Source organism: Anomaloglossus baeobatrachus, chromosome 6, assembly GCF_048569485.1.
Source record: "Anomaloglossus baeobatrachus isolate aAnoBae1 chromosome 6, aAnoBae1.hap1, whole genome shotgun sequence".
NCBI lineage: Eukaryota > Metazoa > Chordata > Amphibia > Anura > Aromobatidae > Anomaloglossus > Anomaloglossus baeobatrachus.
This window is the reverse complement of record NC_134358.1, coordinates 537,449,420-537,961,697: the sequence shown is the minus strand read 5'-3', so window position 1 is coordinate 537,961,697 and position 512,278 is coordinate 537,449,420. Positions and strand designations below refer to the sequence as shown.

Genomic DNA, 512,278 nt, shown 5'->3' with positions numbered 1-512,278 from the left:
GCGTGAAATCAGAGTTTTTCTACACTTAAAAGATACACAAAGAAACCCTGTGCGTAAAATCTACAACAAAAAACATAAAGGGGAGAGCATATGAAAAACTCTGCAGAAATGCATTACATATAGCTAATAAAATGCAGATATATTTTTATGTGTGAAATCTGAGCTTTTCCGCACTAAAATATAAACACTAAAAAAAACCCCCACTGCATCAGATCTACTAAAACGCATAAAATAAAGGGGAGAGCATGTGATAAAAGGGAAGAAAAAGAAGAGTGTTGGAAAGGTTTTATTTATACCATTCAACACAATGCTAATCCCGGGCAGTGCCTTTCAAGTTGTCTAGGATTAGATTTAAGAACCTAGTCCTTATTTCCCGGTAACCGCCACCTTTTTAATTGGACTTTGCCGGCTTCTCCAGCTGGGCCTCCTCTGATTGACTCGGGCTAAGCTGTACCACACACACTGAGTTTTTTATGCAGATTTGGTATTGTTTGTTGTGCTGTTTCTTGCCCAAATCTGCATGTCTATCATTATCCCAGCAAAGTCAATGACCATTCTAAAGTTCTGTGCGCACGTTGCTTCTTTTTTACGTACAGTTTTGGGTACAGAAAAAAATCTGCAGCATGTCAATTGTTGGTGTTTTTGTTTTTTTTTCCCCCTACACTTTTTTTTTTTTTTATCCTTCCAGCCATTGATTTCACAAAAAAATGCATGGCAAAAAAACACACACTTTTTCTGCCACAAGTTGCCTTTTTTGGTGCAGAAAATTTCTGCACCAAAAAACTCAGCGTGCGCACTTACTTTAAGGGGCACTTTGCACACAACGACATCGCAGGTGCGATGTCGGTGGGGTCATGTCGAAAGTGACGCACTTCCGGCGTCACTCTCGACATCGTAGTGTGTAAATCCTAGATGATACGATTAACGAGCGCAAAATCGTCGTAATCGTATCATTGGTGCAGCGTCGGCGAATTCCATAATTACGTTGACGCGACGGTACGATGTTGTTTCTCGTTCCTGCGGCAGCACACATCGCTGTGTGTGAAGTCGCAGGAGCGAGGAACATCTCCTACCTGCGTCACCGCGGCTCCTGTTGGCTATAAGAAAGGAAGGAGGTGGGCGGGATGTTTACGTCCTGCTCATCTCCGCCCCTCCGCTGCTATTGGCCGCCTGCCGTGTGACGTTGCTGTGACGCCGCACGACCCGCCCCCTTAATAAGGAGGTGGTTCGCTGACCAGAGCGACGTCGCAGGGCAGGTGAGTGCATGTGAAGCTGGCGTAGCGATAATGTTCGCTACGCCAGCAATCACAAGATATCGCTGCTGCGACGGGGGCGGGGACTATCGCGCTCGGCATCGCAAGCATCGGCTTGCGATCTCGTACTGTGCAAAGTACCCCTAAGCATGCGTGCCCACGCTCAGTGTTTGCTGCGTTGTACAGTACATACATAGTGGATGGATTTCTTGTAATCCCGTGCCCACTGTGTTTGTTTTTTTCTGCAGCAAACACTGACCTGCGGTGCGACTTTCCAGACCGCAGCGTGTCAATTGTTTGCTGCGGAATCGCATGCCTCCTCCGTAGGGAGAACACAAGCGAGAGACTGCGGCGCACCGAACCCTGATCGTGGGGACAAGCAGCTGCAGTCTCCTGCGTTCTCCTGCAGAGGAGACGCGCGGCCCCGCAGGTCAGGAGTCCTGATCGTGGGCACATGCCTAATACCGGACAAAAGACAAGAGAAAACCCCATTAAGTGTATCCATACTACCACGGCTAAAATATCTTGAAAAGTCAAAATACGTTACCAATAATGGGCCGTCAATTAAGATTGACGTTTCGGCCACAACTTTTGATGAAATTGTTGGGTGGCTTTTGCCCACTTTCGGAGAGCTGCTTGAAAACAACCTTTTTGGGCAACTTCATGTTGTGCAAACGTTTTTGCACCTTTTCAGTGTTATGAACCAGAAACCACACAAAAACGCTTTGATGAATCGGGGCCTGTAGACTTTCCTGAGGAATTTGACAAGAAGTTCTACACCAAAGGATTGGGTTTTTTTTTTTTTTTTTTAATCTCTGAATCAATTAAAGGGATCACTAAAAAAAAAGAAAATAAACCCAACCCTTATCTTCATAGGAATGAATCTCCCGTTAGTTTCCTGTGACTCTGCTCTTCGTGGCTTCGCCTGTAAATAAATATAACACAGTTGTATAGAAATGTTTAATTTAGTAAATAAGTTATTTCTTTACTCGGGTAAATTTGCTAAATTTCAGTTTTTTGCCAACATCTCTTTTTGTTTTGTGATTTTGTTCTGTTATCGTCTGGAGTCGTTTAGAAATGTCTGTGAGTTATAACCTTATTACACCGGTATCCTGAACGGCTTGATCTTCTCACTCGTAACTGGGTGGTCCGGAGCTGAAGAATAGGGGTCATTGCTCTCCACCTTTTAATGGACATGTTGGTGCTTTTCCATTATCTGGACACTACTTCCTTTTTTGGAAAAATTGGACCAACTGCTTTGATAGGGTCCCGAGCCTCAGGGCACTCTTTGGGGTCCACCTCTACACCCAGATATCCCCTCCAGAGTGTTGGTGCTTGTCACATTACGAGGGCTCCAGTCAACTTTCTCTAAGGTGGGATCGGTGTGGGGATTTAAACCTGAGTACCGCTATCCCAGGAAGCCAATTTGTTCTCCACCGCTTCCGAGACTATGGGGACCAAGCATGTGTCTATCCATAGTGGCTATGCCCCCAAAGTGTTGTCTGCTTGACCCGACTTCCTTTTTGGAAAAATTGGGCCAACTGCTTTGATAGGGTACTCTTTGGGGTCCACCTCTACACCCAAATACCCCCTCCAGAGAGTTGGTGCTTGTCACATTACGGGGGCTCCAATCAACTCTGGTGGGATCAGTTTGGGGCTTGAAACCTGAGTGCCGCGATCCCAGGAATCCACTTTGTTCTCCACCGCTTTCGAGACTATGGGGGCCAAGAATGTGTCCATCCATAGAGGCTATGCCCCCAAAGTGTTGTCTGCTGGACACCACTTTTTGAAAAAATTGGACCAACTGCTTTGATAGGGTCCCAGCCCTGAAGGCACACTTTGAGGTCCACCTCTACAACTAGGAACCACCTCCAGGGTGTTAGTGCTTCTCACAGTAAGGGTGCTCCAGCCAACCTTCTCCAAGGCAGGATCAGTCTAGGGCTTGAAACCTGAGTTTTGTTATCCCAGAAAGCCAATTTGTTCTCCACTGCTTCCAAGACTATGGGGGCCAAGCATGTGTCCATCCATAGTAGCTATGCCCCCAAAGTGTTTTCTGCTGGACACCACTTCCTTTTGTGGAAAAATTGGGCCAACTGCTTTGATAGGGTCCAAGCCTTGGGGGCACTCTTTGGAGTCCACCTCTACACCCAGGTACCCCCTTGAGTGTTGGTGCTTGTCACATTACGGGGGCTCCAGTCAACTCTCTAAGGTGGGATCAGTCTGGGGCTTGAAACCTGAGTCCCGCTATCCTAGGGAGCCAATTTGTTCTCCACCGCTTCCGAGACTATGGGGGCCAAGCATGTGTCCATCCATAGTGGCAATGCCCCCAAAGTGTTGTCTGCTGGACATCACTTCATTTTTGGAAAATTCGGGCCAACTGCTTTGATAGGGTCCGAGCCCTGAAGGCATACTTTGGGGTCCACCTCTACACCTAGGAAAACCACCTTCAAGGTGTTGGTGCTTCTCACTTTAAGGGGGCTCCAATCAACTTTCTCCAAGGCAGGATCAGTCTAGGGCTTAAAACCTGAGTGCCGCTATCCTTGGGAGTCAATTTCTTCTCCACCACTTCCAAGACTGGGGGCCACGACGTAGGAGGGGGAGATCGGGTGTATGCCGCGCTATCACCAGAAGAAATGATGTTGATTATTTCCTCTCTTTATTCTTTGTTCAGGTCAACGCGTTTCAGAGAGCACTGTCTCCATCAGGACATCAAAGAACAGCGACTGGTCTTTGTCCTGATGAAGGAGACAGTGCTCTCTGAAACGCGTTAACCTGAACAAAGAATAAAGAGAGGAAATAATCAACATCATTTCTTCTGGTGATAGCACGGCATACACCCGATCACCAGAAGAAATGATGTTGATTATTTCATCTCTTTTTTCTTTGTTCAGGTCAACACGTTTCAGAGAGCACTGTCTCCTTCATCAGGACATTAAAGAACAGTGACTGTTTTTTGTCCTGATGGAGACAGTGCTCTCTGAAACGCGTTGACCTGAACAAAGAATAGAAATAATCAACACGATTTCTTCTGGTGATAGCACGGCATACACCCGATCTCCCCCTCCTACTTCTTCATCCTTCTATCCGGGGCTGTTGCCATTTTCTAACGTGCAATTAGGAGTTGTAACGGGCACAACCCCAATAGGTGAGTGCGATTGCCTCTTTTTAGCTGTTGCCTTGCCTGGTAAGATCCGATTTTGCGCTTCTGTTCCAGTTTTTTCATTTATCCTGAGACTGGGGGCCAAGCTTATGTCGATCCATAGTGGCTATGCCCCCATAGTGTTGTCTGTTTGGACTTCATTGCCAACAGTCTCCAGTAGGTCTTTGATAGGTGCAAGAATGGCGTCCACTGAATGGATAAGCGCCTAAAATTCCCAAGGTGAGAGCTCAGACGTTTACAATGAAGGAACATATACGCTAGAGAACACATGAAATGACTATATTGGCACGGTTGCTCAACTTTTAGCCTATCGCTTCTGAGCAGACCATTGATTTCAATGGCATTTACGACATATTTAATTGTGTAATACCTCATTTCACCTGCGGAGGAGCTGCAGGGAATTTGAGTACCAGTTACAGCTGATCAATAGTGATCTCCGTCTCAAATAAGGAGAAGGAAATCTGCTCTATTCTTCGGCCCCGGACCCCCTTGTAATGTCATCTCCAGTGATTCGTAGTGATATGACGTCAGTATTAGTTACACCGCCATCTCGTTATACCTGATGTAGATTATACAGTGTTTTGTGGTTTTACTGGAATATTTTTTTGTTACTTTTTATATTAGATGGGGGGGGGATTCCATGTATTTAAGGGTGGCCTAAAATCTAATTGGTGTGGTGTATTTTGGGGCCGGGGCATAAACCAAGCACAGGGAATGAGTGTATATCTATGGCTATTCTTGTACAAAGGACACTAACCCCCATCCTCTTCTGTGCTGGATCCTGCCCGGCATAGAAGCGGCATATATGCTGGTCATAATGTCATCTATACAGCGTCTTTACTGTTTATTTTTACGCTTTCTAAAAAAAAAAAAAAAAACACCCCATATTTAAAGAGATTGTTGAGTTTAGAAAACCTTTTTCCGAAAAAGCTGACAGAGCAATGGATCGCGTGTTTAGGATCCCATTCCACAAACCAGAGGAGCCACCAAGGTTCACTTGCTTTGGAGGACCCAGTAGATCATATTACATGGACACCATGTAATACTTCATTCTTCCTGCGGAGGCGCTGTAGGTAAACAGGTCACTTGTTCAGCTTCTCTATCAGGCAGATGTTACTGGTTTCTTGATGGTCTTTACTCTTCTTCATCATTTTCTTACTTCCCTAAACAGATTTCAAAATTCCCCTGGAAATGAATGCTTATTATGGATCAATCTACTTCCACCTGAAGCGTCTGCTGAAAATGCAAAAAAAAAAAAAAAATCAAGAAGTGACAACTAGAATAGAACGAGATTTTTAATGGCAATTCACTCTTTCCAGAAAATTATTTAATTTCTTCCATCAGATAAATTTGAGGTCAGGTGCTTCCCTTAAAAAAACAATCTTTTACAAGGTTTTTGCCACCTAATCTGAGAGCAGCATAGTGAAGTGACGGGGATCCGGATTCCAGCGATATGTCACTTACTGGGCTGCTTGATATAGTTTTGTTAAAATCATTGTTTTATTAGCAGGAGATTGCCAATGTATGTAAAAGCGCTGTGGAATTAATAGCGCTATATAAATGAATAAAATTATTATTATTATTATTATTATTATCACTACAGGACTAGTTAAATGTGGTGCCAGATGGTCCTCCATATTCGTAACCCTGCCCCCACAACTGATTGGCAGTTTTATGCCTATGCACAGTATACACAAAAAGCTATCAATCATTGAAATAAGCAAGGTTATATAGAGTTCAGTATTCTCCACTGATTAGCAGCATTCTGCCTATGCATAGTCTACACTCCAAGCTGACAACCAGTGCTGTGGGCGGGGTTATACAGAGTTCAGTATTCACCACTGATTGGCAGCATTTTGCCTATGCACAGTGTACACAAAAAGCTGCCAATCACTGCTGTGGGCGGGGTTATGCAGAGTTCAGTATTCACCACTGATTGGCAGCATTCTGGCTATGCAGTGTCTACTCTCAAAGCTGACAACCAGTGCTGTGGACGGGTTTTATATACAGAGTTCAGTATTCACCACTGATTGACAGCTTTCTGCCTACGCACAGTGTGCACAAAAAGCTGCCAATCAGTGGTGTCATTGGGGTTATGCAGAGATCAGTAATCACCACTGATTGGCAGCTTTCTGCCTATGCACAGTGTACACAAAAGGCTGGCAATCCGTGTTGGGGGCAGAGTTCAGTATTTCAAGGACTGGTAGATCTGAGACAGATAAAACAGATTTTATCAAAACTGCAGCAAACAGCTCAGTAAGTAACGCATCACTGAAATCAGGAAGGGGGGGGGGGGTCTGTGTTTACATGATGCTGCCCTCAGATGGGGTAGCCAAAACCTAGTTCCCTTTTTAAGGAGTCTTTTTTGGCAATAGTCCATGGGAAAATACATAAATTAGACCCATGTACGCTGGGTGCCTGCTTTGTTATACAGCCAACACCTGCTTCTACCCAAAGGCCAGAAATTCCTTCTAGGGCTTATTGTCAGAGTAGGTGTTATTTTTGGGGAAACCTAGTAATGTCAGTGACTGGAGCTATTTACAGGTAAATGCCACTGTCAATCTATCGGCTGCATTTAAGAAGAGCGATGGCGTCACTCCACAATTCCGGAACCTGCACCGTTCCTTGTGATGTGATTGCCGAATAAATGCTTCAGCAGCCTAGAACCCACTGAAAGCCCCGTCACTGCTATCTATGGTACTCCCTTCAAGCTCCGCCACATGTTAGGCCACGTAGGAGATTGTCCTTACTTCTATATACCCTGTACTTTAGTATAACAGTATATAGAACCGGTTCAAATCCCCTAACGAAAGTCTTAGGCTATGTGCGCACAGTGCGTTTTTCGCGGCGTTTTTGCACATTTTTCGGGTGCGTTTTTGGCCTCAAAACTGCATGACTTTGATTCCCCAGTAAAGCCTATGACTTTTCATTTTTGCTTTCCGCACACAACTTTTTTTTTAAGCTGCGTTTTTTAGGTTAAAAAAAAATAAAAAAAAATGGACATGTCAATTCTTTCCTGCGTTTTTCTGCGTTTTCCCCCCATGCAATGCATTGGAAAAACAACGCAGCCAAACCCGCCCGCGGGTGCGTTTTTGTGTGTTTTTTAGCTGCCAAAAACGCGGCGTCAAAAAAACGCAGCATGTGCACATAGCCTTAAGGAAAAGATTCCAACAGCCCAGCAATCCGGCAGCGGGGTCAACTGAGTTCACCGGGGAGAGTGTGAACTCCGGTGACCTGATTGCCGGACTGCTGTGCCACCATGTCCCGTAAGCAGATAGTCCGGCAGTCAGGTCACTGGCGTTCACACTCAGGGGTTTCTCCCCTCTTCCTATTAAGAACACATGCATGACTGGCTGAACTGGGCGTACATGTGTATGGGGGGATATGTGAGAAGACAAATGGCGCATAGCTTCCTAATTTGTGTGGCAGCCCCAGCCTCTTTAGATATGTTCCTGACTATATCTGTTACAGTCTGCATTGTATCCTTCTCTATAAACCCTGCTACCTCCCGCATTATCATATGCTAACTAAAAATACCCAGGGGTTTAAGAGACTAGAGGGGGACAAAACATATCCCCTCCCCCCCAATGAAACTGCTCAACTCTTAAAGTCCATTATTCTCAAATTATAGTGGCTGACCTGCAATACCAGAACTCACCTATGGAGAAAGGTGGCGCTGTTTTGACAAGGTCGACCTCTTTTTTCCGATTTTTAACTACACATCGGGCAGATCCACGCGTTTCATTTCTTTTCCTTTGGTTACTGTGTACCCAATTTGAGCTGCTGTGTAAAATGTGAGGAATTTGGAATCAGTTTTTTTTGCATAGAGTGCAATGATTTATTTTATAAGCTATTAATACGCGTTTCAAATGGACATTGGTCTTTAACAATATCATGTTTTTAAAGGTTTTTCCCATAGCAGAAATTACGTTTTTGCATGATTTTTCTTGAGAGCGGTTCACCGCACGAGGCACGGCACACCGCAAAACTCTTGGGTATCATTTCACAAGTGCCGCCTGTAAGGTCAGATACTGGGTGATAACAAGTCCACTCCAGCAGCAGTACTGAGAAATAATCAATCCATTGGATCCTAATCTCCTAATGAATCGTTAATTGCGTTTAGTTCATTGGTTACATGCGGAGGTTCAGAATCTGTAGTGTTATCGATTATTATACGGAGCCAGAACAATATCTGGTTAATAGATATCACACCAGACCGATTAATAATGTCTTAATCATCGTTTTAGATTTTGGAATTGGCCTTAATTTTTAAGAACAAAAACTACGTTTCATTCCCATCTCTGTATCATATGTTGCAAATTGCTTTCTGAAAATGTCATTTTTTTTATGTTCTAAAATAAACCAGAATATCCAAAAAGGTTGTGACTGAGCGTCTGCTTTAGTTCATGTATATCATTTATTTATTTATTTATTTAAAAAAAATTAAAAATTGTGAGCTCATGAATTATGTTTGAAAACGTAAGAGCACAAGCAATCCCAATTTTCCCAGTATAGGTGAAAGTGTTTTCTTGGTTTAATAAAGATCCATTAAAAAATGTTCCAAATTGGGGTCACTTGTGGGGGAGCCCCACTGTTTAGGCACCTCAGGGGATCTCCAAACGCGATATGGCGTCCGCTAAAGATTCCAGACAATTGTGCAGTCAAATGGCGCTCCTTCCCTTCCGAGCCCTGCCATGTGCCCAAACAGTTGATTTCCACCACATATGAGGTATCGGCGTACCCAGGAGAAATTGCACAATAACTTTTATGGGGCATTTTTTTCCTGATACCCTTGTGAAAATAAAATCTACTTGGTTGAAAACAATTTTGTTGTAAAAAAATGTGTTTTTTTTTATTTTCATTGCTCAGCATTATAAAAATCTGTGAAGCACCCGAGTGTTCAAGGTGGTCATCAAACATCTAGATAGATTCCTTGAGGGGTCTAGTTTTCAAAAAGGGTCACTTGTAGGGGAGCTCCACTGTTTAGGCACCTCAAGGGGTCTCCAAACGCAACATGGCGTCCGCTAAAAATTCCAACCAATTTTGCAGTCAAATGGCGCTGCTTCCCTTTTGAGCCCTGCTGTGCGGCCAAACAGTTGATTTCCACCACATATAAGGTATCTGCATACCCAGAAGAAATTGCACAATAAATTTTATGGTGCATTTTTTTCCTGTTACCCATCTGGTTAAATTAACAATATTGTTGTAAAAAAAATGTATGTTTGTATTTTCATGGCTCAACATTATAAACTGCTGTGAAGCACCTGAGGGTTCAAAGTGGTCATTAAACATCTAGATTGCTGGAGGGGTCTAGTTTACAAAATTGGGTCATTTTTGGGGAAGCTCCACTGTTTAGGCACATCAGGGGGTCTCCAAACACGACATGACGTCTGCTAACGATTGCAACTATTTTAGCATTCAAAAAGTGAAATGGCGCTCGCTCCCTGCCAAGCCCTCCTGTGCTCCCAAACAGTTGATTTCCACGACATATGAGGTAACCTTGTGAAAAAAAGCTATCTGGTTGAATTCACATTTTTTTTTTGTAAATTTTTTTTTCTTCAGCGCTCTATTGGGAGACCCAGACGATTGGGTGTATAGCACTGCCTCCGGAGGCCACACAAAGCAATTACACTAAAAAGTGTAAGGCCCCTCCCCTTCTGGCTATACACCCCCAGTGGGATCACTGGCTCACCAGTTTTCTGCTTTGTGCGAAGGAGGTCAGACATCCACGCATAGCTCCACTGTTTGTAGTCAGCAGTAGCTGCTGACTATATCGGATGGAAGAAAAGAGGGCCCATATGGGGCCCCCAGCATGCTCCCTTCTCACCCGCAGTGGTGCTTGTAAGGTTGAGGTACCTATTGCTGGTACAGAGGCTGGAGCCCACATGCTGTTTTCCTTCCACATCCCCTGGAGGGCTCTGTGGAAGTGGGATCTTGCCGGCCCCCAAGCCCTGAGGCCGGGCTCCATCCACAGACCCAGAGAACCTGCTGGATTTGGAGCGGGAGTGCCGTTCAGGGACAAGGCCCTGCAACTTTCAGGTACTCTGTGTCCCCGGCAGGCACGGACACTCTCAGGTTTGCTGAGCGTTATAGTGCGCCGGGGACAGTAGCGCTGTGCGCTGGGGTTAGGTCACTGCAGCTTTGCTGAGTGACGTTACATGTTGGGAACTACTGCGCCGACCGCTACTGGAGCGGCGGCGCAGCTGCGACTTGTGGTGCGCCGGGGACTTTGCGCCGACCGCGCTTTTACGGCGGCGGCGCTTCTAACTTTAGCCCCCGGCTTCTGCGGCCTAGCGCCGCTTCGTTCCCGCCCCCACCCTGTCAATCAGGGTAGGGGAGAGACGCTGCTCAATGGGCAGCGCCGAGGGCTGGAGCTTTATTTACATGCTCCAGCCCTCTCACTAGGCACAGTGGGAAGCAGGCTTCCCGCTCTTCGTCTGTATACGCCCAGGGCCCGCCCCCCCTCTCCACAAGGACGCCGGCAGCCATTACACATGCGGTCTGGCTGGGGAAAGGCAGCAGGCTCTGGGAGACCCAGACTAAAGGGATTTCGGCGACCACACACCCGCTCCTAAGCGGGCGGTAAGCTGCACTTTAGTGCTGGCCCCACTAGTGCCTCAGTGTTATATTAGTGTACTTTTTCTTGGTACCATATATATATATAGTTGCACTGTAAGGTCGCTTCTTGGCTGGACACCCTGTACTGCTCTGAGGAGGCAGCAACATGTCATCCGCAAAACGCAAGGGTGCCAAGGCACAGGCTGTGTACACTGTTTGTACTGCATGTGGGGCTAATCTACCGGCAGGCTCCAATGACTCACATTGTGTGCAATGTTCAGTCCCAGTGGCACTTCGTCAGCCAGAGCCTATGGTGGTAGTGGCCCAGGCAGAGACGCCTGTGAACCCTGCCCCGGTGACGGGGACAGACTTTGCAGTTTTTGCTGATAAAATGTCTGTGACTATGACTAAAATCCTGGAGACCTTGCAGTCCAGGCCAGTTACTCAGACCATGGACACTGCTGTGTCTATGCTCTCCGGTCCCCCTCAGTTGGAACTAATCCGTACTTCAAGGGGGTCTCAAGCATCACAGGCTGAAGTCTCTGACTCAGATGACAGTCCCAGGCAGCCTAAGCGAGCTCGCTGGGAAAGACCCTCCACGTCATCACACTGCTCAGGGTCTCAGCGAGAAGAGTCTCTCTGTGATGAGACTGAGGACGGTGATCAGGATTCTAATCCTGGGGCCCCTCTCAATCTGGATGCCCCTGATGGTGACGCCATGGTTAATGACCTTATATCGGCAATTAATAGACTGTTGGATATTTCTCCCCCAGCCCCTTCTGCAGAGGAGGCAGCTGCACAGCAGGAGAAGTTCCATTTCCTGTATCCCAAGCGTAAATTAAGTGCTTTTTTGGACCACTCTGACTTCAGAGAATCGATCCAGAAACACGACGCTCATCCAGACAAGCGTTTCTCTAAACGTTCTAAGGATACCCGTTATCCTTTTCCCTCTGAGGTGGCCAAACGCTGGACCCAGTGTCCAAAGGTGGATCCCCCAATTTCCAAGCTTGCGGCTAGATCCATAGTCGCAGTAGAGGATGGCGCTTCACTTAAAGATGCCAACGACAGACAGATGGACCTTTGGTTGAAATCTGTCTATGAAGCTATCGGCGCGTCGTTTGCTCCAGCATTCGCGGCCGTGTGGTCACTCCAAGCTATTTCAGCTGGTTTAGCACAGGTGGATGCTATCATGCATCCAGCAGTGCCGCAAGTGGCGTCCCTAACTTCGCAAATGTCTGCGTTTGCGACCTATGCTATCAATGCTGTCCTAGAATCTACGAGCCGTACCGCTATGGCGTCCGCCAATTCTGCGGTTTTGCGCAGAGCCTTGTGGTTAAAGGACTGGAAAGCAGATGCTGGTTCCAAAAAATGCTTAACCAGCTTGCCATTATCTAGAGACAGACTGTTTGGTGAGCCATTGGCTGAAATCATAAAACAGTCCAAGGGTAAGGACTCTTCCTTACCACAGCCCAGAGCAAGTAAACCTCAACAGAAAAAGTGGCAGTCGAGGTTTCGGTCCTTTCGAGGCTCGGGCAAGGCCCAATTCTCCTCGTCCAAAAGGACTCAGAAAGAACAAGGGAGCTCAGATTCCTGGCGGGCTCACTCACGCCCCAGGAAAGCAAATGGAGGAACCGCTTCCAAAGCGGCTACCTCATGACTTTCGGCCTCCTCCCTCCGCATCCTCGGTCGGTGGCAGGCTCTCCCGCTTTTGCGACATTTGGCTGTCACAGGTCAAAGACCGATGGGTAACAGACATTTTGTCTCGCGGGTACAGAATCGAGTTCAGTTCTCGGCCTCCACTTCGGTCCTTCAGAACCTCCCCACACCCCAACCGAGCAGATGCCCTGCTGCAGGCGGTGGACTCTCTAAGAGCAGAAGGAGTCGTGATCCCTGTCCCCCCTCAGGAACGGGGGCGAGGATTTTACTCCAATCTCTTTGTGGTTCCAAAAAAGGACGGCTCCTTCCGTCCTGTTCTGGACCTAAAACTGCTCAACAAGCATGTGAACGCCAGGCGGTTCCGGATGGAATCCCTCCGCTCAGTCATTGCCTCAATGTCTCAAGGAGATTTCATAGCATCAATAGACATCAAAGATGCTTATCTCCACGTGCCGATTGCTACAGAGCACCAACGCTTTCTACGCTTCGTGATAGGAGACGACCATCTTCAGTTCGTAGCTTTGCCATTTGGTCTGGCGACAGCCCCTCGGGTGTTCACCAAGATCATGGCGGCAGTGGTAGCAGTCTTGCACTCTCACGGACACTCTGTGATCCCCTACTTGGACGATCTACTGGTCAAGGCACCCTCTCAAGAGGCATGCCAACTCAGCCTGAATGTTGCACTGGAGACTCTCCAGGCGTTCGGGTGGATCATCAACTTCCCAAAGTCGAATCTGTCACCGACCCAATCACTAACGTATCTTGGCATGGAGTTTCATACTCTCTCAGCGATAGTGAAGCTTCCGCTGGACAAGCAGCGGTCTCTACAGACTGGGGTGCAGGCTCTCCTTCAAAGTCAGTCGCACTCCTTAAGACGCCTCATGCACTTCCTCGGGAAGATGGTGGCGGCAATAGAAGCGGTTCCGTTTGCGCAGTTTCATCTGCGTCCACTTCAATGGGACATTCTCCGCCAATAGGACGGGAAGTCAACATCCCTGGACAGGAAAGTCTCCCTTTCCCAGACGGCCAAAGACTCTCTGCAGTGGTGGCTTCTTCCCACCTCATTATCACAGGGAAGATCCTTCCTACCACCGTCTTGGGCGGTGGTCACGACAGACGCGAGTCTGTCAGGGTGGGGAGCAGTCTTTCTCCACCACAGGGCTCAGGGTACGTGGACTCAGCAGGAGTCCACCCTTCAGATCAATGTTCTGGAAATCAGAGCAGTGTATCGTACTTTGACGAGGTTTTGGGGCTCAGTTACATTGATCAATGCAATTGCTAAATATCTCCTTTTTCCTAATATTCATGGCAGGTATGCAATTCATTATTCACATGTTCAAATTAGCAAGTAGCATTTTTCATTGTATATTCCAATATTTTTCCATATGCTTGAGGCATTATACCATTATCTAAGTTTGATGTGCAGCCTTATTCTTATATATAGTATGTATTTTTGGCTTGCACTCATATATATATACTAGAAGGTGGCCCGATTCTACGCATCGGGTATTCTAGAATTTACGTATTGTGTAGTTCATGTATGATTTTTGTTATAGATATAGATATATATATATATATATATAGATGTTGTTGTGTGTAGTTACCAAGTGTTTGTGTAGGGGCTGTACATGTTCTGGGTGTTGTCTGGGTGTGGCTGGGGGTGAGAGCGGTGTTGTATGTGTGTTGCGTTGTTTGTGGAGCGCTGTGTGTCTGTCGCGTTGTGTGTGTGTGTGTTGCGCGGTTTGTGTGGGTGTGGTGTGTTTTGGGGGGAGGTATGTTTTATGCAATGTGTGTGTTGTGTGGTATGTGCGTATATGTATGCCGCGGTGTTTGTGTGTTGGGTGTTGTGTGTGTGCAGCGTTGTCTGTGTGTGTGGGTGTCTGTGTATGGCGGTGTTTGTGGTTCCTTGTGTGTGTGTGTGTTGGGGGAGGTGTGCACCTCCCATCGTGCTCCAGCCCCCATGCTGCGCACCCCCCATCGTGCTACATCCCCCATGCTGCGCACCCCCCATCGTGCTACATCCCCCATGCTGCGCACTCCCCATCGTGCTACATCCCCCATGCTGCGCACCCCCCATCGTGCTCCATCCCCCATGCTGCGCACTCCCCATCGTGCTACATCCCCCATGCTGCGCACCCCATCGTGCTACATCCCCCATGCTGCGCACCCCCCATCGTGCTACATCCCCCATGCTATAATAGTTCTCCTATTATACTCAGAGAGGAGTATAATAGGAGGACTGTAATAGGAGGAGTAGTCCTGGGGGGAGAGGAGTATAATGCCGGCTCCCTGCACATGTGTACCGGGAGCCGGTGTACACTGGTAACTATGATACACATCGTGTAACTAAGGGACCTTAGTTACCCGATGTGTATAATGGTTACCAGCGTTCACGGGCTCCGTCAAGATCCCAGGATCGCAAGGTTATGTCTGGCGCTGCTGGGATCGTGACGGAGCCGGTGTAGAAGCAAGCGATATCCCAGGATGTTGTGAGTGTGTGGATGTGATGTGTGAGGTGTGTGTGAGAGTGAGTGTGATCTGATGTGTGTATGTGTACTCACCTGGGAGTCGGAGCTCCGTGTCAGTTGGGCCAGAGCGAGCGTGCATTGCGTGAGGGGGGCGGGGCCTGCAGAGAGCCGGGGCGAGAGGCCAATCCGTGGGGGGGGCGGGGCCATGGCGAGCCCAGCGGCCAATCAGCTTTGTGTCACCGTAAGGACACAATTTTGGAGCATGACAGACAGACAGACAGACAGACAGAATAAGGCAATTATATATATAGATTAGTGCTCACTTCAGTTATCCTATTCAGTTATATGTAGTTTTTTTTTTTTTCTGAATGTGAACACAGCTCCGCCCCTTTCGGCCATGTTTTTTCCATCTCCTATATAAGAAAGTCCTTAGTTACCCCTCTCCACCCATAGCAGTTTTTAATTGCAATGAGATGACACACAGTTAGGGTCACAGAGCTAGGGACTCCAATATAGAGATGTACCTTGACGAGGTTTTGGGGCTCAGTTACATTGATCAATGCAATTGCTAAATATCTCCTTTTTCCTAATATTCCTGGCAGGTATGCAATTCATTATTCACATGTTCAAATTAGCAAGTAGCATTTTTCATTGTATATTCCAATATTTTTCCATATGCTTGAGGCATTATACCATTATCTAAGTTTGATGTGCAGCCTTATTCTTATATATAGTATGTATTTTTGGCTTGCACTCATATATATATATTAGTGCTCACTTCAGTTATCCTATTCAGCTGTATCATCTTTATTCTGTATGCATCTCATTTTAGTCTTATTTCATGTTTTTAAAGGGAACCTCTCACCAGTTTTTTTTTTCTTTGTCGCTCCATTGGGAGACCCAGACAATTGGGTGTATAGCTATGCCTCCGGAGGCCACACAAAGTATTACACTAAAAGTGTAAAGCCCCTCCCCTTCTGCCTATACACCCCCCGTGTCTCACGGGCTCCTCAGTTTTTATGCTTTGTGCGAAGGAGGCAGACATCCACGCATAGCTCCACAGCTTGGTCAGCAGCAGCTGCTGACTAGGTCGGATGGAAGAAAAGAGGGCCCATAACAGGGCCCCCAGCATGCTCCCTTCTCACCCCACTTTGTCGGCGGTGTTGTTAAGGTTGAGGTACCCATTGCGGGTACACAGGCAGGAGCCACATGCTGTTTTCCTTCCCCATCCCTTAATGGGCCCTGGGTGAAGTGGGAACCGGATCGGTCTCCAGGCACTGGGACCGTGCTCCCTCCGCAGCCCCTGGGAATTTGCTGGATAGGAGCTGGGTATCGTCAGGGACAAGGCCCTGCTACTATGAGGTACTCTGTGTCCCCGTAGGGACCGCACATGGAGCGCTGGTGCCATACACATTACAGCACTGCTGGGTGTGTTAGTGCGCCGGGGACTACCGCGCATGGAGCGCTTGTGCCATACACACCGCAGCACTGCTGGGTGTGTTAGTGCGCCGGGGACTACCGCGCGGCCGCGCTTATTGCCGGCCGCGCTTATAACTTTAGTCCCCGGCTTCTGCGGCCTAGTGTCGTATATTCCCGCCCACAGGCCTGCCAGTCAGGGGAAGGGCGGGACGCTGCACAGATCGTCAGCGCTGAGGGCTGGAGCATACATTAGTATCCTCCTCCCTCCTCACTCAGTACACTGGGGCACTAGATTCCCGCACTTTTCTTGGGCACGCCCACGGTCCCCTCCTCCCCACAGAACGCCGGCAGCCATTCCTGTCAGCGATTCAGACGCTGGAGAGGAGAGACAACACAGCGAGACCCAGGCAGGGAATCTGGTGATCACACAACCGCTCTGAGCGGTCGGTAAGCAGCATCTGTGGTGCTGGCCCCACTGAGTGCCGAAGTGTATATATATATTTATAGGCTATACATTTGCACTGTACGGTCGCTCTGTTGATTTTTGGCTATATACCCTCCTGGTTGTTCTCAGAGGAGACAACATGTCATCAGCAAAAAGCAAGGGTGCCAAAGCACAGGCGTACTTTGCAACCTGTACCTCTTGTACAGCTGTACTACCGGCAGGTTCCACTGACCCTCATTGTGTGCAATGCTCGGCCCCTGTGGCACTTACTCAGCCGGAGCCTCTGCGACTGGTGGCCCAGGTGGAACCACCTGCTACCACTGTCCAGGTGACAGGGACGGAGTTTGCAGCCTTTGCTGACAAACTGTCTGAGAGTATGGATAAATGGTCTGCTAAAATACTGGAAGCATTGCAGTCCAGACCGGTGATTCAGGCCCCGGGCACTGTCCAATCCTTGACCACTGGTCCCCCTCAATTGGAACAGCAAAGTGCCCCTGGGGTAACCCATAGGTCCCAGGGTGAGGTCTCTGACACGGACCGCAGTCCCAGGCCGCCCAAGCGGGGTCGCTGGGAAATTCCCTCCACTTCATCACACTGTTCAGGGTCCCAGCAGGGGGACTCTCTGGAGCATGAAGCGGAGGTATCAGATCAGGATTCTGATCCTGAAGCCGCTCTCAACCTAGATACACCTGAAGGTGACGCAGTAGTGAATGACCTTATAGCGACCATCAATCAGGTGTTGGATATTTCTCCCCCAGCTCCTCCAATTGAGGAGTCTGCTTCTCAGGAGAAATTCCGTTTCAGGTTTCCCAAGCGTACATTAAATATGTTTCTGGATCACTCTGACTTCAGAGAGGCAATCCAGAAAAACCGAGACTGTCCAGACAAGCGTTTTTCCAAGCGCCTTAAGGACACACGTTATCCCTTCCCCCCCCGAGGTTGTCAAGGGCTGGACTCAGTGTCCTAAGGTGGATCCTCCAATCTCCAGACTGGCGGCTAGATCCATAGTTGCAGTGGAAGATGGGGCTTCACTCAAAGATGCCACTGACAGACAGATGGAACTATGGTTGAAATCCATCTATGAAGCTATCGGCGCGTCTTTTGCTCCAGCATTCGCAGCCGTATGGGCACTCCAAGCTATCTCAGCTTGTCAGGCGCAGATTAATGCGGTAACACGTACATCTGCCCCGCAAGTGGTGTCCTTAACCACTCAGGCGTCGGCGTTTGCGTCCTACGCCATTAATGCTATCCTGGACTCGGCGAGCCGTACGGCGGTGGCATCCGCCAATTCGGTGGTACTCCGCAGGGCCATGTGGCTACGTGAATGGAAGGCAGACTCTGCTTCCAAAAAGTTCTTAACCGGTTTGCCATTGTCTGGCGACCGCTTGTTTGGTGAGCGATTGGATGAAATCATTAAACAATCCAAGGGAAAGGACTCATCCTTACCCCAGTCCAAACCAAACAGACCTCAACCACGGAAGGTACAATCGAGGTTTTCGGTCTTTTCGGTCCGCGGGCAGGTCTCAATTCTCCTCGTCCAAAAGGCCTCAGAAAGGTCAGAGGAACTCCGATGCATGGCGGTCTAAGTCACGTCCTAAAAAGACCGCCGGAGGAACCGCTCCCAAAGTGGCCTCCTCATGATTTTCGGCCTCCTCAAACCGCATCCTCGGTCGGTGGCAGGCTCTCCCGCTTTTGCGACGCCTGGCTGCCACAAGTAAAAGACCGATGGGTGAGAGACATTCTATCTCAAGGTTACAGGATAGAGTTCAGCTCTCGTCCTCCGACTCGTTTCTTCAGAACATCTCCGCCCCCCGACAGAGCCGAGGCTCTTCTGCAGGCGGTATGCACTCTGAAGGCGGAAGGAGTGGTGATCCCTGTTCCTCTTCAGCAACGGGGTCACGGTTTTTACTCCAACTTGTTCGTGGTGCCAAAAAAGGACGGATCCTTCCGTCCCGTTCTGGACCTAAAACTGCTCAACAAGCATGTGAAAACCAGGCGGTTCCGGATGGAATCGCTCCGCTCCGTCATCGCCTCAATGTCCCAAGGAGATTTCCTGGCATCAATCGACATCAAAGATGCTTATCTCCACGTACCGATTGCACCAGAGCATCAGTGATTCCTGCGTTTCGCCATAGGGGACGAACACCTTCAGTTCGTGGCACTGCCTTTCGGCCTGGCAACAGCCCCACGGGTCTTCACCAAGGTCATGGCAACAGTGGTGGCAATCCTACACTCTCAGGGACACTCGGTGATCCCTTACTTAGACGATCTACTTGTCAAGGCACCCTCTCTAGGGGCATGCCAACACAGCCTGAACATTGCTCTGGAAACTCTCCAGAGTTTCGGGTGGATCATCAATTTTCCAAAGTCAAATCTGACACCGGCCCAATCACTGACATATCTTGGCAGGGAGTTTCATACTCTCTCAGCGATAGTGAAGCTTCCGCTGAACAAACAGCGTTCACTACAGACAGGGGTGCAATCTCTCCTTCAAGGTCAGTCACACCCCCTGAGGCGCCTCATGCACTTCCTAGGGAAGATGGTGGCAGCAATGGAGGCAGTTCCTTTTGCGCAGTTTCATCGCGCCCACTTCAATGGGACATTCTCCGCAAATGGGACAGGAAGTCGACGTCCCTCGACAGGAACGTCTCCCTTTCTCGGGCAGCCAAAGCTTCCCTTCAGTGGTGGCTTCTCCCCACTTCTCTGTCGAAGGGGAAATCCTTCCTGCCCCCATCCTGGGCGGTGGTCACGACGGACGCGAGCCTGTCAGGGTGGGGAGCGGTCTTTCTCCACCACAGGGCTCAGGGTACTTGGACTCAGACAGAGTCCTCCCTTCAGATCAATGTTCTGGAGATAAGGGCAGTGTATCTTGCCCTAAAGGCGTTCCAGCCGTGGCTGGAAGGCAAACAGATCCGAATTCAGTCGGACAACTCCACAGCGGTGGCATACATCAACCACCAAGGCGGGACACGCAGTCGGCAAGCCTTCCAGGAAGTCCGGCGGATTCTGCTGTGGGTGGAAGCCACAGCCTCCACCATATCCGCAGTTCACATCCCGGGCGTAGAAAACTGGGAAGCAGACTTTCTCAGTCGCCAGGGCATGGACGCAGGGGAATGGTCCCTTCACCCGGACGTGTTTCAGGAGATCTGTTGCCGCTGGGGCAGGCCGGACGTCGACCTAATGGCGTCCCGGAACAACAACAAGGTCCCGACATTCATGGCACGGTCTCAAGATCACAGAGCTCTGGCGGCAGACGCCTTAGTTCAGGATTGGTCGCAGTTTCAACTCCCTTATGTGTTTCCTCCTCTGGCACTGTTGCCCAGAGTGTTACGCAAGATCAGGGCCGACTGCCGCCGCGCCATCCTCATCGCTCCAGACTGGCCGAGGAGGTCGTGGTACCCGGATCTGGGGCATCTCACGGTCGGCCAACCGTGGGCACTACCAGACCGACCAGACTTGCTGTCTCAAGGGCCGTTTTTCCATCTGAATTCTGCGGCCCTCAACCTGACTGTGTGGCCATTGAGTCCTGGATCCTAGCGTCTTCAGGATTATCTCAAGAGGTCATTGCCACTATGAGACAGGCTAGGAAACCAACGTCCGCCAAGATCTACCACAGGACGTGGAAAATATTCCTGTCGTGGTGCTCTGCTCAGGGTTTTTCTCCCTGGCCATTTACCTTGCCCACTTTTCTGTCCTTCCTTCAATCCGGATTGGAAAAGGGTTTGTCGCTCGGCTCCCTTAAGGGACAAGTCTCAGCGCTCTGTGTTTTTCCAGAAGCGCCTAGCCAGACTTCCACAGGTACGCACGTTCCTGCAGGGGGTTTGTCACATCGTTCCTCCTTACAAGCGGCCGTTAGAACCCTGGGATCTGAACAGGGTGCTGATGGTTCTTCAGAAACCACCGTTCGAGCCAATGAGGGATATTTCTCTCTCACGCCTTTCGCAGAAAGTGGTCTTCCTAGTAGCAGTCACTTCACTTCGGAGAGTGTCTGAGCTAGCAGCGTTGTCGTGCAAAGCCCCTTTCCTGGTGTTTCACCAGGACAAGGTGGTTCTGCGTCCGGTTCCGGAATTTCTCCCTAAGGTGGTATCCCCCTTTCATCTCAATCAGGATATCTCCTTACCCTCTTTTTGTCCTCATCCAGTTCACCAATGTGAAAAGGATTTGCACTTGTTAGATCTGGTGAGAGCACTCAGATTCTACATTTCTCGTACGGCGCCCCTGCGCCGCTCGGATGCACTCTTTGTCCTTGTCGCTGGCCAGCGTAAAGGGACACAAGCTTCCAAATCAACCCTGGCTCGGTGGATCAAGGAACCAATTCTCGAAGCTTATCGTTCCTCGGGGCTTCCGGTTCCCTCAGGGCTGAAGGCCCATTCTACCAGGGCCGTGGGAGCGTCCTGGGCCTTGCGGCACCAGGCTACGGCTCAGCAGGTGTGTCAGGCAGCTACCTGGTCGAGCCTGCACACTTTCACGAAACACTATCAGGTGCATACCTATGCTTCGGCAGATGCCAGCCTAGGTAGGCGAGTCCTTCAGGCGGCGGTTGCCCACCTGTAGGACGGAGCCGTTACGGCTCTATTATGAGGTATTATTTACCCACCCAGGGACTGCTTTTGGACGTCCCAATTGTCTGGGTCTCCCAATGGAGCGACAAAGAAGAAGGGAATTTTGTTTACTTACCGTAAATTCCTTTTCTTCTAGCTCCAATTGGGAGACCCAGCACCCGCCCCTGTTTTTTGTGTACAAATGTTGTTCATGTTGAATGGTTTCAGTTCTCCGATATTCCTTCGGATTGAATTTACTTTAGACCAATTTATAATTTTTTCCTCCTTCTTGCTTTTGCACCAAAACTGAGGAGCCCGTGGGAGCACGAGGGGTGTATAGGCAGAAGGGGAGGGGCTTTACACTTTTAGTGTAATACTTTGTGTGGCCTCCGGAGGCATAGCTATACACCCAATTGTCTGGGTCTCCCAATTGGAGCTAGAAGAAAAGGAATTTACGGTAAGTAAACAAAATTCCCTTCTTTACTATGAAACGAAAAGTGTCACCTTCTGCAGCTCCTGGGCTGCATTCTATGAGGGTGCACCTTGTGCCCTGACTCCCCTTGCAGACTCCGCATATAACTTTATAAAACCTGACAATTAGGTATGCTAATGACCTGTGGGGCTCAGATGGGCGTGCTCGTTTTCGTCTCCTGTTCCTCCTTGTGGCCTTCTTCGCCATCCTCCTTTCATGATTGACATGACACCGCCGTAATCCTGCACGCTGCTCGGTCAAATCTTGCGTCCGTGCAGTCGTTCCCCCGGCTCGTGAAGTTCGCCCTCGCACGAGCCGATGCGTTGTTTGCGCAGACGCGAGATTATGGTCGGCAATGTGCATGACGTCCCCTGCATCATCCTTGTACCAGACCATAATCTCGCGCATGCGCAAATATCATCATCTCACACAAACCAGCATCACAACTGATATCAGTAATTAACCCCTTCACGACCATGGACGGATCTTTCCGTCATGGATCGTGTCCCGGTAATCCCCGCCCCCTGCCGCGGGCAGGCGGCGTGGATCGGCACACATATCAGCTGTTTTCAACAGCTGACATGTGTGCCTACATGTTCCGAGTGGAATCGCATTCCACCCGGAACATTAACCCCTTAGATCTCGCTGCCAAAGTCTGGCAGCGAGATCTATATGCGCGCGGCCATCTTTTTTTCTTACCGCCGCCCCCTCCGGACGTCACGTGAGTGATCACGTGACGTTCGGTGGTTGCCATCGTAGCACAGGGTCATGTGATGACGCCTGGTGCTAAGAAGTTTCACTTTCATTCTTCCTCGGCACGGAGCAGAGGAAGAAAGAAAGTGACTATTTCTGCTGATTACAGCGGTATAGCTGTGATCAGCAGATAGCGATCAGCAATCGGATTGCTGATTGCTATAGCCCCCTAGGGGGACTAGTAAAATAAAATAAAAAAAGTAAAAAAAAAGTTTTAAAAAATTAAAAAAAAAACAAAAAACCTAAAAGTTCAAATCACCCCCCTTTCCCCCCATTGAAAATTAAAGGGTTAAAAAATAAATAAATATACACATATTTGGTATCGCCGCGTTCAGAAATGCCCGATCTATCAAAATATAAAATCAATTAATCTGATTGGTAAACGGCGTAGTGGCAAAAAAATTCCAAACGCCAAAATTACGTTTTTTGGTCGCCGCAAGTTTTACGCAAAATGCAATAACAGGCGATCAAAACGTAGCATCTGCGCAAAAATGCTACCATTAGAAACATCAGCTCGAGACGCAAAAAATAAGCCGTCACTGAGCCATAGATCCCAAAAAATAAGAACGCTACGTGTTTTGGAAAATGGCGCAAAACGTGCGCCACTTTTATTGGACAAACTTGTGAATTTTTTTTAACCCCTTAGATACAAGTAAACCTATACATGTTTGGTGTCTACAAACTCGCACCGACCTCAGGTATCATACCCACACATCAGTTTTACCATATAGTGAACACCGTGAATAAAACATCCCAAAAACTATTGTGCCATCACACTTTTTTTGCAATTTTTCCACACTTGGAATTTTTTTGCTGCTTTCCAGTACACCATATGGTAAAACTTATGGTTTCATTTAAAAGTACAACTTGTCCCGCAAAAAACAAGCCCTCATATGGCAAGATTGACGGAAAAATAAAAAAGTTACGGCTCTCGGAAGAAGGGGAGCAAAAAACAAAAACGCAAAAACGGAAAGTGCCCCGGGGCTGAAGGGGTTAAATGTTTTCTGCCCGAAAGACTGTACAGCCCTCAGCTTTTTTCAGCGTCCCCATAGAGACTGAATTCATTCCATCCTGTATTATACTCCAGAGCTGCACTCACAGTTCTGCTGGTGCAGTCACTGTGTACATACATTATTTTTCCTGTACTAATCCTGAATTACATCTTGTATTATGCTTCAGAGCTGCACTCATTATCCTGCTGATGCAATCACTGTGTACATACATTACATTACTTATCCTGTACTGATCCTGAGTTGCCTCCTGTATTATACCCCAGAGCTGCACTCACTATTCTGCTGGTGCAGTCACTGTGTACATACGTACATTATAAGGCTATGTGCCAACGGAACATCGTACCTCCGGACTTTTCTGCAGGTATTTCTGCAGGTTCACGCAGCACCTCCCCGGAATCCACAGCTAGCCATTGCTGCGATATTTCTGCGGAATTGTTGCACTAAACCTGAGGAAACAGTGCGGAATTCCCGCTCGGTATCTTCATAGTGGAGGAGCGGGAATTCCGTAGATAATTCCGCATGAATAATTGACATGCAGTTACGTGCGGCTGCAGGAAATCCGTAGCATTTTCCGCAGCTGCAAAAATCGCAGCATTGATACAGCACTCCCCAAATCCCATAGGATAACATGGAGAGTGTCTGTACTTGCGTAAACCTGCGGATTTATCTGGAAAATCTAGAAAATCCACGGGTTTTCTGCAGCAAAATCTGCAGTTACTTTCTCCCGTTGGCACATAGCCTATTACGTATCCTCTACTCATCCTGAGTTACATCCTGTATTATACTCCAGAGCTGCACTCACTATTCTGCTGGTGCAATCACTGTGTACATACATTATATTACTTTTCCTGTACTGATCCTGAATTACATCTTGTATTATGCTCCAGAGCTGCACTCACTATTCTGCTAGTGCAGTCACTGTGTACATACATTACATTATATTACTTTTCCTGTACTGATCCTGAATTACATCTTGTATTATACGATGCGATATGATACACTTTATTGATCCCGTGGGAAATTCTGGTATCACAGCAGCACAACTTAAATCATAACATGAATTACATAATTGACAAGACAGTAGAGTTGACAGAAGAACATTATACATTAGATTAGGACATACACGGGGTGAACGGAAAGTAGAAGAAATAAAGTAGACATTTACCTTGATGATGTAACACTAATGTTATTGTTGTACATTCCCATAGCAGTTGGCACAAATAATTTCCTATATTTTTCCTTCTTACACTTCCGCAGGATTAGCCGGTTACTGAAGGTCTTTTCTGTCTCATGAATAGCTCATATAATGGATGTGCATTATTATTCATAATCACCATACACTTTTTCAGAGTTCTTCTCTCCACTACCTCCTCAAAAGAGTCCAGATTGCAGCCAACAGCGGAGCTTACCTTCTTGATAAGCTTATTCAGCTTAGTAGCATCCGAGACCCGCACACTACTATCCCAGCATCCGAGACCCGCACACTACTACCCCAGCATCCGAGACCCGCACACTACTACCCCAGCATCCGAGACCCGCACACTACTACCCCAGCATCCGAGACCCGCACACTACTATCCCAGCATCCGAGACCCGCACACTACTACCCCAGCATCCGAGACCCGCACACTTCTACCCCAGCATCCGAGACCCGCACACTACTACCCCAGCATCCGAGACCCGCACACTACTACCCCAGCATCAGAGACCCGCACACTACTACCCCAGCATCAGAGACCCGCACACTACTACCCCAGCATCAGAGACCCGCACACTGCTACCCCAGCATCAGAGACCCGCACACTACTACCTCAGCATCAGAGACCCGTACACTACTACCCCAGCATCAGAGACCCATACACTACTACCCCAGCATCCGAGACCCGCACACTACTATCCCAGCATCCGAGACCCGCACACTACTACCCCAGCATCAGAGACCCGCACACTACTACCCCAGCATCCGAGACCCGCACACTACTACCCCAGCATCCGAGACCCGCACACTACTACCCCAGCATCCGAGACCCGCACACTACTACCCCAGCATCCGAGACCCGCACACTACTACCCCAGCATCAGAGACCCGCACACTACTACCCCAGCATCCGAGACCCGCACACTACTATCCCAGCATCCGACACCCGCACACTACTACCCCAGCATCCGAGACCCGCACACTACTACCCCAGCATCCGAGACCCGCACACTACTACCCCAGCATCCGAGACCCGCACACTACTACCCCAGCATCCGAGACCCGCACACTACTACCCCAGCATCCGAGACCCGCACACTACTACCCCAGCATCAGAGACCCGCACACTACTACCCCAGCATCAGAGACCCGCACACTACTACCCCAGCATCAGAGACCCGCACACTACTACCCCAGCATCCGAGACCCGCACACTACTACCTCAGCATCCGAGACCCGCACACTACTACCCCAGCATCCGAGACCCGCACACTACTACCCCAGCATCCGAGACCCGCACACTACTACCCCAGCATCCGAGACCCGCACACTACTACCCCAGCATCCGAGACCCGCACACTACCACCCCAGCATCCGAGACCCGCACACTACCACCCCAGCATCCGAGACCCGCACACTACCACCCCAGCATCAGAGACCCGCACACTACCACCCCAGCATCCGAGACCCGCACACTACCACCCCAGCATCCGAGACCCGCACACTACTACCCCAGCATCCGAGACCCGCACACTACTACCCCAGCATCCGAGACCCGCACACTACTACCCCAGCATCCGAGACCCGCACACTACTACCCCAGCATATGAGTACAAAAAAGATGGCACTTGCCACTACAGGCTGGTAGAACATTTCTAACATTTTGCTGCACACATTAAAAGACCTCAGTTTCCTTAGGAAATACAATCTGCTCATCCCCTTCTTGTAGACCCTCTCTGAGTGGCATCTCCAGTCCAGTTTGCTATCCAGGTGGAGCCCCAAATATTTGTAACTCTCCACCTGCTCTACCTCCTGACCAGCCATAGTGATCGGTACATTCCATCTTTCTGCTGCTATAGTTGGCCACCAACTCCTTAGTTTTCTTAACATTTAGTTGTAGATAGTTACCATGGCACCAATCCACAAAATTCGACACCACCCTTCTATATTCCTCATCACCCTGGTCCCCCCTAATACAGCCCACAACCAAGGAGTCATCTGAGAATTTTTGAAGTTGGCAAAAATCAGATTTATACTGAAAGTCTGATTTATACAGTGTGAATAGGAAGGGCGCTAGCACCGTTCCCTGAGGGGCATCTACACTGCTCAATAATCTGCTAGACACAACTGCTCCCATCTGTACAAACTGTGGCCGATCTGATAGGTAGTCAGTTATCCAATTTCTCATCCCCTCCTCCACCTTCATATCAGTCATCTTTTTGTGTAGAGTAAAAGTGGCTGCAGGGTGTTAAATGCACTCAAGAAATCGAATAACATTGTTCGCACAGTGGTTCCATCACTCTCCAAAAATGAATGTACAGTATGTAACTGAGAAAGAATAGCATCGTCCACCCCCAATCTATGCCGGTAAGCAAACTGTAGGGGATCAATAAAAGCCCTCACTCTCGGACTCAAGTGAGCAAGCACTAATCTTTCCAAGGCCTTCATAGCATGAGATATTAAGGCTACAGGACGATAGTCATTTAGGGTTGCAGGAGAAGTAGTCTTGGGTACCGGAACCAGACAGAAAGTTTTCCATAACACTGGTACCCTCTGTGTTTGTAGACTTCCATTAAATAGGTGTGTAAAGACCGTACATAACTGGTCTGCACAAACTTTAAGGACACGTGGACTGAGTCCATCTGGCCCTGCAGCTTTACCAATGTTAAGTGACTTAAACTGCCTCCTCACATCATTTTCGGAGACTCTGAAATTAGTCTGCTCATCCTCCAATATCAATGTTGCAGAATTTGCACCAGATTCACATCCTCTGTCTGTTAGCGTTACACATGTATTGCTAAATCTATTGAAATACTCATTCATCTCATTAGCCTTGTCCAGTTTTCCTCCCCAATGCTCAGACCTCACCTTAAGCCCAGTCAGTAATTTCATTCCTGATCAAACCTCCCTGGAATTATTGTGGGACAGTTTCTTTTCAAGTTTAATTCTGAAGACTTTCTGGGCCTCCTTTATTTTATACTTCAATTCATGCTGTATCATTTTAATTTCCTCTTTGTCGCCTAATTTAAATGCCTTTTTTTTCCTGTTGAGCAAATGCTTCAATTCTTTTGTTATCCATGGATTGTTATTTGCAAAACACCTAATCTTTTTAACAGGCACCAACATATCAATGCAGAAGTTAATGTAGTCAGTCACTCTACCAACCACTCCATTAACATTTGTATACTCGTCCATTGTCCCAAGCAACACATCCCAGTCTGTAAGTTGGAAGCAATCCTGTAAAACCTGTTCATTTCTTGGATTCCACATTTTAATTGTTTTAATTGTAGCAGGCTGTTTACTAACAACAGGTTGGTAGACTGGTGACAATAGTATAAGATTGTGATCGGATTTCCCCAAGGGCGTCAGGGCAGACGATGAATAAGCATTCTTGACATTAGCATAAAGTAAATCCAAAATAATTTTGTCACGTGTTGTACATTTAACAAATTGATAGAATTTAGGTAAAACAGTTGAAATTTTAGCCTGATTAAAATCCCCAGAGATTAAAGTAAGCGAGTTGGGGTGTTTCATCTGGAGCCGAGCAATAACTCCTGACAGCACTTCTCCTGCAGCCTCATGGTTTGCTGATGGTGGTATGTACAACACTATTGCAATTACAAGCGAGAATTCTCTAGGAATATAGTAGGTCTGAGGCCAACGGCTAGCAGTTCAATGTTCGGACAATATTATGCTCCAGAGCTGCACTCACTATTCTGCTGGTGCAGTCACTGTGTACAATAAAATGACAAATGCAAATATTTAATTTTATGGTATTAAAATATAACATATTTAGTAAATCCCCCATCATTTTTTCCTGGCTCCGTCCTCCAGTGTCCCTGAACTGGGAAGTCTCTGTAACTCGGAGCTAATCTTTTCGTGGACACGCAGGAGAACGCTGAGGCTGAAGAACCAGAAGCCGTAACCAGAATCTTTCAGTTGCTGAATTCTAGATTTTAGATTGCAAATATGGAAACCCGAATATTCAGGTTGTTGAGAATTTCCTTCACGTCGACCCCATAATCCATCAGGACCTTGATCTTGTTGGCAAATATTGCTGGTGTCACGAACTGTAATGTGTGACAGGTGGAGACATAAGGGGAATTCTCTGACTCTGTGCGCCCCAAGGACTGCAGTATGGTCTGCGCGTTTCTGTAGTGGTTTACGCAGTAGGTATAACAGAAGCTGATGATGGGCGCGCGGTCACTCTGTTTCCAGAGCAGCAGGACGCCATTATTGAGCTTAATCTTGGGCTCAATGTTCTCAATGTTGTTTTGGATACGATTTGTACTTTTTGTTAAAATATACATATGCATATATCTAGAAATCAATTCCCCGACAAACTCCTGGGTATTTGTTCCACCTAATATTGTGCACATTCCTAATAAATATTCCACATTGAGTTTGTTGAGGTTGACGCTTTTTGCAAAAGTTCTCGGCAACTTGGCCATCAGCCGGCACTGGACTTTGGGTGGCAATCCGAGGGACTGGAGGTAGCGAATATTTTGTACTGAATTCGTGGTATTACATGAAGAAAAAGACTCCGGGGAGCGCAGGACGGTCGCCTCTGAATCCAGTAACCCTTTCCAAATGTTCCACATCTTGTGTGACTTCTAAATTGTGAGTTATCGCCTGCGGGTACCTGGAGATGATGCTTGCAACTATTTTGGCATTTGCACCTTTGTCAGTAAGGAAGTGTTTAACATTTTACTTGTATGTAGTCGTCTTCTTGAGATACTTTCTGAGCTGTATCATGTCCACCCCCATTTTCTCCAGACTGGTCAGGTTTTCGATCGGGACTTTTACTTTGTCGTGTGAAAGTTGATGTGAGCAGAACCTCGCCCATGAGACATCGGTAATGGGGAGGGGTCAACTCACCACCGACTTAGCACTTCCTGTGCTTCTAAAATAGGTCACAAAATTCCCAATTATGTGAATAAACATTTTCATGGTCATGGTCAGAAGCTTGTCCTTCTGTCTCAAGAATTTAGGAATAATCTAATATATAAAGGTGTGTATGTGTGTGTGTGTATGTATGTGTGTGTGTGTATATGAGGAGGGTGTGTGTGCGTGTGTGTATGAGGAGGATGTGTGTGTGTATATATGAGGAGGGTGTGTGTGTGTGTCTCTGTCTGCTAAAGGAATCCACACCATCACATTTACAATCACAAAATTTTACACAGCCGCCTCGTATGACTCAGGGAATGTCATAGACTATGTTTTGAGGGGAAAATTTAACTCCACGCTTTAGTTATTTTACAAAAAAACCTGCTTACATTAGTCAATGGAGCTGGGAGCTACAGGTCATTAATAGGAGCTGTGATCAGTTGCTATCGGCAACAAAGGACATTCATAGTATAAGAAGCTTATATGTGAGACAGAGACAGAGAAACAGAGAGTGAGAAAGGCAGACAGACAGAGACAGACCTAGAGAGAGGCAGACAGGGAGAGAGGCACACAGAAAGACGACTAGAGAGACAGACCGAGAGAGAGGCCGAGAGGTATACAGACAGAGGGAGAAAGAGGCAGACATAGAGAGACAAAGTGACGAATAGAGAGACAGAGAGACGGATATAGAGATAAACAGACAGCGACAGAGAGAGGCAGACAGGACAAGAGACAGAGATAGAGAGTGAGACATAGATAGACAGACAGATAGTGGGAGAGAGAAAGATAGCTAAAGAGGGAGAGTGGGAGAGAGACAGTACACTGGGTACTACAGCTAGTAATAAAATAAGAAAACATTACAGACTAGTTTTGTTTTTTCCTTTAATTATTAACAATGACATCAACCCAATAAAAAAAAACGTATGTGATGGACCAGAGAGGCTGAAGTATCAGGGGTTGGATACCACAAGGGAACAGCCCCTCTACCCACTTTGCACATATACTGTACGCTCTGCGCTGGGTGACCTGTGATTGGAGCATATTCAGGAGCGGAGCCGTCGCCAATTGGTAAATGCCAGCTACGTTGCATATCCGCCATCTGTTGCACCAGCTTACATAGGCCCTTTTGACGCAATCACTGGGCGCTGATGGGACCTGATGAACTTTCCTGTCACTGGCATATTTACACTATAACCTGCAATAAGGAGAACAGATCATCACTGATTCATAAGAAAACAAAAAAACTAAAGTAAAAAATAAATCAGTGTTTAAAAATATTAAAAAAAATCATTAAATGTTATTTTCCCTTTTTTTTTTCCCCCGTTACTTATCTCGAACAGCAGTGTTTTTTGAAAAATAAAGATTTTTTTTTTTTACCCAAAATAAATGAATAAAAAATAAATGCAAGTTTTTTTTATCACTGTAACCGTGCTGACCTGGACCACCATATCTGAGGGTCATTTTTACCATACAAGGAAGGCAAAAAAAACCACCAAATTATAAATGAAAGAAAGACCTAATTGCATTTTTATTTTATTCAACATTTCACCCCACTTGAAAGGTTTTGTTTTTCTGTACATTATGCGGTAATGTGAATGATGTCAACTACACCTTGTCCTGCAAAAAACAAACTATCACACGGCTATGGGGAGCAAAAAAAAAGGAAAGTTATGCCTGTTAGAGAAGGGGAGGAAGAAAAAAATTTAAAATGGAAGTGAAAACAAATGTAGAAAACCCTCAAACCCCTAAGGAGATTAAAGTATTAAAGTTCAAGGGGCTGTCCAGAACATTAACTGATCGGATAGGTCACCAATGTCTAATTGATGGGGGTGTGATACCGACACCCCCGTTGATCAGCTGTTCCCGATGCCACTGCCTGGAACCACTCAGTTTTGGACCTGCACAGCTTTGTCTGCTGTATAGTGGCCATGGATATCTGCCTTCTATTCAAATCAATAGGTGGCGGATGTGCAGCTTCCGATGCCGCCTGTGTTACACAGGGGGCACTTGGTTCAAGCAGCAGCGATCAGAGCTCTAACCTATTGCAGCAATACGTCCTGCTACAATGTATCGCGCCCTCTAATTGGACCCAGTCAGCCGCTGGTGAGTGGCTTAGTCTTCTGCTTTGTGATTGGTCACATAGTTGTGCACTGTGATTGGCCATGAGCTAAACAACCTTAAATGATGATGTCATACCCATGTGACCTGTCATGTGTGGGAGGAGTCAGAATCCAAATTGTGCAGGTGGAGGAGCAGCTCCCTGTAGTGCCAAGCTGAGCAGGACACAATTCACAATAGGAGAGTGGCTTGGCTCTAGAACATACACCAATTTATTAACCCCTTCTCAACAGGGGGCATAAAAACGTGTGTATGGACTGTGCTATACAGCTGGTATCTGCCTGCATTTAGGATTTACTATTCCAGTCCCCCATTAGATATCATTACAGTTCGGTTGTGGGTGTCGATCGCTAAAGCGGCTAAAGGCGCCCATGTGTCAGCCATATTGATACTCCTGTGAAGCCCAACCATATGCTTCATTGACGATTTTTAGCTATATACTGCGATACAGCGTGCAGGATATAGAAAAAGCCATCCGATGATTACAGGATAAAATCTCCTAAGGACATAAAAAAAGTTAAAAGTATAAATTAAAAAAAAATCATAAAAAATGGAATCACGCCTTTATTCCCTATTAAAAATAAAGAAATATAAATATAACCACACCTATTTGGTTTGGCTGATTTTCCGTCGCTGCTCCTTCCCACTAAAAAGGGAATAAAAAAAAATATTGTATGGACCCAAAATGGAATCAACAAAAGTGATTGCTCCAAACACAAAAAAGGAAAAAAAAAAGGTCAAAAACTGGTAAAACAATAACTTTAAAAAAAAACACAAAAAACACATTTCTAAATTTTTCTATCACCACTGAAATAAATAAAGAAATAAACAATCTATACTGGTTGGTTTGGCGGTGATCGCACTGACCTGGTCCTCAGTCCTTGGTGTCATTGCGGATGCAGCAGAAGATGGGTCTGAGGAATCTGCAGGAGATAAGATCGGAGTGAGGATTACTGAAGACGAATGGGTCAGGGGGGGGGCATAATGGCGTCTGCTGAGAAGGGTCTAGACTGGGGAGGGGGATTAGTGGGGGGATCATTTCTGTACAGTCCTGGAGACACCAGATGATTTTGGTAAGTCCTGCGCACGGGTCACCCACATTCTGCAGGTATTACAATAGGAAACTCTCCAGGGAATCTGAAGGGTAAACTCCATTAGTGTAAATGACTTTATAAGACTAATTTTTCCTTCCGTATTAGAGCGGGGTCCTGATGGGAGGATCCTCTCCTGTTACCTCTATTTGCCCTAATATGGGAGGAATAAGAGGCAGCATCCAAAAATTGCACTTACCTAGAGGATTTTCTCTTCCCGTTGCTGCTAATAGAGGAACATAAGAAATCATTATTAATAAATTTGCTGTATATCAAAAAGTAGATGAGATTCTAATCCCTGCAACAACTCCCCCCATTGTCCTCTACTAGAGCAGTTTATGTAAGGACAGATTAATAACTGTTATATCCTTTCTGCCTCCACTAGAGGGCACTCACTGCACACTGATTATACAAATCGATGGCACCTGTATAAATCCCTATGTAGTGAGCACCCTCTAGTGGCAGCAACAAATATTATGAAGGTGAAGTATCACTCACTTGTTCCTCTCCTGGTGTCTTTTCAGACATTTTGGTTTCCACCACTTGCGTTTTGTCCTGAGAGAGATTAGGGTAGATATGATTACCAATGGGGGGAGGCCATTCCCTAGGATCAGTCTATACAATACATGGAGACTGTCATGTTCAGGAGCCAATGAACGAAGCAAAAGAAAAGTATGTGATGATATAATATGGGGGGTAAGAAAACTAGGGTCAAATTACAGTGGAGAGGTTTCTTATAGTGACCAATCAGATTATTGCTCTCATTGGCGAGTCTCGGCCGTTTTACGCAGCACGCGGTGATTTTATCTCCTCAGCCTGAAAACAGCTGAGGAAAAAATGACAGATCAGCAGTGACTGAACAACACGGGGTCGAGTACAACGCGAATTTCTATCAGATTGCACCCGGCGCAGATGTGAGAGAACAGTAACTTTGTTTTTCTCATTGTAAAAAAGTAAAACGCCTCCTCAGTCACTACAGCGGGAATACAGGGGACCGTGTGCGACATGTCACAGTGATATACAGACACATAGAGCTCTTACTTCTCTGTAGCTGGGTCTTCTGCTCTTGCCTCCTCCTTCTTGATGTCACTTTCTTCCTCGGTGTTACTCCCCTCCTCCTCTTCCTCGGTGTTACTCTTGTCCTCCTCTTCCTCTAGATTAATCTCCTCCATGTTCCTTTCCTCCCCTTCCTTGATGTTATTCTCTTCCTCCACCTCCTCTATGTAAATCTCCTGGATGTTACTCCCCTCTTCCACGATGTTACTGTCCTCCTCTATCTGGATGTTAGTCTCCTCCTCAAAGTAAATCTCCTCCATGTAAATCTCCTCCATGTAAATCACCTCCATGAAAATCTCCTCCTCCTCTTCCTCGGTGTTACTGTCCTCCTCCTCTTCCTCGGTGTTACTGTCCTCCTCCTCCTCTTCATCGGTGTTACTCTCCTCCTCTTCCTTGGTGTTACTTTCCTCCTTGATGTTAATCTCCTTCATGTAAATTTCCTCCATGTAAATCACCTCCATGTAAATCTCCCCCTCCTCTTCCTCGGTGTAACTCTCCTCCTCCTCTTCCTCAGTGTTACTCTCCTCTTCTTCATTAGTGTTACTCTCCTCCTTATTTTCCTCCTTGGTGTTACTCTCCTCCTTGATGTTAATATCCTCCTTGTCCTCGATGTTAATCTCCTTCATGTAAATCTGCTCAATGTAAATCTCCTCCTCTTCCTCGGTGTTACTCTCCTCCTTGATGTATATCTCCTCTTCCTCGAATTTAATCTCCTCCTTTTTGATGTCACTCCCCTTCTCCTTGTCCTCGATGTTCATCTTCTCTTCCTCGATGTTAATCTCCTCCTCCTCGATGTTACTCTCCTCTACCACCTCCCTCGTCATGTCCTCCTCCCTATAAGTAGATAAGGCAGTGAGAGTTCAGGACTTTCTCTCTGTGCTCTCTAGATGGATTATTTATTTACCTTACTTATATAGCGTCATTATAGTCATATACCATTGGGACTCACAATTTAAATTCCTTGTCTGTAGGTTTTGGAGTGTGGAAAGAACCCGGAGGAAACCCACAAAAACACGGGGAGAACATACAGATTCCTTGCAGATGTTGTATTTGGTTGAATTTAAACCAAGGAACTAGTGCTGCAAGGCTACAGTGCTAACCACTGAGTCACCGTGCAGTGCTAACCACTGAGTCACCGTGCAGTGCTAACCACTGAGTCACCGTGCAGTGCTAACCACTGAGTCACCGGGCAGTGCAAACCACTGAGCCACTGTACAGTGCTAACCACTGAGTCACCGTGCAGTCTAAATGATGAGCATCAGACAGAAGTGAAGAAGGACGTCATAAACAAGTCTAATTTACCAAACTTGTCCTCAACTTGTTCCTGCACTTTCACGCCTGAACTTATCACCAAAATTCCCTCATCAACACTCACGCCTTATCTATACCCCAAGCCTGTCCACCAACCTTTACTCCAAGCTCACTGCTCTTCTCCCTTATTTTTTACATGACAAGACCCCAATCTTTAGCAGAGGACCTCTACAGCACTTAAGACCACCAGTGCCCTGAGTAACACCAGTACCCAGATCTGCACCCACATACAAGACCTTCTCACCGCTATCCAAAAAGGAACCCCATAATTTAGAGGGTAATCCTGAGTGTGGCCCCTATGCTCCCCACTATCCCAGACTTTCCGCTGACTTATGAGAATCCCCAGTAGTTGCCATCACCCATCATTGCTGCATTCACAGATACCCTTTAAATTTTATATGTAGAAATAAGGGAATCTGACAGCTCCTCGATGCCACAAATGTGTTCACTCTTATGTTAATATCCAGCCTAACAAGCCCTTTGTACAGTATATTTGATTGCAATGTATGGCAAAAATAATGTAAAAAATCTATTTGTGATAAGATTATTTTCAGACTAGTCGGGGGGGGGGGGGGGGGGGGGTTGGTTTCTCCAAACTGGTCACCCACTCACCATATTATCACGCCCCTGTGGAAATGGATAACATGATAACACCGCCTGCTCCCCGCATGTCTCGCACATGCACACGACTTTGGTCATTTCAATGAAGCCGGATGTATGTTACCCAGCTGTATAGCCGCACTGCACATGTATAGAGAGCACATCGTGACAAAGTGACCTACTGTCCACAGAGGAGCCAAAGACCAATAGCCGAAAGGAGACTGAACTAACGGCAGTTTACTTTATTACTATGTGCTCCCCAGACATGCACCGCGCACCTATGAAGCTGGGGGACATATAAGCAGCTGTATTGTGCACTAACACAACATGAGTCATCATATAACCAGCTGTATTGTGCACTAACACAACATGAGTCATCATATAACCAGCTGCATTGTGCACTAACACAACATAAGTCATCATATAACCAGCTGCATTGTGCACTAACACAACATGAGTCATCATATAACCAGCTGCACTGTGCACTAACACATGAGTCATCATATAAGCAGCTGCATTGTGCACTAACACAACATGAGTCATCATATAACCAGCTGCATTGTGCACTAACACAACATGAGTCATCATATAACCAGCTGCATTGTGCACTAACACAACATGAGTCATCATATAACCAGCTGTATTGTGCACTAACACAACATGAGTCATCATATAACCAGCTGTATTGTGCACTAACACAACATGAGTCATCATATAACCAACTTCGTTGCGCACTAACACAACATGAGTCATCATATAACCAGCTGCATTGTGCACTAACACAACATGAGTCATCATATAACCAGCTGCATTGTGCACTGACACAACATGAGTCATCTGCATGCATGAGACTTGCAGTGTAGTTCAGTACTCGGCCACCTCTCACTCCGGACCTCATACTGAGGAATCCTCTATCACTTGTCTGTCACTCAGCGTATCCCCAGATGTACAAGATTACATGAAAACACCTTGAAAAAAAGGTTTATGTCAAACAGACTCCTGTGATGACGCCTTCTATCCCCATACACTCGCATTTATTATTAATTGGATGCTATAACACATACTTTATTACTGAATGGAGCAGATTGCATTGGTGCAATGTCAAATAAAATTAACATAAAGGGTTTTTTTTTGGACTTCACTTTTTTTTTTCACTATTTTTTTTTGTATGGGGCTAAGAACTTACCAGCAGGTGGTATGTAACTACCTGCCTGTTCTGTCCGGCGACTATCTATGCCAGCTCACAGTGGTCACAGTCTGCTCCTTCTGGAAATCTTCCTGCTTTCAGGGTGTCATATCGACAGAGCAGCTTCTTCTCTTCCTCTCTGCTCTGTTGACAGGGCGTCACTGCTGATGTCATGCTGATTGACCGCTGTCTCTCTGCTGCCTAACTGCAGGGAGCTGGCTGTCAATCGGAATGACGTTGGCAGTGATGTCCCATCGACAGAACAAGCCCTGAAGAGGAAGAGTTTCTCTGTTGACGTGAGGTCAAAGGAAGCACCTGAGCCGGCAGAGATCATTTCTGGGCAGAACAGGCAGGTAGTGTGCAATTACCTGCTAAGTTCTTAGCCCTATAAGTAGAAATAACCAAGTCCGGCATAAACACTTTAATAAATTGGGACACATCTGTATCAGTCCTAGTGTGTGGCTCTACAGTAGATCCGAGGACCACCAGCCTCATCCGGTCTAATGGGCCCCGTCTGCCTGTGATGTTTCTGCAGGTGGAGACAATGATCGCTGGTAATGTCGCTCCATACGGTGAAGATGACAATGTTCTCTGGTTATAAACCCTCGCTGAGTGTTATGGACACAATATATATTTATAGGAATAATGGACTTACTCAACGCCGTCCAAATCACATGGTCCAAATTTCCAAAAGAAAGATAAAAACGCCATTATTCTCGCTGAAGAAAACAAGACATGATCGAAGAGAGTTAGGGACACAACAGGAGGTGAACAGAGTGCAGGCGTCTACTATACAAAAGATACATTTACTTTCCACCATAAACTTCAACCCACAAGGAGTGTCAGCTCTGCAGTTTATTTTATAATGGGTGATGTCATAATGTATGGGGGCGGAGCCAACAACAACATTACGTGACAACCACAGCATTCCGTGACATCACTGCCGGGTTCCATTGCTGCTCATTGCCCAATATATTAGAGATCAAACAATAAATATCACAAAAATATGATTACTAATTATTGTCTCTGCCTTCTAGATCACCGTATACACAGAGCTGTGCAAAGGTTGCACACAAAGTAAAATGAAGCACTAGCAGAGCGTCTCCCTTCAGACCTGGTGTCATGTGACCACTGGGTCTCAAAAAGGAGTAGGAGATGCTGAGTCCTAGGAGTCCTAGTCAGTTCTGCTATGCAGCCAGAAGGCCACATTTCCCCTGTAACTGAGGCTAATATACCAGCCCCAGTTACAGGGGAAAAATTAGAATAAAAAAAAAAGTACCATGTTGAAAGGCCCATCAAAGATCTTTTACGTCTTTTATGACCTTATGTGGAGCAAAAGATATGATATAAATAAAAAAAATAAAAATAAAAAGTAGGCAAATCATAAATAAGAAAAAAAAGCTATTGTCAATCCACATCACTGTTACTGGTCCCAGCCATGTTTGATATATAAAATAATAAGAAATGGGAACACATTTTATATGAATGTTAGTGGTCCTTTGTGGATAATAAAAAATGAAGAAAACATGAAAAACAGATAGTTATTTCCTTTATTTTACCGATATCGCTTGAAAAGAGTATAGTAATATCATAAAAATTAAGCCCCAGGTATCATAAAAAACACACACATAATATTGAAAATCTGAATTAGAATAGATTTTACTGCTCTTTAAACTGCATGCATGGAAAAAAAAAAAGAAAAAAATGTGCCTGGTCAGGAGCGAGGGTAAATGGCTGGCACGGCTCGCTCCTGAACTGTTTAATTAATAGAAAATAAATTTGAAAAAAATAGAGGAGAATGAAGAACACAACAGGAGGAGACACAGAGCAGCTTACCTCTCTCCACTAACTACACACCCTCAAATGGAATGTGCGTCCTACAGCTCCTTATATAACGTACGTGATGTCATAATGCAAGGAGGCGGAGCCAGAATCCACAGCATTCCATGACATCATCAGTAATGGCAGTGGCTGTTATTTAAAGGGACCAGACCAGGCCTGACGCCCATTGAATTAAATAAAGATTAAATGGTCTCACTCTCTAGTTCTCCTCCTCGGCCCCTGAACCCATTTAGAAGACACACAATCCCATTATTACTATACAGTATAATTCTGGAGTAGTTTCTACTGGTTCTAACATTGATAGATCTAGAGCAATCATTCATAAATCCCAGAAATACAGAAATTTAGATGGCGTGGATCAGGGCCTGTGGGGCAAAACACAGCAGTGCCCATCCTTAGGGTAGACTCACATGACTATATTTTTGGTCCTGCTGTCTATGACACATTGGAGCACACATGGACAGCATTCAGACCAACATTATTCAAAGGGACAATGCAGATGAGTCATTTTTTTCACTGAATCTGAGCGTGAAAATAATTGCAGCATGCTTTAGTTTTTTCAGTGTCTGACGAGACTCGCCCATTCAAGTCTATGAGTGTACAAAAAAAAATCGGATTCCATACAAAGACGCCGCATAGCATCCGATTTTTACAGTTACATTGCAGGACTGTAACATAGGAAACTGTGTTTAGTTTTGATAATTTTTAATAACTGCTGATTTATAAAAATTGACTACACAAAACATAAGACCAGGGGCGTAATGATCGTGGTCACAGAGGTCATGACCGGAGGTGGAGGAAGCCCGCCGAGCCCAACTGAAATGCATTGCTGAGCAGGGACCTATCGGGTGGCTTTCAGCTGACATCAGTGTGCCAATGATAGGGGGTGCATGGCAGTGACACCATGCATCATCATAGAAGGCACACTGATGTCAGCTGATGGCCACTGCGCCAGCTACAGAGGAGGACGCCGCGCAACGTGGGAGCCCTGGATGGAGAGTAGAATGTTTTTTGGGTTTTTATGTGTTAGATACAGAATAGGTTTATATATACCAGGATGATCCAGGATAGAGACATATATACCATGATGTGGAACATATATACCAAGAAGGGGCCCAAGATAAGGACATATATGCCAGATGGGGACATATATACCAGGATGGGGGACATATATCCAAGAAAGGGCCCAGAATAAGGACATATATGCCAGGATGGGGGCATACGTACCACGATGGGGGACATACAGTATATACCGGCATGGGGACATCTATACTAGAATACGGATATATTTACCAGGATGGCAGACAGATATACGAGGATAGGGACATATATGCCAGGATAAGTACATATATACCAGGGAGAGGTCCTGGATGAGTACATATTTACTATTAAGGGGCTCAGTATGCAGACGTATATACCAAGATGGGGGACATACCGTATTTACTATGTAGGGGCCAAGGATTTGAGACATATACATCAGGATGGGAGACATATTTATCAGGATTGAGACATATATACCAGGAAGGGAGACATATTTACTATGAAGAGGCCCAGGATGGGAGGCATAGTTATCAAAAATGGGGGACATATTTACCAGGATGGAGACATATATACCAAAAAAGGACATATATACTAGGAAGGGGCCCATGATATGGTCATATATGCCAGGATAGGTGACATATTTACCAGAATGTGGCCTATACATCTGATCATTATGTAGGGGGCAGGATCCAGGTCCCAATTTTGCATCAGGGCCCATCGGACTCTAGTTACGCCACTACATAAAACTATAGTAATCTTACAGCTAGTGTCTTGGATGAAGAACATCCATATTCCATATAGAAACCTAGTATAAAACTCTTTTTTGACTATTTAGAAACATTCTCACCACAGATGTAAACACTCAGTACACAGATACGGTAATATTACACGTTAACTACATAGAAGCCGTAAAACAACTAAATCTACTACATAGATCTGGTAGCAGAATCAAGCTTAACGAGATTATTGCACCCTGCCAGAGATTCACACACTGTCACGATCCCCCTCTATCCTAGCCTTCTGCCTGTAGTCGCTACCTGCTGCCAGCGGTCCCCAGTATCCTGTTACCTACCTGCAAACTGTCTCCAGTATCCTGTTACCTGTGTCGCCTCATCAGTACCTCTGCTACCTGTCTAACCGCGGCCTCCAGCAATCCTGTCTACATCCGTCTGTATTCCGGCTATTCATCCACTAATCTTCTGCTACTCCGCCATCTGTCACAGGTCTTCGAGTTACGCTGCCATCTGCCCTTGTTCACGTTTTGTTTGTCTGGAATATTCTGTAACTCTGATTGATGTCAGTTAACCCCTTCACCCCCCACTCCCAGCCTGTTTTCACCTTCTACTTTACACCAGTGCAAAGCAGTGCAAACACAGGTATTGATGATGCATTGAATAGTATGTTAGTACACCCCTGTTGGAGTGCTAACATACTAAGAGGGCGGACTAGTCGGGGACTATAACACCCTTGTGACTAGTCCCTGCGCTCATTAGTCTATCATAAAGGATATTTAGAATACTTTTTCAAAAGATCCCTTTATCTATGCTAGTGTATACAGGGACAGTTAGGCAAAGATTAGCAATAAGCAACCAGAACTACTCGTGGTGCTGGGTACATATTGGACCTGACAGGTTCCCGTTAACAGTGTGCAAAGCAGGATTAATATGCAATACTCGACAATGGTCACGGCGCTGTGGTGTTATTGTGACGCCCTGGACTGGTCAGGGCGTCCCAGGTAGTCACACACAACACCACACCCCCCTCCCGGTTAGGTAACATCAGTCAAACTAAAAACCTTGTCACCACCCTCCAGGTTTGATGTCCACAAAAGGGGGCGGAGCCAGGCGGTTGGCTCCACCCACCGAGGAGTTCACAGGCCTGCAGGCAGGAAAACACAGAGTCAGGTTCAAGTTGAGGGAGAGTCTAGTTCTAGAGGAGGTGTAGAGCAGTCAAGGTCACAGGCAGTCCTGTGTCCAGGCCTGCCAAGAGACTACCAGGTGGCTGGGTCGGAGCCCAGTCACCATTGGCAAGGAGGCAGACGGTGGTGGCCGCCTGCAGGAGACCGGGAAGACGACCGGTGGAACCGTAAGGGACCGGGACAGGGTAGTGGCCCGCCGGAACCGAACCGGGGAGCCAACTGGATACCGGAGCACCAGGCAGGGTACTCGGACCCAGTACAAAGCCCTGAACCAACAGGGCCGAGTCAAATCAACTGATTGCGGACTGGACTTAAGGACCTATCCCACACAAGCCCCGTTAGAAGACAACAGCCCAACCATACAGGGTTAAGCCACCGCCAAGGCATAGAGACCCAAAGGGCCAGCGTCTGCGGGCAAACGGACTCCTACGGCCTATACAAGTTGGGGAGCGGACTACCGGTGTCTAGGCATAGGAGTCAAACATTTACACACAGGGGTGCAGGAGAAAGGCGGAAACCACCAACCTATTCTGGGAAAAGCTGTAGCCGGCTGCGGGCCCCATTCATCACCCCGTTTGGTTTACCAGAGACTCCGGTGTCTTGTGTCATAGTGAGTACACCAGTGCCTTCGGGCCGCGCACCGCACCGCAACACTTCACCCTGCACCCCGGCCCTTGCCAACCGGGCCCCGGGACCAACACCCCCTACCCACGGAGGGGTCAACACCTAGCTGCGCCATTACACCGCTCCCGGGAGCCCCCATACCTTCACCGCAGCGGTGGTGTCTATGACTCGCCCACCCCAGGGCTATGGGACACTCGGTGCCGGGCCGGACTAGTCCGGTGGTAGTCAGTGGTGGCTGGGCCCGGCTCCGTGGCCCTGGTGGGTGTCAGTAGAATAAGTGGCTTAAGTTAAAGTTTGTGTTCGTGACGCCACCTGTGGTATGCGGCTAATAAGCCGCCGCTGCTGTGTGAGGCCTCCGGGATGATATTATGGCAGCAATGGTAGTACTGCTCCCCACAGGTGGAGCAATGCCCGGGGCACAGTTGGTGCTTGTAAATGTCTATGCAGATGAAATAACTGAGGCAACTTCAGAGGTGCAGTTCAAGTTCTTTTACTCACGGTTCTTGTCAGGGCAGGCAGAACCCTTGGACTGCTGGGACCGCTGTCAGGGACCTCCGTCTTCTGGGTGATTCAGAGTGTGAAATCCGGGACCCTCTCTCTTAGTGTCTCTTTCTCGGCTGTCTTCACTAGCCTTGCCTTAGTTAGATGGACTTTGGCTTGGCCTCCATTACAGCCTCCAGGCTGGGGGGTCACCTGTCGGCTGATTACCCCTTTTCTGAAGGTCTGCTCTGGGTTCTGGCCCTGGGAGCTTGCAATTCCCTGGGCCTCGGTTTTTACTGTCTGGAGATTGTCTTTTCACTCCTCCAGTCTCTAGGGACCGTCCCCTGTCGCAGCTAATCACTCCACCGATGTCACTGTGGACCAGGCCACCGCAGCCTGCAGCTACTCGTAGCGCCTCTGGGCCCTCGGCTTCGGTACCCAACAAGGACAGCTCGTGGTACCTACAGGACTACCCGCGGCCCTGCGACCCTTTCTTTCCTTCTCTTCTTTCTCCTCCTTGCCTGCCTCAGCAGGCCTCCTCCTCCCTCCTTTCTCTCGTTCTTCTCCTCCAACTACATGCTGCTTCTCTCACTCCCTGAGGTAAACTGAAACTAACTTGACCTTCCTTTCTCTATCTGCTCTCTGGTGGCTCCTCCCACCTCCCCAGTTGCTAAGCTACCACCCTATGGGAGCAGGGATGGGTCTTACAGCCCCTCTCAGCATGCAGCATGGGAGGGTTGCCTGCCACTTTCCCTGGTCCTGTGTGTCCCTAGCAATGGGTGTAGTGTGGATTTACCAGGGGACCGGAGTTCACCCTCTTCCTCTCCCAGAATGGGGCATCACACCGCTGATGGGGTGTAATGACCTGTGGCGACGGAAGCCTCAGGGGCGCCACACTCCCCCACAGCAAATCCCAGCACGTCCTCGGGCTGAAAAACAACAAAAACAAGTGGGAGAACTGCAAAACATTTTTGGTATGCAATAACATAAAACAATAAAACATTTCTTCCCTTTATGGGAGGCACATTTACTTTAACGTTGCTAACTTCTTATAAAGAAACTATGTGCGCACTTCCAGTTCATTGCACGGTTTGGGCACTTCCCCCATAATTCTGGTAGGGGGCACAACGGGTGCAACTATCTACATTTTCGGCTACAACAAGTCCAGTAGCCCGGCAGTTCGTTTCTTTCAATCAAACACTAATGGGACAAATCAACCAGCCATTAAGTCCAATGGCCTGGTTACATAGGACACATAAACAACATACCAGCCACTAAGTCCAGTGGCCTGGTAGGACATAACACATACACTTCCACCGGGGCCCACATTCCAGTTCAGTGGCCCGGTAACACATAAACATGGGGGGTGACGTCTTCAAAAAGCATCAGGGGCAGTACAGCAGGAAAGGGTGTCATCTTCGAAAAGAATAAGGGGCAAAACACGAGGGACTTCTTCAAAAAGAATGAGGGGCTATGTACAGTTCAGCATCTCTTCATCTTTACTTGTAGGGATTCTTCTCCGGCTCCCCACCTGGCAGCAGGTAGACAGCGGTCAGCACAGTCTGCGTCTCCTGCGTGGCTGTAGCAGGCCTGCTGCAAGATGCTGCGGCCTGGGCCTGCTCTGAGGTAGTGCTGCTGGCTTGCATAGGGTTACCAGCCATACGGCGCCACTCTGGCTCTTCTGGGGCTGCCTCCTTGTCTTGGCGGGCCGCGCCTGGCATGGCGGCGGCCTGGGTTGGAGTCGCTGCTGCGGTGAGATCTTGGCGGGCCGCACCTGGCGTAGCTGCGGCCCGGATCGGCGTCGCCGTGTCGGGCGTCTCTCTAGGGACCGCGGGCATGGCAGCGGGGGTTGGGGCTCTCGCGCCGGCAGGGGCATTAAATGACTCACCCCTCAGTTGCATCTCCGGTGTTCTGGTGGTCGCTGTCTTGCTGCAGGGTGCTGGTATCGGAGCTGCGGTCGTGGCACGCGCGCCTGCAGGAGGACCGGGCAGGAACCCCACCGGGCAATCCGGGCTCCGCCGGCTGGGGGTGTCACTCTCTTTACCCGGCTCTGCAGCGGCGGCTGGATCTTCTCCGCTCTCCAGGACGCAGGACACAACCCGGTTCTGAGGTGCGTGTCCCGGCTCGGCCACTCCTCCTCTGGCCGCTCGTTGCTCGGCGTCCATCCTTTTAGCTTCTTCACGCGCCATCTTTTCTTCCTCCGCCTTCTATGGCGGGCACCGCTTCGCGCGCTTTTCTTGGACAAGGGGGCGGGGCTTCTCTTTGCGCCCTTTCTTCTTGCACGCCCCCCTTCTTCCCGCTCTCAGCAGCGCTAATGGCGGTGGTTTCTCAGTAAAGTACACAGTCTGTCACACGGTTCTTCAGGCGCACAGTACCCGGTTAGACCGGGCACGAAATCCTGTTCGTGACGCCAAAAGTTGACTCGCCCACCCCAGGGCTATGGGACACTCGGTGCCGGGCCGGACTAGTCCGGTGGTAGTCAGTGGTGGCTGGGCCCGGCTCCGTGGCCCTGGTGGGTGTCAGTAGAATAAGTGGCTTAAGTTAAAGTTTGTGTTCGTGACGCCACCTGTGGTATGCGGCTAATAAGCCGCCGCTGCTGTGTGAGGCCTCCGGGATGATATTATGGCAGCAATGGTAGTACTGCTCCCCACAGGTGGAGCAATGCCCGGGGCACAGTTGGTGCTTGTAAATGTCTATGCAGATGAAATAACTGAGGCAACTTCAGAGGTGCAGTTCAAGTTCTTTTACTCACGGTTCTTGTCAGGGCAGGCAGAACCCTTGGACTGCTGGGACCGCTGTCAGGGACCTCCGTCTTCTGGGTGATTCAGAGTGTGAAATCCGGGACCCTCTCTCTTAGTGTCTCTTTCTCGGCTGTCTTCACTAGCCTTGCCTTAGTTAGATGGACTTTGGCTTGGCCTCCATTACAGCCTCCAGGCTGGGGGGGTCACCTGTCGGCTGATTACCCCTTTTCTGAAGGTCTGCTCTGGGTTCTGGCCCTGGGAGCTTGCAATTCCCTGGGCCTCGGTTTTTACTGTCTGGAGATTGTCTTTTCACTCCTCCAGTCTCTAGGGACCGTCCCCTGTCGCAGCTAATCACTCCACCGATGTCACTGTGGACCAGGCCACCGCAGCCTGCAGCTACTCGTAGCGCCTCTGGGCCCTCGGCTTCGGTACCCAACAAGGACAGCTCGTGGTACCTACAGGACTACCCGCGGCCCTGCGACCCTTTCTTTCCTTCTCTTCTTTCTCCTCCTTGCCTGCCTCAGCAGGCCTCCTCCTCCCTCCTTTCTCTCGTTCTTCTCCTCCAACTACATGCTGCTTCTCTCACTCCCTGAGGTAAACTGAAACTAACTTGACCTTCCTTTCTCTATCTGCTCTCTGGTGGCTCCTCCCACCTCCCCAGTTGCTAAGCTACCACCCTATGGGAGCAGGGATGGGTCTTACAGCCCCTCTCAGCATGCAGCATGGGAGGGTTGCCTGCCACTTTCCCTGGTCCTGTGTGTCCCTAGCAATGGGTGTAGTGTGGATTTACCAGGGGACCGGAGTTCACCCTCTTCCTCTCCCAGAATGGGGCATCACACCGCTGATGGGGTGTAATGACCTGTGGCGACGGAAGCCTCAGGGGCGCCACATCTACAATCACCACAACCCGTGGGTGGCGTCACGAACTTACATCCCAAACCAAACCACCGAGGCCTCGGCCGTGGAACCCCTCACCCAAATCCCCGCATGTAGCGCCAAATCCCTTCCAGAGCGACGTGACCCCCGAGTCCGTGAGAGGCTCGAGCCACCACCCACAGTACGAGCACAGATCCGAGTGGCTCGGCGGTCGCAGCCGAGTCCGCGGGGCGGTATATTATTGTGACGCCCTGGGCAAGCGAGGGGTCACAGGTAATGACATCACCACACCCCACACCCCGGTTAGGCACATCTAAGCTAGACCAGAAACCCTTGTTGCCTTCCCCAGGGGCTGATGTCCACACCAGGGGGTGGAGCCAGGCGGTTGGTCTCCACCCACCAAGGAGTTCACAGTCCTGGAGGAAGGAAAAGCAGTGTTGAGTTTTGACAGTGAAAGTGGAAGGAGGGAAAGTGAGCAGTAGTGAAGTGGCAAGAGAGCAGACTGAAGTGAGTCCGGGTGTGTGCCCCGGACAGAGACAGCAAGGTTAGCAGACGGCGGTGACCGTCTGCAGGAGTGGCCTATCGGAGGTGCTGTGAGGACCGTGGACGGGTGGTGACCCGGCGGTACCGGACCGGTACACAAGGAGAAGCCAGCACCATTGGCAAGGGCCTTTCGGATCCCGGCAAGGCTAGGAGTCACCGTAAATTTGCCAAATCCGTCAGTGAAGGGGACCTCCGGGTTTCCAAATAACTAAGTCCCGATTGAAGGCAACAGTCCAACCGTATGAGAGAGACACCGCCAAGGCACCAGTTTCTCAGGGCCAGCGCCTGCGGGCAAAGAGGGGCTCCTCCGGCCCATATCAAATTCGGGGAGCGGGTAACCGGTGGGAACCCATCGCTACCAACATTACACAAGGTGCAGGGAAAGAGACAGTCACCGTTATCTACCGGGGAAAAGCAACAGCAGCCGTCCGTGGGAACCGTCTTTCCAGCCGTGTGTTTTACCGAGAACTGTGTCACCGTCTCAGGCTGAGTGAGTACCACCGTGCCGTGAGGCACAGCGCTGCCCCCCCGCGACCCTGCACCTCACCAGGCCCCGCACCTGGCCTGCCATCCCTCATCCTCCACCCCATCACTGGGCCCCGGGACAACCAACCCCTACCCACGGAGGGGGAGAACTAACAACTCTGCTGCTCCCTGTCACCGCTCCCGGGATCCCCATACAGAGCAGCGGTGGTGTTACCAAAAATCACCACAACCGTGGGTGGCGTCACGGACAATAAATCCCCAAAACCAAACCCCTTTTCACTCACGGGCGAGGAGCGTCGCTCGAGTCCCCGGGATCCGGCCCATCGCTCGAGCCACCGACCAGTAGCGGTCGCAGCAGCAGCGGCAGCCGGACCCGAGCAGTGGGAGAGCGCAGCGTCCCCTCCTCCGCCCGCAACAACTTGGCATCACGAACAGGATCTTACCGCTCTGCCGTTGGGTAGAGGTACGCCTTGTTACCGCCGGAGGTGTCCGGCCGAAAAGTTTCAGAAGCCGCCATCTTTGGCGCGAAAAGTTCCCGCTCGAGCGTCTCCTCGAGTACTGGAGGCGCGAAGGCCAAAACCCCGCCCCGATAGAGGAGGAGCCGAAAAGAGGCTAAGGGGGACGCGGATGGAGGAATGGCGGCGTCCTCGAACTGGAGCGCGGGAGTGCCCGCTTCCGGAGCGTCCAAGCTCTGGGGGAGCCGAGGGGGAGTAGCCTTTGAAGACTGCGGCCCGGGTGAGCTCCCCGCCGGGACCGCTGCGTGGCTGGAGCGGGAGCTGGGCCGGTTCTGCTTGAAGGTGAGGGCGCAGAGCCTGCAGCAGCTGCTGGACTGGAAGGCGGAGATGCGCAGGATGGTTGCCGTAGTGGGGGCCCGTGAGCAAGGGGCCGCTGCGGCCGTGCCACGTCGCGACCAGTCCACCCAAACCCCAGAACCAGCCCTGATTGCATGGGAGCCGGGGGCCGGTACCGCAGCCGGAGGCCCAGAGAGAATGTCGCTGATGGAAGAGGGGGTTCCGACCACGCTGCCCCCGCCACCGTTCTTAATGGCTGTCAGTGGTTCTGGGCTGAACTGCCTGTGGAAGGAGAACCCGATGTACCGATCGGTCCCCGAGTGGGCCGACCCCCTGCGGTGGTAGCCGCTCCAGAGTCAGCGGAGCTCCGCTGCAAGTTGTCCCCGTTGGGACCACCAGTGTGTATTTAAAAGTTCTGCAAGTTTGAAAATAAAAATGATCAACCGAAGTTAACCTGATTATTGCTGATTGAAACCGGTCGTTGCCGGCACCGTTGTCCCCGTGGGGACCGTCTGAAGTTGCGTAAGGGACTCCTTACGGACAAGCCCATGAACTTGCAGGGCAACCACAAACTAGTCGGATGTAAATAATGTTGTTGTTGCAGCTTCCACCGTTGCCGCCTCCGGAGAGGCAGATTGGAGGGAGGGCCCGCAGTGGAGCAGGCTGGGGCCCAGCCACCACCTGAACCGGTGGCTACCCTCTGGGGGTCCAGGGGCTCCCCATGGATGTGGGTCCCCTGGAAAGGACAGATCCCACTCGGGTAACTTGGTGCAGGACTGGGGTCAAGGGGTGCTGCCTGTTTTCTTAGGGGCAGCATCAGGGCCAGGTTACTTGGGTGGGTGAGAGCGGAAGCCATAACCGTTAACCGTTTGAAACCATTTGAAACGTTTAAGAAAGTGCCTCCCAATGTGGGATGATGTTAATATAATTGTATGTGTTACCGTTTTCTATCTTTTTTACAGTTTAAAAATAAAAATAAAACCGGTGTTGGACGGGCAGCCCGCGGACGGTCTGCATTTTGCTAAGGGGGAATGTGACACCCTGGGCAAGCCAGGGGTCACAGGTAATGACATCACCACACCCTACACCCCGGTTAGGCACATCTAAGCTAGACCAGAAACCCTTGTTGCCTTCCCCAGGGGCTGATGTCCACACCAGGTTGTGGAGCCAGGCGGTTGGTCTCCACCCACCAAGGAGTTCACAGTCCTGGAGGAAGGAAAAGCAGAGTTGAGTTTTGACAGTGAAAGTGGAAGGAGGGAAAATGAGCAGTAGTGAAGTGGCAAGAGAGCACACTGAAGTGAGTCCGGGTGTGTGCCCCGGACAGAGACAGCAAGGTTAGCAGACGGCGGTGACCGTCTGCAGGAGTGGCCTATCGGAGGTGCCGTGAGGACCGTGGACGGGTGGTGACCCGGCGGTACCGGACCGGTACACAAGGAAAAGCCAGCACCATTGGCAGGGGCTAGGAGTCGCCGTAAATTTGCCAAATCCGTCAGTGAAGGGGACCTCCGGGTTTCCAAACAACTAAGTCCCGATTGAAGGCAACAGTCCAACCGTATGGGAGAGACACCGCCAAGGCACCAGTTTCTCAGGGCCAGCGCCTGCGGGCAAAGAGGGGCTCCTCCGGCCCATATCAAATTCGGGGAGCGGGTAACCGGTGGGAACCCATCGCTACCAACATTACACAAGGTGCAGGGAAAGAGACAGTCACCGTTATCTACCGGGGAAAAGCAACAGCAGCCGTCCGTGGGAACCGTCTTTCCAGCCGTGTGTTTTACCAAGAACTGTGTCACCGTCTCAGGCTGAGTGAGTACCACCGTGCCGTGCGGCACAGCGCTGCCCCCGCGACCCTGCACCTCACCAGGCCCCGCACCTGGCCTGCCATCCCTCATCCTCCACCCCATCACTGGGCCCCGGGACAACCAACCCCTACCCACGGAGGGGAGAAATAACAACTCAGCTGCTCCCTGCCACCGCTCCCGGGATCCCCATACAGAGCAGCGATGGTGTTACCAAAAATCACCACAACCGTGGGTGGCGTCATGGACAATAAATTCCCAAAACCAAACCCCTTTTCACTCACGGGCGAGAAGCGCCGCTCGAGTCACCGGTATCCGGCCCATCGCTCGAGCCACCGAGCAGCAGCGGCCGCAGCAGCAGCGGCAGCCGGACCCGAGCAGTGGGAGAGCGCAGCGTCCCCTCCTCCGCCCGCGACATTATACTCATATATCTGTTTGCATCTGGCCATCGCCGGTGCTGGTATCAAGTGATCAGTGAGGGGTACCGAGTGTCAGAGCAATCTTGTTCCATTGCTTCATGATACATTGCTGAGGCTTATGTTTCCATAGTAGGTGCACCCCTTTTTTGGTACTAATTACCACACCCTAGGAACAACCCAGAAGACCTGCCATTTTAGTGTTGCTCTGGCATCTAGCCATCACAACTTCTCCTTTGTCTCTTGGATCTTTATGTTTTGTCTAATTTCATCTCCGAGTGGCAGATTGTTTTACAGCGTTATAAAGGAGACAGCTGTATTAGTTAATTGGTGTAAACGTGCGCAATTTCTAGATTTTTTTAAATTCAAATTTGACGACTTTCCTCAAAAATTTGAATTGCGGCAAATAAATTAATTGAAAAACCTCTGATTGTCTGTAAAAAAAATAATGAGGTGAACATTTGTGTGTAATGGGGTGTTTCAATTTCGGAGGTATTTCCAAATATTTTTAGTATTACGTGTACTACATCTTGGGATAGGAACAAAGAGGACCGGAGTAATAAATAGTGCAAAACAATGACAAATTTTATTCGATATGTGAGACAAACAAGACACAAAAAGAAGGGATGGCCGTATAAAACACCATAAAATGCACAGAATGGGGGGATGAGAGTAAGTAATAACCCCAGGGGAAAAGGCAGCAGCATGTATGGAGATAATCAAAAGTATCAGTACATTAACCTGACTGGCAGCTATTACAAACAAGGTACTGACATGACAGCATATAATCAATAGATAATCATAAAGTGCTGAGTGCATAGGTGGATACAGTGCCCTCGCCTTTACTCCCTGATGAAGCGGTATCCACAGGTGTAATATTTACTTTGCGCACCGTACGTTGGAGGTTTTAAGGGGGCTCTTTCCTATGGGGGGTCCCCCCAATTGGGGATTCTGGCCTTTCCTTGCAATCAGCATTTTTACAAGCAGCTCTCTGCACACCGCTATGCATTGTATTGTGTTGATGGCATGTGATAGAGTGGATTTCACATATACATTGTGCTTATAGCAGCTTTATGATTTATTTCTTGTTTGCACTTGGCACTTTATAATTTCTTTATGCTGCTATTTTTGCACTGTATCCACCTATGCACTCAGCACTTTATGATTATCTATTGATTATATGCTGTCATGTCAGTACCTTGTTTGTAATAGCTGCCAGTCAGTTTAATGTACTGATACTTTTGATTATCTCCATACATGCTGCTGCCTTTTCCCCTGGGGTTATTACTTACATTCATCCCCCCATTCTGTGTATTTTATGGTGTTTTATATGGCCATCCCTTCTTTTTGTGTCTTGTTTGTCTCACATATCGAATAAAATTTGTCATTGTTTTGCACTATTTATTACTCCGGTCCTCTTTGTTTTTTGATATTACATAGGAGTATGTGCTAGGCACATGTTTTGCCCCATTGTGGGCATCTGTGCCTTACATTGTGATAAGTGACGGTCATGAGGTATAGTTTTCTCATCTTGGGATAGGATCTTGGAGAGTAAAGTAGCCCTTATAAGTTTCAGGATTTGTTTATTTGTTTTTTTTGTTTTGTTTTTTTTATTTTTTTTATATATATATATATATATATATATATATATATATATATATATATATATATACACTAGATGGTGGCCCGATTCTAGCGCATCGGGTATTCTAGAATATGTATGTAGTTTATTGTATCTGTTCAGCGCGGTGTGAACATGACTGACGTATGCAGGGCCAGCGTCAGCACCCTCCGCCGCCCACACACATTGTGCCATTGTGGCGCCCCTGACCTGGTCAGGCACCACTGAGTACTGCACCCATGCTGGGGACAGTACAATACAGGTAATCCAGAAGGCTGACCGAGGTGTGACTACACAGGCGCATAGTGATCAGGTCTCACACATGTAGCTTTGAGAGGACCCCTGGGGATCCCAGGAGGGGGCAAAGCCTTCACCTCCACTTGAGGAGTGGAGGGGGCGAAGCCTCCATCTCCACTCAAGGGGTGTGGTAGAGAGCCTGGTTGCTAGGTGGCGTAGGCAAGAACAGGAGAGGAGGAGCAGTGAGCCAGTTTAGTGCAGCAGTCCAGGGAGAGCAGACGTCAGGAGCAGACCCCTGGGGCTGTGACAGTCTAACAGCGTCCGCGCAGTGACTACCGACGGGGGAGAACGGTCACCTGGTAGTGCTGCCCGAACCCCACACACAGCTGGAGAGAGAGCCGCGTAGTGGAAAGTACGGAGACTGTCAGGGAGTACCAGGCCCAAACGGGCGGCAGATCCCGGAGCGGGGATAGATCCACCTTTCCTTGCTAAACCTGCCGGTGTGGGGCCCTCAAAGCCCACGCCACAACACCCCAAAGGCCGCAGCCACGTAGCCACAGTTAGGGCCCATAGTTCACAGGAGGCAAGCAGCTGGAGTGATCTGGTCCAGGCGACAAGCAAACGGCAAACAAACGAGGGGAGCAGCTACTTCCCTGGGTGACCCCCATAGGGACTAAAAGTCGGGGTTACCACAAACCACAGAAGGGCTAAGGAAGGCGAGTCGGTAGTCACCCTCATCAGTCAGCCTGAAGGACACCTGGTTCCAGCCTGGTTCATCCCAGCTACGCCCGGGTTACTCACTCTGCCACCTTCTGTGAGTAAAACCCCTGAAAGACATTCTGCTTGTGCTGAGTTATTCTGCGCCTTGTGGTTCTACACACTCACACAGGGCCCTGGGGCTTGCCTCACTCTCAGGAGGCTATTACAACTGACTGCACCCACCATCAGCCCCAGGCATCCCTTAATCTGCAGTGGCGGTCCCCACTGACCGCAATTCTGAGAGTGGCGTCACGACAATCCTAAATAGAAGATCTCCTACCCGTGACAGGATCCAGCCGAGTGGAGTCCCTGAAGGTAATGCACCGACACTGCACTTGTGGGGCTACACATCTGGCGTCACGAACAGGATAAGGACTAGACTTGTTCAGACAGGTGACCATGTGCCTGGGCGGTCCGCTTGAAAAATTGGAAGCGCCGCCATATTGCCACCATGAAAAGCGCGCTGAAAAACAACAGCAGCCCGCGCTGGGAGAAGTTACCGCCCACGAAGAGGTGTGGCTACCCAGAGATCCCCTGCAGAGTCCTGACCTCGCAAGTGAAGAGAGCGGAGGCAGAGGCGTTCAGAGACGTCGGGACAGAAAGGGAGCCAGAAGCCTGCTGCTGGAAGAGGCAGAGCAGAAACTGAAGAGCCTGCTACTGGAGGCAGCGACGAGTCCGCTGCTGGGAAATCGTGCAGAAGGAGGCGCAGAGGAAATGGCGTCTGAACGCAGAGACCCAGAGCCAGGCTCCGCTGCCTGGTGGTATCAGGAACTTGCCCAGTTCTGCGACCAACTGGAGGCCAGGGTCGTAAGGCAGATCAGCGAGGAACGCACGGCGCTTCTGGAGATGGCTGCCGCGGTGCAGGCCTATGAGGAAAAAGCTGCGCGACGAGTGCCAGACCGAGCGGCGACGACTCAGACCCTGATGGTGCCACCGATGGGTGAGTCCAGTGTTGCCCCTGCCAGCGCGAGTGCCCCGATCCCTGCTGCCACGCCCGCGGTCCCTGAAGAGGCGCCCGGCGCGGCGACGCTGAATCAGGCCGCAACCACGCCAGGTGCGGCCCGCCAAGCCCAGGCCGCCGCAGCGATGCCCTGCCCGGCCCGCAAAGATCCGGCTGCCACCGCGACCCTCATCCACGCCGCAGGTGTGACGCTGACCCAGGCCGCCGCCTTGCTAGGCCCGGCCCGCCAAGACCCCACTGCAGCAGCGACGCTCATCCACGCCGCAGGCGAGGTGCTGAACCAGGCCGCAGCCACGCCAGGTGCGGCCCGCCAAGCTCCGATCGCTGCAGCGACGCCCGGCCCAGCCTGCACAGATCCCATCGCAGCTGCGACGCCAATTCAGGCCGCCGTAGCGATGCCCTGCCCGGCCCGCCAAGAACCGGCCACAGTAGCGATGCCCGCTAAGGCTCCAGCTGCGACCCTGAGTGAGACTGCGACAGCAACGCTGATCCAGGTCGCCGCCATGCAGGGCGCGGCCCGCCAAGACCAGGCCGCCGCCATGCAGGGCGCGGCCCGCCAAGACCAGGCCGCCGCCATGTCAGGCGCGGCCCGCCAAGACAAGAATGTACCACTGTTTACCCCGGCCTGCAAGGCCAGAGCAGACACCGCTCCCCAGTCTAAGGAAGTCCCTGCTAGGAAGTCCCTGATAGGAGAGGACCCCGCATACTGGAAGCTGAAGGCTGATCTAGAGGCCCAGTTCCCACAGGAGATGGTGGACCTGTATCTGCTCCCTCCGCACACCCCCAAGGCGACTCCTGCAGCTACCACGCCAAAGAGTCCCCCGCCCGGGCCTGCTGATGAACACCCATCCCCAGCGCTGCCACAACAGGAGTGCTCAGAAGAACTCAGGGGGAGAGGAGGCCAGGAAGCTGAGGAGCTGACCCCGGAGCCATCAGCAGTGGATCCATGCCCAGAGCCAGAGATGTTGCCATACTCCCGCTGGGATGAAGAGGAAGAGTTGTCCAGAAACCTCACCTGGGAGCCTGCAAGCAGTGAAGCAGCAACCCCGCAGAATCCAGCCCGTAGGACACGGCGCCGTAGCAGAACAAAGTTTTCCCCTGCACCGCAGTCTCCAGAGCAGAAAGACGAAGTCATGGCCAGAGACTTGGAAGAGAAACGGTTCCTGAGAAGGGCCAAATCCCAGGTCAGAGGTCCACTTTGTCGCGGTGTAGTAGAAGACTTCAGCTTGAAATCAGGATATGGCTTCATAGTAGCTCCTGGTATGAAGGAAGGCATCTTTGTTAATAGAAGGGATGTTAGAGCCCATTTGCCCAGAGGACATCCGGGAAGGAACTTACGGACAGGAGATTCAGTGGAATTCACCATGCACCAAGGAGAGAGAGGATGGTATGCATTGGATGTTACACCATGTCCCAGACATCCCTACAGTGAACCTGCTGTCTCAACAGAAAAAGAAACAGATACAGAAGAAGAAGGAAAAGACAGAGATGGAGAAAGCAACAGGTGCCGCAGCCCTACAGGCCCAAGCCCTGGTGAGGAGGAATCTATGTAGAGAAAAGTAAAGTACAGCAAGTTACAGTTTTGACCAGTTTGCAACGTTTATAAGTTTAAGCATGTGCCCACATGAACTAATGTGAGAAACCCATAAACCTTAAGGCTATGAACTGGCTATAGCCACAAACTCTCGCAGTGTAAATAGTTACCCCAGAGGTACCACCACCAGAGCCAGCCTGTTTAGGGGCTTGGCTCACCTGCAACCAGGGAGCACGCCTGTTTATGGGGCCTGGCTCACCTGCAACCAGGGAGCACGCCTGTTTATGGGGCCTGGCTCTCCACCACAAAGAGGGTACCTGGTCAGCACCAACTGTGAAGGCCGCCTCTGGATCCTGCCAGAAGTGGCTGAAGGCGCGGCTTCACCAGGCCAGGTATACCCTGAAACCACCAGCCCATGAAAGCCGCCTCTACATCCTGCCAGAAGTGGCTGAAGGCGTGGCCAACGTGAGAGGGTTTTGGGTGGGTTAACGGACTTGTGGGTGGAGGGTGGTGATGTATGGTACCTGGTGGTTTTAAAATGTTTTACCATGTTTTAATGTTTTATGCATTTTAAAATGTTGTCTTGCAGCCCGAGGACGTGCTGGTGATAACTAAGGGGGAATGTGGCGCCCCTGACCTGGTCAGGCACCACTGAGTACTGCACCCATGCTGGGGACAGTACAATACAGGTAATCCAGAAGGCTGACCGAGGTGTGACTACACAGGCGCATAGTGATCAGGTCTCACACATGTACCTTTGAGAGGACCCCTGGGGATCCCAGGAGGGGGAAAAGCCTTCACCTCCACTTGAGGAGTGGAGGGGGCGAAGCCTCCATCTCCACTCAAGGGGTGTGGTAGAGAGCCTGGTTGCTAGGTGGCGTAGGCAAGAACAGGAGAGGAGGAGCAGTGAGCCAGTTTAGTGCAGCAGTCCAGGGAGAGCAGACGTCAGGAGCAGACCCCTGGGGCTGTGACAGTCTAACAGCGTCCGCGCAGTGACTACCGACGGGGGAGAACGGTCACCTGGTAGTGCTGCCCGAACCCCACACACAGCTGGAGAGAGAGCCGCGTAGTGGAAAGTACGGAGACTGTCAGGGAGTACCAGGCCCAAACGGGCGGCAGATCCCGGAGCGGGGATAGATCCACCTTTCCTTGCTAAACCTGCCGGTGTGGGGCCCTCAAAGCCCACGCCACAACACCCCAAAGGCCGCAGCCACGTAGCCACAGTTAGGGCCCATAGTTCACAGGAGGCAAGCAGCTGGAGTGATCTGGTCCAGGCGACAAGCAAACGGCAAACAAACGAGGGGAGCAGCTACTTCCCTGGGTGACTCCCATAGGGACTAAAAGTCGGGGTTACCACAAACCACAGAAGGGCTAAGGAAGGCGAGTCGGTAGTCACCCTCATCAGTCAGCCTGAAGGACACCTGGTTCCAGCCTGGTTCATCCCAGCTACGCCCGGGTTACTCACTCTGCCACCTTCTGTGAGTAAAACCCCTGAAAGACATTCTGCTTGTGCTGAGTTATTCTGCGCCTTGTGGTTCTACACACTTACACAGGGCCCTGGGGCTTGCCTCACTCTCAGGAGGCTATTACAACTGACTGCACCCACCATCAGCCCCAGGCATCCCTTAATCTGCAGTGGCGGTCCCCACTGACCGCAATTCTGAGAGTGGCGTCACGACAATCCTAAATAGAAGATCTCCTACCCGTGACAGGATCCAGCCGAGTGGAGTCCCTGAAGGTAATGCACCGACACTGCACTTGTGGGGCTACACACCATCACGCCACAATCAGCATTTTCCCCTCCATTTGCTCTCTTAACACAGGTTCTGTGACAGTCTGTGTCATGTTGCTAAGGCCGCAGTCTGGTATCTAAGGGGCCAGCACCACTCCCTCAGCAACACCCACATCTAATTCGGAGGCAGCTGAGCAGAGAGGTGGGCGGGACATGCCGAGGAGGAAATAGGAAGCAGCCGCATCTCCCAGCCTGCAGGGCCAGAGAGGGGAGAAAGTACTACAGAGTATGAAAAGAGGAGAAAGTGCACGTTGAGTATAATCGTTTTATTTTTTATTTTATTTTTTACTGTGTGCTGGCGGCTGCTTGTGGAAGTTGTGGGGTGTATATAGAGGCTTCTGGGGTGTATATAAAGGCTGTTGGGGTGTATATAGAGGCTTCTGTGTGCAGCGGTGTCTGTGTGCGGAGGCGCCTGTGTGCGGAGGTGCCTGTGTGCGGCGGTGTCTGTGTGCGGCGGTGCCTGTGTGCGGAGGTGTCTGTGTGCGGAGGTGTCTGTGTGCGGAGGTGTCTGTGTGCGGAGGTGTCTGTGTGCGGAGGTGTCTGTGTGCGGAGGTGCCTGTGTGCGGCGGTGTCTGTCTGCGGCGGTGCCTGTGGGCGGAGGTGCCTGTGTGCGGAGGTGCCTGCGTGCGGAGGTGCCTGTGTGCGGAGGTGCCTGTGTGTGGAGGTGCATGTGTGCGGAGGTGCATGTGTGCGGAGGTGTCTGTGTGCGGTGGTGTCTGTGTGCGGAGGTGCCTGTGTGCGGCGGTGTCTGTCTGCGGCGGTGCCTGTGTGCGGAGATGTCTGTGTGCGGCGGTGTCTGTACGGCGGTGCCTGTGTGCGGAGGTGCCTGTGTGCAGAGATGTCTGTGTGTGGCGGTGCCTGTGTGCGGCGGTGCCTGTGTGCGGAGGTGCCTGTGTGCGGAGGTGCATGTGTGCGGAGGTGTCTGTGTGCGGTTGGTGTCTGTGTGCGGTGGTGTCTGTGTGCGGTGGTGTCTGTGTGCGGTGGTGTCTGTGTGCGGAGGTGCCTGTGTGCGGAGGTGCCTGTGTGCGGCGGTGCCTGTATGCGGAGGTGCCTGTGTGCGGAGATGTCTGTGTGCGGCGGTGTCTGTACGGCGGTGCCTGTGTGCGGAGGTGTCTGTGTGCGGAGGTGTCTGTGTGCGGAGGTGCCTGTGTGCAGAGGTGTCTGTGTGCGGAGGTGTCTGTGTGCGGAGGTGTTTGTGTGCGGAGGTGTCTGTGTGCGGAGGTGCCTGTGTGCGGAGGTGTCTGTGTGCGGAGGTGTCTGTGTGCGGAGGTGTCTGTGTGCGGAGGTGCCTGTGTGCGGAGGTGTCTGTGTGCGGAGGTGTCTGTGTGCGGAGGTGTCTGTGTGCGGAGGTGTCTGTGTGCGGAGGTGTCTGTGTGCGGAGGTGTCTGTGTGCGGAGGTGCCTGTGTGCGGAGGTGCCTGTGTGCGGAGGTGCCTGTGTGAAGCCCCACAGGTGTTGTGTCGGTGCATTACCTTCAGGGACTCCACTCAGCTGGATCTGGTCACAGGTAGGAGATCTTCTTCTTGTCGTGACGCCACTCTCAGTATTGCGGCCAGTAGGGACCGCCACTGCAGGTTGAGGGACGCCTGGGGCTGATGGTGAGTGCAGTTAGTTGGAATAGCCTCCTGAGAGTGAGGCAAGCCCCAGGGCCCTGTGTAGGTGCGTAGTACCACAAGGCGCAGAATAACTCCACACAGGCAGAATGTCTTTCAGGGTTTTTACTCACTTCAGGTGGCAGGGTGAGTAACCCGGGCGTAGCTGGGATGAACCAAGTGGGAACCAGGTGTCCTTCAGGCTGACTTGTGAGGGTGACTACTAACTCGCCTTCCTTAGCCCTTGGTGGTTTGGGGTAACCCCGACTTTTAGTCCCTATGGGGGTCACCCAGGGAAGATGCTGCAGCCTCTCTCCCCTTCGTTTGCCGTTTGCTTGTCGCCTGGACCAGGCCACTCCAGCTGCTTGCCTCCTGTGACCTATGGGCCCTAACTGTGGCTACGTGGCTGCGGCTTTTGTGGTGTTGTGGCGTGGGCTTTGAGAGCCCCACACCGGCAGGTTTAGCAAAAGAAAGCTGGATCTATCTCCGCTTCGGGATCTGCCGCCCGTTTGGGCCTGGTACTCTCTAGCAGTCTCCTTACTTCCCACTCCGTGCTCTCTCTTTAGCTGAAGATGGATTTCGGGTAGCACTCCTAGTTGACCGTTCTCCCCCGTCAGTAGCCACTGCGCGGGCGCTGTTAGACAGCAACAGCCCCACAGGTCTGCTCCTCACTGAGCCCTATGGAGTTCTGCTCTAACTGACTCACTGCCCCTCCTCTCCTGTTCTTGCCTACGCCACCTAGCAACCAGACTCTCTTACCACACCCCTTGAGAGGAGATGGAGGCCATGCTCATGCTTCACCCCCTCCTGGGATCCCCAGGGGTCCTCTCATGGGTACATGTGTGAGAGCTGATTACTATGCGCCTGTGTTCCACACCCCAGTCAGCCTTCTGGATTACCTGTATTGTACTGTTCCCAGTATGGGTGCAGTACTCAGTGGTGCCTGACTAGGTCAGGGGCGCCACATTCCCCCTTAGTTATCACCAGCACGTCCTCGGGCTGCAAGACAACATTTTAAAATGCATAAAACAGTAAAAACATGGTAAAACATTTTAAGACCACCAGTTATCATACATCACCACCCTCCACCCACAAGTCCGTTAACCCACCCAAAACCCTCTCAGGAGGCAGGTCACCGGTCCTTTTGGTAACCAGATCTGGGCCATCTACTTCCCCAGACCTTTCCTCCAATCTGCCTCTCCCGTTGGCCGCGACTTCAGCCACTTCTGGCAGGATGTAGAGGCGGCTTACATGGGCTGGTGGTTTCAGGGTATACCTGGCCTGGTGGATCCGCGCCCTCAGCCTCTTCTGGCAGGATGCAGAGGCGGCCTCCACAGTTGGTGCTGACCAGGTACCCTCTTTGTGGTGGAGAGCCAGGCCCCATAAACAGGCATGCTCTCTGGTCGCAGGCGAGCCAAGGCCCTATATACGGACGGGCTCCTCCTGGTTGCAGACGAGCCAAGCCCCTAAACAGGCTGACTCTGGTGGTGGTGGTGCCCTCTGGTGTAACTATTTACACTGCGAGAGTTTGTGGCTATAGCCAGTTCATAGCCTTAAGGTTTATGGTTTTCTCACAATAGTTTTTGTGGGCACATGCTTAAACGTGAACGTTGCAAAACAAACTTTTCAAAACTGGTCAAAACAGTAACTTCTCTTCTTACTTTACTTTTCTCTACTCCTCTTTACCAGGCCTTTGGCCTGTTGGGCTGCGGCACCTGCTGCTTTCTTGCTCTTTGTCGTCGTCTGAAGTAGTTTCATCTGTAGGTTCCTTGTCTTTTCTTTCTTGATCTTCATCTGTTTCCTTTGCTGCATCTGTTTCTTTATCTCTGTCTTTTCTTTCTTCTTTGGGACATGGTGCTACATCTAAGGCATACCAGCCTCTTTCTCCTTGGTGCATGGTGAACTGCACTGTGTCTCCCATTTTTAAGTTTCTGCGAGGGTGTCCTCTGACCTGTGCTTGGGCTCTTCTCAGGAACCTCTTTTCTTGTAGGTCTCTGGCCTTGCAGGCCGGGGAAAATGATGAGGTAGGCTTTTCTTGGCGGGCCGCGCCTGTCATGGCGGCGGCCTGGTCTTGGCGGGCCGGGCAGGGCATCGCTGCGGCGGCCTGGTCTTGGCGGGCCGCGCCTGGCATGGCGGCGGCCTGGTCTTGGCGGGCCGGGCAGGGCATCACTGCGGCGGCCTGGTCTTGGCGGGCCGCGCCTGGCATGGCGGCGGCCTGGATCAGCGTCGCTGTTGCAGAGGGCTCTGTGCAGGCTGAGCTGGACGTCGCTGCTGTGATCGGGGCTTGACGGGCCGCACCTGGCGGGGCTGCGGCCTGGTTCAGCATCTCACTTGCGGCGCGGACGAGCGTCGCTGCTGCGGTGGGGTCTTGGCGGACTGGGCTCAGCAGGGTGGCAGCCTGGGTCAGCGTCACACCTGCGGCACGGATCAGTATCGCAGTGGTAGTCGGACCTTTGCGGGCCAGGCGGGGCATGGCTGCGGCGGCCTGGATTTGGCGGGCCGCATCTAGCGTGGCTGCGGCCTGGTTCGGTGGCGCCGCGCCGGGCGCCTCTTCTGGGACCGCGGGCGTGGCAGCAGGGGTCGGGGCATCCGGGCCGGCAGGGGTAATACTGGACTCACCCATCGGTGGCACCATCGGGGTCTGAGCCGTCGCCGCTCGGTCTGGCATGCGTCGCGCGGCTCCCTCCTCGTAGGTCCGAACCGCCGCCGCCATCTCCAGAAGCTCCGTGCGTTCTTCTCTGAGCCGTCGCACAATCCTGGCCTCCAGCTGGTCGCAGAAGATAGCAAGCTCCCGGCACCACCAGGCAGCAGAGCCTGGCTCTGGGTATCCGCGTCTGGACTCCATTTCTTCTAGCACGCTACTGGCTTCTTCTCTGCTCCGCCGTCTCTGGACGCTTCCGCTCTCTTCACAAGCGAGGTCAGAACTCTGCAGGGGATCTCTGGGTAGCCACACCTCTTCGTGGGCGGTAACTTCTCCCAGCGCGGGCTGCTGTTGTTTTTCAGCGCGCTTTTCATGGTGGCAATATGGCGGCGCTTCCAATTTTTCAAGCGGACCGCCCAGGCACATGGTCACCTGTCTGAACAGGTCTAGTCCTTATCCTGTTCGTGACGCCAGATGTGAAGCCCCACAGGTGTTGTGTCGGTGCATTACCTTCAGGGACTCCACTCAGCTGGATCTGGTCACAGGTAGGAGATCTTCTTCTTGTCGTGACGCCACTCTCAGTATTGCGGCCAGTAGGGACCGCCACTGCAGGTTGAGGGACGCCTGGGGCTGATGGTGAGTGCAGTTAGTTGGAATAGCCTCCTGAGAGTGAGGCAAGCCCCAGGGCCCTGTGTAGGTGCGTAGTACCACAAGGCGCAGAATAACTCCACACAGGCAGAATGTCTTTCAGGGTTTTTACTCACTTCAGGTGGCAGGGTGAGTAACCCGGGCGTAGCTGGGATGAACCAAGTGGGAACCAGGTGTCCTTCAGGCTGACTTGTGAGGGTGACTACTAACTCGCCTTCCTTAGCCCTTGGTGGTTTGGGGTAACCCCGACTTTTAGTCCCTATGGGGGTCACCCAGGGAAGATGCTGCAGCCTCTCTCCCCTTCGTTTGCCGTTTGCTTGTCGCCTGGACCAGGCCACTCCAGCTGCTTGCCTCCTGTGACCTATGGGCCCTAACTGTGGCTACGTGGCTGCGGCTTTTGTGGTGTTGTGGCGTGGGCTTTGAGAGCCCCACACCGGCAGGTTTAGCAAAAGAAAGCTGGATCTATCTCCGCTTCGGGATCTGCCGCCCGTTTGGGCCTGGTACTCTCTAGCAGTCTCCTTACTTCCCACTCCGTGCTCTCTCTTTAGCTGAAGATGGATTTCGGGTAGCACTCCTAGTTGACCGTTCTCCCCCGTCAGTAGCCACTGCGCGGGCGCTGTTAGACAGCAACAGCCCCACAGGTCTGCTCCTCACTGAGCCCTATGGAGTTCTGCTCTAACTGACTCACTGCCCCTCCTCTCCTGTTCTTGCCTACGCCACCTAGCAACCAGACTCTCTTACCACACCCCTTGAGAGGAGATGGAGGCCATGCTCATGCTTCACCCCCTCCTGGGATCCCCAGGGGTCCTCTCATGGGTACATGTGTGAGAGCTGATTACTATGCGCCTGTGTTCCACACCCCAGTCAGCCTTCTGGATTACCTGTATTGTACTGTTCCCAGTATGGGTGCAGTACTCAGTGGTGCCTGACTAGGTCAGGGGCGCCACACCTGTGTGCGGAGGTGTCTGTGTGCGACAAATAAGCGAAGCGTGGTTCAAATCCCTCGCCAATTCGTGGCTGGACTTCGTCGGTTGCTGATTGGTCGCGCCAGCCGCCCGTGACCAATCAGCGATGCGGGATTTCCATTACAGACAGAATTACACAATTACGGTATATATAAAGGCCAATGTCAAAATACAGGGATCATATGTTTATTTACAAACAGAGGCAACACTTGAATTCAGATTTAGTTGCAAAATCTGCAATGAGTGGTGTAATACTACTATTGTGTGCAAATGTGGCTGTTTGATGAAACTGTTTACTACTAACTCATGAATCCAGTTGGGAATGGGAGATGCTGTTTGCGTTAATGGCCATGTGACATGATATTCCTATATTACATAGACCACATTTTTGGATGTCTCACTTCCAATTGTGAACATACAGAGGACTAAAGCGGGCTTTACACGCAACGACATCGCTAACGAGATGTCGTTGGGGTCACGGAATTCGTGACGCACATCCGGCCTCGTTAGCTACGTGGTTGCGTGTGACACGTACGAGCGAAAATACTCACCTTATCGTTGATCGTTGACACGTCGTTCATTTCCAAAATATCGTTGGTGCTTCAGGACGCAGATTGTTGGTCATTCCTGAGGCAGCACACATCGCTACGTGTGACACCCCGGGAGCGACGAACAATAACATACCTGCGTCCTGCTGGCAACGAGGTGGGCGTGTTGTTTATTTGGCTGGTTTCCACCCCTCCCCTTCAATTGGCGGGCCGCTGTGTGACGTCGCTGTGACGGCGAACGAACCTCCCCCTTAAAAAAGAGGTTGTTCGCCGCCCACAGCGACGTCGCTAGGAAGGTAAGTAAGTGTGACGGGTAACAGCGATATTGTGCGCCATGCGCAGCGATTTGCCCGTGACGCACAAACAACGGGGACGGGTGCGATCGCTAGCGATGTCGCTGCGTGTAAAGCGGCCTTTACTTGGTGCAGCTCTATCCACACTGTTCTCTAACAAACTGGAAACAATAATGATTTATTAAGAAGGTCTTCCTCCATATTGCTTGTATTTCCTTGTCTCACGTTGGCTTCTTGTCTAGTGGGTAAGTTACGATGTACTTACACTTTCATATGCGGTGGCAGCTCATCAATTGTGACCACCCAAATCATATATTACTTTTTTATTTAGATACTAGCTGTACTACCCGGCTTCACCCTGGTTAATAACTGCGGTTAACAAAATAGAATATATTAACAAAAATGTATTCTGCACACAAAAACCACAAAACAAATAGATATAAATGTAATTGTCTTTCTCCCCCTCTGTATATATCTCTGTCTCTCTCTCTCTCTCTTTGTCTGTCTCTTTCCCTGTCTGTCTCTGACTGTCTCTGTCTCTTTCTCCGTCTGTCTCAATCTCTTTCCCTGTCTGTCTCTTTCCCTGTCTGTCTCTTTCCCTCTCTATCCGTCTCTTTCCCTCTCTTTCCCTGTCTGTCTCTTTCCCTCTGTCTCTTTCCCCGTGTCTGTCTCTTTGTCTGTCTCTTTGTCTCTTTACCTGTCTTTGTCTGTCTCTTACCTTGTCTGTCTCTTTCCCTCTCTTTCCCTGTCTCTGTTTCCCTGTATCTGTCTCTTTGTCTGTGTCTGTCTCTTTACCTGTCTGTGTCTGTCTCTTAACCTGTCTCTCTCTTTCCCTATCTTTCCCTGTCTGTCTCTTTCCCTGTCAGTCTGTCTCTTTGTCTGTGTCTGTCTCTTTGTGTCTTTCTCTTACCCTGTCTATGTCTGTTTGTTTCCCTGTCTGTGTCTGCCTCTTTCCCTGTCTGTGTCTGCCTCTTTCCCTGTCTGTGTCTGTCTCTTTCCCTGGCTGCATTGTGACACGCCAACATTCCATTTAAGGGCGTGGCTGCGCATTCTTCTGAAGTTCTGGCTGCACTGTGGCTCCCAGCTCCATTTGCTTTAATGGAGGCAGGTTTTTTGGTGAATAACTGTAAAGAGCGGGGTTAAAATTTCCCCTAAAAACATAGCCTATGACGCTCTCGGGGTCCAGAAGTGTGTGTGTGCAAAATTTTGTGGCTGTAGCTGCGGCGGTGCAGATGCCAATCCCGGACACACACACACACACACACACACACACACACACACACACACACACACACACATACACATACACATACACACATACACACATTCAGCTTTATATATTAGATTGGATAACACTCCTATAAGACAATGTATGGATCTGTTTTCTGGTCACTCTATGCAGATATAATGTGAGCGTTGTATGGTGGCGATTCTAACACAATGTATGTAGGCCGGGTATGGTGTGGACAGCATCGTATAGGTTTATTTGGTCAACATATCTCACCATTTGGACACCAGACATAGTACTTATAACTAGATACTGTAAGGTAGTTTTCTTTCTATAGTGTAAGCAACATAGCGAACCAGAAGAACTATACTACATTTCTAATTGGAGATATTTGCTAATATTATTATCATTACACCTACTATATATTGGGATAGGATATTGGAGATGACTTGGATGCTGAAGAAAATGTTGCCCTTCCCTGTAGTAATGTAGTCCAGGAATACTGTGTTCTATCATGACTTATGACTGAAAGCAAGCAGTAGCTGACTTTCATCATCTATTGGTACAGAGAAATAAGCATTTGCTCGGTCTATTACAGTGAAAAAGTCAGCAGATGTTGGTATTTGGTTCAACAAAATGTGGGGATTTCATAGAATCATGGAATCATAGAATGGTAGAGTTGGAAGGGACCTCAAGGACCATCGGGACCAACCCCCTGCGAGTGCAGGCTTTCCTAAATCATCTCAGCTATATGTTTATCCAGTTTCCGCTTGATTTGGGACAATGGGGGTGTCTATGAACCTTCTCTTGGTTACTTCTCATAGGTCATGGAACATGCAGTATCCTTGAGGTTCCCCTGGGACATTAGTTTTACATATAGGTAAAAATATGGTGTTCCAAGGTGATCTATACTCTTTTAGTACCCCAACTGAATACTTGTTCAGTGATCGCTCTGGTTTGTTGCTGGCTTAGGGGATATTGTTTAATCTTTATTGGCACTGTCCCTGGGTTTACTTTAAACGTCAGTGTCAGACGGCCTACTTCAGTTCTTCCATTTGCGCACAATGTCCCTAGCACTTTCTTTAATGAAACATCAAAATCATGTGGTTCAATAAATGCATCTTCAAATTCTCTCTGGGCGCATGTGTGGTCATCTATTAACTGTTCCATGAGATGTGCATCTAACAGAATCTGATTGACATTGGACCTTCCATAATAACCTTACCTTCCCTGTCCGTGATTGCCGCAGGGAGACATGTCCATTTTTTCTGGCATCACTGATGTCCCTCAGATCACACTATGGTGTGATTCTTGAAACACGTACCAGAAAAACACAGACATTGAAAATAAAAAACATTTTTAACTCACCTTCTCCAGCGACGCTGTCTCCGGCCTCTGCTCTCTGCTGCTTCTGAGCCGGCTAATTACTGGTATGCATATTCTTGTATGCAGGAACAATCGACCCGGAAGTAGCTGCAGCGGGGAAACACAGCGGAAACACAGCAGAGCCGAAGAGTTCAGAACCACGGACAGCAGGAGCGGGGACAGGTGAGTTTATCTCCATGTGCAATCATGGATGACGGATCATGTCTCACAGATTGCACATGGATAACCTACGTGTGCTGTGAATCACGGCACATGGAGGGACATATGCGTTTTTAGCACGTCAGTGAAAAACGTCTGTTTTTCACTGACGTGTGAAACAGGCCTTATTCGTACCCCTATAGCTGCTAGCAGGTCTGCTCCGAACAGATTTACTGGGCAATTAGAGGCGGTGGGGATTCTTGCCACTAAGCCTGCTTTCACACTACGTTTTTTTAACATGCGTCATGAACGTTTTTTTAACGCAAAAACGAATCCAGTGCAAATGCGTTTTCATTTCAATGCATTTGCAATGGACTCACGTCAACATGCGTTCACCTGCGTTTGCGTGCGTTATAGTGAGGATCCAGCAACTTGCAGTTTTTTTTTACTTTTTTCAAAAACGCTACTTGTAGAGTTTTTGAGCTGCGTCCAAATACTGCAAATTGCTGGATCCTGACTATACTGCACGCAAACGCATGTGAACACTGGCATGCTGATAGACAGGATCCTGCTTGCTCTACTGAGCATGCCCAGAAACCAGCCTGGCGTGATCAGTCTCTCTCTCCCCCTCCCTCTCTCCTCCGCCTGAGAGCGGAGGACGCTCGTAACCAAGGTAAATATCGGGTAACCGCGAGCTTAGTTACCCGATGTTTACCTTGGTTACGTGTGCAGGGAGCAGGGAGCCCGGCTCCTAGCAGCTGCAGACGGTCATAACCAAGGTAAATATCGGGTATCCAAGCAAGTTACCCGATGTTTACCTTGGTTACGAGCCTCCGCAGCTGTCAGAGGTCGGCTCCCAGTCTGTCACGTTCAGTTCCCCTCACTCCCGATCACATGACTCCAATGCCCGCCCATAAACTTAAAGTGACAGGATCCTGCAAAATAACACATGCGTTTGCATGCGTTTTTCTTTGCAAAAACAGGATCCGCTTTTGGAGCAAAAAACCGTTCATGACGCATGCTAAAAAAACGTAGTGTGAAAGCAGCCTTATTCAGTATCTTACCCTATAGTCAATTTCAATGACATGCTTTCAGTGAGAGGCGCAGAATGTCCAGTAAACCCCTCCCAGGTAGAATTTGAGTCCCCATGTATTTTCCAGGAACCTTATCAGCTCTAAGCATCGTTCTGGCTGCTCCAATATCTTCTAGACATTTTCATTCTTCTCCACCAAGCAGAGTCAAGATTATATGAACCTGTGGTCCTATGGACTAAATTATTTGGGAGGGGGTACATACTGGATTGCCAATCCCTCAGTCCTCCTTCATAAATTGTGGTACTGATGGGTATGCCGGGGGGGATGAGGGGCAATTTCTTTTTAAGTGACCTTGTTGTTGACCTTGACCTTGTAATCTTAATTGCGCATTATCCCATTTTTAAAATGCATTTTTATGACCTCTCTCATCTCTAGTAGTCCCGCTCCCAAACCTTTGATCTACAGTGCCTACAAGTAGTATTCAACCCCCTGCATATTTAGCAGGTTTAGGCTATGTGCGCACAGTGCGTTTTTTGCGGCGTTTTTGCACGTTTTTCGGGTGCGTTTTTGGCCTCAAAACTGCATGACTTTGCTTTCCCAGCAAAGTCTATGAGTTTTCATTTTTGCTGTCCGCACACAACTGTTTTTTTAACCTGCGTTTTTGAGCTTGAAAAAAAAAATGGACATGTCAATTCTTTCCTGCGTTTTTCTGCGTTTTCCCCCCAATGCAATGCATTGGAAAAACGCAGAGATCAAAAACGCAGCAAAACGCAGCCAAAAACGCACCAAATCGCGGTAAAAACGCATGCGTTTTTTTATGCGTTTTTTAGACGCAGGTGCGTTTTTGTGCGTTTTTAGCGGCCAAAAACGCACAAAAACGCAGCGTCAAAAAGATGCAGTGTGCGAACCTAGCCATACACATTCGGAATTAACTTGGCATTGTGACATTTGGACTGTAGATCAGCCTGGAAGTGTGAAATGCACTGCAGCAAAAAAGAATGTTATTTCTTTTTTTTCTTTTTTTTTAAATTGTGAAAAGTTTATTCAGAAGGTCATTTATTATTCAACCCCTCAATCCACCAGAATTCTGTTTGGTTCCCCTAAAGTATTAAGAAGTATTTCAGGCACAAAGAACAATGAGCTTCACATGTTTGGATTAATTATCTCTTTTTCCAGCCTTTTCTGACTAATTAAGACCCTCCCCAAACTTGTGAACAGCACTCATACTTGGTCAACATGGGAAAGACAAAGGAGCATTCCAAGGCCATCAGAGACAAGATCGTGGAGGGTCACAAGGCTGGCAAGGGGTACAAAACCCTTTCCAAGGAGTTGGGCCTACCTGTCTCCACTGTTGGGAGCATCATCCGGAAGTGGAAGGCTTATGGAACTACTGTTAGCCTTCCACGGCCTGGTCAGCCTTTGAAAGTTTCCACCCGTGCCGAGGCCAGGCTTGTCCGAAGAGTCAAGGCTAACCCAAGGACAACAAGGAAGGAGCTCCGGGAAGATCTCATGGCAGTGGGGACATTGGTTTCAGTCAATACCATAAGTAACGTACTCCACCGCAATGGTCTCCGTTCCAGACGAGCCCGTAAGGTACCTTTACTTTCAAAGCGTCATGTCAAGGCTTGTCTACAGTTTGCTCATGATCACTTGGAGGACTCTGAGACAGACTGGTTCAAGGTTCTCTGGTCTGATGAGACCAAGATCGAGATCTTTGGTGCCAACCACACACATGACGTTTGGAGACTGGATGGCACTGCATACGACCCCAAGAATACCATCCCTACAGTCAATCATGGTGGTGGCAGCATCATGCTGTGGGGCTGTTTCTCGGCCAAGGGGCCTGGCCATCTGGTCCGCATCCATGGGAAGATGGATAGCACGGCCTACCTGGAGATTTTGGCCAAGAACCTCCGCTCCTCCATCAAGGATCTTAAGATGGGTCGTCATTTCATCTTCCAACAAGACAACGACCCAAAGCACACAGCCAAGAAAACCAAGGCCTGGTTCAAGAGGGAAAAAATCAAGGTGTCGCAGTGGCCTAGTCAGTCTCCTGACCTTAACCCAATTGAAAACTTGTGGAAGGAGCTCAAGATTAAAGTCCACATGAGACACCCAAAGAACCTAGATAACTTGGAGAAGATCTGCATGGAGGAGTGGGCCAAGATAACTCCAGAGACCTGTGCCGGCCTGATCAGGTCTTATAAAAGACGATTATTAGCTGTAATTGCAAACAAGGGTTATTCCACAAAATATTAAACCTAGGGGTTGAATAATAATTGACCCACACTTTTATGTTGAAAATTTATTAAAATTTAACTGAGCAACATAACTTGTTGGTTTGTAAGATTTATGCATCTGTTAATAAATCCTGCTCTTGTTTGAAGTTTGCAGGCTCTAACTTATTTGCATCTTATCAAACCTGCTAAATCTGCAGGGGGTTGAATACTACTTGTAGGCACTGTAAGTATTCCTGCAAGCTTTGTTAAATTATAACTGTACAGTTTCTCCATGACTTTGATTTAATTCACTAGAAGTAACTGGGTCATTTGTCAATTGATCCTGGCAATATCTATCACATCTACTCAACATCTGCTGACCTGATAGAGGTGTCTTTTTGTCCTGCGGCTCGTTTTTCTTGTCCACCGTCACCTTGCACAACTGTTCTCCTAATTTGATACGCTACACCCTTCCCACATACCGCCTTTGTCACATCATCTAAGTGAATGTCTGCATCATAGCTAGCGAGAAGTAGGGGTGAGTAACATATGGACATCTGTTACAACTTACCGTAGTTGCAACACCAACTTATAGTAAATGAGAATAATAAGAACCATCATTAAGACATTACCGAAAGAGAAATGCTATGAGCAGTACAATGCTCATGGTACAACTTACATAAAATAACATTGCAAATGGCACGGCAAATAGTGTGATAACGGCATTTGTATTACGACAATGTAGAACCCACAGGGCAAGTGGTTAACTTTACTCGTCGCCGGGCCGGTGATGTCGGGTCTGGGGATGTCACGGGTGGACCTGCCCGGCTTCATGGCCCCGAGGCATGCAATAAAAGGGGAATGATGAAGAAGGATGTTTGTCTGGTGAAGCTACCTGTAGTGTGCGGCCAGAGAATAGCCGCCGCTGCGGGTGATGTCCTCTGGGGCGGATGGTGTCACAGTTGGAATGGTTTAGCTCCCCACAGGTGGAGCAGGCCCTGGGGAGGGTGATAGGGTGGTAGTCTATGGTGTTGTACACTGAGGAGCAGGGCTGAGGACGCCGACAGTAACTGGATGACACAGGCTGGTAATTTCCTTTACCTTTTACTGGTCAGTTGTTATGGTCCCAGGTTACAGTGGGCCGGTCAGCAGGGAAGCAGTGAGGAATCCCTTCTCTGCCTGGTATGTTGGAGGCCTTCCTTAATGCGCTCTGACTGTGGGTCGCTGTGGCCTGGAGTAGCACAGAGTCCCTCTTCATAAATGTGATTTTCCTTGTCCCTTGTGGCGGGCAGCACGAGCTGGATGTAGGGCCCGTCGGTATTTCTGCAGCCCTGGGCTCTATTATGCTCCTGCACCTTGGGAGTCTCTGTTGGGCCAGGCGGTGTGGAACCTCCTGCCTTCCGGGTTTACTGCTGGGCTGTTAGTACCCGACAGTCGAGGACACCGATGTCCTGATTCAGCACTAGGTCCTGGAAAGCTTGGGACAGCTCCTTTTCACTGCTACTAGACTTCTGCCTTTTCTCTTCCTGTTCCTCTCTCTCTAGCCCCCCCCCCCCCCAGCCCAGTATGCACAGGGAAGCTCCCCCCCAACAGGACTTGAGCTCCCCCTTCTGGCCTGGATAGGAAGGGTTGTGTGTGTGATTCTACCTGGCATAGAGATCTACCCACTGCTTCCAGGCATAGCATTGCCCTCTGGTGAGGAGAACAACGCCACTGTGGCTCCCATGACCACTGGGGTGCCAAAACAACTTAATTAACCAGATGGTGTCTCTACCAACAATGACACATCGTAGCCAACAAAGAATATCCCCTGAACGGTTCAGGTTCTGTAACAGGTCCGTGAACCCATTTTCAATCCTGTGTGGGATTCTAAATTGTTCATCAAATGATTTAATTATTTCATTAACAGTCAGAAAAGTAGTTTGCCAGTTTTAGCTTTCTATAAAACTTGAACTTCTGCATGAATTTCTCTGTAGAACACAATTTTTCGGCATAACATGAAAGCAAGGATGACAATGAATCAGAGAAGAGATTGTGAAATCGTTTCTATGAAGCCATCAGTAAACTGACCAGGAGGTGTTTCCCATATAGGCAGGGTTACGGCATTTTGATAAATTTATTTACTAGCTCATGCATTTATTTAGGGCTGGGGAGGGGCTGTAGGTGTCACATGTGACAGGATATTGCATTAATTTATAGAGAGCACATTTTTGGATGTCACACTTCCCACTGTGAAGTTTAGGAGAACTTTCTCCACTCCATTCGTTGAAGAACTGGAAAGAATACTGAGATCTTAAGAATGTCTGCCTCCATATTCCTTATACTTCTATGTCTTAAGTTAACTTCGTGTCTGGTTGGTAAGTTACGCTGCACTTATATTTTCATGTGGTGGTTGGCACAGGTGGCATCAGTGGCTCTATTGGATGTAGACTACACCTCATTGCTTGAGATTAACCAAAATGTAATTTATTTTTTTTTATCTATACATTGTATGACTTTCACGGTCGTCTCCCTGTTTTTAGAGACTAGTGGCAGCTTGAGGATTGGAGCCCCTTATCTCTACCTGGGACTCTGCATTTAAATGTGGTTTTGTTTTCTTTAGTACCTAAGCGGTTAATGTCAGTTTGCTGCTGGCAGCTTCTCCAGCAGTCTCTAGTCGAGTGCTTCAGCTGCAATTACTTTGTAGTCACACCCGTCAGGTTAAATAGAAGTGTTACCCTGCAATTCCAGGTGTTGATACAACTCCATTTGTATACTGGCCCCCTTGGTGGAAGGAGCTGTGTTGAAGCGTTCTAGAAACCAGATATTATCCTTTTGTGCTGTGGTATTTCCTCTGTTTGTTTTCCATTCCTTGTTTTTCTGTATTGTAGTGGCGAGTCTAGTGAACTCGTCGGCCTACTCACTAGGCAGGGTGAGTTTAGGGCTAGTTGAGGGCCCAAAGCTCGCAGACGGGTTGAAAGAACCTGTATAGGGACACTAGGGAGCTCTGGAGTCAGCTTGAGATGAGTTCAGGAGGTGCCCCTTAACCCCTCTCCCTAGCGGCAGGGACCTCGGTTGTATTGTGTTCCCTGTGTGTTCCCCTGTTTGTGGTGTTTTTTTGTTGTGCGTCAGACTCCTTGTTTATCTGAACATGCTCACTATGCTCGTAGGATGACAATGACACTGTTATGTGATTATGTATTGTGATGTTGCACCTTGCAACCTGGGGGGTACTCACTCAGCATGCGTGCTTCAGGTAGACACGGGAGGCACTTCCTTAATCTCAGGCTGCTTTATTCAAAGTGCATAAAGCCTATTGCCAGTACTGCATACAAAATGGCATTACAAGCAGGAGACAGGCACGTTCCCAAACACCAGGTCTCCAGATTCAGTCCAACGATATAAGTCCCAACATAGCCTTCTCAGACAGCAGGTTTCCACACCTCCACCCACAGACAAGCCCGGCTACTCCCTCCACCACAGGAAATTCAGAGCAGGGCCCTGGGTGTGTCCAGAGGCCTGACTTTTACCCCTGGGACCACACCCCGAGGTGGAAATATGGTGAACAGCCATCCCACCCATCTCATTAGCTGTTCACAACAAACCCGGCCCAGGTAACACACTTTAACCCTCTCGGCACAGTACTAGTGATTATATCACATATCCTCCCCCTCTGCCCAAAGCCGGGGGGTTTTGGCACCTTGCCATAGCAGACCAGAGCACCCGCTTTGTCCGCCCAGGACTACAGCCCTTGACATACCGTCCGTCACAGTCACCGGACCCATCCCAGCGAACTCTCTCGGACGCCCCCTGGTCAAACCCATCTCTCCAAGGCTGCCGCCCATGGTCGGTGTAGGAGGGAGACTCTCCCTTAGCCGGTACTACCGTCCTGTCAGTTCCTGAGCTAACCTGTCCACTAGAGGGGTCACTATCGAGGGGCATCCGCAGTGAGCAGACAGAAGAGGCGCCATAACTAGGTCCTCCGCATGTTCTGTTCACAGATCTCTCATGGGCTCTTCTTCCCGGGCATCTTCGTCTGTGTCTCCGATAGTGCACTCTCTTGTCAGCGTCTTTGGCTAATGATGCAGCACTTCTCTCAATAAGTCCTTCAGATCGTGTCTCACAGGAAGGAGACACTTCAGAGTCCGTGCTATAGCCTGATGAACACCCGGGTCCGCTATAACCCTTGCTCATTTTACCATCGGACTTGCTTCTGCCCTCTGAGGCAACCTGTTCACCGAGCAGGCCACCTTTCTCTTCTGGGCCATAGCCCATATATGGTCGCTATCCCACACCAACTTGGCGGAGTTTGTTTGCAATGCTCTGTCTTTCTAGATTCACTTGTTTTAAGTCTTCCAAGTATCACAGGCGGTATTCTAGGAGGACTCGTATATCTTCAACACATTCCGTTGTTCCCGCAATGGCACATGGAACCACACCGACTTCACAGGGTATCCTGGCTTCATTATGGATATCAATTCGTACTCTCGTCACACCGGTCTTATCAACCATCTCCTGCATGGCTCTTCCATGTCGTCCAATAAGCCTCATAACCATCTCTCTGGGCACTTGTATGATTTCTTCCACAAACTCCAACAACCGTCGAGCTGTCTTCACCGCTTCTGCAGTTGTCCCATAGATACATAATGTTCCACTGTCTTTATCTACATGCACAGCTGTAACACCTGGAACCTTCCTGGCTTGCTTAATATTATTTCTTAGTGCTCTCAATGCCAGTCCAATTAATGCTTTCCTCCAGTGCTTTTTTTGTGAAAAAATATTTGCTGGTATGCATCTCGGAGGCGAGGAGCAGGGTGGGAGGGTTGGGGGTGCTGTCAGGTGCTCTGCCAGCCGACATTGAGTAGCGGGGCTGCAGCGGGGTGTGCCGGTGCCAGTGGAGAGAGTGGACGATCATGTGAGCACAAGTATGAGATTTGTACACTTCTGGCCACATTCTGGTTTGATGTGTCCAGCCTCAGTCAATTCATTTTCATTGAGCATGTCTGTTCAGCACGTGACCACATCTATGTATATCACATTCTTGCAGCTTCATAACCTCCCACTCTCACCGCCGGCACCAGAGAATCCTGACAGCGTGCAGAGTGTACACTGTGAGAATTCAGAAGGCTGCATTCACAGAGTGACACAAGGAGTGACTGCAGACTCATCACAAATTTGGACAACCCCTTTAATGCTCCTGACAACATAAATAAAAACATAGTAACCCTTAACTTGTCAGACGGCACAAGATTTTATTAAAGAGATTGTCCACTACTTTAACATTAATGACCTTTCCTTAGGATAGGTCACCAATATCTGACTGGTCAGGGTCCGGCATCTGGCACCCCCGCCAATTCCCTACATTAGGTGCCGGTGGTGGCAGGTGGCCGGAAGTACTCAGTTCTGGATCTGCTCTGTCTTCTGATAGTGGCAGCATTCTCCTATTAAAATCAATGAGGTGGATGTGCAGTACCCGGCCGTGGACACCATCAGAGGACGGAGCAGATCCAGAAATAAGCATTTCCGGCCACCTGCACCATAATCAGCTGATCAGTGGGGGTCCCATTGCGCTCACATCAGAAGCAATGCGCAAGTGGAACCAAGGCCTAATGATAAGACATTGTCAGTATCACAAATCAATATTTACATTCAGGTACCTTATAGATCATGTTGCCTATGAGTCGTTTCTTTCTATTCACCTTGTCCTGACACCAAGATGACTTTTCACGTTCACATCTCGTCTCTGCAGATTTCCATCTTCTCCGGCTTCTGCGGCACATCCCGACACAATGCCCTGAAAAATAGCAGAATGAATTAGAATTAGAATACTCCTATTTAAAAATATCTGCTCAACACTGTGCCCCAGAATAAATAATCACCCCTCACTGTGTTCTTTGCACAAAATATGACCCACACTGTCCCTCTTATGGTGCATGCTCTCCATATTCCCTCTTTCCAAACTGGGCCAACTGTTTACAGTGTCCTTTACACTGTGTCCCCTTATACTGCACCGTCTTTATACTGTGCCCTCATCACACTCCCCCTCCTTGCTATAACCTCACACTGTCCTCCAATCCTGCCCCCTCTCCATACCACCCCCCTCCATTACCCAGTCTCTATTCTGTGCCCCTCACATTCTTCTCATCCCTTCCTGTCTCCTCACTACCTCCTGTGTGTCCATATACTTTTCCACCTCACTCCCCATCCTGCCCACTTGCTCCTCATACTATGTCACTCTTTATTGTGTGTCCTCAAAATTTATTTCCAGTTCGCTCCACATCCTCTTTGTCCCCATGCATCACCCCTCATCCTCTCTGTCCCCATGCATGAAACTTCATCCTCTCTCTCCCCATACATCACCCCTCATCATTTCTCTCCCCATGCATGAAACCTCATCCTCTCTCTCTCCCCATAAATGAAACCTCATCCTCTCTCTCCCCATACATCACCCCTCATCATTTCTCTCCCCATGCATGAAACCTCATCCTCTCTCTCCCCATACATGAAACCTCATCCTCTCTCTTCCTATACATCACCCCTCATCATTTCTCTCCCCATGCATGAAACCTGATCCTCTCTTTCCCCATACATCACCCCTCATCCTCTGTCCCCATGCATGAAACCTCATCCTCTCTCTCCCCATACTAGTCCACAGATAGTTCCCTCCCCCATCCATACTGTGTATATACATATTGCCCCCTCCCCAACCTCTGCCACCCCATAGTGTGTGCACAGATGGTTCTCTCCCCCACTCTCTGTCCCCCCCATAGTGTGTCCACAAATAATTCCCTCCCCCCCTCTCTCCCCCATACTGTTTCATAAATACTCCCCTCTTACCCCATAATGTTCCTCCGTCCGTGTCTTCTTCAGCTCCACAGTGGAGCACTTCTCAGCGTTTCTCTGCCGCCTCTGCGCTGCGGCTCTGGCTTCCGGGTCAGCAGTCTGATCAGCTGACCTGATCACATGACAGCCGTCGCACTGACCCGGAAGTCAGCGCCGATGTCACCGCTTCAATTGTCCTCGCGTCTGACAGATACTAGGACAATTGAGCAGTGGGAGCCGCGCACTGCAGATTCTATGAGTGCGGCTGTCAGCATGACAGCTGCGCTCAGAGAACAGCGGCTCCCACCTGGCAGACTTCCACACCGCCGCATCAGGCAGCCTGACAGCGCCCCCCTGGAGACGCCTCTGGCTTGTGCCTCCGCTTCACATGGCTAATTTGTATAGTTTACAATTTAGCCATGTGGACAGAGCCAGAGGTGCTATTCAGATTTTCCGGTATGCCGTACCGGCGCGTACCACCGCAAAAAAAGCACTGCTTTCTTCACAACCACCACTTCTTGAAAGCCTGCGGTCAGCTGCACCAAGCGTCTGGTGTCTTCATCCTTCTTCGCAGTGATGAGCCACTTCGTACGAAGACACCTTAGGTGCATATCACTCAGGATGGTCACTCGCTTCTTTGTGACGTCACTTAAAGAGCACACCACCAACTGATTAGTCTCTGCGGCAAAGTAAACTCTACAGGCTCCTACTGCCTTCTGAAATCTCTCATGCACCTTCTCACTGGCACAGGCTTCTCTTAAGTCTTCCGGCCCATCTATTAGGTACTTGAAGACTGGTCTGCTTCCTTTACTTTCAAGGACACTAGACTGTTCCTGAGGTCTCTTGCCTTCCTCCATATTCTTCACCAAAGGCTTCACCTTTTGAGTTACACACTCCTCGGGTTCAGCCCCAGCCTCAGAGCCTTTGGGTTTCAGGCTCTTAGCTGAGTCAATCTTCTTGTCTGCGGTCTTGGTCTTACCCACTGAGTCAGTCAGGCTCTCAGCTTCTGATGAGACCTCACGTCCAGACTTCACCTCTTCCTCAGAGGCTCTTTCCACTTTTACAGCACCAGCTGTGTCTTGGGACTTCCCTGCATTCCCTCCACCTTCCTCTTGAGTCTCTGCAGTGTCACCCTCTGCCTTCTCTTGGGAGTTTACAGCATCGCCTTCTACCAGGTTGTTACGCCCTTCAGCACGGCACTCTGTTCTTCTTAGAACCTTGGCACCATTTTCAACATTCATCACTTCAACACTGGGTAGCTTACCGGTCTGCTCACCATGACCTTTGTGGATTTGTACTCCACCAACACTGTCCAGGATTCCTTCTCCTATATTACTCCGTAGGATGTCATCTCCTACAGCGCTTTCATCCGACAGACCACCAGCTTCATGCTTGGAAATTATAGGAGACACCGCCATTACTACTTTGGTCGATTCCTTCCCTGCAATTTCACCCTGCTGATTTCTGTCGTGTCAATGTGTCAGTTCAGTCTTTGATTCCTCTTTCTTTTGCAGGATATCACTGTCTGACTCTACCGTAGCAGTTGCTACTAGCAACGTGTTTTCATTACCCAGGTATTTCGCTTTCTCTGCACCCTCAGGCGGCATACACTGTGCCACCTCTCGGCGCTTATTACGTCTTCGGCGTCTGGAGGAAGTTACCCTTCTGTCCCTCACTATACTCGTTTGTCCCCTTTCTTGAGTCAGTGTTTTTACTGGAGTCATCGTCACTCCCCCTGGTGTCCTGGACTAACCCGTCCCCACTTAACCAGGTGTCAGCCCCCTTTTCTAGAGCTACTGTAATTTTAGTGGTCACCCTGTCACTTCCCGTTGGAGACATCATGTCACTAACTCGGGGAGGCCCTCTATTTCCCTCGGTCACCCCTAACTCTAGACAGTCCTTACGTGCAGGTACCTCCTCCTCAGTGTACCTCAATGTCCCACCGGGAACCTGTATAACCTCATGCGGAAAAGAGGCTTCTGTAGGTGGGGGCCGACTCATTCCTGTGCAATCGGTCCCGGCCTCTGTCTTCCATAAGTCCTGAAAGAACTCAAAGTCCCGTCCTATGATAATCGGATATAGCAGATCTGGAACTACACCCACATCAGAGCGTCCCGTTTGGCCGTCTGAATCATCACCCTGGCCAGAGGATATGCTTTAGTGGTCCCATGCACACAACTTCCTTCTATTGTCCCACCCACCATAACATGGAGATCGGGCATTGGTCTCACTAAGGTCAACCGGCTCCCCGAGTCTAACAGACCAGACACACTTAGCCCATTCAAGTCCACGGAGCATTTCTGTGGCCTCATACCCGATGGATAGCCTATACAGCAGGTAGGACATATGTAAGGCGAACCCCATTGCCGCTTACTATAGTCCACTTGTTTGGATTTTGAATGCTCCACCCCCTTGTGGGTCACCACCGCTTTCTGGGGCCCCGCCCCCTGTTGGGTAACTACCCCTTTCTGGGCCTCTGCCCCCTTTTGGGTAAACACCCCCTTCCAGGACTCCGCCCCTTTTTGGGCAAGCACCCCTTTGTGGGACTCCGCCCCCCTTTTTGGGTTTCTGTGTTTTCCATGCCATGTATTTATCCCCCAGTTCACCCCGTTCCCCATTATCTCCCTGGGCACCCAGTGTCCATACTGGCCCCCGAAGGGAACGCTCAAACTGATCCATTGCTGCCACATAGCTGTGCACTGACAGCTCCTGCTGTCCCCGCACCAGGAACTGGTACAGCTCCTCCACAACGTCCACATGAACCATTCCCTCTTTTTGGCTTTCAGCCCCCACTGCTGTCACTGGACCTCCTGGCACATGCTGTTGGTGCTGCTGGCTCTGCAGCAGGTGTTTCAGGAGTCCCTCCATGCTGCAACGAGAAGAGGAACAGGAGGGGCGCTCCAATGGGTAATACCCGGTGGTCAAAGACAGGGGGGGGGGGGAGTTTGAGAACCACTAACCTTTCCGGGTTGTACCGCCCGTACAACCAGGATCTCCAGACTGTGGTGTATCACTGCTCACCAAGCAGGGCCCCGCAATTCCGGGTTGGCCTGGAACCTCTAGTCGCTGGTCTCTCGCCACTGCAGCACGGAACCCCGCAGACCTGCTGATTCACCACCAGCTGCTTTAGCGTGCAGACAAAACTTCATGGACCCGCCGATCCACCGCAAGCTGCCTGAGTGCGCAATCACTTTTTGTGGACCCACCGATTCACAGCTGTGAATACCCAACACGTGCTCCTGGGAACGCTGCCCGCATTCTCCACCATGCATGCTTCAGGTAGACATGGGAGGCACTTCCTTAATCTCAGGCTGCTTTATTCAAAGTGTATAAAGCCTATTGCCAGTACTGAATACAAAATGGCATTACAAGCAGGAGACAGGCACGTTCCCAAACACCAGGTCTCCAGATTCAGTCCAACGATATAAATCCCAACATAGCCTTCTCAGACAGCAAGTTTACCCACCTCCACCCACAGACAAGCCCGGCTACTCCCTCCACCACAGGAAATTCAGAGCAGGGCCTTGGATGTGTCCTTGGATGTGTCCAGAGGCCTGACTTTTACCCCTGGGACCACACCCCGAGGTGGAGATATGGTGAACAGACACCCCACCTATCTCATTAGCTGGTCACAACAAACCCGGCCCAGGTAACACACATTAACCCTCTCGGCACTGTACCAGTGATTATATCACAGAATGTATATGTTTTTTGGGGTATTCTTTGTGGATAATATGTGAGTATTGTCTGGTGGTATTTACTAAGACATTTGAAGTCATTGTATTAAGGCAGGACATGATGATGGCAGCACCATATAATATTGTTTGGTCAACATACCGTATTTTTCGGACCATAAGACGCACTTCTTTTCCCCCAAATGTTGGGGGAAAGTGGGGGGTGCATCTTATGGTCTGAATGTAGGGCTGCGTGGAATGAGGGTGCTGCGGTGGAGCGGGTCATCGGGGGCATGAGCAGGCTGCAGCAGCGCCTGCCGTGACCACGTGGACCCGCTCATTTAATATGCACGCCCATCCTCCCACCCATCATCTCTCAGCGCTGACAGGTGGGCGGGATGATGGGCGAGGGATAAACAGCTGGCCCACATGATCACCCCTGGCAACTACAGCCTGGAGGGATCATGTGCGGCTGTATTCACTGCCCCCCGTGCATCATCATCAGCGCGGGGTGCAGTGAATCAGTACACTCACCTGTCACCGTTCCCCTGCAGTACCGCGATGTCCTCCTTGCTGCCGGCTGCCACTGAGTGGAGCCGTCCCCGTTCCCCTGCAGCACCGCGATGTCCTCCTGTCTGTGCGGTGGCCGCTGAGTGGAGACTAGCGGTGCGCACAGCGATGACGTCATCGCTGTGTGCAAGTGTCCACACGCAGCCGCCGGCAGCCAGGAGGACATCGCGGTGCTGCAGGGGAACGGGGACGGCTCCACTCAGTGGCCGCCGGCAGCAAGGAGGACATCGCGGTACTGCAGGGGAACGGTGACGGCTCCACTCAGTGGCCGCCGGCAGCAAGGAGGACATCGCGGTGCTGCAGGGGAACGGGGACGGCTCCACTCAGTGGCCGCCGGCAGCAAGGAGGACATCGCGGTGCTGCAGGGGAACGGGGACGGCTCCACTCAGTGGCCGCCGGCAGCAAGGAGGACATCGCGGTGCTGCAGGGGAACGGGGACGGCTCCACTCAGTGGCCGCCGGCAGCCAGGAGGACATCGCGGTACTGCAGGGGAACGCGGACGGCTCCACTCAGTGGCCGCCAGCAGCCAGGAGGACATTGCGGTACTGCAGGGGAACGGGGACGGCTCCACTCAGCGGCGCTGCCACTGACCCAGACAGGAGGAGGAGCGATGCTGCAGAGAGTGAGGTGAGGTAAGGTGAGTATGAACATTTATTTTTTTTATGTGCCACAGGATACGGGCCGTATACCAGCATGGGGTTGTATAGCAGGATGGGGTGTATAGCAGGATGTGGGTATATTATGAGCAGGATGGGGGTATTTTATGAGCAGGATGGAGGTATATTATGAGCAGGATGGGGGTATATTATGAGCAGGATGGGGGTATATGAGCAGGATGGGGGTATATGAGCAGGATTGGGGGTATATGAGCAGGATTGGGGGTATATACTGTATATACAAGGCAGGAGGATCATTACCAGGATGGGGTATCTTAGTAGAGAATTTGGGGACATTACCCCCATAACAGTGTCAGCAGCAGATCCTCGCCCTATAACAGTGTGTCATGATTCCATTTTTTGCTTAAAATTTTATTTTTCTATTTTCTTGCTCTAAAATCAAGGTGCGTCTTATGGTCCGGTGCGTCTTATAGTCCGAAAAATACGGTACGTCACCAGACACCTTTCATAGCGTCTATAATTTGTTACTGTACAGTAGTTTTATTTTCACATTTTATTACGGTACGCCAACAGAAAGTCTGATAGAGGAAACCTTAAATATGATCAGCCAGCCATGAACCATATATATGACCCATGTGGCCCTATATGAGTGCTTCATGTAATTTCCATTAATGTACATCATGGTGTGTAAAGAGGTAAACCATCCATTTTAAAATTTCTGTGTAAACAAAAATTAGGATTAAAATGTATGATATACTATTGTAAACCACATGTCCTGTAATTGACAGTTTTATCTGAAGTAGTAAGGAAGTAATTATTTTCTATACAGTTCCAGGTAGAGCTTGATGATGGAGCCAGGGCAGCGCTGGGGCATTAAGTCTGGGGTCTCAATTCTGTCTTACTGAGTTCTTAGGTGGAAGGTATTATATGGAAGTGATGTAATTAATAGAGATGAGAGACCCCCCGAACTGTAAAGTTGAGGGTTAAAGGGAACCTGTCACCACTATTTTGCCCTATAAGCTGCGGCCACCACCACCGGGCTCTTATATACTGCATTCTAACATGCTGTATATAAGAGCCCAGGCCGGGAGTATAACATAAAAAACACTTTATAATACTCACCTAACGGTTGCACGGTGGGCCTAATGGGCGTCTCCGTTGTCCTGTTCCCTGCGCCGCATCTTTTGGCCATCTTTGATCTCCTTCTCTAGCTGCGGTGCATAACGGGCAGATCAAAGTATTGTAGGACCGGCGAGTGTGTATGACGTAGCCGCGTCATGCACACAGGCTTAAGAAAGAGGACGAAGATGGCCGAAAGGGGAAGCGCCCGCACCGGAGAACGGAGACGCCCATTAGGCCGACTGCGCGACTGTTAGGTAGGTATTATAAAGTGTTTTTTTATGTTATACTCCCAGCTCGGGCTCTTATATACAGCATGTTAGAATGCTGTGTATAAGAGCCCAGTGGTGGTGGCCGCAGCTTATATGCCAAAAAAGTGGTGACAGGTTCCCTTTTTAATACTAAACACGGATTTTAAAAAAAACTTAGTGTTCAAATTCGGCGTTCGGGTGCTATACATCGGCTAACCAGTTGATTGAGCATTGGGTGCTCGGGTACACTCGGTGCTCGGCCCAGCATGACCCACTTGAAGTCTCCGAATGGCTCTCTCTGGGGGTAAAAACAACATATTTGGATGTAGGGTGTTTAAGAAAAACAACAACTCTGACCTCCTTCCCCCGGGAATGCTTTGTTTATGCCTGGCTGTATGTGAGAGCTGGACTGCCCAATCATTGACTTCTAATGGAGTTTGGGCTTCGGGATCCACTTCAGGTCAATTCCTGGTGCCAAGCTGAACTTTATCTAAAGTCCAGCTGAACCCCGTGAACCCGATCTTCCACAGGTCTGCTCAGCTCTTGTCATGAAGTTTCAAACAGTGTAGGTTAGACCAAGTGCACAGTCAGGGGAACCTGTTACCAATGCTAAGGTGACTGCTGAGACCCACCACCGCATCAAATCTCCCATGCCCGAACAAAACACACAAATGTAGTAAACCAAATAAACTTTATTGGAGGGATAACCAAATATTTACAAACTCTCATCTTTTGCTGGGTTGGGGTCGGTCACAGCATTTGAAATAACAGGTGTAATTAACCAACCGAATATACCATGTCAACGAGGCGTAATGCCAGGCCGGACTCCCGGCGCAATCAGCCTTCGCTTAACATCCACCTTTTTCGACCACTGACCGCTGTGACTTAAACAATATACATACAACAAAAGGGGAGGGAGGGTGGGACAGCAGCGTCCGGGTCTCAGGCTGAGGAGAGACCGAAACCAGGACGTAGGGGGATTATATAGGGGGATATTATATATATCCCACTGAGCACCCATGAGACAAGTTTGAGAAAAAAAAATCGGAACAAACACCTTTTTAGACCAAAGTTCCATGCCTACCAATCATTGCTTAAAGCTTATGGCTTAGGGAGATGTAGAGTAATCCCTAGATAACTTGCTCTACTTTATGAAATTGTGGAACAAACCTGTGTCAAAGGATTCTTATAATTTGATTTACTGGTGGACACAGACAGAAGAACAATATATGGGCCCTTTGTAGCCCAAAAGCTAATCAAAAGGCACAATTCCACCAGCTTTGGAGGTATAAATGGCCCTCTTGGCCAAACAAGCTGCACCTATGATTAGTGATGAGCGAGTATGCTTGTTACTACTCGGTACTCGCACGAGTATCACTGTACTCGGGCTACTCGGCGGGTACCGAGTAATTTCGCGATACTCGTGCTTTACTCGTGGTCTTCATTTCTGCATGTTGGCGCTCTTTTGAGAGCCAGCCCTCATGCAGGGATTGGCTGGCAGACCACTGCAATGCCACAGCCCTGTTAGTTGTGGAATTGCAGTGATTGGCCGGCCTGCACAGCGTGACCGAGCCTTTATACCGGCCGGCGCGCTGTGCTCTGTACACAGCCATCTCATATTCCCTGCTTTCCACGCCCACAGGCGCCTATGATTGGTTGCAGTGAGACACGCCCCCACGCTGAGTGACAGGTGTCACACTGCACCCAATCACAGCAGCCGGTGGGCGTGTCTATACTGTGCAGTAAAATAAATAAATAAATAATTAAAAAAACCGGCGTGCGGTCACCCCAATTTTAATACCAGCCAGATAAAGCCATACGGCTGAAGGCTGGTATTCTCAGGATGGGGAGCGCCACGTTATGGGGAGCCCCCCACCCTAACAATAACAGTCAGCAGCCGCCCAGAATTGCCGCATACATTATATGCGACAGTTCTGGGACTGTACCCGGCTCTTCCCGATTTACCCTGGTGCGTTGGCAAATCGGGGTAATAAGGAGTTATTGGCAGCCCATAGCTGCCAATAAGTCCTAGATTAATCATGTCAGGCGTCTATGAGACACCCTCCATGATTAATCTGTAAATTACAGTAAATAAACACACACACACCCGAAAAATCCTTTATTAGAAATAAAAAACAATAACAAAGTCCCTCATCACCAATTTATTACCCACAACAAAACCCTCCATGTCCGGTGTAATCCACGGTCCTCCAGCGTCGCGTCCAGCTCTGCTGCATGGAAGTGACAGGAGCTGCAGAATACACCGCTGCTCCGGTCACCTCCACGCAGCTAATGAGGTGAGTATAGCGATCAGCTGAGCTGTCACTGAGGTTACCTGGATCCAGCGGTGGCCGCGGGTAACCTCAGTGACAGCAGCTGATCGCGCTACTCACTGCCGCTCCGGTCAGCTTCACACAGCAACTGAGGTGAGAAGCGCGATCAGCTGCTGTCAGTCAGGTAACTCCCGGCCACCGCTGGATCCAGCGGTGGCCGCGATTAACCTCAGTGACAGCTCAGCTGATCGCTATACTCACCTCAGTTGGTGCATGGAGCTGACCGGAGCGGCAGTGAGTAGCGCGATCAGCTGCTGTCACTGAGGTTACCCGCGGCCACCGCTGCATCCAGGTAACCTCAGTGACAGCTCAGCTGATCGCTATACTCACCTCATTAGCTGCGTGGAGGTGACCGGAGCGGCGGTGTATTCTGCAGCTCCTGTCACTTCCATGCAGCAGAGCTGGACGCGACGCTGGAGGACCGTGGATTACACCGGACATGGAGGGTTTGTCGGGGTTAATAAATTGGTAATGAGGGACTTTGTTATTGTTTTTTATTTCTAATAAAGGATTTTTCGTGTGTGTGTGTTTATTTACTGTAATTTACAGATTAATCATGGAGGGTGTCTCATAGACGCCTGACATGATTAATCTAGGACTTATTGGCAGCTATGGGCTGCCAATAACTCCTTATTACCCCGATTTGCCAACGCACCAGGGTAAATCGGGAAGAGCCGGGTACAGCCCCAGAACTGTCGCATATAATGTATGCGGCAATTCTGGGCGGCTGTTGACTGATATTGTTAGGCTGGGGGGGCTCCCCATAACGTGGCGCTCCCCATCCTGAGAATACCAGCCTTCAGCCGTATGGCTTTATCTGGCTGGTATTAAAATTGGGGGGGACCGCACGCCGTTTTTTTTAATTATTTAATTATTTATTTCACTGCACAGTATACACACACACACCGGCTGCTGTGATTGGGTGCAGTGTGACACCTGTCACTCAGAGTGGGGGCGTGTCTCACTGCAACCAATCATAAGCGCCGAAAAGCAGGAAAGCAGAGAATACGAGATTGATTAATGAGCGGCCGGCTTTTTCAAAAGAAGAAAAGCCGCAGGAGCAGTGTGAATGCCGTGCAGTGCCGCAGCAGTGATCGGCGAACGGTGAGTAAGAGAGAGGGGGGAGAATGACCGACAGACTGTGAGAGGGGGACAGACAAGACAGAGAGAGACCGACAGAGCGAGACCGACCGACGGGAGATAGAATGAAAAAAAAAATGACCGACATCGCTTGTAAAAAGCACAAAACGTGCGTTTTGGACATCGGAGTGCCACACAATGTTTATGTAAAATCTTTCATGTATTAATCTCAAAAAGTAACATACACCAGCTCTATCTCACTATTGGGTATGTGCCCTTAACATTTCCGCCATGAAAAATCATTTTGGAATCATTTTGCAAGGTTTTCTGGTGAGTCCGTAAAAATGGCGTAAAACGCGGACAAAATTGTTCACAGCTGTGACTTTTGAGTGATAAATGCTTCAAGGGGTCTTCCCCATGCTGTTGCCATGTCATTTGAGCACTCTTCTGAGACTTTTGTGACATTTTTAGGGTTTCTACATGCTGCCGGGGGGTCATTTCACAAAAATACTCGGGTCTCCCATAGGATAACATTGGGCTCGTTGCTCGGGCCGAGTACACGAGTATCTTGGGATGCTCGGCCCGAGCCTCGAGCACCCGAGCTTTTTAGTACTCGCTCATCACTACCTATGATATGTCCACCCCTGATTTGATTCTTAGTTTCAAATCATTTGTATCTTAAATTTGCCTGACATTAAACTAATACTTTATTCATCCCAGTGGGCCTTGGGTTATCCTTAGGTGAATACTCTACACAAAAGGCAAATTGCTTGTTTATAGAAGGCTATTGGAAAGTCGGGGTCTGTAAAAAGTTAAAGGGAACCTGACACCAGATTTGATGACTATAAGATGCGGCCACCACCACCGGGCTCTTATATATAGCATTCTGTATATAAGAGCCCAGGCCGCTGTGTAGAACGTAAAAATGACTTTATAATACTTATCTAAACAATCGATGCGTTGCAGATGGGTCAGATGAGTGTCTCCGTTCTCCGGGTGCGGCGCCTCCTCTTTCAGCCATTTTTGTCCTCTTTCTTCTAAAGCCTGTGTGCAAGACGCGTCCTACGTCATACACACGCGCCTGCATTGAGGTCCTGCGCAGGCACACTTTGATCCGCTCTGAACAGGGCAGATCAAATTATTGTAGTGCGCCTGCGCAGGACCTCAATGTGTATGGCGCATGTGTATGACGTAGGACGCGTTATGCACCCCGACTTCAGGAGAAGAACAAAGATGGCCGAAAGAGGAGGCGCCGCACCCGGAGAACAGAGCCACCCATCTGACTCGTTTGCACCATTTAGATAAAGTATTATAAAGTCATTTTTACGTTCTACACAGCGGCCTGGGCTCTTATATACAGCATGTTAGAATTCTGTATATAAGAGCTCACAGGTGGTGGCCGCAGCTTATAGGCCCCAAATCTGGTGAAAGGTTCCCTTTAAGGTGTACGCACAAGGACCCATAAGGATGTGTTTAGCGTTTGGTTCATCCTTGTGGGCGGCATTAAGGAAGGTAAGCTGTAACCCTTCAGAGACTCGCAGAACAAGGTATTAAAACAGCACAGGCTGCAGGGCACTTTGGAATAACTCAACCTAGGGGGAACGTCAAGAATCTCTAAGAAAACTATTGAGAAATTTAAGTTATGATGTTGAACTCCAGTAATGTCTACGTGTCTGAGAATGGAAAATAAGATTGTGAGATCCATTGGAGATAAACATTGATAAGAGTAAAGATAATATCTGTACTGAGCAGCTAAATATGTTTGTGCTATATTTAACATTATTGGAAGACTATTGAGTATTACAAATTTGTGACACATTTCTTTGCTTTTTGCCCATGTGGCTTTTAAGTTTGGAAAACCCCCTTTGTTTCCAAAGCAGTAGTTCCTGAACTCCTCTGCTATAGGGAAACAATAAGAATGCTCTTTGGCCATCCTTACAACTCCTTCCCAATTGCAATAGTGGCAGCTTTTGCTGGCTTCTTGGAAATCACGGAGATCCATCCTCACCGTTTCCATTGGTAACATCTTCTTTTATGTCTTATTGCCATTTTTTTAGCTACTGTAAGATCGTGGATGTAAACCTTGATGTCTGCTCTGGTAGCTGTAGTGCTATGAGACTTACTAGGGTATTCCAGGGACAAGTTTATGAATAGCTGGAGAGACGGGAGGGTCGGGGTGATCTACATACCTCCATCCATGGGTGTGTCTCATCTTAAAATGGTATCTGTTTGTTTGACACATGGTCAGTGTGTGGAGGTTGTTACACCTCCAGGAAGGAACCTTTGAGAGAGGGGTTGTGTATACTGACCGGGGTCAATGAGTGGAGGGGGAGATACCGCCACTAGAATACTTTTGCGGAAGAGTGGTATCCGAACCTGTGCGGGTGTACAGTGAGTGAAACATTAGTGCCACAAGTGTTATTTAGGCATTTCAGGGGTAGGTCTTATGGATTTGTGAAGAGATGGGCAGGTCGAGCTATCCACATACCTCCACCCATGGATGTGTCTCATATCTTAAAATGATGATATCTGTTTGTTTGACACATGGTCAGTGTGTGGAGGTTGTTACACCTCCAGGAAGGAACCTCTGAGAGAGGGGTTGTGTATACAGACTGGGGACAATAAGTGGAGAGGGAGTTACCTCCACTGGGATACTGCTGCGAACCTATGTGTGTGTACTGCAAGTGAAATGGACTGTTACGTTCTTTGAAGCCAGAAAAGGGCTTATGTTATGTTGCTGGAGAGTTTATATGTTCAAAATAAACCTGCTGGACTTTTAAAGTGAATGTGTTCCTTCCTGTTATTGTAACGCCTGCCTGGATCAACAGACTCAGGTGGGATGTAATGGACAGACTAGAGGGAAGCCACTCACCAAGCAGGACCCCCAGAACCCTGAAACCCTTTAACCCCTATTCAGGGATTTGGAATTACACAGGGCCCTGGAGATCACTACCTGTGGAAGGCTGCAGTCCGATGAGAGTAGTCGTCAGGCAGGGTCAAACCAGGAATAGCAGAACAGGGACAGAATCGGCAGACAAGGACATAATCAGAAAACGGAGCAGAGGTCAAATCCGGATCGGGCAGTGAGGTACAAAAACAGCAGGCAGGAGGGTAGTCAGAAAACACGCAGTAGTCAGCACACAGGAATCACAAAACAGAATAGGGTGGACCAGGAGCCAGGAAATCAGAACTATGTCTGGCAGAGGTGAGCAGACAGGAAGGGAGCTAAGAAGGGTGTGGTGTCTTCCCATTGGCTGTAGCTGAACGCTGGCAACTTCAGCTGGAAGACACATGCCACCCACAGTCAGCCAGTGGTACTGAAGATCCCAAGATAACCCAGCCCAGTGGATGATCGGAGCCTGCGCCCACCGGTGCCACTGGCATCGACTCCTCTCCCATCACCAGCACCATCCACGGGAGGAACACGGCGTCGCCTGACGATTGGAGCAGAAGTCGCTGGAGCGGACTCCGGTGGTGATGTAACAGTTATTACCTTGAGAAGCAAGCGGAGCGAGTAATCCCCAAAACCACATTTGTAACTTGTACATGGAGAAAAGTTATTATGTTAGAAAACTTTCTTCAATAAAACAAGTGACTGGTGAACAGGATTTATGATTCACATGTTCTTTACACTATGGACCTGCCTCTTCCTATGTGCTTCTATTTTAACATATGTGTTATTCTTGTACCTTTCACCAAATTTTTCATGTTGAATGGGAATAACCTGCACTGAGTCGTTGTACAAGTAATACATAGACCGATACTGATCTGGAAGACGTAGCCCAAAGAAGCCTAATGTTATTATTGTGTAGATGAGAAAAGATGTGACAGGTCAGTAAGTTTACTTAGCGAGAACTAAAGTGATGCAATCCTTCTTACAGTAATACTAGATATGCTCATACACCCACATGTACTAATGGTCGCCCACCACACCTCATACCAATGTGGGTAACTTGAGCAGTCACATAGAATGACACATAGAGTGACTGCAGACTTGTGGATTTAGACCGGACCACTTCTTCAACTTCTATGAAACAGTTGAAGCCTTTTCATGGTCAAAAGCTCGAAGCAAGAAATTCTCGTACGTAGGTATTTAAGATGACTTGAAGAAATTTGATGAAAAGTTTTTTTGTAGGTGGTAAAGTTATGCAATCTCATAACTAGAGTAGTTTTCAATTGAAAACGTGATGTGGTTCAAAGATTATAAAGATGATAAAACTTGTATTTAGTGCTTATAGGTTTCAAAAATAAGCTATTATGTGCTACCCCCGTGGGAGCAGTCGGGCTGCTCGGATCCGGATTCGCTGTGGCTCAAGGGTCTCCGGATTTACAGGGGAGTTGATATATAGTTTGTGACGCCACCCGTGGTGTACGGTAATTTTGGAGTACCGTCGCTGTCGTTTAAAGTACCCAGGGTGATGAAATGGGGCAGCAAGGTGTCGTAGCCCTCCACGGGTAGGGGGATGGCCCCGGACTCGGTGAGGGGTCACTTTCGTACTCAGTCAGTCAATAAGTGGACACTGACAACCAGGTAAACCAACTCTCTGGGTGCCGCTGCCGCTGAGGGGAGCTCGTCCGGGTCCCATCCCCAATGGTGTTGCCTGGTGATCTGTGACCTGCCTCCTGGCACTAAGTTTGACTTCAACGTGGTGGCCCAGTAGTATGGAACTTGCCGGGCCCCGCTCCCTACTATGGCTAAGTGTGGGAGCTTGCTCTCAGGGCTCACGCTTGGGATTTTCTGGACCGTATTGGATTGGAAAGTCTTATCCCCCTCGTTGCATTAATGCCCCGATTCTGGAGAGGGTGGGAAGAGATCATAAAGGCTCCGTTCTCCTCAGGTGAATTGTCGGGTTGCCTGAAGCTACTCCCCGACCTAAGGTCCGTGTACCCCGTCGTGCCTTCGGTCCCAGACCGGTGATAGTGCTTGGCTGCCGGCTGTCCTCCTCGACAGGTCCAGGCACCTTGCCACAATCTCCTGCGACCGTGCGTCCGACTCCTCTAAGCCCAGACCACCATCTGCAACCTAGACAGCTTCTCCAGGAGCCACCGCTCCCGACCTCCTCTTACTCTCACTCTCTGACTACTCATTGACTACACTCCTCACCTCCCTCCCCCGACCCCACACGTGGGCGACTCTATTCCACTCAAGCCGTCCACTGGTGTGTCTGGTGGGTGTGGTGCAGGGTGTATCTAAGATTTGATTTGCTGTTGGATGCAACACCATTTAGCTAGGGACTGAGAACCATGAGGGACTTGGAATACCACGCAGGACAGTTTGCGCAATACCCTGTGACGACCTGATAGTTCAGGGGCGTCACAATTACATATTACATTGAAACTTATGAATTCACTTTTTGGGGTTCAGAAATATGTGCTTTGGCCTAGGTCGTAGAAGTGTGTAAATCCGGCCCTGATGAGCCCTAACGCAGAGACATCGCTCCAATTGTTGTTGATTATCTGTTACAGTGTGATTGCATTGTACAGCATAGTGGCTAAGGAATAATGTCACGGATACGTCCATGAATGAAGTGCAAAGGTAGACTTGAGGTGGTCAGGATGTATGTCTCTGCAAGTGGAGAGCAGGGAATATGAAGAAGGAAAGAAAAACTGTGATGTGGAGAGAACTGGCCACCAAAGATCCCAAAGGGTTTGCTGCAACAAGAGTATTGTTTGCCCATCAAGGCCTCCATCCTCAATGGGAGTCATCGTTGGTCAAAGCAAGGAGCAACATCCATGTTACAGGGGTTGCCCACTACTTTGACATTAATGGCCTGTCCTTAGGATAGGTCATCAATGTCTGATCGAACGGTGTCCAACTCACCGCACCCTCGCCGATCAGCTATTCTCGGTCCCGGTACTGTACATCCGCCTCTCATTTTAATCAATACTAGGCGAATGTGCAGTACTTGGCTGCGGCCGCTTTCAGAAGATGGAGCAGCTCCGGAACTGAGTGCTTCCAGCCACCTACTGCTGCCACTGGGACCGAGAACAGCTGATCGGCGAGGGTGCGGTGAGTTGGACACCGTTCGATCAGACATTGATGACCTATCCTGAGGCAACGCCATTAATCTCAAAGTAGTGGACAACCCCTTTAACATGGATGTTGGACCAACGATGACTCCCAATGAGGATGGAGCCCATGATGGGCAAACAATACTCTTGTTGCAGCAAACCCTTTGGGATCTCTGGTGGCCGGTTCTCTCCACATCACATCTCTCCACCCCTTCAACAGTACTGCAAGGACTGCCAAAAGCAGGAATAAGAGCACCCGGTGTTCAGCCCAACCATCCTCAGGGAAGTCCTAAGATATGGTTCATATTGCTCTACCCATTATGTCATCCGGTCTTTGTTTTAGTCACAAGAACACCCTATTTGCAGTTACTGTCACATACAAAGAAGGTCTCTGTCTGGTGATGGTTACTCTGAAAGGGTGGATTCTTATAAAGTATTATTACCACAGAGACTGCTGAAGATATTTTCAATCTATAGTCTTGTTGCACCCTTGACTATTTTAGAGCTGAAATGTCACTTGTTATCTTTCTTTCCTGCCCAAGTGACAAAATCATGACTTTACAAAACTTTTGGGATGTGAAACCAGATTTCACTCTTAAATTTTGGACTCGGAAAGTGAGCGTGGTATTTAAGTGCAGAAAAGCAGAAGTGAAAGGGGCGCGAACTGGACCATTACCATGTGGCAATGTTTTCTTTTTGAGGCTAGTTTCACACTTGCGTTGTTTTGACGCAAACGGAATCCGTCACTAATGTAGTACAGTTCATTTATTAACATTGGAAGCGCGTTACTATGGCGCGTGTGTGTCATGCAGTACCCGCTTGTGTCCACATGATGTCGCGCTTCCAATGTAAATAAATTAACTGTACTACATTAGTGACGGATTCTGTTTGCGTCAAAACAACGCAAGTGTGAAACTAGCATTATTTGTTAGTAAGCATTTACTAAAAAATAAGACAGATGTTTTATTACAGGCTTAAAGGGAACCTGTCATCAGAAATTTAGCTATAAACCTAAAAGCTCCCCCCTCTGCAGCTCCTGGGCTGCATTCTAGGAAGCTTCCTATAGTTTTTGTGGCCCCTTTTATTCCAAAATAAATACTTTACAAACTTGTACCTTTTCGTATGCAAATTTCTTAAATCTTCCATGGGGGCGGGCTGCCTGATGTACGTTGCTGTCCTCCTGCCGATTTACGCCGCCCCCGAAGGCTGAATTTCAAACCTCAGGACGCCGCCCCTGGGCGCCCGTGGTCCCGCGCATGCGCTGTGCTACTGTAGCGGTGCCGTGCACTGTGTGCACGTGTGACCGCTAGTGACACTTTGCGCGGGCACGAGGTTATGGGCGGCGCTGTGAGTGTCATCAGCAAGTGCCGCCCATAACCTCGTGACCGCACTTTCCCCTCTTCCTCCAGCGTTCTGCGCAAACGCTCGCTGGCCAGATGACCGGACGTCACTTCCTTCCCATCCTGCTCAGCATATAACCATGAAAAACCTCTAAAAACCAATTTTATTAAATATTCATTAAAATACTCCCAATCTAAAACCTTTGGGGTCATACCCAGCAGTTCAACACTAGACAAAAAAAGTCGTGATTGTGAATAGTGTATAAGGTCCTAGAAATAGGGCAGTAGGCCAAGGGCGTGCACCCCCCGTTCGTGATTTTTTAGAGGGTATCGCAATATGGGATGGAGGGACCTAGTATTCCCTAATGTTTATCCCTACCTGGCAACGGAGGTGAATACACCTTAAAGTTTTTGGGTGCCCTATTAAGTAGTCAGTGCCACAGTGAAACGCTGCTATTCCAAGCACTCACTGTCTTCAGACCCTCCCTTATGGTGCATCGCTGATCTGGGAGTAGATTTTCACCATTACAATCAGCACGTGGCAGGGTAATCCAGGACAGCAGCCGGACCCCCACAGGGTAACTGAAAATGACCTAATTTTAGGAAGGACATATGGAAGCATGAGATTGATGGCCTAATTTGGATAGTGACAACTTGCAATTTACATCTCCCCTGATGAACCCCGCTATATTGGGGAGAAACGCGTCGGGAGCAATGGGAGTAATAACGGTCCTGGCAAGATAAGTACTAGGACAGTTGGGCCTATCATACCTTCTGTCAAGACCTTTTTTCATCTCCCCAGAAATTCCTTTTGATATCTCCCTCAACAATATGATGTACTGGCTGAATTAATGATTGAGGGCGGATAGCGTTTGAAACTATTTAACTGGAATACTGGTGATGTACAATATCTGTGTTTGATTTATATAAGGTCTCGACGTAGGACTTTTGACGCATGACCACTTAATCACTCCAACACAATGCACTGGTGGTGGTTATAGGCCAGGAATAGTGACAGGGGCATTTAGGGCTAGCCACCGAGGAACGGGGGCACCCAAAAACTTTAAGGTGTATTCACCTCCGTTGCCAGGTAGGGATAAACATTAGGGAATACTAGGTCCCTCCATCCCATATTGCGATACCCTCTAAAAAATCACGAACGGGGGGTGCACGCCCTTGGCCTACTGCCCTATTTCTAGGACCTTATACACTATTCACAATCACGACTTTTTTTGTCTAGTGTTGAACTGCTGGGTATGACCCCAAAGGTTTTAGATTGGGAGTATTTTAATGAATATTTAATAAAATTGGTTTTTAGAGGTTTTTCATGGTTATATGGTAGTTTATCCTCTAATCTAGATACAAATTGGTTTTGACATCCTGCTCAGCAGCAGGAAATAGATGGGAGGAGCGGACGGAGCAGTCGGTGCCCGCGCAAAAGCGTCACCAGCGGTCACACGTGCACGCAGTGCACAGCACCGCTACAGTGGAACAGCGCATGCACGGGACCACGGGCGCCCAGGGGCAGCGTCCTGAGGTTTGAAATTCAGCGTTCAGGGGCGGCGTAAATTGGCAGGAGGACAGCAACGTACATCAGGCAGCCCGCCCCCATGGACGATTTAAGAAATTTGCATACGAAAAGGTACAAGTTTGTAAAGTATTTATTTTGGAATAAAAGGGGCCACAAAAACTATAGGAAGCTTCCTAGAATGCAGCCCAGGAGCTGCAGAGGGGGGAGCTTTTAGGTTTATAGCTAAATTTCTGATGACAGGTTCCCTTTAAATGTGACAGCTTAAAGCTTAGTACGGCTCTGAAGCTTGCCAGTATCGCTGGATGTGGTGATAATTCACTGAGTTACAATTGATGAACAGTATATTAAATCATGCTAAAAATCACTCACAATACACTCATTAAAATATAATTTTTATTAAGTCCTTAAACGACAGAGCCAAAAATGTGTCATAAATATGTGAGTTCTATTGTGGGGGATATAGCACCGGGTGTCCTGTAAAAGATCTACATTCTCCTGACGCTCCTCCACAGGTCCTCCATCTGCATAGAGCCTTTGGCCAGCTCCACATATAATGAATTTTCATGTAATGGCTAAGGCTATGTTCGCACGTTGCGTTTTTTCCCGCGTTTTCCGCAGCGTTTTTAGCAGCAGCGTTTTTGCGCTAAAACGCATGCGTTTTTGTTTTCCAGCAAAGTCTATGGGAAAAGATGAAATCCTGTCTGCACTTTGCTTTTTTTTCTGCAGCGTTTAATTTGCATATTTTGGGTCAAAAACCATGCTGAAAAAGAAGCAGCATGTCAATTGTTTTTGCCATTTCTGCAGCGTTTCCTTAACATTGGAGTCAATGAGAAATGGCAAAATGCAACCAAAATCAACTTTCCTGCGTTTTTCATGCTTTTTACCTGCGTTTTTGGCTACAAAAACGCATGCTTTTGTGGCACAAAATTAAAGGGTTCTAATGTTCCTTTACACACACACAATAACCGAAAATTTTAATGTTATAAAATAAGAAATATCACCAATTTTTCGCTTAAAATGTGCATAACCGCTATTATTTCATTATAATTGCTGATTTTACATATAGTTATAATAAAAGTGAATATAATCTTTTTTTTTCTCTTTTTTCATTCTTTTTGACTATTCCAACTTTATTTCTCAGTGTCGTGATCTACAAAACGCATCTGCAGAAACGCAGGTGAAAACGCAGGTAAAAAGCGCACTAAAAACGCGGTAAATACGCATGGGTTTTTAGCGCTAAAAAATGGTCAAAAGCCATTTGATCAAAAACCAAGGGAAGGAAAACGTGCAGAATAAACTGCAGGTACTCCGACGCAACGTGCGCACATAGCCTAATAGGGAGCCAGCACCATATAACCTTTGTGGATTCACCTCAAGGCTGATTTGAGTCTCATTTACATGGCAATTAAGTCTCATGCTATGCCCAGTAGGGAGCCAGTACCATATGATCCTTGTGGATTCTCCTTTTGGCTGGCTTGAATCTCATTTGCATGCATAATTGAACACGGACCTATACAGGTAGCTTCACATGTTCTTCATCTAGACCTTGTAGTCCTTCCAATTTTGCCATTTAAGACGGTCTTGGACCTCATCTCCACCACATTTCACAATTGATAAGGTGTGATACCGAACATTTGACATTAGATCAAATACCGCCACAGTGATATGTGGACGCTAGAATTACTGTACTTACCTGATCCGCTTTGGGTGCTAATTTGAAAGTCATTCTTGTTGTACATAGTCCTTGATGAAAACCCCCACAGGGTTGAAACGTTGGACAGTATATGAACACACAAAAAATAAAATAATTTTTTTGGAGCACATTACTGGACTCTTTTTCATGTTTTCACTAGTGTGCCTGAGTACATTTATATAGGATCTGTCATTTTTCTCCAGAGCACCTAACTTAGGTGGTTGAGCCAGGTCTATTCTACAGAGGGTAAGTGAGATGTCGGGAGGACACAGGAGACGTATGCGGACGTGCCTGAGCTGGGTCTGTGTAGCGGTGACCCCGGGGCACAGGAGAGAGGTCGCCAGGACGGGTACCGAGATACCGCTGGGACCGGAGCACGCACGGGGTACAGGGCCCTAGGTCAAGCGCAAGTTTTAGACTGTTTGGCAAATACCTGCACGGTGAGGACACCTTTACCGGCACCTTCACAGACACCTTCAACTGCGCCTGCCCGAGCCAACCTAACTGCAGAGGCACGAGATTTGAAAATGTGACAAGGATGATGACGAAGGCGTCATCACAATCAAGAACGGAGGATGGCGATCAGCGGCAGGAGGGGGGGACGGAGCAGAAAATAAGCCCACCCATCTGGCCAACACAGGTAATTAGCATACCTAACGGCCAAGTTTTATAAAGGTATTTTTGGGGTCTGGAAGGGGGAGTCAGGGCCAAGGTGCACCTTCATAGAATGCAGCCCAGGAGCTGCAAAAGGTGAATCTTTTAGTTTAATAGGGAAAAATCTAGTGACAGGTTCCCTTTAAGCTCTGCCTGACAGTGGGGCTTAAAGGGAACCCAACACCAAGATTTTCCCTTATAAACTGCGGCCACCACCAGTGAGCTGTTATATACAGTATTCTGGAATACTGTATATAAGAGCCCAGACCGTACTGTAGAACGTAAAACAGATACTCAAGTGAGGGCCTGTCAGGTCCGATGGGCATCGTTGGTCTTGGTCCGGCGCCTCCTCTCTTTCTTCATTGCCGTCCTCCTTTCTTCCTCCATGTGGATGATGCGTCCTACGTTACCTGCACAGAGGCCTCAATTGTGCTCCTGCGCATGCACACGTCTCTCTGCCCGGCTGAGGGCAGATCAAAGTATTGTAGTGCGCTTGCGTAGGTTTTCTTTGATCTTTCCCTGCACCTGAACTTTACAATACTTTGCTCTGCCCTCAAATCAAAGTGCAGATCAAAGTGCACCTTGCAGGAGCATAATGGCGGACTCTGGTGGATGACGTAGGATGCATCATGCACATAGAGCAGGGAAGGAGAACGGCGATGGAAGGAAGGTAGGGAGCGCTGGACTGAGACCAGCGATACACATTGGACTTGACCGCCTATAGGTAAGTATAATAAAATGTTTTTATGTTGTACAGAGCGGCCTGGGCTCTTATATACAGTATTCTAGAATGCTGTATATAAGGGTTCACTGGTGGTGGCCGCAGTTTATAGGGGACAAATCTGGTGATGGGTTCCCTATAAAGTGGTATTCCCATCTCCAAGATACTATCCAATATGTAGTAGGTATAATAATAGAAATGTAGTATAGTTCTTCTGATTCACTATGTTTCTTACCTCATGTGCAGGGCATTGAAGGATTTTAGGTATCCATGGTTACAACCACGCGCAACTAACTAAAGCCTGCTTTACACTTTGCAATTTCGCATACGATATCGTATGCGATTTGCAACGCCCCCATCGTATGTGCAGTACGTTCAATTTGTTGAATGTGCCGCACAAACGATTAACCCCCGTTACACGTACTTACCTTCCATACGACCTCGATGTGGGCGGCGAACGTCCACTTCCTGGAGTGGGAGGGACGTTTGGCGTCACATCGACGTCACACGGCAGCCGGCCAATAGAAGCTGAGGGGTGGAGCTGAGCGGGACGTAAACATCCCGTCCACCTCCTCCCTTCCGCATTGTGGGCCGGGAGCCGCAGGACGCAGGTAAGATCTGTTCATCGTTCCCGGGTTGTCACACACTGCGATGTGCGCTACCCCGGGTACAATGAACAATCTGACGTTCAATTCGTCAGGAATGAACGACATGCGTTCGATGAACGGTTTTTCGTTCAATCGCAATTGCACGTCGCTGTCACACGCTACAACATACCTTACGATGCCGGATGTGCGTCACTTACGACGTGACCCCGCCGACACATTGTAAGATACATTGCAGCGTGTAAAGCAGGCTTTACTGTTACTACACTCATGGTCGTAACAATGGATACCTAAGGTCCTGCAATGCCCTGCAAATGTAGTAAGAGACATAGTTAATCAGAAGAACTATACTACATTTCTTATTGAAGGTATTTGCTAATATTATTATTATTATTATTATTATTATTATTATTACACGTACTACATATTGGGATAGTATCTTGGATATGGAAATGCCCCTTTAACATCCTATGATCAAATTGGTGCCCCCGTTCCATGTCGGTTGTCCCCATGGGCCCTTATCTGTCCCTACAATAGATGTACCAGGACAAGGAAATATCTTTATGTCAAAGTCGGGTTTGCGTGCTTTTTATGTCTTTTTTTTTTCCCTCCTCCTTTATTTGAACTATTATAACAGCTGCAAAAACACTGTTAGCGTTCACATGCTGCAGATGTGAAACTGTTGCAAATCTGCAAGAAAAGAAAATCAACACCATGTGCATAAGATTTCAGAAAAACGCAATGTTTTCACAAAACCTTACTTTTTAATGTGTATAGGTCTAAACAAGTAAGTTGAATGGACTGGGTAACCTGTCAGTAATAAAGAAAATCAAGAAATACTAATATAGCTTTGGGGTTGTTATAGGCGAAGGTCAAGACTCCTTATTAAGTTAATCAAAAAGGAGACAGTTGCCCTCTGTAGTGCTGAGATATGTGAGATATGTGTAACAATGAATATGGGAATATACACTTGCATTAATGCTATGGAAAATGTAGAAATTGAGATACTTGGCACACAAAAATGGCCAGTTTTATGTCAGCCCAACAGCCAGCGGCAAGGTGTCCTCATTTTGTTGGGTCCCTATCTCTTTTTTGTTAATATATTTCATGTTCAATTTTCACCTGTTCACATTAGAAAGTTAGGATATGCCATCAGTCATTTTTTTTCATTATTACCGTACTTTAAGATTGACAATCTGCAGGACAGTATTGTTATGTGTGAACAGTATAGATAGAGTTGGATCAGGGGTGGACATATCGTCGATTCAACCCGTGCGGCCACACAGGAGCCGAATTGGTAAGGGAGCCCATTTGTACCTTCAAAACAGGTGGAATTGAGAAGGGGCCGGAGCTGAACAAAATGGGTGAAGGCCTACATGACAGGGGTTGGGCCATGAGGGCATGATAAGGGATTGGGGGAATTGAACAGGATGAGGGGAGGGGGAGGGGCAACGGACATTTAGGGATATAAAGGGGAAAGTGCGGGAAAAGGGGCCATTTTGTGGAGAGCACACAGAAAGGAGTCCCGCCCACTCGTCCTCTTTGGTTTCAGTTCATATTATTGAGAATAATATTGGGGGGAGTTTCTAGTGTTCTTGTCACAGTGGTCATGGCGGTGGGGTTGGGTCCTTGGAGTTGGTGAAATTGGGGTTTGGGGGGGGGGGGGAGTTATATGGATGATTCCCTCCCGGGTGGAATGAGTAATTGGTGTTTTGGCACTTAGCGAGGCTCTGGACGGGGGTGTGCCCCTGGAAGCCAGTGGTGTGATACATTTCGGACTACTTACTGTGGTATGGTGCCCTTGAGCAGGGTTCATGGCTGGGGGTAAGATAGGTTTACATAAGTGATTTGGTGTTATGTGTCAAAATCTGGTAGGTTCAAGGACCTCACCCCAAATTAATAAATAGCCTCTGTGGCCAAATTTATCCAAAAAGATGGTGTAATCTGGTTATTTATCATGTTTAAGTGTCGAGAAAGGGTATGAGTGAGGGGAGGGAAGGTATGGAATGGAGAAAATTGGGCCATACATTGTCATGCATTTTGATGAGCTCTTGGGCTGCAAAGGGCCCATATATTGTTATTGCACAGGGGCCCTTTTCTGTCTGTGAGCTAGATACAATATTACTGATATCTGTGCCATTGTTTGCCTCTATGTGGAAGGTTTTGAAGGCCCTCTGATTGTATGTTTACCATATAGTAGCCATTGATATATTCTAGCTGTAGAATTTCCAGATTTTACACATAGCCTTGTTTTATAAGCTATTCTCCGTACCATGCCCCTACACAAAAAAGTCGAAGGACCATACATGTCAATGTAACATAATGTCTAGGTCTTCACCGACCTTGCCCTGATCCCGTGAAAAGGTCGTGAAAGTATGTCTATTAGCCCCCAGCAAGGAAAATATTAATGTGATCTCCTCCAATTTTACCAAAATTACAAGAAAATCATCTTATTTTTCAGGTGACAAAACATTTTTGATCTACAATAACCACTACGCTCAATGTCTGCAAGCAGAGAGTTCTGCGCTCGTCGTGGCCAAATGTAACGAGAAGTTCAATATGCAGAAATTTCGATGGATTTCTAAAGAGCAACTTATAAATGTTGGGACATCACAATGCTTGTCTGCATCGTCCATTGTGGAATGGTCGGCGGTGACGCTGCAAGAATGTGACGGCAACAACGACCTCCAAAAATGGGAATGTAAAAATAAAACTGTCTTTGGAGTGCTCGGAAAGGATCGTTACATGGCCTACAGAGATGAGAAAAAGCTCGTCCTCTCTTTAGTATCAGGAGACTGGAGCCGATGGAAAATCTACTCAACCGAGGATGATTTATGTGATAAATATTATGAAGGTAAGGAGGATATTATCCAGATATTATCATCAGGTCAAAAATGATCAATTTTTGCTCCTACTTTATTTTTGCAGTTCCCTTGAATATTCCATTTTTCATAATTTATCATATGGTTCCAGATAGCCTTTTTGTTTAGTGCTAATTTTTATGGTGTTTCCAAGGTGGCGTGGCTCACAGGAACCTCATACCGCGTATTTTTGGGGTTTTCATTGGCTGTACCTGTTAATCTCTTAGGCCTCTTTCACACATCCGTGAAAATGACGCACGTTTTTCACGGACGTGTCAAAGGTGCGTATTGCCCTCCGTGAGCCCTGTTTATGGCACATGTGTGTTCTACGTGTATTATCCGTGATAACACACGGAGAACAGGAACTTTCTACTCACCTGTCCCTGGCGTCGCTGTCTGTGGTGCTGATCTTCCGTCTCCGGTCCTGCCGACTCCCCGCTGCTGCTGCTTCCGGCATATGTGTCAGTGAAGTGAAGTGAAGTGAAGTGAAGTGACACATATGTTTTCTCCGGTGCGCGTCACACGGAACACCTCTGTGTGCTCCGTTTGCGTTCCATGTGACCCGTTTGCGTTCCGTTTGACACCCGTGATGCCAGAGAAAAACGGGCATGTCTACGTGTGGGGCACACGGGCACACATATGTTCCACACATACACACGGTCCATGGCAGAATACGCACATGAGCGCAGACCCATTGATTTTAATGGGTCTACGTATGCCTGTGTCTCCGGTACATGAGGAAACGAACCAAACACATACCGGAGACACAGATGTGTTAAAGAGGCCTTAGATTGCGCTGTCAAACTCTGACAATGCGATCTAACGCACCTTAGCAGGGATCACGCCTTTCCCTGCCGCCATCGGCAGCCCTGTGACGCAATGGGTTGCCATGGTAGCGCGAGGTCAGCTGATGACCCACTGATGCCATGACTCACTTCCTGTGAATACCAGCAGAGCGCTGACACTCACAGGAGATCAGCATTTCTACTGATAAGAGCGATGTTGAAGCACGGCTCCAATCAGCCGAAGCGAGAGGACAGTGCATGCATAAAGTCCCTTAGGGAGACTAGTAAAGTAAATAAAAAATGTAAAAAAGTTTTAAAAAATATGAAAAAATGTAAAAAAAAAGTTGAAAACACCTCCCTTTTGCCTCATTGAAAATAATAATAATAATAATAATAATATACACATATTTGGTATCGCCGCATTCAGAAATGTGCGATCTATCAAAGCATAAAATTAATTAATCTGATCAGTAAAGGGTGAAGCGCTAAAAAAAATCAAAATGACGTAATTACATTTTTCTTGGTCGCAGAAACATTCCATTAAAAATGCAATAACAGGCGATCAAAACATCACAGGTACCCAAAAGTTGTATAATTAAAAACATCAGCTCAAGACACAAAAACTAAGCCATCACTAAACCCCAGATCCTGAAAAATGAGAACGTTTCAGGGCTCAGAAAATGGCGCCAAAGGTGCTATTCTTTTTATTGACAAATGTCAGAAATTTTTTTCACCCCCCTAGATAAAAGGAGCTTTACAAGTTTGGTATGTATGAACTCATACTGACCTGGGGAATCATAATGCCAGGTTAGTTATACCATACAGTGAACATGGTAAATAAAAAACAAAAAAAAAATAAAAACAAACTATTTTGCAATTGCAGTTTTTTTTTTTTGCAATTTCACCGTACTTGGATTTTTTTTCCCTGTTTTCTAATACAATACATGACAGAATAAATGGTGTCATTCGATATTACAAATCGTTCCACAATAAACAAGCCCTTATATGGCTATATTAATTGAAAGATAAAAAAGTTATGGCTCTTGGAAGAAGGGGGAGAAAAAACAAAAACGAAAAAGAGAAAATCGACAGGGTGGTTAAGGTGTTAATCACAAGTGGGAGTGAGGGCTTAAAGTGATTTTCTCACCGCATTTTAAGTAAATGTGACAAGTAGAAGTACACAGATTATCTAAAATCATCCAGCAACTGGGGAGTTAAGCCTGCAGCAGCCAAGAAGTATCCAGCAGTGACCATGGAGATGCTGGGAAGCAGTGAGTGTGTATTTGCCTCTGTAAAAGGGAAAGAAGTGTTTGTCTTTCTGCAAAGAAGAAGCAGTGTTCAGAAAAGTGTAGTGTATGTATTTTGAGAAGATTTCAGCCAGTCCAAGAAAGACACTGGCAGGAGTGGAGAACAGCTCAGGATAGTTCAAAAGCAAACTGTGTACAGCAGAAGTATAGGAGAGAAGTGACCAGCACAGGATCCGTATCACTTCTCTCCTATACTTCTGCTTAACAGAGTTTGCTTTTGAACTATCCTGAGCTGTTCTCCATTCCTGATAGTGTCTTTTCTGGACTGGCTGAAATCTTCTCAAAATACATACACTACACTTTTCTGAGAACTGCTTCTTCTTTGCAGAGAGACAAACACTTATTTCCTTACTCACTGCTTCCCAGCATCCCCATGGTCACTTTTGGATACTTCCTGCCTGCTGCTGTAGGCTTAACTCCCCAATTGCTGGATGATTTTAGATAATCTGTGTAGTTCTACTTATCATACAAACCTGTTTTAGCTCCAGCAGGGTAGGGTAAAATATAAAATGTTCTCTCATCTTCTGCTGCTCCTCTGCTCTGAGTTATGTTCCCTGCAGAATTGACTAACATCCAGCTAAGGGCGCCCCCTGATGGCTGCAGCATGGCACTGAATAATGTATGTTAATATTGTTCAAGTCAATTAAAATTAGTATGCAAGTCCTTTAAGATGTTACTCTATAGCAGGGTTTCTCCTTTTATCCCCTATTTAAATAATTATCTACAAATTGCTGATCTTGTAGGAACACTGTCAGGATCAAACAATGCGCTGGACATTAAAAGTACAGCAGGAGGAAAGTGTAAGAAACCGATAAAGCCATGAGAAACATAAGTATTAAAATAGCTATTGGGTTCCAGCAAGGTGTCCATGTTTTTGGACTCCATGGTGCACTATTTTTCCCCTTATATTTTTCAGAATCGGTGATGGCTCAGATGCAGATTTTAATGTAGCCTAACACATTACACAGTAATTCTAACATGAGAGGGATGATGCTTTCTACTTTTCCACAGAAAAATACACTTTGAAAGGAAATAGTAATGGTCAGCCCTGCAAGTTCCCCTTCAAGTACCATAAAAAAGTTTATGTAGATTGTACAACGGATGGAAAAAGTGAAGGAAGACTCTGGTGCGCTACAACTTCAGATTATGACGCGAATGAACTTTTTGGATTTTGTCCATCTAAATGTAAGTGTTTCCGGTAATTTCTTCTGGTCGTGCAGCTACTTTTGATTAATTCTCAGGGCATGTCTGATAATTCACAATAGGTTTACTGACAGCATTGAATTTCAAGTGCAAAAAATAAAATCTTCCCCAGAATTTAAAGGGAATCTGTCACCTACTGACCTTCCGGGCGGTCCGATACGGTCCATCCGATGGGTGTCGCTGCGCTTGGGTCCGGCGCCTCCTCTATCCTTGTGATCGTCCTCCTCCTTGTAGTTGACACATTCTATGTCATCCGCACAGTTCCCTCCATTGCGCTCCTGTACACGCGCACTTTGCTGTGCCCGGCTAGAGGATAGAGCAAAGTACTATAATGCGCGGCCGGTCTTTGACCTTTCCCCATGTCTGCACAATACAGTACTTTGCTCTGCCCTCGGCAAAGCAGAGCAAGGCTTGCGTACTCAGTAGAACAATGGAGGGCATTATGTGGATAACGTAGGGCACATCATCAATACGAAGCAAGGAGGACAATGATCTAAAGGATAGAGGAGGCACTGGACCCGAGAGCAACAGCGCCCATTTTACCTTACCCTATCAGACCGCCCGGCAGGTGAGTAGGTTCCCTTTAACATTTTTTTATTGTAAAGGTACTTCATAGAAGTGTGGCTACAATGAGAAATTCAATTTCAATCAAAATTTTAAAAAAAGACAAGATTTGTATTGAAATGTGCAATAAAGCGTCTGTGGATGTCGGTAAGGCTGAGTTCACATGTCCTGTAATCATCCATTAGAGCAGATCCAGTAGACATACGTTGGTAAAAACACACATTTTTTTGTCAAACATAACTTTTTTGTCAAATGTTAACTGATTTTTGCCGGATTCATTTTTTTTTTTTTAACTTTGGAGTCTATGGAAAACGCTGATGGGTGCTTTATGGCCACGTGCGCACGTTCAGTGTTTAGTGAGTTTTGTAGCCAAAACCAGGAGTGGAACAATCATCGGAAAAGTATAATAGAAACACGACACCACTTCTGTAATTATCACCCACTCCTGGTTTAGGCTACAAATACTAAGGTAAAAAACTCACCAAATACTCAACGAGTGCACATGGCCTTTTTGTGCAAAAAAGTAGAGGACACTTTTTTTTCCATCCCTTTTACAAGCCCTTAGTGATTCGCATGGACCAGACAAACTGTTGAGTGGGATAAATGGGTGATAAATGGGTGATGAAACACACAAGTTCTTGATAGATCTATCACACCTTATTCTTTCAGCCTCGTCAGACGGGTGGTGGACGACAGATTCCGTTACTGGCGCCAACTATCAGATTAACTCCGATTCTGCCCTCACGTGGTACCAAGCCAGGAGAAGCTGCCAGCAACAAGATGCAAAACTGCTGAGTATAACCGAACTGCATGAACAATCATTCATCTCAGGTACGTCGGGATACATGAGACATATGCAATAATCTTTATATATAGTGTAGGAGAGGAATGAAATACTTTTCCCTCTGCATTGTATTGGGACTATTTATTTGTCCCTAAAAGAAAAATGGACACATAAAAGCTATTGATTTTTTTTTAAAAGTAAATTATATATATATATATATATATATATATCAGTGCCTACAAGTAGTCTTCAACCCCCTGCAGATTTAGCAGGTTTGATAAGATGCAAATAAGTTAGAGCCTGCAAACTTCAAACAAGAGCAGGATTTATTAACAGATGCATAAATCTTACAAACCAACAAGTTATGTTGCTCAGTTAAATTTTAATAAATTTTCAACATAAAAGTGTGGGTCAATTATTATTCAACCCCTAGGTTTAATATTTTGTGGAATAACCCTTGTTTGCAATTACAGCTAATAATCGTCTTTTATAAGACCTGATCAGGCCGGCACAGGTCTCTGGAGTTATCTTGGCCCACTCCTCCATGCACATCTTCTCCAAGTTATCTAGGTTCTTTGGGTGTCTCATGTGGACTTTAACCCCTTCAGCCCCCAGCCTGTTTTCACCTTAAAGACCCGGCCATTTTTTGCAATTCTGACCAGTGTCACTTTGACAGGTTATAACTCTGGAACGCTTCAACGGATCCTGGCGATTCTGAGATTGTTTTTTCGTGACATATTGTACTTCATGTCAATGGTAAATTTAGGCCGATATTTTTTGCGTTTATGTGTGAAAAGTTTGGAAATTTGGCGAACATTTTGAAAATTTCGCAATTTTCAAAATTTGAAATTTTATGCCCATAAATCTGTGAGATATGTCACACAAAATAGTTACTATGTAACATTTCCCACTTGTCTACTTTACACCAGCGCAATTTTCGAAACAAAATTTTTTTCCGTTAGGAAGTTAGAAGGGGTCAAAGTTCATCAGCAATTTTTCATTTTTCCAACAAAATTTACAAAAAAAATATTTTAGGTACCACATCACATTTGGAGTGACTTTGAGAGGCCGAGGTGACAGAAAATACCCAAAAGTGACCCCATTCTAAAATCTGCACTCCTCACACTGCTCAAAACCACATCTAAGAAGTTTATTAACCCTTTAGGAGCTTTATAGCAACCAAAGCAATGTGGAAGGAAAAAATGAAAATTTTACTTTTTTACACAAAAATGTTACTTTAGCCATAAAATTTAGCATTTTCACAAGGGTATCAGGAAAAATGCACCATAAAATTAATTGTGCAATTTCTCCTGAGTACACTGATACCTCATATGTGGGGGAAATCAATTGTTTTGGCGCACGGCAAGGCTCGGAAGAGAAGGAGCATCATTTGAATTTTTGAAAGCAAAATTGTCTGGAATAATTAGCAGATGTGATGTTGCGTTTGGAGACCCCCTGAGGTTCCTAAACAATGGAGCTCCCCCACAAGTGACCCCATTTTGGAAACTAGACCCCTCATGGAATTTATCTAGATGTTTATTGAGCACTTTGAACCTCTGGGGGCTTCACAAAAGTTAATAACTTTGAGCAATGAAAATAAAAAAAAAAAAAATTACCACGAAATTGTTACTTCAACCAGGTAGCTTTTTTTTCACAAGGGTATCAGGAAAAATTGCAACATAAAATGTATTGTGCATTTTCTCCTGAGTACACAGATACCTCATATGTGGTGGAAATCAAATGTTTGGGCGCACAGCAGGGCTCGGAAGGCAAGGTGCGACAATTGACTTTTCAAACGCAAAATTGTCTGGAATCGTTAGTGGATGCCATGTTGTGTTTGGAGACCCCCTGAGGTGCCTAAACAATGGAGCTCCCCCACAAGTGACCCCATTTTGGAAACTAGACCCCTCATTGAATTTATCTAGATGTTTACTGAACACTTTGAACCCCTGGAGGCTTCACAAAAGTTAAGAACGTTCAGCCGTGAAAATATATATATATTTTTTTTTACCATGAAATTGTTATTTCAACCAGGTAGCTTTTTTTTCCACAAGGGTATCAGGAAAAAATGCACCATACAATGTATTGTGCAATTTCTCCTGAGTACACAGGTACCTCATATGTGGTGGAAAGTAATTGTCTGGGCACACAGCGGGGCTCAGAAGAGAAGGAGCGCCATTTCACAGCAAAATTGGTTGGAATTATTAGCGTACGCCATGTTGCGTTTGGAGACCCCCTGAGGTGCCTAAACAATGGAGCTCCCCCACAAGTGACCTCATTTTGGAAACTAAACCCCCATGGCATAAATCTACATGGGTAATGAGCACTTTGAACCCTCACGTGCTTCATACATTGAGGCATAAAAACAAAAAAGTACTTTTTTTTTCCACAAAATGTTATTTTAGGCTCCATTTTTTAATTTGTACAGGGGTAACAGGATAAAGTGGACTGCAAAATTTGTTGGGCAATTTGTTCTGAGTACGCTGATACCTCATATGTGGCAGAAAAACACTGTTTGGGCGCACGGCAGAGCTCCAGAGGGAAGGAGCGTCATTTGACTTTTTAAATGGAAAATTAGCTGGAATCGTTAGCCGCACCATGTCGCGTTTGGAGATCCCCCTGATATGCCCAAACAGTGGAGCTCCCCCACATGTGACCCCATGTTGGAAACTAGACCCCCCCCCCCAATACAAAGAAATATTAGTTTGGCATAATAAAAAATAGAGACGTCAGTAAAAAAAAAAATATATATGCACCTGCAACTGACACTAAGGCAAGTGCCACACGTGAGAGCAATGCACAAATCTCGCATCGCATCACCTGACACAGCCGCACACTCCTGTCTGGAAGAGAGCGACCGTGCCGGATGATGTGGTGTGAGACTCGAGCATCGCTCTCATGTGTGGCACTGGGCTGACCCTTACAATATTCAGTAAAAAATACTGTAGTTGATGATTACTACAGTATAATTTTACTGGCCCTAAACTAAGTTTATTTGTATTTCTTTCTTAGTTTACAGAAAAAAAAATTAGGACGAACGCACAGATGTACTGCAAAAAGGGGGGGTACTAGGTGGGATGGAAAAAAGATGGATGGAGGATAGAAGAGGGCGCAACGGATGCAGGAGCGGCGGAGGATGGGTGAGGAGCCAAGGGCGGAGGATTGGTGAGGGGGCACGTCGGAGGATGGGAGGGCGTGGCGGATGGAGGAGGAGCGGTTGAGGATGGGTGCGGGCACAACGGATGCAGGAGTGGCGGAGGAAGGGGGGGCGAGGGGAAGGGTGGAAGGGGAGTGGGAGGTGAGATTGGGGATAGCTACCTTACAGAATGCATCTAGGCAGCAGGATTGCAGCAGATCCGGGAGGCGGGGAGGGGGCAGAGGATTAAGGGGATGAGAGAGAGCAGGCAGCAGATAAGGGAGGGGGCAGAGGCTGATGGGGGAGTGAGGTGGCAGATGCAAGGGCGCAGAGGCTGATTGGGGAATGAGGTGGCAGATGCAGGGGCGCAGAGGCTGATGGGGGAGTGAGGTGGCTGATGCAGGGGCGGTGGAGCGGCAGATGCTGGGGCGGTGGAGCGGCAGATGGGGAGAGAGCAGTGATTGATGGGGAGAGGGGAGCGGCAGATGCTGGGGCGGTGGAGCGGCAGATGGGGAGAGAGCAGTGACTGATGGGGAGAGGGGAGCGGCAGATGCTGGGCGGTGGAGCAGCAGATGGGGCGAGAGCAGTGACTGATGGGGAGAGGGGAGCGGCAGATGCTGGGCGGTGGAGCAGCCGATGGGGCGAGAGCAGTGACTGATGGGGAGAGGGGAGCGGCAGATGCTGGGGCGGTGGAGCAGCAGATGGGGCGACAGCAGTGACTGATGGGGAGAGGGGACGGCAGATGTTGGGCGGTGAGCAGCAGATGGGGCGACAGCAGTGACTGATGGGGAGAGGGGACGGCAGATGCTGGGCGGTGGAGCAGCAGATGGGGCGACAGCAGTGACTGATGGGGAGAGGGGACGGCAGATGCTGGGGCAGTGGAGCAGCATATGGGGCGACAGCAGTGACTGATGGGGAGAGGGGACGGCAGATGCTGGGCGGTGAGCAGCAGATGGGGCGACAGCAGTGACTGATGGGGAGAGGGGACGGCAGATGCTGGGGCGGTGGAGCAGCAGATGGGGCGACAGCAGTGACTGATGGGGAGAGGGGACGGCAGATGCTGGGCGGTGGAGCAGCAGATGGGGCGACAGCAGTGACTGATGGGGAGAGGGGACGGCAGATGCTGGGGCGGTGGAGCAGCAGATGGGGCGACAGCAGTGACTGATGGGGAGAGGGGACGGCAGATGCTGGGCGGTGGAGCAGCAGATGGGGCGACAGCAGTGACTGATGGGGAGAGGGGACGGCAGATGCTGGGGCGGTGGAGCAGCAGATGGGGCGACAGCAGTGACTGATGGGGAGAGGGGACGGCAGATGCTGGGCGGTGGAGCAGCAGATGGGGCGACAGCAGTGACTGATGGGGAGAGGGGACGGCAGATGCTGGGCGGTGGAGCAGCAGATGGGGCGACAGCAGTGACTGATGGGGAGAGGGGACGGCAGATGCTGGGGCGGTGGAGCAGCAGATGGGGCGACAGCAGTGACTGATGGGGAGAGGGGACGGCAGATGCTGGGCGGTGGAGCAGCAGATGGGGCGACAGCAGTGACTGATGGGGAGAGGGGACGGCAGATGCTGGGGCAGTGGAGCAGCATATGGGGCGACAGCAGTGACTGATGGGGAGAGGGGACGGCAGATGCTGGGCGGTGAGCAGCAGATGGGGCGACAGCAGTGACTGATGGGGAGAGGGGACGGCAGATGCTGGGCGGTGGAGCAGCAGATGGGGCGACAGCAGTGACTGATGGGGAGAGGGGACGGCAGATGCTGGGCGGTGGAGCAGCAGATGGGGCGACAGCAGTGACTGATGGGGAGAGGGGACGGCAGATGCTGGGCGGTGGAGCAGCAGATGGGGCGACAGCAGTGACTGATGGGGAGAGGGGACGGCAGATGCTGGGGCGGTGGAGCAGCAGATGGGGCGACAGCAGTGACTGATGGGGAGAGGGGACGGCAGATGCTGGGCGGTGGAGCAGCAGATGGGGCGACAGCAGTGACTGATGGGGAGAGGGGACGGCAGATGCTGGGGCGGTGGAGCAGCAGATGGGGCGACAGCAGTGACTGATGGGGAGAGGGGACGGCAGATGCTGGGCGGTGGAGCAGCAGATGGGGCGACAGCAGTGACTGATGGGGAGAGGGGACGGCAGATGCTGGGCGGTGGAGCAGCAGATGGGGCGACAGCAGTGACTGATGGGGAGAGGGGACGGCAGATGCTGGGGCGGTGGAGCAGCAGATGGGGCGACAGCAGTGACTGATGGGGAGAGGGGACGGCAGATGCTGGGCGGTGGAGCAGCAGATGGGGCGACAGCAGTGACTGATGGGGAGAGGGGACGGCAGATGCTGGGGCGGTGGAGCAGCAGATGGGGCGACAGCAGTGACTGATGGGGAGAGGGGACGGCAGATGCTGGGCGGTGGAGCAGCAGATGGGGCGACAGCAGTGACTGATGGGGAGAGGTGACGGCAGATGCTGGGGCGGTGGAGCAGCAGATGGGGCGACAGCAGTGACTGATGGGGAGAGGGGACGGCAGATGCTGGGCGGTGGAGCAGCAGATGGGGCGACAGCAGTGACTGATGGGGAGAGGGGACGGCAGATGCTGGGCGGTGAGCAGCAGATGGGGCGACAGCAGTGACTGATGGGGAGAGGGGACGGCAGATGCTGGGGCGGTGGAGCAGCAGATGGGGCGACAGCAGTGACTGATGGGGAGAGGGGACGGCAGATGCTGGGCGGTGGAGCAGCAGATGGGGCGACAGCAGTGACTGATGGGGAGAGGGGACGGCAGATGCTGGGCGGTGAGCAGCAGATGGGGCGACAGCAGTGACTGATGGGGAGAGGGGACGGCAGATGCTGGGGCGGTGGAGCGGCTGATGGGGAGAGTGCAGCGGCCGCCGTGACGCTCTCCTCCTGCTGCGCCACCCCCTGCATCTGACGCCGCTTGCTCTTACTGCTGAGTAGCGGCGTCACATGCAGGGGCGCAGTGGGAGAGCAGGGGTGAAGCACATGGAGCAGGGCAGCGGTGGATCGGGGGCTGTGACTCACAGATGGGCGCCCGCAGGGATCGCTCTCCTCAGATTCCACGGAGGGAGAAGCTAAGGAGAGCGATCTCCTACAGCAAGCTCACCCGGTTCCAGAGGCACGGTGCTGCTTGGAGAAATCGGTCACAAGGCCGATCTCTCCAATCAGAGCTGGGGGCGGGTGCAGTAAAGCTCACTGAGCTCCAGCCAATGGCCAGTGCTGCAGCTGCACGGACATAGCTGGATTTCAATGCTTCAGCCATTTTCAATGGCTGAAACATAACACTGGCTGTGATTGGCTGACGAACGCCGTTCAGCCAATCACAGCCTCCGTAGGTCCGGGAAGGAGACACCACCCCTCCTGAGGTCAGGTACAAGTCCTCTCCTTCCCGAATCTACAGTTTTTTAAAACCGATCGCGGTGCCCGGTGCTCTGGTGCCGCGATTCCGCCATGACGGATCTAGCCGTCATGGGTCTTTAAGTACCAGGGCACCATGACGGCTAGATCCGTCAAAGGTCGTGAAGGGGTTAATCTTGAGCTCCTTCCACAAGTTTTCAATTGGGTTAAGGTCAGGAGACTGACTAGGCCACTGCAACACCTTGATTTTTTCCCTCTTGAACCAGGCCTTGGTTTTCTTGGCTGTGTGCTTTGGGTCGTTGTCTTGTTGGAAGATGAAATGACGACCCATCTTAAGATCCTTGATGGAGGAGCGGAGGTTCTTGGCCAAAATCTCCAGGTAGGCCGTGCTATCCATCTTCCCATGGATGCGGACCAGATGGCCAGGCCCCTTGGCTGAGAAACAGCCCCACAGCATGATGCTGCCACCACCATGCTTGCTGTAGGGATGGTATTCTTGGGGTCGTATGCAGTGCCATCCAGTCTCCAAACGTCACGTGTGTGGTTGGCACCAAAGATCTCGATCTTGGTCTCATCAGACCAGAGAACCTTGAATCAGTCTGTCTCAGAGTCCTCCAAGTGATCATGAGCAAACTGTAGACGAGCCTTGACATGACGCTTTGAAAGTAAAGGTACCTTACGAGCTCATCTGGAACGGAGACCATTGCGGTGGAGTACGTTACTTATGGTATTGACTGAAACCAATGTCCCCACTGCCATGAGATCTTCCCGGAGCTCCTTCCTTGTTGTCCTTGGGTTAGCCTTGACTCTTCGGACAAGCCTGGCCTCGGCACGGGTGGAAACTTTCAAAGGCTGTCCAGGCCGTGGAAGGCTAACAGTAGTTCCATAAGCCTTCCACTTCCGGATGATGCTCCCAACAGTGGAGACAGGTAGGCCCAACTCCTTGGAAAGGGTTTTGTACCCCTTGCCAGCCTTGTAACCCTCCACGATCTTGTCTCTGATGGCCTTGGAATGCTCCTTTGTCTTTCCAATGTTGACCAAGTATGAGTGCTGTTCACAAGTTTGGGGAGGGTCTTAATTAGTCAGAAAAGGCTGGAAAAAGAGATAATTAATCCAAACATGTGAAGCTCATTGTTCTTTGTGCCTGAAATACTTCTTAATACTTTAGGGGAACCAAACAGAATTCTGGTGGTTTGAGGGGTTATTACTTACAGCAAGATGGAATTGCAGCTGTATATTGCTCAGGCCAAAAGACTACTACTACTCCAGCAGGATACAGCTAAACCCCCACTAGGTGGAGGCAACACAGGTGCAGGTGGAGCCATTCACACGCACTCCCAAATATGGAGGAGGTGATGGCTGGATGGTAAAACTGCACACTGGTGGCTTGCATAGAGCACTGTTCACACTAGCAGACGCACAGTCACAAACCCGCAGCCTATTAGGTGACGCCCATACTATTAGATCAGGCGGGCTGCCAAGCCGTACCCCCACTGCGCGCTACGTAGGGACAGAAACTCTGATAGCAAGGCCTAACAAAAAGGGGCCTGGCTGTATCCTGTACAAAAAAGTTTTTGAGGTTTTTTGTTAGCGTTATGGCCATAAGACGTAAGCCTACAACCCTCGTCACGGGAACCTCATGCTTGTAGGTCCCTACACTACATATGATATAAAAAAGCAAAAAGAAAATATCATTACTTACAGCAAGATGGAATTGCAGCTGTATATTGCTCAGGCCAAAAGACTACTACTACTCCAGCAGGATACAGCTAAACCCCCACTAGGTGGAGGCAACACAGGTGCAGGTGGAGCCATTCACACGCACTCCCAAATATGGAGGAGGTGATGGCTGGATGGTAAAACTGCACACTGGTGGCTTGCATAGAGCACTGTTCACACTAGCAGACGCACAGTCACAAACCCGCAGCCTATTAGGTGACGCCCATACTATTAGATCAGGCGGGCTGCCAAGCCGTACCCCCACTGCGCGCTACGTAGGGACAGAAACTCTGATAGCAAGGCCTAACAAAAAGGGGCCTGGCTGTATCCTGTACAAAAAAGTTTTTGAGGTTTTTTGTTAGCGTTATGGCCATAAGACGTAAGCCTACAACCCTCGTCACGGGAACCTCATGCTTGTAGGTCCCTACACTACATATGATATAAAAAAGCAAAAAGAAAATATCATTACTTACAGCAAGATGGAATTGCAGCTGTATATTGCTCAGGCCAAAAGACTACTACTACTCCAGCAGGATACAGCTAAACCCCCTTGCTATCAGAGTTTCTGTCCCTACGTAGCGCGCAGTGGGGGTACGGCTTGGCAGCCTTGGCAGCTTGCTGTAAGTAATGATATTTTCTTTTTGCTTTTTTATATCATATGTAGTGTAGGGACCTACAAGCATGAGGTTCCCGTGACGAGGGTTGTAGGCTTACGTCTTATGGCCATAACGCTAACAAAAAACCTCAAAAACTTTTTTGTACAGGATACAGCCAGGCCCCTTTTTGTTAGGCCTTGCTATCAGAGTTTCTGTCCCTACGTAGCGCGCAGTGGGGGTACGGCTTGGCAGCCCGCCTGATCTAATAGTATGGGCGTCACCTAATAGGCTGCGGGTTTGTGACTGTGCGTCTGCTAGTGTGAACAGTGCTCTATGCAAGCCACCAGTGTGCAGTTTTACCATCCAGCCATCACCTCCTCCATATTTGGGAGTGCGTGTGAATGGCTCCACCTGCACCTGTGTTGCCTCCACCTAGTGGGGGTTTAGCTGTATCCTGCTGGAGTAGTAGTAGTCTTTTGGCCTGAGCAATATACAGCTGCAATTCCATCTTGCTGTAAGTAATGATATTTTCTTTTTGCTTTTTTATATCATATGGTTTGAGGGGTTGAATAATAACTGACCCTCTGAATAAACTTTTCACAATTTAAAAAAAAAAAAAAAACCAAAACATTCTTTTTTGCTGCATTTCACACTTCCAGGCTGATCTACAGTCCAAATGTCACAATGCCAAGTTAATTCCGAATGTGTAAACCTGCTAAATCTGCAGGGGGTTGAATACTACTTGTAGGCACTGTATATATTTATATTATATATAAATCCATTTTATTACTTGTCTGTATCTTATAGGGTCAACGAATGGTCTTACCACAGCTTTATGGATTGGGCTCTATAGTCTGAACTTAAGTGCTGGCTGGAGATGGGTCAGTGGACATCCGTTTAGATATCTCAATTGGCTCCCAGGTGAATATTCATATTGATCTTTGGGTGGAAATTTACAAAAAAAAATTGTTTTAGGGTGTGTGCACACATACACTGGTGTGAAAAAATATTTGCTCCTTCCTGATTTCTTATTCTTTTGCATACTTGTCACCTTTAAATTGTTCAGATCACCAAACTAATTTAAAATATTAAACAAATATAACAAAAGTAAACACAAAATACAGATTATAAATGAAGATAAGGTATTAGTAAGGGCAAAAGAAATCCAAACCTATAGGGCCCTGTGTGAAAAAGTAATTGCCCCTGCTCCCTTAAAACATAAATTAACTGTGGTTTATCACATCTTTGGAAAGCTAGTTCAATTTCCCTAGCCACAACCAGGCCTGGTGACTGCCACACCTGTTCTCAATCAAGAAATCACTTAAATATGACCAGCCTGACAAAGTGAAGTAGACAAAAAGATCCTCAAAAGCTAAACATCATGCTGCAATCCAAAGAAATTCAGGAACAAATGAGAAACGAAGTGATTTAAATCTATCAGTCTGGAAAAGGTTATAAAGCATTTTCTAGAGCTTTGGGACTCCAGCGAACCACAGTGAGAATCTTTATCCACAATTGGCAAAAACATGGAACAGTGGTGAATCTTCCAAGGAGGGGTCGACTGACCAAAATTACCCCAAAAGTGCAGCGACAACTCATGAAAGAGGTAAAAAAAAATACCCCATAACATCATCCAAAGAACTGCAGGTATAACATGCCTCAGGTAAGGTCAGTGTTCATGACTCCACCATAAGAAAGAGACTGCGTAAAAATGGCCGGCATGGCAGATTCCAAGACAAAAACCACTACTGAGCAAAAAATCCCCTAAAGGATCATCTCAATTTTGCCAGAAAACAACTTGATGAGCCCCAAGACTTTTGGAAGGATAATCTGTGGACTGAAAAGACATAAGGTTAACATTTTGGAAGGTGTATGTCCTATTAGATCTGGTGTGGATGTTCCACAGTATTTAAAAAAATAAACATCATACCAACAGTAAAATATGGTGGTGGTAGTAAGCTGGTCTGGAGCTGTTTTGCTGTTTCAGGGCTTGGAAGACTTACTGTGGTAAATGGAACCATGAATTCTGCTGTCTACCAAAAAATCCTGAAGGAGAATGTCCGGCTATCTGTTTGTGACCTGAAGTGGAGTAGGGTTATAGAGCAGGACAGTGATCCAAAACACACCAGCAAGTCCACCTCTGAATGGCTTAAGAAAAAACAAAATTAAGACTTTAGAGTGGCCTATTCAAAGACCTGACCTTAATCTGATTGAGATGTTGTGGTGTGAGGGTAGGCCTGGGCTATAGGTCGTTTGTCCAAATGTAATAAGATTATCTGTGTGTGTAAATAATCAAAGCATAGATGTTGTTGCATAATTATCTGTGTATCTATATGAGAATTGCATAGAAGCTTTATAATATGATTCTAAGATGTGCATATAGGAATGTGTTAACTAGATAATCAAGCCAGAACAAACAAGGTATTTAGAAGAGAATCTGTAATCAGTTTTCACCATGTGAGATATGGGATGTGAAATGTGGGAGGTTGACTCCTCGCTCTTGCTCAGCAACGTGTTAACAAAGAAGTATTCAGTAGCTGGTTTAAGCTGGTATTAGGAAGCAAGAAACAGGCTGATGACGTACTACATGAACATTGCTGGTTACCTCTGACCAATCAGGGACAATGTTGAACTGAATAACTGTGTGTATTTTACAATATATGGATCACAAGACAATTAAGCTTCTCCCGAATAGAGACATGTCCCTGTGTGGTTATTGCTCCTCATACATACATCTGCGCAGATTGATGTGAACTCCGTCTCTGTGACCCTGAAAAAGCGGATTTGCGTTTTTTCCTAAATTCCCAACCTTGACGGCTGCAGGACCTTAAAACGGTGGTTCACGCTCGGAAACCCTCCAACGTCGCTGAATTACAACAATTCTGCAAAATTTCTCAAGAGCGTTGTAAAAGACTCATTGCCAGTTACCGCAAATGCTTGATTGCAGTTATTGCTGCTAAGGGTGGCCCAACCAGTTATTAGGTTTAGGGGCAAACACTTTTTCACCCAGGGCCTTGTAGGTTTACAGGGCTTGCTCACACGGCTATAAAGAGAATCGGTCCGATGTGAATCAGACTTGGATCAAACTCTGGACGGAGTTTAAGACGAGCGTCAATGGAAAGAAAAAGTCCTGCACCACTGAGTGTTATCTTGCGGGGTCACACGTTTGCTGGGAGTAGAGCTCCAAAGTCAAATATCTGCCAGCTGCGGGGTGCCCGTCCACAAATAGGGGATAAGTTCAAGTGCTCCAGAAAGGAAAAAGACCGCACTCATCCGCTGTGTGCCGCAATCCTTTTTATTTAAACACGTGCAGATTTAAAAGGCAGGAGGAGAACTAGGTGCGGGTTCCTCGCAAGGGACGACGGCCGTTTTGCCTGTAAATTAGGCTTTCACTGGGACGACGGCCGTTTCGCCTGTAAATTAGGCTTCGACTGCTCCAGTGGACCAGTTGAAGCCTAATTTACAGGCGAAACGGTCGTTGTCCCTTGCGAGGAACCCGCACCTAGTTCTCCTCCTGCCTTTTAAACCTGCACGTGTTTAAATAAAAAGGATTGCGGCACAGCGGATGAGTGCGGTCTTTTTCCTTTCTGGAGCACTTGAACATAAGACGAGCATCAGTTTACTGTGATCTGATTCACCGCCAGTCACAGTTCGAATTGTCATGAGAAAAAAAGGGCTGGTCGGCACTGCCCATAATATGACATTGGACCGAGTGCTATCCAACAAAACATTGGATAGCGCATGGGTCGTTCAGTAGTGGATGACTCCTTTAATAAAAAAAAGTTCACATTACATATAAAAAACCTGCATACAAATTTACATTTTGAAAAATAAAGGAAATATGAAAAATATATCAAAATATAACATATATTTTTTTTTTCCATATAAATCCCTCCTATATAATACTGTAGTATCTACAAGGAAAATCAAGAAGAACAACAAAGGCTAGACATTTAACCCAAATTTGTCTCCTACATTAAGGAAACCCATCCAAAGAACCTGGCACAAGTTGCGGAGCGCTAAATCCTGGAAAATACACAAAGTGGGAAAGCAAAGTGTGCGAGAAAAAACTGGGCTATATCTGTAAAAAAGGGAACAGCAAACCCACTGAAGCCCCCTCTACAGGTAGGAAACGGTCATATTTGTTATTGATAGGAAGAAGTTATTGATTTCACCGAGGAAGAAGGAAGTAGTGATATGAGGAAAGTAGTTTTTTGAAGAAAAACCTCTTTCCAGGCTAAATTGGCTGCTTACAGAGAACAATAGATGACATTTAACTATATAAAACTGAGACAGAAATAAGAATATTGGAGCACCTTCCATAGAGAAAGAGCACGCCAATAACATTCTCTTGCTTTCATACAATATTTTTTTTTCTGTTTTCCTGCAGTCACCACTAGAGGGAGCTCAATGCATAGAGATTTCTTATATCTGGCAGCATAAATCTTTATGGTAAGTGCTCTACCTAGTGGTGACTGCAGGAATAGTTTTTGTCACATTCATCAATTAATTGGCTACCAAAAGAATGCTCATTTGCCATTTATTGACCACTGTAAATAGGCCTTTACTTAATAAATGACGAGATAAAAAAAACAAGACAGACAGTTACAATGAGCTCCCTGACAGATCCTTAGTTAACTCATTCTGCAACCAGCAATAGACAGTGCAACACAGTTCTTCTATCTTGTTACAGGATCTAGTGACGCCATCTCTTGTCCTTCATCATGGACTCCTTATAACGGACACTGCTATTACTTTGTCAGTGACACTAAGATTTGGAAGGACGCCATGTTATCTTGCAGGAGAGAAGAGAGTGATCTTGCAAGTGTGCACAATCTTGAAGAAGCAAGTGCTATTGCCTCCCAGTTTGAATTTGGTAAGTAGCTACTGATTTGCAACAAATACCATTAAAGGGGATGCTCACTACTATAAAAATGTATGTTTTTCCAGTCTGCTGATACATTTCCCCTATGTGACTGCAGAATGCCGAATCCTGACACTGTGCAATGCACACACTCTCAGAATACTGGTCTTTCGTCAGCTTGAAAAGTTGTCACAGGATCACAAGTATCTCACTCTTGTGGACATGTGCAGACTAGTTTCTTGTCTACTTCTCTCAATAGAGCAATGATAAAAGTAATTAGTTATGTGACAAATTCTAGAGCAAAATCCTGATAGTGTGCACATTGCACTTTGTGAAGATTTGTCAGTCTACAGCAACAGTAGAAATGTATCAGTAGCATGGAAAACCCATTTAATGGGTCAAGAACAAAATAAAAATAAACTGTATTTGAAATGTAGCTCCCCGACACCAGCAGATCCCATACAACACCACATAAGGACTCGGTCACCACCATGTTTCACTGTAGGCACCCGGCATTTAGAAAAATTAAATTTAGAAAAATCTATGGTCCCTACAGTAAGACATGGTGGTGGCCGTGTCCTAATGTGGGGCAGTGTTAGTGCTGCTAGTGTTGGGGGCTACATGTCATTGATGGTATCATGAGTTCACAGATTTACTGTACTATAGTGATAGAGATGATGATGCTGCCATCACTCCGTGCTCTTGGTAAACGTGCACTTTTTCACATGACAGTGATCCAAAACACACATCTGAGACATTTCTGAAAACGTTTTCTTACATCCAGAAACCCAACTTAAAAAATTACTCATTGACATTTATAAGAGAGAGCTGTGGACATGTTCTGTGACATCTGTACTGTGACAATAGGGCAGGAGCTCAGATTAAAAGGGAATCTGTCGCCATGCTTTTACAATCTAAACTGAGAGCAGCATAATGATGCCAGTGGTGTCACTTACTGGACGGCTTGGTGGAGTTTGGATAAAATCACTGTTTTATTAGTAGGTGATTATCATCAGAGAATTGTAACAGGCAGGGGGTCACATCCGTGCTGCACTGAGCTACAGACACAGAGGGTCCTGGATTGGAGGAGTGTGCTATTACCCTAGTGATATGTCACTGCAGTCCGCTTGACATGGCGAGATAGAGATCAGTGAGGGAGACCGAAGTCCAAAAATAAACTTTTCTTTACTGAACAAACTGATGAGAACTATATACATCAGGTAAGCACAACCCTTAAAGAATACTTCTTCTGCACTATCCAGAGGCAGGAACTTCACGGTTACATGTGGCGGTACATCACTCCGGTTACATGTGTCAGTAAACCAGCAAATCACTATGGGAACCTCCATATACCACTCATGTGAGTGAAGGAAGGCATGGACGCCGGGCCTTAGGGGCTCCATACTCCTCCGCCAGAGAGAATCAGTGTGTGTTTATGACTTTGGGCGGGGTGCTTATTAGTTTCTTCAGGCTGGTGTCCATCACCCTGCTGCCAGTCCCCTTAGTAGATGAAGTAGCTAAACACATATCACCAGAATTCGCTTGAGAAGCCAAACTTGTTTATTCTTTTCACCATTATGAGAGACATGGTCCCACTCCACACGGTTCTACTGATACTGTATTTTGGGGTATTCTCACTTGACCTATCCCCACTATCCTGGCTCTCGTCCGCAAGCTGCCGGGCACCTGGGTCTTTGTTCCCTCAACTGTTCTTCTCACCGCTGTCTGCTTCTGGGCCCCGATTTCTTTCTAGTATCATGACTTCTCTAAGCCCGTCGGGGTGAGCCATAGGCTCCGGACCTCACGAGGTTACCTTAGGATTCCTTGACTGTCCCTTATTTCATGCCGATACCTTTACTCCTCGAACCCTCTGCAGTATTGCTATGAGCCAGTGTTTGATGCCTTAGGGGTACTTTACACGTTGCGACATCGCTAGCATCGGCTACCGATGCTGAGCACGATAGTACCTGCCCCCGTCGCACATGCGATATGTGGTGATTGCTGCCGTAGCGAACATTATCGCTACGGCAGCTTCACACGCACATACCTGGTCGGCGACGTCGCTGTGACCGCCGAACAATCCCTCCTTCAAGGGGGAGGTGCGTTCGGCGTCACAGCAACGTCACCGCAACGTCACTAATCGACCGGCCAATAGAAGCGGAGAGGTGAAGATCAGCGGGACATAACATCCCGCCCACCTTCTCCCTTCCGCATTGCCGTCGGGACTCAGGTAAGGAGATGTTTGTCGCTCCTGCGGGTTTACACACAGTGATGTGTGGAGCTGCAGGAACGACAAACAACATCATACCTGCGGTCGACCCGACACTATGAAAATGACCGACGCTACACAGATCACCGTTTGACGCATTTGCGATCGTTTATCGTCGCACAAATGATTTACACGTTGTGATGTCGTTACCGGCGCCGGATGTGCGTCACTAATGACGTGACCCCGACGATATTTCGGATGTGATGTCGCAGTGTGTAAAGTACCCCTTAGACTATGTGATGTGTAGTTTCACCCGCAGTACAGAATAAATCAATCATGGAACCAATGGTATGGCCATTTACTCAAATGGAGCAGAACATTCCATAGAAATTCATTAATTATCTAAAGTGCGGGGATGTTTTGAAAATGTTGTTTTCATTTTGTCATTATTTGCAGATCAGTAAGATGTCTATCCATCTTGTGATTTCCCTAACTCCATAACTGTTCCTTCTTATGGGGGCATCACACGGTACGATCTATCGTGCGATCGTACGAGCGATCGTACCCGCCCCCGTCGTTTGTGCGTCACGGGCAATTAGTTGCCTGTGGTGCACAAAGTCGTTAAACCCCCGTCACACGTACTTACCTGCTGAGCGACCTCGCTGTGGGCGGCGAACATCCACTTCCTGGAGTGGGAGGGACGTTCGGCGTCACAGCGACGTCACACAGCGGCCGGCCAATAGAAGCGGAGGGGCGAAGATCAGCGGGACGTAAACATCCCGCCCACCTCCTTCCTTCCGCATTGCCGGCGAGAGCCGCGGGATGCAGATAAGCTGTGTTCATCGTTCCCGGGGTGTCACACGGAGCAATGTGTGCTGCCCTGGGTACGATGAACAACCGGTGCCATTAAAAATAAACAATTTTTTAAAAATAAGCGACGAGTACACGACTCACGATTTGTGAGCGATTCTACGTCGCTTGGAGGTGTCACACGAGACGACGTCGTGAACGATGCCGAATGTGCGTCACGAAAACCGTGACCCCAACGATGCATCGCGCGATAGCTCGTCTCGTGTAAATGTGGCGCCCCTGACCTGGTCAGGCACCACTGAGTACTGCACCCATGCTGGGGACAGTGCAACACAGGTAATCCAGAAGGCTGACCGATGTGTGACTACACAGGCGCATAGTGATCAGGTCTCACACATGTACCTTTGAGAGGACCCCTGGGGATCCCAGGAGGGGGGAAAAGCCTTCACCTCCACTGGAATAGTGGAGGGGGCCAAAAGCCTCCATCTCCTCTCAAGGGGTGTGGTAAGAGAGTCTGGTTGCTAGGTGGCGTAGGCAGGCACAAAAGGGAAAAGAGAAGGAGGAGTAAACAGTCTGCAGCAGAGTGTGGAGGAGTGAGGAGCAGGAAAGGGAAGCTCTGACAGGAGCAGCAGTGAAGGTCCCAGATGTGAGCCGGTTCAGAGCAGAGTCCAGGGAGCTCCGAGGAGAGCTGACCCCTTCCCCTGGGCTGCTGTAGTCTGACAGCGTCCGCGCAGTGGCTACCGACGGGGGAGAACGGTCAACTAGGAGTGCTACCCGAAACCCATCTCAGCTAGAGAGAGAGCACGGAGTGGGAAGTAAGGAGACTGCTAGGGAGAACCAGGCCCAAACGGGCGGCAGATCCCGGAGCGGGGATAGATCCACCTTTCCCTGCTAAACCTGCCGGTGTGGGGCCCTCAAAGCCCACACCACAACAACTAAAAGCCGCAGCCACGTAGCCACAGTTAGGGCCCACAGTTCACAGGAGGCAAGCAGCTGGAGTGATCTGGCCCAGGCAACAAGCAAACGGCAAACGAAGGGGAGAGAGGCTTCAGCAACTTCCCTGGGTGACCCCCATAGGGACTAAAAGTCGGGGTTACCCCAAACCACCAAGGGCTAAGGAAGGCGAGTTGGTAGTCACCATCAGAAGTCAGCCTGAAGGATACCTGGTTCCAGCCTGGTTCATCCCAGCTACGCCCGGGTTACTCACCCTGCCATCTGAAGTGAGTAAAACCCCTGAAAGACATCCTGCGTGTGTGGAGTTATTCTGCGCCTTGTGGTACTACGCACCCACACAGGGCCCTGGGGCTTGCCTCACTCTCAGGAGGCTATTCCAACTAACTGCACTCACCATCAGCCCCAGGCGTCCCTCAACCTGCAGTGGCGGTCCCCACTGACCGCAATTCTGAGAGTGGCGTCACGACAAATAGAAGATCTCCTACCGGTGACAAGATCCAGCCGAGTGGAGTCCCTGAAGGTAATGCACCGACACTACACCTGTGGGGCTTCACATCTGGCGTCACGAACAGGATAAGGACTAGACCTGTTCAGACAGGTGACCATGTGCCTGGGCTGTCCGCTTGAAAAATTGGAAGCGCCGCCATATTGCCACCATGAAAAGCGCGCTGAAAAACAACAGCAGCCCGCGCTGGGAGAAGTTGCCGCCCACGAAGAGGTGTGGCTACCCAGAGATTCCCTGCAGAGTTCTGACCTCGCTTGTGAAGGGAGCGGAAGCGTCCAGAGACGGCGGGAAGGAAAGGGAGCCACAAGCCTGCTGCTGCAGAGAGAAGAAATGGAGTCCGGACGTGGATACCCAGAACCAGGCTCTGCTGCCTGGTGGTGCCGGGAGCTTGCTATCTTCTGCGATCAGCTGGAGGCCAGGATTATACGACAGCTCAGTGAGGGACGCACGGAGCTTCTGGAGATGGCTGCGGCGGTTCGGACCTACGAGGAGGGAGCCGCGCGACGCATGCCAGATCGAGCGGTGACGACCCCGATGCTGCCACCGATGGGTGAGTCCAGTGATGCCCCTGCCAGCGCGAGTGCCCCGACCCCTGCTGCCACGCCCGCAGTCCCTGAGGAGGCGTCCGGCGCGGCGACGCTGAAGCAGGCCGCAGCCACGCCAGGTGCAGCCCGCCAAGCTCAGGCCGCCGCAGCGATGCCCTGCTCGGCCCACCAAGACCCGGTCCCTGCAGCAACGCCCAGTCCGGCCCGCAAAGATCCGGCAGCCGCCGCGACCCTCATCCATGCCGCAGGTGTGACGCTGACCCAGGCCGCCGCCATGCTAGGCCCGGCCCGCAAAGACCCCACCGCAGCAGCAACGCTCGTCCGCGCCGCAAGTGAGGTGCTGAACCAGGCCGCAGCCCCGTCAGGTGCGGCCCGCCAAGCTCCGATCGAGGCAGCGACGCCCAGCCCAGCCTGCAAAGACCCCATCGCAGCTGCGACGCCGATCCAAGCTGCGCCAGAAACGCCCATCCAGGCCGCCACCATGCCAGGCGCGGCCCGCCAAGACCAGGCCGCCGCCATGCCAGGCGCGGCCCGCCAAGACCAGGCCGCCGCCATGTCAGGCGCGGCCCGCCGAGACAAGATTGCATCACCATTTTCCCCGGCCTGCAAGGCCAGAGCAGACACCGCTCCCCAGTCCAAGGAGGTCCCTGCAAGGAAATCCCTGATAGGTGAAGACCCCGCATACTGGCAGCTGAAGGCTGACATGGAGGCCAAGTTTCCACAATGGTTGGTGGACCAGTACATACTCCCTCCGCATACCCCCAAGACGACTCCTGCAGCAATCATGCCAAAGAGATCCCTGCCTGGGCCTGCTGAAGAAAGTCCATCCCCAGCACTGCCACCAAAGGAGTGCTCAGAAGAACTAAGGGGGAGGGGAGGCCAGGAAGCTGAGGAGCTGACTCAGGAGCCACCAGCAGTGGATCCATGCCCAGAGCCGGAGATGTTGCCATATTCCCACTGGGATGAAGAAGACCTGACACCGTCTGCTGAAGAAGATTTGCCTAAGAGCCTCACCTGGGAGCTGGTAAGCTGTACCTCGCAGAATCCAGTCCGCAAGACACGGCGCCGTAGCAGAACCCAGTCTTTCCCTGCACCGCCATCCCCAGAGCAGAGAGAAGTCACGGCCAGAGACCTACAAGAAAAACGGTTCCTGAGAAGAGCCAAAGCACAGGTCAGAGGACCCCTTTGCAGAGGAGTAGTAGAAGACTTTAGCCTGAAGTCAGGATACGGATTCATCGTTGCACCTGGTATAAAGGAAGGTATCTTCGTCAATAGAAGAGATGTGAGAGCTCATTTGCCCAGAGGACATCCTGGAAGAAACTTAAAGATGGGAGACTCCGTACAATTTACCATGCATCAAGGCGAAAGAGGGTGGTATGCGCTTGATGTAGCACCATGTACCAGCAAACCCCACAGCCATCCCATGCTACAAGATAAAGAAACAGATACAGAGAAAGAAACAGATACAGAAGACAGCGATAAAGAAAGAAAAGACCAAGGACCTACTGACGAGACTACCACAGATGAAGAAAAAGGTCAAGGAAGCAACAGGTGCCGCAGCCCTACAGGCCCAAGCCCTGGTGAGGAGGAGTCTGCATAAAGTTCATGTAAAGTAAAGCAAGTTACCAGTTTGGAAAAAGTTTGTTTTGCAACGTTTTACAAGTTTAAGAATGTGCCCACATAAACTCATGTGAGAAATGAACCTTAAGGCTATGAACTGGCTATAGCCACAAACTCTCGCAGTGTAAATAGTTACACCAGAGGGCACCACCACCACCAGAGTCAGCCTGTTTAGGGGCTTGGCTCGTCTGCAACCAGGGAGCACGTCCGTATATAGGGCCTTGGCTTACCTGCAACCAGAGAGCATGCCTGTTTATGGGGCCTGGCTCTCCACCACAAAGAGGGTACCTGGTCAGCACCAACTGTGGAGGCCGCCTCTACATCCTGCCAGAAGAGGCTGAAGGCGCGGATCCACCAGGCCAGGTATACCCTGAAGACCACCAGCCCATGAAAGCCGCCTCTACATCCTGCCAGAAGTGGCTGAAGGCGCGGCCAACGTGAGAGGGTTTTGGGTGGGTTAACGGACTTGTGGGTGGAGGGTGGTGATGTATGGTACCTGGTGCTTTTAAAAGTTTACATGTTTTAATGTTTTATGCATTTTAAAATGTTGTCTTGCAGCCCGAGGACGTGCTGGTGATAACTAAGGGGGAATGTGGCGCCCCTGACCTGGTCAGGCACCACTGAGTACTGCACCCATGCTGGGGACAGTGCAACACAGGTAATCCAGAAGGCTGACCGAGGTGTGACTACACAGGCGCATAGTGATCAGGTCTCACACATGTACCTTTGAGAGGACCCCTGGGGATCCCAGGAGGGGGGAAAAGCCTTCACCTCCACTGGAATAGTGGAGGGGGCCAAAAGCCTCCATCTCCTCTCAAGGGGTGTGGTAAGAGAGTCTGGTTGCTAGGTGGCGTAGGCAGGCACAAAAGGGAAAAGAGAAGGAGGAGTAAACAGTCTGCAGCAGAGTGTGGAGGAGTGAGGAGCAGGAAAGGGAAGCTCTGACAGGAGCAGCAGTGAAGGTCCCAGATGTGAGCCGGTTCAGAGCAGAGTCCAGGGAGCTCCGAGGAGAGCTGACCCCTTCCCCTGGGCTGCTGTAGTCTGACAGCGTCCGCGCAGTGGCTACCGACGGGGGAGAACGGTCAACTAGGAGTGCTACCCGAAACCCATCTCAGCTAGAGAGAGAGCACGGAGTGGGAAGTAAGGAGACTGCTAGGGAGAACCAGGCCCAAACGGGCGGCAGATCCCGGAGCGGGGATAGATCCACCTTTCCCTGCTAAACCTGCCGGTGTGGGGCCCTCAAAGCCCACACCACAACAACTAAAAGCCGCAGCCACGTAGCCACAGTTAGGGCCCACAGTTCACAGGAGGCAAGCAGCTGGAGTGATCTGGCCCAGGCAACAAGCAAACGGCAAACGAAGGGGAGAGAGGCTTCAGCAACTTCCCTGGGTGACCCCCATAGGGACTAAAAGTCGGGGTTACCCCAAACCACCAAGGGCTAAGGAAGGCGAGTTGGTAGTCACCATCAGAAGTCAGCCTGAAGGATACCTGGTTCCAGCCTGGTTCATCCCAGCTACGCCCGGGTTACTCACCCTGCCATCTGAAGTGAGTAAAACCCCTGAAAGACATCCTGCGTGTGTGGAGTTATTCTGCGCCTTGTGGTACTACGCACCCACACAGGGCCCTGGGGCTTGCCTCACTCTCAGGAGGCTATTCCAACTAACTGCACTCACCATCAGCCCCAGGCGTCCCTCAACCTGCAGTGGCGGTCCCCACTGACCGCAATTCTGAGAGTGGCGTCACGACAAATAGAAGATCTCCTACCGGTGACAAGATCCAGCCGAGTGGAGTCCCTGAAGGTAATGCACCGACACTACACCTGTGGGGCTTCACATCAAGCCCGCATTAGACTTGCAATTTTAATATGGAAAAATATATACAGAAGTTTTTTCCTTAATTCTCATTTAGGAGATGCAGAATACGTCTGGCTGGGGTTGAATGACTTGAAGACGCAACTATTTTTTGAATGGAGCGATGGATCCCCAGTGACGTTTACAACATGGCAGAGAGGAGAACCGTCTAACTTCAATGGCGAACAGGAGGATTGTGTTGCACTATCCACTAAGGTGTGATGATGTGAATCTAAGCATCAATTAACGTGTCATCAGAAAATGACCCACTGTTTAAATACATGTTAATGTCCTTTGTGTTTTTAAATTTTTTTTAATATTTTTATTTTATTCTCCATATCACAATCTGTATTACAAAGTTAGTAATCTTGCAATTTTCACAATGATCACTAGGACGTTTTCAGACTCTAACTTCTTGTTATTAAAGGAATTTCACATGTACAGCATCCAAAATGAAGCTATCCTGCATCTAATAAGCATAAGTAATGTCTCCCTTCATTAAAGGAGCAGTAGCAGCATGTAACACCTCCCTGGATCCACAGACTCAGACATGTTGTAATGGACAGGCTAGAGGGAAGCCACTCACCAAGCAGGACCCCCAAAACCCTGAAAACCTTTAACCCCTATACAGGGATTTGGAATTACACCTGGAGATCACTACGTGTGGAAGGCAGCAGTCCGATGAGAGTAGTCGTCAGGCAGGGTCAAACCAGGAATTGCAGAACAGGGACAGAATCGTCAGGCAAGGACGTAATCAGAAAATGTAGCAGAGGTCAAATCCAGATTGGGCAGCGAGATACATAAACAGCAGGCAGGAGAGGTAGTCAGGAAACATGCAGAAGTCAGAACACCAGAATCACCAAACAGAACAGGGCAGAACAGGAACCAGAATATCAGAACTATCTCTGGCAGTGGTCTGCAGACAGGAGGGGAATTAAGAAGGGTAGATGTGGCGCCCTGGGCAAGCCAGGTCGTCACAGGGACTACAACACACACCCCACACCCCTGGATAGGCACATCAGAGTCAGACACAAATCCTTGTTGCCTCCCTCCAGGGGCTGATGTCCACACCAGGTGGGGTGGAGCCAGGCAGTTGGCCCCACCCACCGAGGAGTTCACAGTCCTGGAGGCAGGAAGCAGTAGTCAGATAGTTTTGAGTAGTGAAAGGGAGAGGAGCAGACTGACCGTGTCCGGGTACGTGGCCCGGGCACCGAGAGCAAGGTTGGCAGACGGTGGTGGCCGTCTGCAGGAGAGGCCGATTAAAGCGGAACCGTAGGACCAGGGATGGGCGGTGGCCCGCCGGACCGAACCGGGGAGCGAAGAGAGGCCAGAACAAACCGGCAGGGCCTACGGACCCCGACCAGGCTGGGAGTCGCCGTTAAACCGGTCAAATCCGTTAGCAACCGGAACCTCAGGGGTTTCCTAGCAACAAAGACCCGAAAGGGAAATACAGCTACCGCCACAGTTAGAATTCCCAGTGCCAGAGCCTGCGGGCAAAAGGGGCTCCTCCGGCCCATATACAAGCTGGGGAGCGGGTTACCGGTGGGAAGCCATCGGGACCGAAGATACACAACAGGTGCAGGGAAAGGCAGCCACCACCAACCTACCGGGAGTAACCACAGCAGCCGGCTGCGGGACCCGTCCATCCAGCCGTTTGTTTTACCGGAGACTCTGTATCCATTCTTGGCTGAGTACCACCGTGCCATCCGGCACAGCGCTGCCCCCGTGACCCTGCACCTCGCCAACCCTGCCTCCCTGTCTCACCTCACTGGGCCCCGGGACCACCAACCCCCCTACCCACGGAGGGGAGAGAAACATCTCGGCTGCTCCCTGTCATCGCTCCCGGGATCCCCGTCCAGAGCAGCGGTGGTGTCCCAACCTCACCACAAACCGTGGGTGGCATCACGGACCAATTCCCCAAACCAAACTATTCCCCCTTTTCACTCACGGGCGAGGAGTGCCGCTCGAGTCCCCGGATCCGGCCCACCGCTCGAGCCACCGAGCAGCAGTAGCAGCAGCAGCAGTGCCGGACCCGAGCGCCAGCGAGAGCGCAGCAGCGACGGCTCACGTTCCCGCCCGCGACATAGACACACGCCACCTATAGTCAGCCAGTGGAACTGCAGATCCCAAAGAAACCCAGCCCAAAGGATGAGTGGAGCCTGCGCCCACCGGCGCCGCTGACATCGACTCCTCTCCCATCATCAGCACCATCCATGGAAGGAACACGGCGTTGCCTGGCGATCGGAGTAGAAGTCACTGGAGCGGACTCCGGTGGTGACGTAACACAGCATCAGCTGAGACTGTATATGTGCTGGGCAGTGGTCATGGACAAGGGGTTCACCAGTACGCTACAGAAAAGGGTGCTGTGTATGTGTCGCGGGCGGAGGAGGGGACGCCGCGCTCTCCCACTGCTCGGGTCCGGCTGCCGCTGCGGCTGCTCGGTGGCTCGAGCGATGGGCCGAATCCCGGGGACTCGAGCGGCGCTCCTCGCCCGTGAGTGAAAGGGGATGGGTTGTGGGGATAGTTTATTGTCCGTGACGCCACACACGGTTGTGGTGATTGAGGGTACACCACCGCTGCTCTGGCTGGGGAACCTGGGAGTGATGGTATGGAGCAGCCAGTTGTTGTTTTGCCCCTCCGTGGGTAGGGGTTGGTGATCCCGGGGCCCAGTGATGGGGTTGGTATGGTGGACAGGCGGGTATGGGGCCTGTGGAGGTGCAGGGACGCAGGGACAGCGCTGTGCCGCACGGCACGGAGGTACTCACTCAGCCAGTAAACACGACACAGTTCTCGGTAAACAAACGGCTGGTTGGACGGGTCCCTCGGATGGTTTACGGTGCTGCGATTCCCTGCAGTTAGCGGTGACTGTCTCTTCCCTGCACCTATGTAAAGTCCTTTTGGTAGCGATGGGTTCCCACCGGTTACCCACTCCTCGGCTTCAAGCTGGGCCAAAGGAGCTCTACTCTTGCCCGCAGGCGCTGGCCCTGGGAAACTGGTGCCTTGGCGGTGGCGGTGTCTCCCCTTAACGGTCGGGCTGTTGCCTTCAATCGGGACTTGGTTGTTGGGAGACAGACGTCCCCTTCACTGACGGATTTGGCAAATTATGGTGACTCCTAGCCTTGCCGGGATCCGAAAAGCCCCTGCCCTGGTGCTGACTGTTCTTCGTATACTGCTCCGGTACCGCCGGGTCACCACCCGTCCGCGGTCCTTCCAGCAACCTCCGAGCAGTCCCCCTACAGACAATCACCGCCGTCTGCTGACCTTGCTGTCTCAGTCCGGGGCACACACCCGGACTAACTTCAGGCTTGCTTAACTGTTCCTTTTCTGTCACCACTCTTACTGTCCTCCTTTGCCACTTCCTTCTACTTCACTCCTCTAGCTTGAACCTCCACTTCACTGTTTACTCCTTCACTTCCCTAACTGATCTGCCTGGTTTTCCCGCCTCCAGGGCTGTGAACTCCTCGGTGGGCGGAGCCCACCGCCTGGCCCACCCACTGGTGTGGACATCAGCCCCTGGAGGAAGGCAACAAGGATTTTAGGTTAGCCTTGGTGTACCTGCAGGGAATGTGGGGTGCATGTGGTGTTGTGACCTGTGACCCCTGGCTTGCCCAGGGCGTCACATTCCCCCTTAGCAAAACGCAGACCGTCCTCGGGCTGCCCGTCCAACACCGGTTTTATTTTCCTTTTGTTTTTTCTGTGAAAAGGTAGAAAAACGGTAACATATTTCAAAGTTATGACATCATCCCACATCGGGAGGCACATTTCTTAAACGGTTTCAAACGGTGTACGGTTACGGTTTCCGCTCTCTCCCACCCAAGCAACCTGACCCTGATGCTGCCCCTAGAAAACAGGCAGCACCCCTTGATCCCAGTCCTCCACCAAGTTACCCGAGCGGGATCTGTCCTTCTCTTCCAGAGGGTAGCCACCGGTTCCTGTGGTGGCTGGGCCCCAGCCTGCTCCGCTGCGGGCCCTCCCTCCAACCTGCCTCTCCGGAGGTGGCAATTGCGGAAACGGTAACGGTAGCACAACTTATTTACATGCCACTTAACGTTTGTGGTTGCCCTGCAAGTTCACGGGCTTGTCCATGAGCAGTTCCTCATGCAAACACTTTTCAAACGGTCCCCACGGGGACAACGGTGCCGGCAACGGCCGGTTGCAAATCACAGTAAATCAGGTGAACTTCTTGGTTTTATCTTCTCTTATCATTTGCAACTTTTAAACAACACACTGGTGGTCCCAACGGGGACTGTGCAACGGTGCTCCGCTGCCGTTATTCCGAGTCCTCAACATCACCTGAGGGAGGGGGCGCGGCGCTCACTCGGGACTCCTGGCTGCCCCTTAACTTCACATCCAGCGCGAACCACCCCCTCTCCCCACAGTGCCGGGTGTACTGCACGATGTCGCCCGGCATCAGGTTACGACCGGGATGCTCCTCAGGCAGGTGGACATTTACATCCCGCCGGGCTATAAACATTTCGGCCTCCAGGCCCGGTTCATATATAAACCCATAGCCCCGGCGGACATCAAACCGCCTCACCTGCCCTTCGTACAGCGGGCCCCGGACACGGAACGTTGCCTGACGGAGGCTCTCTTTTTCCCGGATTGCACGGGCCACCAACTCCGCCTTCTTTCTTTCCCCTTCACCGATTTCCAGGCCCAACGGTACCGGCTCCCTGTCCCAATACGGCGCTGCTGCGAGCTCCGGCGCACGGGTCGGGCCCCACAAGACCTGCTGGACATTGCCCACTGCTGGTACTCTGGGCGTCAGGTCCTGCGGTGACTTTGCCTTAGACGCTGCCTTACATCGGCAACCCGGCGCAACCTCAGCCGAGGTGTGGGGGATGGGCACAGGGGCTTTCCGCAGTTGGGCCTTCAGCACGGAGTAGGTCATCGGCTCCGGCTCGGGGACTTTCTCGGAGGACGCCTCCGGTTCGGTTTTCGGGGCTTTCCAGGGCAGCACCTCCGGTCGACTACGGGCTCCAGCTGCAGGTCGGCCCGCCTGGGCGGGGATGCTGGGTATCGCTACCGGTTGCGGTGGTAGCGGGCCTAGTGGCGGGGTCACGGCTTCCGAGACGGGTGGCGAGGGAGGCAGTAGGGGGAGAGGGTTTGGACCGGGTCCCGCAGCCGCGATGACCGGCCCTTCAAGGGCATCGGGGCGTGGGTCACTCACCCTCCCTTCCTCCGCTTCCTCCTCGCGTCTCCGCACGGTCGCTATGACGTCCGCCATGTCGGTCTCCCACTCCTCCATGAGGAGCTGCATCTTGACCTGCAGCCTCTGGTAGAGCTGCGCGGTCCGGATCTTCACCCACGCCGCGGTTCCAGGCGCGGGGGCTACGGTGCTGCGGGACGGCATGAACATGTTGCTGGTGGCCTCTCCCAGGAACAAGATGTCTGCAGAGTCCTGGCGTCCCTGCTTTTATAGCTGCGTTCACATGCAGCCAGCCGCCATCGCGTCCCCCTTAGCTTCTTTCCGGCCCCTCCTCTCTCGGGGTGGGGTTTTGGCCTTCGCGCCTCTACTACTCGAGAAGACGCTCGAGCGGGAACTTTTCGCGCCAAAGATGGCGACTTCTGAATTTTTCCGGCCGGATACCTCCGGCGGTCACAAGGCGCACCTCTACCAAACGGCAGAGCGGTAAGAATCCTGTTCGTGACGCCAAGTTGTCGCGGGCGGAGGAAGGGACGCCGCGCTCTCCCACTGCTCGGGTCCGGCTGCCGCTGCGGTTGCCGCGGCCTGCTGCTGCTGCTGCTCGGTGGCTCGAGCGATGGGCCGGATCCCGGGGACTCGAGCGGCGCTCCTCGCCCGTGAGTGAAAGGGGATGGGTTGTGGGGATAGTTTATTGTCCGTGACGCCACCCACGGTTGTGGTGATTGAGGGTACACCACCGCTGCTCTGGCTGGGGAACCCGGGAGTGATGGTATGGAGCAGCCAGTTGTTGTTTTGCCCCTCCGTGGGTAGGGGTTGGTGATCCCGGGGCCCAGTGATGGGGTTGGTATGGTGGATAGGTGGGTATGGGGCCTGTGGAGGTGCAGGGGCGCAAGGACAGCGCTGTGCCGCACGGCACGGAGGTACTCACTCAGCCAGTAAACACGACACAGTTCTCGGTAAACAAACGGCTGGTTGGACGGGTCCCTCGGATGGTTTACGGTGCTGCGATTCCCTGCAGTTAGCGGTGACTGTCTCTTCCCTGCACCTATGTAAAGTCCTTTTGGTAGCGATGGGTTCCCACCGGTTACCCACTCCTCGGCTTCAAGCTGGGCCAAAGGAGCTCTACTCTTGCCCGCAGGCGCTGGCCCTGGGAAACTGGTGCCTTGGCGGTGGCGGTGTCTCCCCTTAACGGTCGGGCTGTTGCCTTCAATCGGGACTTGGTTGTTGGGAGACAGACGTCCCCTTCACTGACGGATTTGGCAAATTATGGCGACTCCTAGCCTTGCCGGGATCCGAAAAGCCCCTGCCCTGGTGCTGACTGTTCTTCGTATACTGCTCCGGTACCGCCGGGTCACCACCCGTCCGCGGTCCTTCCAGCAACCTCCGAGCAGTCCCCCTACAGACAATCACCGCCGTCTGCTGACCTTGCTGTCTCAGTCCGGGGCACACACCCGGACTAACTTCAGGCTTGCTTAACTGTTCCTTTTCTGTCACCACTCTTACTGTCCTCCTTTGCCACTTCCTTCTACTTCACTCCTCTAGCTTGAACCTCCACTTCACTGTTTACTCCTTCACTTCCCTAACTGATCTGCCTGGTTTTCCCGCCTCCAGGGCTGTGAACTCCTCGGTGGGCGGAGCCAACCGCCTGGCCCACCCCCTGGTGTGGACATCAGCCCCTGGAGGAAGGCAACAAGGATTTTAGGTTAGCCTTGGTGTACCTGCAGGGAATGTGGGGTGCATGTGGTGTTGTGACCTGTGACCCCTGGCTTGCCCAGGGCGTCACATATGTGGAAGTATATCCAACATGTGCCGGTACCTGTAGGTCGGATACCCCAATCTTGTCCTCTGCTGCACATAGTGGGGTACCGCTGTGTCTTACATTCACATTAAAGAGTCCAAACCAGAGTTTAAAATCTTCGATTTCTTTGTATTCAATTGAACTCATGTACAGGATATAGCAAATCATATATCGTCCATTTTCCACCCTAAGATAGACCCGCTCATCCAAGAGGGTTACAGAAATGATCTTATCTTCCACAGAGGCTGCGAAGGAGTGAGGAGGAGGCTGGTTTGCCTGCATCCTACTAATACACAACCACACAGCTCCACGTGTATTGCCGGGGCTATGATAGCCCCTGCATTACTATGCTACTTTCCAAAGAGTGCTTTAAGAGTCATTGTCCCGGGCCACTGTCCTTCAGTAGGGCGTCAGATTCTTCACTAAGTTCCCCTACAATGTATCTGCACTTTTTCACAAAGCTTGCCAGGTAGGCGTTCTTCTTTTCTCAGTCGGTGTCTGGAAAGTTACATCTGAATTTCGAGCCTTGTCTACTCTTTCGCCTTTTTTTACGTCTTCTCTTGCTTCTGACACGCCCACGGGGCCTGGGGTTACCCGTCACCAGGCCACGGTTCTTCTCCTGGGTCGCTGTGGTGGCCTTGCCCAGTTCCGTGACCTCTGCGGTGTCAATAAAGATGGGGATGGGGATGATGGGAGTAGTTGTTCGGGATGCCACCTGTGGTGTGCTGCCAATATTAGCCGCTGCTGTGGGACTTCTTCTCTGGGACAGATGATAACGCAGCTCAGATGGTACAGCTCTCCACAGGCAGAGCTCCGGCCCCAGGGAGGATGTTGGGAGTAGTAGTAGTTGCCTATGGCGATGAGGCGCGAAGATATGAGTGCTGGCAGTGATGGGACAACACAGAAGGTGCAGTTCAAGTTCTTTTACTCACTGAAAACACGCTGCCATTGGAGCACCGAGCTATCCTGTGATGGGCTTCTGCCGATCCCGGATACTTCGGAGGTTGAGGTCGGTGTTTCCTTCTGTGCGTGATCTTTCGATGGTTTCCCTCCACCCCAGCTCCTGGGCTTTGGAACGGGTCACAGGTGCTTTCTGCACTCCCAGCGAACCCTGGGATTCCCCTTCTTTCCTAAGAACCCGGGTTGAGCCTCCAGCTCCAGACTACGGGCCTTGAACTGTCCGTGTCACTTCTGACTGTTGTCTCTTCCTGAGTGCGACCTGGTGCTTGCTGCGCCCGGAGCTGACTCCAACTCAATGTTGTATGTGATGGCTCCTAACTTCCCCTGTTGGTGCCCTGCTTCCCGGGTTACTGAAATGTTGGGCAAGAGGTCCCAAACCTCATGATGGCCACCCCAGCACCTACCCTAGCCCAGTCCTAGTGGAAGAGCTCCCGTGTTTGTGTTGGATGAGTATATTGGTGGTGATTACCAATGATGACCTCCTCCATATTCGAGATGAATACTGCACCCCGGGTGAGGTGTAGTACCCTGTGGTGCCTGAAGCCGCAGGAGCGTCACACTACCACCACCCACCAACCACTAAACTGGAAACTACTTCTTCCCATCTATCAACCCCACTGTGAGCTGGATGAGCAGTTAACCCTGCCATAATGAATTAAATAATAATAATCTTTCTTTTTACATACTGTACATCATAGCTGTTCCCATTGGGGCTTATAATGTAAATTCCCTATCAGAATGTCTTTGGAGTGTGGGAAGAAATTGGAGAAACCACGCAAACACGGGGAGAACATACAAAGTTTTGCAGATGTTGTTCCATGGCAGGATTTGAACCCAGGATCCCAGAGCTGCAAGACTGCAAAGTGCTAACCACTGAGCCAATATGCCACCCAAGTGACCTCTTGTGACCGTTAGCAGTTTGGCGACCATATCGATTCAAACATGTTATACAGTGCTGGCCAAAAGTATTGGCACCCCTGCAATTCTGTCAGATAATACTCAGTTTCTTCTTGAAATTGATTGCAATCACAAATTCTTTGGTATTATTATCTTCATTTATTTTGCTTGCAATTAAAAAACACAAAAGAGAAGGAAACAAAAATCAAATCATTGATCATTTCACACAAAACTCCAAAAATGGGCCAGACAAAAGTATTGGCACCCTTAGGGCGGCTTTGCACGTTGCGACATCGCACGTGCGATGTCGATGGGGTCAAATCGAAAGTGACGCACATCCGGCGTCGCAGTCGATATCGCAACATGTAAATCCTTTTGGATACGATGAACGAGCGCAAAAGCGTCGTTATCGTATGATCGCTGCAGCCTCCGACATTTCCATAATGCCGGTGCAGCGACAGGTGCGATGTTGTTCCTCGCTCCTGCGGCACCACACATCGCTGTGTGTAAAGCCGCAGGAGCGAGGAATATCACCTTACCTGCCTCCCGGCTGCAATGAGAAGGACGGAGGTGGGCGGGATGTTTACATCCTGCTCATCTCCGCCCCTCCACTTCAATTGGCCGCCTGCCGTGTGACGTCGCTGTGACGCCGCACGACCCGCCCCCTTAGGAAGGAGGCGGGTCGCCGGCCAGAGGGACGTCGCACGGCAGGTATGTGCGTGTGAAACTGCCGTAGCGATAATAATCGCTGCGGCAGCTTTCACTAGATATTGCACGTGCGACGGCGGCGGGACTATCGCTGCAGCATCGGTAACACATTGTTATCGATGTCGCAGCGTGCAAAGCCCGCCTAAGCCTAATACTTGGTTGCACAACCTTTAGCCAAAATAACTGCGAACAACCGCTTCCGGTAACCATCAATGAGTTTCTTACAATGCTCTGCTGGAATTTTAGACCATTCTTCTTTGGGAAACTGCTCCAGGTCCCTGAGATTTGAAGGGGGCCTTCTCCAAACTGCCATTGTGAGATCTCTCCACAGGTGTTCTATGGGATTCAGGTCCGGACTCATTGCTGGCCACTTTAGTAGTCTCCAGTGCTTTCTCTCAAACCATTTTCTAGTGCTTTTTGAAGTGTGTTTTGGGTCATTGTCCTGCTGGAAGACCCATGACCTCTGAGGGAGACCCAGCTTTCTCACACTGGGCCCTACATTATGCTGCAAAATTTGTTGGTAGTCTTCAGACTTCATAATGCCATGTACACGGTCAAGCAGTCCAGTGCCAGAGGCAGCAAAGCAATCCCAAAACATCAGGGAACCTCCGCCATGTTTGACTGTAGGGACCATGTTCTTTTATTTGAATTATTTTTTTTTCCTGTAAACTCTATGTTGATGGCTTTTCCCAAAAAGCTCTACTTTTGTCTCATCTGACCAGAGAACATTCTTCCAAAACGTTTTAGGCTTTCTCAGGTAAGTTTTGGCAAACTCCAGCCTGGCTTTTTTATGTCTCGGTGTAAGAAGTGGGGTCTTCCTGGGTATCCTACCATACAGTCCCTTTTCATTCAGACGCCGATGAATAGTATGGGTTGACACTGTTGTACCCTCGGACTGCAGGCAGCTTGAACTTGTTTGGATGTTATTCGAGGTTCTTTATCCACCATCCGCACAATCTTGCGATGAAATCTCTCGTCAATTTTTCTTTTCCTTCCACATCTAGGGAGGTTAGCCACAGTGCCATGGGCTTTAAACTTCTTGATGACACTGCGCACCGTAGACACAGGACCTTTCAGGTCTTTGGAGATGGACTTGTAGCCTTGAGATTGCTCATGCTTCCTCACAATTTGGATTGTCAAGTCCTCAGACAGTTCTTTGGTCTTCTTTCTTTTCTCCATGACCAATGTGGTGCACACAAGGACACAGGACAGAGGTTGAGTCAACTTTAATCCATGTCAACTGGCTGCAAGTGTGATTTAGTTATTGCCAACACCTGTTAGGTGCCACAGGTAAGTTACAGGGGCTGTTAATTACACAAATTACAGAAGCATCACAGGATTTTTCAAACAGTGCCAATACTTTTGACCACCCCCTTTTTTATGTTTGGTGTGGAATTATATCCAATTTGGCTTTACGACTATTTTTTTTATTTTTTTTCATTGAAGACCAATTAAATGAAGATAATAATACCAAAGAATTTGTGACTGCAATCATTTTCAAGAAGAAACTGAGTATCTGACAATTGCAGGGGTACCAATACTTTTGGCCAGCACTGTATTAACTTAAAAAGGCACATCACATACATTTGTAATTAAACCATTGATGTCTTTGGGGGGCACACGACCATACGTTCATCCTCTTACAAGACATTGCTTATTATGACTGCTGAATCTTGTGTTATCAGCTGTGTATAGAGGTGTTAACCTGACATTACGATCCTGCCTGTTATGATAAGAAGCCTGCTGAAAACTCTTCCTTGAAAGATAGGAAGTATGAAAATAAAATTTCCATATTTTTTTAAAATAGATTGTGATATGGGGTAAACAAAAATTGACAATTTGTTTTAATATAAATTTAATAAAAAACTGATTTTAAGAAATATGTCATTTTCTTATTATACACTACTTTTAAAATTTTGAGATGACAGATATAAATGATATGTATTCTTACACATCAGATCACAATGACACTAGACATAAAAATAGCATGTATTGTTGTTACACCACACTATCAGTGCTTATCATAAAAAAGCCTAAAAATCATTTTATGATTTTACAAACATATAATTCGATATCACCTTAAAACGTTAACTGATCTTATACACACACACACACACACACACACACACACACACACACACACACACACCTCCCATTAAACTGATTGATGTCATGATCCAGGCCGGCTTTTCCCTGCTTGGACACTATATATTGCCTCTCTACCTATGGCTCAGCGCCAGTGATATTTCTGCCTTGAAGCAGGTATACTGGCTCTGGTGAGTGTTCCCGATCTCTTCTGCCTCCCTGTTACTGCGTCCTGACTTTGACCCTCCCCCGTTTGTCTGCCTGTCCCGGTCCCTGACTTCTCTCTCCTGTCTATTGTTTGTGTTTCCCTCTCCATACCTGATCTCCCAGGTTCTGACTCGGTTCTGCTTTCTGACTTTGATATTGATCCTTCCTTTGCAGTGACTGACTTTCCTGGCTGGACCCTGACTGTTTGACTACTCTTTTGCCCCCTAGTTTTTCACCTGTTAACATTGTTTCTTTGTCTCATCTTCACTACTCTACTGCCACCTAGTGGGGGATTACGCTGTACTGCGTTTTACTAGCCTTTGTACAGCGTGACAATTGATACATTTGTGTCACATGGAGGTTTTTACATACATCGCTGACTGTCATGGCAGCGTCAGGGTCTGCAGAGACTACAGATTCTGGCACTCTGCCTGCTAAATTCTCTGAGGTCTGTGATCAGTGCAGGCAGACTCCGGGCGTCAACCCACAGACTTGTAGTTCATAGTCAGGCTAGCAAGAGTTAATCCCTGCTGGGCTGCTTGTTAATCTCCTTTGATAACTTTCGGGGGGGGGGGGGGGGACAGTCATATTCGCTCCTCTTCTATATATGCTGGCTGGACTCTTCCTTTGCTGCCAGCTATAGCTTCTCTGTACTGGTCAGGTAAGGTGTTGTCATCCAGACTTACTGGTGGTTGTAGTGGATTATTGCTGTGAGCAGTTGTGGCGTTTACCCTTGTTTTCCTTTTATTGCTGCCTTACTTCTTTTGCTTTTCTTCTTAGTTTGTTTGTTTGCTCCTGTGAGTTTGCTGTGTGTCTGAGCTTTTGTTTTTCCCTGTCTGTCTTTATCTGTTTTTCCATCCCACTCCTGCTCCTTCCTTTTTGGGGGGAACAAATTAGTTCTGATCTTGAGAATAGTAAGGCATGAGAGTCCGGCATCTCCACCATTGGGGGTATATCCAGAGGTCAGAGATTGCCTAAGGTTCCCTAGCATGAGGGACAGTATAGGAGCCCCCTGTCACTTTGAATCCTACAGACACATTGCAACAATTTGTCTTCTTTAAGATCTTATGCTCCCTCTAGTGGTGGCTGCAGGAAGCCAGTATTTTATCAATTAACTGTATAAGTGGTAAATGAATGGAAGCAGATGATTAATCAGAAATATTCTGAAAAGTAACACACAGAAAGAGAAAATTGGTGATGTTAACATTCTCAAATCCATTCCTATACAGGATGGAAAATGGACAGACAAGATGTGTATTTATAGGTATCCTTATATTTGCAAAAGAAAACCCATGGCAAACGATCAAGAGAAAGCCGCTGATGTTCATCCTGGATGTAATGAGGTAAATACATTATCACCCCGATTCATCATTTGCGGCACTTTTCAAGTCAAGGGGTTTTTTTTGGTCTGGTTATATCAATATATGTAAAAAAAAATCCGGCACTCAATTTTTTACATATATTGTGCATGGTTTTGCACCAAAAATAATTTTCAGGAGTGCCGTATTTATGTTGAAAAAGTAGCTATATTCAATGTTTTTTGCACCCGATTCTTCAAAAATAGCTCGAGAATTTTTGCAACAAAAAAAAAAAAAAAAAATGGTTGTTATTTTTGTCTTTAACTTTTTTCTGCAACTTTTTAGGGGGAAAAAAAACAGTTTTTTGCAAAACCTTTACATGTACATAAAAATACTCCAGGGGTGGCGTTTGGAGGAGATAGAGTGCACGTGTGCAAAAATTGAGACTTTTCAAAAAGTTGCAAATGATGAATCAATAGAGATGAAAGTACCTGAAGTTCGATGTTTGGTACGAATTCAGACTGTTCCAAGAAAACAAAGATCGGGTTCTAAGTTCAGGCGCTTTGCAAATGCAAACCACTCTCGCAAGTATCGCTGTGCTCGGGTACGTTTGGTGCTCAGCATAGTGGTTGAATGGCGCACACTGGGGGTAACAACAGCGTGATTGGATGTAGTGTGTGTAAACCCCCCATAAAATGAAAAACCCTGCCCACCGTACTCCAGATGTGCTCTGTTTATGGCTGGCTGTATGTGGGCGGAGACCCGAACTGCCCAATTAGTGACTTTAAATGAAGTTCAGATCAAGTCCGGGTCCAGAACCAAACATTAAAAAAGTTCAGCCAGACCAGTAGAACCCGAACTTCCACGGGTCCGCTCATCTCTAATCAGGGGAAAACATTTGTAAAGCCTAAATCCTGCCCACAATGGGGAACTGAAAAAATAACCTACGATCACATAAAAATGACTTTAAAATATGCACAAATCAACAGATAAATATGGCGCAGGAACAAAAAAACCTCAAAACTAGCCACATTTTTTGCATAAGCCATGACAAATTGGTCTCTGTGTGTTTAAGGCTAGTTTCACACTTGCCTTGAACGGCATCTGTTGCATTGCGTTGTGTGACGGATGTAACGGATGCGTTGCATATAGTGGCACAACGGATGCAATGGATCGTACAAAACAATGGAATCAGCTTTTTTTTTTTACAGTTTCACCGGCGGCAGACTATTGTGAAGGATCAGTTGATCACCCAGCTGCCGGGCGCTCAGATGATCGTTCACAGCAGCCGGCCGCCGGGTGATCAGCTGATCGCTCACAGCAGCCGGTCGCCGGGTGATCAGCTGATCGTTCGGCTGCCAAGAATGTGTGCGGGGGGTGGAGTGCGGGGTGGGTGGAGCCGAGCGGGGCCATGGCGCTGAGGACAGGTGTGTGTGTGTGTATGTGTGTGTACATGCGGAGCTTAGCAGGGAAGTGTCGGGCTTCCTGCACACGTAGCCAGGGTAAATATCGGGTAACTAAGCAAAGCACTTTGCTTCGTTACCCGATATTTACCTTGGTTTACCAGCGTACACCGCTTAACACTGGCTCCTTACACACGTAGCCAGGGTAAATATCGGGTAACTAGGCAAAGCACTTTGCTTGGTTACCCGATGTGTACCCTGGTTACGGGTGCAGGGAGCCAGAGAGCATGCGCAGTGAAATCTTAAGGATTCCGCTGCTCAAAAAAACGTTACATGCTGCATTCCTTCAGCCCGGCGGAAGCAACGCAGTGTCGGCCAGCGGAAGCAGCGCAGGTACTTTTGGCACAATCCGTCATCCATACAAGTCTATGGGAAACAGCGGAATCCGTTAACGAATTCTGCTGTTTTCCAAAAGGGCGGATTGTGACAGAAGGAAAAAAACGCAAGTGTGAAAGTACCCTAACACCTTCCCAACATATATCATACAGTTACATACAGGCCTCCCATATGATGACAGGTTGAAAAAGTTAGATATGTTTAGCTTAGAAAAAAAAGATGTCTCAGAGGAGATCTCATTTATATGTATAAATACATGTGTGGTCAATATAAAGGACTGGCACATGACTTATTTCTCCCAAAGACAATACTAAGGACCAGGGGGCACTCACTGCGAGTGGAAGAAAAGCGATTCCGGCAGCTAAATAGGAAAGGGTTCTTTACAGTTAGAGCAGTCAGACTGTGGAATGCCGACCACAAGAGGTAGTAATGGCAGACACTATAACAGCTTTTAAAAAAGGGCTGGATGATTTCCTCAGTACACAACATTATTGGTTATAAATGACTTAGTGACCAAATGTAGAACTGGTGGAGGAAGGTTGAACTAGATGGACCTAGGGCTTTTTTCAACCTAAGTAACTATGTAACATCATACCAGCTCCCTGACTTTGATGAGGGCTCGTGAGCCGAGAACCACATCTTTGCCGGTAGATGATGGTTGTGTTATTCATCCATCATCTGCCTTTAACAGCTGCACGTGGATCGGAGCCCTGCCCATAGCTGTTAACCCATCACCAGGATTTTCCCGTGTCCTACATCATCCACATAGGCCGGCATTGCGATTCTGCACAGGTGCGTTTTCATCTGCTCTGCTCAGGGCAGATCAAAGTATTGTAGTGCGCATGTCTTTAACCTTTTCTTGCATTAATACTTTGATCTACCCTCAGCATGGTAGATCAAAGTGCGCCTGCGCTGGACCACAATGCCAGCCAGTGTGGATGATGTAGGATGCGTCATCCATACTGGCCTGGGTAGAAGGAGGATGTCGGACCGGAGAGAGGAGGCACCGGATCGGAGAGCAGCAACACACATTGGACCGGACCACTGCTAGGTGAGTATTATTAAAGTGAATTTTACATTATACAGAGCAGCCTGGGCTCTTATATACAGCATTCTAGAATACTGTATATAAGGGCTCACTGGTGGTGGCCGCAGCTTATAGGAGACAAACCTGGTGACAGGTTCCCTTTAAGAGGATGAATTAAAATATCATAAATTGTGCTAATCAGAGTTATTACCATTGTCTATGTACCCAGGGCTGGAAGAGACACAGCTACTATTGCTACCTAATAGGAGAGTCGCCTGGATCATTTGCAGAAGCCAACAGCACGTGTAATAATAATGGAGCCGACCTGCTGACTGTGGAGAACAGGTGAATATTATTTTTACATATAATAAAAAATTATCTTTGGTCCTTGCTTACGGCCTGTGTGGCGCCCCTGAGGCTCTGGTCGCCACAGGGTACTGCAACTCAGTTAAGTATCTATCTGCGGTAAGTGACTGGTGTGAGCACCGGCAAACCACCTGACACGTTTCACATGCAGTTAGGTGCCTTCCCCACAGGGAGGGTGGACTGGGGTGGGCAGGGAGAGTTAGCCATCCAGTAGTATGGGACTTCCCGGTCACCAGGACAACCACTGGGGGATGGGTGCCACATGGGGTATAAGAGGAGGTAGCCATGACACATAGTGAGCTTTCTGGAGGGACGTCCCATGAGACCAGACTGGGTGCAAAAGAGCACCATTGCTGGTGGGACGAGATATAGCTTATCTTTCCGTTGTGGAGCCTCGGGCCTGTGAGCAGGAGATCAGCCCAGGTTCCCTCTACTGATCGCTGGACAGCGAGCACAAACACCGGTAACCACCTGGATCTTGCACTGGATAACCAGAGACTTACCAGCAGTGAACCAGTACGCTCTCGGGCAATCTCCTAACCAGTGAGTAAAGCACCAGAACCGGAGCTTTTGCTTCATTTCCATTATTTACTGGCGACGCCGTCCTGCGCTCCGGCGCCCACGGCCCATTATTAGCCAGCCGGCCACCCTCCCGGGGAAACCACTCCACCTGTGGGGAGTGACTCCATCTTGGCTGCAATCAACATCGACCCCCCCGGTGGGAAGAACCATACAGCGGCGGCCCCTACCTGGCCGCACACCACAGGTGGCGTCACGACAAAAACTCTGTTAATAATCCCTGTAAATAATCCCCTTTTTAAAAGTGACCCCCAGGGTCACGGAACCGGGCACCGACCACTACACCCATGACACTCCCCAGTTAAACCAGGACCGGAACCGAGTACCCCATAGCCCTAGGGTCCGACACATGTGGTTAGGAAATGGTTAATTATGCTTATCATTATGCCCTAAGTAAAAGAATATTTACTATGAAGTTGGCGATGAATGATAAAGACATGAAGATTGGAAAAATGACATAGAACAGCCAACATCACTGAGGATGAATAACTCAGTTCTCTGATAGGTCACAGTCTAAAGGCCGCTTTACACGCTACGATTTATCTGACAATCTCATTAGCAATGTGACACGCTGAGATCGCTCATAGGTCGTTTATTAGCGGTCACACGTAACGATCGCACAAGCGACACTAAATCGTTCAGCGATATATTGTTTGACCAAGGCGGTCGTGTGGATGTTGTTCGTCGTTGGCAGGGTGTCAAACGTACCAATATGTCTGCTGCGTTCCAAACGACGAACAATATTTTGAAAGTGAACGACGTGTCAACGATCAGCGATTTTCAACCTATTGGCGATCGTTCGAAGTCGCACGTAGGAGTCACACGCAACGACGTCGCTAACGATGCCGGATGTGCGTCACGGAATCCGTGACCACGACAGCTGTTTAGTCAGACAATTATGCACACCATTGCTCCACTGGGTTTGACCTTTTTATGTTTTTACTTAAATGCATGTTTTGGGGGCTGCTGTATTCAACAGGGCCTCTGCCCCATTCTTAGGTGTTTCAGAGCCCCCCTTCTTGGGATTGCTGGTGTTCTGACTGCTGGATGGGGGATAACTTATGTTTAGTGGAAATTCCCTTTAATTAAATTCATTCATTTGCACTGGATATTACATTCATTGCCTCTTTGCACTACAATGACCTTTTCATAGTGACAAAAAGTAATGTCGGCTTCTCTCCGCAGGTTTGAGCAGGCTTATTTAACAAGTCTCATTGGGCTTAGAACAGAGAAATATTTTTGGACAGGACTCTCTGATACAAAGGACAGGAACACTTTTAAATGGTCCAATGGGCAAGATGTAACGTACACTCACTGGAACGTGGACATGCCGAGTGAGTTCATTGTTCTTTCTCTCTATTGTTATTCCCAGGTGCTATGTGATCCATGGACTAGAGAAGGACTTATTGCCCTTAATTCTTATTTTTGCCCTTGTGTGATTTTGTCTGGATTGTTTCTTAATGAGTCCACCATTTAAAAATTTCAGTCTGGATTTCCTAGTAAAAAAAAACAAAAAAACAAAAAAAATATTGTCACCTCTAGAGGGAGCCAACTGCAACTCATTGAGCTCCTCAGCAGACCCCTTTACATTATGAATCTATATGGATAATTTTGGAAAGCAGAAAATTTGTACCTCGGTATCTGAAAAATAACCTCCGATCATTTAAGATTTCTGGACCTATCCTATGGGACAACGTACCTGCGGATTTTACCACGGAAAACCCGCGGATTTATCTGGATTTTCCAGATAAATCCGCAGGTTTACGTAAGTACAGACACTCCCCATGTTATCCTATGGGATTTGGGGAGTGCTGTATCAATGCCGAGGTATGTGCGGCTGCGGAAAATGCTGCGGATTTCCAGCAGCCGCATGTAACTGCATGTCAATTATTCATGCGGAATTATCTGTTAAATTCCTGCCCCTCCACTATGGAGATACAGGGCGGGAATTCCGCAGGAATTCTGCATGAAGTCCGCACTGTTTCCGCCCGTTTACCGCAACATCTCCTGAGATATAACGCCGTAATGGATAGCTGCGGATTCCGGGGAGTTGCCGTGTGAACCTGCGGAAATACCTGCAGAAAAGTCCACGGGTACGTTGTCCCATGGGCACATAGCCTAAGGGGGCCAACTACCCAAGGGAACAAACACTCTTGCGACTAGTCCTTGCGCTCATTAGCATATGATAAAAGATCTTTAGTAATACTTTTTCTAAAGATCTCTTTGGCCATGTGTGCACATTGCGTCCTATTCCGCAGCATGTAAGTCACTGCATATGCATCTGAGAACGCAGCCGAAAAAGCTGCATTCTGAGACGTATTCGGCAGAACGCAACGTGCGCACATTCCTGTAGAATTCATTGTTCTGGATGCTTGCTCTGCCATAGGCCTGAAACACACATCCGTGAAACACGTGCGTGTTTGGTCCGTTTCCGTATATACCGGAGACACGGCCAAACGTGCACCAATGTTATTTAATGTTTGAGGACACATGTGCGTTTTTCATTAAGGTCCGTGGGTCCGTGTGCGTGCTACGTTTGTGTCTCCGTTTTGCACGCCAGCATGTCCGTTTTCAGCACGCCACACGCAGCACGGACCCAATGAAAGTCAATGGGTCTGTGCGCACGTCCGAGTGACACGGACGCATCTCTGTTTGCTCCCTGTACGTTTTGTGCTTTTTTCATGTGATGTTGGTCTTTTTTCTTTTTCTGTTTCGTTCTCTCCCTCAGTCCGTCGGTCGGTCGGTCTCTCTCTATGTCTGTCGGTCGGTCTCTGTCTTATCTGTCCCTCTCGCTGTCTGTCGGTCAGTTCCCCCCCTCTCTCATACTTACCGTTCCCCGATCTCCGGCGCGGCGCTGCACGGCTGTTATAAAAGCTCCGGCGGCTTTTACTTTTTTGAAAAAGCCGGCCGCTCATTAATCAATCTCGTATTCTCTGCTTTACCCGCCCACAGGCATCTGTGATTGGTTGCAGTCACACACGCCCACCACACTGAGTGACAGCTGTGTCACTGCACCCAATCACAGCAGCTGGTGGGCGTGTCTATACTGTGCAGTAAAATAAATAAATAAATAATTAAAAAAAAACGGCGTGCGGTCCCCCCCTATTTTAATACCAGCCAGATAAAGCCATACAGCTGAAGGCTGGTATTCTCAGGATGGGGAGCCCCACGTTAAGGGGAGCCCCCCAGCCTAACAATATTAGTCAGCAGCCGCCCAGAATTGCCGCATACATTATATGCGACAGTTCTGGGACTGTACCCGGCTCTTCCCGATTTGCCCTGGTGCATTGGCAAATTGGGGTAATAAGGAGTTAATGGCAGCCCATAGCTGCCACTAAATCCTAGATTAAATCCAATGTAGAAAGAGGAAAAAACGGCACTCACCAAATCATTGCTGTGCAGGTTGCGGCTTTATTTCAAGCGCAGAGGTTACATGTGCGGTGGGGGCTGGTGGGGAGGGAGAGGACGCCGGACACGTCAGACGACGGCCGTTTCGCACTTACACAGTGCTTCAGGTGGTCTGAGTAGGTATGACATCAGATCCTTTTTATCCACATACCACATGTGGCTGATGTCAAAACAATTAAAAATGTTAAAAACAATAATATATGCCCAAATCTTACTGGACACGCAACATAGTAGCAAAGATTTACACATATATGAAACAAACAAATGTGCACTGAATCAACCCAAGAATACACTAAGATCATTCCTTTTATTTAACCCTAGAGGGCCTGTGGCATTGAACTTCATAATAAATTCAGATTCCCTCCTAAGCAATAATTTATGGGAGTCACCTCCTCTAGATGGGGGTTCTATCAACTCAATCCCTGCAAAGGACAGAACACTCTGATCGGAATTATGACATTCATTTATATGGTTAATCAACCTTGTGGCCCCTAATCCGCTCACAATAGAGTTCCTATGCTCTCTGAACCTTACAAAAAGCTGCCGTATAGTTTTACCTATGTAGAAATATTTACACGGACAAAAAACTACATAAACGACCATTTTGGTCTTGCAAGTGATCAGGTGCTTTACTACATGTAAATGGCCACCAATCTCAAGAGTTCTACCGATTATGTGGAATCTGCAAAAAGAGCAGTCACCACAACGGTAGTTGCCAACAGGGCCACTATACTGCAACCAGGTTCTAGGAGGAATATACCGCTTTTTGACTATAATGTCACTGATGTTCTTGCATCGCCTGTGTGTCACAAGTGGCTTATTCAAGGCCATTTCTTTGAGTTCAGTTACACCCTCGATTATATGCCAGTTTTTATTTATGACCGATTTTATCTCACGGTCCATAGGGCCATACTTAAAATTGAATACAAAGCGATTTAAATGCTTTTTTTCACCTTTTTTCATAAGATTTTTATTACGTGGGTCTTTTTCAAGCAAGATTTTCTCTTCGGCTTGTTTTTGCATTAAATTAATTAAATCGAGGGGGTAACCTCTTTCCAAAAAACGTTGCCTGAGATCTATTGTTTGAGTATGCAGTATATCCGGATTGTTAGTAATCCTGTTCAATCTCAAAAATTGACTGAATGGGACCGACCTCAAAACGTGTCCTGGGTGGGCACTGCCATAGTGTAGCAATGTATTGACGGTGGTAGGTTTTCTATAGAGTTCCCGAGTGATCCCCCCGTCCTGGGCCATCAATTTCACATCCAGGAACTCTATAGTTTTGTCACTAAAGGAAAACGTGAAAAGCATATTGTAATTATTTTCCAAATTCAAATATGCCACAAAAGATTCAAATTGTTCCTTACTACCATCCCAGATTATCAATACATCATCCACAAAGCGCTGATATTGCTTTATATGTCTTACGTAGGGATTATCCAGGCTATAAATCAACTTGTCCTCAAGATGTGCAAGGAATAGGTTAGCCAGGGTACATGCCACCGGGGTCCCCATAGCAACCCCACTTTTTTGCAGGTACCAGGAATGACCAAACTTAAAGGTATTGTATCCCAGTACCAATGCTAGTGCCTCTTCAACAAAATTGATTAAAAGTTCATTCTCACCAAGCCCTCTCAGCATCTGTACTATCAAATCAATCCCAAGATGTTGTGGAATCCTGGTAAATAAACTCTCGACGTCCAATGACGCCCAGCAGAAAGTCTCCTGCCATTCAAAGTGCTCAAGTTGCTGTACTAAATCCCCAGTGTCCCTCACAAAGGAGGGAATGGTTTCCAACAGGGGATGAAGTAACCAGTCAAGATACGCAGAGAGAGGCTCGGTGAGAGAACCAGATCCTGCAACAATGGGTCTCCCCGGTGGCCTAGAAACTGACTTGTGTACCTTAGGTAACCAGTACCAATGTGGTCTGGTTGGGAAGAGGGGAAACAATTTTTCAGCCCTATTCTTCGTAATAAAGCCTGTCGTTACGTGTTTATTTTAAAAGCTGCGCAATTTCTCCTTTAGTTTGTATGTAGGATCACTATCCAGTTTTTGATAAACTAAGCAATTATCTAAATGATGTTTAGCTTCCTCTAAATAGTAATCTGTGGTCATAAGGACTGTGGCCCCACCCTTGTCTGCCTTCCTTATTGTGACATTTTTGAGGGATTTGATTTTATTTAAAGCTGATTGTTCTTTTTTGGACAGGTTATTTTTCAAAGCTGGGTATTTTAATGCTCTCATCTCTCTCATAACGATTTCTTGAAATAAATCTATACTATTTCCTGGAGATGTCGGTGGAAAAAAGGAGGATTTTAACCCTCCAGTAAAGCCTGTACTGGTTTTGAGATTTTTTCCCACTGCTGGAAAATCTGCATTGTCTGCACTAGCATCAGTCAGACTTAGCAGCTGTATCGCGTCTTGTGCAATCTTATTCACCTCTGAGCCTTCATAAGAAAAACCTAAAGGGCTGGTATGACACTGCCTTTCAGGTGTACAAACAGACCTAGAATCTTTCTGGATATTAGAAAAATGCTTTTTTAAATGCAATTTACGACAAGCTTTATACAAGTCAATTTCAAATTCAACCAGGTCAAATGGTTCTGGTGTGGCGCCCCTGACCTGGTCAGGCACCACAGAGTATTGCACCCATGCGGGAGCAATGCTTCCAGGTAATTTCCAAAGGCCAGGATGAGGTGCACACACAAACACATAGTGACCAGGTCTCCCACACCACAAGCAGGGACCCTTGGGTAGCCAGAAGGGGTTAACTTTCAATTCCCAGCTGGGGGTGTGTTCAGGGGCTGGTTGCTAGGAAGCAGGGCAGAGAGAGAGAGGAAGAGGAGAGTCTGGAGGAAGAAGTTGAAGTGTGAGGAAGCAGGGCAGAGGAGCTCTCGTGTCAGACAGGTCCTGAGGAGTGCAGTAGCTGAAAGCGGGGGAGAAAGGAGTACCGTGGGTCGGCCTGAAAATCATCCAGAGAGAAGGGTGGCTGAGTACGGAGATCCCGGTATCCGAGCACACAAGGGGAACTAGGTCCCCAGTACAGGCAGCAGATCATCCAGAGCTGCTTAACCTACAGGTGGGGGGGGGGGTACTTCATGCCCTCACCACAACTACACAGAGCTTGAGCCAAGCAGCAATCACCAGGCCCATAAGGGGACAGGGCCAGAAGCCATCCCACCAAGGCCACGCTGCCGGCCGACGAGCCAGAGAGAGGGGAGCAGGGTGGTAACAGCTTCCCTGGAGGGGTCCTACCACGCTTCAAGCAAAGGATCCTCCTAAAACAGAAAGAGTGCAAGGAAGGCGAGTGGACAGCTACCCTCAGAACGGCCTCCTGGAATTCCTGGTTCAACCTGGTTATCACAGTGTCGCCCGGGCATCTCACCGTGACCTCCAAACAGTGAGTAAACACGTTGAAAGACTTCTTGGACTGTGTTTGAGTCATTCTGCGACCTGTGGTCCCACACACATACACCGGGGCCTGGGGCTTGCCTCACTCTCAGGGGGCTAATATACTGACTGCACCCACCATCAGCCCCAGGCATCCCTTAATCTGCAGTGGCGGTCCCCGCTGACCGCAATACTGAGAGTGGCGTCACGACAATCCTAAAAGAAGGTTCCCTACCTGTGACCAGACTGTTCCATCCACGTGGAGTCCCTGAAGGTACTGCACCGACGCATACTAGCGGGGCTTCACAACTTCTGGCGTCACGAACAGGATAAGGACTAGACCTGTTCAGACAGGTGACCGTGTGCCTCAGAGGTCCGACCGCAAAAATTGAACCGCCGCCATATTGCCATCTTCAAAAGCGCGCGCTGCAGCCCGCGCGAGGGAGAAGAGCACCGCCCACGAAGAGGTGTGGCCGCCCCAGAACCCCCACAATTCGGAGAGCGTTCTGACCCAGGAAGTGGAAAGGGGGCGCGGAGATTTTTGAAGAAAAATGGACGCTGCAGGAGGTAATGCCCCTGGTCAGGGCGACGCAGCCCAAGCGATGCCAGCCCCCGTCGCGCTGGACGCAGCAGCGCCTGGTGCCGGTGCCGCGGTCGCAGCCGCGCCGGCTGAAATCTCCCCCATAATGCCAGTTTCCTTGCTGTATGTCCCAGGAGCGCAATGGCTGCCCCAATACGCCGGTAAAATAGACACGCTGACCGGGTTTAAGAAGAAGATCAACACCCTGCTAGACATGCACGCGATGACTGGTAAGCAGAGGGCCGCTGTGGTGCTGGGACAATTGACTGAAGCAGCAGAATTGGAGGCTGAGTCCTGGACCAATGATGACCGGGGCTCTGTTGAGACCATCTTTGCCAAACTAGCAGCTGCTTTTGAACACCGCACAGAGGGAGAGCTGAGGACGGACTTCTATAACTGCCGTCAGAAGCCCCAAGATAGTATAAGAGACTATGCCCTCAGGCTGCAGGCTGCACTACGGGCTCTCAAGCTGGTGGACCCTGTCAGTGATCAGGAAGGAAACCGGATGATGAAGGAACAATTCTTGCGGGGCCTGCGCTCTCCTGAGGATGGGAAGCAGATGAAGCTGTGGTCCCTGGAACACCCTGACGTGGACTTTGCCATTCTGAAAGACAGGGCAGTGAAAGCACTCCAACCTCCTGTGGACACAGACCCCGTCGCACCAGCATGGCCTGCCAGTTCCACGGCTGCAGGAGCGGAATCCTCCTCGCAGGCCCTGGTAACTGCAAAAGGACTCAACACGCCAGCAGAGACCATAAATACACTATCCTCCCAGGTGCAACAGCTCACTAAGGACGTCGCACAAATCCTGAAAGCAATGCAGTTGCCCTCAGAGACCAAAGTCCCTCATCGGATCCTGCTAGCTGACAACCCAGAGGACGTCCCTTGGATGCGGAGGAGAAGAGGTCCCCCAACCCGAGGCAGGAGCAGTGATCGCTATGACTCATCTGGACAACCCATCTGTCGTCGTTGCCAGGAGGCAGGACACTATGCAAGGGCCTGTCCTTTAAACGAGCCAAACCTGGGGCCGGGGGCCAGTCCTCAGGATTAAGAAGATCAGGCCCAAGTCGCTGCTGTGATCAGTACGTGGGTGGACGTCCTGTCCTGTCCATCGTCCTGGACGGGATCCCTACCCCGGCGTTATTGGACACCGGCTCTCAGGTCACCACGATCCCGTATGTCCTTTATCGGAGGTTTTGGTCGGACGACGATCTCCGACCACCGGACCCCTCCCTCACCATCTATGCTGCCAACGGACAACCTATAGACCAGATCGGGGTCAAAGAGGTAACCATAAAGGTGGGAAGGCAGGAAATGAAGGGACAAGGACTGATTGTTGTGGACACTGATATTAGAGAAAGGAACCCGCAAATGATTTTAGGCACTAATGTCATAGAAAATTGCCTAGGGGAAGTGTTGTTGTTGCTTCACCAGATTGTTGAAGGTGCTGAGGGCAGGTCGCAAAGAGCCTTGCAAAAGGAGATCCGAATCATTCTGAGGAAGCAACAGGTAAAACAGACTGGCGGTGAGATTGGTAGTGTACGGGTGATGGATGCAAACCCCATTGTGATACCCCCACGGAGTGAAATGATGATGTGGTGTAGAGCAGCGGTAGGTCTCAGAGGACAAGATTACCAGGCTGTACTAGAGCCCACTCATTCAGACCACTGGCCCACGATTCTGACAGCCAGGGGGGTAGTTGATGTACACAAGGGACGAGTGCCTGTACGAGTGTTGAACTGTGGGGAGGAGGAAGCCAGACTACCAAGGTACGCTACCATAGCCAAACTGTTTACATGCTCAGATGACGCCATAACACCTGTAGGTCCCCTGACACAAGCTGACTCAAAAGAGGGCGAGACCTCCCAAAAGCAGTTAGAGGATTGGTGCCAGAAACTACACGTGGGGACTGACTCTACACCCGACTACCAGAAACATGGGGTTTACAGGGTCGTGCAGGAATACGAGCAGGTCTTTAGTAAGAACCCACTAGACTTTGGTAGGATCAAAGGGGTGCAACATCACATACCCACAGGCAGTCATCCTCCCATTAAGGAAAGACATAGGCCTATTCCACCAGCCCATTACCAGCGCACAAAGGACATGCTGAAGGACATGAAGGAGGCAGGCGTCATAAGGGACAGTTGTAGCCCCTGGGCGGCTCCCCTGGTCCTGGTAAGAAAGAAGGATGGCACGATGAGGATGTGTGTGGATTACAGACGGATAAATCAGATAACACACAAGGATGCCTACCCTTTGCCAAGGATAGAGGAATCCCTCGCTGCCTTGAAAGCCTCTAACTACTTTTCTACCCTAGATCTTACTAGTGGCTACTGGCAAGTATCTGTAGCAGAAGAAGATCGGGAGAAGACGGCCTTCACCACCCCAATGGGCCTCTGTGAGTTCAACAGCATGCCATTTGGACTCTGCAATGCCCCCGGGACCTTCCAGAGGCTTATGGAATGCTGCCTAGGGCACCTCAACTTTGAAACCGTCCTGCTATACCTGGATGATGTCATCGTGTACTCCAAGACCTACGAGGACCACCTGAAACACCTGGCTGAAGTCTTTGAAGCGCTATCCCGATATGGAATGAAGCTGAAACCATCCAAGTGCCATTTACTGAAGCCAAAGGTCCAGTACCTAGGTCACGTGGTCAGTGCAGAAGGAGTAGCACCAGACCCAGAGAAGGTCACAGTCATCCAGGAATGGCCCACACCTACTACCGTCCGGGAGGTACGTCAGTTCCTTGGCTTGGTAGGCTACTACAGAAGGTTCATCAAGGGCTACACGAAAATGGCAGCGCCTTTGCAAGAGCTCCTGGTAGGCCACCCAAAGAAGAGAGGAAAGATCTCCGGCCCGCCATTTCACTGGGGAGAAGCAGAAGAACACTCCTTCAGACAAATGAAAGGGGCCTTGACGGGTGAAGAGATCCTAGCCTACCCTGACTACGGTCTGCCATTCGTACTGTACACAGATGCCAGTAATGTGGGACTGGGAGCAGTGCTTTCACAGGTGCAGGGAGGCAAAGAGCGTGTGATTGCTTACGCCAGCAGGAAGCTCAGGCCTACTGAAAGAAACCCGGAGAATTATAGCTCATTCAAGCTAGAGTTCCTGGCCATGGTATGGGCTATCACAGAGCGGTTCAAGCACTACCTGGCAGCCACCAAATTCACTGTCTTCACGGACAACAACCCCCTGACCCACTTGGATACTGCTAAATTGGGTGCCATGGAGCAGCGTTGGGTAGCCCGACTGGCGAATTATGACTTTACTGTCAAGTATCGAGCTGGCCGCAAGAACGGCAACGCAGATGCTCTGTCCAGGATGCCTCACCTAGCAGACGAGGGTGAAGATGTAGATGATCTTGAAGAGATTGAGCTGCCAGCGTTCCATCGCCATGGAGCAAAACAGTGTCGGCAGTCGCGTGCCAACCGCCAAGAGGTGACCCTGAACCCACTACCTCACTACAACTGGAAGGAGACCCAGGAAAATGATCCAGCGGTAGGCTTGGTAAAGAAACTGATCAGCCAGCCGGGCGCCAGCCTTGACAAAGGAGCCCCACCTGAGGCACAGTACCTATGGAAGGAGAGGGGTCGATTATTCATCTATCAAGACAAACTTTACAGGAGCATCATTGACCCGAGGACGCATGAGAAGGTGTGGCAAGTGATTGTACCACAGAAGGATACGAGGATGGTGCTAGAAGCCTATCACAATGGTGCAGGCCACTTTGGTTGGAAGAAACTGGAGGCCCTACTTAAAGTAAGATTCTACTGGGTGGGCATGAGATCTGCCCTAGAGAAGTGGTGTCGAAACTGCGGGCCCTGCAATCTTAGAAGAAAAGACCAGCCCAGCCAGAGAGCACCACTCCAGCCAATCCAAACTAAACGGCCCCTGGAGATCGTGGCCCTGGACCATGTGAAGTTGGCACCCAGCAGACAAGGCTACAACTACGCTCTCACTATGGTTGACCACTACTCCAGATTCCTGGTGGTAGTACCAGTCAAGGACTTGACAGGTCAAACTGCAGCCAAAGCTTTCCAAACACACTTCTGTCGACCACATGGTTATCCAGATCAAGTGCTCACTGACCAAGGACCAGCCTTTGAAGCTGAAGTGTTTAAGGAGTTTTGTAACCTATACGGCTGCCAGAAGATCCGTACTACGCCTTACCATCCCCAGACCAATGGCATGTGTGAGAAGATGAACCACATCATTCTCGACCTTCTGAAGACGCTCCCACTAGAAGAACGAAATCAGTGGCCGGAAAAACTGCCCGATCTAGTGGACATGTATAACAACATCCCTGTGAGTTCCACGAACTGCACACCGGCATACCTGATGAGGGCCAGACCAGGGAGATTGCCAGTAGATCTGGAAATGGGAGTTGAGACCCCTGAAGACCATCTACAAGGTGCTGATTGGGATTCCAACCGCCAAGCCCAATACAAGAAAGTACAAGAGTGTGTGGAGCGAAGCCTGACTCAGCAGCGTGAGAAACAAGAAAAGGCCTACAATCGAAAAGCACCTGCTGTTCCCTTGATGCCAGGAGATATAGTTCTCAAAAGAAAGAGAAGACGTCATAAACTTGACAATCACTGGGAAGAAGAACCCTATACTGTGTTACCATCGACGCTTAGCAATGAAAAGACATGCCGTATCAGCAAGGATGGAGGAAAAACAACAGCTGTCGTTTCTAGAGATCGCTTAAAGAAATGTCCTGAACAACTAAGAACCCCTGAAGAAAGTCCCAACCCTTTGCCAGTTCAAGAACCAAAAGAAAAGATGATCCATACTGTACTTGGAGATTTTCCAGCAAGTTGGCCTCAATACAATGGAGCAGTAGTTATTCCGGTTATTACATTCCCTCAATCTGGAGAAGTAAGAGACCCAGAAGAACCTGTTCAGAACCTGGAAGAGCCAAATGTAGCTGAAGCAGAAGACCATGCACTGGTATCAATACCCAGTACACCCATTATTCACATTGAGACACATACATCGGGTGGGAGGACACAACCTCAGACAGATGACAGTATAGTACTGCGTAGATCAACCCGCAGCAACTTTGGTCAGCTCCCATTACGCTATAGAGAAAGTACAGTTTAGTTCAAAGTGACGGTATGAAATGTAATGTTTAACCTGTTTACAGTTAAGTAACGTTTAAGTGAAATGTGCCCACAAGGACTATTGTGAGACCTCTTTAAAATGTTTTCTTTGCACTAGTTTACGTGCACTTTAAAAATGGACCACCGGTTATGAACTGGCTTTAACCACAAACTTTTGCATTGTAAAAAGTTACCTCCTTGGTATCAACCCCAGAGTCTGCCTGTTGAGGGGCATGGCTCTGCACCAACAAGGGGGCACGCCTGTTTATGGGGCCTGCCCTCCAACACTCGGAAGCGGGTACGCCTGTTTATGGGGCCTACCTTACACCACTCTCCTCAGGAGAGGAAGATTGGAGGAAAGGTCTGGGGAATGTGATGGCCCAGACCTGGTCACCAAAAGGACCGGCGACCTACCTCCTGGAGGTTTTTGGGTGGCTTTCGGACATGTGGGTGGTTGGTGGTGGAATGGTACCTGGTATGTTTAAATGTAAATAATTGCCCCTGTGTGGGAAAAGTTTGTATTTACCTTTTTCTCTTGTCTTTGCAGCCCGAGGACGTGCTGATGATAACTAAGGGGGAATGTGGCGCCCCTGACCTGGTCAGGCACCACAGAGTATTGCACCCATGCGGGAGCAATGCTTCCAGGTAATTTCCAAAGGCCAGGATGAGGTGCACACACAAACACATAGTGACCAGGTCTCCCACACCACAAGCAGGGACCCTTGGGTAGCCAGAAGGGGTTAACTTTCAATTCCCAGCTGGGGGTGTGTTCAGGGGCTGGTTGCTAGGAAGCAGGGCAGAGAGAGAGAGGAAGAGGAGAGTCTGGAGGAAGAAGTTGAAGTGTGTGGAAGGGAGCAGAGGAGCTCTCGTGTCAGACAGGTCCTGAGGAGTGCAGTAGCTGAAAGCGGGGGAGAAAGGAGTACCGTGGGTCGGCCTGAAAATCATCCAGAGAGAAGGGTGGCTGAGTACGGAGATCCCGGTATCCGAGCACACAAGGGGAACTAGGTCCCCAGTACAGGCAGCAGATCATCCAGAGCTGCTTAACCTACAGGTGGGGGGGGTACTTCATGCCCTCACCACAACTACACAGAGCTTGAGCCAAGCAGCAATCACCAGGCCCATAAGGGGACAGGGCCAGAAGCCATCCCACCAAGGCCACGCTGCCGGCAGACGAGCCAGAGAGAGGGGAGCAGGGTGGTAACAGCTTCCCTGGAGGGGTCCTACCACGCTTCAAGCAAAGGATCCTCCTAAAACAGAAAGAGTGCAAGGAAGGCGAGTGGACAGCTACCCTCAGAACGGCCTCCTGGAATTCCTGGTTCAACCTGGTTATCACAGTGTCGCCCGGGCATCTCACCGTGACCTCCAAACAGTGAGTAAACACGTTGAAAGACTTCTTGGACTGTGTTTGAGTCATTCTGCGACCTGTGGTCCCACACACATACACCGGGGCCTGGGGCTTGCCTCACTCTCAGGGGGCTAATATACTGACTGCACCCACCATCAGCCCCAGGCATCCCTTAATCTGCAGTGGCGGTCCCCGCTGACCGCAATACTGAGAGTGGCGTCACGACAATCCTAAAAGAAGGTTCCCTACCTGTGACCAGACTGTTCCATCCACGTGGAGTCCCTGAAGGTACTGCACCGACGCATACTAGCGGGGCTTCACACTGGAATACAGAAATTTAGTCCTTTTTCCAAGACCGCTTGCATATCTGTATCAAGCACATGATCTGTAAGGTTGTAGACTTTCTTTCTGTTAGGAGGACTAGGGGTAATCTCTCCAGGACACATTCTTCCTTTTCCCCATAAGTTGTTCGCTTGTTCCTTCCACGGCCCCTTCTTGTCTTTCTCCTAAAGGGTTATTAGATGAGTTTGAAGAAATTCTAACATCTAATGGATGCGGCAATTCCGGGCGGCTGCTGGCTGATATTGTTAGGTTGGGGGGCTCCCCATAACGTGGAGCTCCCCATCCTGAGAATACCAGCCATCAGCTGTGTGGCTTTACCCTGGCTGGTATCCAAATTGAGGGGGACCGCACGTCATTTTTTTTTCAATTTATTTATTCTTTTACTGCTCGATATAGACACACCCACCGGCGGCTGTGATTGGTTGCAGTGAGACAGCTGTCACTCAGCGTGGGGGCATGTCTGACTGCAACCAATCACAGGCGCTGGTGGGCGGGGGAAGCAGGGAATACGAGAGATTAATGAGCAATCGGCATTTTCAAAAGAAGAGAAGCTGCCACAGTGTGAACACCGTGCAGCGCCGCGCTGGTGATCGGTGAGTATGAAAGAGAGGGAGGGAGAGACCGACCGACATGGACAGAGAGAGATAGAGAGAGACCGACTGACAGAGAGAGACCGAAAGACCTGCGTTTGTTTGTCTTCCCGACTCCTGCAGGCAGAGGCCTCCATATGCCTCCTAGCCAAAGGTGCCCGGGCTCCTACCCTGGCACCTGTCAGACTGCTGCAGACCTGCTACACAGGCCTGCTTCCACTCTCCTTCACTCCTAACAACTAACAGACTGTTTTCCCACTTCAGGCTCTCTGTACTCCTCGGTGTGCATGGACAACCACCTGCCTCCGCCCCCTGGTGTGCCCATCAAGCCCTGAGGGGGGTGACTAGGGTTTAAAGTGTTTGGCTGCTGACACCTTGTCAGGGGACAGGTGTTATGTGGGGCTCTAACTGTGACTACCTGGCTAGTCCAGGGCGTCACAAATGGATTTATTTCAAAATCTCTTGACAAATGGTCTCCTCAGTTCCTAGACATTTACAGATGGGTACAAAAAGAAGAGATGATGCTACACATTTTCATGGCATTGACCCAACTTTTTGGAGATGTGTTACTGCCGTCAGTTTCTAAGTGAATTCATTTTTTTCAAATTAAATAGAAAAATGTCCAACGTTGAACTTCTGATCTGTTTTATGTTCTTTTGTGAGATTTCCAAATCATATCATTCTAATTTAGTTTCCATTGTACACAGCGTCCCAACTTTTTTTGAATTGGGGTTTTATCTTTCTCCCAACGAAGACTTAAAGAGAACAATGTGTATAATATTTACAACTAGTAATGGGCAGATCCAGACTGTAAAAGTCCAGCTCTGCACTGGTTCAAAGGTACACGAGTTCTCAGCGAACTCCGGGTATTGATCCGGATCCGGCAACATGGGTAATAAAAAAAAAATGAAGGAAAAATAAACAAAGAAAGAATAAAGCAGGCATGCTATACTTACGGAGTCTCCGGCGAGGCTGTCAACACTGCATCCAGGGCCGCTCATTATCGCTCATACATATTCACTGCTTCCCCTGTTTACAGACAGTCCTGGTGTCTGTGATTGTTTGCAGTCAGACAGTGCCCCCACCCTGTTTGACAGTGTGTCGTACTGCAATCACAAACCCTGTCAGTGGGTCTATATTGTGGTATAAAAATAAAATAAATAAAACAAAAGGAGTAGGGTCCCCTATACTATGATACCCAGCACAGTTAAAGCATACAGCTACAGGTTGCTGCCACCAGCCGTGGGCTTATCTTGGCTGTGTATCAAAATAAGAGGAACCGCATGCGGCTTTTTTTTTAAATTATTTAAATGTATGATTTTTAAAAAACGCTGTGCGGTCCCCCCCAATTGTGATACTCAGCCATGATAAAGCCCGACAGCTGGGCCTCTTTTACCCCTTTATTAACCTCCAAGCACCCAGATCCGACGTAATCCACAGATTTTTTTGTATTTTATATCAAAATAAAGGATTTTTTTGGTGTTTGTTTATTTATTTTCACTTACAGATTAGTAATGGGGTGGGTCTCATAGATGCTAATATATGGCTTAGTGGCAGCTGTGAGCTGCCATTATCCCCTTATTGCCCTGATTGTTACTGCACCAGAGCAATTGGGAAGAGCCAGATAAAGTTCCAGAATTGTTGCATCTAATGGCTACGACAATCCTGGGTGGCTGCAGGCTGCTATTTTTAGGTTGTTGGGCCCAATAAGCATGTGTCTCCCCAGCCTGAGAATACCATCCCGTAGCTGTTAGATTTTATCATTTCTGGGTATCAAAACTGGGGGGACCGCACAGTTTTTTTAAAATTATTTATTTAAAATTATAAAAGCCGCATGCAGGCCCTCTTATTTTGATACACAGCCAAGATAAGTGCACAGCTGGGTGCTGCAGCCTGTAGCAGTATGTTTTATCTGTGCTGGGTATCCTAATATGAGAGGACCCTACACCATTTTTTTTTTCTTTATTTATTTTTATACCATGATATAGACTGCAGACTAGGTCTGTGATTGCAAGCAGTCAGACACGCTGCCACTCAGTGTTGGGGCGCTGTCTGACTGCAAACAATCACAGACGCCAGGACTCTGGTCCCCATAGACTTATGTCTAGATATGTGAGATCAATTCCGGGCCGGAAGCAGAGTTTCTTTTAAACTCGATTAGACCCGTCGATCCTGGGTATCTGTGAGTCCGCCCATCACTATTTACAACTAATCCTGGAAAAGACAAATCCTGGTATGGCTACTTTGTAATAAAAAATAATAAAAAAAATGTATGTTCATGGCAATGAGTTGCCATGTAATCATGATAAGAAGTTTCATTGTTTCTCTTTATTTTCAATTACTCTTTGAAGACACAAGACAGGGCTGTGTAGCTATGAGAACTGGAAATCAAGCCGGATTATGGGATGTTATAAACTGTGAAGAGAAAGCAAAGTATGTGTGCAAGAAGTGGGCAGAAGGAGTGACGCCTCCGCCGATCCCTACAACAACAGCAGAACCAACGTGTCCTGCTAATTGGACCACAACAGGACATGGATGCATAAAGGTGACACAATCTGTAATAAGTAATAGAGTGAATTGTAATAAAATAAACATGTCTGGGCACAGTGAGACTTAGGACTTCATAAAAAAGCTAAATTGACATTGTCACGATTCACCTTTGCACAGTTTCATTATGATATATGCATGCAATTTGCAAAATTGAAGTTACACGTCAACTAGACTCCTGTGCTTCTCTTAATTCTTAATTCAAAAAAAATGAATTAAATGCCTTGTGAAAAAAAATCCCTGAGCTCCCCTGAGTCTGTCATTAGTTTTCGTTTTGCACTGTGTAGCTCTGTTGAGGAGATATTCACATTTGTTTCCTCTGAGGAGCACTATGTGAAATCTCTGCTTGTAGCGCAACTTGACGTTTCTTTTCTGGGGTCGTGTGCTTTCACTCCTCCCTCCCAGATGCTGCCAATCACAGCTCAGCAGCTAGACTGTTAGATAAGCTACTGAGCTGTGCAGAGTCTGGGAGGGAGGACTGAAAGCACACCCCCCCAGAAAAGAAACATCAAGTTGCGCTACAAGCAGAGATTTCACATACTGTGCTCCAGAAGAAGAAACTGTGAATATCTCTGCAATGGAACAAAGCAGCGCAAAACTGATAAAAAAAAACTGCAAAACCAGGGGAGCTCCAAGATTTTTAGAATGTATTTAACTCTGTCAGGGTGTTTGCTTAAGGCCTAATACACACGTCATGAAAATCGGAGCGAGTGTTTTATCGCATTCCACTCGGACCAATATTACCCTGTGTGTCAACACCCATGAGCGATTATTTTCTTGGCCCCAATCGGACCGAGAAAACAATTGCAGCATGCTGCGATTGTAATGCGAGTCTCTTTCTCTCGCACCAATTCAAGTGTATGGGGCGAGAGAAAGATCACACTGCACACACAGTACACCAGAGTACCGTGAGTGCAGAGCAAGAATGGCAATAGCCGACTATGGAGGAGAGAGGGAGATAAATCCCTTCCTCCCCTCCGCAGCGCTGGACCGCCCCTCCTGAAGGCCATCCCGCCTCTCCTCAGAGCCGTCACGGCCCGCCCCTCCTCAGAATTGGCCCGCCCCTCCTCAGAGCTGCCTCGCCCCTCCTCAGAGCCGGCCCATCCCCCACAGCTGAGATCCAATCGCATGATCACACCTCAGTCGCAGTGACACTCCCATGACACTCTGCTCCTGCTGTGCTGGCAGCGTGACCTGAGTGTCATGCGAGGGGATCGCATTAGTCCCCGTGTAGCCCCGGCCTAAGCATAAAAGTTGCAGCCCCATGATCATCAGTGGTAGGACAGCTATAAGTGTCAGTTTCCAGCACCTATGAGCTGATACCGTCTGATGAAATCTGCTTAAAGGGAATCTGTCAGCAGGTTTTTGCTACCACATCCGAGAGCAGCATGATGTAGGCAAGGAGACCCTGCATCCAACGATCTATCACTTAGATTACTGAGTGCAGTCAGTTTGACACAATCAGCATTTTTAAGTTTAGCCATGTAGCAGAGCTGAAAGAGCTTCCCTGCCCACACCAGGCTCTCAGTAGAGATTGTACATTGACAGTGAGGTGTCAATCACAGCAGGGGGCATGCCGGACTGCTTGGCACAGACTTTGCCCAGACTCTGCTGCTAAAACAACCATACCAAATAAACAAAAAAAAAAAAAATTGGACTGCAACAAGACAGGCATGCCTGAACTTTGTCTTAACCCTTACAGCATGCTGGCTTCAACTTACATAGCAAAAACCTGCTGACTGCAGGTCACCACAAAGAATAAGTTACTGATAGCCCCTACGGTTTTCCATGTAAAATGCCTGTAATACCAGCTTTTCATATGCTGTAAATGACAACTGTAAATCTTAAAGGGAATACTGTTTGAAATTTTGTATATATATATATATATATATATATATATATATATATATATATATATATATATATATATATACATACATACATACATACATACATACATACATACATACACACACACACACACACACACACACACACACACACACACATACATATATACACAGTATGTGTGTAATATATATATATATATATATATATATTATATACATACACATACATACACACACACACACACACACGTATGTATACACAGTATATATATATATATATATATTTTTAATCATTCTTATTATTTGATTTTTTAATTTACTTTATAGCACTTATAATTCCAGGCTCAGCACATGCAAAAGCAGGGCTTAGAGTAAATAACAATGAATTACCAATACATACAGTATAACACAAACGTGAGTACATTATCACATTTTTGTAAATATTTTTTTATTACATCTTTTCATGGCACGACACTGAAGATCAGACCCTGTGATACAATGTACAGTGTCAGTGTGCAGCTTGTATAACAGTGTAAATTTGGTGCCCTCTAAATAACTCAACACACAGACATTAATGTCTAAACTGCTGGCAACAAATGTGAGTACAATTAGCCATTTCCCCTCACTGGTGTCATGTGACTCAGTATTAAAAAGTCTCAGGTGTGAATGGGGAACAGGTGTGTTACATTGCTACAGAGGTTACAGGGGTGGGGGGGGGTGCGCCTGTCAATGCTCAAACCATACGACGCACACGGCATCAAATTAGTCTGCATGGCTGTCATCCCAGAAGGAAGCCTCTTTTAAAGATGATGCACAACAAAGCCGCAAACAGTTTGCTGGAGACAAGGACTTGGATTACTGGAACCATGTCCTGTGGTCTGATGAGACCATAAACTTATTTGGTTCAGATGGTGTCAAGTGTGTGTGGATGCAACCAGGTGAGGAGGACAAAGACAAGTATGTCCTGCCTACAGTCAGACATGGTGGTGGAGGTTCATGGTTTGTGGCTGCATCAGTGCTACCGGCTGTGGGGTGCTATAGTTCATTGAGGGAAAAATGAATGTCAACATGTACTGTGACCTACTGAAGCAGAGCATGATCCCCTCCCTTCATATCCCAACATAACAACCCCATACACACCTTCCTTCAAGACCACCACTGCCGTGTTAAAGAAACTGAAAGTAAAGGAGACTGGGCAAGTGTCTCCAGACCTTAAATCAATGGAGCATCTGTGGGGCCTCCTCAAACAAAAGGTGGAGGCGTGCAAGGTCTCTAACATCCATCAGCTCCGTGATGCCATCATGGAGGATGGAAGAGGATCCAGTGAAGGCAGTGCTGGAAAATAATGATGGCCACACAAAATATTGACCCTTTGGTTACAGTTTTCACTTAGTACTCACTTTTATTGCCAGCGGTTTAGACATTATTAGCTGTATGTTGAGATATTTAAGTGGCACAGCAAACGTTTTCTACGTTGTTTTTTTTTTCTATATACCAAATTTACAGTTGTACAAACCATATACTGTCTACCTTACATTGTATCAAAGTGTCATATCTACATTGTTGTCCCATGATAATTTATAATAAAATATTTACAAAAGTGTGAAGGGTGTACTCCCTTTTCCGATATACCATGACAAGGTACAATAGTATGAAAACAGCTAAGTAAGCGACAGGTAAAAAAAGAAAGAGGATTCTGTCTTCAAGGGCTTTCAATCTACAAGAAATGCGGACATGTCAGTGAGGCAGCGGAGTTATTGCATGTTGTAAGTTTAATTAAATAGGTGAGTATATATACTGTACATGTTGCGGTTGATCATTTCAAAAGGTGAAGAGTGTTATTTGTTGGGATAGAAAATTCTAAAGTATGGGGGAAGCACAGGAGAAACCTTGCAAATAGTTGTAGGAGAAGCCAACGAGATCATACTTGGGATAACCTACATGTAATTAGAGTTTATAGCCAAAAACTGATTACAACAATTTTTTATTAGAAATTAAAAAAAAAAACAAAAAACCCAAAAACATATTATAGAAAAAATGGGGATATACTTAATTACACCTCCCGAATATGCCCAAAGCAGAGAAGCATAAGAAAATGAATGCTAAATTAATAAAAACAAAAAGATGGCAATAGAGGTATTCAACATTCAACTGCATTTCCAAAAATAACCACTAAGGGTCAGGAAAATCCAAGTGTGACATGTAATTTTTGTTTCAGCAAGCACAAACCCCTTTCAGTGCAATGCAGAGAGAAAGATTGGCCAATACAAAGATGAAGTGCAAAATAGCCATATGACTCAACCCTAAACAAGACATTAATAGATGAAGCACAATGAAAAACAATGCATTTTTAAGCAATAAATATCATTCAGTATAGTGTGTGTGTGTATTATATATATACTATATCTATCTATCTATCTATATCTATCTATCTATATCTATCTATCTATATCTATCTATCTATATCTATCTATATCTATATCTATATCTATCTATCTCTATCTCTATATCTATCTATCTCTATCTATCTCTATCTATCTATCTATCTATATATATATATATATATATATATATATTGTGAGACTGTGACCGGGGTTATCTATGACGGCCGGTATGTCTCGCCCCGGTTGTGCTCACTCCATGATAGAAAGTAACTCTACTCCAGGGTTAATGCTGTTTCCCTACAGGCTGAAAGAAGGGTTAAAAGGAAACAGGAACAAGGGCGGGGGTGCCGAGTGTGAGGGAGTGAACACAACTCCCTGAGTTCTCTGCCGGAGAGGCACATGTGTACTATTGTGGACTTTTGTTTGGATATTAAACCGTGTGCTGTGACCCTTGGTGCCTGGATCCCGTGTCTTCTGCTGCGCAGCCGACCACGCTACCTCACATATGGTGGAGAATCGGCGGGCATGCCAGCCCGGTGAGGTGTAGCTTCCATTTCTGGTGACCCGGTAGCACATGTCCTGGATTCAAGCGGCTATACTACAGCCCAAACCCGGAGACACCATGGAGGAAATACTAAAGCAGCAGCAACAGATCAATGCACACCTGCTCCGGTCGTTGGATCGTCAGCAGCAATCCTTGCAATTGCAGGAACAAAGGCACCAAGAACAGATGGTTCTACTGGCCAAGTCGATCCGTGCCGGACCGGCAGCAACAACCCCGGGACCGGGTGACGACGGCAGTGTCCGGAAAGCGGTGAGACAAGCGTTGCAAAAGATGACCCCGGGGGATGATGTGGAAGCGTTCCTGGCGGTGTTTGAGCGGGTGGCCGAGCGGGAAAAGCTGCCGACCCCCCAGTGGGCTGAGGTATTGTCGCCCTATCTGACGGGGGAGCCCCAAAAAGCGTACCTGGACCTCTGTACCGAGGACGCCATAGAATATGCGACTTTGAAAGCCGAAATACTGGCTCGGTTGGGGGTGAATACCTATGTACGGGCTCAGCGGGTAAATCAGTGGTTCTATGAGGAAGCCAAACCCGTACGCTCCCAGGCCTATGACTTGTTGCATCTCGTAAAAAAGTGGTTGCAGCTTGACACTCTGAGCCCGGCGCAAATGGTGGAAAGGGTAGTAGTTGATCGTTTTGTACGCACTTTACCCGTCACCATTCAACGGTGGGTAGGACAGGGCGACCCGAGTACCCTGGACCAATTAGTGTCCCTGGTAGAGCGGCATGTGGCTACGCAGGACTTGATACGGGACACTGAGACTTTGCGTACCGCCCGTCGGTCCGGCCCCTCCAAGCCTAAGGCCAAGGACCCACCGCCGACACCGGTGCAGGAGTCCGCTACCGTCCCGTCTGAGGCCGCGCCTGCCGTCCCTGAGGTCCGGAAGGTTCTGTACCCTAAACGACAACTCGTCAAGGGGGTTTCCTTCCCTATTAGATGTTGGCGGTGCCAGCGGATGGGACATATGGAAGCCCAGTGTCCACTCACCACGGAGCCCATGGATTGTGGGGTTACTCGGCGGGGTTCAATGTATGCTCAGGTGGTGTGTACCGCTGACCTGGTCTCCCCAGAGACTGAGCCCCACTTGTGCCAAATACAGGTGAATGAATGTCCGGTTACAGGCTTGTTGGATTCCGGAAGCTTAGTGACCCTTGTGCGATCAACCCTAAGGGCTAAAAGTAAAGGCCACAGGACGTACCGTGGGGGTGGTTTGCATACATGGGGACCGCCGAGACTATCCCACGGGGATTGTCACCATCACAGCATCTTGCGGTCAGGTGCAACATGAGGTGGGACTTATTAACACTCTTCCCTATGACGTGATCCTAGGAAGGGATCTGCCCTATTTTTGGACTTTATGGAAGGGACCTCCTAAGTCCCCTCAGATATTGGTCAGTCCGGGACCTGAGCCCTACAATCCTGAATCCGGGACGCCTGCCGTAGGGGTTCCCATGATAGGGACAGAATGTGAACCCGATAGGTCGCCCCTAGAGGTATTGGCAGGAGAGGCTGAGACGGTCGAGCCCATCCCAGAGTTGGAGGCGTCCCCGGATACGTTTGGGACAGCCCAACTCCAGGACCCTACATTAATACATGCCCGGAGTCGGGTGACAGTAGTTGACGGGGTGGCACAGCTGCCCGGTGCCCAGGTAAGGTACCCCCATTTCGCTCTTAAGCAGGATTTACTCTACCGGGTAGATGAAATACGGGGCGTGGGGGTAGAGCAGTTGGTGGTGCCCCAGCCGTATCGCCAGCGGGTACTCGACTTGGCTCATAAACACCTGATGAGTGGCCACCTAGGGGTCAAGAAAACGCAGGAGCGAATATTGCAAAGGTTCTATTGGCCCGGGGTCTTTGGGGAGGTAAAACGGTTCTGCGAAACCTGCCCGGAGTGTCAGCTTACCGCACCCCTGACCCACTTTCGCAGTCCGTTGGTACCGTTACCCATTATAGAAGTCCCTTTTGAACGGATAGGGATGGATCTGGTGGGGCCCCTCGTAAAGTCCGCTCGAGGGCACCAACACATCCTAGTGATTGTTGACTATGCCACCCGGTATCCAGAGGAGATACCTCTCAGACATACTGCGGCGAAGCTTATAGCTCGGGAGTTGTTTGCTGTGTTCTGCCGGGTGGGGTTGCCCAAGGAGATCCTTACGGATCAGGGGACCCCATTCATGTCTAAAGTGACCAAAGAGCTATGCCGGCTACTCCAGATCAAGCAGTTGCGTACGTCTGTGTATCATCCTCAGACGGATGGGTTAGTAGAACGATTCAATAAAACCCTGAAAACCATGCTCAAAAGGGTGATCTCCAAAGACGGGAAAGACTGGGATATGATGCTTCCCTATTTGATGTTTGCCATACGAGAGGTGCCACAGGCATCCACGGGGTTTTCGCCTTTTGAGTTGTTATACGGGCGACATCCCCGGGGATTGTTGGACCTGGCAAAGGAAACATGGGAGCAAGAGCCCACCCCCCATAAAAGTGTGATTGAACACATTTTAGGAATGCAGAACCGCATAAGCGCGGTCATGCCAATTGTGAAGGAGCATTTACAGGAGGCTCAGGCCGCGCAAAGCGGCCGCTACAATAGACAAGCCACCGTGCGGACCTTTAAACCCGGGGATCGGGTGTTGGTTTTAATCCCCACAGCGGAGAGTAAATCCCTGGCTCAGTGGCAAGGCCCCTACGAGATAAAGGAAAGAGTCGGGGTGGTCAACTATAAGGTATTGCAGTCCGGTAGGCGGAAACCTGAACAAATATACCATGTCAACCTATTAAAACCTTGGCAGGAACGGGAAAGCCTGATGGTTGTTTTTTCCCCATCTCCCTCCTCTTCGGGTCGTTCACATCCGGCTCCAGCGACCTCCGGAGAGGACGAACCGGAAGTAAGGATTGGAGAAGCCCTCAACAAGACACAGAGGCGAGAGGCCAGACGGCTGGTTCAGCAGAACCCCGATGTTTTCTCCGAGCTGCCTGGTAGGACCAGTCTGATACGACATGATATTGTCACCGAGCCCCACCTGAAGGTACGCCTGAAGTCATACCGGGTACCGGAGGCTCGAAGACAAGCCATATCAGATGAAGTGAAGACAATGCTACGCCTGGGGGTCATCGAAAAATCCCGGAGTGAATGGGCTAGTCCCATTGTCCTAATACCAAAACCCGATGGCTCCTTAAGGTTCTGCAATGACTTTAGGAGATTGAACGAAATATCTAAGTTTGATCTCTACCCCATGCCCCGGGTGGATGAGCTGATTGATAGGCTGGGACAGGCGCGATATTTCACCACGCTCGACCTGACCAAGGGGTACTGGCAGGTGCCACTGACAGAGTCCGCCAAGGAGAAAACCACTTTTGTTACGCCGGAGGGTCTCTTCCACTATGTTGTCTTGCCTTTTGGGTTACATGGCGCTCCGGCCACGTTCCAGAGGTTGATGGACTTGGTGCTGGAACCCCACCAGGCGTATGCATCAGCGTACCTTGATGACATCATTATTTACAGCTCTGAGTGGCAGACCCACTTGGAACAGGTACAAGCGGTGGTGGACGCGCTTCGAACAGCCGGATTGACAGCCAATCCCAAGAAATGTGCGTTGGGACTCACGGAAGCCCGCTACTTGGGCTACGTGATAGGCCAAGGAGTGATTAAGCCCCAAATTAACAAGGTTGAGGCGATCCAGAAGTGGCCTAGACCCCTGACCACGAAGCAGGTTAGGGCCTTCCTGGGTATCGTGGGGTACTACAGGAGGTTTGTAAAAGATTTTGCGGGGCTATCAGCCCCCTTGACGGACCTTCTCAAAGGCAAGAAGTCCGTCATGGTGCGCTGGACTCCACAGGCCGAGGACTCCTTCCGGGCCCTGAAGGGGGTTCTGTGCGGACAGCCCGTTCTTGTAAACCCTGATTTCCGGAAGGAGTTCATAGTACAGACTGACGCCTCGGAGGTCGGCCTGGGGGCAGTGCTGTCTCAGGTGGTTCAGGGGGAGGAACACCCTGTCACCTTCTTGAGTAGGAAGCTCACCCCTCCCGAGCGGAATTATAGCGTAGTGGAGAAGGAGTGCCTGGCGATTAAGTGGGCCTTGGAGTCCCTACGCTATTACCTGCTGGGACGGCAGTTTCGCTTGGTGACTGATCACTCTCCACTGGTCTGGATGAGGTCCGCCAAGGAACGGAATGCCCGGGTTACCCGGTGGTTCCTTTCTCTGCAGAACTTCCGGTTTACGGTTGAACACCGGGCCGGTAGGTTGCTGGGCAACGCCGATGCCTTGTCCCGCGGCCCGTGTTTGATGGCGGGAGTTCAACCCCGCACGCTTGAACTGAGGGGGGGGTATGTGAGACTGTGACCGGGGTTATCTATGACGGCCGGTATGTCTCGCCCCGGTTGTGCTCACTCCATGATAGAAAGTAACTCTACTCCAGGGTTAATGCCGTTTCCCTACAGGCTGAAAGAAGGGTTAAAAGGAAACAGGAACAAGGGCGGGGGTGCCGCGTGTGAGGGAGTGAACACAACTCCCTGAGTTCTCTGCCGGAGAGGCACATGTGTACTGTTGTGGACTTTTGTTTGGATATTAAACCGTGTGCTGTGACCCTTGGTGCCTGGATCCCGTGTCTTCTGCTGCGCAGCCGACCACGCTACCTCACAATAATATATATATGCACTCATATACATATATATATATATCTCTATATCTCTATATCTCTATCTATATCTCTATCTATATATATATATATATATATATATCACACAAACACATATACTGTGTGTATATATGTACCGCCCCGCGCTCGGCTGCAGCCGAGCCACTCGGATCCGGGCTCGTTTGGTGGGTGGCTCGAGCGCCTCCGGACCCTGGGGTCACTTTGCTCTGCAATGGGTTGCTGGAGATCTCGATGTGGGTGGTGGTGGTTAGGTAGGTGTACGGCCGGAGCCGTATTTGAGTTCGTGGTGCCACCCACGGGATGTGGTGAAGGTGTAGACACCATCGCTGCAGTTACGGGGACACCCGGGGGGAGATGGTCGTGCAGCAAGATGTTAACCCCTCCGTGGGCAGGGATTGTGGCCTCGGGACCTCGTTTGGGGAGAGTAGTGGCTGGGCAGTACACGGCTGGATGGCACTGTTGTACTCACGATTGACACACACAAGTCTCTGGTAAACAAAGCTGATGGTGGTCGGTGCCCGCAGCCGGCTGCGTCTGGTCCCCCACCGGGGGGACATTCGCCAACATACAGGGGGCCCTGGAGAGGGCATCCGCATTGCCCTGCAACTTACCAGGCCGGTGTTCCACAGATAAGTGAAAGTTCTGCAAGGAGAGAAACCTCCTGGTTACTCTAGCATTTCTCTCCTTGGCAGTCCTCATCCAGACCAAAGGGGAGTGGTCTGTCACCAGACGAAAGTGTCACCCCAGCAGGTAGTAGCGTAGGGAGTCCAGAGCCCATTTTATGGCCAGGCACTCCTTCTCCACTATGCTATAGTTCTTCTCCGCCGGGGTGAGTTTTCTACTCAAATAGGTGACCGGGTGCTCCTCTCCATCTACCTCCTGGGACAGAACTGCACCCAGACCCACCTCAGAGGCATCTACCTGTACTATAAACTCCTTTTGAAAGTCAGGGTTGTCAAGGACAGGCTGACCACATAGGACAACCTTTAGCGCCTGAAAGGCTTCCTCTACTTGTGTATTCCAGTGGACCATGACCGACTTCTTCCCTTTTAAGAGATCGGTCAATGGCGCCGACCTTACAGCAAAATTGGGTACGAATCGTCGGTAATACCCCATTTTACCCAGAAAGGCTCTTACCTGTTTTGTGGTAAGGGGATGTCGCGGGCGGAGGAGGGGACGCTGCGCTCTCCCACTGCTCGGGTCCGGCCGCTGCGGCTGCGGCTGCTGCTCGGTGGTGGCTCGAGCGGTTGGCCGGATCCCGGGGACTCGAGCGGCGTTCCTCGCCCATGAATGAAAAGGGGGATTTTGATTGTGGGGATTTGATTATTGTCCGTGACACCACTCACGGTTGTGGTGATATTGGTGACACCACCGCTGCTCTAGATGAGGATCCCGGGAGCGGTGACAGGGAGCAGCTTTGTTGTTAGTTCTCCCCTCCGTGGGTAGGGGGTTGGTTGTCCCGGGGCCCAGTGATGGGGGTAGGGATGGATGACAGGCGGGTTACAGGGCCTGGTGAGGTGCAGGGTCGCGGGGGCAGCGCTGTGCCGCACGGCACGGTGGTACTCACTCAGCCAATGATGAGGACACAGTTCTCGGTAAAACACACGGCTGGATGGACGGGTCCCACAGACGGCTGCGGTGCTGTTTCTCCCGGCAGGTTGATGGTGACTGCCTTTCCCTGCACCTATGTACGGTAGATGGCTCCAATGGGTTCCCACCGGTAACTCGTTCCCCAGCTTGGATATGGGCTGGAGGAGCCCCTTTTGCCTGCAGGCTCTGGCCCTGGGAAACGGTTGCCTTGGCGGTGGCGGTGTCTTGGTTGGACTGTTGCCTTCTGTCGGGACTTGGCTGCTGGGAAACCCAGGAGGTTCCCTTCACTAACGAATTCGGCAAATTCACGGTGACTCCTAGCCTTGCCGGGGTCCGTAAGCCCCTGCCAGATGGTGCTGACTTCTTTGTGTACCGGTCCGGTACCGCCGGGCCACCGCCCGTCCACGGTCCTTACGGTAGACTCCGATAGGCCACTCCTGCAGACGGTCACCACCGTCTGCCAACCTTGCTGTACCGCCCGGGCCACACACCCGGACGCTGTGAGTTAGTTGCTCCACTACCACTTTCCTTCCTCTCACTTTCACCTCCAAAACTAAACTGTTTACTTTTCCCACCTCCAGGACTGTGAACTCCTCGGTGGGCGGGGCCAACCACCTGGCCCACCCCCTGGTGTGGACATCAGCCCCTGGAGGAAGGCAACAAGGGTTTTGTGTCTGACTTCGGTGTAACTGACCGGGAGTGTGGGGTGTGTGGGTGTTGTGCTCTGTGGCCCCTGGCTTGTCCAGGGCGCCACAGGGACAAGGCCAGTTTTGAATGGCTTCGATTATGTTTACTTGTGGCTTGATAACCCCTTGGCCTATCACATACCCCAAGTAACGGGCTTCTTTGAGACCCATAGCACATTTGCTTGGATTCGCCGTCAGACCAGCAGCTCTGAGCGAATCCACTACCGCTTGTACCTGAGATAAGTGGGTGCTCCAGTCACTGCTATAGATGATGATGTCATGCAAATATGCGGAGGCATACGGTTGATGGGGTTCTAACACTATGTCCATTAATCTCTGAAACGTGGCCGGAGCCCCATGTAAACAAAATGGCAAGACGACAGTGATAGAGCCCCCCTGGTGTGACAAAAGCAGTCTTTTCTTTTGCCGCCTCTGTCAGCGGCACCTGCCAGTAACCTGGGCCTGTCCCAGTCTGTCTATCAGCTCGTCGACCCTGGGCATGGGATACATATCAAATTTTGACACCTCATTTAACTTTCGGAAGTCATTACAGAATCTTAAAGAACTGTCTGGTTTCGGGATCAGCACAATGGGACTGGCCCATTCGCTCGTGGATTTTTCAATAACCCCAGTTGGAGGATCTTTTTTACCTCCTCCGCAATGGCTTGCCTACGAGCCTCTGGTACCCGGTATGGCCTCAAGCGTACCCTTACTTGAGGCTCAGTGTCAATATCATGGTGGATTACGGTTGTTCGGCCGGGTAGGCTTGAGAACACATCCGTATTCCGCTGCACTAACCTCAGAGACTCCCGTCTCTGCTGTTTTGAGAGAGAATCCCCTATCCTTATTCCCAATTCATCATCAGGGGACTCCTCCTTGGTTGTTGTCAAGGCACCTGAAGAGGTTAGTTCCAACGTTACGTCAGTCACCATACATTCTGTCTTTCCACGCCTTTAGCAGGTTTACATGGTATATTTGCTCTGGTTTTCTTCTACCTGGTTGATACACCTTATAGTTTCTGCGGTAGGCATTAGGACTAAGACACGATCCCCCGGTTTAAAAGACCTGACGGAGGCCTATTATACTGAGTACTTTGGGCCGCCTGAGCATCCAGCAAATGCTCTTTAACAATGGGCATTACTGCCGTGATACGATCCTGCATACCCATAATGTATTCAACTGTGCTTTTGTGAGGGGTGGGCTCCTGTTCCCAAGTTTCTTTAACAATATCCATCAGTCCCCGTGGATGTCTGCCATACAGTAACTCAAATGGCGAGAACCCGGTGGAAGATTGTGGGACCTCGCGGATAGCGAACATTAAATAGGGCAATAACATGTCCCAATCTTTCCCGTCTTGGAGACCACCTTTTTCAACACAGCCTTCAGAATTTTATTGAAACGTTCCACTAGACCATTGGTCTGGGGATGGTACACTGGCGTGTGTAGCTGCTTGATCTGAAGGAGTTTGCACAGTTCCTTCGTAATTTTAGACATAAAGGGAGTGCCCTGATCAGTCAGGATTTCTTTGGGTAACCCCACGCGACAGAACATAGCAAACAATTCCCGAGCAATAAGCTTCGCCAAGGTGTGACGCAGTGGAACGGCCTCCGGATAACGCGTTGCGTAATCCATCACTAAAGGGATGTGCTGGTGACCATGGGCTGATTTTACAATGGGTCCGATCAGATCCATAGCAATCCGCTCGAAAGGCACCTCTATAATGGGTAAAGGTATCAGAGGACTACGGAAACTGTGCATGGGTGCGGTCAACTGACAAACGGGGCAGGACTCACAGAACCTCTTAATTTCTGCGCCGACCCCTGGCCAGTAAAACCGCTGAAACATGCGCTCCCGCGTTTTCTCTTCACCTAGGTGCCCACTCATTAGGTGGTTATGAGCCAATTCCAAGGCCTGATGGCGGAATGGCTGAGAGACCACCAACTGTTCTACTATTTCCCCCCGGATTGTATCAACCTGATAGAGCAACTCTCGCTTTAGAGCCATGTAGGGAGTTTCCAGCCTGGCACCAGGCCGCTGGGGTACCCCATCAATTACCTGAACATTTCCACATCCTGGAGCCAATGTGGAGTCACGGAGCTGTGCTGTTCCAAAATTATCTGGAGACATGTTCAATTCCGGGATTGCCTCGGGTGGCTCAACCTCTCCTGCCATTACCTCTAGGGGGAACCTGGCAGGGTTACATTCTTTCCCTATACTGGTGACCCCTACGGCATGTATCCCTGAGTCAGGATCGTCCGGCTCAGGGCCTGGTTCTATCATACACCTCGGAGGGCTGGGCCGCCTCCCACATAGTGTCCAGAACAAGGCAAGTCTCTTCCCAAAATAACATCATATGGAAGTCTTTTCATCACACCCACTTCATGTTGAACCTCTCCACATGAGGTAGCAATGGTGACCCTTTCCATAGGGTATTCACGTAGGTCTCCATGTATACAAAGTACCCCTACTTTATGTCCAGTGTGGTTTTCTCCAGAGACCAAGGAGGCATGTACAAGAGTCACTACACTTCCTGAGTCCAACAAAGCCTCTGCTGTATAGCCATTAACACGTACTTTGCAGAGATGGGGCTCCTCCCCCATAGTAACAGTGCTTACGGCACAAACAGTATGGGCATACATTGATACCCGGCGAGCGTACCGGCAGTCCATGGGTTCTGATGTGAGTGGGCACTGTGCCATCATATGCCCCAGCTTATGGCACCGCCAGCACATAACAGCAGAGGTGTCCCTGTTTCGGGTGTCCAACTTTGGGGAACCGTGACTCCGGCTGACCTTAGTCTGGGGTTTACTCTCTGCCAGGGCTGAAGACGGGGCAGCACCCGAGGAGGGACGGGAGTCTTTCACCAACTGTGAAGGGGGCGTATCCCTACAGAGTGCCCACCGTGAAGCAGAGTCCCAGACCAAGTCCTGGGTAGCTGTGTAGCGTTCCACCAAATTCACTAGTTGGTCTAGGGTACCGGGATCCCCCTGGCCCACCCACCGTTGAATGGGGGCTGGCAAAGTCCGCACAAACCGTTCAATCACCACCCGCTCAATCATCTGTCCGGGGTTCAAGGTCTCCGGCTGGAGCCATTTTTTCACAAGGTCCAGTAAGACATGGGCCTGTGAACGTGCAGGTTTTCCCTCCACAAAGGACCACTGATTCACTCGCTGGGCCCGGAGATAAGTGTTAACCCCCATTCGTGCAAGGATCTCACCTTTCAGTGTGCCATAGTCCTTGACATCCTCTGTACTGAGATCCAGGTAGGCTTTTTGGGGTTCACCTACCAAGAACGGGGTTACGACATCAGTCCAACGGTTGATAGACAATTTCTCTCGCTCAGTGGTCCTCTCAAACACGGAGAGAAAAGCTTCTGGGTCGTCCTCTGCACTCATCTTCGTAAGTGCCGCCATTACTCTGTCCTGCGCCGCAGGAGGGACTGGATGACCTGGAGTTACCGCTGGGAGCGCTTCTCGCAGAGCCAGGCTGCTGAGTCAGCAAGCTGTTTGTCTCCTGTTGCTGAACTAACGCCCGCTGGAGCTGGGCATTGGTTTGTTGCTGCTGAGAATTAGCCTGTTGCTGGTGAGCATTGGTTTGTGCAAAAGCCTGCTGTAGTTGAGCACTAGACTGGGCCAGCTGCTTTATAAGATCCTCCATGGTGACTGCTGAGTTAAACTGTAACTTTGCAGGTTTGATCATAAACATGTGGAAACTGGGATGTTGCCCCTAGCAACCAGGCTGCAATGCCCGCAAGCTTCGTGGACCCACCGATCCACCGCAAACAGTCAATAAAAAAAAAATCTTTTTTTTTTCTCCCCGGGGAAGTACCTCCTAGGCCATTGCCCTTAGCAACCAGGCTGCCATGCCCGCATTCTCCACCATAATGTGAGGTAGCAGCGTTGCTTGGGCAAAAACGTGAGGCAGTGAGGCAGCAGCGTGTTCACACCAACGGTCTATTTATTGTTGCAGCATAAATAGATCCAATTTCCCACAGTCAAAGTCTCTACCGGATCACAGCCGGTGCATATAGACAAATCCTTTGTATCAAGTCTTGTTACCTTAGGGTTCTCCTAGGCTCATACTCCTGGCCTGTGTTCACTCCACACAGAGCCAGCTCAGCTCAGCATGTGTTAGCTTCAACAAGCCTGGCTCTCAACTGAGACACACCCTGATGTGCTCTGCAAGATTTAAACTAAAATGCTGGACATGAGGATTGCTACAAAACCTGGACTGGGAGGAGGGATCTGTCTCCCTGTTACCCTTTGTGCTATACTCCCTGTAATAGCTATAGCAAACTCAGAGGGTTTCCAGACACATTCTGGGGGACACATAGCGGTCTTCAAATATTACCTCTGTCACTGCCTCACACCACCTACAAGCTTAGAAAAAAGGAAAATATTAAGGGGAAAATGATAAAACTCGCAAGGATACAAGAAAGAGAAATAGTTAGTTCTCATTTACACAGGTGAGTTCATTCTAAAAAGTCACCTGAAAGGACATAATATAAGGCTGGTTTCATATTGCGTTATTACAATACTACGTTCACTGGTCCTGTCGGGGCCTCTGTCCGAACCCCCTGCAAAACAGGTTCCAGACGCATGCACCGATGGGGCCATTGACTATAATGGAGCAGACAGAGTCAGATGTTCTTTGTCTTGCACCATTTTTGGGCTGACTGTCTGCTCTATAATAGTCAACGACCCTGTCAGTGCATGCATCCGAAACCTGTTTTGCGGGGGGGTTCGGACGGAATCTCCGACAGGACCAGTGAACGTATTTTTTTGTGCAGTTTGCTACCACTGGTACTGTACATGAGCCTCTGCAATTTTTGTGTTTTTCACTCTGCCCATGAACAGCAGGAATTGGGGGGATATAAAGCTTTGTGGGAATTAAATGGGGCTTTGCTAACAAGATAGTTATATAGATAAATCATTTTTAGGACATTTAGAATTCATTAAAACATTTTTTTTTATATAAAACCTTTATTTGTTCTTCCCATAGTTCTACTCCAAAATTGATTATGGTGTAAAGACGTGGACTGATGCAAGAGATTTTTGCCGAGCTATAGGAGGGGACTTACTAAGTATCACCGACAGTGTGGAGAATGAGAACGTTAAATCAATGATGGCGTAAGCAACAATGTTCATTTATATAATGTGTGACTGTTATTTGTGAAAATTTCTCAAGAGTCGGCCATATTGGAGGCCTAGAGCGGGAAAAGCAAAGCCAAATATCTGTAATAGATGATCTACTAAAGATGATATAGAAGTCTCATCTTAAAGACGTTCTTTTTATTAAAGGTGGATGAGGTCCTCTCCTGCGGGGCCGCAAGTGTTCTCTGCAGGAGACCGCAGCCGGCCGTTCCCACAATTGGGGTTCGGGGCACTGCAGCTTTTGTCTGTGTTCACCCTGCGGAGAACACTTGCGGCTCCACAAACATAAATTGACATGCTGCGGCTTGGAAAGATGTCCATTTATGCTGGGAAGCAAAGAAGTACAATAGGCATGGGCTTTCTTTAACTCCCATCCACTGTGCTTCTACTGTTCAACGCAGCGTTTTGGATACAGCGGAAACACACTGCAATTAAAACACTGCTATTACTGATCGTGTGCACATACTCTTATGCGGGCGTCACACGAGACGAGCTATCGTGCGATGCATCGTAGGGGTCACGGTTTTCGTGACGCACATCCGACATCGTTCACAACGTCGTTTCGTGTGACACCTCCGAGCGACTCAAACGCTCACAAATCGTGAGTCGTGTCCTCGTCGCTAAGTTTTAAAAAATTGTTTATTTAACATGGCGCCGGTTGTTCATCGTATCCGGGGTAGCACACATTGCTCCGTGTGACACTCTAAAGCACTCAGGAGCAACAAGCAGTGCGTCCAGAAAGAAAAGAAGAGTGGTAGTTATGGGCGACTCACTACTAAGAGGCACGGAGGCAACTATCTGCAGGCCGGACATAACCGCACGAGAAGTATGCTGCCTACCAGGAGCAAAAATCAAGGATGTGGCCAACCGGATACCAACTATCCTCGGATCCAAGGACGAATACCCGTTCCTATTGATACATGTAGGAACAAACGACACGGCAAGAAATGATCTACCAACTATTTGTGAAGACTTTGAAATTCTTGGGAAGAAAATAAAGGAACGGAACGTACAGGTTGTTTTCTCATCAATCCTCCCAGTCGATGGCCATGGTGTCAGAAGATGGAATAGGATACTAGATTTGAACAACTGGCTACGACGGTGGTGCAGGCAGCAAGGATTTGGATTCTTAGACCATGGAGTGAATTACCTCTACGATGGACTTCTCGCAAGAGACGGGATACACCTCACAAAACCTGGGAAACACACGTTCGCCAGAAGGCTTGCCACACTCATCAGGAGGGCTTTAAACTAGAAGAAGAGGGGATGGGAGAAAAAACAGCAGACAAGAACATGCAGCAGAAGGACAAACTAATCAAGGATACTAGATGCCGTAAAGAGGACCCAAGACAGGGTACTAAGAAGGAAGCTGAGAAAAGGGGAGCAAAACTTCTTTCCTGCATGCTGACCAATGCAAGAAGCCTGACCAATAAGATGGAGGAACTGGAGCTGGTAATGTATGAGGAGAAATACGACATAGTAGGAATAACTGAGACATGGTTAGATGATAGTTATGACTGGGCGGCTAACCTGCAAGGATATGAATTGTTTAGGAGGGATCGTAAAAAAAGGAAAGGGGGTGGAGTCTGTCTATATATAAAGTCCAGTTTAAAGCCCAGACTAAGAGAAGATATTCAAGAGGGAAATGAAGAGGTGGAGTCTCTATGGGTGGAGATACAAGGAGGGAAAACTAATAAAATCCTCATAGGGGTTTGTTATAAGCCACCAAATATAACAGAAACCACTGAAAATGTATTATTGAAACAAATAGACAAAGCAGCAAATCACAATGAGGTGATTATTATGGGGGACTTCAATTACCCCGATATAGACTGGGAAACTGAAACCTGCGTATCTCAGAAAGGAAACCGGTTTCTGTCAGTAACTAAGGATAATTATCTGTCCCAACTTGTGCCGGGCCCAACTAGAGGGACAGCCCTTCTGGACTTAATTTTAAGCAACAGGCCAGATAGAATAACAGACGTACGAGTGGATGGGCACCTAGGGAATAGTGACCACAATATAATACAATTCCACTTGTCCTTTAGTAAGGTGCCTTGGAGGGGGGTTACAAAAACGCTGAATTTCAGGAAAGAATAGTTTGATCAACTTAGAGAAGACCTTCGCCAAATTGATTGGGACAATGTCCTCAAAAATGGGAGCACAGAAAATAAGTGGGAAATTTTTAAATCGGTATTAAACACCCACTGCGAGCTAGCCATACCATACAGAAATAAAAGGGCTAGGAACAGGAGAAAACCAATGTGGCTTAATAAGGATGTAAAAGGGGCAATGAATAATAAGAAAAAGGCATTTAAAAAGCTAAAACAAGAAGGCAGCGAGGAAGCATTAAAAATATATAGAGAAAAAAATAAAATGTGTAAAAAAAAATATATTTAGCAAAAGTAGAAACTGAGAGACTCATTGCTAAGGAAAGCAAAACAAATCCCAAACTATTCTTTAATTATATAAACAGAAAAAAGATTAAAATTGATGGTGTTGGCCCTTTAAAGAATAATGAGGGTAAAATCATAGAAAGCGATGTGGGAAAAGCAAATGTTTTAAATACTTTTTTCTCAACTGTGTTCACACAGGAAAAGCATATGCCAGGGGAAATGCAGAGTGATCATGTAGATGCCCCATTAAGTATGACCTGCCTAACCCAGGAAGAAGTGCAGAACCGACTTAGGCTAAGTTCACACATCCTGTGTTTTGCATCAGTCACAATCCGTCGCCTTGGGGAATTACGGTATCCTTCAAAATATTTTGCAGGAATCCTGTATTTCCCCATAGACTTCTATTAGCGACGGATTGCGACTGATGACCCTGCGTTGCATCCGCTGCGTCGCGGTCCGTCGTTTTTGACTGACCGCTGAGCGGGGAGCAACGCAGAATGTAACGTTTTTCGGGCCGTCAAAATTAACGCGCCGCGCAGGAATCCGTCGCCATCCGTCAAGCTTGTAATGCATGTCTATGGTGCTGGATTCCGTCGTAATCCGTCTTACAACGGAATCCAGCGCAGGATTCCGTCATGCTCTACTGAGCATGCCCAGCATGCTTGGTACACCCACTGGGCTGTCCCAAACACAGACGGATCATGACTGATCCGTCAAAAAACGGACGCACAGCGGATGTAACGGACGCAACTGATCCGTTTTTTCACAGGATTCCTGTGAAAGGAATCCTGTGAAAAACACATCAGTTGCATCAGTTGACATCTTGAAAATGACTGATCCGTTGCTGACGGACCTGACGGATTGAAAACACAGGATGTGTGAACTTAGCCTAAGTAACATTAAAATTGACAAATCACCAGGCCCTGATGGCATTCACCCTCGGGTATTAAGGGAGTTAAGTAATGTGATAGACAGGCCTCTATTCCTTTTATTTAAAGACTCTATAGAAACTGGGTCTGTTCCACTGGATTGGCGGCTAGCAAATGTGGTACCAATATTCAAAAAAGGGTGCAAAAGGGAACCTGGAAACTATAGGCCGGTAAGCTTAACATCTGTTGTGGGTAAAATGTTTGAAGGGTTTTTAAGGGATACTATTATGGAATGTCTCAATGTTAATAACTGTTTAACTCCATATCAACATGGATTTATGAAGGATCGCTCCTGTCAAACTAACCTGATCAGCTTCTATGAGGATGTAAGCTCTCACATGGACCGAGGAGAATCATTGGATGTCATTTATCTCGACTTCGGTAAAGCATTTGACACTGTCCCACATAAAAGACTGCTAAGTAAAATGAGAAAGCTTGGGCTCGGGGAAAATGTGTGTAGATGGGTAGGTAGCTGGCTTAGTGGTAGAAAACAAAGAGTGGTTATTAATGGTGCATACTCAGATTGGGCCAGGGTTACTAGTGGGGTGCCACAGGGGTCTGTATTGGGCCCCCTACTATTTAATATATTTATTAATGATCTGGTGGATGGTTTACAGAGTAAAATATCAGTATTTGCAGATGATACAAAACTATGTAAGGTAGTTAACACAAAGGAGGACAGTTTGCAACTACAGATGGACTTGAGTAAATTGGAGAATTGGGCTGAAAAATGGCAAATGAGGTTTAACACAGATAAGTGTAAGGTTATGCACATGGGAAGGAGAAACAGATGCTACGATTACTTACTAAATGGGAAACTGCTGGGGAAATCAGACATGGAAAAAGACTTAGGCATCTTAGTGAATAAGAATCTAAATTGGAGTGCCCAGTGTCAGGCAGCAGCCACCAAAGCAAATAGGGTGATGGGATGCATTAGAAGAGGTCTGGGGGCACGAGATGAAAACATCATTCTCCCTCTGTACAAATCACTAGTCAGACCACACTTGGAGTATTGTGTGCAATTTTGGGCGCCGGTGCTGAAGAAAGACATTACTGAACTTGAAAGGGTTCAGAGGCGGGCTACTAAAATAATAAATGGAATGGGTGCATTACAATACCCAGAAAGGTTATCAAAATTAGGTCTATTTACTCTAGAAAAGAGAAGACTTAGGGGAGACCTAATAAATATGTACAAATATATCAGAGGGCCATATAGAGATCTCTCCCATGATCTGTTTGTACCAAGGACTATGACAAGAACAAGGGGGCATTCTTTTCGATTGGAGGAAAGAAAATTCCTACATCAGCATAGAAGAGGGTTCTTCACGGTAAGAGCAGTGAGGCTCTGGAACTCTCTTCCTGAGGAAGTGGTGATGGCCAACTCACTGAATGAATTTAAGAGAGGAATGGATGCATTTCTTGTTAGCAAAAGTATAGAAGGTTATAAATAGCATAATCTTACAGGTAGATAGAAGAGCGACCAAGATTATTAGAGGAATGGGTGGGTTGCAATACCAAGACAGGTTATTAAACTTGGGGTTAGTTAGTTAGGAAAAACAAAGGCTTAGGGGGATCTAATCACAATGTATAAATATATGAGGGGACAGTACAGAGACCTTTCCAAAGATCTCTTTACACCTAGGCCTGCGACTGGAACACGGGGGCATCCGCTACGTCTTGAGGAAAGAATGTTTAATCATAATCACAGATGAGGATTCTTTACTGTACGAGCAGTGAGACTATGGAGCTCTCTGCCGTATGATGTTGTATTGAGGGATTCACAAGTAAAATTTAAGCAGAGCCTGATCGCATTAATTGAAAAATATAATATTACCAGTTATGTATATTGGATTTTATGACAGGGTGTTGATCCAGGGAACTAGTCTGATTGCCGTATGTGGAGTCAGGAAGGAATTTTTTTCCCCATTGGAGCTTATTTGACACATTGGGGTTTTTTTGCCTTCCTCTGGATCAACATGTTAGGCTACGGGTTGAACTAGATGGACTTAGAGTCTCCCTTCAACCTTAAAAACTATGAAACTATGAAACTATGAAACTATGACACCCCGGGGACGATGAACAAAGCTTACCTGCGTCCCGCGGCACCTGCCGCCTATGCGGAAAGAAGGAGGTGGGCGGGATGTTTATGTCCCGCTCATCTCCGCCCCTCCGCTTCTATTGGCCGGCGGCTGTGTGACGTCGCTGTGACGCCGAATGTCCCTCCCCCTTCAGGAAGAGGATGTTCGCCGCCCAAAGCGAGGTCGCACAGCAGGTAAGTGCGTGTGACGGCGGTTTAACGACTTTGTGCGACACAGGCAGCGATTTGCCCATGACGCACAAACGACGGGGGCAGGTACGATCACTCGTGCAATTGCATGATAGATCGTAACGTGTAAAGTCCGCATTAGGCTGGCGTCACACGGTACGATATATTGGGTGATATGTCGTCGGGGTCACGGATTCCGTGACACACATCCAGCACTGTTAGAGCTGTCGTACCATGTGACACCTCCGAACGACTGAACGAGCAAAAATACTCACCTCATCGTTGCTCGTTGACACGTCATTCATTTTCAAAATGTCGGTCCTCCTTCTGTGCTCCCGTTGTTAATCGTTCCCGAGGCAGCACACATCGCTCCGTGTGACACCCCGAGAACGACAAACACAGCTTACCTGCATCCCGCTGGCAATGCAGAAGGAAGGAGGTGGGCGGGATGTTTACGTTCCGCTCATCTCCACCCCTCTGCTTCTATTGGCCGGCCGCTGTGTGACATCGCTGTGATGCCGAACGTCCCTCCCCCTTCAGGAAGAGGATGTTCGCCGTCCACAGCGACGTTGTCCGGGAGGTAAGTGCGTGTGACATGGGGTTAACGACTTTTTGTGCCACGGGCAACTAATTGCCCGTGACGCACAACGTCGCTTAACCCCGTCACACGCACTTACCTGCCCTGCGACATTGCTCTGGCCGGCGAACCGCCTCCTTTCTAAGGGGGCGGTTCGTGCGGCGTCACAGCGACGTCACACGGCAGGCGTCCAATAGAAGCGGAGATGACCGGGACGTAACATCCCGCCCACCTCCTTCCTTCCGCATTGGTGCGGGAGGCAGGTAAGGAGGTGTTCGTCGCTCCTGTGGTGTCAAACACAGCAATGTGTGGTGCCGCAGGAACGACGAACAACATCGCTAATAAGCAAAATTGATTTTTTTGTTTCAGGACGACCTCTCCGCGGCAAACGATTTTGACCGCTTTTGCGATCGTTTAAGTTCGCTCATAAGTGTCACACACTGCGATATCGTTAATGACGCCGGATGTGCGTCACAAACACCGTGATAATTCATTAACGATATCGTAGCGTGTAAAGCCCGCTTTAAGCCTGCTTTACACGTGTCGATATGTAGTGCGATCGCTTTTGCGATCGTAGCCGCCCCCATCGTATGTGCGGCATGGACAATTTGTTGCCCGTGTCGCACAAAGTTGTAACCCCCCGTCACACGTACTTACCTTCCAAACGACCTCGCTGTCGGCGGCGAACATCCTCTACCTAAAGGGGGAGGGACGTTCGGCGTCACAGCGACGTCACAGCGGCCGGCCAATAGTAGCGGAGGGGCGGAGATGAGTGGGACGTAAACATCCTGCCCACCTCTTTCATTCCGCATTGCTGGCGGCTGCAGATAAGCTGTGTTCATCGTTCCCGGGGTGTCACACGTAGCGATGTGTGCTGCCCCGGGAACAACGAACAACCGGCACGCAGAAGGACGTTCGATTTTTAGAAAATGAGCGACGTGTCAACGAGCAACGATAAGGTGAGTATTTTTGCTCGATCACAGTCGCTCGTAGCTGTCACACGCTACGATATGTCAAACGATGCCGGATGTGCGTCACTAACGACGTGACCCCCGACGACATATCGTTAGATATATCGTAGCGTATAACGTGCCCTTTAGTTTTCCCTCTGATTTTCAATTTGTAAAGCCAAAGGGATTTTCTTATACTTAGTTGGAAGTAGGGTAGTTATAAACATATCTAAACAGGACATTTATTTACTTGAAAATTAAATTCAGTAATACTGTTGAACCCAAAAGTTTACATACACTATCTAAAAAGACACATCTGCAGGTTTTTCCCTCCGCTCTCTAAAAAGACACATCTGCAGGTTTTTCTCACTATCAGACACGAAATCAAAAAAGAAAAAAAGGCCAGCTTACCGGTAGTAGAGATCTCTCATGTAGTGTCTATGTCCTGTGGAGCCGCACAGAGCAGGATGGATACCCTTCCAGGAGCAAATAGTGAAACCGTTTCAAAATTTCCAGCGAATCCAAGTGGACAAATTTTTTTTTCTCATAAAAAATTCAACATTTTATTTGTTAATTTGATTAAAATGCATTAGATTTAAATAGCTGGTAGAAAACTAACAGGGTGTCCCAGACTACGCGTTTCAGCAATATGCTATGCCTTCATCATGGCAAGAATACAGACCACGATGAAAGCGGCGTATATTGCTGAGACGCATAGTCTGGGACACCCTGTTCGTTTTCTACCAGCCATTTAAATGTAGTGCTTTTTAATCAAATTAACAAATAAAATTTTGAATTTTTATTATAAGAAAAAACTTTTTTGTCCATTTGGATTCACTGGAAATTTTTTAACTGTTTCACTATGAAATCAGAATAAACCATTCCCCTTTTAGGTCAGTTAGGAGCCAAAATTATTTATATTTACCAAATGCCGGAATAATGAGAGAGAGAGAATGTTTTAAGGCATTTTTATTACTTTCTGCAAAGTCAAAAGTTTACATACATTAAAAGTCCTTTGCCTTTAAACAATATGGGACAGCCTATATGATGATGTCATAACTTTGGAAGCTTCTCATAGGTTTATTGGTAACATCTGAGTTAATTAGAGACACACCTGTGGATGTATTGGCAACATCTGAGTTAATTAGAGACACCTGTAGATGTATTGGCAACATCTGAGTTAATTAGAGACACACCTGTAGATGTATTATAGTGCACACCTGAAACACACGGCTTCTTTGTGTAGCATCATTGGAAAGTCAAAAGAAATCAGCCAAGATCTCAGGAAGAGAATTGTGGACTTGCACAAATCTGGTTCATCCTTGGGTGCAATTTCCAGATACCTGAAGGTGCCTCGTTCATCTGTACAAACAATTATACGCAAGTACATTCAGACATAGGTGTCATGCCTGAACTCTGTACATCTTGTTTAGGAGGTATTGTGAAATTTAGTCTCCCTTTAAGGCTCAAGAACTATATGAACTCAAATGCTCTGCAAATAATGCATTTATTTTTACAGTAGTCACCGCTCCCCCCACTTCTTCAGCTACTATAGAGATGTCTGGACTGGTCTAATGCGAAGTAATGTGGATGAAGGTTTCATGTGGTCTGATGGCTCTCCTGTAAGTATTGTCTTGTGTGTTGTGAAATTAATTATTATTATATTATTATTTATTTATTATATAATTATTATTACTATTATCTCTTTAAAGGGAACCTGTCACCAGATTTTGGCCTTCTAAATGAAAACTAGCACCTTAAGCAGCGCCTGTGCTGCATTCTATAAAGGAGTAAGTTAGCCCCTGACCCGCCCTGTAGACCCCAAAAATACCATTATAAAATCTCCCACTCTGTATGTAAATTGTCCGGTTTGGTCCAATGGACGTCCTAATCTGCGCCTCCTGTCCCTTCTTTCGCCCTCCTCCTGTACTGATTGACGTGGATGACGCCTCGGACACCATCCACATAGGTGGGAAAAATATCCATATTCTTGTCTTGTGCAGGCACACTTGCACACTTCGCTCTGCCCTTTTGCGGGCAGAGCCAAAAACACAGGTGCGCCTGTGTGAACAAGCAAGTTATCTACGCAGGTGCGAGATTTTGCCTGGCATTGTGGATGAAGCAGGTGACGTCATCTACATCGCCGAGCAAAATTTCATGCCTGCGCAGTGAACTCGCCGGTTCCCACAATTGCACCTATGCTTTTAGCTCTGCACGCAGTAGGGCAGAGCGAAGTGCATCTGCGCGAGCCGGGAATATGTCTGCGCAGGCACAAAAGTTTGCCTGCCAACGTGGATGGCATCCCAGGCGCCATCCACGCCAATCAGCACAGGAGGAAGGTGAAAGTAGGGACAGGAGGCGCAGATTAGGACGCCCATTGGACCGTACAATTTACATACATGGGGGGAGATTTTATAAAGGTATTTTTGGGGTCTACAGGGGCGTCTGGAGGTAATGTGCACCTTTCTGGAATGCAGCACAGGCGCTAATTAAGGTGCTAGTTTTAGTTTACAAGGCCAAAAACTGGTGACAGATTCCCTTTAATAAGGAATACAGTGGAACCTCGGATTATGAGCATAATTGGTTCCGGGAGTGAGCTCTTAAACCAAGTTACTCTTATATCAAAGCGAATTTTCCCATAGGAAATAATTGTACCACAGAAAATTCATTCCACAACCCAAAAATATTTGCTGTATTTATACAAACTTATTACAGTAATACAATATAATGTACTGTACTCATATAAAATTATTACAGTATAATGATACAAAAAAAAAAACTGTACAGTGCAGAAAAAAACATAAAAACAAATTAAATTGCACTTTAGCTTACAATAGAATTGTTGGTGTGCGGGAGGTACAATACAAGCAATGTACTGCACTAGTTACCAGAAAGTACAATACTGTATCCACAAATGCAAATGGATAGACATTCTATATAGTATATAGTGTACTGTACAATGGAATACTGTGTACAGTACATATATACAGAAAGTTACCTCCAGAGCGGGTCAGAGGGTGGTGAAAGGACAGAACCGGAAGTGTGCACGGTGAGGATTTGCTCTTATACCAAGTTACAAATTTTTAGAAAGCTTTGCTTGTCTTGCAAAATGCTTTCAAACCAAGTTACTCTTAATCCAAGGTTCTGTCGCGGGCGGAGGAGGGGACGCCGCGCTCTCCCTCTGCTTGGGTCCAGCGGGCACTGCGGCCTGCTGCTGCCGCTGCTCGGTGGCTCGAGCGATGGGCCGGATCCCGGGGACTCGAGCGGCGCTCCTCGCCCGTGAGTGAAAGGGGTTTTTTGGGTGTGGGGATTGTTTATTGTCCGTGACGCCACCCACAGTTGTGGTGATTTGTTGGCACCACCGCTGCTCTGTATGGGGATCCCGGGAAGGATGGTATGGAGCAGCCAGTTGTTGTGTTGCCCCTCCGTGGGTAGGGGTTGGTGATCCCGGGGCCCAGTGATGAGTTGGGAGATGCAGGGCTTGGTGGGCGCAGGGACGCGGGGGCAGCGCTGTGCCTTGCGGCACTGTGGTACTCACTCAGCCTGAGACGATGACACAGTTCTCAGTAAAACACACGGCTGGAAAGACGGTTCCCACGGACGGCTGCACTTGCTTTCCCCAGTAGGTGACGGTGACGGTCCCTCTGTCCTACACCTAAGTTGACAATGGTTGCGATGGGTTCCTACCGGTAACCCGCTCCCCGGCTTGGATATGGGCCGGAGGAGCCCTACTTTGCGCGCAGGCGCTGGCCCTGAGAAACTGGTGCCCTGGCGGTGGCGGTGTCTCTCTTCAATAGTTGGACTGTTGCCTTCAATCGGGACTTGGTTGTTTGGAGACAGACGTCCCCTTCACTGACGGATTTGGCAAATTTACGGCGACTCCTAGCCTTGCCGGGGTCCGAGAGGCCCCTGCCCTGGTGCTGACTGTTCTTCGTATACTGCTCCAGACCGCCGGGCCACTACCCGTCCGCGGTCCTTCCAGCAACCTCCGAGCAGTCCCCCTCCAGACTGTCACCGCCGTTTGCTGACCTTGCTGACACTGTCCAGGCACACAGCTGGACCAACTTCAGGCTTTACTACACTTTTCTTCTGCTCGTCTACTACTTCCTCTTATCTTGCTTCCTCTCACTTTCCTGACTCACTGGTTTCTCCCGCCTCCAGGGCTGTGTACTCCTCGGTGGGCGGAGCCAACCGCCTGGCCCACCCCCTGGTGTGAACATCAGCCCCTGGAGGAAGGCAACAAGGATTTTGGTAGCCTTGGTGTTCCTAACTGGGATGTAGGGTGTGGTGGTGTGATGACCTGTGACACCTGGCTTGCCCAGGGCGTCACAGTTCCACTGTATATGTAAAGTAATATAATAATAAGGCGACATTGCTACGATGAGTATCCGGTGCCTTTTGATATTGCAGATTTTCTTCTCCAATTAGGTAATTACAGTTACTTGCATCTTATTTGGATTTCTAGCATTTTTTCAGCTGTGGTTTTTCTCTTTTTGGCATGTCAGGATCTAGAATTTTTTTTTTTTTTTAGAAATTCCTGTTAGTTAGCTTGTGTTAAAGTATCATTGATAAAGTCATGTAACAGTTACAAGTAGAAACGCACTAAAAACAGACATACAATTTTTTATCTGCAAATTTTTCTAAAATCGCAAAGTGTATTTATTGTAAGAGATGCTATGGAGATAAATGCACTACAGGTCAATTTCTGTATTGTGGAAAAAAGAAGCTAAATGGGCATGAGATTTAATGTAATCACTTAACCCCTTCACACTCGGACGATTTTCCCTTTTTTTCCTCCCCTTCTTCCAAGAGCAATAACTTTTTTATTATTTATTTTTCCGTGAATATTGCCATATGAGGGCTTGTTGATCAAATCAGCAGACCTGTGCAAGGATTACCGCAGGCTCGCCAAGGGAGCTCGCGATAACGGGACAGACATGGCCAAGGATATCCCAGTACCTCCTTGGTCGTGAACAGGTTAAAGGGAATCTATCAGCAGTATTGCACCCCCCAAACTATTCATATGTGCATGTAGCTTTTATAGACAAGTCCAGCAATATCTTTTCACCATTTTAATTGATATGCAAATGAAACTAAAGGTCTATGGTAGATCTTAAGCTTTTGTCACTCCAGCTCTATTCCTGCCAAGCGGTGCCTCCTACTGCTTGACTGACAGCTCCTTTGCCGGACATTACAGTCATATGAAAAAGTTTGGGCACCCCTATTAATGTATACCTTTTTTCTTTATAACAATCTGGGTTTTTGCAGCAGCTATTTCAGTTTCATATATCTAATAACTGATGGACTGAGTAATATTTCTGGATTGAAATGAGGTTTATTGTACTAACAGAAAATGTGCAATCTGCATTTAAACAAAATTTGACCCGTGCAAAAGTATGGGCACCTCAACATAAAGGTGACATTAATATTTTGTAGATCCTCCTTTTGCAAAAATCACAGCCTCTAGTCGCTTCCTGTAGCTTTTAATGAGTTCATGGATCCTGGATGAAGGTAGATTTGACCATTCCTGTTTATTATTATTATTTACTAGAAGGTGGCCCGATTCTACGCATCGGGTATTCTAGAATTTACGTATTGTGTAGTTCATGTATGATTTTTGTTATATATATATATGTATAGATGTTGTTGTGTGTAGTTACCAAGTGTTTGTGTAGGGACTGTACATGTTCTGGGTGTTGTCTGGGTGTGGCGGGGGGTGAGAGCGGTGTTGTATGTGTGTTGCGTGTGTTGCGTTGTTTGTGGAGCGCTGTGTGTCTGTAGCGTTGTGTGTGTGTGTGGTGTGTTTTGGGGGAGGTATGTTTTGTGCAATGTGTGTGTTGTGCGGTATGTGCGTATATTTGTGTGTGCCGCGGTGTTTGTGTATTGGGTGTTGTGTGTGTGCAGTGTTGTCTGTGTGTGTGGGTGTCTGTGTAGGGCAGTTGTTTGTGGTTCGCAGTGTGTGTGTGTGGTATGTTGTGCAGTGCGCGCGCGTGTGTGTGTGTGTGTGTGTTGGGGGAGGTGTGCACTTCCCATCGTGCTCCATCCCCCATGCAGCGCACTCCCCATCGTGCTCCATCCCCTATGCTGCGCACCCCCCATCGTGCTCCATCTCCCATGCTGTGCACTCCCAAACGTGCTCCATCCGCCATGCTGTGCACTCCCAAACGTGCTCCATCCGCCATACTCCGCACTCCCCATCGTGCTCCATCCCCCATGCAGCGCACTCCCCATCGTGCTCCATCCCCTATGCTGCGCACCCCCCATCGTGCTCCATCTCCCATGCTGCGCACTCCCAAACGTGCTCCATCCGCCATGCTGCGCACTCCCAAACGTGCTCCATCCGCCATGCTGCGCACTCCCAAACGTGGTCCATCTGCCATGCTGCGCACTCCCAAACGTGCTCCATCCGCCATACTCTGCACTCCCCATCGTGCTGCATCCCCCATGCTGCGCACTCCCAAACGTGCTCCATCCGCCAAGCTGCGCACTCCCAAACGTGCTCCATCCGCCATGCTGCGCACTCCCAAACGTGGTCCATCCGCCATGCTGCGCACTCCCAAACGTGCTCCATCCGCCATGCTGCGCACTCCCAAACGTGCTCCATCCGCCATGCTGCGCACTCCCAAATGTGCTCCATCCCCCATGCTGCGCACCCCCCATCGTGCTCTATCCCCCATGCTGCGCACCCCCCATCGTGCTCCATCCCCCATGCTGCACCAGCATCAGCATCTCTACCCACAGCATCAGCCTCTCTGCCCGCAGCATCAGCCTCTCTCCTCCCAGCATCAGCCTCTCTACCCGCAGCATCAGCCTCTCTCCTCCCAGTGACTCGCCCACCCCAGGGCTATGGGACACCCGGTGCCGGGCCGGACTAGTCCGGTGGTAGTCAGTGGTGGCTGGGCCCGGCTCCGTGGCCCTGGTGGGTGTCAGTAGAATACGTGGCTTGATGGATAAAGTTTGTGTTCGTGACGCCACCTGTGGTCTGCGGCTATTAAGCCGTCGCTGCTGTGTGAGGCCTCCGGGGTGATGTTATAGCAGCAATGGTGGTACTGCTCCCCACAGGTGGAGCGGAGCCCCGGGGACACTGTTAGTGCTCGTGACAGTCTATGGTGTTGTGTGGCTAACACGGTGCAGGGCCGACAGGCAATGAAAGAACCAGGCACAAACAACAGTCTCTTTACCTTTTCCTCTTTTACTTTGGAAACAGTCCAGTCCTGGGAGACCGTCACAGGTGGTGAAGGGGATCCGGTCGGCCTGGAAGTACTTGGGGTGATCTTTCTGGCCAGCTGAGTATGAGGCCTACTCCTGTACTTTTCTTTGTTATGATAGGACCCTGCTTCTCTGAATCCAGCAATGGCCCTCTTTGCTGCTGGGACTGATGATACGTCCCTTTCCCTTTGTAGCAGGCTGCGCAGGCCCTCTCTCTGGTGCTTCTCTGCTGGAGTCCACACCGGGCCTTGATGCTGCAGCTGTACCTTTGGGATGTTTTTGGGCCAGGTGCTTGCAGCTCTCCTGCCCTTCGGATTCGGCTACCAGGGAATATGTTTAAGCCCTGGTGGCCACAGACTCCGATGTCCGAGTCTCTCCGCTGCCTCTCAGCTACTCCTGCTTCTCTGGGCCAAGCTACTCTAGCTCTAGGCCCCAGATCCACAGGACAGCTCACTCGGCGTCTGTTCACTTCTACTGCTCTCTACAGACTGACTACTACTTCCTCCCTCAGATCAGACTAAAGGGATGCTCCCTGGAATCCCAGGTTCAGAGCTCCCCCTGCTGGCCGGAGGGAGAACTGCATTGGATGTTAAACTTGCTGGCCAATGGACCTCCCAATTACCTCCAGGCTCAGCATTAACCCTTTGGGAGGGCAATGCTGTTGTGGCGACCAGGTCCTGGGGCGCCACACCAACATCAGCCTCTCTGTCCCCAGCATCAGCCTCTCTGTCCCCAGCATCAGCCTCTCTCATCCCAGCATCAGCCTCTCTCCTCCCAGCATCAGCCTCTCTCCTCCCAGCCTACCCCAGCCTCAGCCTCCCCCAGCATCAGCCTCTCTCCTCCCAGCATCAGCCTCTCTCCTCCCAGCATCAGCCTCTCTCCTCCCAGCATCAGCCTTTTCTGTCCCCAGCATCAGCCTCTCTCCTCCCAGCCTACCCCAGCCTCAGCCTCCCCCAGCATCAGCCTCCCCCAGCATCAGCCTCTCTCCTCCCAGCATCAGCCTCTCTCTTCCCAGCATCAGCCTCTCTCCTCCCAGCTTACCCCAGCCTCAGCCTCCCCCAGCATCAGCTTCTCTCCTCCCAGCATCAGCCTCTCTCCTCCCAGCATCAGCCTCTCTCCTCCCAGCCTACCCCAGCCTCAGCCTCCCCCAGCATCAGCCTCTCTCCTCCCAGCATCAGCCTTTTCGGTCCCCAGCATCAGCCTCTCTCCTCCCAGCCTACCCCTACCCCAGCTTCAGCCTCCCCCAGCATCAGCCTCTCTTCTCTCAGCCTCCCCATCCCAGCCTTCCCCAGGATCAGCCTCTCTCCTCCCAGCCTCCTCCAGCACGCCGTGCTCCTCTGCCAATACTCACAGATCCGATCGCATACACTCACACACACCCACACACACCCGATCGCATACACTCACACACACCCGATCGCATACACTCACACACACCCGATCGCATACACACACACACACACACACACACACACCCGATCGCATACACTCACACACACCCGATCGCATACACTCACACACACACACATTGACGATATTGCACATACGCGCTCAAACTCACAACATCCGGAGATACCACATGCTTCTGGCCATGTGATCCTCCGGCAGGTCCTGGAAGCTTACAGCACAGTATCGCCGCCGAGAAGCAAGCGATATCCCAGGATGTTGTGAGTGTGTGGATGCGATGTGATGTGTGTGTGAGGTGTGTGTGAAAGTGAGTGTGATCTGATGTGTGTGTGTGTGTATGTGTGTGTGTGCTGTTATGTGTGTGCGTGTGTGTATGTTCCGCCGCTGCAGGACCTTGATGCGTTGGTAACTATGCTACCATGGTTACCAGCGTATCTCGTCCCCCGCTCGCATGGGAGCCCACACCAGCATACGCCGGCCAGCCCCAGCAATGCGAGGGTATGTGTCGGCTGGTTTGGCGGCGTACGCTGATGTGGGCTCCCAGGGGTACAGTACTCACCTGTGAGTCGTGGCTCCATGACCGTGTCGGTTCGGGGAATGCGTGGGGGGGCGAGGCCAGAGCTAGCGTGCATTGCGTGAGGGGGGCGGGGCGTGGCCGAGCTGCCAATGCCTGCAGGGTGCCGGGGTGAGAGGCCAATCTGTGGGGGGGCGGAGCCTGGGCGAGCGGCCGGCCAATCCGTGTGGGGGCGCAGCCTGGGCGAGCGGCCAATCCGTGCGGGGGGGGCGGGGCCATGGCGAGCCCAGCGGCCAATCAGCTTTGTGTCACCATAAGGACACAATTTTGGAGCAAGACAGACAGACAGACAGACAGACAGAGACAGAATAAGGCAATTATATATATAGATTATTATTATTTATTTATAGAGCACCATTGATTCCATGGTGCTGTACATGAGAAGGGGGTTACATACAGAATACATATATGTTACAATAGACAGACTAGTACAGAGGGAAGAGGGCCCTGCCCTTGCGGGCTTACATTCTAAAGGATTTTGGGGAGGAGACAGTAGGTGGGGTGTAGGTCGGGCGGCAGCACCGCACGGTGGTCGGGCGGCAGCTCCGCACGGTGGTCGGGCGGCAGCTCCGCACGTTGGTGAAGCAGTGAGGTCATTCAAGGTTATAGGCATTTCTGAACAGATGAGTCTTTAGGTTCCGTTTGAAGTTTGCAAGTGTAGTAGATAATCTGACGTGTTGAGGCAGCGAGTTCCAGAAGACTGGGGATGTTCGGGAGAAGTCTTGGAGGCGGTTGCATGAGGAGCGAATGAGAGAGGAGGAGAGAAGGAGATCTTGGGAGGACCGGAGATTACGTTTTGGAGTGTAGCGAGAGATTAGTTCAGAGATATATGGAGGAGACAATTTGTGGATGGCTTTGTAAGTCAGTATTAGTAGTTTGAATTGGATACGATGGAAGATTGGGAGCCAGTGAAGGGACATGCAGAGAGGAGAAGCAGGGTGGTAGTGAGGCGAGACGTGGATCAGTCGGGCAGCAGAATTAAGGATGGACTGGAGACGGGCGAGCGTGTTAGCAGGGAGACCACATAGGAGGATGTTGCAGTAGTCGATGCGGGAGATTATGAGAGCGTGCACTAGCATTTTTGTAGATTGAGAATTGAGGAAGGGAATTTACAAAACAATTCCAGTTCAGTTAAGTTTGATGGTCGCCGAGCATGGACAGCCCGCTTCAAATCATCCCACAGATTTTTAATGATATTCAGGTCTGGGGACTGGGATGGCCATTCCAGAACATTGTAATTGTTCCTCTGCATGAATGCCTGAGTAGATTTGGAGCGGTGTTTTGGATCATTGTCTCGCTGAAATATCCATCCCCTGCGTAACTTCAACTTCACTGATTCTTTCACATTATTGTCAAGAATCTGCTCATACTGAGTTGAATCCATGCGACCCTCAACTTTAACAAGATTCCCGGTGCCACCATTGGCCACACAGCCCCAAAGCATGATGGAACCTCCACCAAATTTTACTGTGGGTAGCAAGTGCTTTTCTTGGAATGCCGTGTTTTTTGCCTCCATGCATAACGCCTTTTTGTATGACCAAACAACTCAATCTTTGTTTCATCAGTCCACAGGACCTTCTTCCAAAATGTAACTGGCTTGTCCAAATGTGCTTTTGCAGACCTCAGGCGACTCTGTTTGTGGCGTGCTTGCAGAAACGGCTTCTTTTGCATCACTCTCCCATACAGCTTCTCTTTGTGCAACATGTGGTGTATTGTTGACCGATGCACATTGACAACATCTGCAGCAAGATGATGTTGCAGGTCTTTGGAGGTGGTCTGTGGATTGTCCTTGACTGTTCTCACCATTCTTCCTCTCTGCCTTTCTGATATTTTTCTTGGCCTGCCACTTCTGGGCTTAACAAGAACTGTACCTGTGTTCTTCCATTTCCTTACTATGTTCCTCACAGTGGAAACTGACAGTTTAAATCTCTGAGACAACTTTTTGTACCTTCCCCTGAACAACTATGTTGAATAATCTTTGTTTTCAGATCATTTGAGAGTTGTTTTGAGGAGCCCATGATGCCACTCTTCATAGGAGATTCAAATAGGAGAACAACTTGCAAGTGGCCACCTTAAAATACCTTTTCTCATGATTGGATGCACCTGCCTATGAAGTTCAAAGCTCAATGAGGTTACAAAACCAATATAGTGCTTTAGTAAGTCAGTAAAAAGTAGTTAGGAGTGTTCAAATCAATAAATTATTAAGGGTGCCCATACTTTTGCACCAGTCGAATTTTGTTTAAATGCGGATTGCAGGGGCGTGTCCTGGCTATGAAGGAGTGAGGACGTGACTTGTCTTAGCTCCTGCCACTGGACTTTATAACTGATGATCCACGCAACTGAGGACTCTGCAACACAGGCTATGCAGCGGAGGAGACGAGGGAGATCCCAGGGGTGCAGCAGCAGAGCTTCACAATCGGAGGAGAGAGGGATCAAACACTTTTTATCCAGGCCGGGGCAGAGAGAAGCTTCACAGGTGGCACCCAAGATGGCTGCTAAGGCTACACAGGAGGTGAGCTCAGCGTGCAGCAGTGAGATGGCAGCTATGGAGATGCAGGGAAAGGCTCAGCAGCTGACGCGACTGAGAGGAGAGGCCACCCGGAGTGAAGAGGAGATACAGAAGATAAGGCCAGACAGCCCAAGATTGCAGGTACAGGGGAAAGGAGTGAGAAGCACGGGGGAAGTGCCTGCTGATACAAACAGTAGCCCTGAAGCCTGGAGGCCTCTGGAGGGGGAAGTAACGTCCCCTCCTATAACACACATGCAGGAGTGTGAGGAATTTCAGGAGGGGGGACACTGCACTGCAAATGAGTTACAGGTCCCTGACAGAAGTGAGACCGTACCCAGGGAGAAGCACAACATAAATTTAAAGTTACCAGATGCAGACAAGCATACAGGGTCAGAGCCAGCCATAACAAAAACACAAGAGTCAGGAGTTCTGACAGAGCTTAATGAGATGCGGGCATGTTTCTCAGCTATACCCACCAGGGAAGATATGGAGGCATATATAACCAGGCTGGAGCAGGCGTACCGCACAGAGCTGTCAGCCCTGAAGGGGGAGGTGGAGAGAGTGGACACCCAGAGTCAAGTGCAGGCAGCTAAAATTCAGAATATGGAGGACACTTCACAGGCCCACGGGGCACTATTAGAACAACACTCCCGCCAAATACAATACGTGGTTGAAGCAATGGATGATGCTGAAAATAGGGGCCGAAGAAACAATCTCAGAGTGCGCGGCCTGCCTGAGTCTGTCGAGTCCAAGGACTTACATGGCACCCTTCAAGTGATCTTCAATAATATTCTGGGTGAACCATCAAGCCAACCCCTGGAATTGGATAGAGCGCATAGAGCGTTGGGCCCCAAACCAGCCCAGAACGACCGACCTCGGGATGTGATCTGTAGGGTCCACCGCTATGTTATTAAGGAGGCCATTCTGTTTAAGCTCCGCAGTGGAGTATCACCATCGTATGAGGGGAGCCAAATCCAGATTCTACAAGATCTATCCCGTTTTACCTTACAAAGGAGAAGAGCTCTTAAACCTCTGCTGGACATTCTCCGCTCATACGAGTTTCCATATAGCTGGGGGTTCCCCTTCCGCCTGCAGGTTCGGCACGCGGGACGAATGCATGTTCTTCGGTTTCCGGCGGATTTACCCTCGTTCACCGCGGCCTTGGACATTCCATTAGTGCCTATAGAGGACTGGCCGGACTTTCCAATGGGGGGGGGAGTCACAGCCGGTGATCGGATGCGTGGCTCTCGTAGAGAAAGAGGAGGGAGGCCGGTCTGATGTATAAGAGAATGGTGGATTAAATTGTTCTAGTATGTTTTTGGTTAAAGGATCACAGTACGATGGAGTCTATCCCCTGGTCCTGATGGGAATTTCGCGTTGTGGGGTTATTGTATCGCCCTGGACAGGGGGGTGGGGGGTTCCCTCCTTCCATCCTGGGTGTAATGGGGGGCGCCCCTCAACATTATAAGGTACAATACCCTCTCAAAGCCCCTTCTCCCTTCTTTATGCAGAGCTTTAGTTGCAAATCAAAATATATATAGTTAAAAGTTGTTTTTTAGTCCAGGGCAGGGGGCTCCTTTGTGGAAAGTTCCCTCCCTGATTGGGATAACACGCCACAGGGTAGTGGCGTAGGATTAACATCCCTGGTATATAGAGATTCTTATTTTTCTGCATTTACCTCTAGTCTATTTGACCAAGTATAAGGGTCACGTTACGACCCTACAGGCAAGAGGTGCTTTGACCTTTTTGCCTACGGTACTCTCTCTTTGTTTGTAGTTTCCTTTATATACTTAATCCTTCTACCCCCCCCCTTTTCTTTTTTTTTTTTTTTTTCTTTCTCTCCCCCTCTCCTAACCTTCTCTATTCTCTCCACCCACACCTCTCTTCCCATCCCCATCCTCTGACCCTACTTCCCGGTTCCTCACCGTTCCTCCTCCTCAGAATGACGCAGATTACCTTTGGCTCATTGAATGTGAGAGGCCTCAATGTCCCGCAAAAACGGTCTCAGGTATTCTTTGACATGCATAAGAAACGAGTCCATATATTATTGATTCAGGAAACACATTTCAAAACTGGTCACCTCCCTAACTTTAAAGACAGATATTACACCAAATGGGTCCATAGCCCCAACCCAGAGTCAAAATCAAAAGGGGTGTCTATAGGCATCCATAAAGCCCTGGTGCACACGGTTCTGGACACGAGAGTGGACACTGAGGGAAGATTCATTTTTCTGAAAATTAATGTTAATTCATCTATCTTTACCATTGTCAATTGGTATTTACCAAACAGAGATCCGGCGACGTCCTGCTCCTCTCTCCTGTCATCATTGGATGAATTCGCAGAAGGGACCGTGATCGTGGGTGGCGATTTAAACTTCACTTTGGACCCTAAGGTAGATACAACTTCGGGACACAATTTTCTCTCTCTCAGAAAGCTAACAAAAGTTAAACGCTCAATACAAGAGCTTCGATTGGTAGATGTGTGGAGAACGTTACACCCAGTGGAGCGTGACTACACATACTTCTCCCCGGCTCACTCCTCGTACAGCCGCATAGACCTGTTTCTTGTGAGCCAAAAGGCTCTGACTTGGCAGATACAGGCCTCTATAGGCAGTATATCCTGGTCTGACCACGCTCCTATATTCCTGAGCCTTACTATCCCAGATGGGGCAGGGAGGCCGTGGTCTTGGCGGCTGAACGATAGTCTGCTTGGGGATCAGGGGTGCATGAAGGATCTACAGAACACGATTGATGAATTTGTAGAAATACACTCAGAAGACCCCACAGCCCTTCCCGTGCAGTGGGAGGCACTTAAATGTGTGTTGAGAGGGGTTTTGATCAAACATGGGGCTAGGCTTAAGAGAGAGAGAGCCCAAACCATTTTGTCCCTACTTCAGAATATTTCAGATCTGGAAAGGGCCCATAAGAAGACATTATCACCTTTGACACTGGCGGAGCTAGTCAAAAATAGAGAGGAGCTTAAATCGATTCTCGACCGACAGTATGAGCGACATAGGACTAGAATAAAAAGATTCCTCTATGAGTATGCAGATAAATGTGGTAGACCACTAGCTAGGATTCTACACCCTAGGGGAGACCCCAGCCACATTCCCATGATTAAACAAGCAGACGGCTCTTCGACTCAGAACCCAACTCTCATCGCGGAACAGTTCCAAAAGTATTATAGAGACCTATATAACATAAAGGGCAAATTTGGAGACATGCCACATGACGCATTAGAAAATAAAATAAACGACTACGTATCCAGAACGGCCCTACCGGTTATACCCAGCGCTGAGGTTGAAAATTTAGAGACAGACTTTACAGAAGCAGAAGTGGCATCTATCATTAAAGAATCTCCCTCAGGCAAAAGTCCGGGTCCAGATGGGTTCACCCCTAAATTTTATAAAATATTCCAAACTCAGCTATCCCCGTTCTTGACTAAAGTATTTAATTCCATCTCAGAAAATTCCCAATGGGTGGCGCAATCTCTCGAAGCCCATATATGTGTTATCCCCAAACCGGGGAAGGATCACATGTTAGTTACAAATTACAGACCCATTTCACTGATCAATCTAGACCTAAAACTTTTTTCCAAAGCCTTAGCCAACAGACTTGCTCCTTTCTTGCCCGGGATAATACACACAGATCAAGTGGGGTTCGTACAAGGTCGGGAGGCGCGTGACAATACCAACAAACTGTTCCTCCTGATGACTCGGGCGAGGGCTTATTCTCTTCCCATGTGTTTACTCTCAGTGGATGCGGAGAAGGCCTTTGACCGGGTCAGTTGGAATTTCATGATGGCCGCTCTAAAGCAGGTGGGTTTGGGCAAAAAATTTTTAGATAGGATTGCGTCCCTTTATTCGAGACCCTCAGCAAAAGTTAGGACGGATGGGTTTCTGTCGTCATCGTTTCAGGTCCACAATGGAACAAGGCAAGGATGTCCATTGTCACCTCTGCTCTACGTCATTGTCATGGAGCATCTCGCAGTCGCCATAAGAAATAATGCTAGTATCCATGGGATAGAGGCCGGGGGAGGGAATCGCAAGTTAGCTTTATTTGCTGACGACCTTCTCATGTTTATTTCCCAGCCACACATATCCTTCCCGTCTTTGCTCAAAGAGTTCGAGGAGTTTGGTAACTTAAGTAATTTTAAAGTGAACTTCTCTAAATCAGAGGCTATGAATGTGACCCTGTCGGCGGAAGATCTAGCCCGTACAACCCAAAATTTTCCCTTTAAGTGGCAACCGTCAGCTATAAAATATCTGGGGGTAGTTGTACCTCGGGATCCAACAAAAATTATGCATCATAATTTTCTACCCCTGTTAGAGAGGACAATTAGGGATTTAAAGAAGTACGACAAAAAAAGACTATCGTGGTTTGGGCGTATCAACGCTATTAAAATGGATGTTCTTCCTAGGTTTCTTTTCTTGTTCCAAACGGTACCTATTCAGCTGCCGGGGAGTTACTTTTCCAAAATTCGGACGGCTTTGTCAAGGTTCGTTTGGGGGAATGGGAGACCTCGGACAAGCATAAAAACTCTTACCAGACACAAAAATAATGGAGGGGCAGGGCTCCCAAATTTCCAGTTATACTACAGGGCAACTATTCTAACGAGGATAATGGATTGGCACTTCCATAGGAACTCGAAACAATGGGTCGCGATCGAACAGGACGGATTGGGAGTCCCTTTGCACTTCCTCTCATGGATGGGAAAGGAGAGTAGGTCACAGATAGAGAAGGGAATGGAGTTTATTTGGACAGTGATGGGGACGTGGGACGGTGAGGTTAAGAGGGGTTCTCTCTCACAGGGGAGGGGTCCACTTACCCCCCTCTTTGGCAACCAGGAGTTCCCTCCGGGGCTTCATTCCAATAAATTTCTGGGATATGCTCGGGTGGAGGAAACTCGTTTTTTTCATGTGCTCCAGGGAAATACCCTGCCCCCTTATGCATCTCTACGGGCCACAGGGAGAGAGGTTTCCTGGATAGAATATATGCAGCTGAAATCGTTTCTATCCAACCAGGACAGGGAGAGGAAGTTGAGGACCCCCCCTACTCCATTTGAGAAATTGTTCTTGCAGGGTTCGTCACCTGGGCATGTCATATCTCTTATTTATAAAATGCTGAACCAGAGAGACATGTCGGACAAACCCAAATTTGTCTATAGATGGGGAGAGGAACTGGGAGAGGACATTTCGGAGGACAGATGGAGCAGGGCGTTTCTGTGGACCCACAAACTTTCTCTGGCTTGTGCCGCCCAAGAGAAAAACTATAAAATTCTCACAAGGTGGTACCAATACCCGACCAAATTGCATGCTATCTTTCCCTCAGTGTCCGACATGTGCTGGAGATGTGGTACAGAAAAAGGGTCTATGTTACATATATGGTGGAGCTGTGCTAAATTGCAACCATTCTGGGACTCAGTGTTTTCTCTGTATAAAAAGATGAGTGGGGGTGAGGTGGAGAGATCTCCCCAGGTGGCCCTCCTCTCTATCCTCCCAGGTTCATTCAAGTCACAAAAGAGGGACCTGCTGCGATTTTGTTTAGCGGCAGCCCGTATAATTATTCCCAGATACTGGAAACAGACTAGATGCCCCACGTTAGCTGACTGGGTAGAGGAGATGGCAAACCTCCAGAGAATGGAGGAACTCACAGCTGAACTTAATGGGCTCACGGAAAAATTTATCACAGTGTGGGGACCGTGGATTACGTTCATGGAGTCTCCTGAGTTCACGGTGAGTCTGGCAGGTTATTTGGGATGAGAAATGGTGACATACCTTGTCTTCCCCTCTCCCCACACACTTTTTTCCCCCACCCCCTCTTTACCCTACTTTCTTCACTCTATTTGATTCCTTCTTTTCTAAGCTTATATCTGTTCTTTTTTTTTTTTTTTTTCTAGTTTTCTACTTTTTCTTAAATGTTTATTCAATAACTTAAAAGGGGATTGTTTTATGCTGAGAGTGGTCTTGTCAATTATCAGGAAGACATGTTTAGCTGGAACTCTGATTTCTAGTGTATGGTTTGCCATGGTGTGTTAGCATAAGGATAGCTTATAGAGTTCCAATGAAATCTACAATGTGATGTTATTTTTGTCATTCCGAAACTGAGAGATCACTGTTTATGTTTTATAATCTTTATAAATGTTCAAGATGTATGCTTGATTTATAAACTTAATAATAAAACAGATTTGAAATAAATGCGGATTGCACATTTTCTGTTAGTACAATAAACCTCATTTCAATCCAGAATATTACTAAGTCCATCAGTTATTAGATATATGAAACTGAAATAGCTGTTGCAAAAACCCAAATTGTTATAAAGAAAAAAGGTTAACATTAATAGGGGTGCCCAAACTTTGTCATATGACTGTATATAACATAATGGCTGCCAGGCTAACAGGAGGAGACTGCAGCACTATGCAAGAAATAGAGCTGGAGTGACATTGGCTTCAGATCTATAAATGGTTCTTCAACCTCATTTGCATATCAATTCAAATGCTGATTTGTCAGTAATGGAAGAGTGGACTGGTCATGTAAAGGTAGTGCTGAGCTTATCTGTGAAAGAGTTACATGCACATATAAATAGTTTGGGGTGTGAAATCCTGCTGAGAGACTCTTTTAAAGGTAACCTGCCACCATTTTTGGCCCTATAAGCTACGGCCACCACCAGTGGGCTCTTATATACAACATGCTGTATATAAGAGCCCAGGCCGCTGTGTAGAATGTAAAAATCACTTTATAATACTAACCTAAACAGTCGTTGCGGTGCAGACTGGTCAGATGGGAGTCTCCTTTCTCCAGTACTGGCGCCTCCTCTTTCGGCCATCTTTGCCCTCCTTCTTCTGAAGACACGGTGCATGACCAGTCTTATGTCATCCACAATAACCGGCATTGAGGTCCCACGCAGGTGCACTACAATACTTTGATCTGCCCTGCTCAGGGCAGATCAAAGTGCGCCTGCGCAGGACCTCAATGCCGGCTATTGTGGATGACGTAGGACGGGTCATGCACCGTGGCTTCAGAAGGAGGATGACAAAGATGGCCAAAAGAGGACCGGAGAAAGGAGACATCCATCTGACCAGTCTGCACCGCACTGCAGTGACCGTTTAGGTGAGTAGTATAAAGTAATTTTTACGTTCTACACAGAGGCCTGGGCTCTTATATACAGCATGTTAGAATACTGTATATAAGAGCCCACTGGTGGTGGCCGCAGCTTATAGGCCCCAAATCTGGTGACAGGTTCCCTTTAAGAACTGTAATACACAGAAGTGTTGGTATATGACAATACTCAAAAGAAAAAAATGCACCAAATAATCATTGTGGGAAATTCACCTTAAAGGTTTAAAATAGTTGTAGTTTATTTAAAATATATGACCCTAAAAATATACAACAATGGTATTATCAACAGATTTAGGCGTCCATACAAATACATGTAACTTTGTACCAGATAACTAAGTTGTTTTTTCTTTTTTAATAAGCTGAATTACGAAAATTGGAAATATGGCAATCCTGACAAATCTGATGAGCAGAAGAAGTGTGTGGCATTGTCTAGATATTTTATTAATTGGTATAACGTGCACTGTGATATGCCATTGGAATGGATTTGTAAGTTACAAAAAGGTACAGAAATGTTAAAGCTAAAGCAAATCATCCGCTCTACACAATATTCATAGTTTACCCAACAGAAATTTTTGTTTCCATCACCCCATTGTATTTATGTTTCTGTCAGGGACAATCACAACATGGCAAATTCACTCTTCAAATGCACCATAACTGAGCCAGAAACAGCTCAAATGTAGCAAGTATTGTAGATATGTTTTGTCTTGCTAAGCTGAAAGTGCTATGGCTTAAAGCACACCAATCACCAGGGTTTTCCTATAAACCTAAAGCCAGTGCTATACTGGCACTATCAGGCTGAATGTATACATATCTTAGGTGTCAACTAGGACATATAGGTTTTGAAACATCAGCAGCTTATTGAGTGACAGCAGCTGAGGATCAGATATCTGGGGGGGGGGTATTCATAGTTATCCCCTCCCCCTGTTACTTATGTTAATTCTATTATACAATTGTTTTACTTTGTGACTAAAAGGACCTGTGCTGATGTCATACCCATGTGACCAAAAAGGGCGGGGCCTCAGCCAACATAGCTAATACCAGGAAGCAACATTTTTCTTTTGGCTGAGGCCCCGCCCTTTCTGAGCACATGGGTATGACATCAGCACAGGTCCTTTTAGTCACAAAGTAAAACAATTGTATAATAGAATTAGCATAAATAACAGGGGGAGGGGATAACTATGAATTCCCCGACAGCTATCAGCTGATTGGCAGCTGATGTCACTCAACTAGTGGCTCATTTTACAAACTTTACTTGCTTGTGTTTCAAAACCTAAACATCCGAGCTGACAACTACAAGTATGTAGAGAATCAGCCTGATGGTGCCAGTATAGCACTGGCTTTAGTTTATATACGAAAATCATGGTGATTGGTGTAATTTAAATACTCTTTAATCTCGAGCTGTAACAGCCCATATACTTGTGCATTACCGCTTACTTTTTCTTTCTTTTTTTTTTTTTAGGAGCAGAGTTAAAGGAAGAACCAAAACTTTTTGGTAAATAGTTTATTTTTATTCTGTTTGGAGGGAACCTGTCATCGGATTCATGCTGCCTGAGCCAAGAGCAGCACCAATAAATCACTGGCATATTTCAGCCGTGTATGTCTTACTTTGTGAAGCTGCACTGGTTTTGAGAAATTGTACATTGTGTCACGCACGGAGTAGGAGAAGTCTGTATGCACCGCTTAACACACGCGTTCAGACCGACAGGCATCTGACACACTACAGAAAACACCAGAAACAAAGTGGGGACACTTTAACAATGGTGGGCCTTACGGCTAGGGAAAGGGGTGAGGGGACACTTCCTAAACTCACCTCAAGCTGTTACCTGAGCTCCCTAGTGTCCCTATATGGGGTGTTTCAACCTGTAGTCGAGCCAGATACCTAATCGCTCACTAGCCCTGCAAACACCCCTGGCTAGTGAGCTGGCCAGCGGGAGACACTAGTCCCGACAGGGGGATAAATAGAAGGATACAAACACCAAAATCTATGGCTGCAGACAGAGTCCAAAGTAAAAGTTGGATGGGCACAGGACAATTCCCCAACAGCTACTTCCACCAGGATAGCCAAAATAGAATGAATTCTATCAACAGCAAGAACTGCTGGGAAAATCCCACTATTTAACCCTAAAGGGGTGTGGGCTCAAAGCAGCTACAACTGACCTGCAATGCTAAGAGTTGCTGGCAACAAAACTGACATTAAATCATGAGACAATGAGGAGTCAGGATGGAAACAGAGGCTCCAGTCCAAAACCTGTGACTAGTTTCTAGTGAAGTGGTTGCTGAAGATGGTGGCAGTGAATGGTAGTCGACTATTTAGAAGTTAGAAGGAGAGTAAATGCAGAGTGTACTTCAAATGACGGCAGAGGTGAAAGACCGTTAATAGGACAGTCATCCAACAAGAAAAGCCAACTCCTCTTCCATGTTTGTTGCAAAATAGTGAATGTCACAGACAAGATGGCTACCTATAAGTTTCAAACATCATCACATTTACTTCTCAAAAGAATGAGCAGATCTGACAAGATCCCTATTTTGTAAATTGGACAAATTATCCAGGCAAATTATTCTCTTAAAATTGAATATCGACAGATCAGTGTCTGCAATATTTTGGACTCAGCTTGTTTTCCCTGCTTCCAAAACGCTACGTTGTACAGTACAAGTGTACCGCCCCGCGGGCTCGGCTGCAACCGCCGAGCCGCTCGGATCCGTGCTCGCACTGCGGGTGGTGGCTCATGCCTCTCACAGACCCCCGGGGGTCACGTCGCTCTGCAAAGTAGTTGGCGCTACACGCGGGGATTTGGGTGTTTGGTTTGAAGTGATAGTTCGTGACGCAACCCACGGGTTGTGGTGATTGTAGACACCACCACTGCGGTGAAGGTGTGGGGGCCCCCGGGAATGGTGTAGTAGCGCAGCTAGGTGTTGACCCCTCCGTGGGTAGGGGGATGTTGGTTCCGGGGTCTGGTGGGCCGGGGCCCGGGTGCAGGATGTAGTGTTGCGGTGCAGCGCGGCGCGGTGCCGGATGGCACTGGTGTACTCACTCTGACACAATACACTGGAGTCACTGGTAAACCAACGGAGTGATGAACGGGGCCCGCAGCCGGCTGCAGCTTTTCCCAGATTAGGTTGGTAATGTCCGCTTTTCTCCTGCACCTCTGTGTGTGAATCTTGACTCCTGTGCCTAGGCACCGGTAGTCCGCTCCCCGACATGTACCTGTCGTAGGAGCCCGTTTGCCCGCAGACGCTGGCCCTTGGATCTCTTGCCCTTGGCGGTGGCACTTATCCAGAATGGTTGGGCTGTTGCCTTTAATCGGGACTTAGGTGGGAATGAACCCCTGAGGTCCAGACCGCAATCAGTTAATTTGACTATGGGGGTGGCTTCTAGCCTAGTTCGGGGTCTGAGTACCCTGCCTTTTGCTCCGGTATCCAGTTGGCTCCCCGGTTCGGTTCCGGCGGGCCACTACCCTGTCCCGGTCCCTTACGGTTCCACCGGTCGTCTTCCCGGTCTCCTGCAGGCGGCCGCTACCGTCTGCCTCCATGCCAATGGTGACTGGGCTCCAACCCAGCCACCGGAGTAGTCTCTGGGCAGCCTGGACACAGGACTGCCCGTGAACTTGAACTTGACTCTTCCAGAGCCTGAGCTAGACTACTACTAACTGTTTTCCCGCCTCCAGGCCTGTGAACTCCTCGGTGGGTGGAGCCAACCGCCTGGCTCCATCCCACCCTGGTGTGGACATCAAACCTGGAGGGTGGTGACAAGGCTTTAAGTTTGACTGATGTTACCTAACTGGGAAGGGGGTGTGTAGTGTTGTTGTGTCTACCTGGGACGACCTGGATAGTCCAGGGCGTCACAGAAGCACAAAGGATGGGATTTATAGAAATGGCTTCCCAAACCACAATATTTCACTATATGCCTGCGGAGACGCAAGCGATCTTAGCGGGAAGAAGACAGTGAAAGTCCACAGCACCTAGAATCCTGATAATGGGCACGAACGCTGCGTTCTCACGCGGAGAACACTCGCATCTTTGCAGGAGGCATCTAGAATTCAGTGTCTCCTGATCGTGGAAATGTAGCCATATTATGCTCTTGGGTCTGTGGAAACCCCAGAGAATAATAAACATACATCATAATTAATTAGAAATAATCATAGGCTAAATAAATTTATTTATGAGATAGCCAAAATGATTGTCTAAAAATGAAAGTAGTATCATGTTCAAAGCTGTAGTGGACGGTGAGATATGGAGCCCGAAAGTCAAACATTCAAAACATTGTTACCCTTTTGTTAGTCACTAAATACTGGTCTGATGAGGTGTTGTGATCTAGATTTTCTGGTGGTTGTTTTGCATTATTGCTGTGAGCGGATGTGATGTTAACTCTTGTCTTTTTGTTGCTGCCTTCCTGCTCTTACTTTTCTCCTAAGTCTCTTACTGTTTGCAGTGTGTCTGATTATTGGTTTCCCCCTGTCTATCTTAATCTGTGTTTCCATCACACTCCTGACCCTTCCTTCCCTGGCGGGGAAACATTAGTTATGGTCAGGAGAATAGTAAGGCATGGGACTCAGGCATCTCCACCATCAGGGGTCAGGAATAGCCTATGTCCCTTAGCATGAGGGACAGCATAGGAGCACCTTGTTCCTTGGTGTCCTTCAGTCATATTGTGACATAATTGTACTGACCTGGAGAATCATATTGCCAGTTCATTTTTACTGAAAATATTAAAAGGAACCCGTCATGTAAAAAAACACTAACTCACAAATATGGGATTAATCTACAGGTCAATAGTGTTTTCACACCGTGCAGCCTCTGCACTTAGAACCCTTTTGCCAGTAAGAACTTAACTTTATTCCTCCTAACAGCCTCTGGCTTTCAGTCATAGAGGAAAAGCTGGAGCGGCTTCAGTCACCACTCAGTTCACAGTGAGCGGCAGCTGTAATACTGACAACCGGCTCTAATGCTAATACCGTAAAAGCAAAACTGGGCAAATTTAAACAACTTGCAATTAGATTGTGTATAAATAGTCAAAACAATGACCAGTGCCATTTTACTCAAAGGAGAATATTACGTGAGGCAAAGAAGGCTCAAATGAATTCAGATGCGGCTGTGCGGATTTTCCCATATAGCTCATAGCTAATCCGGAGAAACATTCTAGCCTTTATAAAAGTCTAATCAGGAAATGCAGCAGCCATTTCACAGTGAATCCAATGGAATGGCATCACAGCTCACAACGTAGTCATAAAGATAAGGAGAGAAAGCTTTAAAAAACTGAATAAACATTACAGATAGTGTGTGTCAGCACAAACATGAAGAACAGTTACTATCTGTTTAACCATAACCATATGTTTTTTGATTAGTTTGACGTTACTAAGGCTATATTGGCATAAAAAAAGCTTGAAAGGGATTGGATACAGGTCTAGATATTCTCAAGTCTTATTGTGGTTGTGGAGGGGCTCGTACCATCAGGGCTAGAACAGGAGGCAGGGAGAGGCTGGGGCTCAAACTGTAGGGGGTTAAGAGTTAAGCCCCCCCCTTCTTCAACCGTACCCGACACACTAATGGCCAGTAATTGCAAATGCTTTGTCTAGTTCCCCAGCAGGTGGCAGTATGTATGTCCTGGCACCTGGGTAGGCAGAGGGAGAAGAAGAACAGGGGTATATAAGGGAAAGTTAAGGGGAGAGAAGAAGGAGAGTCCCTAGGGAGATGTAGAGGAATGAGCCCCCAAGTAAAGAGCCCTGACCCTATGGGTCAACCCCACAGCTGTGACACGTGGGATACACGGAGAGGGGTTTAGTCAGACAGTCGGGGGCTTGGCGTCGGTGTCTGCCGGCAGGAATCAAAAGAAGCCCTCATTTACGGAAAATGTCAGTGTGTAGCTGTTGTTGGGGGTATGTCTGGATGGCCTGGCATGAAGGGGAGACCCCTGGATGGATCAGGTCCCCTGTGTGGTACCTGAAGTGAAGGGAGGGAAAAAGAGGCCCATACAATCTAGACGGTGCCCGGGTGCCAAAGAACCGATTGCTGCAAAATTGTATGAAGTGTGAACCCCCCCATTAGACGGATACCGAAACTAGCAGGATGCGGACCGAAGTTGTATGAAGATCCCAGGAATAAAGCTGGAATGTTTTTTTTAAGAAAGACCTGAGTCTGAACTTTATAATCTGATGAAGAGAAGTGAATGTGTGTCGCTTGAGACTGTTACAGAGTTCTCCTATGTGTGGTGCGGCGACGGGGAGGTGAGGGGTTAATGACAGGTTGTACTGTGACCTGTTCTTCCCCTGATGCCACGACTACTAGACAGAGCCTGCCCCGTGCCCTCCACCACAAGACCTTGCTACCTTCAAGCGTACCTCTGGGTTTAGGGTAAATCTAGGGTACACCCCTAGCTTGAGGGTAAGCACAGGGGCCCTCCGTCCAGTCACCCCTGGCTTCCGGTCACGTGTGTGTTCTGTGCAATGGAAGGTTTTGCAGTACTTGCAATTCGCTCCAAATCAAATTTTGGGAGTAAAAATTTATTGAAGCTGGTGAATTCAATTTTTACAAATTTCACTCCACTCTAATTACTACTACATGATTCCCTGTATCTTTTATATTGCAGAATATAATTTTACCAGTGACGGTTGGCTAATCTATAATGACCACCAATACTATGTTAGCAAGAATGAAATACCGATGGAGAAAGCACGTGAATTTTGTAAAGGCAATTTCTCCCATCTCGTCAGCATTGACAGTGAATCGGAGTGGAAATTCCTCGCAAAATATGTAAGTTCAAATTGCTAATATTCTAATAAAACTGAAAATGGTCCTTAACATTGTTTTGTAGAGTAATACAATTTGTTTGTAATATCACCCTCCTCATCATTCAGCTAGACCTCTTTATGTGGCTAACAGGCTTTTTGTATTCAAACTCCTTCAGGGAAGGCTAAAGGGGGCTTTACACGCTACGATATCGTTAATGAATTATCGTCGGGGTCACGTTGTTTGTGACGCACATCCGGCGACATGACCATTGAGGAAGGATTCTCCAGTCGTGCTGTATGTGTGTTACCCACCAATACCATCTGTAAATAATACACGAACTGCATGTGACTTGGTTTAAAATTGGCCACAGCAGCCTTTATTACCTATTATTTACATACTAACACAAGGGGGCGCCGTCCAACGGGCGACCCCAACAAATAACAATAGGTAACACAGTAACCAATACAGTAAATATACAACCCTGAGTAGGCCCAGTCCAGGAACCACTTCTCACCCCAGTATCCCTGGCCGCAACACACCGACCCAGAGATGAGGTATTAATCACCTACGGATTAACCCCCCAACTTTGCAGAACCCCGTGCCTGCAACATCCCGGAACCTGGAGCCACCATACCAAGATGGTGTCTCTCTGTCCAGTTACCATTGCCTTCAACCGCCTCTGGACCAGACCTACCCCCCGCTGCTGTGACAAAGAAACAACCCAGACCAAATTCCCCTCGGCATTAAACACAAGGGAGGGTGGGCGGGGATCGTTCCATATCCGGAAGTCAAGAGAGAGGGGGTAAGTCAAAGTCCTTTACTTACACCCCTCAACTGTCCCACCTCTTCCTCCAGGGAACTCCTCCTACCCACCAATCCCTTTACTCTGCCTTATAAACAAACCATTCCTGTTTCCATTAACCCCATCACTCCTTCCCTTCCCTCTAGTCATGTCGCCCCTCCACCCTATGGGTTCCATGGCTTTCTTGACCATTGAGGAAGGATTCTCCAGTCGTGCTGTATGTGTGTTACCCACCAATACCATCTGTAAATAATACACGAACTGCATGTGACTTGGTTTAAAATTGGCCACAGCAGCCTTTATTACCTATTATTTACATACTAACACAAGGGGGCGCCGTCCAACGGGCGACCCCAACAAATAACAATAGGTAACACAGTAACCAATACAGTAAATATACAACCCTGAGTAGGCCCAGTCCAGGAACCACTTCTCACCCCAGTATCCCTGGCCGCAACACACCGACCCATAGATGAGGTATTAATCACCTACGGATTAACCCCCCAACTTTGCAGAACCCCGTGCCTGCAACATCCCGGAACCTGGAGCCACCATACCAAGATGGTGTCTCTCTGTCCAGTTACCATTGCCTTCAACCGCCTCTGGACCAGACCTACCCCCCGCCACAGGACAGGGCACGTGACTCCTTACGTGGCCTGGACCCGCCACACACCAAAAGCTTGTACCACACCTCCACGCAATCCCAGCGTCCACAAAACAGCACCAAGCACGTGAAGATGCACCCCCATCGCATCCCCAAAACCACCAGTTCAGCGCCACCAACTTTTGGCGCCGCCCCCCCAATAAGGCTCGATTGATACTGCCTATCGCACGAGCCACACGCCATTCCAACCTGGTCACACTATCAAAACTACCCCACGATTAAGCTCAGGTATGTCTTACACAATGCAACAACCAACATTTTTTTATTTTTTTTTTTAAAACATTCATAAATAACTTCTCGAGATACCAAATCGCTGCCTCCAATTTACTGGACCAGTACCATCGACCCGTCCAGACCCAACTGGCAACATTCAGGCGAGCCTCAGACCGTCGAGGCCCCGAGAACCAACGAATGCCCAAATATCCAAATGAGGCACACCCTCACCACAAAAACCCAGGGGTTATAAACCCACAGATAACACCAACCTGTTACGCCAACCCATTCCACTCCCAAAAGACTCAAATGCCCCCATTGCCTTAACCCGATAACAACTGAGGCCAAACGTAACACCGAAACAAGAGGACTCCCACCTCCCAATACTTCTCACAACCCCTTTTCTGAGCCCACCGAGGGGCCTCCGTGGCAGCCCAATCCAGAAGGAATACGACCCATAGTATTCCGGGCGCCCACCCCCGCCACCTGCAATCAAGTCTGCAGCACTGCCACAAAATGGTACCTTAACAAACGCGACACAATAATGAGCCTGGGCACCCTCACAACATAATTCCGCACCCGGGACCGCGTATAACAACACCAACCTTCACCACCCTCCTAATCTAATTCGGTGAGCGACAAAGCCGGCGCTCAACCCACTGCACCACCTCGGACACATCCTCCAACATCCAACCTCCGCTCTTGACCGTAGATGGGCTGACCAACCCCACAATCTCAAAGCCCCCCAAAAGGCTAACACAAACCGTTTTGGACAAGGGAAACAAAAACCCGCTCGTGCTCAGATGAACATAGCCGCCACAAACCACTCACCAAACGCTGCCACCAAACAACGGAGACGGACCCTTGTATCCCGCTCCCTCACACCCTTACGACCAAACCCTTCAAGGCCTGCCGCGCCCTAAGATCCTGCGAAAACATCTCTCCACATCTAATCCTTAACAAGACAGCCACAGCCGCCACCCTCTGCTCCACTGCGGACGCCGGCCTAGCAGCCTGAAAACCGTTACTCACCACTGCCAACACCACCATCAAATACTCCACCGGGCCTTCCTCACACATTGTCCCAAACGTTATCCGCGCCACCCATACTTCTGAATATCAGCCCCAAATAACCTCAGTCACTGGGCACCGAGCCGCTCCCCAACACAGCCACACCAGACTCCACAAGCCCTCCGGACACACCGTGCCCACCTCGTCTGCTACCCGGCCTCAACTCCCGAGACCTGCAGAACTGGAAGGAAACACAGCAGCTGCTATTCCCTTGGCGAACCCCAGTACTGGTTGCGCCACGCATAACATTTTTTTTTTTTTTTTTAAAACACATCCAATTGAGAAACCAACTGTCGCAAGTACGCCACCCTTGGCCCCAGGATTAGCAAACCAACTATTAATCGAATTCTCCACCAACTGATAGCCAGAATGACAGCACACCTTCCTCTTGGAAAAAACTGCCAACCTCCACCACCCGACCACTACCACCGATTGGAAGCGCTACCCCACAATGCCCAACCAGAAAACAACTGGACCCGCTGCCTCCGAGTACCGCAGCTACGTTCCATCAGGTAGCACCTTACCCAGCCACAATCCGCGGCCACTAAATCGCCGTAAGAAAAAACCTCCTACACCATCAGATCATCATTGATCTCCCTCGTGACCACACACAAAGGATCCGATGGCTGCACCCTTGGCGCAGCCATCGCCAGCCGTCCAGCAGACACGCACCCCAGCGGCGTAACTCTGCACCCGTGGTTCGACCGCCCCTGCAAAGACTGCACCGCCTGAAACCGCACCGTCTTAGCTGACCTAACTGCCTCTATCGCAGCCCATAGGACCACACCATTACCCACGAATCCTACCCCTCTGACCATAACATCAAACTTTATCCCCACAAACCGTATCACTGGCGTTGGACCCTCAGTCTTTGCCTGCGCCAACAGGCCCAAAAGAGTATCCACCACCATCTGTAATAAAACAATCAACCTCAACGAATCATCAACCCGCCAACCCGATGTAAAGAGAATCAACCTATAATGAATAAGAGGTGTAAGCTGGGACACACCACGCACAAACCACTCCACCAAGAAATAACCGCCTCCAAAGGAACATAAAATGGGACAACAACCCATTAGCACCCACCGATCAACATAATAATAACTCCCCTCCCCACCGCAGCACCAGAACTGCTAGCTAGCAGGGTGGACCAGTAACAACCTAAATGCCGCCTCCAAATTCGCCTTTGCCATCAATGCTCCCCGGCTCACCGCCTTTACCAAATCCCACCCTCTGTCAAACGACACATAATAAACCGCCGACAATTCTGGAGCCAAGCAGGCATACACCGATGACTCCTCCAGATAAGATACGTTTTGAACAAGCCGAAATATATACATCTATATACGGCTCATTTCCGGCACTACCCCCCAACAGAGAAACCCAATCGTGACAAGGAGGGCCCCGAATGGCCCACCCATCCTGCCCAACACCACTTCCTGACCCCTCTTTCCACTGACAACCACCAGGTGTCCCCTAGCCCAGCGCAAACTTCCAATAAGGAGGCAAAGATCCACCAATATAAATAGAATGACGCAGAATTACTATGTTCCTTACCACAACCCAACACTTATGCTTAAGACAACCGTCCGTGCCAAATCTGCACCACCCATCCTTCTATTCCCCCCAAAAAACCCTCATCGTCCGTGTCGCCGGGGTTCCAAGCCCCGAACAGCCAACTACCCCCCATAAAGGGGGGGGGCTGACTAGGAGCCGCCATCCACTGCAGCCATAAGGATGTGCCCGTATGATCCTACCGCATACTGGCACGCAACACCTTCCCTTGCTGAAATTACTCGGCGTACTGAAGCCAGACTAAACCGCCATATGACCTAACAAGCCACCCCAAATGGATCCATATAACCGAACCATGCCGAACCAATTACCCAATTCCTTCCCCCGATACCCTTGCCAAAAAACGCAAATGCCCGCAGCCACGTTGCAAATGTACGAGGGTGAGCCTCCACCGGCGCTCCCCTCCCTCTACTTATCCTTCCTGGAATCACTTGGCTTAACCTAATCCAGGTGAAACTGTTCCCGGGGGAGCAGCGAAACTATTGCTACACGTTCCCCATTCAAATCTTATCCCTCACATCCTCCAGCAAGTGAGCCCCCCCAGCGGGCCTTTGAAGCACCCATACCTCTCACACTTGGCCACTGTCAGCCAGACGCACCACCTCATCCCCCTCTTCGTTCCTCACCACTCACTCTGTCACAGCCCTTGCCGCCTCTGCCCGAAAATGCTCCCCTGCCGCCTCATGCGCCTTCACTCTGCCTGCCGCACCTGCGCCTACTAACCACCGATCCCGTCCATGCCGCCGGCGGTGCATGCGCACTCTCCACAACCGTATACACCACTTCAGTAAACCCCATACCTGGTCAAAACACCAACCCACTCGGCGCTGCCGTGTCCGCAGCCGCCCCCCCCCCAGCCCTGCCAAATCCACGGCCGTCTCACCCGACCGCGACCCGGCATATCCTGGAATAAAAATCACGCCATCCGGACGTCTGATTCATCCGTCGCTGCTTCCTCCTCCTCCTCGCTGGAGCCGACCGCCTCTGGCTCATGTAATGCAGACGCCGCCGAAGCGCTGCCACCACCACGGCCGTCCTCCTGGTACGCCACGTGGGCACCATCCTCCAAGCTCCATCTTCTGTCCCGCGGCGACAACCCCGGAAACCGTCCCGTCCTACGGGCTGCCACCGCGGGCCTTATCTTCTGGCCTGACCCCCCCTTGCTACCTGCAAGGACAGGGGGTACCTGTGGCCCGACCCGCTGCCAGCAGACTCCCATCCAGAGCCGCCAGCCTCCTGCCCTCCTGGGCCCAGAAGGCATCCGTCCGCCGGGCCCTCCCCCCTTGGGGGAGACCGCCACTGCCGGGAGCTGCACGCCTGCTCTGGGTGACCAGGCGGGGACCGCAGGGCCCCCGCCGTCACCCCCACGTACCGACGCCTCCCGGGCATCCGTCGCACCATGCTCGCCTGCCCTGGTGCCGGACCCCTTGCTGGCTGCAGCCCCCCGGCCCCCCCCCCTCCACCCGCGGGGGGGGGGTAACGCTGGCCTCCGTCCTCGCCGGGCGCTCTCCTGGCCAGGAGCCGCCGCATCCAGCCCTCCTGGGCCCCATGAAAGCCTCTGTCCGCTGGCCCTCCCCCTCCTGGGGGAGACCGCCGCGGCCGGGAGCTGCAACCTGATCTGGGTGACCAAGCAGGAACTTCAGGGCCCCTGCCGTCACCCCCACTCACCGACGCTTCCTGGGCACCCGTCGCCCCAGGCCCGCCTGCCCTGGTGCCGGACCCACCACTGGCTGCAGCTCCGCGGCCCCCCCCCGCCTTCCGCGAGGGGTAAAGCTGGCCTCTGTCACCGCCGGGCGCTCTCCCCGTCCGGGAGCCGCCGCATCCAGCAATCCAGGCCGCGGCTCGGACCGGAAGTAGGCCGCAGCCAAGCCACGCCCCCTCCCGGCTGCCGCGGCCCGGACGGAGATTCCTCCCGCGGCCGGAGCAGCAGCTGAGTACTGCCCTGCCCACGCCCTACCGCGGAGGGTCCCCGAAGGGGCTCTCGCATCTCCTCCTCGCTCCCCCCGCACACGGCAAGTACCTGAGATATGAGGGAGGGGGGACGCCGCCCGCAGCTGACAGGGGAGCGAGGGGAAAGTGCCAACGGGTTAACCCCCAGCAGCCAAGACGTGGGACCGCGCTGCCAGGGGCCCGTGCACTGCCATGATGAATCCGCTGCTCCCGGGTAGCAGCCATCCTGTCGCACGTCCGGATCGTTCCATATCCGGAAGTCTGGTGATGTGAGGGGCTGGGGAACCTCCATCATGACGTCCTTGTACAGATCTTTGTGTCCTTCTAAATACTCCCACTCCTCCATGGAGAAATAGAAGGTGACGTCCTGACACCTTATAGGAACCTCTCCAGTCAGATCGTTCCATATCCGGAAGTCAAGAGAGAGGGGGTAAGTCAAAGTCCTTTACTTACACCCCTCAACTGTCCCACCTCTTCCTCCAGGGAACTCCTCCTACCCACCAATCCCTTTACTCTGCCTTATAAACAAACCATTCCTGTTTCCATTAACCCCATCACTCCTTCCCTTCCCTCTAGTCATGTCGCCCCTCCACCCTATGGGTTCCATGGCTTTCTTTAACGAGATTGCAGTGTGTAACACTTAAAGGGGTTATCCGGCTTATTTTGACTTTTTTTTTTATTATTACCCTATTGGGCTACATTGGGGCAGGTAAGTAGATAGTGAGCACTTACATGCTCTGCTGTCAGCCCCTCTCCCCAGCTCAGAGTGGTCATGTGACCGCTCCTGCCGCGATTTTGCTGCTTCCGGTCATTTCATGTCAACATGGGCAGGACTATGTTGACATGCAAATCTGGGAACAGCATGTTGCCGCCCTGCTGGGCTGGTTCAGTGCGTGTAGTCCCCGCCCCCCCTTCCCTGCACCCTTCCACACATTTCCATGCACCCCGTACTCTCCCCGCCCACGGTGTCACTGCCAGCACCGGGCCCCTTGCTTACAGTGCTTAGGATAGCAGGAGTGCCCGTGCAGTCTGTGTCCCGCTCCCTGCCAGCCCCGCGGCTGCTCGCACTGCAGTGTATCAGCAGCTTCTCACAGTGCGTGCAGCCGCAGGGATGACAAGCGCTGCTGGCAGGAGGTTAGATGAGATAATTACCTCCTGTGACGATCTACTCCTCTGCCGACGTCACCGCTGTCACTACCTTCTATTCCCACCGCGTTCTCATGTCACGTCTCGCAGGCGACCCGAGACTGTCACTAGCGGTGACGTCACGGGCTCTCGCGATACTGCTGAGAACGCGGCAGGCATATAAGTCAGTGACGGCGCTGACGTCAGGAGATCGTCACAGCAGGTAATGATCTCATCTAACCTCCTGACAGCAGCGCTCGGCATCCTCTACAGTGACCTGGGCTGAGCTATTGATATTAGCTCAGGTCACTGCACTGGTCTCCCAGACAATGGGGAACATTCTGTTCTTCATTGACTGGGACATTGACTATGGTATGGATGTCGTGGGACTCCCTTATTGGATTATGCAGGACCCTGATTTTATTGTTCGTTTCAATAAACTGGTGAAAGAGGGAATGTTTTGGGGAGTGTTTTTTTAAATAAAACTTTTTTTGTCTATTTTTTTTTCATTTTTTATTACTGACTGGGTTGGTGATGTCGGGTATCTGATAAACGCGTGACATCACCAACTGCTGGGCTTGATGCCAGGTGACATTACACATCTGGCATCAACCCCGTATATTACCCCGTTTGCCACCGCACCAGGGCAATGGGATGAGTTGGGGCGAAGCGCCAGGATTGGCACATCCAATGGATGCGCCACTTCTGGGGCGGCTGTAGCCTGCTATTTTTAGGCTGGGGAGTGTCCAATAACAGTGGACCTCCCTAGTCTGAGAATACTAGACCACAGCTGTCCCCTTTACCTTGGCTGCTGATCCAATTTGGGGGGGGGACCCCACGTTTTTTGTTTTAAATTTATATAAATTTAAAATAACAGCGTGAGGTGCCCTCTGTTTTGGATTACTAGCCAAGGTGAAGCTGCCAGCTGTGGTCTGCAGGCTGCAGCCGTCTGCTTTAGCCTAGCTGGCTACAAAAGTATGGGGGACCCCACATCGTTTGTTTTAATTATTTATTTTTTGGCTAAATACAAGGTTAAGCACCCTTTAGTGCCACATCAAAGTCACAAAAGGGTGCCAGCTTAGAATATGCAGGGGGGTGGGACATTATATAGGTCTTTCTCATCTATCTATTTATCTATCTATCCCATTTATTCATCCCTCTATCTCTCTGTCTCTTTCTATCCATCTCTATAGCTACTCATCTATTTATCTTTCTTGCTGCTTCCGTTTTTTGCAGTCCGCAAAAAAACGGAAGGCGCACGGATGACATGGATGCATCCGTGAAAAAAACTGACCCTTTTTTTGCGGACCGCAAAAACAGAACGGTCATGTGAATGTAGCCTACATGTGTTCCCTATGGGGGTAGGGGTCGGTACAGAACGATGGGGGGGGTCGGCACAGAGCGCCGTTTGTGTGTGTGTGGGGGGGGGGGGTTGCAGAGCCCGATGTGTGTGGGTGGCGCAGAGCCAGATGTGTGTGGGTGGTGCAGAGCTCGATGTGGGGCTGTTATTTCCAATGCTAGAGTGATAACAGGTCAGGTGCTGGGGCAGAATACTGACAGGGAATTTGTGTGCAGGGGGCGGGCAGGGGGCGAGGCTGGACAGTGAGGGCGGGCAGGGGGCGAGCCTGGACACTGAGGCCGGGCGGGCGGTGCCAGCTCTGACTGGGAGGTGTGGCACAGGAAGTGGTCAGTTTGCTGGAGCTGAATGTAAACAAGGGGCTGCAGAGAATAAAGGGATAAATCAAGAGGAACAAAAGTTAGAAAACAAAAAATAACAATGTAGGGGTGATTTATATGACAATACAGCACAGATAAACTCAAAAATGTTTGGTAAGCTAATGTCGGACAACTCCTTTAAGAGCGATCTTAAACGATCGCAAAACAGGGCAAAATCGTTTGCCGCGGAGAGGTCGTCCTGAAACAAAAAATAGTTTTCCGGAGGTTAGCGATGTTGTTCGTCATTCCTGCGGCAGTACACATTGCTGTGTGTTACACCGCAGGATCGACGAACAGCTCCTTACCTGCCTCCACCGGCTATGCGGAAGGAAAGGTGGGCGGGATATTTACGTCCCCTCATCTCCGCCCCTCTGCTTTTATTGGATGGTTACCGTGGGAAGTCGCGGTGATGCCAAACGACCCGCCCCCTTAGAAAGGAGGCGGATCGCCGGCCAGTGCGACATCGCAGGACAGGTAAGTCCGTGTGACGGGGGTAAGCGAGGTTGTGTGCGACGGGCAGCGATTTGCCCGTGTCGCACAACCGAAGGGGGGGCGGGTACGATCGCTTGCGATCTCTCTAGCGAGATCGCAGCATGTAAAGCCCGCTTTAGTATATTAGAGGAACAGCAAAAAAAAAAAAAAGGGGCAAAACAATGTTACTGCAGTTTGTTTCTGAGAGTCTTGTGGTGCTATAGGGCAGAGGACAAATCTCCACCAGGAAGAGTCTAAAGTATCTACTTAATCTATGGAGCGTAAACACCAACCCCCTTGTTGCCCTACTATGGATCCTTGTCGAATTAGCTCCCCCTAGTGGTGGCTGAAGGCACACTGGAAACAGGATTTGAAAATAAATGTAATTAAACAGAAAAAATAAATGGTATTAACTTGGAGGCGTATTGCTAAATTGCATGAAACTACAATTTTAAACCAATATGACACTCTACCTGGATGTGTCAATTCCAGTTCAAGTCTAGTAATAATAATAATAATTTTATTCATTTATTTAGTGCTATTAATTCCATAGCACTTTACATACAACATTGGCAACACTGTTCCCATTGGGACTCACAATCTAGAGTCCCTATCAGTATGTCTTTGGAGTGTGGGAGGAAACCGGAGTACCCGGAGGAAACCCACGCAAACACGGGAAGAACATACAAACTCCTTGCAGATGATGTCCTTGGTTGGATTTGAACCCAGGACCCCGGCGCTGCAAGACTGCAGTGATAGCCACTGAGCCACCACAAGACTGCAGTGCTAGCCACTGAGCCACCGTGCCGCCCGTCTAGTAGACAGTGCCGGGGCAGTGAGCAGTCAACGCAAAGGCGATCTAGGGTTTCCTGCACCCAGGATAAAAATTCAGTTTGCTGTTTCCTATAAACAATTTAAAGGGAACTTGTCACCAGATTTGGTGACTATAAGCCACCGTCACCACCAGTGGGCTCTTATATACAGCATTCTAAAATTATGTATATAAGTGACCAGGCCGCTCTGTATCACAATACAACACCTTTATAATACACATCTAGGGGGCATTCTGGTCCGATGGACGTCGCTGCTCTCCGGTTCGGCGCTTCCTGCGATGGCCGTCCTCCTTCATAGGCCCGTGTGGAAGACGTGTCCTATGTCATCCACCCAGGCTGGAATTTTGGTCTTGCGCAGGCACACTTTGATCTGCCCTGCTGAGGGTAGACCAAAGTATTATAGTAATGAATAAACTTTTTAACACCCACTCCACCATGGTAATAATAACCTGTTTAGCTCAATTTCATACTATAACTGGTGTGTGGTACGTAAGGACCATAGATAAATCGCACATACATGCAACACAACAAGAAAAAAGAAGCGATCAGACATCCAATGCACTTAAAGAATGTTTATTGATTAACAGGTGCAGGGTATGAAGGGAAAGCATGCACAAGAAAAGGGGGTATATATATATAGCCGGTGATATCCACCAACGCTAACAGTGATAGTAGTTAGGGGTGGCGTAGGCATCCTGCCGAAACTGACGTCCGTCGGGTGGGGGGGTATCCGGTGTAAGCAGTGAGGCGGTCTGTGATATCCTGGTAAGCAGTACATATTGTGCACTGGCATGATGACTTGATCTGCTGCTCTGATCGCGGAGGGTCTCTATGGATTCCTATCAGACAATGATATGGTAACTACACCTAATGGTGAGTGATATTATTCTAATGATTGCAAACATCGTCTGACTGGGGATCTATAGACACTCTCCACTACTATCACTGTTAGCATTGGTGGATATCACCGGCTATATATATATATATATCCCCTTTTCTTGTGCATGCTTTCCCTTCATACCCTGCACCTGTTAATCAATAAACATTCTTTAAGTGCATTGGATGTCTGATCGCTTCTTCTTTCTTGTTGTGGTTCAAAGTATTATAGTGCACATGAGCGGGCGGTCTTTGCCATTTCCTTGCACCTGCGCTTTAAAGTACTTTGATCTGCCCTCCGCAGTGCCGGCTTCTGAGGATGACGTAAGACGCGTCATTCACATTGGGCTGGGTAGGAGTCCAAAATGGCCGCGGTCAGGAGCAGACGTGCATGAGGGAGCTCCTGACCATCTGATAGCATCCAGCCCTCCAGCTGTCAAAGCCAGCCCTAGACCACCCCACCTATACCACGGAGATCGGATGGACGGAGGGAGACCCTAAATTGGAAGGCTATATCAGAGCTGGGACCCTGTGAAGGCTCCTCGAGGCCGAGGCCGGGACCCACGCAGCAGGCCGCAGGGCCTAAGCAGTAACACCCCCGGAGGCGAGAAGTGTCTGTGCAGAGGAGACCCAGAAGGTGGCAGGAGGCCCAGGCAGAGAAAACTGGGATCGCACGGAGCCGCCGCCACCCCACCCTTCAGAATCAGCCTCAGAAGCCTGTGGGACCGGTAGGCAGAGACGCGAGGAGGAGAACCGCCGCCATCTTGAAGCCCGGGACTCACCTTCCTGATCCCGCAGACCAGAGGCGGACGCGCACAGCCGCGGGCCACGGTCCGGGTGGCATACAGGGAGTGAAGAGGAGGCAGCCGTCTGCCCGGCCACCAGACAGAGGAAGCCGGAACGGGGAGTGCGGTGAGAAGAGTCGGGCCTCCCGGAGGCCGCAGGGGGATCTGAGGTGCCGACGGGAACCCTCGCGATAGCTGAGGGCGACGCTTTGTGAAACCCGGCTGGGACCGGAGAGGAGCTCGGGTGGTAAGTGACTGTCTATACACCCCCGGACGCCCTCTCGTGCTCACGTGTACACCCAGGGAGACCCAGGAGAGTCCGGGTCATACCCCACCACGACCCTCATTCAGCGGGTCGGCGTCCTTCCTCTACCAACCTCCCCCACCCCCTCCCCGCTCCCACAGCAGAAGGTTGGGCGGCTGCCTGGAGGTTGGTGGGCTGCCAAGCCCAGGTTGGGGGTGAAGCTGCACTTAAGCACCGGTTAGGGGAACCTGGGGGAGTCCTGAAACGTGAGCCTCCTCCTCACCTCCCCCCCCTCACAGCATAAGGACTGCATTAACAGCATATCCAGAGATACCCCACTCCTTTATTTGTTACCTGAGGGTCTGCCAGGAGTGTGACATATGCATCTAGGGTCTCAAGAGGGGCTCTTAAGTAACCTTCCCAGACCTGGAGTTATACATCTTCCTTGTCCCAGGGGCAGCTGACGGGAAAACGCAGAAGAAGGAGCACAGAGGACATCCAAATAGTCCTACAATATATAAAAAAGCACAAACCATCTGACATCCTCCCCCCCCCCCCCCCCACAGGGGCATGTAAAGCGGTGCACCTCACACAACACAGAGGGAGCGAAGTGACCGGACCCCCACCATACTGGATATAAGATAATACCATAAGAGCTGACTTTGACATGGTCAAATTTGGTAATAAAATGGCTAGTGCTCTGCCTAAAACAGCGGTGACCACGACCCAAGCAGATGTTGACAAGTTCCTCAAAAAACATCTCTTGCCAGCAGAGGTGGGGGCTGAGTGCCCTCAAAACTCATCTGCTAATACCACACAAGAAATGGAGGAAGATGCCAGTGACGCAGAAGACATGGATTCTAGTAAGAGCCTCCCAATCTCCAGGTCCTTTATCAAACGGATTCTCAACAAAGCCTTGGAACCGGTAGTGAAGGAGCTCTCTCATATCAAACAGGATATTGGCCAGATAGGCCACAGAGTGGAAACACTGGAAGCTTCCCAGGCCACGATTACCACAACATCCAATGCCATCATCTCTTGTCTTCACCAGCAAGAAGATAATATCAACCAAATACATACTATTCTGGAGGATCATGAAAATAGGGAGCGACGGAACAATCTCAGAATAAAAGGACTACCAGAAACGGTAGTAAATGAAGCCCTGACCCCAGCTCTATTAAGCATCTTCACCAACTTGATAGACACTGACCCTGCACCATTGATAGAACTGGTCAGAGCCCATAGATCCTTGAGACCCCGTCCCAGGCAGGGGGAACCATCAACTAGATGTCATCTGCCGTTTCATGGACTACCGTATCAAGGAGCTCATCCTCAAAAAAGCAAGAGAAGCTGGCACCATAAAATATGAAGATTCCGAAGTCAAGATTTTCCAAGACCTAGCTGCCACCACTCTGACCAAGAGGCGAATACTGAAACCCTTCACAGAGGAGCTACGCCAACGCCAATTCCCATACCGCTGGCTATATCCATTCGGCATTGCAGTAACAGCGAAAGGGAAACACTCTCAAGGCAAAACATCAGGCGAAATTAAGCACATCTGCGAAGATCTAGGGATTACTCTGGAAAAGTATCCTGAATTAGAGCAGCAACTGCGTTACGGCAACTTCCAGAGCCGTCACCCTGGCACAGCGTCAACCCGAAGGCCCAAAGGCCTAGACGCAATGCGGCACAGAAGCAACAGGCGAACTCAGAAAACAAGCCCCATGAGAAGGCCTAGGCTCAAGCCTATTATTGCCAATCATTGTTTATGCATGTTAAAAGCATGAAGTCTCTTTAGGGGTTCCGCACTTTCTGCTCCCTCTAGATACATATTTACTCTTATCTAGGTGTTGAAAATGTTGTTATTGTTGACTTTAACATTTTGTTCTTTAACTGATCTTTTCTCTATCCCTCATCTCTTCTGCTCCCCTCTCTCCCAGCACGGTCGTGGGTCTGGTCCATTCATCCCACCGGAAATAGAGTCATCCACCCGCTATCGCCACTATGCAGACACAACATAAGGTATTTAATGTGACAAGTTTTAACGCTCATGGGTTGAAATCTCCTATACCAAGGGCACAAACCTTATCTAATTTTCACAAAAAGTGTACTGACATAATTTTTCTACAAGAAACACACTTTTGTAAAGGCAAAATTCCGAGCTTTGGAAAAGCACACTACAACACGTGGTTTCATGCTCCCTCTCCAAATAAACGAACTAAAGGGGTGTCGATAGCACTCGCCAAAGACATACCCTTTTTACCCCAAAGTGAAGTAATTGATCCGGAGGGCCGGTACATTTTTGTTAAAGGCCTATTAGCAGGGTCAATGGTAACTATGGGAAATATTTATGCTCCAAATATCAGACAGGTGAGATGGCTGCTTTCCACGCTCAAAAAATTCAAGACATTTTCGGAGGGCATTCCAATACTTTGTGGAGACTTTAATGTAGCTCTAGAACCAACATTAGACTCAACAGCAAAGAAGAGCCACATATCACTTAGAGATCTCTCTCGAGTCAAAACTGCTCTTCTCTCTCTATCCCTGACCGATATCTGGCGACTACAACATCCAACAACCAAAGATTATACTTTCTTTTCTCACCCCCATAAATCATATCACAGGATAGATTACATTTTTTTACCCAGGTTTCTGTTATCTAATGTCATTGACACGACAATACAAGCCACGCCACACTCTGATCATAGCTATGTCACAGCAAATTTCACACTACAGAGGGCATATCTGATTCACCGCACATGGAGGTTAAATGAATCAGTTCTCTCCTCAGAAGACAACAGGAAACGTATCTCCGATCGTCTCCGCAATTATTTTGCGGAGAATAAGACGCAAGACATTAAACCACCACTTCTGTGGGAGGCACACAAAGCGGTCATAAGGGGAGAACTGATTTCCATTTCCTCACACCTTAATAAACAAAGGAAACTATTTTTACAAAATCTATATGAAGAGATAAACACATTGGAAACCCAACACAAAAAATCTCTGTCCCAACAGACTCTAGTATTATTGACTGCCAAACGGGTGGCATTGAGAGACATACTCAACAAACAATCGGCCAAGTTACACTTGAGCTGGAAAAACCGCATGTTTGTACATGGAGACAAAGCCTCCAAACTCATGATGTCATTAATTAAAACAAGACAGGCCCGCACGTTCATGCATACACTTAAAACACCACAGGGACACCGCACTCAGGATTATTCACAAATCTCAAATGAATTTTTACAATTCTATAAGAGTTTATACCAGTCCCGGCCAGAAGAATCAACAGCAGAAACGGACAAGCGAAAACGCGGCATACATAACTACCTAGCCAATTTAAACCTCCCAACACTCTCCAAAGCACAACAAGAATCCCTGACAAAACCTTTTTCTCGTGCTGAGGTTCTGTCCACCTTATCCAGATGCCCCATGGGAAGAGCACCAGGCCCGGATGGCCTACCAACCATATATTATAAAAAGTTCTTTGATATCTTGGGGGACCACCTCCTGGCAGCATGCAATGCTCTACTTCTGGGCGATACTATTCCCAAACAAACTCTGGAAGCCCACATATCATTGATACATAAGGAAGGGAAAGACCCGGAAAGCTGTGGAAGTTATAGGCCCATCTCGCTTTTGAATGTGGATCTGAAAATCTACGCTAGCTTAATCGCCAACCGGGTTGCGGGAATTCTCCCTGACCTTATATCTCCGGAACAATCTGGATTTATACGGGGAAGAGAAGGGAAGGACAATGCACTACGCTTACTCCATTTAATGCAATATGCTAGGACCCGGAGCTTGCCCCTTGTGCTTTTGGGAACAGATGCCGAAAAGGCGTTTGATAGGGTGGACTGGACCTTCTTGCGGGGCACGTTGGAGGCATTTCAGTTTCCTCAGATTGTCATACATGCAATACTACAGATGTATACATCCCCCACAGCCAGAATTAAAATAAATAACACACTGACTGACCCCTTTGACATTAAGAATGGAACTAGGCAGGGATGTCCCTTGTCCCCCCTACTTTTTGTCATGGTAATGGAGCCCTTGGTACGCTCCATCCAACAAAACCGGGAAATTGAGGGGATTAACCTTCAGGGGATTCACCACAAGTCCGCCGCCTTTGCTGATGACTTGTTGGTAGTAATGTCCAGACCCGAAAGAGGCTTCCCTGCCTTCATGAACACTCTAGAAGAATATAGCCAATGGTCTAACTTTAAAATTAATCTCTCCAAATCTGAAGCACTGAGTCTAAACATCCCGAGTAATGTCATTAACCGCCTCCAGAAGTCGTTCCCATTCAAATGGCCAAAAAGCCACATTACCTATCTCGGCATCAAAATAGGGAAAGCCCCCAAATCACTCTTTGACCTAAACTATAAGCCTCTCCTCCCCAAACTCACTACGCAAATAGCCTCTTGGAAAGCGCCCTTCATCTCTTGGATAGGTCGGAAAAACCTAATCAAAAGCATCGTACTTCCAAAATTCATATACCTCTTTCAAATGTTACCTATACCAGTCCCTAATTTTTTCCTCTCTCAATGTAATTCTTTAATTTCTAATTATATCTGGAACAAACACAAACCAAGAATTAATTTTCACACTCTAAGCCTCCCAAAGGACAAAGGAGGAATGGGACTCCCCAACATATCCACATATTATAAAGCTGCGGTCCTCTCTAGAGCAGTAGACTGGGTCAGGCGCCCTCCGAATAAGCTATGGACGACAATAGAGGAATACCTGGCCCCCTCCCCCTTGCGTGCTCTTTTGTTTACCCCCCCTTGTCAGGAAAATAAAAGATCTTGTACCAACGAACTGACTAGAACACTTCTGGACAATTGGAGTCGTAACATAGAGCTCCTGGCCCCTCCTCTCTCACCACTTACCCTAATCTCCGATATACTAGACTCCAGCCTGAATCTAGCCAACACCGCGAAGCCTCCATATTCAAGTAATGCAAAGATCCCAGCTGTAGATCTTCTAAAAGATGGTTCTTTGGTCTCGAGGCAGGAGGTGGGTGAGATCCCCCTACTTTCTAAACTCACATTTCTCCATTATATGACAATAAAACGCACAATTCAACCATTACTGTCACAGTCCAGCCTCACTAGACCCTTAACCACATTTGAATCATTTTGCTCGCAAACAAGGTCTCCCAAAAAAATCTTATCTCGCTTGTATAACACTCTACTCACAAAAGAATTGGTAGTAAAAAGAGCTTACATATTGAAGTGGGAAAAAGATTTGAACATCACATTTACTGACGCTCAAACGAGTCAAATTTATAGTGCCTCACATGGACCATCATGTTGTGTGAGGGTTCAAGAGAGTTCCTTCAAAGTAGTGACGAGATGGTACATAGTCCCGGACACGGCCGCGGCTTGGCAGTCTGCCTCCTCGGATCTCTGCTGGAGATGTGAGGGGGATAGAGGAACATATATGCACATTTGGTGGACGTGCCCCCGCCTCCCGATATTCTGGAGGATGGCAATCCAGCTGATTTTTGACCTTACAAACAAGCAGGAGGACCCAGATCCCATGCATCTATTATTAAATTTTCCATTGTGGCCTAATGATAAGGCTAACTCGAAACTGGTGTCTTTTGTGAGCTCAGCCTGTAAACTGCTGATTGCTCAATTGTGGCGTACGACTATGATACCCACCTTCTCGCAGCTGTTACAGAAAATTGACCAATTATACCACGCGGAGGAGCTCTCTGCCCTCTCACGACAACAACTGTTCTTCTTTGGGCAAGTCTGGAAGGCCTGGAAAGACTACAAATCCAAACCTTCTTTTCCGACGGCGATTGCGCAGGAAATGACATAAAGAAACCTAGGTCGTCTCCTCCTCCCCATTAGGGGATTGAGTGAGCAGATAACCTAGTCCTGATTACTATAGACATAAGATGAGTGGACCTAAGACCAACACCTTCTCCCTACTCCATTCCCCCCCCCCCTCATCTTCTCTCCCTTTCTCTAATCTCTTAGACCCTCTACCTCTTTCCCCAAAGCTGAGTTATAAGAGCCGGAAGGTTTTTCAGATTCCTCAGGGATTCCCTCCCCCCCCCCCTCTATTTCCTTGTTGCAGTTATGTGTTCTTTCTTTCTTTGTTTTTTCTCCTTTAAATAAGAAAAAGGATAAAACTGGTTTTTCTCTTTATAATGTTATGAGAGTAAGGCATGATCGAGCTCGCCCTCCACTTCTCGATTGATATAACGACTTTTAATTGATCTGGAATCCTATCCCACAGATGATTTTGTATCTGGAAGGCGATTTAATGCAATTGAATGCAAATTAGATTAATGGTGATGCTAGAAATGCCTATGTTTTTTGTTATGTGCATATACTCTGTTAATATTGATTCAATAAACAAAACATTAAAACAAACACATTGGGCTGGGTAGAAGGAGGATGGCTATCACAGCAGAAAGGAGGAGCCAGACCTGCAACCATTTCTCACATCTGTCTACTCACACATTTCTCCACCTCTTCATACTGTGTCCTCACACATTTCTCACATCTACTGTCTCCTCACACATTTCTCCACCCTCTCTCCATACTATGTCCTCACACATATCTCACATCTACTGTCTCCTCACACATGTCTCTTCCCTCTCACCATACTGTATCCTCACACATTTCTCACATCTACTGTCTCCTCACACTTTCTCCTCCCACTCCCTCTACCGTGTCCTCACAAATCTCACATCTACTGTCTCCTCACACATTTCTCCGCCCTTTCCCCATACTGTGTCCTCACACATTTCACATTTACTCTCTCCTCACACATTTCTCCACCCTCTCTCCATACTATGTCCTCACACATATCTCGCTTATACTGTCTCCTCACACATCTCTCTACCCCCTCCCCATACTGTTGTAACGGGGTGCCAGGGGTGCCTCCGGCCTTGTAGTCGTGGCCCTTGCTGTCAGGCTTACCCCTGGCTCCGCCGTCACTTTGGGGACAGGAGATGTTGTGGTGGGGCAGAGTGTGGGGGTGCAGGTGTTGTCCGGCGCACAAACACTCTTCAGGCATGGTTCGATGCAAATAACAAACATTCTTTATTCTTCACAAGTCTCCACACGAGGCAGTAAAAACAGTGATGTTGCGCTTTCTTTAGCTGGGGGAAGCCTGTCCTTGCGTCCCCTCCAGTGGGGATGTGCCTGGCTACTCCGCTTCACCCGGCTCCCACTTCTGGCTACCCACAGCCCGGACCCACACCGGACTGCTTCACTCTATGAGGTTCCGCCCCCGCTCCTCTCCGGCTTCCCTGTTCTTCAGCTCCCACACTCTGCCCCGGCTCTGCTACTCCGCTCCCGTCCCCGAGACAACTGCCCTCCTGATCTTCACTTTCCTTCACAACACTTGCTCTTTCCCTCCAATTGCTTCTGCCGGCTCCTCCTCCCCACTGTGGTGACAGCCGTCCCACCCGGCCACTAGGGGTACCCTAACACAATATACATACATATAAAACATTTTTATTAATAACATTTCCGGGTTAACTATGCTCACTGTTGTAAGGGGTCTGCCCACCCCCTACATGCCTCCCCTCTTAAAGCCTGAGCCTCCCGGCAAGGCTCCAAACTAGAATCACATTTTCTTCATCGTTCCTTATGGGAGACCCAAACCATGGGTGTATAGCTTCTGCCTCCGGAGGCCACACAAAGTATTACACTTTAAAAAGTGTAACCCCTCCCCTCTGCCTATACACCCCCCCGTGCATCACGGGCTCCTCAGTTTCAATGCTTTGTGTTCAGGAGGTCACACACACATGCATTCTCTGATTTTTTCATTTTTATTTTTTTGATTTTAAAGATTTGGAAGAAAAGCGGGTCCAGTCTGGACTCCCGGCATGTCCCTTCTCACCCCACTGTGTCAGCGGTGCTGTTAAGGTTGACTTTACAAGGCTGGAGCCTTTACATGCCGTGCTCCTTCACATCCTCTGAGAGGCTCTGGGTTGAAGTGGGAGCCGTCACGGTCCTCTCTGCTTGCAGAAGACCGGTCTCCATCCGCAGCCCTGTCTGGTTCCTGCTGGAAGGAGCGTTTAACCCCCCTCAGGGACTGGCCCTGCATCTCAAAAGCTAAGTATTGAGACGTTTTTCAGGGGTCCCGGGTACTTTTATTAGGGGGACAGTATGTTTTTTATGTTTACTGTAAATTCCGGCCGGTTCTGGGGGTTTCCCCTGAGAACCGCGCCGACGGTGCCTGCTCGTCGGCCGCATGTTAAAATCTAGGCCCCGGCTTCTGTTTGGGCCTAGTTTCGGTTTCATCTTCCTCTGCATGTCATTCATGCAGGGGAATAGAGTGGCGCCGCCCACCGGCCATCCAGCAGAGGGGAGGACACTCCTCTCTGAGGAGATGTTTCCCTCCCCTGCATCTCTCCTTAGCCCTCCGGTTTCCCGCTCTTGGGCTAATCTCCGCCCCCCCTCCTCCTCCCAGCGCCATTTTCTCAGCGTTTATCACACTGATCGGCGCTGGCTGCTGAATCTGCTGCTTTCCTGGAAGGCTGACGCTTTACTGGGGGTCCGAGCTGTGGAATCCGGAGGGCACACAGAGAGCGGGCTGGTAAGCCACAACCTCTGGTTGTGGGCTTTATTATACACTCTCAGGACATTCTATACGAGTGTATTCTTACTGCAGAGCTTCTCACCTCAGCAGCATGTCTGTCACCCGGAGCAAGGCTGCAAACATGTACGCTATATGCACTGCATGTAAGCGCATTCTGCCAGAGCCAAGCACATACCCACATTGTGATGCCTGTGCTAACATGGTTGTGTCTCAGCCTGGAGCCTCCTCAGGGGTCCCTCCGGCTGCTCCGGCCCCGGTGGCTGAACCCCCGGCTTGGGTAGCATCCTTTTCCCAAGCTATTTCCCAGTCTTTTGCCGACTCCATGGGGCAGCTGTCCCGGACACTGCTGACCATGCATCAGCCCCCTTCTCAGGGTGCCTCTGCTGCGCCGAGTTCTGCAGAGCTCTCAGAGCATGTCCTAGGACCCCGTCCCCCTAAACGGAGACGCAGGGACCCTTCTCCTTCCTCGTCCCACGGCTCTGATTCACGAGCCGAGGTGCAGGGCGAGGAGGATTCGTTTACTGTGGGCTCAGACGCTACCTCTATGTACCCCATTGACGTGTCTGAGGGTGATGCGGAAGTTAGTGACTTGATTGCATCCATTAACTCCGTACTGAACCTCAATACACCAGAGTCAGAGGAACAAGCCTCTCTGGTAGAGATACACCAGTTTACCTCGCCTAAGAGAGCTATGAGTATGTTTTTTAACCACTCCAGTTTTCAGACCACTGTTACCAAGCCCAGGGCCTGTCCTGACAAACGTTTTCCGAAGCGTAGTTCTGATGACCGTTTTCCTTTTCCACCAGAGGTGGTTAAGGAATGGGCCCAGTCTCCAAAGGTAGACCCTCTAGTGTCCAGAATCTCAGCCCGCACAGTCGTAGCTGTGGCTGATGGCACTTCTCTTAAGGATCCCACTGACCGCCAGGTTGACCTTCTGGCCAAGTCTGTATATGAGGCGGCAGGAGCCTCGTTCTCCCCGTCTTTTGCGGCAGTGTGGGCTCTTAAGGCAGTCTCTGCCTCTCTGGCAGAGATACATTCCCTCACCAGTAACTCTATGCCTGAGATGGATGCCTTAACTTCTCAAGCTTCGGCTTTTTCATCCTACGCCATGTCTGCCATCCTGGAGGCTTCTCACCGCACGGCGGTGGCCTCTGCTAACTCCCTCGCGATCCACAGGATCTTGTGGCTTCGAGAGTGGAAAGCAGACGCTTCCTCTAAGAAGTTCCTTGCGAGTCTCCCTTTTTCTGGGTCCCGGCTGTTTGGTGAACAACTGGATGAAATAATTAAGGAAGCTACTGGCGGGAAGAGTACTTCCTTGCCACAAACTAAAGCCAGGAAACCTGTCCAGGGTAGGAACCAATCGAGGTTTCGTTCCTTTCGTTCCTCTAACTGGTCATCCTCTAAGCCCTCGACCTCGTCCACCACCGCAGCCAAGGATCGTAAACCCAACTGGCGCGCGAAGCCGCGTCCTCAAAAGACCGGAGGAGCCGCTGCCACTAAGGCAGCCTCCTCTTGACTATCTGGCTGCGCCAGCAACGTCCTTGGTCGGTGGCAGGCTCTCCCACTTTGGCGACGTGTGGTTTCAACACGTCTCCGATCAGTGGGTGCGAGATATCATCTCCCACGGCTACAGGATAGAATTTTCTTCCAGCCCGCCAAACAGATTTTTTCTGTCCACCCCCCCCTGCTCCAAAGCCGCCGCCTTCTCTCAGGCCGTGGCATCCCTGCAGGCCAACGGTGTAATTGTTCCGGTTCCCGCCCGGGAACGGTTCAGCGGTTTCTACTCAAACCTCTTTCTAGTTCCCAAGAAGGACGGTTCCTTCCGGCCCATCCTGGATCTCAAGCTTCTCAACAAGCATGTTCAGGTGCGGCACTTTCGCATGGAATCTCTGAGATCGGTCATTGCCTCAATGACCCAAGGAGATTTTCTGGCATCCATCGACATCAGAGATGCCTATCTGCATGTGCCTATTGCGGTTTCACACCAGCGTTGGCTATGCTTTGCAATCGGAGAGGAACATTTCCAATTCGTGGCTCTCCCCTTCGGCTTAGCCACGGCCCCTCGAGTATTCACCAAGGTCATGGCAGCAGTGGTTGCGGTTCTGCACCTCCAGGGGTTGGCAGTGATTCTTTACCTGGATGACCTTCTAGTCAAGGCCTCATCCAGTGCAGACTGCCAGCGGAGTGTCTCACTCACGCTCGTTCAGTTCGGGTGGCTTGTCAACCTGCCCAAGTCCACTCTGACCCCGACCCAGGTGCTTCTTTACCTAGGGATGCAATTCGAGACTCTGCCGGCACTTGTCAAGTTGCCCTTAGTCAAACAGCAGTCCCTTCGCCTGGCGGTGCGCTCTCTGCTGAGGCACCGCCGTCATTCCATCAGGACACCTCATGCAGGTGCTAGGTCAGATGGTGGCATCAATGGAAGCGGTTCCCTTTGCCCAGTTCCATCTGCGTCCTCTGCAGCTGGACATTCTCCGCTGTTGGGACAAGCGGATCTCTTCCTTGCACAGGCTGGTGGTTCTGTCGTCACAGACCAGGAGCTCCCTTCAGTGGTGGCTTCGGCCCCTCTCCCTGTCTCAGGGACGCTCCTTCCTGACTCCGTCCTGGGTGATCCTCACCACGGATGCCAGGCTCTCCGGTTGGGGAGCAGTATTTCTCCATCACCGAGCACAGGGCACTTGGACTCCGTCCGAATCAGCCCTCTCGATCAATGTGCTGGAGATCAGAGCTGTGTTTCTAGCTCTCCTAGCCTTTCACCACCTGTTGGCGGGCAGGCACATTCGAGTTCAGTCGGACAACGCGACAGCGGTTGCCTACATCAATCACCAGGGCAGGACTCACAGCCGTCTGGCGATGTTGGAGGTTCAACGAATCCTCCCAGTGGACGGAGGACTCCAAGTCCACCATATCTGCAGTCCACATCCCAGGCGTGGAAAACTGGGAGGCCGATTATCTCAGCCGTCAAACCGTGGACAGCGGCGAGTGGGCCCTGCATCCGTCAGTGTTCAGATCAATCTGCCGCAAGTGGGGCACTCCGGAAGTGGATCTAATGGCATCCCGGCACAACAACAAGGTTCCGGTTTACATGGCTCGCTCCCACGATCCTCAGGCCTTCGCAGCGGACGCACTGGTTCAAGATTGGTCTCAGTTCCGTCTGGCCTATGTGTTTTCCCCCCTCTAGCTCTCTTGCCCAGGGTTCTGCGCAAGATCGGAATGGAGGGCCGTCGAGTCATAATCATTGCTCCGGACTGGCCCAGGCGAGCTTGGTACCCAGACCTGCGCCGTCTGTCCGTAGGGGTGCCGTGGCACCTCCCGGACCGCCCAGACCTTCTCTCTCAAGGTCCATTCTTCCGCCAGAATTCTGCGGCTCTCAGATTGACGGCGTGGCTCTTGAGTCCTGGATCCTGACGGCTTCAGGCATTCCCTCTGAGGTCATCTCCACTATGACTCAGGCTCGGAAGTCTTCCTCGGCCAAGATTTACCACAGGACTTGGAGGATTTTCCTGTCCTGGTGTCGCTCTTCCGGCCATGCCCCTTGGCCCGTTCTCCTTGCCGACCATCCTGTCTTTTCTACAGTCCGGTCTACAGCTAGGACTGTCCCTCAATTCCCTCAAGGGACAGGTGTCGGCTCTGTCGGTATTGTTCCAGCGGCGTATCGCCCGACTGGCTCAGGTGCGCACCTTCATGCAGGGCGCATCTCACATCATTCCTCCTTACCGGCGGCCCTTGGATCCCTGGGACCTTAATCTGGTCCTCACGGCCTTACAGAAACCCCCCTTTGAGCCTCTCAGGGAGGTTCCTTTGTTTAGACTTTCACAGAAAGTTGTTTTTCTAGTAGCCATAACTTCTCTCAGGAGAGTTTCTGATTTGGCTGCGCTCTCTTCGGAATCCCCCTTTTTGGTGTTTCACCAAGACAAGGTGGTTCTTCGTCCGACTCCGGACTTTCTCCCTAAGGTGGTGTCTCCTTTCCACCTTAACCAGGACATTTCATTGCCTTCTCTTTGTCCGGCCCCTGTGCATCGCTTTGAGAAGGCGTTGCATTCCTTAGATTTGGTGCGGGCGCTCCGAATCTATGTGTCACACACCGCCGTTTTTAGGCGGTGCACCTCACTTTTTGTGCTAACCACTGGTCAGCTCAAGGGTCTCGCTGCTTCTAAACCGACCCTAGCTCGTTGGATCAGGTCGGCTATCACCGATGCCTACCAGTGTTCTCAGGTGCCCCCACCGCCAGGGATTAAGGCGCACTCGACCAGAGCTGTCGGTGCCTCCTGGGCTTTCAGGCACCAGGCTACGGCTCAGCAGGTTTGTCAGGCTGCCACGTGGTCCAGTCTGCACACTTTTTCGAAGCACTACCAAGTGCATGCTCATGCTTCGGCAGATGCGAGCTTGGGCAGATGCGTTCTTCAGGCGGCTGTCGCCCATTTGTGAAGTTAGGTTTTGCCTACTTCTCAGTTTGGTTTATTTCCCACCCATGGACTGCTTTGGAACGTCCCATGGTTTGGGTCTCCCATAAGGACCGATGAAGAAAAAGAGAATTTTGTTTACTTACCGTAAATTCTTTTTCTTATAGTTCCGACATGGGAGACCCAGCACCCTCCCTGTTGCCTGTTGGCAGTTTTTTGTCCCGTGTGTTTCACCGGCTGTTGTTAGTAGACAGAGTTCCGGTCTTTCCGAGTTTTACTCTATCTCTACTTATGGGTGGATGTCCTCCTTCAGCTTTTGCACTGAACTGGTTAGATTGTCATCCAGGGGGTGTATATAGCCCGGAGGGAGGAGCTACACGTTTGAGTGTAGTACTTTGTGTGTCCTCCGGAGGCAGAAGCTATACACCCATGGTTTGGGTCTCCCATGTCGGAACTATAAGAAAAAGAATTTACGGTAAGTAAACAAAATTCTCTTTTTCTTCTAGCTCCTATTGGGAGACCCAGCACCCGCCCCTGTTCCCTTCGGGCTGTTGTTCTTTTGTGTACACATGTTGTTCATGTTGAATTGTTCTTTTGGTTTATGGTTTTAAGTTCTCCGAACATCCTTCGGATTGAATTTACCTTAGACCAATTTATAAGTTTCCTCCTTCCTGCTTTTGCACCAAAACTGAGGAGCCCGTGATGCACGGGGGTGTGTGTAGGCAGAGGGGAGGGGTTACACTTTTTAAAGTGTAATACTTTGTGTGGCCTCCGGAGGCAGAAGCTATACACCCATGGTTTGGGTCTCCCATGTCGGAACTATAAGAAAAAGAATTTACGGTAAGTAAACAAAATTCTCTTTTTTTTTTTTTTTTTTAAAAACTAGGCAAAGTCATGTTAAATGAAACTGCGAACCTGTCCACAGGAGGGTGCCCGAAAGAGGGTGCACCAGTCCAGCGCCCGGAGTTCCTCCTGGAAGCTCCCGGTCTTAGGTGGTAAACGGCAGGAACACAAAAACTTCTTCTCAGCGACGCGGAGGAGCCCCCGGCTCAGTCCAGCAGCAGGCTCTCTCCGGACTCAACAACTTTAACAGTTTCAACCAACACACCTTCTTCCGGCTCGGAACAACGCCGGTGTCTAACACAAAAAACAGGCCCGCCATCTTCCGGTCTTGGTGCTCATTCCGGATGGTAGGCCCGTTGCCACTCAGCTCTCTGGGCTTGCACATACTCGGACAAGGACTGCCCGGGCAACCGGCGCAGCCTCCGGAAAGGCTCGTAGCTGATGGGTTGCTCCAGTCACGGCGTCCCACGTGGTCACCCAAGTCACTTTTGTGGCTCTTCCCGGTCCTCCGGGTACAGCCGGCAGATGAGCGGGGAATCCCTCCGCAGACGCAGCCGCAATCTGCTTCGGGTAGCTCTTCTCCAGGCCAGGCGCAGGGTGTAGTCCCTCGGCGTTTTCCATCTTGCTTGGGGAACAAGGCTCAGGTAAAGGCGTCGGGGTCGGTGGAGAAGCTGGAGGAAATGGAGGCGGGCTTACTTTTCCCGCTCTTGGGCATACTCCACCCCCAGTCTCACACTTCAGGTCGACCCCTCCGTGGCGGTACTTCTTTCTTCTTACAACACCGCCTACTTCACATATCTTCGTACGTGCCCTGGGACCGGCACCTCCCCTCTTTGGGCGGAGTACTCCGAACTTCTTTTTCGGCACCGGCCAGCCCCAGGCTCTTCTTTTGGCGCCAACTTTTCGCGCGCTTTCTGTATCTTCACAGACGACGGCCATCTTGCCGCCATCTTGTGCCCGGTCCAACGCTGCAGGCACTGCTTCTGTTTCCCACCATGGGATCGGGAATCTTCTCCAATAGTCCGGATCCTGGGCCCTAGGCACCACTTGGTCTCCCTCTTCTGGGAGCGGGGCCCCTTGCATAAGATCCGGATCCTGCCGACTACGCCACATGTAACGGGGTGCCAGGGGTGCCTCCGGCCTTGTAGTCGTGGCCCTTGCTGTCAGGCTTACCCCTGGCTCCGCCGTCACTTTGGGGACAGGAGATGTTGTGGTGGGGAAGAGTGTGGTGGTGCAGGTGTTGTCCGGCGCACAAACACTCTTCAGGCATGGTTCGATGCAAATAACAAACATTCTTTATTCTTCACAAGTCTCCACACGAGGCAGTAAAAACAGTGATGTTGCGCTTTCTTTAGCTGGGGGAAGCCTGTCCTTGCGTCCCCTCCAGTGGGGATGTGCCTGGCTACTCCGCTTCACCTGGCTTCCACTTCTGGCTACCCACAGCCTGGACCCACACCGGACTGCTTCACTCTATGAGGTTCCGCCCCCGCTCCTCTCCGGCTTCCCTGTTCTTCAGCTCCCACACTCTGCCCCGGCTCTGCTGCTCCGCTCCTGTCCCCGAGACAACTGCCCTCCTGATCTTCACTTTCCTTCACAACACTTGCTCTTTCCCTCCCCTTGCTTCTGCCGGCTCCTCCTCCCCACTGTGCTGACAGCCGTCCCACCCGGCCACTAGGGGGTACCCTAACACAATATACATACATATAAAACATTTTTATTAATAACATTTCCGGGTTAACTATGCTCACTGTTGTAAGGGGTCTGCCCACCCCCTACACTGTGTCATCACCATATCTCACATTTACGGTCTCCACACATTTTTCTTCTCTCCCCATACTGTATCCTCACACATTTCTCACATCTACTGTCTCCTCACACATTTCTCCTCCCTCTCCCTATACCGTGTCCTCACACATATCTAACATCTATTGTCTCCTCACACATGTCTATATCCCCTCCTCATACTGTGTCATCAGACATATCTCACATCTACTGTTTCTTCACACATGTCTCTACCCCCTCCCCATACTGTGTCATCACACATATCTCACATCTACGATCTCCTCAGACATTTCTCCACCCTCTCCTGATACTGTGTGCTCACACATTTCTCAATATGTTTGGAAACTTATTTTACTTGAATTTTTCAAAAATCTGTACTCTACGGAATGCGTTTTTTTGTAATTTACTTCATGAGAATTCAGTAAAATGTCTTACTTTGATGTTATCTATTTGACTTTCAGGCTTCGAAGGATGGAGGGGATAGAAGTTACTATATTGGGCTACAATTAGGACTGGATAAAGTATTTAAGTACGTGCTTATAATAAAAATGTATTACAACACAATAAGAATTTTAGTTTGAAATTTTGAACGTTCATTGATGTACTGAAATATCTGTCTAATACAAAGAGAAAATAAAGTAGTGACCCCTCTACATTATTCACATGCCTTGCATATAAGGATACAATCTTAGATGATACTATTTGATCTCTATTTTGACTTTAGACAAATCAGTTAACGTAAAGTTCAAATGGAGTAGAAAAAAAACCAAAAAAAAACCAGAAAATCCCCTTAACCCCTTCCCTGCCACAGCTGGTTTTTTTCTATCGCGCTTTCATTTTTTCCTCACCTTCTTCCAAGATCCATAACTTTTTTATTTTTCCATTAATCTATTTGTATTAAGGCTGCTTTACACACTGACATTGCTAGCAATAGCACCCGCCCCCGCCGTTCGTGCGTTACGGGCAAATCGCTGCCCGTGGCGAACAGTATCGCCGGTACGCGTCACACGAACTTACCTTCCTAACAACGTTGCTGTGGCCGGCGAACAACCTCTTTTTTTAAGGGGGCGGTTCGAGCGGCGTCACAGCGACGTCACACAGCAGGCCACCAATAGAAGCAGAGGGACAGAGAGCAGCCGCATGAACGTCACTCCCACCTCGTTGCCGGAGGACGCAGGAACGCTGTTGTTAGTCGTTCCCGGGGTGTCACACGTAGCGATGTGTGCTGCCTCAGGAACGACGAACAACCTGCAACCAGAACTAGTAACGATATTTGGAAAATGAACGACATGTCAACAATCAACGATTTTGTGAGTATTTGGGATCATTAGCGGTCGCTCGTAAGTGTCACACGCAATGGTGTCACTAACGAGGCCGGATGTGCGTCACAAATTCCGTGACCCCAGCGATAGCTCATTAGCGATGTCGTTGCGTGTATCAGGGCCTATAGATACCAAGATTTGGACAATTATACCAGGACGGAGAACATATTAACCAGTAAGTGGCCCAGGATGGCGGGCATTAGTAAAAGATGGAGGACATTACTACATAATGGAGGACGAGGGGGGGAAACTTGTATGTCTATATAGGATTTAGAACGCTACAAAGACCCTTACATCTGACCAACATGTGGGGAGGGGCCCAGGCCCAAACCTTTCACCAAGGCTCATCAGTCTCAAGTTACACCATTGACTTTTGCATTTTGGTCCTCTGAAAGCGGCATAAGATAAAACTCTTCAAGAAACAAATGCTCTCTTGTGTTTATCCCTAGGTGGGAGGATGGTTCTCCAATTAACTTTGTTGCCTGGGATGAACATCAACCTAACTTTTCCAATAATGATGAGTTCTGTGTGGTGATGAGTTATCCCCTAGGTAAGTCCTAAGTCTCCGCCTTTTTTATTGTACGTAGAAAATTGTGGTTGGAATTTTCACACAAATCCTAGTCCTGATGCCTAATAATGGGAAAAGTTGTACATTAACTTGTTATTGTCCATATATCTTGTGGTGTAGGAATTTAAATTTAGGATATTGTAAATGCAAGAAGCTGGCTTAAAGGGAACTCGTCACATTTTAGATGTAGTCTGATCTGTAGACCATTCGATATAGAGGTATAGAGGAGGAAACCCTGAGTAGAATGATAAAGAGGTTTGTTAGAAAAGATTCAATATAACTTGTATGTCATTAATTGAAATCCCTGGTGTTTGTGTACAGTGGTGCGTGGTGGTAGGTGTGGGCAAGGGATTGACTCCAGATGCCCCGGTATGCTACATGGAAAAGTTGGCCGTGGCTGGGTGGATTTGTCATGTGGGATTGGAACCTGTGCAGGCCGCATACTGCTGCTGATATCGGTTGGCCAGGACTCGATGATAACTCTACAGAGACCAACAGCTCGTTCTCATTTCAAACAACAACTTTTTACTCAATGGTTCATTCTTTGCAACAACTTCACACACTTCAGATAGTTGGCACATATCTTCCAGTATGTTACAGTACAACAAAAAAAATCAGACACATCCCTAGTTCCCACTGGGTTGCTTCAGATTTTACTGATCCTATTCCCAGTTCAGTATTACATTGTAATGGTCAACTTCCCTTGCAGCGGCTCCACATCTGGTCTCCCAACAGGGGTGATCATCAAGGGTCCCATCATCATGGTCAGAGTAGAGCCTACAGTAGCACTCTCAGATGCTCTGGGAAAATCCACTCAAATAAGCCGACGTCAGCCACATGCCAGTTGGGATAAACCCGTTACCTTGATGGGTATGGGTCTGTTTGCTAGTGTCCTGTCCTCCGTCTCCTTTTGTTTGGGGTCATTGAGGATCAGTCTCTCATTTCAACCCGGTCATACTCTGTTTCTCAGTAAATTATCAAGGTTCATGCTATCTCGTCTCCATTCTCTTGTCTTCTCATTGCTGCTACAAGCCACCCACTGTATGGGACCCCACCACCACCTACAAACTATTCAACCGCTATTGTTGGTTACTAAATCTTCACTCTCTGAATTGACTCTTCTGTAATAAACTGTCTCTAATTATATCAACTAACACCTACCATTGTGGGTTAATCCCAACACTTAACTATTTCTGTCCCTGCTGGCTGTTGCTGGGCAGATCTCTACTCCCTCGCAAAACAACACATTAATATTAAATTTACCTTAAACAATATTTACAAGACACAGGACATTATTCATATTACACTACATAATACAATAATGCGATTGGTGTCTTCAGGAGTACAAATGTAAAGGCCCAGTCACACTAAACAACTTACCAGCGATCCCAACAACGATACAACCTGATAGGGATCGCTGGTAAGTTGCTAGGAAGTCGCTGGTGAGATGTGAGATGATTAAGCGACGCTCCAGCGATCCCACCAGAAACCTGACCTGGCAGGGATCGGTGGAGCGTCGCTACATGTGGAAGCATGCTGCGCTTGGTAACTAAGGTAAATATCGGGTAACCAACCCGATATTTACCTTGATTACCAGCGCACACCGCTTAGCGCTGGCTCCCTGCACACCTAGCCACAATACACATCGGGTTAATTACCCGATGTGTACTCTGCTACGTGTGCAGGCAGCAGGGAGCCGGCTTCTGCGGTCGCTGGTAACCACGGTAAACATCGGGTAACCAAGAAGCCCTTCCCTTGGTTACCCAATATTTACCTTCGTTACCAGCGTACGCCGCTCACACTGCCAGTGCCGGCTCCCTGTTCCCTGCACTCCTAGCCACAGTACACATCGGGTTAATTACCCGATGTGTAGTCTGGCTATGTGTGCAGGGATTTATACACATTTATTGGGCATCACTAGATGACCAAATTAGAGGAGTGACGCCATTTTCCAATAAAAACAATCTTTATTTAGACATATATTTTAAAATGTTTTAGCATAAAGGTACCGTATAAAAGAGAGACACAGGCAGGAGAAGTAATTGAATCCCTATACTGGTAACTGGGATATTCACACCCAACCAGGTGAGTATCTGTATTGTTACAGCCAAATATCATATATTAAATGGACCAAATATAGATTTAGTGATCCCAACTGCATTATTACCAATGATGCAAAAGATTCTTCAATGTAAGGTTCCCCCATACATGATTTTTACAAAAATATCATATATTAAATGGACCAAGTGCAGACTCTGCGGTTCCACCTGCGTTTTTCATCAGTAATGCACAGATTCTTCAATGCAGGGTTCCCCCATAAATAATTTGTACTCATGAGAATAAATAAATAAATGAATAAAAGAGTATACAGGGTCCCCAGAGCAAAGAGAATTCCAAAAAATGCAGTGTAGATTACCAATGAACACACATAGCAGTATCCACAGAGCCCACATACGTCCATAAACACATGGGATCCATTACAATTCAAAAATGCAGTATACGTTTACAAATAGACACCCGCAGTAATGACCACAAAGTCCACATAAGTCCATAATCAAATACAAACTACTATAGATAGGCTAACATCAAGCATATTAGTATCGCAAAATTACATCACCTGGATGGGAGGTATCCTGCCGTGACCCTCACACTCCGACACGTGTTTCGCAAATGGCTTTCTCCTCGAGAAAGCCATTTGCGAAACACGTGTCGGAGTGTGAGGGTCACGGCAGGATACCTCCCATCCAGATGATGTAATTTTGCGATACTAATATGCTTGATGTTAGCCTATCTATAGTAGTTTGTATTTGATTATGGACTTATGTGGACTTTGTGGTCATTACTGCGGGTGTCTATTTGTAAACGTATACTGCATTTTTGAATTGTAATGGATCCCATGTGTTTATGGACGTTTGTGGGCTCTGTGGATACTGCTATGTGTGTTCCTTGGTAATCTACACTGCATTTTTTGGAATTCTCCTTGCTCTGGGGACCCTGTATACTCTTTTATTCATTTATTTATTTATTCTCATGAGTACAAATTATTTATGGGGGAACCCTGCATTGAAGAATCTGTGCATTACTGATGAAAAACGCAGGTGGAACCGCAGAGTCTGCACTTGGTCCATTTAATATATGATATTTTTGTAAAAATCATGTATAGGGGAACCTTACGTTGAAGAATCTTTTGCATCATTGGTAATAATGCAGTTGGGATCACTAAATCTATATTTGGTCCATTTAATATATGATATTTGGCTGTAACAATACAGATACTCACCTGGTTGGGTGTGAATATCCCAGTTACCAGTATAGGGATTCAATTACTTCTCCTGCCTGTGTCTCTCTTTTATACGGTACCTTTATGCTAAAACATTTTAAAATATATGTCTAAATAAAGATTGTTTTTATTGGAAAATGGCGTCACTCCTCTAATTTGGTCATCTAGTGATGCCCAATAAATGTGTATAAATTATGTCATTTGGAGTGCCAGTAGTCAACTATTAGGACATGAGGTTGTTAATCATATGTGTGCAGGGAGCAGGGAGCCGGCACTGACAGCTGAGAGCGGCGGACGCTGGTAACGAAGGTAAATATCGGGTAACCAAGGGAAGGGCTTCTTGGTTACCCGCTGTTTACTGTAGTTACCAGCGTCCGCCGAAGGCGGCTCCCTGCTGCCTGCACATTTAGTTGTTGCTCTGTCGCTGTCACACACAGCGATCTGTGCTTCACAGCGGGACAGCAACAACTAAAAAATGGCCCAGGACATTCAGCAACAACCAACGACCTCACAGCAGGGGCCAGGTTGTTGCTGGATGTCACACTAAGCAACATCGCTAGCAAGTTGTGCCTCAGCAGCGATGTTGCCTAGTGTGACGGTACCTTTACAGTCTACCCTTGTTACATTTGTATGTATATGAGTCCAGTGGACATTCCTACTGATGATTGACTGCTATCTCTGTATACACAGTTATACAGCTAATCAGTGAGTAGGATCCCCAACTGGACTCATATGCATACAAACACCATGGATTTCAATTAATAAAATACAATAGAATTGCAGTAATACCTAAGGTTTTACAGTAGTTTGCATAGTAAAGTACACACTAAACAACTCCATGCCTGAACTCCAAGATGTAATCTTTACTAACCGAAAAGCACAAGAAAAGTTACTTCCAATATACTCAAAATCTTATAAATATGCCAAAAAAAGGTTTTGGGATTCTGTTCTTCAGAACGAAGAAACAAAACTGCAACTTTTCAGGCCTATGCTTCAGTAATATGTCTGGAGGTGGAAGAATGAAAATAATACCCTGCCTAAAGGGAAGCATGGTGGTGGCTGGGTAATGCATAGAGTGAAGCATGGAGGTGGCTTAGTTATCTCAATAGTAAAGCATGGCAGTGACTCAGTGATGACTACTTTGAAGTATTGTGTTAGCTTGGTGATGCCTACTGCAAAGCCTACGGTAGCTAAAAGATGCGTTAAATGCATTAAGAGATACACGCTTTATAATAAATTGTGCGCATCTTACTCAGCACACCCTTCAATAATATTGGCATGCAAAACTCGAGTCTTGATGAATCAACCCTTTGACTGATGGAAAGCAGTGTATCGGTTGTAGAACGCATTGGTGATAAGTGTTCACAGTTCCATGTGTATTTCGAGGATGTGGATTTTGTAGAGGTGTGATTTTGCAGTATGAGTGAACAGTGACTACAACATTGAGTAAGTAGGAAGAGATTATACTGGGGCAGAGCCTCACAGATGTGACAGTGGCCATCATCTGAGCTAGTCATGTGTGTTAGATTACCTTACTTTATTTTGTTAAGGCCAGGATGGCAGTGACTGTTGCGGTCGAGACAGGTGTGTGGACCTACTGGGCCACGGAGCCCAGGCTTACCATGGAGAGGCGTGACTTTGAGTTTACCTTGTCTTCTCTAGAGCCTCAGGTGGTGAGGTTAGATTTGTGCTGCAGGTAGCTGCCAAGTACCATTCAAAGCAGTCCCCAGGTTTTCAGCAGCTGACCCAAACAGCAACAGGCGATACAGAGTTGGAGCCACAGCAGGACAGGAGCAGGAACACTGGCAAGGTAGATGCTGGTACTGGTACAGATGGGTCGGCTGATACAGGCTGGACAGGTTCAGTAACAGACAAGACGGCTAATACACACAGGATAGGTTCTGGTTCAGATAGGAAAATGGATTCAGGAACATAGGAAAGCATCCAGAAACAGATTCAAGAAGAGTGGCAGGGTACCAGGATACTAGAATAGATTCAGGAACTAAGGCTGGTACAGTGACACAGGAATGGATTCAGTAATTCAGGCTGGTAGCAGGACACAGGAACGAAATCAGGAACTCAGGCTGGTACTGAGATACAGGAATGGAATCAGGAACTCAGGCTGGTGCTGGGTCACAGAAATGGATTCAGGAACTCAAGCTAGTAACTGGACACAGGAATGGATTCAGGAACTTTAGACTGGTAGCAGGACAAAGGAACGGATTCAAAAACTCAGGCTGGTACTGGTACACAGAAATAGATACAGGAACACAGGTGGGTACCGAGACACTGGAACATATTCAGGCACTCAGACAGGTTCAGGTGCAGGATCAGGACTAGTTTAGGCATACGGCCAAGTAGTATCAAATCTGGAACAAGGTCCAGGGAAGAGGCAACAAATTCGTAGCCACAAGTCAAACTGGCTACAGGAAACAAACGTTGCACAGGCACTTTCCAATAGGGGAGGGTGCCTTAAATACCTGGTACCTCCAAGCGATAGGTTGAAGACACTTCAAGAGTATGTGCACTGCCTTAAGAAGCGAGGAGCGTGCCCTCCTGGGAGCCAAGAGCCACAGTGGGCACAGAAGCAGGAGAAACTGCAGGGCGGTGTCACTGCCGGTTAGTGCAGGAATGCCGGTGTGTTACAGATGTTCAGACATGCATTAAAACTGTATTTAGATTATTCCTTGACCTTGAATAAAGTAGAGTAATATTTAATAATTTAATTATCCCACAGGGTATTGGAATGACATAAATTGTGGTTATCGTAACCACTTTATCTGTGAAAGATCTAACAGTTCCATCAATACAACACTTGCACCAACTATTCCTGCACAGGAAGGTGGATGTCCAACAGATTGGCTTTCATTTGGAAAAAAGGTAATTTTAATAAGATAAGTATTACTATTATTACAGAATAATGCTACATACCATAATGTATTACTGCCCCTAAGAAAAGAACAGCAAAACGTGTGTCGGGTACAGAGGTGACAAGCTTGCAAAGTGTTTATACTCTAAATAAAATATATACAGTGAGGAAAATAAGTATTTGATACGCTGCCGATTTTGCAAGTTTTCCCACCTATTAAGAAAGGAGAGGTCTGTAATTTTTATCGTAGGTACACCTCAACTGCGACAGACAGAATCCCCCTCAAAAATCCACAAAAAGACATTAAAAATCATACAAATAATGAATTTGCATTTTATTGCATGAAATAAGTATTTGATCATCTATCAACCAGCAAGAATTCTGGCTCTCACAGACCTGTAATTTTTTTTTTTTTTTTAAAAAAAAGCCCTTCTACACTGCACTAATTACCTGTATTAATTGCACATGGTTTTCTGCCAGGAGATGCAGATCTGATTGAACTCAGTTCACCTGAGGTGAGGTCACTGAGTTCAATCAGTTCACCTGAGGTCAGTTTACCTGAAGTCACAGGTGGGGTACCGCGGGAACCTCAAGCTAAGACCGCACTGGAAGCCTGTGCTAGCATTTCTTCTACGGTGTTGCTATCAGTGTGTCAAGAGTGAGAGAAGAGGGTTGCATTGACAATCCAACACAATGGGCAGCACTTTGAACTCATTTTATAAGTGGTCATAAAATTGTAAATAACTAATGAACGACTAAAGTTACTTTAAAACCAAGCACACCATTGTTTTCTTTTGCAATTCTTAATCAGTTTGATGTGTTACATGACCCTCTTCAGATTGGAAAAAATAAAGTTGGATCCAAAATGGCTGACTTCAAAATGGCCGCCAAGGTCACCACCCATCTAGAAAAGTTTCCCCCTCGCATATACTAATGAGCCACAAACAGGAAGTTGATATCACCAACCATTTCCATTTTATTTAGGTGTATCCATATAAATGGCCACCCTGTACATGTAAGACTGAAAAGAACTTTTGGTTTTAGGTTTCAGCAGCAAGGTCTGCAAGGCTAGAATCCCTTCTTACAGGATGCTAATACACTATCCATTCTCAATCAGCTTGCCCTACAGTAAATGCAGCTAAGAGTGGCATTATTAGAAAATAGATTTTTTTACGTAGCAGCAGCAGCAAGGTCTGTAAGACTAGAATCCCTGCCTAAATGCCTCTAACACACAATCCCCCATCCAGCCGCTAAATGCAGCTAAGAGCGGTGTCATTTTAGAATTAGCCCTGAAAAGGACTGTTGGTTTAATGTTGCAGCAGCAGGTATTGTGATGTTATAACATACTGTACTTTCTCCAGCAGAACCTCTTCTTACACTATTTCCAAGTACAGTGCACCAAGCATGGTGTTATCAGGTCTTACGTTGACCCAATGATTCAATGCAGCCGGTCAATTACAGTAATGTCAATAGCCAGTAGCCGTTGCCGGTGTCCCTGCACTGTCCTGCCATCTCCTCCCGAAGAGGACATGGGCGCACTTACCCTCCTGGCCATTCAGTGGTGGCATCTGATACGGTCTCTGCCACCAGCTCCCATGGTCTGTACGCTACACAGGTCTCCTGGAAGCATGCTAAGTGTGCGCGCATGCACCCACTGGACTCGAGCCAGCGTGCCCTAATCCGGATGTGCTTCTTAGCCTATGGCTGCTAGTTGTCAGGTCCTGTCCCATAACCTGTATCCTGTGTCTGTACTGGTACCAAAGTTAAGGAGAAATTCCATAGTTTTTGGGAAATCTCCTTCTTAACAGTGAATGTCTGCTGTAATCTCGAATTGAAGGTCGCTGAGAGCCGACGGTGAAGTTCACACCACACAATATATCTGGTATGAATTCCTTCTCAGTGAAGGTGCACAAGAGTGACATGCTTTATTTTTTACAAGCCTTTTATAGAGCGATAATGGGTTTATTTCTTAGTACATTTTTAAGTATGCCATTGGCTTTATTAAAACATATGCAAAAAGCCTGTGACATTTATCCATTTTTTGGGACTTCCCCCTCCAGCCCCTGTTCCAACTCCATAACTTGCAGAGTTTTTGTCACATACCAGATACAGCCGGCCATTGTTTTTAATATTTTCACTTTGTTTCCTTGTTTCACGAGATCAGCTGCTGACCTTGATGTAGACATGCTTACAGGCTCTTGTTACTTACAGTATATAGAAAAAAAGCTTGGTTATAGAAAAGGCATATAGAAAAATGTATTGTATTGGACTCTCACAGTAGAAAATCACATAGAAAAATATACTATATTCTCACACCAGTGCTTACTAATCCATACCTGTATTCTAGTACCCATCAATACCTGCTCTACCTGCCGTATCAGCCATACCTCCTGTACCGGCCTGAACCAGCCATGCAGTCTTCACTAGTTGTCTTGGCTGCACCTCTGTGCACCAGAGACTGTACCTGCCTGCATCAGTGCCTGTACCTGGATCCCTGGCCCCTGGGGCCAGCTGTAACAGTACAGTGTCTCCCTGAGTAGCGTCTGGCAGATACCTTCCAGCACAAGCCTATCCTCATCATCGGAGGCTCTAGTGAAAATGAGGTACTCAGTTATGCCCTTTCAGTTCGAGTCAGTACTGTGGCCGAGAGGGCCCACTCCCGCTCTCACCTGTGAGAATAAGATAGGGTTATGGCATAACCTTTATTGGCAGGCAACCCCTGCATTCCCTGGGAGAATATCCCAGGGGATTCAAGCATGGCACGCTAGTACCAAGATATTCGATCCAATATCGAGCATCTCGAGCACCCAGATGCTCGATTGAGTACTGAGCAGTGCCAAGTACGCTCGCCCATCACTAGTGCTAAGGGAAATAAGGAGAGTGGCTGTACAGTCTGAATAGTTTTGTTGGCTAAAAAAAACATAGGTCTGAAAATATAACGCATCAATTATTTCACGTTTTCAGTGTTATAGAATTTGCGGCACAGACAAAGATGAAGCAGTAAGTTGGAGTAACGCCAGACTTGATTGTCAGTCCATGGGAGGAAATTTGGTCACCATAAATGATGATCTCGTACAATGTAAGTCATGTAAATTTTCTTAGTCTAGAAACACGGGACAGGGGGTTAAAATTTTTCATTAAGTCCTATTGACGCAACCCTTAAGCGGGCTTTACACGCTACGATATCGTTAATGAATTATCGTCAGGGTCACGGTGTTTGTGACGCACATCTGGCGTCATTAACGATATCGCAGCGTGTGACACTTATGTGCGACCTAAAACAATCACAAAAGCGGCCAAAATCTTTTGCCGCAGAGAGGTCGTCCTAAAACAAAAAATCGTTCTCTTCTAATTAGTGATGTTGTTCCTCGTTCCTGCGGCAGCACACATCGCTGTGTGTGACACCGCAGGAGCGAGGAACATCTCCTTACCTGCCTCCACCGGCAATGTGGAAGTAAGGAGGTGGGCGGGATGTTACATCCCGATCATCTCCGCCCCTCCGCTTCTATTGGATGGCTGCCGTGTGACGTCGCTGTGACGCCGCACGACCCGCCCCCTTAGAAAGGAGGCGGATCGCCGGCCAGAGCGATGTCGCAGGACAGGTAAGTGCGTGTGACGGGGATAAGCGAGGTTGTGCGCGACGGGCAGCGATTTGCCCGTGTCGCACAACCGCCGGGGGCGGGTACGATCGCTTGCGATCTCGCTAGCGAGATCGCAGCATGTAAAGCCCGCTTTAGCCATGCATTTTGCAAATTGTAATAGGAGCATCGAAAAGCAAGGCAGTTCATCCCTCCTAAATACTTCACTATCTGCTGGTACTTTGGACTACCAGGCCACATAAAGTTACATGTCGGGGTCGCCAACGCTCTGTCCTAATATTTTTGTTCATGTGGTTTAATGTAAATACCAATTGCACTTTGGCATAAATGTATTTTTTTGCAGAAGCACTGACTGTACTCCTTGTTTGTGGTCAGTATCTAAAGTGAATATGGATGAGGTCCAATACTAGACACAGATCAGAGTATGACTTGCGCTGTTCGTTAGAAAAAAAAAAAAAGAACAGACTTTTCTCCACAAATCAAAATATTTAGAGATGTCTCAAACAATTAACATGGATTTTACGTTAGAAAGGTTGTCTACTACTTTTACATTGATGGCTTATCCTTAGGATAGGTCATCAAAGTCTAATTGGCCGGGGTCCAACACCCCGCACCCCAGCCGCTCAGCTGTTCTCGGTCCCAGTGGCGGCAGCAGGCACCCAAAAAACCTCAGTTCCGGTGTTACTCCATCTTGTGGGATAGTGGCCGCGGCTAGGTACTGCACAGCCACCTCCCATTCAGATCAATAGGAGACGGACGTGCAGTACCCGGCCGCTGCCACTATCAGAAGACAGAACAGTTCCGGAACTGAGCATTTCTGGCATTTCTGTGACCGGCAGCAGCTGATTGGCGGGGGTGCGGGGTGTCGGATCAGACATTGATGACCTATCCCAAGGGTAGGCCATCAATGAAAAAGTAGTGGAAACCACTTTAAGCAACTTTATTAACTTTATTTTGTAGCAACCAAGCTACACAAATAACAGAGCTCCATGGTGTAACGCCTGCCTGGATCCACAGACTCAGACGGGCTGTAATGGACAGGTTAGAAGGAAGCCACTCACCAAGCAGGACCCCCAGAACCCCAAAACCCTTTAACCCCTATACAGGGATTTGGAATTACACAGGGCCCTGGAGATCACTACCTGTGGAAGGCTGCAGTCCGAGAGACTAGTAGTCAGGCAGGGTCAAACCAGGAATTGCAGAACAGGGACAGAATCGGCAGGCAAGGACATAATCAGAAAACAAGCAGTGGTCAAATCCAGATCGGGCAGCGAGGTACAAAAACAGCAGGCAGGAGGGTAGTCAGGAAACAAGCAGAGATCAGCATACAGGAATCACTATACAAATAACACAGGAACCAGAAATAGAACTATCTCTGGCAGTGGTCAGATGACAGGAGGGGGAATAAGAAGGGTGTTGGGTCTTCCCATTGGCTGCAGGTGAATGATGGCAACTTCAGCTGGAAGACACACACCATCTACAGTCAGCAAGTGGTACTGCAGGTTCCAGGGAAACCCAGCCTAGTGGATGAGCGGAGCCTGCGCTCAGCAGAGCCACGGGCATCGACTCCTCTCCCATCACCAGCACTATCCATGGTGGGAACACGGCATCGCCTGGTGATCGGAGGAGAAGTCGCAGGAGTGGACACCGGTGGGGACATGACACATGGGTAAAAAATAAATGAATGCTCATTTGGCGCTTGCTGTACCTAAAATTTCCAAGGTGTTGACACATGTGTGATTTGTATTTTACAGCTTTTCTGATGTCTAATTTAAGAGACGTTCGGGTTGATTTGTGGATCGGATTATACACCAGAGCTGATAATAGCTTTAGATATGTTTGGACAGATCAAAGTGGAGTGTATTATACAAACTGGGCACCCGGACACCCGGAGTATTATGTAAGCAAGTAAATGTACATTAAATATATACTGTATTCAAGTGTAAATGCGCTATCACAAATCTTTTAACATGTCATAAAGACACTAGAAATTTTGATTGGTGTGAGGTGGGAGAGGGGGTGCAGGAGATAAAGCCTCAACAAATTACTATGGCTGTGTCCACATTGCGTTTAGCCTATGGTCAGTGACTGTCTCAAGGTTTATGTCCAAAATGAGATTAGGATATTTGCGCTGACAGAGACATTGACTGTAATGATGCAGAGACAGTCACTGTGTGATTTGTCGAACATCTTTTTCAGCTGAACACGCCAAGTTGAGGCGTGCACCAAGATCTAGTCAACTGAGTCTTGGAACATGCCTCAAATTGGTGGAGAAGACCAACAATTATGTTCAACAGATCACACAGTGACTCCAACCGCATCAATTAAATGGCCCCATCAACGCAAATGTTCAAATCCTGTTGCCTAAAGGGGGCTTTACACGCAACGACTTATCTAACGATATATCGCCGGGGCCACGGATTCCGTGACGCACATCCGGCGTCGTTAGCGACGTTGTTGTGTGTAATAGCTCCGAGCGAGTGTTAACGATCAAAAATACTCACCTTATCGTTGATCGTTGACACGTGGTTCATTTTCATAAAATCGTTGCTGTTGCAGGACGCAGGTTATTCGTCGTTCCTGAGGCAGCACATATCGCTATGTATGACACCACAGAAATGAGGAACATCCCCGTACCTGCGGCCGCCCACAATGAGGAAGGAAGGAGGTGGGCGGGATGTTCGGGCCGCTCATCTCCGCCCCTGCGCTTCTATTGGGCGGCCGCTTAGTGACGCCGCTGTGATGCCGCATGAACCGCCCCCTTAGAAAGGAGGTGGTTCGACGGCCACAGCGACGTCGCTAGGCAGGTAAGTCCTGTTTGACGGGTCCTAACGATGTTGTGCTCCACGGGCAGCGATTTGCCCGTGACGCACAACCGACGGGGGCGGGTGCTTTCACCAGCGACATCGCTAGCGATGTCACTGCGTGTAAAGCCCCCTTAAGACTTCAGCCTCGACGGACTCACAGAGAACCCAGCCTAGTACAAAGGGGCAGAAAGTCTGTAAGTCTGTCTTTGGTTTTTGATCAGCCTTCTGCTGAGCACTTTTGCAACTTCATGTTAGTGATTGGTAGGGGGCGTAGCACACAAACCTTCACTGATCAAATCTTTTTGAATGTCACAATGGCATGTCAGAAGTTGTATTTAAAGCAAACTGGTTGCATCCATTTTCGATACTAAACTGCCCCAATGTCTTGTTAGCATGTGTGTGCCCAAATAGATGTGATAAAGCCCGGAAGATGTGCACAAATGAAATGAATCTGGCGATGTACACCCATATTCAGTGCGCATGCACTCAAACGCAAAGGTAATGCAAAAAGTGTTTTTATTAATGGATTATTAGCCAAAAGAAAAATGCCACTACCAATAGAACAAAGCCAAGCCAACGTTTCGGCCTGTGTTAGGCCTTTGTCAAGGTCTTGCGTTGTGAGAGGACGGTGCATATAGAGGAATTAGACGTCCGAGGACCGTACCACAGGTAGGGCGTTTTACTTTTCAAGAATAGTTCGCCAGAGTCAGGGAGACACGAGAGGCTAGTAGAGGAGTAGAGAGGGTGCCTGAGGAGCACGTGGAATGGGGACAGGGTCCCAGAGGTACGGGCAGGAGGCGTGTGGCCCTTACCTCTGGGACCCTGTCCCCATTCCACGTGCTTCCCAGGCACCCTCTCTACTAGCCTCTCGTGTCTGCCTGACTCTGGCGAACTATTCTTGAAAAGTAAAACGCCCTACCTGTGGTACTGTCCTCGGACGTCTAATTCGCCTATACCCACCGTCCTCTCACAACGCAAGACTTTGACAAAGGCCATATGCAGGCCGAAACGTTGGCTTGTCTTTGCTCTATTGATAGTGGCATTTTTCTTTTTGCTAATAATCAATTATTAAAAACACTTTTTGCATTACCTTTGCATTTGATTGAGTACTTGGGATTTATCATACCATTGTAGTCTTTTTTTCCTGAAAGCACCTCCTCTATACAAGCAGTAGAGCCCAGCTTTACCCCTATTAGCCGATCTTTATGATGTCTCTTTGGGCACACGCTTGGGCATGCTAAGTGCGTCACCCACTTTACTGCTGCCAGAAGCAGAAGAAAGAAGAAATATGCGCAAAGCACGTGCCTGGGTAGCTGAGGGGGACTGCACAAGCACCGGATTTAATAGGTGAATGCCGTGATATCGGGCCAGTCACTACAAACTATCCCAATAATTTGCAGATGACCGTGACTGAACTGAAGAAATACGCCACCCCTATGACTGAAGGAAAACATTTTTAATGCATCCACTTAATCATAAAACATGCTTTTTTTTAGATAAATACGGAGAACCTTTGTTTCACAAATCATGTTAGTGATGCACATTGTATCACTAACAAGACATTGGGGGCGGTTTAATATCGAAAATTGACGTGACAGGTTCCCTTTACCAATATCAAAGCCATAGAACACTTTCTATTTAAAACTGTATCTACATATCTACTTAGTACATATCTACTTAGTACATATTTACTTAGTACATATTTACTTAGTACATATTTACTTAGTACCATGGCAGCCTTAATAGTAAACTATAACACACTTATTTTAAAACATATTGGAGTAAACTTCAAGTGATGCACCAGTATTCGTTTTGTAGTCTGTAGACTCAAATGATATTGGATTTTACTAGATTTCAGCTTCAAGAGCCTTCTGATAGAACAAGCATAGAACAGCACTGAGCAGCTTGCATTGTATTGAAATATATGCAAACTGCAAATCTCATGTTATTACTTTCTAGCTCTATGAGTCATCCCTTTTGGATCAATAGAAGGCTAGGGTCACACAATCATACTGTATAAAAAAAAAAATCAGTCCAATTTTCATCCAGAAGAGTGGAACGATTTCTTTTTTTCTTACTTGCCATGGGTCTGTGATCCATGTGCAGTCCTTATGCAATCCGTTTTTCTGCTCAGCAGCTGTTAATCATTTATAAAACCATCTCCAGTTTCCAACTGTATGTAACAGAATTAAAATGTATCAATAAAAATTAGATGCTATACTGTGGCATTGATTTTTTTTCTCGTACCCATACACTTGCTTGAATGGGTGATTCTCATCCAAATGTCGGAGGCAAGTCAGTCGTGTATGCTGCAATTTTCTTTTCACATGCAGATTTAGTCAGTAATAAAAAAAAAAATAAAATTCTGCATTTTTTGGTTTATAAGACGCACTGGATTATAAGACGCACACCAAATTTAGAGGGAAAGAAAAGGTAACAAAAAAAAAAAAAAAAATCTTACAATCCAGTGGTGTCTTACCGGGAGCGGGCTGCAGCGGTGGTGGAGTGGGGTCACAGGAGGCAGGGGTGGTGGTGGAATAGGACGATGTTGCAGGGGCTGTGCTTGGGCTGAGGGCGATGTGCTGGAGCTGCGGGCGATGTACTGTGCTGTGGTCGCAGACCAAGGGCACTGTGCTGTGCTGGGGCTGCATGTGCCATCCTTAAAATCTCAGTAGGGAAAACTTCATATAATGGCGCCCCCTGTGGGCACTTGCGCAGATGGAGCTCTCGACTGAAGATCTCATCTGCACACGCACCGCCTCCAGCTCATTGCTCTCCCAGCAGCGCAGTTAAGGAAAATGGTGCCCGGAGGTGGCGTGTGCACAGATCTTGAGCCAAGAGCTCCATTTGCACACACGCCGACTTCGGGTGCAATAATTTTGAAGTCTGCACCACCGACATTTTCAGGATGGTGCCTGCAGCCCCAGCACAGCACGGCGCCCCCAGTCTGCAGCCCCTGCACAGTGCAGCCCTATACAGCCCCAGCACATCGCTCGCCGCTCCAGCACATCGCTCGCCGCTCCAGCACATCGCTCGCCGCTCCAGCACATCGCTCGCAGCTCCAGCACATCGCTCGCAGCTCCAGCACATCGCTCGCCGCTCCAGCACATCGCTCGCCGCTCCAGCACATCGCTCGCAGCTCCAGCACATCGCTCGCAGCTCCAGCACATCGCTCGCAGCTCCAGCACAGCAAAATGCCTTTGGCCCGCAGCACCACAGGAAAAGTGCATCTTATAATCCGAAAAACACAGTATCGGCTCCACTTCATTGAATAACATTGATTCGAGTGCGATCTGTTTAACGGATAGCACTCAGACCAAAAATACCTACCCTAAAATTCACGATATATTTTCACAATATATTACTATTTTTATCTAAGGCTGAAAATGGTATAACAGGCAAAATCTAAAAATGGTCTACTGTGTGTATATGTATCTCATGTGCATGAAAATGATCACAAATTAATGTTTTTGTTTTTAAGTCTGGTGTTTGTGTAGCCTTGCAGTGGGGATCTACATTTGTCGCTGGTTCCTGGATTGAAAGGAAATGTGATCTTAACAAAGGATACATCTGCCAGAAATTTGATGGTAGGTGGCATGTATATCATTTAACACAAAATATAGAGAAAAGATTTGTTTTTGAAAGGCTACATATAATTATAAATTAATTTTGATTTATACTTAAATCTTTGCAATCGTTGTATTTTTATACATATACGCTGGAGATCAAAATTAGAGCACAATATACGATCACTTGCTATATTCAGAAATCATGTAATCTACATTGATGAGCATTTGAAGTTTTTTTTGTAAGGGGTGCACCATGCGACTAGAACAGTGTTTTACAAAAGATCCAAAGTTTCAGGAAAACTTTATTTTGCCCAAAACGTGATGATCATAATTACAGAACAGCAATGACTGCAGAGCAGAGAAAAGATAAGTAAATTATCTGAAGGTAACAAGAGTCACAATCAGTAGGATGTGTACAAGCCATCACTGTGAATGGCTTCAGCACATCTGCGGCCACAGGGCATCACTAGTCTCTCACACTGCTCTGGTGTGATTTTGGTCCACTCTTCTTCCAGTCTCTTCCACAGTTCTTTGACTGTTTGTTCGTTTCTTGGCCATAACTTTGTCACCAAGGATTTTCCAGAGGTTTTCTATTGTGTTTAGATCAGGACTCTGGGTGGCCATTTCATTGTCCCAGTGTTTTCTGTTTCAAGGAACTGCTTTCCTCATTTTGCTGTGTGACAGGGAACATGATCCTGCTAAAATTGCTCGCTGATTGAGTGATGAACACAACTAAGGAACCACGTGTTGTTGAAGAAGGTTCTGATCCACACTTGCATTCACTCTTTCATGTAGCTGTATGAGAGGTCCAACTCCTCCTACAGAAAACATTCTCCAAACCATGACACTTCCTCCACCGCCTTTCACTGACTTCTTAACACACTTTGGGTTCAGTCTTTCCCTAGTTTGTTGGCGAACATAATCTTTCCTTGCTTTGTTCATAAAATGAGCTGTGGACCACATCTCCTCTGTCCACACAATATGCTCCTCACCAAAGGTGACTTTAGCCTTTTGATGTTTTCTGCTAATGAGAGGTTTGGTCACTGCAGTGTTGTCTTTCAGTCCAAATGCTCTTAAACGTCGTGACACTGTATGACGAGACAGATCCTTACCCTGTTCAGTGCTAAACTGCCGACCAAGTCCAACTGCAGTGTTGAAACAATTATCCATCGAGAGTCTCCAAATTATCTTGTCCTCTCTTGCATTTGTCTTTCGAGGGTGACCGGCCTTCTTGGGGAACTTGAAAGAGTTTGTCATGTTGTACAGATGCAATATTCTCGAAATCAGACTTGGAGTGACCAACTTCTCTTGCTATGGTTGATAGGGTCACCCCTTTGGCCTTCATCTGGACAACCTGCTGCCGGAGGGTTTCAGTCACTTTGGAACGGCACACCATTTTTGCAAAGTCAGTGGAAACTGGAACGTTAGGCTGCCAGTTACATAGGGTTTGTCAGATAATTAAGGTAATTAGCCCCAGCTGCCAAATTAACACCAATAACTTGCAGGTATCTGAAAGTGTTCTCTAATTTTGATCAGTCTGCTTTTACATTTATCTCATTTACATTTTTATTATCTGCTTTTAAAAAATAATCAATTTATGAAATAAGCTTAAAATACTGCGAGTTTCCTTACTTTAGGGTATAATCATATAGGAAGAAACAATGACTGCAACATTTAGTAAATTGTGTATTGTTCTCTAATTTTGATCTCCAGTGTATATACATATATAGGTATATTTTTAATGTGTGTATTGGATTCTTTTCCCCAACATTTTGTCTTTTTCCTTATTGCAAGATAAAGTAGCACAAACCTTCATATATTCACCTATATTGATCAGTTGATCACCAAGAGTCAACTTATATAACTCTAGAGATCAGCTTCACGTCCTGGCCATACTGTCCTGCAATATGGGAAATATTACAACATAAATGTCAATTAAAAGAGTTGCAATACACCTATAGCAGGGTCGTCCAGAGCAATGCTCCTCTCTGACTCAGTGAGGGGGTCCTAAGCAGAGAACAGTAAATATTTAGGGACCATCCATTTATCAAAAGATCTTTGGACTACATGAAGCAACTTCCCTATCAATAATGCATTTAAAAGCTAATGTAAAAATTCAGTTCATATCTCTTAATATTTTCTCAGTTTGTGTTGCCTATATCCATCCTGGAAATGACAAAGATGTAGTTTTAACATGCTGATACACTGGCTCTTAAAGAACTTGGGAGCCGGAAAATGTTTGCCTTTTATGTAGACCACTGTGTATTGGAGCATATTATATATATATATATATATATATATATATATATATATATATACTGTATACAGTGCCTACAAGTAGTATTCAACCCCCTGCAGATTTAGCAGGTTTGATAAGATGCAAATAAGTTAGAGCCTGCAAACTTCAAACGAGCAGGATTTATTAACAGATGCATAAATCTTACAAACCAACAAGTTATGTTGCTCAGTTAAATTTTAATAAATTTTCAACATAAAAGTGTGGGTCAATTATTATTCAACCCCTAGGTTTAATATTTTGTGGAATAACCCTTGTTTGCAATTACAGCTAATAATCGTCTTTTATAAGACCTGATCAGGCCGGCACAGGTCTCTGGAGTTATCTCGGCCCACTCCTCCATGCAGATCTTCTCCAAGTTATCTAGGTTCTTTGGGTGTCTCATGTGGACTTTAATCTTGAGCTCCTTCCACAAGTTTTCAATTGGATTAAGGTCAGGAGACTGACTAGGCCACTGCAACACCTTCATTTTTTCCCTCTTGAACCAGGCCTTGGTTTTCTTGGCTGTGTGCTTTGGGTCGTTGTCTTGTTGGAAGATGAAATGACGACCCATCTTAAGATCCTTGATGGAGGAGCGGAGGTTCTTGGCCAAAATCTCCAGGTAGGCTGTGCTATCCATCTTCCCATGGATTCGGACCAGATGGCCAGGCCCCTTGGCTGAGAAACAGCCCCACAGCATGATGCTGCCACCACCATGTTTGACTGTAGGGATGGTATTCTTGGGGTCGTATGCAGTGCCATCCAGTCTCCAAACGTCACGTGTGTGGTTGGCACCAAAGATTTCGATCTTGGTCTCATCAGACCAGAGAACCTTAAACCAGTCTGTCTCAGAGTCCTCCAAGTGATCATGAGCAAACTGTAGACGAGCCTTGACATGACGCTTTGAAAGTAAAGGTACCTTACGGGCTCCTCAGGAACAGAGACCATTGCGGTGGAGTACGTTACTTATGGTATTGACTGAAACCAATGTCCCCACTGCCATGAGATCTTCCCGGAGCTCCTTCCTTGTTGTCCTTGGGTTAGCCTTGACTCTTCGGACAAGCCTGGCCTCGGCACGGGTGGAAACTTTCAAAGGCTGTCCAGGCCGTGGAAGGCTAACAGTAATTCCATAAGCCTTCCACTTCTGGATGATGCTCCCAACAGTGGAGACAGGTAGGCCCAACTCCTTGGAAAGGGTTTTGTACCCCTTGCCAGCCTTGTGACCCTCCACGATCTTGTCTCTGATGGCCTTGGAATGCTCCTTTGTCTTTCCCATGTTGACCAAGTATGAGTGCTGTTCACAAGTTTGGGGAGGGTCTTAATTAGTCAGAAAAGGCTGGAAAAAGAGATAATTAATCCAAACATGTGAAGCTCATTGTTCTTTGTGCCTGAAATACTTCTTAATACTTTAGGGGAACCAAACAGAATTCTGGTGGATTGAGGGGTTGAATAATAAATGACCCTCTGAATAAACTTTTCACAATTTAAAAAAAAAAAGAAATAAAATTCTTTTTTGCTGCATTTCACACTTCCAGGCTGATCTACAGTCCAAATGTCACAATGCCAAGTTAATTCCAAATGTGTAAACCTGCTAAATCTGCAGGGGGTTGAATACTACTTGTAGGCACTGTATATATGCATTCATAAAGCTGCAGAAACCAAAAAAACTATTAGTATCAGATCCTATCTGCCCATATACTGTATGTGTAGACTTTTAGTCCAGGAGAGGCCTGACACTAGTATGACCCATGACCCATCAAAGATAGGTTGCCTTGCCGTGGTTAATGGGCACGCATGAATTGACTAAGTGTTGAGCTAAGAACCGTCATTTTTTTTAAGTATGTTTTATATAGGATTAATGCACATTAAATTTCAGGTTTACATATACATTGGCGCTTTCAGAGTGCTACTGTATCCTTTTTTTTGTGGTTCATTCATAAAGCTGGTAAACTCATTGTGCCTGCACATACCTATGCGCCTTTGCCCCCCTTTCCCCAAGCAGAAAGTCCAACACCACTGTATAAAAAATGTAGAACTAGGATACACAGTTATTATCAAAGGGAACCTGTCACCAGGTTTTGGCCTTATGCGGCCACCACCAGTTAGTCCTTATATTGTGCTCCTACACAGGTGGCGCACTTTGATCTGCTTAGCTGAGAAAAGGCCACAGACCGCCCGCGCATGCGCATTACAGTACTAATTTTGCCCTCAACCGGGCAGATCAAAATGCGCCTGCGCAGGAGCGCAATTGAGGTCTCACTGTGAATGACGCAGAATGCGTCATGCATACGGGGCTGGCCAAGAAGACGGCGATCCCATAAGTTGGAGCAGGCACCGGACTGAGAACTTCGACACCCATCGGACCAGACCGCCCCATAGGTGAAAAATTTAAAGGTGTTTTTTTACGTTATACAGATCGGTCTGGACTCTTATACACAGTATTCTGGAACGCTGTTTATAAGATCTCACTGGTGGTGGCTGCAGCTCATAATGGAAAAGCCTGATCACAGGTTCCCTTTTAAGCATATTTATGTACTGTAGATAGTTTAGTGGTAAAAGCCACACACATGCACAAGCACCTCATTTATAGATGGGTGTAAAGCGGGCTTTGCACACTACGACATCGCAGGTGCGATGTCGGTGGGGTCAAATCGAAAGTGACGCACATCCGGCGTCGCAGTCGATATCGTAGTGTGCAAATCCTTTTTGATACGATTAACGAGCGCAAGAGCGTTATCGTATCATCGGTGTAGGGTCTGACATTTCCATAATGCCGGTGCAGCGACAGGTACGATGTTGTTAGTCGTTCCTGCGGCCGCACACATCGCTGTGTGTGAAGCCGCAGGAGCGAGGAATATCTTCTACCTGCGTCCCGGCTGCAATGCGGAAGGAAGGAGGTGGGCGGGATGAATACATCCTGCTCATCTCCGCCCCTCCGCTGCTATTGGCCGGCTGCCGTGTGACATCGCTGTGACGCCGCACGACCCGCCCCCTTAGGAAGGAGGCGGATCGCCGGCTAGAGCGACGTCGCAGGACAGGTGAGTGCATGTGAAGCTGGCGTAGCGATCACAAGATATCGTACCTGCGACGGGGACAGGGACTATTGCGCTTGACATCGCAGCATCGGCTTGCAATGTCGCAGCGTGCAAAGTACCCCTAAGAATTGGTTTGGATCTATGAACTATTATAGGGACTCACCCAGGGGGCATTCATATTTGTGCAGCTGCACATTGGCCTGAGAGGTAAGGGTATCCACTTTTACTTCCAAACCTGGTTAAATTATGTATCATGATAAACTATTAGATAGTAAAGGACCCATATATTGTTCTTGATTAAAGGGCTGTCTTCCATCTGTGTCCACTCCTGGACCCACCAAATTGTGCCATGAAGCCTCTACCACCCCGGATGGGATGAGGTCTGTAAAACTCATTGTTGCTAGTTGTGATGAAAGGGAGAGATTTTTGCTAGTATGATATTGGATGGAATGGCCACTTCTGCAGTTAATTTTACTCTCCTTAGGCTACTTTCACACATCCGGTTTTTCCTGTTCGGCACAATCCGGCGCTTTGCAGATAAACTGCAACCGTTTGGTTTTTTTGCTGCCGGTTGCATTTTTTTTTGCATAGACTTACATTAGTGCCGTATTGTGCTGCATGTGCTTGCGTTCCGTCCGGTTTTTGCCGCATGCGGCAGATGTAGCCGAGGCGGCGGCCGGATGGAACATTGCCTGGCACGTTTTTTTGTTCAGCAAAAAAAAAAACGCATTGCACCGCATCTGGCCGATGCGGCGCGATTTGCAATGAATGCAAATCGGCTGCAAACACCGCATCCGGCCGCCACATGCGTTTTTTTCCACTGCGCATGCTCAGTAGCGTGCCGCAAGCGGCAAAAACCGGACGGGCCGCATGTAAAAAACTTATGCAAAGTATGCGGTTTTGTCGCCGCATCCGTTGCATAGGTTTTAGAGCCGGATTGGCCGGCTCTGCTAAAACCGGAGGTGTGAAAGCAGCCTTACCTTTAGAACTTTTTTTCCTTGTTGGAAATGTTGGTTTAATGTTTATTTGTTTGTGGTTTTGTGACTTTATTCGGACTAATTTAGTTTTGTTCTTCAGATCCGAGTCTGCCGGTGATTCCCCAAACTCCTACAGATTACAATAACTACATTAAATATGGAGACGCCAGCTATAAGTTTGATACTACCAAAAGGAATTGGCATGAGGCACGTCGGCAGTGCTTGAGAGAAGGGTCAGAACTAATCAGCATCTTAGACGAGTACACCACATCTTTCCTAAAACTTCACTTGGTGAAACTTAAACAACCTTTTTGGATTGGACTTTACAGTGGAAATGAGGTGTGGAATTTTTTTTTTTTTTAATATGTGGAAGTGTTAATAGTGATATAAATTATACAGGGTAGTCCAAACGTAGGTGGACAGTATGGTAATAAGGTTATCAAACATGGTGTAAAGTGAAACTGACTCAGTTGCCCTTAGCAACCAATCAGATTCCACTTTTCATTCTTCACAGACTCTTTGGAAAATGAAAGGTGGAATCTGATTGGTTGCTAAGGGCAACTGAGTCAGTTTCACTTTACACCATGTTTGATAACCCTATTACACATGCTTTCCACCTACTTTTGGACCACCCTGTATATAGATACTTTTGCACCATATACAATACATATGCTGTGGTGCCATATGTAAAAAGCCAGAATTCACTCATTATACCCATTACAATTAATATACGTGTATGAAGAGTGAAACATTACATCTGTCTCATGAAAAAAACACTCCTTAAAAAATTAACTTGACAATCAGCTAATTGGCAAAATCCAGTTTGTTTGTTTTTTAATCCTTGTGGGTCAGCAATTATTACCATGGGAAGTCATGTTTGCAAATGTAATATTACTTGTGACTTTTTCAAATGAAGGACCAAGCGTATAACATTTGACTAGCAGGGCAATTCTCTCTTCTGGCTCGCAGAGGTGGCCGCATTTGGAGAACCCTCTCCATGACATTCATATTCCTATCAGAGCATATTAAGCAGAATTGTCTTTATAAATGATGAAATAGTGTATATTGAGTCATATATAAATCATGAAACGTAAGAAAAATAAAAAAAACCCTCTAAAATCTAGCCATATGGCTGCTGGAGATACAATTTGCACCTGTGTTTAAATTGTATAAAGAAATAAAATAATCAAAAAATTGAGTGATAATTAGGGATGCGTAATCCCGAACTGTAAAATACTCCTGGTGTCCGGGGCTCGAACTTGAACACTGACTTTTCACAGAAGTCTATTCCAAGTTTGGGGATTGTTCATATGCTAATACTGTTGGTATATGCAACAGATGAGGACTTCTTTGTATGTGTGAAGGAGGACTTTATGCTGATCTAACAGTAGATGGCGATGTTGTGTAAAGTTTCCTTACTCACTGTATTGTAAAAAGTCTTTTGCTTCTTTCTGTTTTTGTTTTCTCTTCCTGATGCAATGCTGTATGACTGTGCATATTTTTACCTCGTATGTTCTCAGAAGTAAAGAGCTTGTTATCCTATGTAATCTGCTCAGTGAACTTTATCTGCTTCTGGGAAATAATATATTAGAGTAAAGGGAAGGTTTTGAAGAACAAATAATATATTAACCCTTAAAAACATCAATTTAATAGAATCCTTAAAAATATACAAAAAAAAGACACACAATGATAAACCTAAAGTGTACAGGTGGAGAAGGGAGGAGGGTCAAGGATAAAGCCCTAAAAATAAACCTCCCTCCTGTCGACAACCTCACGCGGGGGTTGGCACCCTGAAGAAAAACGATATGGCGCCCCCACTCCTTGACGGCTATCCTTAACTTGCCCTATATTACCCTAACGGCAGGTATGAAAAGTGCTCAAAACTAATAAAGTGCAAAGGTGCTCAGTGAGGATAGCCAGTGAGGTGTACTAAAAAGAGGATCGTGTATGCCTCAATTGCCTTGTGCCCAAATTCCCTCACATTAATCAATAGATGAGGTCAGGGGCAGGTGTTTAAACAGAGGTTGGGTGGGAGATGGATTTGCCTAATCAAAATGGAAACCCTAATACCAATCTCCTGACTACCCCATACCTCACGTGGGGGTCGGGACCCTAGAATAAAACGATACAGTATGGTGCCCCCACTCCACGAGGAGGGAGGTTTATTTTTAGGGCTTTATCCTTGACCCTCCTCCCTTCTCCACCTGTGCACTTTAGGTTTATCATTGTGTGTCTTTTTTTTTTTGATGTTTTAAAGGATTCTATTAAATTGATGTTTTTAATGGTTAATATATTATTTCTGCTTCTGGGAAACTAGAAGCTGTGCAACAAATATAGTGTGTTGAAAGGCTGCGGCGATGCAATCGATAAGCTTTTTGGCATGGGAAAGATACCTGTATGCTGCTGTGAACAAAATAAATAATTTAAAGAAAAGTGACATGGGGTCCCCCCTATTTTATAACCACCACAGGTAAAGGAGACAGCTGCTTGAGAAATTCCAGGCTGCTGCTGACTGCGAATGATCTTTGGAGCCTTTCTCTCAGAACGAGGCTACATAGGATTCGATGGGTGTCATTTGACATTACACCATTGGATTACGTCAGAACTGCAAAGATGTATTTTTAATTAATTAACTGGTGAACGATGTAGCGTGGGGGAATCTTTATTTACCATTGGATTACATCAAATTTGAGGATTGCTTAAAATTATTACATTTGTGAATGAGGGAGTGTAGGGGAGTCTATTCAAATATTTTTTTTTCCTCTAAACTTACCAGGTTAGTAATGGGAGTGTCTGATAGACACCTCCCCATTACTAACCCTTGGGCTTGATACCAGCTGTCAATTCACAGATGACATCAACCTCAATAGTATTATCCTGATTGCCATCGCACCAGGACAATCAGGAAGAGCTGGGAAAAGTGACAGAATTGGTGCATCTAATGGATGCGTGACTTCTGGGGCAGCTGCAAGCAGTTATTTTTATACTGGGAGGGGCCAAATAACCATGGGCCTTCCCAGCCTGATAATACCAGTGCCCAGCTGTCTGCTTTAGGCTATGTGTCCACGTTGCTTTTTTGCTGCTTTTTCAACTGCAGCGTTTAATACCAAAATTGGTGTGTTCTGCTTTTCAAACAAAGTCTATGGGAATTTGGGTTTCTTGTGCCCACTATGCAGTTCAAACTGCGCCTTTTTCTGGCAGAAATTTGGGCAAAAACTCTGCTTTGCAGTTCAAAACGCAAATGGCAAAAACAATTGACATGTCAATTGTTTTTGCCATTTGGGTTTTGCACTGCAAAGCTGAGTTTTTGTCCAAAGTTCTGCCACAAAAAGGCTGCAGTTTGAACTGCATAGTGGGCACAAGAAACCCAAATTCCCATAGACTTTGCTTGAAAAGCAGAACACATCCATTTCGGCATTAAACGCTGCAGTTGAAAAAGCAGCAAAAAAGAAGGTAAAAAGCAACGTGGACACATAGCCTAACCTTGGCTGGTTATAAAAAAAATGGGAGGGACCCCATTCCATTTTTGTTAATTATTTAAGTAAATAGTTTAACAAAAAAAACAGCATGGTATTTCATCTATTTTTGATAACCAGTCAAGATAAAGCAGACAGCTGAGGGCTGCAGCCTGCAACTGTCTGCTTTATTTATGCTGGTTATCAAAAGCAGGGGAGACCCCACATCATTTTTTTTTTATTTATTCCCGTTCCAAATTTGTTTCAATGGCAATTTTCCTGCTCTTACCCCCATTTTGCTTCCTTCTGCAGTTCCTTAGCATTTACTACACGCCTTTTACAGTACCAAAGAACAGTTCCCCATTGACTTATATGGGGTTCGGGGTCAAGTTTGGGTCAAGTCCGAGTTATGAAACAAACTTTTAATTAAAATTCAGCCAAAGCTGGCAAACTTGAACTTTCATGGGTCCGCTCATCCCTACTGGTAATCTCCACTCTTCAACTGTAGTAGATGATAAAGACAGTATCTATGGGGGAAAACAAATGTATCTCACCCTTGTAGTTAGCAAAATCATGGAAATGTAAACATCTGGGAGGTGAAGCTTAAGTGGTAGCAATTCTATATTGTCATGTGATCACGTATGACAAGTCCATCCAGTAGAAGAGGAGTTAAGTTCCAATCAGTGTGGCACTGCGATGCTCCAGCCGGTAGGCTCCCTGGTATGCTTCCTAGTAGTCATGAGTGTGCCTTCTCGAAGCTAGCATGTTACGACACTTTGCTACTGAGTATGGTGACCTGTGTACTCATTCCAGAAACTAGAAACTATAGATCTCTTTATGTATGCTACCAGATACAGGGACAGTTAGGCAGTGATAATAGATATGCATCCAGAACTGCTCGTGGTTCTGGGTACTTATTAGACCTGAGAGGTTCTCTTTAAAGAGTTTGCCTGGGATTTTGAAAATGGATTAAGAGCAGGAAATGTGTTAAATAATAAAAATATCCATTACACATTTATTTCATTCCCATCAGTGCTTTTATTCCTTTCGCTTCAACCCCCAAAATATTTTTTTTTTCATTTTCAGTACATTGTATGGTAAAAATGATGGTGGTATTCAGTGGCGTAACTTGAAGTTTATGAGCTGAAATCTAAACGCTCCAACAGAACCCCCAGTTATTACAAGTCTTTAATTCCATTTGTCTTTCAATTTAGGCCAAAGTGATTATTTGGGCCCCCTTAGGCCTCAATGACTTGGTGCAATTGCAGGCCTTTAACCTATTGTTGTTATGCCCTTGGTGGTATTGTAAACGGTAACTGTAAAACAAGAAGCCTTGTGGCTTGTCGACAAAAAAATTGTGTGCCTCAAAGGAATAAAGAGAGGAAAAATCTAAAATTGACTGCAACAGGGAGGCGTTAAATGATAGAGTTTGTAAGGAGTGGCGGTGTGTCCCTTTAAATATTCTGTAGGGTACTGTGGCTCCCTATCCTACAGTGAGAAGGATTGCATGAACCTGGAGATAGTTAAATAATAGTTTAACTGGCAAAAAGGCAATGTGCTTGATGGTTGCTGAGTGTCATTTGAGCAAGAAGCTTGATGGTTTCAACAATCTTACAAGATGAAACAATATGTAAGGGGTATTAGAGTGGTGATGTGCCCCTCTAAATTAATAAGATACAGTGGCCCTTGCTGGTAGCATTGTTCCCCACTCTGGAATTGTGGGAAGAATACAGGAACACAGAGACTTAAGGGTGCTTTACACGTTGCGACATCGCTAGCGAACAACATCGTACCTGCAGAAGCAGCGATATTAAGGAACTGAATGACGTGTCAACGAGTGACGATTTTTCACATTTTTGCGCTTGTTGATCGTCGCTCATTGGTGTCACACGCTGCGATGTCGCTACCAGCGCCGGATGTGCGTCACTAACGACGTGACCCCGACGATATATTGTTAGCAATATCGTAGCATGTAAAGCCCCTTTCACAAGAGGCAATGGCTTGATAACAAAAGAGGTCAACATTTGGAAATCACTGTGGTTCCAACAATGGTAGCACTCGCATGCAAGTGGGCTTGTCACCTTCACCTGGGATAAACTACTCTGACAGAAATGCAGAGTGAAGCTTCTTACTTGCTTCTCCTGGCCCCTTTTATAGCCCCAAGGTTGTGCACCATTTGTATTGACTATTACTCACCCTCACTTACTAGCTAGATTTGATGCAGACACTTGCTGTTGAGGAGCAAAGCTGCTCCTCACCATTCGTACACTGCTGGTATATGCAGCTGGCTTAAATTTTGATGGATTTTAAGGGCCAGGAAGGGGTTCAACAAATAGAAAACTCTTGTCATATCTATGCCACCTACCCTGCTGTGGAGTCTCCCCAGGTCCTCCACTCGCCTAATCTTAAATCCTCTTCTTACGGGCAAGACATGTGTTTAAAAGTCTTATAAATTCATTTACTGTCTTTACTGTCATTATTTGTTTTTTTCCCCATAACTGATGACTTATGAAAAATTGACATTTCCACCATGTAACCAATGACAATTCTTTCAGACTGAGAATACATATAAATGGGTTGACAATTGGAAAGTACGTTACACAAAATGGGCTGCTAAGGAGCCAAGTAAAGACACTGCCTGTGTATATGTAGATACGGATGGACAATGGAAGACATCATTGTGTAATGAGATTTATTCTGTCATCTGCAAACAGACAAGCGGTAAGTTGATCACATTCCAGATATTGTATTTGCAGATGTACAGTAAGCTAAAAGAATAAGAAAAATAAATGATTCAAGTGCATATCAATAAATTTAGAATATCATCAAAAAGTTTATTTATTTCAGTAATTCAATACAAGTTTTTATCCTCTCATTATATTGCAATCATCATATTATATAGGACTGTGCACGCACAATTGCTCATTTCACCCTTCTACCCAGTTAATTCATCTGTTTTCCATTAGGTTATCACGTGATGAAAAACTGACTAGCTGATTTCTTCTAAGCTCTATGGGGAAACAAGAAGTCTCTATTCCCTGCCTTATTCATCACTACAAACGTCCCTGACGGGGGGGGGAGGATCTGGGTCAGACAGTGAAGAGGGGAATAGGTCATACAGGGACAAGAGACTTCCTGTTTCTACATAGATTGGAGAAAAGAGCAGAATTTACTGGGTAGAAAGGCAAAATGAGCAATTGGATGTAGACAGTGCCATATAATATGATAATTGTAATATATCAAGGAGATAAAAACTTTGATGGAAGTGCTCTTTTAAATGGGAATCCAAGAGTTTGGACAGCTGTTTTTATAATCAACCATATTTTCCATGAATAAGGAGGGTCTGTTCTCACCTCAAATGTCATCTTGTATCCAGGTACTCTGATAAGATGACACTTATTTACCGAGTCATAATTTATAGTCATGAGTGAGCACTAAAATGCTTGAGTGCTCGGAACTCAAATCAAGCAGGTCGGACGCTCAGACAGGCTCAATTTGAGTAATGAGTATAATGGAAGTCAATGGGAAACTCAAGCATTTTATTATTGTTATTATTTATTATTATAACACCATTTACTGTATTTCACGGCACTTTACATGTGAGAAGAGGCATAAACAAGTACAATAATTAAGAACAATACAAGGCACAGACTGGTACAGGAGTAGTCTCACAGTCTACAGGGGATGGATGAAGATACAGAAGGTGAGGGTAGAGTTGGTCATGCAGTGTTATAGTGGACTGAGGGATACTGCAGGTTGTACGCTTGTTGGAAAAGGTGGGTCTGCAAGTTTCTTTTGAAGGTTTCCATGGTAGTTATATCTTGGGGCACAGAGTGCCAGAGTATGGGTGAGACATGGGAGAAATCTTGTATGTGATTGTGGGAAGAGGAGATAAGATGAGAGGAAGGAAGCAAATCTTTTGAAAATCAGAAATTGCGTGTAGGTAAGTATTGAGTCTAGATCGCAGATGTTTGGGGGAATAGATTTCGTCTGGCTTTGTAGGTCATGGTTAGTGTTTTGAAACAGAGTCTTTGGGCAAAAGGAAGCCAGTGAAGAGATTGGCAGAGATGAGAGGTCGGGGAATAGCAGTGGAAGGTGGATTAGTTGAGCAGCAGAGTTTAGGATAGGTGCAAGAGTGTTAGAAGGGAGGCCAGAGAGCAGGGGTTACAGTAGTCGAGGCGGGAGATGATGAGGGTATGCACTAGTGTTTTTTCAGATTCTCGGTCAAGGAATGTATGGATCCGGGAAATATTTTTTAGTTGGAGTTGGCAGGTGGTAAAGAGGGCTTGGATATGTAGCTTGAAGGAAAGAGCAGGGTTGAGGTTTACCCTCAGGCATCAAGCACATATGACTGTGGAGAGTGAGCAACCATTGACTTCGATGGATAGATCAGGTGGAGTGTTAGAGTGAGATGGGGGAAAAATATGAATTCTGTTTTGTCCATGTTCAGTTTTAGGCTTTTTTTCTGTTCAATTCCTAAGACACCAGACAGACACATGGATCTTGGTTAGTAAGGAGGCGATATCAAGCCCAGAGAGTAGATCTGCGTATCATCAACATAGAGATGATACTGAAAGCCGTGGAACTTTATGAGCTGTCCGAGTCCGAAGCTGTCAATAGAAAACTGCAGAGGTCCTAGAACTGAACCTTGGGGGACACCTACAGATAGGGGCGAGATGAGTGAGAGGGAGACGCTGAAAGTCCGGTCCGTCAGATATGAAATGATCCAGGATAGTGCCTAGTTGTGATACCAAGAGATGAGAGAATATGTAGCAAGAGCAAATGGTCCACAGTGTCAAAGGCAGAAGACAGGTCTAGGAGGAGGGTAGAGCAGTGTCGCTTGCCTTTGGCAGTTAGAAGGTCATTGGTGACTTTAGTTAGGGCACTTTCAGTGGAATGATGCAGTTGGAAGCCAGATTGTAACCGGTCAAAGAGGGAGCAGGAGGAGAGGTGGGAGGACAGTTCAAGCTGGACATTCTGTTCCAGTGGTTTTGAGGCATTGGGGAGAAGTGATATGGGGCGATTCTCGACACAGTGGATGGGTCAAGGGAGAGCTTTATGGTGATTGGTGTGATTGATGCATGTTTAAAACATGAGGGGAAGACACCGTTTGATAGCGATAAGTTAAATAGATGGGTTAGGGTTGGGTAGAAGACTGTGGTGAGGTTGGGCATGAGGTAGGAAGGGAGTGGGTAAAGTGCACAGGTGGTGAGATGTGATTTGAATTTTGCCAAAAGACCTTTACAGGAGAGCTGATGAGGCAGAAAAATCCCTGAAATAGATGGAAGCAGTACTCAAATGAAATGGAAACAGTATGGTGAAGATGGCTCGATGCATCTCTGACTGCCGGAAACTAATAATATAATTTTACAAAATTACGTGGGGTCCCCCCTATTTTTGATGACCATGAAAGGTAAAGCAGACAGCTGCAGGCTGGTATTATCATGCTGGGAAGGACTTTGGTTTTTCAGCCCTTCTCAGCCTAAAAATATTAGCTCGCAGCTGCCCAAGAATTGGTGCATCATATTAGATGCTCCAATTCTGGCGCTTTGCCTGGCTCTTCCTGATTGCCATAGTGCAGTGGCAATCAAGGTAATATATTTTGCTGTTGATGTAGGCTGTAATGAAGGGGTGTCTATCAGATACCCTCATTACTAATCCAGTAATCCCAAGAAAAAAAAAAAAAAAAAACACACAGAGGAAAAAATAGTTAATTTGAATAAAGACTCCTCTTCATTATACCTCATTCACCAATTTATTAACAAAACTGTTCCCATGGAGCTCCTCCATTGTATTCCATGTTCCCCAAATGCAGCTCTGGTGACTGTCAATAGTAGTAAATTACAGCTATTCACAGATGTCAGATGGTGACGACAACTCACATCAGAGCCACTGGCTCACCACTGTGCTCAGCGAGAGACGGGCGACGCTGATGTGCAATTGTGGTCACTACCGGTTGCCTGTGTATAGCTTTACTACTATTCACAGTCACCTGAGCTACATTCGGGGAGCATGAAATATGACGGAGGAGCTCAATGGGAACATTTTTTTTTATAACAAATTGGTGAATGAGGAATAGTGTGGGTGAGTCTTTGCTCAAATAAACTATTTTTTTCTGTGTGTGTTTTTTTTTTTATTACTGGGGCAGTAATGGGAGTGTCTGATAGACGTCTCGTTATTGCTAACACTAGAGCTTGATGCCAGCTGACATAACAGCTCACATCAACCCCCAAAAATATTACCCCAATTGCCACCGCACCAGGGCAAATCGGTAAGAGTTGGAAAAAGTGCCAGAATTGGCGCATTTAATGTGATGCACCAATTGCAGGACAGCTGCAGGCTGATATTTTTACACTGGGAAGGGCCAAATAACCTTGGAGCTTCCCACCCTGATAACACCAGTTTGCAGCTGTCTGCTTTACCTTGGCTGGTTATCAAAAATAGGGGGGACCCCACGCCGTTTTTTAAAATGATTTATTTATTTCTAAGGTTAAAAGCACCCTTAAGTGCCACATAATAGGCACTAAAGTGTAGAAGTGTACAATATACAATGTACTGCTAGAGCGCAATTAAACTCTGCTTATATGTCTTATGTTCTATTCTAAGCTCTCCCTTCTAGATCAACTCAAACAGTGTGTTGAGCATCGTGCCTCCAGGTCTTATATAAAACCCGATGACGAGATGTGGCCGGCCAATCACAGTAATGCCAGTAGCCAATATGGCTACTGTATTACAGTGTATGGAAGGCAATCCCCGTATGTTTGCTGGCCGTCTAACTGCAGCAAAACATACGGGCATGGACTCGAGCAACCACCCTAGTCAATTGAGTAACCATCAGTTGCGAACTCACGCATTCATCATTAATAATCTACTAAAGTTGTGCCCTCTTTCAAGGCCTTTTTTTTTATATATGTATGTGTACAGCAATATTATTCTGAAGGTTTTACTTTCCTGAACACCATCATTTCTGTGATCCACTACTTGACTCTACTTTACCGCAGTGGAAGCTTGGCCAATGGCATGACTTTACAAAGAAATATCAGCATGTAACTAAATTAACTATACAACGTACATGGAATGTTCCTTTCAATCTCGTCTACCTTTCTGAATTAAAGCTCCCGCTCCCACCGACCCAACACAACAACCCGGAACATGCCCAGACACAAAAGGCTGGATACCCTTCCGTCACCATTGCTATCATTTTGAATCATCTGATGCCAGACTCTGGTCTGACGCATCCCGAGAATGTCTTTTGTATGGTGAGTTATAGACATATCTGATACAATGATTTAAGTTAACTACTTGTTATGTCAAAGATCAAGAGAAGAGATAAACAGACTACTCTATATTATAAAGTTTTGCTGTATCAGTAGGATCTGCCCTCACTTTAAGGCTATGTGCACACGGTGCGTTTTTCTCGGCGTTTTTGCGCGTTTTTTGGGTGCGTTTTTGGCCTCAAAACTGCATGACTTTGCTTCCCCAGCAAAGTCTATGAGTTTTCATTTTTGCTGTCCCCACACAGCGTTTTTTTTTCAGCTGCGTTTTTGTGGTGACCACAAAAACGCAGCATGTCAATTATTCCCGCGTTTTTCACTGCGCTTTTCATCCATTGAGTTCAATGGGATGTTGAAAGACGCAATGAGAAACGCAAATAGCTGCGTTTTGGTGCGTTTCTAAGACCAAAAACGCAGCTATAAGCGCAGGAGGTGGGTAGTAAAGTGACGTGTACAGGAAGAGGATTCCTTCTGTCAGTATAGACAGAAGCATGAATCCTCCCGGTACCGTCACCACCGCGTCCATCTCCCGTCCTGTGCATGTATGCTGCCGTGCGGCGCCATGTACAGGCAGGAGGTGGAAGCGGCTGCGAAAACAAAAGTTAACAGTAGAATAAAAAAAAAAAAGTTATACTCACCTGTCTGCAGACTCCCGGTGCCATGCCCGCTCCCAGATTCTCTCACGGTATCGCCACCCCCGCTCCGGCTGTGGGCAGTCTCCCCGGGGCAGGACCTTGCTTGCAGGACCTGGCGATGGATCACCTGATGCAGTCACCTGACGCATCAGCTGATCGAGTCTCGGGCTGACGCGGGCGCCCGGCCGGTATCAGCGGATGCGTCAGGAGACTTCATCCCTGATTACCGGCAGCTGCTGCAGCGATCGGACAGGATCAGACTCCCGCCCCATCGCTCCGGGAGCTGCCGGTAATTCAGCACATAAGTGAGTATTATTTTTTTTTTTTTCTACTGATGCATCAGCTGATTGTATAATCGGCGTTTATGCAATCAGCTGATGTGTGATGGGATTCAGGCACTTGATCCTGACAGATCATCTGATCGCTTTGCCTTCCAGCAAACCGATCAGATGATATTGGATCCGGATTGGACGGCGCGGGACCCTGACCCAGGATTACTGCGGAGGGGGGTTCTTTATCTCAATAAAGATGGAGTCACTAATTGTGTTGTGTTTTATTTCTAATAAAAATATTTTTCTGTGTTGTGTTTTTTTTTTACCTTTACTAGAAATTCATGGTGGCCATGTCTAATATTGGCGTGACACCATGAATTTCGGGCTTAGGGCTAGCTGATAATATACAGCTAGCCCTAACTCCATTATTACCTGGCTAGCCACCCGGCATCAGGGCAGCCGGAAGAGTTGGATACAGCGCCAGAAGATGGCGCTTCTATGAAAGCGCCATTTTCTGGGGTGGCTGCGGGACTGCAATTCACAGCGGGGGTGCCCAGAAAGCTTGGGCACCCTGCACTGTGGATTCCAATCCCCAGCTGCCTAGTTGTACCCGGCTGGACTCAAAAATGGGGCGAAGCTCACGTCATTTTTTTTTTTAAATTATTTCATGAAATTCATGAAATAATTTTAAAAAAAAGGGCTTCCCTATATTTTTGGTTCCCAGCCGGGTACAAATAGGCAGCTGGGGGCAGCCCGTACCTGCCTGCTGTACCCGGCTAGCATACAAAAATATGGCGAAGCCCACGTCATTTTTTTTTTTGGGGGGGGCAAAGAAATCCTGCATACAGTCCTGGAAGGAGGATGCTGAGCCTTGTAGTTCGACAGCTGCTGTCTGCTCTCCTGCATACACTATTGGATGGAGGATGCTGAGCCTTGTAGTTCGACAGCTGCTGTCTGCTGTCCTGCATACACTATTGGATCGAGGATGCTGAGCCTTGTAGTTCTGCAGCTGTCTGCTCTTCTGCATACACTAGTGGAGAATGAAGAACACATTGAAGAAGGAAATGACATCAGACCTTTTTTTTTTTTGTTCACTGATAAAAAACGCATAAGGACGCAGTGAGCAAAAACGCAGCAAAACGCAGCAAAAAAACGCACCAAATCGCGGCAAAACGCGTGCGTTTTTTGCCGCGTTTTTTCGACGCAGGTGCGTTTTTGTGCGTTTTTAGCGGCCAAAAACGCACAAAAACGCAGCGTCAAAAAAACGCAGCAATGGGGGTTTTCCTACAAACAACATTCATTTTAAAGTTGTTTTTAATCAATAGATCTTGGAATAATAATAATTTATACAATTGGATATATTTAAAAAAAACGTTCCTGTGCTGAGATAATCTCATATATGTGTCCCTGCTGTGTACTGTGTAATGGCCGTGTCTGGCCGTACAAGTACACCCTGTGGGTGTACTGACATGCTAAGAGGGCAGAATGAGCGCAGGAACTAACGCCCTTGCGACTAGTCCCCTCGCTCATCAGCATATCATAAAGGTTCTTTAGAAATACTTTTTCTAAACATTTCTTTAGGTATACTACTAGATAAAGGGACGGTTAGGCAGAGATTAGCAATATGTACCCAGAACTGCTTGTGAGTCTGAGTACATATTGCCCCTGACAGGTTCACTTTAAGACCAGAACTATATGTATAAAAAAGGGCAACACTGTTGCTTTCCAGCTCTGGGGTCCTGGGTTCAAATTCAACCAAGGACAACATCTGCAAGGATTGTATGTTCTCTCCGTGTTTTTGTGGGTTTCCTCTAGGTTCTCCAGTTTCCAGTCTTTCCAGGCATACTGATGGGGGAATTTAGATTGTGAGCGCCAAAGGGGATGTCGCGGGTGGGGAGGGAGCCGTCGCTGCTGCGCTCTCGCTGGCGCTCGGGTCCAGCGCTGCTGCTGCTGCTGCTGCTGCTGCTCGGTGGCTCAAGCGGTGGGCCGGATCCGGGGACTCGAGCGGCGCTCCTCGCCCGTGAGTGAAAGGGGTGGTTTGGTTTGGGGATTTGGTCTGTGACGCCCTCCACGGTTTGTGGTGAAAGTGGGCACCACCGCTGCTGGTGACGGGGATCCCGGGAGTGTTGTTAGGGAGCAGCTGAGATGTTTTCCCCCTCCGTGGGTAGGGGGTTGGTGGTCCCGGGGCCCGGTTGAGGTGACGGGGAAGCAGGGCTGGCAAGGTGCAGGGTCGCTTGGACTTCGCAGCGCGGTGCCAGTCGGCACGGTAGTACTCAGCCAAAAATGGAGGCACAGTCTCTTGTAAAACAAACGGCTGGATGGACGGGTCCCGCAGCCGGCTGCTGTGGCTTCTCCCGGACGGTTGGTGGTGGCTGCCTTTCCCTGCACCTTTTTGTGTGTGTTCGGTCCCGATGGCTTCCCACCGGTAACCCGCTCCCCAGCGTGGATATATGCCGGAGGAGCCCTTTTGCCCGCAGTCTCTGGCCCTGGGAACTCTAGCTGTGGCGGTAGCTGTATTTCCCTTTTGCTGTTTGAACGGTTGCCTTCAATCGGGTCTTGGCTGTTTGGAAACCCCTGGGGTTCCGGTCACTAACGGATTTGACCTGTTTAACGGCGACTCCAAGCCTGGTCGGGGTCCGCAGGCCCTGCCGGTTTGTGCTGGCTTCACTTCGCTCCCCGGTTCGGTACCAGTGGGCCACCGCCCGTTCCCAGTCCTACGGTTCCGCGTCAATCTGCCTCTCCTGCAGACGGCCACCACCGTCTAACAACCTTGCTCTCGGTGCCCGGGCCACGTACCCGGACACGATCAGTTTTGCTCCTCTACTACCACTTCCCTAACTCAACTCCAACTTCACTCGAGCTCTGCCCGAGCTTAACTGACTTCCTTCTCCCGCCTCCAGGACTGTGAACTCCTCAGTGGGTGGGGTCAACCGCCTGGCTCCACCCCACCTGGTGTGGACATCAGCCCCTGGAGGGAGGCAACAAGGATTTGTGTCTGACTGATGTGCCTATCTCGGGGTGGGGGGTGTTGTGTTGTAGTACCTGTGACGACCTGGCTAGTCCCCCTTGGTTAAATGCAGACCGTCCGCGGGCTGCCCGTCCATCACCGGTTTTATTTTTCAACTGTAAAAGGTAGAAAAACATATGAAAAACATTCAACAAAGCATTCTTATGGATCTTCCCTTAACGGGAGGCACGGTACTTTAACGTTACAACACAATTTTATTAATAACGGTCAGCTTCCGCTCTCCCACCCAAACAACCTGGCCCTGATGCTGCCCCTAAGAAGTGGGCAGCACCCCTTGACCCCAGTCCAGATCCAGGCTGCCCGAGCGGGAACGGGTACGGTGTTTCGCACCCTACGGTCACTTCAGGGGACCCCACGTCCAGGGGGACCCCTGACCCCCGGAGGATGGCCACCGATCCAGGTGGTGGCCAGGCCCCAGCCTACTCTGCTGCGGGCCCTTCCTCCAATCTGCCTCTCCGGAGGCGGCAACGGAAACATGCCAACATATTTACATTTCCACTAGTTTGTGGGTGCCCTGCTAGTTCTCAGGCATGTCCATAAGTAGTTTCTTATGCACGGTAACAAAGGGTCCCTACGGGGACAACTTGCCGGCAACGGCCGGGTCAATCACAATCGACAATCAGGTGACATCTTCGGTTTGATTAGTTTCATTTAACAGGTTAATGGTACTGGTGGTCCCAACGGGGACAACGGTGCAACGGAGGGCCCGCTGCCTTACTTTAGATCCACAGCACAGGCCAGATGAGGGGGCTGGGCCGGATCTTGGGCCTCCTGGCCTCCTCTCAACTTGGCATCCAGGGCAAACCAGCCCCTCTCTCCACAGTGCCGCGTGTACATGACTAAGTAGCCTGGGAGCAGGTTGCGGCCCGGATGGCCCTCTGGAGGATGAGCATTAAAGTCTCGGCGGGACACAAACACCTCGGCCTCCAGGCCCGGCTCAAAAATAAATTCATATCCCCGACTGATATCAAACCTTCTTACTTGCCCCTCGTGGACCGGGCCCCGTACCCGGAAGATGGCTCTGCGGAGGCTCTCCTTTTCTTGTATGGTGCGGGCCATCAGCTCAGCCTTCCGCTTCTCCCTCTCCGCAATCTCTCGGCCCAGTGGGGTCAGTTCCCTGTCCCAGTAAGGGGCAGCTGCTTGCCCCTGCGCGCGGGTCGGGCCCCGCGGAATTTCCACTACACTGCCCACTACTGGTGCCCTCGGTGGAAGATCCCGCGGTGACATGGCCTGGGGCGCTGCCTTGAAGCAACGACCCGGCGCAGCCTCAGCCGAGGCGTGGGGGATGGGTACAGGGGTCCTTTCCCGCTTGACCTCCGCCTCCTCCTGCACGGGACGGATCACCGGAGCCGGAACGGGACTAGGCACGGTCACTTCTGGTGCCACTGGTAAGTCTTTGCCGATGGGTAATGCCTTCGGAAGCTTCCAGGGAAGCGACTCGGGGCGGCTACAGGCTTCAGCTGCAGGCTGGTCCGCTTGGGCGGACAGGCAGGGTTCTGCTACCGGTTGCGGGGGGAGCAGGCCTAGTGGCGAGGCAGCAGCAGCCAACACTGGTAGCGGGGGAGGCAGCAGGGCGAGCGGGCGCAGACCGGGCCCCTCAGCTGCAATGATCGATCCTGTAGGAACACAGGGGCGTGGGTCGCTTACCCGCTCCTCCAATTCTTCCTCCACCTCGCGTCTCCGTATGGCCGCCACCACATCCGCCATGTCGGCCTCCCACTCCTCCAGGAGGAGCTGCATTCGGACCTGCAGGCGGCTGCTCAGCTGAACGGTCCGGATCTCCACCCACGCCGCGGTACCAGGCGCGGGGACTGTGGTGTTACTGGACGGACGGTGCATACTGGCAGCAGTATCTTCCAGGAACCAAATATGGCCGCAGAGTCCTGGCGTCCCTGCTTTTATAGCCGCGGTTTAGATGCGGCCGGACGCCATCCGTCCCCCCTTGGTCTTTTCTCAGCACCTCCTCTTCAGGGGCGAAGCTTCGGCTTTCGCGCCTCCACTGCTCGAGAAGATGCTCGAGCGGGAAAATCTTCGCGCCCAAGATGGCGGCTTCTGAAATTTTTCGGCCGGATACCACCGGCGGGACACAAGGCGCACTTCTACCAGCCAGTAGAACGGTAAGATCCTGTTCGTGACGCCAAGTTGTCGCGAGCGGGGAGGGAGCAGTCGCTGCTGCGCTCTCGCTGGCGCTCGGGTCCGGCGCTGCTGCTGCTGCTGTTCGGTGGCTCGAGCGGTGGGCCGGATCCGGGGACTCGAACGGCGCTCCTTGCCCGTGAGTAAAAGGGGTGGTTTGGTTTGGGGATTTGGTCCGTGACGCCACCCACGGTTTGTGGTGAAGGTGAGCACCACCGCTGCTGGTGACGGGGATCCCGGGAGCGTTGTTAGGGAGCAGCTGAGATGTTTTCCCCCTCCGTGGGTAGGGGGTTAGTGGTCCCGGGGCCTGGTTGAGGTGACGGGTAAGCAGGACTGGCAAGGTGCAGGGTCGCTTGGACTGCGCAGCGCGGTGCCAGTCGGCACGGTAGTACTCACTCAGCCACAAATGGAGGCACAGTCTCTGGTAAAACGAACGGCTGGATGGACGGGTCCCGCAGCCGGCTGCTGTGGCTTCTCCTGGACGGTTGGTGGTGGCTGCCTTTCCCTGCACCTTTTGTGTGTGTTCAGTCTCGATGGCTTCCCACCGGTAAACTGCTCCCCAGCGTGGATATATGCCAGAGGAGCCCTTTTGCCCGCAGGCTCTGGCCCTGGGAACTCTAGCTGTGGCGGTAGCTGTATTTCCCTTTTGCTGTTTGAACGGTTGCCTTCAATCGGGTCTTGGCTGTTTGGAAACCCCTGGAGTTCCGGTCACTAACGGATTTGACCTGTTTAACGGCGACTCCAAGCCTGGTCGGGGTCCGCAGGCCCTGCCGGTTTGTGCTGGCTTCACTTCGCTCCCCGGTTCGGTACCGGCAGGCCACCGCCCGTCCCCGGTCCTACGGTTCCGCGTCGATCTGCCTCTCCTGCAGACGGCCACCACCGTCTGCCAACCTTGCTCTCGGTGCCCGGGCCACGTACCCGGACACGGTCAGTTTTGCTCCTCTACTACCACTTCCCTAACTCAACTCCAACTTCACTCGAGTTCTGCCCGAGCTTAACTGACTTCCTTCTCCCGCCTCCAGGACTGTGAACTCCTCAGTCGGTGGGGCCAACCGCCTGGCTCCACCCCACCTCGTGTGGACATCAGCCCCTGGAGGGAGGCAACAAGGATTTGTGTCTGACTGATGTGCCTATCTCGGGGTGGGGGGTGTTGTGTTGTAGTACCTGTGATGACCTGGCTAGTCCAGGGCGCCACAGGGACATCGGAGATTACGTACAGTATGTGAAGTGGAATATGTTAGCACTGTATAAATGAGCATGAGTTTGGTATAGTTGAGTTTCGGTGACCCCAACCACCATTTTCTGTCATTTCCTTACCCCTAATGGCTAGGAAATAAACACAGACAACAGGATTGGATGGAATGGCCACATCAGCCTTATTTAAAATAAAACATCAGAAAATATTTTAAATAGGGTGGAGTCCTCGAAGCTCATAAATCTAAGGCTATGTGCGCACGTTGCGTACTAGCCCTGCAGAAATTTCTGCAGTGATCTGAAGAGCACATGTGCGCTTCAAATCGCTGCAGAAAATGTCCGTAGAGAAAAAAAAAAAAGCCGATTCCATGCGCTCTGCCTGCAGCTTCTGCCATAGACAGAGCAGGAGCTGCCGGCAAAGCGCACGAAAGAAGTGACATGTCACTTCTAGAACGCAGCGCTTCGGGCAGCAGCCGAATCACTGCGCTCTAAGACGCCACGTACGCACGGCCCCTGCACAATCTCCATAGACTGTGCAGGGGACGCAGGACGCATGCAGTTACGCTGCGCTACAAAGCACAGCGTAACTGCATGAATTACGCACACGTGCGCACATAGCCTAATGGTTAAATAATAATAACCTTATTAACATTACACTTCCTCCCAAACCCCACTTACTCCCAGCTGTAACCACCAACTCGGGAGCAACAATTAAAGGGGGTGAGGGATAAATACAAACATTCTATTGTCGGCGGTCCCCCAAAACAACACACCACCAACCAATACTAGCAAATTAAAGGGATCCATGACTCCATGAGCCCCCAATTACAATTTACACCAACTTTGAGGTCCCACCCTAACTGCCAACAGCCACCGTGACCCTAATTACCACACAAACAAGGGGAGGGCAGGTGGGACTATCACAGGGGACCGCAGGCCAAAGGGATTCTCCACCTCCAGGCAGCCTTATATAAAGCCTGATGGCCTCCTGGCCCCATCCCCCTCCTGGTGTCACCTCCCCCATAACCAAAGTCATGGCTGGCTTCCACCCACAACAGGGGTGGGTTTCTGGCCTTGTACTTAATAAATACATTATACGAGCATAACAATGAAATTTGTGATCGTGTCTTGTAATACCATATTTGTCCAGTAGGAGGCACTTAAAATATTCTTCTCCCTCTGAATTTTACAGGTGCCAGTTTAGTTTCAATTGAAGATCATATTGAATCCAATTTCCTCCTCCAACATACTGAGCTACTGGGTGACGAGGTTGATGGTTTTTGGATTGGGCTTTACAGAAATGTGGAAGGTATGGCATCAGGACATAAATTATTCAATCACTTTAATATTTTTCACCTCTCACCATACTGCTCATGTTGTTTGTTCTGAATAATGATTATATTCTTTTGCGAGTCTGTTAAAGTGATGGTCAGAAGGTTGTTTTGAAATAAGGGATACGTGGAGTCTGGAGCTTCCTAAGATACCATCGAGAGGGATGTGAAATGTTTGAATTAAAAAAACAGTAATACTGCACATTCTATACATTAGTGACATGGCTCCCGTCACAAAGATTGTGATAGGCTGGCTAATCAGCCCAAAATTTAAGAATAGAAATACACAGTATGAACAAAAGAAGTATTCAATGAATTCAGGATTTTTCTTTTAGCCTCATTGCCCCCCCATGTTTTACTTCCAGCCCCTCGCCATGCCATCTGCCTTGACTAACATGACAGATCGGCCGATGGTGCAGAAGAGCTCACTGATACAAGTGCGTCCTGTAATAGGAGCCACCGGGGTAACAAGTCCGTTCATGACATTTCTTCTTTCCTAAATCTTCCCCCATCACCTGTGAATGTTATTATTAAGAAGGGGAAGAAACTGCAGCAACTCAACCACAAAGCACTCAGCCACGAAGTGTAGACCCCGCAATGTTACAGAGCAGAGGGACGAATGCTGAGAAGCAGGGGGCAGAAACGTCACCACCGCTCTACTGACCCTATAACGGCAGAGTCCACACCTCCTTTGGTATCATCAGCACAAACACTGTGTCCACCAGGAGCTTCATAGCCGAGCAGATGCAGCTGTATATCACCAAGCACAATGCTGAGCGTCAGAGTGGCGTAAAGAACAAACACTCTGCCAGTCAGGAGCTTCATGGATGAGCAGCTGCAGCCGTACATCACCAAGCTCTATGTAGCACCCCTTAACACCTCAGAGTGCTACAAGGTTCTGCATCTCCACCAGGATGCAGGGCCAACCCCCTTAGGGACCCAGAATCCCAGTGCCGGTAATACCAAGAACCCAGGTAATCCCAGTTACCCCAACAAAACCCCCATAGAATGGTACCCAGCTAGGGTGGGACAATGGATGGCCGCCTAGAGGTGGAGCCACTCCAGTCCACTAGTTGACCAGGTGGGAGGGGCAGACTGTGGAGTGTAGTCAGAAGTCAGTCTAAGGGGTGCTTTTACACGCTGCGACATCGCTAGCATCGGCTAGCGATGTCGAGCGCGATAGCACCTGTCCCCGTCGTGTATATGAAGGGGGAGGGACGTTCGGCCTCACAGCGACGTCACACAGCGGCCGGCCAATAGAAGCGGAGGGGCGGAGATGAGCGGGACGTAACATCCCGCCCACCACTTTCCTTCTGCATTGCCGGCGGGACACAGGTAAGCTGCAGTTCATTGTTCCCGGTGTGTCACACGGAGCGATGTGTGCTGCCTCTGGAACAATGAACAACCGGACGTTCGTATTTTTTGAAAATGAGCGACGTGTTAACGATGAACGAGAAGGTGAGTATTTCTGCTCGTTTACCGTCGCATGTAGCTGTCACACGCTACGATATCACAAACGATGCCAGATGTGCGTCACTTACGACGTGACCCCGCCGACATCTCGTTAGATATATCGTAGTGTGTAAGGCCGATATATGGTGTTTGCTGCCGTAGCGAACATTATCGCTACGACAGCTTCACACGCACATACCTTGTCGGCGACGTTGCTGTGACTGGCGAACAATCCCTCCTTCAAGGGGGAGCTGCGTTCGGCATCACAGCGACGTCACTAAACGGCCGGCCAATAGCAGCGGAGGGGTGGAGATGAGCGGGACATAACATCCCACCCACCTCCTTCCTTCCGCATAGCCGGTGGACGCAGGTAAGGAGATGTTTGTCGTTCCTGCGGCTTCACACACAGCGATATGTCGTGCTGCAGGAACGACAAACAACATCGTATCTGTAGCAGGAGCGACATTATGAAAATGAACGACGTGACACAAATCAGCAATTTTTGTCACTTTTGCACTCTTTCATCGTCGCACCTAGGGTTTACACATTGCGATGTCGCTACCGGTGCCGGATGTGCGTCACTACCAACGTGACCCCGATGATATATCGGTAGCGATGTTGCAACGTGTAAAGCCCGCCTTAGTCGTGTGAAGGTGGAGGGTGTGACTGAGGAGCATCCTAACTCGGGTTAACGTTCACCTGGTACCCAGGAGAGGTGGTTGCCGGTGGAGTACTCCCGGAACTATGTACCGATGGGGCACAGGACCCTAGGACAGGAAAGAGCTTCAAGCCAACCTGTTAACACCTGCACAGCAAAGGGGACCATCAAGGACCTTGCTGACCCTACAGAATCCGAAGACTCAGTAGCAAAGGGAGAACTGGGGACAGGATCAGAGACTCCATCCCCACAGGGTTCACGCTACCGTCAGGCGGACAGAGGTGGACAAACCAGACCGGGGACTCCCAGTGTTCCATACCACGGGGACCCACTTACCAGAGACAGGTGTGTCGCGGGCGGAGGAGGGGACGCTGCGCTCATGACTCGCCCACCCCAGGGCCGTGGGACACCCGGTGCCGGACCGGACTAGTCCGGGGGTCGTCAGTGGTGGCGGAGCTCGACTCCGTGACCCTAGTGGGTGTCAATTAAAGTGTATATTTGTCGTGAGACCAAATGTGGTTTGCGGCTATTAAGCCGCCGCTGCTGTATGGGGCCTCTGGGGTGATGGAATGGCAGCAGTGGTGGTACTGCTCCCCACAGGTGGAGCTGGACCCCGGGGCACAGTTGGTGCTTGTATGTGTCTATGCAGTTGAGGTGTAGTGCAGGGCCAACAGGCGGTGAAAGGACCGGACACAAACAACAGTCTCTTTACCGTCTCCTCTTTTACTTTGCAAACGGTTAGTCCTGGGATACCGTTACAGGTGGTTGAGGGCTCCGGCCGGCCTGGAAGTAACTGAGGTATCTTTTTGGCCAGATGAGTATGAGACCTACTCCTGTTCTTTCTTTACTGTTATAGGACCCTGCTCTCTGGATTAGCAATGGCCCTCTTGCTGCTGGGACCGGTGGTACGTCCCTCTCCCTGTGTGGTAGGCTGCGCAGGCCCTCTCTGGTGCTTCTCTGCTGGAGTCCACACCGGGCCCTGGTGATGCAGCTGTACCTTCGGGCTGTTTATGGGCCAGGTGCTTGCAGCTCTCCTGCCCTTCGGATTCGGTTACCAGGGAATATTTTAGGTCCTGGTGGCCACAGACTCCGATGTCCGAGTGTCTTCCGTGCCTCTCTGCTCTTCCTGCTTCACTGGGCCAAGCTATTCCAGCTCCAGGCCCCAGTTCCACAAGACAGCACTACTCTGCGTCTGCTTTCTCTCTCCAGACAGAACACTAACTCCTCCCTCAGGTCAGACTTAAGGAATGCTCCCTGGAACTCCAGGTTCAGAGCTCCCCCTGCTGGCCTGAGGGAGAAACTGCGTTGGCTGTTGAACTTACTGGCCAATAGACCTCCCAATTACCTCCAGGCTCAGCATTAACCCTTTGGAGGGGCAATGCTGTTGTGGCGACCAGGTCCTAGGGCGCCACACTCCCCCTTAGTTAAACTCAGTACTTCCGGACTGAAGAAACAAAACATAACATGTTAGAACATTTCATCCCATTATGGGAGGCACATTTTCTTAAACGTTACAACTTAAACAATACTATAAGAGTCCAGTGTGGCTCCCTGCCGGGTGTCCATTACACTGCTCCATGGGGGACCCACGGCGATAAAACCCCCAACGTAGGCTCTGGGCGTGCGTCAGAGCATTGATGACCCCACTCTATGCACGCCGGACGGGTTTTTCTTCAGGGGTGCTGAGCACACTGGTGCTAACTATGTACAGTTAAAGTGTTGGCCACCCATAGTCCAGTGGCCCAATTGTCCATTTACTCAATCACCTAAAACAAAAAGCATTTTATACACATCATTACAGACATTTTAAATAACTATATACATTCTAATAGGTACTTTTCTTTTTACTCTCTATACCTTGGAGGGGGCTGTCCCCGAGTGCTACGTTGGGACCTGCGTAGCCCTGGTGTTTGTCCCTGACTACTTGGAGTGTCTGCTACCTCAGTGCTACGTGTAGGCCTAACCCTGATAGGTATGCGTGATGATTGCCTACATGGTCTGAGAGTCGCCAAGGGTACGACAGGTTCACCACTGACAGGGGGTTGATTCTCCTGTTCCACTGCTGGCGTGTCATCTTGTGTTGGGGTGGACAGTTCCTTAGGTGGATCTGGAACCTCTTCTGTTTCTGGCTCGACCAACTGTGGGAATGTCAAGACTGGTACTACTATAGCATTATTTATTCGGGTCCAAGTTTTGGGGAATTTTCCAAGGATTGTTTGGATCATCTCTTCCTCTTTTTCTTGAATTTGGAGACTTTCTTGTACTTCTACTTCTTTTTGGATTTTGCACCGTTCAGGGCACACTTTCAGGCGGTCTCTAGAAACTGCTTGATAGGTCTTTCCTTCATCTTTGCTTATGAGACACACTTTACTGTTATCAAAATTGGAGGGAATAATGGTGTAGGGTTCATTCTCCCACTGATAATCTAGTTTGTGCATTCTCCGCTTTTTCTTGAGGACCTGTTCTCCAGGCGTTAAGGGAGTTGCTGTGGCTGTTTGATTGTAGTTCTGTTCTTGCCTCGTTCTTGCTTGGGACAGGCTCTTTTCTACGCATTCCTGGACTTTGCGGTACTGCTGTTGTCGCTCTGTATCCCAATCTTCTATCTCTTGAACCGCTTCAGGTGACACAGTTCTCATCTCAAAGTCTACAGGTAACTTGCCAGGTCTTGCTCGCATCACGTAAGCAGGGCTGCAGTTGGTCGAGTTTACTGGGATATGGTTATACAGGTCTACCAGCTCTGGTAACTTCTCTGGCCATTTGTTTCTTTCTTCCAGAGGTAGAGTCTTGAGCATATCAACAACCACGGTTCATCTTCTCGCACAATCCATTGGTTTGGGGGTGGTACGGTGTTGTTCTGATTTTCTTACAGCCGTACATGTTACAGAACTCTTGGAACACTTCTGCCTCGAATGCAGGACCTTGATCAGTCAGTACCCTTTCTGGATAACCGTGAGGTCGACAAAAGTATGCCTGAAATGCTCTAGCTGCTGTTCTGGCTGTCTGGTCTTTCACAGGCACTACTACCAGGAAACGAGAGTAATGATCCACAATGGTGAGGGCGTACACATAGCCTGACCGGCTTGGTGTTAACTTCACGTGGTCCAGGGCCACCAACTCTAGGGGCTGCTTCATGACAATTGGCTGTAGGGGAGACCTCTGGCTGGCATCATCCTTCCGCCTCAGGTTACACGGACCACAGTCTCGGCACCACTTCTCGACTGTCTTTCTCATGTGCACCCAGTAGAACCGATCGCGGAGTAGGGTCTCCAACTTCTTCCACCCGAAGTGTCCTGCTTTATCATGGTAAGCTGCTAGGACCATTGGAGCATCCCTCTGTGGGACCACTATCTGCCAGACGAGTTCATTCGTTCGCCAGTTGACATATCTCTTGCATAGCTTGCCTTGGTAGGTGAACAGTCGTCCCCTCTCCTTCTACAGCTGCTGGGCTTCTTGTGACGCGTCTGGACCGAGATGGGTCTCAGCTTGTGCTAGCTTTTCTTTGACCAATCGCACAGCCGGGTCACCATTCTGTGTCTCTTCCCAATTATGGTGGAGTAATGGGTTGACCGAGACCTCGTGCTGGCTCGAGCGCTTCTCTGCTACAGCATGCTCACACTGGGAAACACCTTGGTGATGGAAAGCCGGTAACTATCTCTTCGAGTTCATCCAGGTCTTCTCCAGACTCAGGTAAGTGAGGCATTCTGGACAGCGCATCAGCATTGTTATTCTTCTTGCCAGCCCGGTACTTGATGGTAAAGTCAAAGTTAGACAGCCGGGCCATCCATCGCTGCTCCAACGCACCTAGCTTGGCTGTTGCCAGATGTGTCAACGGATTGTTGTCCGTGAAGATGGTGAACTTGGCCGACGCCAGATAGTGCTTGAAGCGTTCAGTCACTGCCCAAACAATAGCGAGGAACTCCAGCTTGAAGGAACTGTAGTTTTCTGGATTCCTTTCTGTGGGACGAAGCTTCCTACTGGCGTAAGCTATCACCTTCTCTCTGCCTCCCTGCACCTGGGACAGAACTGATCCCAGTCCCACGTTGCTGGAGTCTGTGTACAGTACAAACGGCTGGCTGTAGTCAGGGTAGGCCAGAATTTCTTCTCCCGTGAGAGCCCCTTTCAGCCGGACAAAAGATGTTTCTATTTGGCTGTTCCATTCAAATGGAGGGCTTTGCTTCTTAGCCTTCTTTGGCTGGCCCACCAGGAGATCTTGAAGAGGTGCTGCTATCTTGGTGAAACCATCAATGAACCTTCGGTAGTAGCCCACCAACCCAAGGAACTGCCGCACCTCCTTTACCATGGTGGGTCTTGGCCAGTCCTTGATTACTGTGACTTTCTCCGGATCAGGTGCCACACCTTCTGCGCTGACCACATGACCCAAGTACTGTACCTTTTGGCTTCAAGAGGTGACATTTGGACGGCTTTATCTTCAGGCCATACTCCGACAAGGACTCAAACACTTCTGCTAAGTGCCTCAGGTGGTCTTCGTAGGTCTTGGAGTAGACTATGACGTCATCCAGGTACAATAGCACAGTTTCAAAGTTGTGATGGCCCAAGCAGCACTCCATCAATCTCTGAAATGTCCCTGGGGCGTTGCAGAGCCCGAACGGCATGCAATTGAACTCGCAGAGACCCATTGGTGTCGTGAATGCAGTCTTCTCCTTGTCCGCCTCTGCCACGGGAACCTGCCAATACCCACTGGTGAGATCCAGGGTGGAGAAATAATTAGCTGATTTTAAGGCTGTTAGTGACTCTTCTATTCTGGGTAGTGGATAACACTACCTGCAACAAAATTATCACTTCGGCAAGACAATTTTCCATCACATTTGTACCAATGGTTAGCAGTGGGTTAGATTCTTTGCGATCAATATCTACAATTATCATCCCCTGACATGGCAATTCTACCCGCCCCACTTTAATGGTTACTTCCTTATACCCAATTTGAGGCAAGGGCTGACCATTACTGGCCACAATTGTTAAATCATCATCTGGGCCATGGTCAATGTCTGAATCAGCCCAATATCTTTTGTACAGTTTATAAGGGATGGTTGTTACCTGGGACCCCGTATCCAGGAGGGCATTCAAAGGGATCCCATCCAGCACAATAGGAAGGACCGGTCGTCCTCCCACATACTTGCTGCGGCTGGGGGTTGAGTCGGGCTTCCTTACACCTGGGGGTTGGCTCCTGGCCCCAGGCTTGGCCCATTTAAAGGACAGTGCCTTGCAATGTGGCCCGCCTGGCTGCAGCGGCGGCAGATTGGTTGTCCAGTTGAATCATACCGGTCTGTGTCTTTTCCTCGGGTTGGCGGAATCCTCCTCTGTCGCATCCATGGGACGTCATCTGGGCTGGATGCCAACTCGATTCTTGCAGGCGATGGGGTCACTTGTAGAGACTGCACGGTCTTGGCAAGGGCAGCTACAGTCTTGGTCAGCTCCTGGACCTGCTGTCTGAGCTCTGCAGCGGGGTCCTTATCCAGGGTCTGCGCCTCAGCCCCTGCAGCGGCTCGTGTTGCAGGCACCACCCCTGGGTACGTGATAGCAAGAGGCCGGAGGGGTACTGTGTCATTCAGTGTAGATTCTCTCAGTACCCGGATGGCCTGGTCCTTAAACTTTGCAAAGTCCAGAGCAGGGTTCTGCAGGACCAGGATACGCAGCTGTGTCCTGTGGGCATCTGACAGGAGCCCCTCTATGAACTGCTCAGTTAGGAGTTTTTATAACCACATATTCCGAATTTTTGTACTGACATAATCAGGAATGCATCCAACCAGACAGTAAATCCACTTATATCCTCAACCAAGAATATATAATGCCAAACTTCCTTAAAAATACTTTATTAATTTATTCAGCAAATAAAAACACATAAACAACCATAAAGGCACAGCAGGGTAGAGAGATATACAACTGTGACTCCCACGGATTGGAGGAGGGCGGGTGGGGGCCGAAAAATAGATCTTAACACCTTATATAGTACGGTATTACAACAAAATCCTCGGTCTGCATACACATACAATAAATATATGGAGGCTAGATTGCTAACACATAACCTACATGGGAACACCCAGAGATGTTCCCACATGAGCGCACTGATTCAGCAGGTTACCGCAAGTATCCATAAAAATACCATAATTCCAAAGTGTAAATACATTTATAGCAACACATGGAAAACAGTCCGCTCACCTAGGAACAAACCCCGGTCCCATATAGCAACAATAGATCAAATCGTGCCTATACTTTAGAAAGCATCCATATTAATTAAGCCCCCCATGGATTATTAACACACCTATGGGCCACAAGGGGAGCCTCCCAGACTAATAGTAAGCCTGCTAGTGTTCCCCAAATGGGGCTTGCTTCCTAGGGGCACCCACACCCTCTCGCCCCCAGAACTCCGGAACCGAGAGGTATGTGGCTCCCAATCCAAAATCTGTGACCCACCGGTTAACAGAAAAATGCACATGAGAAAGTTACAGCACAAAATTACAATAGTGTAGTATGGGCATACAGACCTGACCAAAGTATAAACGGATCCCACCCACCAGACGCCTCAACGCGTTTCACCGCCTAGGGCTTCATCAGGAGGCAGATGCACACCCTACATGACTAGCATCCTTTATATATTCACCTAAAGATATCTGCATGTGGTCCATAATTGCATAATGAGTTCCATGTTTGTCGGCGCGGTATAGTTCCGGCCCGAGGACAGAGCGGAAGTTACCTCACTTCTGTTTCCGGCCTGGGGAGGGACACACGCAGGCCCGGCAGCCATGGCAACGCGATGCCACCACTACCGGGCATGTGCGCGGCCCCCACACTGCGGCCGTACTGCAGAGCGAGGAGTCCTCCAGCCTGGAACGACCCGCGCTCAACATGGATAGCTCAGCAGCAATGACAGCACCCGTGGCATGAATCACACACATCCACTCCCAGGGATCGGAAACCACCCAATTATCATATGCACCTCTCTATTTTATTTTGTAAATAACAAGTCAATAATACTCACGGATCCATTTATATTATTATACCACTGACCCGGGCAATATAATAAGATGAAACTTGTATGCTTATACCAGACACATAATCATACATTAACCAATTGTGGACCATATGAACTACACATTCCCACATCCCATACCAATCCCAGTTTAAAGGCCCAAATGCCGTATTTCCCATTTATCTTATACATACCCCCAAATAAAAAAGATCATTATATAAACCCCCTACAACATTAAAGATCATCTTTCTATACCAAACACCCATGCCAAGACTAGCAGGATTTTTAGAAACCCCACCTCCCACCAGAAACATCACCCCACCTCTCCCAAAAAAATCCCCCACAATGTCTAGCCATATCCCTATACTTTAATCCCACCACACATCGATTTTTTAGGGGTGGGAATGGGGGGGTTTGGGGTCTTTGGGGTTAAAAGGGGGGAAGAGGGAAGGGAAGGAAAGAGGGGGGGGGGGAAAGGAAGGTAGGGAAAAACGAGAAAAAAGAACTCAAAAAATACTCAAAAAATACTCATACCCCTGGTTCTTAATAGCCCCCCACAACTTGTAAAGGAACAAGCACAGAGTCCAACCAATATAGTGAACCGAAATTATCAGTCACTCTCCATTAAACATAGGAAGTGCTTCAGCCTTCATCCATATGGCATATAGTCCATCCAATGATGTTACAGTATCCATCCGGTTCGTTTGCTTACATCAAATAATACTACATAGGTAGATGACAGACTAGAAATAGACAGGCCAGTGGTCAAATTTTGCCGTTGTCTAAGACTCCGATCAATGTACATACGATCCAAAAACTGGGTGACGATAACCTCAAAAGGAAAAACAAGGATACAAATTAGCACTCAGCAGGGTGTATTATCCCCTGTACCCGATTATACATATGTGCCAACTATATAACACACAGACAACAGGTACAACAATTAAAATTAAACATTAAAAAGACATCTCAACCAGTGCAGACGAGTTGTTCACAAAAAGGCATTAAAACCAAAATTCTCATTAAGGCCCTCAGGGGCCACAGTACCCAGCCTGTAAATCCACCGGCTCTCCAGCCGTGCAAGGGTCCTGCCTATATCACCCCCTCGTACATCGGTCTTTATCTGATCAATGGCTTTGTCACAAACCACCGGGGGGGGTCACTCAGAAATCCCCCGCGCTGGCTACCAGTACGTCACAATCGGGGGGTAACAAGTGGGTGTCACCCCTCCTTTATACCTCCCGACCGACAGACAGAGCACGTGACGCGCTCTCTAGCGCCCCTCTTATAGTCAGGCCAATTATGGAATTGCCCGACAACAAGCAAGGAGGCCGCTATACTACTTATGCCGATTATTGAAGGGTCCCCGGTGAGAGTAGGGTATATATTCCCCCGACCTCCGCGGGCGGAATATATAAAACCTCCCCGAATCTCACTGGCCTCCCCACAATAATCCTTGGCACAACTCGCTGCCACCAACCGCTTCACGGTAACTATTAGCCGAACACACAGACGTGGGATTCAAGATCGAGATAACAGAACAGCCCAAGATTAATTATATAATTTAATCAGCCTAAAGCACACTAGAAACTACAATATATACAATAGGGAATCTACAGAATATACATATGTCAGAGTACAGATAAAGCATGGTTTACAAACAGGTATGCAATTCAATCAGTTACCTTGTGCGTCTGGCCACAGGGGGGCGCTGTAGACCAGGTTTCTAGGAACTCCCACAGATGTTTCCTGCACGTGACCCCCAGCGAAAGAACACTGGAAAATGGCCGAAGTAGGGTTATCAACCTGGGCAAATCCAGGTCCCCTCCTACCTTCGTGACCTCAGAGGGAGCACTGCTCCACCCCTGGCTGGAGTTATGGACAAAATCCACAACATGGAATATGGCCATAACTTGGCCTGGGAGCGTCGTAGGCGGACGCCAATGCTCTCATTGTGACAGTTATGAATTTAGCTACAGAATGAGAGGACTCATGACTTGTCTACTAGTTCCCCATTGGCTGATATCACGCCTGGGGTATTTCCCAAGCTCCCGCTCCCATAAAAAGGGTGTGCCAGCATCGTCCGCATGCGGAGACACCATTTTTATGGTTGCCATATTTATCGGAAATATGGCTTGCGAGATATGAACCATTTTTTACTGGAGTCGTTCTGTCTGGATACTTCCAAGCTTGCTAATTAGATAGCAGCTCCTACCACAGGGTCACGGCAGGGAGTCCTCCTGTGTCCATTGTTCCCACATCATCTCATCTCCATATCACAGGAGATGGCCATGGAGGTGTAACACCTTCACAGATGCTGGACATTGAGAACAAGAAGGGAGGGGGCACTGCCAGGGAGTGATGAGCGATTATGACTGGAAGTCATAATTCATCTTCATATCCCGGGATTTGCCTCACACCTCCCCCCTTTTGAGGGCGCTAGGGGGCAGCACACTCCGGTGTTCCCCCGTGCGCCCGTCCGCGACCTCTCCTTGTCGGGACAGCCCGTCTGCGTTACCGTGGTCACGGCCCCTTTTGTGGCGAATGGTGAAGTTGTATTGCTGGAGCGCAAGGCTCCATCGCAACAATCGCCCATTCGTCCCAGAGACGGTGTGCAACCAGCTGAGGGGATTGTGGTCCGTCTCCACGATGAAGTGGCGCCCGTATAGATAGGGTTGCAGACGCTGCAGGGCCCACACTATGGCCAGGCACTCCTTCTCCATCGTGGAATAGGCCACTTCCCTTGGTAACAGCTTCCTGCTCAGGTACAAGACTGGGTGCTCTTGGCTCGCAGAGTCCACCTGGCTGAGCACCGCACCGAGGCCGAAGTCACTGGCGTCGGTCTGTACTACAAACGGCCGCGTGAAGTCGGCTGCCTGTAGCACGGGCGGGCTGGACAGGGCGTCCTTTAGGGCCCGGAAGGCTGTCTCGCAGTCCACTGTCCAATCGACTGCAGAGGGCAGCTTCTTCTTGGTGAGGTCCGTCAAGGGCTTTGCCAGGCTACTATAGCATGGAACAAACCTCCTATAGTACCCAGCGGTCCCCAAGAAGGACATCACCTGCTTCTTGGTCCTGGGGGTGGGCCAGGATGCGATGGCCTCCACTTTCTCAGGCTCGGGCTTCAGTGTTCTCCCGCCTACCCGGTGACCGAGGTACTGGACCTCGCTCATGGCCAGCTGACACTTTCCCGGCTTGATGGTCAAACCTGCCTGGTGGATCCGCCTGAGCACCTGTGCTAGATGCTCTAGGTGGTCCTCCCAGGTGGGACTGAAGACGGCAATGTCATCCAGGTACGCGGCCGCGTACCCTTCAAGTCCCTTGAGCAGGGTGTTGACCATCCGCTGGAAAGTGGCAGGGGCATTCCTCATCCCGAATGGCATCACCGTGGACTCGTACAGTCCAAATGGGGTAATAAAGGCAGAGCGTTCCCTGGCCTTGCGAGTCAGGGGGATCTGCCAATATCCCCGGCTCAGGTCCATGATGGTCAGGTACTGAGCCCCGGCCAACTGATCGAGCAGGTCATCGATGCGTGGCATTGGGTACGCATCGGCGACCGTGACAGCATTGAGCCCCCTGTAGTCCACGCAGAACCGAGTGGTTCGGTCCTTCTTAGGGACGAGGACTACAGGCGAGGCCCAAGCGCTGTTGGATGCCTGGATCACCCCCAGCTTCAGCATCTCGTCAATCTCCTGGCGCATGTGTTGCTGCACCTCCAGGGAGACCCGATATGCTGAACGCCGGATCGGGGGATGATCCCCAGTGTCCACGTGATGGACAGCCAAGTTAGTCCTTCCGGGCTGGTTGGTAAACAACCCCCGGAAGGGGTGTAGGGTGGCCCACAGCTGGGACCGTTGGTCCTCCAAGAGCTGGTGGCCAACCTCCACATCCTCAATGGATCCGCCTGCCCTAACCTGGGCTAGCATATCCAAGAGGGTTTCCGCTTCTCCCTCCTCGGGCAGGTTGCACACGGGGAGCGCACATGCCTCCCGCTCATGATGTGCCTTCATCATGTTCACATGGAAGGGCTTCCGCCTTCCACGGGCAGGGTCCAGGGTGACCAGGTACGTCACAGGGTTGAGCTGCTGGTACACGAGGTATGGGCCTTCCCAGGCTGCCTGAAGCTTGTCCTGTGGTACGGGGACCAGTACCCACACCTTTTGACCCACTTGGTAGGTCCTCTCACAAGCGTTCTGGTCGTACCAACGCTTCTGATCGGCCTGGGCTTGAGCCATATTGTCGTGTACCAGTTGCGTCAAGGCCTGCATTTTGTCCCGGAAGCGCATGACATACTCGATAACCGACACTCCAGGGGTGGCCAAATCCCCTTCCCAAGCCTCTTTCACCAGAGCCAGGGGGCCCCGCACACGTCGCCCGTACAGGAGCTCAAACGGTGAGAATCCTGTTGAGGCCTGTGGAACCTCCCGGTAAGCAAATAACAGGTGTGGGAGATACCGCTCCCAGTCACGCCCATGGGAGTCGACCAACATCTTAAGCATCTGCTTTAAGGTGCCATTGAACCGCTCGCACAGGCCATTAGTCTGTGGATGGTACGGGCTGGCCACCAGATGTCGCACCTGGACTTGCTTACAGAGGGCCTCCATCAGCTGGGACATGAATTGGGTCCCCCGGTCAGTGAGCATTTCCTGGGGAAAACCCACTCGGGAGAAAATCTCCAGCAATGCGGTGGCCACCTTGTCAGCCCGAATGGACGACAAGGCCACTGCTTCTGGGTACCGGGTGGCATAGTCCACTACCGTCAGTATGAAGCGTTTCCCGGAGCTGCTGGGGATGGCCAGCGGGCCGACCAGATCCACAGCCACCCTCCTGAAAGGCTCATCGATGATTGGCAGAGATACTAGTGGGGCTTTGGGGTGTGGCCCCGCCTTCCCCACTCTCTGACAGGTTTCACACGAACGGCAGTAGGCAGCCACATCGGCCCCCATTTTTGGCCAGTAGAAATGCTGGTTTAACCTGGCCTTGGTCTTAGCGATCCCTAGGTATCCGGCCATCGGAATCTCATGTGCGATCCGCAACAACTCCGTCCGGAACGGATAGGGTACCACCAACTGTCGGTCCCTGGGCCACGCCTCCGGTGAACCCTGCTGGACCGTGGCCCGGTACAGCCGTCCTTGGTCCCAGACCACTCGCTCCGGGTCCGAGTCCGAGTCCGAGGGAGGCTGTGCCGCCTGCTCCTTAAGAGCTTTCAGGCTGTCGTCAGCTTCTAACGCTGCCTGAAACCCCTGACTAGATGTGGCCAGAATCGACGAGACTGTCACATCTTCGGTCAGTACCCCGGGACCTGTGTCCTGGCCTCCACCTGACTCGGCTGCCACTTGGTCAGAAGGGGAAGAGCTATCGGACCTCCGGGAGGCCCCTTGGCTTCCAGCACTCCCACTGCGGGTGACAGCGGCCACAGCCGCTGCGACCGTGGGTCGTGCCTGCTCCTCCTCCGTTCCTGACCAAGTCGCCGGTTCAGGCAGACCGACCTGGCTTCCTGACACCCCGGTTGTGGGGGAACCATGCACCGAGATCTTACCTGGGAGCACTTCCGCTCCTGGACCGGCCCCAATCTCACCTGCCTGTTCCCCTCCTGCAGCAACAGAACCCCGCTGTGAAATCTCTGGGGACCCCACATTTGCTGTGGTAGCCCCCACCCCACACACTGGTCCTCCCCCTGCAGCACCCTGCTCTCTGCTTATCCCTGCAGAGGGCAACAGATCCCAGCTCACAGGCTGATTACTTGTAGAGGCATTGTCACACCTTTCTCTGACCCCCTCCCCTGTCACAGCGGCAGCTGTGTGTGTGTCTATGGTGTCTATGCAAGCAGAAATATCAGAGTTCACTCCCTCCTCCCTTACATCATTCATAGATAACACATTAACATTGTCCGGAGGCATGTCAGTACTGGCTGAAGGTTCAGCCCTTGGTTGGGGCCCAAACTGGGAGGTTATCTGCCCCAAATCTGTCCCAAGTAGCACGTTTGCGGGGATCCGATCAGTTACCCCCACCTCCCTCACCCCTCGCCCTGCGCCCCAGTCCACATAAATGTCAGCAACAGGCAGCGCCGGGTCAATGCCTCCAATCCCGGAGACAGCGAGGGTTTTTCCAGGGATCAAGTCTTGGGGGGACACCATCTCAGGCCGCACCAGAGTCACCTCCGAGGCGCTGTCTCGCAGTCCCATGGTCACAGACCGGCCGACGGTGACAGGTTGGAAGCTGTCCAGGGACCTACCACCACCCCCACCCACACAATACACCTTGGGCGGCCCTTGGGACGGGGACGGAGCCGGGGCCTTGGGACGCTGAGGGCACATGGCCTTGAAGTGTCCAGGTAGGTTGCACTGGTGGCACCGTCTTGGTTCTGCCACGGGCCTGGAGAGGGGAGTTGAGGGGGACACCCCCTGCAGTCTAGGGGCAGGTGGGGCAGTCGCAGAGTTCATCTTACCCCCTCTCCAGGTGCTGCTGGTGGCTGCTCTCCTGGCCTCAGGAGCCCGATTGTTGGTGTAGTCATCGGCCAGGGCAGCTGTAGCCGTGGACCCCTTTGGCTTCTGGTCTCGGATGAACTGGCGGAGATCCTCAGGGCAGTTCCACAAGAGTTGCTCCGTGATGAACAAGTCCAGGATCTCCGGTCCGGTGGAAAGCTGCAGGCCTTGGGTCCAGTGGTCGGCAGCTCGGGCAAGTGTCCGCCGGTGGTCAGCCCAGGAGTCCTTTGGTCCCTTCTGTAGGCTCCGGAACTTCTTGCGGTAGGACTCTGGAGTGAGGTTGTACTGTTGGATCAGGGCCCGCTTGATGGTGTCGTAGCCCTGATCTGCCTCAGCAGGCAAGTCCCCAAGGATATCCAGGGCCTTACCCCTTAAACGGGGGGTCAGGTATTTGGCCCACTGGTCCTTGTCCAGATGGTGCTGCAGGCAAGTCCGTTCAAAAGCAGTCAAGAAAGAGTCCAAGTCTCCATCCTTCTCCAGCACTGGGAAGTCCTCAACACGGACCTTTGGAAGTTTGGTGTCTTGAAGGTCACGTGTGGCTGATGAGGGCCGGAGCTGAGCTAGCTGCAGCTGGTAGTCACGCTCTGCCTGGCGCTCTTCACGTGCTGCTTGCCGCTCCGCAGCCTCACGCACTGCTTGCCGCTCCGCAGCCTCAGCGTCACGCGCTGCCTGTCGCTCACGCTCGGCCATGAGTATCTCGTAGGTATCCCGGTCTCCAGCCTGGAGAAGGGCCATAGCCATTTGAAGAAGGCTATCCGAGCCTCCCAGGCTCGGTGGAATGGCACGTGGTGATCTGCGGCCCGCTGCGGAGCCTGGTGCTTCACTGTCCATTGCAGAGCGGAGGGCTGGCATCTGGCTCGTTGAGGACCCTTGGGTGAGCTGCTCCTCATCTTGTCCATAATTGCCAGGTTGTGCAATGTCCTCTGCAGAGCTGTTCTCTGGCGTCGGGCTCTTGGAGGGCTCGTGGACAACCTCCTCATTACTGTCCACAGCACCGTCCTCCCTCTCTTCGGCTCCTGCTTTAGCATTGGCCAGTTGCCTAGCTCTGCTCCTGGTGCCATCAGCCATTCTTGCAGACTTTTGGTCACTGACACAGAACTGACACCTGATGCCTCCACACACCTTACAGTATCTGCACTCTGACACTCTAGTGTTGAGCTAGTCTGAAGACCCCAGCAGCCACAGCTGCTGCAGGCAGTCTTTAGTGTCTGGGAGTATGGGTCTCACACTCACACACACTATTATCTCGATCCCACCGCTATGCCACCAATATGTCACGAACCACCGGGGGGGTCACTCAGAAATCCCCCGCGCTGGCTACCAGTACGTCACAATCGGGGGGTAACAAGTGGGTGTCACCCCTCCTTTATACCTCCCGACCGACAGACAGAGCACGTGACGCGCTCTCTAGCGCCCCTCTTATAGTCAGGCCAATTATGGAATTGCCCGACAACAAGCAAGGAGGCCGCTATACTACTTATGCCGATTATTGAAGGGTCCCCGGTGAGAGTAGGGTATATATTCCCCCGACCTCCGCGGGCGGAATATATAAAACCTCCCCGAATCTCACTGGCCTCCCCACAATAATCCTTGGCACAACTCGCTGCCACCAACCGCTTCACGGTAACTATTAGCCGAACACACAGACGTGGGATTCAAGATCGAGATAACAGAACAGCCCAAGATTAATTATATAATTTAATCAGCCTAAAGCACACTAGAAACTACAATATATACAATAGGGAATCTACAGAATATACATATGTCAGAGTACAGATAAAGCATGGTTTACAAACAGGTATGCAATTCAATCAGTTACCTTGTGCGTCTGGCCACAGGGGGGCGCTGTAGACCAGGTTTCTAGGAACTCCCACAGATGTTTCCTGCACGTGACCCCCAGCGAAAGAACACTGGAAAATGGCCGAAGTAGGGTTATCAACCTGGGCAAATCCAGGTCCCCTCCTACCTTCGTGACCTCAGAGGGAGCACTGCTCCACCCCTGGCTGGAGTTATGGACAAAATCCACAACATGGAATATGGCCATAACTTGGCCTGGGAGCGTCGTAGGCGGACGCCAATGCTCTCATTGTGACAGTTATGAATTTAGCTACAGAATGAGAGGACTCATGACTTGTCTACTAGTTCCCCATTGGCTGATATCACGCCTGGGGTATTTCCCAAGCTCCCGCTCCCATAAAAAGGGTGTGCCAGCATCGTCCGCATGCGGAGACACCATTTTTATGGTTGCCATATTTATCGGAAATATGGCTTGCGAGATATGAACCATTTTTTACTGGAGTCGTTCTGTCTGGATACTTCCAAGCTTGCTAATTAGATAGCAGCTCCTACCACAGGGTCACGGCAGGGAGTCCTCCTGTGTCCATTGTTCCCACATCATCTCATCTCCATATCACAGGAGATGGCCATGGAGGTGTAACACCTTCACAGATGCTGGACATTGAGAACAAGAAGGGAGGGGGCACTGCCAGGGAGTGATGAGCGATTATGACTGGAAGTCATAATTCATCTTCATATCCCGGGATTTGCCTCACAGGCTTTTACAATCAGGAGTCGAGAGTCCGAGTTATGACACTCCTTAAAATGTCGTGGGATTGTTTTAAGTTTCTCACTACCAGATGTCTCTTTTGAGTTTTTTATATCCCTGACATGTTCTCCTACTCTGATTTTTAACTCCCGAGTGGTCATGCCGATGTAAAATAGACCACACGGGCAGGAGGCTTGGTAGATTATGGCTTTAGAAGAACAATTCAGGAACATCCTAATTTCATATTCTCTGTTGTCCTTGGCCCCACAAAAGGTTTTTGCCTTACGCATATTACTACAGGCCTTGCACAATCCGCATGGATAGAACCCAAATCGTACCTGCATTACGTTGATTAGATGTAACATTGTAATGACTTCGCACAAGGTAGTCCTTCATATTCCTGGCCCGACGTGCCGTGATTAATGGATATTGTGGGATATTGGACCTCAAAGTTGGATCCGTTTTTAAAATACCCCAGTGTCTTTTGAGGATCTCTACAATATCATACCAACGGTTGTTATACGTTGTAATAAGACGGACCACATCTTGCTTCTGTTTTTTAGATTGCGCAAAACTGGAATATAACAAAGACTCTCTTGTGCTCTTTCTTGCTCGATCGTATCCTTTTTTGATCGTTCTTCTGCTGTATCCTCGGTGCAGGAACCTTTGTATTAGGTCCTCTGCCTGCACCGAGAATGCCTCCTCAGAAGAACAAATCCTCCGGGCTCTAAGGAATTGTGCTACAGGGATGCTTTTAATCGTTGCAGGGAGGTGCGACGATTGGGCATGTAGAAATGCGTTTGTCGCCGTTGGTTTCCTATATATCTCCGTTGTTAGCCTCCCGTCCTCAGTTGTTTGGATTTTAAGATCCAGGAAATCAATCTCCCAGCCAGACCGGTACGTAAGGAATATGTTGACAGAATTATTATTAAGTCTGTCAACAAACTCCTTCAACTCTCTGGGGCATCCATCCCACAGGAACCAGACGTCATCTATATATCGCATCCAGTTGTTAACTTTGTGGATGCTGACGTCTGGTTCCGTGAGAAAAATTTCTCTTTCCCATGCCCCCAAGAAAAGGTTGGCATAGGCTGGGGCACATGCCGCCCCCATGGCAGTTCCCTGCTGCTGGATGTACGTGGCCCCCTTAAACGTAAAGACGTTGTGGGTCAAGATGAACTCCAACAATATCAGGAGGAGTTCAAGTAACCCGCCCTCCAAATTACTGGTGCTCAGAAAATATTTTACAGCTCTGAGCCCATCATGGTGGCCGATAGACGTATATAAACTTTCCACGTCAGCGGTCACCATGATGGTACCCGGTTCCAGCACAATGTTATCCAGTCTTTTGAGTGCTTCAGTGGTGTCCCTAATATATGATGGGAGAGAGGCAGCCAGCGGCTTCAAATAATAATCCAACATCTGGCATACCCTCTCACATAGCCCTTCCAACCCTGATACTATTGGGCGTCCGGGGGGCAGCTGTTGTTCTTGTGCAGTTTCGGTGTAAAGTACAGGGTTGGCATTTTTGGATGTTTAACCACCAGACTGTCAAATAATTTTTTAGGAATTATGCCTTCCCTGAGAGCATGCTCTAGAATATTCACTAATTCACTCTGGAACCCTGGCAACGGGTCCATATATAGCCTTCTGTAGCATGCCTTATTACTTAACTGCCTATTAGCTTCTCTTTCATACATGCTATTAGGCCAGATGACAAGGTTGCCACCCTTGTCAGCTGGCTTAAATTGCACATCAGTCCCCCCCATAATTTCTTCAAGGGCCTGCTTTTCAAACCTATTTAAGTTTGAAAACCTATTAGGTTTACAATTAAGCTGTTCAATGTCCCGGGACACCATTTTCACAAAAATATCAACCGCAGGACACATACTGAGGGGCGGGAATTTCTTAGATTTATTATAGAGGTGTGTAGGGAACTTACTTATTACGGCACCTTCCGCTTCTTCAGCCAATGCTTCAAGTGCCTCTAGTGCCTCCTCCTCCCTTTCCACCTCTGTTGGCCCCCCTGCAGTAGATTGATGAAACATACGCTTAAATAATAATTTGCGGGCAAATAAATGTACGTCTTTAATGGCCGTAAATGTATCCAGCTGCATGGTAGGGGCAAAAGATAAGCCCCTACCAAGCAGCTGGATCTGAACATCGGACAACACATGTTCTGACAGGTTGATTACCTTGTATTGGTCCAGACGTTCGTTCACGGCCTGAGGGGCATATGCACCAGGTTTCCTCACACCTCCAGATCTTGTATTAACTGTACTGCCAGATGGAAGCTCTTCCTCAGATTGTTCAGCTTCACTGGCAGTAGTGACTGAGGACATAGAGCCTGTTTTATCCCTCTTTCTTTTGATCAGGCCAGACACAAATTGCCACTTGAAAACTCTTTTATTGGCATAATCCGAGACATCCCTTTGATATTTTCTTGCCTTAACAGTGCTAATTTCTTTTTCCCATTTCTGGGTATCCTTTTCAACTTCTTCCAAGAATTTATTTAGCACTTCCACAGAAAGATCTTTACGTAGGGTAGTCTCTAGATCTGCTATTTGGTTATCCAAAGCTGACAAAGATGTTTTATTTTTATCCACAATAATTTCCAAAAAGGTCTTGGTGCAGCTTTCTGGTGTAATACCGTACTATATAAGGTGTTAAGATCTATTTTGCGGCCCCAACCCGCCTTCCCCCAATCCGTGGGAGTCACAGTTGTATATCTCTCTACCCTGCTGTGCCTTTATGGTTGTTTATGTGTTTTTATTTTCTGAATAAATTAATAAAGTATTTTTAAGGAAGTTTGGCATTATATATTCTTGGTTGAGGATATAAGTGGATTTACTTTTCAGTTAGGAGTTTGTCTTCTTCACGTACACTCTCTGGGTCCACCTGTTTAACTGCTCTCAGGGCCTTCTGCAAGTTTAAGGCATAGTCCCGTATGCTGTCTGTGGCCCGTTGTTTGCACCCAAAGAATCTCATCTTTATTTCTGCTGCGATGCGGGTGTCAAAAGTACTCTTTAACTTGGCCAGTATCTGGGTCGCTGTCCCTTTATCTGTATCAGGCCAGGACTTCACTTCACGCTGGGCCGCACCGGCTAGCTGCCCCATTAGTATGCCCACCTTTTGGCTCTCAGTCAGAGGATACACTCTAAACAAGCTGTGCAGCCTTTCTCTGAAGTCGCTCAGGGTATGTGACTCCCCGGAGTACTGCGGCAGCCATTCTGCTCCCGGAATGTACGGCATTGTGATCGGCATTACCGGCGCTACAACGGGGGCTGGGGCGACGGCGACTGGGATTACATTGGCCGGTGCTGCTGCGTCTTGAGCTATCACAGCCACCTGTTCTCCCTCTGAATCTGACATCTTCCTCCCCCTTAGTGAACCTTACCAGGCTCCGTTCACTTTTCAAAATCCCTTCTGGGTCGCGCGGGGTTAACAGCTCTCTGTTCTGATGGCGCGTTCCCTTCGCGCTCTTTTTCGGGCACGCCCCCCTTCTTCCTGCGCTCAGCGAGGCTAATGGCGGCGGCAGTTTTCAAACAGTAACAGTCTTAAGCACAGTTTCTGCAGGCGCACAGTACCCGGTGGAACCGGGCACGAAATCCTGTTCGTGACGCCAAAGTTGACTCGCCCACCCCAGGGCTATGGGACACCCGGTGCTGGGCCGGACTAGTCCGGGGGTCGTCAGTGGTGGCGGAACCCGACTCCGTGACCCTGGTGGGTGTCAATTAAAGTGTATATTTGTCGTGACGCCACCTGTGGTTTGCGGCTATTAAGCCGCCGCTGCTGTATGTACTGCTCCCCACAGGTGGAGCTGGACCCCGGGGCACAGTTGGTGCTTGTATGTGTCTATGCAGTTGAGGTGTAGTGCAGGGCCGACAGGCGGTGAAAGGACCGGACACAAACAACAGTCTCTTTACCTTCTCCTCTTTTACTTTGCAAACGGTTAGTCCTGGGAGACCGTTACAGGTGGTTGAGGGCTCCGGCCGGCCTGGAAGTAACTGAGGTATCTTTTTGGCCAGATGAGTATGAGGCCTACTCCTGTTCTTTCTTTACTGTTATAGGACCCTGCTGTCTGGATTAGCAATGGCCCTCTTGCTGCTGGGACCGGTGGTACGTCCCTCTCCCTGTGTGGTAGGCTGCACAGGCCCTCTCTGGTGCTTCTCTGCTGGAGTCCACACCGGGCCCTGGTGATGCAGCTGTACCTTCGGGCTGTTTATGGGCCAGGTGCTTGCAGCTCTCCTGCCCTTCGGATTCGGCTACCAGGGAATATTTTAGGCCCTGGTGGCCACAGACTCCGATGTCCGAGTCTCTTCCGTGCCTCTCTGCTCTTCCTGCTTCACTGGGCCAAGTTATTCCAGCTCCAGGCCCCAGTTCCACAAGACAGCACTACTCTGCGTCTGCTTTCTCTGCTTTCTCTCGACAGACAGAACACTAACTCCTCCCTCAGGTCAGACTTAAGGAATGCTCCCTGGAACTCCAGGTTCAGAGCTCCCCCTGCTGGCCTGAGGGAAAAGCTGCGTTGGCTGTTGAACTTACTGGCCAATAGACCTCCCAATTACCTCCAGGCTCAGCATTAACCCTTTGGAGGGGCAATGCTGTTGTGGCGACCAGGTCCTGGGGCGCCACACTCACCCACTGCTCGGGCCTGGCTGCTGCTCGGTGGTGGCTCGAGCGGTGGGCCGGATCCCGGGGACTCGAGCGGCGTTCCTCGCCCGTGAGTGAAAAGGGGTGGTTTGGGTTTAGGGATATTGTCCGTGACGCCACCCACGGTTGTGGTGAGATTGGTGACACCACCGCTGCTCTGGACGGGGGTCCCGGGAGCGATGACGGGGACCAGCTTGGATGTTGGTTCTCCCCTCCGTGGGTAGGGGGTTGATTGTCCCGGGGCCCGGTGAGGGAGGTAGGGATGTATGGCAGGCGGGTTACGGGGCCTGGGGAGGTGCAGGGTCGCGGGGGCAGCGCTGTGCCGCACGGCACGGTGGTACTCACTCAGCCAATGACGAATGCAAAGTCTCCGGTAAAACAAACGGCTGGAGGGACGGGTCCCACAGACGGCTGCGGTGTTTCTCCTCCCGGCAGGTTGATGGTGACTGCCTTTCCCTGCACCTGTGTTGTGTTACGGTTCCAATGGCTTCCCACCGGTAACCCGCTCCCCAGCTTGGATGGATGCTGAGGGAGCCCCTTTTGCCCGCAGGCTCTGGCCCTGGGAACTGTAGCCTTGGCGGTGACTGTGTTTCCTTCTACGGTTTGAGCGGTTGCCTTAAATCGGGTCTTGGCTGCTGGGAAACCCCGGAGGTTCTCTTCGCTAAACAGATTTGACCGGTTTTACGGCGACTCCAAGCCTGGTCGGGGTCCGTAGGCCCTGCCGAATGGTGCTGGCTTCTCTTTGCTCTCCGATCCGGTACCGCCAGGCCACCGTCCGTCCACGGTCCTTTACGGTTTGCTCCAATCGGCCTCTCCTGCAGACGGTCACCACCGTCTGCCAACATTGCTGTTCCGTCCCGGCCACACACCCGGACTGCCTTCAGACTGCTCCTCTACCACTTTACTTCCTCACTCCTCAAACTTCAAAACTGAACTGACTCCTTTTTCCGCCTCCTGGACTGTGAACTCCTCGGTGGGTGGGACCAACCGCCTGGCCCACCCCCTGGTGTGGACATCAGCCCCTGGAGGAAGGCAACAAGGATTTTGTGTTTGGCTTCGGTGTGCCTAACCGGGGTGTGGGGTGTGTTGGTGTAGTTCTGTGACGAACTGGCTTGTCCAGTTCGCCACAGGTGCAGGGGAAGAAGGTACCAGAGAACTAGACTAGCACTGGGACGAAGGCGACCTGGAGGCGAAACCAGCCGGCGTCGGGCAACCAGTTAACATCTAAAGTGAGTAAACCAGTTGCACTGAATACCTGTCTGGACTCCTTCTGACGTCCACCGCACCATACACTTGTTGGGTTAATACCCTACTTACGGAGGGCCCAAGTCATCAGAGCTGCAAGTTCCATCAGCCCCAGTAGAGACATTCTGCAGCGGCGGCTCCCAACACTTAGCTGCAACACCATAAGTGGCGTCACAAATAACTATTTATAAATCCCCTGTAAATATCCCCCATTACAAAAAAGGCCCAGGGCCCGGAACCGGGTAACTGCCACCATCGTGACATTCCCAGTAGAGACACTGCCCGGAACAGATTACCCGATATCCCTGGGTGCTACATCTATACATAGTGTTGGATGGAGTGGCGTAAAGCGCAATCACTGCACCTGCCGAGAGCTTCATGGTTGAGCAGCTGCAGCTGTATATCACCAAGCACAATACCGAGTGTTGGATGGAGTGGCATAAAGCACAAACACTGTGCCTACCGGGAAGCTGCAGCAGCCGTACATCACCAAGCACAGTGTTGAGTGTCAATGGAGGTATGTAAGGCACAAACACTGTGCGCGCCGGGAGCTTCATGGACGAACAGCTGCAACAGCTGTACATCACCAAGCACAATGCCGAGCATTGGATGGAGCGGTGTAAAGCTGCCACCACTGGACTCTGGAGCAGTGGAAAATAGAAATGTGTTCTTTTCACGCTAATGTACGAGACTGGTTTTGACAAAATGTATTACCTGGCTGATGCACTATACCAACTGTAAGGTTTGGTGGAGGAGAGTTAATGCTGTGGGCTTGTTCTTCAAGGTATACAAGTTATTTTGGACAATTTTAGCTACCAACTTTGTGGGAACAATTTGGAGAATGCTCATTTCTGTTCCCCATTGCACAAAACATGGTCCATAGAGGTATTTGGAGTTTAGTGTGGCAGAAATTGACCGGTCCACGTAGAGCGCTTCAAGCTGAAATAGAATGGAGAGTAATGTCTAGGACCTCTTGTCTAACATCAGTGTGAAATGCTCTTCTAGTGACTACGGTAAATATTTTGCACAGACGAAACTCAAAATATTGTAGAAAGCATTTCCAGAAGAGTGAAAGCTGGTAAAGCTCCAAAGTGGGTGATTGTAAATAACTCCATATTAATGCCTCTGGATGTAGAATGGACTGCCATAAAATCTCCTGCAGGTGTAAGGTGTAGCTGTCCCATTACTTTTGACCATGTATTGTAGATGGAACAACAAGGAAGTGTGACGCCCCTGGACTAGTCAGGTCGTCACAGGGTACTGCACAAGCTGCCCTCCCCGTGCAGGATTCAACCCCTCATGGTTCTGGGTCTCCATCCTGCAGTGCTGCCTCCACCAGAATTCACAAATCCTAGATACACTTTGCACCATGCCCTGTCAGGCACACCAGTGGGCTGCTTAAGCAGGAATACGGCCCCCCCCACCTAGGGGTCAGACAGGGAGGTGGGAGGTGTCAAGTCAGTTCAGTGGTAACCCTCGAGCTGTGAGGAGCTCTGAGGAAGCTGGGAGTTGGAGCTCCCAGAGGAGAAGTAAACTAGGTCGCAGACGGTCTGGACCTAGAGAGGTCGGACCCCCGGTCGCAGGGGATTGAGGCTAGGTACCTGGGACCCGTCAAAGAGGACGGTCAGCAGCCTGGTCCTATCACCGGTCCGGGATCGAAGGCACAACTGGGTACACGGACCCTAGGTCGGGGAGAAGCGTCAGGCAACCTGGCAATTAACCTGCGGTGGACAGGGCCTTTATGGACAGTTCCCACCAGCTTAAAGATCGGGGGCACTAGCGCAACGAGGGGGGATAGGGCTTTCCTAACAAGCAGCTCACTGAAATCCCAAGCGAGATCTCCTGAGAGCAGGCTCCTCCACTTAGTCACAGAGGGGTGCGGGGCCCGGAAAGCTCCAAGCTGCCGAGCCACAACGGACAATCTAAAACTTAGTGCCAGGAGGCAGGTTACAGACCACCAGGAGTACTGTAGGGGACGGGACCTGGACGAGCTCCCCTCGAGAGGCAACAGCGTTCAGAGATTTGGTTTACCCTGTTGTCAGCGTCTGCTTCATTGCTGAGTGAGTGCCCGACTGACCCCTGCATCTCACCCACCAGAGTCCCGGGGCCTACCCCTACCCTTGGAGGGTAACGTCACCTAGTTGCCCCACTTCATCACCCCGGGTACTCCCAACGGCAGCGGTGGTACTCCCAATTACCGCACACCACGGGTAGCATCACGAACTATATCTCTCCCCTTTAAATACTCCCTTTCCATTTGAGTGTGGCCCCTAAGCCCCCGGGTCCAGAAACCCTCGAGCCACCATCTACCACCACTCCCGGATCCAAGTGGTTCGATCCGCTGCAGGGGCGGCACAGAAGTACACTACAGACTGGTGGGGAAGAAGGGGGGACATGGCAGACAAGCTAAAGAACAAGAGCCTTGGCTCCATGAGAGTATGTCCTTTTCCATGACTGGCTTCCAACAGCTTCAAAGGGTGATAGCAGATTTAAGATCCGATTAAAGGAAACAAAAGCAAAGAGCAGTGTTTTCCAGTGTGATCATTTACTATGCAGTTTTTAAAGCTTCATGCTGAATATTGTTTAAGCATTGTTCACATCACATTCATAGCCTAAGGTTTGAAACAAAAAAAAAAGCTCTATATATGCAAGACAAAAGTGTTTGAGTAAGGGCTCATGCGCACGATGCGTAATAGCATACATTTACGCTGCGTATTGCACTGCAGCATAACTGCATACGTCCTGCGTCCCCTGCACAATCTATGAAGATTGTGCATAATCCGTATGCACAATGCTTTTATGAATGCATCGATTTGGATGCTAAAATTTTGACCCAAATTCGTGCATTCATAAAAGCACAATTTTTTCTGCGTTCTGGATGCAGCTCCCACTCTGTCTATGGTGGGGGCAGCATCCCAAGCGCATGAAATCGGCTTTTTTATTAACAAAAATACTGCATTCATTATGCAGTGTTTCTGCAGCGATTTGAAGCGCACATGTGCTGTCAAATTGCTGCAGAGTATTCAGCAGTTACGTGCGCATGAGCCCTAAGGATTCTTGCTACAGCAGCAGTTCAAAGCAGCTTCTGAAGGAGCATGAACTACAAAGTTGACAAAGCACTTTTGGTATGGTATTTGGGAAAGAAGGAAGCAAAATAAGGTAATGAAGCATAGTACAAAAAAAATCATAACTCTGCAATGTCTGTAGAATATATATATATATATATATATATATCTATATATATATATGCTTTATTCTGTCTGTCTGTCTGTCTGTCTGTCTATCTGTCTGTCTGTCATGCTCCGAAATTGTGTCCTTACGGTGACACAAAGCTGATTGGCCGCTGGGCTCGCCATGGCCCCGCCCCCCCACACGGATTGGCCTCTCGCCCCGGCTCTCTGCAGGCCCCGCCCCCCTCACGCAATGCACGCTCGCTCTGGCCCAACTGACATGGGGCTCCGATTCCCAGGTGAGTACACACACATCAGATCACACTCACTCTCACACATCACATCCACACACTCACAACATGCTGGGATATCGCTTGCTTCTACACCGGCTCCGTCAGGATCCCGGCAGCGCCACACATAACCTTGCGATGCTGGGATCTTAACGGAGGCCGTGAAAGCTGGTAACCATTATACACATCGGGTAACTAAGGTCCCTTAGTTACCCGATGTGTATCATAGTTACCAGTGTACACCGGCTCACACTCACTCTCACACACACATCACACACACATCACATCGCATCGCATCCACACATCAAGGTCCTGCAGCTGCGGAACATACATAACATAACAGCACACACACATAACAGCACACACACACACACACAAATCAGATCACACTCACACACACCTCACACATCACATCGCATCCAAATACTCACAACATCCTGGGATATCGGCGGCGATATTGTGCTGTGAGCTTCCAGGACCTGACGGAGGATCACATGGCCAGAAGCATGTGATATCCCCGGATGTTGTGAGTATCAGCGCGTATGTGCAATATCGTCAGTGTCTGTGTGTGTGAGTGGATGCGATCGGTTGTGTGTGTGAGTGGATGCGATCGGTTGTGTGTGTGAGTGGATGCGATCGGTTGTGTGTGTGAGTGGATGCGATCGGTTGTGTGGGTGAGTGGATGCGATCGGTTGTGTGGGTGAGTGGATGCGATCGGGTGTGGGTGAGTGTCGGCAGAGGAGCACGGCGTGCTGGAGGAGGCTGGGAGCAGAGAGGCTGATCTTGGGGAAGGCTGGGAGGGGGAGGATGATGCTGAGGGAGGCTGGAAGGAGAGAGGCTGAGCAAACGTGCTCCATCCGCCATACTGCGCACTCCCCATCGTGCTGCATCCCCCATGCTGCGCACTCCCAAACGTGCTCCATCCGCCATGCTGCGCACTCCCCATCGTGCTCTATCCGCCATGCTGCACACTCCCAAACGTGCTCCATCCGCCATGCTGCGCACTCCCAAACGTGCTCCATCCACCATACTGCGCACTCCCCATCGTGCTCTATCCGCCATGCTGCACACTCCCAAACGTGCTCCATCCCCCATGCTGCGCACTCCCAAACGTGCTCCATCTGCCATGCTGCGCACTCCCCATCGTGCTCTATCCGCCATGCTGCACACTCCCAAAAGTGCTCCATCCGCCATGCTGCGCACTCCCAAACGTGCTCCATCCGCCATGCTGCGCACCCCCCATCATGCTCCATCCGCCATGCTGCGCACTCCCAAACGTGCTCCATCCGCCATGCTGCGCACTCCCAAATGTGCTCCATCCGCCATGCTGCGCACTCCCAAACGTGGTCCATCCGCCATGCTGCGCACTCCCAAACGTGGTCCATCCGCCATGCTGCGCACTCCCAAACGTGGTCCATCCGCCATGCTGCGCACTCCCAAACGTGCTCCATCCGCCATACTGCGCACTCCCAAACGTGCTCCATCCGCCATACTGCGCACTCCCCATCGTGCACCATCCGGCATGCTGCGCACTCCCAAGCGGATGGAGCATGATGGGGGGTGCGCAGCATGGCGGATGGAGCACGTTTGGGAGTGCGCAGCATGGCGGATGGAGCACGTTTGGGAGTGCGCAGCATGACGGATGGAGCACGTTTGGGAGTGCGCAGCATGACAGATGGAGCACGTTTGGGAGTGCGCAGCATGCCGGATGGTGCACGATGGGGAGTGCGCAGTATGGCGGATGGAGCACGTTTGGGAGTGCGCAGTATGGCGGATGGAGCACGTTTGGGAGTGCGCAGCATGGCGGATGGAGCACGTTTGGGAGTGCGCAGCATGGCGGATGGACCACGTTTGGGAGTGCGCAGCATGGCGGATGGAGCACGTTTGGGAGTGCGCAGCATGGCGGATGGAGCACGTTTGGGAGTGCGCAGCATGGCGGATGGAGCACGTTTGGGAGTGCGCAGCATGGCGGATGGAGCACGTTTGGGAGTGCGCAGCATGCCGGATGGTGCACGATGGGGAGTGCGCAGTATGGCGGATGGAGCACGTTTGGGAGTGCGCAGCATGGCGGATGGAGCACGTTTGGGAGTGCGCAGCATGGCGGATGGACCACGTTTGGGAGTGCGCAGCATGGCGGATGGAGCACGTTTGGGAGTGCGCAGCATGGCGGATGGAGCACGTTTGGGAGTGCGCAGCATGGCGGGTGGAGCACGTTTGGGAGTGCGCAGCATGGCGGATGGAGCATGATAGGGGGTGCGCAGCATGGCGGATGGAGCACGTTTGGGAGTGCGCAGCATGGCGGATGGAGCACGTTTGGGAGTGTGCAGCATGGCGGATAGAGCACGATGGGGAGTGCGCAGCATGGCGGATGGAGCACGTTTGGGAGTGCGCAGCATGGGGGATGCAGCACGATGGGGAGTGCGCAGTATGGCGGATGGAGCACGTTTGGGAGTGCGCAGCATGGCGGATGGACCACGTTTGGGAGTGCGCAGCATGGCGGATGGAGCACGTTTGGGAGTGCGCAGCATGGGGGATGCAGCACGATGGGGGGTGCGCAGCATGGGGGATGGAGCACGATGGGAGGTGCACACCTTCCCCCAACACACACACACACGCGCACTGCACAACACACACACACTAGGAATCACAAACAACGCCCTACACAGACACCCACACACACAGACAACGCTGCACACACAAATATACGCACATACTGCACAACACACACATTGCTCAAAACATACCTCCCCCCAAAACACACCACACACACACAAACCGCACAACACACACACAACGCTACAGACACACAGCGCTCCACAAACAACGCAACACACGCAACACACATACAACACCGCTCTCACCCCCCGCGACACTCAGAACATGTACAGCGCCCTACACAAACACTTGGTAACTACACACAACAACATCTATCTATATATATATAACAAAAATCATACATGAACTACACAATACGTAAATTCTAGAATACCCGATGCGTAGAATCGGGCCACCTTCTAGTATATATTTATATATATATTTCACAATTCCACAACTCAGTGTCAGATGGATGCTGTGAATGACAGCTCTGCCATCCTATCGGGCAGGGTCTGGGGATCTCCTCCAGGTGCAGGTGTCATTCATTCTAAGGGCGGCTTTGCACGTTGCAACATCGCACGTGCGATGTCGAAGGGGTTAAATCGAAAGTGACGCACATCCGGCGTCACTTTCGAGATCGTAGTGTGTAAATGCTAGATGATACGATTAACGAGCGCAAAAGCATCGTTATCGTTTCATCGGTGTAGGCTCCGACTTTTTCATAATTACGCTGCCGCGACAGGTACGATGTTGTTCCTCGTTCCTGCGGCAGCACACATCGCTGCGTGTGAAGCCGCAGGAGCGAGGAACATCACCTTACCTGCCGCCGGCTATACGGAAGGAAGAAGGTGGGCGGGATGTTTACATCCTGCTCATCTCCGCCCCTCCGCTTTGATTGTCCGCCTGCCTTGTGACGTCGCTGTGACATTGTACGACCCGCCCCCTTAGGAAGGAGGCGGGACGCCGCCCACAGCGACGTTGCAGGACAGGCGAGTCCATGTGAAGCTGGCATAGCGATAATGTTCGCTATACCAGGAATCACAAGATATTGCTGCTGCGACGGGGGCGGGGACTATCACGTGCGACATCGCAGCATCGGCTTGCGATGTCACAACGTGCAAAGCCCGCCTCAGTGATCACTGTCCTATTTAGCTCTTTCACAATGGTCAGATCATTACCAATTGTAGCTTTGCTCAAGTGTTTGCTCTGTGCTCTGTGTTGTGATTTGTTCTTCGCTGATGATCTTTTCCTTTGACTACTCGGTTGACTAACCCTTCTGTCTTGATCCATTACCTTTCTAATACTTTGACCATGGACTGTGACCTGACTTTGCCTTCTCCCTTTATTAGGAACCCTTGTAAGGTGTTAAATACTGTTTGTATAGAGTCTAGTGCAAGGGTACAAGGGAAACACAGACACAGGTTTGCTAAACAGTTCTTGTATTACTTCATACAAGTAAGTGCACAAAACATGAAGGGTTAAACAGTTGCAGGGTGCAGAGGCTGGGAACAAATTAAGCCGGAATGGATCCTCAAGGCTCAGCAGAAGTGTCAAAGTATAATTCAGTCTCTCTTACTGTACTTGTAAATGTCCATGGCAGAGCAGAAAGGTTCCTGTGTGGACACGAGTTCTGTGACGCCCTGGGCAAGCCAGGGGTCACAGGTCAGTACACCACCACACCCTACACCCCAGTTAGGAACATCTAAGCTAACCCAAAATCCTTGTTGCCTTCCTCCAGGAGCTGGTGTCCACACCAGGAGGTGGGCCAGGCGGTTGGCTCCGCCCACCGAGGAGTTCACAGCTCTGGAAGCGGGAAAACCAGGCAGTCCAGCTAGGGCAGTGAAAGTGAAAGGAACTGGGAGTGAAGCTGGTGAAGTGGTAAAGGAGTAAACAGTGGAATTAAGCTGAAGTAAAGTGAAAAGTGACAGTTTTGTAAAGCCTGAAGTTGGTCCGGGTGTGTGCCCCGGGCTGAGAGACAGCAAGGTCAGCAGACAGCGGTGATTGTCCGCAGGGGTGACTGCTCGGAGGTTGCTGGAAGGACCGCGGACGGGTGGTGACCCGGCGGTCTGGAGCAGTGTACAAGGAACAGTCAGCACCAGGGCAGGGGCCTTTCGGATCCCGGCAAGGCTAGGAGTCGCCATAATTTGCCAAATCCGTCAGTGAAGGGGACGACTGTTTCCCAACAATGAAGTCTCGATTGAAGGCAACAGTCCAACCGTAACGGAGAGACACCGCCACCGCCAGGGCACCAGTTTCTCAGGGCCAGCGCCTGCGGGCAAAGTAGGGCTCCTCCGGCCCATATCCAAGCCGGGGAGCGGGTTACCGGTGGGAACCCATCGCAACCACAACCATCTTAGGTGCAGGACAAAGGGACCGTCACCGTCAACTACTGGGGAAAAGCAAGTGCAGCCGTCCGTGGGAACCGTCTTTCCAGCCGTGTGTTTTACCGAGAACTGTGTCATCGTCTCAGGCTGAGTGAGTACCACAGTGCCGCAAGGCACAGTGCTGCCCCGCGTCCCTGCGCCCACCAAGCCCTGCATCTCCCACCTCATCACGGGGCACCGGGATCACCAACCCCTACCCACGGAGGGGCAACACAACAACTAGCTGCGCCATATCATCATTCCCGGGATCCCCATACCGAGCAGCGGTGGTGTCAACAAATCACCACAACCGTGGGTGGCGTCACGGACAATAAACTATATCCCAAAACAAAATCCCCTTTCACTCACGGGTGAGGAGCGCCGCTCGAGACCCCCGGGATCCGGCCCACCGCTCGAGCCACCACTGAGCAGCAGCAGCCGGACCCGAGCAGAGGGGTGAGCGCAGTGCTGACACCCTCCTCCCCGCCCGCGACAGTTCCAGGCATCCAACACAGAGGATGGCAGAAAAGCAGTTCTTCCAAAGACTTCAGGAGATCAGGTTACAGGAAGACTGCAAACAGGATTCAGAAGCACTGGTCCATCAGCTGAGATGGCTTAAGCAGGTAATTGGCAGGGAACAGGGCGGGAACATAGAAGCTGAGGAATCCATATTGACTGAGGGCAAAGGTGAGGGCAACAGAACAGGAAGCAAGATGGCCAATGAAGAAAAAACAGATTAAAGCAAAATGGAAAAACAGGGCAAAAAGTCAGAAAACCTCACAACCCTCTTGGTACTGACCCCGGACCTTATGACTATCCTGCCTCACAAGTAGTCAAAGGAAAATCCGAGGTCAGCAACGGAGAACAAATCACAACTCAGAGCACAGAGCAAACACTTGAGCAAAGCTTCAATTGGCTGGTGCATTGCCGATGGAGCTGTGGTTGGCGCAGGCACCGCACAACTTTAAAGCATAGATTAGGGACCCACTCAGAGGTTTGCCATGACGTGGAAGTGGGCTTCATACAGTCTGATCAGAATGTTAAACCAAGAACCCCATGTTCAAGTATTTAATTTTTGCCTCGCGGCATTAGATCAAAGTATAATTTTGGGATGTGCAATTTATGTAGTTTTCTACAGTTTTTGCATATATATATATATATATATATATATATATATATATATATATATATATATATATATACACAGTTTAGTTATGCTTTAAATAGACTGGGTGTAATGCCACCACCAGGGGGCACAGGCACACAGGAGACATGTGGATCTGCTAGGTGTAATGCAGCGTTTGCCCACTAGATGTCACCGGAAGGTAGACGGAGAGGTAGTAGAATGATCAAATGCCGGAAACTCACGTCAGTGCAAAGGGGTAAGAGGAGTCGAAGTCACGTGGAAGCCTAAGGTCGGTAGCCGGGAGGTAACATCAGGTACAGATAGGGAGCAGAACTGTAGTCAGAGAGCAAGCCTGGGTCAGAAGCCGAAGAAGAACTTCAGTACAAAGGGGGGAAGCGGGACTGAGAGAACAAGACAAGCAGAGGGTCAGGGAGTCAGGGAGCACAGACAAGACGGAAGGAGCAGTGGATAGGGAACAGGAGTCGGGGTAGCGGAACGATGATCAGAACGAACTCACGAGAACAAGAAGTGCACACTGCAGAGCAGGAACTATCACTGGTGACGTTTCGGGTGAAATAGCCCAAAGATAAAGCAAGGCAATCACTGGAACGAGGCACCAAACAAGTCCAGCCCACTGGCAAGGACCTGGAGAATACAAGCAACAGCGTAATAGACAAACTCAATGGCTCTGCAGGAAGTAGAGTCAATGGTGAATTGTGACAGCACCCCCTTCGCAAGGGGGGGGCCACTGGACCCCAGGTTTCCCAGGAAATCTTCGATGAAAGGCCCTAATCAGACAATTGGCTCGCACAGCTCATGCTGGCACCCAGGATCTGTCCTCAGGTCTGCAACCTTTCCAATGTATGAAATACTGAAGAGAGTTGTGGACCTTACGAGAGTCAACAATGCGAACCTCATAATCAACCTCTCTGTTCCCAAGAACAGATGGAGGTGGAGATGGAGAGGCCAGAACAGAAGGGACAAAGGGTTTGATGAGAAATTTATGAAACTTTGGGAATTTGCAGGGAGAGGGTTAGCTGCAACCGAAAAGCCACAGGATTGACCACCTCAATAATCTCATAGGGACCAATAAACCTAGGACCCAACTTGACGGAAGGGACCTTAAGCGTGATGTTCTTAGCAGACATACCTTGTCCCCATCCTGAAAGACAAGACCCAAAAAAGTCTCCTATCTGCCTATTGTTTCTTTCAACCTTGTGCCACCCAATATTTCTCTGCACCTCCCTCCACACATCACCCAGGTGTTGAATAGCCAATGTCATGTGAAAGCCTGTTGGTAGCCGGGAGGTAATGTCAGGTACAGATTGGGAGCAGAAATGTAGTCAGAGATCAAGCCGGGGTCAGAAGCCGAAGGAGAACATCTGTACAAAGGGGGGAAGCGGGACTGAGTGAACAAGACAAGCGGAGGGTCAGGGAGCACAGACAAGATGGACGGAACAGTGGACAGAGAAGAGGAGTCGGGGTAGCGGGACGAGGCTCAAAACGAACTCACGAGAACCAGAAGCGCACACTGCAGGCCAGGAACTATCACTGCTGACGTTCCGGGTGAAATAGCCCAAAGATAAAGCAAGATGATTACCGGAATGAGGGACCAAACAAGCCCCGACCACTGGCAAGGACTCGGAGAATACAAACAACAGCGTAATAGACAAAACCCGAAGGCTCTGCAGGAAGCAGAATCAAAGGTGAATTGTGACACTGGGTAGGCAGAGATTAAATACAAATAAGTTTACATGTTCTGTCTCCACAGTTTTATAGGTTTCATCCCACTTAGAAGAGACACAGAGATAAATTTTGCTTCCTATGAATGGGTCCTTGTGAATATGTCTGAGTAGCACTGGAAATTGAGACTAGTGTGAATAGTGATAATTTCTTTGTAGCGCTGCAGTTATGATTGAGTAATCAAGTCACGGGGGATAAATAGGTAAAACATAGCAAATGATGGAACTGACCCAGCTGGATCCTGTACAGACTAGAGAACTGAACCCCTTATTAACTAGGGGTTCCTGTATAGGCTGGAATAGCCCTATCCACAGATTAAATTATGGCAACTTGGACCTATGCTGCTTGAAAGGCTTTCTTTCGCTGCACGTTCCTCCTAAGGAACCGAAGGGCAGAACAGAGTGCAATATACCAACAGAAAGGAAGGAGTGCTTAGATAAAAGGGTTTCCAGAGTGAGTTAAAACAAACCACAAAATACCAAATAAAAGACTAAAGTACGTACTGCTAGAGAGTATACCGCCTCCTACCTAACTAGAATCAGAAGATAGGTGCAGACGACAAAAAGCATAAACAACAGATAAATCCCATCTGGTCTTTTACTGACTGGCATAAACAACGGCAGTATGGCTGTCCATCCAAATAAGAATATCACCAGCAGGAAATGCCAACAGGGTGAAGGTATTTATAACTACACCTGAAAGGTGACTGGACAGACAAATGAGTAAATGAAAACACCTAGATGACTGTACAAACAAATGAGTAAATAAAAACACCTAGATGACTGGACAGACAAATGAGTAAATAAAAACACCTAGCTGACTGGACAAACAAATGAGTAAATAAAAACACCTACATGACTGGACAGACAAATGAGTAAATAAAAACACCTAGATGACTGGACAGACAAATGAGTAAATAAAAACACCTAGATGACTGGACAAACAAATGAGTAAATAAAAACACCTAGATGACTGGACAGACAAATGAGTAAATAAAAACACCTAGATGACTGGACAAACAAATGAGTAAATAAAAACACCTAGATGACTGGACAGACAAATGAGTAAATAAAAACACCTAGATGACTGGACAAACAAATGAGTAAATAAAAACACCTAGATGACTGGACAGACAAATGAGTAAATAAAAACACCTAGATGACTGGACAAACAAATGAGTAAATTAAAACACCTAGATGACTGGACAGACAAATGAGTAAATACAAACACCTAGATGACTGGACAAACAAATGAGTAAATAAAAACACCTAGATGACTGGACAAACAAATGAGTAAATGAAAACACCTAGATGACTGGACAGACAAATGAGTAAATAAAAACACCTAGATGACTGGACAAACAAATGAGTAAATAAAAACACCTAGATGACTGGACAAACAAATGAGTAAATAAAAACACCTAGATGACTGGATAGACAAATGAGTAAATGAAAACACCTAGATGACTGGACAGACAAATGAGTAAATACAAACACCTAGATGACTGGACAAACAAATGAGTAAATAAAAACACCTAGATGACTGGACAAACAAATGAGTAAATGAAAACACCTAGATGACTGGACAAACAAATGAGTAAATAAAAACACCTAGATGACTGGACAAACAAATGAGTAAATAAAAATACCTAGATGACTGGACAGACAAATGAGTAAATAAAAACAACTAGATGACTGGACAGACAAATGATTAAATAAAAACACCTAGATGACTGGACAAACAAATGAGTAAATGAAAACACCTAGATGACTGGACAGACAAATGAGTAAATAAAAACACCTAGATGACTGGACAAACAAATGAGTAAATAAAAACACCTAGATGACTGGACAAACAAATGAGTAAATAAAAACACCTAGATGACTGGATAGACAAATGAGTAAATGAAAACACCTAGATGACTGGACAGACAAATGAGTAAATACAAACACCTAGATGACTGGACAAACAAATGAGTAAATAAAAACACCTAGATGACTGGACAAACAAATGAGTAAATGAAAACACCTAGATGACTGGACAAACAAATGAGTAAATAAAAACACCTAGATGACTGGACAAACAAATGAGTAAATAAAAATACCTAGATGACTGGACAGACAAATGAGTAAATAAAAACAACTAGATGACTGGACAGACAAATGAGTAAATAAAAACACCTAGATGACTGGACAAACAAATGAGTAAATAAAAACACCTAGATGACTGCACAAACAAATGAATAAATGAAAACATCTATTAACTTTAAAGAATAAAGCAAGGATACCAAATAATAAACAAGAAAAAAGAAAAGGTAAAAGTTGTATCTGCTGTGGGTTAGTAGACAGCTAAACAGATGACAAAGCACAAGGTCAAGGGTTCGAACTCTGATGCATGACAGCTGCATATGTTGCCACTATAGTACCGTAGTAACAGGAAAAACATACGTCTTCCCATAAAGCATAAATTTGAAAACGCATAATTCAATGCTATACAAAAAGGAATGATTCATACAAAATAATTAAGCAAGATCCTTTATATCTTTGAGTGAAAATAAGAGAAGTTAGGTGAAAACCCACTGTTAAAGGGAACCTGTAAGGTCATTTATGTGTTCTAACCTACAAACAGTGGGATGTGTGTGCTAGTAACCCCTTCCAACCCATCCCTGTGTTTTATTAAGGCTAGGTTCACACTTCCGTTGTTTTGCATCAGTCAAAATCCGTCGCCTTGAGGAATTACGGTATCCTGTAAAATATTTTGCAGGAATCCAGTTTTTCCCCCATTAGTGGCGGATTGCGACTGATGACCTTGAGTTGCATCCGCTGCGTCGCGGTCAGTCATTTTTTGACTCACCGCCGGGCGGGAGCAACGCAGAATGTAACTTTTTTTGGCCGTCAAAGTTGACGCACCGCGCAGGAATCCACCGCAGTCCGTCACGCTTGTAATGTATGTCTATGGTGCTGGATTCCGTCATAATCCGTTTTACGACGGAATCCAGAGCTGGATTCCGTCATGCTCTACTGAGCATGCCCAGCATGTTTGGCACACGCACTGGGCTGTCCCAAACACAAACGGATCATGACTGATCCGTCAAAAAACAGACGCACAGCGGATGCAACGGACGCAACGGATCAGTTTTTTCACAGGAAAGACTCCTGCAGTTCCGGTCATGCGCAGCGCGCGTCTGAAGACGAGAAGCAAACATCCAGATAACAAGGCTGCGGGAATGGTAAGTGCACATGCGCGGGAGTTCAAGTAGCGACGGTCACGCCGCTGATGTAAATCCATGGTATCACACGCAGGGGGGCGTGAACCACGGAAAACATGCAAACGCACACAGGGCGATGCAACGCCCATGGGGCTACAGCCCCTGCTCATTTACATACAGAACACATAAGAAATAAAACACATTTTTATACATTCGCCTTACACATTAATAAAACACAGGGATGGGTAGGGAGGGGTTACTAGCACACACATCACACTGTTTATAGGTTAGAACACATAAATGACCTGGTAGGTTCCCATTAAAGAAGACCTACTGTAACTGTTATCCTGAAATGTCTTGTCTGGGAATTACTTGTATACCCCCTAAAATAACAATTCTACAATATGTTTCTACGTTTGCATTGTACTGTCGCTCTATAGTTCCTCCTAGAAATAAATTTATAAGTGCTACAAATCCCCTTGACAATAGGGTTTATCCCCACATATTGTGACTGTGAAAACGCTGATTAAACTGTTAAGATTGAAGGGAAGCTCAATTGTAAGGCTATGTTCACATTTCCGTTGTTTAGGATCAGTCACAATCCGCCACTCTGATAAACAACGCAATCCGTTTGGCGGATTCTGTTGTTTCCCATAGACTTGCATGAGTGGCGGATTGTGACTGATGACCCTGCGTTGCATCCGCCGCGCTGCGCATCAGTCGTTTACTGACTGACCGTCGAGCGGGAAGGATGCAGCATGCAATGTTTTTTGTTGCGGCAAAAAAACCCACGCCGCAGGATTCCGTTGGAATTCGTCAGGGGTAGAGTTGAGCGGACTGGCAATAATCCGGGTCCGGCGGATTAGCGGCGGGTTGACAAAGAAGTCCGGATCCGATCCGAAATCCGGCCCCATATATGTCAATGGGGAGCGGAATCCGGGACGAGAGAGAGAGAGAGGATAAAAAAAACAAAAACCTGGATCGTGCACCCGGAATCCCGCGTCTGTGTCGGACTCGGATCTGCCCCTCAAATCGCGCGGGTCCGCTCAACACTAGTCAGGAGCCATAATGTAAGTCTATGGTACAGGAATCCGTCACATTTTACTGAGCATGTCCAGCAGAACGTCCGAAATCAGGTAAAATCAGTTCCTCTCCCCCGCCCCATGCAGGTTTTAAACTGAAATGATTGGCTTTTCAGAGCGATCAGATGATCAACTTTTGAGAGTGATCAGCTGATTACCCGGCAGCCGGCTTTTGAGAGCGATCAGCTGATCACCCAGCAGCCGGCTTTTGAGAGCGATCAGCTGATCACCCGGCAGCCGGCTTTTGAGAGCTATCATCTGATCACCCGGCAGCCGGCTTTTGAGAGCGATCAGCTGATCACCCGACAGCAGGCTTTTGAGAGCGATCAGCTGATCACCCGGCAGCCGGCTTTTGAGAGCTATCATCTGATCACCCGGCAGCCGGCTTTTGAGAGCGATCAGCTGATCACCCAGCAGCCACCTTTTGAGAGCGATCATCTGATCACCCGGCAGCAGGCTTTTGAGAGCGATCAGCTGATCACCCGGCAGCCGGCTTTTGAGAGCGATCAGCTGATCACCCGGTGGCCAGCTTTTCAGAGAGATCAGCTGATCGTTCTCTCTCAACGGAATCCGCTTTCTCAAGACAAGAAATTCCATTTCTTGTCACCCATTGTACAACGTATCAGTCACAAGCGTTAGGCAACGCAGGAACAACAGAGGAACAACACAGATGATCCAGAATTATTATTTCTTGGAGAACAGAAGGATTTATGAAAACGTATGATGAGTGGTGACAGCTCGTTTTTAGCCATTTATTAAATAAGGAAATATTTTTGCTTTTAGACAAATGGCTTTGGTCTGACAAAGCGCCCCTGGAGTTTTTAAACTGGCAACACGGAATAGAATTTGAAGATTTCCTTTCATCGTGTATAATGATGTCTTCCTCAAGGGGAACATGGGAGCAGTTAGACTGTGAATATGCCCTAGGATACATATGTAAAATGTTAAAAAGTAAGTAATTCACTTTTATTTTTTGGTAACTGTTTAATCAAAAGAGGAACAAACCACTGCCTGCCTCTTTTCCAGCTTGAGTTGTATGCACTGAGGTCAGAGTTGCCAGTCATCTCATTATCATCACATGCAGGATTACAGTAAAAGATAACACCTGTCTATAGCTGTAATGCAGTCACTACTTACGGGTTGTACAAACAGAACAGTAGTCAGGAAAGCCAGGGTCTGGTAACAGGTGGACACGTATTGATACAGGGAGTATACAGAGGTGTAGTTTGGTCACAATCCAGGGGACAGAATTCCAGGAAGCCACGTCATAGATACAGGGAGTAAACTGAGATGTGGTCAGGTAACGGTCTGAGGTCTAAAGCCAGGAGCTCGCGACAGGAATAGGGAGCGGGTAGAGAGGAGTGAAACAACAGTCCAGGGTCAATAAACAAAGATCAGAACACTAGCAGAAACACAGGCCAACAGCATAACAACAGAACCAGAATGTCCGACTGGCAAGGTTCTGTGGGAGCATGCTCAGTAAAGTAGGAGATTAATTACCAGAAAGATGAAACACCTGAGCAATCAATCAACCAGGAAAACACAGAAGAGCATCCCCTAGTGCGCAAGATGCTCTGCACTAAGAAATCATGACAATAGCTAAAACAGGAACCACTATTCACAAGAGGTGGTTTGGATATGGCTGTAGATGTAAAGCCCGCTTTACACGCTACAATATATCTTACAATGTGTCGGCGGGGTCACGTCGTAAGTGACGTACATCAGGCATCGTAAGGTACATTGTAGTGTGTGACAGGTACGTGCGATTGCGATTGAACGGTAAACTGTTCATCGCATATCGTTGAATCCTGACGAATTGCTGACGGGTTGTTCAATGTTCCCGAGGCAGCACTCATCGCAGTGTGTGACACCCCGGGAACGATGAACAGATCTTACCTGCCTCCCGCGGCTCCAGCCGGCAATGTGGAAGGAAGGAGGTGGGCGGGATGTTCACGTCCCGCTCATCTCCGCCCCTCCGCTTCTATTGGCCGGCTGCTGCGTGACGTCGATGTGACGCCGAACGTCCCTCCCACTCCAGGAAATGGACGTTCGGCGCCCACATCGAGGTCGTATGGACGGGTTAAGTACGTGTGACGTGGGGTTAATCGTTTATGCGGCACATTCAACAAATTGAACGTGCTGCACATACGAAGGGGGCGTTGCAAATCGCATACGATATCGTATGCGAAATTGCAACGTGTAAAGCAGGCTTAAGAGTAAATGGGCTAAATTGCTGGTGATATGACTGAGTAATGGGTCAATATTAGAATGTGTTCCTTCGCCTCAAGGAGGCTACAGAGAGCGTAGAGTTTTATGGCTTTAAACTAGGAAATCTCAGAAATATGTAGACAGGCCGCGGGAGAAGAAATTGTGCAGTCCATCAGAAATACCCATGCCTTAGCTAGCTAGCAAGTGGGGGTGAGTAGCCCAGGACTTTAGAGAGTGCCACAGAGGAGCATGTACAGAGTTCTGACCTATGCCAACTCTTGGTGTAATTTTTCCCAATTCAAGGAAACCAGCCCACCTGTATAAGAGTACCGCCATTACTGTGAGGTGGCAAGAAGCATAATGGCTGTATCCTGTGAGCAAAGAGTACATCTACCAACAGGATAATGGTTAGGTGCTGTAAGGGCAAGGATTTGGCCCAGCAGAGGGGATCATAGAGGCACCAGAAAAGTTTGAGAACAAACTGCAAGATTTTGTATTCATATATTAATTCACTTATATATTTTTTTCATCTAGATTGTGATATGAAAAATTACAAAAATAAGAAAAAAACATAAAACAAAAATTATCAACATTATTTTTAAAATGTAAATTTAACATAAAAGTCTGATTCAAATAATTAGTCAAATATATATAGATAAAGATGTGCAAAAATATCAAATTACAGTAAGTATTTGCACTTTCTGTCCAAAAAAACCCAGAATAAAGTGATGGTCCTTTCTGGTAACTCATGAAATCCACATAAAAGAAGCCGCAAAGGATAAGCTAAAAGGCTCAATTTCACTAATTTCTTCGGCGCTCCATTGGGAGACCCAGACGATTGGGTGTATAGCTACTGCCTCCGGAGACCACACAAAGTATTACACTAAAAAGTGTAAGGCCCCTCCCCTTCTGCCTATACACCCCCCGTGGGATCACGGGCTGCTTCAGTTTTATGCTTTGTGCGAAGGAGGTCAGACATCCACGCATAGCTCCACTGTTTTAGTCAGCAGCAGCTGCTGACTATGTCGGATGGAAGAAAAGAGGGCCCATACTAGGGCCCCCAGCATGCTCCCTTCTCACCCCACTTTTGTCGGCGGTGTTTGTTAAGGTTGAGGTACCCATTGCGGGTACGGAGGCTGGAACCCACATGCTGCTTTCCTTCCCCATCCCCCCGAGGGCTCTGGTGAAGTGGGATCTTACCGGCCTCCAGGCTCTGAGGCCGGGCTCCATCCACAGACCCGGAGATCCTGCTGGAATGGAGCGGAGTATCGTCAGGGACAGGCCCTGCAACGTTAAGGTACTCTGTGTCCCCGTACAGTCTATGCACAGACACACTCCAGCGTTGCTGGGTGTGTTAGTGCGCCGGGGACAGTAGCGCTGCGCGCTTGGGCTTTACTCACTGCAGCTTAGCTGAGTGAGTTTATGTGTCGACTACCGCGCCAGCCGCTGCTGGAGCTGCGGCGCGGCTGAGACTTGTGGTGCGCCGGGGACTTTCGCGCTGCCGCGCTTTTACGACGGCAGCGCTTATAAATCTAGTCCCCGGCTTTTGCGGCCTAGTTACGTTTCGTTCCCGCCCCCAACCCTGCCAGTCAGGGAAGGGGCGAGACGCTGTACAATGATCAGCGCCGAGGGCTGGAGTCTTATTTACATACTCCAGCCCTCTCACTGGGCACAGGGGGACGCCAGTTTCCCGCTCTTGTCTGGGGCACGCCCACGGCCCGCCCCTCTTCACAGGACGCCGGCAGCCATTCCTGCAGGCAATCTAAGCTGGAGAACGGACACAGGCTCTGGGAGACCCAGCAAAGGGATTCTGGCGACCACTTACCCGCTTATGCGGGCGGTAAGCAGCACCTTGGTGCTGACCCCACTATTGCCACAGTGTTTTTTTTTTTTGTGTACTTTATCCTTGTACTTATATTTGCAAGACCATACACAGACACACGCCAGCATTGCTGGGCGTGTTAGTGCGCCGAGGACAACAGCGCTGCGCGCTTGGACTATACTCACTGCAGCTTAGCTGAGTGAGTTTATCTGTGGGAAACTGCCGCGCTGGAAGCGGCGCGGCTGAGACTTGTGGCTGTACGGTCGCTTCTTGGCGATATACCCCTAGATAGCTCTGAGGAGACAACAGCATGTCGTCAGCATAGAGCAAGGGGGCCAAGGCACAGGCTTTCTATGCTGTCTGTACGGCACGTGAGGCTGTTTTACCGGCAGGTTCCACTAACCCCTAATGGGTAGAGTCTCTGCTAGTGGTGGCACAGAAAGGGCCACCTGTGAACCTGTCCAGAGGACAGAGTTTGCAGTTTTTTTGCTGATAAAATGTCTTGGACTATGAACAAAATTCTAGCAACTTTGCAGTCCAGGGCGGTGACTCAGACCAAGGGCATTGTTGAATCAAGGCTCCCCGGTCTCCCTCAGTTGGAACTAATCCGTGCTCCAAGGGGGTCCCATACATCCCAGACTGAAGGCTCTGACACGGACGACAGTCCCAGACAGCCTAAGCGAGCTCGCTGGGAGAGACCCTTGACTTCACACACTGGTCAGGGTCTCAGCGAGAGGATTCTCTGTATGATGAGGTAGCTGGTCAGGTTTCTGATCCTGAGACCGCTTTCATTCTGGATGCTCCTAATGGGACGCCATGGTGAATGATCTCATAGCGCCCATCAATACACTGGTGGATATTTCTCCCTCAGCCCCTCCAGTGGAGGAGGCAGCTTCAGCAGGAGAAATTCCATTTCAGGTATCCCAAGCGTAAATTCAGTACTTTTTGGAGCCTCTCTGACTCAGAGGAGCAGTCCAGAAACACTACGCTTATCCAGACAAGCTTTTCTCCGCCGCGCCATCCTCCATAGTTGCAGTGGAAGATGGGACTTCACTTAAAGATGCCATTGACAGACAGATGGACCTCTGGTTGAAATCTGTCTGTGAAGCTATCGGCGTGTCGTTTGCTCCGGCATTCGCAGCCGTATGGGCACTCCAAGCTATTTCAGCTGGTCTTGCGCAGATAGACACTGTCACACGTACATCTGTGCCGCAGGTGGCGTCCTTAACCTCACATGCCTTGCGACTTACGCTATTCATGCTGTCCTGGACTCTACGAGCCGTACGCCGGTGGCGTACGCCAACTCCGTGGTTTTGCGCAGACCCTTGGGGTTAAGGGAATGGAAGGCAGCTCCTGCTTCCAAAAAGGGCTTAACCAGTTTGCCATTATCTGGTGACAGACTGTTGGCTGAGCGATTGGATGAAATCATTAAACAGGCCAAGGGTAAGGATTCTTCCTTACACCAGCCCAGATCAAACAAAACCCAAGGAAGGACAGTCGACGTTTCGGTCCTTTCCAGGCTCGGGCTGGTCCCAATTTTCCTAGTCCAAAAGGACTCAAAAGGCTCAGAAGGGCTCAGACTCCTGGCGGGCTCAATCACGCCCAAAGAAGGCAGCCGGAGGAACCGCTACCAAGGCGGTTTCCTCATGACTTTCAGCCCTCTCTCTCCGCATCCGCGGTCGGTGGCAGACTCTCCCGCTTTGGCGGCATTTAGCTGCCACAGGTCAAAGACCGGTGGGTGAGAGACATTTTGTCTCACGTGTACAGGATAGAGTTTTGTTCTCGTCCTCCGGCTCGATTCTTCAGAACTTCCCCTCTCGACCGAGCCGATGCTCTTCTGCAGGCAGAAGGAGTGATAATCCCTGTTCCTCTTCAGGAACAAGGTCACGGTTTTTACTCCAATCTGGTTGTGGTGCCAAAAAAGGACGGCTCTTCCGTTCCGTTCTAGACCTAAAACTGCTCAAAAAGCAGTGTAAACCAGGCGGTTCCGGATGGAATCCCTCCGCTCCGTCATTGCCTCAAGGTCTCAAGGAGATTTCCTAGCATCAAGAGACATCAGGATGCTTATCTCCACGTGCCGATTGCTCCAGAGTACCAGCGTTTGCTGCGATTCGTTATAGAAGACGAGCATCTTCAGTTCGTAGACCTGCCCTTAGGTCTGGCGACAGCCCCACGGGTTTTCACCAGGCAGCAGTGGTAGCAGTCCTGCACTCTCAGGGTCACTCTGTGATCCCTTACTTGGACGATCTACTTGTCAGCGCAACCTCTCAAGAGGCATGCCAACGCAGCCTGAACGTTGCGCTGGAGACTCTCCAGAGTTTCGGGTGGATCATCAACTTTTCAAAGTTAAATCTGACACCGACCCAATCACTGACATATCTTGGCATAGAGTTTTATACTCTCTCAGCGATAGTGAAGCTTCCGCTGGACAAACAGCGTTCACTACAGACGGGGGTGCAGTCTCTCCTTCAAGGCCAGTCACACCCCTTAAGACGCCTCATGCACTTCCTAGCGAAGATGGTAGCAGCAATGGAGGCAGTCCCCTTCGCGCAGTTTCATCTGCGTCCACTTCAATGGGACATTCTCCGCCAAAGCGATGGGAAGTCGACGTCCCTAGACAGGAACGTCTCCCTTTCTCAGACGGTCAAGGACTCTCTTCAGTGGTGACTTCTTCCCACCTCATTGTCAAAAGGAAGGTCCTTCCTACCCCCATCCTGGACGGTGGTCACGACAGACGTGAGTCTGTCAGGGTGGAGAATAGTCTTTCTCCACCACAGGGCTCAGGGTACGTGGACTCAGCAGGAGTCCACCCTTCAGATCAATGTTCTGGAAATCTAAGCAGTGTATCTTGCCCTGCAAGCCTTCCAGCAGTGGCTGGAATGCAAACAGATCCGAGTTCAGTCGGACAACTCCACAGCGGTAGCATACATCAACCACCAAGGCAGAATACGCAGTCGGCAAGCCTCCCAAGAAGTCCGGCGGACTCTGATGTGGGTGGAAGACAGAGCATCCACCATATCCGCAGTTCACATCCCGGGCGTAGAAAACTGGGAAGCAGACTTCCTCAGTCGCCAGGGTATGGACGCAGGGGAATGGTCTCTGCACCCGGACGGGTTTCAGGAAATCTGAGGCCCTCGGGGGAGGCCGGACGTCGACCTAATGGCGTCTAGGCACAACACCAAGGTCACGAGTTTCATGGTGTGGTCTTACGATCAACGAGCTCTGGCGGCAGGCGCCTTAGTTCAGGATGGGTCGCAGTTCCAGCTACCCTATGTGTTTCCCCCTCTGGCACTGTTGCCCAGAGTGCTACGCAAGATCAGCTCCGATTGCCGCCGCGCCATCCTCGTCGCCCCAGACTGGCAGAGGAGGTCGTGGTACCCGGATCTGTGGCATCTCACAGTCGGCCAGCCGTGGGCACTACCAGACCGGCCAAACTTACTGTCCCAAGGGCCGTTTTCCATCTGAATCCTACGGCCCTAAACCTGACTGGGTGGCCATCGAGTCCTGGATCCTAGCGTCTTCAGGATTATCTCATGACGTCATTGCCACCATGTGACGGGCTAGGAAGCCGACGTCTGCCAAGATCTACCACTGGACGTGGAAGATATTCTTACCTTAGGGCTCTGCTCAGGGAGTGTCTCCCTGGCCATTTGCATTGCCTACTTTTCTTTCCTTCCTGCAATCGGGTTGGGAAACAGGTTTGTTGCTCGGCTCCCTTAAAGGACAAGTTCCAGCGCTGTCTGTATTCTTTCAGAAGCGCCTAGCACGACTTCCTCAGGTACGCACGTTCCTGCAGGGGGTTTGTCACATTGTCCCTCCGTACTGAGGCCGTTAGACCCATGGGATCTGAACAGGGTACTAATTGCTCTCCAGAAGCCGCCATTCGAGCCTCTGAGGGATGTTTCACTTTCTCGACTTTCACAGAAAGTGGCCTTTCTGGTAGCGGTCACGTCCCTTCGGAGAGTGTCCGAGCTAGCAGCGCGGTCATCCAAAGCTCCCTTCCTGGTGTTTCACCAAGACAAGGTAGTGCTGCGCCCGATTCCGGAGTTTCCCCCTAAGGTGGTATTCCCTTTTCATCACAATCAGGATATCTCCTTACCTTCCTTTTGTTCTTATCCATTTCATCGATATGAAATGGATTTGCATTGTTGGATCTGGTGAAGAGCACTCAGAATCTACATTTCCCGCACGGCGCCCCTGCGCCGATCGGATGCACTCTTTGTCCTTGTCACTGGTCAGCGCAAGGGGTCGCAGGCTGCCAAATCCACCCTGGCTCGATGGATCAAGGAACCAATCCTTGAAGCCTACCGTTCTGCTGGGCTTCCGGTTCCATCAGGGCTGAAGGCCCATTCTACCAGAGCCGTGGGTGCGTCCTGGGCATTACGGCACCAGGCTACGGCTCAGCAGGTGTGCCAGGCGGCTACCTGGGCGAGTCTGCACACCTTCACCAAGCGTTATCAGGTGCATGCCTACGCTTAGGCGGATGCCAGCCTAAGTAGAAGAGTCCTGCAGGCGGCGGTTGCCTCCATGTAGGGAAGGGCTGTTTTTACAGTCCAAACTTGAGGTATTAATTTACCCACCCAGGGACTGCTTTTGGACGTCCCAATCGTCTGGGTCTCCCAATGGAGCGCCGAAGAAGAAGGGAATTTTGTTACTTACCGTAAATTCCTTTTCTTCTAGCTCCAATTGGGAGACCCAGCACCCGCCCCTGTTCCTTCGGGATTTTTGGTTGTTCGGGTACACATGTTGTTCATGTATAATGGTTTCAGTTCTCCGATGTTCCTTCGGATTGAATTTGTTTAACCAGTTATTGGCTTTCCTCCTTCTTGCTTTGGCACTAAAACTGAAGCAGCCCGTGATCCCACGGGGGGTGTATAGGCAGAAGGGGAGGGGCCTTACACTTTTTAGTGTAATACTTTGTGTGGCCTCCGGAGGCAGTAGCTATACACCCAATCGTCTGGGTCTCCCAATTGGAGCTAGAAGAAAAGGAATTTACGGTAAGTAACAAAATTCCCTTCTTTATATTAAAAGCAAAAAAAATAATATAAAATATATAATGTGTAACTTTTTGTATATTATATTTACAGCTCCACTACCTACTGAAAAGGCGGCACAGACTCCAGGTACAGCAGATATCATAGTTATCTCTTTTTTTATGACATTCACCATACATTACTGTGATCTTCATTCCCAGCATTTCCCAGGATGGTCTATGAATGTGAACATGTGTTTATCCAGAGAACTTTGTCTTAATCTTATTTTTCATTGCAATGCTTAGTTTCATCAAAAATTTCAACTAAAAGATAGTTCAATCTATCTGTGAACTTCAAAATTTGCAGTATTTATTGTATAAGTTTAATTGCAAGCGTACAAGCAGTGATACTAAATGCTAATACAGATTTTCATATAGGAAGGTAATGTCCCGAGATGTGATGGGATCTCAAGGCACTGGGTAGCCTGAACTGCCCTCTGGCTAGGGGAACCCTCACTGACACTGATCCCAAAGATACACCTGAAGGTGATGATGCTTGAGCCGCCTTCCTTAGCCTAGCTCCTTAATATTCCTTTAATATTCCTTGTCTTGTGGCATCCCTCCCTCCATCCAGGAGAGGGCTGAGACAGGAGTGATTAATACTCCACAAATAAACAGACAGGAGAAAAAACAAAACTCAAACTCACAGCAATCACTTCCAGAGGTTTCTACAATACATGATCAGTAGGAAACTAAAGGAAGGGAGGAAATAATTAGACAAGAAGAGTATTTCCACAGCACACAGAACAGGCTCCACCATCTTAAAAAGGAGGAAGGGACCGTGATAGGTCACCTGTAGTGTTGAGCGGATCCGGATCGGCAAAATCCAGATCCGCACGGTTTGAGTACCCGATCCCAGTCTGACGCGGGATTCCGGGTGCACAATCCGGATTTTTTTTTTTCTCTCTCTCTCGTTTTTTTTGCATAAACTTTCATTAGTATTGTATTGTGCCGCATGGGTTTGCGTTCTGTCCGTTTTTTGCCGCATGCGGCAGATTTAGCCGATGCGGTGGCCGGATGGAACGTTGCCTGGCACGTTTTGATTTTCATGAAATAATTTAAAAAAAAAAAATGACGTGGGCTTTGCTCATTTTTTTGTGTCTAGCCAGGTACAACCAGGCAGCTGGGGATTGGAATCCGCAGCGCAGGGTGGCCAAAGCTTTCTGCCCCCCCCGCTGTGAATTGCAGTCCACAGCCGCCCCAGAAAATGGCGCTTTCATAGAAGCGCCATCTTCTGGCACTGTATCCAACTCTTCAGTGGCCCTGGTGGCAGGTGGCACGCTGGGTAATACCAGCTATGTTTTATCAGCTGGTATAAAGCCCGAGATTCTTAATGTCAGGCCAAGTTTGACCCGGCCATTAATACTCTCCAATAAAGGGTTAAAAAAAAAAGACATCACACAGAGAAAAATACTTTATTAGAAATAAATACACAGACACATTAGGGACTCCATGTTTATTACTCCCTCTCACCCCTCCACGATCGAGAGATTTCTGTACTGACCATGCCAGGAGAGAGAGAGGGAAGGAAAAAAGAGAGAGATGTTACAGTGGGTGAAACCCACATGTTAATGGGGGGTTCAGGCAAACATCACAATGGCAATGGGGAGTCCAAAAACAGGGGGCTCTATCTAAATATAATATAATATGGCTGACAACTAAGCCTGTAGTGATTATAAATTCCAAAAGGAATTATAGCTTAATGCATTGATTTCATTATAACTGGCCAGTGTCAGTCCAAGTGAGTCTAGAGGACAACACATAGCGTCAGCCAGAAATAAATCACCCTAAGACTTACCCATAACTCAGGTGGTCGCCCAGAGGTCCCACATCAATATAAAAGACCCTCCAACGCGCGTTTCGCGGAACAATAGATGTTAAAGCTTCTTCAGGGAAGATGTAACAAATAATGCCGTTTAAGGACCTTAAATAGGTGGTCAGGTGATCACATTGGATCTGCAACGACCTATTTGCAGTGTCACAGCCAATCGGGTCGCTGTTCATGCGCATATGCACCATCAGGGATAATCTGGAGGTAAGTGGTAGCCTAGGGTCCCCAAGCATAACAGACAGTATAGACACCCCCCTTTCCCTCTCTAACCTGCAGTCAAATCTTTGTGATACATTTTGTGACTGTTCGAAAATTTGCCAATAATGAATCAGTTTAAAACATCTGGAAAAGCCTAAACCCTGCCCACAATGGAAAACTAAAAAAAAGAAACAAAACCAAACAAGCACATAAAAAAGTGACTATAAGAAATGCGTAAATGTAAAGATGAATATAATGCAAGTGAAAAATAGGTAAAAAAATACACCAAATTAGACAAAAAAAATTGTAAAATCAAATGATGAATCAGACCTTTGACTCAAGTTTATGAACTCAGAGATAAATCTGTTTTACGTCAACATCTACCATATGTGTTATCAGTCTGTTTCTCCTATCTCTAATCTATATTTTCCTTTACAGAAGTGAAACCCTCACGTGGCACGGCCATTGGCGTGGTTGTTGCTGTCATTTTTGTTGTTGCTGGCATCGCCATTACTGTCTTATTTTTATATAGAAGTAAAGGGATCAAGCTACAAACAGAAAATGGTTTAACCAATGATATAATCTTTGACGGCAGCCAACCATCTGCGACACAAGAAGCAAACGTCTTACTGGAAAATATTGAGCAAAGTGAACATGAAAATCCTTCATTCATATGAAACCCATCCATAACTATGAAATAATGTCTAGACTGTAAGAGACTTTTAGTCTAATGGACAGCATCTATCTGCAAGGATAACCAAAGCTTTTTGTCTATAAGACACACGTTTTCATAGGAAAAAATTATTGCTAAAATGTGTTCATCAAATTCTGTGTCAATTCCCTCAAGGCCCACAAGCATCGGACCACCATAATGACTTATTTAAAGGGGTTGGCCAACTTTTTTTAGGCATGGCATTTTATTTCATTAAATAATGTATTTTGGTCTAAAAATCATTTTTGCAATTGGGTTTTATTTAATATTCTGTACCGTTTGGCTTTTACAGGCTCTTTGGTTCCTGACATATCTGACTTTTATGTAGTCTGTGGCCACAATCAGCTGAGAAGAGCTCAGAAAAAAAGCAGATTAAAAGTGTTACAAATTTTCCTAACTCTATCCCAAATCCAATGCGAAAGCCCTAACCTTAATCCTATCTCTAAACCTATCCCTAAGCCTAACCCTATACCAAACCCTAGCTCCGCAAAACAAAAGGATGCAGCAGCACTCTGTAAGCGCCAAGACATATGCAAACATAGAATATATGAAATTTAAACTGCATCATGCTATATAACATATACTTAGAAAAATAAATTTTCTTAGCATAAGAATGGTCCCATTCATGTGAGCCCATCAACCACAGCAAGGTGACCTTTCCTTGATGGGCTCCTATCCTTGTGTCATGCCTCTTCTGGGCTAAAAGTCTACAAATATATTGGCAGATAGGATCGGACACTAATTAAAACCACCCTGGGGCTGAAAGGTGGGGAGAACAGTAAGAATAGGAGGCTGTCTATACCTCCAATATATATTGCATAAAACTGCATTTCTAAATATATAGCAAGTGTGAACAGGTGCCAACTGCTATAACTACACAAAACATGTGTTTCATTTAGTCTTAGCAGTTAGCACCTGTTCACACTTGTTATATTTGGACATACAGTTTTTTGTTTCGTTTTTTTTTTCCCTAACCTTTACTCTAACTAGTCGGGGTTAGACAGAGTGTATAATGTAAAAACAATTTTTAATAATGAATTAATGCAATATTAAATTACGTGGATTGCCCTCAATTCAATTCTTTTTTCATTCATTCATTAGCTGCTCATCTTTTGCACCTGGTTGCTTATGCAGAGAGTAGCAGGCAAGCTGAGTTTGCCATCAGCTGATTTGCTCTGCATAGGCATTGCCCAAGAAGGCAAAGTCACTTCAGTATGCTTATTTACTGCCTATACAGAGCACCAGGGACGGACACTGAGAGCAAAGAACCCCTATGTAAGAATTGTGTAGGCTAAAATTCACCTTTGGGACATGCAGAGCAGTGTGTCCTGGAGAGAATGGAGCGTGGTGACGTCACAGAAAAGAGGAGGCCGTCGCTGGACACCAGAGAGAGCAGCGGTAGGTGAGTATATTATCACACATCACATGCACATACACAGATTTAATGAATACAAAATTTAATGGGAGCCTTCTTTAACAATGGTAAGTTTGTTTCCAGAAAACAGATCTACCTCTCCATAGTGTCGACCCACACTCCCACTTCAACATATAGATCCCCTACTTCTCCACTCTCCACCCCTACGCTCCCACTTCTCCATACAATCCCCCCTATGATTCCACATATCCATTCTGCCCCCTATGCTCCCATTTATCTATACTGTCCCCTATGCTCCCACTTATTTATATTGGCCCCACATGCTCCCATTTATTTATACTGCCCCTATGCTTCCACATATCCATACTGATATCCATACTGTCTCCCCTATACTACCACTTATCCATACTTTATCCCTGTGCTCCCACTTATACATATTGCTCCCCTATGCTCCCACTTATTCATACTGCACCCCTATGCTCCCACTTATTCACACTGTCCCTCCAAGCTCCCATTTATGTATACTGTCCCCCATGATCCCACTTATTCATATTGTCCCCCATATGCTCCCACTTATCCATACTGTCCCCAATAGTCCCACAAATTCATACTGTGCCCCCAAGTTACCTCTTACCTCTCAATACTGCCCCCCCCCTTCTTCATACTGTTCCTTCACTTCTAAATACTGTGCCCCCATTTTCCAAGTGGTCCGCCCGCCCCACACTGCTTTCTCTCACACTGTCCCTCAGTGTGTACTCTGTCTCTGTAGTCTGACGCCGAGTCATTGCCACCTCCGCGGCACAGTGTGATGCGGTAAGCAGTGATGGTCATTAAACATCACTGCTATGCACTGCACGTGCTGATGGCAGTTCCAGGCACATAGCAGTGAGGTTTCATGGTCACCGACCTGTCAGAGGCTGCTCGTTAACGTACGCTACCTTTGATAGGCTGACGCGGTGGCCATTAAACGTCACTGCTATGTGTTGCATGCATGTCGCATGGTAGTGACATTTGATGGCCTATAGGCCCGTTCTAACAACCGCGGTTATCGGTGGCGGGCCCCCTCTATAGCCAGCCCGAAGGCCCACCGGTGGATCCCCCGCTGTTTCCCCAGGCCAGTAAGATCCTGGTTGTGAGGGACACCCCCTCCACCTATATGTCCGCAATTGCAGAGCACGGTAGGTGATAACCTCACTTCACCTTCTGCGTTCTGCATAAGCAGTGCCAGGCATGCCCTCACTGCACAGCACCAAGAAGTGGAGCTTGCAGGCAAAAATCATTTGTCAATAGAGTCAGGTGGGACGAGACCAAGATTTGCAGCCCCATAGACTTTGGCCCTTAGTATTATCTTCCTATTTTACACTGGACCACCAAGTAGCAAATTAGAAGACCTCTAATATAATCTAGTCCACCCGGTATTACTCATCTCATCTAACTTAGGCCACCATGTTGAATCCATCTTTTATCGTGGATCTCCAAGGAGAGAGGCATGAGCCTAGACAACTGGAAAAAGGGATATTAACCCTAACCTTGGAACTCTAAGGAAATTTTGCTTTGTTCAAAATATTTTCTCTTTAAATGGGTGTATTCTATAAACCTCTGCGTCTTATAATCTAAAAAAAATGTGCTAAACAAGACTGATCCACACGGCACCAATAACAGCCAGTGCTGGCATTTTGGTCGTGCACTAATAATAATAATAATATTTATTCATTTATATAGCACCATTAATTCCACAATGTTTTACATACCAATCTATGTAACATCCGTTTTGGGAAAGGAGATGGATTTTTTTTTTTTAAACGATAGAACATTTTAAAAAAATTATCCAGTACAGTCCGTAAAAAAGGACACTTATTTGTCTTGTCCGTAAAAAAAAATGTAAGGCGTCTGTGTTTTGTTTTTTTTTACTGTAATTATCATCATTTTACAGTTTATAGGGACTGTGTCAGAAGGTTTCTACAATGTATTCTGAAGATAGCATGCTGCAATAGGTCAGCCCTGATCTCAGTCTTTTTTCATTTAAGGCTCAGTCACACACAACGACTTACCAGCGATCCCGAAAACGATGTGACCTGATAGGGATTGCAGGTAAGTCGCTGGGAGGTCAAAGGTGAGATGTCACACAGTCAGATCTTACCAGCGATGCAGGAACAATACAGGTGGCTCAGCAGCCACTGTGACCCTGTCACACAGTGTCAAACACAGCGATGTGTACTGCCCAGCAGGACATCGCCTTTGAAGAAAATGGCCTGGACCATTCTGCAATGACTAGAGATCTCACAGCAGGGGCCTGATCACTGGTAGAGGTCACACATAACGAGATCCCTAACGGGAAGAAACCGTGACTCATCAGCGATCTCGCTAGCGATCTCATTATGTGTGTACCTTTACTTGAAATGTTAGCTTAATCCTCTTATCTTTATCATTAGTGGATCTCAGCAGCTCTTGAGCTCTATTCAGACTCCACCACCTTCTGTGATTAGCAGCTTCTGTCTATGGAAATATACACTGATAGCCTGGTGTAGGCAGGGACAGCTTTCCCAGCACTGCTATATGCAAAATCTATAATCTTTCACTGTGTCAGAACAGCTGCTCACAGTAATCTAAGTGATACATCATTGAACTCAGGTCCTCTTTGCCTTCATCATGCTGCTTTCAGATATGCCTCCTGATATCCTTTAAAGTGAATGCAGCTAATATCTTCATATCAGAATTATGGACTGTAGCCATGAATCACTGATAATCTTAATGATTTATTATGGTTGTACAATGTGTCCAAAAATAATATTATCCATCCGTGATTTTTTTATAAGCTGTCCAGAAAAAAAATCAAGTCAAGCTCACAACCCTGCAAGGAATTGTCTGTTTTTGCAAACCTGCTTTACTATTCCAGCTTGACAAACATTCACTCAACATCAATTCTGTATCTACAGTGCCTCACTACCTGTTGTACGTAATATATCTTGTTATAACTATTTTGGAAAGTGGGGGTTTAATTTTGTAAATATATATATATATATATATATATATATATATATATATATATATATTATTATTATTTTCTCCTTTTAGCCTCTTCATGCCGGGTCCAATTTTGTTTTTTCCTCCCTTCTCTCTGTTTTCGTTTTCTTTCCATACAGACATATGATGTACTTTTGAATGACACCATTTATTTTATCACATAGCATCCTGTAAAAGGAGAGAAAAAAAATCCAAATTTGGAGAAGATGTGAAAAAAACTTAAATTCCGACATCTCTTTTTTTGGGAATTGTTTTTACGATGTACATTTTTGTGGTACAAAAAAAAAACCTCACAATATGATTCTCCTCTTCAGTATGATTATGGCGATACCAAACATGTCCTGTTTTTTTTTTATTATTTTAGTGGTGCAAAAATAATCAGAAGTTTGCAAAATAAAAAAAATTGGGGGGATTTGTCGCCATTTTCCAAGACCTGTAACGTTTTCATATTTCGGTCGAAGGAGCTGTGTGAAGTTTTTTTTTTTGAGGGGCGAAACAAAAGTTTTTATTGATACCATTCTGGGATAAATATGACGTTTTGATCACTTTTTACAGCGTTTTTTTTATGATATTGCAGAGAACAAAAATCCCCATAATTTTAGCGTTCTTGAATTGTTTTTATTTATATTGTTTACCTATCGTGTTCATTATTTTTAGATTTTTATAGGGGCGGGGCCTCAGCCAAAAGAAAAATGTAGCTTCCTGATATTAGCTTTGTTGGCTGAGGCCCCTCCCCTTCTGGTCACATGGGTATGACATCAGCACAGGTCCTGCTAGTGAAAAATGAAATCGATTGTATAATACTTATGCTAATTCTAACAGGGGGAGGGGATAACTATGAATACCCCCCAAATATTATCTGGTCCTCAGCTGCTGTCACTCAAGAAACTGGTTATTTTATAAACTTTACTTTCATGGCTTTCAAAACCTAAACATCCGAGCTGACCACTACAGGTATGTAGAGAATCAGCCTGATAGTGCCAGTATAGCACTGGCTTTAGGTTATATACGAAAATCCTGGTGATTGTTTCCCTTTAACACATATCCTAGTTTCGGTCTCACGTATTTCCTTAAGGCTCTGTTCGCACTAGAAAAAGTATTTTTCTCAAGAAATTTCTTGAGTCTGAAAGATTACCGCACTTGTTTTCAAAAAACGCACCAATAACGCACCAAAAACCACATGCGTTTTTACCGCGTTTTTGTGCGGTTTTGATGCATTTTTGATGCGTTTTTGAGGCGCTTTTTTTCTGCAGGTTGGTCCCTGCTTTTTTTTTACCATTATCTATGGCAAAAAACGCAGGTACCAGCAGACAAGAAGTGACATGCTCATTCTTTTTCTCAAGAAATTCTGCAGAAAGAATGTTTTTTAGAAAAAAACGCAGTGTGCGCAGAGCTAATTTATTTTCCATAGGTTTTGCTGGGCAATGTCTGCAGAAAGGTTACAACCATTTTCTCAAGAAATTTCTGCAGCAAAAAACGCAAAAAAAATAAACCGCGGGTAAAAACGCAGTGTGTGAACAAGGCCTAATCCTTGTTGTCATATGTGTTCAAGTTTGGTTTTGCTGCCTTCAGTCTGAATCTACAATGTATACATTCCAATAACCGAAGAGAAAACCATTACATGATCAGGTGTGTCCAAAATTTTCACTGTATCGATCTATATACAAATAATTCTGAAATACATATATATGGAGACAACGATGAGGGAAGAATGTCTTGTACTTGTGTTACTATTGCTTATCCTGTAGGAAGGGACTTGTCAGCATCTTGTATTGCTTGTTTTACGATGATTTCCCCTACTTTATTTCATTGTTTTCATTTTTGACATATCAAGGACAACATCCGAATAGCACTGATATACAGATGGAAGTGTATTCAGATTTAGCCACTAGTCTCTTCCTTGTCTCAGTCACTTCCTACAACGCCTTAAGCTTCCAATAAGTAACGTGAATATTGTCAGATTTTTTATGTCTGCAGTTGGAAATTCAAAATACCAATAGCTTCCAAAGCAAGTGCTGTAAGTTAGTGCTTCCCAGTGTCATGGGGCTATTTTATGGTAGTATACATATGTATGATGATTAATGATGAGAGCGCTAAAATTCTAGATGCTTTGTATTTGAATTGAGCAGGTCAGTTACAGTGCCTTGCGAAAGTATTCGGCCCCTTTGAATTTTTCAACCTTTTCCCACATTTCAGGCTTCAAACATAAAGATAAAACATTTAAATTTTATGGTGAAGAATCAACAACAAGTGGACACAATTGTGCAGTTGAACAAAATTTATTGCTATTGCCATTCTTCCTTTGTAAACAGCTGGAGCTGAGTGAGGTTGGATGGAGAGTGTTTGTGAACAGCAGTTTTCAGCTCTTTCCACAGATTCTCAATTGGGTTCAGGTCTGGACTTTGACTTGGCCGTTCTAACACCTGGATATGTTTATTCGTGAACCATTCCATTGCAGATTTTGCTTTATGTTTTGTATCATTGTCTTGTTGAATTCTCCGTCCCAGTCTCAGGTCTTTTGCAGACTCCAACAGGTTTTCATCAAGAATGGTCCTGTATTTGGCTCCATCCATCTTCCCATCAATTTTAAACATCTTCCCTGTCCCTGCTGAAGAGAAGCAGGCCCAAACCATTATGCTGCCACCACCATGTTTGACAGGGGATGGTGTGTTCAGGGTGATGAGCTGTGTTGCTTTTACGCCAAACATATTGTTTGGCATTGTGCCCAAATAGTTTGATTTTGGTTTCATCTGACCAAAGCACCTTCTTCCACATGTTTGGTGTCTCCCAGGTGGCTTGTGGCAATCTTTAAATGACACTTTTTATGGATAAGAAATGGCTTTCTTCTTGCCATTCTTCCATAAAGGCCAGATTTGTGCAGTGTATGACTGATTGTTGTCCTATGGACGGACTCTCGCACCTCAGCTGTAGATCTCTGCAGATCATCCAGAGTGATCATGGGCCTCTTGGCTGAATCTCTGATCAGTCTTCTCCTAATAATAATAAGTTTTATTTCAATAGCACCAACATATTCCGCAGCACTTTACAATTAAGAGGGGACATGTACAGACAATACAAAATAACAAAATTAAGATACCAAGAGGAGTGAGGGCCCTGCTCGTAAGCTTACAGTCTATGAGGAAATAGGGGAGACACAAAAGGTGAATGGGGGGGAGAAAAGCTTGTTATATATGGTCCAGCCAATGATTTAATAGGGTATTCTCCTTGTTTGAGATCAAATTTTTGAGGGACGACTGGGTCTTGGTAGATTTGCAGTGGTATGATACTCCTTCCATTTCAATATGATCGCTTACACAGTGCTTCTTGGGATGTTTAAAGTTGTGGAAATCTTTTTGTAACTAAATCTGGCTTTAAACTTCTCCACAACAGTATCACGGACCTGCCTGTTGTGTTCCTTGCTCTTCATGATGCTCTATGTGCTTTAAACAGAACACTGAGACTATCACAAAGCAGGCGCATTTATACGGAGACTTGATTACACACAGGGGGCTTATATTTATCATCATCAGTCATTTAGGACAACATTGGATCATTCAGAGATCCTCAATGAACTTCTGGAGTGAGTTTGCTGCACTGAAAGTAAAGGGGATGAATAATATTGCAAGCCATAATTTTCAGTTTATTGTTTTTTACAAAAGTTTCAAATAAGCAATAAATTTTGTTCAACTTCACAATTGTGTCCCACTTGTTGAAAGGTTGAAAAAGGGGGCCGAATACTTTCGCAAGGCACTGTACTTAGGCTCGAATCGAGTAACGAATATAATGGAAGGCAATATGAAACTCAAGTATTTTTCCTGCAGACTCTCCAGGGGGTCGGGAGGAGGCAGTAAAATCACTAAAATGGATGGAAACAGCATAGGTAAGACGCCTGCATGTACCTCTTACTCGCAGGTCGCTACTGGAAACAATTTTGTTAGAGTATTACGCCACTTTTACAGAGTGATGGTAAAATATACAAAACCGAAGTTAAAATGGATTATACATAAAAATTGTTAGGAAACATTATTTCCTGTAAAATGACATATAAGGCAAATTTAAAAAGTTATGTAAAAACTCTTCCACCCCTTAGGCTATGTTCACATTTACTGTTTTTGCTGCATTTTTGCACTTTCTCATTGCTTTCAATGTTGAAAAAGTGCTGCAAAAATGTTGTAAATACAAGCAGCAAAATTGCAGTGCGTGAATAGCCTTAATAGCCATCACTCACTGTATTTCACCAAATTTATTAAAAGGAAGAATTGCAATACACCCTGGAAGACACATAGAGGAGGGCCTCAGAATAAATTTTGGTCAATTTAAAAAAAAAAACCAAAAAACTGGGACTACTACACTGGTAAAGTCACCTTTTTTTTTTTACAAACGAAGTGTTTTTAACCCCTTAGATAAAAGGAAATCTATACATATTTGGTATCAACAAACTCGTACCATCCTGACGCATCATACTAACACATCAGTTTTACCATATAGTGAACACGGTGAATAAAATGCCCCAAAAACTATGCTTTTTTTGCAATTTTTCCGCACTTGGAATTTTTTTTGCTGTTTTCCAGTAGAGTACATGGTAGAACTCATGGTTTATTTAAAAGTACAACTCATCCCGCAAAAAAACAAGCCCTCATATGGCAAGATTGACAGAAAAATAAAAAAGTTACGGATCTCGGAAGAAGGGGAGGAGAAAGCAAAAACGGAAACTCGCCAGGGGGTGAAGGGGTTCAGAATAGTGGGACTGCTACAGTGGTAAAGGCTTTGTACTAAGTGCAAGGCCTTGCAAAAATTTAAAGGTGGGATTGTTATGTTCCCTAGAAGACACATAAAGGAAGTGTAAATACAGGTACTTGAAAAATAAATTCAATAACATCTTTATATCTTCTATCTGTTGCTGCATTTACATGTAATTTGCATTTTCATTTATATGCAAATAAAGCTTTAAGTGCTCTGGGTAAGGCGAAGCACTTAATAAGTTCAAAGTTATTCTCTGCAAATTGAATGTTTCTTGTTATCTTCTGGCTTCAATCAAAACGTAGTACACAATAAATGCAAGACGTTGAAAAAGATAGAAAGAAAAATTTGCTTGACTAAACCTTCAACATCACTTCAAGCCTTCACTTGGATGACGGGTATCATAACATCGAGTCAACATCCAGAAATGTCAGAGGCCTTGTCAAACTGGAAGCTACGGCATGGACAACGGTGCTATTTATCACTATTTACAGTTTCAATGGTCAAAATGCAATATTGTGCAAATGGCAATTCACAGATCATAAAACATAAAATTGCTATATAATACAATCTCACAGCTTTTAGCTATAGAATTCATCAAACAATATTCAAAATGATATACTGTAATTGTCAAAGTCCAAACTGTCAGGATATGGGTCTTTACCAAACCTTGCGGAATAACTTAACAGTGGCAGCGACAGCTTCACTTAACAGTATCAGTGACAGCCTCTAACAGGAGTCAACTCTTTTTCCCTGTTAAGTCACAAGTCCTTGACTACAGTCCACTGGTAATTCTCTGCACCCACAAGCTATTTCGGCTGCCTCCGTCTTAGAGTGCAGCTCAAGTCCCTTCCATACCATTATTTAGGCCTCATAGCCTCCAGATGTCGCTATCCATTGTCCCTTTGATTAGGCCTTCTGACCCTTCAGCTCACATGGTCTACTTCCTTTATTTAGGCCTCCTGGCCCTTTAGCTCACCTGGTCATTGTCCCATTAATTAGGCCTCCTGGCCCTTTAGCTCACATGGTTGACTTCTCCTTTATTTTGGCTTCCAGGCCCTTGAGCTCACATGGTCTACTTTCCCTTTAATTATGCCTCCTGGCTCTTCAGCTCACCCAATCAACTGTCCTGTTAATTAAGCCTCCTGGCGCTTCAGCTCACATGGTCTACTTTTCCTTTATTTAGGCCAACTGGCCCTTGAGCTCACATGGTCTAGTTTCCCTTTATTTAGGCCTTCTGGACCTTGAGCTCACATGGTCAACTTTCCCTTTAATTATGCCTCCTATCCCTTCAGTTCATGTGGTTGACAGGCCTCCTAGCCCTTCAGCTCACACAGTAGACTTTCCTTTTATTAGGCCTCCTGGTAATTCAGCTCACATGGTTGACTATCCCTTTACTGAGGCCATCCTAGCCTCGCTGCTCTTCTGAGAGCTAATGTCCCTTTAATTGGGCTTTCCTGGCCTCGCTGCTCTCCTGAGTGCTAACTTCCCTTTAAGTAGGCTAACTGCCTTAAACTCATCCTACCTTACTGCCTATGTGGTTATCTGATCCTTTAAATCGGGCATCTTTTTCAGAGCTGAAGATCTCGTCCTGCTGCCGTCATGTTCACTTAGATGTGACTTTAACCCTTTTCAGCTCCAGCTGTCCGTCTGACCTGACACAAGTCTAGATGCTGACTCGCCCCCTGTACTGGCCTAAAGGGCTTTTTATATTTTCAAACTTCGACCCAACAGGTTACATGTCCTTGTTTATCCCCACTCACTATTTGAGTCCCTACTAATTGATTCTCTTTTTTCAGTTCCTATGTAATTTTCATTAGTTCCTACTCTTGTATCTTTGGCCAGCAGATGGCGATATTGGTTTCCACAAGTTTCACTGTGCACTTCTGATGTGCGAATGGATACACAAGTCTCCCTCCCTTACTTTTGCACCATCTAAGTTGGTAGTGATGCCTCACATCTGGCAAAGAAGCAGCTGCAAGTTTATATTTCTCTTTACAATTTTTTGCACTTTCTAGTAATTTTTGTTGCCAATGTGTATTGGTATTCTCTATTTTATGAACCCATGATGACCCTTAGTAAATTTTTGTTCCCTAAGAATTCCTTATACCCATGAAGTAACGGATGCCTGATGTGATGATTACTGTCCTCTCCAGAACTTCCTCTGAGTCAGATTTGCTGTGTAAACATTTTATCTATCAGTTAAATGTTAAGTTATTATCATCTTAAGGAAGGAATATAGAATTTTGATTGTTTCTCTCCAAAAACAAAGTTGCTCACAGGAAATTTACAAAACCATCATTAGATACCAGCTCTTCTTGCTCCGGAGGAAATAGACATGAATGATGGACTCTAGTCCTTGAAGACCATATAACATCCACTCACTGCTTGAGGTTGTTCCCATCTTCACAGATGGATATTGCAATTTTTCAATTTGTTGCTTATTCAAATTTGCAGCCTTATTTTGAGATATTAACACTTTGATTTTGTTTACAGCTCTCATTGCTTAGGGGACCAACAACTGTGTCTGTCTAGCAGTGGTGGCCAAATATGTACAAAGCTTACATGTTCTTTTCTAATGAGCTTACAAGCACTGCAGTGAAGCTAGTTGAGATCACTGGAGTGCCCTGTTAGCTCCTAATTTCGGGCAGTTTAAAGGTTCTCTGAGAATGTGACCTTGTCATGTTGTTCAAATGGTAGCCTCCTCTAGTCAATTGTTAGGACACATTGCAGCAGTCTGAAGAAACACTGCTCCTGAGACAGGTGTCGCAACTGATAGAGGAGGTGTACCATAAACACACATTTTGTTGAGGTGCCTGTGATGCAGTAAATACTTATGGGCAGAATGGACAAAAAGTAGTCAGAAAAGCTTGGGTCTGGTAACAGGAGGACACGTATGAGCATAAGAAGTAAACAGAGGCGTAGTCAGGTCAATATCCGAGGGTCAGAAATCCAGGAGAGCACACAATAGGTTCAGGGAGAAAACAGAGACGTGGTCCGAGGTTAATAGGCAGGAGGTCACGACTGGAACAGGGAGTGGGCAGAGAAAATTCTAATAACAATCCGGGGTCAGAACATAAAGATCAGAACACTAGAAGAGGCTACAGCACAACAGCAGAACCAGAAAATACAACTGGCAAGGTTCTAGGTGAGCATGTTCAGTAAAGAAGCCTGAGCAATTACCAGTGAGGAGGAACACCTGAGTAATCAGCACCAACATGGAATCCAGCGCTGTTAAACAAGCTCCTAGCTCAGTAACTCAGGAAGGTTAAGCAGAGCATCTCCAAGGCAAGATGCTCTGCACAGAGGAATCGTGTAACTGTAAGGAAGGTAATTCAGGAAAACGCAGCAGAGCATCTTCTAGTCCGCAAGATTCTCTGCACAGAGGAATCGTGACAGTGCCAGGGAACGTCTGAGACAGGAGAAGAAATAAATCTTCTGCTTGGTTAAATGAGCACAAATCAATTATTTTTCCAGTCTCAGTTCTCTGCTGCAATTAGACGAGAACATTTATTTCTTGTTATGTCAGAGCCCTTCTCCTCGATTCATTGAGGTATATGTGTTTACGATACAGCGCCTGGTCTTGAGAGTTGTGTTTCTACAGAATATAATTTGTCCTCACACATGACTAGGACGGGATGCAATTTTCATTAGATGACAAGACCATTTTATTACATTCTTGAAGAACTCCTTAGGTGCAGTGCTTATAAGCTAGACAGCAGCAGTGGTCGGCCCCCTTGGCAATGAGCTACAAACTGAAGAAAATTATTAAAATCTCAAAAACTGCTGCATACATTTTTATAAACAGTATGTATTTTTTAGAAGCACTGTCTGACAACACCCGCATATAAGATGGAAATAAGTTACAACTTGTGATGGGCGAGTGTGCTCATCATTCCTCAATACTTGATCGAGCATCAGGGTGCTTGGGCACACTCGTTACGCGATTTGAGTATGGCGGGTGCTCGATGGAGTATGGCGGGTGCTCAAGGGCCAAATTCGAGTCATTGCCTCACATGTTTTGCAGTGTTTTTCAGCCACTAAACATTCAGAGATTGCCTGCCAATCACAGTAATGTCATAACCATGTTCACCACTGGCATTACTGTGATTGGCTGGCCATATCACGCCATCGGGTCTATATAATGCTGTAGGTACCCCAAAATGGTCGTAATTAAAACATCATTCTCTAAAAAACAAGCCCTAATACAGCTCCACTAATAGGAAAGTAAAAATGAATCTAGGAAAAAAACTAGAAAACAAATTATTAGGGTTTTGGTTTTTTTTACAAAATTGAGAATTTTTGGTTTTCACCACTTTAATAAAAAATAATTACGTTTGGTATTACTGGAATCATACTGACTTGGACAAACAGGTTTCCAGGTAATATCTACAAGCACAATGAAATGCAGTATTTTTGCTACATGTGAACAAGGCTTACCTGTCCAACCAAAGTAAATGTGATTTCATGAAAACTCTTAAAAGGGTGGTTCACCAATATTTTTTATTGTCTAGATCGATATTATATTGAGAAACAATGTTTCTCTCAAATACCTTGTGTTGGCAATAGTGCCTGGAGAGGCGCTATTGCAGACCGCTGTTCCCCGTTCAGTGACCCCCGGGCTCCGTGAGCTCGGGGATCCGGTGATGTCACATCAAGTTCCGGACAGGTCACATCCCTGCGGCCGGCCCCAGTCTTCCTGACTCATTGACCTGTGGGCGGTGTTTCACCGCTTGTCACAGCACAGCGCGTCTACTGCTTGCAGCACTTTGCTGTGAGGGAGAAGGGGGCTGATGGGCTGTGACGAGCGGTGAAACACAGCCCACAGCCCATCACTCACGTACACTGCGGTGATGTGACGTCACCAGATCCCCGAGGTCATGGAGCCCGGGGGTCACGGAGCGGGAAACAGCGGTTTGCAATATCGCCTCTCACAGGCACTTTTGCCAGCATAAGGTATTTGAGAGAAACTTTGTTTCTCAATATAATATCGATCTAGACAATAAATAAAATGGGTGAACCACCCCTTTAACACTAGAACTACTGGACTCGTGACACCTATATAGAAATACATGGTGCAAAGTAGTCAAAATGACTACCTCAGTAGTTCTAGTGTTAATGCCGACGCTGCATCAAAAGATACTGTTGATGACCGGTTTTGGTGCCTTTCTTCACTCTGGAGTCTAAAAAAATGCATGTTTAAAAAAACAGTTTCTGAGCAACACCCAGAAACGGGTATCTACAAATAGAGATTCTGGTTTGGAGTTTATCCTATTTGCAGAAACGTGTTTTGGGGGTGTTGCCCCTCCTCAGTGCAAAGCAAGAGATCTGATATTGCTGTATGATAGGTTTCTGATTGAGGTTTAAGGGCCAACATCTCTCCTTGTGAACTGAGTCAGAGGCCTATCAAACAGCCAAATCAGATCTGTTGCTTTGCACTGATGAGGGGCAACCTCCCCAAAACATGTGTCTGAAAATAGAGATTTTGGTTTGTTTTTTTCTTGCAAAGGCTCATTAAAGGGTCGATATTGACTTTTAGGATTGCTACTTCCAATAGGTGGCGCTACAGTTCAAGTCCTCTTCCTCTATGAAGTGGCAATTTGGTTTAGGGATACGTTGAAGCATTCCAGATTTATTACCACATAAAGTGACACATGTCGAATTAAAACATTTTTATTTTTTTTGCCTGGTCAGGAAATTAAACACAAGAAGGGGTTAAATACATAAAAAAAATAAAATACACAATTAAATATTGCACTATGGTAGAAACCTCATGGCAATTCTCAAATAGAGGAAAAAATGAAAATGTAGTATGCAAAAAAAGTTCAAATGTTATCAGGTATAATTCTCTATTACACCATCCCGGACATTGTGGATCGGTGCCGGCGTTATCTTTGTGCCGGAGCAACATCCTGTGACAGATTGATGATTCCTCAATGTCCTCAGTTTCTCCTGAATGGAGATTTTTTTTCTTAATTTTCTGAAAATATGTTTATTTTGCAGTGATCGTGTGTTGAGAATATTTACAACTGAAACTTCACCTTGAAACCTTTTTTTTTACTGCTGTGATAGCAGTTATCCAATAAAGCATAATGCTTTTATCTGAATCTCCCCATTATTAACTCCCAGGGCTCCATTAACGATATATTGTCGGGGTCACGTCGTTAGTGACGCACGTCAGGCGCCGTTAGCGACATCGCAGCGTGTGACACCAATGGGCGACGATCAACGAGTGCAAAAACGTGAAAAATCGTTGCTCGTTGACAGGTGGTTCATTTCCTTAATATCGTTGCTGCTGCAGGTACGGTGTTGTTCGTCGTTCCTGCGGCAGCACACATCGCTATGTGTGACACCGCAGGAACGACGAATATCTCCTTACCTGCCTCCACCGGCAATGAGGAAGGAAGGAGGTGGGCGGCACGTTCCGGCCACTCATCTCCACCCCTCCTCTTCTATTGGACGGCCGTTTTGTGACGTCGCTGTGACGCCGAACGCACCTCCCCCTTGAAGGAGGGATTGTTCGGCATCAACAGCAACGTCGCTGAACAGGTATGCGCGTGTGACGCAGCCGTAGAGATAATGTTCACTACGGCAGTGATCACCACATATCGCACCAACGACGGAGGCGGGTGCTATTGCTCGCGACATCGCTAGCAATGTCGCAGCACGTAAAGCACCCTTTTGAGCTTGTTTACACCTGGGGTGTTTGATGCTTTTTTTTTTACTTGTGATATTTATATGGAAAAAAAACCACAGCATTTTACAGTAGCGGTAAAATTAATCAGATTTCTAAAATCTCATTCACATGGTGAATGGAAAAAAATCCTTGCTTTTTGTTTACGTTGAGGTTCTTTTTTTTTTAAAAACTTCAGCAAGTTAGTTTTTTTCAGCATTTTTTACCCATTCAATTGAATAAATAGCACATGTATAAGGAACACAGAAAAGGAATAACATATTCACAGTATTTTTCTTGCAGAAAAAAATTCTACAATAAAACATATATTCTAGACAGACTATTTACATGATTCTGCAGTCTTTTATGTCTGTCGGTGTCCCAAAAGGTTCAGTTCTTGGATCCCTGCGGTTCTCCATCTACACCTTCGGCCTGGGACAGCTCATAGAGTCCCACGGCTTTCAGTATTACCTCTACTCTGAAGATACCCAGATCCAGGGCCGGCTCCAGTTTTTTGTGGGCCCCGGGCGGAAGAGTCCCAGTGGGCCCCATCCACACGCAGACACACATACGTACACATACATATACATATTTAACGACAAACTCACAAAAATACATATAGAACTGACACATCTATACAGCCATATACACTGACATACATAGATACACATCATACATGCCTACAGACAAACACACACAGCTCTGCTGGATACATACATACAGACACAGCGCTGCTACATACATACACACATAGCTCTGCCACATACATACACACATAGCTCTGCTATATACATGCACACATAGCTCTGCCACATACATACACACATAGCTCTGCTATATACATGCACACATAGCTCTGCTACATACATAGCTCTGCTACATACATAGCTCTGCTATATACATACACACATAGCTCTGCTACATACACACATAGCTCTGCCACATACATACACACATAGCTCTGCTACATACACACATAGCTCTGCTATATACATACACACATAACTCTGCCACATACATACACACATAGCTCTGCTACATACACACATAGCTCTGCTATATACATACACACATAGCTCTGCTATATACATGCACACATAGCTCTGCTATATACATACACACATAGCTCTGCTATATACATGCACACAGCTCTGCCACATACATACACACATAGCTCTGCTACATACACACATAGCTCTGCTATATACATACACACATAGCTCTGCCACATACATACACACATAGCTCTGCTACATACACACATAGCTCTGCTATATACATACACACATAGCTCTGCTATATACATGCACACATAGCTCTGCTATATACATACACACATAGCTCTGCTATATACATACACACATAGCTCTGCTATATACATGCACACATAGCTCTGCTATGTACATACACACATAGCTCTGCTATATACATACACACATAGCTCTGCTATATACATGCACACATAGCTCTGCTATATACATGCACACATAGCTCTGCTATATACATATGTGGCGCCCCTGACCTGGTCAGGCACCACTGAGTGCTGCACCCATGCTGGGGACAGTACAATACAGGTAATCCAGAAGGCTGACAGGGGTGTGGAACACAGGCGCATAGTGATCAGGTCTCACACATGTACCCATGAGAGGACCCCTGGGGATCCCAGGAGGGGGCAAGCCTTCACCTTCACTGGAATAGTGGAGGGGGTAGAGCCTCCATCTCCTCTCAAGGGGTGTGGTAAGAGAATCTGGTTGCTAGGTGGCGTAGGCAAGAACAGGAGAGGAGGAGCAGTGAGTCAGTTAGAGCAGAGAACTCCAGAGGGCTCAGTGAAGAGCAGACCTGTGGGGCTGATGCTGTCTAACAGCGCCCGCGCAGTGACTACAGACGGGGGAGAACGGTCAACTAGGAGTGCTGCCTGAAAGCCAGCTTCAGCTAGAGAGTGCACGGAGTGGGAAGTAAGGAGACTTCTAGAGAGCACCAGGCCCAACCGGGCGGCAGATCCCGAAGCGAGGATAGATTCACCTTTCCCTGCTAAACCTGCCGGTGTGGGGCTCTTAAAGCCCACACCACAACACTACAAAAGCCGCAGCCACGTAACCGCAAGATTGGGCCCATAGGTCACAGGAGGCAAGAGGCTGGAGTGGCCTGGTCCGGGGAACAAGCACACGGCAAACAAGAAGGGGAGAGAGGCTTGGAGCATCTTCCCTGGGTGACCCCCATAGGGACTCAAAGTCGGGGTCACCCCAAACCACCAAGGGCTAAGGAAGGCGAGTCAGTAGTCACCCTCATAAAGTCAGCCTGAAGGATACCTGGTTCCCACCTGGTTCATCTCAGCTACGCCCGGGCTACTCACCCTGCCATCAAATGTGAGTAAAGCCCTTGAAAGACATTCCTGCCTGTGTGGTCATTCTGCGCCTTGTGGTACTACAAACCTACATCGGGCCCTGGGGCTTGCCTCACTCTCAGGAGGCTACTACATCTAACTGCACACACCATCAGCCCCAGGCGACCCTCAACCTGCAGTGGCGGTCCCTACTGGCCGCAATACTGAGAGTGGCGTCACGATCAAAACAGAAGATTTCCTACCAGTGACGGAGATCCAGCAACGTGGAGTCCCTGAAGGTAACGCACCGACACCGACACAGCACCTGCGGGGCTTCACATCTGGCGTCACGAACAGGATAAGGACTAGACCTGTTCAGACAGGTGACCATGTGCCTGGGCGGTCCGCTTGAAAAATTGGAAGCGCCGCCATATTGCCACCATGAAAAGCGCGCTGAAAAACAACAGCAGCCCGCGCTGGAAGAAGTTACCGCCCACGAAGAGGTGTGGCTACCCAGAGATCCCCTGCAGAGTTCTGACCTTGCCAGCTATGAGAGTGGAAGCGTCGAGAAACGGCGGAACAGAAAGGGAGCCACAAGCCTGCTGCTGGGAGAGGAGCTGCTGAAAGAGGCAGAGCAGAAACTGGACAGCTTGTTACAGGAGGCAGCGAAGAGTCCACTGCTGGGAGATCGTGCAGAAGACGGCGCAGAAGAAATGGCGTCTGACCGCAGGAACCCAGAACCAGGCTCCGCTGCCTGGTGGTATCGGGAGCTGGCCCAGTTCTGTGACCGACTGGAGACCCGGGTCATGGAGCAGATCAGGGAAGAACGCACGGAGCTCCTGGAGATGGCTGCGGCGGTACGGACCTACGAGGGGGGAGCCGCGCGACGCCTGCCAGACCGAGCGGCGACGACGCAGACCCCGATGCTGCTACCGGTGGGTGAGTCCAGAGATGCCCCGGCCAGCGCAAGTGCCCCGACCCCTGCTGCCACGCCCGCGGTCCCAGAAGAGGCGCCCGGCGCGGCGACGCTGGACCAGGCCGCAGCCACGCTTGAAGCGGCCCGCCAAATCCAGGCTGCTGCAGCCATGCCCCGCCTGTCCCGCAGGGCTCCGACCACCACGGCAGTGCTCATCCGTGCTGCAGGTGTGACGCTGACCCAGGCTGCCACCCTGCTGAACCCGGTCCGCCAAGACCCCAACGCAGCAGCGACGCTAGTCCGCGCCGCAAGTGATATGCTGAACCAGGCCGCAGCCCCGCCGGGTGCGGCCCGCCAAGCTCCGATCGATGCAGCGACGTCCAGCCCAGCCTGCACAGAGCCCCCTGCAACAGCGACACTGATCCAGGCCGCCGCCATGCCAGGCGCGGCCCGCCAAGACCAGGCCGCCGCCATGCCGGGCGCGGCCCGCCAAGACCAGGCCGCCGCCATGCCAGGCGCGGCCCGCCAAGACCAGGCCGCCGCCATGCCGGGCGCGGCCCGCCAAGACCAGGCCGCCGCCATGCCAGGCGCGGCCCGCCAAGACCAGGCCGCCGCCATGCCAGGCGCGGCCCGCCAAGACCAGGCCGCCGCCATACAGGGCGCGGCCCGCCAAGAAGAGAACACTACCTTATCATTTTCCCCGGCCTGTAAGGCCAGAGCAGACACCGCTCCCCGGTCCACAGAGGTCCCTGATAGGCAGCCCACGGTGGGTGAAGACCCTGCATATTGGCAGATGAAGGCTGACCTGGAGGCCAAATTTCCACAATGGTTGGTGAGCCAATACATACCCCCTCCGCATACCCCAAAGAGTCTCCTGCTAACTCCTGCAGCAGCTACACCAAGGAGTCCCTCACCTGGGCCGGCTGAAGAGCATCCATCCCCGGCACTGCCACAGCTGGAGTGCCAGGAAGAACTAAGGGGGAGAGGAGGCCAGGGAGCAGAAGGGTTGACTCCGACTCCAGTGCCACCCGCGGAAGATGTGTATTCGGAGCCAGAAATGCTGCCATACTCCCGCTGGGATGAGGAAGACCCGACACCGTCTGTTGACGAAGATCAGCCCCAAGACCTCACCTGGGAGTTTGTGAGCTGCCCTCTACAGAACCCAGCCCGCAAGACACGGCGCCACAGAACACAGTGTGCTCCAGCCCCACAGTCTCCAGAGCAGAAGGAAGTCACCGCCAGAGACCTACAGGAGAAACGGTCCCTGAGAAGGGCCAAAAGCCAGGCTAGAGGACCCCTGTGTTATGGCGTAGTGGAAGACTTTAATCTGAGAAGCGGCTATGGATTTATTGTAGCACCTGGCATCAAAAAGGGAATATTTGTTAACAGGAGAGATGTCAGCGCACACCTGCCTAGAGGACACCCTGGCAGAAATCTGAAAATGGGAGATTCGGTACAGTATACCATGCACCAAGGTGAAAGGGGATTGTATGCCCTGGACGTAGCGTTATGTCCCAGCAAACCCTACAGCCATCCCATGCCACAAGAAAGACAAGAAAGACAAGAAAGACAAGAAAGACAAGAAAGACAAGACAGAGATAAAGAAACAGATACAGAAAAGGAATCAGATGCAGACCAAGAAAGGAAAGACACAGAACCTATAGATGAGGCAACCACAGATGAAGAAAGAGACAAAGAGCAAGAAAGTCACAGGTGCCAGTGCCCAACGTGCCCTCGCCCTAGTGAAAAAGAGGAGTAAAGTAAAGTAAAGTAAGAAGTACAGAAGTTAAAGTTTTGAAAGTTTTGTTTGCAACGTTTTAAAGTTCAAGAATGTGCCCACATAAACTGATGTGAGAAAACCCATAAACCTTAAGGCTATGAACTTGCTATAGCCACAAACTCTCGCAGTGTAAATAGTTACACCAGTGGCACCACCACCAGGGCCAGCCTGTTTAGGGGCTTGGCTCGTCTGCAACCAGGGGGGCCCGTCCGTAGAAAAGGGCCTTGGCTCACCTGCGATCAGAGAGCACGCCTGTTTATGGGGCCTTGGCTCACCACCACAAAGAGGGTACCTGGCCAGCACCAACTGTGGAGGCCGCCTCTGCATCCTGCCAGAAGAGGCTGACGGCGCGGATCCACCAGGCCAGGTATACCCTGAAACCACCAGCCCATGAAAGCCGCCTCTACATCCTGCCAGAAGTGGCTGAAGTCGCGGCCAACGGGAGAGGAAGATTGGAGGAAAGGTCTGGGGAAACGGATGGCCCAGACCTGGTTACCAACAGGACCGGTGACCTGCCTCCTGAGAGGGTTTTGGGTGGGTTAACGGACTTGTGGGTGGAGGGTGGTGATGTCTGATATCTGGTGCTTTTAAAAATGTTTTACATGTTTTAATGTTTTATGCATTTTAAAATGTTGTCTTGCAGCCCGAGGACGTGCTGGTGATAACTAAGGGGGAATGTGGCGCCCCTGACCTGGTCAGGCACCACTGAGTGCTGCACCCATGCTGGGGACAGTACAATACAGGTAATCCAGAAGGCTGACAGGGGTGTGGAACACAGGCGCATAGTGATCAGGTCTCACACATGTACCCATGAGAGGACCCCTGGGGATCCCAGGAGGGGGCAAGCCTTCACCTTCACTGGAATAGTGGAGGGGGTAGAGCCTCCATCTCCTCTCAAGGGGTGTGGTGGAGAGTCTGGTTGCTAGGTGGCGTAGGCAAGAACAGGAGAGGAGGAGCAGTGAGTCAGTTAGAGCAGAGAACTCCAGAGGGCTCAGTGAAGAGCAGACCTGTGGGGCTGATGCTGTCTAACAGCGCCCGCGCAGTGACTACAGACGGGGGAGAACGGTCAACTAGGAGTGCTGCCTGAAAGCCAGCTTCAGCTAGAGAGTGCACGGAGTGGGAAGTAAGGAGACTTCTAGAGAGCACCAGGCCCAACCGGGCGGCAGATCCCGAAGCGAGGATAGATTCACCTTTCCCTGCTAAACCTGCCGGTGTGGGGCTCTTAAAGCCCACACCACAACACTACAAAAGCCGCAGCCACGTAACCGCAAGATTGGGCCCATAGGTCACAGGAGGCAAGAGGCTGGAGTGGCCTGGTCCGGGGAACAAGCACACGGCAAACAAGAAGGGGAGAGAGGCTTGGAGCATCTTCCCTGGGTGACCCCCATAGGGACTCAAAGTCGGGGTCACCCCAAACCACCAAGGGCTAAGGAAGGCGAGTCAGTAGTCACCCTCATAAAGTCAGCCTGAAGGATACCTGGTTCCCACCTGGTTCATCTCAGCTACGCCCGGGCTACTCACCCTGCCATCAAATGTGAGTAAAGCCCTTGAAAGACATTCCTGCCTGTGTGGTCATTCTGCGCCTTGTGGTACTACAAACCTACATCGGGCCCTGGGGCTTGCCTCACTCTCAGGAGGCTACTACATCTAACTGCACACACCATCAGCCCCAGGCGACCCTCAACCTGCAGTGGCGGTCCCTACTGGCCGCAATACTGAGAGTGGCGTCACGATCAAAACAGAAGATTTCCTACCAGTGACGGAGATCCAGCAACGTGGAGTCCCTGAAGGTAACGCACCGACACCGACACAGCACCTGCGGGGCTTCACACATACACACCTAGCTCTGCTATATACATACACACATAGCTCTGCTATATACATGCACACATAGCTCTGCTATATACATGCACACATAGCTCTGCTATATACATACACACCTAGCTCTGCTATATACATACACACATAGCTCTGCTATATACATACACACATAGCTCTGCTATATACATACACACATAGCTCTGCTATGTACATACACACATAGCTCTGCTATATACATACACACATAGCTCTGCTATATACATACACACCTAGCTCTGCTATATACATACACACATAGCTCTGCTATATACATACACACCTAGCTCTGCTATATACATACACACCTAGCTCTGCTATATACATACACACCTAGCTCTGCTATATACATACACACCTAGCTCTGCTATATACATACACACATAGCTCTGCTATATACATACACACCTAGCTCTGCTATATACATACACACATAGCTCTGCTATATACATACACACATAGCTCTGCTATATACATACACACCTAGCTCTGCTATATACATACACACCTAGCTCTGCTATATACATACACACCTAGCTCTGCTATATACATACACACCTAGCTCTGCTATATACATACACACATAGCTCTGCTATATACATACACACCTAGCTCTGCTATATACATACACACATAGCTCTGCTATATACATACACACCTAGCTCTGCTATATACATACACACATAGCTCTGCTATATACATACACACCTAGCTCTGCTATATACATACACACATAGCTCTGCTATATACATACACACATAGCTCTGCTATATACATACACACCTAGCTCTGCTATATACATACACACCTAGCTCTGCTATATACATACACACCTAGCTCTGCTATATACATACACACCTAGCTCTGCTATATACATACACACCTAGCTCTGCTATATACATACACACCTAGCTCTGCTATATACATACACACCTAGCTCTGCTATATACATACACACATAGCTCTGCTATATACATACACACATAGCTCTGCTACATACACACATAGCTCTGCTATATACATACACACCTAGCTCTGCTATATACATACACACCTAGCTCTGCTACATACAGACAGAGACAGACACGCGCGGCTCCGGGGGGGCATAAATCGGGGTTGGGGAGGGCACATACCGCTCAGGTCACGGTGGAGAGGGGGCCCACACAGCGCCGGAGGGACACGCTGTGCTGGGGGTCGCTGGCTGGCACTGCAACTCTCATCTGTGGGACTGAGCAAGACGCCGGTCTGTAGCTCCGCCCACAGATGAAGTTCAAACCAGGAAGTCTGCGCGCCTTAAAGAGACGGCGCCGCAGATTCCTGCCGAGGACTGCGGTCCCCGGAACTCGGCCCGGGGACCGCAGAACTAAAGAGAGTGGGCCCCGGCCAAGGTGCACCAGAGCTGACGAGGCCGAGTGGGCCCCCCCGGCTCTCCAGGGCCCCGGCATTTGCCCGGGTATGCCGGGTGCTGACGCCGGCCCTGCCCAGATCTACCTCTCTGGACCTGACATCACCTCTTTACCAACCAGATTCCCACAATGTCTGTCTGGTATATCATCCTTTTTCTCTGCTCAGTTTCTTATATTTAACATTGACAAAACAGAATTCATCATCTTTTCCCCATCTCACTCAACCCCCCCAACTGATCTATCCATCAAAGTCGATGGCTGCTCACTGTCCCTAGTTGTTGCTGCCTTGGAGTAACCCTCAACTCTGCTCTATCCTTCAAGCCAATATCCAAGCCCTTTTCACCTCCTTCCAACTCAAAAATATTTCTATGATCCATACATTCCTTAACCAAGAAGCAGCAAAACCACTAGTGTATGCCCTCATCATTTCCCGCCTGGACTATTGCAACCCCCTGCTCTGTGGTCTCCCTTCTAACACTCTCTCACCCTTACAATCTATCCTAAACTCTGTGGCCCTATTAATCCACCTCTCCCCCCACTATTCCCCGGTCTCTCCTCTCTGCCAATCCCTTCAGTGTCTTCCATTGTCCAACAACTCCAGTTCAAAACACTAACCATGACATACAAAGCCATCCACAACCTGTCTCCTCCATACATCTGTGGCCTAGTCTGCCGTTACTTACCTGTATGCAACCTTCGATCCTCACAAGATCTCCTTCTCTACTCCTTTTATGTCCTCTTCCCACAATCGCATACAAGATTTCTTCCTTACCTCCCCCATACTCTGGAACTCTCTGTCAGAACACATAAGACTTTCGCCTACCTTGGAAAGCTTGAAAAGGAACCTGAAGACCCACCTCTTCCGACAAACCTACAACCTACAATAACCCTCAGTTCACTATACCGCTGTGCAACCAGCTTACCCTCACCTACGTATCCTCACCCATCTCCTGTAGACTGTGAACCCTCGCGAGCAGGGTCCTCACCTACTGTATCCTCACCTATCCCTTGTAGACTGTGAACCTCCACTGGCAGGAACCTCTCTCCTCCTGGACCTGCCTGAGCCATGTATTGTTCATGATTATTGTACTTCTTATGCATTCCCCTTTTCACATGTAATGCCCCATGAAATAAATGGCGCTATAATAATAAATAATAATTATAATAATTATAGGAAACAAATCAACTAGATATTTTAAACAAGATCCTGAAACTTAGTTTTTTTTCTAACCTGTTTTATTTTTGAATTTTCATTCCAATTTCTGAACTTGATAATTTGGGCACATTTCTTTCCTGAGCTGCTAGTTAAGGGTGCATTACACGCTGCCACATCGCTAACCATATATCGTCGGGGTCACGTCGTTAGTGACGTACATCCGGCGCCGTTAGCGACATCGCAGCGTGTGACACCAAGGAGCGGCGATCAACGATCGCAAAACCGTCAAAGGTCGTTGATCGTTGACACGTCACTCCTTTTCCAAATATCGTTGGTGGTGCATGCCGCTGATGGTTCATCGTTCCTGCGGCATCACACATCGCTATGTGTGACACCGCAGGAACGACGAACATCTCCTTACCTGCGTCCGTTGGAAAGGAGGAAGGAAGGAGGTGGGCGGCAAGTTCCAGCCGCTCATCTCTGCCCATCCTCTGCTATCGGACATCCGCTTAGTGACGCCGCAGTGCCGTCGCTATGACGCCGAACGCACCTCCCCCTTGAAGGAGGGATTGTTTGGCGGTCACAGCGATGTCGCAGAAAAGGTATGTGCGTGTGACGCTGCCGTAGCGATAATGTTTGCTATGGCAGCGATCACCAAATGTCGCACGAACGACGGGGGCGGGTGCTATCGCTAGCGATGTCACAGTGTGTAAAGCACCCTTTAGCTATGATTACAACAGTTCAGAATTAAGCTTTATTGCGGATTATGAAGAATATAACACAATCTACAAAAAATTCTGAGTGCAGGTGGAAAGCAATTCTGTCCCAGGGACCGCCGCACCATTCATTATGTATGAGGCTACCGGAAAAAGCTGAGAGCAGCACTCTGAACAACAGAAGAGATTGGACAGTGTTGGCTTCAAGTCCTATAAGGGGCTAGTAAAATAAATAAAAAGTAAAAATAAAAATATGAAAAAAAAGCAAATAAAAAACAAAAGTGTTTAAGATTGAGCTTAGACATGGAATAGGTGATCTGGTTTTCGAAAGGTTACAGCTCCCTAATTGTCATCAGCAAGTCTATCATTGATCCTCACGAGCAGAACTGGAGCACGCAGCATTTACTCCGTTTATCTACGGAAACAAAGTGTCATTTCTGTTAATTCCAGGAAATGACTGTTATTTCCTTTTCCTATATCCAGACGGGTAAAAGTGAAACCTAAAATATTGGGATATTTCAATCACTCCTCCCTAGTAAAAAAATGTGATGATTCTACGGTAAAGGTGGAGAATCGGAGGTTACTTGTTGCCTGTTGACCTTTCATTGTAAAATGTATTTTTATCAAGTTGTTAAATCCGGGCTGTGTGTTCATGACTTGTGCAACACCTAAATCATATACTATATATACATAAAAGTTACAGTAAAAATACTTACAATTTGCCCAGGTGTCCTTTACAGCGTTTTGTTAGAGTTTTGGCTTAAAAAAACAGTAGTGGTTTCTACATTGTTGACTAGAGTAAAAAAAAGAAAAATGCATCTAGAAAATGGCAATACAAAAGATACCTGAAAAAGATAACACGTGCACATGAATGCGCTGAATGTAACTTTTTTTGTGCAGCGGATCGTTTTTTTACTGTGAGCATGCGCACATTAAAAAATTATGATCGACTCTATATTCAGTTCCAGTAGCCAGAGCGATCAGCTGATTGCCCGGCGGCCGGCTTTTGTGAACGATCAGGTGATTGCCCGGCTGTGAACGACCAGATGATTGCCCGGCTGTGAACGATCAGATGATTGCCCGGCTGTGAACGATCAGATGATTGCCCGGTTGTGAACGATCAGGTGATTGCCCGGCTGTGAACGATCAGATGATTGCCCAGCTGTGAACGATCAGGTGATTGCCCGGCTGTGAACGATCAGGTGATTGACGGCTGTGAACGATCAGGTGATTGCCTGGCTATGAACAATCAGCTGATTGCCCGGCGGTCGGCTTTTGTGTACGATCAGCTGATCGCCCAGGGAGACCGGCTTTTGTGAATGAGCGTCCACAAAAGCCAACCGCTGGTAAAACGGTAAAAAAAAAAACAACGGATTTTTTTTGCAGCATCAGTCACATCAGTTGTGCCACTATCTGCAACGCATCCGTTGCATCTGTGACGCCCTGGCCTATCAGGCCGTCACAGGGTATTGTGCAATCTGCCCTTCTGTGCAATATCCACCTCCTCCTTGGTTACGGGTCCCTGACCTTTGGTGTTGCCAAGAACAAGCTAATCAAAATCCTAGGAACACTCTGCACCACACCCACCAGACACACCAGTGGACGGCCTGAGTGGAATAGGGTTGCCCACTTGGAGGGTCGGTTAAGTGGAGGTCAGGAGTGTCGGGAGTAGGCCGGTGTATTGTTGGAGGTGAAAGTAAGAGGAGGACAGGAGCTGGTCTCCTTGGAACTACTAGGTGGCAGACGTTGGTCTGGGCCTGATAGGAGCTGGACCCCGGTCGCAGGAGATCTTGACAAGGGGCACGGACTGTCAAGGAGGACAGCCGGCGGCCTTGTGCCATCAACGGGCAGGGGCCAGGGCACGACGGGGTACGTGGACCCTAGGTCAGGAAGTTGCTTCAGGCGTACTGGCAATTTACCCGACAAGGACGGAGCCTTCAAGATCCGTTCTCCACCCGCTCCAAAATCGGGGTACTAGCGCAATGAGGGGGATAGGACTTTCCACACATACGGTCCAGAAAATCCCAAGCGTGAACCCTGAGAGCAAGCTCCCTCAGTTAGCCAAACTGGGGAGTGAGACCCGATTAGTTTCACACTAAATGGACCAACTAGAAGACAAGGTGCCAAGGCAAAGGTCACAGACTAACAGGCAACACCAACGGGCAAGGGATCCAGGCGTGCTCCCTTCCAGCGGCAGCGGTATCAAGAACTTTGGTTTAGCACAGTTGTTGGTATCATAGTTATTGGACTGAGTGAGTACACAAGTGACCCTTACCGTCCCAACGGCACAACCCTGTCCTTATCACCGAGTCCCCGGGCATTCCCCCTACCCGTTGAGGGGTTAAACATCTGGCTCTCCACACCATCGTCACTGGGTACTCCAAACCGCAGTGGTGGTACTCCACCTTACCACGCACCATGGGTGGCGTCACGAACTTTCCACACGATCCCCTGTAAATACACCCCCTTTATTTGAGTGGCCGCACGACCCCCAGGTTCTGAGACCCCCCGAGCCACCGCAGATCCGGATCCAAGCAGCCCGGCTGCTGGCACAGGGGCGGTACACATCAGTCACACAACTGATTGTGACGGATGCAAAACAACGCAGTGTGAACTTAGCCTAAGAGTGGCCAGAAACTACACTGAAGCGCCGGTAAGCATAGAGAACAATACACAAAGGTAAAGATAAACCTAAAGATGCACGTATTTACAAAGTTAAGATATACATGTTTACAGAGTGACCCGGTTCATCACACTACCATCCATTATTTAAATGTTAGGCCGGCATCACACGGGACGATCTATCATGCGATTGCACGAGCGATTGTACCCGCCCCCGTCATTTGTGCGTCACGGGCAATTAGTTGCCCCTGGCGCACAAAGTCGGTGACCCCTGTCACACGCACTTACCTCCTGGACGACATCGCTGTGGGCGGCGAATATCCTTTTCCTGAAGGGGGAGGAACGTTCGGCGTCACAGCGATGTCACACAGCGGCCGCCTAATAGAAGCGGAGGGGCGGAGATGAGCGGGACGTAACATCCCGCCCACCTCCTTCCTTCCTGTGTTCGTTGCTCCCGGGGTGTCACACGGAGTGATATGTACTGCCTCAGTAACGATGAACAACCGGAGCACAGAAGGAGGACTGACATTTTGAAAATGAACGACGTGTCAACGAGCAACGATAAGGCGAGTATTTTTGCTCGTTCACAGTCGTTCGGAGGTGTCACACGATACGATATCTCTAACGATGCCGGATGTGCGTCACGAATTCCGTGACCCCGCCGCCATATCGCACGATATATCGTACCGTGTGACGCCGGCATTACTTATACAACCAATGGTTTGATTCAAACAACAATGTTTTTATAGTGTGCCTTTGATCTTTTTTTGGATTCTACATATTCCCCTATTTTCTCTTTTTAAATGGTTTTAATATGTATATCCCTTTGAGTTTATGTACCAATAAAGGATTCTTACATTAATTATTGCAGAACAGTCTCTTTTTCTGTTGGATCTAGAGAGATAGATAATACACAGACACAGTGATAGAGAGAGTTACAGACAAGAGCCAGAGAGAAAAAAACCAAGGAGAAAATTGTGGAAAAAATACCCTGACTATAAATAAATAAATTGCAAGTGCTTAATAAACAGGGTACTTAGTATATACATTTTTGCAAAAAGGTAAGAAGCTGTCTCACCTCGTCACGGTGTACCCATCTGAGACAGTCCCTAACCTACTAAAGTTAAAAACATATTCTGTACCTGACTAGTGTCATGTCAAAACTTCAATATGGATGGTAAAGTGGTTAGCTGGGTCCCAGATTAAATACACAGCAAAAAGTGAGAAGCTGGTAATTGTTCAGCCTCAGTATCAGGAGGGCTGCACCCCCAACTTGCATTAAAGCAAGATAACAGACAAAAAAACCAAAAAACTGAGCTGTGTGTGAGGTAAATCCGGAGATATGACGATAAATCATGATATTCAAGTTATGTCAGGAAGCCCTCTCCTGGTGTCACCCCCCCTTTCCTTCACACAACTTGTTTAGCAACCCATCCCATGGCCATCTCCTGTGATATGGAAATTAGGTGATGTGGGAACAAAGGACACAGGATGACTCCCTGCCGTCACCCTGTAACAAGAGTTGTATCTCATTATAAGGCTCTGGAACTAGCCAGACAGAACGACTCCAGTAAAAAATGGTTCATATCTCGCAAGCCATATTTCCGATAAATACGGCAACCATAAAAATGGTGTTTTCGCATGCGGACGATGCTGGCACACCTTTTTTATGGGAGCGGGAGCTTGGGAAATACCCCAGGCGTGATATCAGCCAATGTGGAACTAGTAGACAAGTCATGAAACCTCTCATTCTGTAGCTAAATTCATAACTGTCACAATGAGAGCATTGGCGTCCGCCTACGACGCTCCCAGGCCAAGTTATGGCCATATTCCATGTTGTGGATTTTGTCCATAACTCCAGCCAGGGGTGGAGCAGTGCTCCCTCTGAGGTCACGAAGGTAGGAGGGGACCTGGATTTGTCCAGGTTGATAACCCTACTTCGGCCATTTTCCAGTGTTCTTTCGCTGGGGGTCACGTGTGAGAAACATCTGTGGGAGTTCCTGGAAACCTGGTCTACAGCGCCCCCCTGTGGCCAGACGCACAAGGTAACTGATTGAATTTGCATACCTGTTTGTAAACCATGCTTTATCTGTAACTGTACTCTGACATATGTATATTCTGTAGATTCCCTATTGTATATATTGTAGTTTCTAGTGTGCTTTAGGCTGATTAAATTATATAATTAATCTTGGGCTGTTCTGTTATCTCGATCTTGAATCCCACGTCTGTGTGTTCGGCTAATAGTTACCGTGAAGCGGTTGGTGGCAGCGAGTTGTGCCAAGGATTATTGTGGGGAGGCCAGTGAGATTCAGGGAGGTTTTATATATTCCGCCCGCGGAGGTCGGGGGAATATATACCCTACTCTCACCGGGGACCCTTCAATAATCGGCATAAGTAGTATAGCGGCCTCCTTGCTTATTGTCGGGCAATTCCATAATTGGCCTGACTATAAGAGGGGCGCTAGAGAGCGCGTCACGTGCTCTGTCTGTCGGTCGGGAGGTATAAAGGAGGGGTGACCCCCACTTGTTACCCCCCGATTGTGACGTACTGGTAGCCAGCGCGGGGGATTTCTGAGTGACCCCCCCGGTGGTTTGTGACATATTGGTGGCATAGCGGTGGGATCGAGATAATAGTGTGTGTGAGTGTGAGACCCATACTCCCAGACACTAAAGACTGCCTGCAGCAGCTGTGGCTGCTGGGGTCTTCAGACCAGCTCAACACTAGAGTGTCAGAGTGCAGATACTGTAAGGTGTGTGGAGGCATCAGGTGTCAGTTCTGTGTCAGTGACCAAAAGTCTGCAAGAATGGCTGATGGCACCAGGAGCAGAGCTATGCAACTGGCCAATGCTAAGGCAGGAGCCGAAGAGAGGGAGGACGGTGCTGTGGACAGTAATGAGGAGGTTGCCCACGAGTCCTCCAGGAGCTCGACGCCAGAAAACAGCTCTGCAGAGGACATTGCACAACCTGGCACTGCTGGACAAGATGAGGAGCAGCTCACCCAAGGGTCCTCAACGAGCCAGATGCCAGCCCTCCGCTCTGCAATGGACAGTGAATCACCAGGCTCCGCAGCGGGCCGCAGATCACCACGTGCCATTCCACCGAGCCTGGGAGGCTCGGATAGCCTTCTTCAAATGGCTATGGCCCTTCTCCAGGCTGGAGACCAGAAGGGCTACAAGGAACTCCTGGCAGAGCGCAGGGCAGAGCGGCAGGCAGCGCGTGATGCTGAGGCTGCGGAGCGGCAAGCAGCGCGTGAAGAGCGCCAGGCAGAGCGTGAGGCTGCGGAGCGACAGGCAGACCGTGACTACCAGCTGCATCTAGCCAAGCTCCAGCCCTCATCAGCCACACGTGACCTTCAAGACACCAAACTTCCAAAGGTCCGTGTTGAGGACTTCCCAGTGCTGGAGAAGGATGGAGACTTGGACTCTTTCTTGACTGCTTTTGAACGGACTTGCTTGCAGCACCATCTGGACAAGGACCAGTGGGCCAAATACCTGACCCCCCGTTTAAGGGGTAAGGCCCTGGAAATCCTTGGGGACTTGCCTGCTGAGGCAGATCAGGGCTACGACACCATCAAGCGGGCCCTGATCCAACAGTTCAACCTCACTCCGGAGTCCTACCGCAAGAAGTTCCGGACCCTGCAGAAGGGACCAAAGGACTCCTGGGCTGACCACCGGCGGGCACTTGCCCGAGCTGCCGACCACTGGACCCAAGGCCTGCAGCTTTCCACCGGACCAGAGATCCTGGACTTGGTCATCACGGAGCAACTCTTGTGGAACTGCCCTGAGGATCTCCGCCAGTTCATCCGAGACCAGAAGCCAAAGGGGTCCACGGCTACAGCTGCCCTGGCCGATGACTACACCAACAATCGGGCTCCTGAAGCCAGGAGAGCAGCCACCAGCAGCACCTGGAGAGGGGGTAAGATGAACTCTGCGACTGCCCCACCTGCCCCTAGACTGCAGGGGGTGTCCCCCTCAACTCCCCTCTCCAGGCCCGTGGCAGAACCAAGACGGTGCCACCAGTGCAACCTACCTGGACACTTCAAGGCCATGTGCCCTCAGCGTCCCAAGGCCCCGGCTCCGTCCCCGTCCCAAGGGCCGCCCAAGGTGTATTGTGTGGGTGGGGGTGGTGGTAGGTCCCTGGACAGCTTCCAACCTGTCACCGTCGGCCGGTCTGTGACCATAGGACTGCGAGACAGCGCCTCGGAGGTGACTCTGGTGCGGCCTGAGATGGTGTCCCCCCAAGACTTGATCCCTGGGAAAACCCTCGCTGTCTCCGGGATTGGAGGCATTGACCCGGCGCTGCCTGTTGCTGACATTTATGTGGACTGGGGCACAGGGCGAGGGGTGAGGGAGGTGGGGGTAACTGATCGGATCCCCGCAAACGTGCTACTTGGGACAGATTTGGGGCAGATAACCTCCCAGTTTGGGCCCCAACCAAGGGCTGAACCTTCAGCCAGTACTGACATGCCTCCGGACAATGTTAATGTGTTATCTATGAATGATGTAAGGGAGGAGGGAGTGAACTCTGATATTTCTGCTTGCATAGACACCATAGACACACACACAGCTGCAGCTGTGACAGGGGAGGGGGTCAGAGAAAGGTGTGACAATGCCTCTACAAGTAATCAGCCTGTGAGCTGGGATCTGTTGCCCTCTGCAGGGATAAGCAGAGAGCAGGGTGCTGCAGGGGGAGGACCAGTGTGTGGGGTGGGGGCTACCACAGCAAATGTGGGGTCCCCAGAGATTTCACAGCGGGGTTCTGTTGCTGCAGGAGGGGAACAGGCAGGTGAGATTGGGGCCGGTCCAGGAGCGGAAGTGCTCCCAGGTAAGATCTCGGTGCATGGTTCCCCCACAACCGGGGTGTCAGGAAGCCAGGTAGGTCTGCCTGAACCGGCGACTTGGTCAGGAACGGAGGAGGAGCAGGCACGACCCACGGTCGCAGCGGCTGTGGCCGCTGTCACCCGCAGTGGGAGTGCTGGAAGCCAAGGGGCCTCCCGGAGGTCCGATAGCTCTTCCCCTTCTGACCAAGTGGCAGCCGAGTCAGGTGGAGGCCAGGACACAGGTCCCGGGGTACTGACCGAAGATGTGACAGTCTCGTCGATTCTGGCCACCTCTAGTCAGGGGTTTCAGGCAGCGTTAGAAGCTGACGACAGCCTGAAAGCTCTTAAGGAGCAGGCGGCACAGCCTCCCTCGGACTCGGACCCGGAGCGAGTGGTCTGGGACCAAGGACGGCTGTACCGGGCCACGGTCCAGCAGGGTTCACCGGAGGCGTGGCCAAGGGACCGACAGTTGGTGGTACCCTATCCGTTCCGGACGGAGTTGTTGCGGATCGCACATGAGATTCCGATGGCCGGACACCTAGGGATCGCTAAGACCAAGGCCAGGTTGAACCAGCATTTCTACTGGCCAAAAATGGGGGCCGATGTGGCTGCCTACTGCCGTTCGTGTGAAACCTGTCAGAGAGTGGGGAAGGCGGGGCCACACCCCAAAGCCCCACTGGTATCTCTGCCAATCATCGATGAGCCTTTCAGGAGGGTGGCTGTGGATCTGGTCGGCCCGCTGGCCATCCCCAGTAGCTCCGGGAAACGCTTCATACTGACGGTAGTGGACTATGCCACCCGGTACCCAGAAGCAGTGGCCTTGTCGTCCATTCGGGCTGACAAGGTGGCCACCGCATTGCTGGAGATTTTCTCCCGAGTGGGTTTTCCCCAGGAAATGCTCACTGACCGGGGGACCCAATTCATGTCCCAGCTGATGGAGGCCCTCTGTAAGCAAGTCCAGGTGCGACATCTGGTGGCCAGCCCGTACCATCCACAGACTAATGGCCTGTGCGAGCGGTTTAATGGCACCTTAAAGCAGATGCTTAAGATGTTGGTCGACTCCCATGGGCGTGACTGGGAGCGGTATCTCCCACACCTGTTATTTGCTTACCGGGAGGTTCCACAGGCCTCAACAGGATTCTCACCGTTTGAGCTCCTGTACAGGCGACGTGTGCGGGGCCCCCTGGCTCTGGTGAAAGAGGCTTGGGAAGGGGATTTGGCCACCCCTGGAGTGTCGGTTATCGAGTATGTCATGCGCTTCCGGGACAAAATGCAGGCCTTGACGCAACTGGTACACGACAATATGGCTCAAGCCCAGGCCGATCAGAAGCGTTGGTACGACCAGAACGCTTGTGAGAGGACCTACCAAGTGGGTCAAAAGGTGTGGGTACTGGTCCCCGTACCACAGGACAAGCTTCAGGCAGCCTGGGAAGGCCCATACCTCGTGTACCAGCAGCTCAACCCTGTGACGTACCTGGTCACCCTGGACCCTGCCCGTGGAAGGCGGAAGCCCTTCCATGTGAACATGATGAAGGCACATCATGAGCGGGAGGCATGTGCGCTCCCCGTGTGCAACCTGCCCGAGGAGGGAGAAGCGGAAACCCTCTTGGATATGCTAGCCCAGGTTAGGGCAGGCGGATCCATTGAGGATGTGGAGGTTGGCCACCAGCTCTTGGAGGACCAACGGTCCCAGCTGTGGGCCACCCTACACCCCTTCCGGGGGTTGTTTACCAACCAGCCCGGAAGGACTGACTTGGCTGTCCATCACGTGGACACTGGGGATCATCCCCCGATCCGGCGTTCAGCATATCGGGTCTCCCTGGAGGTGCAGCAACACATGCGCCAGGAGATTGACGAGATGCTGAAGCTGGGGGTGATCCAGGCATCCAACAGCGCTTGGGCCTCGCCTGTAGTCCTCGTCCCTAAGAAGGACCGAACCACTCGGTTCTGCGTGGACTACAGGGGGCTCAATGCTGTCACGGTCGCCGATGCGTACCCAATGCCACGCATCGATGACCTGCTCGATCAGTTGGCCGGGGCTCAGTACCTGACCATCATGGACCTGAGCCGGGGATATTGGCAGATCCCCCTGACTCGCAAGGCCAGGGAACGCTCTGCCTTTATTACCCCATTTGGACTGTACGAGTCCACGGTGATGCCATTCGGGATGAGGAATGCCCCTGCCACCTTCCAGCGGATGGTCAACACCCTGCTCAAGGGACTTGAAGGGTACGCGGCCGCGTACCTGGATGACATTGCCGTCTTCAGTCCCACCTGGGAAGATCACCTAGAGCATCTAGCACAGGTGCTCAGGCGGGTCCACCGGGCAGGTTTGACCATCAAGCCGGGCAAGTGTCAGCTGGCCATGAGCGAGGTCCAGTACCTCGGTCACCGGGTAGGCGGGGGAACACTGAAGCCCGAGCCTGAGAAAGTGGAGGCCATCGCATCCTGGCCCACCCCCAGGACCAAGAAGCAGGTGATGTCCTTCTTGGGGACCGCTGGGTACTATAGGAGGTTTGTTCCATGCTATAGTAGCCTGGCAAAGCCCCTGACGGACCTCACCAAGAAGAAGCTGCCCTCTGCAGTCGATTGGACAATGGACTGCGAGACAGCCTTCCGGGCCCTAAAGGACGCCCTGTCCAGCCCGCCCGTGCTACAGGCAGCCGACTTCACGCGGCCGTTTGTAGTACAGACCGACGCCAGTGACTTCGGCCTCGGTGCGGTGCTCAGCCAGGTGGACTCTGCGAGCCAAGAGCACCCAGTCTTGTACCTGAGCAGGAAGCTGTTACCGAGGGAAGTGGCCTATTCCACAATGGAGAAGGAGTGCCTGGCCATAGTGTGGGCCCTGCAGCGTCTGCAACCCTATCTATACGGGCGCCACTTCATCGTGGAGACGGACCACAACCCCCTCAGCTGGTTGCACACCGTCTCTGGGACGAATGGGCGACTGTTGCGATGGAGCCTTGCGCTCCAGCAATACAACTTCACCATTCGCCACAAAAGGGGCCGTGACCACGGTAACGCAGACGGGCTGTCCCGACAAGGAGAGGTCGCGGACGGGCGCACGGGGGAACACCGGAGTGTGCTGCCCCCTAGCGCCCTCAAAAGGGGGGAGGTGTGAGGTAAATCCGGAGATATGACGATAAATCATGATATTCAAGTTATGTCAGGAAGCCCTCTCCTGGTGTCACCCCCCCTTTCCTTCACACAACTTGTTTAGCAACCCATCCCATGGCCATCTCCTGTGATATGGAAATTAGGTGATGTGGGAACAAAGGACACAGGATGACTCCCTGCCGTCACCCTGTAACAAGAGTTGTATCTCATTATAAGGCTCTGGAACTAGCCAGACAGAACGACTCCAGTAAAAAATGGTTCATATCTCGCAAGCCATATTTCCGATAAATACGGCAACCATAAAAATGGTGTTTTCGCATGCGGACGATGCTGGCACACCTTTTTTATGGGAGCGGGAGCTTGGGAAATACCCCAGGCGTGATATCAGCCAATGTGGAACTAGTAGACAAGTCATGAAACCTCTCATTCTGTAGCTAAATTCATAACTGTCACAATGAGAGCATTGGCGTCCGCCTACGACGCTCCCAGGCCAAGTTATGGCCATATTCCATGTTGTGGATTTTGTCCATAACTCCAGCCAGGGGTGGAGCAGTGCTCCCTCTGAGGTCACGAAGGTAGGAGGGGACCTGGATTTGTCCAGGTTGATAACCCTACTTCGGCCATTTTCCAGTGTTCTTTCGCTGGGGGTCACGTGTGAGAAACATCTGTGGGAGTTCCTGGAAACCTGGTCTACAGCGCCCCCCTGTGGCCAGACGCACAAGGTAACTGATTGAATTTGCATACCTGTTTGTAAACCATGCTTTATCTGTAACTGTACTCTGACATATGTATATTCTGTAGATTCCCTATTGTATATATTGTAGTTTCTAGTGTGCTTTAGGCTGATTAAATTATATAATTAATCTTGGGCTGTTCTGTTATCTCGATCTTGAATCCCACGTCTGTGTGTTCGGCTAATAGTTACCGTGAAGCGGTTGGTGGCAGCGAGTTGTGCCAAGGATTATTGTGGGGAGGCCAGTGAGATTCAGGGAGGTTTTATATATTCCGCCCGCGGAGGTCGGGGGAATATATACCCTACTCTCACCGGGGACCCTTCAATAATCGGCATAAGTAGTATAGCGGCCTCCTTGCTTATTGTCGGGCAATTCCATAATTGGCCTGACTATAAGAGGGGCGCTAGAGAGCGCGTCACGTGCTCTGTCTGTCGGTCGGGAGGTATAAAGGAGGGGTGACCCCCACTTGTTACCCCCCGATTGTGACGTACTGGTAGCCAGCGCGGGGGATTTCTGAGTGACCCCCCCGGTGGTTTGTGACACTGTGACAAATGTTCAATAAACATGCAACATTACAAGCATGTGAATTGCAGCCTCAAGACTAGAAAAAAACCAAGGAGAAAATAAGAGCCAGAGAGAGCAACAGAGAGAAAGATAGAGTGACAGAGAGGGATACAGAGAGCAACAGAGAGAGGGATAGAGCGAGACAGAGAGAGGGATACAGAGAGCAACAGAGAGAGGGATAGAGTGACAGAGAGAGGGATAGAGAGCAACAGAGAGGGATAGAGTGACAGAGAGAGGGATAGAGAGCAACAGAGAGAGGGATAGAGAGCAACAGAGAGAGGGATAGAGCGAGACAGAGAGAGGGATACAGAGAGCAACAGAGAGAGGGATAGAGTGACAGAGAGAGGGATAGAGAGCAACAGAGAGGGATAGAGTGACAGAGAGAGGGATAGAGAGCAACAGAGAGAGGGATAGAGAGAGCAACAGAGAGAGGGATAGAGAGAGTGATAGAGAGAGGGATACAGAGAGCAACAGAGAGAGATAGAGAGAGGGATAGAGAGAGTGACAGAGAGGGATAGAGAGAGCAACAGAGAGAGGGATAAAGAGAGTGACAGAGAGAGACAGAGAGAGGGATACAGAGAGCAACATAGAGAGGGATAGAGTGACAGAGAGAGCGGCAGACAAAATGACAGAGTAATAGAGTGACAAAAAGAGAAACAGAGCGGCACAGAGAATGACAGACAGAGAGTAACAGAGAGAGCGACATACAGAGCGATTGAGCGAGTGAGAACATAGAGAGCGACAGAGTAAAAGAGCAACAGAGAGTGACAAAGTGAAAGAGAGCGATAGACAGAGACAACAACAGACAGCAACAGACAGAATAAAAGACAGAGCAACAGAGAGAACAGCATACAAAGCGACAAACAGATAATAAAATTGAACCCTATGGAGCTTATTGGACAGCTTTTCATTAATTAAACAAATTAATTTAAAAAATACCCTATGGGTCCCCCCTACTTTGATAATGAGCAAAGGTAAAGCAGACAGCTGCAGGCTGATATTATCAGGCTAGGAAGATCCATGGTTATTGGACCCTCCCCAGCCTAATGAATTCAGCCTGCAGCCACCCAAGAAGTGGTACATCACATTAGACACTCCAATTCTGAAGCTTTTCCTCTGCTCAGAGAATCAGACAAAGTCCAGGTTATGTGATGTAGTCCAGAATTGGAAACCTGTAAGATATAAAAAGAGAGAAATAAAAACAAGACACTGTCCCTTGTTCACCAATTTATTAGAAGACAAAGTTCACCGGTCTGATATAGTCCTGCGTTTCCCACGACGTTCTTTGATTATCTGGATCAAAGGCTTTTGAGCCTCAGAACAAGGCTCCATAGGCTCTGAGCAGCAGCTACTCCTGGCTCACGCTGTGCACTGCAACATCCAGAACACTGAAGAGCAGTGACATCAGGAACATCACCATCAAGAACATGACATCAGGAACATGTCTCTTTATTTATTATAATATATCTCTTGTTCAATATACGCCTGTTCACACTTGCGTGTTAGTAAGTTCCATTAGTCTTTTTACTTAGCTTATAGGGTCATGCCTTCTGTTGGAGCCTATCGTGGCAGAAAACGGTACTCTGGGGCAGCGTCTGATCTACCTGTGAGTAAAAAGACCTGGAACCGCAGCCCCTGTCTCTGCCTCTCCTTTACCGGTGCCGTAGCCCAGCGCTGCGGCGCCAGCAGGGACTACTACCAACCCCCCGACGGTTCTCCATCATCCTCCCCGGGGTAATCCCGCTCCGCCTGTGGGGAGCGACACCATCCCGACTGCGAACCTTACCATCAGCCCTGGAGAGCAGCAAACGCAGTGGCTGCCCATCCCTGGCCGCATACCACAGGTAGCGTCACGATCTCTAAAATAGACTTTCCTAAACCGTCACTACCACCCCCATCCTCCGTCCTTCATCCCATCCACGGCCATCCTTCCCTTCCTGTACAACTCGGAGTCACGAAACCGGGTGAGGCCAGTCCGTGACGACGCAGAGGATTTGCACCCCTAGCCCTGCAACGTGTTGGGTGAAAACCCCTCGACCTTGGGGGTGTTACAGATAAGCCTTGATGTTGGCTGTTCGACTTACATAAAACTGGCCTTTTTTATATGCTAAGTATCTCAATTTTGTACATGCATTTTATTCTATCTATCTCTCTATCTATCTATTATCTCTCTATCTATTATATATCTCTGTAGCATTCACTGGTGTCCGAAAACCCTACAAAAATGCAATTGAAAAATGCATATAAGACGCATCAAAAACACGGCAAAACGCTCGTTTTTGCCACTGCATTTTCCTGCCAAGAAATACAGAAATGGTGCAGAAATTTCTGCATTCAAATATTCATTATGTGCACTTACCCTAAGGGGTACTTTGCATGTTGCGACATCGCTAGCCGATAATAGCGATGCCGAGCGCGATAGTACCCGCCCCCGTCGCACATGCGATATCTTGTGATAGCTGCTGTAGCGAACATTATCGCTACGGCAGCTTCAGATGCACTTACTTGCCCTGCGACGTCGCTCTGGCCGGCGACCCGCCTCCTTCCTAAGGTGGCGGGTCGTGCGGCGTAACAGCGACGTCACACGGCAGGCGGCCAATAGAAGCAGAGGGGCGGAGATGAGCAGGACGTAAACATCCCGCCCACCTCCTTCCTTCCACATAGCTGCTGGACGCAGGTAGGAGATGTTCCTCGCTCCTGCGGCTTCATACACAGCGATGTGTGCTGCCGCAGGAACGAGGAACAACATCGTAGCTGTCGCTGCAGCGAAATTATGGAAATGATCGACACTACACAGATCACCGATTTACGACGCTTTTTCGATCGTTTATCGGTGCTTCTAGGCTTTACATGTTGCGACGTCGTTACCGACGCCGGATGTGTGTCACTTTCGATTTGACCCTAACGAGATCGCTGTAGCGATGTCGCAACGTGCAAAGTAAGCCTAAAAGCATTTCCCTGTAATAAACTGAACTTTTGTCACGTGCAATGTGTCAAATAATATTGAGATTGCTCTTCTATGAGAACGTTTACAAGGTAAATGTGAATTTTATCTTTACGTATAAGTTTTGCAAGTATTCTACATGTTCTCTTAATTACCTCCACCATTACCTTTGTCATATTAATCACTTCTCGACCCATGACCAATATATCTCTTCAGATGCTGACTAAGTTAAATAGTAAGCATCTATTTCTAACAGCTGAGCTTTCTCAGCTGCTGTTAACCATTTAGATGCTTCTGCCAATCTCTAATGACATCTAAATGGCACAGTTTTTGGTGTTTGCACACACTGACTTCCAAAGACTTCCCGCAATGTGCTCATTGAAAACTGACTACGGCAGCCTGCTGCATAAAGCCCTGTGCGCACGCTGCGGATTTACCGTGGATTTGCAGAAGAAAATGTGTCTAACATTGCTGCAGTCATTCCCCAGCAAAACCTATGGGTTTTAAAAAATGCTGCGCGCACACTACATTTTTTTATACCCGCGGATTTACCCACAGATTTTCCGATGCGGAATTAATGAACATGTCACATCTTTTCCGCAGGTACCTGCGTTTTTTGCCATAGATAATGGTAAAAATCCGCGGGAACCAACTTGCAGAAAATCCGCGGTAAATCCGCGGTAAAAATCGCAGCAAAAAACACAGGTGCCGGATTCTTTCAGAGGGTCCGTTTTTTTCTTAAGAAAAAAGCACTTTCTAGTGCGCACATAGCCTAAGGAAGGCTCCCCATCACTGCCATTTTGGTACTCCTGTGAAATTTGTGATTGGATAGCACACAGACAGCATGCTGACCCATTTTATTCAATAGGGGTGTTCAGAGGACCGATTTTTCTCAAAGGTCGGATTGTCTGTGAGAAAAAAATCACAGCATGCACTTGTTTCTTCTTAATCTTAAATTAGATTAATTCAAGTCAATGAGTGCATAAAAAAATCTGAATCCCACCCAGGACATCCGTTCAGTGTGACAAACGAATAAAAAAATAAAAAAAGACATGAAGTTTCCAAAGTAATCCACAGTCCAAAAATGAAAACCTGAAAGACATAAAATGAAATAAAATCAAGAGACAGTCCCTTATTCACCATTTTATTAGCTCCCCAAAAACACCCCTCAGGTCCAATGTAATTCATAGCAATCCTATGATCCTCCAATTCTGGCAATCCCATGATCCTCCCAGGTCCTTCAATTCAGTCATATAACCTATGGAGCTTCGTTCTAAAAACAAAGTTTCATAGGTCACTTATGGTCATTTCTCATGAGCGGTGAGGTCAGTAATTTAGTAATGTCTTCTCTCGCAAGACATTCCAGGTCTTGCACCGCCCTCCACCAGACCCCATGAAAGTGGTGATGACGTCAGTAACCTTAGATAACCTCACCATTTTTGTCGGGTTACGCAAAGGGCAGCGCACGATCCGGAATGAGTTACTTTTCTGAACGAGGCTGCAACAGGATTGGTGGACGTCATGGCATTGCATGAATTATGTTGGCACCTGCGCTGCGGGGGTTTTGTAAGGAGCTAATAAAGTGGTGAATGAGGGACTGTCTCTTGTTTTTATTTATTTAATTCTGTCTATTTATGCCTTTTAGATTTCAATTTTTAGACTACGTCTGATTCGATGGATTGTTTAAAAATTTACTTTTTTTGTTTATTTATTTTTATATAAATTGGTGAACGAGGAAGTTGGGGAGTGTTTTTTAAAATATATTTTACACTGTGTGTGTTATTTTGTCTTTATACTTACTGGGTTAGTAATGGAGTTGTCTGATAGATGCCTCTCCATTACTAATACCAGGGCTTGATGCCAGCTCTCAATTCACAGCTGACACCAATCCCAAAAACCATTACCCCGATTGCCAACACAGCAGGGCAATTGAGAAGAGCCGGGTAAATCAGCAGAATTGGAGCGTCTAATGTGATGCGCCAATTATGGGGCAGCTATGGGCTGGTATTTTTAGGCTGGGAATGACCAAATAACAATGGCCCTTCCCAGCCTGATAATATCAGCCCCCATGTCATGTTTATTTTTTATTTATTTTGTTCCAACAATGTCCAGGCATCTTCCTCATGCCAAAAAGCTTGTTGAGCCTTTCAACAAACTCTAGTCAGCATCCAACTCCCAAGTCCCAACTTGACCATGGAATTACAAGAATACCATGTTCGGGTTTGAGCACCGACTACTAGGTGTTCAGTATGAACCCCGAACTTTACAGTTAGGGTTCGCTCTTGCCTACTTTTTACGTTTTACATAAATTTCCCCCGAAAGCCAAATATATCAAACTTTTTGTGATTAGTGAATATTATTAGAAATCAATGATCACAAGTTCAAATCGGCTTAGAGGACTAAGAAATAATATAGAAAAAAATGTTTTTAAACATAAAAAAATCACAGTGTCCATGAAAGTGCTGTCTATGACAGTATAAAGTTAATTACTCCATACAGTACACACCATAAAAAGACAAAATATTGAAATAAAACCATCAGCTTGCCATGCAAAAAGCAAGCCCTCACACAGATTAGGAAGACCCTGGCCCTGGCGCCATTTCTATTGTGGCTACACTACAACATTGTGAACGTTTCACTGCCAGCCGGTATTCTGGGTGCCTCTTCTGATTAGTGATCCCTCTCGATGATATGACCACGTCATGGAGTGCGTACCCTGCAGCATTATGACATTAAAGGGCATAATAATCAGAAGAGGTGCCCAGGATTCCAGCAGGCAGTTCTAAAGTTTGCAATGCTCCCATCCGGCTGCCATGATTTTACTAGCGAATTGTTTTGCTCAAGTCGAATTATGCTCATAGTTTTATTTTTTATATAATTTCCAGTCATTCACACTTTGTGTGTTTTTCTCCACTTTTCTTGGAAATACAGAGAAATTATTGGTATAATTTGGAACAAAACCAGACTAGATCTGTGTAACGATTGTTCCTTCATCTTCCTGTTCGCTGTCAATCTGTTAACAAATACCAATGACTTTTACCGTTCCCTGTGCTGTGTCAGACCTGTTCTCAAAAGTGAATGAATCAGCAAAATTCTTTTCTATGGTACTTTGTTTTCTGAAGAAATTAAGTAATAGAGAATCTGTCAGTTGTTTCATGCTGCCCAAACTACGGACAGCATGAATCAGAGCTTGGCTGCAAAGACAAGACTAGTCCGTGGCGCCCCTCATTCCACTGTTCAAATTAACCCCTTTACAACCAAGGACATAAATCAAATATAGATCCTTGGTCATGTTTGGCCCTTTAATGTGGACTCGCCTGGTGACAGACAGATGACAGAGATAGGAACTACGGGACCTGACAACTCGCTAGTAGACAGAAGACTAACTAACTGCACAGGCACCTCCCCTAGTGGGAGAATTACTTAAATACATAATGACTCTCAGCCATAGGCTGAGAAGCATTTCCGAGAAATGGCGCACCATCCCTTTAAAGGAAACCTGTCACCAAGTTTTTCCTCTATAATCTGCGGCCACCATCAGAGAGCCCTTATATACTGTATTCCAAAATGCTGTATATACAGTTAGGTCCAGAAATATTTGGACAGTGACACAATTTTCGCGAGTTGGGCTCTGCATGCCACCACATTGGATTTTAAATGAAATCTCTACAACAGAATTCAAGTGCAGATTGTAACGTTTAATTTGAAGGTTTGAACAAAAATATCTGATAGAAATTGTAGGAATTGTACACATTTCTTTACAAACACTCCACATTTTAGGAGGTCAAAAGTAATTGGACAAATAAACCAAACCCAAACAAAATATTTTTATTTTCAATATTTTGTTGCGAATCCTTTGGAGGCAATCACTGCCTTAAGGGCGGCTTTGCACGTTGCGACATCGCACGTGCGAAGTCGATGGGGTCAAATCGAAAGTGACGCACATCCGGCGTCGCAGTCGATATCGCAACGTGTAAAACCTTTTTGATACGATGAACGAGCGCAAAAGCGTCGTTATCGTATCATCGCTGCAGCCTCCGACATTTCCATAATGCCGGTACAGCGACAGGTACGATGTTGTTCCTCGCTCCTGCGGCAGCACACATCGCTGTGTGTGAAGCCGCAGGAGCGAGGAACATCACCTACCTGCCTCCCGGCTGCAATGAGGAAGGAAGGAGGTGGGCGGGATGTTTACATCCTGCTCATCTCCGCCCCTCCGCTTCAATTGGCCGCCTGCTGTGTGACGTCGCTGTGACGCCACACGACCCGCCCCCTTAGGAAGGAGGCGGGTCGCCGGCTAGAGGGACGTCGCACGGCAGGTAAGTGCGTGTGAAGCTGCCGTAGCGATAATAATCGCTACAGCAGCTTTCACTAGATATCGCACTTGCGACGGGGGCGGGACTATCGCTGCAGCATCGGTAACACATTGTTACCGATGTCGCAGCGTGCAAAGCCCGCCTAAGTCTGGAACCCATGGACATCACCAAGCGCTGGGTTTCCTCCTTCTTAATGCTTTTCCAGGCCTTTACAGCCGCAGCCTTCAGGTCTTGCTTGTTTGTGGGTCTTTCCGTCTTAAGTCTGGATTTGAGCAAGTGAAATGCATGCTCAATTGGGTTACGATCTGGTGATTGACTTGGCCATTGCAGAATGTTCCACTTTTTTGCACTCATGAACTCCTGGGTAGCTTTGGCTATATGCTTGGGGTCATTGTCCATCTGTACTATGAAGCGCCGTCCGATCAACTTTGCGGCATTTGGCTGAATCTGGGCTGAAAGTATATCCCGGTACACTTCAGAATTCATCCGGCTACTCTTGTCTGCTGTTATGTCATCAATAAACACAAGTGACCCAGTGCCATTGAAAGCCATGCATGCCCATGCCATCACGTTACCTCCACCATGTTTTACAGAGGATGTGGTGTGCCTTGGATCATGTGCCGTTCCCTTTCTTCTCCAAACTTTTTTCTTCCCATCATTCTGGTACAGGTTGATCTTTGTCTCATCTGTCCATAGAATACTTTTCCAGAACTGAGCTGGCTTCATGAGGTGTTTTTCAGCAAATTTAACTCTGGCCTGTCTATTTTTGGAATTGATGAATGGTTTGCATCTAGATGTGAACCCTTTGTATTTACTTTCATGGAGTCTTCTCTTTACTGTTGACTTAGAGACAGATACACCTACTTCACTGAGAGTGTTCTGGACTTCAGTTGATGTTGTGAACGGGTTCTTCTTCACCAAAGAAAGTATGCGGCGATCATCCACCACTGTTGTCATCCGTGGACGCCCAGGCCTTTTTGAGTTCCCAAGCTCACCAGTCAATTCCTTTTTTCTCAGAATGTACCCGACTGTTGATTTTGCTACTCCAAGCATGTCTGCTATCTCTCTGATGGAGTTTTTATTTTTTTTCAGCCTCAGGATGTTCTGCTTCACCTCAATTGAGAGTTCCTTAGACCGCATGTTAACAGAGAGTAGTAGGATGAGGGTTTCCAGGCCGCGCCAATGACAACCAACGTTAAGCTGTTAGATTAATGTTGCTTTTATTCCAATTACAGGTCTACGCGTTTCGGAAGGCACCCCTTCCTTCTTCAGGACCAGATGGCAAGAAAACATCAAATCTGCTGTACAAAGAAACCTCACAGCACTATATACCCCACTGATGACGTCATAATCCACCCACTTTCAAAAAAATCGGCGGGAATCCATACATTAAAACAATACAATGACGTAGTAACTTAGTTTTCTTACATTTCATGACCAAATCACTTGTAACAATCCTTTTCCTCCAAAGGAAAAAGGAGGGTGAATCGTGAATAAAAATTTTTTTATCAAATATATGAAAATGCTATGTGCGTGTGAAGACTCTTTTTTTATTTCTGTTACGTTTGTATGTGTCAAAAAAAAAAATATATATATATATATATCTCCTTGCATATACATATGCACTTCCATCTATATATATAAGGTGAGGATATGTGAGATACCACAACCTTGCCTAGAACACCACATCGACATATGGCATCCAGATCAGTATTGTTGAAGTGGGCTCCCTGTATATAGCCGGAGCCACAGAGGAAATGTTATTAGTAGTGAAGAAAAAAAACGAATATAGGAAGGTGATCATTGTGAAAAAATACAGAAAAAAAAACCAAGAAGAACACCAAGAAAATTAAGAGGGAATCTGAAAGCCCCTTAAAGTCAATGCCGTCCTCAATCAGTAATAAGAAAGCATTCCCTTGGGTGAGGAACAAGGGACATTAAGGAACCACATATGTGAACCCTGTGTGTTTGCTTCTCCGGTGATTTGAACTCGGAACATTTATAGCCCAGTTTGGGTATAAAAATGGTGATTACATGGCTTTGAGTATAGCCCTCCAGCCTTAAGAATACATGTAGGTGCAAATTAGGTGAATAGACACCTCCGTATCATGAAGGTTTATATTAGGTCATGAGCGTGGGAAAAAAGACAACCGCGCATGCTCTGACATGGGTCTGTAGCGAGTGTACAAAGAAGATCAATTGAAGGGGTGAGAAAAGTTCAAGAGCGCGGGAAAAAAGACAAGTGCGCATGTCCACAGGCTGTATCTCAAAGAACAGTATTAAAGTGACTCTATTATGGTATTATGTTTTATAAAATGTTAAAATCTATGCAAGGAATTGGGGCATGAAATCGGGGTTATATTACCAGATTAAAATCGCGTTCTTAAGACCTAATAAAATCATTACTATATAAAATTACACAAATTCCGTATAAAAAGGCATAAAATATGAATAAAACATAAGGACAATTATGAAGTATTTTAAAACAATAAAAATAGGAAATATCTATCAATTTTAAACTCATGTAATTAAATCAACAAGTGCAAGGACCACTGTTCACGGGGATAAATACAAAAATTCATATATTCTGAGAAAACTAAAAGAACAAGTCTGTAACCTCATTTAGCCCCAGGGGTTTTAACGTATTCAATTTATAAATCCAATATGTCTCTTTTCTTTTCAATGCATCCATACGATTATGGGCACAGGAAGGTATTTGTTCAATCGGGGTGATCCTAAGTTTAGAATTCCCATTATGATCTATCGTGACATGTCTAGATAGACCATGCATCATAAATCCTATTTTAATGTTATGTCTATGCGAGTTGACCCTATTGTGTAGAGCCTGAATCGTCCTCCCAATATATTGTTTATCACATTCGCACTCAATTAAGTAAATGACGTAATCAGATTGACATGTCAGGTATGATCTGATGGGAAACACCTCCCCCCTGTACTGGACTTAAAATCGGTTCTTTTATGCTGTATAGACTTGCAACATAGACACTTTTTGGACAAACATTTAAAGGATCCCCTGGTATTATTTTCAGAACCCCGAGTTTTGGTCTCTCTAAGACGGCTAGGGGCCAGATGGTTTTTTAAGGTGGAAGCTCTCCGATAAGTTATACCAGGAACTTCTGGAATTACATCCTTCAGAAAAGGGTCATTCAGAAGAATTCCCCAATGCTTTCTGATGATACTCTTAATCAAAGCACTGTCATTACTGTATGTGATCAGCAAATTGGAAGCATACTTATACTTATTATTATCAACCTGATGGACAATAGGTTTTATTAAATCAACTTGTGTCAAATCTTTATTGACTTGATAGGCTTTTTTAATTAAAGGCAGGGGATAGTTTTTTTCCAAAAATTTTTCCTTTAGCATGTCGGCTTGTGATTTAAAATCACTATCCATTGTGCAGTTCCTTCTGATCCTCTGGAACTGGTTCTTCGGTACATTTTGTAGCCATTTATTGTAATGATTACTGGAAAAATGGATGTAGCCATTACTGTCAACTTTTTTAAAAAAAGTTTTTGTGTAGATTCCACCATCTTTATGTGGTCATTTGGATAATAATTCCTGGGGTCTTACCTTCTCCCCTATTGTGAAAAAAGATAGCATTGACTTTTTAGACCTCACGATTACACATAAAGATGGTGGAATCTACACAAAAACTTTTTTTAAAAAAGTTGACAGTAATGGCTACATCCATTTTTCCAGTAATCATTACAATAAATGGCTACAAAATGTACCGAAGAACCAGTTCCAGAGGATCAGAAGGAACTGCACAATGGATAGTGATTTTAAATCACAAGCCGACATGCTAAAGGAAAAATTTTTGGAAAAAAACTATCCCCTGCCTTTAATTAAAAAAGCCTATCAAGTCAATAAAGATTTGACACAAGTTGATTTAATAAAACCTATTGTCCATCAGGTTGATAATAATAAGTATAAGTATGCTTCCAATTTGCTGATCACATACAGTAATGACAGTGCTTTGATTAAGAGTATCATCAGAAAGCATTGGGGAATTCTTCTGAGTGACCCTTTTCTGAAGGATGTAATTCCAGAAGTTCCTGGTATAACTTATCGGAGAGCTTCCACCTTAAAAAACCATCTGGCCCCTAGCCGTCTTAGAGAGACCAAAACTCGGGGTTCTGAAAATAATACCAGGGGATCCTTTAAATGTTTGTCCAAAAAGTGTCTATGTTGCAAGTCTATACAGCATAAAAGAACCGATTTTAAGTCCAGTACAGGGGGGGAGGTGTTTCCCATCAGATCATACCTGACATGTCAATCTGATTACGTCATTTACTTAATTGAGTGCGAATGTGATAAACAATATATTGGGAGGACGATTCAGGCTCTACACAATAGGGTCAACTCGCATAGACATAACATTAAAATAGGATTTATGATGCATGGTCTATCTAGACATGTCACGATAGATCATAATGGGAATTCTAAACTTAGGATCACCCCGATTGAACAAATACCTTCCTGTGCCCATAATCGTATGGATGCATTGAAAAGAAAAGAGACATATTGGATTTATAAATTGAATACGTTAAAACCCCTGGGGCTAAATGAGGTTACAGACTTGTTCTTTTAGTTTTCTCAGAATATATGAATTTTTGTATTTATCCCCGTGAACAGTGGTCCTTGCACTTGTTGATTTAATTACATGAGTTTAAAATTGATAGATATTTCCTATTTTTATTGTTTTAAAATACTTCATAATTGTCCTTATGTTTTATTCATATTTTATGCCTTTTTATACGGATTTTATGTAATTTATATAGTAATGATTTTATTAGGTCTTAAGAACGCGATTTTAATCTGGTAATATAACCCCGATTTCATGCCCCAATTCCTTGCATAGATTTTAACATTTTATAAAACATAATACCATAATAGAGTCACTTTAATACTGTTCTTTGAGATACAGCCTGTGGACATGCGCACTTGTCTTTTTTCCCACGCTCTTGAACTTTTCTCACCCCTTCAATTGATCTTCTTTGTACACTCGCTACAGACCCATGTCAGAGCATGCGCGGTTGTCTTTTTTCCCACGCTCATGACCTAATATAAACCTTCATGATACGGAGGTGTCTATTCACCTAATTTGCACCTACATGTATTCTTAAGGCTGGAGGGCTATACTCAAAGCCATGTAATCACCATTTTTATACCCAAACTGGGCTATAAATGTTCCGAGTTCAAATCACCGGAGAAGCAAACACACAGGGTTCACATATGTGGTTCCTTAATGTCCCTTGTTCCTCACCCAAGGGAATGCTTTCTTATTACTGATTGAGGACGGCATTGACTTTAAGGGGCTTTCAGATTCCCTCTTAATTTTCTTGGTGTTCTTCTTGTTTTTTTTTTCTGTATTTTTTCACAATGATCACCTTCCTATATTTGGTTTTTTTCTTCACTACTAATAACATTTCCTCTGTGGCTCCGGCTATATACAGGGAGCCCACTTCAACAATACTGATCTGGATGCCATATGTCGATGTGGTGTTCTAGGCAAGGTTGTGGTATCTCACATATCCTCACCTTATATATATAGATGGAAGTGCATATGTATATACATATATATGCATGGAGATATATATATATATATTTTTTTTTGACACATACAAACGTAACAGAAATAAAAAAAGAGTCTTCACACGCACATAGCATTTTCATATATTTGATAAAAAATTTTTTATTCACGATTCACCCTCCTTTTTCCTTTGGAGGAAAAGGATTGTTACAAGTGATTTGGTCATGAAATGTAAGAAAACTAAGTTACTACGTCATTGTATTGTTTTAATGTATGGATTCCCGCCGATTTTTTTGAAAGTGGGTGGATCATGACGTCATCAGTGGGGTATATAGTGCTGTGAGGTTTCTTTGTACAGCAGATTTGATGTTTTCTTGCCATCTGGTCCTGAAGAAGGAAGGGGTGCCCTCCGAAACGCGTAGACCTGTAATTGGAATAAAAGCAACATTAATCTAACAGCTTAACGTTGGTTGTCATTGGCGCGGCCTGGAAACTCTCATCCTACTACTCTCTGTTATCTGCCAAACCGTGGGACCGCTGCCGTGACGGTGGATTTATCTATCTACATATATGCTGTTATAGGAGTTGTGACTGTCACAACCCCTATAGGTGAGTAGTATCTTACCTTTTTCTCTCCCAATGCTACTTGGGTAAGACCCTATTGCGCTTCTTTTTTCCACAGTTTTTATTGTTAGACCGCATGTTGTCTGGTCACAGCAACAGCTTCCAAATGCAAAACCACACACCTGTAATCAACACCAGACCTTTTAACTACTTCATTGATTACAGGTTAACGAGGGAGACGCCTTCAGAGTTAATTGCAGCCCTTAGAGTCCCTTGTCCAATTACTTTTGGTCCCTTGAAAAAGAGGAGGCTATGCATTACAGAGCTATGATTCCTAAACCCTTTCTCCGATTTGGATGTGAAAACTCTCATATTGCAGCTGGGAGTGTGCACTTTCAGCCCATATTATATATATAATTGTATTTCTGAACATGTTTTTGTAAACAGCTAAAATAACAAAACTTGTGTCACTGTCCAAATATTTCTGGACCTAACTGTAAGAGCCCAGGCTGCTCTGTATAAAACACTTTAATACTCACCTAGGGGGTGGTCCAGTCCGATGGGTGGCGCTGCTCTCGATCTGGCACCTACTTTCTGCAGCAATCGCCATCCACCTTCTTCTGGGACCCATGTGGATGACACATCCCATGTCATTCACACTAGCCGGCATTAAGGTCCTGCACAGGAGCACTTTGAGCTGCCCTACTCCGGGCAGATCAAAATATTGTACTGCGAATATGCGGGGGGTCTTTAACCTTTGCTCGCATCTGCACATTACAATATTTTTATCTGCTCTCACCAGGGCAGATCCCAGTTCACCTGTGCAGGACCGCAATGCCGGCCTGGGATGTATATAAGAGCTCACTAGTGGTGGCCGCAACTTATAGTTGCCAAATCTGGTGACAGGTTCCCTTGAAGAGGAGAACCAGTGTGTGCGCACGTGCCCTAAGCACATTACCGGGTAGCCTGTGCGGTATGCACAGGTCCCAGGGGAGGAGAGACCAGAAGCACACGTGGACGGCTGCAGAGCAGTGGGGGAGGATGCAACCCGGCCAGGTTAATGAGTAGGTTGGCATCCCTACCGAGACAGCGGTACTACTCAGAGTTTTACTGCACAGCCATTTAACGACAACCATGTACAGTAGATAGCAGGTGCATAACTTGTTGTATGGATCTTCTTCTACATAGAGCATTTCCATACACAGCCTCTTTACCTTCACATCGTTACTTAGTCCTAGTTCCTTAACCACAACCCAGCTTAGCACAACAGTCCAGTTAGTGAAAGTCATTTCTTTCACCTGCAGTTCTGAGTTCTGTCTTCCTCTCAAAGGAACTTATTAACCAATATGGCCAAACTTGCTTCTAGCTTTCTGACGCTTAGGGGTACTTTGCACACTACGACATCGCAAGCCGATGCTAGCGATGCCGAGTGCTATAGTCCCCGCCCCCGTCGCAGCTGCGATATCTTATGATAGCTGCCGTAGCGAACATTATCGCTACGGCAGCTTCACATGCACTTACCTGCCCAGCGACGTCGCTCAGGCCGGCGAACCGCCTCCTTCCTAAGGGGGCGACCCGTGCGGCGTCACAGCGACGTCACACGGCAGGCGGTCAATAGAAGCAGGGGGGCGGAGATGAGCGGGACGTAAATATCCCACCCACCTCCTTCATTCCTCATTGCAGCCTGGACGCAGGTAAGGAGATGTAAGTCGCTCCTGCGGCTTCACACACAGCGATGTGAGCTGCCGCAGGAACGAGGAACAACATCGTAACATCGGTCCTTCCGAAATTATGGAAATGACCGACGCTACACCGATCATACGATTTCGACGCTTTTGCGCTCGTTAATCGTAGTAAAAAGGATTCACATACTCCGATGTCGACAGCGACGCCGGATGTGCGTCACTTTCGATTTGACCCCACCGACATCGCACTTGCGATGTCATAGTGTGCAAAGTACCCCTTAAGGAACTCCCGCCCTGGGTATTTTCTTCAGCTCAAGTTTTTACACCATCCTGGCCAGTTAGCTTTCGGCGTTAGGAACTTGAGGCCGTACAGCTAGGCATTCTGTCCCAGGACCCGTCTCCAGCCATTCACTCTGTATCTTGGTTAACTCTCTCCTGCTCTCAGAATCTGGCTATCCTCTTTCTTGATCTCCGCTCACTTTATAGACACTGACGTCATGCGGCTCTGCTCACTAAGTCAGACCTTAGGTCTGTCACTACTGCACGCTGGGCACTATCTGCCCTCCTAACACGAAATCGTCACTGTTCCCTCACTCTAGCCCCTCTCTCTAATCCCTAAAATTAACTCCTTTCTTACTGTCAAGAAAAATATAATGCAACATTACTAACACGTCACAATTCACATTACACATTTTAAAAACACTTCAAGAGGCAACGGGGGAAATATGTCCACATTTTTAGGTAAACACTCCCTTTTAAGGGTATCACAACGTAATTTTTGGACGTACATGATGGAGATGTCACAAATTTGATTGTGTGTGGCATAAAGAGGGTTAATTGTCCTCCCAGAGGTAGGGACTTGTCTGCCTTGCTGGGCACCGTGAAGCATATTAGATGCTGTGTATGGAAACTCCTGCTCCACAGGGTGTTCATTACAAAACAGATATATATTATTAGTGACACTCTAAAACAAAACATAAACAATATAAATACTGTATATATTTTCTTAACATATCTGAGTACTTTTTCATTATTTATTTTTATTTTTCATTCATTCATATGAGGATATTTTTGTTTTGGTTGATTTAAATCGTATATTGTCATTTGTTTAATCCTATTCCAAGTATGTTTTGTTCTTTATTTCTCGTGTGCGTCTCACACATGATGAGGGCGGTCACTGGGAGGTGTGCTATCTATTTTTTAACATTTTAACACTCGAAACGCGTAGGGAAAATATTTAATATGTTTAACCCCTAACTTTAAGAGCATATCAATAAAAAAAATGCTTTTTTAGAAAAACAAAGTTTGTCCGGAGCTGAATATTTTTCTTTAATTAAAGAAGTCCCACTCCCTACCATTCTCTTTCTTTTTTTAAAGTATATTAAAAAAGAGATTACATTATTACATTAAACAGACGGACATTTGGGATTAGAATACATTTTAGTTTCGGACCATCCCTGTAAGGTGATTATAATATATCGATTATATCGATTAGAATTGAATGTAAGATCAATTGCTCCAAAAAGGGCAAAAGGAACTTGAAGACCTAATTCCAATGATGGCGAATGATAAGATCATAGTGTTAAAGAGTACTATGAAAAGATTCTCTCCTGCCAAGATGGAGCTCACCCCGAACCGCATTTCTGTGTCAGCCTTCACCTGCAGAAGGACAACGGCCCCGAACATACAACCAAAGTTATTAAAGGGGTTGTCATCTACTTAGACACAGTCAACCCCTCTCAATACCAATGTTTCCCCTCCAGTGCCAGCGCCGTTCCTGTGGTGGGGATACTGCCTCTCCTGGGGATCACCTGACACTGTTATGTTATGAGATCCCTAGCACTGGTTTCACTTTTCCCTCTTTCAGACAAACTAAGACAACCAGAAGAAGTGAGAGAGCAGCTGAAATAAAACATTTGTTTGGCTGTTCTTTGGACAACATATTTGGCGGAGGTTAATTTCGGATATGTGGCGCCCCTGACCTGGTTAGGCACCACTGAGTACTACACCCATGCTGGGTGAGTGCAAACAGGTAACCCTGAAGGCTGGAATAGGGTGTGTACGCACAGACACATAGTGACCAGGTCTCACACACTCTAGAGGGGACCCCTGGGCAGACCCAGGAGCAGGCGTGGCCTCCACATCTCAGATAGGAGTGTAGGGGAGGGGCTGAAAGCTAGTGTGGCAGTGGCTCTCAGGAAAGAAGGAGCAGTTGAGCTGAGTCTGAAGTGGAGACGCAGGAGAGCGGACACGCTAGTCAGACCCGGCATGTGTAGTAGCCGTTGGTGGGGGAGAACGGTGACCAGAAGTTGGACAGAAAGACGCTGAGGAAGCTAGTTGGTCAGGAAGACACTGAGGAAGTCAGCTGGTCATGTATGGAGACTCTGGTGGCTAGGCACACACGGGGAACAGGTCCCTAGAGCCAGACATTCATTTAGTGGTCTGCTAAACCTGCTGGTGGGGTGGACAACAAGTCCCACACCAACCAAAACAGAGTCCGAGCATCAGCAGCAATGAGGGGGTCCATAAGGAGGATCGAGCCAGGAGCCATCTTCCTTGGTCCACGCTGCCAGCAAACGGGCCAGAAAGGGGAGAAAAGGCAGTCGCGACTTCCCTGGATGAATCCCACGGTACTTTAAGTCAGGGCTTGTCCGAAACAAGAAGTGCTAGGAAGGCGAGCTAACGGTTACCCTTAGACCAGCCTGAAGGATACCTGGTTCCACCTGGTGTATTTCAGCATCGCCCGGGTTATCTCACACCATCAGCAGAACGTGAATACTTGAGTTGAAAGACACTGTGGACTGAGACTGAGTTATTCTGCAACCTGTTGTTCCACACACACCCGAGCCCCTGGGGCCAGCCTCACTCTCAGGAGCCCACCCCATCCAACTGCAGATTCTATCAGCCCCAGACACTCGTTAAACTACAGTGGCGGTCACCCATAACCCTAATCGCAAACCGAGAGTGGCGTCACGACTCAGAAGTAAATAACCTGACATACCTGTTGCCAGCGTTAATCAAGTGGAGCCCCTGTGGCGTCCCAGAAGGTGGAGTGACGGCCCTAAGGCGACCGCCGCAGCGGTGGGCGACACAGATACAATTTGTACAAATTATGCACATCATTTTTTGCATACATTTTTGGACAAACACACCAGATCTTAATTATCAATTGCAACCATATTATCTGTTCACTATATCTTATGCCAGCTCACAACCATAAAACATGGCTTCTATCCCATTGTAGATAGATGAATGAAAGTGAATCAATGGCTTATTTGTTTACGACTTATGATCAGTGAGCGGGCTCAACAAAGCTTGGTACTCAAGCAAGCATTGGGTTGATCGAGTAATCGCAGAGCAAAGCTGAATACTGCTGGTGCCCGAATGTGTCGTCCATAAAACAAGAAAACAAAGAGTCGTCCCCCTTTATTGAATAATGGGAACTGGCACCCCAATGTGAGCTCTCCCGGGCATGCAAAAAAAATGTTTTTGGATGTAGTGTTTAAAAAAAAAAACAAAAAAAAAAAAACACCCTCCTTCTCGCCAGAAATGCTCTGTATATGGCTGGATGTATGTGGGTAGAGAACCAAACCGCCTAATCACTGACTTCCATTATACTCGTTATTCAAATTGAGCCCTTTCAGAGTCTCTCACCTGCTCAACTCGAATAATGAGCACTCGAGCATTTTAGTGGTCGCCCATCTCTATTTACAACGTCTTTTTCAGGTGGATTCCGGAATTGTGAAGAAGTGCTTAAAAATTCTAAAAAGAGTTAAAATATACACTAAAATGCCAAAATGACTTGCTTCACATACGTTTAGTCTTTTTTATCATGGGGTATGATAGGGTAACTATTGGTTATAGACCGGCCCTTAGACTAGAGACCCTAAACTTTCCCTTATTCCAGAGGTACGCCAGATGGCAGCAAGGTCTGGACCACTAGCGTAGCCCTGACTCCTGAATTGACCTGGGATAACACCCCCAATGAGGGTTGGGACAGAAGTAATGAATCCCACAAATACCAACAGACGGGGGGAAAACCAAGACTCAAACTCACTACAAGCACACACAGGGGAAGATACAATACGTGCCCAGGGAGAAATAAAGTACAGGGAGGAAATAAACAACAAGGATATTTCCACTGCACACAAAATAGCAAACAACAGTTGACCAATAACTTGACCACCATTGCACAAAGACCGGTATCGCTGGAGCAAAGCTAGAGCTAAAATTGGCATAAGAAACCTGGTTCCACAATCTTTTAAAGGGCATAGGCGGCTGTGATAGGTCTTCAGAAACCTATGACCCTAGCAGCAATTCACAAGCCAGCAGGAAGTAACTTGTGCTAGACCGATCACCGGTGAGCTCAAAACCAGACAACCTGGCTCTGACAGTAACTCAATAACACCAGGTATCCTGTCAAACTCTGCAGTGTAAACAGAGTCTGAAGACAACAAGACACCTGATAAGATTAGAGCAGAACACCCCATGACACTTTTTGAGCCTCTTTTGGCTATGTGCACACGCTGCGTTTTTTTGACACTGCGTTTTTGGCCGCTAAAAACGCACAAAAATGCACCCGTGGCAAAAAAAGCGGCAAAAAATGCTTTGGTGCGTTTTTGGCTGCGTTTTGCTGCGTTTTTGATCTCTGCGTTTTTTTGCGTTTTTCCAATGCATTGCATGGGGGGGAAAACGCAGAAAAACGCAGGAAAGAATTAACATGTCTATTTTTTTTTTTTTTTAAGCTCAAAAACGCAGCTTAAAAAAAAAGTTGTGTGCGGACAGCAAAAATGAAAACTCATAGACTTTGCTGGGGAAGCAAAGTTATGCAGTTTTGAGGCCAAAAACGCACCTGAAAAACGCGCAAAAATGCAGCGAAAAACGCACTGTGTGAACTTAGCCTTTGTCTGCTTCAGGCTTCGAAAGCTAAAAGAAATGACCTGATCATTCTTCTGGAAGCCAATCACGAGTTTATTTATAAAGTTTACAGAAAAGCCGCTGGTAGCAAAGGTACCATAAAAACGACCGGTAACACACCAGAGAAGACGCTTAAGTAACAACACTAAAAGCCAGGTCATTTTGTATTCTAAATATTTTCCTCTCAAAGTGACAAATACTATCGATATTTCATTAAAATAACTTTTTTTATTTGTGCTCATCATATTTCCAATTAACTACTTTACGCAAGAAAATATAAAATAACTTTCCAAGAAACCACAAGATAATCTCATGAAAAGGAAGGTGTCACTATTGTCTCGTAAACTAACCTCTTACGCGAAGTTGTGGTCAATAGAAATTTAGCTTATGAAAGCAAAGTTAGGACTGGGAGTTCCTGTTTGCTTTAAAACTCCATGTGACAGGATATTTCTTTATCATTTAGAGGCTACAACTCTCCCTGGATGTCGCACTCTTCTTCCAAAAAGGAAGGGAAGGTTTTTCTGCTCAAGAAGGTTTAGCTCGGACTTCTATATTTCAGAGAAATTATTTCCAAATCAAGGACCGGAGCGAATAATGAGATATTTACAATGACTGCCTCCATATTACTCATATTTCTATACCTAATTTGGCCGTCTCATCAGTTGGGTGAGTTAATTTCTATTTATTTTACCTGCTGGGTTTAGTTAAGGTTGTGGTTAGAGATATTATAACTAAGGGTGCGGAGTTTGTACCTGGGGCATAAGGGAACATGATACTTGAAGGGCCCGATACCGAGAGCGAGGACCTTCAAGTTACCCCTCTTAGAACAGAACTTGGCACCAGTATCGACGGTAAACTTTATCGAAGGTCAGTAACGCTGTCAACAAAAGCCATGCCCTTCACTTCTCATTTCTTTATTATACAGTACCATCTTTTACATTAAAGGGCAGCTTGGATCCTGCAAAAGGTTGGGCGTTTGATTTCTACAGAAATGTTGGCATGTTAAAGGGGGTTTCCCATAATCTCAACCACAGGCTAGAGCTGGAGCCTGACTGTCTGCAATCCCAAGAATGGGACTCTACAAAGACCTGTCGTCAGTGCAGTTGGGTGCACATGGTCGGCCTACTCTCCATTCATTGTCAGTGAGATATAATTCTATGTTCAGCTTTGTCTCACAGTCCCATAGACAACGAAAAAAGTAAAGACTGAGCATGCACAACTCCACTTAATTCAAGACCGGTCTCTGTGCAGCCCGAATAACGGGGATGTAGAGTCCCATTTTCAGGATCAATGGGTGTTTCAGTTGCCAGACCCTAAACAATCAGCAAGGTGTCTCCCATTCTTTTCTATTTAGCGAATAGCCCTTTAATTTTTGGACATGTCCTAGGGCTCTTCTGTACAGCAACCTATTCTATTGATTTATAACAGTATTTTTGGTATTATGGTATAAATAACCAGACATTCAAAGAATGCATCTAAAGTTCCTAAAAGTCATGAGTTTTGATTAAGGCTAAAGATCACGGAAGGGGGACGGGTGTCACTTGTGTAGGATCATTTAAGTAGTGATCTTATCACAGACATACAGTGGCCACAAATGTGTGGCTCCATTCACTTTTATTGGAGTTCAAAAAACAGCATTGAAAGTGCACTATTTGAACTCCAACGGATTTCTGCAAACCTTTTTGAGCTGGGGCAAAGGTAGAAAGTTCTACAACAATCCTGCTGCGTGTATGTATATATATATATATATATATATATATATATATATATATATATATGATTCGACCTTTTAGTGAGTCTAGTGATTATAGGGTGGGTTTTCTTTAGACTTTAGATTGTCTATACTTAACGTATTCTCCCCATTTTCCTCTATACACAGCATGGTTATGGTATTATAAGATCAGCACTCATATTCTTTTATCTTCTGTGAAGGTTTATTTTCATTTTCTCAAATTTAGAAGTCACTCACAAGTTTAATGATGCACTTCGGCTTTGATGCTCAAGCCTTTCTCAATTAGTGTACACAATAAGCTTGAGAATATAAGCCGAAACGCAGCATTGTGCTGTTGACTTCTAAATTTGAGAGAATTAAAATAAAACTTCACAGAATATATCCAAAAAAGTCCCGCAATCGAAAATGATAAAAAATTCCAGACCTTTATTTCACATTTTAAATTTCCATGGTTCACACTCTATTAAAAGGGAAACAGATGACGCGTTTCAGATCCATCAGATCCTTACTCATATATATAGATATGACTAATGATCTGATTTGAAAATGGTTTAAAATTGCAAGGACATACTGCAACGTATGCATGAGATTTCAGGAACCTCATTGATTTTGTTAGTACTAATCTAAACTTGTCCTAGTCATAATTTGTGCAGCTTTATATTCTAAAACGATGAATATTTTATGCATTATATTATATTTTTTTTCGTCAGCTTTAACCATAGATCCATTTACATGTACAGTATGTGACTTGCCAGACACTAGATGACTTAGTTTAAAAAAAAAAAAAAATGTTTTATGGTTTTCAATTATACAAACTTTGGTAAGCCTTTTATGCTATAAAGTCCTAAGTATTAAAGGAATTATACGTTTATTGTACTCCTCAGAAATATCATGCTTGCCAGTATTCGGAGAACGGAGTCCCCTTCATCAGGCAGGTTTATAAATGAATGATATGAAGACACAACATTTAAAAGACATTTGAGTCTTTGTCTCATTCATTTGTTTGCTTGTCCGGTAGAGGAGCTTTTAGGCTTAAAAAAATAACAATTAATATTAATTTAAAAATGTAATAGTTTTTTAATTTTAAAAAGCAAAAAAAGACTGGTTACCATCTGCTAATGTCACTTTGCGTTTATCTTAAACCATTAACAATGAATTATGTACTAAGTCCATCATCCATCGTCTCCCTGCCTTTGATCTCTGCCTTTGATGTGGGCTCACATGTCGAACCCGCATCTTTCCCTGCACATTACGGCTGATTTAATCAACTGTCATCTGCCTCTAACAGCCACGGAAAAAGTGACGCTTTGCTCGCGGCTGTTAACCTGTTAAATGACGTTTTCAATCTCGGACAGCGGCCTTTAATGAGCTCCGGTGGGAGGGGAGGGTGCGCGCTGTTCTGAGCTCTCATCGATGCGGCCATGATGTGATTGTGGGACGATTATGTGTTGTCAGTATAACTAGTGATCAGCTGATGACCCCCTGTGTTTGGACCCATTGAAGCACAGCAAGTGCGAAACGGCCTGACGTTGTCCGGCGTTGTTTGCTCTTCCTCACCCTCCCCAACCACTTGTACCTGCTCTTCACATGGAATACAAAAATCACATCAGAGTTTCGGTGTGTGCTGCCCTCTTTCTTCCTTCTCACTGGATAATAATTAGGGATCAGCTGATGACCCCCTGTGTCTCTCAGTACTCCTGTGAAAGTCAGCTCATGGCCAACGTTCATGGGAGATTGTGATTTCTTCTATATACAGCGTTTTTGTATACAATACGAGTGCTTATACTATTGCAGGTTCAAGTCCCCTAAGTGGTCTATTAAATACAGTTCAAAGTTGAAAAAAGTTTTAAAAAAATATATAAAAGTTGAAATAACCCCCTTTTTACGACATTAAAATAAAAAAAACCAATAAAATAATACACATACTGTATTTGGTATCGATGTGTTCGTAAAAGTCCGAACTATCAAAATATAAAACAAATTATTCTGATAGGTAAACAGCGGTAAAATAAAAAAAATCAAAATAGTTTCGGCCGGCGTAACAACAGAAAAAAAAAGTAATGAAAGGCGATCAAAAAATTCTATATACCCCAAAATAATTTCAATAAAAACATAAGTTTGGGTGCAAAAAATGCCCAAAAAATGAAAATGTCACAGCTTTTAGAAAGTCGGGACAGATGAATTTTTTTTTTCCAAAATTTCAGGATTTTTTTTCACCACTTAAATAAAAAAAAAAAAATCCAACAACAACTATGTATGTTTGGTATATACCGTACATAATTGGACTGACCTGGATAATCATAATGCCAAATCAGTGTTATGATGAAATGAACGCTGTAAATAACAATTAAAAAAAATATTGCAGAATTTCACTTTTTTTGCTATTTTGCCACACTTGCTTTTGTTTTTTCTTTGTTTTTTTTTACTGCTTAGCGTTATATCAAAAGTACAACTCGTACCGCAAAAAACAAGCCCTCAAATGGCTATATTGATGGGAAAAGTAAAAAAGTTATGGCTCTTGGAATAAGAGGAGGAAAAATGAAACCACAAAAATGAAAAATCGCCTGGTCATCAATGAACATAAAAAGTAGTTGGGTACAGTATTGGGAGACCTCAGTAGGTTTGATTCATTCCCAGTCAATTTGGCCCAAATTGGATTTTGCAGGATAATTGACCCTGAATTGAATTTCAGGACATTTCATGGGAATTTACTTGCAGGGTTGGAGCAGAAAACCCTTTGTCCAGATGCACAAAAGCTTAGTTACAGCTCTAGATTCATAGATCATACTATTATTATTTATTATTATTATACCACCATTTATTCCATGGCGCTTTACATGTGAAAAGGGGTATACATAATAGGGACAAGTACAATAATCATGAACAATACAAGGCACAGACTGGTAAAGGAGGAGAGAGGTCCCTGCCCACGAGGACTCACAGTCTACAGGGGATAGGTAAGGATACAGTAGATGAGGACCCTGCTCGCGAGGACTCACAGTCTACAGGGGATGGCTGATGATACAACAGATGAGGACCCTGCCCGCGAGGACTCACAGTCTACAGGGGATGGCTGAGGATACAGTAGATGAGGACCCTGGCTGCAAGGGCTCACAGTCTACAAGGGATGGGTGAGGATACAGTAGGTAAGGACAGAGCTGGTTGCACAGTGGTGTACTGGCCTGAAGGATATTGCAGGTAACATTCCACAGTATGGGGGAGGAACGGGAGAAATCTTGGATGCGATGGTAGGAAGAGAAGATAAAAGGGGAGTAGAGAAGGAGATCTTGTGAGGATCTGAGGCTGCGTGCAGGTAGGTACTGGGAGACTAGGTTACAGATATAAGGAGGAGACAGGTTGTGGATGTCTTTGTATGTCATGGTTAGTGTTTTGAACTGGAGTCTTTGGGCAATGGGAAGCCAGTGAAGAGATTGGCAGAGAGCAGAGGTTGGGGAATAACGAGGAGAGAGGTGGATTAATCGGGCCGCAGGGTTTAGGATCGATTGGAGGGGTACAAGAGTGTTGAAAGGGAGGCCACGGAGAAGGAGGTTGCAGTAGTTAAGGCGGGAGATGATGAGAGCATGCACTAATATTTTTGCTGATTCTTGGTTAAGGAAAGAATGAACCCAGGAGATATTTTGGAGTTGTAGTCGGCAAGAGGTGAATGTGATCATATATAAAACTGATGACAATTCATCCTATCCCTCTATTCCCTCATAAGACATTAAACCATTTTTTTATTTCTTTATTTTTTTATTTTAATAATTAATTAAAAACCTTTATTTTTCAGAATCGGATACATTTTTAATCTTCAATGAAAACCACAAGAAATGTCTAGAAGCCAAGAACTCCATTATTGTAGCCAATCAATGTAATGAAAAGTCAAATACACAGAAGTTTCGATGGATTTCTAAAAACCAGCTCATAAATGTAGGGACATCTCAATGCCTGGCTGTATCAGCTATAGCAGAGTTATCAGCTGTGACCCTATACACGTGTGACGGCAACAGCGACCTCCAAAAATGGGATTGTAAAAATGATACTTTGTTTGGAATTTTGGGATCTAATCTTCACCTGAACTATGGTAACAAAAAAGAAGAAGTCTTACTTTATAAAGGCGCAGGACTCTGGAGTAGGTGGAAAATCTACTCAACGCCGGATGATTTATGTGCAAGGGCGTATGAAGGTAAGGAGAACAATTCTCTGTTTTTATGGTGTACCTTAACTTGCTTATGTTAGGATTAGTTTGATATACCCCAGAATGTCAAAATTAATAGCAAAAGAAACCAACTATTACAAGATTTCCAACGTTATCGCTCCAAATATTGCAATTCTATATTTGCCAACCCTTGGCTGTCAAAGCAAGATGGATGTTCTACCACTTGCGATATTGTTGTGATGTCACATCAGTGGATCTTCTGCAACGTCTACCATTAAGAAAAGTCTTATGGCTTGATCTGCTGTCCAACCGGTGCACTAAAGACCTCTACACACATTAATCTAAAGTGAGTAGAATCGGCTGAGAGTCTAACGTGTATGGAGGCCTTCCAAGTCTTCCCCGACAGATGATGCCAAGGGAGAGAAGGATCCAGCATGTGAGACTTCCAGTGGCCAATCCTTTTATTCTCCAGGAGATAAGAGGAATCTGTTAGTCTATTTCACATAGAGACCCCAGGAACACTCAGCCGAGCAAAATGCTCCTGTTTATGGGGGAATAGATAGCTGTTGGACACCTAAGCGTTTGGCTGATGCTTTATGACATGCTAATGAGCGCAGGGACTAGTCTCAAGGATGTTAGTTCCTGCTCTCATTCCACCCTCTTAGCATGTTAGCAAGTCCATAGGGCTATTCAATGCCCATGGCCCAGCGTCATTATCGGCAGTGACGCATGTACCCGTCTCCGCTGTTACCGCCTCAGACGCCAAGCTTAAGGTCTCGGTGCATGGATCAGAAGACACCGCACTTTTGGTCATGCACACTAGATCTCTCTGAAGTCGGGACACGTACACCCGGCTTCATAGTACACATGACTGGAAGTGCGGGGCATTCTGATTCATGCGCAGTGACCCTAAGCCCGGTGTCTGAGGCGTTTCAGCAGACTAGTCCCTGTGCTCATTAGCATTTCATAAAGTAGCTTTAGAAATATTTTTTCTAAAGATTCCTTTATCTATGCTACTAGATACAGGGACGGTTAGGCAGGGAATAGAAATATCCACCCAGAACTGCTTGTGGTTCTGGGTGTATATTGTACCTGACAGGAGGATATGAACATGTTGATATGAAAAAAAATAATTTTACTTATATTAGCAGTTACTTTTAATTATTAAAATGGAAGTAAGTTTTAATCTCCAATCTTCATTCTTTCGTTCATTTTCATTTCATTTTCAGACCCGGGCCCTGATCCAAATTTCAGGCAGGGTTTTGTGTGGGAGTGTCTCTCTTAGTAATATAGGCTGGATGTGAGTTTTGGGTGTATCTCTAAGGCTATAAGGTCACACGATTGGACCAATTTTCATGCAGTACAGTGGGACCATTTTTCTCTCACTTGTTATCCATGTGCCATCCATTTTTTTTAACAGTAGAAGTTATTATTAATTTGCAAGAGAATTTACAGTTTCCTATGTTACAGAATTATAATGTATCCATAAAATCTTTTTCTCGCACCCATAGATTTAAATGGATGAGTCTCATCTGATATCAGACTAAAGGCCGCTTTACACGCTGCGATATCATTACCGATATCGCTAGTGTGGGTGTCCGCCCCCATCAGTTGTGCGACATGGGCAAATCACTGCCCGTGGCGCACAACATCGCTCAGACCCGTCACACTACTTAACTGCCTAGCGACGTCGCTCCTATCTAAGGGGGCGGTTTGTTCAGCGTCACTAAGCAGGCGCCCAATAGAAGCAGAGGGGCGGAGATGAGCGGGACGTAACATCCCGCCCACCTCCTTCCTTCTGCATTGGCGGCGGCCGCAGGTAAGGTGAGGTTCCTCATTCCTGCGGTGTCACACATAGCGATGTGTGCTGCCGCAGGAACGACAAACTACATCGTACACACAGCAGCAACGATAATTGAGAATAGGGGGCCATGTCACCGATTATCGATTTTGCATGTTTTTGCGATGATGCAAAATCGCTCATAGCTAAAGCGATGTCGTAGTGTGTAAAGCGGCCTTAAGGGTATTTGTGCTCTATGACGTTTTTGCACTTTTCAAAAACTCCGCGTTTCGGGGCGGTTTTGGCTGTGTTTTGCTGCGTTTTTGATCACTGCGTTTTGCTGCATTTTTACAATGCATTGTATGGGTGAAAAACGCAGTAGAACGCAGGAAAGAATTGACATGTTTGGGGTTTTTTAGCTCAAAAACACAGCTAAAAAAAAAAGTTGTGTGCGGACAGCAAAAATGAAAAGTCAAAGACTTTGCTGGGGAAGCAAAGTCATGCAGTTTTGAGCCCAAAAACACACCTCGAAAAAAGTGCAAAAACTTGTGAAAAATGCTCAGTGCACACATAGCTTAAGGCTGCTTTCATATCAGCATTTTTTTGCCTGACCGCAAAAAACCGCAATGCGCATATGACCAGATCCTTTAGGCCCGTTTCACACGTCAGTGAAAAACACTGACATTTTTCACTGGCGTGTAAAACACGCCCATGTCCCTACGTGTGCCGTGAATCACGGCACACGTGGGTTGTCTAAGTGCAATCCGGGCTCCGTTCTCCGTGGCCCGTGATTGCACTTAGAGATTAACTCACCTGCGCCCGCTCCCGCTCTCCATGGTGCTGATCGCTCCCGCGGTGCAGCATCCGGCCGGCGGTGACCCCCGCAGCAGCTGCTTCCGGGTCGGCTGTGTCGTGCATCATGAATATGCGCGACAATAATGAGCCAGCTCAGAAGCAACAAGCTGCACGGGCTGCAGAGGACATCGCTGGACGCCGGGTGAGTAAAAATGATTTTTATTTTAAAAGCACGTTTTTTTCTGGCACGTGTTTCACGGACCACACCACTGCATGGTCCGTGGAACATCAGTGATGCCAGAAAAAAGTGGACATGTCTCCGTGCAGCAATCACGCACACGCGGGTACGCCGCACGGAGACACGTGCAGTGAAAAATCACTGACGTGTGAGCAGACCCATTCATTATAATGGGTCTGCGTATGTCAGTGATTCACAATCGTACCAGAATCACTGACGTGTGAAAGGGGCCTTACAAATATGTTGCCATTTCAATGCATTTGCAATGGAATCGCAGCAATATGCGGTTATTTGCGGTTGCGTGCGGCACACACTGGATCCGTTTTTTTTGCGGTATTTTACCACGTTTCAAATTTACTACTTGTTGCGTTTTTGACCTCGGTGAAAATACTGCATCTCACTGGATCCGGAAAAAACAAAGAGAAAAATTGTATGAAAAATACCCTGAATAATAATGAATAAAATGCAAGTGCTTAATAACAGGGTACTTAGTATATACATTTTTGCAAAAAGGTAAGAAGCCATCCGACCTCGTCAAGGTGTACCAATCTAAGACGGTCCCTAACCAAGTTAAAAACATTTTCTATAACTGACTTGTGTCATATCAAAACTCCAATGTGAATGGTAACAAGTGGTCAGCTGTGTCCCAGATTAAATACACAGCCAAGTGGGAAGCAATTGATTGTTCAGCCTCAGTAAAGATCCGATGATAATAATAATCTTTATTTCTATAGCGCCAACATATTCCGCAGCGCTTTACAATTCAGGAGGATCCTATACAAACAAGTAACAGTTATAGAAAATACAATATTTAGAAGCAAAAAAGACAACCCTGCTCGTGAGAGCTTACATCTACAATGAGATGGGGGGGGGGGCAAGGTGAAAGTGCTTATTTACAATGACAATCCAGCCATCTCAAGAAAATGGGGGATAGATAATGGCTTCCTGGACCAGTTGACCAGAACCGATGATTGCGGCGGTACCTGCGATGTAGTTCAATGGGTGCAGGATCCTGCTGTACCGGAAGTCGCCGGATCCTGATAGACAGGATCATGTTTTCTGTACTGAGCATGCCCAGAAAACAGCCTGGCATGGTCAGTACAGAAATCTCTCTGGCCGGATTCTGACGTCCGTGTATTATCAGGTACAAGCCACACACATGGTTATGGTCATATGTGTGACAGTACTGGAGAAAACACGTGTCTGTGAAATAAAAATGTTCTATATTCACCTGTATCCAGCGATGCTGTCTTCAGCTCTGCTGCCTCCCGCTTCTGACCCCCGATCATTATACTCACTGAATATTCACTCCACTGAGGAGCTGGAAGCAGGAGCATGGCTGGGACAGCGCCGGGACAGCACTGTGGGGACAGGTGAGTATACAGCAAGCAGTGTGTGTGCAGTGACGTCTAGGAGGTCATGGGAGTTCCCAATAAACTCTGATGACATCTTGATGACACCCCTGCGCTACAGCGAGTGTCAGGAGGGTGACTTCACAGGTTCATCAGAGTTCATTGGGAACTATGATGAGTCCCTGATGCTGGACCCACGATGCTCCGGCTTCCAGGTCCTCACTGCACACACACACACACACACACACACATACACACATACACACGTGAGTATATATACACACATAGCAGACACACATGGATACACTGAACACAGACACACACATATGACTTCACACACACACACACACTCACTCGCTGCTGGAAGCTCACCTGTACCGAGCTATGAGGTCCCCGCCACTGAAGTCCCCAACGCTGCTCCTGCTTCCAGCTTTTCAGTGCAGTGAATATTCAGTGAGTATAATGAGCGGCGGTCAGGAGCGTGAGGCAGCAGACGGACGTCTGAAACCAGCCTCTCTCTCTCCAGACGACCAGGATCGTGGAGGGGTGAGAGGGAGTAATAAAGATGGAGTCCCTAACTGTGTCTGTATATTTATTTCTAATAAAGTATTTTCTGTGTGGTGTCTTTCTTTTTAACCCTTTATTGAAGATTGTTAATGACAGGTCAAACTTGGCCTGACATTAAGAATCTTGGCCTTTATACCAGCTGGTAAAACAAAGCTGATATTAACCCCTTATTACCCAGCGTGCCACCCTGCACCAGGGCCGCTGGAAGAGTTGGCTACAGCGCCAGAAGATGGCGCTTCTATGAAATTGCCATTTTTTGGGGCGGCTGCAGACTGCAATTCGCAGCCGGGGGGCTATAAAGCTTTTGCCACCCTGTGCTGCGGATTCCAATCTCCAGCTGCCTAGTTGTACCTGTCTGAACACAAAAATTGGGCCGAAGCCCACATCGTTTGTTTTTTTTTTTAAATTGTTTCATGAAATTCATGAAATAATAAAAAAAGGGCCTCCCTATACTTTTGGTTCCCAGCCAGGTACAAATAGGCAGCTGGGGGTTGGGGGCAGCCCGTACCTGCCTGCTGTACCTGGCTACCATACAAAAATAGGGCGAAGCCCACGTCGTTTTTTTTTTTAGTTTTTGGGCAAAAAACTTAAAAAAAAAGGGCTTCCCTGGATTTTCCAACACCAAGCAGTGGGGGTTAGCAGCCAGTAGCTGCTTGGGTTTCCCTTAGCAATAGAAAATGTAGCGGAAGCTCACACATTTTTTTTTACCCCTAACCCTAGAGTAAAGGGGGCTTTACACGCAGCAATATCGTTGGTGAAAGCACCCGCCCCCGTCGGTTGTGCATCACGGGCAAATCGCTGCCCGTGGCGCACAAAATCGTTAGGAGCCGTTACACGGACTTACCTGCCTAGCGACGTCGCTGTTGCCAGCGATCCGCCTCCTTTCTAAGGGGGCGGTTCGTGTGGCGTCACAGCAGCGTCACTAAGCGGCCGCCCAATAGAAGCGGAGGGGCGGAGATGAGCGGCCGTAACATCCCGCCCACCTCCTTCCTTCGTCATTGCTGGCGGCCGCAGGTAAGCTGTAGTTCGTCGTTCCAGAGGTGTCACACGTAGCGATGTGTGCTGCCTCGGGAACGACGAACAACCTCCATCCTGCAACAATCAACGATTTTTTGAAAATGAACGACGTGTCAACGATCAACGATAAGGTGAGTATTTTTGATCGTTAACAGCTGTTCGTTGGTGTCACACGCAACGACGTCGCTAACGACGCCGGATGTGCGGCACGGAAACTGTGACCCCGTCGATATATCGTTAGATACGTCGTTGCGTGTAACGGGGCCTTTAGGGTTTTGTGTTTGGGTTTTTTTTTTTTGTTTTTTGTTTAATGAATTTAACAAAAAAAAGAAAAATTTACATGGGCTTCGCCCATCGAGCACCCGGGCACTTTACTGCTCACTAATCCCTACTTCTGACCACACAGCAGGCAGAAAAAGTAATCAGATCAGCCGAGTCCGGTGTCGGCCGATTACTTGTTCTATGTCCTGCTGCATCCATCACAGAGTGTGCGGGCTGTGAGGTCAGCGGAGTTCAGATCAGCCGACTCCAGTGCCGGCCGAACTCAGTTGACCTCACAGCCCGCACATGCTGCAATGGATGCATGGGGACACAGAGTGAACACTTGCTCTATATGTTACGTATTTAAATCCATTTGGGGTCTACTTTTCTGAAAGTGGAAAATCCCTTTAATATCAGAATAACTATTTATCTTTTCTCTATTCTGATTTGATTCTTTACTTTTATATATATATATATATATATATATAAAATGTATTATTGATTGTTCCTATGTATTGTAGTCTATATGGTATTAATTATTTATTACACCTAATTATTTCTATATATTATATAAATACCTGTATTTGTTAATATGCATATATTGTATAATATATGACTTTTCTTCTCCACAGAAATATACACTTTGAAAGGAAATGCTAATGGTCAGCCCTGTGTATTCCCATTCAAGTATGATAACAAATGGTATCCAGACTGTTCGACCGTTGGACGATCGGATGGAAAACTTTGGTGCTCTACAGCAGCAGAATATGAAAAGGAGAAACTGTATGGATTCTGCCCATCTACATGTAAGTGATTTTTCTGAGATAATTTTTTTCCTTTTTTGTTTCAAAATGAAATATTTACAGAGAACCTACTGGACAGTGATAATGAATAGGACAGGAACGCAAAACTTGGACTCCTGTGCTACTGGCAGGTATAATCTAATGCTTCCGAAGGGGGGCGCCCCACCACCCGGGTGCCACGCACTGCAAATGTTTCCCTGGGTGTGTGGAGGTGTTTGTGTAGGGTGCAGGGCGCTCATTGATACTTCTCGGTCAGTGTCCATCTTTCCGTCCTCGACCACATGAGCTGTCACATAGAAATCAACCAACACCATGACCTTTGCAACAGTATGTCTTTTACTTACAGCTAGAGATGAGCGAACCTAAAGGCCCCATCACACGCAGCGATATCGCTAGCGAGTGTACCTGCCCCCGTCGTTTGTGCGTCACGGGCAAATCGCTGCCCCTGGCGCACAATATCGTTAGGAGCCGTCACACGGACTTACCTGCCTAGCGACGTCGCCGTGGCCGGCGAACCGCCTCCTTTCTAAAGGGGGCGGTTCATGCGGCGTCACAGCGGTGTCACTAAGCGGCCGCCCAATAGAAGCGGAGGGGCGGAGATGAGCGGCCGTAACATCCCGCCCACCTCCTTCCTTCCTCATTGCCGGCGGCCGCAGGTAAGCTGTAGTTCGTTATTCCCGAGGTGTCACACATAGCGATGTGTGCTGCCTCGGGAACGACGAACAACCTGTGTCCTCAACAATCAACGATTTTTTGAAAAGGAACGACGTGTCAACGATAGATGATTTGGTGAGTATTTTCCATCGGTAACGATCGCTCGTTGGTGTCACACGCAATGACGTCGCTAACGATGCCGGATGTGCGTCACGGAATCCAAGACCCTGGCGATATATCGTTAGATACATTGCTGCGTGTGATGGTGTCTTTAGGCTCGAAGCTCTAAATTCAGGCTCGGAAAATGATGTGAAAATCAGACAGGTGAGTATGGTGCTGGGCTTGTGTTTGACAACGTGAATATTGTTCCTTATTTTCGTCGGAGGAGCATTAGCACTTGCTTTGTGATACGTTTGTTATTTTAGGCTCAAACAATGGTCATTACCGGTATAGCATCAAACATCTGCTCCGGTCATCCACCTTTGATAATGTATCTGTTAACAAGGGATCCAGACCCCTGTGCTTCCATATTTCCTACATGTCAGCATGTTCTCCTCCTCTAATGGTGTGTATGGGAGATCCCATTATTCTGAAAATCATTTACTTATATTTACTATTTCATATATATTTTTTTTATTCTTATGGCCATGTAGTAAAGAAGATTTCTAAAAAAAATCTGGTTGACTCTATAAGGCGCAGAGACATAGAATAAGTTTCTTGCAATTGCAGCTTGGCTAGTTCTTAGTGTTTTCGTAGTGTTTTTTTTTACCAATATAGTTGGGTAAGAAGTAGAACATGTAATAACAACTCTACTTGTAATATAGTATATAGTTTCTCAAAGTTCAATTTTATACTGTAAAAGTTTTGTTTGTTTTTTTTTTGTTTTTTTTTAAATTAAAGTCCTATTTATTAGCAAATAAACATATAAAGAGACAAACAGTGACAATTAAAAATATACAAAGTGCAAGTTTTGTTTTTTAGCCGTGGAGGGGTGCTTTAAATCTAAGTCCTCTGACTCTGGTCTTATACTCATCTTCCTGAATCTTCACCTTTTACCAACACTTATCAGGTCCCGCTACGCCATCTTATGACTATAACTTGTGACTGGCTGGAAGGTTGTCACAAGGGCTCAATACAAGTCTATGAGAGCCAGAAAGAGGGCAGAACAAGGCTCTCATAGACTTGCATTGAGTTGTGACCTCTTGTGCGCACCATGAAACACTCGAGCTGCCGGCAGGTCACAAATCACAGAGACAGACCAGAGCGGCGGTGATAGAAGATGAAAACGCCGGAAAGCGAGTATAATGCAGGAAGCAGGGGACTTAGAATTAAAGCACTCCAGTGGTGCAATAAAAAATAAACGCTGGAGTGGTGCTTTAATCTGCCTGGTAAAGTAAAAAAAAAATCAAAATGCTAAAGTTGCCATTTTTTAGTTGACACACACTGCTTCCTAAAAAAAATGCAATAAAAGCAATCAAAACTTCATATACACCTCAAAATAGTAGAAGAAATGGCAGCGTCACGTAAGAAACAAGTATTACAAGTAAAAATAAAAATGATCTCAGAACAGAAAATGGCAACACAAACAAAACAATTTTTACAAAGTAATAAAGGTTGTTAACCACAAAAATGATAATAATAATAATAATAATAATAATAATAATAATAATAATAATAATAATAATGGTATCGTTGTAATAGCACTGACCTGAACAATCACGTTGTTGGGTCATTTGTATCGCACAGTGCAGTGGTGATATTCAAAATTACAACCCAATCCACAAAAAAATATCATGGAAAAATAAAAAGTTATGCCTCTTGAAATAGTGGAAGGAAAAAAACAAAAGCAAAAAGAAATTGTCTTTGGTGGGAAGCTGCGAGTACTAAAATACTCCAGTGTTTCTGGGAGCAATAGTCTGGTCTTGAAGTTGATAAAAGTTTTAGGCCTCTTTCACACGTCCATGTCTCTGGTACGTGTTTGGTCCGTTTCCTCACGTACCGGAGACACGGGCACACGTAGACCCATTAAAATCAATGGGTCTGCGCTCACGTACGTGTTTTGCCATGGACCATGTGTCCGTGTGAAGCATACATGTGCCCGTGTGCTCCATACGTAGGCATATCCGTTTTTCTCCGGTATCACAGGTGTCATACGGACCACACATGGACCACATAGATGTGATCCGTGTGACACGCACCGGAGAAAACACACGTGCCTGTCAATGAAAAGGAATTTCTATAATCCCCTTCTCCAGCACGGCTGTCACTGCCGCTGCCGTCAGTTGCTTCCGATCCCCGCTCATTATGCTTATCACATAATCACTGCACTGCGGGCCGGAAGCAGCAGTAGTGGGGTGTCGGCAGGGTTCGGAGACCGTAGATCAGCACCACAGACAGCAACGCCAAGGACAGGTGAGTAGAAAGTTCCTGTTCTCCCTGTGTGATCATGGATAGCAGACGAACAACAAACGTGTGGCATAAATGTGCCGCCCCCACGTCAGCAGCCGGGCTGCTCGGATGCGGATCCGCGGTGGCTCGATGGGTGTCCGGACCCGGGGGTCGTGCGGCCACACAAATGAAGGGGGTATTTACAGGGGATGGTGTGTTTAAAGTTCGTGACGCCACCCGTGCTGTGTGGTAAGGTGGAGTACCACCGCTGCCGCTGGGGAGTACCCAGGGTGATGACGGGGGCAGCCAGATGTTGCGATCCTCCACGGGTATGGGGGGATGCCCCGGGACTCGGTGATGGAATTGGGGAGTGCCGATGGGGACGAAAGGGTCAATTGATTACTCACACAGTCCATAAAGCTGACACCGACAACTTGGTAACCCAAAGTTCTGGACACTGCTGCCGCCGAGGGGAGCTTGTTTTGGGTCCCGTCCCCAATGGTGTTGCATGATGATCTGTGACCTTCTCCCTGGCACTTAGTCTACTTCTTAGTTGGCCCCGGTAGCGTGAAACTAATCGGGTCCCGCTCCCAAGTGTGGCTAGCTGTGGGAGCTTGCTCTCAGGGTTCACGCTTGGGATATTCTGGACCGATTTGTTGGAAAGTCCTATCCCCCTCGTTGCGCTAGTGCCCCGATTTTGGAGCGGGTGGAGAGCGGATCTTGAAGGCTCCATTCTTGTCGGGTGAATTGTCAGGTTGCCTGAAGCTACTCCCTGACCTAGGGTCCACGTACCCCGTGTCGCGGGCGGAGGAGGGGACGCTGCGATCACCCACTGCTCGGGTCCGGCTACTGCTGCTGCTGCTGCTGCTCGGTGGTGGCTCGAGCGGTGGGCCGGATCCCGGGGACTCGAGCGGCGTTCCTCGCCCATGAGTGAAAGGGGGTGGTTTGGTTTAGGGATATTGTCCGTGACGCCACCCACGGCTGTGGTGAAGTTGGTGACACCACCGCTGCTCTGGACGGGGATCCCGGGAGCGGTGACAGGGAGCAGCTCGGATGTTGGTTCTCCCCTCCGTGGGTAGGGGGTTGGTTGTCCCGGGGCCCGGTGATGGGGTAGGGATGGTTAGCAGGCGGGTTACGGGGCCTGATGAGGTGCAGGATCGCGGGGGCAGCGCTGTGCCGCACGGCACGGTGGTACTCACTCAGCCAATGATGAATACAAAGTCTCCGGTAAAACAAACGGCTGGATGGACGGGTCCCACAGACGGCTGCGGTGTTTCTCCTCCTGGCAGGTTGATGGTGACTGCCTTCCCCTGCACTTGTGTAGTGTATATGGTACCAATGGGTTCCCACCGGTAACCCGCTCCCCAGCTTGGATGGGTGCTGAAGGAGCCCCTTTTGCCCGCAGGCTCTGGCCCTGGGAACTGTAGCCTTGGCGGTGACTGTTTTCCTCTTCGGTTTGAGCTGTTGCCTTCAATCGGGTCTTGGCTGCTGGGAAACCCCGGAGGTTCCCTTCGCTAACGGATTTGACCGGTTTTACAGCGACTCCAAGCCTGGTCGGGGTCCGTAGGCCCTGCCGAATGGTGCTGGCTTCTCTTTGCTCTCCGATCCGGTACCGCCAGGCCACCGTCCGTCCACGGTCCTTTACGGTTTGCTCCAATCGGCCTCTCCTGCAGACGGTCACCACCGTCTGCCAACCTTGCTGTTTGTGCCCGGGCCACACACCCGGACACGGTCAGTCTCCTCCTTTACCACTTCACTCTTCAACTCCTAAACTACACTGACTCCTTTTCCCGCCTCCAGGACTGTGAACTCCTCGGTGGGCGGGACCAACCGCCTGGCCCAGCCCCCTGGTGTGGACATCAGCCCCTGGAGGAAGGCAACAAGGATTTGTGTTTGGCTTTGGTGTGCCTAACCGGGGTGTGAGGTGTGTTGGTGTAGTGCTTGTGACGACCTGGCTTGTCCAGGGTGCCACACCCGTCCTGCCCTGGTCCCAGCCCGGTGATGGTACAAGGCCGCCGGCTGTCCTCCTCGACAGTTCCGTGCCCCTTGTCACGATCCCCTGTGACCGGGGGTCCAGCTTCTACTAGGCCCAGACCACCGTCTGCTACCTAGTTACTTCCAAGGAGCCCGGCTCCTGACCTCCTCTCTTCTTCACCTCCAACACTACACTGGCCTACTCTTGACACTCCTGAACTCCCCTTACCAACCCCCCAAGTGGGCGACCCTATTCCACTCAGGCCGTCCACTGGTGTGTCTGGTGGGTGTGGTCCAGAGTGTTCCTAGGATTTTGATTAGCTGGTTTTGGCAACACCAAAAGTCAGGGACCCATAACCAAGGAGGAGGTGGATATTGCACAGAAGGGCAGATTGCACAATACCCTGTGACGACCTGACAGGCCAGGGCGTCACATAAACATGGCACACGTGGGGCAATACGCACCTTTGACACGTACGAAAGAGGCCTTATATGAATTTGTACCAGGGCTTTTCAATTCGTTCTTTCTTGTCTTCTTATAGTTTGCTCCTTTTCTTTCTCTTTTGTTTTCTTTCTTTAGTTCATTCTTTCTTATCTTTTGCTCTTTCTTTTGTTTTTGTTCTTTCCTTCTTTCTTTCTTTCTATCTTTCTTGCCTTCTTATATTTTGCACTTTCTTTCTCTTTTGTTTTCTATCTTTAGTTCAGTCTTTCTTTTGTTCTCTTTCTTTCTTTTGTGCTCTTTCTTTCGATCTTTTTTGCCTTTTTATATTTTGCACTTTCTTTCTTGTTTTGTTTTCTTTCTTTAATTCATTATGCCTTATCTTTTACTCTCTTTCTTTCGTTTGTTCTTTCTTTTGTTTGCTCGCTTTCTTTAATTCATTATGTCTTATCTTTTACTCTCTGTTTCTTTCTCTTTCTTTCTTTCTTTCTTTCTTTCTTTCTGTTCTTTACATAATTAGAAGTTTCATTTAAAAATAAAAACAAAAAACAAAAGTATATTAGCATTGAGCTTTTCCCACTCTCACAGTCTGCTTTTGGTACAATGATACTTAACTACGGCTGTTTTTCTATTAATGAAGGAAGTGACCTTCAGGTCCATTTAGAAAGTGAGTGGCTTCCTCTTTCCTGTTCTCCTACATCCATGCTTAGCTGTCCTGAATATAGCCAAGGAAAGGGGTCAGCATGAACAATAGTCATAAAAAAAAAAAATCCTTTCACGTGTCAGAATGTCAGTGTGGTTTCCTTCTCTTGCGCAGGGAACTACCAGATATTTGGTTGCTGGTTGGATCTCTAGGGCTTCATTTTTAAATATCCTTTGGCAGCAGAAAATTAAAACTGCAAAAGACTCACTTTATTTTTGCTTTCGTGCTTTTTTTGTGTTTCAGGCTTGTGGAGTTTTGTAGATAGTGCGGTATTATGACACTGCACTGATTGCCGTTTTCATTTATCACAATGTGCACATGGCACTCGCAGGGGGTTGGACCCGTTGGCCCTTGATGTCCCTTCCACGCTATCATTCTATGATTATATCATCTTTTAGACTCTGGCGTTCCAGTCGAGTTTTTCCTACAAAAAATACTTAAGGAAATGGCAGTGTTGTTTTGACTGAAGCAACATTTCTAACATTTCTTCTAGTGGCTTGGCTACCGGCGTTTTTGTTGTTTTTTTTTTCACGCCTAAACACAGGAACATTTTCCATTTGTTTTGTATTTTTTGTATTCATTTTTTTCCCCTCTTTTTCAAGGAGCCATATATTTTGTTATTTTTTTCATCCACATAGCTGTATGAGGGCTTTTCTTTAGAGGCAGGAGTTGTACTTTACAAAGACACCATTCATTTCATGATGTAATATACTGGAATGCAGGACTTTTTTTTGTTGTTTTTTTTCTTTAAAAAATAGCAATTAACGTTTGTTTTTTTTCTATTTACCATGTTCACAAACCTGAAAGTATGATTCTCCAGGTCAGTCCGATTATATAGATACCTAACATGCATAGTTCTGTAATTTTTTTACTTTTTTTTATTTTTTATTTTTTTTTTTAAATGGTGAAAAAAAAATCGAAAATTCGTAATTTTTTTTTTAAAAATTACAAAACTATGCATGTTTGGTATCTATATCTTTCTTTCAGAAAAAGAAAAAGGCAGCTTACCGGTAGTAGATATCCCTAATGTTGTGTCCATGTCCTGTGGAGCCGCATGGCTCCTTCCAGGAGCAAATAGTTAAACAGTTTAAAAAATTCCAGTGAATCCAAGTGGACAAAAAAGTTTTTTCTCATAAGAAAATTAAACATTTTATTTGTTAATCTGATTAAAAAGTACTACTTGTAATGACTGGGGTTTTTTTTGTTTTTTTTTTCTTTGGAAAAGAAAATATCTGATAATGTGCTTTAGATGAAATTGTGGCATGAACTGTACTGTTTAACTGTGGAGATTCTTATAAATGTATTATTGTTAAGATTTTTTTTTTGCATTGGAAACTCATGTAAGTATATTTGTCCATATGTATGAAATCAACCCCTACCGCATAACTATATATTTTTTGCAAAAAATTAACTAAATTGGTAGGCAATTATGGGTTGAATCCTAACCAAATAATCCAGTATGATCAGGTGAAGCATAAGGTTATGGCTCAATTGCAAGACATATCGTCGGAGGTGTCACTAAATAACATTTGACGGCCCTGGTCAAGTTGGCACAAACGTCCTCGTCAATTTCATCTTTATATGGGGCAATGCGAGACCAGTTGACTGGCTATCAGCCAGAGAGGTTTCTTTAAGCCATGGGAAAAGCAACTAGGGGGACCCCGACATTGGAACAAAGATCAGGGAGGGGTGGAGGGCCCTACGAAAGGCAATACTGAATGAACAGTGGCGGGAGACTCAGTATAAAGTGATGCATCGGGCGATTTATGCATTCAATTTGACCAGAAAGCTTGAGAATCCTGAGAGGATTACTCGTTGTCCGAAATGCAATTTAGAAGCAACGGATCTCTACCATGGATTGTGGCTGTGTCCCCACCTTGAGCCACTGTGGGCCCAAGTATCAAAGTGTGTTGCTAAACTCTGGGACATCAAACTTCCTTCTCTCCCCTACTCTGGTTCTGTTCCATGCCTTGGGAGGGGGGTGAGCGTCGAGGGGAGGAGGAGTAGACATCCCCCTTTACTTATACATGTAATCATACTTGCAACAAAGAGGATGATACTGAAATATTGGTTGGAGTCAAAAGTACCCTCGTTCGAAGAAGTAATAATCCATATAAAACGGCTGATGGAGTTAGAGGGCCTTGATGCTGGAAGGAAGTCGGGACGATTGGGCAGTCACTTCAAAAAGTGGAGGAGTTCATTATAACCTACTTCAATTCGGAGGAAATAGAACGCTTAATGTCACCATTAAGGAGACGGCGTGGTATCACTCTGAGAAGTTAGGTGGTACACTCGGAGGTGGGGGTTGAAGGTGACCAGGTGGGAGTGGGTTTGAGTAGTGGGGGGTTCAGGGGGGGGGGGGAGTAGGAGAGTTTCACAGGATGGTTGCAAATTCATTCATATAGTTAGTTATAAGGGTTTCCGTGAGGTATTAAAGATTCTGAGTCTTACTGTGAATACTGTGAACATTGATTAGATGTTGTACTAAATTGTAAATGTAAATGGAGCGATATACAATTTTTTTATCATTTTGCTGATAATTTTGTTGATATTATTATTATTTGTTCTATGTAATGACTTGTTTGCTTTTGAAATAAATAAAATTATAATTTAAAAAAAAAAAATTAACTAGGATTTTTGAAACTCTTTGTTTTTAGCCTCTCATAATATTAAAGGATGTGCTCCCATTTTTAACTGATCATGTGATCTTAGGATTTAAGTAGAAGTTTTGTGACTTTCAGAATACAGACCATGATGAAGGCGTAGCATATCGCTGAAACGCGTAGTCTGGGACACCCTGTTAGTTTTCTACCAGCCATTTGAATGTAGTGCTTTTTAATCAAATTAATAAATGAAAGTTTGAATTTTAAATAAATGAATAAAACTTTTTTGTCCACTTGGATTCGCTGGAATTTTTTTAAACTGTTTAATCATTTTTGAAAGAGCCAAAAGTAGAGATGAGTGTACCAAATGCAGACTTCAGAGTTGCGACGCTTTACATATATGTGACACCCCTGGACTATCAGGTTGTCACAGGGTACTGCACAAACTGCCCTTCCGTGCAGTATTCCAAGTCCCTCATAGTTCTGGGTCTCTATCTGACAGTGTTGCCTTTAACAGCAAATCAAATCCTAGATACACCCTGCACCACAACCCACCAGGCACACCAGTGGAATAGAGTCGCCCACCTGGGGGGTCAGGGAGGGGAGGTGAGGAATGTAGTCAGTGTAGAGAGAAGAGAATAGAGGGAGTGAGAGGAGGTCGGGAGTGGTGGCTCCTAAGAGAAGCTGTCTAGGTTGCAGACGGTGGTCTGGGCCTATAGGAGTCGGACCCCTGGTCGCAGGGGATTGTGCAAGGTGCCTGGACCTGTCGAGGAGGACAGCCGGCAGCCTAGCACTGTCACCGGTCCAAGACCGAAGGCACGGCAGGGTACACGGACCCTAGGTCGAGGAGTAGCTTCAGGCAACCCGACAATTCACCTTAGGAGGCATTAGCGCAACGAGGGGGATAGGAATTTACAATCCAAAACGGTCCAGAAAATCCCAAGTGTGAGCCCTGAGAGCAAGCTCCTACACTTAGCCACAGTGGGGAGTGGGGCCCGGCAAGTTTCAGACTACTGGGCCACCACGTTGAAGTTAAACTTAGTGCCAGGAGGCAGGTCACGGATCACCAGGCAACACTATAGGGGACGGGACCCGGACGAGCTCCCCTCAGCAGCAGCGGCACCCAGAGAGTTGGTTTACCCGATAGTCAGTGTCTGATTATTGACTGAGTGAGTACGAGAGTGACCCCTGTGTGGGGCCCTGGACTAGCCAGGTCGTCACAGGTAACACACACACACCCCCCACCCCCCAGACAGTTTACATTAGCCAGACACAAAATCCTTGTTGTCTCCTTCCAGGGTCTGATGTCCACACCAGGTGGGGCGGAGCCAGGCGTTGGCCCCACCCACCGAGCAGTTCACAGGCCTGGAGGCAGGAAAAGGGAGTCAGTTTAGTTTAGGAGTGGAGGAGTGAGGAGTTAGAGTTCAGGAGGTTGAAGTGAAAGGAGTAAAGTGGAGGGGTGTCTGGGTAGGAGCCCCAGACACGGACAGCAAGGTTGGCAGACGGTGGTGGCCGTCTGCAGGAGTGGTGGATCAATGCGGAACCGTAGGACCGGGGTCGGGCGGTGGCCCACCGGTACTGAACCGGGGAGCGAAGTGAGGCTAGCGCACACAGGCAGGGCCATCGGACCCCGACAAGGCTTGGAGCCGCCGTTAACAGTCAAATCCAGAGAGTGACAGGCACCCCAGGGGTTTCCTAACTACCCAAGTCCCGTCAGAAGGCAACCGTCCGCACCGTGAGGGTATACAGCCACCGCCACAGGCTAGAGACCCAAGGGACAGCGCCTGCGGGGCAGAACGGGCTCCTCCGGCATCCATACACCGGGAAGCAGACTACCGTTGGGAAGCCATCGTAGTCAAGACAGTACATAATGGTGCAGGGAAAGATAGCCACCATCACCTGTCCGGGGAGAGACACTGCAGCCGGCTGCGGGACCCGTCCATCCAGCCATTTGGTTTACCGGAGACTTTGTGACTTTCTGTCTGAGTACAATAGTGCCATCCGGCACTGCGCCGCGTTGTCCCTGCAACCCTGCACCTCACCAACCCTGCCTCCCCGTCACACCACCGGGCCCCGGGACCACCCAACCCCTACCCACGGAGGGGGGAGAACAACATCCTAGCTGCTTCTTACCATCGCTCCCGGGATCCCCGTCACCAGCAGCGGTGGTACCAATCTTCACCACAACCCGTGGGTGGCGTCACGGACTAAATCCCCAAACAAATCACCCCCCTTTTCACTCACGGGCGAGAAGCGCGGCTTGAGTCCCTGGATCCGGCCCACCGCTCGAGCCACCGAGCAGCAGCAGCGCCAGACCCCGAGCGTTAGCGAGCGCAACGCCCCGCCGCGCCCGCGACACCTGCATCCCATGGCTTGCCACACCAAATCCCGGGGCATTCCCCCTACCCGTGGAGGGCTACGACACCTGGTTGCCCCACTTCTTTATCCCGGGTACTCCCAACGGCAGCGGCGATACTCCCAAATTACCGTACACCACGGGTGGCGTCACAAACTATACCAATTCTCCTGTAAATACTCCCCCTTCATTTGAGTTGCCACATGACCCCGGGTCCGGAGACACTCGAGCCACAGCGAACCCGGATCCAAGCACCTCAGCTGCTTCCATGGGGGCTGCACATATACAAACCAGTCGCGCAAGCATCGCTGTACTTTGGTACGCTCGGTGCTCAGCCCAGTGCGAGCCGGTTGCAGTGTTTGAATACCTCTCACTGGGGGTAACAACCTGCTGGCGTTGTCCCGCGGACGACCCGTACCGCTACCCTGGAAGAACCAGCGGGAGGTGCCCGTCCGCGAGGAGAAGCCATCGGCACCGGAAGTGGCCGCACCCCAGACCGTCCCGGCTCCGGTAGTCCCGTCCGATCCGGAAAGAGGCGGAGGTCCAGCCAGTGAGGACCCCTGTGCCCATACCCCAAACCTCGGCTGAGGCTGCGCCGGGTCGGCGCTGTGAGGCAGCACCCCGGGTCATGTCACCGCGGGGACCTTCCAAGAAGGGCGCCAGTTGTGGGCAGCGTGAAGGAAGTCCCACGGGGCCCGACCCATGCGCGGGGGCATGCAGACGCCCCTTACTGGGACAGGGAGCTGATCCCGCTGGGCCGTGGGAAATTGCGAAAGGGAGCGACAAAGAGCCGAAGTGGTGGCCCGCACCATCCGCGAAAAGGACAACCTCCGCCATGCTACATTCCGGGTATGGGGCCCGGTGTATGAAGGACAGGTCCGGAGATTTGATCCCCACCGGGGGTACGGCTTCATTTACCAACCGGGCCTGGAGGCCGAGGTGTTCGTGGCTCGCCGTGACATGCATGCCCATTTGCCAGGGTGACTTTGTGTCCTACACTCGACACTGCGGGGAGAGGGGCTGGGTTTGCCCTTGATGTGAAGGTGAGGGAAGGGCGCAGTTTCCAGGCAGAGTCCCAGTCCCCTCCCCCACCGAGCCAGCAGGATGTCGAGGTGGAGCAGGGTCTATGAGGAAGTCGACCTGAAGTAAGAGGCAGCGGTCCGTCGTTGCATACAGTTGTCCCCGTTGGGACCCCCAGCACCATTGTTTATGTGAGTGAATGAAACTTAATCAAACCGAAAAACTAACCTGATTGCCGTCCGAGAGAAGAACCGTCCCCGTTGGATTGGAGTTGTCCTTGTTCAGTTAACCCCCTCCATACCCACATGAGAAACTCCTCATGAACATGGCCAAGAACTAGCAGGCCACCCACAAACTAGTGGGTTTGTAAATAATGTTGTGGGATGGATACCGTTGCCGCCTCCGGAGAGGCTGATTTGGAGGATGGGCCTGGAGGAAAGAGATGGCCCAGGCACGCCACTACCATAACCGGTGGCGATCCTACAGGGGTCAGGGGTCCCCCTGGACGTGGAGTCCCCTGAAGTGACAGCCGGGTGCAAATTACCGTTCCCGCTCAGGCAGCCTGAACCTGGACTGGGGTCAAGGGGTGCTGCCCACTTCTTAGGGGCAGCATCAGGGGCTAGGTTGCTTGGGTGGGAGAGCGGAAGACATCCATCCGTCCGTTATTAAAAATGTTTATATGTGCAACGTTAAAGTGACCAAAAGAATGCTTATGTTGTAAATGTTTACCGCTACCATGTTGTTTATCTCTTTTTACAGTTTTGAACAAAATAAAACCGGTGATGGACGGGCAGTGACTGCGGATGGTCTGCGTTTTACCAAGGGGGAATGTGGTGCCCTGGACTAGCCAGGTCGTCACAGGTAACACACACACCCCACCCCCCCAGACAGTTACATTAGACAGACACAAAATCCTTGTTGCCTCCCTCCAGGGTCTGACGTCCACACCATGTGGGGCGGAGCCAGGCGGCTGGCCCCACCCACCAAGGAGTTCACAGGCCTGGAGGCGGGAAAAGGAGTCAGTTTAGTTTAGGAGTGCAGGAGTGAGGAGTTAGAGTTCAGGAGGTTGAAGTGAATGGAGTAAAGTGGAGGGTGTCTGGGTAGGAGCCCAGACACGGACAGCAAGGTTGGCAGACGGTGGTGGCCGTCTGCAGGAGTGGTGGTTGGGATTGATTGGATGGTGGGGATTTGATTATTGTCCGTGACGCCACCCACGGTTGTGGTGATATTGGTGACACCACCGCTGCTCTAGACGGGGATCCCGGGAGCGGTGACAGGGAGCAGCTTTGTTGTTAGTTCTCCCCCTCCGTGGGTAGGGGGTTGGTTGTCCCGGGGCCCGGTGATGGGGGTAGGGGACGGATTGCAGGCGGGCTACGGGGCCTGGTGAGGTGCAGGGTCGGGGGGGCAGCGCTGTGCCGCACGGCACGGTGATACTCACTCAGCCAATGATGAGGACACAGTTCTCGGTAAAACAAACGGCTGGATGGACGGGTCCCACAGGCGGCTGCGGTGTTGTTTCTCCCGGCAGGTTGATGGTGACTGCCTTTCCCTGCACCTATGTACGTTAGATGGTTCCAATGGGTTCCCCACCGGTAACCCGCTCCCCAGCTTGGATATGGGCCGGAGGAGCCCCTTTTGCCCGCAGGCTCTGGCCCTGAGAAACGGTTGCCTTGGCGGTGGCGGTGTCTCCCTCTCTTGGTTGGACTGTTGCCTTCTGTCGGGTCTTGGCTGCTGGGAAACCCAGGAGGTCCCCTGAGCTAACGAATTTGGCAAATTCACGGCGGCTCCTAGCCTTGCCGGGGTCCGTAAGCCCCTGCCAGATGGTGCTGGCTTCTCCTTGCGTACCGGTCCGGTAAGGCCGGGCCACCGCCCGTCCACGGTCCTTACGGTAGGCTCCGATAGGCCACTCCTGCAGACGGTCATCACCGTCTGCCAATCTTGCTGATCCGTCCGGGCCACACACCCGGACCAACTTTAGTCTGCTCTGCTACCACTTTCCTCCTTCCACTTTCACTCTCCAAACTAAACCTGTCTTCTTTTTCCGCCTCCAGGACTGTGAACGCCTCGGTGGGCGGGACCAACACACTGGCCCACCCCCCTGGCGTGAACATCAGCCCCTGGAGGGAGGCAACAAGGATTTTGTGTCTGACTTCGGTGTGCCTGACTGGGAATGTGGGGTGTGTGTTGTGTTGTGCTCTGTGGCCCCTGGCTTGTCCAGGGCGCCACACATACACCGGGGACCGTTGGGAAGCCATCGTAGTCAAGACAGTACACAAAGGTGCAGGAAAGACAGCCACCATCACCTGTCCGGGGAGAGACACTGCAGCCGGCTGCGGGACCCGTCCATCCAGCCGTTTGGTTTACCGGAGACTTTGTGACTTTCTGTCTGAGTGAGTACAATAGTGCCATCCGGCACTGCGCCGCGCTGTCCCTGCAACCCTGCACGTCACCAACTTTCCCTCCCCGTCACACCACCGGGCCCCAGGACCACCAACCCCTACCCACGGAGGGGGAGAACAACATCCTAGCTGCTCTCTACCATCGCTCCCGGGATCCCCGTCACCAGTAGCGGTGGTGCCCATCTTCACCACAACCACAACCCGTGGGTGGCGTCACGGACTAAATCCCCAAACAAATCACCCCCTTTTCACTCACGGGCGAGAAGCGCGGCTTGAGTCCCTGGATCCGGCCCACCGCTCGAGCCACCGAGCAGCAGCAGCGCCAGACCCGAGCGTTAGCGAGCGCAACGCCCCGCCCGCCCGCGACACCTGCATCCCATGGCTTGCCACACCAAATCCCGGGGCATTCCCCCTACCCGTGGAGGGCTACGACACCTGGTTGCCCCACTTCTTTATTACTCCCAAATTACCGTACACCACGGGTGGCGTCACAAACTATGCCAATTCTCCTGTAAATACTCCCCCTTCATTTGAGTTGCCACATGACCCCGGGTCCGGAGACACTCGAGCCACAGCGAACCCGGATCCAAGCACCTCAGCTGCTTCCATGGGGGCTGCACATATACAAACCAGTCGCGCAAGCATCGCTGTACTTTGGTACGCTCGGTGCTCAGCCCAGTGCGAGCCGGTTGCAGTGTTTGAATACCTCTCACTGGGGGTAACAACAGCATTAACAGATGTGTTGTGTACAAACAATAGTGAAAAACCTCCAGAAGTGTTCTGTTTATGGCTGGTTGTATGTGGGTGGAGTGCCAAACTGCCCAATCAGTGACTTCCAATGAGGTTTGGGTCAAGTCCGGGTCCAGAACAGAATTTTATCTAAAAAACTGAACTGAACTGTCACGGGGTCCACTCATCTCTACCTTTAACGCTTTCAATTTTTGGGATATGGGACTGTGTAGGGGGTTTTTTTTTTGCTTCCTAAGCTGACGTTTCTGCTCATACAATTTTTTGGTAGATATAATATTTTGATCGCCTCTTATTGCATTTTATTGCAATGTTGCAGCTGCCAAAAAAATATGTAATTCTGGGGTTTCAATTTTTTTTCGCTTTGCCATTTACCGTTTGGATTATTTTATATTTTGATAGATCTTCACTCGCTTCACTTCTCTACTAAAGCTACCTGTCATGGTGACTCCAGACTCTGTTGACATTGCAGAGTCTGGCAGGCAAGCTGATGCTTCTTAGTTCCTCATCCAGAGTCAGGCGTTGACTGTTTAGTGCTCTCTGGCTTCGGTTTAGCAGGAGTTAATTCCTACTGGCTGGTGAATGGCTGTTGGGGGTCGCAGGTTGCTGACGTCCTGCAACGTTATGCAGGGTTAGGTTGTAAAAACCCAAGAACCCAAGCATATGTTATCTGGATGTCCTTATTTACTATTCTTTTTATAGGTGTACAAATATTTCTTGCATTTTTTATTACTTAATATGAGTATATATGGTTTCTTAGTCACTCTATATTTTTTAGCATTTGCTTTAATGTAATTGATTTTTATTAGACTTTTTTGTATTATTTTGGCTTATACTGTTTGCTCATAAAGCTTCCCTGCTGTTTTATGTAATTTATGTTCTATGTATTACATAGTTTTCGCCCTGTATATACTTTAATATGACTTCTTAATAAGACGATAGTATTACTGGATATAGATCACTGTCCCTTTTTTATACCGTATGTGATGTGCCCACAGGGTCTTTGGGGGAAGACTACTCGTCACCGGGGCCGGTTTGGGATGTCACAGCGGCCTGGCCCGGTTCCGTCAATAAAGATGGGGGAAAGTGTTTTTTTGTGACACCACCTGTGGTGTGCGGCTAGGATGGGAGCCGCCGCTGTGGGAGGTCTTCTCTCTGGGGCAGATGACAACGCAGCTCAGATGGTATAACTCTCCACAGGCAGAACTCAGGCCCCAGGGAGATGCAGAGGGTAGTGGTTCCTTCTAATATGGGAGCGCGGGAAGGATTAGATGACACAGCGGCTGCAGTTTAAGTCCTTTACTCACTGAGTTGCTCCTGCCTTTGGGCTGCCAGACTCCGCTGTGATGGACTCCAGCCGATCCCGGATAGTTCGGAGGCCAGAACCGGGGGGGGTTTCTCTGTGAGTCCTTCCTCCCTGTGCTGTGTTGTGTGAGTCCCTGCGGCTTGAAGCTACGTGGGGACCCAAGTCCTGGGAAGCGTTCTTTTTCCGTCCCATATAGCAGGCAGTGTGAGTCTGTTGCTGGTGCCACGACTCCTGGCTCTATATGCTGCTTTGCCCCGGGATCTCTGTGTGGGCCAAAAGACTTGAAATCCTTTGCTCGGCGGATTCTGCTAACGGGACCTGAAGTGCCCACCAGCCTAGGGCTCCGCATCCTGAGGTGTGCGCCGGTCCTGAGGGAGCTATCAGCTCTGCCCTCAGTGCCCGTCTTCCTCCTGTGTCTCACTTGTTACCTGGGTTCTAACTTTTTGTTTGTGTGTGTGTGTGATGCCTTGCTCCCCTGAACTGTCGCTCCACCCCCAGGATTCCGGAGCTAGTGGGTGGGAGGCCCCAGATGATATGGTGACCATCCTAAATGACCCTACCCTAACCCAGTTCCGGTGAGAGGGCAACTAGCCTATGTGTGTTTGTGGATTGTGATTTATCGACACTGATCCCTATCTTACCCAAGATGAATACTGCACCTCTGGTGAGGTGCAGTGCACTGTGGCGACTGAAGCCTCAGGGGCGCCACACACCCCCACAGCGAATCCCAGCACGTCCGCGTCCTGGAAAGAAAACAAAAACAAGGGCACAACTGCAAAATTTTGTGATGCTGTAAACATTAACATTTCTTCCCTTTATGGAAGGCATGGTTCCTTAAACGTTACAAACTCTACAATTTTTAGTATTTCAATAAAAACCCTTTGGCATGTAAAAGCATATAAAACTTGGCAATTTAGACATTATATCACATAGAAAACTTTGTATTTTAAACTTTTTTGGCAGTAGCACATCTCTTTTGGGCTCCATACTGCCAGGTCCTTTGCACCCTTTCCCTTAGGTGCAACAAATTATAGCAGCAATATCAACAAAATGAGGGACCTGCCACCCCCAACGTAGGCTCTGGGCATGCTGCAGAGTGTTCCTGACCACGCTTCATTATTTGTGCACGCACGACAGATTTTGAGGTCCTGTGGTCGCGTTAATTCTGGTAGGGAGCACAACAGGTGCAAATTATTTACAGTAATGTCCTGGCCACACATAGTCCAGTGCCCCAAATGTCCATTTTAACAACACTCTTATCCAAATATGATGCAGCCTAACTTAACTATCTACAGGGCCCTGGTGGTCCCCTTACTCCTTTGTGGCATCCTTCAGTGAGACCCACCGGGGTTTTAGGTAGGCCATAGGCTGGACTGTCTGGGCCCCCTGGTCACAGGACTCAACGTGTCACTTGCAGCCGCAAGGTCCGTTGCGTGCCCGCATATCCCGTAACTAAGATCCAAGGTCTGGGTTTCCTAGTCACACGGTGCTGCCTTTACAGTGCTCACAAGGTAGGAAACGGGTCACCAGTCCGGCGTGCTCCCTGAGCAACACCTCGGTGAACTTTCCGGTAGGGGTTGGATCATTAGCACCTTGCTCTGCTTTCCATCACCATGCTCTAAGTAGTGGAATCTCCAATACTGGGCTCCCCAGGGGCCCGGATAGGCCATAGGTGACATGATGAGAGCCTCAGCCAGAGGGCATGCTTGAAACAGCCTACGCAGTCCCACTCCAGAGGCATGCAGCGGTAGCAACTCCCCCGGAAACCGCGGTGACTATGTTTCCAAGGTGCAAGGTGTCGGGACTAGCACTTCAGGCATTGCGACTATGATCGCTGGAACAACCTGATCTTTGTCCTCCGCCGACATCTTCAGCCAATCTTACTCAGATGACATATCCAGTTGACTCGCCTATCTCTGGGAGAGGGGCCCCTCTTCGCGCGCCTTCCTGAGTTCCACCCACGATGACACGCCCCTTCTCTTCCCGCACTGCGCACTTAATGGTAACTGTCGTTTTGAGTGAACACAACATACACAGTTCGTTGAGGCGCACAGTAACCATTAGGACGGGCACGAAATCCTGTTCGTGAGGACAAGTTGACGCACCTACGGGATTTTTGGGGGAGGACTACTCGTCACTGGGCCAGTTTGGGATGTCACAGTGGCCTGATCTGGTTCCGTGACCCCGTCAGTGTCAATAAAGATGGGGAAAGTGGTTATTCGTGGATTATTAGTGGCTTTTAGATTAATTAACAAGCAATTTGAAGATACTTAAAGCGTAACCATCATTTTAATCGTATAAATCAATCAAGAAATCGACATTGTTCTCCTCCTGGACTGATCTCTCCCTTTTAATTCATAGGTAAAATCTGTATTCAGTGAGGACAGATTTACGCATTACTGATATAGGAGGTGACAGTTGGTTCTTTTAAATGGTGATTGTGTGGGCTCCTGATAGATATGATATTGCATGACTCTGAGGTCACTAGGGGATACCTATTTGGAGCTCATACATTTTAGCATGTACCCCACCAGGAGCCTTGTGAGAATAAGGGAGCACTTTACATACAGAGGCATGGCTAGGAATTAAAATCTATGGAGGTGGCCTTTAGCAAATATCCTTCTCTGGCACAGAGATCTTTTCAGTTCATTCCTCAATTTTTGTTTTCAGCCTCGTCAGACGGCTGGTGGACGACAGATTCCGTTACTGGCGTCAACTATCAGATTAATTCCGATTCTGCCCTCACTTGGTACCAAGCCAGGAGAAGCTGCCAGCAACAAGATGCAGAACTGCTGAGTATAACCGAACTGCACGAACAATCATTCATCTCAGGTAGGAACCAAAATAAAGCAGAATCGGAAGAGATACATGAGAGATCTGCAGAAATTAAGCCACAATAACATGTATGATGAATGATATAGATTTCTATCCAAAAGTCAGTCCTCTAACTATTCCCATTGGAGCACTCAGAAGAAGAACTGATGGCTTTGAGTTCTGAACCAAATAAATTACAATGGTATTAATGAATACGCTATTCCCTAACATTATACTGTATATAATTGAACTAATTATGTTAATCACTTTTATTATATAGGTTTAACAAGTACCCTCACCACAGTCCTATGGACTGGGCTCAATAGTCTGGGCTTTAATGCTGGCTGGAGATGGGAAGGTGGAGGTCCATTTCGGTATTTAAACTGGCTCCCAGGTAAATAGTGATGTCAAATTTAGTTGATCATTTATAAGAAATTATGGAGTATTGAAATAGATTGCATTATATTATTATATTGTATTCTGGCACAGTTCCAAATTTTACCCTAGGACCCTGTTTAGTGTGTAGGGTCATGTCTTAAAAGGGTTAGTCTCAAGTTGACTCTTGAGCAGCTCACAGTTTGAAAGACTTCTTACTTCCTTGTTTCTGGTAGTGGAGAAGGAGAGGTGGTACGACTCCTTGATTATCATTTCTTGTCAGTAGCAGAGCTGTAGCATGAGGCGGGCTTCACGTCAGCGGTATTCTGACGCAATGCCGAATCTGGCACAAATGTGTTTCACTTTAATGCATTTCCTGTGGACTCGCGACAAGTTCCGGTCACATGCGGTTGTGTATGACGCACGTAACCACATGTGACGGGAACTTTCCGCGAGTCCATAGGAAATGCATTGAAGTGAAACGCATTTTGCCAGACCCGGCATTGCGGCAGAATACCGTTGATGTGAAGCCCGCCTTAGCAGAACATGTGCTGAGTTTTATAGCGCTATTGAAACACATTCAGCTATCAGTGTTTGTTCTGAGTCTACACTGTTATCACAGGGCATTTGAACAAGCTCACAGCTTAGGAAAGTGAGAGCCATTATTAGGAGAACTGTTCTGGAAGCTGCCAATGAAGGGAACTGAAAATTTTGAACAGTTGATTAATAGGGGAGAGAATGAAGTGTAATGCTCATCGCAGAAGTTGATAAAGTGGCAAGCAGAAGTGGACACACTGGACCACAGGTGGACCCCGGGCTTACCCTCAGTGAGAGTGGCTTGATTAAGCATCCACCACAAGGCAGATACCAGGTGCCACTTCCAGGGCATAGATCGGAACTGTGGCAGCTGACTCCTAGGACAGGGACGAGCACAGTCTCTAGTATAGTATGGACCACAGGGGTAGCTGAGGATGATGGCACAGCTGGGGTGGACGGATACAGTCTCTAGTATAGCAAGGACTTCCGGGGTAGCTGAGGCTGGTGGCACGGCCGAGGTGGCCAGGCAAAGTCTCTTGTTTAGCAAGGGCCTCCAGAGCAGCTGAGGCTGGTGGCAAGGCCAGGGAGGAGAGAGGCACAGTATCAATTATAGCAAGGGCCTCCGGGGTAGCTGAGACTGGTGGCATAGCCGGGAAGGATGGACAAGACTGGGAGATAGGCAAGGGCACTGTACACTGTAATGGAAGCACAGCGGACAAGGGGACCTGACAACTAGACTAGCGTACAGAACTATTTAACTAACTGAACATGTTGATCAGGCACCTCCCCTACTGGGAGTGTGCCTTAAGTACCTGGTACCTAACAGCAATAGGCTGAAAAGCACTTCCCAGGGACAACACACTGGCCCTCTAAGAAAAGGGCAGCAGCGAGCGCATACACTAAGCGCACTCCTGGAGGACCTGTGCTGCACATACAGGCCCCGGGAGGGGGAAGCAGGGAGCACCCACATGGAGGACCGAGGGGATGCTGGGTAGTGTGGTGAGATTCGGTCCCGGGTGGTGAGTAAGTGTGCGTCCCTGTGGGGAGAGCAGTGAGGAGTGCAGGGAAGCCAGCGCTACGTGAAGGAACTGCAGTTTCTTCACTCTGTCTACTATTGGTCTACAAAAGCTCAGTGGATGGCTTTTGAGGAATTAGCTTCCTTCTCAAGCTAACGCTAATTCACTGGGTGTCCTACCTACCTGTTTGATTGTCAGGAGCTGAAAGGGAGGGGAAGGGAGGTGAGAAGATAACTGCTGTACAAAAGTCAATGTGCTGGAAAGAGGTGGGTGGGATGTCAGGAGTGAATTCCTATTGTGAAGTGTAACTAGCCTAGCTGAGTTCTTTGGAAACAATCTGTACACTGTGTAAGATAAAAGCTCTCACAGCAGGAGAATGAAAATATATAGGAAAAAAAAATCAATTGCAAACTTGCATGTTTTCATGCTGTTTATCTAACAATTTAATAACATGGTACTGCCCCTAAAAGTAGGTGCCACCAACAGAATATCAGGTTCACTAAGATGGGCATTTTTGGAAATTCAGTTTGTCCTCTTATGAGATTATGTTCATGTGACACAAACATTTTGTCATTTGATATAGGAAATCCATCAACAGAACCCGGCATAAACTGTGTAACTCTAAACCCTGGAAAAAGTGGCAAATGGGAAAGTAAGGAGTGCGGCCAAAAACTGGGGTACATCTGTAAAAAAGGGAACAGCTCTGCTTCTTACATTCCACCTTCAGGTATGAAAATAAATTGTAGACAAATGTCACTGGGGCATTTAGAAAACTAAATTATGGAAGGAGTTATCTGAAATTAGAAATAAAAAATTGTGAGTTGATTTCATGGATATTGCAGTATAGTTGCGTTTGATTGAATAAAGTTGTGCTGCAATATCAAATATAGCCAGTGGACAAAAATGCATGAAATATGTGTCTTTTGTACATAACATCTTTAGACAATCAAGAATGGGATAAATGTATCTGGAGTGTGTAAGACTATAGAAACCAATATAGTAAGTAATTATCCAAATTGTTTTCAGACTCTGAGTGACGTCGACCCCTTTCAGTCTACTAATGAACACAGCAGTTGTAGATTACCAATGGGTCAGACTGGTGTACTAATGGAACTATAAATATGACATGATAATGGGGTCCAGGAATGACGGGGTCTACTCAGCATAAAACATTCTGACATCTCATTCTCTGGCACCACATGATTTGGGTAGTTTTTTCAAAAATGCAAAAATGTTAGTGGACTAAACAAGTCTCCCCAACACCTCACCATGGGGGTGAGTATCAAAACATTTCTTGTACAGGGTAAATAATTAGATCTTCCAAAGATTTTTGGAAACATGAAGGACGCAGGTCCCTCTAATGCGGGCGTCACACGGTACGATATATCGTGCGATCTGTCGTCGGGGTCACGTCGATAGTGATGCACATCCGGCATCGTTTGAAATGTCGTCCCGTGTGAGAACTTCAAATGACTGTTAACGAGCAATAATACTCACCTTATCGTTGCTCGTTGACACGTCGTTCATTTTCATAAGCTCGTTCGTCTTTCTGTGCATCGGTTGTTCGATGTTCCTGAGGCAGCATACATCGCTCCGTGTGACACCTCGGGACCAACGAACACAGCTTACCTGTGTCTTGCCGGCAATGCGGAAGGAAGGAGGTGGGCGGGATGTTACGTCCAGCTCATCTCCGCCCCTCCGCTTCTATTGGCTGGCCGCCGTGTGACGTCGCTGTGACGCCGAACGTCCAACCCACATCAGGAAGTGGATGTTCGCCACCCACAGCGAGGTCATCCGGGAGGTAAGTATGTGTGACGGGGGGTTAACGACTTTGTGCGCCACGGGCAACTAATTGCCCGTGACGCACAAACGACGGGGGCAGGTGCGATCGCTTATGCGATCGCACGATTTATTGTCCCGTGTGACGCCCGCATTAGCCTAATATTCAACACAAGAGTGAAGGTTTACTAATGGGTCCGAATAAGAGTCTGAAGAAGTTCTGATGGTCATTAGCTAATTGTCTTCATAATGGGGTTCCCTCTCATAGTTTGTCCTTCTTTCAGCTATATCACCAACCTTTTCTCGTGGATCTATCATAAAGAAAATTTTATGTAGCATTTAACCAATTTTGGATGTACTAATGGGGTGGCAAACATGCACAGATCAGTGCCCAGAACAGATCAGGCAGTTGATCTACCAGAGATCACATCAGTGACCAATGGCAGGCTCAAGTTCCTTCTATCTAATACCATGTAGACAAACATTTATCATGGCATGGTCAAATCTTATGTGAAGATATCATCACATGAACTATGTCATTGTAGTGCTCATTTTCTTTGGTTTATGAGTACAGATTTCCTTAAAATAAAACCCTTAAACCACGAGCAGTTCTGGGTGCATATTGCTGATCCCAGTCTAACTGTCCCTGTATACAATAGCATAGATAAAGAGATCTTTAGAAAAAGTATTTCTAAAGATCCTTTATGATATGCTAATGAGAACAGGGACTAGATGCAAGAGTGTTAGTTCTCTTGGCTAGTCGGCCCCCTTAGCATGTCAGCGCGGCCCTGTGGGACTGTTAACATGCTAATGAATGCACAGTGTCAGAGGTATGGTCGATCGCTCTGTGCTGTCACTGCTGGTTTTCGGCCCAGTGCACATGATCAGAAGTCCCAAGACTTCCGGTTATGCACACTATGAAGCTGGGTGTACGCGTCCCAGCTTCAGAATGAGCTAGTGCACATGACTAGAAGTGTGGTGCCTTCTGATCATGCACACTGCCCGGCATCTGAAATGGTGACAATGGACACAGGTACGCATACCACCGCTGATGACGTTGGGCAATGGGCATTGAATAGCATGTTAGCACGCCCCTGCTAAGAGGGCAGACTAGTCGGGGGAACTAATGCCCTAGCAACTAGTCTGTTCCCTCATTAGCATATCATAAAGGATCTTTAGAAATAGTTTTTCTAACGATCTCTTTATCTATGCTATTATATACAGGGACAGTTAGGCAGGGGTTAGCAATATGCTCCCAGAACTGCTCGTGGTGCTGGCTGCATATTGCACCTGACAGGTTCCCTTTAAATACAATGCTGAAAATGACAGCTAATAATGGCATTATGTTTATGTAGGGCTCATAGTCTTCTATCTTGTTCCAGGTAATGATGACCCCATCAATTGCCCAGCCTCCTGGATACCCTATAATGGATATTGTTATACTTTGATTAAAGAAAATAAAATTTGGAAGGATGCCATATTATCTTGCAGACGAGAAGATGGGGATCTTGCAAGTTTGCACAATATTGAAGAATCGAGCTTTATAACATCACAGTTTGAGTTTGGTAAGTAGTTTTTGTATTTGTACAGATACCAGAATGATAGAAGGTCAATTACTTTGTTGAATGGGTGATTGCTCAGTAATGATCTAACCGTAAAGGGACCTTGTTGGGCCCCCTATGGCTTCCAACCAGGCAGCATTCATACACGTATGCCCAAATTCCCTGCCTAACCAGCCGTGTATAACTCACTAATATGAATGTTTAAAGAAACAACTTATAAACCTTGCTGTCCCTATACTAATTAATAATAATAATTAATAATTTTATTCATTTATCTATATAGTGCTATTAATTCCACAGCGCTTTACATACATTGGCAACACTGTCCCCATTGGCTCACAATCTAGAGTATGTCTTTGGAGTGTGGGAGGAAACCGGAGTACCCGAAGGAAACCCACGCAAACACGGGGAGAACATACAAACTCCTTGCAGATGTTGTCCATGGTGGGATTTGAACCCAGGACCCCAGCGCTGCAAGGCTGCTGTGCTAACCACTGAGCCACCGTGCCGCCCATGGCCATAATTAGGCCTGAGACTAGTCGATGTGGCGTTATTTCCCCAGACTAGTCGTCCCTCTTTCAGTGTTATCACGCCCCTGCTCAACATCATATGGTTCCGTCATTTTATCCCAACTTTAGCCATAGACAAAACATCAACTTTTTTGTGTTTTGTCTAGGAGAGGCAGAATATATTTGGCTGGGGTTGAATGACTTGAAGACGCAACTATTTTTTGAATGGAGTGACGGATCCCCAGTGACGTTTACTACATGGCAGAGAGGAGAACCGTCTCATCTGACTAACAAACAAGAGGATTGTGTGGCTTTATCTGCTAAGGTAGGACATTGTGAACCTGGGTATGAAAAAAAATTGTACCTAACATAGCAACATCAATTACTAAACTAATTATCCTATTCTTAAAGAAATGTTCAAGATTTGTGATCTAAAAGGAGTTCTTCAATATTCATTAACCCTATTATACTTAAAGTGGACCTGTCACGGAGTCGAAAATGTCCAGTTTTAGCTCTTATTTTACTCCTGCAACTCCCCTGAGTATGCCAATTTTTGTCTTTTTCAATTCTGCCATATGGTTCCAGAGATAGGGGCCTTTTTATTTAGTTACTTCTATCAAGAAAGCATGGCTCACAGCGTTATAATGCAGAGCAGTCTAAAGACACGCCCCAGAGGATCCTGTAAGCCACGCCCTTTAGTAAAAACAATGAATATTAGTAATCAATAAAATGGAACTGAATGGCAATGTTTACAAATAAAAACTGAAATACTGAGAGAGCTTTGGCAATAAAAAAAAGAGCAAAAACTGGGCTCCTTGATCCGGTGAGAGGTCCTCTTTAACAGTGATTGAACCCATGCCTCCAAATCCCGTGCTGACCATTCAAGCAGCCATAGATAGTAATGCCATCCGCCTCCCATTCAGATCAATAAGAGGCGGATCTGCAGTACCAGACCGTGGCCACTATCAGAAGATGGAGCAGTGCTGGAGCTGAGCATTTCTGGCTGCCACTTGCTACCGCCGGCACTGAGAACAGCTGATTGGCGGGTCTGCGGGTGTCAGACCCCGGCTAATCAGACATTGATGACCTGTCCTAAGCATAGGCCATCAATGTAAAAGTAGTGGACAGCAAGCTATCAGCTCACCATAGTGGTGAGGAAGGTGGGGGGGGGGGGGGACATTTGCCTTTACTTAAAAGTTTTCTCCTCAATTGCTCAGAATGGAATTCCAAGTACCAGGAAATCCTCTCCCCAAGGCATGGCTATTCATGTGGGAATTCTAAAGGGTGACTACATCATTGATAACTGGCACCACATTGCTCCCCAAAACGTTTTTGTGGGGAAAGTAGAGGTCTAGAAAAGTCTCCGTACCCCTAAACATCGGCTGCTTCTTGGCAAAATGTTCTCATCATTTTTTATGAATGATACAGGTGATTATTTTGTGAAGGGTTACCCCCGTCTTCTTTGATAGATATTGTCAGATAGTGCTTGTAAAACCAGGCACTTTTGCAATTTAATGCATATTAAAATTTGCTGCCGTTTTTAAGTTATTAAGATTTTCCTGTTTTTGTTTACAGCTCGTTGCCTAGGAAACCGGCCACCATTGCTGTGTAGTTTCAAGCACTGCGCTAAAGATGGATGGGATTTGGAGGTAACATCGCGCCTCTAGGGATCCTGAAGAGCTTTAAAACTGTGCTTACAAGCTCAATAGGAAACTGATTTCTAGCAGTGGTGGTCAATCTCCAAGGCAGCAAGCTGTAAATAAAAGAAAAGTGAAAATTTTAATAAGCAGTGAATTGCAAAATTGCTTGTATTGAGAAGCACTATCCAACAATATCTATTTATGATGATGGAAATAAACCTAAATTCCTTCAAATCTGTTATTTTACACTGAATTGTCTCCTTTATACAGGATGGACAATGGGCAGACAAGATTTGCGAGAAGAAGCTTCCATATCTCTGCAAGAGAAAACCATTACCGGTGGATCATGATCAAGCTGCTACCGTGGAGCAGGGGTGTGATAAGGTAAAGTGCGAGCAGCGACAAGAGGGCGTCTTAACTTTAGGTTCTGTAAAGTTGGTCATTATCTTCCAGAATTATTTTTTTTTAAAGTCATGTCGTAGGCCTTTACCGATGTCTCTGCTGCAGCTTGTTGGTCCTCACGCCCGGTGTTTGGTTCTTATAGTGGTCCCTCTGGCAATGAATCCAGTAATTAGTCTCCTGTGATCAGGTGGGGGTGCAATCATCATTAACATCAATGTTGTTTGTCACCCTCCTTGAATGATGACTTGAAGCTAACCACTGGCATCAACACCTGATGGAGCGTCGGAAGAACCAAAGACCGGTGGGGTGGACCAGTGCAGTGAAAGTATCATAAGGACAGGTGAGTATAGGGGATGCATGAACCAAAATGGTAATGTCCGGGGTTCATACTGGACACCACGTGTCCAGGGCTTGAACTTGCACATAGACTTATACAAAAGTTTGTGCTCCCACCTATATTTGATAACCAGCGCAGGTAAAGCAGACAGATGGGGGCTGCAGCCCTTAGCTGTCTGCTTTGCGTTGGCTGGTTATTAAAAATAGAGGGGATCCCACAACGTTTTTTAAAATTATTTATTTAAATAATTAAAATACAACAGCGTGGGATCCCCTCTATTATTGATTACCAGCCAAGGTAAAGCAGACAGCTGAAGGTTGAAGCCCGCAGTTGTCTGCTTTACCTGTGCTAGATAACAAAAATAAGCGGGCGCTCATGTCATTTTTTTGTTATTTTTTACTCCCTATCTGCATTTATTTGCAAAGAAATTGCCCCCATTTTGCTTCCTTTTGCAACCCCCTAGCCTTTACTCTGACCATTTTGCAGCCATTTTACAGCACATGAGTTTGGGTCGCTACTGACTTATATGGGGTTTGGGGTCCAGAGTCATGTTCGAGTCCAAAACCGAACTTTTAACTAAAGTCTGGTCAAACACAGGGAATCCAAACTTCCAAAGGTCCACTCATCCCTAGTGAGTATAATCTATTATATTATTTCCATTCCCGGTTCTAAAAATAAGACATAGAGATGGCAGATTTATTGGGATCCAAAATTGGTAACGGATTTCATTTTTTACAGATTGATTCCACTCATCTTTAGTCCATCATTCCATCATTCAGGTGGAAAATCCACTACCAAACTACCAAATCCCAGCTTCACGCTGAGTAAAAAAGTGAGCTACGGTGCAGATCTTACATCAGCAGAGTGTCAATTTATGCTGTGAATGTTCACAACAGATTTGCATCAAGTGAAAACAGCTGCAGCCACTCCCTTCTGCTATAAGTATTCACTCCTCACTCCTTCCCATGTCGGATATAGCGCATACCTATGCTGTACACTTGGAAGGAGCCAGTCTTTGGAGAAAGCTGAGTTGTCACTTCAATTGCAGCTAAGAAGTCCCTGCTGGAGTGTTATTTGTCATGTCTTTCCCTTGTTTGTCCGTCCTACCTATTGTTGTCCTATTGCAATGGTGAGACTAGTCAGGGTGAGTTTATGGCCAGCAAGGGCCTAGGGGCACGTGATCGGCGTATGGGGAGAAGGACCCATCTAGGGATATTATGGAGTGCAGTGATCAGCCTCAGGTGAGTGTTAGGAGGTGATCGCGCTCCCCTCTCCCTAGCGCCAGGGACCTCCATTGCATTGTTACCCCGGTGTTTGCTCTGTGTTACGCCGCTCGCCGAGTGTATTCTCGGACCTGGCGTGACAGGTGCAGACACATCATGACACTCTGTCAGATCAGATCCCCATCAATTCCAAAACTGTGCTCCAAGAGTTCTATACGTGGCATATTCTAAGTAAGTAGCTCGTGTAGAGACTTCTTGTATTGGAAATGTTTTCATAGTGGGTGTTCAAGTTCATGGACTGGAGAGTGGAATTTTATAACATGTGACTATGGATTATCAGTCATTTGTGGCTGGAATACCCCTGTTAATCTTCTAGGTGGCATTGTAGCTCTGACATTTCACCTGTTTTTTTCTAACTTCTGAACCTTTTCTAACTTCCTAACCTATAGAACTGAGCTTCTTTTCTAACTTCCTAACCTATAGAACTGAGCTTCTTTTCTAACGTCCTAACCTATAGAACTGAGCTTCTTTTCTATTTCCTAACCTATAGAACTGAGCTTTTGTCGTAAATTTTATATATTGACAGGGTTGGAAAAGACATGGATTCTACTGCTATCTAATCAGTACATCAGCTAGTTCATTCCCAGAAGCGAACACCACTTGCATTAGTAAAGGAGCCTACCTGATGACTGTGGAAGACAGGTATGGATGGTGGTATCTTTTAGCTTTGGATATTTAGCTGTTAAGCAGTGGGTGTCTTTGTCCTGTGATAGACACACAGGTAAATAAGTGGTAATAGTTACGGTACAGGTATCTAAGCTTTCATATGTATAAATCTGTGGCCTCAGTCAGATGTCCAAGTATCACCGTCTGAGTCATGTACTGATTGTGGAGACACGGGGGTCAGTGGGTGCTGTCGTCCGCTGGCCCGGGCCCGCCTTTAGAAAGACAGCATGGCCCAGGGCTCATCCCAACTGAACGCCCGACCTCCTTAACCGTGGGCGGAACACTACTCAGACAACACAGGGTGAGGGAATCACAATATTAAGACTTTATTGAATCCCCAAACAATTAACGGCACATAGCACATAACCAGCAAAACACACAAATGTAACAGGCAACAGAGTCTCACCCTTCCGCTGACTCACCAGGGATTAGAATGTCCGTGCCTCAGAGCTTCCAGGGCTACTTACTCCAATCCAGCAGCATCCCGCTTTCGGCGGGCACCCACCGAGAATGGAATAACGCCAGATTTAGGAAGCTGGTTGAGGTCTGCAACGTGTGTAGTCAGGTGACTGGATTGTCCCAACCTGGGTTTCTTCCTTAAGTAGTCTCTGGTATGATGATATAATCCTGGCAGCTGGAGTCGAAATCCCTAGACTGCGGTTATGGTCTCCAATCGGAATCGGAGCCCCTAGATTGAAGCCATATAGCCAAATGATCCTCTAGTCGGAGCCAAAGTCCCTAGACCTACAAGGCATCCTGGTTCTGATCCCCTAGCCAGCTCCTAAGAGCTTAGACTGGATCCTGTAACATCCATCAACCTGGTGACTCCAAGAAGTCCCTTATTATAGCCATAGCCTTCCCTTAGGATATACTGTGCCCTTATCAGATTGGTTGTACAAGGTTGCTTCTCTTATTGGATGAATTTCAAGCTGCACAGATAATGTTCATTTAAATGATATGGATAGAAAGACTGAGGATATTTACATGTAGTCTGCAATCCCCAGACTAGACAATAGCCACTGAGGCAATACACAACTACATTACAATGAACACTCAGAGGGGTCTAGCAGAAACAATAGTTTAACAAGCATGAGTTAATACACAGAAGAACAATACGTCTGGCTAATGTAAAAAATTTTAACCCACGACACACATTGAAATTTTAACTGTGTCGTCACACTGATGAGCCGTGTATTTCCCGACCTGAACCCAACAACCTCGTATGTGCCTAGGAGGCTATTGAGTATGCCCCCACGTCAGCAGCCTGGCTGCTCGGATCCAGATCCGCGGTGGCTCGAGGGGTGTCTGGACCAGGGGGTCGTGCGGCCACTCAAATTAAGGGGGTATTTATAGGGGATGGTGTATTTACAGTTCGTGACGCCAACCGTGGGGTGTGGTAAGGTGGAGTACCACCGCTGCAGCTGGGGAGTACCCGGTGGCGATGGAGTGGGAAGCCAGGTGTTTAATCCCTCCACGGGTAGGGGGGATGCCCCGGGACTCGGTGATGGTGACGGGGATGTGCCGTTGTGGAGGAAAGGGTGACATGCGTACTCACTCAGTCCAATAACGCTGACACCGACAAATTAGTAAACCAAAGTTCTGGACACCGCTGCCGCTAAGGGGGAGCACGTTTGGGTCCAGTTTCTACTGGTGTTGCCTGATGATCTGTGACCTTTCCCTTGGCACCTTGTTCTCTTCTTAGTTGGCCCCTATAGCGTGAAACTAATCGGGTCCCGCTCCCCAGTGTGGCTAACTGAGGGAGCTTGCTCTCAGGTTTCAAGCTTGGGATTTCCTGGACCGTATGTGTAGAAGGTTCTATCCCCCCTCGTTGCACTAGTACCCCGATTTTGGAGTGGGTGGAGAGCGGATCTTGAAGGCTCCATTCTCGTCAGGTAAATTGTCAGGTTGCCTGAAGCTACTCCCTGACCTAGTGTCCACGTACCCAGTCATGCCCTGGTCCCAGCCCGGTGATGGTACAAGGCCGCCGGCTGTCCTCCACGACAATACCGAGCCCCTTGTCACGATCCCCTGCGACCGGGGGTCCAGCTCCTACCAGGCCCAGACCAACATCTGCTACCTAGTACCTCCAAGGAGCCCAGCTCCTGACCTCCTCTCTCCTTCACTTCCAACACTACACTGGCCTACTCCTGACACTCCTGACCTCCCCTTACCAATCCCCCAAGTGGGCGACCTTATTCCACTCAGGCCGTCCACTGGTGGGTGTGGTGCAGAGTGTTCTTGGGATTTTGATTAGCTGATTTTGGCAACACCATTGGTTAGGGACCCGTGGATATTGCACAATAGGGCAGATTGTACAATACCCTGTGACGACCTGATAGGCCAGGGCGTCACATGTGCATTCTGGTTCATGGACTGATCGTCCTTCACAGATGCCTGAATGAGCCCTAATTGATAGTCGTATAACCAAGACAAATTTTCAGCCAAGATACACTTATGGCCATAAACGTCTATGGGGTCTGCAACGTAAATCCGGTAAGTGATATAAGATGCACCACAAACGTGGAAGCTTAGTCTAAAAATGGTCATGTTATTTACCAGTCGGTAGTCGAATGCTCATCCTTTGGACATCTGATGTCCATGTGAGGGCTGCAACCTTGACATTTTGAAGACATGGAAGAAGTTTGCAGTTCAGTAGTATAGTTTTTTTTAACCACTCCGAGACCATTGATTTTAGAAGTGTACAACCCCTTAAAGTCTAATCCTACAAACTCATTCATGCAGTGACATTTACAATTTCCTAAATCTGTGAATGGCATACAATAAGACGTATGGAGGGGCAGCTCCGAATACCTGACCCTGCATCCTCCATCGTATACTGCAGCCATCAGCGAATATATTGTTATAGCAATCGGTTATCACTCATTTCGGGAGTGCTGATGCGGCATCTGTGCTGTTCACACTTCCTGAAGACAGTCGTCCTCCTGACGAAAGAAATTCTGATAAGGAAGGGAAGGCAGGTTATCGGGTGTAAAGGAAATTCCAAGACATGAAAAATCTCAATGGGAGCGTAATAGGAGGGATCCGCAGAGATAAGAATGTCTGCAATGGCCGGGGGTTTGGGGACAGTATCCGGTCTGGTGTAGAGTATTCAGGATACTCACGTGGATATTCGCAAAAAGTAGTACTTATATAATAATATAGTCAATAAATTAACTACGGTCATTTACTGAGCACTATTTTTTTTAACTTAGCGTAAACTAGTAGTAGACCCTCATGTGAATGCAGTGGCGTAACTAGAGTGTGATGGGGCCTGGTGCAAAATTTGGACCTGGGCCCCCCCTTATGTTGGTCAGATTTATGTATATGTATGTATACATTTAGCATTCTAAATCCCATAAAGACAAACAAGTTGTCCCCCGCATTATGTAGTAATATTCCCCACCCTGTTCTAATGTCCCCCATTTTGGGCTTCTTCCTTGTAAATATGTCCCCCATCCTAGTATATATGTTCCCCATTCTAACCCACATCCTGGTGTATATATTATTATTATTATTATTATTATTATTATTTATTATTATTATATTATTATTATATATCTACCCCATCCTGGTAAAAATACCCCCCATTCTGGTATATATGACCCCATCCGAGCATATATGTCCCCATCCTGCCGCTCGGGTCCTGGCTCGGGTGTGTGTCGGTGGCTCGAGCGCCTCCGGACCGGGGGGGGGCACGTCGCTCTGTTAGAGGGGAGGCGGTGGGACTGTGGAGTGGGGTGAGTCGTGACGTGCGGATGATGGTGGGGGCTCCCGCGTGGCGGTGTCGTGGTGCAGCTCGGGTGTTCCGTGGGTAGGGGCGGTGCGTCCCGGGGCCCGGTGGTGGGACTGGCGGTGTTGATGTTGTCGCGGTGCAAGGTGCCGTGGTGCGGTGCGGTGCCCGGATGGCACTGGTGTACTCACGATTAATGCACACTCAGAGTCACTGGTAAACCAAAGTTCGGGTATGGTCGGGTTCCGCAGCCGGCTGCTGGTGTCCCTTGTGAGGTTGATGGTGGCCCCTTTCCCTTGCACCTTTTGTTCTGTGTTGGCTCGCCTGCCTGGACAGTGGTAGCCCGCTCCCCGGCGTGTAGCTGCCGGAGGAGCCCTCGGTTGCCCGCAGGCGCTGGCCCGTCGGATGTTTGGCCCTTGGCGGTGGCACTCACCCAGTATCGGTGGGCTTTTGCCTTCTTTCGGGACTTTGAGTGAGAATGAACCCGTGAGGTCCAGACTGCAATCAGTTAATTTGCCTACACTCAGTGGCTTCTAAGCTAGGACGGGGTCTGAGTACCCGGTTACTGGTGCTCCGGTTAATGGTTGACTCCCCGGTTCAGGTCCGGCGGGCTCCAACCCTGGCCCGGTCCCTACGGTTCTGCCGGTCGTTGCATCGGTACTCCTGCAGGCGGCCACCACCGTCTGCCTGCCTGACGATTCGGGCTCCCAGGCTCCAACCCGGGTCCCTGACAGCTCTGCTCCTCCACACCTCCTGTCACTGTCACTGCAACTCTCAACTTCCACTAGAAACACTAAACCGTATTTCCTGCCCCAGGACAGTAGTCTCCTCGGTGGGCATGACTTTCCGCCTGATTCCGCCCACCTGGTGTGCCCTACTTGCCCTGAGGGAGGCATCAGGTCTCCCTTTCGGGTGACGGGTGTGTCCTCACAAGGGATGGGTGTGTGTGTTTTACCTGTGACCCCTGGGGTCCAGGGCATCACAGATGTAGTGGGGAAATAATGGAGACCACACCAGGTTGTCTTTAATAGTCTCTACTCACTGTGAACCTAGGGGTTGCTGGTTCAGGTCCCCGAAGGACCAGTGCCAATGTAGTGACCCAGGTTGCTCTGTCCCCGGCACTCTCTATAGATTGAGCCCCCGTAGCGTGGAGCGTTTGGGGACCCCGACTGTCCCTTTTGGGCTACAGTCTCCTTCTCCGTACAGCGGGCAGTGCGGACCCTACGGGGAGGTAAGTGTCCGAACCCCGATCCTAGTTTACTGCTGGTGCCCCTGGATTATTTGGTTCAGTGAAGTCCGTGAAGGTGTCCTCACCAAGCAGGTATTTGCCAAACAGTCTAAAACTTGCGCTTGACCTAGGGCCCTGTGCCCCGTGCGTGCTCCTGTCCCATTGGTATCTTGGTACCCGTCCTGGTGTAAGACCTGTTAACATTTTTAAATATATATATATATATATATATATATAGGTTAAAAGACTGTTTGGTGGACTTCCTTGTGTTATGCTGCCACCTGCTGTCAAAACAGAGAACAGCGGGAAAAAGTCCTGCTGCTCAAGTGATTTGATTGAGTCTGGAACAGGAGGAGGAGGAGGAGTCTACATGTGGCTGTTTGTCTGAGAGGAGTGTGCTGGAGTGGGCTGTAAGATAGAAGTAAGAACGACAGCACCGCGATCAAATACCCGCACGCATACCTATCAAGAAGAGAGGGGACAGATCGAGCAGAGACGACCGAGAGCTGCTGGAGACTACCAGTGTTGGAACTGTGGAAATCAGAACCATTTATTCCGACACTGTCCGGAGAGGAAGACGTCGCAAGAAAGACCGCCGTTAAACTAGTGCCTCCCTCCATGGATGGGCACATGGCGGGGAGACCAACTGAGCTTAGAGAAAACCAACGCCCTGAAGATATAGCAGCCTGCACGCCGACGATCACGGCCGAATTTGAAGGGAAAGAAGTAAAATGCCTGATGGATACTGGGTCCCAAGTGACCACCATGCCAGAACAGTTCTTCTACCAACATTTTGGACAAACTGTATCCATTGACAAAGGGGCACATATCAAACTGAGGGCTGCAAACAATCTTCCCATTCCGGTTGTAGGGGTCGTGTGGATGAACATACGTGCCTGTGGCCAGAACTTAGGCAAAAAAGGGATTGTGTTAACGGAGGGCCGGTACGACAGAGAGGTGCCAGCTATCGTGGGCATGAACTTCCTGAAAGAATTAGACCAGTTGCTCTTCAACAAGGGGGGCTGTGATTACTGGAAGACGACAGTTGCTAACAGGCCTGCCCAAAAGGTCTTCCAACACCTTATCCGTGCCCGAGGACTGTGGAAGAATGGTGGGAGCCGCTACCCGGTGGGGAGGGTTCGAGTCCCAAGACAGACAACAATTACTCTACCTCCAAATCGTGAGACAGTCCTCACCTTGCCAGTCGGGGCTCACCGTACACTCGAGGGGATGGAGGTGTTGGTGGAGCCTTACCGTGGTGAAGAGAACGGAGACGAACCGTTGGTGGCTCGCACTTTAGCAACAGTAAGAAATGGAAGGGTCCCTTTCCGTTGCGTGAACACCGGTGAACAGGCCTACACCTTGACCTCGGGAGTTGTTCTGGCCCATGTCTACCTGGCGCCTGAAGAGGTGGCGGCTGCAGAATCGATTGAATTGCAGCCCATGGCAGGGGAAGCCTGGACTTGGGCTGTTTCTATGGAAAGAAAAGAGAAACCCACTGATCAGTGGAACAGTCGCGTCATCTTAGGGCAGATGGGAGTGGACCTGAGCCCCTTCGATTCGGAGCAAGCCCAAGCCATAGAGGACTTTATTTGGGAGAATCAAGCCACGTTCTCCCGTCACGCAGAAGATTTCGGCTGTACTGACAAGATTCAGCACGAAATACCCACAGGAGATGCCCCACCGATCAGGGAAAGGTACAGGCAAATACCCCCAAAGTACTACCAAGAGGTAAAAGAGCTTTTGGCGCAGATGCTGAAGAGCGGGGTGGTAAGAGAAAGTCAGAGTCCATGGGCTGCCCCAATCGTGCTGGTCAAGAAAAAGGATGGGTCTACCCGCTTCTGTGTTGACTACCGCAAGCTTAATGGATGCACGGTTCGTGATTCCTACCCTCTGCCCCGGATAGAGGAGTCCCTGTCGGCGTTGGGAAAGGCACGTTACTTCTCCTCCCTCGATCTGGCCAGCGGATATTGGCAGGTCCCTGTGGCAGAGAAAGACAAGGCCAAGACCGCATTTATTGTACCCATGGGACTCTTCGAGTTCAATCGCATGCCATTTGGACTAAATAATGCCCCAGGAACTTTTCAGCGCCTCATGGAAAGTTGCCTTGGAGACATGAACTTCGAGGCCACATTGATTTACCTGGACGACATAGTAGTGTATTCTGCAACCTTTGAGAAACATCTAGAAAACCTGGGCCAAGTGTTTCAGCGGTTACGGGCCCATGGGCTTAAACTGAAACCAAAAAAATGCCGGATCTTTCAGGAAGAGATTGAATATCTTGGACACAAGGTGTCGGAAGCCGGCGTACAGCCCTCCGATGGGAAAGTGAGAGCAGTGCTACAATGGCCCACACCCAGCACAGTGCAGGAGGTTCGAGCTTTCCTGGGGCTAGCCGGTTATTACCGTCGCTTTATCAAAGATTTCGCGAAGGAGGCAGAACCTTTGCACGAATTGCTCCGAGGCACTGCGAAAGGACCAAAAGCACAGAAAATTTGCTGGGGACCAAGACAAGCAGAAGCCTTACACCGATTGAAAGAGGCCTTGGTTAGCGCCCCTGTGCTTGCCTATGCAGACTATAACCTCCCCTTTCGGTTGTATACAGACGCGAGCCTCTACGGCCTGGGTGCAGTACTGGCCCAGGTACAGAATGGTACTGAACGGGTGATTGCATATGGAAGTCGGACGTTGCGAGAAGCCGAGCGCAACCCCGAGAATTACAGTTCCTTTCGGTTGGAGTTACTGGCACTAGTATGGGCAATAACCGAAAGGTTCTCGGAATATCTCACGGGAGCTCAAATTGAAGTCTATACGGATAATAACCCCCTGGCTCACATCTCCACCGCCAAACTGGGAGCAATGGAACAGAGGTGGCTGGCACGACTCTCCAGATACAATTATCATGTGCAGTACCGCTCTAAGCATGAAAATCAGAATGCGGATGCCCTTTCTCGTGTTACCACCGAAGCCCCAGTGGGGGAGAGAGATGAACAGTTGGAGGAAGACGAAATTCCGGACTTTAGTAAATTCACCGCTCAAGTGGTAGAGGCTCGTATGCTGGAAATTACGTCGGGCACGACATCACGCCTGCTTGGCCAAACCAGAGAGGAATGGGTGAAAATCCAGTCATCTGACCCAGAACTGCTTCAAGTGAAAGAGTGGGTGATCCAGCAGCGCAAGCCTAGAAAGGAAATACGGGCCACGCTGTCGCACGTGGCCCTCCAGATTCTCAGCCAGTGGGATAAGCTGTCGGTGCAAGAGGGGATGCTGTATCGGAAGGTGCACCTAGCTACAGAGTTGGAAGTATGGTGGCAAGTAGTGATACCCCAGAAGATGGCAGTACCATTGGCCCGAGAGGCGCATGAGAAGGGAGCCCATTTCAGACCGGACAAGACTTACCAGTGGTTGCAAAGAATAGTATACTGTCCTCAGATGCTTCGGGCAGTAGAGAAGGCCTGTAAACTGTGCCGTTCCTGCGAGTTAAGTAAGGCTCCTCCACAGCAAGCACCAGTACAGACTATTGTAACCAAAGAGCCGTTGGATCGATTATCTCAAGATTGGCCACTCCCACCGGGGCTATCAGTTCTGCCTTGTGATGACAGATCACTTCTCCAAATTTGCGGTGGTGACGCCCACCAGAGATCAGACGGCTGAATCAGCTGCTCGAGCCATCAGTGATGACTTTATCCGGGTGTACGGCTGCCCCAAAAGAATACATTCTGACCAAGGAGCTTGCTTTCAGGGCAGTGTCATGAGAGAGCTGCAAAGGATTTACGGAATGCAGAAGTCAAGGACTACGCCTTATCATCCACAGGGCAACGGAGCCTGCGAGAGATTTAACCGGACCCTCCTACAAATGCTACGCACGTTGGAGGATGATCGTAAGAATCACTGGCCCGGCTATCTCGCAGAACTCGTGTGGGCGTACAATAATCGTGTCCACTCCACCACTGGGTACACCCCGTACGTGCTACTGTTTGGAAGAGCCGGAAGAGGCATTGAAGAGCTGAATCTAGCTCCCCCCGAGATCAGTGAAGGTCAGAGCGTAGGTTCCTGGGTTGATTGTCACCGTCGACGGCTGGAGACTATCCATCGAATTGTCACCAAGCGGTTGCAAGAAAAGACACACCCGCAGCGGAAACCTATGTGTGAAACCCCGTTCTTACCAGGAGACAGAGTACTAGTTGCAGAGAAACACCCGAGACACAAGTTGAGCGAGCGCTGGAAAACAGAGCCGTACATTGTGATCAGAAGAATCTCGCCCCATGGATCAGTATACGAAGTGAGAGGCGAGCAAAGAGGCGGCACCCTCATCCTGCATCGTAATATGCTGAGGCCCTGCTATTCAGAAGACAGGACCAGACAAAGTACCTCGGAGACGGTGCCCGTGCCTGTTCCTGTTACCTTCGAAGAGGGCTCTGACGATGAAGAATGGTGGCGGGCCCCGACCAACCCAGCAGACTGGGAGAGATCCACACCCCCATCCGTTCAAGACACAGGTGCCACCCCTGCATAGCAGGAGTCACCAATCGCCAGAGATGGGGACGAGAATACTGTACTCCCTGATACGGCGCCGACGTCTGGTGACTTAGCCGTAGTACCACGCCGGACTGAGCGGGCTAATGCTGGTATTCCCCCTGATCGGTACTTGGCAGATGAATTTGTGTGTTCTGTCACTGAATCCTGTTTTACGACATTGGCTCCCAAGCAACAGGTTGTGAAGCAGGGCAGGAGTTGCCACCGTGTGCCCCTTTGCAGAGTGCCTCAGGAGTGTATCGGCCGGGACGGCCGAGGTTAAAGAGGGGGGGAAATGTAAGACCTGTTAACATTTTTATATATATATATATATATATATATATATATATAGGTTAAAAGACTGTTTGGTGGACTTCCTTGTGTTATGCTGCCACCTGCTGTCAAAACAGAGAACAGCGGGAAAAAGTCCTGCTGCTCAAGTGATTTGATTGAGTCTGGAACAGGAGGAGGAGGAGGAGTCTACATGTGGCTGTTTATCTGAGAGGAGTGTGCTGGAGTGGGCTGTAAGATAGAAGGCCTCAGTCTGCCCTGTTTTTCCGAGGTCCAAGTACCTCAGAGTGTTGCGTGGTGTCCCCCCCAAGACACAGATCCAAAGAGGCTGGATGTGGAGCGAGGGGCCAGACAGCACGTGCAAATTACAAAATTACAGATCCAAAGAGGCTGGATGTGGAGCGAGGAGCCAGGCAGCACGTGCAAGTTACAGACCCGGGACAAAGACTGAACTTTAGAGGTGTCTGCCAGCGGAATACGGGCCCCAACGGTGACGAGGTACCCCACGCTGAAACCTGCAGTTAAGTGTGCACACTACTTTTAGTTAGGGACAGATAGGAAAAGACTCTGCACTGTGTTATACAAGTAAGATAACAAGGACTCTGCGTTTTTTTGTTTAATAAGGATTTCTGTGTTTTGCTTTTGGCAGTACAATCTGAGGCTTCCTACCCTTGACAAGTTATTCAAAGTAGTTGTATATATATTGCATTATCTGTACTGCTGTGCACATTCCCGCTTTTCTCCCCTTCCCACACTTTTCCTCTACCTGTGTTGTGCAATACATTATTAAATTTGCATTGATTAACCCCCATGGTTCCGTGCAGTCCTTGCGTATCCCGTTACCTGCAGGTTATTACATTGGCGACCTCTCTCCTGTGCCCCGGGGTTACCGTTACATGGACCCAGCTCAGGCACGACCGCACACCTCTCTTGTGTGCTTCATTCTCCTCTTGCTACTACTGAGTGACTGACCCCTCCCACCAGGCTGGCTATACCCAGGGACTCGTTCCCATGGCGACCATCCCCTTCTGTGGTTAAACCTCTATGCCCAGTGTGGAGAGGAGAACTAGGATTTAGATTATGTTTTGGTGGAAAAGGCACTGATACTCCAGGTCCCAGGGGGTAGGTCCTGCATCCTCAAAAGGATGCAGTTCCCTGTAGTGCCCTGAGGGTCTCAGGGGCGCTACAATGTCATTGCCATGCGCCACCCTCAGTCACTGGGACACAGATGAAAGCTGCCAGCTTCTATTTGGCCGACAGCGTTTATCACAGCATTTCAGCTGTATGTGCAGCCTTGGATGTACATCCAGCTGAAGCAGGGGCTGCCGGGCCTCCTGCACCCCTGGGCCCAGTCGCGGTTGCAATCCCTGCGACTGCGATCGTTCCATCCCTACATGAATGTATACCCTATACTTTCAGCTATAGGAGCTGTTATTACCAGACTGGCATCCAAGCTTTGGTATTACCATGTATCTTACGGCTGAGAGTATACAGAGACGCACATTGTGCAGCCGGTGTTCTATCACACATGGATGGAAGAGCTGTTATTTTTTTTGCTTTGTATATGGAGCTGCTATTTGGGGACTATATTTCGGTACTATTTGAGCACTGTTTGGTACTTAGTACTTATTGTGTAGCTTTGCTATTTAGACTCCATACAGTATTTTGTTTTCGCATGATATAGATTAGGCAGCTGAGGAAAAGTTCATGGTACCGGATGTGACCAAGACATCTATTTTGTTATTGTATGATATCATTATTTGCACACTCATTTCTCACAGTGCAACTTATACAACGTCTTCAACTGATAACTTTTGCAATACGTACAGATTGCCCTGTGAACACAAGGCATCATCTATGTACAGGATACGTGATAACTTGTTGATTAGTGGGGTCCGCACCACTTGGCAAAGTGGAGAACTTTTATCCCGGTTAGAATGGTATGGCAGTGCACATTTGTGAAATGTGCTCCATTTATTCCTTATGGGCTCTCCATGCTTTTTCCAGAAGACTCATAGAGAATGAGTGGCGTGGCGGTTTGATATCCGTCCTGTCATGTCAATTTGCAGCATAGAAAACGTCCCCCAATTCGCTGACCAATGCAGGTCCCAATTGTGGGTTATTTTCACTGGACAACCCCTTTAAATTTAATGTACAGGCAGACCAGGCTGCCACCTAGTTCCTATGGACCTAAATTAAACCTTAAAAGGGGTATTCCCATCTCAAAGATCTTATCCCAATATGTAGTAGGTGTAATAATAATAATAATATTATCAAATACCTCCAATTAGAAATGAAGCATAGCTCTCCTGATTTACTATGTCACTTACCTCATGTTCAGGGCATAGCAGGACCTTAGGTATCCATGGTTACGACAGTCAGTTAGGTAGCTGCTAGTGGTCATAACCATGGATACCTAAGGTCCTGGAATGCCCTGAACATGAGGTAAGTGACATAGTGAATCAGAAGAACTATACTATATTTCTAATTGGAGGTATTTTCTAATAATATTATAATTCCTACTATATATTGGAATAGGATCTTGGAGATGGGAATACCCCTTTAATTTCCCTCTATGCAAGTGAATCTAAATGAAAATGTGATATAATGTTGGTTTATTGTTGCAGGTTTGAACAGGCCTATCTAACAAGTCTGATTGGGTTTAGACCAGAGAAATACTTCTGGATAGGGCTCTCCGATACAGAGGATAGGAGCACTTTTAAATGGGCGAACAAGGAAAGAGTATTGTACACACACTGGGACGCCGACATGCCGGGTAAGTCACCAAATCTCTCTCTATACTTGAGAGTTTAACGATTTTGCAATTTAAAGGAGTTTTCCCACTAACAAAGTTAATGTTAATCAATAGATCTTGGAAAAATAATAATCTCCATAATTGGATGTGATTAAAGAAAATGTTCCTGTGCTGAGATAATCTTATATATGTGTCTCTGCTGTGTACTGTGTAATGGATGTGTCTGACTGTACAGGGACATGGTCTGATCATACCACCACTCCTAGGCTGAGATAATCTTATATATGTGCCCCTGCTATGTACTGTGTAATGGCCGTGTCTGACTGTACAGGGACATGGTTTGATCATACCACCATTCCTGGGCCGGACAGAACAGCAATTAATTCTTTCTTTGAGGTAAAACCTTTTTTTAAAAGTAGGGGCATGTTTTATCTCACAAAAAGAATCAGTTGTGATCCTGTGCTGTAATATCTGTATAGTCTCTATTTGTGTCCTTGACTCGCCCACCCCAGGGCTATGGGACACCCGGTGCCGGGCCGGACTAGTCCGGTGGTAGTCAGTGGTGGCTGGGCCCGGCTCCGTGGCCCTGGTGGGTGTCAGTAAAATATGTGGCTTGATTTAAAGTTTGTGTTCGTGACGCCACCTGTGGTATGCGGCTATTAAGCCGCCGCTGCTGTGTGAGGCCACCGGGATGATGTTATGGCAGCAATGGTGGTACTGCTCCCCACAGGTGGAGCAATGCCCGGGGCACAGTTGGTGCTTGTGAATGTCTATGCAGCTGGAATAACAGAGACCACTCCAAGGGTGCAGTTCAAGTTCTTTACTCACACTTCTTGTCACAGTACTGTAGGGACCCTTGGACTGCTGGGACCACTGTCAGGGACCTCCGCCGTTTCTGGGTGATTCTGAGAGTAAAAGCCGGTACCCTTCTCTTAAGTGTCTCTTTCTTCTGCTGTCTTCCTTAGCCTTGCCTTTAATAGGATAAACCTGGCTTGGCCTCCACTACAGCCTCCAGGCTGGGGGGTCACCTGTCGGCTGATTACCCCTTTTCTGGAAGGTCTGCTATGGGTTCTGGCCCGGGGAGTTTACAACATTCCCTGGACCTCGGTTTTTACTGTTTGGAGATGATGTTTGCACTCCTCCAGTCTCTAGGGACCGTCCCCTGTTGCAGCTTGATCCCTCCACCGATGTTATTGTGGACCAGGCCACTGTAGCTCTAAACTGCCCTGACAGCTATACAGACTACCCGTGGCCCTGCGACTCCTTCTGTCTTCTACGTGGTGTCACCTGGACCCTCCGAGTCCCAGGATCTTCACCAGGAAGCGTCTCTTGCTGTTTCTCTGCTCCTGTCTGACTTGCAGCTTCCTTTCTCTTTTCTTCTCCTCCTTGCCTGCCTCCAGCAGGCCTCCTCCTCCCTCCTTTCTCTCGTTCTCCTTCTCCAACTACATGCTGGCTCCTCACTCTCTCACTCCCTGAGGTAGACTGACTAAATTTGACCTTCCTCTCTGTGTCTGCTCTCAGATGGCTCCTCCCACCTCCCCCGTTGCCCTGTTCTACCCTATAGGAGCAGGGATGGGTCTTATGACCCCTCCCAGCATGCAGCATGGGAGGGCTGTCTGCCACTTTCCCTGGTCCCAGTGTGTTCCTAGCAATGGGTGTAGTGTGGATTTACCAGGGGACCAGAGTTCACTCTCTTCCTCTCCCAGAATGGGGCATCACACCGCTGGATGGGGTGCAATGACCTGTGGCGACGGAAGCCTCAGGGGCGCCACACTCCCCCACAGCAAATCCCAGCACGTCCTCGGGCTGAAAAACAACAAAAACATGTGGAAGAACTGCAAAACATTTTTGTTATGAATAACATAAAACAATAAAACATTTCTTCCCTTTATGGGAGGCACAATGATTCGAACGTTACGAACTTCTTATAAAGAAAACTATATGTGTGCACTTCCAGTCCATTGCACGGTTCAGGCACATCCCCCATAATTCTGGTAGGGGGCACAACGGGTGCAACTATATACATTTCTTGGCTACAACAAGTCCAGTAGCCTGGCAGTTCGTTTCTTTCAATCAACAAAGTGGAAAACAAAACCAGCCACTAAGTCCAGTGGCCTGGTTACATAGGACACTTCACACATCACATTTACCAGGGACCACATTCCAGTCTAGTGGCCCGGTACACATAAACATGGGGGTGACATCTTCAAAAAGTACAAGGGGCAGTAAGGCAGGGTAGGGTGTCGTCTTCAAAAAGAACAGTAGGGCAGCACATAAGGGACATCTTCACAAAGCATGAGGGGCAGACAGGGGCTATGTACAGTTCAGCATCTTCTTACTTCTTTACATGTAGGGATTCTTCTTTGGCAGGGCCCTGGGCAGCATGTAGGCCATGGAGATCCTGGTCTGCGTTTCTTGCGTGGCTGTCGCAGGACCTCTGCTCAGTTCTGTGGCCTGGGTCTGCCTTGAGGTAGTGCTGCTGCTAGGGGAGATGCTGCGCGCTTGCATTGTGCGGCTCCACTCTGGTTCTTCTGGGGCCGCTTCTTCCCTTAGGATACGCACATGCAGCGCATACCAGCCACGGTTCCCCATCAGCCGTGTGTACTCTACCACATCACCCAGCTTAGCATCTCTCCCTGGGTGGCCTCTGGGCAGGTGCTCCTCGATGTCGCGTCGGGCCACAAATACGTCCTTGCCCAGACCGGGCTCCCTGATGAAGCCCCAGCCGCCTTTCTGCCGAAAATCAACTACGGTGCCCCGTCTCACTGGGCCCTCGGATCCCTTCAGGGCCTTCCTGACCTCTTCCTTGGAGGCCAGATTAGCGACTTCTCTGGCCCTCCGCTTCTCCTCCCGGAGTTCCCGCTCCCTCTGGTACTCTACCACCAGTCTCCGGCAAGTCAGCTCGGATGCTAGGGGAGTCTCCTTGGGGCGCAGCGGCCGCTGCAGTCCCCCGCTTTCGATGGGCGCTGCGTCTCAATTCACTCCCGTGGATGCCATTCCCAGGAGGCTCACAGGGGGACTCGGCAGGGGGCCCGCTAGCTGTGGGGGTCTCAGGCAGGCCTCCGGTGCCCCACCGGGCGTCAGCGGGGCTGGCGGGGAAGGCCAGGGGGTCGGTGAAGAGGCTAGTCGGGGGCGCGTGGCGGGGCCATGGGTCCGGACGGGTCAGGGGTTCATTCAGCTCACCCTGTTGCTGCTCCGCGGCATCCGTCCACTGGCCCAGGCCCTCCGGTATCAGCGGTGTTTCTCTCTGCCGGTCCGCTTCTACCTCCACGCTGCTCAGCCTCCGGGCCAGGACTCGCATCTCCTCCCGGAGCAAGTTCAGCTCAGGATCCATTCTTCCGGTCCCTGGTGCACTTTGCTGCAGCTCCTCCGCTATGCTGCCGACCTGGGGGATGCTGACTGGAACACTGCTCGGGTGCTCGACCACGCCACTCGGCTGCTCCCTTTCCCTTCTCGGAGGCGGGGCCGGAGGCTGCACTAGCACCTGGCGCCAGACTGGCGCCCAGCCCATCACGGCCGGCATCACTCCGCTTGTGATAAGGTACATTTTCTTTATCTGCTGGTCTGGCATTTAGACTCTTTCTGCCAGCCGTCCAGCTTATCTAGTCGCCATTTCTTCTTCCTCCGCCTTCTATGGCGGGCACCGCTTCGCGCTCTTTTCTTGGACAAGGGGGCGGGACTTCTCTTCACGCCCTTTCTTCTTTCATGCCCCCCTTCTTCCCGCGCTCAGTGGCTTCAATGGCGGCAGTTCCTCACAGTAAACACAGGCTATTTCACGATTCTTCAGGCGCACAGTACCCGGTGTGACCGGGCACGAAATCCTGTTCACAGCGCCAAAAGTTGACTCGCCCACCCCAGGGCTATGGGACACCCGGTGCCGGGCCGGACTAGTCCGGTGGTAGTCAGTGGTGGCTGGGCCCGGCTCTGTGACCCTGGTGGGTGTCAGTAAAATATGTGGCTTGATTTAAAGTTTGTGTTCGTGACGCCACCTGTGGTATGCGGCTATTAAGCAGCCGCTGCTGTGTGAGGCCACCGGGATGATGTTATGGCAGCAATGGTGGTACTGCTCCCCACAGGTGGAGCAATGCCCGGGGCACAGTTGGTGCTTGTGAATGTCTATGCAGCTGGAATAACAGAGACCACTCCAAGGGTGCAGTTCAAGTTCTTTACTCACACTTCTTGTCACAGTACTGTAGGGACCCTTGGACTGCTGGGACCACTGTCAGGGACCTCCGCCGTTTCTGGGTGATTCTGAGAGTAAAAGCCGGTACCCTTCTCTTAAGTGTCTCTTTCTTCTGCTGTCTTCCTTAGCCTTGCCTTTAATAGGATAAACCTGGCTTGGCCTCCACTACAGCCTCCAGGCTGCGGGGTCACCTGTCGGCTGATTACCCCTTTTCTGGAAGGTCTGCTATGGGTTCTGGCCCGGGGAGTTTACAACATTCCCTGGGCCTCGGTTTTTACTGTTTGGAGATGATCTTTGCACTCCTCCAGTCTCTAGGGACCGTCCCCTGTTGCAGCTTGATCCCTCCACCGATGTTATTGTGGACCAGGCCACCGTAGCTCTAAACTGCCCTGACAGCTATACAGACTACCCGTGGCCCTGCGACTCCTTCTGTCTTCTACGTGGTGTCACCTGGACCCTCCGAGTCCCAGGATCTTCACCAGGAAGCGTCTCTTGCTGTTTCTCTGCTCCTGTCTGACTTGGAGCTTCCTTTCTCTTTTCTTCTCCTCCTTGCCTGCCTCCAGCAGGCCTCCTCCTCCCTCCTTTCTCTCGTTCTCCTTCTCCAACTACATGCTGGCTCCTCACTCTCTCACTCCCTGAGGTAGACTGACTAAACTTGACCTTCCTCTCTGTGTCTGCTCTCAGATGGCTCCTCCCACCTCCCCCGTTGCCCTGTTCTACCCTATAGGAGCAGGGATGGGTCTTATGACCCCTCCCAGCATGCAGCATGGGAGGGCTGTCTGCCACTTTCCCTGGTCCCAGTGTGTTCCTAGCAATGGGTGTAGTGTGGATTTACCAGGGGACCGGAGTTCACTCTCTTCCTCTCCCAGAATGGGGCATCACACCGCTGGATGGGGTGCAATGACCTGTGGCGACGGAAGCCTCATGGGCGCCACATCCTTCCCTGCCTAGAAGCTGTGGAATGATCAGACCATGTCCCTGTATGGTCAGACACGGCCATTACACAGTACATAGAAGGGACACGTATATAACATTATCTCAGCAAAGGAACATTTTTTTCCAAACACATCCAATTGTGGAAATTATTTTTATTCCAAAATCTATTTGAATAGAATGAACTTTGTTAGTGAGAAACTCCTTTAATGGCTGCACTGAACCATTCACGGCTCCCTCACAGAACATAGAGGAAAAATATGCAGCTGCATCCCCTCCTTCTCCCCCTCTCTCCTGTTTCCTGTAATACTTAAGAGATAATTTGGGGGGGAGCTAAAAAATTGTACAGGTAGCTAAGGGTAAGATTGATGTCACTTCTTTCTATAAGATGTACGCAATTGTGCAAAAAAAATATATACTGGATTGAACAATGATATCATTGGATTTGGCCATTGCTGGTATCGAAAACAAACTGGTCATTCTTTCATTGAGCCTAAGGGCCTGAACTGGTCTGGGTAAACTAGAGGCAGTATATTAGTTTTGACCAATTGCATGACATATATAGCCTGGGAAGAGCAATCCAATGACCTTCTCTTTGAATTTTCCAATATGTCTTATGATTACAACCACTTTTAAAATAGAAGCTGGAGAGTTCCGCTCGATTTCAGCTGGAATGGAAGTTTCTGATCCTTCTATGAGGTCCATAAGCCTGAACCGAGCATATGGAATAAGGGATGTCCCTTTCCTTTGTTATGAAATGGTGTATGTTTGCACATTTGTCCATATTATCAACAAGATTTCCATAAATGACTTTTCCCTATTAACATGTAAAAACGTTTTATTGAATTTTAAAGGCCGGAAACAGGGCTGTGTAGCTATGAGGACTGGAAAGAAAGCTGGATTATGGGATGTTTTGAACTGTGATGAAAGTGCTAAGTATGTGTGCAAGAAGTGGGCACAAGGAGTGACGCCACCACCATTGCCAACCACAACACCTGAACCAAAGTGTCCTCCCAACTGGAAATCATCACTACGTGCATGTTATAAAGTAAGGCGCGTCGAAGTTAAGAGAGCCGAAGTTAAGAGAGCAAAGACTCCCTATGCTTTTTAACAGCCCAGTCATACGGTGGCATATACAAAAATTACCAAAACTTAGATCGGACCCCACCCCTAATCATAACTCTATCAAATGTACTGAAACCAAGTGATTTATATATTATACTGACCATCCAACACAGCTTTGAGCGTGAGATGACCTTCATTTTATAGACAAACATTTTGGCTATCTCATACAGAAATTTGACTTGCAGCTATTTAGCATATGATTAGTTATGTAGATTATTCTCATGTCACTGCATTGTTACTGTTTTGCTCCTGGTAGTTGAAAAATATTTTCTTCTTCTGTACTATAAATTACAACCTGTTCTCACATTCCTTAATAGCTCAGTGTGTAATTAGGTTGATTTCCAAGTGAAAGTCATTGATTAGCATCGAGGAGCAGCCATGAAGAAGAATTCCCAAGAAAAGATAACCCACGTGATCCAAGTCATTGATAGCGGTCTCACAGCCAAGAAAATTGCCAACATGGATCATGCGTGGCCATGACAGTTGGAAGAATACATAATGAAGTCTGTTCATCCATTCAAAAGCCAAGAGGTGACGTCCAGGCAAAATATCAGAGTCAACAAGTCGGCTCATCACAAGGTCTATCAGTTCTGACGACAAACCTGGCAGTTGAGGTGGCTCGTCTGCTTCATAATAATGAGATTACAGACGTCCATGCAGAACCATGCAACACACGTTACGCAAGTCTGGAATGGTGCCTGAAAAAAGGTGAAGAAGCCTCAACTTCAGTAACGTCATAAGAAGTGTCAGCTTGAGTTTCCAAGAAAAGTACAAAAGTGGACAGTAGAAGATTCGAAATGGGTGATTTGGAGCGATGAGATGAAAGTCAATAGATGACTCTCATGGGAGCAAATGGGTCTAGAAGAAACAAAGGGAAAAGGGTCTAACAGGTCGAGAACTTGATGGAACTGTCAGGTTCGGTGGAGGAAGCCTGATGATATGGGGGTGTTTCAGACCCAAAAGCATTGGATACTTGACCAGGATCGATGGTGGTCTCAATGCTGAGCTATATGGGAGTATCCTGCAAGACAAATTACTTTGTACACTTAAGTACTATGGATATAGAAAGGATGACATAGTGTTACAGTATTACAGGACAACGACCAGAAGCATCGAGATTGGTGAAGAAATAGTTAGAAACAGTCAATGCAATGAAGTAGAGGTGCTGTATTGTCTACACAGTCCCCAGACCTCAACCTAATCCAACACTTGTGGGTAGAGTTGAAGTAAACCTTAATTCATGACCAAGTGAGCCGACCAGTATTCACCAACATTGGGAACGTATAGAAGAGACCTGAGATCAGATTTCGGTCCAGACATGCTTGAATCTGATTGATAGCCCAGAAGGATTCAGGCAGTATTGAAAGCCAAAGGTGGATTTATAATATACTAACAGAATATTAAAAATTAAAATTTTGATTTTTAAGAGCAAAACTGAAACTTTGCAGGAACATGATAAGAATCTGCATAACTTATCATATCCTAAATAGTTGTCAAAAAAGTAAAACAATTGAAAACATTACTGTTTTACTCGTCAATGTATATATCTCTTTTAAAAAAAAATCACACATTGTTCCCACAAAACACCTAAAATGAAGGACAGAATTTTAACATTTAAATACTAGGGATGATTAAATACCTCAAATATTCGTCTTCGTGAATATTTGCCGAATAAGTCGCCGCTATTCGACTATTCGCGAATATTCGATGCGCAATGTAAGTCTATGGGAAACCTGGATAACAACTATTCGGAACTATTCGGGCTTCCCATAGACTTACATTGCGCATCGAATATTCGCATAGCGGCGACCTATTTGTCGGATATTCGCAAAGCCGAATATTTGAGGTATTCGATCATCCCTATTAAACACCTTTTTTAACTTTAATTTCCTGTATCGATGACTGGTACATTTGCCCAACTTACAGGGGAAATTTGGTCTCCTTGCTGCATAGCACTACACTCAGTTATCAAATAACTGCTGGGTTCGGAGGAGAAAGCACCTATAGCGCTTTCTATATATTGTATACAAAGCACTGTGTATAAAGTGATAGAGAAGGCAGAAACAGTAATAAACCATCTCTGCTTTCTGTATGGAAAGACTTACTGTGTCTGAAAGCCAACTCCCTGCTTCCACAGCTGCATAGTCACACGCTCTACTATGCAGTGACAATTGTGGAATATAACTGTGATGCCCTGGCCTATCAGGTTGTCACAGGGTATCGTGCAACCTGCCCTTTAGCATGATATCCAATCCTCCTTGGTTACGGATCCCTGTTCTTTGGTGTTACTGAGATCAAAGCCAGTCAATACCCTAGGAACACTTCACACCACACCCACCAGACACACCATTGGGGGGCCTGAAGGGAATAGGGCCACCCACTTGGGGGTGGTTGGTAAGGGGAAGTGAGAAGTGTCAAAAGAAGGGAGAAGTGAAGTGACTCTCGAGAGGAGAGGTCACAGGTGGGATCTGGGCTCCTGAGTACTAGGTGGCAGACGTTGGTCTGGGCCTAGTAGGAGGTGGAACCCCGGTCACAGGGGATCGTGTCAAGGGGCACGGATCTGCCGAGGAGGGCAGCCGGCGGCCTTGAGCCATCTCCGGGCAGGGGTCAGGGAACGACGGGGTAAGTGGACCCTAGGCCGGGAAGTAGCTTCAAGCGTCCTGGTAATTTACCCGACGGGGGTGAAGCCTTCAAGATTCATCCCTCACCTGCTCCAAAATCGGGGTACTAGCGCACCGATGGGATAGGACTTTCCCAAATATAGTTCAGAAAATCCCGAGCGTGAACCCAGAGAGCAAGCTCACTCCGTTAGCCATACGGGTGAGCGGGACCCGATTAGTTCCCCACTATAGGGTCCAAACTGTGAACAAGGTGCCAAGGAAAAGGTCACAGGCTAACAAGTAACACCAAGGACACGGACTCCAGCGTGCTCCCTCCTGGCTGCAGAGGTACTCAGAATTCTGGTTTACAAGCTGTCAGTGTCATTATTCCTGGACTGAGTGAGTACGCAGAACACCCTTTCCTCCCCATGGCACCCCTTCACTACCATCACCAGGCCCTGGGGTACAACCCCTACATACGGAGGGGTTAAACACCTGGCTGCCATACCACCGCCACCGGGCTCCCCAACAGCAGTGGTGGTATCCTACACCTTACCACGCACCGTGAGTGGTGTCAAGAACTTCCTAATTCCTTGTACATACTCCCCCTCTTTAAATTCGAGTCTCCGCGTGAACCCCCGGGTCCGGAGACCCCTCGAGCCACCGCGGTTCTGGATCCGAGCGGCTCGACCGCTGCTACGGGGGCGGTACAACTGCAGGGTAGAATGCGGACTGCCCGGATATTTATTGCCTTTGGGAATCCGGAAGTAGTTCACTTTTCTAAGCTCTGAACGTTTAGAAATGTAATTATAGATAAAACCCGCACTTTTAGGGGTACTATGCACGCTGCGACATCGCTACTGCGATATCGTCGGGGTCAAATCGAAAGTGACGCACATCCAGCGCCGGTAACGACGTTGCAACGTGTAAAGCCTAGATGCGCCGATAAACGATCATAAAAGCGTCGAAAATCGGTGATCTGTGTAGTGTCGGTCATTTACATAATGTCGCACCAATAGGAGATACGATGTTGTTCCTCGTTCCTGCGACAGCACACATTGCTATGTGTGAATCCGCAGGAGCGAGGAACATCTCCTACCTGTCTCCACCGGCAATGAGGAAGGGAGAAGGTGGGCGGGATGTTACGTCCCGCTCATCTCCGCCCCTCTACTTCTATTGGCCGCCTGCCGCGTGACTTCGCTGTGACGCCGCACGACCCGCCCCCTTAGGAAGGAGGCGGGTCGCCGGCCAGAGCGACGTCGCAGGGCAGGTAAGTGCGTGTGAAGCTGCCGTAACGATAATGTTTGCTACGGCAGCTATCACAAGATATCCCATGTGCGACTGGGGCGGGGACTATCGCACTCGGCATCGCTAGCATCGTCCAGTGATGTCGCAGCGTGCAAAGTACCCCTTAGTGTTTGAACTTGGTGGATTTCATCAATATCTGGTGAAAATATAAGACAGATGCACATATAAACCAAAATCAAACTAACAAACCTGTGTATGTAAGTTTGCAGTATATCACATTTCTTTTATGCACTGTTTACAAGGAGTTTTACTTGCACTTTGCGTTATATCTGTATTTTTCCACAGTATTATCAGTTACCGAATAGTGAAAAACAGTCATGGTTTGAAGCCAAGAATTTTTGCAGAGCAATCGGAGGAGACTTACTGAGTATCAGAGACAAAGAGGAAGAGCAAGTAGTGTGGTCAATGCTGCTGTGAGTAGCACCGCGTTTATAGATAATATACTGTATAGTATCCTGTATGTGCATGCTTACCAACATCTGTGCTGGTGTAACAGGGAAGTCCAAGCCTTGCAAACCCAAAAGAGCCCAAAACAGGGCAAAACTGCCCATTTTGAGACAGAGTTTACCTAAACCATTCCTCGGACGTGCCCAAATTTGCCAGTATTGTTCCCGAAAGCTGGGGACGGTAGCAACAAAATTGGAACAGTTTGCAACTATGCTACAGTGCTGTGAAGCATGAATGCCCCCTAATAGACGTCCTTTTATTGCACTTTGGAATGATGTATGGGCAGAGACCCCGATTCCAGCAATCTGTCACCGATCTGTTTTTTCTGCTGTATATCTACCAGTTCTCTGAATTCTGAGCTCAGTATAACCCTCCCACACCACTGATTGGCAGCTTTCTATGTCCACGGTGCATAGGCAGAAAGTTGCCAATCAGAGGTTGGTGTGGTGGAGGATTACATGGCAGCAGGTTTACTAGTCCTGTAGTGATAATTTTCTCATGATAAAACTTTGATTTTTATCAAAACTACAGCAAGCAGCCCAGGAAGTGACACATCGCTGGAATCAGGGTTCTCTATCTCTACATGATGTTGCTCCTAGGTGGCAAAAACACAGTGACAGATTCCCTTGAAAGGACTTTTCTCTTCTGAGATATCCCTTTTCAGAATGTTGCCAGTGATTGACTGATTGCCATGGGTATGACTCCTGATAGTGTATCTATCATCTGATGCTGAAGCAATGTTTTAGTTCTTTTGGCACATTATGGCTTAGCGGCATATCTTGGAGAGGTCCAGCGCATCAATATTGAGGACCAATTATTACACTTTTGAAAGTGGAGCCATAAAAAAACTGTGTGTGACTTACATGAAATCAGTGGTATGATGGGCCATGCTCAATAAACATCCACCTGTGAAACTCCGTGGCTTCTAATTTCCTGCTGCACCACAAGATCCCAGTCTTCCTTGGCTTCTTCCACATGCCACCTACGTGAAGGTGGGAGTCTTCCTCTTCACCATTGTCTTCCCTGTAGCTCTTTTCTCCTCCAGAAGCCATCTCCTCTGTAGACCAACGATTTGTAGTACACTTGGTCTCCAGTGTCTTGGTCCACTTTATTACCTTGGTCCTCTGTTCGACTGTGGAACGTAGACTTTCCCCAAAAGTTCCATCTTCCATTCCTTCAGCTTTCAAGTGGTCTACCTGCTCTATCACATGCAGGTGACCTGACCCAAACCCATAAATTGCTGAAGTTCATGTTGGTCATGATAGAACACAAAGTGGATGCCGGCACCTACCTAAACATTTTAAAGACCAAGTAACCCCCTTCATATTAGCGTCATTCACTAATGGCAGTGACCTCTTTCTCCACGATGATGCCCTCACCACCACAAAACATGGTTCTTTCTGCAGCATTATATCATTTTTCTTTATTTTTCTATGTACAAGACATGATGGCATCTACCGCCAAGTCTTCTGGGTCGGCCTGTTGAAGACTAATCCGGATGAAGGCTTCACATGGTCAGATAGCTCGCCTGTAAGTAAGGCCTTTCATCTTTTCCTTCATGTGATACATTTTAGCCACATTGGACTTTTTTAAAGTGTCTTGGTTGGGAAAAAGACTATGTGAAATACTAAAAAAAATTGTTAAAAAATTGCTGCAATTTGAGGGAGAACACATACGGTTTTGTCCCGCGACACACTCATAGTGCCTACCAGAATAAGAAAACGCATCCCTAATAGCCTTAATGAGTAAGAATAAGCATCATTTTATTTTTTCCCATTATCTTTAGTACATGTGAAAATAAGAAACTTTGTAACATAACTTATGAAAGAAATCCGCTTTTTTCTTCTTCTGCACTGATCTTTCCTTCTCAAAATTCTCAATTCTCCGATAAAATGTGTCTTCAGTGAATACAGATTTCCCCATTCCTGAGATAGGAGGTGACAGTCGGTGCTTATAAAATCTGTCATCATACACACACAGTGCCTTGCAAAAGTATTCGGCCCCCTTGAATTTTTCAACCTTTTCCCACATTTCAGGCTTCAAACATATTGATAAAAAATTTAAATTTTATACGGAACAAGCAACAACAAGTGGGACACAATTGTGAAGTTGAACGATATTTATTGCTTATTTTAATTTTTCGTAAACAATAAAAAACTGAAAATTGGGGCGTGCAATATTATTCATCCCCTTTAAGTTAATACTTTGTAGCGCCACCTTTTGCTGCGATTACAGCTGCAGTCGCTTGGGGTATGTGTCTATCAGTTTTGCACATCGAGAGACTGAAATTCTCACCCATTCTTCCTTTGTAAACAGCTGGAGCTGAGTGAGGTTGGATGGAGGCGTTTGTGAACAGCAGTTTTCAGCTCTTTTAACAGATTCTCGATTGGATTCAGGTCTGGACTGTACTTGGCCATTCTAACACCTGGATACGTTTATTTGTGAACCATTCAATTGTAGATGTTGCTTTATGTTTGGGATCATTGTCTTGTTAGAAGACACATCTCTGTCCCAGTCTCAGGTCTTTTGCAGACTCCAACAGGTTTTCTTCAAGAATTGACTGTATTTGGCTCCATCCATCTTCCCATCAATTTTAACCATTTTCCCTGTCCCTGCTGAAGCAAAGCAGGCCCAAACCATGATGCTGCCACCATGTTTGACAGTGGGGATGGTGTGTTCAGGCTGATGAGCTGTGCTGCTTTTACGCCAAATATATGTGCCCAAAAAGTTCGATTTTGTTTTCATCTGACCAGAGCACCTTCTTCCACATGTTTGGTGTCTCCCAGGTGGCTTTTGGCAAACTTTAAACAACACTGTTTTATGGATATCTTTGAGAAATGGCTTTCTTCTTGCCACTCTTCCATAAAGGCCAGATTTGTGCAGTGTACGACTGATTGTTGTCCTATGGACAGACTCTCCCACCTCAGCTGTAGATCTCTGCAGTTCATCCAGAGTGATAATGGGCCTCTTGGCTGCATCTCTGATCAGTCTTCTCCTTGTTAGAGATGAAAGTTTGGATGGACGGCCGGGTCTTGGTAGATTTGCAGTGGTATGATACTCCTTCCATTTCAATATGATCGCTTGAACAGTGCTTCTTGGGATGTTTAAAGTTTTGGAAATCTTTTTGCCACCAAATCCGGCTTTACACTTCTCCACAACAGTATCACAGACCTGCCTGTTGTGTTCCTTGGTCTTCATGATACTCTCTGCGCTTTAAACAGGACACTTAGACTATCACAGAGGAGGTGCATTTATACGGAGACTTGATTACACACCTGTGGATTATATTTATCATCATCAGTCATCTAGGACAACATCGGATCATTCAGAGATCCTCAATGAACCTCTGGAGTGAGTTTGCTGCACTAAAAGTAAAGGGGACGAATAATATTGCACGCCCCAATATCTCTTATTTATTTTTTAGAAAAATTTGCAATAAGTAATACATTTAGTTCACCTTCACAATTGTGTCCCACTTGTTGATTCTTCACCATAAAATTAAAAAATTTGATCTTTATGTTTGAAGCCTGAAACGGGGGTAATGGTTGAAAAATTCAAGGGGGCCGAATACTTTCGCAAGGCTCTGTATATATATATATATATATTTATATATATATATATACATATATATATATATATTATGGATTTTAGGTATTTGAGAGTAAAAGAATTATTAAATTTATTTGGTGGTATAGAATGTCGTAGTGGTTTCAGTGTTTAGGGTTTAGAATTTAATTTACTTTATAAATTTGTTCTTTTAAGTCGTGATGTGACTGTGGGAGAGCGAGGGACAAGGGGCTGCTATGCTGTCACTCATGCTAGAAAAGCCTAGGCTATCCCTCACCTCCAGATTACCCTTGATGGTGGAGATGCCAGAGTCCCGTGCCTTACTATACTCCTAACTAGAGCTGATCTGTTTCCCCACCTCCCTCCAGGGAAGAAATGGACAGGAGTGTGATGGAAACACAGATGAGACAGACAGGGATAACAGAAAGTCATACAGCAAAACTCACAAGAACAAACAGCAAGAGACTAAGGAGAAAAGCAGGAGCAGTAAGGCAGCAACAAAAATACAACAAGGGGTAACACCACAACTGCACAGAACAATAGTATCACAATCACCAGTATGTCTGAAGTAGAACACCTAGCCTGACCAGGTATAGTCAAGCTATAGCAGGCATCATAAGAACAGAGCAGCCTGCATAAATAGGAGGAGAGCGAACATGACTAACTCTCCCATAGTGTGTGACCAAGGAGAATAACAAGCAGTTTAGTGCAGATTAACTCTTTTTAGACTGCCTATGAACTACAGGTTTGTGAGTCGACTCCCAAGTCACCCTGATCACAGATATCAGAGAAGTTGGCAAAGGGAAGCAATTCTGGTCAGATAAAAGAAGAGGTGAGTTAGGAAGGTTAGCTAGGGAGCCGGGAGGTGAGGTAGGGTCTGGTGTACTGCATGGCCATCATTGTGAGCACCTGCAGAGGACAGAGGAGGCAATAAATGATGAAGCATGCTGAGTGCCATGTGTTAGTGATGAGGATGCTGAAATCACTTGATTGGCTGGCAAGATCTCTGCTTGCTGCCATTAAAGGGAAACCTTCATGGTTTACTTCTAGTAATATATCCTGATTATGTGATACACTCACGAGTGCATTAGTCAGGTAACGAGCAGTGCAAACTGGTGACTCTCACCTGGCCAAAAATTCATGTGTCAGATCATTTGTGAATAGTTTATTTATATTATATATATATAATAAATGTGTTCTATTTACTTCTTTTTCAATTTCTTTCCTCTTTCTTTCATTGCTTTTCCTTATTTTTTTCCTTCTTGCTTTTATCTTTCCCTCTTTGCTTCTTTCTTTCTTTACTCCTTTCTATCCATCCATCTTTTTTACATCTTCCTTCTTTCTTACCTTGTTTTTATCCTTCTTTTTCTTTCTCCCTTGGTTTCTTCTTTTTTGTTTTTTTCTTTGTTCCTTCTTTCTTTAATGTGTTTTTTCTTTTTTTGCTTTCTTCCTTCTCTTTCTTTCCTTTATCCTTTTTCTTTCTTTCTCTTTCTTTCTTTGCTTCCATCTGTCTTTCCTTTGCTCTTTTTTTGCTTCCTTCTTTCTCTTTCTTTCCTTCTTTTTTGCTTCCTTTTTCTATCTTTCCTTCTTTCTCTTTCTTTCCTTCCTTCTTTCTTCTTATTTTATTATTTTTTGCTTTCTTTCTTTGCTTGCTTATTTCTCTTTTGCTCCTTTTTTGCTTTCTTTCTCTTTCTTTCTTTCCTTCCTTCTTTCTCTCTTTATTTTCATTTCTTCTTTTTTGCGTCATTTTTTTCTTTCCTTCTTTCTCTCTTTCTTTCCTTCTTTCTTTTTCTTGTATTCTTTTCTGCTTTCTTTCCTTCCTTGCTTCTTTCTCTTTCTTTCCCTCTCTCCTTTTTTGCTTTCTGTCTCTCTTTCCTTCCTTCTTTTTCTCTCTTTCTTTCCTTTGCTCCTTTTTTGCTTTCTGTCTCTTTCCTTCCTTCTTTCTCTTTCTTTCCTTTGCTCCTTTTTTGCTTTCTTTCTCATTCTTTCGTTCCTTCTTTCTCTTTCTTTCCTTTGCTCCTTTTTTGCTTTCTTTTTCTTTATTTCCTTTGGTCCTTCTTTTTTGCTTCCTTCCTTCTTTCTTTCTCATTATTACCTTTGTTCTTTCTTTTCTTTCTTTCTTTCTTTTTTATTCTTTCTTTCTTTAGTTGATTTATGAAAACTGGGCATATGGTGAACCCAACAACTACCAGGGTCTGGAGCTCTGCGGCGAGGTGAATACTGATCATCGACTATCCTGGAATGATCGGCATTGTGATACTCCGCAGGACTGGATTTGTGAACTTAGAAAAGGTACAAAAGTGTAACCATTGGAGTCCCCCAAATGCACAATTTATATCACCAGATGGGGAGTTTTTTAATGACATGGTGGTACAGTGCCATCAACCCCAGGTAAAAACTGCAAAGTTGAGTTGTTGTTGAGTTGAGTTGTTGCTGACATCTAGTGGTCAGTTTGAGAATAGCACTTAAAAATAAAAAATATAAACTTGTGAAGTTCAATGCATGACAGTGTTGTGATGGGCAAAGTGACATTCACATTAGAGGTTAAGCAGAAATATGAAACAATTTATGTTGTGCTATTAGATATAGTCCTTAAAGTTCTCTTTAAAAAAATTATGATGATTAATAGACATGAAAAAGAGTTGAAACTGATTCTGTAACCCGCTCACATAAAATCAAGGACATGTGTTAAGGCCGCTTCACACGCTGCGATCTCGCTATCGATATCGCTAGCGTGCGTACCCGCCCCCATCGGTTGTGCGTCACGGGCAAATCGCTGCCCGTGGCGCACAACATCACTCGGACCCGTCACACGGACTTACCTGCCTAGCGATGTCGCTGTGACCGGTGAACCGCCTCCTTTCTAAGTGGGCGGTTCGTTCGGCGTCACAGCGGCGTCACTAAGCGGCCGCCCAATAGAAGCGGAGGGGCGGAGATGAGTGGGACGTAACATCCCGCCCACCTCCTTCCTTCCTCATTGCCGGCGGCCGCAGGTAAGGTGAGGTTCCTCGTTCCTGCGGTGTGACACATAGCGATGTGCGCTGCCGCAGGAGTGACGAACAACATTATACCTGTAGCAGCAACGATATTTGGGACCTGGACAGCGTGTCAACGAGCAACGATAAGGTGAGTATTTTTGCTCGTTAGCAGTCGCTCGTACGTGTCACACACAACGACGTCGCTAACGAGGCCGGATGTGCGTCACGAATTCCGTGACCCCAACGACATCGCTTTAGCGATGTCATTGCGTGTAAAGCGGCCTTTACTTAAACCCCCACTTTTGCATTCTGGTTTATTATCGAATAATATTGCCCCTGTTGCGGTGAAGATCACACCAGGCTACACATGAGTAGGGATGAGCGGACCCGTTGTATTCGGGTTCGCCTTTTTCGGCCGGCGTTTGGACTTTACCCAAATTTGACCTTGAACCCAATATAAGTCAATGAGGACCCGAACTTTGGTGCTGTAAAATAGTCATAGTAAGGGCTAGGGGGCTGCAAAATGGGGATAAAAGCAGGACAATTGCTCTGCAAATAAATGTGGATAGGGAATACATTTAAAAAAAAAAAAAAGATGTGGGGTCCCTCAGCTATGCGACAACTTATTTTCTGTTTGATGAGGAGAGATCGGAGATTTAGGAGCAGGTCAGCAGATGAGGTCAGGAGGGTTGGGAAGAGGGAAGGTGAAATAATTATTTGGACATAAAAACGCAACATGGGCACATAGCCTAAAGCAATATAATAATAATAATAATAATATTTATTCATTTATATAGCGCTATTAATTCCACAGCGCTTTACATACATCAGCAACACAGTCCCCATTGGGGCGCACAATCTAAAGTGCCTGTCAGTATGTTTTTTTGGAGTGTGGGAGGAAACCGGAGTACCCGGAGAAAACCCACGCAAACATGGGGAGAACATACAAACTCCTTGCAGATCTCGTCCTTGGTGGGATTTGAACCCAGGACCCCAGCGCTGCAAGACTGCAATGTTAACCACTGAGCCGCCACAAGACTGCAGTGCTATCCACTGAGCCACCACAAGAATGCAGTGCTAACCACTGAGCCACCACAAGACTGCAGTGCTAACCACTGAGCCACCACAAGACTGCAGTGCTAACCACTGAGCCACCGTGCCGCCCTACATAAATATGACATTGCATGGCTTTAAGACAGCTTGGGTAGCCAGACGCTATCACCACTGCAATACGGCTAATAAGTAAAACAATCAGTAAATGATATATCAGTCCTGGATCGTCCAAAACAAGAGAGTGGAGTTCAGGTGCTATAAGTCTCCAATTCTTCTTATTGTCCTCCCTGATATAGGTGACTGAATCCATAATTAAAAGGGGCAACTCACAAATTCACTCTACTTGTTCGACCCCTTTAAATTCCATGAAATAAAAAATAGTTAAAAAATGTTTTGCTTCTCCAGAACCTTTCTAATGTGGCTGCCAAGTAAACATTTCTAACCCTGCGATGGCATATCATTAGACAGAACTGATACCTATCTCCCAAATTACAGCAGTTGTCACAAAAGTTGAAAAGGTCGTAGAGCTAATAACAACATGAATGACAGATGGATTACAACCGCACTCACATGAAAATGACCAGCAATAATATGGCTTATGGTCCAATAATAAAATCTTTTTTGCGGAAAAGAAATCCCAGCCCTAGAAGTCCCAGAAATTTCGAGCTCCCCCCTGAAGTCCCGAAAGAGGGTCAAATGACCCTTAGACTATCTTTTTTCTTTAGAACCAGAACAAAATGTTAATTTTAAATTTTTTATGTTGCAGATGAGGAGAATCCTCCTCTACCAAAAAAGAGAGCTCGGTTGGCGAGTGAGCCGACAGAGACCACAAATCCTTCAGGTCATTCGACCCGTTTCTGGGTTCCAAAGGTAGAAATGTTAAATGACCCCTCTCTGGGACTTCTAGTGTTAAAGCTACATCCCAGTGATATAACAAAGGGTGGTCCTGAATTTTACATTGATGTGAACAGGGGGCGGATGTGCGGTGCCCGGCCACGACCACTATATAGATGACAGAACTACTGTGCTGGGCAACCTCGCACCTGAGCACTTCCTCCGTCCACCGGCACCTGGAACAGTTGATCAGTAGGGCTACAACTCCACCAATCAAATATTTGTAGAGGGGCCACGGTAGGCAATGGTAGCCGCGTGTGCAGAGGATAATTGGCCATAGCGGAGCCGGCGGTTAATCCCATATCTGCCGGACCTCACTCCACTTGCAGGGGATCTTCTGTGCCATTCGCTCACCCTTTCACTCATACGGCACTCCTGGGACATAGCTTTAAGGATGATACCTTCACTCCTCGGTTTGAATCAAACAATAACATTTATTTTGGACACAGGTATATTCAGGGCACCGGCATTGGTCCCATAGAGGTTCTCCTTATTCTCCACAATCACAGATATTCCATATACATCAGCGGCCGGCCGCTTCCCTGGCACCTTGGCACCTTCAGGCTCCACTAGGCCCCTCATCCCCCTGGTCATTGTCATGCACACAGAATCCGGATCATGCCATCTCTTGAGTCCCGTCATCCTACCCACAGAGATTTGCAATATGCCTGACGGGGCCCACAGCATCTTCCTCCCCAGGCTAACTGCTTCAGACCAGGACCAGACCTACCCTACTCCGGAGGGCGCAACTGGCCTTCGGCTGCCAGGAGGGTTCGTCAGGTAATTGCAGCAGGGGAATGGTCACCTTCCCGACCGGCTGAACAAAACCCACAGCAGGGGACGTGGTTAGACCAATCCTACATTTTCAGGATCCCACGTTCCACCGGTCCAGGAGTGACCATCAAATGGGGCTACTCCTCACACCTCCCACAGGTGTGGTATCTCTCCTTTCCGGGGGACTCTCCTGCCCTTGGCTCACAACTCTGGCTTTTTGTCTGTGTTGCACCACCCTCACTAACCTTTTCCTAACCCATAGGACCAGGGAAGCGACCAAGCACACCAGGGTCATCTTGTGGCCATTTACCAAAATACAGTTACACACTAAAACAATGATCGTACAGGATACAAACAGTCAGCAGGTCTGGGGTGGGCTAAGCCCTGCACTCCCCTACATATTGATGGCCTATCCTGAAAATAGGTCATGAATATAAAGCACCAGACAGCCCCTTTAATTGCAGGGATTCACCATAGGTCCATGATAACCTTGATCACTGCGACAAACGTAGTGTACAGGATACCCAGTACACCAGGCAGTGGGTGGATCCTTTGATTCAACAGTGGTGATGGCCATGTCCGGTGCCTGGCATACTCTTGCAGTGGATAGTGCACACAGTCTCTGGGTGTGCGGGAGTTGTTTTACTGTTTGACTCTAGCAGTGATGATCAGAGGAGTTCCCCATGATGTTAATGTAGTAGAGGGAGACAGGAAAGAGTCAGCAGACAAGTATTCGTCCTGTACCAAAAGTATAAGTAACCATTCCTCCCTACACAGATCATCGGAGGAGTCTGCTAGCCATCTGGCCTGCTGTAACAGGGGTAAGGGTATGTTCACACACTGCATCTTTTTTTACCTCAAAGATGCAGCGTTTTTGCCCCAAAAGATGCCCCAAAAACTCAACTGCGGCAAAAACGCATAAAAAAACGCATGCATTTTTGCCGTGTTTTTACCGCGTTTTACCCAATGCATTTTTAAGTCAGATCTATTGACTGGAAGGGTTCAAAAATGCAGGCAAAAATGCAAAAAGAATTGACATGCTGCATCTTCAAAAAAGCAGCCAAAAGTAGATGCACTGTGTGGACAGCAAAATAGAAAAATGCATGCATTTGGGTGCATCTTTGTGACCTCAAAAACGCACCAAAAATGCAGGAAAAGTTGCAGTGTGTGAACATAGCCTTACATGGTTGCTGTTTCTGCTCTTCTTTTTCTATCTGCCCAGAGAACTCTGGTTTGCAAACCTCACTGCAGTAAATTTTGTGCACTAGAACTCCACCTACCCAAGCTATTCCCCTAACAACTGGCACAGTGAGGAGTTAACTCTTGGGGTACCTGTGTGTGCTGCATACATCATATATAAAATTCATATTAATGTAATCCAATACTTTTGGGTACTACACAAAGTCTATAGTTCTTCTTGGTTATGGTGCCCTCGATATAAAATATATAAAATGGAACATAAAATTGGCACATTTGTGGCCACTTTGGTTATCATTTAATGAGCAGAAATCACAGATTCTAGTATAATGATGACGCCATCGTTTTATTTCTAGGTGCAACCTTAAAGCCAGAACCCACAAAACCACCAGTTCCCGGTAAGTACTTTTTACATAAAATTGCATCTTATTCAACATTGAAAAATTTGGCAGCGATAGATGATACTGAAGTTGAGCAAATCTGCCAAAATGCAAATTTGGAAGATTTGTTCCATTTCGGCAGAGAAATTCAATTTTCATCAAATAAATTCTTAGCAAATCAAAAGCTGAGAAGGGATTAAAGGGAACCTGTGAAGTGCGGGTGCAGGAAGAAAAAGAACTTATATCTTCCCTGTTGCCTCTGGCTTCCAGTCATCAGGGCTGTTACAGCCAAGCACTCACTTCAAAATGACCGTAGCTTTACTCACTCCCTGACACATTGATTGACAGCTTGCTCTAGTCTACAGCATATGTGTGCAGCGTGTGTGTGTGTGTGTGCAGCGTGTGTGTGTGCAGCGTGTGTGTGTGCAGCGTGTGTGTGTGCAGCGTGTGTGTGCAGCGAATGTGTGCAGTGTGCGTGTGCAGCGTGTGTGGGAAGTGAGTGTGTGCAGTGTGTGTGTGTGTGCAGTGTGTGTGTGTGCAGCGTGTGTGTGTGTGCAGCGTGCGTGTGTGCAGCGTGTGTGTGTGCAGCGTGTGTGTGCAGCGTGTGTGTGCAGCGAATGTGTGCAGTGTGCGTGTGCAGTGTGTGTGTACAGCGAATGTGTGAAGTGAGTGTGTGCGGCGCTCTGATGTCAGGGAGTGAATACAGGACTCTCCCTGAGTAGTGAGTGGTGACTTTAACTCAGTGTTTCCCAAACTCCAGTCCCCATGGCCCCTAACAGGTCATGTTTTCAGGATTTCCTTAACCTTTTCCTATCCAATAAAATTTCCTGTTCTGGCCATTGAAATCCTATTATAATTGGGGAAAAAAACGTCAAAACAGAATTTTGCAATATGAATGAATTTTAGTAAAATAAATCAATAGGAAATCAAATTGAATGATAAACAAGGCATGAGTTTGGGTTTTCCTCAGTTTCAGTTGAATTTTTGGAATTTCCCCCCGGGGGGACTCAAGATAGGAAAAGGTTAACATTGCACAGGTGATGGAGTCATTATCAAGGCATCACCTGTGCAATACTAAGGAAATCCTGAAAACATGACCTGTTGGGGGCCGTGAGGACTGGAGTTTGGGAAACACTGCTTTAACTGCTCTCTGCACCGCCTTGATAATCGAGGCCAGCAGCTTCAGGGACAAAAAATCTTAGTTTTCGCTCTGTAGCCTCTGATCTATTAAGCCAACTTCATAGATCTTAAATGCTATTTATCTGCATAGCATTTTCTGGAGGTGACATGTTCCCATTAAAACCTTTTATACTCGCCTTTCCTTGAACTCGCTATATTTCTGACACTGCCATCAATCCACTGATCAGCTTCTCTGTATTCTTTCCAAGCCTCTGGCACTGCGATTCTTCACGAGTTCTTCACAATTAAAGGCGATCCATGTGAAGTCATGGATGGCCATGTGATTCAGGGCCCATTTGTCAGTGTGGGTCCTAGTGTAGAGCGGCAGTGCCGGATACCCAGAAACAGCAGAAAAGAGTACACATCAGAGCCAGAGCACAGGGGAATGGTGACTATGGGTCGGGCTGAGGAGATGACACTATAAAATTTTATTTTTTTACTTTTATCTTCCCTGTCCTCAAAATCCAGCATATTGGCTACCGGCTGGCCACAATTTTGTAGCACTTTGCTCTTTTTATATTTTTGCTGTGTTATAATCTACTTCTTATTTCCATATTAGATTTTGAGTTTACAAGTGATGGCTGGCTAATGCGAGAGGACCGACAATACTATATTAGCAAGGACGAAGTGGCCCTGGACAAAGCACGGGAATTTTGTAAACGTAATTTCGGAGATCTCGTCACGATTAACAGTGAATCAGAAAGGAAATTCCTCTGGAGATATGTAAGTTATTTCATTTCTAATTATCTGGAATGTTTAGTATCATTTGAAATAGAAAATCATAACGCTATGGATCATTGGGGAAAATATGGAACATAAAAGGAATAATAACATCCACTTCACCCACTACCGTAGTTACATACAATTTGATAAAATTCTATGATAATATTTAATCAGCAGGGACCACAATAAGCTCTACAGAAAAGGGACATATAAATATTGCATATATGTATAAATATATATACAGTTGAAACCAGAAGTTTACATACACTTTCTGAAAGACACATCTGCAGGTTTTTCCCTCCCTCTCTATAAAGACACATCTGCAGGTTTTTCTCACTATCTGACATGAAATCAGAATAAACCTTCCCAGTTTTAGGTCAAATAGGAACCAACATTTTTTATATCTCCAAATGCCAGAATAATGAGAGAGAGAATGTTTTAAGGCATTTTTATTACTTTCTGCAAAGTCAAAAGTTTACATACATTTCATTAGTATTTGGTACCATAGCCCTTAACCTGTATGACTTGGGTGAAAAATTTTAGATCTCCTTCCACAAGCTTCTCACAATAGTTGGTGGAATTTGGGCCCGTTCCTCCTGACAGAACTGGTGTATCTGTACCGTGTTTGTGTGTCGCCTTGCTCGTACCGGCCTTTTCAGCTTTTCCCATGCATTTTCAATATTTTTGAGATTAGGGTTTTGTGATGGCCACTCCAAAACATTGACTTTGTTATTCTTAAGCCACTTTGTAGCCGGTTTGGTAGTATGCTTCAGGTTATTTCCCATTTGAAAGACCCATTTCCGCCGAAGCTTTAAGTTCCTGGCTGATGTCTTGAGTTGTTGTTTCAGTATTGCCTCATAATCTTTTTTCCTCATTCCTCATGATGCCATCTATTTTGTGAAGTGCACTAGTTCCTCCTGCAGCAAAACAACCCCACAACATGATGCTGCCACCCCCCGTGTTTCACAGTTGGGATGGTGTTCTTAAGCTTCAAAGCTTCTCCCTTTTTCCTCCAAATGTAACAATGGTCATTATGGCCAAACAGTTCAATTTTAGTTTTATCAGACCACAGTCTGTCTTCCTGTGTGCATTTGCAAACATTAACCTGGCTTTTTTGCATTTCTTTTGGAGTAATGGCTTCTTCAGAGTGGCCTTTCAGCCCATGTTGATACAGTACTCATTTCACTGTGGATAATGACACAATCGTACCAGCTTCCGCCAGCATCTTCACATGGTCTTTTACTGATATGCACATGTCTGACCAAAGCACGTTCATCTGTGGTACACAGACCCCGTCTCCTTCTTGAGTGGTTTGATGGCTGGAGTGGTATGATGGCTTTACGTCCCCTATTACTAACCCAGTGTATGTAAAGAGAGGAAAAAATCACACAAAAAATATTTTATTTAAAAAAAAAAAAAACGCCCCCCCCCCTCCTCCCCAACGCTAGCCCTTGTTTACCAATGTGAATGAGCGGAGATTGATATTTGAATACTGGACAATGTCACAAGCTATTAAACAACCGCTGGTTTATATTATTTTGGAGAACTAACGAACAAAGTGAAAAGAAATAAAAAAATGCTTAAAAAATGTTTTCATTCTTACCGAGAGCCGCTGGCTTTCAGTGCGGTAACAGTCATCACTCACAGTACTATAAGCCCCAGCTGTAAGCATTCACTGGTACTTTAATTTTCCTCTAAACTGATGCACTGCAGAGCCGGTTGTCAGTCAGTGACGGCTGTCAGTCACTGCTAACTGTAGTTGCTCCGAATGCACATGTATGACTGAAAGCCAGCAGTTCCAGTGAGGAATAAATATAATTTTCTTATCAGTCATGCACTATTAATACTGCAACCAGATGCCTTCCTAAAGCTCTAACCTATAGATTACCCCGGTATCTACTAGTTAATAGCATTACCAGGTTCTCTTTAAAATTTATAACAATTGAAAAACTGTTCTGTTTTGAGAGATCTGCCAGAAATGTAAATTTAATTGAATGGCAACCACGTTAATCTTATCTTGGATATTTTAGAATCGATCCCTAGAACACAAATTTATTTTGGGGTGCTACATTCTGTAACATTTTTTTCTTGTCTACTTTCATTATTTTTTATTTTTTATTGTAACTCAGAAGTTTTTTTTTAAATTTAACGTTTAATTTTTTTAAGGAAGTGTTTAGAAAATAATATTTCCCCCCAAAATTAATCTTTTAGTTTTCCTGTAGATATTAATGAAAAAAAAATCTATATATGTATATACGGTAAATCTTCAACATCACCAAAAAACACCCCCCCGACACTAGCCCTTGTTCACCAATTTATTAAAAATAAAAACGCCATGAAGATCCGATGTAATCCAAAGAATCTGAAGTAGTCCACAAAAGCAAACCTGAAAGACATAAAAAAAGAGAATTAAAGAAATAAAGAGAGGACACGGTCCCTCATTCACCAATTTATTTAGAAAAGAACTCCCACACAGTTCCGACGTAGTCCACATGAAGGTCCCATGACGTTCCCCAACATATGGAGAACATAGCCTGGAACAACAGCTACTTGCCGGACCACATGGACACATGGTCCATATGAAAACACGGAGGTGAAGATCCCCATTGATTTTTATTAGTATGCATGTGTCTCCAGTACATGTGAAAATGGACACCACATGTACTGGAAACATTGCTATAAAAACATACTGTATTTTTCGATTTATAAGACGCACCTGATTATAAGACGCACCCCTAAATTTGGTGAAGGAAAAGAGAATGTTTTTTTATGTTAAATAGGGTCCATCTTATGCCAGTGTCCGTCTAACAAATCATATAGGGTATATGTCCCTCATAGCCCCCATCCTAAAATTAGCCCCCTTAATCTGGATATGGCCCCCTTATATTGAATATAGCCCCCTTGTGCTATAGATAGCAAGTGGGGTCAAAACAAGGATACAGAACTCCTAAAACATAACATTTATTAAATATGCAGATAAAAGGTGGACTGCCACCATAAAAGAATAAAAGATGTTTGTCAAGGGCTGCAGAATATGCAATAACAGCCTCCAAACAAATCATACAAGGCACACACTACAGGAGGTATGAATACAAGTCACACTCAAACCTGCATTAATAGTCACAGCTAGGATGGTCGCTTCGTCAGAGTCAAACATCGATCGCAACCATTTAAACAGAAAAAAACGGCCTTACCGTATTTTTCTAGGGCATAAGACGATATGGCTCAAGATCAGGTGACCTCATATAGGTCCTACACAGATACCTTTACTTGGCTCGAACCATACCAAAGTACCTCCCGACGCGTTTCAAGGAATAATCATCAGGGGAGTCTTCTTAGGGTACAAATCGTCATATCAGTAATGATAACTGGACTGATAGACAGTCAAAATTGCCCCATGGACGGACCCAAATAACGTCCAGCAAGGAAGAACGCCAAGCTGCAGGTGCGGCACCTGCAGCTTGGCGTTCTTCCTTGCTGGACGTTATTTGGGTCCGTCCATGGGGCAATTTTGACTGTCTATCAGTCCAGTTATCATTACTGATATGACGATTTGTACCCTAAGAAGACTCCCCTGATGATTATTCCTTGAAACGCGTCGGGAGGTACTTTGGTATGGTTCGAGCCAAGTAAAGGTATCTGTGTAGGACCTATATGAGGTCACCTGATCTTGAGCCATATCGTCTTATGCCCTAGAAAAATACGGTAAGGCCGTTTTTTTCTGTTTAAATGGTTGCGATCGATGTTTGACTCTGACGAAGCGACCATCCTAGCTGTGACTATTAATGCAGGTTTGAGTGTGACTTGTATTCATACCTCCTGTAGTGTGTGCCTTGTATGATTTGTTTGGAGGCTGTTATTGCATATTCTGCAGCCCTTGACAAACATCTTTTATTCTTTTATGGTGGCAGTCCACCTTTTATCTGCATATTTAATAAATGTTATGTTTTAGGAGTTCTGTATCCTTGTTTTGACCCCACTTGCTATCTATTGCTCTCTTGCCAGGGGGACTTCATTAAGGTTTTTGCTATTATTATTAGCCCCCTTGTGCTGGCACACGTCACCCAGTGATGCCACATGTCACCCATTGATGGCACACGTCCTCTATTGCTGGCACATGTCTCCTATTGATGGCACACATCTCCTACAGCTGGAACAGGTCTCCTATGGATGGCACATGTCTCCCTGTGCTGCCCATGGCCCTCTATGGATGGCACATGTCCCCCTGTGCTGCCCATGGCCCTCTATGGATGGCACACATCCCCCTGTGCTGCCCATGGCCCCCTATGAATGGCACACGCCCCCCTGTGTTTGATATGGCCCCCATGCTGCTGCCCATAGTAAAATAAAAAACTCTTTACTTACCTTCTCCAGCGCTGTTCTCCCTCGTGTCTCCCTCCATGCTGCTGAGCTCCTGCACTTCCTGGTTCTCAGTGCCAGTCATGTGATCGGCACAGCAGAGTGACATCATCTCTGCGTGCCTGATCACACCGGCAGCAGGGAGACCGGGGAGATCAGCGCTGGAGGAAGCAAGTAAAGCATGGATGGGGGCCATATCTAACACGGAGGGGGGCATGTGCCATCAAAGGGGGGCGCAGGCACATATAATATAATATAATATGTGCCGCTCCCCCCCCAGCCCATCACCGCAGTGTGGTTTCAGCGGCAGTGCATATTATATGAGCGGAAGCAGGAGATGTCCCGCTGCCTCCTGCAGCCAACACCAGCCTCCATAAGCCTGCCTCAGCCTCCAGCACCGCTCCAGAGCTGCCCCCACCTTCCCTGGACCCTGCACTATATAATCCATATGTTCGGATTATAAGACGCACCCCTTACTTTTCCCCAAAATTTGTTGGAACAAAAGTGTGTGTTATAAAGCGAAAAATTCGGTAATTTAGCTTTCAACCACAGATGTGATCTCATCTTTGTCACTAAAGTGTGATGTCTTCTTTTTATTCAAGGCTTCCTGCGCATAGACATTGACCTTCATGTTCTCTTTCCTCCCCATTTTAGGTTTTAAAGAATGGAAGAAGTGAAACTTATTTTATTGGCTTGCGTCTAGCGGTGGATAAAGAGTTTATGTAGGTGCTTACAATATTGTGACAGTTGTACCGTTTATACAGTGAATTCTTGATGTTTTAGGGGACAATCACAGTGTTTACATAGGGCCTTATTCAGATGTCAGTTATTTTCTCACATGAGCTTCATCAGTATTGTATTAAAGCATCTAATGAGCGTGTGCAAAGGGTCACAAGGTCATTGTGAAGGGAGAAGGAGGTGAGCTGTGAAATCGCCTATTGGGATTGGTGGATCCGCTGTTATCAGCTGTGTATAGAAGTGTTACTTTGCGAAAATTGCAAAATAACTCATTTTATTTTTTAATAAAAATTGTGAAATGATAAAAAAAAATTGACAACTTTTATAAAAATATACATTTATCACCTGATTTAAATAATATGTCATTTTTGCAACAGCTTCCATTTAAAAGAATACTAGCACTAGAAATAAATGATTAAATTATACAAGATATATAGATGCCTTTACGGTAGCATTTCCTATTAGTCAGTCTTGTAAGTATCTTGAAAATTACACAGGGATTAAAGGGAACCTGTCAGGTCCAGAATGCACCCAGAACCACGAGCAGTGCATATTGCTAATCCCTGCCCAACCATCCCTGTATACACTAGCATAGATAAAGAGATCTTTACAAAAAGTATTTCTAAAGATCTTTTATCTCATGCTAATGAGCACAGGGACTATTCCCAAGGGCATGATTTCCCCTGGCTAGTCGGCCCCTTAGCATGTAAGCACGCCCCTGTGGGTGTGCTATCATGCTAATGAATGTACAGCATCAGAGGATGATCTCACTCACCTCTCCGCTGCCATCGCCGCCCGACGCTGAATTTTGGCACCTGCAGGGGCATGCTAACATGCTAATGGGGCCGACTAGCCATGGGAACTAACGCCCAGGGGACTAGTCCCTGCACTCATTAGCATATGATAAAAGATCTTTAGAAATACTTTTTCTATAGCTCTCTTTATCTATGCTGGTGTATACAGGGACCGTTAGGCAGGGATTAGCAATATGCACCCAGAACTGACCATGCTTCTTGGTACATATTGCACCTTACAGGTACCCTTTAAATTAATCTCCTGGACGTAAGCTCCTTTTTGGCTTGTGGTTGTTGGGAAGCCCTTCCCTTTTAGCTAAGCAGTTTTGCTTAACGATCATTGGTCTTTAACTACTACAGACAGGAAAGGGGGGAGGCTCCTGCTGCAGCCAGATGTCTTATAGCTACACACATTATTGTAGAGAAGGAGGAGGAGATAGGACTGATCTGATACACACAGAAAGAGAACATGTCTTTACATTTTTCTCAGTTTTAATGTAATAAGGGATAAAATAGGATTAAAGCAAATGAGGAAATGACAGGATAATTTTTAGTTTTTGTGACTTTGTTTTGTGTTTAGTTTTTTCTTTAATGCAAGTCCTTTGATATCAGCTAGAGTAGAGTGAGTCACGTATAAGCAGCAGGAATGACCGGTATGTTAACCATAATGTTTCTATTTCATTAGGTGGATGGATAAGTCTCCAATAGACTTTGTTGCCTGGGCAAGTTATGAACCCAACTTTGCCAACAATGACGAAAACTGCGTCGTGATGTATAAAAACTTAGGTATGTCTTGAGTCCATGCGTTACAGCAGTATTTAAGTGGTGCAGTCATTGTGGGTCATCTGTTTTGGTCCTTGTTCAACCCCCCTAATCCACTACACAAATGTGGGGTGCTGATGTGTTGCTCTTTGCCACCATATTGGTGCTCATGTGAATGAGCTTAAAAGGAAATTGATCTTTGAATACAATGGTACAAGCTATTAAACAACCAAAGGTTTATATTATGTTGGAGAACTAAAAAACAAAGTAAAAAGTAATAAAAAAATGCTTAAATATGTTTTCATTCTTCACGAAAGCCGCTGACTTTCAGTCATACATGCGGGTCGGTGCGCTCACAGTCATCACTCACAGCACTATAAACAGCAGCTGTAAGCACGCACTGGTACTTTAATTTTGCTCTGCACTGATGCACCGCAGAGCCGGCTGTCAGTCAGTATCAGCTGTCAGCCAGTGGTGACTGTAGTTGCTTCGGATGCATCTGTATGACTGAAAGCTGGCAGCTCCAGTGAGGAATAAACATAATTTTCTACTGTGAGCTGCATTATCAACACCATGTCCGGACGCCTTTCTAAAGCTTCTAACCTACAGATTACCCCTGTATCTACAGGTATCAGGTTCTCTTTAAAATTTATAACAAATGAAAACTGTTCTGTTTTGTGAGATCTGCCAGAAATGTAAGTTTAATTGAATTGGCAACCCCCTTAATCTAATCATGGAGAGTTTAGGCTTGATGCCTAGAGCACAAATTTATTTTTGGAGTGCTACATTCTTAAAGATTTTTTTATTTCTTTTCTACTTCCAATTTTTTTTTTTATTTTTTTTTTTTTTATTGTTGTTTAACTCATAAGATATTTCAAAATGTAACTTTTAATTTTTTTAAGGAAATGTTTAGAAAATACTATTCCCCCCAAAAAATAATCCTTTAGTTTCCATATAGAAAATGATGCAAAATCTGTAGATTTATATACTGTAAATATTTATCATCACAAAAAACCAATAACAAAGACTTCCGGAATTTTATGGCTCTATAAACAGAATTTAGTCAATTCAAGAGGCTTACAAGCCGCAGCAAAGTTAGCTCTGCTAGAAAGGTTTTTGTTGAATGTCATCCAGCACTCAAACAGTTCATTGATGGCGCAGGAACTATGCACATATATTCTATTATATACTGTATGTGGTTGTTTTATAACAGCCAACTATTAACTATTATATCATGACTATTCCAGAGCATCCAAAAAAAGAAAAATTATCCCTAAAAATTAAAATTGACAAAATCGTTGCTCTCTTGATGAGATAGACTTGTTTTTTTGCATGAAACAAATATATACTTGCTATTGTAAAATATAATGTGCTATATGTAAAATTTTGAAGTAAACAAAATTTGTATACCGTAATTTATTAAAATATATATAAATTATTATTCTTTTTTTATTTATATTTAGTTGTTTTAAGAGACAATTTTCACTGCAATAAAGAGTTAATTAGTCAATGAATAGTGTGTGTGTATATAATATATATATATATATATATATATATATAAACTGTAATGTATGGACTGCTAAGATTAATAGAAGATAACGTCACAACCAAGACACTAGTGGACAATTTATCTGCGATACACTTATATGTACACATATAGCTGCAGCCAGAGTGTCTTTAATTATGGGGCCCTAAGATGTAGGTTAGGGCGCTCTTACACATCCGGCTTTACGACGGTTTGACGGATGCGGTGCACGCCAGTACAGTGTATACAGTACACTGGCAGCGCAACAAGCGCCGGTCACATGACGAACATGTGACCCGGAAGTTGCGGCACTGCCACTGCACTGTATCATATTGTACTGGCGTGCGCCGCATCCGTCAAACCGTCGTAAAGCCGGATGTGTGAGACTGCCCTTACAATGCCTCAGCAAAAAGATATGAATGGGATCCCAGTCCTTGTACAGTCCCTCCCTAGGCTTCAGCCTTATTATAGTCCTGTCCCTGAAGCGGGCTTTACACACTGCGATCTCGCTAGTGATCGTACCCGCCCCCGTCGGTTGTGCGACACGGGCAAATCACTGCTCGTTGCGCACAACCTCGCTTAACCCCGTCACATGCACTTACCTGCCCTGCGATGTCGCTCTGGCCGGCGAATCGCCTCCTTTCTAAGGGGGTGGGTTGTGCGGCGTCACAGCGACGTTACACGGCAGGCATCCAATAGAAGCGGAGGGGTGGCGATGAGTGGGACGTAACATCCCGCCCACCTCCTTCCTTCCGCATTGGCGGCGGAGGCAGGTAAGGAGATGTTCTTCGCTCCTGCGGTGTCACACACAGCGATGTGTGCTGCCGCAGGAACGAGGAACAACATTGTTAATAAGATGAAAACGATTTTTGGTTTCAGGACGACCTCTCCGCGGCAAACGATTTTGCCCTCTCTTGCGATCGTTTAAGGTCGCTCATAAGTGTCACACGCTGCGATGTCGTTAATGACGCCGGATGTGCGTCACAAACACCGTGACCCCGACGATAATTCATTAACGATATCGCAGCGTGTAAAGCCCGCTTTAAGGCCCCTTTCACACATCAGTGTTTTGCCATCAGTCACAATCCGTTGGCTCGTTGCGGAAAAACAATTGTGGAACAACTGATGCAACGGATCTGTTTTTCGACAGATCTGACTGGCTGGCTATTTGATACTAAATAAAATAAATTGGAGCATGCTCAGTTAAAAAAAAACGGAATCCGTCGCCAGATTCCGTCATTTGAGGGTTTACGACGGATCCTGCCCCATAGGCTTCGATTCTACCAAATTTTTCGACGTAGACAAAAACTTTCCGTTGTCTCACTCCGCCGGATAAACACTTTTTGAAAGATACTTCAAACGACGGATGAAACGTGAGGCTATCCATTGCAAACCGTCGCTAATACAAGTCGATGAGAAAAAACGCATCCAGCCGCATCAGTCGCAGGATCCGTTTTTTTCAAAATTCGACGGATTGTGACTGACGGCAAAAAAACTGATGTGTGAAAGGGACCTAAGACACAGCTTGGCTATAACTTGTTACCTCCTCACTCTCTCCAGCAGCAGTACCAGACTTTGCCATCAGTTGGTTACATTTCTTGGTGCAGGCAGGGAGGGGTTAAACAATAAATCAGACAAAACCCTTTAAGAACTGATACTGATGTGTTATTTCATTGTAATCACAGGATATTGGAACGACATAAATTGTGGTTATCCAAACGCTTATATCTGTGAAAGAAAAAACAGTTCTATCAACGCAACATCTGCCCCAACTGCACCGGAACCGCAAGGCAGCTGCCCAGAAGAATGGCTGCCATACGGACGACAGGTAATTTTATATTCCAAAGAAATACCATTAGGGAATTTTGATAGTGAGCACCAATGGGGATAGTGATGATGTCTGTAAAGCGATATTGAAATTAATGGCGCAATATAAGTGGGCAAAATATCAAATTAATACAAATTATATACTGTGTATATGTGTGTGTGTATATATATATATATATAGCTAGATAGATAGGTTTCAACAATGTGTGTGTGCGTGTATATATATATATATATATATATATATATATATATATATATACATACATACATACATACACACAGTTAGAACCTATATATACATTATATACATACACACACACACACACACACACACATACATACACACACAGTTGAAACCAGACGTGTACATACACTCTCTAAACAGACACATCTGCAGGTTTTTCCCTCCACTCTCTATAAAGACACATGTGCAGGTTTTTCCCTCCACTCTCTATAAAGACACATGTGCAGGATTTTCCCTCCACTCTCTATAAAGACACATCTGCAGGTTTTTCCCTCCACTCTATAAAAAGACACATCTGCAAGTTTGTCCGCTCTCTTGCAGCCTTATTATCTGGGTGCTTGCCTCTCGTCTTCAGACGCGCTCTATGCATGGTCAGAACCGCAGGAGTATTCTGACCATGTGCAGTGCACGTCTGAAGACGAGAGGCAAGCACCCGGATAAGAAGGCTGCGGGAATGGTAAGTGCGCACGCGCGGGATCTCAAGCACTGCGGTGACATCGCTCATGTGAATCCATGGTATCAAGCCCACAGGGGCGTGATACCACAGAAAACATGCAAACGCCCACAGGACGATGCGACGCCCATGGGGCTAGAGCCCCTTATAATTTACATAGGGAACATGTAAGTAATAAAACGTTTTTTTATACATTGATATTACACAATATTACAACACTGGGATGGGTAGGAAGGGGTTGCAAGCTCACACATCACCCTGCTACTAGGTTATAAAAAAATAATTACCTGACAGGTTCCCTTTAAGAAATAAAAAAAATATACATACTTTGTATTGCTGCATTTGTAAAAGTCCGTTCTATCAAAATATAGAATAAATTAGTCTGATCAGTAAACAGTGTAACAGGGAAAAATCAAACCGCCAGAATTGCAGTTTTTTGGCCAACAAAGCAACAGAAAATAATGTAATAACAGGTGATAAAAACATTGTATATACCCCACAATTATATATATATATATATATATATATATATATATATATATATATATATATATATATATATATATATATATATATATATATTATTATTATTATATTAATACATAAAATATAGTATAATATATATATAATATATATTCTAATAATATATTATATTATTATATATATTATTTTCCTATTTTGCCACACGTGAATTTTTTTTTCCTACTTGCCATTACATTATATAATAAAACAAATGGTGTGATTTATAAAAACAACTCATGTCGCAAAAAACAAACCCTCCCACAGCTACATTGAAAGGAAAAAAAAACATTATGGCTCTTAGAATAAAGGGAGGAAAAACGAAACCGAAAGCATGTACAATTGCCTTAAGGTTAATTTAAAAAAAATCCCTACCATCCACTCTCTATTCTCTCTAACTGCTTTATATTTTTACCTACTTCCTCTTTAACGATGCCTCATTTGAGAACCCCCAGTGCATGCTGGGATACTCAAAAAGATGTCTATCACGAAGATAGCAGTAAACCGGGGCTCCTAAGCTGACAGGCTCATGGGCCCTATGCTATCCCAAGCCTCAGGGATACCCTTAAAAGTGAGAATGCCTGAATCTCCTTCCTGGCCCTGCTCCTGAGCAGCACTGATCGGATACCCCTTACTCCAGGGGAAACCAGGACACAAGTGAGATTAAACCCACAAAAATAGACAGACAGGGAAAACCAAAACTCTGTCACACAGCACACGTTCATAGAGGTAAGAGGCAATACAGGATAAGGAGGAAAACAAGAGCAGGGAGGAAACAACAAGACGATGGGTAAACTTCACAAACACTCCAGACAAAAAGCAAAATAGTCTGGGACACCAAAACACACAGATCAACACTGTATAACCTATAGCTGACATGGGTAGAAGATTTCATCCAGCTTAAATAGGAGAAGATTTGATTGGCTACCTCTCAACATGTCTTCAAAGGAGCCTAAAAAGCAGGCTAGCAGGGGTTAACTCTTGCTAACCTGCCTCTGACTGAGAACACAGCAGGTCGATGCCCGTGTCTGCCTGTGTTGATCAAAGACACTAGAAAAAGCATCGTGCGGATTTTCAACCCCTGCAATGTGAACAGTCGGCGATGTTTGTGCAAAATGCTGTGTGACCACGCCATCAGTGGGCAGAAGGTGTAGTCACTGATGGAGCCTCTCTCCCCACTCTAAAACAAATCAGATGTCCGTTTTAGGGTCTGAGCTTGTCTCTTTACTACTAAGCATGCATCAGTGGTCAATTGCAAAGTATACTCAGGAATACTCTCCTGTCACTGTGAGACGCACAGTGACAGTGCATTGCATTGCCAAGTCTAATGAGAAGTGACAATTCGGCAAGTGAGTTCGCACATTATAAGGAAAGGTCACAGTAAGCAGAGCACAGAGAACAGTCCCGCCCCCGATGGCGACATCACATGCAAGGGCGGTTCTGTCTCTGCTTTTTCTGCTCACCGGATTCTCTCCTTACAGTGCTCACTGACAGTGCACTCTCTTGCCAGATCGTCACTTGGAATTCACAGCCAAGGTATGCTCAGTAGTGCAGGGACTAAGCCAGCCTCAGAAACGATTGTCCACATTGTTTCAGGGTTTTGACAGAGGGTGCGTCACTGATTGCAGCCACTGCCCCCTAGTGACATCTTAAGTGTCCCAGAATGCACTGGGGGTTCCCAGATGAAGCGTCATCAAACAGAATGTAGGTGTAAAAAAACAACAATAAATCTGTTATTGTCATCATGGAACAATATTGAGTGTTTAATGAAAGTATATTAGAAAAGAGATTAGAATATCACATTAATAGACAGACATTTAGGATAAATGTTATTTTCGGACCATCCCTTTAAAGTCTTTGGCGAGTTTATGGGAGCGAAGGAGGAAAGAGAACAGCAAGAAAGAGGCAGAAAAAGGAATGATGCTGCTTTTTAGTGTTTACGTTTCTCACCCTGAGGCACATCCGTGAAAAACAACGCACGTTTTTCACGGACGTGTCAGAGGTGCGTTTTGCCCTCCGTGACCCGTGTTTATGGGCTACGTGTGTTATCCGTGATAACACATGGAGAACGGGAACTTTCTACTCACCTGTCCCTGGCTTCGCTGTCCGTGGTGCTGATCTTCGGTGTCCGGTCCTGCCGACTCCCCGCTGCTGCTGCTTCCGACCGCAGTGACGTGAATAATCAATTAACATAATGAGCGGCGGTCGGCAGCAAGTGACAGCAGCGGCAGAGACAGGAGGGCTGGAGAAGGTGAGTAAAGTTTTGGGTTTTTTTGTCTCACAGATACATGCCTTCTCTCCGGTGCGTGTCACACGGAACACATCCGTGTGGTCCGTGTGTGTTACGTGTGACACGTTAGCATTCCGTGTGACACCTGTGATGCCGGAGAGTAAACGGACATGTCGGCGTGAGAAACACACGGACACACGTAAGTATGGGACGGACACACGTTCCATGCCAAAATACTTAAGTGTGTCCGAAACCATAGGAATACCTTGGTCTACGTGTGTACGTGTCTCCGGTACGTGAGAAAACTGTCAAACATGTACCGGAGGTACGTACGTGTGAAAGAGGCCTGAAGCCGGTTAATGTCCTCCATGCTGGTACTGCTTTCAGACATATCCGTTATAGAGAAAGAAGAGCACAAATCCCTCATGTCTCTGTGTGCAGTGTATGGGAGACATCATGGCAGCTTGTCTCCACTAGCTCAGAGACAGATAAAAATGAAAGAGAGCCAGCGAGAACACTGGTAGACATGCACAAAACACAACATGTAACGTCAACAGCTAAGGTCTGCTTTAATAATTTCATAGTAATAATACCGATCTTATTTAATCTACTGCAGTGTTACAGAATTTACAGCAGCGAATCTGAGGAAGCGGCTGATTGGTATGCCGCGAGAAGTGCGTGTCGGACATTGGGAGGAAATTTGGTCACTATAAATGATCATTTGACGCAAGGTGAGCACCATAAATACTGTCAGTCTAGCCTTATCGGCTAACCGATGTGAACACAACATCTCATGTTTTATTTCAGCGTTCCTGACAGCTAATTTAATAGACGCAGTGAATGATGTTTGGATCGGAATGAACGATGTGAATTCGGAACACAAGTTTCTTTGGACAGACCAAAGTGGGGTGTATTATACGAACTGGGCTAAAGGCCATCCCTCAGGAAGTCATGTGTATTCCTACAATGATGATGTAAGTGTTACCATGCATTGTCATTAGGGATCTCGGGGAAATAGTAATCTATATAAACATTTAGTTTAAGGTCGGTGCTATAGGCAGCTTTTTTTATGTGGCAGGATACTTGTGCCTGCTTTTACATCAGCTTTTTTTTGCCAAGTGCCTCTGTATTCACGCTGTGGGTAGCGCTGGTGATAGAAGCGATGTTGTAACCAGAAGCTGTGGACTTCGCTGAGTCCATTCAGTCATTTAGCTTAGGGTGGCTGGGACCTGCAGTGCTGTCCAATATGACAGTATGGGTGGGTGTGCTGTGTTGAGGAGAGCCAATGGATTTAAATACTTAACCTCTTGACAGGGAGTTGTAGGAAATGTGTCAATTTGCCTTACATGAGCCAAGTTTTCAAATATAACTAAGATGGCCACCGATGACATCATAGACCCTCCCATGAGCATGGATCCACCAGATGACCTCCCTCCCATCACCGTCACCATGGATCCGTCCAATGATGTCATAGACCTGCCTACGATGATGCCCACCAATCAGCTCATGGACTAACACATTGTTCAACCCACTGACCAATGGACACATCCAAGTATGCCCATTGTAGGGCTGACCATGCCCCTTTTCCTAGTTTTTATAAAGGCATGTTCTTGAATACATCTCTCACTGTCTGGGCCCACTTTGGTCGAGGAAAGATGAATATCCAACTGCGTGTCTGATCTAATTTTTCAAGCATGCACTCGATCAACACCAATTAGAATCAGGCAGTAGGCACTTGTGGAACTTCTAACAGCTGTCCAGCTGGAGTTATCAGCTGCTTGCTTTAGACAATTGGAGAGCACCACACCCTACTGAACCTTCCAGCTTAAGGCCCCGTTACTGGCAACGACATCATTAACGAGATGTCGTTGCGGTCACGGAATTCGTGATGCACATCCGTTCTCATTAGCGACGTCGTTGCGTGTGACACGTACGAACGACCGCTAATGATCAAAAATACTCACCTTATCGTTGATCGTTGACACGTCGTTCTAATCCCAAATATCGTTGATGGTGCTGGATGCAGGTTGTTCGTCGTTCCTGAGGCAGCACACATCGCTACGTGTGACACCCCAGGAACGACGAACAACACGTTACCTGTGTCCTCCGGCAACGAGGTGGGCGTCACTTTCCTGGGCTGCTCTCCGCCCCTCCGCTGCTATTGGACGGCTGCTGTGTGATGTCACTGTGACGCCGCACGAACCGCCCCCTTAGAAAGGAGGCGGTTCGCCGGCCACAGCGACGTCGCTAGGCAGGTAAGTGCGTGTAACGGGTACTAGCGATATTGTGCGCCACGGGCAGCGATTTGCCTGTGACGCACAAACGACGGGGGCGGGTGCTTTCACGAGCGACATCGCTAGCGATGTTGCTGCGTGTAAAGCCCCCTTTAGGGTACGGTTCCACTTGCGTATGACTCGAGCGAGTCTCACATTGGTATCACCCGACACGACCGCACATTCTCCTGACAGGAGTGGGTCGGCTGCATGGTATTTCCATGCAGCTGAGGCGCTTGTGTCTGGAGAGAGTCAGGCCGTACCGGGTGATACCGGTGCGAAACTCGCATGAGTCATACACAAGTAGAACTCCGGGCTTAGACCGGAGTCACACTTGCAAGTGACTCACACGAGTCTCGCATCGGCATCACCTGGTATGGCCTGCCGCTCTCTAGACACAAGTGTCTCATACATGCAGCTGACCTGCTCCTGTCAGGAGAGTGTGTGGCCGTGCCGGATGATGCCGATGCGAGACTCGTGCAAGTCACTCGCAAGTATGACTCCGGCCTTATAGCTTTGGGCTCCTCTGGTTAAGGACTATAGTGTCAGCTCCTGCTAAGTATTTGTGTTTTCCTGTTTTGACCTTGGCTTGTGACATATCACAGGAACTTATTACAGTAAATTAGAAATCACATGACACAATATTCACAGAAGACACAGGACATTGTTCACATTACACTATATAACAACACAATGATTGATATCTTCCGGGGTAGCAACACAACCACAACAGTCTAGCCCTTTTACAATAACACCCTTTTTTGACGCATTACAAACAAGGATGGCAGTTTAACAGCACTCTTGCCCAAATTTTGCTTTTGAAGAAAAAATAATGAAGCCAAGGCTTGTGTGTCACAGAGAGTGTATAAGTAATATTTTTTTCAATTTTCTATTTCCCTTTTTCATTTTTTTAACAAACAAAAAATCTCCACATTCTAAAAATGTAAACACAACTGATACAATTGTTAATTTTTTTTTTTTACACTTCCTTGTTGTAATTGTCCAATATTATATACACCACCTGAATACAGTGGCTTGTTGCAGGTGCTTGCTTTTGGGACGTGAACTTACAATGCGAAGAAGAAGTAAAATGTGAACTTTCCACATTTGTTCACGTTACATCCACAAGCCTAAATTTATTTTATTGTTATTGCATATGAGATATTAACACAAAATATAAATTGTTTGTGAAGTGTAAAGGAAATGATACATTTTTTTTGCCTATTATAAAAATATAACTATGAAAATTGTTACATGCAAATGTATTCAGTCACATCTAGTCAGATACCTCTAAATATAATCCCGAGTGACCAATTACCTCCACAAACCATATAATTAGTAAATTGAGTTCACCCATGTGTAACTTATTGTCAGTATATCTACTACTATTCTGTCTAAGGCCTCTTTCACACTTCCGTGAAAATCACGCACGTTTTTCACGAACGTGTCAAAGGTGCGTTTTGCCCTCCGTGAGCCTTGTTTATGGAACACGTGTGTTCTCCGTGTGTTATCCGTGATAACACACGGAGAACGGGAACTTTCTGCTCACCTGCCCTGGCGTTGCTGTCCGTGGTGCTGATCTTCGGTCTCCGGTCCTTCTGACTCCCTACTGCTGCTGCTTCCGGCCCGCAGTGAAGTGAATATGCAATGAGTATAATGAGCGGCGGTCGGAAGCAAGTGACAGCAACGGCAGAGACAGCAGGGCTGAAGAAGGTGAGTAAAGTTTTTTTTTTTTCTCAGTCACGTGTGTTTTCTCCCCGGTGCGTGTCACACGGAACACATCCGTGTGGTCCGTTTGCGTTCCGTGTGACACCCGTGATGCCGGAGAAAAACGGACATGCCTACGTGTGGCACACACGGGCACACGTATGCTCCACATGTACACACGGTCCATGGCAGAACACGCATGTGAGCGCAGACCCATTGATTTTAATGGGTCTACGTGTGCCCGTGTCTCTGGTACGTGAGGAAACGGACCAAACACATACTGGAGACACGGACGTGTGAAAGAGGCCTAAGGCAGGGGTCTCAAACTCTGCTGGGTGTATGGGCCACACATAGAAAAAAAAATTCTGGGGGGCCTCATTCTTTGCAGGACAAAGGGACATTTTTATTGGTACCATATTTTTTTACACACCTTTGGATCACTGTTTTTGAACATTTTTCACTTATTTTAACAAACATGCACTTTTTTTGTTTAAATACAAAAAAATACATTCTTGATGGTGAAGAAAAAAATGCATGCCTTTTTTTTTTACATTTTATCCCTTTCTTGTAATTAATAGTTTTACAATTAGTACCATATAGTAATTTTAACAAACCTCTTTTAGTAATGTCTCCCATCCTGTTCCCCATCCTGTGTTAGTATCTCCCATCCTTGTCCTTTTGTAGTAATGTGCCCTTCCTAGTCCCCATCTGTAGTAATGTGCCCATTCTGTAGTAATGAGCCCATCTTTGTCCCCATCCAATAGTAATGTCCCCATCCTGTAGTAATGTGCCCATCCTTGTCCCCATCCTGTAGTAATGTCCCCATCATGTAGTAATGTGTCCTATCGTTGTCCCCTTTTATTAATCTGCCCATGCAGGTCCTCTTCTTGTAGTAATGTCCCATTTATTGGTCCTCTTCTTCCCATCCTGGTCCCCTATTGTGCCGTACTTCACATATACACATAAAAAAAACGCCATTCTTCTCACCTGTCCTTCGTTCCCTTGGCGTCCTCTTTTCTGCTTCTTGTGGCCCGCAGGCACGTGCCTCTCTTAACAATCGCAGCTGATGAAGGGGCCACAGGTGTCAGCACTTTATTTCAGATGAAAGCTTTGCCGGTGGTGCTTGCATAGAATCAAGCTCTCTCTGCACAACTTTTCCAATGGCAGCCGCCCTCCAATCAGAGGCAAGCAGCTGAGGTCATATATTTCAGTTGCTTGCCTCTGATTCGCCGGCAGCTGCCATTGGAGGAATAGTTGTGCAGGGAGACCTTGATTCTGCACGCACAGCACTGGCAAAACATATATATAAACATAGGGTACTTTGATCAAAAACACTATTTTTGATCAAAAAGCCACACTTTATTTGTACATAGTACAAGAGACTAAAGAAAAAACAAAACAATGGGCTGGAGCATGGGTTGGTATACATGCAACTTGTAAGTTTCTCCTTACACAAAGGAGGAGATAGTGGTCTTGCTACTTGGTTTATGCCCTCCTACAGCCCCCTCCACATCTCCTGGTTTACAGACCTGCCTCCTGGTATCTGCTCCATGCTCTGGACACTGTGCTGACAGACACAGCTAACCTTCTTGCCACAGCTTGCAATGATGTGCCATCCTGGATGAACTGCACTACTTGAGCAACTTCTGTGGGTTCCAGACATCAACTCATGCTACCTCATGGGGGTGAGAGCAGTAACAAAATGCAAAAGTGACCAAAACAACAGCCAAAAAGGATGAGAACAGAGAAATGGTTTGTGGTCACCACCTGCAGAACCGCTCCTTTACAGTTGTGATTGACTTGGAGTTACATTGTGTTATTTAGGTGTTCCCTTTATTTTTTTTTTGAGCAGAGTATATATGTATATACATCTTATATCAATACCTTAAAACATTATACACATTTTACTTTTTGTATAGCTGTTTTAATATTCCACTGGCTACCAATTTTTCTGAACCATAAAAGCCCATTCGAATGTTTACAATAAAAAGGACCTTATACTCGCCTCTCCGGCCCTCCGCTACTCATTGCCACCTTTCTAGTCCTTGCCTCATCTTTGTATCAGGGTCGGCAGAGATGAAATTTCTGGGGATCTAGTGACTGAGGCTTCCAGGCTTGCTAGGTCCTGGGTGGTTCTGTATATATGCATGCAAAGGTCACGGATCATGATGTCACGACGTGCGCAGTAACCTGTGCGAGTGGATCTCCAGAATCCTCCCTGACCTAGCAGACCTGTAAACCTCAACCTAGTAACTGAGGCCCCGGAGATTTCAGCATTGCCGATGCCAATTGAAAGATGCAAGAAATACCGGACAGATGGTGGTGAGAAGCCAAGGCACATATACCAGTTTTTGTGCATAATGAGCCTAAATTCTAGCGCTTTTAAACTAGCAAAATTTCAATATTTTTGGGTCCTCGACAGCTACAGTCGCCTACAGAACAATAAAAGAAAATGTCTTCTTGTTTATGAAATGATTTGACTTTCCCTTTTAATCAATAGTAAATGCCCATATTTTATTGTAGACTGACTGCGTAGCTATGAAACGTGGAGCTGTATTGGACGCCGGTACATGGACTGAGGAAGAATGTGAGCAGAATAAAGGATACATCTGCCAGAAATCAAAAGGTAAGCTACATGGGAATTACTAGAGCCAAAGTGTAAAATATAGGAAAGAGAGACGGCTTTATACCATATTTTCTGGATTATAAGACACAGTTTTTTGCCCCCAAAGCTGGGGTAAAATGGGGGTGCGTCTTAAAATCCATATATGGTTTGCCAGGGAGGCGGTGGTGGAGCGGGGTCATAGGACGCAGGGTCAGTGATATTGAGAGCTCGGAGGAGCAGTGGAGTGGCTCAGCAGGATCAGAGGACAGGGTGTCTTGGAGGCAGGTGCATTTATCTGACTGCGAGCTTCATTGAATCACCCGCAGTTGACGTGATGGACTTCAAGAAAATGGCCGCGTAGACCTATCTGTGCACGCACCGCTTCCACGGCCATTTTCTTGAAGTCCATTTTGTCAACCGCGGGCAAATTCAATGGAGCCCGCAGTCAGATCAATGGTACCCACTGCCGAGACACCCTATTCTGAGAACCCTCCTGAGTTGCTCTACTGCAGTGACATCCCCGCAGCCTGCCGGCAGATCAATGGTGCCCGCCGCAACATCCCTAAGCCGCAGTATCGCCGACCCTCCTGAGCCACAAAACCTCCTCCTCTGAGCCTCCAGCATCATTGACCCTGCCTCCTGTGACCTTTCTGAGCCGCTCCACCACCGCCTCTTTCCCCTGGTGAGTATAAGGAACTGGTTATACCCACCTGTACCCACAAGAGAAATTGAATTATTTACAGAATTCAAGCACATTTTTTACCTCAGTGTTTGTAAGCCAAAACCAAGAGTGGGTAAAAAATTCACAAGTGGTGGCCATGTTTCATTATACCTTTCCTCTGCTTGTTCCACTTCTGCTTTTGACTTACAAATACTGAGGTAAAAAATGTGCTTGAATTCTGCTTTTATATACAGTTTCTTCTTCTGGGCTTTATTGTGTTTAAATCATTGTTTTGTCAGACTGGGCCTATCGGAATATTGACTAGAGCAATGGAGGACTAGTCCAACCATAGAAACTAAGCCTAAAAGATAGATATTTCTGAGATTTATTCCATCATGTTCTTTTACTCTACCGCTAATATAAAAATACCCTTATTTTTGTTAAACCCTTCTCAATCATTTCCTATTTAGACCCGAATACACCAGCTATTCCTACCACAGCTTCAACCTCTAAACAATATAAATACAGAGATGCCAGCTACAGCTTTGTGAAAGGCAAGATGAAGTGGGACGAAGCGCGTCGCGTGTGCAAGAACACAGATTCGGAATTAGCCAGCATCTTAGATGAATACACAACGTCTTATCTAAAGCTTCATTTAGCCAAACTTAATGAGCCTTTCTGGATTGGCTTGAGCAGTAGCAACAAGGTGTGTAAATGAATCCACGTATTAAAGGGGTTGTCTAGGATTATAAAATGATGCTATGCTATAGTATCTGTCCACAGCCTGAGACCCCCAATCTCAGACAATCACACACTATGATAATTTCATAGGAAACTTGAATACTCGGAGGCGTTCCAAAGAGAAGTGGTCCTCATGTATTAATAGTGACTAAAAACAAAACTGTGTTTGTTACCCATAGCAACCAATCAGAGCTCAGCTGTTACGGGGTGTGACGGGGTCACTAGAAACAGGGGAGCCTAAACTGGCCCTCAGCCTAGGGGAACCCTTGCTGACCCTTATCCCAAAGGTACGCTTGAAGGTGACTATGTTTGGACCGCCTTCCTTGCCCTAGTTTCTGAATAACCCTGATCTAATAGCGTCCCTTCCCTCCACCCAGGAGAAGGCAGGAACAGGAGTGGTTAATCCCACACAAATAGACTGGGAAAAATCAAAATTCAAACACACAGAAATCACTCACAGAAGTATAGAAAATATGTGATCAGGAGGAAACTAGAGGAAGGGCTGAAATAATCAGACACCAGGAGTATTTCTATAACACACCAAACAGCACACAGAAGTTCACCAGAAACTGGATAGCAAAGCATAAGGACCGGGATTGCATAAAGCTATCATCGGCATGGGAGAATGTGTTCCACCATCTTAAAAAGGGGTGGAGGTGACTGTGATAGGTCTTCTGCAATATGTGACTCAATGAAGAAAAAACAAGATATTATTAAAATTTGAGATTTTTGGCAAAAAATTGCAATTTCTTGAGCTACCCCGCCACGTCACGGCAAATCTCTTTGGGGCAGTCCTACTCTAAATTATTTTTATATAAAATGTGCCATGCAGCCTCAGATATGAAAAAAGTAGAACTGTTCTTAGCAGCATTCACCTGGTGCTTTTCAATCCCGTACACATGACTGAATCATGGCTGTAGGCGGGACAGGACCAAACAAATGCTACTTGAATTAAATAGCCTGTGGACAGGGCTTGATGACCGAATGTGAGCAGCCACCAATTGCCAAAATCAAGATAGGTGGAATACAACCCAAATTGGGGTGCACGGCAAGATGGGGGTCAGCCACCGACAAATTCAATGAAGAAAAAGAAGATAGCCAGCACTAAATGTGCACTACTGCACTAAAAATTCCAAACTGTACTTATTATTAAAATTTGAGATTTTGGGCAGAAAATTGCAATTTCTTGAGCTACCCCGCCACGTCACGGCAAATCTCTTTGGGGCAGTCCTACTCTAAATTATTTTTATATATATATTTTTTATATTTTAGAGTAGGACTGCCCCAAAGATAATTTGCCGTGACGTGGCGGGGTAGCTCAAGAAATTGCAATTCTTTTGCCAAAAATCTCAAATTTTAATAATAAGTACAGTTTAGAATTGTCAGTGCTGTTGTGCACATTTAGTGCTGGCTATCTTGTTTTTTCATCATATGACTCAAGCAGTAATCCACAGGCTAGCAGAAATTAACTATTGCAATCCTGATTAGTAATAAGAGCACAGCTGGTTGATGCCCGAGCTTGTCTGTGCAGCTCAAAAGCAGTATCGTGTGGAGTGTCCAACTCTGCTGTGGAACAGCGTCAGACGTAGTCCTGAAATTCAGTGAATTTCTAGCCAGGTACCATCAGCTTTTTTTTTTTATTAAACAGCTCTAGTAAAATGAAAACTGTGCTGTGATTGGGTTACTAAGGGCAGAAAACATAGTTTTAATATTTTTTTCAGATGTAGAATATACAAATTAAATTCCAAAGTTAGCACTACCACTGTCCTATTTAGGAATGCCAGCACACTGGGCAGAACCAACCAGCAACTTTTTGGCACGGTTTACATAAACCCTGACTCTTTTTGGCCTAGTAATTTGCCTAGAATGTGACAGGCTCGCTGAATTTGGAAATGTTTACAACTACAGTATGTGAGACACATATTTCCAAATAAGGGTAAATACCAAGTCTATAATTCATTAACACTCGTTTTTCAGTCTTAAAGAGGATAGCACTGGAGTAATATGCGGCAAAATTTTTAATAGTGTGAGCCTCTAAATAAAATTGGTGCGTCTTGTATCTGCTATGTGCCTCCACCGGAAATATTACTCAAACCAGGGACTGGTACACATTTCTGTCTTCATTTATGCCACTTTCGTGGTGTAAATTACCATGAATATTGTTGTGCAGGTTTGGCCACACCAAGTCCCACCCTAGTTTCTCCCACTTTCATAAAGTTGAAAGAGCTGGCTAAGTCACAAATTTATTGAGTTTCGTAAAAATGTTGCGACCTTTCAAGGAGTGTTACGCCAGGTAAAGTGCAGGATGTATTTTGACCCCTTTCTATGCCTTACTCTTTTTATGTTTAATCACACATCTACTGATTGTTCTAGACTGCTAATATGTACCGTTGGGTTGATAACTGGAAATTGCGCTACACAAAATGGGCTGCGGCAGAACCAAAGAGGAGGAATGCCTGTGTTTACATTGACATCGATGGGCAATGGAAAACATCTTCTTGTGACGTGAATTATGCAGCAATCTGCAAACAGACGAACGGTAATTCCTAAATATAATCTGGAAGGGTTTGTTTTTTTTATAAGTTATACCAATATTAAAATCTGGTTTATCCAGAAGTGAAACATTCAAAATGGTCATAAAGCTAAGTCAACATATATTGCATGTAGTTAAAGGGTTTGCTACCAGAAAAGTTTGGTCCTCGGGGGCAGACTTTAATGAAAAAACAAACAAACCGCGCTTTAGTCACGGTCCTGCGCTGAGTCTCTGCCGCTGCCCCCAGTGTTGGCTTCAATGGTGACATGAGATCGAAATCCAATAACTCAGATGCACTGCTTGTGTAGGTGGAACTTCCCACTCACAGCCCAAGTCACAGGGGAGTACAGATGGAATAGGGTCTCCTACGCTGACCCTAAGGCGGGCTTTGCACATTGCGACATCGCAAGCCGATGCTGCGATGTCGCATGCGATAGTCCCCGCCCCCGTCGCAGGTACGATATCTTGTGATAGCTGGCGTAGCGAAAATTATCGCTACGCCAGCTTCACATGCACTCACCTGCCCTGCGACCGTCGCTCTGGCCGGCGACCCGCCTCCTTCCTAAGGGGGAGGGTCGTGCGGCGTCATAGCGACGTCACACGGCAGGCGGCCAATAGCGGCGGAGGGGCGGAGATGAGCAGGATGTGAACATCCCGCCCACCTCCTTCCTCCCGTATAGCCGCCGGAGGCAGGTAAGGTGATGTTCCTCGCTCCTGCGGCTTCATACACAGGGATGTGTGCTGCCGCAGGAATGAGGAACAACATCATACCTGTCGCGGCACCGGCATTATGGAAATGGCGGTGAATGCAACGATGATACGATAATGACGTTTTTGCGCTCGTTCATCGTATCATCTAGCATTTACACAGTACGATGTCGAAAGTGACGCCGGATGTGCGTCACTTTCGATTTGACCCCACCGACATCGCACGTGCGATGTCGCAACGTGCAAAGCCGCCCTAAGACTGAGGCCCATGTGCTGACCCTTATCTTGACGGTAGACTTGATTGTAGCCAGGGTCGAGCCTTCAACTTAGCCCTCTCTCCTATCCAAACCCCGATACTACCTCCCCCCAGGGAGCAGTCCGGACACCCAATCACCAAAACCCCACAAATAATCACATACTAGAGTAAACAATATCTCGCACACACAAAGGAGGGATAGTATGTGAACTGGGAAGTAATGCAAAAGGGTAGGAAATAATAACACAGTTGGAAAACTCACACACCACGCAGAACCGCAACTTGAAGATCACCATACACAGGATAAAACCAGGAAGCAAAGCTATATCCGGCAAACAGCCCCAGAATCCAGAACCGTATAAAGGTTGGAGATGGTGATCAGCAGCCTGAGCTCCCAGCAGCTGATCAAAGACAAGCAGAAACTATCTCCCGCTGTGCTGGAGAGCAGTGCAGCTAGAACCAGCCGAGACCCATGGCAGGCTGTGCAACTAAAGAATTCCAGGCTGTTTGTCACACTCTGCAGTGTCCGACGCCACCATGACACCCATCGAGTGCAACGCAGAACACCACACGACAGCGCATGAGTTCAGTGATTGGCTGTCATGCTGTTTATATGACATCAGCGCTGCAGCCCATAACGGACACTGAGAGAATAATCAGAGACTCAGAACTAGACCTGGGGAGGGTGAGTAAAGTGCGTTTTGTTTCTTTTTTTTTTTTTTATAAACTGCACCTAGGGACCAAGACAACCCCTATATGCAATTGCTTTTATGTATTATAGTGGCAGCCCATGCATTTGTTATGTGGCCTCTAAGGTCTGTCAGCACAAAATGACTGTTCAAACCAAGCCCAGGTGCTTGATGCAGACTTGGTATGACCAAACAGTTTAGTGCAACATTCCACAAACTTTGTTTTGCATCTATTTCCAGCCGCCTCTTTGTTGATTGGCAGCTCTGGCTTTTCAGGAGCCAGATGAAAGCAGATATACACTAGATGGAAAACAAATAAATTAGACGGTGCACCTAACTGCTCTTTTACATTTAGGGTGCACCAGGCACCTGTTCTTTGTTTGAACAGTCCTTTTGTGCTGTCAGACTCCTTTAAATGAGTGGTTAAATCCCTGGCTCATGATGCTTTTTCAAAATATGCTGCAATGTTAGGAAAAAATGACTTAAAAATGCATTGGATTTTCAGTTCTGGTTGTTTAGTAGTGTTAAGGGTGCTTTACACGCTGCAACATCGCTAACGATATATTGTTGGGGTCACGGTGTTTTGTGACGCACCTCCGGCGTCGTTAGCTACATCACAGCGTGTGACAGCTAGGAGCGACAATCAACGATCACAAAAACGTCAAAAATCGTTGATCGTTGACACGTCGCTCCTTTTCATAATATCGTTGGTGGTGCATGCCGCTGGTTGTTCATCGTTCCTGCGGCATCAGATATCGCTATGTGTGACACCGCAGGAACGACGAACATCTCCTTACCTGCGTTCACCGGCAATGAGGAAGGAAGGAGGTGGGCGGGATATTCCGCCCGCTCATCTCCGCCCCTCCGCTTCTATTGGACGGCTGCCGTGTGACATCGCTGTGACGCCGCACGAACCGCCCCCTTAGAAAGGAGGCGGTTCGCCGGCCACAGCGACGTCGCAGGGAAGGTAAGTCCGTGTGACGGGTGTAAGCGATGTTGTGCGCCACGGGCAGCGATTTGCCCGTGACGCACAACTGACGGGGGCGGGTACGCTCGCTAGCGATATCGATAGCGATATTGCAGCATGTAAAGTGCCCTTTAGTGTCATGTTTCGGATTTGGTCCAGCAGTAGAGATGAGCAGACCTGAACAGTACAGGTTGGCGTTCGTACTGAACATGGACTTTACAAAAAATACAGTGTTCGATTTCAGAGTTCGGGTGCTTTATGTATGCAAACCACTCAAATGAGCATTGCTGTGCTCGGGTACGCTCAGTGCTCAGCTCAGTGTGAGCCGCATGCACTATTTGAATGCCTTGGACTGGGGTTAAAAACAGCGTTATCGAATGTAGTGTGCACAAAAAAAAAATAAAAAACCCTTGTCTTCCCCAGAAGTGATCTATTTAAAGCTGGTTGTATGTGGGCGGAGAGCCAAACTGCTTAATCAGTGGCTTCCAATGAAGTTTCGAGTCAAGTCCAGGTCCAGAACTGAACTTTATCTAAAGTCTGTCTAAAACCACTGAACCCGAACATCAACCAGTCCACTCTATCCTCCAGTCTCCTATGCTGTGGCCCGTTTCCCTCACCACTGAAGCATAATCGTTTTGTCACTGTTCTGGTTCTGAACACTTTGTTTGTGTTCATTTCTTTTCTGCCAACAAGTGTTTCCAATGCTATAATTTAGTCTTCCATATCTAACCTATTTAAAGTTTCTCCGAGCTTGCATTTCCTGCTGGTGATATTTTTTTAAATGGACCCTGCTTGTCAGGTGTTTTTCCTGGCAGACTGTTACTTTTGGTTTACCTTATTTTTTACTCTGCACCTTCCCCCCAATTCTTAAGGAGGTACATGATACCCTTGATGGACTCTTAGAAAGCAGAAGTATGAGTGGTCATCTTAGTCATCCAGTTAACCTTGTGTAGTAGTTTTGAGTTAGACCTTTGTTTACTTTATTTTCCACATGTGCGCTATAATGCACTATAATGCACATAACAGTAAGAATATTTATAACATGTCTGTCACGATTCCACCATTTATGATGTCCTATGGACAGCTCAGCCATCCTATAGGATCAAGGGCATGCTGATGTGTCAGTATTGGGAGTGTCAGCCCAGTGGTCCCATCTGAAACAGCCCATCTGCCCTATTTTGATGGGCCTGTGAGGTCCACAAGGTGTCTCTCGGTCAGGGTGACTACCTGGCTATTTAGCTGTCTGGCAGTGGTCAGATCACTGCCAGTTGTAGCTTTGCTCAGTGGTGTGTTTGTCCTGTATTCTGTTATTAATGACTTCCAATGAAGTTTGGGTCAAGTTCATGTCCAGAACTAAACTTTACCTAAAGTTCTGCTGAACCCACGGAATCCGAATGTCAACGGGTCCCTTCATCTCTATCCGATCTTGTTGCCTGACCTTGGATTTACCTTTGACTACTCGCTTGGATTATTCCTTTTGCCTTGACGCACAATTCATTGGTTACCTGACCCCGGATTTTGCCTTTGACTTTCAGTTTCTCTTATCCCGTTACTTTTGATGTATTCTCCTGATTTTTTACTTCATACTTTTTGACTTACTAACCTCACGACCTGTCTGTGTAAAGTGACTAAGCTTCACATTATCCTCCAAAGATGAGTTGGTGTAGGCTGTCATAGGACAAGAAGCCACTTAAAAAATTTAGACTTTGCATCCATGCACAGTGAAACTGTTTTACTTATGAAAACAGCAATACATAATCAATTATATCTAAGGTTTTATTTCTTAAAGTTATCGCTCCATCTGAACCACCACAAAAGCCTGGCAAATGCCCAGAATCTGGTGGAAAGACCTGGATGCCCTACCGTGGCCATTGTTATCTTATTGAATCATCGTACACTAGAAATTGGGCTCAAGCATCCATGGAATGTCTCCGGAATGGTGAGTTCTAGGAATATATACTATTAATAATAATAATAATAATTGTATTCGAATGCAAGCCTTTTTGTTGTTATGTAAAGCTGCACCAATAGCAGCTCATTGACTATGATGCATATTCGTCCGGCATGTTATAAGGATTTCATACAAACTATAATATACATCTGCATTATATATTGATACCCCATTGAATTTTTCAGGTGCCAATTTAGCATCAGTTGAAGATTCGATTGAATCAGACTTTCTTTTCCATCATACTGAGCTGCTCGCTGACAGAACGAAGACTTTTTGGGTTGGGCTTTATAGGAATGTGGAAGGTACAGTATCAATGTTTCTTCTATCCTGTATCAGAAATCAGTACTATTTGGACTAGACTTTTACTGTCCTTGAACACAGTTTACCAAAACTCGGTGCTGACTATTTTTCTACTGTATCCTGAGAGGTTGGAGCTTAGTATTTCTAACAAACAGCTCCATAATGCCTATGTAGAAGTAAAAACAAAATATAATAGGCTGGTTACCTGCTGCCGCCTCTAGGGGGAGCCAAGGAGCTTAATGCATACTGCTCTGAAAATAAATCATTGATAAGACAGTATATACGGTACTCCTCTGGTGCCGCTGCTATCATTCCAAAATATGTTTACTGTATGTAGAGAATTTACAGCAGAGTATCTGGAAAATAATTGCTGTTTGAAGGGATACAAGTGCTGATTCTCAATTATTAACAACAGATTGTAGTATTACAGGGGTTATCAAGGCTGAGCAAAAATTTCTGCAGTATCTCAGGTTGCTGAATGCTGACCGCGTGATATATGGAAACTGTCAAGATTCTGCTCTGTTGCCTGCTTGAGCGATTCTGATTCTGGTTATGTGCTGACTAGCTTTTCTTTAGCTTCTTGCAGCAAAACCCTGAGAAATGCAGTAAAAGTTGCAGATCAGCATGTGACAGCAATTATATTAGTCTCATACAACCTTTCATGTGGTGTTCAGGTTCAGACTCATTAGGTGTCACGGTGATGTCTGGCTATTTTCACACTGCAGAGCCTGACAGTCAAGCTGATGTCTCCTAGTTGTTCAGCCAGAGCTGGGCGTCGGCTGTTTCATGTTCGTTGTTCCTCAGTCCTGCAGGAGTTAATTCCTGCTGACCTGGGAAACCCTGCTAGGAGCCCAAGTTGCCAATTACCAAACTCATCTACTTCTTATATAAGATCCTGGATCTTCCTACTCAGTGGCGAATATAGCTTCTGCTTTTGCCCCAAACAATACCGATGTTGATGGTGATCTTTGTTGCGATATTGACTGGTGTGAACATTCCCGTGTTGTACGTTACTTCATTCCTTTTTTCTTTGCTCCCCTGTACACATAACATACTGTCTCTCCTGTGTGTTTTGAGTGCAGTGTGTACAAGTTTCCATTCTCCCTTGTCCGTGTCATTTTGTGGGGTTTCGTTATTGGGTTTTCCTGCCCACCGTGAGGGTGGGGGAGAGGGGGAGTAAGATCAGGGCTCCGACATCAGTCAGGGTAACACTGGGGGTTCGGACCTGCCTACCATCAAGCCTACCTCCGAGATAAGGGACAGCGCAGGGTCTAGCGTCTGAGGGCCAGCCTAGGGGTCTACAACCTGTCAGTACATACTCCGTGATACTCCTCTCTAGAAGGCAACAGAGAGGAAACCTGACAGTGGGCATATTACACATTGTCAATATTCATCAATCTGTAGTGAGATAGAGACAATGCAAAAATAAATGTTCAGTCCTGAAAACCCTTTTTAATCTAGATAAGCTTGTTTCTTGTTAATACAGACATTTTTTCTATTAATTTGTAGAAAAATGGCTGTGGCTAGACAATACCCCCTTGGACTTTGTGAACTGGAATACAGGAGAACCCTCTGAACAATCAGATGAGGACTGCGTGGAAATGTACGCCTTAAAGGGGACATGGAATAACATTTACTGCTCCTCTTACAAAGGTTACATATGTAAGAGGTTAAAAAGTAAGTAATAAAGTAATAATAATGCATTTATTGGGCTGTTTTTGAATTTTTCTACTACTTATCCCTTTAAGAATGAAGAAAATACAAAACTGAAGTTGGAAATATCTGTTGTGCTGACATAATGTTTTCAATGGCCAATAGCCAGACTCATAATGTTACGTATTGTTTTTTACAGTCCCACTGCCTACAGAAAGACCCATAGAGAAACCAGGTACAGTGTATTCTTCTTTTATCTGCACAACAATAAACATTTATATTTTATTCAGTTACAGCCTGGATTTTACTACAGAGCTGAATTCAAAATTCTGCAGGATTAGTGGAACTTGTTCAGTGTCTTCACAGGAGTTGATCTTCTGACTAATGGTCTGGGAAGTGTTGACTATACATAAGACAGCATATAGCATTTGTATTTAAGAAAAAATAGCAGTCCCCCTTCATGCTAGTGTCATGGCGTAAGGAGGTAGTTGTGGGTGAAGCGTTGACTCCGGACGCCCCGGCACACTACATGAAAGAGCTGGTCCTGGCTGGGTGTGAGGACTTGTGTTGTGTGGGCTGAGAACCGGATACAGACCGTATACACTAGCTGATATTGGCTGACCAGGACCGGATGACAACTCATACTCACAAGAAGTCCAACAGCTCGTTTTAAACAACACTTTAATGTACGATTCATTCTCTGTTACATCTCGCTCCAGATAGCGGGCACATATCTCCCAGCATGTTACACTTTTACAAGGCATGTTCAGACACAGTCTTAGTTCCCATTTGCAACAAGATTATAATGATGCTCAACATCTCAGGACCATCACTCATTAATCATAAAGCCTCTCCTTAGAAACCTCCGACGCGCGTTTCGCGATGTTATTTTTACCGCTTTGTCGCGAAACGCGCGTTGGAGGTTTCAGGCAGATAGAGGCACATCAGTGGGGCTACTGCATCATGGGTGAGAACCTTTTATCATCCTTCTCTGGGTAAATTTTCTCTCCGTCTAATTATGGCTGGGACATAGGGCAATATAGCAAATTAAATACATTGGCATGTGCAATAACCCTGCCCCCTTCATATATTATTCATTACCCTTTGGATACCATTGTAACTTCATGGTTATATTTTGTACTCCCCTGATACACCCCTTAATATACACTGGTGTGCCTGCCTCTTGTGGGATTAGGATAGGGTGGGATTTTTTCCCTCTCCCTCTCTTCCCTTGTTAACATCAATGGCACCTTGTTTTTAATTGTGTGGTGTTTTTTGTCTTTATAATTCTTTCTATATTTTGTATAATGATTGACCAATAAAATATGTATATTTTCACTTCAGCCAATTAAAATCTCCAGTTCTTTTTGTGGTAAAAAATTAGTTCCCATTTGATTGCTTCAGATCTTACTGAGCCTATGAGTTTCAGCACAACCCAGCTCAGGATTACAGCTCACACTGTGACGGACACCTTCCCTTCCAGCAGTCCCACATCCAGTCTCCTTAAAGGTCCCATCATGACTGGAATAAAGCTTTGAACTGCTATTAGTTATTAGTTATTCGAGAACGTTCACAGGCCAGTTAAGCTCAACCCATTACATTGACGGTTTATAAGGGTCCGGCCACTAGAGTTCTGTCCTCCATCTCCTACTGTCTGGAGCATTTTGTTCGAGGATTGGTCTCCTGATTTAACGCTGCTCACACTGAGCCTCAGTCTACAATCAAGGTTCACTCTATCTCGTCTCCAGTCTCCTTTCCTTCCCCTTTGTTACCATAAACCACCCACTGCATGCAACCTATATGGCTGACCGAATATACATCTGTCATTTTCACTGACTACGTCTTCATTGATTCCTCCAGAATGAACCTTCACTTTCCTTTTCAACTGACCCTTTCCATGGTGAGCTAGTCCCAAAGCTTAACTATCTCTGACCCTGCTGTCTCTTGCTGGTCAGAACTTAAAGGGGTATTCCCATCTCCAAGATCCTATCCCAATATGTAGTAGGTGTAAGAATAATAATATTTAAATACCTCCAATTAGAAATGTAGATTAGTTCTCCTGATATAGCCACGTCTCTTACCTCATGTGCAGGCATTTTAGCTTAGGTATCCATGGTTACGACAAAGAGAAATTATCACTATATGAGTGGATGTTTCCATGGATACCTAAGCTGCAATGCCCTGCACATGAGGTAAGAGACATAGATAATCAGAAGTATACTACATTTCTAATTGTTGCTTACAGCAAAGAAGGACAAGAGTTGTACATCGCCCAGGCCAAAAACTAGTACTCTAGCAGGATGCAGCATAGCCCCCACTAAGTGGAGGCATCACAGGTGCAGGAGCAGAAAATCACACACACACTTCCAAGGAATGCAGGGGGCCATTGCTGGATGATAAAACTGCACACTGATGGCTTGCATAAAGCGCTGTTCACACATGCAGATGCACAGTCCCAAGCCTGCAGCCTGTTAGATGACACCCAGACTATTAGATCAGGCGGGCTGCTATGCCATACTCCATCTGTGCACCATACAGGGACAGGAACTCTAATATGCAAGGCCTAACAGAAAGGGACCTGGCTGTATCCTGTACAAAAAAATGAGTTTTTAGTTGGTATTATGGCCATAAAACGGAAACCTACAACCCTCGTTACGGGAACCTCATGCTTGTAGGTCCCTACACTAAATATAAAAATAGCAACAAAAAGAGGGATAAATATCCTCCAAATATATATATATATATATATATATATATATATATATATATATATATACTGCAAATATATATTTTTATACATTTCTAATTGGAGGAATTTCCAATTATTATTATTTTTATTATTAATATTAAACCTACTGCATATTGGGATTGGATCTTAGAAATGAGAATACCCCTTTAATCCTCTTATCAAACAGTATAAACATCACATTACCACTACTACATATAACACCGCTATACATTATACATTACACAGAAACATGTCACACACTACAACACAAAATATAATTCACATGGCCCAATATTTACAAATGGCACAAGGTATTATTCACATTACAATATAAAAATATGATTGGTGTCTTCAGGGGTAGGAACGCGATAGCAACAGTCCACCATTCTTACACAAGCACAGCACAGGAATGTGTCTGACGACAAGTTTGTTGACTGATTCCATAAACAACCAGCATAACTGTGACTACAGCAGTGGAGTATAGACCAGGCTGTGAATAGGCTATATAGAATATAGGGTGCTTTACACGCTGCGACATCGCTAGCGATTGATACCGATGTTGCAAGCGATTGCAACCGCCCCCGTCGTTTGGTGCGATATGTGTTGATCGCTGCCGTAGCGAACATTATCACTACGGCAGCGTCACACGCACATACCTGTTCAGCGACATCGCTGTTGATACTGAACAATCCCTCCTTCAAGGGGGCGGATCGCTTGGCGTCACAGCGACGTCATATGGCAGCTGTCCAATAGCAGAGGAGAAGCGGAGATGAGTGGCTGGAACATGCCGCCCACCTCCTTCCTTCCTCATTGCCGGTGGACGCAGGTAAAGAGATGTTCATCGTGCCTGCGGTGTCACACATAGCGATGGGTGACACCGCAGGAACGACGAACAACATCGTACCTGCAGCAGCAACGATATTTGGAAAAGGAGCGACGTGTCAACGAGCAACGATTTTTGATGTTTTTGCGCTCGTTGATTGTCGCTCCTTGGTGTCACATGCTGCGATGCCGCTAACGGCGCCGGATGTGCGTCACTAACGACGTGACCCCGACGATATATCGTTAGCGATGTCGCAGCGTGTAAAGCACCCTTATGTCTATAGAGAAGAAGCTATTCACAGGGTCAGTCATAGAAATAAAAGCACAATGGGGGCTTCCAATGATTTTGTGGACCCTATTGAGGCAACAGAGACAGCCTTTATTGTATGCAGTATTGCCCATGCTATCTTTTTACTTGTCTCATTCATATAACCATAAATGACTAGATGTGTTGAGGACAATATTAGCCATCACCATGTATATAATATAAGTTGGCTATATCGCCATGCTCATTTTTTATCTATGTTTTGTTTTCACAGCGGAGAACAAAGCAGAAAAGCCCTCCCACGGCATAACGGGTGGTGTGGTTATTCTGGTGATACTCATCATTGCCGGCGCTACCATAGCAGTCTACTATCTATATAGGAGAAAACACATCAAGCCACAAGCAGACCCCAGCTTCAACAACTCGTTATATTTTGATGGTAGCCGCACGCCTTCTTCACATGATACAAACGTCTTAGTGGAAAACATTGAGCAAAATGAACACGCCATTTCCTAATTCTCTATAAGTCCTGTACCTCTAATGTACAATAGTTCTAAGCCAGTGACAGACACCATTGACATTCAGACCCCCAACACTGGCAACCCCAAATTCAACTAAAACAATATAACTTGTTCATGAAATCTGCCATATAGGGATGACTCACAATTTTTTGGCACAAATTGGTGCCAATAATATGAGTACCTAAAGAAAAGGTCAATCAGATCTGACTATTGACAGTATCAGCCACTAGTGTCCACAATTGATAGGTAGATGTAGATAACGATAGGGCGGCCACACGTCTATCCAGAACATTAGGCATCATTTGTAATGGACTTAAGTTATTCAATGAAATTCTGAAAATTTTCCTAGAGTCTAATAAAACTGGGAAAATGGATATAATTTTTTTTCATATGGTAAATTCAACTTTTATTGATTTCTTCCAGTTCATTTTTTTACTTCCGTTCCAGTTTTTACCACCATAAATAAAAAGGGCAAAAATAAAAATAGTCCAATGAGGACTAGAAGTGAAAGCATTAAAGTGTCTCTGTCATGTCCCGTATCTGAGGGATAGTTGACATGACAGAGGTTAGAACATTTCAGTGACTTTAATAAGTATTCTGATATACATAGATTTTTGCATACTGCCAGGACCCGTGAAGAAAGTCTTTGACTCCTGCTTTCCTTCACCAATGTAAAATGATTGACAGTTCTTGCATATAGACTCATATAGAAAAAGGTGTCAATCGCTGTATCAAGGCAGAGCCCACAATTTGTGTGTGGGGGAAGTAGGACTCACAAACTTCATCTATGAGTAGTCCAAGGAAGCAGGACTCACAGGCTTCATCTACGAGTCGTCCAAGGGAGCAGGACAAACAGGCTTCATCTATGAATCGTCTAAGGGAGCAGGACACTCAGGGTGGCATTTTGTGTGGGCAGAGGAAGCAAGACTCAAAGGCTTCATCTATGAGTCGTCCAAGGTAGCAGGACACACAGGCTTGCCCTATGTGTGGTCACGGGGAGCAGGACTCACAGGCGTCTTCTATGAGTGGGTGGGAAGAACAGGACTCCCAGGTTTCATCTATGTGGTGATGGGGAAGCAGTACTCACAGCAAGTTGGGCTGCAGTGTGTACATCGCCCTGGCCAAAACTGATGCTCTAGCAGGATACAGCTAAACCCCCACTAAGTGGAGGCATCACAGGTGCAGGAGAAGCAGATCACACACACACCTCCATGGAATGGAGGGGAGGCGAATGCTAGATGATAAAACTGCACACAAGTGGCTTGCATAGAGCGCTGTTCACATGCAGATGACACAGTCACAAACCCGCAGCCTATTAGGTAACGCCCTTCTATTAGATCAGGCGGGCTGCCAAGCCGTACTCCACTGTATATCATGCACGGACAGACACTCTACAATGCAAGGCCCAACAGAAAGGGGCCTGGCTGTATCCTGTACAAACAAAAAAATATGAGGTTTTTGTTGGTATTTATGGCCATAAAACGTAAGCCTACACCCTCGTCAAGGGACCTCATGTCTGTAGGTCCCTACACTAAATATAAAAAAAGCAACAATAAGAGGATAATGTCCTCCAAAAATCAAGTATTATGTGGTGATGGGGAAGCAGGACTCACAGGCTTTCTCTGTGTGTGGACATTCAAAACAGGACTTACAGGCTTCCTCTATGAGTGTGTGAGGGACACAAAACTCATAGGCTTCCTCTATGAGTAGATGGGGAAAACAGGACTCACAGGCTTCCTCTATGAATAGGTTGAGGGATCAGGTCCCACAGGCTTTCTCTGAGTGGGTGGGGGTAGCAGGACTCACAGACTTTCTCTATGATTGGGTGGGGGAAATATGACTCATAGGCTTCCTCTATTAGTAGATGGCAGAAGCTGGTCTCACAGAATTGCTCTATGAGGGGGGCGAGGACTCACAGCCTTCCATTATGAGTGGGTGGGGAAGCAGGACTCACAGGCTTTCTCTATGAGTGAGCGGGGAAAGCAGGACTAACAGGCTTTTTCTAAGAGTGGGCAGGGGAAGCAGGACTCACAGGCTTTCTCTATGAGTAGGCGAAGGAAGCAGGACTCACAGGCTTCCTCTATGTGTGGGCGGGGGAAGCAGGACTCACAGGCTTCCTCTATGTGTGGGCGGGGGAAGCAGGACTCACAGGCTTCCTCTATGTGTGAGCAGGGGAAGCAGGACTCACAAGCTTTCTCTATGAGTGGGCGGGGGTAAGCAGGACTCACAGGCTTCCTTTATGTGTTGATTTGGGAAGCATGACTCAGGCGTCCTCTATAAGTAGATGGGGGAAGCAGGACTCACAGGCTTATCCAATGTGTAGATGGTAGAATCAGGACTGACAGACTTCTGTCTGTGGATGAAGGTATTCATGGACTTTCTCAGAATCCTGGCAACATGTAGATAGCTTTGTACATTAAAATACTGAATTGAATATCTCTATGTCACTGAAATCTGCATTTCCTTCTCTACACATTGCAGTACTTAGAAAGCGTTGAATAAGAACCACTAGAAATAATCTCTCATAAAGAGAACACCAATGACAATGTCTGATTAAAGTATTAAAGTATTTTTTGGCATATGGTGTCTCACCATCATAAAAGCGTGACATCACGATAAAAATTAGTATTCCCTATTACTGTTTTCTGTTCAAGCAACTGAAAGCTGGTGGTATACATGACTTCTTTGACACATGGTTACGCGTACATTAGATTTACATCCAGACCTTGTGGAATATCTAATCCATGGGTCCCCAATTCCAGTCCTCAAGGGCCGCCAACAGTGCAGGTTTTCAGGATTTCCTTAGTATTGCACATGTGATAATTTAATCACCTGCACAGTTGATGATTCCAACACCCATGCAATGCTAAGGAAATCCTGAAAACATGCACTGTTGGCGGCCCTCGAGGACTGGAGTTGGGGAACCCTGATCTAATCAATCAGTAGTAAAGATGGCAGAATCGATTTGCAGGTCTCTAGTCCATCTACCAGATCAAAAAAACTGTGACCACTGAACAGGAGTTCTGTGAATCTCCTCGTACCTCCTGGCATTCCTTGCTCCTCTTTTGATTAGCCGGGCTGGCGTGACATTGCGTGTGTGTGTCTCTCCACAATGATGAGGTTTTGCCAGCCCAACTAATCAAAAGAGGAGCAGGGAATGCTGATAGGTAATGTCATGCTAGGTACGAGGAAGTACCAATCGTACGGCGAAAGGGAAGGGAAAACCTGTGTCTAAAGAGAGGTAAAATGGTGACCTCAGACCAAACCTACTGCTGGTCCCTGGGGTCCCTCACCACCCTAGATAGGTTCCACACCTATGCGCTGAGCCGGATACCTGACCCTAGGTATCCCTAGTGCTGGGTCCTAAATAGGCAACGGATGGGATGAGCTCCTTGTCAACCCCACTAAACACTATAGAAGACACAAGGAGGCCCCCCGGGGAAAAATGCATGAACTACTTATCATTAGATGACACAGGTAGGAGTTCAGCAACAATACCACAGAGGAGTACAAGCCACTTGCTTGCAACCTCGGCTTGACGGAACTGAAAATATCAACAGGACAGTCGAAAGGAAGGAAGGGGTATTTAAACACCAAGGGAATACTGATATAATCAACAGTTGGGTGAAAGAGGACCTCCTGTTGGGTCCAAAAGGGAGAGAGATGACTCCAGCAGTAAAGCTAACTATACCAATGAATATTGACAGCAGGAAGAATGGAAATTTAGGGACAATTCTGCGCAGCCAAACATTGTGACTTTCTATGGCCAGAAGCCACATGACTGTCTGTCATATGTGACACACCCCTGACAGGTAAGAGGAGATTTACAGATTTTCCATCAGTGGTCACAAAATACTGACCTGGCTGATGAAAGGGGTCCTGCAAATCGATTCTTCTATCTCTAGTTAGTAGTACAGCTGATCAAAAAGATTCGCGGAGACTTGGGAACTGCCTTGGTGCCTCTTCTGATTCGTAAGCCTGGTACAACTTATCATACTTGTGCCATGCACGGCTGACATCGCGCTGAGCCAACTAATCAGAAGAGTCGTTGAGGATTCCAGTAAGTAGATGGATCACAGGGCTCTAGTCCAGCGATGACAGCTACAACTGCAAGTCTTTTTGATCACCTCTAGTCAGCAGTATCTGTAAAATCTCTGACAGGTCTCCCACCTGCCTTGTGCCATTTGTAAGGCATTGGAATTTAGGTAAATGCTACCTCTGCACCTCCTGTAGCTATGTCACTATTCACATACAGTGGGGAAAAAAAAAGTATTTAGTCAGCCACCAATTGTGCAAGTTTTCCTACTTATAAAGATGAGAGAGGCCTGTAATTGACATCATAGGTGACCACAACTATGAGAGACAAAATGAGAAAACAAATCCAGAAAATCACCGCGTCTGATTTGGCAAGAATTTATTTGCAAATTCTGGTGGAAAATAAGTATTTGGTCAATAACAAAAGTTCATCTCAATATTTTGTTATATATCCTTTGTTGGCAATGACAGAGGTCAAACATTTTCTGTAAGTCTTCACAAGGTTTGCACACACTGTTGGTGGTATGTTGGCCCATTCCCTCATGCAGATCTCCTCTAGAGCAGTGATATTTTCACCTGTCACTGGGCAAGACGGACTTTCAACTCCCTCTAAAGTTTTTCTATGGGGTTGAGATCTGGAGACTCGCTAGCCCACTCTGGGACCCTCATATGCTTCTTATGAAACCACTCCTTCGTTGCTCTGGTAGTGTGCTTGGGATCATTATCATGCTGAAAGACCTAGCCATGTTTCATCTTCAGTGCCCTTGCTGATGGAAGGAGGTTTGCACTCAAAATCTCACGATACATGGCCCCATTCATTCTTTCATGTACATGAATCGGTTGCCTTGGTCTCTTTGCAGAGGCACAGCCTCAAAGCTTGATGTTGCCACCCCCATGCTTCACAGTAGGTATGGTGTTCTTTGGATGCAACTTAGTATTCTGTTTCCTCCAAACACAACGAGTTGTGTTTCTACTAAACCATTCTACTTTGGTTTCATCAGACCATATGACATTCTCCCAATACTCTTCTGGATAATCCATATGCTCCCCAGCAAACTTCAGACGGGCCCGAACATGTACTGGCTTAAGCAGGGGAACACGTATGGTACTGCAATATCAGAGCCCCTGGCGGCGTAGTGTGTTAATGATGGTAGCCTTTATTACGGTGGTCCCAACTCTATGCAGGCCATTCACTAGGTCCCCCCGTGTGGTTCTGGGATTCTTGTTCACCGTTCTTGTGATCATTTTGACCCCACGGGGTGAAATCTTGTGTGGAGGCCCAGATTGAGGGAAATTATCAGTGGCCTTGTATGTATTCCATTTTCTTAGTATTGCTCCCACAGTTGATTGCTTACTGCAGATTCAGTCTTCCCAGCCTGGTGCAGGGCTACAATTTTGTTTCTGGTGTCTTTTGAAAGCTCTTTGGTCTTCACCATAGTGGAGTTTGGAGTGTGACTGTTTAAGGTTGTGGACAGGTGTCTTTTATACTGATAACAAGTTCAAACAGGTGCCATTACTACAGGTAATGAGTGGAGGACAGAGGAGCCTCTTAAAGAAGAAGTTACAGGTCTGTGAGAGCCAGAAATCTTGCATGTTTTTAGGTGACTGAATACTTATTTTCCACCATAATTTTGCAAATAAAATCTTACTAAATCAGAGAAGGTGATTTTCTGGATTTGTTTTCTCATTTTGTCTTTCATAGTTGTGGTCACCTATGATGTCAATTACAGGCTGACCTCATCTTTTTAAGTAAGAGAACTTGCACAATTGGTGGCTGACTAAATACTTTTTTTCCCCACAGTACACAGTACATGTCTACAGCAAGTTCTACCAAGAATTTGATTGTTTGCTA

General features: G+C 47.7%; 3 protein-coding genes and 1 pseudogene across 3 annotated transcripts; 2 read left to right on the top strand and 2 right to left on the bottom strand.

Annotated features, from left to right (window-relative positions):
- Positions 1–28,743: 28,743 nt before the first annotated feature.
- LOC142243976 (transcription termination factor 1, mitochondrial-like) lies at positions 28,744–29,892 on the bottom strand (annotated as a pseudogene).
- Positions 29,893–30,709: 817 nt separating this feature from the next.
- LOC142244567 (uncharacterized) lies at positions 30,710–39,033 on the bottom strand. The gene is made up of 7 exons (XM_075316814.1): positions 39,022–39,033; positions 37,841–37,904; positions 34,074–34,922; positions 33,531–33,587; positions 33,232–33,258; positions 32,809–32,864; positions 30,710–31,018 (listed from the first exon to the last, which is right to left on the bottom strand). Exons 2-6 carry the CDS (start codon positions 37,894–37,896, stop codon positions 32,816–32,818), a joined length of 1,038 nt encoding a protein of 345 aa, XP_075172929.1. The 5' UTR covers positions 37,897–37,904; positions 39,022–39,033; the 3' UTR covers positions 30,710–31,018; positions 32,809–32,815.
- A 62,116-nt stretch (positions 39,034–101,149) lies between these two features.
- Positions 101,150–335,870, top strand: LOC142243975 (macrophage mannose receptor 1-like). The gene is made up of 30 exons (XM_075316164.1): positions 101,150–101,159; positions 101,797–102,189; positions 105,300–105,473; positions 106,725–106,886; positions 116,454–116,567; positions 119,628–119,771; positions 120,340–120,522; positions 129,059–129,216; positions 142,031–142,144; positions 145,155–145,270; positions 147,056–147,204; positions 162,985–163,178; positions 179,915–180,042; positions 188,704–188,806; positions 206,360–206,501; positions 207,460–207,492; positions 212,584–212,747; positions 241,118–241,185; positions 242,428–242,528; positions 248,564–248,706; positions 251,660–251,774; positions 254,049–254,194; positions 258,583–258,688; positions 265,058–265,296; positions 270,968–271,133; positions 275,528–275,671; positions 284,141–284,257; positions 324,663–324,830; positions 332,997–333,032; positions 335,409–335,870. The coding sequence occupies exons 1-30, from the start codon at positions 101,150–101,152 to the stop codon at positions 335,645–335,647; spliced, it is 4,269 nt and encodes a 1,422-aa protein (XP_075172279.1). The 3' UTR covers positions 335,648–335,870.
- A 58,092-nt stretch (positions 335,871–393,962) lies between these two features.
- MRC1 (mannose receptor C-type 1) lies at positions 393,963–510,678 on the top strand. Its single transcript, XM_075315591.1, has 30 exons — positions 393,963–394,152; positions 399,009–399,404; positions 406,020–406,193; positions 425,450–425,611; positions 425,874–425,987; positions 428,105–428,248; positions 430,683–430,865; positions 431,539–431,696; positions 433,282–433,395; positions 435,560–435,675; positions 448,091–448,239; positions 454,189–454,382; positions 458,653–458,780; positions 460,257–460,344; positions 464,529–464,673; positions 469,634–469,675; positions 471,396–471,559; positions 476,573–476,640; positions 478,136–478,236; positions 481,423–481,565; positions 485,628–485,742; positions 485,819–485,985; positions 491,515–491,617; positions 492,728–492,963; positions 495,372–495,537; positions 499,941–500,090; positions 500,288–500,404; positions 501,912–502,079; positions 502,255–502,290; positions 506,145–510,678. Exons 1-30 carry the CDS (start codon positions 394,095–394,097, stop codon positions 506,384–506,386), a joined length of 4,341 nt encoding a protein of 1,446 aa, XP_075171706.1. The 5' UTR covers positions 393,963–394,094; the 3' UTR covers positions 506,387–510,678.
- Positions 510,679–512,278: the final 1,600 nt, after the last annotated feature.

What these genes read in the sequence shown, in the direction of transcription:
- LOC142244567 (XM_075316814.1), bottom strand. Translation starts at nt 37,896, where the DNA reads ATGGCGTTTTTATCTTTCTTTTGGAAATTTGGACCATGTGATTTGGAC. An exon ending in GAAGACCCAGCTACAGAGAA is followed by an intron (nt 33,588 to 34,073) that starts GTAAGAGCTCTA and finishes AATCTCTCTCAG; the next exon opens with GACAAAACGCAAGTGGTGGA. An exon ending in AGACACCAGGAGAGGAACAA is followed by an intron (nt 33,259 to 33,530) that starts GTGAGTGATACT and finishes TTCCTCTATTAG; the next exon opens with CAGCAACGGGAAGAGAAAAT.
- LOC142243975 (XM_075316164.1), top strand. An exon ending in GTGTTGCACTATCCACTAAG is followed by an intron (nt 129,217 to 142,030) that starts GTGTGATGATGT and finishes ATTCCTATACAG; the next exon opens with GATGGAAAATGGACAGACAA. An exon ending in AACGTTAAATCAATGATGGC is followed by an intron (nt 180,043 to 188,703) that starts GTAAGCAACAAT and finishes TTATTTTTACAG; the next exon opens with TAGTCACCGCTCCCCCCACT.
- MRC1 (XM_075315591.1), top strand. Translation starts at nt 394,095, where the DNA reads ATGACTGCCTCCATATTACTCATATTTCTATACCTAATTTGGCCGTCT. An exon ending in GTATTTAAACTGGCTCCCAG is followed by an intron (nt 425,988 to 428,104) that starts GTAAATAGTGAT and finishes CATTTGATATAG; the next exon opens with GAAATCCATCAACAGAACCC. An exon ending in GTGTGGCTTTATCTGCTAAG is followed by an intron (nt 431,697 to 433,281) that starts GTAGGACATTGT and finishes TCCTTTATACAG; the next exon opens with GATGGACAATGGGCAGACAA.